This window comes from Bolinopsis microptera, chromosome 2 (genome assembly GCF_026151205.1).
Source record: "Bolinopsis microptera isolate Bmic1 chromosome 2, MBARI_Bmic_1.0, whole genome shotgun sequence".
NCBI classification, from domain to species: domain Eukaryota; kingdom Metazoa; phylum Ctenophora; class Tentaculata; order Lobata; family Bolinopsidae; genus Bolinopsis; species Bolinopsis microptera.
Genome location: NC_087073.1, coordinates 500550 through 1005900, shown reverse-complemented (window position 1 = coordinate 1005900; position 505351 = coordinate 500550). Strand labels below are relative to the sequence as shown.

General features: G+C 40.1%; 22 protein-coding genes and 7 long non-coding RNA genes across 45 annotated transcripts in view; 15 read left to right on the top strand and 14 right to left on the bottom strand.

Moving 5' to 3' along the window:
* LOC134826495 (colorectal mutant cancer protein-like) overlaps positions 1-30219 on the top strand; it is a 47348-nt gene extending 17129 nt beyond the window's left edge. Inside the window, exons 3-11 of one of the 4 annotated variants that reach the window (XM_063838876.1) lie at positions 762-902; positions 7832-7872; positions 24326-24494; positions 24807-24990; positions 26027-26175; positions 27247-28358; positions 28839-29063; positions 29321-29461; positions 29562-30219. In XM_063838876.1, coding sequence (XP_063694946.1) covers positions 762-902; positions 7832-7872; positions 24326-24494; positions 24807-24990; positions 26027-26175; positions 27247-28358; positions 28839-29063; positions 29321-29461; positions 29562-29634 — 2235 coding nt within the window. In that variant the 3' untranslated portion in view covers positions 29635-30219. Of the gene's footprint in view, positions 1-761; positions 903-7831; positions 7873-22100; positions 22181-24325; positions 24495-24806; positions 24991-26026; positions 26176-27246; positions 28371-28838; positions 29064-29320; positions 29462-29561 lie in introns of those variants that run through there. The other 3 variants (XM_063838878.1, XR_010161706.1, XM_063838877.1) reach the window with 3 other exon arrangements.
* An 11025-nt stretch (positions 30220-41244) lies between these two features.
* LOC134826461 (MATH and LRR domain-containing protein PFE0570w-like) lies at positions 41245-52177 on the top strand. 2 transcript variants are annotated; one of them, XM_063838844.1, is made up of 14 exons: positions 41245-41307; positions 41876-41958; positions 42346-42507; positions 43395-43628; positions 43821-43962; positions 44733-44869; positions 46057-46287; positions 46851-46916; positions 47440-47532; positions 47706-47743; positions 47967-48102; positions 49380-49488; positions 49693-49853; positions 51584-52177. In XM_063838844.1, the coding sequence occupies exons 2-14, from the start codon at positions 41902-41904 to the stop codon at positions 51866-51868; spliced, it is 1851 nt and encodes a 616-aa protein (XP_063694914.1). In that variant the 5' UTR covers positions 41245-41307; positions 41876-41901; the 3' UTR covers positions 51869-52177. The 2 variants fall into 2 exon arrangements, with proteins under 2 accessions (XP_063694914.1, XP_063694913.1); XM_063838843.1 differs by having other exon boundaries at positions 41870-41958.
* Positions 52178-56136: 3959 nt separating this feature from the next.
* LOC134812042 (chitooligosaccharidolytic beta-N-acetylglucosaminidase-like) lies at positions 56137-70862 on the bottom strand. Its single transcript, XM_063819228.1, has 14 exons — positions 70669-70862; positions 70309-70441; positions 70059-70152; positions 69830-69958; positions 69482-69642; positions 65582-65759; positions 65238-65429; positions 64900-65021; positions 64620-64705; positions 64324-64439; positions 60683-60802; positions 60465-60568; positions 57369-57496; positions 56137-56305 (listed from the first exon to the last, which is right to left on the bottom strand). Exons 1-14 carry the CDS (start codon positions 70775-70777, stop codon positions 56178-56180), a joined length of 1800 nt encoding a protein of 599 aa, XP_063675298.1. The 5' UTR covers positions 70778-70862; the 3' UTR covers positions 56137-56177.
* A 2639-nt stretch (positions 70863-73501) lies between these two features.
* Positions 73502-86278, top strand: LOC134811377 (serine-threonine kinase receptor-associated protein-like). 2 transcript variants are annotated; one of them, XM_063818171.1, is made up of 8 exons: positions 73502-73521; positions 74450-74617; positions 80803-80963; positions 81078-81182; positions 81343-81496; positions 82216-82358; positions 85897-86170; positions 86253-86278. In XM_063818171.1, exons 2-7 carry the CDS (start codon positions 74461-74463, stop codon positions 86155-86157), a joined length of 981 nt encoding a protein of 326 aa, XP_063674241.1. In that variant the 5' UTR covers positions 73502-73521; positions 74450-74460; the 3' UTR covers positions 86158-86170; positions 86253-86278. The 2 variants fall into 2 exon arrangements, with proteins under 2 accessions (XP_063674241.1, XP_063674240.1); XM_063818170.1 differs by lacking the exon at positions 86253-86278 and having other exon boundaries at positions 85897-86234.
* Positions 86279-88640: 2362 nt separating this feature from the next.
* LOC134811817 (uncharacterized) lies at positions 88641-89088 on the top strand. The gene is made up of 2 exons (XR_010159850.1): positions 88641-88757; positions 88910-89088. It is a non-coding gene; the product is annotated as an uncharacterized LOC134811817 (long non-coding RNA).
* A 3331-nt stretch (positions 89089-92419) lies between these two features.
* Positions 92420-109501, bottom strand: LOC134811472 (transcriptional activator cubitus interruptus-like). 2 transcript variants are annotated; one of them, XM_063818314.1, is made up of 10 exons: positions 109443-109501; positions 108890-109122; positions 108673-108779; positions 108281-108358; positions 107413-107546; positions 106949-107086; positions 97039-97229; positions 92915-93024; positions 92734-92798; positions 92420-92609 (listed from the first exon to the last, which is right to left on the bottom strand). In XM_063818314.1, the coding sequence occupies exons 1-10, from the start codon at positions 109496-109498 to the stop codon at positions 92468-92470; spliced, it is 1254 nt and encodes a 417-aa protein (XP_063674384.1). In that variant the 5' UTR covers positions 109499-109501; the 3' UTR covers positions 92420-92467. The 2 variants fall into 2 exon arrangements, with proteins under 2 accessions (XP_063674384.1, XP_063674385.1); XM_063818315.1 differs by having other exon boundaries at positions 108673-108767.
* A 7467-nt stretch (positions 109502-116968) lies between these two features.
* Positions 116969-120998, top strand: LOC134826528 (E3 ubiquitin-protein ligase ARK2C-like). Of its 3 annotated transcripts, none has more exons than XM_063838919.1 (8): positions 116969-117224; positions 117431-117533; positions 117644-117735; positions 117946-118152; positions 118396-118491; positions 118758-118859; positions 118994-119088; positions 119562-120998. In XM_063838919.1, exons 1-8 carry the CDS (start codon positions 117060-117062, stop codon positions 119662-119664), a joined length of 963 nt encoding a protein of 320 aa, XP_063694989.1. In that variant the 5' UTR covers positions 116969-117059; the 3' UTR covers positions 119665-120998. The 3 variants fall into 3 exon arrangements, with proteins under 3 accessions (XP_063694989.1, XP_063694988.1, XP_063694987.1); XM_063838918.1 differs by having other exon boundaries at positions 117635-117735; positions 118764-118859; XM_063838917.1 differs by having other exon boundaries at positions 117635-117735.
* Positions 120999-121510: 512 nt separating this feature from the next.
* LOC134826530 (ER membrane protein complex subunit 5-like) lies at positions 121511-123444 on the top strand. The gene is made up of 3 exons (XM_063838921.1): positions 121511-121633; positions 121737-121804; positions 122764-123444. The coding sequence occupies exons 1-3, from the start codon at positions 121513-121515 to the stop codon at positions 122896-122898; spliced, it is 324 nt and encodes a 107-aa protein (XP_063694991.1). The 5' UTR covers positions 121511-121512; the 3' UTR covers positions 122899-123444.
* Positions 123445-124480: 1036 nt separating this feature from the next.
* LOC134826529 (toll-interacting protein B-like) lies at positions 124481-133162 on the top strand. Its single transcript, XM_063838920.1, has 7 exons — positions 124481-124586; positions 125622-125853; positions 130320-130456; positions 131238-131358; positions 131692-131778; positions 132239-132361; positions 132503-133162. The coding sequence occupies exons 1-7, from the start codon at positions 124504-124506 to the stop codon at positions 132617-132619; spliced, it is 900 nt and encodes a 299-aa protein (XP_063694990.1). The 5' UTR covers positions 124481-124503; the 3' UTR covers positions 132620-133162.
* Positions 133163-137491: 4329 nt separating this feature from the next.
* On the top strand, positions 137492-149845 carry LOC134826366 (putative uncharacterized protein DDB_G0287113). 3 transcript variants are annotated; one of them, XM_063838711.1, is made up of 14 exons: positions 137492-137699; positions 138334-138444; positions 138530-138685; positions 138955-139044; positions 139749-139904; positions 140305-140383; positions 142191-142417; positions 143091-143291; positions 143850-143978; positions 144378-144527; positions 144795-144953; positions 145060-145200; positions 145483-145630; positions 148837-149845. In XM_063838711.1, exons 1-14 carry the CDS (start codon positions 137661-137663, stop codon positions 149148-149150), a joined length of 2100 nt encoding a protein of 699 aa, XP_063694781.1. In that variant the 5' UTR covers positions 137492-137660; the 3' UTR covers positions 149151-149845. The 3 variants fall into 3 exon arrangements, with proteins under 3 accessions (XP_063694781.1, XP_063694782.1, XP_063694783.1); XM_063838712.1 differs by lacking the exon at positions 139749-139904; XM_063838713.1 differs by lacking the exons at positions 138530-138685; positions 139749-139904.
* A 13410-nt stretch (positions 149846-163255) lies between these two features.
* LOC134811126 (uncharacterized) lies at positions 163256-173226 on the top strand. The gene is made up of 2 exons (XM_063817865.1): positions 163256-163521; positions 172098-173226. The coding sequence occupies exons 1-2, from the start codon at positions 163476-163478 to the stop codon at positions 172448-172450; spliced, it is 399 nt and encodes a 132-aa protein (XP_063673935.1). The 5' UTR covers positions 163256-163475; the 3' UTR covers positions 172451-173226.
* Positions 173227-180975: 7749 nt separating this feature from the next.
* Positions 180976-181798, top strand: LOC134811367 (uncharacterized). The gene is made up of 2 exons (XR_010159796.1): positions 180976-181218; positions 181250-181798. It is a non-coding gene; the product is annotated as an uncharacterized LOC134811367 (long non-coding RNA).
* Positions 181799-182483: 685 nt separating this feature from the next.
* LOC134812036 (zinc finger DHHC domain-containing protein 4-like) lies at positions 182484-184306 on the bottom strand. Its single transcript, XM_063819223.1, has 4 exons — positions 184157-184306; positions 183774-183918; positions 183392-183557; positions 182484-183231 (listed from the first exon to the last, which is right to left on the bottom strand). Exons 1-4 carry the CDS (start codon positions 184304-184306, stop codon positions 182955-182957), a joined length of 738 nt encoding a protein of 245 aa, XP_063675293.1. The 3' UTR covers positions 182484-182954.
* A 5105-nt stretch (positions 184307-189411) lies between these two features.
* LOC134811136 (zinc finger DHHC domain-containing protein 4-like) lies at positions 189412-192394 on the bottom strand. Its single transcript, XM_063817872.1, has 6 exons — positions 192291-192394; positions 191987-192147; positions 191539-191695; positions 191147-191291; positions 190764-190929; positions 189412-190603 (listed from the first exon to the last, which is right to left on the bottom strand). Exons 1-6 carry the CDS (start codon positions 192372-192374, stop codon positions 190327-190329), a joined length of 990 nt encoding a protein of 329 aa, XP_063673942.1. The 5' UTR covers positions 192375-192394; the 3' UTR covers positions 189412-190326.
* Positions 192395-194846: 2452 nt separating this feature from the next.
* Positions 194847-197712, bottom strand: LOC134811071 (zinc finger DHHC domain-containing protein 4-like). Its single transcript, XM_063817784.1, has 6 exons — positions 197609-197712; positions 197305-197465; positions 196879-197035; positions 196537-196681; positions 196186-196351; positions 194847-196025 (listed from the first exon to the last, which is right to left on the bottom strand). Exons 1-6 carry the CDS (start codon positions 197690-197692, stop codon positions 195749-195751), a joined length of 990 nt encoding a protein of 329 aa, XP_063673854.1. The 5' UTR covers positions 197693-197712; the 3' UTR covers positions 194847-195748.
* Positions 197713-200198: 2486 nt separating this feature from the next.
* LOC134811125 (zinc finger DHHC domain-containing protein 4-like) lies at positions 200199-280977 on the bottom strand. 4 transcript variants are annotated; one of them, XM_063817864.1, is made up of 9 exons: positions 280882-280977; positions 280121-280183; positions 258737-258831; positions 203068-203121; positions 202765-202924; positions 202325-202481; positions 201942-202086; positions 201551-201716; positions 200199-201390 (listed from the first exon to the last, which is right to left on the bottom strand). In XM_063817864.1, the coding sequence occupies exons 6-9, from the start codon at positions 202472-202474 to the stop codon at positions 201114-201116; spliced, it is 738 nt and encodes a 245-aa protein (XP_063673934.1). In that variant the 5' UTR covers positions 202475-202481; positions 202765-202924; positions 203068-203121; positions 258737-258831; positions 280121-280183; positions 280882-280977; the 3' UTR covers positions 200199-201113. The 4 variants fall into 4 exon arrangements, 2 of the variants coding, with proteins under 2 accessions (XP_063673934.1, XP_063673932.1); XR_010159758.1 differs by lacking the exons at positions 258737-258831; positions 280121-280183; positions 280882-280977 and having other exon boundaries at positions 200199-200515; positions 200874-201390; positions 203068-203124; XR_010159757.1 differs by lacking the exons at positions 258737-258831; positions 280121-280183; positions 280882-280977 and having other exon boundaries at positions 200199-200585; positions 200908-201390; positions 203068-203124.
* Positions 218593-222085, bottom strand: LOC134811318 (uncharacterized). Its single transcript, XR_010159790.1, has 3 exons — positions 222051-222085; positions 218771-218870; positions 218593-218640 (listed from the first exon to the last, which is right to left on the bottom strand). It is a non-coding gene; the product is annotated as an uncharacterized LOC134811318 (long non-coding RNA).
* On the top strand, positions 222284-237346 carry LOC134811127 (uncharacterized). The gene is made up of 3 exons (XR_010159759.1): positions 222284-222380; positions 222668-222730; positions 237260-237346. It is a non-coding gene; the product is annotated as an uncharacterized LOC134811127 (long non-coding RNA).
* A 4351-nt stretch (positions 280978-285328) lies between the features above and the next one.
* Positions 285329-292541, top strand: LOC134811517 (uncharacterized). The gene is made up of 5 exons (XM_063818363.1): positions 285329-285432; positions 285531-285578; positions 286128-286232; positions 286419-286452; positions 292190-292541. Exons 1-5 carry the CDS (start codon positions 285343-285345, stop codon positions 292426-292428), a joined length of 516 nt encoding a protein of 171 aa, XP_063674433.1. The 5' UTR covers positions 285329-285342; the 3' UTR covers positions 292429-292541.
* Positions 292542-293955: 1414 nt separating this feature from the next.
* LOC134811104 (ammonium transporter 3-like) lies at positions 293956-375839 on the top strand. Its single transcript, XM_063817830.1, has 14 exons — positions 293956-294150; positions 294351-294466; positions 295011-295137; positions 295431-295552; positions 295872-295954; positions 296108-296280; positions 296506-296674; positions 317635-317745; positions 318004-318104; positions 318337-318403; positions 318588-318697; positions 358122-358230; positions 358368-358604; positions 375589-375839. The coding sequence occupies exons 1-14, from the start codon at positions 293986-293988 to the stop codon at positions 375753-375755; spliced, it is 1857 nt and encodes a 618-aa protein (XP_063673900.1). The 5' UTR covers positions 293956-293985; the 3' UTR covers positions 375756-375839.
* On the bottom strand, positions 346779-349703 carry LOC134811105 (adhesion G-protein coupled receptor G2-like). Its single transcript, XM_063817831.1, has 6 exons — positions 349670-349703; positions 349315-349513; positions 348163-348323; positions 347768-347927; positions 347479-347604; positions 346779-347271 (listed from the first exon to the last, which is right to left on the bottom strand). Exons 2-6 carry the CDS (start codon positions 349474-349476, stop codon positions 347059-347061), a joined length of 822 nt encoding a protein of 273 aa, XP_063673901.1. The 5' UTR covers positions 349477-349513; positions 349670-349703; the 3' UTR covers positions 346779-347058.
* A 4507-nt stretch (positions 375840-380346) lies between the features above and the next one.
* LOC134812028 (adhesion G-protein coupled receptor G2-like) lies at positions 380347-385790 on the bottom strand. The gene is made up of 9 exons (XM_063819213.1): positions 385742-385790; positions 385402-385502; positions 385105-385220; positions 384774-384972; positions 382387-382446; positions 381729-381889; positions 381309-381468; positions 381009-381134; positions 380347-380798 (listed from the first exon to the last, which is right to left on the bottom strand). The coding sequence occupies exons 1-9, from the start codon at positions 385788-385790 to the stop codon at positions 380586-380588; spliced, it is 1185 nt and encodes a 394-aa protein (XP_063675283.1). The 3' UTR covers positions 380347-380585.
* A 75-nt stretch (positions 385791-385865) lies between these two features.
* LOC134811103 (uncharacterized) lies at positions 385866-407445 on the bottom strand. Of its 3 annotated transcripts, none has more exons than XM_063817827.1 (17): positions 407364-407445; positions 407114-407209; positions 406628-406767; positions 400017-400174; positions 397296-397456; positions 396663-396876; positions 391837-391961; positions 391305-391427; positions 390831-391087; positions 389543-389678; positions 387387-387524; positions 387000-387217; positions 386778-386888; positions 386649-386720; positions 386342-386567; positions 386092-386233; positions 385866-385955 (listed from the first exon to the last, which is right to left on the bottom strand). In XM_063817827.1, the coding sequence occupies exons 1-15, from the start codon at positions 407395-407397 to the stop codon at positions 386460-386462; spliced, it is 2091 nt and encodes a 696-aa protein (XP_063673897.1). In that variant the 5' UTR covers positions 407398-407445; the 3' UTR covers positions 385866-385955; positions 386092-386233; positions 386342-386459. The 3 variants fall into 3 exon arrangements, with proteins under 3 accessions (XP_063673897.1, XP_063673898.1, XP_063673899.1); XM_063817828.1 differs by having other exon boundaries at positions 400029-400174; XM_063817829.1 differs by lacking the exon at positions 386649-386720.
* Positions 407446-419103: 11658 nt separating this feature from the next.
* LOC134811702 (glutathione reductase, mitochondrial-like) lies at positions 419104-431587 on the bottom strand. 2 transcript variants are annotated; one of them, XM_063818729.1, is made up of 10 exons: positions 430976-431587; positions 430370-430532; positions 429990-430172; positions 428918-429131; positions 427201-427322; positions 426913-427011; positions 426622-426710; positions 420972-421195; positions 420618-420739; positions 419104-420238 (listed from the first exon to the last, which is right to left on the bottom strand). In XM_063818729.1, the coding sequence occupies exons 2-10, from the start codon at positions 430529-430531 to the stop codon at positions 420044-420046; spliced, it is 1410 nt and encodes a 469-aa protein (XP_063674799.1). In that variant the 5' UTR covers position 430532; positions 430976-431587; the 3' UTR covers positions 419104-420043. The 2 variants fall into 2 exon arrangements, with proteins under 2 accessions (XP_063674799.1, XP_063674800.1); XM_063818730.1 differs by having other exon boundaries at positions 430370-430491.
* Positions 431588-435314: 3727 nt separating this feature from the next.
* Positions 435315-437556, bottom strand: LOC134826590 (dihydroorotate dehydrogenase (quinone)-like). The gene is given in 2 exon segments (XM_063839019.1): positions 435315-437167; positions 437170-437556. Coding segments are annotated over 2 exon segments (1602 nt in total). The 5' UTR covers positions 437543-437556; the 3' UTR covers positions 435315-435938.
* Positions 437557-439166: 1610 nt separating this feature from the next.
* On the bottom strand, positions 439167-440246 carry LOC134811564 (copper chaperone for superoxide dismutase-like). Its single transcript, XM_063818521.1, has one exon. The coding sequence runs from the start codon at positions 440237-440239 to the stop codon at positions 439550-439552; it is 690 nt and encodes a 229-aa protein (XP_063674591.1). The 5' UTR covers positions 440240-440246; the 3' UTR covers positions 439167-439549.
* A 27811-nt stretch (positions 440247-468057) lies between these two features.
* Positions 468058-468552, top strand: LOC134811445 (uncharacterized). The gene is made up of 2 exons (XR_010159807.1): positions 468058-468111; positions 468300-468552. It is a non-coding gene; the product is annotated as an uncharacterized LOC134811445 (long non-coding RNA).
* A 2180-nt stretch (positions 468553-470732) lies between these two features.
* On the bottom strand, positions 470733-471329 carry LOC134811840 (uncharacterized). The gene is made up of 2 exons (XR_010159856.1): positions 471138-471329; positions 470733-470877 (listed from the first exon to the last, which is right to left on the bottom strand). It is a non-coding gene; the product is annotated as an uncharacterized LOC134811840 (long non-coding RNA).
* Positions 471330-476249: 4920 nt separating this feature from the next.
* Positions 476250-495104, top strand: LOC134811181 (uncharacterized). Its single transcript, XR_010159766.1, has 6 exons — positions 476250-476422; positions 476994-477153; positions 477559-477626; positions 479844-479949; positions 493328-493431; positions 495006-495104. It is a non-coding gene; the product is annotated as an uncharacterized LOC134811181 (long non-coding RNA).
* The last annotated feature ends 10247 nt before the right edge of the window (positions 495105-505351 follow it).

The window sequence follows — 505351 nt, the reverse complement described above, 5'->3', positions numbered from 1 at the left end:
TTCTCACGAGGAAATCTCCCACAGGACTGATTTAGTGGAGGTTTGTAGACATCTTGGTTACGATGACGACTACGCTGACGACATCTTAAACCAGATCGGACAAGATGGATTTATATCCTACGAAGCGTTCGCTCAGTCAAACCTTGCTCTTATGGCTAATGATGTAAGTGAAATTAGTAGTAGTATGTAGTGGTGAGAGTAAGCTTAATTAACGATATTGAGACAAGTTATATCTTAGAAAATAACCCTGAAGTATTTAAAAAAACCTTTTCGAAGCAATAAAAAAGTTTAGTTCGAACTGCATTATAACTTGGTTTCCAAACGTTTTGTTTCGATAGAAGTTCATAACAGTAAGTGTTTTACCTTTGATAAAAGCTGTGTAAGCGTTATGAGGGATGATGTAGCCTGTTAGTGTATACTAATGTAGTCTACCATTATAAGGCGTGTATAGTGTATAGTGTATAGTGTAGAGTGTACACACTACACAGGTTTAATTACATCCGTGTTAAGACCAGCTTACCCGCAAGGTGTATTAGTATTACTAGTGTAGAAGCAGTGTTCACAGCTTTTAGACTAGTCTCGCTAATGACTGGGTTATCATAACAAAGCTTGTAATAATCTGTCACCTGACTATTTCCTCCTCATGTTTACTCATTTTTACCACATTTTTAAATGTTTTCTAATTTGTAACCTCTTTTAATGAACGAGCTTCACTGTACAGCACTTTAAATTGAGTAAATTATCACCATGGTAACTTTCAGATAGGAGATAATATCTCTGATAGAGCAGATATCTGGGATGCAGCAGAACCAGCTGAGCAGACCTGGACCCCTAACCCGGGCCCTGAGACCTGGACCCCTAACCCGGGCCCTGGGGCCTGGGACTTTGACAAACAGTCACAGGTACTAACCCCACCCTCTCATACCCACATACATACATACCCACATACATACATACATACATACATACATACATACATACATACATACATACATACATACATACATACATACATACATACATACATACATACATACATACATACATACATACATACATACATACATACATACATACATACATACATACATACATACATACATACATACATACATACATACATGTTACCCTAGGATACCCACATAACCTGGCTTTAAACCATTCTCTGCATTCCTACCACATACCTCTGTCAGCTTACGTGGTTACTCAGTTACCCTGAGAACCAGTAACCATGGTTACTGGTTCTATTAGTTCTGGTTCTATTAGTTCTGGTTCTCAGTTTGTCATCTAATAGATCACACATAATGGAATATCAGATCTGTAAATATTTAACCCAGAACTGATACCTGATCTTGCTGTAATAATTCGGAGATTTAAGGTTCATTTAGTATAGATTATATATTTATATTTGTCAATGAAAGCCGACTTAAAGTCAGACATGTCAACCATATCACGTTATAATTACCATGGTTACCATATCACGTTATTAGGATTAGCAGGATAATAATATAACCCTAATTAGGATTAGGTTGGGGGGGGGTGTAACCCAAAAAAACCCAACTCCTACCCAAGAAAAGGTAATACTGGGATTGGGTTTTTTTGGGTTTTTTTGGGTTTTTAAACAAAATTTAAACAAAATTCTAGCCATTTCATTAATTGTATTGAATGTGAATTATTTCCCACTGAGTCTTACCTACGTGTTGTTCTCATGTCTTAACTTAATAGATAGTTTACATAGTATATAAGTGTGTTTATATTGATAGTATGTTATCACGATAGCAAACAGGATGTCTCGTTCATCGAGATATAATCCTATGAAGCGAACTTTGCTGATCAAGACAAAAGAATATGAAGAGATATCAGCATTTACAACTGCAGCCTCCAAACCTTTATGAACCACCTGAACGTAAACACTAAAGAGAAAAAGGCCTGCATGAAGATCGCTGAAATTAGCATGAGGGCATCATACACCATCTATCTGTCCAGAAACACCATTATATGGACAGATGATTGGGAGTTAGTCCAGAGGCTAGTAATTGCATAGTAGGAGCGTATAATGTTAGTAGAATGTAATTATTTTTACAAACTACCGTTCAAAACTTATAGATCAAGTGATTGCCTACCCACAATTATATTACAACGTCGTGGGGTCAGTCGATATTGTTGCTAAAAATCAGGAGCAAGCGTCTTGAAACAGGATACCATGAATCTGTATAAGTTTTAAGTAGTTTCATTCTACGTTTAATATTATTATTGGGTCGTTTACGTTAAAGTTATATTTGGCCATTTTATAGCCTCCCCTCAAAAAGCCCACAATTACTCAATATTTAAAAGAAGAATATCCTACAATCTCTGTTTTATTAGTGAACTTGAATATCTTGCAACTTGTTAAGACCACATTAAAATGCTTTGATATAGACTTTACATCATGCCCGATGTACCTTCAAGAACTTATAGAAATCATGTATCTAAAAGAGAATGATGTAGAGGGGGATGATTAGTAGTTAGAAATCGGATCGATGTAGCAGAAAAAAGCAAACCCTAGCAAAGAGTGCAAGTGTTTTTATAACCAAATTCAGACAATTGTCTCGCCCATCGCCTGACATTTTAGGGTTTTTAACCCCTATCACCCATGAACCGGGTGCTTCCGGATTTATACCGAAACCCATATTGGAAGAAAACACCCGATCTACAACATCAAAGCACATTTTAATAACTTGAGCACAAAACTGGTCAAAAAAAGACCAAAGTTGTTGCCCAATTTGGTATTTTTCCTCACGCGTGTAGCCAAAATGACCGATTTTTGTCAATATCTTAACAAATAAGCATTAAAGGGCTTATATTGCTTTATAAGTTGTATATAAATGTGATGTTTGCGCTCATTTTAAGCTAAAATTCAAGTCTCTACGATCTTCCTAGTTCAAGTTACCAAAATTCAGTCCCATTTTTGGTTCGCTGAGCCAAAAAACAGTTTTTTGTCAATATCTATAAAACAAAGCACTGGAGACCTTATATTGCTTCATAACTTGTATATAAATATGTCCATTGCAGTAATTTTAAGCTAAAATTGAAGTCTCTATGACCTTCAGGAGCTGAAATACAAAAATCCCGTATACGCGACTGAGGGTAATTTAGAAAATTTGCCCTGTAGGGTTATGTCTAGCGACACAAATTGCGTACCTAAACGATTTTGGTTAAGAATGATCTAACAAACAATCCTGTGTTGTCAGAAATCGTATACATCGAAGTGCACACTCAACTATTCCCTGCTACTAGAGTATCCATATGAATGCACAAAGTGGAAATGTGCCAAATGCGGCAAATGTGTTCCCCTGTCATGGAAGGAGGCTATGACGAAGGTCAAGGCAAGTCAAAGCACATGACTTAAATTACTTGACTTAAGGCGGCTTCAGAGTCCGACTCTCGATGATGTGTCTCCAAAGCTTTCTGTCCGCCATAAGCTCCTGAATCTCCCCAGTGTTCTTGAGTCCAGTGTCACTTATTAGGTTATCGACGAAGGTGAGCGGTGGTCTATCCCTCCCTAGGTTCCCAAAGGAGAAGTTGGTGTGCTGCCAGGTCATCATGTCGCTGGATGTGCCCAGCCAACCTCATTCTTCTGGCCTGTATCTTCGAAATAACTCTTGGGAGTGATCCAAAGACCTCCTTGTTGGTGCGATGTCCCCTCCAGTCCACGTTTAGGGCCATCCGAAGCATTCTACTGTAACATCCGTCTATTCTTTTCTTCAAAGATTCTGTTATTGTCCACGTTTTCGGTCCATACAGGAAGATTGATTCAACCGTAGCTTGAACAGACGGATCTTTAAATCTCGGCACAAATTGGACCTCCATATAGCCTACATTTTGTGGTAGGCAGCCCATGCCTTGGCCTTGCGTAACCTAAAGTCGTGCTCCGTTGTACTAAAATCCTCAACTTCTTCTAAGGCATGTCCGTCCTTAGAAATTATTGTGTGTGGCTCCTCTCCTACTAAATTAACTGTAAGATCCTTGGTTTTAGACAAAAGAGATTTCCTGCCTCCTCATCAGATGAGGCTTCTGTAGAACTGTAGCATGTGATGACAGTGAGCCTGGGCTTTCCATTAAGAGACATGGTGAGGATCTTTGCGCTGTAAGATTTTATAACTTTATAAGACTTATAGCCTCATATGCTGTCCTCGTCAAGATGATTCCTACTCTCCCATTAGAAGCGCCAGCTGCGTTTCTCCACGCAGATGAGATCACTGGATGAATCCCTTTGTTCATCTTTTCTATTCTGGTATTCTGAGCAATCAGCATGCACTAGTGCACTACCCGATGTTCGATTCTTGCAGGGCAAGGATGTGCAGCTTGCTTCGAGAAAATAGTTCTTCAAGTTCGATGCGTTCTCTGACTGTTCTTATGTTAAACGTGCCAACCTGAGCAGCCCTTTTACATGATACAATGCGATTGATGTTCATATTTTTTTGATGTTTTCTTGTTTGACTTTCTGTAGAAATAGGCTGTCGTGTTGTGGAGATCGAGTCATCAGAACATCAGCTTCTGTAATAGCAGCGTAATTACCTTGGCAACCACTTCCATTAGAAAAATAAGGGGCTTTAACCCTTCAGCTGTTGATAAACTTCATCTTTACTTTTCAGTTGGCTCACAATCCTGTGCAGTCCCCTGCACATTGGCAGTGGATTGTGTTCTTAACTCTTGCGCCACTAAAAGGTTAAGGGCATCCGCTTGAACAATAGCCATATTTAACTCTCACCATAATATCTTGGGTATCTTGAGCATGTAATTGCACGAACATATGCTATACAAGACAAATGTGACACTTCCTTTTTCTACCCAACAGCATCAGTTGTAATCCTTACCCAATCGTCACCTGCTCCAGTGTGGGACTTTCCGATTTTATCCCAAAGCATAAGGAGGTTAGAGTGAGAACAGAGCTACACTTTAGCGGGGACTAACCCTTCCCCTGACTACCTCATTACCCGGTACCCCGGGCATAGGGAGCCGTATCCTGACTAGTGACTACCAGAGTGTGGTCCGGTCTAGCTGGGTCATAGTAGACTAGGTTGAACAGGGTAACAGCCAACACCTCTTTAGCTACTGTGCAATCCACAGTAAAGATTTACGAGTCTCAAAGCCTCTTGTAGACCAAGAGTTAAGGAGTCAATAGATCAAATTATTGAACTTCCAGGGCTCAATGTCTCCCGTCGACCGTCCTGCCTTTAGCCTGGACCCCCTGTCCAGTATCCAGTCTTCACCACGCGGAGGTAGTGGCTTTCATCATGCTGTCCGATGAGTGTCTGGAAGAGGGCACCAGCAGGATACCCCTTTTCAAAGTTCGGGAGCCTCACATCAGACCAGGGCTTCCACCCAGCTTCTATCCAGCGGTTACGCCTTGGGCCACCTAAGCTTCACACAACCATTGAAAGACCACCTGCCTACGTCTGTAAAAATTTTGATGATACGATTATTACAGTCGAGGGTCTGATGCTGTACATTCTCAGTGTAACAGCTGACAACAGTTATCAACACTTTATGCCCTGGCTGTTTACATCCGATGCCTGTGAGCAAACTTTATGCTTTCCTGCGCATAGGCCTCCATGCAGGCATTAGAACTAATCTGTGTTCTAAGGATATGTTGGTTGGCATGGGCAAATCAAACCGTTCCCTCGAGCTTGATGCACTCGGCAAAAGTTTGATCCCTGTAACAGTTGCCCACTCTCGCAACAAGCTTGTTATACCGCATCCGAAAGCAGAGAAACTATTTTGAGGTAAAGATACTTCAATCCCAAGATTGTTCCAAGCTATGAAGAAGGGAGTCTCAAGGGGTAGATAACTCATTCAAGAACACTGTAACTTTGAAGGAGAGGCTTTCCAACCATCTTCTGACGGAGCAGAGAGTGACGAAGCGGAAACAGATGATGACGAAGAGGAAGTGGAGGATATTGACTCATCAGAGGAATGGGCGAAAATAGTAACTGTGTATGGTGATGCTCTGCATCATGATACGGCTGTTGAGGTTTGCCTCAATGGAGGGTGAGATCGAATTCCATCCCAGTCAAGATTTTAGCGACTCCAGGGCCATAAACAAGCGAAGATATCACTTAATATCACATGTGATCATGCAGCTGATGGTAACTGCAAGATTCTTTCAGTTGGAGATAGAGCATGGTTTCTCGTTAAGCGGATGATCAGGAAAACGGAAACAGAGATCGTGAAGGTGAGAAGAAAGGCTTTATTCCTCTCGTACCGGTTGCGGTCAGGGTTGGGGTCATTAGTGAGTTGCGTCCCTCCTAACTCAATTTGCCATGGCCATCGAAGTGAGCATTACATTATATGGCTGATATCATATCTGGATGGCCAACTTCTTCTGAGCACATCAGTGAATAAAATACTGCTTTTGGGTGATATTTAAGCGATTATATCTATTGTGATGTTGTAGTGATGAACCACAACAGTGATGTTGTACTGATAATTGTTTTGCTAGGTGCCTACATGATTTTATTTCCTTCAAATAAAAAATTTGTAAAAAACCCAAAAAAACCCAACTCCTACCCTGAAAAAGGTAATACTGGGATTGGGTTTTTTTGGGTTTTTTTGGGTTACACCCCCCCCTAGGTTATATTAAATTGGTGATGTCTGACTGTTCCTCTTAAACATATATAGTAGTATACTATTAAGTATTGTTCACTTCTAGCTTACTGAGATCATATCTTACTAGTTATTCCTCTGAGATCATCCTATTGTACTCACATATTCACAGTTACACTGAATTTCAACACTTAATGTGCATTGTTTTGGGTTAGATATGTCAATCCCCCTGAGAAAACTCAGACTTAAGTACAATTTGTTAATATAAGCCTCAAATAAGTTAGAATTTCTTAATCTGCGTAACAAAATTACTGAATCACGAAAATGTCATAACCCGTAGCACCTATGTGTTATGTTCCACACATGAGACGAATTATATTGCTGCGATTTGAAAGATCTACACATCCTAGAATCACAACACAATTACCATGGTTACACAGCACAATGTATTTGATAGTCTAGTCATACATGTCAATGTAATAGATTAGTATTTGCTGTGTGGTATTACAAACTGTAAGTCTGCAATGTTCCTCAATGTTCCTCAATGTGTACTCATTTCATCATATCCCCGCAAAGACCCCGCTATCGTTAACTTTATTAAATAAAATCATTGTACATACTTTAATGGTAATGTGGCTCTCAACCTGAAATACTACAAATCTTTTTAATTTATTGACGAAGCGATGTAGTAGAGTAGTAGTTAGCTAATGTAGATTGGCCATTGGGCGACATCTGTCCGACTCAGAAAATAGGTTATACGGACAATAGTTATGTCGGATCCTACCGTACGATTTTTTTGAAACTTTCCATAAAGTATGGTGGTTATAGGACAGATAATGTAAGTTACAGCTAGCTAGATACTACTACTAGTAGCTAGTTAATGTAGATAATGTAACTGAGTCGATATATTTTAATGTTTCCGTGGTGTGGCAAGTCCCATTCATCGATACTTTCACTGAGTAAGTAAGGAGCAAACTGAAGAATGGTTTAAAGAATGGCTCTCTTTCAATATCTAGTTACTTTAGTTAATTTTACTTTATCTGTAGTTGAAAACTAATGCTCTTATTTAAGTTCTTCTTCGTAACAACTAAGTTAAAAACTGTGGCTAATTTTCACAATCTTAGTTACCATGGTTACCATCACTCCTTCATTTTATAAATCTGCGTAACAATCTGTAACAAATCTCTAGCTACACTCTTTTAAATTGCAAACCCCGTTCAGCTTTGACTGACTTGTGTTATTTCAGGAGTTATTTGAGAAATCAAACCCTAATGACCAAGATAACAGGTAATTTATCCTATATCAATATCATGTTTAATATGTTATAATTAGTTATTTTCAGTTAATATCTTGTTTTTTCGTCATTTTTTGTGATGTCACTTGGCTTAAGACTTCGTTTAGGAACACACATCAACTTTATTTTTGCCCTGTTTTACTTTGAAGATAGTAACAAAGAAGGCGGTATCTTTTATAGCAAGTCTTCTGACCGTCTAAGAAACAACTAAGATCAAATTCCTGCGGTTTGCGGCTCCCTTTACGGGACATGAAGGGTATTTTCTTAAAGTTTATGGAACGCGCGATAACAACTTCTGTATTTTAAGTTGCGCGTGAATGCATCAGTTCCGCGCGCGCCACCGCGCGCGACAGCATAACATGTATTTAGTGACTATCGTTATTTAGAAAGCTGCCTGATGGGTGTATGATGGGTGTATGATGTAGATGATTTTAAGTTTATAACTAGCTTTAAAAGGTTCGCAAGCCGCTGGTCACGATCACACTTGTCAAATTACGCCAACTTCAAGATGTGACACTTCATTGTTGTTAGACAGTCCGCAGTCTGACGGCTGACATTTGATTTAGAGACTGCTTGTTAACGTGGAGGTATACTGCCCCCTGGGCCCTGACCCTAGGATATCAGGACATATTAGCATGCAGTGTCTGCTACTTAGTTACTAACATATGTCTCAAGACTCCGTTAATGGAAAAACATCACTCCAAGTCCAGTTCAAGGCTCGAAACAGTTCTAATTAGGATAAACATTAAGACCCCCCCCCCCGGCCCCCCAAGTCGTGTGTCGCCAATCTAATTACTATTATTATATTCTAATTAGAGTTATTAAGGTCATGTGACATGCATGATACCAGGATATGATGTATCTAACGTGCACATACTGTTTTACGTTCCTAGATTTGAGTAGAACTTGAAACATTGTCGATACATTATTCATTAGGTGTGGCCAACAACCCTACCTTTAGTTTTAAGCTATTTCAATCTGGATTAGACAGCTTTAAGTTTCTGAATGAGGAATACCCAGGGTTGGTGGCTGACCTTGCTATCTCGTTACCATGGTTACCATCACTCTTTCTCGTGCTCTGACCAGCTTATTTCCCCTGAAAGAATCACATCTACAGATGCTTGTGTGATACATTACCGCACTTTCTGCTCTGCAGACTGCTGTCTCTATAAGATATGAAGTTGGCAGTTCAGGTCATGGTCAGAACACCCTCCTCTCCTTTATAAGTCATTACAACAGATGCATCGTGCGACTGTTTCTCTGCGCTCCAGACCACTATACAGTTTCCAGATCATGCAGATCTATTTGTTTTGTTGTCTTCAATCTGCTGGTCAGCAGTCTGATTGCTCATCAATTTGTTTACTCTGACGTAAATTAAAAGTACTTTAAAGTGCAATTCGTTGGATTGGATGATTTAATTTCTCTCTTGCTGTCTCTTTCTTAAACTCTGTACGTATTACCAATGTAAACCGCCTGCTACCTGTACGTGTTAAAATGCTACAATAAAGATCTTTTTCTCTGCGAGTTTAACTGTAATTGATTCACTGACTGATCTCTCGCTCACTTTTGTCTTGTTATCTACTTATGTTTTGCTTTATTGTTACACAACCTTGTCTCCGAGTGGCTTTAACAAGATAATGGGAGAGTTTGTGTGCTGTGAGCGCGAGCGGAGGTATTTAACTGAGTGTTTGGAGGGGTTGGTTATGATAATGTTATTTATCAGAATTAGTGTTGAATAATTTGAAGTGAATCTTTGTAATTATCATGCACAGGCTCCGAGGGGTCGGACATCAGTGTTAGCGTGCATTCGTTCAAGCTGGCTCGTAATACTTCACACACGGTTACTGTACGCCCTAGAAAGACGTTGACATCCTCCAGACTTACTGTTTTAGCTTTTCAACATGTTTCTATAACTTTAATAAGACTGTTTAGCGCTACGTTTGGAGCTAATGCCTGATACACTTTTAAAATGCAAGTCATACTTGTCAAAGATGAAGTATCTAATTTCCTGCCCGTATCGCTGCTTTTGTCCTGATTTTCGTCATATTTCGTAATACATGGCAAGTTTGTTGAGCTGATTTGACATTCGACCCGTTGTTAATTATAAAGGTACTTCAGTGATAATTGGTATAAGATATGAGAGAACGTATCAGGAACTTAGTGTCAGTTCGCACGGAGATTCTTCATATCTTCTTCTGATAAAACAGTAACGCTTAGTTCATCATTTATCTCTGTGTAAATTTGTATTTCGTCGTGAGATCCATTGGAACTGTGGGTCCTATTTATCAGTTTTAAACCTTTATAATGCCCCGCAGAGCCATATCCACCCATGATCTCACCTCAAGTAATTAAATTGAGGCCACCAACAGTGGAAACGTCAATGAGGCATTAAAATCTCGCACGAAAAAGTAATATTGATAATTATTTTTCCATTCTTGTCAGCAAGTAATCACAACACCTCATCTCCTAAATCCTGTGTAAATATAAACCTCGTGTTTTGTTATAGTACATAGCATGTTGTGATTTGCTCCGTAGCATGTAACATTTCAAGGATTGCGACAACTTGATGAACTATTCTTCATTCTTTTCAATTTTCAGCCACATTTTTTGTTTTGCTCCGAACTACTAACCGCCGTTTAATTGGCTTTCTCAAATGTAAATACAAGATTCGTGCTAAATTCCGCCGTTATAAAGAGCTAATACTACTACTATACACACTATATACTATACAGTTGAAGTAGACTAATATTGAGTAATTGTGACGACACCTCAACAATCATCCTGACAAATTTTGAGATTTATTTCAAATTTTCTTGCCTGCTTCTTCTAGAACATCTATATTGCTATATATATATGCGGACATTTTGCTTCTCTTTAAACAACGCTTACAACCGCATCCAAGTTTTTATATTGCACAAACAAGTCTTATTTATACATTGTTTGTGCAACAGTAGATTTCAGTCAATTAGACAATGTTTTTAAAGGCTCCGCTGCGTTTTGTTTACTTTGAAATTGAAGCTTCTCAGCTGCTTTTAGGTGTAATAATATAATCGTTAATTGTTAAATTCAAACAACCAATTGTAGGCAGTATCTAGATAGAATTGTATTATCATTATACACACTACTGCTACAATTGTATTATCGGTTGAAGAAGTAATCTCCCGTTGTGGTGGATCATAATAATATCAGTGCAATTATCAGACCTAGCTGTAGTGGTAGTTATCAGTAATAATCTGAACAATTGAGCGGTGTCTACTCACGTCTCTTTGATCAATTATCCAACTTCCTGACACTCCATTCCTCCAATCAGCGGCTCTTATTTCCAGCTCAGCCAATCAGAGATCAGCATTCTAGTCACGTGATACAAACTAGCCAATTAGAGCCCTGTATTCTAGTCACGTGATACAAACTAGCCAATTAGAGCCCTGTATTCTAGTCACGTGATACAAACTAGCCAATTAGAGCCCTGTATTCTAGTCACGTGACGGTCTCTGAACTAGATGTGAGCCTTATCTGGAAGTTAATTGTAGTTACTTACTTTGTTACTTTGTAGGGTTTCATAGAATCCTCTATCGGGCCATCGAAAAAGTCGACCCCCCGGACAGTGTAGAAACTGTTTTATCACCACTCCAATCAAGCAAGGAGTTTCCATTCCGACGGCTGTATCCTGGAGCTGGAGGCTCGTCCGGAAATGACTTCACAAAGTTCGTTAAAGCTGCTTTGAATTGCATAGGATCCTCGATGGTGTGCATATGTGTTGGGATTACATTCCATAATCGAGGTCCAGTGACTGCAAATGAGTTGTCGTGTAGTGCTTGATTACGTTGACTGCTGGACTTAGCTATACTGGGCACAACTGCTTTTTGACCATGTCTGAGAGTCACCGAGAACTGGATACCAATATCATTAGGGCACTTGCAATGCAGAACTTTCCACATGTTGATGATTAGATACCGTTCTCTTCTTCTTTGCAATGACATCAGATCTAGGGCCTTTAATCTCTGCCAGTAGTTGAGGTGCTGGGTGCCATCTATTTTCGATGTAAACGTACGCTGAATCCCTTCTAGCTGTTGGATGTCCTTGTTCTTAGAGCAATTCCACAGAGGACAGCAATACTCCAGATGGCTTCTAACGAGAGACTTGTACAGAGTCATCATGGTGGCTTTGTCTCTCGTTTTGAACGCACTTAGCACCCAAGAAGCAACTTTTCCTGCGCGTTCAGCTATCCTGTTGACGTGTGGGGTCCAGGACAAATCAGCGGAAACTGTCACTCCTAGATCTTTCACCGTTTGAGTGGGGTACAGCATGTTTCCGTTAGACACTTCATATGTTTGAGCTTGGATGGCGAATGGATGATCAAACAAGGAATTCTTTGGACAATGCTTGTGAACAAGAAGCTCAAACTTATCCTCATGAAGGGCCATGTTGTTGCACTTAGCCCAATTAACAACAGAGTTGAGATCATCTTGCAGGACATCTTTGTGTTCTACCTTTATTTTAATTTACCCGCTGAATGCTGATATTATCACCTGGTTGTGTTCTAGTTTCTATCTAGTATAAGTATTCAGTATTATATCCCTGTTACCATAGTTACCACTACCTGGTAACCTTGTAATATCCCTGTATATCCCTGTATATCCCTGTATCTAACGCTTGTTTTCACGCTTATTTTCACGCTTATTTTCACCTCAATAACTCTACGAACTCCCCTCTTATTAAATTTCAGTTTATATTCCTGCCAAGAATAACGATATTCGAATCTATGTTATCGGTATTACCATCCATTAGCCACTGTTATTGTCTATCAAAACACACAGAGACACCAGGTAAGCGAGCCTCTATCAAAACACACAGAGACACCAGGTAAGCCTCTATCAAAACACACAGAGACACCAGGTAAGCCTCTATCAAAACACACAGAGACACCAGGTAAGCGAGCCTCTATCAAAACACACAGAGACACCAGGTAAGCGAGCCTCTATCAAAACACACAGAGACACCAGGTAAGCGAGCCTCTATCTGTACACACAGAGACACCAGGTAAGCGAGCCTCTATCAAAACACACAGAGACACCAGGTAAGCCTCTATCAAAACACACAGAGACACCAGGTAAGCGAGCCTCTATCAAAACACACAGAGACACCAGGTAAGCCTCTATCAAAACACACAGAGACACCAGGTAAGCGAGCCTCTATCAAAACACACAGAGACACCAGGTAAGCCTCTATCAAAACACACAGAGACACCAGGTAAGCGAGCCTCTATCAAAACACACAGAGACACCAGGTAAGCGAGCCTCTATCAAAACACACAGAGACACCAGGTAAGCCTCTATCAAAACACACAGAGACACCAGGTAAGCCTCTATCAAAACACACAGAGACACCAGGTAAGCGAGCCTCTATCAAAACACACAGAGACACCAGGTAAGCCTCTATCAAAACACACAGAGACACCAGGTAAGACTCTATCAAAACACACAGAGACACCAGGTAAGCCTCTATCAAAACACACAGAGACACCAGGTAAGCGAGCCTCTATCAAAACACACAGAGACACCAGGTAAGCCTCTATCAAAACACACAGAGACACCAGGTAAGCCTCTATCAAAACACACAGAGACACCAGGTAAGCCTCTATCAAAACACACAGAGGCACCAGGTAAGCCTCTATCAAAACACACAGAGACACCAGGTAAGCGAGCCTCTATCAAAACACACAGAGACACCAGGTAAGCCTCTATCAAAACACACAGAGACACCAGGTAAGCCTCTATCAAAACACACAGAGACACCAGGTAAGCGAGCCTCTATCAAAACACACAGAGACACCAGGTAAGCGAGCCTCTATCAAAACACACAGAGACACCAGGTAAGCGAGCCTCTATCTGTACACACAGAGACACCAGGTAAGCGAGCCTCTATCAAAACACACAGAGACACCAGGTAAGCCTCTATCAAAACACACAGAGACACCAGGTAAGCGAGCCTCTATCAAAACACACAGAGACACCAGGTAAGCCTCTATCAAAACACACAGAGACACCAGGTAAGCGAGCCTCTATCAAAACACACAGAGACACCAGGTAAGCCTCTATCAAAACACACAGAGACACCAGGTAAGCGAGCCTCTATCAAAACACACAGAGACACCAGGTAAGCGAGCCTCTATCAAAACACACAGAGACACCAGGTAAGCCTCTATCAAAACACACAGAGACACCAGGTAAGCCTCTATCAAAACACACAGAGACACCAGGTAAGCGAGCCTCTATCAAAACACACAGAGACACCAGGTAAGCCTCTATCAAAACACACAGAGACACCAGGTAAGACTCTATCAAAACACACAGAGACACCAGGTAAGCCTCTATCAAAACACACAGAGACACCAGGTAAGCGAGCCTCTATCAAAACACACAGAGACACCAGGTAAGCCTCTATCAAAACACACAGAGACACCAGGTAAGCCTCTATCAAAACACACAGAGACACCAGGTAAGCCTCTATCAAAACACACAGAGGCACCAGGTAAGCCTCTATCAAAACACACAGAGACACCAGGTAAGCGAGCCTCTATTAAAACACACAGAGACACCAGGTAAGCCTCTATCAAAACACACAGAGACACCAGGTAAGCGAGCCTCTATCAAAACACACAGAGACACCAGGTAAGCCTCTATCAAAACACACAGAGACACCAGGTAAGCGAGCCTCTATCAAAACACACAGAGACACCAGGTAAGCGAGCCTCTATCAAAACACACAGAGACACCAGGTAAGCGAGCCTCTATCAAAACACACAGAGACACCAGGTAAGCGAGCCTCTATCAAAACACACAGAGACACCAGGTAAGTGAGCCTCTATCAAAACACACAGAGACACCAGGTAAGCGAGCCTCTATCAAAACACACAGAGACCCAGGTAAGCGAGCCTCTATCAAAACACACAGAGACACCAGGTAAGTGAGCCTCTATCAAAACACACAGAGACACCAGGTAAGTGAGCCTCTATCAAAACACACAGAGACACCAGGTAAGCGAGCCTCTATCAAAACACACAGAGACACCAGGTAAGCGAGCCTCTATCAAAACACACAGAGACACCAGGTAAGCCTCTATCAAAACACACAGAGACACCAGGTAAGTGAGCCTCTATCAAAACACACAGAGACACCAGGTAAGCGGGCCTCTATCAAAACACACAGAGACACCAGGTAAGCCTCTATCAAAACACACAGAGACACCAGGTAAGCCTCTATCAAAACACACAGAGACACCAGGTAAGCCTCTATCAAAACACACAGAGACACCAGGTAAGCGAGCCTCTATCAAAACACACAGAGACACCAGGTAAGCGAGCCTCTATCAAAACACACAGAGACACCAGGTAAGCCTCTATCAAAACACACAGAGACACCAGGTAAGCGAGCCTCTATCTGTACAGACTCTGCTAGAATTGCTGCGAAACCGCGTCTGACCTACAGTTTATTTGCGGTTTATTCCATATTAAAACAAAAGAAGACAACACGCGTTTGCCAGGCATTGCACTCCTGAAATTCATTTACTCACAGACTTACTTTAGAACATAAAGCTGATCTCAGATCCTTAGTTGATGGTTACGTTATGTAATAGCTGATCCCGGAACAGGAAATTAGCTAAAAACTCTTCCTCGTAACCAACATGACAATCCTGTAGGTAACGCACCTACAGGATATCTATATCAGCTAGATCGACTTGAGGTTTGAGCGTGTAATTGACAAAATTCACTTGTCAGTCAGCTACTGATCGTATCTCTTCCAATTTGTTCTCGAAACATATTCTTAGAATTCTCTCCAACAAGTTTATTAGTTTTTCAGTTTGCTGCACATGCAGGCAGATCAGTAAACTGATTACGAAAAGCTGACCAGCAAATGATCTGCGGATTTACCCGTTGTTCTAGTAACTAACTAATTAGTTACAACCCCCACACCACTGTAACTAACTAATTTTATCAGTTTAATATTTCAAAATGTGGTTAAGTTTTAAAACTTTAATCGTTAATCTTAACCGAAAGTTAACCGACGGATCTTGTAAAATAGACTACCAGCCTAGTACCACACCACCTGGTAACCTGGTAACCTGGTAACCTGGTAACCTGGTAACCACCACCAGCCAGCAGGAAAAGTGTTGTTGTACTCCCCCTGGTAACCTGGTAACCTGGTAACCTGGTAACCTGGTAACCACCACCAGCCAGCAGGAAAAGTGTTGTTGTACTCCCCCTGGTAACCTGGTAACCTGGTAACCTGGTAACCTGGTAACCACCACCAGCCAGCAGGAAGAGTGTTGTTGTACTCCCCCTAGTAAACTGGTAACCTGGTAACCTGGTAACCTGGTAACCACCACCAGCCAGCAGGAAGAGTGTTGTTGTACTCCCCCTAGTAAACTGGTAACCTGGTAACCTGGTAACCTGGTAACCACCACCAGCCAGCAGGAAGAGTGTTGTTGTACTCCCCCTGGTAACCTGGTAACCTGGTAACCTGGTAACCTGGTAACCTGGTAACCACCACCAGCCAGCAGGAAGAGTGTTGTTGTACTCCCCCTAGTAAACTGGTAACCTGGTAACCTGGTAACCTGGTAACCACCACCAGCCAGCAGGAAGAGTGTTGTTGTACTCCCCCTGGTAACCTGATAACCTGGTAACCTGGTAACCACCACCAGCCAGCAGGAAGAGTGTTGTTGTACTGGTAACCTGGTAACCTGGTAACCTGGTAACCTGGTAACCACCACCAGCCAGCAGGAAAAGTGTTGTTGTACTCCCCCTGGTAACCTGGTAACCTGGTAACCTGGTAACCTGGTAACCTGGTAACCTGGTAACCTGGTAACCACCACCAGCCAGCAGGAAGAGTGTTGTTGTACTCCCCCTGGTAACCTGGTAACCTGGTAACCTGGTAACCTGGTAACCTGGTAACCACCACCAGCCAGCAGGAAGAGTGTTGTTGTACTCCCCCCCCCCCCCCCCCCCCCCTGTAGCTTGTTTTGTTGTTTAGATAGTATCCTCCACGCTCCCATTAATCCCCGCAATTAGGTGCACCACCTCCCTCACCTGTCAATAATGTCTACTACATTTCCTCGGGTATCTCTCTAGTTCCTTCCGTTAGTGGTTTGTTAGTGCTGTTTGAGTAAGGTAGGTGTGGTTACAACTGTCACCTGATATCCACTGAGGCTGCATGTTTATCAGTACGGTAGAGGGGTACTTAATAGTCTCCTTTGTTGTTTTCGCTAAGTTCTTTGAGCAGCGAGCTCGCCTTCTTTGATCTTTTTACCTAAAAATACTGGGTATTTGTTAGGTTTAACAAGTATCTCCTTGAGCTGGGTTCAAAATGGCCAAATACGATTATCGAAGGAATAAGATTGTTCAGAACTTGGTCTACTAAATTAGTAGACCAAGTTCTGAACAATCTTAGACCGTCTACTTGGACAAGTATTAAATACTATCCAATATCACATTTTATTCAGTTGAAACCATTATCCGGGGGTTCGCGTTAAATAAAACGAATTTAAATCCGGGTTAGGGGGGGGGGGGGGGGGGGTACACTACACTGTCTAAGATATCATATAAACACCCGAATTGGCAATCCATCTCTGTTTATGAAGTGGAGAGGGGAGGGGGCCAGTGGAGATGTCGGGAACTTTGACCAGAGTCACACAGTGACACACACACACATACGGGCAGTCCGCAGTGTGCGTCTAACTGCTGCCACCACCCCGTGATTCTCATTTGTAAGACTCTTGATGGGTGACATGTGTTCATTATTCATTTCTGAATTACGTCTTGCAGAGTAGACATGTGTTATATTCTGTCTACTAATACATGTGTCCACTGTCTATCACTCCCTTATATGGGCTTCACGTGGTGTTACTAGTTACTACACTTCATACTGTCTAATCTCCTAACCAATCAGACTCCTCAACTGCAGTCACGTGGTCTATACTAGGTCACGTGGTCACCTAGTCACGTGGTTTAGGTTAGAACTCCTTATTTTACTGCACCTCAGTATCTGGCGGAGTGCCAACAATAGTGCTGGGTAGTTGGGCACATGCCAGAAAGAGGGGGTTGTATATCCTGTACTCATCACGTGACACTCTACTACCTGAGGTCACGTGATCTGAGGTCACGTGATCACAGTTTCCCGCCATTTGTCAATTTAGCCACTATTTCCTGCTACCTACATGTGTAGTGTTTACTGTATGCCTAGTTCTCCTGTGTTTATTTAGGCCTCTACTCTCTGATTTAACCCTGTTTTTGCTAAACTCAGTCGCATTTTGGTTTTTGTCGCTTAGCCATCTATCGCTGACTTTGGCATGATTCCAAATGCGAGAGAATTTCCAATAGCTATAATTTATCAGCTTCATGGATCGAAAATTTAAACCATTAGACATTTTGATTTACCGCAAACAAACTGGATTAAATTATCTAAGTTCAAATAGCCGACTGGTCTATTATAAATACTATTATTTAAAAATCTTATTTGAATTTTTATTGGCTACTCCCTCATTTTATTCCCGTCCTATTTTAAAAGTCTGAGTATCATAAACTCGAGTTCAGGTCCTTAAAATCAAATTTTGGTTGTTGGTTAGTGAGTCGTTATATTGCGGTGCAAGCTGACAGGAGAATATCCCTGACAGGAGATTGCCCTGAGTATGGGGTGGGTTACTAACTACTACTACTAACCTACTCTAACCTAACTAACCTACTTGTTACTAACAACTACACCTACTTTTATTCTCTTCGTCACGTTTAGTTGACATCCACGACCCCTTAAACCGGAAGCGAGGATTGTACTAGTTATGAATTGTTGATTGTAGGGATTGGGCTGATTTTTAATCCATGATTATATTTGCTGAGGTATTGTTTGATGATAAGATTTTGTTATTTGTGGTTAAGTTCTCCATGCCAGGTTTAGACAACTGATTCCGCGGATAAAATAACAGAATCAGACAGCATGACACAATTGTTATTTTAGCCTTTTTGAGTGCCTGTCACTGGTTTTAAGTGTCCCAAAATCCCCAGGTTTTCTGAGCGGCTTATCTGTTAAACTCAGCTGTAAATGAAGGTTAGCAAGTCTCAATAGCCCAGCAAGGCTTCTGGCTCGCGGTACAAAACTCACACCAAGAAGCAGTCTTCTGCACAATTATCTTATAATTTGTGTGATTATTGTAAATTTACCTTTATTTGATATGTCTAAATCTACCTCCTGACAATGTGTTGTATGTAATATGTAGTCGGGTCCTAGCAGCGCCTCCGCAAGCAACCCTAGCAGCACCTGGTTCTCCCCCTTTTGTTGGTTACTTTAATCGCTCATCTGTTATTATAGGCACCGTTATAATGTTCATTCATAATCATTGTTATGTTCATTTTGTAATGGCTTGTTTAATGCCACGCCCGTCAAGGAGGGATATTTTAAGATTCTTCCCCGGGAAAACTCGCAGAGATCTGTCAACTTAGTTAGTGTGCTGTAATTTATAGTCAGGCTAGTAGTAGAAGTATTATTAGTAGTCAGGCTTCGTAGATCTGGAAACTTGTGACACTTGTGGGGAGGTAACATGTGACACTTGTGGGGAGGTAACATGTGACACTTGTGGGGAGGTTACATGTGACACTTGTGGGGAGGTAACATGTGACACTTGTGGGGATGTAACATGTGACACTTGTGGGGAGGTAACATGTGACACTTGTGGGGAGGTAACATGTGACACTTGTGGGGAGGTAAGATGTGACACTTGTGGGGAGGTAACATGTGACACTTGTGGGGAGGTAACATGTGACACTTGTGGGGAGGTAACATGTGACACTTGTGGGGAGGTAACATGTGACACTTGTGGGGAGGTAACATGTGACACTTGTGGGGAGGTAACATGTGACACTTGTGGGGAGGTAACATGTGACACTTGTGGGGAGGTAACATGTGACACTTGTGGGGAGGTAACATGTGACACTTGTGGGGAGGTAACATGTGACACTTGTGGGGAGGTAACATGTGACACTTGTGGGGAGGTAACATGTGACACTTGTGGGGAGGTAACATGTGACACTTGTGGGGAGGTAACATGTGACACTTGTGGGGAGGTAACATGTGACACTTGTGGGGAGGTAACATGTGACACTTGTGGGGAGGTAACATGTGACACTTGTGGGGAGGTAACATGTGACACTTGTGGGGAGGTAACATGTGACACTTGTGGGGAGGTAACATGTGACACTTGTGGGGAGGTAACATGTGACACTTGTGGGGAGGTAACATGTGACACTTGTGGGAAGGTAACATGTGACACTTGTGGGGAGGTAACATGTGACACTTGTGGGGAGGTAACATGTGACACTTGTGGGGAGGTAACATGTGACACTTGTGGGGAGGTAACATGTGACACTTGTGGGGAGGTAACATGTGACACTTGTGGGGAGGTAACATGTGACACTTGTGGGGATGTAACATGTGACACTTGTGGGGAGGTAACATGTGACACTTGTGGGGAGGTAACATGTGACAAGTGACATACCAATCAGCTTTCAGCAGTCACCAATCAAAACCCAGAATCACTGTCACGTGTCAAAACAACGAGGTCTCACCTCCCAACCACTTTAATACATTAACTCTAGAACATTTCCTTCACAGTGCAAGTAATAAGCACCATTCCTTCCAGCACTGGATTTAGTGTGACTCCTGACTTGCTATTGGCCCCCCCCTCCCCACCGACCAGTTCCTGGTTTTACTAAATAATTAACCCAGCTGTGTGGAATTATTTTCATATTTTCATACGTTTAATGTTATGCTTGTTGCCCGCACGACGAACTGGTTTTCTATTTCTTTTAGTGACGGAATTATTGAATTATATCACCAGTTGTATTAGTTTTTACCTACTTATGAATGGATATTCATGAACCCATTACCTGTGCGATCAGTTTAATTAGATTCCTCTCCCTGGCTGATTTTATTAGTGATCACGGGTCATTGACACAGAAATTGGCAGACTCGTGTCCCTAGTTTCGCTAAAGTGACTTTCTAATTCCGTGCCCTCAGTAGTTAGGTAGGTAGTAGGTATACATACCTATATACAGTAGGTAGGTAGGTTCATCAGTACTTTTATTCACTTAACTGCTCTTTGAAGTCCACATATTTTCTGGAAATCTGTCAAAAAGGACGTATCAATTTGTCATCGTTAAACAATCATATATCAGGGAAGTACCTTAGTGCAAGAAATATAGGCGGCAAGAATATAAGGCGCTAGAAATTAAGGCGGCAAGAAATTAAGGCGATATTTTTTTCGGAAAAAATACGATTTTTGATCGCAAATTTGGTTATAGTTTTGGTCGAAATAGTGTCAATTTTATTCTTTTATCAGTCTATAAAGCATAGAAATCTGTTTAAAAATACGATATATTGGACATTGGTCACATAAAAACTAAATGGTGCATGCACATCTTGGTTATGGATTGCAGCTGCTGGAGATATATGACTCTGATGAAGAAGGAGAAGACGAGAATATTAATTGATATATTAATGTATTTAGACTCAAGTTAATTTATTTTAAATATGTATTTCATTGAATTCTAGCAAATAACGAAATCGACATGTAAATTTAAAATAATAAAATCACACGAAAATTTCTTATGAAAAAATCGCAAGAAAAAAAATTAAGGCGGTTAGAAATTACGGTGGTCAGATATTAAGGCGGCAAGAAATTAAGGCGATTTTGTCAGAATCGCCTTAATTTCTTGCCGCCTATATTTCTTGCACTAAGGTATATTTTAAAAAGGGAAGGTGACTGATAGCTAGAATAGGTCGGGGGCACTGTTGGTTATCAACTCTATAATAAATCTAATTTGTTCTTTTGCTCACGAAGTTCAATGAAGAATCTCTAAAATTGGAAACTATTTAGAACTATCCTCGAACCTCTGTTTTTCTTTTTGGATTGGCGGTTTTTGTCATGGTTTCTTTGATTTCCGCTGTAATTCGTCAATTTTCATCAATAGGGTTTGGTTTGGTTTAAAACATTGCAATTCTTCTCACGCATAGTCAGACGATAGTTTAAAAACCACACATTTTATAGCCCTTCCATCATTTTTTAGTCATAATTTACATATTTGCATAAATTTCGCTTTGAAATGTTTTCCTCTCAAACTGCTTATTTTCTATAAATGTTTTATTTTGTACAATTATTGAAACTAAGTTAAACCAATAGAGAAATGTAAGATATGCCTTGCTATATTGAGCAGATTAACATCAACAACAAAAATGCTAAAAGGACGAAAAAGAAAAGGTGTGTATTGTGCTATAAATGATAATATTTATGAGGGAGCACATGAAATTGACCTCCGTTCTTATGTCTTGCGATATATGATTACTCTAGTAACTCTATAACACCTTAATTATGTGGCTCGAAACATATATTTTATAAATTTGTCACCTTGTGTGAATTATGAGATGTCACAAATTTGTGAATAATATGGTATCACAAGACAGGCTTTGAAGCCACCCAGGTATACTAACCTCCCCTCTACCCAGGTATACTAACCTCCCCTCTACCCAGGTATACTAACCTCCCCTCTACCCAGGTATACTAACCTCCCCTCTACCCAGGTATACTAACCTCCCCTCTACCCAGGTATACTAACCTCCCCTCTACCCAGGTATACTAACCTCCCCTCTACCCAGGTATACTAACCTCCCCTCTACACAGGTATACTAACCTCCCCTCTACCCAGGTATACTAACCTCCCCTCTACCCAGGTATACTAACCTCCCCTCTACCCAGGTATACTAACCTCCCCTCTACCCAGGTATACTAACCTCCCCTCTACCCAGGTATACTAACCTCCCCTCTACCCAGGTATACTAACCTCCCCTCTACCCAGGTATACTAACCTCCCCTCTACCCAGGTATACTAACCTCCCCTCTACCCAGGTATACTAACCTCCCCTCTACCCAGGTATACTAACCTCCCCTCTACCCAGGTATACTAACCTCCCCTCTACCCAGGTATACTAACCTCCCCTCTACCCAGGTATACTAACCTCCCCTCTACCCAGGTATACTAACCTCCCCTCTACCCAGGTATACTAACCTCCCCTCTACCCAGGTATACTAACCTCCCCTCTACCCAGGTATACTAACCTCCCCTCTACCCAGGTATACTAACCTCCCCTCTACCCAGGTATACTAACCTCCCCTCTACCCAGGTATACTAACCTCCCCTCTACCCAGGTATACTAACCTCCCCTCTACCCAGGTATACTAACCTCCCCTCTACCCAGGTATACTAACCTCCCCTCTACCCAGGTATACTAACCTCCCCTCTACCCAGGTATACTAACCTCCCCTCTACCCAGGTATACTAACCTCCCCTCTACCCAGGTATACTAACCTCCCCTCTACCCAGGTATACTAACCTCCCCTCTACCCAGGTATACTAACCTCCCCTCTACCCAGGTATACTAACCTCCCCTCTACCCAGGTATACTAACCTCCCCTCTACCCAGGTATACTAACCTCCCCTCTACCCAGGTATACTAACCTCCCCTCTACCCAGGTATACTAACCTCCCCTCTACCCAGGTATACTAACCTCCCCTCTACCCAGGTATACTAACCTCCCCTCTACCCAGGTATACTAACCTCCCCTCTACCCAGGTATACTAACCTCCCCTCTACCCAGGTATACTAACCTCCCCTCTACCCAGGTATACTAACCTCCCCTCTACCCAGGTATACTAACCTCCCCTCTACCCAGGTATACTAACCTCCCCTCTACCCAGGTATACTAACCTCCCCTCTACCCAGGTATACTAACCTCCCCTCTACCCAGGTATACTAACCTCCCCTCTACCCAGGTATACTAACCTCCCCTCTACCCAGGTATACTAACCTCCCCTCTACCCAGGTATACTAACCTCCCCTCTACCCAGGTATACTAACCTCCCCTCTACCCAGGTATACTAACCTCCCCTCTACCCAGGTATACTAACCTCCCCTCTACCCAGGTATACTAACCTCCCCTCTACCCAGGTATACTAACCTCCCCTCTACCCAGGTATACTAACCTCCCCTCTACCCAGGTATACTAACCTCCCCTCTACCCAGGTATACTAACCTCCCCTCTACCCAGGTACACTAACCTCCCCTCTACCCAGGTATACTAACCTCCCCTCTACCCAGGTATACTAACCTCCCCTCTACCCAGGTATACTAACCTCCCCTCTACCCAGGTATACTAACCTCCCTTCTACCCAGGTATACTAACCTCCCCTCTACCCAGGTATACTAACCTCCCCTCTACCCAGGTATACTAACCTCCCCTCTACCCAGGTATACTAACCTCCCCTCTACCCAGGTATACTAACCTCCCCTCTACCCAGGTATACTAACCTCCCCTCTACCCAGGTATACTAACCTCCCCTCTACCCAGGTATACTGGACATGAAGAACGAGTCATACTCTTTAAAGATGGAGCAGATAAGTGCAGACAGTGTTCCAAACTGCAACAGGAGCTGGCGCGAACAGAGGCGGAAATGGTAAACATTCTGACGGAGGTGCAACAGGCTAGAAAGAGTAGTAAAATACTGGACAGTCTCAAGGTACGTGTTAGGGGTGCTACGCGTACGTGGGAGCCGGGGGTGGTACGTGGGGGCCGGGGGTGGTACGTGGGGGCCGGGTGGTATGTGGGGGCCGGGTGGTATGTGGGGGCCGGGTGGTATGTGGGGGCCGGGTGGTACGTGGGGGCCGGGGGGGGGCCGGGTGGTACGTGGTGGCCGGGGGTTGGGGGTGTTACGTGGTGGCCGGGGGTGGTTAGGGTTGGTTAGTTTTAGTTGTTACTCTGGAAATTATTTAGATAGCAATGTTCCACGTATTATTACTTTATTTTGTAATCATGTACCTCATGTTTTTAGAACCAGCTGACTAAGTCCGAGTCAGATCTAGAGCGCTCTGAGATCCAGCTGGAACAGACAGTGAGTGAACTGAGATCAGCTAAAATAAGTCACAATGAGGCCGGACAGCTGAAGGATGTGTACAGGAAGAAGTGTGAAGCTTATCTTAGACAGAGGAAGGATATAGAGGAGCAGATCAGTGAAGGTAGGGCTAGTTTAGGGGGGGGGCGGGGGGGGGGGCTGGGGGTAGTTTAGGGGGGGGGCGGGGGTAGTTTAGGGGGGGGGGGGGATGGGCGGGGGTAGTTTAGGGGGGGGCGGGGGGTAGTTTAGGTGCATGTTTACAAACAGTCGTGTATCATCTCTATTGAAATTATAATATCATTCGTTATTGTATCATTGGTTATACAGATAAGTATTATAATTGTGTTAGATATGTTAAATAGAGATAAGTATTATAATTGTGTTAGAGATGTTAAATAGAGATAAGTATTATAATTGTGTTAGAGATGTTAAATAGAGATAAGTATTATAATTGTGTTAGAGATGTTAAATAGAGATAAGTATTATAATTGTGTTAGAGATGTTAAATAGAGATAAGTATTATAATTGTGTTAGAGATGTTAAATACAGATAAGTATTATAATTGTGTTAGATATGTTAAACAGAGATAAGTATTATAATTGTGTTAGAGCTGTTAAATAGAGATAAGTATTATAATTGTGTTAGATATGTTAAATAGAGATAAGTATTATAATTGTGTTAGAGATGTTAAATAGAGATAAGTATTATAATTGTGTTAGAGATGTTAAATAGAGATAAGTATTATAATTGTGTTAGAGATGTTAAATAGAGATAAGTATTATGATTGTGTTAGAGATGTTAAATAGAGATAAGTATTATAATTGTGTTAGAGATGTTAAATAGAGATACGTATTATAATTGTGTTAGAGATGTTAAATAGAGATAAGTATTATAATTGTGTTAGAGATGTTAAATAGAGATAAGTATTATAATTGTGTTAGAGATGTTAAATAGAGATAAGTATTATAATTGTGTTAGAGATGTTAAATAGAGATAAGTATTATAATTGTGTTAGAGATGTTAAATAGAGATAAGTATTATAATTGTGTTAGAGATGTTAAATACAGATAAGTATTATAATTGTGTTAGAGATGTTAAATAGAGATAAGTAATAATTGTGCACAATAATTTTTCAACTTCTCTTATAATCTTATCTCTAGGTAGTTTGGAGGGAGTAATGAAGGTAATGAAGGAGCCCCTGACGCTTGACGACGCTTCACTGGGCCCAGAGAGTGAGACTAGAGAGGAACTAGCGTGGAAGTTACAAAGTTACGAGGAGCAAATCAAGCAGCTTAGCGAGGAAAACAAGGTCAGTTCTTGACATCTCTCATCCAGATACTTACTTACTTGGGTTACTTGGGGTTGCTTCATAGATCCTCTATCGGGTCATCAGAACGGCTGACCACCCGTGCAGCGAAGTTGCTGTCTTTTCTGCGCTCCAGTTCAATAACGAATTCCCGTTCTGGCAACAATATCCAGTAACAGGAGGTTCGTCCGGAATAGATGTAACAAACTCCGTCAACAATGACTTGAAACGTAGGGGGTCCTCGATAAGGTGCAGGTTTGCGGGAATGATGTTCCACAATCGAGGCCCCATCACTACAAATGAGCTGTCAAAGATCGATTGATTCCTTTGGCTACTGGACGTTGACAAGCTAGGGACTACTGCAGTATACTGCTTTCTGGCCATAACGGAGTGTATCTGTAAACTGAACGTTGACATCATTAGGACACTTCTTGTGTAGGATCTTCCACATATGAATGATAGTGTAACGTTCTCTCCTCCGTTGAAGTGACATCAATTTTAAGGCCTTCAGTCTCTGCCAATAGTTCAGATGTTGCACACCATGTATTTTGGACGTAAATGTACGTTGTACTCCCTCTAGCTCAGCGATATCAGCTTGCTTAGTTGAATTCCAGAGGGGACAACAGTACTCGAGATGGCTTCTGACTAATGACTTGTAGAGGGTCAGCATAGTGATCTTGTTTCTCGATCTAAAAGCGCTCAGAACCCAAGAGGCAACTTTACGGGCACGATCTGCTATCATAGTAACATGTGAGCTCCAAGACAAGTCCGCCGAGATCATACATGTAGATCTGCTTTGTTCCCTGGACGTGGACAAAGATGTTCAGGCTTGTAGAGCTCCTAGTTTACATACTGGTTATTAGGTTACTAGCTGGTTACTAGGTTACTACCTGGTTACTAGGTTACTACCTGGTTTCTAAGTTACATTAATCATTATACATTGTTTTTGGTAGTGCCTCCCACGCTCCTGTTATCGTTAATATAGATTCTTCCTCCGTATATTATTACACAATATACACATGCTCTTCCTCTTAACGCCTCTTCCTCTTAAAGTCTTAACGCCTCTTCCTTCAGGAGTTAAGAAAACGAGGCGGTTCCCCGTCTAAAGGAGAAAGAAAAGAGACGAGAGAAGAGGAAGAGCTGAGTCTAGAACAGCAGCTGTCTGACAAAGCAGTAATAAACACAGAAGTGTCCCGAGCAGCGGACGCAGGTGTTATGGACACGGACACTGCCTCGTCCCTCTCAGAGGCACTGCAGGACTGCAACTCAGTGCGTGACGTCATAAAGACCCTATTCAGCCACGGGTCTGCTCAGGTAGACAAGAAGATGAAGGAGAGAGAGTTACAGCTGGAGAGACAGAACACTAAGGTAGAACATCTTAAGAGTCAGATAGATGTAATGGCGCTAACTTTAGCAGAGAGTAAAGGGTATGCAGATAAGCTGAGTATGCTTGTAGGCCAGTATGACGCCGGTAATAGCGCTCTTAGTCTGGCTGTAAAGTACACTGAAATGGCACTGGAAGTATCTGAAGTTCTCAACCTCCTCTCAGACTCAGAACAGAATGTTTTGTTAGCGAACTGCAACAAAGCAGGCCCTGACACTAAACTAGCTAGTGGAACTGGTAAAGTGACGATAGAGAGGAAGCGAGCCATGAACAACAGACGTCAGGTGGAGATGAGAGCAAAGTCTCTTCTCCAGAAACTAGAGAAAACACTAGAGGACCCGTCAGGAGTTTGGGAGACTATGAGTAACAGTACCCACACCAGCAAACAAAGTAACGGGGCTAGCAGTGTAGGCTCTCACAGCTCTGCTGCAGAGATTGAGATATCTCAGAGTGAGATCCTCCGCTTCAAGGAGTATAAGGAGCAGCTTAAAGGACACAAAAATGCGCTGAAAGCCACAATTATAGACCTAGATACCAGCATTCTTCATCCAGATTCCGATGTTCCTAAAACTAACTCCAAGACAGATCTTAGACTGGATCTGGAGCACGCTGTGATGCTACAGGAACTGAACTGCGCTAAAGAAGAGAGGGCTGAAATGAAGGCTATGGCTTACCTCGCACAACAAGAGCTGAGAACATTGGAGCTGCGTTTAGAGGCAGCTAAACTACAAGAACAGGGCTTTAAGACTCAGATGAGCTACTACAAGACAGAGTGGAGAGAGGAACTAAGGAAGAGAAGGAGGTTAGCTAAACAGTATAGTTACCCCTAGTTACCTCCTAGTTACCTCCTAGTTACCACCTAGTTACCCCTGGTTACCTCCTAGTTACCTCCTAGTTACCACCTAGTTACCACCTAGTTACCCCTAGTTACCTCCTAGTTACCACCTAGTTACCCCTAGTTACCTCCTAGTTACATCCTAGTTACCTCCTAGTTACCTCCTAGTTACCTCCTAGTTACCCCTAGTTACCACCTAGTTACCTCCTAGTTACCACCTAGTTACCACCTAGTTACCTCCTAGTTACCACCTAGTTACCACCTAGTTACCTCCTAGTTACCTCCTAGTTACCACCTAGTTACCACCTAGTTACCACCTAGTTACCCCTAGTTACCACCTAGTTACCACCTAGTTACCCCTAGTTACCACCTAGTTACCACCTAGTTACCCCTAGTTACCACCTAGTTACCTCCTAGTTATCACCTAGTTACCACCTATTATTACAGGTTAGCTAAAGAAGTGAAAGCTAGGAACACTGGCGAACCTAACCCAGAGGAGTTTACTTTGGAGATGGAGTTGTCTGAGGCACTCAAGAGGGAGAAGAAACTGAAAGTGAAGATGGCAGAGTTAACGGAGACGATAGAGAGACTGTCTAGGAACGCAGAAATGAGGCACACCCAACAAGGAACCTATATCAGCGACCTTAAGAGAACTAACGAGGCCCTGACCAGGTTAGTAACCAGGTAACCAGGTAACCAGGTAACCAGGTAACCAGGTAACCAGGTAACCAGGTAACCAGGTAACCAGGTAATGAGGCACACCCAACAAGGAACTTATATCAGCGACCTTGAGAGAACTAACGAGGCCCTGACCAGGTTTGTGGAGAAAAAGGTATATTTCTAATAGTTCATGCAGGACACTTCCTTATCATCAGCATTTCAATTGTACTATAATTAAATATCTCAGTCTTACTGTTACTAACTCTCAGTGCCTACGATAAGAGTAAGAAGAAACATGCATTATCCCTCAAGAAACTGGAAGCTCAAATCACTCAGCTTGTAGCGCAACACGAACGTGAAACTAAACACTCTGCAGATCAGAGCAAACATGAAGAATTAGCTAACAATAGGTTAGTTCAGGATGTCCTGATTTTTCTATCTTCACTGTTTTCCTACTGTGTTTTTATTATGGGCACTGTTTATCTTCTTTAATTCTAACGTTTCTTGCAGGTTATCCTACTTTGAAGAGAGAAGTTGTAGCAGTTTTGGAAGTCAGGGACACGGGGAGGAGACAGAACTGTGAGACATGGTTACCATGGCAACTATACTGTTGTCATGTGTATAGTACCCAACACGTCAGACAGAGTTCGCAGTGAAATTAAGTTAAAGATTTTACCTTTTGCCAGAAACTATTCTCATTTGTTTGAGAGCGACTTCTTTATACCGAGTCGCTAGATTCATATGTCAACACAATCTGTTGGAAGCAGAAAAAAACTTGTAAATTATGATTCAGCCATAACTTAAACATTGAATTTTTATTTTGACTGACAATTTCTGTATACTTTTTAAAGATTAAATATATTTATACGGTATTGCAATATGCTATTAGCGTGAATTTAAGAATATTTATGGAAATGGTACAAATACCTCAACATTTGGAATATGAATATTCTCCAACATCTGTTTGCAAATTAGATTTGACATCTGATTAAACGCATTTACTAATTAAATTCTTGATTGAAAAATAATTAAGTTGTAGTATAGAACAGATACATTTAATTTCTATTTATAAAGTTTTTTTTTGGTTGAAAGGTAGATTAAGAATAAGATATCATCATTATATTAATGTACCATGTACAAGTTTGAATGTTCAATTTACTTTCATTAAGTTTTGCAGAAAAATAGTTTAGTTAATGGTTTAATTGACCGGTAATCATATCTAAAAGTACTGCATCTCGACGATCTAATGAAGCATTATTGGATGCGCGGCGCGGCCCAGTAAATCATCGCGCTACAAGTGAAATCCTTAATCACTGACCCAGACTCCAAGTCCAATTTTACCTTGCTAAAAAAAGTAAAACGAATATCTGAGCTGTTTAGGGTTAAAATTCTCCCCTAGCGAAATTGAATATCGGCGAAAAACTGTCTCGATCACGTGATATGACCATATAATAATATAAGGAAGTTGGTCTAATACAACCAGCAGTTTTTTGTCATACGTTGTATGACCCGCCGCGCACGAAGTGCGCGGCTCCCCCTGTATCGTCAGGACCATAGTGAAACGACCGTGGGGGTCACAACGTGATACAAGCAGTTTCAACTCCTGGAAGTTGGAAAATTGGAATTTTCGTTACTGTGGTTGCAAGAAGCATAATTGGATGCGCGTTACTGGGCCGCGCTCAGCCTGTCATTCCGCCTAATCTCTATATGTTTATGAACATAATAGCCTGAGGTCCCCAGGTAAGATGCGCGGTGCGGCCCAGTAACGAATCGCGCTTCACCTAACCATGTCCTTTCACGCCACTGCGGGCGCGTTTGTTTCACAAGGCAGGGATCAGGCAGAAGCGCGCCACTGCAAGCGCAAGGGCTCTGGATAGAGCAAGCATCGCGCTACAATGCATGAGCCGCACCGTGCATTAAATAAAATTTTTCAAAACTTACCCCATTTCATGAAGGCACAGGTTATATCTCCACCAAAAGCACATTCAATTTTATACGTATGAAATATGTCTATATTTATAACTTGCTTAATTCAGCACTATGTTGGCGTTCTACGACTTGACCATTGTTAATGGTCTGGCCCGGCGCGCGCTACTTCGTAGCACTTGCCGTCGAGAAGAAAGCGGCGCGCGCTACTTCGAAGAAATTTAGACGAGTAACATCCGTCAATCTACGACCGAAATTAAACGGGGAATCGTTCAAAATCACTTATGACTTACGAGGCACCTTGACAAAAGCTACTCACGTTATTGTTCTTTTCACGGAGAAATGAGTCTTTTTAATGTTAAAGTGTATGAGGAGTCGTTATTTGACTTTGCATTCTAGTTAATCAGTCAACAATAATTTAAATCATGGTCGGCAATTTATTTTGGAAAGAATTGTTTTCCTTCCTTTATATTTACATGAGTCTAGTTATACATTACTTAACATATTTTATTGATCTGAGCTGAGGTGTTATATTGCCAGATCCCAGTTCAGTTTGTTATGTAACAGAGTTTTATATTAACAGGAAGCAATATAACGGAGTAAATAAATTTTAATGTTGCCATGGCGAGGCAAGTCCCCATTCATCGTAGTCCGATAATTTCACTGCATCCTAATATAATGTAAGGAGGCAGAAATTTCGTTGGTCGAGAGGAAGGATAACATGAGGCATGGGAGTCGAAGCGCAACGCTTGATTAAAAAGCTTGTACAAAAGATGGAATCTCCAACGGGTCAGCGATATTCAGACTCAGTTACATATCTTAGAAAGCGCTTTGAGGTATTAAAGACAACAGTTATTTCAATAAGGGGGGACAGAGGGCCCAAGTTGCGATATAAACCAGACAATATTGAAGATTTAGATTTATTATTATTAAATCTAAAATAGCTAATAATTTATTAAATTATCAACAGGCCCCTTAACGTGGGCAATAATATACGCTTTTTAAATTATATAAACAAATTGAAGTCTATTTTTCCAATGTTGTTAAGTGTCTCTTTAGATCTGTTTTGGTCTTTTCGTGGGAGTTCCCACATTTGTTGGTTGAGAATGCTCAACATAACATACATGATGCTTGACTGCTTTATTGACCCGGACAGGCACCGGGGGCAGACATCCCAACACCAGTGCGTTGGGACATAGTGTTGGTCTGCTTCAGGACGTGTTAGATCCTAGAGAAGCCGCCATCCCCTCTACTGCTTTAGCTCAGCGGCAGCATGAGCCCTGGTTTCCTGCCACATTGGTACCTCTGAAAGTACAGAAAAGTGGTGGATTTCGGGGTCCAGGATACTCCCTCTTTGTTCTTTATGGTGGTAATATTTCTCTGAGATGTTTGCAGAGTCTTTATTTCATGATCTTTCTAGTCGGATAAATCCTGGAGAGCATCATTTTGTCCCCAAAGAAATTCGACTCTCCTAATGAATGCTTTTTGTGTGCTGCTTTTTGTTAACACTTCCTCTAGATAGGAATGTGAGTCTGCCCCACCCAGCTCTTCTTTCAGTTGCAGGTAACTGGTGTCTTGCACCTCCAGACACAATAGGAGCTGGTGTACGGGAGAATCAATGAAGCTGTTACAGAAACGACAGGCCTCACCACTGCCACCACCCATGATCTTTAGGATATTCGCAAAGAGTGGTGAGCTGCCGTGAATGTAGTCCATTATTCGGCTGTCCAGATTTTTACTCGTGTTGTGCCCGAATAAAAAGTTGTTTTTGTCTAGGAGCAGCCCACTGTTTTTGATCTTTGCGATCACACCGAGTATCTTGGTCTCCTTGTTGTTACTGACAGTTCTGCATTGCAGATTTGTTTCGATGCTGTCAATCCAGATCTTATTTTTGTAGCTCGTTATGTCTGCCTGAGTGTAATAGGCCAGATCCTTGAAATGTTGCTGTGTTAGGTCTATCATTCTGGTTCCGTGTGACTTATTTTCTTTCCAAAGGAAGTACTTTTTCAGTGACATTGTTAAGACATGAAAGCTTGGTATTCTGCTTTCATCAACTTGGTAGAGGGTAGCTGAAAGATTGTCACCTTGTGTGAGTATTTTGCACATGAATTTAACCGAGAGAGCTTCGAGTTGCACATCCAGTGGTGGTAGGTGGAGAGCAAGTTCGGTTAATTCCCTTTGTGGGTTCAGGACTGATCCAGATATTTTTAGAATTATTTTATTCCAGAAGCTTTTAAATTGATTGAGACACTTGTGAAGCCAAATAGGTGCTGCGTAGAACAGTTTAGTGAGGACCATTGTCTTAAGGAGGAGAGTAAGGCTGTAAACGTTTAGACCGTAGTTGCGGTTAGTTGATTTTGTTATTAATCCCCACTTTCTTTTGCATTCTTTAAGTTTTTGAGACGCATGTTTCTTGAAATTGAGGTCCTCATCTACTATTACCCCAAGGACCTTCGTACTTTGAACGTAGTTGATGCTTTTCCCATTAATACATAATTCTGCAGGTTTCTGTTCTTCATTATAGGCTGCAGTTTTCAAGATTATTGCCTCTGTTTTATTTGTATCACAGTTCACTACTAGCTTGTTCTTGATGCACCACTTGCCGAGGTGGTCACATACCATCTGCATTTTTTCATGGCATCCGGAGATGTTCTCAAAGGAAATCATAAGTGTACCGTCATCAGCAAATTTGTAGCAGCTTAGATATCTTTTTACCTCTTCCGGGGTGTTGTGCGTCATGTCTGCTATGTAAAGGATAAAGAGGAGAGGTGAGAGTACAGCCCCCTGAGGTAGTCCAAATATTGTACATTTTCTATTTTCTCCTTTATAGTTGTTCACTTTTAGACATATCGTCCGGTTGAACAGGAAACTTCTCAGCACGTTAAGAATATTTCCTTGAATACCGAGAGTTGATAGTTTGACACATAGTGATGGAAGATGAACACTGTCAAATGCCTTTTCGAAGTCAAGGAAAAGCACTATACATGCCAGCTTCTGTCGTTTAACTTCCTCAAGGTTAGCCAGCATTCTGAAAAGATATCGCGTTGTTGATCTCCCTCCAATAAAACCTTCCTGATCTTCATCAAGAGTTCCCTCAATGTCCAGGAAGAGTCTCAATCTTTTATCTAGCACTCTTTCACAAATCTTTCCAAAGTAGGATGATATGGAAATCGGTCTATAAGCACCAGGTAACATGTAGCTGGATTTTCCTTCTTTCCTCAAGAATGTTACATCGGAAGATTTCCACAGCCATTTTCCTGTGCTCATACACCAGTTAAATATGATCTGCAAGACGTGAAGACAATTTGTTTTCATGTGTTTGAGGATGGTGGGGTGAATATTGTCTGCATCACATGATTTGTCATTTGTTTCTTGCCTTTCTATAGCTGATTTTATCTCGTCTATGGAAATATGGTTGTTCAGCGGATCATCTTCATTGTAACTACTTGCAGATTTGCTGCTAACATTCTTTAATTTACTGAACTCATTATTTACATGCATTTCGTGCTCTTGGTCATTGGGTTGGTTTTGAAGGTGTTTTCCTGTGAAGAAAGTATTAAATAACAGCTCTTCCTTATCTTTTTCAGATGTGACCAGCAAGTCACAGTCTTTGAGGTTGCAGATGAAGTTGTCAGTTTTGGCCCCAAAAACTCGTTTATATTTTCTCCAGAATTGAGTGCAGTCTTTGGTGTTTAGTGCTTCAACTCTGTCACGAATCCATTCATTCTTTTCTTTAATCAGCGCTTTTTTGAATGATTCAATGCTTTCAGTGAGTGTGGCCTTGTTTCTGGGAGTTGACCTTTGCTTGAATCTTTCTTTCGCTTCTAGAGCTTCATTAGATAGAGTTGTAAGTGCAGGACACCAATATGGTTTTGAATGAATGGATACTGTCTTCTGAGGGATGAACATTCGGTTAGCCTCCTGTATTTTATGTAATAACTGTTGCCATAGCTGATCCCCTTGGTTTAATAACTCTGGGGCCGAACGAAGATGTTGACAGTTAGTCTCGATTGCATTTGACCATCTTTTCCAGTCTGCATTTTTCCAGTCCATACACACTCTGGGGACAGTGTCTGATTTTGGAATCCCTCTGCAGATTTCTTGAAGCACCGGATAGTGACCTCTTCTTGGGGCACCTGAAAATAATTCAACATCTTTATCCATCCACTGATTTCCCAACTTTGAGATGATGGGGCCTTCGGCTAACACTAAGTCAATAACACTTCCTCCATTTGTACAGACAAATGTGCAGTCGTATGGCGAGCAGAGAGTTAGGGTTTCCTTTTCAACGTAGTCTAGAAGCTTCTTTCCTCGCTGCGTGGTAACATGATCTCCCCAGTCATGATGTCTTGCATTAAAGTCTCCATATGTGAGAAGAGAGTTGAATTTATATTTAGCCTTATATTCTCTTGCTTTATCAATGTGGGCAAGGAGTCCTTCAAATTTTCTTATGGAATCATTAGAGTTATTGCAAGGTTTGCAATAAACTGATCCCACCAAATATCTCTTTCCTTCAACTTTTATTTGGCACCAAACAGCATCAACTTCGTCTACGTTAAGGTCATAGACCAACTCTGGATGTAGTGAAGGATCAATGACGAGCGCTACCCCAGCTGTCCCTTTATTTATGTCCCCAGCTTTATGAAATACCTTTTTATGAAGGAAACTTCCGTCTGATTGAGTCCAAGAGCTTGTTTCTTGAACCGCCATCAAGAGTATCTCATTTTCGTAGATAAACTTGTCAAGTGTCATCTCAGAGTTAGTTGACATCTTTGCTATATTTATTTGGCCAAAGATCATAATCTACTGTTGGGTTGTGTGGGTGATTTTGAACATTTGTTTGGTTGCATGTTGAGTTTCATGACAATATTTTGGTATGTTGAACAATCTCTGTTTGTAGCTACATGGCCAAAGACATCACAATTAATACAGTAGTCTCTTCGGTTACTCTTGCATTGATTGGAGTGGTGATTGTCTCCACATTTGCTACATGTTGCATGGTTTTGGGTACAAAGTTTAGCAACATGGCCAAACCTGTAACAATTGTAGCATTGGATGATTCTCCTTCTCGGCTTATACTCTTCCGCAGTATAAATTACCTGTCCGAGCTTTAACCCATTTCCTAAGCATTTCTCATAGTCTTCCTTAGTCTGAAAGTTGATCTTAAGAGTTTTCAGAGAAATGTTGTCCCGTGTCACAAATCTTTTTGCCCTAGCTCCTGGATAACACCTTTCCACAGAAATTGTTAGATCACTATCCTGAATGTTTGTGGGTACTCCTTTGAGAATGACTGCCCAGCTTAGCTTTTCTAGGATCCTGCATTCTGTAGTCATGTTATTGTTTGCAAAGAAATCACCTTTCCATGATTCTTCTACTCTTATTGCATCTTCTTTAGATGTGAGCTCAATCATCAATGATCCACCTTTGGTGACAAATGTCGATTTTATGGCCATATCTTTAAAATATTTATTGAAGTTTCTCTTAATAGTTGCACTGTTTTTAAGATAATTTCTTGAGAGTCCTCTTGAGACTAGGACTGTCATGGAGTCATTAACAGTGGTTTCTGATGGCTGGTGAATGTAGTATTGTTTGCCCTCATATGTTTTATCTTCTGCTATGGTACTGAAAAGATCCAGGTTTGTGTGTCTTGTAGAAACACCTTGATGTCCAATTGCAGTTCTCTTGAACTCTACTCTGTTCATCTCTTTTAGGATGCTTTTATTTTCCTCCGTTATGTTATGCAGTGTGCGAAGTGCTTCATCCATACCACTGTCGGCTTGTGGGACTGAGGATACTTTGTTAATCAAGGGAACCCCCTTAGCTAACAAATTTCCCATATTCTCCGTTAAATTCGTCTTTAGATATTCAAAGTGTTTCGTTTCACTCTCTCGAAAGTCTTTCATTTCAGCCTTCATTTGGGACATAGATCTTTCGATAGAGCAGATTGCAGAGTGTTGCGATGCTAATACATCAACTTGGTCACTCAGAGTTCTGTTGATGTGGATATTTTGTTCTGAACTACTGATATTTGAGTACAATGTCAATGGGTCAACCATCTCTTTACTACAAACTAGCATATCTTGTGAGATTTAGATTTAAATATTGAGCCCTTTGGCTAGAGAATACTTTCTTAGATATTTTGGACAGTTTTGGTAATGTTAATGAATTGTAATTGATTGATGTGTAATAAAAAATAAAATAAAATTTCATCCCGGAACATAAAGTCATACATTTTTCCCCAATCTGGATAGACTATTAGATGGCTTTTGGATGGACTTACAAAGAAGCCTTATTTAAGCTCATTTTCTCGAAGGTAATTGCAAAAGTGGTGGATGGTATCTAATTAACCATCAGAAGCACTATCGTTGGAATTGAAAATCTCATTTGTATTGAACTATGTGACCCCACTCTGGTCTTTGAGGGCCTATGATTACATACTGCAGAAGGCCAAACAGTTGGAAAGCATGCATCTTCATTTTTGTCCGAATAATTTCTTGTGATATGATGAACCATTTCCTTAACCTGTGTACTGTGCCAATTGCATCATACGATTTTACTGAATGTATCATTTAATACTTTTTCTTGCATTAATATTAGATTAGATAGATTAGATAAAGAATAATTTTTAGACGGCCCCAACGTTAATGTGGCTCTTGCTATGTGTTGGTTCAGCCGAATTAATTATTATGTAATCAAGTTTATTTTTCTCTTTTAGTTAGTTGTCATCCGGCCAAACATTAAGCAACTTATATTGCAGTCCCATTTATCAATTATTATATCAAAATATGTCATTGTAATTTTGCATGGCTGAAATGTAACGCTTGATTTATATATATATAATAATTAATTGAATTTTCAAATAAAAATAAAAATGACATAAACATCATCACTAGTTTTAAACATTCTTTCTAATTTCTTCATCGTCAGAACTGTGAACATTTGATAAATTATTAATATAATGTTGATGGAAAAATATATTTATTTAAATTATTTTTCTATGAACATAACATGCTAGCTTTCTTTATTTTTGTAAGTCGCGTCGGCTGACATCTTGGGTTGTACTGGATGTAACAAGTTTATTATCGGATGTCTACTTATATTTATTATGATATCATTATTCATTGTAATGGCAATAAAATTTAAATTTTGTTTTACTTAAATTTTGTTTTACTTATTTAGTGCAATGATATTTTGTAGACACTTGTGATGATGTTATGTCATAATCTTTACTTACTTACTTACTTTCATCATTAAAAACAAACAAATTTTAACATTTAAAGGACACTGGAAAAAATGTCACATCATGGCCATTGCCATAGGATCAGGCGATTGGGTTAACACTAGATCCGCACTAGTCACCTTTTCAGATAATAATCCACATTTAAGAAAAAACTAAATTTCTAAGAAAAACTAAATTTTCATATACCACAAAACAATCAATACACATTATGTTATAAATAAAGTCAAAGTTGAAAATTCAAACATAGACACAGCCCGCAGCGCACACAGCCACACATTGTTGAGTAATCCTCAGGTGCGGGTGTAAGCGCCGCGCGCAGGGTCTATTTAATTGTCATCTTACTATTACATGTCACATTTATTAGTTACCAGCAGTGGCGTAACAAAGGGCCGCGCCATCTTAGGGGGGCGCAAAATCGTCGTTTGAATGTGGGACAATTTTGAAAAACTTAACTGAGGTACTAGCAAAACTGCGCATTTTGCTCTAGAAACACACTTTTTTAGAGATTTTACCAGCATATCCTCTAAAATCACCTAATTTGTTCAATTTAGGAAGGGGTGCCAACAGGGGAGGGGGTGCCAACAGGGGGGCGCATTTCCGGCAGGGGGGGGGGGGGGGCCAACAGGCAACGTTACGCCACTGGTTACCAGAGCCAAAATTTTAGAAGCGTTAAATAAAAACCTATTTTCACAATAAATGGTGTTTTAGTAATGTGCTGGTGCAAGAAACAATTTTGATTTCAACTCAAAATTGTAAGTCTTACATCTACCTTTCAAAGATGTATTGATCTATCTAGGATATAATAACTTTCAGTCAGTACAGACGTATACTTTCATTTTGGTTTTGTCTCATGAGAACCAACTTGCTAAAACTAAAAGTAATTGGATATATGGCATATTTCTATAAATAATACAATGATGATGAAAATCTTAAAATAACTCCAGGCTACAATGAACATTTTATTAACATGAAATAGTAGAGATCAAAAACTTTAAATTCCAACAGACTAATTTTAAATACCCACATAACAAATTATACCCACCAAAACATGATAAAACCTCAATAATTTAGTATATAAAATTAAATATCTTAACAGTTACTACACCAAAATACTAGAATAAATGTTCATAGAACAAAATATTTGACTTTACCAGTCACGTTCTCTTAGGTATATATTACAAATTTGGCAAATTTCTAAATTGTATGACTATTACGAAAATTTATTTCAAACTATTTCCATTATTGAGACGTTTTTAATATTTAATTTAGGAGGGTTTTTTGTAATTTTTATAGGACTGGTTCACAGTGTGAACAGATTCCAGATTTATATATTTTTAAACTGATATTTAATAAATAAATGATTAAAAGAACCAATTTTAAATTTGCCATATGGTAGCCTTTAGGTCCAAAAATATACCCATAATACTCACTTAAAAACAACTCTAAATCAGTAGGCTGTCACTCTATTAATGCACCACACCGCTCCCTCCACTCCTTGTAGTATAAATACAATAAATTCTAAAATCATAATTTTGTATCGTGATGGAGACCAGTGTCCATACAAAACTTTTGCCGTTTGGTGTGAGCAATAGCGAACAGCACGCACACTCCTTTGCCCGTCAACCTATATCTAATCTATTCAAAGAGTGACAGTCATACTACACATTGAATTAGGATTCCTTTAAATATCAAATTGATTTATTGTAAACTTGTTTATTCTGTAATAAATGGCAAAAATTGAAATTTTTGTTTAACTGAAATTTTATTTAACTGAAAATGAAACTGAGGTTGAAGATGCAGTTACCAAAGAGCACTGGTTCCCAATGTTTACTGAAACAAACTGTTTCCAAAATATCAATTTGAAGTAGTCCATTATACATCTGCTTTTCTGTGAACTAAACGGCTCAAATAGAAAAGCTATTGCCATGATATTACAACAATATCAAAATTAAATATGTTTGTTGTCAAATAGTCCAATATTGCATTACTGCACCTCAACACATTTGGTAGTTCATCCTATATTCTTATAGTAGCAGAATTAGCAAAAATTACATGCTATAATAACTCTCATTTCCTAAGAATAAAAATCAGTGAAACCTTATCTTTTTGAGAGATTTATCTTTCTCTTAAGATTTAGTCCCTGGCTTTCTACAATTTCAACACACACACTTATAAACATATAGTCTCTAGAACAATTCAGTATGGTGGAGTCTTGTTCAGCTGCTAAGTCGACCATGGACCTACCGTTTGCGCTGTTACACAGGGTAATGATTTGTGTAGCTTGACATTTCATATCCATGTCAACAAGTTCACAGCTTGAAAGTAGGTGCAGTGCTGTTTGCTCATCTGAGCTACAAATGCATCTGCGGAGAGGCCACTGCTCTGTCAACTCTGAAGAGAAACGAGTTTAGTAGATTGTTCTTGTACATGAGACCCATAACCAATACTTCCACCTCGTGGCTTACTCCCAAGGGGATAGGAAGGGGGCTGCAAGAGACTCTTAGAATTTCAGACCATCCGTCATCAGTAGGTTTTGTATACTTTCTTGCCAAAGAAGTATAATTAAGGTATAAATAATATATGTGTCAAATATTCATGCTGAATGTAACCGATTTTGCACATGTGGCTGATGCAAAATATGGCTATATTTTAACAGCCAAAAGACATTAATCTATGTGTATATCGATTATATGGTTGACGATTAAATACAAAAGTTGAAATCAAATCGTGTAATGTTACAAGTTTATAACCAGTTCATCATTTGGGATGGTGTTTGGTTCCGCCGTTGTATTCTCCAAACAGATATAACTTGTGCATGTGTCAGAAAATATTTGTTCCGTCAATCAGTTGGAATGTTCATTATCATGGGCTTTAAAAATGTGCTCATGTAGAGATTTCGCTACCAAGGTGTTAAAAGTTAATTGTCACGCATCATGTTATGGTATTATAATGTTACACATCGATATTCACATGATTGTATTAATCGTGGTATTAACTCACATTTACCTTACTAATCAATTCTCTTCTAGCATGGCTGGGTTTTGAGGTATGAGAAATAGTTGTTAAAAACTCAAGCTCCCTTTACAATCAGTAAGTACTTTGTAATTACAGACCTAGTGATCTATGTACATAGTTCAGTCATGATATCGTGCTTTTTGTCATTTAGAAATTATTAAAGTTTTGTCAGGTCACATAAGTTGACCTTTTGCTTTCATTAAATTCAGCCACTAGCACAGCAATTACCATAATTAAAGACGTTACCATTTTTGCTTCACGAGCCCATGTTCGTTTTAAACATACATTTTCTTAAAGTATATTCATTCACCAAGGGTTGAATTGTTGAAAGTGTTATTGAATTGAGTGACAGCTTTGTATAACCGTCAGTCTAGTCAAACCACCTCAAACTATCCTGTAACTATGGTAACTAGTAGTGTAACTCTAAAACCACCTCAAACTATTCAAACTACTCCGTCACTAGTTTCAACCACCAATTCGCTTGAGAAAAAAAATAACTGTAGAATTTAGCTTCAATTATTGATCCCTATTTTACCAAATTATCCGAAGTTACTCGAGATACTTAACATGAGCCCCCCCGCCCCCCCCCCCCCCCCCCAGATACTTAACCAACTTATCCTCTAATTTGAGCCCAAAGTTTCAGTTTCCGAATCTTCCCAACCCCAAACAATGGTTGTTGCCGAGCAGCAAGAAGCTCAGACTGAGAAATACACAAACGTTTTGGAGGTTAGTAAGTTGTTTTACTTAGTGTAGACAGCTGTGAGGTATAATGATTTCCTGGTACTTACTCGTGCTACTAACCGTAGTACTTTTAAATCCAGTTGTGAGTTTTAAACTGAGGATTAAAATAGTAACCAATCATATCCTTGGTCATTATTTTGTTTCATTATCTGCCAATTTAATCTCAAGTCTTACCCGGTAATCATACTGTTTATCGACATACACTGTTTATCGACACCCCTATTATATAATATCGTCAATCGCTATAGAGTGCGTGATGATATACAGCGTAAGTAGATCACTGTATCCTTACCATAATCAATAACATGCAACCATTAACAAAAGAAAAGCTGAAAAATAATTTAAAACAGAAATTAATAGTACATTTTCCAGACGTCCCGACTTCGTCCCGATGTCGAACCGTTCGTACCAAAATCCCAAAACGGTCAACCCTACTATGTAATGGGTAATGGTGGTTTCTCGCTTGATGCTCCGGAGTTCATCCCAAACGTGTACGCAAGCAACGGTGAGATGTACACGTGGGTTCCAAACCAGGTATGTTGGAGTGAGGATTAATTACTTTTTATCTTGTAAGCTTTATAACTTATGTATAGGCTAGCTGATAGCTAGTTAGTGCTTGAAGCCTTCCTCTTTATTATAGCAAAGTTAATGTGGGTGATTTTCATAAAACATTTTACTTAAAAGTATTATAGTGTTCTCTCCATACAGACCCCACCTTGTCCTATATTTAGAGTCATTATTCTTTCTTTTAAGTTTTATCATATCTAAAAGAACACTTAACATTGAAATGTTAATATTTCGCTATTTTTGGACGATCTTGTGAAGTATACTGCATCAATCTTGAATAGGTATAAACAGGGGGGGGGCCATTCCATACCAATACTATTAAATTACCTATAGCTACCCAGCCTTAGTCAAGGTATGCAGGACAACCTACTATACACGTTACCTATAGCTACCCCACCTTAGTCGAGGTATGCAGGACAACCTACTATACACGTTACCTATAGCTACCCCACCTTAGTCAAGGTATGCAGGACAACCTACTATACACGTTACCTATAGCTACCCCACCTTAGTCAAGGTATGCAGGACAACCTACTATACACGTTACCTATAGCTACCCCACCTTAGTCAAGGTATGCAGGACAACCTACTATACACGTTACCTATAGCTACCCCACCTTAGTCAAGGTATGCAGGACAACCTACTATACACGTTACCTATAGCTACCCCACCTTAGTCAAGGTATGCAGGACAACCTACTATACAGTGTATACAAGGTATGCAGGGTATGCAAGGTATGCAGGACAACCTACTATACACGAAACCAAATAGTACCAACTTTACACTTGGTGCTGTAACAAGAATGCGCTTCTTATATATAATGAATATTCCCCGTTGACAAATGTATTTACAGTTCATCGTAGCGCCGGCAACCAACCATCCCCGCTTCTCCATTCCCCGATTTCGGGACAAGTTCATGAGACAGCATCGTAACCGGAACAACAACAACAACAACAATAACAACAACAGCAGTAACAATAATGGCAACAACGGCCGTCAAAATTACAATAACAGTCACAATGGGAGATACGAGAACAGTGATCAAAGGGACAACAATTACCACCAGCAACACCGCACTTACAACAAGGTTACCTTTATTTGTGTACTTTCAATCGTTTGATTTTCGTCACTCAAGCCCCTTTTGTGCAGCATGTTACAAAAGATGATTTCACTTTTTTAATTCGATTTCAGACTTTGAATGATCTTTATCACGACAAATTGAGCGTAAGGTCATCACTTATACGAAAGCAAAACAGTCAAACTAACACCAACTTTGCAGATTGAACAACGCAACAACAAGTCGCGTGAGAGTAATGGTGGTCCCCCACTTACCCCAGCCGCACCCCAGAAACCAATCAAAATCGAGAAAAAGAAGGACAACAAAGATAAAACCAGTAACCAAAACAGCAACAATTATAAGGGTCAGTTCTAGCTTATATATAATATATATATATATTTCATTGCTGAACTTCTACACAAAAAAAAAGCGGTTTTGACTAGATATATATATATATAAATTGTGCAGTTGTCATGGTGTGCCTCAGAAATTATTTAAGTTTCAATATTTCGTGATGAAGTCATAATCTGTTGTTGAGTAGGCTCTAAATCTTTATTATAAAGTTACAAATTGTAAGATCTACATTATCGAGCTATCAACTCCCAGCCAAGATATATGGTCACCAAATTGGTATCTAGCTTATCATCTTCGCGGAGTGGAATCAAAAATACATAGTGTTAAAAATATGCAATGTCGACTATTGACCCGTGCAATGTTTGAATTCCGAGGGTTGTTGACATATTGTATGAGTCTGCAGATGTTTGTACTCTGCAACTATTCTAGAATATTCCACACTTTATTCACTCATTACTTCATTGACTTGAGGTACTGTGCTATAATCTGGACTGTGAAAACGTAGAATTTTATTGATCGCTGTCAGAACTTAGTTAGATTTAGTTGCAAACACAAGACTCATGATGTAATTAATTGACAAGTCTTCAGAACACATTAATCGTGCCAGATGTGTGTCTGTATTCCTTGTATTCCTTGTATTCCTTGTATTCCTTGTATTCCTTGACTTATTGTACTTCCCATCTTGCTTATATACCCATTACTCAGTATTTCTTACAATTAAACTTATGTAACGGCTATTGATTGACAATTAAGATTGTTTCTGATTGTCTCTAAATTCAGGCAATACAGAAGTGATAGATGACCTGATAACGCCTGTCGTAGTACCCGATATCGATGAAGGTGTCATGAGTTACCGGGCAGCGCTCATTGGGAACGAACCTCCAAAACTAGAAAACAGCAACAAGCCTGTTGCTGAGGTTAGTGTAGTGTTACGCAACGCAAGGGACAAATACAAATGTTTAGCTAGAATTTTGATACTTGCGAAACATGTCATTAAGTATTTAAAGTATCTTAGGGATTAAAACCGTAGGCGGTGGAATTAAAACTGAGTGAAATTCAAAATTTTCGTTTTACTGAGAGTTTCTTAGATCCTTTAAGTGGTAATTTACTTGTGTAGTATATAACCACAATCCACATATATATATTTTTATCAATAAACTTTCAAAATTGTTACACAAATACATCATTTTATTTCAAAGAAAATTTCGCCGAATGACCTTACATGCCTTGACAAGTGACCGAGTACGAGTGTAAACAAAATTAGGGACACCGAAACACCAGTTGACCAGTAAACTGGTCATAGCAATTACATCGGGCCCTATATGCACCTTTAAGTGAAGCGATGCTGCAACCAAGGCATGCTAGGTTTATTCCATTGAACTAATAAGGTTACAGCCTAAAATATAAATATAATAAATAATAATGTACATATTATATATAATACTAGAAAGCCCGTGGTAACAGGGACGAAGCTAGTAGTATTCTTTGAAAGAAAGTTTTAATCGCATCAAAAAATATCCATCCCAACCGAAGATACAGCCGATTTAAATATGAAACACTTTAAACACAACGTAATTACCACAAAACCGATCAAAATGACCTTAAAACAATCTTTGCACGTGCATGTGTGCATTAAAACACCGTTGCTATGGAACGTTTTGGTTGTTACTTAAATTCTTATTTCTCGTCTAATTTGCACGTGGGCGGTCGTACAGTGTACAGACAACAGAAATAATTCTCTGAATTATAGTAGAGATAATAAGACAAAACCCAAAACTCTGATTTGTCTTCCCCTAAGAATCCCAGTAAATCATGATTTTACTGACATTTAGTATCTAAATATGCCTCTAAGTTTATTAAATAACTGTCCCTCGACACGACACAAATTTAAAATCGCCACCATCTCCCCTTTCATTCGGAAATGAAGGGTAGGTTTGATGTAAGTGGTCGGAGTTAAATTGGATCCCAAAATTTAGGATCATAAGTCTCGAGATCTAGTTAGCAGAAACAGCATACAATTTTCGTTGTAACGAACCGCTTAAAATATGATTAGAGAGCGTGTGTATATCACAGAACCTATTTGTTATATCCGGTTCAATTTCAGCCTCTCCCGACCAAAGTAGAATCCAATAAAGCGGAGCCTGAGCAGCCCCAACTGATGGCAGATCGAGAGAGACCGTCACGCGAGCGCAGTGACAGAAGGAGCGAGAAGTTTGTCCCAGCGGAATCAGAGCGGGAGGGCTTCAATAAACCGCACTATAACGGACGGGGTGGTGGCCGGCCTAAACCTACCAAAGGCTCCGAGATTCAGCTCAACATTTTCTCGCTTGTACAGGTAAATTCTTTACATTCCTTGGCGACAAAGCAAGTGCGTTTCAAACTGTGTTCCCAGCCTCGCACATGTTTCTATGGTAACTAGTAGTGTAACTAGTAGTGTTCCCAGCCTCGCACATGTTTCTATGGTAACTAGTAGTGTAACTAGTAGTGTTCCCAGCCTCGCACATGTTTCGCCAGATTATATACATATCTAGTTTGTCACATATATAAGGGGTGCTGTGGATTCAACTTTAGCTCATACATCAAACTTTCAATAAAGTTTCCCTTTTTTGGGCATATGATAAAGTCGCCGAGTAATCTATTACAGTAGCGTGAATGAGAATTTGTCAAATATTTGTTCCTGGTGTGGAAATGTGAACCGTTGTTACTTTCTCGACAGTAATAGTACCTACACTACGCCAGGGCATTACTTAAACATTTCGATGGCAACGCCGCCACAAAACTTTAAATATTGTTGTGCTGGTTTGCTACCCGGAAGTAGCCAATTAAAGCGTTAGGTTAGACCAATTTCGAGTATTAATGTCTCATTTCTGGTATCTTAACGGTTTTTTCTTATTTCAGGACAAAAAAGTGAAGAAGAAGAAGCTTCCCAGAGCTAAGGAAGACGATAAAGAAGCTAAAGATAAGGTTTTTATTTCATCATCACACCCTCGGTCTCTTTTGACTTTTACCTTTATGCCACTTCTACATTTTATGATGAATCACACGGAAGAAATTATTTGCCAAACGTGATAGCGTGACCAATGAGTCACACCAGTCTATAGTTATTGTATCGATCTACCGCTACGCATGCTACAGTGCCGTTGTCAAAATATCTCCTGGTAACGTTTCATTAGCAAACGTGTGTTCGTTGGGACAAATCTGCGATAACTACCACCAGGACTAGCAAAATTTCAGCAGCTTTGTAGGTTAAACTATCGTTGTCAGTTTTTTCTTTTGATCGCGCGCACTTTCATTGCGCGTTGTGTTGTCGTAAAATAAGACTCGAGACTTCTGGAACGGCTAAGCGATCTGGCTGGTTGCCCGTATCTTATATGTTATAGAGGCGGAGCACGTTATCAATGAAGATTGAGGTCACAGCATTTTAGTCTCCATTAGCACAAGCAGCCAACTGTGTCGGATGTGTCATAATAATGCTTTTATGTTTCAGGCAGCAAATCAACTCGACTCCTCCGCACCTGCCGTAAAACGCGGAAAGGAGAGGGAAGAAGGCAAACCCAAGAAACTTTCCAAAATGAAGAAGGTTGGTTTCGGTTTATTAACATAGACTATTTTAAATGTCTGGCACGATTCTTATGTAAAACTAACTTTGAGGACTTAATTCCTTAGAGCGATAAGAGATCTTCTTCTTCGTAGGGGGCAGTGGTCTTTATCGCAATATGGTGCAGAATATTAATAACCGGTCCTTCTCCTCAGATAATTACGAAGGAGAAATCTGAGATTAGCGAGAACGGGTATGTTCTTATCACCACTTCCGTGCACCTTTATATCACAATGACCCCACACTTCTCGTTTTATATGTCCCTACACTCATCTAATGTGGAGATATCAGCTCTTCAGGGGAACCAATATATTTATAAAGGAGTACTTCACTGCTAATTACACGTTTCAAATTATAAGTAACCGCGCTCAACACTGGAGAACTAGCCAGGTGGACTGACACCCAACTTGATTCAGGGACGACACCAAGACCCCGATATCGCTCCCCGAGTTCTGCTGTCAGACCGTTACGACAGAACTGAACAGCAGCCTCTCAGCATTCCTTTCCCAGCTCCGCGAATACAACGACAAAGCTTACCGTACAGGCTCATCTGTAAGTATTTGTTTCCTCCGACACACCCAGAATATTCTTTATGATCTAGAAATTCTGGAAGTTTTATCGCCAGAATATCTGTTCTTAATGATTCTCAGTTTACATAGTTGTGACAATTAATCGAGTAAAAGTTCCGTTAGATTCGTTCTGGAACGTTGATAATATTCCAAAAAGCGTGAATATCACCAGATATCACAATCAGTATTGTCCGGTGCAACATAATATTACACATTATATAACATAATATTATACATTATAACATAATATAATACATTGTACACGGATGTCGGATATATTTCTCGAGAAAAGATTTCAGCTGAGACCCAAAAATTGATAACTTTTAAATGTATCAATCTCTCGAGCCGTTAGCAACTTATAAATGTATAATATACTACAAGTTTTGGAGTAAACCGTTGGGAAGCTCTTTAACACATTAACCCACACCTCATGCGAGAGGAACTACACACATTGTGTTGCTAAGTGAAGCACATGTGCACTGAAGCTCTTAGTATATCACCATTATTAGGGGCCATGTAGTCCGCACCCTCACCGAACAATGTACACGCGCCTTAAAGCCAGTACTGCTTGTGTACAGTGTACACTACAGTGGGAACAAGTGTACAAGTGTACAATAGTTCGTGTGTAACGATGCTTGTCGCTGAACTTCACTGCTGTTAATTTACACAAGCAGTTCTGCTATAAACATTAGCAAGCAGTTCTGCTCTAAACATACTCGTTCCGCAGCAATCCGCTGTGATTCTATTAGTGGACCACAATTGTCAACTTTTATCATGTCGAGAGGTACCATGATAAGGGAATTACCAAAAATTATCGTTAAGTTATCGAATGTAACCAAATAAGGCAAGTTTGCGGATTGGTCCCACAATCTAATTATCCACCTGTAGTGAGGTGTCGTCTGGCCCCCCTGGTAAATTGTACTGTTACTTTAATGTGTAGATTAGTGTCCAGGAAGTCACTAGACGGTTATCAGTATTGTTCTAATTTTAGATAATTTACACACAGAGAGGTGTAAAGCTCAACTCTCTGTTTACAAACACACTCTCACACACACTCACACACACACACTCTCTCTCAGCTCTTTCTAACATCCGGCATTGTTTTGTACACACAATGTACTAGTTGTTACAGAATCGTCCAATTTATAATCGTCAGCTCAACTTATGACTTGTTAGATAGGTATTATGTATATTGTATATGTACCTACTCTCTTTGATCTATATTTCGATTTATTACAATTAACTGATCCTTCCTCTCAGCACAAACGGCGGTACTGTTGCGGATTGAGAGAGGCCCGAAAATACCTCAAGTTGAACAAAGTCAAGTGTATTATTATTCCTCCCAACATTGACAAAATTGTATCCAAAGGTAGGAATGTGCTAATCAATATGTGTCTTTTGTTAATTTAATATTTCAACCCTGTAGAATACACTTCATAATGCTTTCTGATTTCAGACTTATTCAAGGATTTTTCGTTTTGGCATTACCCGAAATAAGATAAAATATTAATTATGGAATATTCAACTTGGTAATTATTTTTCATGTTGTTAATTAATTAAACATCATGTGCAGGTGGGTTGTACGATTGTGTACACGACATAGTCCACCTCTCATCCGAGCAAAACGTTCCCATTTTCTACGGACTAAACAAGACAAAGATCTCCAAGATCCTCGCCCGACCCAAAAGCACGATAACCAGTGCTGTTTCAGTATTCAGCTACCACGGCGCAGAGGTACATCTTACTTTTAACATAGTCTCCTATTTAACACGGCGCAGAGGTACATCTTACTTTTAACATAGTCTCCTATTTAACACGGCGCAGAGGTACATCTTACTTTTAACATAGTCTCCTATTTACCACAGCGCAGAGGTACATCTTACTTTTAACATAGTCTCCTATTTAACACGGCGCAGAGGTACATCTTACTTTTAACATAGTCTCCTATTTAACACGGCGCAGAGGTACATCTTACTTTTAACATAGTCTCCTATTTAACACGGCGCAGAGGTACATCTTACTTTTAACATAGTCTCCTATTTAACACGGCGCAGAGGTACATCTTACTTTTAACATAGTCTCTTATTTAACAAGTACAATTGTTAAAGTCTGAATAACCTTTTGACGAGTAGTGGCTCTCTTCCAAGATACTAGTGTTTTAAGATACTAGTGTTTTAAGGTACTAGTAAAAAGGGGAGTGCTTGTAAGGTTGCTTGTGTTGCTATGGTAACTAGTAGTGTAACTATGGTAGCTAGTAGTGTAACTATGGTAACTAGTAGTGTAACTATGGTAACTAGTAGTGTAACTATGGTAACTAGTAGTGTAACTATGGTAGCTAGTAGTGTAACTATGGTAACTAGTAGTGTAACTATGGTAACTAGTAGTGTAACTATGGTAACTAGTAGTGTAACTATGGTAACTAGTAGTGTAACTATGGTAACTGGTAGTGTAACTATGGTAACTGGTAGTGTAACTATGGTAACTAGTAGTGTAACTATGGTAGCTAGTAGTGTAACTATGGTAACTAGTAGTGTAACTATGGTAACTAGTAGTGTAACTATGGTAACTAGTAGTGTAACTATGGTAACTAGTAGTGTAACTATGGTAACTAGTAGTGTAAATATGGTAACTGGTAGTGTAACTATGGTAACTAGTAGCGTAACTATGATAACTAGTAGTGTAACTATGGTAACTGGTAGTGTAATTATGGTAACTAGTAGTGTAACTATGGTAACTAGTAGTGTAACTATGGTAACTGGTAGTGTAACTATGGTAACTGGTAGTGTAACTATGGTAACTAGTAGTGTAACTATGGTAACTAGTAGTGTAACTAAGTTTGCTCGCTGTTAAGGAACGTTGGAATGTAGCATGCAGTGTATCGGAATGTTCACCTGTCTTACATACTAATTGAATACCTAATTTACTATCAACACATTTTCTCTTGTCACAAACATAGAACCTAATGCAAGGCTACTTGTACATATACCGATTACCCATAATTTAACACTAAGTACTAAAACATTGCAGTGGCTACAGTACGTCATAGAGATGGATTGTCAACAATGTATAACCATTTTTTGTGAACGGTTATTGTAATTTTATTATTTATATTGATAAATCCCCTGTTCAGTTGCTGTGGCAGGACTAACTAGGTTGTAACTATGGTAACTAGTAGTGTAACTATGGTAACTAGTAGTGTAACTATGGTAACTAGTAGTGTAACTATGGTAACTAGTAGTGTAACTATGGTAACTAGTAGTGTAACTATGGTAACTAGTAGTGTAACTATGGTAACTAGTAGTGTAACTATGGTAACTAGTAGTGTAACTATGATAACTAGTAGTGTAACTATGGTAACTAGGTTGTAACTATGGTAACTAGTAGTGTAACTATGGTAACTAGTAGTGTAACTATGGTAACTAGTAGTGTAACTATGGTAACTAATTGATAACTCCCCTGTTCAGGTGTTGTGGCAGGACGTGCTGCACAACGTGGCAATAGCACGTGAGCGCTACCAAAACGAGTCAGCAGATCAGGAGACGGTCAAGGCTGAGTCAGATGAAGGATCCTCGGACGAAGGAGAAGAATTCGAGGACGACAATAACGACGAGGATGATCTGATGGTAGATCTGGTGAACGAATCAGCTGACAACGACTCAGTTTCCAGCTCGTTTGTAGACAGTGGAATAGAGAATAACGAGATCAGCTCGTTGAGTATAGAAAACGGTCACACTTCTGGGGAGGGCTGACGGGGGTTCGTGTTAGAGATACAGACAGTTATCAGGGTTTTCTAGCTACGGTAGAGTTGAGTGTTCCGGGCCGGGCCCCAGGTGCCTACCTCAACACTTAGTGAACATGTTGGGGTGTAGTGTGCACCTTAATTACCATCCAGGGACGATGTGACATTCCAAGATCAAGTTCCAATAATAACAGCCAATACTCCTTCATAATACTCCTCGAAACAAGTTTCACTGGCTCTCCAGACCACAACACTTCGGTTTTCGTAGATTTGTGTTTTTGTAAATGAAAATCAGTTGTTTTTAAAAAGAAGTTACGAATATCGTGAAAAGGATCTCTAATGGGGTTATCTCTAGAAGTTTTATCCAGACTGTAGAGTGTATACAGCCGAGCAGTAACTATGGTAACTAGTTGAATTGTGTAACTATGGTAACTAGGCTGTAGACAGCCGAGCAGTTAATAATATTGTAGCAAGTTTTGTGTCAACCCTTCTGTGAGGTAAAAGCCTTTGGAGCTCAAGTTATGGCCAGATATTTTTCAGGGACCTCATTTTGGGGGAAACTAGTAGATTCAGGGTGTTTTGATTTTTGGCTTATGTAGAATACAGTTTTTAATTTTTCATTGAGCTAAATTATAAAATCCACAAAAGTTTTCATTGTTTTTTTGGAAGATTAGACTAAGACTCATGTTTCGTAGCTTTTAACTAACTGCGTTTAGAACAAAGATTTCAAAAAGATATTTTAAGATGGGAATAAAAAAATAAGAAATTTAGAATGCGGTGTGCGCATAGTCATTAAACCTCGACCATTTTTACCCACAAGTCACCAAAAATGAACATAGTTGGTTCATTTTTTATCTGCTTTGCTTTTGATATTTAAGGAGATTTAAGTTTAAGTCGACGGTGACCGAAATTTCTGCTCTATATTAATATTTATGAATTTAATTTATGGAGGTTTCATTTTAAGGCTTTGGTTGCAGTGTCACTTTGCACAGTATTATATAGTGTTGGAGTTGGAGTTGAACTCTTAATTTTAGGCGGACAAATCTTTGTACTAGCGTTTTTTCTCTTTTTTCCTTGGCAATTGTTGACAATATCGTTAATCTTTTGATAAAGTAAATTCTAAATAAGAATTCAGTTGGTGCCATTTTCTTGGAACAAGAGCTAAGGGCTAATTTGCTAATGTAACATTCTCCAGAATTCGGCTCGGAATTATTTTAAGCTATACGTTATATCGGTCTATCTGTTTGATTCTCGATTGTTTCCAATTGTGGCCGAATTCGGATTATAAGATTTAAATTTTGTAGCTATGTATTACTATTAAGCCGTTCATGCGTACAATAAGTTTATGAATCTGGAGTTCTGATTAATATCATTAAAGTTTCTGAACTGTTGTATCGCATGGTAAATTTTAGATTACATTTTTATTCAATTTCTCGGTTTATTGGCAATGTTATCTACAGTAAAACCCTTAACTCATAAAATGGCCAGTTGGAATAGTCCCAGGATAGCACTGATTCTGTTAAAATGCGTGAAAATAATAAAAAATATGACAAGATGGTAATTGGTAGGATCAAGAGTGTAAGATTGAGAGGAAGTACTCCTTTATAAATATATTGGTTCCCCCAATTGTTGTCGCTGCTGACGGGAAGGCGAGGTGCAAATCACTTTTTAAATTTATAATTCTCCTAAAATTAATACTTAATACTTATCGTAAGAATCGATTTCTCCTGTGTGCATCGCTTCCCCGCCCGCAGCAGCACCATGTTTTTTAGTGAAGATTATGTAACTTGGTAAAAGTATGGTGTGATAAAGATGCGTTTGTTTTAAGTATATTGTTTTGTTACGAAATGTGTTGAAGAGATGTCATCATGTCCCGTCCTTGATGCAGGAGTGTTGTCATGGTAACACCCATTTGTTAACGTGTTATCTCATCAATTGTGAACTAAGTGGGCCCTTATTTTCAGCTGTACCTCCTCCTCCTCGTATATTTGTAACTATAGTAACTAGTAGTGTAACTATGGTAACTAGTAGTGTTTCACGGGGCCCACTCTGTGCATGTTAGGTTCAATTAACGGGATTTTGTTATAAGACTTAAGTGAAATCAGAATAGAAATTTATGTAATTGTAAAACATAATTATGAATGCACCCACGGTGAAATTGTTTCTTACTCATGTTAGATCTGTCAACTCTATCTCAAGGCTGGAACAGCGTAAACGAGTTTGATGCAGCTTCTTACTACGAGTTCAGATTTTCTTTCCAGTAATTTAAAAAAGCGTGTACGAATTATTAATTTTGATTAATACTGGAAAATCTGTCTGGAACATGTAAGCCGAATCTTGAAAGGAGATATTTCTTAGAGATTGCAGTACTACTATACTAGTAGTAGTAGTAGCACGAGCGGAGTTGACAGAGTTTGCTTTTTGTAATATCATGAAACGAGAAATGTTAAACTTCAACATTGATATTATTGCGTACAGATTATATGTCTATAGAGTTCCTAAAAGACAAAAGTGTTAAAATATTAAGATTTTACTCGACTCCCACGACTCATCAGATGAGCGTAAATTTGTAATTTGTCATCATATTGAGGCTGTTGTTTCTAAAATACGCCAACTTTTCTTCATTTTCTACTTTTATTTCACGTTAGTTGGTTTTCTATCTTAGTGGGTCTTAGAACAAAAAGTGGAAAATCATCGTTAAAATATTCGGTGCTCAGTCGCATTTTGAAGCATATTGCTGCGACAAATTGCGACTGAGCCCCTGTAATGTAGATCCGCTACTTTGTGCGGTATCATTCTGCAAAACATTCTTCAACTGAATCAAGCTGAACGAAGATTTTCTATTTAACGTTTTAATTATTTATATTAAAATGATTAAAAACATGTGATCATCCTGATACCATATATGTAATATAATTGGGCTGCATTAGGTCTTCACATTACACGGATTTAGTAGATCAACTCAACTCAACTAGTAGATCAACTCAACTAGTAGATCAACTCAACTAGTAGATCAACTCAACTAGTAGATCAACTCAACTAGTAGATCAACTCAACTAGTAGATCAACTCAACTAGTAGATCAACTCAACTAGTAGATCAACTCAACTAGTAGATCAACTCAACCAGTAGATCAACTCAACTAGTAGATCAACTCAACTAGTAGATCAACTCAACTAGTAGATCAACTCAACTAGTAGATCAACTCAACTAGTAGATCAACTCAACTAGTAGATCAACTCAACTAGTAGATCAACTCAACTAGTAGATCAACTCAACTAGTAGATCAACTCAACTAGTAGATCAACTCAATTAGTAGATCAACTCAACTAGTAGATCAACTCAACTAGTAGATCAACTCAACTAGTAGATCAACTCAACTAGTAGATCAACTCCTTCAAATTATCTGATTGCTGTGTTCCAGTTTAATATATGTTATAAATGTATGTTCATGGTTTATCTTTAGGAACGATGCTAAAAGATGCATGGTGTCACGATCGTGAAACTATCTTCATGATTCTAGTAACCATGGTAACTAGGAGCATCTCAGTCACAGTGATTATATTCTCTCAAAATCATGGTCCAATTTACGATCATAAAATTAGTTTGTTTTTTGAAAAGTTTGCTTTGGGTTCCCCAAAACCGACCATTTCTCATTTCTCATGTTATATTTTCTTGGATTTTGGGTATTTAAAGTAGATCCTAATGTAGGCTTTGGATGTGTGTGATGATTCATTGAGGTCTGTTGTATTAAATTATTGTGTTAATTGATTTAGCTGAAATTAGTCTTGTTTGAAGTATAAGAAGCATTCCTAAAACTTACCACGCTTACATTATCCTTCGTTTCCAGTTTATCATTTTGGATATGATTGAAAAATAAAGTTTTTGGTGTAGAACACTAAAGAACCTTTTTATAAGCAAAAGTTTTTTATTGAGAAGCTTTTTTATCAGCATTGTGACCATATACAAGTAAAATACGTCGTAGTTCATGTTTGTCGTGATATTGATACAGAGCTAGCATTGGTACGCTGATATAGCATATCTCAGTCACGAAGTAAGTTTTTGGAATGTGAAAATGAATTAGTTATGATAAATAATGAATAATAGGGACCTATAATATAAATAACGTGTGATGTGTTGCCATTAATAATAATTTTCAACAACATCCGTGTTTTATTGGTCTTGATTCTTCGATGCAAATGAAAACTCCGCTATCTTGTCCGTTTCATACGATTTAAAATCTGGCTAACTTTTTAGAGAGACAACTAAAAAACAATAATTAAAATTTAATTTTATTAGTGTATCAATTACACGATGCAATTAGTTGAGTTTGCAGATTCCTTGACTCTGCACACACCATTCAGGCTTCAGTGAGTTACCATAGATACCCCTCTGTTTCTCCATCACGGAGTTGAAGTACACTAGCCTGGGCTCTGCCTCAAACCAACCTGGGACAGTTAACATGGTTACCAAGCTGTTTCTATGGTAACTGAACAGTCACTATGGTTACTGAACAGTCACTATGGTTACTGAACAGTCACTATGGTTACTTAACAGTCACTATGGTTACTGAACAGTCACTATGGTTACTGAACAGTCACTATGGTTACTGAACAGTCACTATGGTTACTGAACAGTCACTATGGTAACTGAACAGTCACTATGGTAACTGAACAGTAACTATGGTAACTGAACAGTCACTATGGTAACTGAACAGTCACTATGGTTACTGAACAGTCACTATGGTTACTGAACAGTCACTATGGTTACTGAACAGTCACTATGGTTACTGAACAGTCACTATGGTTACTGAACAGTCACTATGGTTACTGAACAGTCACTATGGTTACTGAACAGTCACTATGGTTACTGAACAGTCACTATGGTTACTGAACAGTCACTATGGTTACTGAACAGTCACTATGGTTACTGAACAGTCACTATGGTTACTGAACAGTCACTATGGTGACTGTTCAGTCACTATGGTTACTGAACAGTCACTATGGTTACTGAACAGTCACTATGGTTACTGAACAGTCACTATGGTTACTGAACAGTCACTATAGTTACTGAACAGTCACTATGGTTACTGAACAGTCACTATGGTTACTGAACAGTCACTATGGTTACTGAACAGTCACTATGGTTACTGAACAGTCACTATGGTGACTGTTCAGTCACTATGGTTACTGAACAGTCACTATGGTTACTGAACAGTCACTATGGTTACTGAACAGTCACTATGGTTACTGAACAGTCACTATGGTTACTGAACAGTCACTATGGTTACTGAACAGTCACTATGGTTATTGAACAGTCACTATGGTTACAACGACTTTTATCTGTCAGTTACAGGGTGTTACACGGTCTAACCAAGTTGAAGCCTGCATTTTCTTAAAATGATGTCAATTAAAGTTTAAACCGATCTCATTATAATATGTACCTGTAGTTTAAACCGATCTCATTATAATATGTACCTGTAGTTTAAACCGATCTCATTATAATATGTACCTGTAGTCGGGTCGGACCAGTAGCGTTCAGCTAGAGCGTAAGATCGAGGGAATATCTTTGTCATCGCGTTCTGATCACCCGCCTGCTCTGTCCACAGAGCTGTTTCTCCACCGACTATGTTAGCCCAACTGATAAAGTAACCCTAGTAACCTAAACTAGTAACCCTAGTAACCTACACTGGTAACCCTAGTAACCTACACTGGTAACCCTAGTAACCTACACTAGTAACAGAGCTGTTTCTCCACCGACTATGTTAGCCCAACTGATAAAGTAACCCTAGTAACCTAAACTAGTAACCCTAGTAACCTACACTGGTAACCCTAGTAACCTACACTAGTAACAGAGCTGTTTCTCCACCGACTATGTTAGCCCAACTGATAAAGTAACCCTAGTAACCTACACTAGTAACCCTAGTAACCTACACTGGTAACCCTAGTAACCTACACTAGTAACAGAGCTGTTTCTCCACCGACTATGTTAGCCCAACTGATAAAGTAACCCTAGTAACCTAAACTAGTAACCCTAGTAACCTACACTAGTAACCCTAGTAACCTACACTAGTAACAGAGCTGTTTCTCCACCGACTATGTTAGCCCAACTGATAAAGTAACCCTAGTAACCTACACTAGTAACCCTAGTAACCTACACTGGTAACCCTAGTAACCTACACTAGTAACAGAGCTGTTTCTCCACCGACTATGTTAGCCCAACTGATAAAGTAACCCTAGTAACCTACACTAGTAACCCTAGTAACCTACACTAGTAACCCTAGTAACCTACACTAGTAACAGAGCTGTTTCTCCACCGACTATGTTAGCCCAACTGATAAAGTAACCCTAGTAACCTAAACTAGTAACCCTAGTAACCTACACTGGTAACCCTAGTAACCTACACTGGTAACCCTAGTAACCTACACTAGTAACAGAGCTGTTTCTCCACCGACTATGTTAGCCCAACTGATAAAGTAACCCTAGTAACCTAAACTAGTAACCCTAGTAACCTACACTGGTAACCCTAGTAACCTACACTAGTAACAGAGCTGTTTCTCCACCGACTATGTTAGCCCAACTGATAAAGTAACCCTAGTAACCTACACTAGTAACCCTAGTAACCTACACTGGTAACCCTAGTAACCTACACTAGTAACAGAGCTGTTTCTCCACCGACTATGTTAGCCCAACTGATAAAGTAACCCTAGTTACCTACACTAGTAACCCTAGTAACCTACACTAGTAACAGAGCTGTTTCTCCACCGACTATGTTAGCCCAACTGATAAAGTAACCCTAGTAACCTACACTAGTAACCCTAGTAACCTACACTAGTAACAGAGCTGTTTCTCCACCGACTATGTTAGCCCAACTGATAAAGTAACCCTAGTAACCTACACTAGTAACCCTAGTAACCTACACTGGTAACCCTAGTAACCTACACTAGTAACAGAGCTGTTTCTCCACCGACTATGTTAGCCCAACTGATAAAGTAACCCTAGTAACCTACACTAGTAACCCTAGTAACCTACACTGGTAACCCTAGTAACCTACACTAGTAACAGAGCTGTTTCTCCACCGACTATGTTAGCCCAACTGATAAAGTAACCCTAGTAACCTAAACTAGTAACCCTAGTAACCTACACTGGTAACCCTAGTAACCTACACTGGTAACCCTAGTAACCTACACTAGTAACAGAGCTGTTTCTCCACCGACTATGTTAGCCCAACTGATAAAGTAACCCTAGTAACCTAAACTAGTAACCCTAGTAACCTACACTGGTAACCCTAGTAACCTACACTAGTAACAGAGCTGTTTCTCCACCGACTATGTTAGCCCAACTGATAAAGTAACCCTAGTAACCTACACTAGTAACCCTAGTAACCTACACTGGTAACCCTAGTAACCTACACTAGTAACAGAGCTGTTTCTCCACCGACTATGTTAGCCCAACTGATAAAGTAACCCTAGTAACCTAAACTAGTAACCCTAGTAACCTACACTAGTAACCCTAGTAACCTACACTAGTAACAGAGCTGTTTCTCCACCGACTATGTTAGCCCAACTGATAAAGTAACCCTAGTAACCTACACTAGTAACCCTAGTAACCTACACTAGTAACAGAGCTGTTTCTCCACCGACTATGTTAGCCCAACTGATAAAGTAACCCTAGTAACCTAAACTAGTAACCCTAGTAACCTACACTGGTAACCCTAGTAACCTACACTAGTAACAGAGCTGTTTCTCCACCGACTATGTTAGCCCAACTGATAAAGTAACCCTAGTAACCTACACTAGTAACCCTAGTAACCTACACTGGTAACCCTAGTAACCTACACTAGTAACAGAGCTGTTTCTCCACCGACTATGTTAGCCCAACTGATAAAGTAACCCTAGTAACCTAAACTAGTAACCCTAGTAACCTACACTAGTAACCCTAGTAACCTACACTAGTAACAGAGCTGTTTCTCCACCGACTATGTTAGCCCAACTGATAAAGTAACCCTAGTAACCTACACTAGTAACCCTAGTAACCTACACTGGTAACCCTAGTAACCTACACTAGTAACAGAGCTGTTTCTCCACCGACTATGTTAGCCCAACTGATAAAGTAACCCTAGTAACCTAAACTAGTAACCCTAGTAACCTACACTGGTAACCCTAGTAACCTACACTAGTAACAGAGCTGTTTCTCCACCGACTATGTTAGCCCAACTGATAAAGTAACCCTAGTAACCTACACTAGTAACCCTAGTAACCTACACTAGTAACAGAGCTGTTTCTCCACCGACTATGTTAGCCCAACTGATAAAGTAACCCTAGTAACCTACACTAGTAACCCTAGTAACCTACACTGGTAACCCTAGTAACCTACACTAGTAACAGAGCTGTTTCTCCACCGACTATGTTAGCCCAACTGATAAAGTTCACTGGGTCAGTTGTAAGAATGCGAGCCATCAGCTTATTAATTGGTTACTGTTACAAATACAATACATAGTAACTGTTTAATTGATTCCCTTTAAATATGTTGTAATTTGTAACCTGGCTCCTCTAGACTGGCAGTTTCAAATAAAGGTAAGCTCAAGATACGGAAGATGAATACTCACAGTGTTGGATCTGTGACTCCCTGTGCAGCCAGGTACTTCTTAGGATCGTTATGGTAGATCTTCTGCCAGCCCTTGTAAGGTGAGCACCAGTTGTTACCCTCTAGTTACCATGGTAACCTACTCTAGTAACCAGGTAACTAGTAGTGTAACTATGGTAACTAGTAGTGTAACTATGGTAACTAGTAGTGTAACTATGGTAGCTAGTAGTGTAACTATACCTTGTAAGGTGAGCACCAGTTGTTACCCTCTCCTACCCAGGCTCCAAATCCGCAGTCGAGGTACAGGTCGTCATAGTTACTCATGATCACTTGGAAACCTTTCTTCACCAGGTTCGGCAGCTGCGATTATATATATAATTCAGTATATATACTATATTATATATACTGAATTATATATACTATATTATATATACCACGGTAGCAGTGATATTGGGGGTTTGTCGTTAACATGCCAGTTATTTATAATTCCAAAAATGTCGAAATATAAAAAGATTAAGTAAACATTTTTTGTAGGATCCGCTGTTTTGTAGAAAAGTAGTCTCTTCAATTTTTGGGAAGTTTTATGTGCGTGAGTTTACCAATTACCAGTATCATTACCAGTATCATTACCAGTATTATCACCAGTATTATTACCAGTATTATCACCAGTATTATTACCAGTATTATTACCAGTATTATTACCAGTATTATTACCAGTATCATTACCAGTATTATTACCAGTATTATTACCGGTATTATTACCGGTATTATTACCAGTATTATTAACAGTATTATTACCAGTATTATTACCAGTATTATTACCAGTATTATTACCAGTATTATTACCAGTATCATTACCAGTATCATTACCAGTATTATTACCAGTATTATTACCAGTATTATTACCGGTATTATTACCAGTATTATTACCAGTATTATTACCAGTATTATTACCAGTATTATTACCAGTATTATTACCAGTATTATTACCAGTATTATTACCAGTAATATTACCAGTATTATTACCAGTATTATTACCAGTATTATTACCAGTATTTTTTTTATCTAGACACTTATTTTACTTCGGTGTATTCCAACAGCCACAATGTTACACAAGTGCAACCAGCCAATTACAGGAAGCCGAAGGATCTTTTTTGGCCAGTGACGGTTAAGGTAGTGTGTACCATACTTTCTTCGTCCGAGACTTTGCTGCAATGTGCAGCTCCTCATTTAACCCTCACACCCGATTTCTCGAGTATTCGGCTGAGTAGACCGGGGGGCTGCATAGACCACTCATGATCCTTAGCTGAACGTCGACGACGCTCACCCCACGACCAGGCAGTCAGTGGGTTTCGAACTCGCAACCTAACGATTGTAAGACAGGCGTTCTAACCAACTGCGCTACCTGGCCGGTATTATTACCGGTATTATTACCAGTATTATTACCAGTATTATTACCAGTATTATTACCAGTATTATTACCAGTATTATTACCGGTATTATTACCGGTATTATTACCAGTATTATTACCAGTATTATTACCAGTATTATTACCAGTATTATTACCAGTATTATTACCAGTATTATTACCAGTATTATTACCAGTATTATTACCAGTATTATTACCAGTATTATTACCAGTATTATTACCAGTATTATTACCAGTATTATTGCCAGTATTATTGCCAGTATTATTGCCAGTATTATTGCCAGTATTATTACCAGTATTATTACCAGTATTATTACCAGTATTATTACCAGTATTATTACCAGTAATATTACCAGTATTATTACCAGTATTATTACCAGTATTATTACCAGTATTATTACCAGTATTATTACCGGTATTATTACCGGTATTATTACCGGTATTATTACCAGTATTATTACCAGTATTATTACCAGTATTATTACCAGTATTATTACCAGTATAATTACCAGTATTATTACCAGTATTATTACCAGTATTATTACCAGTATTATTACCAGTATTATTACCAGTATTATTACCAGTATTATTACCAGTATTATTACCAGTATTATTACCAGTATTATTACCAGTATTATTACCAGTATTATTACCAGTATTATTACCAGTATTATTACCAGTATTATTACCAGTATTATTACCAGTATTATTACCAGTATTATTGCCAGTATTATTACCAGTATTATTACCAGTATTATTACCAGTATTATTACCAGTATTATTACCAGTATTATTACCAGTATTATTACCAGTATTATTACCAGTATCATTACCAGTATCATTACCAGTATTATTACCAGTATTATTACCAGTATTATTACCAGTATTATTACCAGTATTATTACCAGTATTATTACCAGTATTATTACCAGTATTATTACCAGTATTATTACCAGTATGATTACCAGTATTATTACCAGTATTATTACCAGTATTATTACCAGTATTATTACCAGTATAATTACCAGTATTATTACCAGTATTATTACCAGTATTATTACCAGTATTATTACCAGTATTATTACCAGTATTATTACCAGTATTATTACCAGTATGATTACCAGTATTATTACCAGTATTATTACCAGTATTATTACCAGTATTATTACCAGTATAATTACCAGTATTATTACCAGTATTATTACCAGTATTATTACCAGTATCATTGCCAGTATTATTACCAGTATTATTACCAGTATCATTACCAGTATCATTACCAGTATTATTACCAGTATTATTACCAGTATTATTACCAGTATTATTACCAGTATCATTACCAGTATCATTACCAGTATTATTACCAGTATTATTACCAGTATTATTACCAGTATTATTACCAGTATTATTACCAGTATTATTACCAGTATTATTACCAGTATTATTACCAGTATTATTACCAGTATTATTACCAGTATTATTACCAGTATTATTACCAGTATTATTACCAGTATCATTACCAGTATCATTACCAGTATTATTACCAGTATTATTACCAGTATTATTACCAGTATTATTACCAGTATTATTACCAGTATTATTACCGGTATTATTACCAGTATTATTACCAGTATTATTACCAGTATTATTACCAGTATTATTACCAGTATTATTACCAGTATTATTACCAGTATTATTACCAGTATTATTACCAGTATTATTACCAGTATTATTACCAGTATTATTACCAGTATTATTACCAGTATCATTACCAGTATCATTACCAGTATTATTACCAGTATTATTACCAGTATTATTACCAGTATTATTACCAGTATTATTACCAGTATTATTACCAGTATTATTACCAGTATCATTACCAGTATCATTACCAGTATTATTACCAGTATTATTACCAGTATTATTACCAGTATTATTACCAGTATTATTACCAGTATTATTACCAGTATTATTACCAGTATTATTACCAGTATAATTACCAGTATTATTACCAGTATTATTACCAGTATTATTACCAGTATTATTACCAGTATTATTACCAGTATTATTACCAGTATCATTACCAGTATTATTACCAGTATTATTACCAGTATTATTACCAGTATGATTACCAGTATTATTACCAGTATTATTACCAGTATTATTACCAGTATTATTACCAGTATAATTACCAGTATTATTACCAGTATAATTACCAGTATTATTACCAGTATTATTACCAGTATTATTAACAGTATTATTACCAGTATTATTACCAGTATTATTACCAGTATTATTACCAGTATTATTACCAGTATCATTACCAGTATTATTACCAGTATTATTACCAGTATTATTACCAGTATCATTACCAGTATTATTACCAGTATTATTACCAGTATTATTACCAGTATTATGACCAGTATTATTACCAGTATTATTACCAGTATTTCACCTGTTTGTTGGTGGAGCTCTCCCAGTATTGAACAGTGTAGATACTAGGATCCAAATAATGGAGGAACTCAGGCTCCGTCATGTGGCTGGTCCACAGCACCATGTCCTTCAGCTTACCTAGTGTTACTAGTGTAGGTTACTATGGTTACTAGTGTAACTAGTAGTATAACTATGGTAACTAGAAGTGTAACTATGGTTACTAGTAGTGTTACTATGGTTACTAGTAGTGTTACTATGGTAACTAGAAGTGTAACTATGGTAACATGTGGCTGGTCCACAGCACCACCTCCAGCTTACCTCCGTTAGCTTTCTTGAACCTACTCAGAGCTTCTACTTGGTACTCGTTCCACAGCTCCATAAAACCTTCCTCGGAGCGTGGGATTCTAGAATCAAGGGATATTAGTTAGTTAATTAATTAGTATCCCCCACCCCCTAATTAATGTAAACACGTGATATGAGCGCTGAAAAGATCCCACTGTCATATTACTAAGTTGGATAATATTTTCCATTTCCACTTATAAGGGATCCTAATTATAGTAACTATAGTAACCAGGGTTCTGATAACGTCATTACTCACTGCTTGCTGTCCATGTAGTCAGTAATCTCTTGAGTTGTATTCCAGCAGTTAAAGTTGACCTCGTCCCCTCCAATGTGGAATGCAGATCCTGTAAAACTGTCCAGCATGTCTTTGTAAATATCCTGGAAAACAGAAGACCTACAAATTGTTGATAAAGAACCTTACCATGACCCTGACTACTACTACCCTCTGGTCTATACCCCAAAATTGTATCGAACAGTACGTTGATTGAGTGAGTAGACCCCTAACCTAACTATGGTAACTAGTAGTGTAACTATGGTTACTAGTAGTGTTACTATTAGTAACCAGTGCGTTGATTGAGTGAGTAGACCCCTAACCTCGACAACATCGTACAAGTTAGGATTAGCCAGGTTCATCTGTCCGCAAGGAGGCTCCACACAGAACTTCTCCCAGGGGTCCTTGTTGATGCAGACTGCCAGCTTGCCCAGGCCTTCCTCCTCTCCCCATTGGTACCCGTTACCACTGTGTGCTGGAGCATCTAACTCCGGAACAACTCTCACTCCCCGGATCTGTCATGTCATCAATTTTATAATTATAATTATAGATACAAAGTTATCATCTCCAGACGTGCCTACATTTATACTTCATAATATTCAAACATGAAGAGGGGAAATCGCTTTTAGATCTTTTAATAATTTTCAATTATATTCTATGCCCTTACGTCAGCGTAATGTACGATGTCTTTAATATCCTCGTCAGTGTAAATCTGCTCAGGACTATAGGCTCCCCACTCTGTCATCCTTGGTCGTCGTTTGGAGTGGAATGGGAAACTGTGTGTGTCCGTGATGTGCCAGTGAAAGGTGTTCAGTTTTGAGGCTGAGAGTCCGTCTATCACCTTTCTGAGGAGATATTTTACTGACTTTGTGTATGTACTATGTGTGGGTAGTAAATAAGAAGTTGTATTGAGTCTTAAGTCTTTTTTAATAAAGAGTGTATACGGAACCCGCGAGAACTATTCCCCGTGTAGTGTCCGTCACTTAACTTATTCCCCGTGTCCGTCACTTAACTTATTCCCAGTGTCCGTCACTTAACTTATTCCCCGTGTCCGTCACTTAACTTATTCCCCGTGTCCGTCACTTAACTTATTCCCCGTGTCCGTCACTTAACTTATTCCCCGTGTCCGTCACTTAACTTATTCCCCGTGTCCGTCACTTAACTTATTCCCCGTGTCCGTCACTTAACTTATTCCCCGTGTCCGTCACTTAACTTATTCCCCGTGTCCGTCACTTAACTTATTCCCCGTGTCCGTCACTTAACTTATTCCCCGTGTTCGTCACTTAACTTATTCCCCGTGTCCGTCATTTAACTTATTCCCCGTGTCCGTCACTTAACTTACTCCCCGTGTCCGTCACTTAACTTATTCCCCGTGTCCATCACTTAACTTATTCCCCGTGTCCGTCACTTAACTTATTCCCTGTGTCCGTCACTTAACTTATTCCCCGTGTCCGTCACTTAACTTATTCCCCGTGTCCGTCACTTAACTTATTCCCCTTGTCCGTCACTTAACTTATTCCCCGTGTCCGTCACTTAACTTATTCCCCGTGTCCGTCACTTAACTTATTCCTCGTGTCCGTCATTTAACTTATTCCCCGTGTTCGTCACTTAACTTATTCCCCGTGTCCGTCACTTAACTTATTCCCCGTGTCCGTCACTTAACTTATTCCCCGTGTCCATCACTTAACTTATTCCCCGTGTCCGTCACTTAACTTATTCCCCGTGTCCGTCATTTAACTTATTCCCCGTGTTCGTCACTTAACTTATTCCCCGTGTCCGTCACTTAACTTATTCCCCGTGTCCGTCACTTAACTTATTCCCCGTGTCCGTCACTTAACTTATTCCTCGTGTCCGTCATTTAACTTATTCCCCGTGTTCGTCACTTAACTTATTCCCCGTGTCCGTCACTTAACTTATTCCCCTTGTCCGTCACTTAACTTATTCCCCGTGTCCGTCACTTAACTTATTCCCCGTGTCCGTCACTTAACTTATTCCTCGTGTCCGTCATTTAACTTATTCCCCGTGTTCGTCACTTAACTTATTCCCCGTGTCCGTCACTTAACTTATTCCCCGTGTCCGTCACTTAACTTATTCCCCGTGTCCGTCACTTAACTTATTCCCCGTGTTCGTCACTTAACTTATTCCCCGTGTCCGTCACTTAACTTATTCCCCGTGTCCGTCACTTAACTTATTCCCCGTGTCCGTCACTTAACTTATTCCCCGTGTTCGTCACTTAACTTATTCCCCGTGTCCGTCATTTAACTTATTCCCCGTGTCCGTCACTTAACTTATTCCTCGTGTCCGTCATTTAACTTATTCCCCGTGTTCGTCACTTAACTTATTCCCCGTGTCCGTCACTTAACTTATTCCCCGTGTCCGTCACTTAACTTATTCCCCGTGTCCGTCACTTAACTTATTCCTCGTGTCCGTCATTTAACTTATTCCCCGTGTTCGTCACTTAACTTATTCCCCGTGTCCGTCACTTAACTTATTCCCCGTGTCCGTCACTTAACTTATTCCCCGTGTCCGTCACTTAACTTATTCCCCGTGTCCGTCACTTAACTTATTCCCCGAGTCCGTCACTTAACTTATTCCCCGTGTCCGTCACTTAACTTATTCCCCGTGTTCGTCACTTAACTTATTCCCCGTGTCCGTCACTTAACTTATTCCCCGTGTCCGTCACTTAACTTATTCCCCGTGTCCGTCACTTAACTTATTCCCCGTGTTCGTCACTTAACTTATTCCCCGTGTCCGTCATTTAACTTATTCCCCGTGTCCGTCACTTAACTTACTCCCCGTGTCCGTCACTTAACTTATTCCCCGTGTCCATCACTTAACTTATTCCCCGTGTCCGTCACTTAACTTATTCCCTGTGTCCGTCACTTAACTTATTCCCCGTGTCCGTCACTTAACTTATTCCCCGTGTCCGTCACTTAACTTATTCCCCTTGTCCGTCACTTAACTTATTCCCCGTGTCCGTCACTTAACTTATTCCCCTTGTCCGTCACTTAACTTATTCCCCGTGTCCGTCACTTAACTTATTCCCCGTGTCCGTCACTTAACTTATTCCCCGTGTCCGTCACTTAACTTATTCCTCGTGTCCGTCATTTAACTTATTCCCCGTGTTCGTCACTTAACTTATTCCCCGTGTCCGTCACTTAACTTATTCCCCGTGTCCGTCACTTAACTTATTCCCCGTGTCCATCACTTAACTTATTCCCCGTGTCCGTCACTTAACTTATTCCCCGTGTCCGTCATTTAACTTATTCCCCGTGTTCGTCACTTAACTTATTCCCCGTGTCCGTCACTTAACTTATTCCCCGTGTCCGTCACTTAACTTATTCCCCGTGTCCGTCACTTAACTTATTCCTCGTGTCCGTCATTTAACTTATTCCCCGTGTTCGTCACTTAACTTATTCCCCGTGTCCGTCACTTAACTTATTCCCCTTGTCCGTCACTTAACTTATTCCCCGTGTCCGTCACTTAACTTATTCCCCGTGTCCGTCACTTAACTTATTCCTCGTGTCCGTCATTTAACTTATTCCCCGTGTTCGTCACTTAACTTATTCCCCGTGTCCGTCACTTAACTTATTCCCCGTGTCCGTCACTTAACTTATTCCCCGTGTCCATCACTTAACTTATTCCCCGTGTCCGTCACTTAACTTATTCCCCGAGTCCGTCACTTAACTTATTCCCCGTGTCCGTCACTTAACTTATTCCCCGTGTTCGTCACTTAACTTATTCCCCGTGTCCGTCACTTAACTTATTCCCCGTGTCCGTCACTTAACTTATTCCCCGTGTCCATCACTTAACTTATTCCCCGTGTCCGTCACTTAACTTATTCCCTGTGTCCGTCACTTAACTTATTCCCCGTGTCCGTCACTTAACTTATTCCCCGTGTCCGTCACTTAACTTATTCCCCTTGTCCGTCACTTAACTTATTCCCCGTGTCCGTCACTTAACTTATTCCCTGTGTCCGTCACTTAACTTATTCCCCGTGTCCGTCACTTAACTTATTCCCCGTGTCCGTCACTTAACTTATTCCCCGTGTCCGTCACTTAACTTATTCCCCGTGTCCGTCACTTAACTTATTCCCCGTGTCCGTCATTTAACTTATTCCCCGTGTTCGTCACTTAACTTATTCCCCTTGTCCGTCACTTAACTTATTCCCCGTGTCCGTCACTTAACTTATTCCCCGTGTCCGTCACTTAACTTATTCCCCGTGTCCGTCACTTAACTTATTCCCCGAGTCCGTCACTTAACTTATTCCCCGTGTCCGTCACTTAACTTATTCCCCGTGTTCGTCACTTAACTTATTCCCCGTGTCCGTCACTTAACTTATTCCCCGTGTCCGTCACTTAACTTATTCCCCGTGTCCGTCACTTAACTTATTCCCCGTGTCCGTCACTTAACTTATTCCCCGTGTCCGTCACTTAACTTATTCCCCGTGTCCGTCACTTAACTTATTCCCCGTGTCCGTCACTTAACTTATTCCCCGTGTCCGTCACTTAACTTATTCCCCGTGTCCGTCACTTAACTTATTCCCCGTGTCCGTCACTTAACTTACTTGATAGTTTCTACGCGGAAGTAGTTACGGCTAGTGTCCAACAAAACTCCCCTCCAGGGGTACTTAGGAGCATCATTGATAAGGACGTCACTAGCCATGTAGCAACTTTGTTCTTCACACTGGATCAGCTGAGAGAGGGTCTCCAACCCATGTCTACCTCCCTGAGTTTAGGAAAATAGATTATATTTCTGGTGCATTGGGAATTTGGGGGCGCTATCTTGTCAAAAGGATAGTGGGTTATACTAGGATTACAGATCTTATCCGTCTATTTTATCTATTATCCGTCTATTTTATCTATCACTAAAAATAAAGTGCAATTGTAGATTTGGCCTGAGTTAGAATCCTGACCTGGAAAGTAAGGGCAGTGACGACCACAATAACATTTCCATTGTAGGTCTGGATCCAGAGTCTGTAACTTTCGTCAGTTTTCAGGTCCAGTTCACTGGTCTCGTCTGAGATTTGGAACTGAACTTTCACCTAAACAGAGAGCATCTGTTAAAGTATAATATGTCATATTGTTTTCCTGATCATTAGGAGTTTGGTTCTTACATGATAATATTTAATATTGATATGAAACCTGTTTTGCGTCTCCAGCAGCAGTGAAAGGTTTGTAGTGGTTCTGGAACACTGCCACAGCTTCTTGTAAACGAGTTGTTCTGGCCGCTACGATTCTGAGAGAAAGAAATCGACTTCTCAATAATTGTGCAATAACTATAATAGGTATTCGTCGCTGGACGCTGTTGCGAATCATTTTGAGAAATAATCTACTTCAGATGATAGTGATACAGTTAGAAATAAATTAATGCAATATTATATGGGCTTCTTACTCGAAGTTGGCGACATTAACAGAGATAACACCAGACCCGATGTGGACACTACCCGTAGGATATGGCCACAGGGTTCCACCTGCTTTGCAAGCCAAACGACACTTTGGTAATGGGGTGTACTCTCCGTTCGTTTCTGTAGTGGTTTACTCGTTATTGGACAATCTAACTCACTAAACTTGCTAAAGTTCAAAGTGGCCAAGGCACATTTGATCTTGTAGTTGTAATAGATGGTTTGATCGAGAGTTAATTAATAGTAAGCAAAAAGTCGTGTGCACTAGTAGATTATTAATACAATTACATCTTGAGTCTTCCTGAGTCTAAATTAACAATAAAAGTTAAAGGTTTTTGGTATTTGAATACCTGCTAAGGGGACCCTCTTACAAACAGAGTCCTCGCCACATTTGTAACTCCAAGCGAATTCAGCTTCAATGAGAGCTGGAATACAAGCCAATACAAGGATCAACTTCATTATCTCAAGAATATTAAAACTGAAAGTGGGATCGGGATCGGGACTCTCTCCGAAATTTATCCTGCGGCTAATAATTAGAGACAGCGAGTTTAAATCCTCTTGAAGGGTTTGAAACTTAAAGTACAGAAAACTAATTCGATTCAAAATTGTAATAGAGTTCTGAATCAGCTACTTAAATCGAGTAAATTAAATTTTGCAACCGAGCTCGACACCGAATAATTGAATTTTCCTTTTGCTCGTCAAACTTTACTTATTACTTAATTGATTTAGTAGGGCGTGAGTAAATTAAATTATGAACGAGTTTAAGTTTGACTTTAAGAAGCACTGACAACTTTTTTATAAGCACTAAGGCACAAGATTAAATCCTAATTACATTGTCATCACTACTCAAATAAAGACCAAGGCTAAATTTTACAGGGTGCAATTGCAATAAACAATAAAACTAAAAGTGGAAAGAGTATTTATAATACTTTTATCGAAGTGTGTCTACTGTCTATCTCGAAGATATTCCAAAATCAAACTACGAGGAGTAATTCAAAGTGAAAACCCGGAGTTTAACATAATCCGCTCTGATATGAAAAAGACTTGTATTCGTTCGGATGATGATTAATCACTCTAAACTCGACTGTCACGTGACTTCTTCAACCCGTTCTCTAGCTGACCCTGAACGACTATTCAAAACCATAACACTCTATAAATCTGATCCCGATCCCAAACCTAACCCTAAGTCCTAACCCAATCCTTAACAAAAGCATATGCTGAAACCTTAACCCTAACGAGAAATTAGACTAACTTCCTTATACGGTCATATCACGTGATCGAGACAGTTTTTCGCCAGGGGAGCATTTTAACCCTATTATATATGTCAATGTCATGGGGGGTGATTCGGAATCAGCGTCCGAAAATACATCGTCTCAAGTTGGTTTCAACTGACGGGGGCCCTTTTAGAACAATCTCGAAGATCGACTGTAGAGTGATACTGATTTAGCACGCTCGTATTTGCTACAATTTCATCGCATATTATCCTCAATGATCACTTTGTCATTTGTGCTATGGGATAAAAATAATTATAATAATAAACTTGCGATAGGGTGTTGTAGCGCGATGCACTACTGGGTCGCGCGCGCATCAAATAATGCTTCTCGCAACCACAGTTGCAGATCGGCGAGATGCGAAGGATTGACATCGTGAATCAAGATAGGGTGTAGGGAGTGCACGATAAAAATAAACTTGCACGGATTTTCAAAATTTTTGTACCATAATTGTTTTCTAGAGACTGTGAGAATTTTCACAGTACCAAATTTGTCATACTTTTTTGGAATGATCAGTGAGTTTCGCCTAGGTGCCATATTTGATGGTGCGCGGCTTTTGGAGCAAAATTAGGTGTAAAAGTCGCGTTATTTGACGAAATTCGTTGATTTTTGTCGTATTATTTTATCATATCTTCGGTTCCTGGACATGAATCATGCTGAAAATTTGTCAGAACCTTCCAATCATACTTAACTACTGAACCTAATGTAGTTGGGAGAGATTGGCCTTGATTAAGAGGTCTAAAAATATGACAAAATAGGTATAAATTCGTTGATAACTCAAATTCTGACCATCGAAATTGCTCAAACTAATTTAGGTTCAGTAGAACATAAGTGTTTACGTACGCTGACCAGATTTCAACAAAATCGTTATATGGGAACTGGGAAGTATTATAACTTTTTGATTGTTTCCGAAATAATGTGCTGGCCGAAATACGAGCTAAAAAACCATTCAATGGTCAGCGCGCGCGTCTTACGGTCGATGGCGCACTGCCTATAGGGTGGAAAATTTACATTTGAATAAAAATGCAAATTCAAAATGCGCCATGAAAATAACTGAAGGACGCCCAGCCAGGTTTGCTGGGGACATAACACGCCCGCCATTGTTAAACGGGTGATACTCGTAAAATATTTGTTCCAGGACCATGTCGACGAGTCCAACTCGGCGCGCGTCCTGGTAGGTTATAAATGATAAACCTACAAGCCATTGTCCGAATGTCCGCTAACCGCTTATCTCATAGAATCTAAAAAGGACAGGACATTAGCAGACAATTACTAAATTAAATACCTGACAAGATCGTTGACAGTTGAACGTGAACATTGTTAATGATCTGGCCCGGCGCGCGCTACTTCGTAGCACTTGCCATTTGTATCACGTTGCGACCCCCACGGTCGTTTCACTATGTCGTCCTGACGATTCACCTTTATCGTCCTGACGATACAGGGGGAGCCGCGCACTCGTGCGCGGCGGGTCATACAACGTATAACAACTTGCCATCGGGCCAACATTTCGAGAAGAAAGCGGCGCGCGCTATTTTGAAGAATTTTAGACGAGTAACATCCGTCAAATTATTTGCTTCTCTCTGCTCTCTAGGAGAAGAAATTATATGAATTTAATTAATTTACGCAAAGGAAATTGTGCATCAGATAAATTCTTTAAAAGTTGACGGATGTTACTCGTCTAAATTTCTTCGAAGTAGCGCGCGCCGCTTTCTTCTCGAAATGTTAAAAGCTACGAAGTAGCGCGCGCCGGGCCAGATCATTAACAATGGTTAAGTTTAAAAGCTTTTATTCCCGGACGTGCCGCGCACATTTGCTTCAACATTCATCGTACTTTCAGAATCGAGCGCTATACAAAATATAGATTTTCAAACAATATTTATTGTATGCATTAGATTAAATCAAGTGATGCAATTGGCAGAGCACAATACACAGGTAACGGAAATTGTCCACTGCTACCAATATTATATATGAAATATCAACAATCAAGTATATACACATCTACTCCATCATAAGGGGCAGGAATGAGGTTGTAAGAGACTTTTGATAAAGGGGACAATAGTAAGAAATTGCAGCGATCATCAAGTCTGCGTGGTGCCGCATTACGACAGATCCTATTCAGATAAATGATTGTTGATAAATGACAGTTTTGATGTTGAATTATGCATGTTTAGAAATTGTTGTTTCTTGACCAACATTTTGAATATACTTCTTCATGCTCAACTCTCTTGGTCACTCGTTCGGTCACTCATTTCCAATATCATCCACCTTATGGGGCAGTGGTTGGTTTGATTGCTTGTGCTGTCTTGCTTCTTCACTTTGTAAGTATAGTAGGTCTGTAAGTTGTGGCTTTGTTATATTAATTACAGTGATGTTTTAAAAAAATCAAATACAAATCTTCCTCAGAGATATGTTTCTCGATCTGCATTTCTTGTTAATGGTCTTGACAAACAAGTCTTATGATAGTGTTCAGTTAGCAAATAACTTCAATATTTCAGTCCTCAGGCACCCAGGTTACCAATTGAAGTGGTCCAGTTCTTAACTATAGCCATGCAGTCAGAATCAATAAGAATCCATTTTTACCAAATTAGACTGGAACGGTAGCATACCTTAGTTGACTTAAAAATTGCCCCCTAGGGGTCGTTCACATATTACGTAATCAGCTGAGGGGGGAGGGGGGGTTTCCGAATGATTACGCTAGTGTAATTATGACACAATAGCTGTGTAAAACTGATTAGGGGGGGGGGGGGGGTTAAAAATGTTCCAAAAAATGAGTACATTATATGTGAACAACCCCCTATTTAGTATGATTTTCAAGTGAAGTCTGGGGTCTGCACCATTACATAATTCCTTTTATCATCAGTGAGCAGAGCCATGAATGGTAGTATGATCCGCCAGACCCCGATAACATGTACGGGGCACAGTCGGCCAGTGGTGGATATCGAATTCAGTGATATCACTGATGATTTGTCCTACTATCTGATTAGTGCCAGTAAAGATGGCAAGCCTCAGCTTAGAGAGGGTGGCACAGGTAAATTAGTTGTTGTTTTTTAGTGTTATATATATGGACACGTTCATTTGAGTTTGAGGATATTGGTAAATATAAGTGACCCTATTAAAAGGCACAGTGTAGTTGACTTTGTCACACTATGAAATTACTTAAACCCTTGATGGTTAGGATAATCGTCTCATCCTCTAGGCTAACTTTGTCACATAACGATATCTTAATCAGGTGATAAGATATCGCTTAAATACGGCCGGCACGGAAATGGTTACATTGTCACACTATAAACATGTGACGGAGTAAATATGGACCCCTTGCTACCGTTTTTGACCAAATTTTTGAGTGTCCAGTTGATTGGATGGGTACATATGACCATTACCTACATATTTGACGACTTTTTTCGTTAGATGGTGCACTCAGGTTTACTCTGTCACACATTAAAGAAAATATGTGATGAATGTTTAGGGCACCCTGATAAGCAATGCTGAGTAGTGTAAGTTTATTTGATGGCCTGGAAGTGCTGGGAATTGTTATTATATCATATAGTCGTAAGGAATTAAAACACAGAAGGCACAACCAAGCTTACTTTGTCACATAATCTTGATAATATCTGAACATGTGTGAAATTGAACAAATAATGATATACCAGCTTAAACCCCTTATATTATACGTACTATGGATCAAACAACACTGCTAGTACCATGCACCAGTCACATAAATCATTATCAAGTGGTAATATGTTAACAGTGTCACAATTAAACTACCGCTACATGGTCAAAAATAGGGTAATTTCGTCACAAAAAATTATTATAACTCTGTTAGCTCCTTGCTGGCAAAATAACTAGTTTATCGAAATTTGTTTGATGATAAAGTTACATAGTATTCTAATAGAAGTATAGTTCTTCAAAATAGGGGCAAGACATGTTTACTTTGTCACATCAGTTATTATAAGAGTTAGGTAATCGTCATCAGATTAAAAGATATTTTTCGTAGTTTGGATCGATTAATACTTTAATATACCTGTAATAAATCCTATGTCAATTTTAACACACTATCTTGATACTGTTGGGGCAGGGAAAGTTAATTTTGTCACATTTTCAATGTCTTTGACAAATTAATCTAAATTTTAAAAATTGAGTTCTTATGTTCTGGACAATATTCTTCCAATCGTTTCTGAAAGAATGTTGAATTCTAATAGAGTTATAGATCTTCAAAATAGGGGCAAGACATGTTTACTTTGTCACATCAGTTATTATAAGAGTTAGGTAATCGTCATCACATTAACATATATTTTTTGTAGTTTGGATTGATTTACATAGGTAATAAAGCAGCCTATGCTAATTTTTACACACTATCTTGAAATTGTTGGGGCATGAAAAGTTAATTTTGTCACATTTTTAGTGACTTTGACAAATTTAACCTAAAATTGTTAAACTTAAGCTCTGATGTTCTGGACAATATTCTAATAGAGGTATAGAATATAGATCTTCAAAATAGGGGCAAGACATGTTTACTTTGTCACATCAGTTATTATAAGAGTTATTATAAGAGACTATTTCATTCTATAATCATTGTTTTTAATATATTTACGATTTCGTATAATTTTTTGTGACAATGTAAACATCAACTGATAAAATTTTCCCGCCTTTCAAACCAAAATCAGATATAAATTATTCGCCCAAAATTTTAAATTTCATATATTGTGACAGAATTAACCTCATTTCCCAATAACCAAGTGCCTGTATTAGCTAACTATTCAAAACAACATATTTTAGGGCTATGCTTGGTAGAGCAACCATAAAATAATGAGTTGAAAGGGTTTTTAGGACACCTCACAGTAGAATAGAGGTATGGTATCATGAGTGTGACAAAGTTACCCAAATATTGCTTTGTAACCGTTCGATCCGTGCCCATTAACCAATGTTGTATCATAATTGTTAGATAGACCTAATTTACTATATTTCAGACCAAGGAATGATAATTAGACAACTGCAGTTAACTAAGTCACACAAAATGTGACATTTGAAACATTATAGTGCCTAACAACAATAGATTTTCTTTCTGAGCGGTGCATATGGGAGTATGGGTTACGTGGCTAATGTTCAGAACTTCTGAACGTGCTAGGTTAATAAATGTCAAAATTAAGCCACTATCGTCAAAAACGCTATTATTTTTGTTTACCAATATCCTCAAACTCAAATGAACGTGTCCATATAACAACTGTATCATATAATATATTTTTAAAATCTATGTGTGGGTCAGTAGATAGAGTCTTGTGATAAGGAAGGCAAAACTTGTTAAAAACTACATTACCAGTTTATAATTAGGGACTACCGGTGGGTGATGAATAATTGAGAATCCAACAGGATCTTGTTCTCTTCATTGTGCTGATTCCGGGAAGCATTCGTTTTACGCTCTAATCCTATTAAAAATCGAGATATCGGTCATTGAAAAATGAGTAATTATAGGCCTGTCAATGATTGCAGCCCAATTAAGAGCTGATCAGTTGCAGCTACTTGTGCCATATAAGGGATAACTGAAGTCACGTGACCGCCAATCCTATCACGTGACCTTGATTCGTAAATCCTTGGTCACGTGATCACATTCGTAACGTGTCGAATGCTGACTAGGATATCTCGTGACGTCACCAGAGCTCAAGCTTCCTGACCAGGCCTTATATGGAATAATATAGTGTATCACGTGTAATTGGATCCAATTAAGATGAGCTGCGCAATTATCGCAGCATCTCGATCTGGTATCACCTTTTGAAACCCAGCAGGCAGCTGGGCCAGAGATTTTAAAATAGAAGGATTTTTTGTTGATGAAAATCGAAGCGAAAATCATGTAACCCTATGTTTCCGAGGACGCCGAACACGATAAAACTGGTTATAATTATCATACTCAAGGGCAAATTGCTTTAAAATGCACTTGAATGTCATCTAGATGTTATTATAAGCTAAGCGCCTGAGCGGCTTATCGGGTGGCACCAGTCTCTCTGCCGAATCTCAGTAATTGTAAACAACGACGCTACTAGTTCTCAACTAATAATCGGGCTTATGAAGGAAAGATCTCAAGTTCAGAAGACGAAAGAAATTTATTCAAATATTTGCTTAAGATTAACGAATACGATTTCAACCAATATCTTACAATTTGAGTTACCATTAACTTGTGCCTTACATTTAGAGTTAACGTTACATTATACCTTATATCTGGAGTTAACGTTACATCAGTAATCGACCGGGATTCCCGGCGCCGTGAAATCCCGGCGCCGGGGGAGCTATTTCTTCCCGGCCCCGGCCCCGGCCGATTTTCAATTTTTGCCGGGAATTTGGCCGGGAATTTTTGATCGAAATCGGCCAAAAACTTTCATATAAATCTTAAAATGGATTTTCAATTTTGAAAGGATGATGTCCAGAGTGCCAACTTTTATTTACTGTTTCAGCTGAACAAAATTATTTTACCAAAATATATATGAAATCTAATTACCTTCTAAACTGTTCAATTGATACGAACATTATATTGTCATGTAAAAATAAGTTCAGATCCTAAGTCCTGAAAAGTTCTAACTTGGCCGTGGATTTATTAAATTCACGGCCCCGGCCAAATTCCAGAACGGCCAATTCCCGGCCCCGGCAAAATTTGGACATTCCCGGCCCCGGCCCCGGCCAAATCCTACCCCCGGTCGTTTACTGCGTTACATTATACCTTTCATCTAGAGTTAACGTTACATTATACCGTACATCTAGAGTTAACGTTACATTATACCTTTCATCTAGAGTTAACGTTACATTATACCTTACATCTAGAGTTAACGTTACATTATACCTTACATCTAGATTTAACGTTACATTATACCGTACATCTAGAGTTAACATCTAGAGTTAACGTTACATTATACCTTTCATCTAGAGTTAACGTTACATTATACCTTTCATCTAGAGTTAACGTTACATTATACCTTACATCTAGAGTTAACGTTACATTATACATTCATGTTATTTTCTTACCTTTCTTTTGACGTATTACCAAGAAATCACTGGACCTCGTTAGTCGATAAGGATCCAGTTAGTGACGAGCTATGAAGTAATCATTCGACCTCATTAATACTGATTCTGTCAGTTACGAACTATGAAGTTATTATTCTACCTCTTTAATGCTGATTCTGTCAGCGAAGAGTTGTGAAGAAATTAATGAAGACCTCGTTGATATCCTCGTTCAACAAATATACTCATCTGGTAACCAAATCCCTTATATGGCCTTCTTCTGAGGATCCGAAAACTAAATCTACCCATATCAGAACCTACTGACTTCATTAAACCAATCAATAAAAAGAAGAAGAACTCTGGATACAACATAAGGTATAATGTAATGTTACAGTTAACTCTGAAGTAAGGTATACGATAATCTTAACTTTACATGTGGCGTGGAAGGTAATGTTAACTCACGAATCACGATGTAAGGTATAATGTAACGTTAACGGTATAATGTAACGTTAACTCTAGATGTACGGTATAATGTAATGTTAACTCTAGATGTAATGTATAATGGAACGTTAACTCCATATATATAAGGTATAATGTAACATTAATTCTAAATTTAAGGCACAAGTAAATGGTAACTCAAATTGTAAGATACAAGGTAATATTAACTACATATGCTAAGTAAAAGGTAAGGTTAACTCTAATTGTAAGATACAAGGTAATATTAACTACATATGCTAAGTAAAAGGTAAGGTTAACTTTAAATTTGAGGCAAAAGGCAATGAGTAGTGTACAACGGAAGGGGACCATTCTCATAACAGGAGCGTCAACTTATCCGTAAGTAGCCCTAGCACAATCCTTAAATACCGTTAGTTCATCCTTAAACCGTTATAAAGACTTGAAATACCGCTTATAGAAGTCCTGATACAATCCTTGGTAGTCCTTTTCGATATTGGTTGAAATCCGTATTCGTTAATCTTAAGCAAATATTTGAATAAATTTCTTTCGTCTTCTGAACTTGAGATCTTTCCTTCATAAGCCCGATTATTAGTTGAGAACTAGTAGCGTCGTTGTTTACAATTACTGAGATTCGGCAGAGAGACTGGTGCCACCCGATAAGCCGCTCAGGCGCTTAGCTTATAATAACATCTAGATGACATTCAAGTACATTTTAAAGCAATTTGCCCTTGAGTATGATAATTATAACCAGTTTTATCGTGTTCGGCGTCCTCGGAAACATAGGGTTACATGATTTTCGCTTCGATTTTCATCAACAAAAAATCCTTCTATTTTAAAATCTCTGGCCCAGCTGCCTGCTGGGTTTCAAAAGGTGATCGAGATGCTGCGATAATTGCGCAGCTCATCTTAATTGGATCCAATTACACGTGATACACTATATTATTCCATATAAGGCCTGGTCAGGAAGCTTGAGCTCTGGTGACGTCACGAGATATCCTAGTCAGCATTCGACACGTTACGAATGTGATCACGTGACCAAGGATTTACGAATCAAGGTCACGTGATAGGATTGGCGGTCACGTGACTTCAGTTATCCCTTATATGGCACAAGTAGCTGCAACTGATCAGCTCTTAATTGGGCTGCAATCATTGACAGGCCTATAATTACTCATTTTTCAATGACCGATATCTCGATTTTTAATAGGATTAGAGCGTAAAACGAATGCTTCCCGGAATCAGCACAATGAAGAGAACAAGATCCTGTTGGATTCTCAATTATTCATCACCCACCGGTAGTCCCTACAGTTTATTTCTTGACTTAGGAATAATTAAGTGTAATACAGCACAACAAAATTGGAGCTGGAACATTGCCACTTTAAAAAAATACTCAGGTATGAAAGTGGTTTGCACTTCATTTATTAATATCACAATCACGACCTAATGAGATTTGTGGACTCTCAAAGTGAGGGCTGTTGTAAAGTGGAGGACAAGTATTATCATAGCAATAACATGTCATGTTGAACATGTTGAACATGTTGAACATGTTGAACATGTTGAACATGTTGAACATGTTGAACATGTTGAACATGTTGAACATGTTGAACATGTTGAACATGTTGAACATGTTGAACATGTTGAACATGTTGAACTTGTTGAACATGTTGAACATTGACTTTGTATTTAATAAATAAAGGTCTTCTTTGAGTGATGTTAACTTTGTCTATATTTTATAACGACATGGTTTTACCTGTACAATTTACTTCCTTCTCCCAGGAGATTGGCTGGGAACGTTTGAGGGTCACAAAGGTGCAATCTGGGCAGTGGACATCAGCTATAACGGTACCAGAGCTGCTACTGGTGCTGCTGATTTTACCTCCAACTATTGGGATGCCGAAACTGGAAACTGTCTTGCATCCTTCACTCACTCCCATATTGTGAGTTTTGTTGAGATCATCTCAATTGTATTTTCTCCTTCTTCAATATCTAGTAACTCAAAACTAGTAACTTAAGCTAGTATATTAAACCTAATAATATTCCCCCTTATCCAGGTAAAATCGGTGTCAATAAACCGGGACACGCATTTATTACTCACTGGTACTTCAAGATCGGTACTGAGTATCTGGGATGTCCGACAACCGCAGAACTCCATCGAGGTATTTGATTAATTAATGTTGATATAAGCCAAAAATTGTTTACAAGTTGTAGAAAAATGCATTTTAATGATATTATATTATGTTGATGAAAACATTTTTGAAAATTTTGCCTTCCATAGATTCTTTAAAATCTTCAAGAAAATTAAAACAGTTTTGTCAGGAGTACGCAGGACATAACGGAGGCATCAAAGGATGCAAGTTCTTGGGTAATGACAATTACTTCATAACTACTGGTGAAGACAAACTGATGAAAGTGTGGGATAGACGAGCTAAAAAGGAGCTGAAACAGCAGTCTTTCGATCAGCCTCTCAATAGTAAGTTAGTAGTAACACCTTAGTAACACCTTAGTAACACCAAGTAGTAACACCTTAGTAACACCTTAGTAACACCTTAGTAACACCTTAGTAACACCTTAGTAACACCTTAGTAACACCTTAGTAACACCTTAGTAACACCTTAGTAACACCTTAGTAACACCTCAGTAACACCCTAGTAACACCCTAGTAACACCCTAGTAACACCCTAGTAACACCCTAGTAACACCCTAGTAACGTACCTTCGATCAGCCTCTCAATAGTAAGTTAGTAGTAACACCTTAGTAACACCTTAGTAACACCTTAGTAACACCTTAGTAACACCCTAGTAACACCCTAGTAACACCCTAGTAACACCCTAGTAACGTACCTTCGATCAGCCTCTCAATAGTAAGTTAGTAGTAACACCTTAGTAACACCTTAGTAACACCTTAGTAACACCTTAGTAACACCTTAGTAACACCTTAGTAACACCCTAGTAACACCCTAGTAACACCCTAGTAACGTACCTTCGATCAGCCTCTCAATAGTAAGTTAGTAGTAACACCTTAGTAACACCTTAGTAACACCTTAGTAACACCCTAGTAACACCTTAGTAACACCTTAGTAACGTACCCTCAATAGTAAGTTAGTAGTAACACCTTAGTAACACCTTAGTAACACCCTAGTAACACCTTAGTAACACCCTAGTAACACCCTAGTAACGTACCTTTCTGCAGGCATGGTGTTGAAGGATGACGTTAAAGTGGTCACAGTAACGTACGGTAACAACGTGGCGCTCTACGACGTTACAACGTTTGATCTGTTACGCACACACAGTTTACCTTGCGTTGTGAACAGTGCTTCTCTTCACTTAGACCAGGTTCTTATCAATATTACAAGAGAGAGTAATGTACTTTTACTTAGGCCAGTTACGACTTTAATTAGTGATAAACCTTTAAATTTTTAGAATTAGAATTATAATCAAATTAAATCAAGCAAATTTGAAGTTTATATAAGCTGAGCTGCTGTTCTCGGTTGTTCTAAATTTTAGTAGCTTTCATTTTCCGCACAGCCTACTAGAAAAATAATTTTTCCGTAGATTTTATCAATATTAATTGTCGTGTTCAACACAAGATACAACAACAAGTTACCTTATATCATGGAGCCCTGCTACTTTTAAGTCTGTTTTTTTAGCTGCATTTCTCCTTCTTTGGTCACTGTCAATTGAAGGTTAGGTTAGAATGGAGAAATTATTGATAATTATTTGCAGTAAAATGTCATAATGCTTCTTATCATGGATAATGCTAGGAATAAATAAATCATAAATTATGATGTTTACCAGGCCACGTACCGTAACTTCTTTATGACAGTTATTATTTATCAACAGAATGGCAGCAGTTAATCAACTGATTTGGCCCAGCAATTCATAACTAAAAGATAATATTATGAAGTCTAAAATTACCTTTCTGTACTTTGTAATCCCAAATATGGCATGATTACCGTCTCAAAGTACACGTTGAGGTGATCTAAGCAGGTCTTGAAGTCTTATAATGGTTACCATGGTTACTTACTTATAATGTCCGGTCTTATAGTTGTTTATTAATAGTCAGGATCACAGTCTACCCTCGGATAATTATTAAGAAGGGTTGTATACCATAGAGGGTTATAACAGTATTACGAACTTCATATCAGGGCTGCTAAATAGTTTCAATAATAACCTTGGGTACCCACCCTAACCTTGCTATTGTTGCCGAGAAAAGGTCCCTCCCCCCGGCATTAGTGCACTTCACAACATCATCCCCAGCTGAAGACAGCATTAGTGCACTGTGGTGGTCAATGTTATTTGAACACTGTTTTCAATGTTTAGAACGTTTGCGTTTCTCTCTGGTGACTCCATATTAATCCAGTTACAAGCTCCTCGATAGTGGAGTCTAATTTGGATGCTATCCTAGATGTACTGTCAGAGTAAAGGTGATGTGACAATTGTGAGTTCCAAGTACCCGGCCAACTGCACAAGTGAAGTTCAAATTGTTCAAATTTAATCATAAAATGGCACGATAATTCCTATCTGTAGTTTTAATGACAGTGCTCTCCTGATCACGTGACTTGAAATATTCATACTGTGAGACACGATTATGAGCATTGATCGGTTTCTATTAATAAAATGTATTACAAAGAAAAAATGTTGGTTATCTGATAATATTAAAATTTTGAATCAAATGCTAGGTAATAATTTTCCGCCCAACTGTCAGAAGTCCAATTTCTTATCAAAGTTTACATTGAGTTGAGATCATAGCCCAGAAACTTCAGTCTTACGGAAAAGTATAATTTTGTAGTTAAAGGGTTGAAGTTGCCAACCTTCTGATAGAAACAAGCCCATAGACGCAGTATTGTCCTTTTTGGCACAAGAATGTACACGACATTCCACTCCATGGATGTCCTGAATTGTCTTCAGAGTATGTCTTACGAGTATTCTAGCTAACCCTCTTCTTCTGTGACTCTCCTTTACATGCAACTTCCCTACACTTCCCCCACCATTTACAGTAAGCCATGCAATCGGAGTCGCTGGATCACTTTGAGAGAAAATCCCAAAGCACGGTCTTTGAGTAATCTCTGCCAATACCATCGAGTGAAGAGTACTATCGTCTTTGTTTTTGAATCCAATATCCAAAGCCCACTGAGTCGTAATGACCGCAGTATGGCCCTCTAGCAGTGGGCCAAGTATATAGCCTTGTGGTACAGAAATTTGGTCAGGTTTTGATGCGGGAGCAGCGAACAAGTTGTGGTTCCACTTTGTGGGGTCTCCTTCAAAGTGGAAACCAAGTCTTTGGTTAACACCCGTGACGATGTAATCAAAATATCTCGTCTGGAAATTCATAACGAACCATTCACCGAAATTTGACTCATTCTTACCACTCAGGACTTTATTTAAGAAAAGGTCGATATCCTTCAAGGTAGCATTATCATCGATGTAAAAGTCAATTTTTATAATAATTTTCTTTTCATCTTCGTGGTGAATGATGCTAGAATAAATTTGTCCCGTTGACGATTGAAAAGATTCCACGACCACGTTTCCGTCCAATGGAAGCCAACCTTTTTCAATGAAAGTTAAATGAGTCTTGAAAATAAACAGCTCTTCTGGAATCTCTGACGAGTTTATAGTCCGCGAAATTTTTTCCATTATGATGCAGCCACTAAAGATAACGAAACGATCCGATTTTACATTTACACAATAGTTACAAATGTAACCAAGTTAAAACTGCAAGCGGGAACCGAGAACAGAAAAAAATGTATTGAGGAGTTTTATAATTTAAGGTGAGAAATATTACCATATTATCATAATATCATATTTCGCTGCATTATCCATAAATATGAGTTTAATTGATTTAGGGGGCCGCAATAGAATTACGCATACTGTAAAACTTGGAATGTCGAACCAACAACATACCGAACCAATAAATTGGCGACGTCGCTATATTCGCGGCATTTTTTAATCCGGCTTAGTGGCTCAGTTGGTTAATCCGCCTGGTATTGCTTGAGGTACCAGGTTCGATTCCCGACTCTGTCACTAGCCGTGGGGTGAGCGTCATCGACGCTCAGCTAAGGATCCTGAGTGGTCTATGCAGCCCCCCGGTCCACTCAGCCAAATACTCGAGAAATCGGGTGTGAGGGTTAAATGAGGAGCTGCCCATTGCAGCAAAGTCTCGGGCGAAGAAAGTATGGTACACACTACCTTAACCGTCACTGGCCTAATGTATAATTGAATCCTTCGGCTTCCTGTAATTGGCTGGTTACACACTTGTGTAACAATGAGGCTGTTGGAATGTCCGAAGTAAAATAAGTGTTGAGAAAAAAAGCGATTACTTTACATCTTCAATTTTGTCCAAACCCCAAAAATCGGTAGACTTGACCGTTGCCTTCGCTAAGAAATATATCACCATTCCCGACGAAAATGCTTTTTTCTTCCTTGCTCCTGCAGTCTGCACCTTCGAAATAGCCTTAACTTTTGGAAAGTAATAACAGTACTCCGCAGTAATAACAGTACTCCGCACACCTGCAGTCACTTTAATTGACCACTCCAGCGAAGTGGTACATGTCATGTACCTCCGTCCTCCCTGTTTCTACTAGGGGTGTCCTCCCTCCACCAACTCGAAGTTATTTAATTGTACTTGTGGCACCACTTAAAATATGGGCAGCAAAAGATTCTGAAATCTTGATAGTTACTCCTTTACTCGTATTCTTAATCAACTTTGGAAATTTCCACTTTGACTATGACATACTCTAACAATGCTCACTAAAAACCTCAGAGATATTGTAACTAGTGGTAACTAGTGGTAACTAGTGGTAACTAGTGGTAACTAGTGGTAACTAGTGGTAACTAGTGGTAACTAGTGGTAACTAACAAGTAACAACCTCAGAGATATTTCGTGTGCGGGGGAGAAGACCTATACGTTTACAAAGTGAGTATAGAGACAGGGCGGGTACTAGAGTCCTACAAGAAACACTTCGGTCCGGTCCACTGTATCCGATACTCCCCGGACGGAGAGCTGTACGCGTCAGGCAGCGAAGACGGCACCATCCGTCTCTGGCAGAACTGTGTTGGTAAAACATATGGACTGTGGCAATGCCCAGACCTTACTAACAACAGCCCGGCTAACCAAGAGTTTGTTATGAGCTAATGACGTGAGTCACGTGACAGGGTAGTGTGTCACGTGACAGGGTAGTGGGTCACGTGACAGGGTAGTGTGTCACGTGACAGGGTGTCACGTGACAGGGTAGTGGGTCACGTGACAGGGTGTCACGTGACAGGGTAGTGGGTCACGTGACAGGGTAGTGTGTCACGTGACAGGGTATTGTGTCACGTGACAGGGTAGTGGGTCACGTGACAGGGTGTCACGTGACAGGGTAGTGGGTCACGTGACAGGGTAGTGGGTCACGTGACAGGGTAGTGGGTCACGTGACAGGGTAGTGTGTCACGTGACAGGGTAGTGAGTCACGTGACAGGGTAGGGTGTCACGTGACAGGGTGTCACGTGACAGGGTAGTGTGTCACGTGACAGGGTGGTGGGTCACGTGACAGGGTATTGTGTCACGTGACAGGGTAGTGAGTCACGTGACAGGGTAGGGTGTCACGTGACAGGGTAGTGGGTCACGTGACAGGGTAGTGTGTCACGTGACAGGGTAGTGTGTCACGTGACAGGGTAGTGAGTCACGTGACAGGGTAGTGTGTCACGTGACAGGGTAGTGGGTCACGTGACAGGGTAGTGGGTCACGTGACAGGGTAGTGGGTCACGTGACAGGGTAGTGTGTCACGTGACAGGGTAGTGGGTCACGTGACAGGGTAGTGTGTCATGTGACAGGGTGTCACGTGTGCTGGTGACTAAACAGTTATCTGCCTTATCTTGTGTTGCAATGTTTCATCGAGTTGACCTCGTTCAGTCCCTGCTCCGGGCTCCAGCTGTCGGGTCTGTCACATGTTATTATGATACCTTGTCAAACTGGCTAATTGTTCTAAATTAATGTTTATATTTGACCAGCATTTTGTCAACAATTTGTTTTGTATGATGGACACTTTTGTTAAATAGATGATTTATTTATGATAATTGATTTTTATCAAATTTTATGAACTGCTTGTTTCACTGATTGACTACTCATTCTTTGAAGTTTGACCATTTTATCATTAAACAAGCTTATTCAGGTACGTACTTTGACATAGCGAGGTAAATGTAAAGACCATAGCTTTTGTACATGTTTGTATTTCACATCAGGGTTTCAGCGCAGCAAATAGATACAACAGCCCCCTAACAGCCCTCTAACAGCCCCCTAACAGCCCCCTAACAGCCCCCCTAACAGCCCCCTAACAGCCCTCTAACAGCCCCCCTAACAGCCCCCTAACAGCCCCCTAACAGCCCTCTAACAGCCCTCTAACAGCCCCCTAACAGCCCCCTAACAGCCCTCTAACAGCCCCTAACAGCCCTCTAACAGCCCTCTAACAGCCCCCTAACAGCCCCCTAACAGCCCTCTAACAGCCCCCTAACAGCCGCCTAACAGCCCTCTAACAGCCCCCTAACAGCCCCCTAACAATCCTCTAACAGCCCCCTAACAGCCCTCTAACAGCCCCCTAACAGCCCCCTAACAGCCCTCTAACAGCCCCCTAACAATCCTCTAACAGCCCCCTAACAGCCCTCTAACAGCCCTTTAACAGCCCCCTAACAGCCCCCTAACAGCCCCCTAACAGCCCTCTAACAGCCCTTTAACAGCCCCCTAACAGCCCCCTAACAGCCCCCTAACAGCCCTCTAACAGCCCCCTAACAGCCCTCTAACAGCCCCCTAACAGCCCTCTAACAGCTCTCTAACAGCCCCCTAACAGCCCCTAACAGCCCCCTAACAGCCCTCTAACAGCCCCCTAACAGCCCCCTAACAGCCCTCTAACAGCCCCCTAACAATCCTCTAACAGCCCCCTAACAGCCCTCTAACAGCCCCCTAACAGCCCCCTAACAGCTCTCTAACAGCCCCCTAACAGCCCCCTAACAGCCCTCAAACAGCCCCCCTAACAGCCCTCTAACAGCCCTCTAACAGCCCCCTAACAGCCCTCTAACAGCCCCCTAACAGCCCTCTAACAGCCCCCTAACAGCCCTCTAACAGCCCCCTAACAGCCCCCTAACAGCCCTCTAACAGCCCTCTAACAGCCCCCTAACAGCCCCCTAACAGCTCCCCTAATAGCCCTCTAACAGCCCTCTAACAGCCCTCTAACAGCCCTCTAACAGCCCTCTAACAGCCCTCTAACAGCCCCCTAACAGCCCCCCTAATAGCCCCCTAACAGCCCCCTAACAGCCCCCTAACAGCCCTCTAACAGCTAGGCCCAGCTATTTTAGGTTCCCGTACAGGGCAGTGTGTCACGTGATTATTTTTACTTGGGTAGTCACTTGATTTGATTGATCGTTTACTGAAATCCAATGAAATTGAAACAGCTTATGTTTTTTCACGTGACCGTCTAATGAGACTAGATCTGACTCAGTGATAACGCTCATACCCTGGCTCGGAGTGGCAATTTTATTGATCGCTTCATCTTAAATACTGCTCATTGCTTGTTTACTCCTATAGCTCACATATTCAATTTATATTAATAAAATGCTGGTAATCTGGTATATTTCCCACACAATAATGTTTCATCTAATTTAAGGGCAAGATGGTTGAAATAGGTGGAGACCGGCTGTTTGGTCAGCAGTATAACCCGGCTGTGTTTGTTCTTCCTGCCATTGTTGTTCTTGCAATGTTTGGTGAGGAATTTACTGTTCATTTTAAATGTTGTTTCTTGGTATTATATCGATGATGATTTATAACATCAAAATATTAAATAATGATGTTAAATCTTATTAATTTTTAACAGTTTTTACTTTTCTACTTTGATATAACAAATTATTATTTACAGGGTTCGTTGGTTATAAGATGTATAGTTGGAACAGAGCCAAACTTGCTGTTAAACAAAAGAAAAAGAATAAGAAGAATTAAGACTGTAAAAACATCTGATATGATGTTAAATTGTAATTATGTTTATTAGTATCTAGTACCTCAAACTCCAGGATGTTTATTTAACTTTTATCAGACACATTTGATTGTAACTTTATTTTAAATATTTCATGGGAATCGTCATTAGAATCTGAGTCTTGATTTTTCGTGTTTTCATAAATTATACGGTAGAAATAAAACCTTGATCTACTGTGAGATACTCTACATTCAGGAGACAAATCTTTATAGTTACCATGGTAACCTACACTAGTAACCAGGTAACTAGTAGTGTAACTACAAATCTTCCTATTCCTCCTAAATTAGCCTCATTCTTCCCTCTACCGAACTTCTCAGAAACAGACTGATTTTAGGCAGCTGAATATACCACACACACTCCACAGTTAAACTTTCTCCTTGGAAACAGCTGGTCCATTAACTAAAGTAGTATCGACCATTTACTACGTGTACACAATCTGTTATAAAACTCTGAATAATTAAACGATCAACAAATCGCCACGTTAGCTTCCCCCGCTAACATGTATTTAGGTAAGCCGCGACGACATTATATCATCAAAAGTCTATCGTACTATCAGTGTGTAAAATAAGCGCGCGACGTATTGGTTACGAGATGATTCGATACGAAATTGCATGCTCCGTGCCCGCGTCGTATCCATAATATTAATAATATAATGTGCCTCAGTAGCTCCTAAATCCAGCTGGTGGACTGCAGTTAACTGGTTCACCTTGTACCAGCTGGTGGACTGCAGTTAACTGGTTCACCTTGTACCAGCTGGTGGACTGCAGTTAACTGGTTCACCTTGTACCAGCTGGTGGACTGCAGTTAACTGGTTCACCTTGTACCAGCTGGTGGACTGCAGTTAACCGGTTCACCTTGTACCAGCTGGTGGACTGCAGTTAACCGGTTCACCTTGTACCAGCTGGTGGACTGCAGTTAACCGGTTCACCTTGTACCAGCTGGTGGACTGCAGTTAACCGGTTCACCTTGTACCAGCTGGTGGACTGCAGTTAACCGGTTCACCTTGTACCAGCTGGTGGACTGCAGTTAACCGGTTCACCTTGTACCAGCTGGTGGACTGCAGTTAACCGGTTCACCTTGTACCAGCTGGTGGACTGCAGTTAACCGGTTCACCTTGTACCAGCTGGTGGACTGCAGTTAACCGGTTCACCTTGTACCAGCTGGTGGACTGCAGTTAACCGGTTCACCTTGTACCAGCTGGTGGACTGCAGTTAACCGGTTCACCTTGTACCAGCTGGTGGACTGCAGTTAACCGGTTCACCTTGTACCAGCTGGTGGACTGCAGTTAACCGGTTCACCTTGTACCAGCTGGTGGACTGCAGTTAACCGGTTCACCTTGTACCAGCTGGTGGACTGCAGTTAACCGGTTCACCTTGTACCAGCTGGTGGACTGCAGTTAACTGGTTCACCTTGTACCAGCTGGTGGACTGCAGTTAACCGGTTCACCTTGTACCAGCTGGTGGACTGCAGTTAACCGGTTCACCTTGTACCAGCTGGTGGACTGCAGTTAACCGGTTCACCTTGTACCAGCTGGTGGACTGCAGTTAACCGGTTCACCTTGTACCAGCTGGTGGACTGCAGTTAACCGGTTCACCTTGTACCAGCTGGTGGACTGCAGTTAACCGGTTCACCTTGTACCAGCTGGTGGACTGCAGTTAACCGGTTCACCTTGTACCAGCTGGTGGACTGCAGTTAACCGGTTCACCTTGTACCAGCTGGTGGACTGCAGTTAACCGGTTCACCTTGTACCAGCTGGTGGACTGCAGTTAACCGGTTCACCTTGTACCAGCTGGTGGACTGCAGTTAACCGGTTCACCTTGTACCAGCTGGTGGACTGCAGTTAACCGGTTCACCTTGTACCAGCTGGTGGACTGCAGTTAACCGGTTCACCTTGTACCAGCTGGTGGACTGCAGTTAACCGGTTCACCTTGTACCAGCTGGTGGACTGCAGTTAACCGGTTCACCTTGTACCAGCTGGTGGACTGCAGTTAACCGGTTCACCTTGTACCAGCTGGTGGACTGCAGTTAACCGGTTCACCTTGTACCAGCTGGTGGACTGCAGTTAACCGGTTCACCTTGTACCAGCTGGTGGACTGCAGTTAACCGGTTCACCTTGTACCAGCTGGTGGACTGCAGTTAACCGGTTCACCTTGTACCAGCTGGTGGACTGCAGTTAACCGGTTCACCTTGTACCAGCTGGTGGACTGCAGTTAACCGGTTCACCTTGTACCAGCTGGTGGACTGCAGTTAACCGGTTCACCTTGTACCAGCTGGTGGACTGCAGTTAACCGGTTCACCTTGTACCAGCTGGTGGACTGCAGTTAACCGGTTCACCTTGTACCAGCTGGTGGACTGCAGTTAACCGGTTCACCTTGTACCAGCTGGTGGACTGCAGTTAACCGGTTCACCTTGTACCAGCTGGTGGACTGCAGTTAACCGGTTCACCTTGTACCAGCTGGTGGACTGCAGTTAACCGGTTCACCTTGTACCAGCTGGTGGACTGCAGTTAACCGGTTCACCTTGTACCAGCTGGTGGACTGCAGTTAACCGGTTCACCTTGTACCAGCTGGTGGACTGCAGTTAACCGGTTCACCTTGTACCAGCTGGTGGACTGCAGTTAACTAGTTCACCTTGTACCAGCTGGTGGACTGCAGTTATGTCCTTGTAGTTTCTGTTAAAAAGTGACATGCAACGTGTGGTGTGGCAAAGTTCACCGTGGACTGGATTTTATTTCTAGCAATGAGGGCAAGTGCTTATCATCATCACAGCCTATTATCGTTTATGGGCATTATATATAAACCTCGTAGGATGGTTCACATGTTACGTGATAAACCAGTTGTTGGCCTATTTAACACCATTGTCATTACGTACCCCTCATTTAACCACGTATTACGTGAACGAACTATGAGCGTTTTGTTGAGCATAATTTGTTTGACAAATCGTAAACTAAATAAATCGTTGTTACATAAAATTTAAGGATAATCGTCAATAGAACTAATAATGAACAATGAAAGGCTGCATGAAATAAATCTACATAAATAAAGAAAATGAACAAAGACCCACAATTCTGCTTGATTAGCTGGCGATCAGGAATTTAATGCACTCACATCCAATAAAAAAGGACTCAACCTATATCCTGTTGCCAATAAAATTCAATCCTAAAACCTTAACATATTCCAATAAATATATCTGATAAAAGAAACAAATTAAATGTAAAATTGATTCAAAGCAAAGAGAAGCATTCGTCTACTATTTACTAAGGTCACTTCTATCAAGTAAAATTTAAATAAAACTGTCTATTTACACACTATATATAGTATAGCTATATATAAAGTAACACTATACTTTATATAAAGTAACACTATACTTTATATAAAGTAACACTATACTTTATATAAAGTAACACTATACTTTATATAAAGCTACATTTTGCAACAATCGTCATCATAAAATTAGAGTCCTACTCTGTTTCCGTCTTCTGGGTTGTTTTGCAAGTAGTCCTAACTGAATCAAGACATCATCCGGACACTTCTTCCATGGCACACAGATCTTTGCGTTCTTGTTGGTCGACCAACGCATCAGTGTCCTAAAATTACATACAAACCGTCAAATTACAAGACTGAAGGATACACTAGCTGCTAGCTAAGATAATGAAAAAAGGAATATGAATTATGTACAAAAGTTTAGGAAGATTATCTCAAAAAACTGACCGCTCTCTCTTAGCCTGTAAAAGCCACTGTTTGCCAGTTACCGCGTCATGCCTGTAGCCAACTTTCTGAAGATAAAAAGTTTGTCTAACAAAATTATAAGTTTCAACACAACGACTGAATTATTACCAGTTTGTCAAAGCATTGAATTTACATTGTAGATAACTAGCTGCACGGTACGTACATCTGCAGATAGCTCTATGGCCCTGTACCCATCAGCACATCGTTTGATCTGGCATACTTTCTTCCGCAAAAATTTCATCGTCTTCTTATCGATACCGTTCTCGTCCAAGACTGAGGATAAAATGTCTCATCATCTGATCGATATACTTCCAAAACAACGCGCGTAACGCGCAAATGTTACAGTCGACAATGACCATTGTGGTTTTTAGTCTTAGACATCTTAAAATAATGCCGAAATTGTTTCCTTTTGGAGCGCGCAGGATGAAAAAAACGTGTGCATGTTGCTCCAGATTTTCTAAATTCTTTAATAACTTGATTATGCACAAGATATTGAAAGAAATGCGAGCAGTTTTCGCATGGTACTGCAGGCGACTCAAATATACTCCATGTAATACTGTTATGGAACTAAAATAGCTAGGTCCTCACTTCTTTAGGCCAAAACTCACCTTTAAACTACCATTATTTACGGTAGAGGTATTATTCAGACTAAGTAATCTCTGAAAATAACCAACAATTTGCCGTGCTGCATCATCACCAAATTTGACGAACATTCTCGGCGACCGATACCAATAGCAGTAACGCTCTAACGTTGAAATTCTATTCGATTTGTCCCAACGTGATACAAATTTAAGAACAATTATCCTAACACCGGAAGGAATTTCTCTAACTATTTGCAGTAGTGTCGTATTGTCTAATTTAAACTAACTATTTGGAGTAGTGTCGTATTGTCTAATTTAAACGTATCGTCCAGAGTATTTGAGGTTATTGTTCCACAAAACGCCTTTACGCCCGTCTAGATGACATGTTGCATAATGAGCTGAGCACACAGCACTCTGGTGCACACAGCACTCTGGTGTACACAACCACAGCACTCTGGTGTACACAGCACTCTGGTGTACACGACCACTGACCCTACGGTTTCATTAGCAAACTACATATTACTAATATTACATATTACTATACCGTGTGGCTATCATACTCTAAACACATATAATACAGTGCACCTCGTCACTTATTTATTAATACAATCAGTATGAGGCGGGAGGCCTGTGATCAACATCAGCAGGCCACATACCAGCAAGAGACAAACATCAAGTCCAGTATTATAATTAGTCACAGTATTCCGATGATGCACTTAATTAAATCTGACTGAGGAGGTACACGCTTAGTTTCGTGTTACCTACACCAATTAGGAAATTACACAAATTTGTGGGCCTCAATTTTCAGGGTCCTGTTATATGTGTGTCATGGCAGCTAGCCAATTTAACATGGCAGCTAGCCAATTTAACATGGCAGCTAGCCAATTTAACACCAGTTTGAATACTGGTATTAGGGACCGTTAACATATTACGTCAATAATATTTTGAAGATGCTATAATAGACTGTCCGTTAGGATCTAGTCAACAGTGTCCGTTAGGTCCTAGGACGGTGTCCGTTAGGATCTAGTCAACAGTGTCCGTTAGGTCCTAGGATGGTGTCCGTTAGGATCTAGTCAATAGTGTCCGTTAGGTCCTAGGATGGTGTCCGTTAGGATCTAGTCAATAGTGTCCGTTAGGTCCTAGGATGGTGTCCGTTAGGATCTAGTCAACAGTGTCCGTTAGGTCCTAGGATGGTGTCCGTTAGGATCTAGTCAACAGTGTCCGTTAGGTCCTAGGATGGTGTCCGTTAGGATCTAGTCAATAGTGTCCGTTAGGTCCTAGGATGGTGTCCGTTAGGATCTAGTCAACAGTGTCCGTTAGGTCCTAGGATGGTGTCCGCTCTATTTCAATTGTCATCAGGAGATACATTATTAGGCCTTATCTAGGGCGTGGTCCTCCAGAACGTATGACTAGTCACGTGACACATCTACCTGAAATCATGCATTTCCCTCTTACTACGAGCTCACGTGTCACACCAGTAGTAGTAATGGTTACTATGGTAACTAGTAGTGTAACTATGGTAACTAGTAGTGTAACTATGGTAGCTAGTAGTGTAACTATGGTAACTAGTAGTTTGCTGAATCTCTACCACACCAGTAGTAGTAATGTTTACTATGGTAACTAGTAGTGTAACTATGGTAACTAGTAGTAGTAATGGTTAGGGAATTAAGGAATTCAGTTAGTTAAGGTTTCAGTCCGCTTACCGTGCAACCCGACTAATTAACCTTAGCCTATAACAACCTGCTAATATGATAACTACCATACGAAAACATACCTAGTCTAGTTAACATACCACACTAGTTACTATGGTAACAAGTATACCACACTAGTTCTATCAAACCTGAGCCATCTTATCATTAACACGCCTTTCAGTAGCAGTCAAAACCTACAAAAAGCAGTTGAACCTACATTAGTACATTGTGCACCGCCCAAAGGCCTTCTTCCGTTAGTGACAGTCCCCGACCTTATTTTAAAACTGATTCAACTCTTAAAAGAACCATAAAAATCATAAAAGGAAAGGATTCACCCCGGATATTGCATTATCTAATAGCACACATAATTATTTTAAACCTGATCGTTTTTCAGAGTCACAGTTATGCTCTACTCTATGATATATAGTATATTTATATGTATTTCTAATTTAATACTCATGATACTATATATAGTATATACTAATGATATGGAATCCAACGGCAAATGGAGAAGACGCCGGTTTATTCCTTTAGTGTAAGAAATTTATTAAAAAAAGAGAGAGGTACACAAAGCTACAAAGGATGAAATTAGTATGCTAACCATCCCATGACGCGTTAGAACCACAGTTTATTCGATAAAAAGTCGGCAGGACACCTAAAAACTTAGGAGTAATGACCACATTGCAGCTGAAGTACCAACAGGCTTGCATATTTAACCTTCTAGAAGATTCCGTGCATTACTAGGATTGTTAAGGAATATTTCCAGCAAATAACTAGTGTAACTATGGTAACCAGTAGTGACTACTTACAAATAACTAGTGACTACTTACTAATAACTAGTGACTACTTACTAATAACTAGTGACTACTTACAAATAACTAGTGACTACTTACAAATAACTAGTGACTACTTACAAATAACTAGTGACTACTTACAAATAACTAGTGACTACTTACTGTTGATAACTAGTGACTACTTACAAATAACTAGTGACTACTTACAAATAACTAGTGACTACTTACAAATAACTAGTGACTACTTACTGTTGATAACTAGTGACTACTTACAAATAACTAGTGACTACTTACTGTTGATAACTAGTGACTATTTACAAATAACTAGTGACTACTTACAAATAACTAGTGACTACTTACAATTAACTAGTGACTACTTACTAATAACTAGTGACTACTTACAAATAACTAGTGACTACTTACAAATAACTAGTGACTACTTACTGTTGATAACTAGTGACTACTTACAAATAACTAGTGACTACTTACAAATAACTAGTGACTACTTACAAATAACTAGTGACTACTTACTGTTGATAACTAGTGACTACTTACAAATAACTAGTGACTACTTACTGTTGATAACTAGTGACTATTTACAAATAACTAGTGACTACTTACAAATAACTAGTGACTACTTACAAATAACTAGTGACTACTTACAAATAACTAGTGACTACTTACAAATAACTAGTGACTACTTACAAATAACTAGTGACTACTTACTGTTGATAACTAGTGACTACTTACAAATAACTAGTGACTACTTACAAATAACTAGTGACTACTTACAAATAACTAGTGACTACTTACTGTTGATAACTAGTGACTACTTACAAATAACTAGTGACTACTTACAAATAACTAGTGACTACTTACTGTTGATAACTAGTGACTATTTACAAATAACTAGTGACTACTTACAAATAACTAGTGACTACTTACAAATAACTAGTGACTACTTACAAATAACTAGTGACTATTTACAAATAACTAGTGACTACTTACAAATAACTAGTGACTATTTACAAATAACTAGTGACTACTTACTGTTGATAACTAGTGACTACTTACAAATAACTAGTGACTACTTACAAATAACTAGTGACTACTTACAAATAACTAGTGACTACTTACTGTTAACTAGTGACTATTTACAAATAACTAGTGACTACTTACAAATAACTAGTGACTACTTACAAATAACTAGTGACTACTTACTGTTGATAAAGTTTTGTCGAATAACAGGACGGTTTGACACCAATCTTCTTTTTCTGAGACACTGTGATCTGGCGATTTGTTTGGAATGTTCTTCTTCTTTCTTTTTCTTCTTATTGTCATCACTTTTCTTCTTGAATTTCTGTCGTAGGTGTGTCGACAAGTGTATTTGGAGATATTTGTCTTCTTTAAATCTGCAATAATGTTAAAATTCACGCTCATTTCTTCAGATTGATTCAATGTCCATGATAATTATAAGGGGGGAGGGGGGGGGGGGGGGTTGGCTGACATGTCCGCCTATGTCCTACATTGACGGACATTAACGGACAAACATTATGAGAATTTTCGCACATGATTTGGACACAATATTTTCGGCTCATAATGATCAGGGTAGCATGAAACACGGACAAAAGTGGTTTCTAGAAAAAATAATGTTTGGTCCGAGTCATTCTCGTCTCTCGATACGTATCGAGAATGGCTCGGACAAAAATATTTTCTATCAGAGTGAAATTGTGTGGAATTTGAATTAAAATATTGTCAAACTGTTGTTATTCTAGAGGGTAAAAAATAAAATGTTGATTATGCCCATTATGTAATCAAAGATCAAACCCCCCCCCCCCCCCCCCAAATCAACCGTAAGCATTTAGAAACCCCTTCCCCCTCGGCTGACTACGTAATATGTGAACGATCACTTACAAAGGGGAACCCTCGAGTCCAAAATCGTATATCGAAGAGTAGGTGTGGACTTCGAAAAACGAAAAAATATTTGACTCACAAAATCTTCGGTCCGAGTATTTTCCCTAAATTTTTAGAAATCTAAATAAAAAGTTTGCCCTTTTTGGCCCCTTGCCCAGGACCCCCCCCCCTATTAAGGAGCGTTTATTATAAGTAAATAATGGTACAGGTAGTAGGTAAGGAGTGATGGAATTATTTTATGATTTGGGGTACTGGATGCAAAAATACAACGTTATAGAGGGGAAAACTTTATCCCCAAGCAGTACCACACACAACAACCACCACATCACACACCCACACCCACACACCCACACCCACATGACACACACACCCACACCCACACCCACACCCACACCCCACACCCCACACACCCACAACGCACCAACACAGACTAGCTCCACTATGTGTAAAGTACAAGGCTGTACACTATACAAGGTAAATGGTTGCACCGATATGGATTACCTCTCTGCCTGATCTGTCACCAGCGACTGTTAGAGAAGTGCCAGATCTACGGCACTACTTTAATGACCTTTTACATGCTGGAAACCAGTACCCTGACAACCAGCACCCTGGAAACCAGTACCCTGGTATCCTGGAAACCGTTACCCTGGAAACCGGTACCCTGGAAACTGGTACCCTGGAAACCGGTACCCTGGAAACCGGTACCCTGGAAACCGGTACCCTGGAAACCGATACCCTGGAAACCAGTATCCTGGAAACCGGCACCCTGGAAACCAGCAACCTGGAAACCGGTACCCTGGAAACCGGTACCCTGGAAAGCAGTACCCTGGAAACCGGCACTCTGGAAAGCGGTACCCTGGAAACCGGTACCCTAGAAACTGGCACCCTGGAAACCGGTACCCTGGAAACCAGCACCCTGGAAACCGGTACCCTGGAAACCGGTACCCTGGAAACCGGTACCCTGGAAACCGGTACCTTGGAAACCGGTACCCTGGAAACCAGTACCCTGGAAACCGGCACGCTGGATACCAGTACCCTGGAAACCAGTACCCTGGAAACCAGTACCCTGGAAACCAGAACCCTGGAAACCAGCACCCTGGAAACCGGCACACTGGATACCAGTACCCTGGAAACCAGTACCCTGGAAACCAGTACCCTGGAAACCAGTACCCTGGAAACCGGCACGCTGGATACCGGTACCCTGGAAACCGGTACCTTGGAAACCGGTACCCTGGAAACCAGCACCCTGGAAACCGGCACGCTGGATACCAGTACCCTGGAAACCAGAACCCTGGAAACCGGTACCCTGGAAACCAGTACCCTGGAAACCAGTACCCTGGTACATACCGACTCGAGCACTATATCTCCTAATCTGTACATTTCCTGTCGGCATACCAGACATATTGTCCAGCTTGTAAAATAAGAAAATACACATGTCGTGCAATTAATAACTGCTGTCATCTCAACAGCTCACTTTATCTTCTTAATTTCTCAGCCACGTGACTTATATATAATAATACAGTAGCTGAGTATATTTTTGTGGATGATGGAATATGTCGAGAATTTACACCTTCAGTCTTAAACGTGAGCACAGAAGATAATAACACAATACTGGAGTCCTGAGTGTTGTCCTGACAACATGCGCAGTGAGCCAGTGTAGTCCTGACAACATGCGCAGTGAGCCAGTGTAGTCCTGACAACATGCGCAGTGAGCCAGTGTAGTCCTGACAACATGCGCAGTGAGCCAGTGTAGTCCTGACAACATGCGCAGTGAGCCAGTGTAGTCCTGACAACATGCGCAGTGAGCCAGTGTAGTCCTGACAACATGCGCAGTGAGCCAGTGTAGTCCTGACAACATGCGCAGTGAGCCAGTGTAGTCCTGACTACATGCACAGTGAGCCAGTGTAGTCCTGACAACATGCGCAGTGAGCCAGTGTAGTCCTGACAACATGCGCAGTGAGCCAGTGTAGTCCTGACAACATGCGCAGTGAGCCAGTGTAGTCCTGACAACATGCGCAGTGAGCCGTAACAGTGGTAGAGATTAATGGAAAATATTGTGAACTTAGGTTAAGATAGTTGCAGAAGCTGAGATTCTAAGATTGAGAGTGTGGCTGAAAATGAGGGTTGAGCAGGTATAGTATAGTATAGTATAGTATAGTATAGTATAGTATAGTATAGTATAGTATAGTATAGTATAGTATAGTATAGTATAGTGTATAGTATAGTATAGTATAGTATAGTATAGTATAGTATAGTATAGTATAGTGTATAGTATATTATAGTATAGTATAGTATAGTATAGTGTATAGTATATTATAGTATAGTATAGTATAGTATAGTATAGTATAGTATATAGTATAGTATAGTATAGTATAGTGTATAGTATAGTATAGTATAGTATAGTATAGTGTATAGTATATTATAGTATAGTATAGTATAGTATAGTATAGTATAGTATATAGTATAGTATAGTATAGTATAGTATAGTATAGTAGAGTAGAGTATAGTATAGTATATTATAGTATAGTATAGTATAGTATAGTATAGTATAGTATAGTATAGTATATAGTATAGTATAGTATAGTATAGTAGAGTAGAGTATAGTATAGTATAGTATAGTATAGTATAGTATAGTATAGTATAGTAGAGTATAGTATAGTATAGTATAGTATAGTATAGTATAGTATAGTATAGTATAGTATAGTATAGTAGCTACTCGCTAGACTAGGTGACTCTGGAGTCTGGGATGTATAAACTTCTACATGCTTCTCAAATGTACATGTAAGTAATAAGTACTTCCTCAATTAAGTGCTTATGACCTGACTATATCTTTACCCATCATCTTAAGCTGGAGACTTGGATTTGATTTATGTACATAAATGACAAAATCTTAAAAGAGGGCAATAATAAGCCCATTTAAAGTAAAGTGAGCCTTAAATAACTCTCATTATTCTCAGCTAGTACCTACCTGACAGGTGACAAATGAGAAAATTAATTATTTACAGGGAATATAAATTAACCTGGTTCAATCGACCATACATCGACCCCATGTGTATTCCTGTTAGTGTATATAATAATAATATGCTTAACTGACTCATAATACGTTACCTCACTTCCACCTCAGTAATCTTACTTATCCGCCCTTGCTTTAAAACACCTCTATATTATTATTTTCTAACTCCGAAATCAGGCACCTCAGAGTACCTCACCACAGAGCACCTCAGAGTACCTCACCACAGAGCACCTCAGAGTACCTCACCACAGAGCACCTCAGAGTACCTCACCTCAGAGTACCTCAGAGCACCTCACAACAGAGCACCTCACCACAGAGCACCTCAGAGTACCTCACCACAGAGCACCTCAGAGTACCTCACCACAGAGCACCTCAGAGTACCTCACCACAGAGCACCTCAGAGTACCTCACCACAGAGCACCTCAGAGTACCTCACCACAGAGCACCTCAGAGTACCTCACCACAGAGCACCTCAGAGTACCTCACCACAGAGCACCTCAGAGTACCTCACCACAGAGCACCTCAGAGCACCTCACCACAGAGCACCTCAGAGTACCTCACCACAGAGCACCTCACCACAGAGCACCTCAGAGCACCTCACCACAGAGCACCTCAGAGTACCTCACCACAGAGCACCTCATAGTACCTCACCACAGAGCACCTCATAGTACCTCACCACAGAGCACCTCAGAGTACCTCACCACAGAGCACCTCAGAGTACCTCACCACAGAGCACCTCAGAGTACCTCACCACAGAGCACCTCAGAGTACCTCACCACAGAGCACCTCACCACAGAGTACCTCACCACAGAGCACCTCAGAGTACCTCACCACAGAGCACCTCAGAGCACCTCACCACAGAGCACCTCAGAGTACCTCACCACAGAGCACCTCAGAGTACCTCACCTCAGAGTACCTCACCACAGAGCACCTCAGAGTACCTCACCACAGAGCACCTCATAGTACCTCACCACAGAGCACCTCAGAGTACCTCACCACAGAGCACCTCAGAGTACCTCACCACAGAGCACCTCATAGTACCTCACCACAGAGCACCTCAGAGTACCTCACCACAGAGCACCTCAGAGTACCTCACCACAGAGCACCTCATAGTACCTCACCACAGAGCACCTCAGAGTACCTCACCACAGAGTACCACAGAGTACCTCACCACAGAGCACCTCAGAGTACCTCACCACAGAGCACCTCAGAGTACCTCACCACAGAGCACCTCAGAGTACCTCACCACAGAGCACCTCAGAGTACCTCACCTCAGAGCACCTCAGAGTACCTCACCACAGAGCACCTCAGAGTACCTCACCACAGAGTACCACAGAGTACCTCACCACAGAGTACCACAGAGTACCTCACCACAGAGCACCTCAGAGTACCTCACCACAGAGCACCTCAGAGTACCTCACCACAGAGCACCTCAGAGCACCTCACCACAGAGTACCACAGAGTACCTCACCACAGAGCACCTCAGAGCACCTCACCACAGAGCACCTCAGAGTACCTCACCTCAGAGCACCTCAGAGCACCTCACCACAGAGTACCTCAGAGTACCTCATAATCCTCACTGAGTAGGCAGTAGTTTCAGGAATATTCTATAGAGTTTGTAGCGTATGAGTTTACGTGTAGATATGTTTTATAGTTTAGAATTACAGACCCGTGTATGTCATTGATCAAGTCAGTGTTCCTCGTAATATGCTAAATCCACTGTTCTTCAATCGGTCCCAGGGGATGTGTATTTAATTCAACTGCTGTAGTTAGTTCCGACATAGTAGTTTATATCTCATCACAACAGTCATAGTTAAATATAATGCTATTTTTATAATTTAACATTAGACTGAGTGAATGTAGTTCGAACAGAAAGCTTTTAAATTTGCGTAGTTACCTTAACAGTATGATAATATCATCTAAATAACAGTTAGATTTTTAAAATTTGACGAATAAGTTCTTAACATAAGGTTCACAATTCCTACCGTTAGCGACAAATTTAATTCTTAATTAATACAAAGAAACAAATTATCTAACTCCGTGTAAGTTTTGACTTGAGTCTTGGAAGAAAGTGTAATTATTATCATGTAATATAAATATTATGAGGTAAAGTGTAGGAACACTCTGAAACCTCTACCTTAGGAACACTCTGAAACCTCTACCTTAGGAACACTCTGAAACCTCTACCTTAGGAACACTCTGAAACCTCTACCTTAGGAACACTCTGAAACCTCTACCTTAGGAACACTCTGAAACCTCTACCTTAGGAACACTCTGAAACCTCTACCTTAGGAACACTCTGAAACCTCTACCTTAGGAACACTCTGAAACCTCTACCTTAGGAACACTCTGAAACCTCTACCTTAGGAACACTCTGAAACCTCTACCTTAGGAACACTCTGAAACCTCTACCTTAGGAACACTCTGAAACCTCTACCTTAGGAACACTCTGAAACCTCTACCTTAGGAACACTCTGAAACCTCTACCTTAGGAACACTCTGAAACCTCTACCTTAGGAACACTCTGAAACCTCTACCTTAGGAACACTCTGAAACCTCTACCTTAGGAACACTCTGAAACCTCTACCTTAGGAACACTCTGAAACCTCTACCTTAGGAACACTCTGAAACCTCTACCTTAGGAACACTCTGAAACCTCTACCTTAGGAACACTCTGAAACCTCTACCTTAGGAACACTCTGAAACCTCTACCTTAGGAACACTCTGAAACCTCTACCTTAGGAACACTCTGAAACCTCTACCTTAGGAACACTCTGAAACCTCTACCTTAGGAACACTCTGAAACCTCTACCTTAGGAACACTCTGAAACCTCTACCTTAGGAACACTCTGAAACCTCTACCTTAGGAACACTCTGAAACCTCTACCTTAGGAACACTCTGAAACCTCTACCTTAGGAACACTCTGAAACCTCTACCTTAGGAACACTCTGAAACCTCTACCTTAGGAACACTCTGAAACCTCTACCTTAGGAACACTCTGAAACCTCTACCTTAGGAACACTCTGAAACCTCTACCTTAGGAACACTCTGAAACCTCTACCTTAGGAACACTCTGAAACCTCTACCTTAGGAACACTCTGAAACCTCTACCTTAGGAACACTCTGAAACCTCTACCTTAGGAACACTCTGAAACCTCTACCTTAGGAACACTCTGAAACCTCTACCTTAGGAACACTCTGAAACCTCTACCTTAGGAACACTCTGAAACCTCTACCTTAGGAACACTCTGAAACCTCTACCTTAGGAACACTCTGAAACCTCTACCTTAGGAACACTCTGAAACCTCTACCTTAGGAACACTCTGAAACCTCTACCTTAGGAACACTCTGAAACCTCTACCTTAGGAACACTCTGAAACCTCTACCTTAGGAACACTCTGAAACCTCTACCTTAGGAACACTCTGAAACCTCTACCTTAGGAACACTCTGAAACCTCTACCTTAGGAACACTCTGAAACCTCTACCTTAGGAACACTCTGAAACCTCTACCTTAGGAACACTGCTGAAACCTCTACCTTAGGAACACTCTGAAACCTCTACCTTAGGAACACTCTGAAACCTCTACCTTAGAAACACTCTGAAACCTCTACCTTAGGAAACACTCTGAAACCTCTACTCCTGTACATACCTTAGGAACACTCTGAAACCTCTACCTTAGGAACACTCTGAAACCTCTACCTTAGGAACACTCTGAAACCTCTACCTTAGCAACACTCTGAAACCTCTACATTAGGAACACTCTAAAACCTCTACCTTAGGAACACTCTGAAACCTCTACCTTAGGAACACTCTGAAGCCTCTACCTTAGGAACACTCTGAAACCTCTACCTAAGGAACACTCTGAAACCTCTACCTTAGGAACACTCTGAAACCTTACCTTAGGAACACTCTGAAACCTCTACCTTAGGAACACTCTGAAACCTCTACCTTAGGAACACTCTGAAACCTCTACCTTAGGAACACTCTGAATCCTCTACCTTAGGAACACTCTGAAACCTCTACCTTAGAACACTCTGAAACCTCTACCTTAGGAACACTCTGAAACCTCTACCTTAGGAACACTCTGAAACCTCTACCTTAGGAACACTCTGAAGCCTCTACCTTAGGAACACTCTGAAACCTCTACATTAGGAACACTCTAAAACCTCTACCTTAGGAACACTCTGAAACCTCTACCTTAGGAACACTCTGAAGCCTCTACCTTAGGAACACTCTGAATCCTCGACCTAAGGAAACACTCTGAAACCTCCTTCCTTAGGAACACATCTGACACCTCTACCTTTGGAAACACTCCTGAAACCTCTACCCTAGGAACACTCTGAAAACCTCTACCTTACGGAACACTTGAAACCTCATACCTAGGAACACTCTGAACCTCTACCTTAGGGAACACTCTGAAACTCTACCTAGGAACACTCTGAAACCTCTACCTTAGGAACACTCTGAAACCTCTACCTTAGGAACACTCTGCAACCTCTACTTGAGGAACACTCTGAAACCTCTACCTTAGGAACACTCTAAACCTCTACTCCCTGTACTACAGGTTTTCGAGACTCGTGTCCAAATTTGAAATTACAATTCATTTATTTTATAAAGGAGCAAATTAAATGAAATTGGTTTTCAAAATTCTTTTTGTGGGGCTATCTTAAAGAACGTGTTTATTTAGACCCAGTCCCAAAAACGATAGAACAGCTGAAAAACAATATCAGAAGGGAGGCTAAAAAGTTTTAAATTAACATGGTAAAACGTGCAATAGACAATATGATTCCATGGGTTCAAAACCTTCTATGCAGAAAGGGGGCTTGGTTCGAAAAATTGTTAAAGGATTAGATTTATTTTTGTTATGTATTGTAAAAAGTAATAATTTCTCTACAATTTAAAACAAAAATTAAACCGTTTGATTCATTTGTTAGATTTTGAGAGCTATTCAAAATTTGGACACGAGTCTCGGAACACCCTGTACACTGAATGATCCAGGATATTTCCTGAATTTAAATGTGATAACAAGACAAATTATTGGGATTATTTTACATAATCTGCATTATCACGTACATGTAGACTGTAGAGTGTAGACGTATAATTGTAAACTAACGTGTAGTACCTACCTTGGGAGTAAGTATTACCTAGTATAGAAAGCGAGCTATTTGATACCACACATTTCTCGGGAGCAATTAAATTAGTGTCATTGCGTCAGAAACAGGAATACACCCCAGACATAGCTGTAACCAGGTCATGACGTCACCAGCCAGGTCATGACGTCACCCCCCACCAGGTCCTTCCGTTGTTGTTAACAGCCCTAATATTAGGTGTGACCTAGCCAGTAAAGGTGGTCAGTATAGGACTGGCAGTCTGGTGCGGACTACACTGTAGCAGCAGTGTGTATGTAGTGAGGTAGTGTACCTACAGTCAACAGGGATGTGCAGTTTCCTTTTAATCTAGACTACTAATTTGCAGCTGTGAGAAAATGTAATTTGCCCCCGCGCCGAGGGAGTGACGGGGTTTTAGAGGGATGACATGTTTAAGTTACTATGGTTACTGATGACATGGCCCCTGGGCCCCTGCAGGCAGGAAATAGTTGCTTGCTACACACGGAAACTTGACAAGTGAGTGTGTAATGTGGCGTGTGGTGGGATTGTGTTGTTTTTATTAATAGTCTGTTAAATACTATATCTAGTCACACTGCCTAGTTACATGCACTAGTAACCATAGTTACCTACACTAGTAACCATAGTTACCTACATTAGTAACCCTAGTTACCTACATTAGTAACCCTAGTTACCTACATTAGTGACCTTAGTAACCTACATTAGTAACCCTAGTTACCTACATTAGTAACCCTAGTTACCTACATTAGTAACCCTAGTTACCTACATTAGTGACCTTAGTAACCTACATTAGTAACCCTAGTTACCTACATTAGTAACCCTAGTTACCTACATTAGTGACCCTAGTTACCTACATTAGTAACCCTAGTTACCTACATTAGTGACCCTAGTTACCTACATTAGTAACCCTAGTTACCTACATTAGTATTAGTAACCCTAGTTACCTACACTAGTAACCATAGTTACCTACATTAGTGACCTTAGTAACCTACATTTGTCACCCTAGTTACCTACACTAGTAACCCTAGTTACCTAAATTAGTGACCTTAGTAACCCTAAGTAACTTTAACACTCACCTCTCACTACACCCCTCCCAGATACAGGCGAAGTTGAGAGCCCCTGTGTGGGTCTGTACGTGTCTTCCGAACAATGCTACGTTCCGGAACTTCTTGCCGTACACTGAGCAATCAGCCCACCCGCAACTCATCGCCTCCCTGTATAAGGTATAAGTATTCACCAACAATATGTCGTAAACATTAGTTACTCTCGCAATCAGCTCTGAGCGCCAGTCACCTACTAAGCTTTCATATTGCATCTTCATTTAAGCTGCACCAAAATGGTAAAATTATCAGTAACAATAGCATTGAGCATTGGTAGTTCCGATAAGCCGGGTGGTAACAATAGTTTAGTTAGGGGGGGGGGGGATCATACACTTAGTACCGTAACAATAGTTACTTTAGTACTTTAGTTAGTTTACCATCCGAATCAAGAGGTGTGTTAAAATAACAATAGATTAGAATAAGATTAACAATTAACATACACGGTGGCGTGAAGGGATAGGATGTGTATATGTAGCGACTCAGGAGTCTCACACGAGGTGTGGCAGTCACGCCAGTGACAGGGGTGCACTCTCAGATTACTTGGTATCTCATCACTCTCCCTAACCGTCGTTACCTGAACAGAGACATTAGTAACCATAGTTACCTACATTAGTAACCATAGTTACATACATTAGTAACCATAGTTACCTACATTAGTAACCATAGTTACCTACATTAGTAACCATAGTTACCTACATTAGTAACCAAGTAACCCTAGTTACCTACACTAGTAACCATAGTTACCTGAACAGAGACGACTTGTAGTGACGACTCCTCTCTCACACACGAGAAAATGTATGTCATTATGATGATTATACCAGAGCAGAGAGCGCATAATATACACGTTTATATCGAGCAGTATAAGTTATTTTATTATACACATAATATTATAGCTGATCTCTTTATTATACACATAATATTATAGCTGATCTCTTTATTATACACATAATATTATAGCTGATCTCGTCTTGATGGTCACAAGTTTTACAAGTTATGAGAGTATATATAACGTAACTAAACATTAGTTCTGGTTATGATGATACGTTGTAGAACTTGTACAGTGTACACCATCATATGATGCAAACAACACATATTACTTGTACAACAGATCCATATCATTACCTGTAACTGATGTACACGTAATATGGCTCTCAAGTCTCATGTAATGAATAAGACCGTTACGTAACCGTATACCTTAATGACGATCACATATCATACTGCACTTACTAAAAAGAAATAGTAAAATTAGCAAAGTTGGTTGATTTTGTAGAGTTAAAGGAAATTTACAAATGCTAAGGAAGAACTTACTGATTTGACGGTAGGAATGAGGACTAAACTCCGGTTATCTAGACCGTTATTTCTACAAGTTTCACTTAACGATGTCACCTGAAAATTAATGTCCAGTAAGATTTCCAGTATGCAATATTTGTGTGAACTTGGATCGTTGAGCTGAAAAGTTTTGCCATTGGTGATTTTACACTGGTGCTTTTGTTAAGACGTGCATCTCAATGTTGATTGTAAGCTATTTATAGACTATTGAGCCCACTCAATGATAATAAAAAATTGTAATTATTAGAAACACTAATAGAAACAACTGGACCGTGTGTGGAATCACATCACATTATTGACTCAACTTCCTTATCAGTTTAATCACTTATACAAACTGTTATTGTCAAATAACTGATATATTGTTTACACACCGATTTAACTTTAGGTAGGCAGGAGAGAACAAAGAGGTCGTCACTGTCGTCACTGATAGAAGGAGTGGGCGGAAGCGAGTAGGGCTCTTCCACATCTGGGATATCATCTAATTGTAGTTGTAATTAAGTTTTAATTACTCTCAAGAAGGTTTGTGACCAAAAATTCGAATGACTATTGAAATGGTCTAAGTCTAAGTAATATGTAAAACCACTGCACCTGAATCGTCACTGATTACAGTGACCTCTGGTTTGCTGGAGGGAAGAAGGCGTTCAGGACTGGGCGTCAGTACAGTGACCTCTGGTTTAGTGGAGGGAAGAAAGCGTTCTGGACTGGGTGTGAGCACGTTTACACGTACTGTATTGCAGTTGTCTCCTGTAGCTTTTAACCTCTCCATTGTGTTGAGACAAGGGTAAGCGTTGGATTTACGTGCCGTGTGGTTTTTGAGGCTTCTGAAACGGTTGTTTGCAAAGTTGGGCAACTTATATGTTATATAGATATTTCTAATTAATTGTTCAAGGTCGTAATGTTGTTAAAATTTCATACATCTAGTATCCACAGTTATTATAATATTATGTATCTTTGTCTATAGAAACTTAAAATATAAAATCTGGTCTTTATAATTCTCAGGGATGGGAGACAAACGAAAATGAAAATTGGTTTTAATACGAGTGTATCATTGAACTATCTTTACAATGACAATAGAAATAAAATGTACATTCTCTACATGGCACATACATACTAGTTATCAAATTTGATTATAAATTATTACCTCAATGAAAAACAGAGAGGTTGAACAATTTTTGGCATCATTGGCTTGTCAGACATTTTAAACCTAGTGGATGTAATGGGATTGTACTAATATGGGCAGTAAAATTGAAAAATGTTTTATGAAATTGAGAACACAAGTTTATTAAGGGGGCAGGGGGGTTATTTTTGAAATTTCTCCTGAAATTGATTTTTTAAGTGTTTCCAACAGAGGGGAGTAATATCTATCTGCTGCTTTTGGTCCTATGGAAAAATGTTATTCCTAGCCGAAGTTATCGCCAGTCAAAGGTCAGCACTCATGTGTACCGAAAATCTAGTCTAAAAATCGATCTTCTTCGACAGTTTTTGAGCAATCGCCCTCAAACTTTCAGGATATGTTCAGAGGATAATTTAAAAGATTCTGGTTGGACATAATTTTGAGATAGGCCCCTTAAAATTTTGTATTCGATTTTAGAAATCTCGGACCTGGAAAAATCGTCAAAAAATCAGATCCAAGATTTTCAAATTGAAATAAACATTTTTTCGAGGCCTATCTCAAAATTCTGGCCGATCAGAATCTTCTAAATGATCCTAAGAACATATCCTGAAAGTTTCAGGGTGATTGCTCAAAAACTGTTGAAGAAGATAGATTTATAGACTCGACTTTCGGTATGCATGATTTAAAATCGCTCGCGCAATACAATTACACATAAGCGCTAACATTTGACCATCAATAACGTTGGCTAGGAAAAATATTTTTTTTAAAGAATATAATTTCTAAATGTATTGTAAATGACTTTCATTTTTGGAATGTTTCGAAAGAAGTTTTAACAAGAATTGAAGGTACCAGTTATATCAGTAATAAGGTAAAACACAATGATCATCTGTGGTTTCATCCTTATGTAGCAAAGAAACGTGTTATAAATCTTTATTCCACTGGGAAGTATGAATAAATTAAATTTTTTAATGTTGTTTTTATTCGTGATTAATATTTGATAAATTATTACCTTTAAATTTGATGGAGAAATAGTTATTTTTCCATGTAGTGTGATGATACTTTGTAGACATTAGTGATGATGTTATGTCATAATTTTTACTTTACTTCTACTTTACTTAGCGAGAAAAAAAGCAGCAGATAGATATCACTCCCCTCTAGCTCTATTAGAAACACTTAAAAAATCAATTTCGAGAGAAATTTCAAAAAGACCCCCTGCTCCCGTAATCTTTTGCATTTTGAGAGTTGATGAATGAGATTATTATATTGTTAAATCTAAAATAGCTAATATAATTTAATTGATTGATTCAAAGCCCCCGTAAGGGGATTGTCTCTATAATGGACTAATTTATTGGCTACATCATAATCAGTTAAAAATAGTGAAACAAATTTTTTAACGTGGGCAATGCATGACATACGCTTTAAAAATTAAATTATATAAAAAAACAAAAAACACAAATACGAGTCTATTTTCCGATTCTGTTACTTGTCTAATGTCTTTTTAGATCTGTGTTGTATCACATCGTGACCCCCACGGTCGTTTCACTATAGTACCCCCTAGTGTAGAGTTTGAACGATACAGGGGAGCCGCGCACTCGTGCGCGGCTGGTCATACAATGTATGACAAGATCTGTGGGAGTGTGGGAACTCCTACAAATACATATATAATTTATATCAAAATTAAATAGAAAAGTGAGGTCAACTGTGATAAATCATAACAAACTGCAATTATTGGCATGTAAATTTTGAATTTATAATTTAATTTAATGGCACAGCAAATTATTAACAAATGTAATAAAAGTCAAGCAAAAATTTTCTTCACTAATCACAATTACAATGGGTTTAAGTTTTGAATTAATTTCACTGTATATGAAAAACAGAGTTTTTTAAAAATTACAGATTATAAACATAATATTGATTTGGATAGGTAAAAAGAGATAGGAATTGAATTAAACTTATTTGACGATGTCAATTCTTCGCAGCTCGGCGAGGCCCAGTAGCGCATTTGGCCGATCTAACGACAGCGAGAAGTATTATTAAATGCGCGGCTCAGTAACTCATCGCGCTACAAAATTTAAAAATTAAAAACTTAACTCTGGACGTTGAATTTGGCGCGCGACTGCCGAAGGCTACGAGCTGGTTAAGTTACAAACTGTTTACGAGATGTTCACGAGCGGTGTACGAACTATCTACGAACTGTAAAATATGGAAATCTTCAATAGTCAATCAAATTATTAATAAAATAAACGTGGATTGTTTCATTTTTAGAATTCAATCAAAAATTGGTTTTGGATTAATTTTATTATTAAAAATACGTTTATACTTTATTTTATTTTAATATCTAATAATGTATTCAAACATTTAAGTAATGCTTTGTAGTGTTAAAATATGGAGCCGCGCTTGCTCTACTATCCAAAGCTTGCTTTAACCAAAGTCCTTGATCTTGCAGCGGCGCGAAAGCACAAGGTTAGGTGAAGGACGCGCCGCGCATAAAATAATTTTTCTCACAATCACTTCGTGGGATCGCAGTGCAATGCACCACTGGCCCATGCCGAGCTGCGAATGATTAACATTGACGGATGTTACTCGTCTAAATTTCTTCGAAGTATCCTGCGTCGATACTTCGAAGTATCATATGTCCAAGTGTCCGACCTTTCCATGCTCACTGTTACCTACAAGTGCTCGTTCAAAACTTATAACCTTGTAGTAGTACTCGAACAATTTTTTACATACACTTGTATGTAACAGTATAGTACACAGTAGTATAGGGAGACAGAGGTGCGAGAAAGAACTTTGTCAATATAGATAGTCTAGATCTGAACTTGGAGCCACAAAGCCAAGGGTGATTTTAATTTTATATTGAGGTGATTATCTTTTATATTATTTTATAAAGGGTCATTGTGATATTATGTGTATATTGTTTGAATACTTTTTTTAATAAAAAAAAAGTAGTATAGGGAAGAAAAGGATGCTTAGAGAATATTTAAAGTGAAACAAGTTTAAGGTTAAACCTCAGATACACTGAGTACAGGGTCAGATCATGGCCCGTATTATAGTACTCTAAAGGGGATCCCTTATTCAACACCTTACAAAATATTTAGCATTGACTGGTATGACATCTTAGAGCAGTGGTGCCGAGTGAGGGCTCCCCCTTTGGGAAAAACCTCTGAATTGAAAGTACATAAAATGCACCACAAGTTAGCTACGGATCTTCTCCCTGAGATCCCAAAGATTTTGGCTATAACCTTAAAGACGAAAGTATGATAACTGAATGGGACAAGGAATACAGTATTACTGAATTCCTTGTCCCATTCAGTTATCATACTTTTCTCATACATACAACCACTGCACTCCAACCAAAAACATTACTTACACCATACTCCACAAATGATATATATATATATATACACAAACACACTAGTACCGAGCAATCGCACTGTAAAACATGCTCACGATACACTCAAAATTGGAAATATTCAACGGCTTGTATATGAAACTTACACTTACACTCAGTGTACACCCAGTGTTAACTAGTATTACACACTGGTAAACTCTACGTAACGCGCGAAAATAATAATTCTATGGCGTTTTCATTGTCACATCTCACGTCGACGGGATTAAACGCGCGCGCGCGAAACATCTTATCTTACTGCTATCTCAACGAATAAACACACAACGACTCTGACAATTGACCGACGACTTAACGATTGTGAGTTATGACGGACTTAACTGTATGGGTCAACTACTAAAACTGCATTGTATACTATCTTAATCATTATACTGGACATGAGATGACGAAGTATCTTGAGCAGCACTTTATACCTCCACTTAGAACTTGATTAGTCACGAACAATAGAATCATTATAAATCAATACAATAAAACATCTTGATCAATAAATGCCTAGCAGCTCCAGACAGCAGCCGTGTACCTTTTTCGACTCCACGGAGTCCCTGATGGACTTTTGTTTACTTTTGTTAATAATTTGACCGCAACCTTTCTTTCTCGAAACACAAATCCTACTGTACTTCATTACAGTATTAAGATAATATAAAGCAAATCATGTGAATATATGACTACGAAATAGATCTATAGATTTGTCCATAATATTTAATACCGTATTGATGGTTTTGAATTTTGTATATTGAATTTTAATGTGAAGCGTTTACTCTTCCCCCTCGGCAATTAATTAGAAAGTTAGATTAATGACAATAATTGCCAAATGACGTAGTAGATATAGATGTTCAATGTTGTAGAGTGATTTCAAGAGTAGTGGTCCACAGGGGTCCGAAAAAGCCGTACAGGCACTTGGGTCCTTATCCTTGTCACTAGTCCCAATTGGATTCACTTTACACAAAACATGAACGTTTACAATTTAGACGTACACATTGGCACGATATTTATTAGAAAGCAAACAGTATAAAATAATACGTACGTGCGCGGCTTGAGCCGCGCCGCATAACAATTTATGCGTTTAGGGGCTGGAGTACGCGTGTTTACAGATTAATGAATTTTTGCATTGTAAATATTTAAAGTTGATGATATATTATGATTTAATAGTAAATTTTTCAAAGCTGGCTTTGGACTTAGGTAAAATAATAACGTATTTATTTAAAAGAAAAAACCACGGATAGTTTTAAATTTACATACGGGTATCGGCCTTACAAAATGACACGAAAAAGGAGATGGCTCTGAAATGCACAAAAATGAGTTTTGTTCATGTTTTATTATCCAGATAGGTAGTTCAACAGGTATATTTTTCTTCCCGGGGGTTGATTTGATTAGTTTCATTGATTTATTAGTTTCATTGATTGAAAAACCGTAAATTTTGCGATAAAAATTGTCATCTTTGAAATCTTCCAAAAAAACATGCCTTACAAAATGACAATTTCGTCACGGCTGTCATTTTTTAACAGCAGCCTATAGAAATTTGATTTCACCTAGGACAGTTAGATAAATATAATAGATTGAAGATTGGAATAGCTTTTACAGGAAAAAGGATGATTAAAAAAAGTTGGGCAATTTCGCGTGAGATAGTGCCTTACAAAATGACAACCCAAAACGGCATCACTTCAAATCCGATTTGGGAAAAAGTTTCATTATTCTTTCACGTGTCTTACTGTTAGATATATATGTTGTTTATATTATACCAGTTCTGTTTTTACCAAAATATATTTAAAAAGGAACATTTTTTATACTTTGAAAAGATTAAAAAAATGTCATTTTGTGAGGCGTAAAATCATTTTTTGTTTTCATACTTGAACACAGTATTTGGTTATATTTGATATTTTCTATGACTGGATATATCACTTTTCAGTGTTTAGTTAACGTTTGACATGTTTTAGGAGTTGTTATTACTCTCTGCTTTCACAAAATAGAAGCTTTATTTCGTTGAGTTTTGAAATCAGAGTTTGAAATCAAAGAGTTTGAAATCAAAGTTTTGATATCAGAACTGCACTGTTTTAATGCCACTTGATTGTTAACTGTCAGATTATGATTATTTTTAACTCCTTCTTGTATTGACTGTCTCTGATCCATTTTAGATGATGAAAATAATTCAATCTGAAACATTGTCATTTTGTAAGGCTTTTCGGTGTCATTTTGTGAGGCATTTTGATCAAAATTGATGATCAAACAAACACATTTAGGCTCATCATGAGCTTATTGGGTTTAAGAATACCAATAATTAGGCAAGGGGCATCCAATATAAATATGCCATCTTTGTATCATAAAATAAAACTGTCATTTTGTGAGGCATAACACTGTCATTTTGTGAGGCTAGGTCATTTTTTTGTCATTTCTTCTACCAAAGTCACTAAATCAGTTTTTTTATTTGACCAGAGTAGTCTTTGATTGACATAAGTCATGGTAGTACATGGTTTTCTGGGGTTAAATTCAAAACTTTGGTCTCCATTCTGGGTAACAGTTAGGCGGGGCAATGACTGAACAGCAAAAACGTCCATATTTATGTAAGAAATATAGATTCTATGTCATTATCATTCCTTGGGAAGTGTTAATTAATGCTTTTCTCTTTCATACAGTAAAAGGAATAGGGTTCAATGTATAGGGAACCTAAGCTACAGCATGGTCTATGTGGGCTGTCATTTTGTGAGGCCTGTCATTTTGTAAGGCCGATACCCGTAGTCGTATAACTATAATCAAGTTAATCCTGTTTTCAAGAATGCGCGGCTTTGGCGGCCAGTTATTGACTTGTACATAAAATTGAATTTTAAATAGAAATGTGAATGTATTAAAATTTAAAACTTTCAAAACGGAGGCTTATAAATATTATTATACTATGATTGTAAAATAAAGGATAAAATTTTAAATTTGTTTCACTAAAAAATTTGTTTCACTAATTTCAGTGACAAATCTGATACCGAGAATCGAGTTTGTTGAACAGAAATGAGCAAGAGGTTCTTTCTTTATCACAGCAAAGCCAACCTAAACAAAGCTATTTGTCCCAATTATCAAATTTAATAGGGACAAACTCTCAAAAGGAAATGTTTTCCCTGTCAGGGACATATTTAAAGAGGGTTTTCTCTAGTGATAGTAGTATTAACAGTTCTTAACCACAATTCTTTTCAAGTTATGAAACACCATTTGCAGCATTGAACACGTCAAACAAATCCCTCAAGTTCGGTTCTGGTAGTAAGAATTCAAAATATGAATATTCACAATACACTGGGCTCACTCCACCTTCAAAACAGGGCTCCAGCTTCCACAATCATTACTAAGAATTCAATGTGTTTTTTACAGCACACTCTTGTAAGTTTGCCATGATGCCTTCTGTCCTCTGGTTACCTGATCGATTTACTATTTTACTAGTAGTATGGAAGATTAGCCAACTACAATACATGGGTGGTTGCCTGCAATTGCAGTGCAATCATTACCAAACAAGTTTGTGCCCCAATTTTCATTGGATGCAGACCTGGAAACTCCTCATTACACTACTCACAACTTGCAGTTGCGAGATCTTGAATTCATGAATTTAGTAACGTTATTGCTCAAAAAAGGAAGGAAATAGGATACACTAACCACGACCATTGTAATAAATCCCTGGAAACTAGAAGCTTGCAAGTACGCAGGGAAGTTTCCTAACAAGATTGCCTTAACATGGAACAAATTTATGTTATGCACGCCAATGCAATGCTTGTTTTCTTAGGAGATGTTATTGATTGGATGTACAGAGCATTACCAGATGGAAATGAAATCTAGCTGGTGGAATACAAGGGTGAAAGTGCTGGAGAACAATTAATTTTTAAAGGGGTACTGGGGAGGAATTATACCCAGCTCGTATTTAAACGAGTGCCATTTATACGAGTGCCAGTACTACCGTAAAAAAAAACTGCTTATAAGCAGTTTTTTTAAACGGTAGTACTGGCACTGGTAGCATCAGCTTGGATTGGTCAGTGGGGCTGTTTTGTTGCACCACTGACCAAGTATATAGTTGAGTGTATATTGAGATTTTAAGTTTTGAAGTCTGTAACCAGTTGCAGTCTGCAGAATATGCTTGAGTGCAGAATTTCTTTGAGATTGCTATCACTGTAGTGTAAATGAATTAAAAATCAGTTTTCGAACTCATTAGTATTAAATAAAGATCACTATTTCTAGGATTTATTCCCCAGGCAATATGTTATGACCTGTTCATGTCATCCCTCAACAGAGATAAGATACCCTCCTCAGACTCTGCACTCATTGACATCTCCGGAGGATCTAATATTGGGGATGTCAACCAATCAGTGACAGAACTGACATCCACGGAGCTTGAGCAACTCTGTCATAGCTCTGATTCGGCCTCATCTTCAAACTTGGTACAGTTTTTAAAGAATTTACTTAATGCTTTTTGCCTACTACTTTATTCTACAGACCTCCAAAATGTTGACTAATTTTACTTAATTCTTTGATATCAACCACAGATTATGCATTAGGATCTTGTAGCACATCCATATATTATGGCAATGAAATGCCCTGTTGGAGTTATAGGTTGATTTACTATTTCTAGCTATTTGTTTTTCAGATCCCTAGCTTTCTATCATTGGGACAATGTATGTTCCCAAGTGCTTCTGAGTCACAGGTCACAGTGGACGACAACAACGAGATCCAATTCCTTCGAGAAACCGGTAATTTAACTATCAGTCTACTATTGCTACTTGAGAGGTTTTGATATTATATATTATGTATGATGTTCCAAATGAACAGTTCAGGTGTTTGATAAATTAAGAATTCTCAGGAACTCCTGGTCCGGGGAGGACGAGTAATGATCCCATCGTAATATCAGATTCTCCAAGTGGCGATGACGAGTCAGCCTCATCCTCCAACATGGTAATAACTTTCAGACCTTCTGTTGCTGTTTTCTTCTGTTGCTGTTTTCTTCTGTTGCTGTTTTCTTCTTAATCACGTCACTTTCTTTCCTTACTAACATTTTACTTTTTAAAGTCACAGTATTGCCATAGGCAAACTTCTAAAATATGGTCCGGAATGCAGGATGCTAATGATGTGTTGCATGAACAATGAACATATTCTTCTCCCCAGGAGGCACAGACGGATGGTCAGAGCATGCTCCATGTAGACGTAGTAGGAAGTCAGTACTCAGGTAACCCCTACATGCCTCACACACACTCTCTGCTGCACTCACCTGAGCCCAACACACAACAGACTAGTTTGAGTCACGTTTACACTCTCCGACATCTTCCTCCCCAGGGAAATTTCCCCTTCCCTCATCTATCATATCAGATCAGGGTAAGTTTAATGACATGATAGAATGATAGATGTACCAGACATTCTGAAGGGAATAAATCTCTCTTAAGATCAGTTACGTAAGTCACGTACAAAGCGTGGCTGTTTTTACTTGAGCTTATTATTTGTTTAATTATGCATCGATTGTATGTTAATAATTATACTACTATAATACTACTATAATACTACTAATACTACTATAATACTACTATAATACCTCATAAACTCACACTCTCTCCTGCTCAGCTATCAATTCCCCAACCTATGACAGTGGTGCGACCTACCCCTGTTTACCGGCCTATAAACCTCCATCCTCCCTCCTCGGGTCCTTTACTGCACTGGGTTAGTTCTTCTTGTTTTTACTAAGATGTTAGCGTTGAGCTGCTTTTAATAACAACATGTTTTTACTAAGATGTTAGCGTTAAGCTGCTTTTAATAACAACATGTTTTTACTAAGATGTTAGCGTTGAGCTGCTTTTAATAACAACATGTTTTTACTAAGATGTTAGCGTTGAGCTGCTTTTAATAACAACATGTTTTTTGTTACGCTAAAGAAATCATGGAAATTAATGATAAGAAATCATGGAAATTAATGATAAACTGATCAGTTGCAGTCGTCTCCGCTCGAAGCAGATGGGTTCCTAGATAGTAATACAGGTGCCACGCAGCGACTTATTGAGGACTGTACAACTAAAACGCGTTTCATCAAGGTAATCCGTCGTCATTATGCAAAGCTTTCAACATTTCTATTTATTAACGAGGTTTACTTACCTTAGTATTGCTGTAAAATTCCTGTGTGGTCCTAAAGTTTAGGATCTGAACACTGAATATGACCTTATTTCAGAGAATGCCATCGAAGAACAAGGCCCTAAATGCAAAAAGGCAGACCCCGAAATGTCCCATCTGTTTAGAAGAGTTTTTAGATAAAGTCAAGATTAGGTTAGTAACCATAGTAACCCCCTGTAACCCCTAGTAACCAATAGTAACCACTAGTAACCATAGTAACCCCGAAATGTCCCATCTGTTTAGAAGAGTTTTTAGATAAAGTCAAGATTAGGTTAGTTGAAACCAACTTCCGCCGTACTGTATCTGCTATCATTTATCACATATTTCTAGTACATTGGGTTAGGCATATTATCACATATTATCACATATTTCTAGTACATTGGGTTAGGCATATTATTGGCGTCAAAATCAAATATATAATGTTACCACGCTAAAACGATTATTATTACCATATGCATTTCAAACCTAATTATTAAAGGTCTGTAGAATTCTCATTTGTTCAAATTTCCAATGAAGTTCTAAACTTTTTCCGTCTTTGAAATTTGTAAATTTAATAGTTTAAGGAAGTTTACATCCTATAAAATCTATTAAGGTATAACATAAATCTGACAATATAACCTCTTCAGACGGCTGCGGTGTATCCACAACTTTCACATCAAGTGCATCGATCAGTGGTTAAAGAAGAACATGATATGTCCTGTGTGTCGCAAATCCATTCTAGCCATATAAAACCTCCAGGGTCACTTTTTTACTTTTCTATAATCTATTGCTGCGATTAAGACCCATCAGTTCCAGTGCCGTCAGACAGATTCATTGTGTTAAATGCGAATTTCCTAAAAGTCGAGGACTGATTTTAGCTGAGCATGACTTGTAACTAGTAGTGTTACTATGGTTACTTGATGAGGACGATGATGAGGTGATCAGTTGCAAGTGCCGTTGATAAAGTTGATAGAATGCTTGCGGAGGATACTATCAATTAATTACAAACCAATTATTATAATTGGATGAGAGTGCGGGCACATACCTTTCGCAGATCAGAGTTGAACAAAAGAGAAACTTACTGAGATTAAAGTATTTTTCCATTTTTTTAACTGTTAAAATTGAAAACAAGTATTTATGTATTTGAAAATGTAAAGTATATGGATTGTGGACATTATTGCTGCCCTAAATTTATTTTATATTGCATGACAAGCAAAATATAAATGCCATGATACTTAAATAGCAGAACATATTTTAACACTAATAACATTTTATAACGATTATCCGGAAGGAGCATCATGATACTTATTGCTGGAGTAGTAGATGTGATCGTGTTCATTGTTGGAAGATAAGAGTGACCAGAAAGCCATCACGGTGTCAGTTGTCACTGGATTTTAGGTTTTAATAAAGTTGATATCGTATTCAAAGGGCACACTGCTTTAAGTATAAGTTGGAATAGTGATTTCCAGATTTACGTTGACACGTGGTGTTTTGATTTAGTAACTGTGGAAACTGTACGTTACCAATAGTAACCACTAGTAACCAGTAGTAATCATGTTATTGTATCTGCATTTTTAAATGGAATTTATCAGTCATGTGACATGATGTCATAAAACATGTTTAAAATGATTCAAATTCACGTTCATTTTTCGTTCATATATTAATGTCAGATAAATGTGTTATCTTCATGAGTGTGTGGAATGTTACTGAAACTGATCCAGGACCACAGGAGATTTTGACTGGTTGAAAATGTGGTCTTATATTGCGTTAAATTTCCAAAAACTAGACGTAGTGTCAATGACCATGGTAATTGACACTACGCATAATAGAAGTGATACAATGACTATCATATCAATATCGAAAAATTACAATGTTTTGAGAAATTTTACATGGTAGTCACATGATAATTTTTCTGATTTTAAAATGATGATCACAATTTCAACTATTTACGTCTGACAAAGCTGTTAAAAGACACGAGTAGGTAATGCGAAACAGTGTCCGATCATCACAGCAAACTAATGGGTTTCATAAATTATATATCATTAAATTGTACAATGTACATAATATATTTTAGATGATAGTCACGGGTACTGTTTCACTTAATTAAAGTCCCCAGTCAGAGAGAGAGAGAGAGAGAGAGAGAGAGGTCACTTAAACAGGTCACTTAAAGCACTCTCCCGGCCGCTCTGCATATTTTCATAATAATGCTATAAATTTGCACATCCTTCTGCGGAATGCATTAGAAACAAATTCTATATACCCAACTTTTTACTCTTCCAGAACCCAAATGTATCGTATACTTTAAAGTGTTTTACCCTGAAAAATATAACATCGTCCAAAATGCCAACTAAAAATCACCCAAATTCCCTCAAATTCCCTCAAATCCCTCTTAAAACTAAAACTTTTAAATTTACTATTCGTTCTGCTAACACTGCCCCCTAGAACACAGGTCAGGATGTGTGCTGGTGGGGATGTAACCATAGTAACCCCCTGTAACCAATAGTAACCAATAGTAACCAATAGTAACCAATAGTAACCAATAGTAACCAATAGTAACCACTAGTAACCAATAGTAACCTCTAGTAACCACAGGTCAGAATGTATGTAATGAACCTTGGTAGAGGATGTGTGTTGGTGGGGATGTTGATGGTACTGCACGCGGGACTCGGCTCTGCGCACCACCGCGCTAACCTCAGACTCTCCGAGCAGCCCTATGATGGTATTAATAACACCTCCTTTCATTTTATTTCTTAATTTTATTTCGTGTTAACTCCCTTGTGTTGATTACAGAGTTACAATCAACTCATCTTATCTCTGTGCAGGTTTACCAGTCGATATCACCACTCAATGCGTTATTGGATTTGTTATAGCCTGCTTTGGTATTTCCAAGGTGAGTGAGCATACATAAATTAACAATTCATTAAATTTGAAAATTCGATTAATTATTATATTATGTATTGAGAATGAAGATTCAAGCATTACATTTCAGCCATTCAAAATTACACTTACATTATTTTGATGTACAACTAATAGAACAAATTGACTAATATAAGTTGCATACTGTGAGGCTGGATGACAGCTAACTCAACTAGATAAACCTGATTATACAATAATTAATTAACCAACACAAAGCAGGAGCCACATAATCACTGGAACTATTTTTATTAGATAAGGACTATACGTATAACTTAATTTTAATACCGGATATCTATTACTAAAGGCGTATTATAATCCTATTCCATTTTAAAAGACCCCGGGACAGGACACATATACTAATATTTAAATTATATAGTCATTAGAATTTTACTTTATCAAAATATGAATCCTTGGCATATGCTAAGTTTTCAAGGAATTTAATGACGTAATAAGAAAATAGCATATCCGTTACTCTTCACTTAATTCAATACCTTACTTTCAATTTTTAAAAGAATTTGCTCAGCCATGCAATGTCAAAGCAAATGTAGCTCATCCAAAATTGCATTAATATCTGGCCTTTTCTCGACGAATACCCAGCATACATCGGTTCTGAGCTCATTTAAAGTTTACACTTTACATGGAATTTGAAATACTTAACTTTCTCGTTAACTAACTTTCTTCTTAACTAACTTTCGGAAAATTACCGCGCAGATGACGTATTTTTCGGTACTTAGTGATAAAACACTGCTAATTCTATAAAAAATAATTGCGTGAAAGTTTAATAACACTTGTACATAATATATATATATATAATATAGTATGTACAAGTGTATAGCAAAGTTACACTTACTAGGATTAAAAAAGTTTGATAGTAAAACTAAGAACAATAAGTTATATCTAACTGAATTGCAATAATTAGTTGTCTATTTGCAGGTAGCGGGAGAGTTTAAAGACATCAGCGCAACTAACGACTTGAACAGGAAGACTCTTGATAGTATTACTAACGTACCCTCATTTTACCACTTTGCCCACCGTGGCAGATCTATACACTCCATCATTTATAGCTGATCTCTCAACAAAACGGTCGCTTGGGAGTTCATACCTTAATCTGATTTTTGTGTGTTTTTATTTGGGTAAAACTGGTTTGATATTATATCAACTTATGAGTATGTATCGTGATAAACTGAACATTTCTAATTGGATGATTTCAGATTTGTCGCGATTATTAACTGTATTGTTATAAGATTTTGAGTTTTTTGTCCGAACTCCTGAGCCCAATAGTGATTGTTTGACCCTGTTGAACAGAAATATTTTTATTTTTACTTGAACTAGTTTTACTTCTAGATAGTCTATATTTACAATTTCTATTCCTCTTTAGTCAGCTGATTTTCTGATTTATAGTGAGTTGTATCATGATTAATATTACTTAAGTTTATCAACTGAAATTCGGAACTTCGTATCACTATGAATTAGAATTAGGAATTAAATCTTAAAATTTGGGTCTAATGCTTTCGTCCAGTTTCAAGAAACCTGTAATTTATTTGAATACCGATTTGTATTTATTCCTCCTTGACTAAATAGCTATTAATAATTCAAATAATTGTCATTTTGACAGCGAAGTATTCTTATTCCGAGCACATGAATTTAAAATGACGATACCATGATAATCTCGAGTATCTGAAGGTAAGCCAGGCTCTCCCTGCTTGCTAAAGTATACACTAGCAGGTGTTGCTAAGGTATACAGTATACACTAGCAGGTGTTGCTAAGGTATACAGTATACACTAGCAGGTGTTGCTAAGGTATACAGTATACACTAGCAGGTGTTGCTAAGGTATACAGAATACACTAGAAGGTGTTGCTAAGGTATACAGTATACACTAGCAGGTGTTGCTAAGGTATACAGTATACACTAGCAGGTGTTGCTAAGGTATACAGTATACACTAGCAGGTGTTGCTAAGGTATACAGTATACACTAGCAGGTGTTGCTAAGGTATACAGTATACACTAGCAGGTGTTGCTAAGGTATACAGTATACACTAGCAGGTGTTGCTAAGGTATACAGTATACACTAGCAGGTGTTGCTAAGGTATACAGTATACACTAGCAGGTGTTGCTAAGGTATACAGTATACACTAGCAGGTGTTGCTAAGGTATACAGTATACACTAGCAGGTGTTGCTAAGGTATACAGTATACACTAGCAGGTGTTGCTAAGGTATACAGTATACACTAGCAGGTGTTGCTAAGGTATACAGTATACACTAGTAGGTGTTGCTAAGGTATACAGTATACACTAGCAGGTGTTGCTAAGGTATACAGTATACACTAGCAGGTGTTGCTAAGGTATACAGTATACACTAGCAGGTGTTGCTAAGGTATACAGTATACACTAGCAGGTGTTGCTAAGGTATACAGTATACACTAGCAGGTGTTGCTAAGGTATACAGTATACACTAGCAGGTGTTGCTAAGGTATACAGTATACACTAGCAGGTGTTGCTAAGGTATACAGTATACACTAGCAGGTGTTGCTAAGGTATACAGTATACACTAGCAGGTGTTGCTAAGGTATACAATATACACCTGTTAGCAGCACTCTATACATTTCATTGTACATTACACGCCTTAACCTAAAGTACATTATACACACAGCACTGTAGAATGTAAACTCTGATGACTAGTGCAAGCCAGAGAAGGGATCAGGTGGTTCTCGGACCTCTACCCCCTTCCTTCCTCCGACTGGAAACCAGAACCAGGTCCACTAACTTACTCATTAATTAGTTAATTAATTATTTAATTAGTCTATCATATATCCGGTCTAGTACTTTAACACTGATTACAGCTGTTATAGCTTACTGTACACATTGGCTGAAGTATCTCAGTACTGTGACGGTATATTAAATGTTTCCCTGAAGTTCGCTCTGAAGTTCGCTCTGAAGTTCGCTCTGAAGTTCGCTCTGAAGTTCGCTCTGAAGTTCGCTCTGAAGTTCGCTCTGAAGTTCGCTCTGAAGTTCGCTCTGAAGTTCGCTCTGAAGTTCGCTCTGAAGTTCGCTCTGAAGTTCGCTCTGAACTTCGCTCTGAAGTTCGCTCTGAAGTTCGCTCTGAAGTTCGCTCTGAAGTTCGCTCTGAAGTTCGCTCTGAAGTTCGCTCTGAAGTTCGCTCTGAAGTTCGCTCTGAAGTTCGCTCGACCAGTCTATTATTAAGATATCCTAATTAGTCTTCCATCTTTGACATCTATAATATTAGTGTCAAGAACATTTCGTCAGGCTTTTTAAAAGGTTTCAGTGACGTATCATGGTTTCCTCTAAATATTCTGTCAACTATTGTAAAAGCACTATAATAGAGCTATACTTTAATATAGCTATATAGTTAAGTTATATAGCTATAGCTATATAACTTAAGTTAAGTTGTATAAGTTAAGTTATATAGCTATAGCTATATAACTTAAGTTAAGTTGTAGTTAAGTTATATAGCTATATAACTTAACTATATAGCTATACTATAATATAGCTATATAGTTAAGTTATATAGCTGTATAGTTAAGTTATATAGCTATAGCTATATAACTTAAGTTAAGTTGTAGTTAAGTTATATAGCTATATAACTTAACTGTATAGCTATACTATAATATAGCTATATAGTTAAGTTATATAGCTGTATAGTTAAGTTATATAGCTGTATAGTTAAGTTATATAGCTGTATAGTTAAGTTATATAGCTGTATAGTTAAGTTATATAGCTATAGCTATATAACTTAATGCAACTTAACTATAACAACCCCACTACCCTCAGTGATGGAGAGACCGTTACCACAGTAACAGCAGACCCAGCCATAGGACGACAAGTTGAGCTCCCTCCAGGAACGCAACCCCGTCCTAATTATGGGGCACAACCCCCTCCTCAACCCCGTCCTAATAATGGGGCACAACCCCCTTCCCAACCCCGCCCACACTCACAACCAGCAATGCAGCAGCCCGGTCAGCCGTATGTGCCCCAAGCTGGTCTCAGTATAACCATAGCTCAGGTTAGTAGGACACCACGTGACATGCCTGCAGGTTAGGATAGGACACCACGTGACATGCCTGCAGGTTAGGATAGGACACCACGTGACATGCCTGCAGGTTAGGATAGGACACCACGTGACATGCCTGCAGGTTAGGATAGGACACCACGTGACATGCCTGCAGGTTAGGATAGGACACCACGTGACATGCCTGCAGGTTAGGATAGGACACCACGTGACATGCCTGCAGGTTAGGATAGGACACCACGTGACATGCCTGCAGGTTAGGATAGGACACCACGTGACATGCCTGCAGGTTAGGATAGGACACCACGTGACATGCCTGCAGGTTAGGATAGGACACCACGTGACATGCCTGCAGGTTAGGATAGGACACCACGTGACATGCCTGCAGGTTAGGATAGGACACCACGTGACATGCCTGCAGGTTAGGATACGACACCACGTGACATGCCTGCAGGTTAGGATAGGACACCACGTGACATGCCTGTAGGTTAGGATAGGACACCACGTGACATGCCTGCAGGTTAGGATAGGACACCACGTGACATGCCTGCAGGTTAGGATAGGACACCACGTGACATGCCTGCAGGTTAGGATAGGACACCACGTGACATGCCTGCAGGTTAGGATAGGACACCACGTGACATGCCTGTAGGTTAGGATAGGACACCACGTGACATGCCTGCAGGTTAGGATAGGACACCACGTGACATGCCTGCAGGTTAGGATAGGACACCACGTGACATGCCTGCAGGTTAGGATAGGACACCACGTGACATGCCTGCAGGTTAGGATAGGACACCACGTGACATGCCTGCAGGTTAGGATAGGACACCACGTGACATGCCTGCAGGTTAGGATAGGACACCACGTGACATGCCTGCAGGTTAGGATAGGACACCACGTGACATGCCTGCAGGTTAGGATACGGACACCACGTGACATGCCTGCAGGTTAGGATAGGACACCACGTGACATGCCTGCAGGTTAGGATAGGACACCACGTGACATGCCTGCAGGTTAGGATAGGACACCACGTGACATGCCTGCAGGTTAGGATAGGACACCACGTGACATGCCTGCAGGTTAGGATAGGACACCACGTGACATGCCTGCAGGTTAGGATAGGACACCACGTGACATGCCTGCAGGTTAGGATAGGACACCACGTGACATGCCTGCAGGTTAGGATAGGACAACACGTGACATGCCTGCAGGTTAGGATAGTACACCACGTGACATGCCTGCAGGTTAGGATAGGACACCACGTGACATGCCTGCAGGTTAGGATAGGACACCACGTGACATGCCTGCAGGTTAGGATAGGACACCACGTGACATGCCTGTAGGTTAGGATAGGACACCACGTGACATGCCTGCAGGTTAGGATAGGACACCACGTGACATGCCTGCAGGTTAGGATAGGACACCACGTAACTGTCACTAAAAATAGGGCAGCTGGGGTTTTCTTGTACATCTGCAGCTGCAACCTGCTCATAACTCTTACATTTTCTACCAAACACCTCACTTTTAACGGATTATGCTTAATTTCAGAGCATGTGTATTAAAAAGCAGCATTTCTCATTTGAAAAGTATCAAATTTTGTTTAATGAACGTGATATCAGCTCATTACGAGCGTGATGTGTGTTTAGTGGTAAGTTGACAGTGAGGCTGAAGTAATATTACGTGATGTTTTGGTGATTTGTGTACATTACACTGTCAGAGTGGAGCTGATGAGGTCACCAGGCACTACATACACACCACCAGATGTACAAGCCAATTATCTTAACGATATAATGACTCGCGCTGTAAATCTTGAGGGATCTGGGTCTAGCTGGGCCCGACATCTGCTCTAACATTTGCTGTGTGTATAGTCGGTATACACTACATTTGCTGTGTGTGTACACTACGATAACTACGCGCTGTGTACTCTGTACGCCGTGTATTCTTGGCTATACCAACGTGTACAAGTTACAACATGCATATTTATTCCAAATACACACATGAGTATGACAAGAATGTCAGCTGTACTCTGACTATTCGTCCCCCTCTCTCTCTCTCTCTCTCTCTCTCTCTCTCTCTCTCTCTCTCTCTCTCTCTCTCTCTCTCTCTCTCTCTCTCTCTCCCTCTCTCTCTCTCTCTCTCTCTCTCTCTCTCTCTCTCTCTCCCTCTCTCTCTCTCTCTCTCTCTCTCTCTCTCTCTCTCTCTCTCTCTCTCTCTCTCTCTCTCTCTCTCTCTCTCTCTCTCTCTCCTCTCTCTCTCTCTCTCTCTCTCTCTCTCTCTCTCTCTCTCTCTCTCTCTCTCTCTCTCTCTACACTTCTGTGTACTTTATCTGCTCGTTAACCAGAGTCTGGTAAAGTGTACTGCAAATGTACTACAAGTATACTATACATGTACTACGCACTGCGGAGTATATAATTATTGTGTATTATATAGTGTAGGACACTCAGACACTGCCATGACAGCTTGTGATTTCTTATACACTCCCAATGTACGTTCTATATAATACAACTGTATTATATAGTTCAATATACAGTTATTTCTTGGAACTGAGTTCTGGATACAATCAGTTGTATTTAAAACCTGTAGCTATCTTTCTGAGCGGATGGTTCACTGTGAAGGTGTTGCTAAAGGAGTATGAGGAGCACAAGATGAGACAAATTACAAGAGCTGTATTTCTAGCGGGCCTAATGAATTTCCTGTTCACTAATTTTAATTTGTCATGACAATTTATATCAAGAATATTTTAATAGAAATACAATGGATTGTACAATGTTGAGTGTAGTGTCTACACTCAGTGTACATTATCTTATCACAATTAATGTACTTACTCAAATATTAATGACACAGACATCATCACACGTCATTAAGAATATTTCTACAAACATTTATAAATTGAAATAAAATGGTAGGTACAAAGGACCACTAAAAATGAAATTAATTATGCTTTCCACTATTATGTAAGTTAGTAAAACGTTTTTTAGCAACATGAAGATTAAGCCTAAGATATTTATTATGTTTCTCTTTATATATTGGTTCCCTCAATTCTTCCTAATACTTTATTCGAAACATTCCAAAAATCACAATTATTTACAATACTTTTAGAGCTGTCTCATAGTAATCTCTGAGGAAGTTTGCTCCAATACGGAATACTGTATAACTCTCTCTCCGGAAGAAAAGAACTATCGAGATTCTTGATCTTAGTACCACTCTACTGTTTGACACCAGATTAGGACCGGAATGTAGATTGTGCTAGGTGTATCGTTCTATAGGAGAGATCGGAACTCACATAATATGTGATTACGTAATTCAAATGCACGAAACTTAAACAATTTTACTATCAATTTGGTGAGAACCTCGCAAATTAGTCATAATTAAGATTTAAGGATAACCCTGGCCCTGACTTCAAGGAAAGATGAATGTTTTCAATAATTTCTGTAAACAATTATGACGGTCCATGATAATGGATCTATAATTTAATTTTAATCCTGTGTAATCCTATGACGTCATAATTAAGGAGGGGGGTGGAGGATCGAAAAATGAGGCTAATTTAATTTGTACACAATAGCGTAAGTCTGCTGAGAGTGGGAGGGTACATAATTTGTGACGGCACTTAACTATAATATAAGAATCTACAACAAAGAGTTGGTGTATTTACAAATATATTAGGGTTACACATCACAGCATCATTCCATGAGGTAAGAAAGGATTAATTCCAGTAGCCGACAAAAGGGGGCCTTTTATTAGGGGCGGGAAATTTCTTTTCTAAATTGAGAGTCTGATGTTAAGAGTAAATTGTTTCAACATCTAACAAATATTAAGCTCTAGGTTGCTCGTTATTATAATCCTATTAAACAATTATTTACCGTATGTACATGTTTATCTTCCATGAGCAAAAGTAGGTGTAACATGTGATACTTCAGTTAATGTAACATGTGATACTTCAAGAAGTGTTACATGTGACTCTGCAGTAGGTGTAACATGTGACAGCAGGTGTAACATGTGACATTAGTGTAACATGTGACAGTAGGTGTAACATGTGACTCTGCAGCAGGTGTAACATGTGACATTAGTGTAACATGTGACAGTAGGTGTAACATGTGACTCTGCATTAAGTGTAACATGTGACTCTGCAGTAGGTGTAACATGTGACAGTAGGTGTACATGTGACAGTAGGTGTAACATGTGACTCTGCAGTAGGTGTAACATGTGACAGTAGGTGTAACATGTGACTCTGCAGTAAGTGTAACATGTGACTCTGCAATAAGTGTAACATGTGACTCTGCAGTGGGTGTAACATGTGACAGTAGGTGTACATGTGACAGTAGGTGTACATGTGACAGTAGGTGTTACATGTGACTCTGCAGTGGGTGTAACATGTGACTCTGCAGTAAGTGTAACATGTGACTCTGCAGTAAGTGTAACATGTGACTCTGCTGTAAGTGTAACATGTGATATTTCAGGCAGTTTTGAACAAGAGCTACACACTGATAGGCAGTATGGACCCGTATGTTCGGCTGAAAGTTGGACACAACACTTACGAAACTTTCACCCATGCTGGTGCGGACAAAGCACCGTGCTGGAACAAAGTTTATCACTGGTAAGTAGTTAACCAGGTAACCAGGTAACCAGGTAACCAGGTAACCAGGTAACCAGGTAACCAGGTAACCAGGTAACCAGGTAACCAGGTAACCAGGTAACCAGTTTACCACTGGTAAGTAGGTCAGTACCACTGGTAAGTAGGTCGGTACCACTGGTAAGTAGGTAACCAGGTAACCAGGTAACCAGGTAACCAGGTATCCAGGTAACCAGGTATCCAGGTAACCAGGTAACCAGGTATCCAGGTATCCAGGTAACCAGGTAACCAGGTAACTAGCTTATCACTGGTAAGTAGGCCGGTACCACTGGTAAGTAGGCCGGTAAAACAATGGTAAGCACAATTTATCTGTTCTCAGATAAGGTAAGTAGGTAACCAGGTAACCAGGTAACCAGGTAACCAGGTAACCAGGTAACCAGGTAACCAGGTAACCAGGTAACCAGGTAACCAGGTAACCAGGTAACCAGGTAACCAGCTTATCACTGGTAAGTAGGCCGGTACCACTGGTAAGTAGGCCGGTACCACTGGTAAGTACTAAGTAGGCTGGTAACACAATGGTAAGCACAATTTATCTGTTCTCAGAACTTGGCTGTATCTATGTTCGACATGCCACTGCAAACATTGCTACATTTTTGTCTGCCGAGCGTGAATATGTTCGTTCATCCATTAGTTCGGCAACTCTCAAAGGCAGAGATTTTCTATTTTTAGTTCTTTGGTTTCCAATACCTTCTTTTATCCTGAACCTCAAACAATGAAGCGACCTTTTAACGTGATTTCGTTTCAGTCCCCTGCCGAATACGCACAGTGTGCGCACAGTGAGTGTAGAAATATTTGACGAGAGAGCACTGACAGATGATCAGAGGATAGCCTACGCAAAGATAGCTGTTCCACAGTCTGTGTTCGAGGTTAACCTTACAAGATCGCCATTTGTTCTGGTGCATTTGTTTACACTGAAGTTATTAAAATATTGCGATTAGGAGTTGTGGTTCTGGTACTGAACCATTTGTGGCGTTGGTTCATGATATCATGTGTTCAGGAATTTAGAATTATCGCTTTAATCTGTTGAATAAATGGGACAAAGGTCATCAAGGTAACGCGCCGTACCCAGATGAAGTCAAATTTGATCGAAAGCTGGAACACGCGAAATCAATAATAGTTGTTTCGTCGCGCGCACGAGATTATTTTTTTGAACCGATATGAATTCTGGAAGTTAGCAATTAAATGTAGAATTATTACAGGGTCACACTTTGGACGAGTGGTTTCCCCTGAGTGGAAAACTTGGAGAAGCCAAAGAGGGCTCAATCAACCTTATCGTATCGTACACTGTAAGTTCAAATAATCCTAGTTTCATTTCATTTGTCATCACATCTACGTACAAGCCTACACACTGCAGCAACCAAATAAGACCTAGGCAATTTAGGCCAGAAATAAACATGATATCATCACGACACTACTCTCTCTCGTGTTTAAGGAGAACTTGAGCAGACGTATTTTTGTGACTTCTTGCCATGAAATGAACAGAGTGCTAGAAATGCGCGGACACTCATGTAGGCGACATCATTATCAATGTCACGGAATTTTTGGGCGTTCACCATACGTGGTTCACAGAAGTTCAGGACTAAGGGTATGCGTAGTTATATAATTAGAAATTTCTTAAGTCATCTGTGTTTTAAATTTCTTGCAGCTCTGTAAGTGCAAATACTCCTGATAGTCAATATATTTTGGTTTTGAATATCCCACTTTTGGTTTTACCTCCTTCAAGCTTTTGAACCTTCTTATCCTCAGACGATGCCGATGATAACGCTGCCGTATCAGAGGATCCACTATCCGTACGCGGGGGTTGCACCCCAACATTTCACCCCCAGGCCGCCTCCAGAAGTGAGCGAAGCAGACATCAGTACCATCAAGGTGAACCCTCCGCAAGCAACCCTATGTCAGCACTAAAAGTAGACCTGACCAAACTTGTGTTTCAGTTAAACTTTTGCCATTAACGCTCTCCAATACTGTGCGAGATATTAGCTGCCTCTAACTCTCTCCCCCTTATTTCAGGACATGTTCCCGGAAGTAGACAAGGAAGTTATCCGGACAGTCTTGGAAAGTAAACACGGAAACGTTGAAGCCGCTGTCGCAGCCATTCTAGACATTATGGATGGGACTGGCCAGTAGTGATGTAATTTCCGTGCTGTAGGCTGTACACATTCATGTTAATTTAGACTGAAGAACTGGAGAATTGCACGTGATGTCCTTATAAGGGCATTGCACGTGAGCCATATTGCACGTGACCTTTAACTTGTTTTTGTTCCAATTTTAAATTAGTGTCAGAACTTTATTTAACATTGTGTGTGAATTGTTGCTTTATAACTTGTGATAAGTAGAGTAAATACTTAAGATACCACCATGTACCTTTAGCCAAATGTAAATACCTTCGCAAATTTATAAAAAATGTATCAAATTTCCATTTTTTCAGAAACCGTTATGATACAATTTTTTTATGGACATTAATTTATTTAGAGTTAGCATACGTTATATTAGTTTTCATTTCAAAAATAATGTTTGAAAATAGAAATCAGAATTAAATTTACTTCTAATCACACGGTTTTTGGTAGAATTGCTTAATGTTGTGCTGAAAAAAAGAAGTAATAATTAAAAGATTGTGTTTTATCTGGGAATTTAAACTTTATGTTGATGAAATTTCATTTCCTAAAATCATTATTTGTTTTCTTCTCTATTTACTTGTTCTGCTCAATAATGGAAGTCACATCAAGGCTTATTCACATTCTTATGTAATCTGATACTATCAATATCAGTGCCGAACGTTACAGAAACCATGATAACTTAGCCATGCAGTTTAATAAGATATTGATACCTCTTCAACCATAAAATAAAACAAATAAATAAAATAGCGATCTCTCTTTTAGGAATGTCTGGAACAGCAGCTAAGGATCTGATAAAAGCTGGAGCAGGACTGGTGGGCCTTATAGGGACTGTCTACCTTGGTGGCCAGGTAATAATGTAACCAGGTAACCAGGTAACCAGGTAACCAGGTAACCAGGTAACCAGGTAAAGCTGGAGCAGGACTGGTGGGCCTTATAGGGACTGTCTACCTTGGTGGCCAGGTAATAATGTAACCAGGTAACCAGGTAACCAGGTAACCAGGTAACCAGGTAACCAGGTAACCAGGTAACCAGGTAACCAGGTAACCAGGTAAAGCGGGAGCAGGACTGGTGGGCCTTATAGGGACTGTCTACCTTGGTGGCCAGGTAATAATGTAACCAGGTAACCAGGTAACCAGGTAACCAGGTAACCAGGTAACCAGGTAACCAGGTAACCAGGTAACCAGCTGGAGCAGGACTGGTGGGCCTTATAGGGACTGTCTACCTTGGTGGCCAGGTAATAATGTAACCAGGTAACCAGGTAACCAGGTAACCAGGTAACCAGGTAACCAGGTAACCAGGTAACCAGGTAACCAGGTAACCAGGTAACCAGGTAACCAGCGGGAGCAGGACTGGTGGGCCTTATAGGGACTGTCTACCTTGGTGGCCAGGTAATAATGTAACCAGGTAACCAGGTAATCAGGTAACCAGGTAAAGCTGGAGCAGGACTGGTGGGCATTATAGGGACTGTCTACCTTGGTGGCCAGGTAATAATGTGGCGTCCGCACGTCTGTCAGATTAACAGTATATAAATATGAATTCTTTGCAAAAAACGTGTCATAAATTCTGGCCCGAGCATTATGCTATAGCGATATTTAATGTTAAACACAAAGTGTTAGCATGTTTCATCAGTACACATTCCCTGCAGTTATTCGAGTCCGTCAGACCATCCGGTAAAAATATAGCTGGGAGAGCCTGTGCAGTGAAAGACGAGAGAGATTCTAGAATTGCAGGTAAACTTATCCATATTATCGGTTATCCTTATCTATCGCATAGCCAAATTATTTTTATAGTTTTATTTTAGCTATCTGTTTCTAGTTAAGCCAATTATTATTCCATTCCCCCAGAGTCCTTAGCTGCTGGAGAAGAATCCTCTTTCAAATCCTCGCCTTTCACTCGGGACGACAAGGAGAGGCAAAGAATGGAGGGATCTCTTGCTAAGAACTCTTGAAAAGATCTTAATTTTTTAATGTTTTGTACATTTTTATGGTGTCTCAGTGGTTTTAAGGATTTGCGGTAATTTATTATGGTCAGTGTCGACTTGGTTTGACTGACCTTCCGTCTGAAATTGAGAGATCTACGGAAAAGTTCTTCTGTTAATTTGTCGGGAAAAAGACTACAAACTACAAACTGACCTTATCTTGGCAGTTTGATTAGGGAAGAACTAGCCTGCCATATTGGCGATATTTCGCAGTTTATCAGTTTTGATTACACACTTTTAATAGTCAATCACATACATTTTTTTCGTCTCGGACTCCTTTGTATGAAGAAATCGATTGATTTGATTTCAGTAAGTAAGAAAGAGCGTTCTTTATCAGGCTTGAACCTTTGTTTAATTTATCAATATTTATAAAACTATTCATGTGATCAGTTATTTAAAAGTTGAGATTACAACTTATTATCAATGTGTCTTTGTTGTTTATTTTAAATATTCCACCTATGAGAACAGTTCTGTTAGGAGATTACATATGTAGATACATACTATTATTATTAAACTGTTCACTTGGTGCAGTTTCTAGACGTCTCCAAACTATTTGCAGCTGACGACGATTAACACATGTTTATTGAAAGCTTCTACAAGTTAAACCATCGTATCTCTTTAAATATGTTGCTAATCCAACTCCATTCAGTATTTGCAGTTGTCAAAAATAACTTAAAGTCTGATGCTTATTACTAGCACATGCCACTGATCATGTGAGACGAAGTTTCGATGAGCAGAAGGTGGCCCCACAGTCACATTTTGTGGTAAAAATGTTACTAATATACTATAAAATGTCAGGGAAAAAAGGTATTAAAACCAAAATTATTGGTGTAATTACAACTGCGAGGCTTGACACGCATTTTAAGCAGTAAAACAATGTTATAATGCATCTTGTTATGTGGAGTGTCCTCTCCACAAAGCTCATTGTCCGAGGCAAGCAATAGTGCTATACTTGTCATGTTGTTATCAAGAATTGCGGTCTTCACTAAAATTGTTTTCATTGCGATCATGTCGTCTGTCATCCTCATAGAAGTTAAAATTTGATGTGCAAGCGCACTTGGTAGAACATGCGACCTGCATTACTTCATGTTTCAGTTGAACACTGTTTCGTGTAATTAGCTCTCCAATGTTAATCAGTGCAGTCCAGTATTTTGACGCTGTGCATCACATTTTTCTTCAAGTTTATTTACGTTGACAGGCTCGTGTAATCCTAACGCTTGAGTCGTGAATATGACTGTTATTTTTGCACTCTGTAATAATATTAGCTCTCTCCTCCTGTTACTGAGTCACTCTCCAACAACGCAAAATGTGCAAGTCCATAGATTGTCTCGAGCTATTGGCAGGCACAGCGTCGAGGCACACCAATCATTTGAATTGGATTATGCTGTAGCAAACTGCTCACATTACGACAAGCTGTTACTGAGTAGTGACTAGTGAGTGATAATTTTACCGTTCTGTGGAGTTTGCATCTTATTTTACAGTTTCATATCTTTAATGCAATGGCTACTAGTCAATAGTCATCATGAACTTTAAACGCAAGCTCTCCGCATGAACAGTCCACCTTTAATCAGCATTTGGCAATGGCAAAGCCCGTAAATTCCAGAATCTTTCACTTTTCGTAAGCATCAACTCGGCAGGCCACACAGTGGACCACTACAAAAGAATGTGGTTATCTTTTCAGAGGGAAATGTTGTGCAGATGGTCATTGTTTGTATTAAGAAATATAAAACTAATGAGCGTGACGAAGAATCTGATGCATCATTATTTTCTAACTTTAACTGTAATTTCCACTTGACATTGTATTGTTCGTCTATTTCGCGTGTACAAACTTTTATTATACTTTGAGACAAAGTTAAGATACAAGTTCATGTAGTATAAGGTGCAGGAGTAGCAGGAGCTAAACTTTGACTATAATCGGGGAACTGCTCATCATTGTTTGCCTATGAATTTAATACCGCTTATTTAATACCAAATTATGCCTGTGCATATCTTTTTCAACAGAATCACAAACCGATATAGATAGAAATGAATTGGAGATGAGATAGAAATAGAGATAGAAATAGAGATAGAAATAGAGATAGAAATAGAGATAGAAATAGAGATAGAAATAGAGATAGAGATAGAGATAAAAATAGAGATAGAAATAGAGATAGAAATAGAGATAGAAATAGAGATAGAAATAGAGATAGAAATAGAGATAGAAATAGAGATAGAAATAGAAATAGAAATAGAAATAGAAATAGAAATAGAGATAGAAATAGAGATAGAAATAGAGATAGAAATAGAGATAGAAATAGAAATAGAAATAGAAATAGATATAGAAATAGATATAGAAATAGAGATAGAAATAGAGATAGAAATAGAGATAGAGATAGAAATAGAAATAGAAATTAGAAATGAATTAGAGATGTTTCTAGCAATGCCTGTCAGTACCAAGAGAATAAATAGCATTTTCACATTTGTATGTCAAGTTTGACAGCTCATTGGATTGTTAACTGATTAAGTGCTTCCGAACATCACTCACGTGGTCTTGATTAGCGCTCGATTCCAATAAATTTCCGACGAGTTGTTTGTTTTCAGCCACTCTCAGCAGGGTATAGTGTTACTATCACTCAGATAATGTGAAAATGCTCCTTTGGTTTGTGGCCTAAGTTACTTAGACCAGGAGGTACTTAGTAAGTACCTCCTGGTCTTTATTGCCATGCTGACATTATTGGATTTGTTACGCGTGTCAGCTGTGTTTTGTTTATAGTCGTGATGTGTGTCAATCATTAGATTATCAATCAATATTATCTAGTCAATCTTCTTGCAGATTTAATAGTTATTTGAGACTAGGGTAAACTTGAAACGTTTGCCCTACAAATTTAACTGTGCCTATAATTTTTAACTTCAACATACCGGTCCAGAGAGTAAAATGATCCTGTCTAACTTGAAATGAGCCTTTAAGAGGTTGCAGCTACCGAAACCAACAAACAGAATTAAACTGATCTGAAGAACAGGGGGAGATATAGAAGCGAGCTCTTTTGAGCCTGTTATCAGCTGCCAAGTCGTCTTGGTAAATGTGCCGGCCAGCATGGGGAGACGAGATCTGCTGTCCAACACCATCTACCAGGTACCCCCCAACACCATCTACCAGGTACCCCCCCAACACCATCTACCAGGTACCCCCAACATCATCTACCAGGTCCCCCCCAACACCATCTACCAGGTACCCCCCAACACCATCTACCAGGTACCCCCCAACACCATCTACCAGGTACCCCCCAACACCATCTACCAGGTACCCCCAACACCATCTACCAGGTACCCCCCAACACCATCTACCAGGTACCCCCCCAACACCATCTACCAGGTTCCTCCAACACCATCTACCAGGTACCCCCAACACCATCTACCAGGTACCCCCCCCCCCCAACACCATCTACCAGGTACCCCCAACACCATCTACCAGGTACCCCCTCTCCCCCCTTAAGAAAACAATAATTTTCTCGCTGGAAAAGGTTTGATTTACTTTTGAATCACATTTTAACTCATTGTGCGAAGCTCTGTTCCTCACTCAACTAATGAGCTCTACCCTCAGAGGATGAAGCAGCTGGTAACTATAGTAACCATAGTAACCATAGTAACTACCCTCAGAGGATGAAGCAGCTGGTAACTATAGTAACTAGTAACCATAGTAACCATAGTAACTACCCTCAGAGGATGAAGCAGCTGGTAACCATAGTAACCATAGTAACTACCCTCAGAGGATGAAGCAGCTGCGGAACAGGTTGAAAAAGAGGAACCAGGAGGAGGAGAAGAGACAGGAGAGGGCGGACCGGGCCAAGACTGCCAGATGGGAGGAGCACCAGCGACAGGTAATGCTCAGGGGACCAGGGGTGCAAGACAGCACATTTTCGTTGTTGTCAGCAAGTTTTAGGTTCGATATTAACCGCGAGACAGATGTTGCAGTTCGAGAACTATTTGAAGAAATGTGCTCAAGCACCGAAGAGGCGGAGGAGACCCCCGAACAGAGCCTCAGTTCCGCCAAACACGATGGCAGGCTCCTCAATCTGCAGTGGAGGGGGAATCAACCTGGAGCAAGTTCACTTGGTAGAGGTGTGGTACCACTGATAAGCCATTATAATCCGTGTGCCGTTATTCTTATCTGTGGTGACTTTTTTATTGATTCTCACTGGTTCGCAGTGGTTCAAAAAATGTAAAATAACACAACACGGTGTGTTACACAACGTGTCGAAGAATAAAATGCCCAAAATGGATTAAAATTGAACTTTTTCGCAGTTCATGACATTGACATCCCTCGTGTTTCTGTTACTATGGTCACGTGATCAGGTTACCATGGTCACGTGACATCCCTCGTGTTTCAGACAACGGCAGAGAACAGATCTTACTCTTCAGGAGCAACATCTAGATCATTTAGGATAACCCCTGGTCTCTCTCCTCCCCCAAGCGGCACGGTGAGTTGAACAAGTTCACCAGCCTCAAACCACGTGGTTACTATAGTTACTAGTTACTATAGTAACCACCTTCTAGTTCACCAGCCTCAAACCACGTGGTTACTATAGTTACTAGTTACTATAGTAACCACCTTCAAGTACACCAGCCTCAAACCACGTGGTTACTATAGTTACTAGTTACTATAGTAACCACCTTCAAGTACACCAGCCTCAAACCACGTGGTTACTATAGTTACTAGTTACTATAGTAACCACCTTCAAGTACACCAGCCTCAAACCACGTGGTTACTATAGTTACTAGTTACTATAGTAACCACCTTCAAGTACATCAGCCTCAAACCACGCTGATAGCTGACCTTCTTGCCGCAAATATAAACATTCATCAGTATTCATACCATATTACACTACATCAGCATGAATCATATTACACTACATCAGCATGAATCATATTACACTACATCAGCATGAATCATATTACACTACATCAGCATGAATCATATTCACAATCAAACTTTTATTTTGATAATTGAGCTTTTAATCAGTTAGTCACTCACCGGTCAGTCTTTTAGATGTCAGCCTCATTACAAGACTACCTGACTACAGACCGCTCACAGTTCTCTAAAATAAGCATTGTTTAATAAGCATTACAAGCATTGAGCATGTCCTGCATGTAGCATGTTCTGTGTACATGTCTCAGCCCCCAGGATTCGATCAGTACAAGCACTAGTATCTGCTCTAGGCTATCCCACCCTACCTCTACATCCCTGCAACCCAATAAATCTACAGCACATCCTCGTTACCTTGGTTACACTTCTTCAGCATCTACAACTTCTCTAGCGGTAGATCAACCTCTTAATAAGGTTAGGATTCTTTCCTTTTATAGAATTAGACTAAATAGTCTTCCTTTTATTTCTAAGGTTTGTGTTTTAGCATGTGCTGTGTCAAAATGCAATTATTTGAAGCATTAACGCTGGCTGAAGCAGTAATGTTGTTGGCCCGACGGCTAGCAACCGCACGATTTTGCTTGCTTACTTAATTATTTACTAGTTCTTTAGAAAATTAAATGATTAATGAATTCACAAGGACTCGCCTGATCATAGACATGATGAGTAATCATCACGTTTTTAACTAAAAAAGTAAATAACTAATGTTACTGCTATGTGTCAACGATTTTTACATGATTACAGTCAAATATTAATTATAATAATAGTGATGCAATTTTAACTTTAAGATGAAAATCTGTAGTGGTCTCCATCCCAGGTAACTGAGACGGACGAGAATGAACAGGACTGGTGCCGGCCTGGTTGGCGGAGTGCCAACTCTTCTCCTGACTCGACAGGTATTAACTGTGCAGTGACACCTAGTGGTGGTATAGTTATACATAGGGGGGCCCCAAATTATCAGGGGTCAGATCATATCACTAATTAGTGACGTATAATTAGTGATGTGATCCATCAGTAGTGATGTGATCCATCAGAAGAGCCTCTTTCTACCGGAGCACATAGTGGAATTCACCAAGTTCGTCGCTCAGCTGTGCAGAACACGATTCCCTATAAAGAAGAAACACGAACATTAGTGTCTCAGTACGGGATATCACATTTCCTCCACAGCCCCTTCATTTTCACTTTTTCTTTACACTCATCAAACACCTTAATGGTAACGGATTTTCTATTTGGATTTCGGACTTTGACCTTTAGCTATGCTGATCTGACATTATCTCACTGTAATTTAGATCTATTTTTTGTAAACTTTTTGTAAACCTTGTAAACCTTGTAGAATTTAATTGACTCATAAATGTGCTAGATATAGGGTAGATTTCACATGTCAATTCTGTAAATCATTGCTGTATAACGGGTGATGACTAAAAAATGGGACTTTTTTCAAAGGTCTTTTTAGTGTCGATAAAACTATTTTTGGTTCAAACCAATGAAACAGCGTTGTGAAGCGGGCAATTTTGAACAAGTATGGTCAATGACAAGCGCCCATGAGCCCATTTTGATCGGTTCAGGAGGGCTTCTTTCTTCAAGCTAAAAAATTCGTCTGTACAGTTGGGCCTAAAATCGTGTTGGCGCAGTCTCTTCTTTTGTGCCCTAGGGCCCATGTATGCTTGTTAGCCATATTCCGGGCATGTACATGTGTTGCCAGGATACTAAAGAAGTCTTCTATGGGTTGAGATTGTCAAAATTTACTTTGGTCGATCACTTTTGGGACGAAATTAACCCTATGGCAAATAAAGATGTGGTTTTCATAGAAAAATACGATCTAGGGCCCATGTATGCTTGTTAGCCATATTCCGGGCATGTACATGTGTTGCCAGGATACTAAAGAAGTCTTCTATGGGTTGAGATTGTCAAAATTTACTTTGGTCGATAACTTTTGGGACGAAATTGGCCCTTATGGCAAATAAAGATGTGGTTTTCCCAGAAAAATACGATCTAGCCCCATCCTAACGAACCACCTTCCACCCTTTGGATATTTTCTTGTAGGAACAACACCTGGCAAGGCTTCAAGCACTTTGATTTTTACGAGGTACCATTATAGACCATGCTAAAGCCGATAGTTGACCTAGCCTCGATCTTTCGCACGGTAAAATTTTACCCCTCAGGTGGTTTTGAGCTCAAATATCTTCTTACTGGTTTTAGCTACGCTGATGGGTGTTGAACCCTCGTCTTAAGCATAAAATTCGGCATACTCTCTGCTAAATATTTTTTGGTATGGAAGCTTTAACTACCTGTGAGGCGACTTCTGCGAACAGTGCTTTACTGTAAAACTTTTATAGGACCCCTCCCCTAGTTCGAGACCATTATCGGGGACAAAGATCAACCAATTTGATCAAATGGGGGCGGAAACTGTTCGAGTATCGTTCAGAGTAACTGGTGGTTGTGGTAAAATATCAAAATTTTGTTCAGGTGGAATCTGAGGGCTAAAAAACATGTAGTCCCATTTTTTATTCATCACCCGTCAGTTAGTAACACCAGGACTTGTTGGAGGAAAGTGAGCATGCTGACTGACTAATGAGTTTGAGTAGCTAAATGTGTGGAATGTTGGAGGAAAGTGAGCATGCTGACTGACTAATGAGTTTGAGTAGCTAAATCTGTGGAATGTAGATCGTCTTCTTCTCTCTCATAACAACCTCAATTCATCAGGCAAAACAGATCTAGCAAGAGGTTTAGAGGAGCTAGATGACAGATCAAACGAGATGTCGTACCCAAGAAGCAACATATCTAACCACGCCTACAGCGCCATTCTGTCCCCTCCGCCCACTCTCCCTTCTACACCCTCAGATTCAGGAACCATCCTGTTCCAGACTCCCATCCCTCCACACGAAACACCCATTATACCCATCATTGCTCAACCCCCTACTCCAGAGCCGGTTAGTTTGTGTTCCAGACTCCCATCCCTCCACACGAAACACCCATTATACCCATCATTGCTCAACCCCCTACTCCAGAGCCGGTTAGTTTGTGTTCCAGACTCCCACACGAACACCCATTATACCCATCATTGCTCAACCCCCTACTCCAGAGCCGGTTAGTTTGTGTTCCAGACTCCCATCCCTCCACACGAAACACCCATTATACCCATCATTGCTCAACCCCCTACTCCAGAGCCGGTTAGTTTGTGTTCCAGACTCCCATCCCTCCACACGAAACACCCGTTATACCCATCATTGCTCAACCCCCTACTCCAGAGCCGGTTAGTTTGTGTTCCAGACTCCCATCCCTCCACACGAAACACCCATTATACCCATCATTGCTCAACCCCCTACTCCAGAGCCGGTTAGTTTGTGTTCCAGACTCCCATCCCTCCACACGAAACACCCATTATACCCATCATTGCTCAACCCCCTACTCCAGAGCCAGTTAGTTTGTGTTCCAGACTCCCACACGAAACACCCATTATACCTATCATTGCTCAACCCCCTACTCCAGAGCCGGTAATTGCTGGACGGTTGCCAACAGCAGCTCATAACAGTTTATTTAATTAGCTGTATGATATTAAGCAAGTTACCTGATAATATGTATATTGAATATCATTTCTTGCAGCCGGTTCTACCAGAAATATCCATCACGAAAATGGCAACTGCTCCGTCGGACCAGCAGCCTCCAAAAGTTGTCAAAGCACCAAAGAAGCCCAAGATCAAGAAGAAAGGAAAAAAGAAATCGTCACCAAAACAAGCAAAATCAAAAAGTCCTGAAACCAGCACGGAGATGGAAGTTAAAGTGGATCCCAAAAATAAAAAAGAGGTTTGTAACATTGATCTGAACAACATGGGGCAGAATAAATTGAGTATATATTCCATTTTTAATACCTTGTTAGTCGTCACCAGCAGGCTAGGTGACATTATTAATACCTTGTTAGTTGTTAGTCGTCACCAGCAGGCTAGGTGACATTTTTAATACCTTGTTAGTCGTCACCAGCAGGCTAGGTGACATTATTAATACCTTAATTTTGTTAGTCGTCACCAGCAGGCTAGGTGACATTTTTAATACCTTGTTAGTCGTCACCAGCAGGCTAGGTGACATTATTAATACCTTGTTAGTTGTTAGTCGTCACCAGCAGGCTAGGTGACATTTTTAATACCTTGTTAGTCGTCACCAGCAGGCTAGGTGACATTATTAATACCTTAATTTTGTTAGTCGTCACCAGCAGGCTAGGTGACATTTTTAATACCTTGTTAGTCGTCACCAGCAGGCTAGGTGACATTATTAATACCTTGTTAGTCGTCAACAGTAGGCTAGGTGACATTGTTAGCAGGCGCGCGCGTGCCCACGTGCAGGCTAGATGAAATTATCCTTGTTCAGGTTCAGAAGAAGATAAAGGATATCTTCACCAGTGTCAACACTCTGCCGGACGAGGAGTTGACGGAGGAGGCATTTGATGTTTTCCTCGACACCATCAAAAACCTGTCCGAATACTTGGATACGGATGACGTGAGTTTTAATTGTGAACTTTTGAATAGGCTCTGTAAGTAAGTAGTTTATATATTAGGACGCAATGAAACTACCGGACTGCGATGTATGGGGACTTGCCACCCCATGGCAACATTAAAATATATCGACTCTGTTACATCGTTTCCTGTTAGTATAAAACTCCGTTACAAAATTAACTAGGATCTGGCAATACTACACCTTAGATCAATAAAATATGATAGAATAATGTATAACTATTAACTAGACTTAAATAAAAGTCTGAAAGAATATAGAAAATAAACTAGTTTACCGCTTGAAAGTTTAACAAAAAACTGTGAAAGTAAATAAAATAAAACTGTACTGATACGATCATTATTTCTGTTAGTCTATCTCAGTTGAATATATTTAACGTTTTTTCAGCTTGACTCCCAGAATTTTGATATTGTTGATGATCTTTCGTCCGGATTCTCCTCCAGAGCAAATGACTACCTCGCCAATGACTCTTGTGGAACGACCCCTTCTCCAAGCAAGATGTATAGTGAAACTCCGTCTCCCGACTCTCAAACCAAAGTAAGACATTCAAGTTAGGTTTTAATTTGTACTCACGGACTACTTCAAATTGAAGTATAAAACTTGAAGTTCAAGGCGGAGTTTAAACTCTCAAGAATCTAACTAGTTTACTAGTAACTATATTGGTTATCTAGGGGGGGGTTGTTATTAGTTAGTTTGGTGGCTTGAGGTTTGTTGTCTTGAGAAGCCACAGTGCTCAAACCTTTTAAAGAATCTCAATATGATCTGATATAATTATGGTATTTGCCAATAATGAGTACCCACCAGGCAGATGCACTGACAGGCAAGGCGCTGACGACTGTGCAGATGAAAAGGTTACAAGCAGCTGAAAAAAGAAGACTCAGAATACTGGTAGTGAGGGAGAAACAGGAGGGCATTATCAGATACAGGAAGGTTACCATGGCAGAGCTCAGGCTGAGGAGACAGGTTAGTTTCAGTAACTTAGGTCTAACTCTAAGACTTTTGTTGTATCGTGTTTTTAATCCGATACCCTCTGTATTTAGCTGTATTTTCAAAATGATAAATTGTACAGAGAGCTCTGATGAGGGTGAGGATGAAGATTATTGACGAGGCTAGCGAGAGAGATAATGTTCATATGCAGAGAATAAGGCTGTTCGAGATGGCTCATCTTAATGAGAAGGAACGTCAAGCCAGACTCGAACAGTTCAAACAGGTTAGAATAATTTGTGCTTTATGAAAACCTGTTCTGTTACTGAATGTTTTGACTACTAATATGCTGATACACTTACAGAATAGTAGGTCCCCAACAGGAGAATAATTAGAGTTCTGGTTTAATTTATAATGGTTTACTGAACCCCTCATTGTTCAGGAGGAGGATCTAAGACTGCAGTTACTAGTTACTATAGTAACCAGCTTCTAGTTACTATAGTTACTAGTAACTATAGTAACCATGTGGTTTAATTTATAATGGTTTACTAAACCCCTCATTGTTCAGGAGGAGGATCTAAGACTGCTAGAAGAAGATGAGATGAAACGTATGAAGGAGCTGAGAGTGAAAGAGGAGTTGCATCAGCTGCTGGAGAGATCCCGGGAAAGACAAGCTGAGGAGGAGAGACTTGCCAAACTTAGCAGGGAGTGGGGAGGTGAGTTAGCAGGGAGTGGGGAGGTGAGTTAGCAGGGAGTGGGGAGGTGAGTTAGCAGGGAGTGGGGAGGTGAGTTAGCAGGGAGTGGGGAGGTGAGTTAGCAGGGAGTGGGGAGGTGAGTTAGCAGGGAGTGGGGAGGTGAGTTAGCAGGGAGTGGGGAGGTGAGTTAGCAGGGAGTGGGGAGGTGAGTTAGCAGGGAGTGGGGAGGTGAGTTAGCAGGGAGTGGGGAGGTGAGTTAGCAGGGAGTGGGGAGGTGAGTTAGCAGGGAGTGGGGAGGTGAGTTAGCAGGGAGTGGGGAGGTGAGTTAGCAGGGAGTGGGGAGGTGAGTTAGCAGGGAGTGGGGAGGTGAGTTAGCAGGGAGTGGGGAGGTGAGTTAGCAGGGAGTGGGGAGGTGAGTTAGCAGGGAGTGGGGAGGTGAGTTAGCAGGGAGTGGGGAGGTGAGTTAGCAGGGAGTGGGGAGGTGAGTTAGCAGGGAGTGGGGAGGTGAGTTAGCAGGGAGTGGGGAGGTGAGTTAGCAGGGAGTGGGGAGGTTAGTTAGCAGGGAGTGGGGAGGTGAGTTAGCAGGGAGTGTGGAGGTGAGTTAGCAGGGAGTGGGGAGGTGAGTTAGCAGGGAGTGGGGAGGTGAGTTAGCAGGGAGTGGGGAGGTGAGTTAGCAGGGAGTGGGGAGGTTAGTTAGCAGGGAGTGGGGAGGTGAGTTAGCAGGGAGTGTGGAGGTGAGTTAGCAGGGAGTGGGGAGGTGAGTTAGCAGGGAGTGGGGAGGTGAGTTAGCAGGGAGTGGGGGGTGAGTTAGCAGGGAGTGGGGGGTGAGTTAGCAGGGAGTGAGGAGGTGAGTTAGCAGGGAGTGGGGAGGTGAGTTAGCAGGGAGTGGGGAGGTGAGTTAGCAGGGAGAGGGGAGGTGAGTTAGTAGGGAGTGGGGAGGTGAGTTAGCAGGGAGTGGGGAGGTGAGTTAGCAGGGAGAGGGGAGGTGAGTTAGCAGGGAGTGGGGAGGTGAGTTAGCAGGGAGTGGGGAGGTGAGTTAGCAGGGAGTGGGGAGGTGAGTTAGCAGGGAGTGGGGAGGTGAGTTAGCAGGGAGTGTGGAGGTGAGTTAGCAGGGAGTGGGGAGGTGAGTTAGCAGGGAGTGGGGAGATGAGTTAGCAGGGAGTGGGGAGGTGAGTTAGCAGGGAGTGGGGAGGTGAGTTAGCAGGGAGTGGGGAGGTGAGTTAGCAGGGAGTGGGGAGGTGAGTTAGCAGGGAGTGGGGAGGTGAGTTAGCAGGGAGTGGGGAGGTGAGTTAGCAGGGAGTGGGGAGGTGAGTTAGCAGGGAGTGGGGAGGTGAGTTAGCAGGGAGTGGGGAGGTGAGTTAGCAGGGAGTGGGGAGGTGAGTTAGCAGGGAGTGGGGGGTGAGTTAGCAGGGAGTGGGGAGGTGAGTTAGCAGGGAGTGGGGAGGTGAGTTAGCAGGGAGTGGGGAGGTGAGTTAGCAGGGAGTGGGGAGGTGAGTTAGCAGGGAGTGGGGAGGTGAGTTAGCAGGGAGTGGGGAGGTGAGTTAGCAGGGAGTGGGGAGGTGAGTTAGCAGGGAGTGGGGAGGTGAGTTAGCAGGGAGTGGGGAGGTGAGTTAGCAGGGAGTGGGGGGGGGGGGGGGGGTGAGTTAGCAGGGAGTGGGGAGGTGAGTCAGCAGGGAGTGGGGAGGTGAGTTAGCAGGGAGTGGGAGATGAGTTAGCAGGGAGTGGGGAGGTGAGTTAGCAGGGAGTGGGGAGGTTAGTTAGCAGGGAGTGGGGAGGTGAGTTAGCAGGGAGTGGGGAGTTGAGTCAGCAGGGAGTGGGGAGGTGAGTTAGCAGGGAGTGGGGAGGTGAGTTAGCAGGGAGTGGGGAGGTGAGTTAGCAGGGAGTGGGGAGGTGAGTTAGCAGGGAGTGGGGAGGTGAGTTAGCAGGGAGTGGGGAGGTGAGTTAGCAGGGAGTGGGGAGGTGAGTTAGCAGGGAGTGGGGAGGTGAGTTAGCAGGGAGTGGGGAGGTGAGTTAGCAGGGAGTGGGGAGGTGAGTTAGCAGGGAGTGGGGAGGTGAGTTAGCAGGGAGTGGGGAGTTGAGTTAGCAGGGAGTGGGGAGGTGAGTTAGCAGGGAGTGGGGAGGTGAGTTAGCAGGGAGTGGGGAGGTTAGTTAGCAGGGAGTGGGGAGGTGAGTTAGCAGGGAGTGGGGAGGTGAGTTAGCAGGGAGTGAAGGGGTGAGTTAGCAGGGAGTGGGGAGGTGAGTTAGCAGGGAGTGGGGAGGTGAGTTAGCAGGGAGTGGGGAGGTGAGTTAGCAGGGGGTGGGGAGTTAGCAGGGAGTGGGGAGGTGAGTTAGCAGAGAGTGGGGAGGTGAGTTAGCAGGGAGTGAGGGGGGGGGGTGAGTTAGCAGGGAGTGGGGAGGTGAGTTAGCAGGGAGTGGGGAGGTGAGTTAGCAGGGAGTGGGGAGGTGAGTTAGCAGGGAGTGGGGAGGTGAGTTAGCAGGGAGTGGGGAGGTGAGTCAGCAGGGAGTGGGGAGGTGAGTTAGCAGGGAGTGGGGAGGTGAGTTAGCAGGGAGTGGGGAGGTGAGTTAGCAGGGAGTGGGGAGGTGAGTTAGCAGGGAGTGGGGAGGTGAGTTAGCAGGGAGTGGGGAGGTGAGTTAGCAGGGAGTGGGGAGGTGAGTTAGCAGGGAGTGGGGAGGTGAGTTAGCAGGGAGTGGGGAGGTGAGTTAGCAGGGAGTGGGGAGTTGAGTTAGCAGGGAGTGGGGAGGTGAGTTAGCAGGGAGTGGGGAGGTGAGTTAGCAGGGAGTGGGGAGGTTAGTTAGCAGGGAGTGGGGAGGTGAGTTAGCAGGGAGTGGGGAGGTGAGTTAGCAGGGAGTGGGGAGTTGAGTTAGCAGGGAGTGGGGAGGTGAGTTAGCAGGGAGTGGGGAGGTGAGTTAGCAGGGAGTGGGGAGGTTAGTTAGCAGGGAGTGGGGAGGTGAGTTAGCAGGGAGTGGGGAGGTGAGTTAGCAGGGAGTGAAGGGGTGAGTTAGCAGGGAGTGGGGGGGTGAGTTAGCAGGGAGTGGGGAGGTGAGTTAGCAGGGAGTGGGGAGGTGAGTTAGCAGGGAGTGGGGAGGTGAGTTAGCAGGGGGTGGGGAGGTGAGAGACAGTAATATATGCTCACATCGGTTGTTCAATATTTCTACTAACAAATTATCTATTTTCGATCGGATCTATACAAGATAAATATTTTTATTTTAACGAATCATCTCATCAGAATCGGAAGAGCAGATGGTAGAAACAGGATCGTCAGTTGAAGAGGAGAAAGAAGAGCCCACAGACTCTGAGGTTGGGAGAAGGAAGAGACTGCAAAGGAATTGGATGAGAGCAGCGAGACACGCCCAAAACAAGATAAGGTTTGAGAGTATGGTCCAGAAGAACAGTCAAGTTCTTTACAGGGCGTTGGTTAAGGAGCTAATAAGTCAGCGACAGAAGGAGCTTATCACTGACATCCCCGGCTTTTCTTACTTCCTCCTTCTTAAATACACTCTTGATCTGGACGATATCTCGGACATTATGACTGATTTATGATGAAATAACGTTAGTTTATAAGCTCAGATTGTTTAAGAGTTGGTTATGATGGTTTTAGTCATAGGATTGAAATATTCGTCCAAACGATAGAGTGAGCTTTGGTTAATTTGATATTTTGCTGGTAATAACATTGTGATTATAAGTTATGGTCTCTAGAGTAGTTATGGTATCCCTGAATAGCCCTGAATATCCCTGAATAGCCCTGAATATCCCTGAATATGCAAATTTCCCTGTAAATATTTCTATATTCTGCCGACCACAAGCTCAGCATGCAAATTGCAACAGTTATGTGGACTTCACTGTGATTCTAATACAAACACTTGTATACCAGATGAATTTTGAACGATAAAGCAACTTATATCAAAAACATAAAAGGGGAATTTGTGTTAAGAGCTTCACAATATTGCCAAGGTGTTGACATATTGAATGGAAGTGATCGGAGTTTCAGGATACAGAAATTCTGTAACAGAATGCTGGATATTGAAAGATGTCACCCACTCACCCGTGTGGTGATTTGCTACTCAAAGTGAGGTTGAGTTCACAGCTATTTAAGTAGGCGTGATTGTACTGGAATATATCCTGAGAAATCCTAGTATTTTGTCTTATTCCTTTATGATTTCGGTTTCCAATATTTCGTTTAACTGGGAAAGTTTCATGTTTAATTGTACTGAAGTTCTGATGTTGTTACATTGCAATTAAAATTCGCTGTTTTCCTTGCATCATATTGCCTAATTTAAGGTGGACTCTTTAGTGTTGCTATGGTAAAAACCTTATCTTTCATATTCACGATATTATCCACCGGCCCAGATTAAGTTACCTCAAGTAGCACTACAGTACATCAAGATGAGATTCATTTTTGCTTGTGTCCTAAAACCTAAATGCGGTTATGCGAAAAAGTACTACGTCATAGTATTAGTAGTACTACAGTCTACTCACCTACTTCAATAAAAAGTTGTCATATTCTGGACAAAAAGTTCGAAATGAAAAACTTTTTGAAAAAAATTCAACGGACTTTAACTTGGACGGACATTAATTGAACGGACTTTATTTGAACGGACATTAAGATGAACGCTAGGGCCTCCAGCGTTCAAGTAATGTCCGTCCAAATAAGGTCCGATAAGGTACGTCACAGTAGTACTACAGTCCACTCACCTACTAATCACAGTAGTACTACAGTCCACTCACCTACTAGTCACAGTAGTACTACAGTCCACTCACTCACTAGTCACAGTAGTACTACAGTCCACTCACCTACTAGTCATAGTAGTACTACAGTCCACTCACCTACTAGTCACAGTAGTACTACAGTCCACTCACCTACTAGTCACAGTAGTACTACAGTCCACTCACCTACTAGTCACAGTAGTACTACAGTCCACTCACCTACTTCAATGAAAAGCTCCCTTAATCCATACCATTATACGTCTTTTAACCATCATATTGGCGTTTAACTCCATAGTCCACTGCCGAGCTGATCATTAGCAGGGAGTGGGGAGGTGAGTTAGCTTACTGCTCTGATAGTGATAACTCCAAACACCAACCAAGACAGAAGATCATTGGTGCTTACTGCTCTGATAGTGATAACTCCAAACACGAACCAAGACAGAAGATTGTCGTTCTGTAGGTACACTTTTGTTCAGTCTGCAGCTGGAAAACATGAATTAGGGTGAAGGATGATCAATGAGTTGCTACAGTGATATGAAATAGCTTGATGATTAATCTCTTTTTACAGTAGAAGTTTTCATTTACCCCAATTATCGGTGCATATCAAGTTTCAGGCCATCTCAAGATCCTTAGTACACTTTTTATGTGGTAATTCTCAGCCTTCAATGGATGATAATTGCTCGATTTTTGGCTCATACTGCAACATGTAAATGGTGTCTGCAGTTGCTCCTGCAGTGTACATAGCGTGCTGCTGCAATTTCTACACGCTAATTCGAGTCATAGAGTGACCTGTTATAGTGTTCTGGTCCAAATTCTGGAGTGGGGAGGTGAGTTAGCAGGGAGTGGGGAGGTGAGTTAGCAGGGAGTGGGGAGGTGAGTTAGCAGGGAGTGGGGAGGTGAGTTAGCAGGGAGTGGGGAGGTGAGTTAGCAGGGAGTGGGGAGGTGAGTTAGCAGGGAGTGGGGAGGTGAGTTAGCAGGGAGTGGGGAGGTGAGTTAGCAGGGAGTGGGGAGGTGAGAGTCAGTAATATGTGCTCACATCGGTTGTCCAATATCTCTACTAACAAAGTATTTATTTTCGATCGGATCTACACAAGATAAATATTTTTATTTTAACGAATCATCTCATCAGAATCGGAAGAGCAGATGGTAGAAACAGGATCGTCAGTTGAAGAGGAGAAAGAAGAGCCCACAGATTCAGAGGTTGGGAGAAGGAAGAGACTGCAAAGGAATTGGATGAGAGCAGCGAGACGCGCCCAAAACAAGATAAGGTTTGAGAGTATGGTCCAGAAGAACAGTCAAGTTCTTTACAGGGCGTTGGTTAAGGAGCTAATAAGTCAGCGACAGAAGGAACTCATTACTGACATCCCCGGCTTTTCTTACTTCCTCCTTCTTAAATACACTCTTGATCTGGACGATATCTCGGACATTATGACTGATTTATGATGAAATAACGTTAGTTTATAAGCTCAGATTGTTTAAGAGTTGGTTATGATGGTTTTAGTCATGGGATTGAAATATTCGTCCAAACGATAGAGCGAGCTTTGGTTAATTTGATATTTTGCTGGTAATAACATTGTGATTACAAGTTTTGGTATCTAGACTAGTTATGGTATCCCTGAATAGCCCTGAATATCCCTGAATAGCCCTGAATAGCCCTGAATATCCCTGAATAGCCCTGAATAGCCCTGAATATCCCTGAATAGCCCTGAATAGCCCTGAATAGCCCTGAATAGCCCTGAATAGCCCTGAATAGCCCTGAATAGCCCTGAATAGCCCTGAATATCCCTGAATAGCCCTGAATAGCCCTGAATAGCCCTGAATAGCCCTGAATATCCCTGAATATCCCTGAATATCCCTGAATAGCCCTGAATATCCCTGAATAGCCCTGAATAGCCCTGAATAGCCCTGAATAGCCCTGAATAGCCCTGAATAGCCCTGAATAGCCCTGAATATCCCTGAATAGCCCTGAATAGCCCTGAATAGCCCTGAATAGCCCTGAATAGCCCTGAATATCCCTGAATATCTCTGAATATCCCTGAATAGCCCTGAATAGCCCTGAATATCCCTGAATAGCCCTGAATAGCCCTGAATAGCCCTGAATAGCCCTGAATAGCCCTGAATAGCCCTGAATATCCCTGAATAGCCCTGAATAGCCCTGAATAGCCCTGAATAGCCCTGAATATCCCTGAATATCCCTGAATATCCCTGAATATCCCTGAATATGCCTGAATATCCCTGAATAGCCCTGAATAGCCCTGAATAGCCCTGAATATCCCTGAATATCTCTGAATATCCCTGAATAGCCCTGAATAGCCCTGAATATCCCTGAATAGCCCTGAATAGCCCTGAATAGCCCTGAATAGCCCTGAATAGCCCTGAATAGCCCTGAATAGCCCTGAATATCCCTGAATAGCCCTGAATATCCCTGAATATCCCTGAATATCCCTGAATATGCATCTTTCCCTGTAAATATTTCTATATTCTGCCGACCAAAAGCTCAGCATGCAAATTGCAACAGTTATGTGGGGAGGTGAGTTAGGAGTGGGGACTCCACTGTGATTCTAATACAAACACTCGTATGCCAGTTGAATTTTGAACGATAAAGCAACTTATATCAAAAACATAAAAGGGGAATTTGTGTTAAGAGCTTCACAATATTGCCAAGGTGTTGACATATTGAATGGAAGTGATCGGAGTTTCAGGATACAGAAATTCTGTAACAGAATGCTGGATATTGAAAGATGTCACCCACTCACCCGTGTGGTGATTTGCTACTCAAAGTCAAAGTGAGGTTGAGTTCACAGCTATTTGAGTACAAGGTTGTTAAATACGTATTAGGAGGGAATACGTATTGGAATACGAATACGTATTAATCCTCGAAAATTGACGTATTACAAAAAGGTGTGTCGTGCGAACAAAAAAATTGTTTGCTTATCGGATTATCCATGAAATTTGATTACAAATTTAAGTTATCATGTATAACTGCACTCCTTCAATGCATGATCAATGATGAGGGTGGCGCGCAGCTGTAATGTTTAATTTTGTCAAATCAGCGTATTACGGCGTATTATGGCGTATTCGTGGACGTATTTAACAATCCATAGAAATTACCGTATTACGGCGTATTACGACGTATTCTTTATTAGAACCGAATACGTCGTATTCTTTCACGAAAATTTGACGTATTTAACAACCTTGTTTGAGTAGGCGTGATTGTACGGGAATATATCCTGAGAAATCCTAGTATTTTGTCTTATTCCTTTATGATTTCGGTTTCCAATATTTCGTTTAACTGGGAAAGTTTCATGTTTAATTGTATTGAAGTTCTGATGTTGTTACATTGCAATTCGCTGTTTTCCTTGCATCATATTGCCTAATTAAAGGTGAACTCTTTAGTGTTGCTATGGTAACAAACCTTATCTTTCATATTCACGATATTATCCACCGGCCCAGATTAAGTTACCTCAAGTAGCACTACAGAACCTCTAGAAGATATTCATTTTTGCTTGTGTCTTAAAACATAAATGCGGTTATGCAGAAAAGTACTACGTCACAGTAGTACTACAGTCCACTCACCTACTTCAATGAAAAGTTGTCATATTCTGGACAAAAAGTTCGAAATGAAAAACTTTTTGGAAACAATTCAACGGACTTTAACTTGAACGGACATTAATTGAACGGACTTCATTTGAACGGACATTAAGATGAACGCCTCCAGCGTTCAAGTAATGTCCGTCCAAATAAGGTCCGATAAGGTACGTCACAGTAGTACTACAGTCCACTCACCTACTTCAATGAAAAGCTCCCTTAATCCATACCACTATACGTCTTTTAACCATCATATTGGCGTTTAACTCCATAGTCCACTGTCGACCTGATCATTGGTGCTTACTGCTCTGGTAGTGATAACTCCAAACACGAACCAAGACAGAAGATTGTCGTTCTGCAGGTACACTTTTGTTCAGGCTGCAGCTGGAAAACATGAGTTAGGGTGAAGGATGATCAATGAGTTGCTACAGTGACATCCTCTAAATTAGAAGACGATACAGGAATATTGAGAACAGGTGTTAGAAGTCTGCAGGATAAAGAATTCGGCTTTTTATTGGTTGTTTATCTACTAAATATTATATCCTAGTTTGAGATAAAGATATAAAATAGCTTGATGATTAATCTCTTCGACAGTTCCTTTACAGTAGAAGTACTTATGGAAGCACTAATTTCTACTTGACAAGTTTTCATTTACCCCAATTATCGGTGCATATCAAGTTTCAGGCCATCTGAAGATCCTTAGTACAATTTTTATGTGGTAATTCTCAGCCTTCAATGGATGATAATTGCTCGATTTTTGGCTCATACTGCAACATGTAAGCGGTGTCTGCAGTTGCTGTTGCTCCTGCAGTGTACATAGTGTGCTGCTGCAATTTCTACACGCTAATTCGAGTCACAGAGTGACCTGTTATAGTGTTCTGGTCCAAATTTGTTAATTTTCTGACACTTTTCCCGCGTGGTATCAGCAACTTAACGCCTTACAAATATGCAATAATGAAACTTTACCGATTGTACAGTTGCACTGGCAGTTCAACAGGCTGTGTTCATTTGCCTGTGTATCATGTGTATCATGTGTAAGTTGATTAAATAAACATAAAAGTTGAACACATTATCCACCATTAGTCACCAGCCCTGTTTTATTTTTCCGCCGCTTTTTTAGTCGGACACTTTCCAGCTATTTGGTTTCTTTTGACAAATCACGTCTGATGCTTCTCAATCTGTTTCAATAGCCATTGAAATCTAACCGTCTTTTCTGAACCCATATCCGTTCTTTAAAAGATTTAGCTACCTTGATAAAGCGAGAATGCAGTTTTACGAGACACTTATCTGCAGTAAAAAAGGAGCACGTCAAAGCTGTAACTGTCTACCACTTAATGGCCATTTTACAATTATTTTCTGAGACTGAGAGAGAACATTTAGCTGGGCCCAGTCGTTAGCCGAGTGTCCGTTAGGTAATTGCAGCTAATTCGAGCGATATTGTACAGCTGTAGTGGCGCACATGGTCTCTTTATTGAGCATGGAGGTTAAAACCTTTCGCGGAGGTTTTACCAGCATTATTTAAGCCTCTGATAAATGATGTCCGGTCTTTAGTCCGGTCTTTACCCTAACTAAAGACTCTTTAGTCAAGATAACGGACTAGAAATAGTTTTGTTGATTACAGACAGCTGTATTGTTGAAGCTGAATATCAATGTCGTGTAATATGATCATTGTGAACGCTCGAGACTGAGAATTCTTCAGTCTTTATTGCGTTCTGTGTTGTTAAACTTAAGTTATAATTATATTTAACAGTATATTGAAATCGCTTTACGATAACGATACAATTATTTACTATTTTGCATGGTGCCTGGTGGATTGATGATATATTGAATTATTATAGCGATTAGCGATTAGCGATCTATATTTCAGTTATTCATAAGTTAACTGCTGTTAATAAATGTAGCAGCCTGCACGATTATAAACTAAGTAAAGTGGTTGTAAATAATCTTTAAATATTCAATACTTAATATGTCAAATAGTAGATAGAAACCTGTAAATACATCGTCCACGAATTACAGTTGCTAAGTACCCAGTAAATGAATTACAGTTACTTAGTAACCAGTAAATGATTTACAGTTACTTAGTAACCAGTAAATAAATTACAGTTACTTAGTAACCAGTAAATGAATTACAGTTACTTAGTAACCAGTAAATGATTTACAGTTACTTAGTAACCAGTAAATGAATTACAGTTACTTAATAACCAGTAAATGAATTACAGTTACTTAGTAACCAGTAAATGAAGTACAGTTAATTAGTAACCAGTAAATGAATTACAGTTACTTAGTAACCAGTAAATGAGTTACAGTTACTTGGTAACCAGTAAATGATATTTTACAGTTACTTAGTAACCAGTAAATGATTTACAGTTACTTAGTAACCAGTAAATGGATCACAGTTACTTAGTAACCAGTAAATGATTTTACTATCCACAGAACCACTTCAAACCCCTAATCACCAAGACTTTATTATATATATTACTATTATACATTAAGAGCTCTCGTTTCTAGCACCACAATTCTCGCATCACCGAGCTATTAAATCTGCACAGTAACTCAGTAAGCTGTGTAAATATTCTCTGAGGGCGGGCGAGGCCAATTACTGCACTGTTTTCAGCAATTCACTTTTTGTAATAGAACACGAGCTTTCAGACAAAAGATTAGAACAATGATAAACCTTTGTTAAGTCATGTGGAGGTGCTTTGATCCACGTCTCACATGAGAATTATACGGGACCTTAGTCATAGCTAGGTCACATGTGACCACCAGATACGGGGACCTTAGTCAAAGCTGGGGTCACATGTGACCACCAGATACAGGGACCTTAGTCATAGCTAGGGTCACATGTGACCACCAGATACAAAAGTGGTCACGTGACTACAGTTAAAGAGTTTATACAGTTTTATCACAGTCTAGTGTGCCGATATATGCAGTCATTAGCTAGCTCCGGAGCACTATACTGTCCTCGTGATATAATATAGCGTTACTCACTGTTACTCAGTCACATGGAAAACATGGCCACGCTGGTCCGTGTGTAACTGGCTCGTCAGTTCCCATACTTTATTTGTGTTGCCGTGTTTTGACACTGTGAATTAGTTCGTCTTTATGAGCAGCGCTTCAGCTCTATGTGGAATTGTTGTCCAACGCTAGACCTTGCTAAAGTGTAAAGCTTTGTAGGAACTCATCAAATTCAAATAGCTTATAGTTATACCTGGTTACCTGGTTACCTGGTAAAATGGTTACCTGGTTACCTGGTTGTCCAACACTAGACCTTGCTAAAGTGTAAAACTTTGTAGGGACTCAAATTCAAATAGCACTGACGTTAAAATTTGAGTAGCTTATAGTTATTGGCTTTTGTTTTCATTCCTGTTCCCAAACTTTCCAACTTGAGGGTAAACTTTACAGTTGTTTAAATTTAATATTTGCTTATCCTCTTGGGAAGGTGGCAAAGTGAAATTGTCCTGAAATTGCGTGTGCTTCCCACAACTGTAGTCTTCTAAACTTTGAAATATGATCCACTCGACGCAATTAGTAACTGTAACCGCCTCAAAATTTCAATTTGTTGCTTTCAAGCCTATCGCATACTTGGACCGTTACTCGTTAGTAACGTATCTTAAACCCCGACCGGCCCCTCAGTAAAAATTTAACCAAGGAGTAGTTATGTTGGTAGTTGTAACAAGGAGTAGTTAATAGTTATGTTGGTAGCTATAACACGTCGCAAACCCTTTAACACGACAGTTTTTCTTCAAAAGTGCTGTCATAGACTCTTGCTTTAATAGGAGTGCGTCACAAGCACTCAACAAGACAGCTTGTACGTCAAAAACACCTGCTTGAACTTTCAGCAAGCCAGTTTGTCTATGATCCCTCCTTTATGATTTATAAAAGTAAGGGCATATCAAATCCCAGATAATCCCGCATAAATCTCGCTGCAACTACAACACATACATATTTACTGGAAACAGCTACCCTGCTCTCTTAGAATAGTATGCATTTCACTCGAACTAAAATCTCATACTTCCTAAGCGACTTAACACGGTATAGCTTCAAGTAGTTGTAGTAGCTAAAGTAACTTTAAATTAATTCTCCAGCTGCCAGACAAGTCACTGCTCCCTCCTTATATTTCATGACTCAACAACATAATTTGAAAACGGTTACCTACAAGGCGCTCTCCAGCAAATTGAATCTTAATTTCGCTGGGGTTCAAGTTTGCAGGTGTTTCCATCTTCATGCTTAAAGCTACCGTTCTCTTCTCGGCAGATAAAGCTACCGTTCTCGGCAGATATGAGATACAGTGGTCGTTTTGCTGTGATGATTCAGCCGTCACATAATATTGCTTGCGGCTAATGTGGTATTGGTAGTTTAACTCTGACAATTAACATATAATCTTGGTTCTACACAAATGGCATGGGAATCACTAAATATTTGATTGAATTTAGTTTGTAGTAAGTAGTTGTGATTATGATGTTAGGTAATATTTTTCACTGGGTTAGTAGAACTGTGGGTAAACATTCGCTCACAAATATAAACTGGTTACCTGGTTACCTGGTTACCTGGTTACCTGGTTACCTGGTTACCTGGTTACCTGGTTACCTGGTTACCTGGTTACCTGGTTACCTGGTTACCTGGTTACCTGGTTACCTGGTTACCTGGTTACCTGGTTACCTGGTTACCTGGTTACCTGGTTACCTGGTTACCTGGTTACCTGGTTACCTGGTTACCTGGTTACCTGGTTACCTGGTTACCTGGTTACCTGGTTACCTGGTTACCTGGTTACCTGGTTACCTGGTTACCTGGTTACCTGGTTACCTGGTTACCTGGTTACCTGGTTACCTGGTTACCTGGTTACCTGGTTACCTGGTTACCTGGTTACCTGGACTCAGCTGTGTCATGGTTATAATTATGTGCGAGGTAAAACTGTCAAAACATCATCTTGATCTGTCTTCTAAAGTTTCTCAGGCTGTCAAATGTTAAATAGGCGAGCTCGAGTTAGTTGAAAACTGGCTAACCATTTTAGGCAGTCAGTGTTGGTCTACGCTTCATAAACCTCTGCAGGTTTCTATTCAGAATCGAACTCGGTAAATAAGAACTTTTAATGGGAATTAGTTCGGAAGCACATAATAAATGCAGGAAGCTTGTAACGTAACGTTTCTAAAATAAACAGATCCATTCTTTCATTCAGATCAGCACTAATTGGTAATGTGGTCCAGGTAAGAACGTCTAACTAACTACTACTAACTACTAACTACTCTCGCATTATCTAATTTGTCAGTGTCCGACAGAATTTCCAAAACTAAAAGCCAGCTTCGCCCTAAGGATGCTGCCACAAGGGATAGTTCACGTATTATGTCGAGTAAGCCTGATTTTTATCATTACACACAGCGTACTTAGCTTATATAGTTTTCCAAACCCCTTCCTGGCTTAAGTAATATGTGAATAATTCCTATTATGTGAATAATCGCTCAGGTAGATGCATGGCAACCCAATATTTTTCAGATCCTGCTCCTTCTCTCCTTGTAGTTGTAAATGTAAATAATTAGCTGTCGATATTACTTATACGCAACAAATCCTTTTATATCTAAATATGTACAAATTGATCGAGAAATAATGTGTTCATAATTATTTGCTAATTAAAATCTAAATGTTACATTACCACTGCCTATCCCTAATGGGAAATTTCCTGTAGGGCATTTGATTTATAATTTTATCTGGAGACGATCCTTGCGATATGCTGGTCACAATCACCGGAACTGAGACAGTTACCATAGTTACTGAGACACAACTCCTTTATAACTTATAAATAAGCCGTGTCTCGATGCTCCTTTATAAATAAGATGATTGTCTATAGAATCTCAATCTTCTTGACAATCCTGTCAGCAACTTCTCATACCATTATTATCTCATTAGTGTTCATTTCTTAAAATGTAACTGTGTTAATTTTTCGTTAGTAGTATATATTTTAGTTTGACCTCTGATATTTCGCGCTTCAACATTCAAGCGACTGTGTTGAATTACTTTATCAGACCCTGCTATTTTTACTTGCACCTCCACCTAAAATATTCTTTCTTGTTAAAAATAAATCACTGGATAAATTCCAGACTTCAGTTACAAGTTAAATGCTGGTGATCCATCCTGCAACCTCATTGGATAATTTTGTTCACATTTCAAATCACTTGGTTCACCTCTCCAGTCTCCATAACATCACTACTACTACTACTACTACTACTACTACTACTACTACTACTACTACTACTACTACTACTACCGATATTACAGTCCAAATAATATGTAAATATGTAGGCCACCTTCCCACTCACCCTTCCAGGCTTCATATATCAATGTTTAATGTTTATAACATAACTTAAACAGTTACCATAGTTACAGTTACACTACTAGTTACTATAGCAACACAAACAAGAAGCTGATATGCTTTCAACACCAATTATTTTAACTCTGTTTTCTACTTAACCACGACTGTTACGCAAAATACCGGTAATGGTAGTTGTAAGTTTGCTAATTGCTCCACCTTATTGCGGCTTGCTTCAATAGACGCAGTTCCTTGCGTTTTTATAAGATTACTTTATAATAAGCTAGTTTACCTGAACCTCACCAGGCCACCCACTCAGCCAACTTTGTCGTCGCAACTTTAACAATCTTCCTCACACAATACACCTCACCTACAATACCTGGTTACCTGGTTACCTGGTTACACAATACACCTCACCTACACACTTTTGTAGAGCATGTAATCTTCATGGAAGGTTGCATTGATGCATCAGATATGCACTTGATATCACATCCCTCCACAAGGATTATGTGACCCTCTGCAATGTCCAGTGATCCTTGGACCACATTACCGTGTTGGCGCAACTGTCGTTTTGAGAATCTGACATGTCGAATCAGATCACGTCACTGACGGTTCACGATAGTGAACTTATGATTTAATTTTAATCCTATGTAATCCTGTGTAATTCTGATTGGGAACCTGTTAATGAATAATGGCCTGTTAAGGTGTGGGAAATTGGCGCTACTGTGGTAGGACCATGCAACTGTGAGACTGTCGTGTGGTGTCCTAACTCCTATAGCTGGTAGGACCATGCAAATGACCCGACTCGTTGAGAGGAACCTAATCTAACTACCACCGATACAAGTGGGGGTACAGATCTGCTAATCAACTGTTTCCAATTGCCTCCGGGTTACGCGTGTATAGCAGTCATGCACAATTAGATACTGCGAGGCTTCCATTTTGTGCCGACTTGGTTCTCAGTCGCTCACATCTTATTTAAAATAAACTTTTACCGGTGAGATTGTACAAATATGCTTTGGCCTGGTACCGAAAACTATATAAAACCTTGTCGATTCCAAGGTATGTACAATAATGTGCCTATCTAATTACAATTGTCAGTCAGTCTACACTATTATCACACGTAAAAACGTAGTATTGACTGGTCCGGCATCAGCTGATGAAAGCTAAAAATTTTCCCTGCGTCAGTGAAGAGGGTATAAATCAAAACATAAAAGTACAGACCGCAGACATTATCTGGGTTTGCTCCTTGTGCCTCGCTGTGACCTGCTCACTGTAACCAGGTAACCAGGTAACCAGGTAACCAGGTACCGCAGACATTATCTGGGTTTGCTCCTTGTGCCTCGCTGTGACCTGCTCACTGTAACCAGGTAACCAGGTAACCAGGTAACCAGGTACCGCAGACATTATCTGGGTTTGCTCCTTGTGCCTCGCTGTGACCTGCTCACTGTAACCAGGTAACCAGGTAACCAGGTAACCAGGTACCGCAGACATTATCTGGGTTTGCTCCTTGTGCCTCGCTGTGACCTGCTCACTGTAACCAGGTAACCAGGTAACCAGGTAACCAGGTACCGCAGACATTATCTGGGTTTGCTCCTTGTGCCTCGCTGTGACCTGCTCACTGTAACCAGGTAACCAGGTAACCAGGTAACCAGGTACCGCAGACATTATCTGGGTTTGCTCCTTGTGCCTCGCTGTGACCTGCTCACTGTAACCAGGTAACCAGGTAACCAGGTAACCAGGTACCGCAGACATTATCTGGGTTTGCTCCTTGTGCCTCGCTGTGACCTGCTCACTGTAACCAGGTAACCAGGTAACCAGGTAACCAGGTACCGCAGACATTATCTGGGTTTGCTCCTTGTGCCTCGCTGTGACCTGCTCACTGTAACCAGGTAACCAGGTAACCAGGTAACCAGGTACCGCAGACATTACCTGGGTTTGCTCCTTGTGCCTCGTTGTGACCTGCTCACTACCGCAGACATTACCTGGGTTTGCTCCTTGTGCCTCGTTGTGACCTGCTCACTGTAACCAGGTAACCAGGTAACCAGGTAACCAGGTACCGCAGACATTATCTGGGTTTGCTCCTTGTGCCTCGCTGTGACCTGCTCACTGTAACCACTAACCAGGTAACCAGGTAACCAGGTACCGCAGACATTACCTGGGTTTGCTCCTTGTGCCTCGTTGTGACCTGCTCACTGTAACCAGGTAACCAGGTAACCAGGTAACCAGGTAACCAGGTAACCAGGTAACCAGGTAACCAGGTAACCAGGTAACCAGGTAACCAGGTAACCAGGTTGTGACCTGCTCACTGCTCTGAACCTGAAGCTTCTCCAGACGGAGCTAATTCTTCGGACGGAGTGTTAAATCATCAGTTTACACCAGCAGCCACCGGCGAGTGGGGCGCTGAATTGTTCCTTGCGAAATCATTAAATATTGCTTGATTCAATTTAACGTGCTCATTCCTTTATAGTGATACATTTGTATTCACAAGTTACGATGAGCCATGTACATTTGTTTGTTTTCTTGCTCTGTTCGTCAAATGATACTTCGTATTTTCGAGTTGTTGTTGCCAGTTTTAAGCAGTAAAAGCATTTAGCAAACACGCTTTGTATATTTTATCGGTCAATTTAAAAAACTGCACGCGTGGAAAATTAGAATAACTTGACATGGTAAAATAGTATGTCAAGGTAATGCAGTATGAGTTAGAACAAAGTGACAAGTTAGAACAAAGTGACAAGTTAGAACAACGTGACAAGTTAGAACAAAGTGACAAGTTAGAACAAAGTGACAAGTTAGAACAAAGTGACAAGTTAGAACAAAGTGACAAGTTAGAACAAAGTGACAAGTTAGAACAAAGTGACAAGTTAGAACAAAGTGACAAGTTAGAACAAAATGACAAGTTAGAACAAAGTGACAAGTTAGAACAAAGTGACAAGTTAGAACAACGTGACAAGTTAGAACAGAATGATAAGTTAGAACAATTCAAATTCTCGGTGTGAAGTCTTGTGATAATGATATTATGTGGATTCTCAATCAAATATTTTAAAACTTTTAAAGTTCAGGAAGAAATGCTATGAGGAAGCACTTGGAGACTATTCTTGGTGCCCGCTGATATTACAACTTTGTTTTCTACCCGATAAACCCCATTTCCTTGGTGTATACTTATATAGTTATAGTTCTTCTAGAGATCATCTCACCACACCTTGTTTCTCGTGTTACCCCTGGTTCCCTGGTTACCTGGTTACCCCCTCCTGTCCAGATATCATCACCACAAGATGGAAGTGGGAGTAAGATGGATTTGCCAGACTCTCACCATTGCCTGTAAGTATCGCTGTAATTATCGCCTGTAAGTATCGCTGTAATTTGTATACAATTATGTTTAACTGGTTTGCATATTAGCATGATATTTAAGTAACATATAGTTATACATTGTATTGTATTGATGTAGTGTTTAATTAGGGGATTAATTAATGTAATTTATTCACATATTTTACGGAGCCAATTAAACAAATCCGGAGATACATTTCTTATCAATATCCGGACATAATTACTTAATCGGCTATACACAATACACCCGGACACACAATTGCAAATGTAATTGCATGTATTAGATTCTCATTGTATATTGTTGGATTGTTAGCAAGTCAAATTGCCGCACTTTCTCCCTCATTACCTTTATATTATATATATATATTATTTATATTATATAATTACATGTAGTAACGATCACGCTGTGCTTTCTCCTAGGCTCATGTTAGATTCGTTATACTTGTAGCACTTATTCTCCTAGGCTCATGTTAGATTCGTTATACTTGTAGCACTTATTCTCCTAGCCTCATGTTAGATTCGTTATACTTGTAACACTTATTCTCCTAGCCTCATGTTAGATTCGTTATACTTGTAGCACTTATTCTCCTAGCCTCATGTTAGATTCGTTATACTTGTAGCACTTATTCTCCTAGCCTCATGTTAGATTCGTTATACTTGTAGCACTTATTCTCCTAGCCTCATGTTAGATTCGTTATACTTGTAGCACTTATTCTCCTAGCCTCATGTTAGATTCGTTATACTTGTGGAACTTATTCTCCTAGGCTCATGTTAGATTCGTTATACTTGTAGCACTTATTCTCCTAGGCTCATGTTAGATTCGTTATACTTGTAGCACTTATTCTCCTAGCCTCATGTTAGATTCGTTATACTTGTAGCACTTATTCTCCTAGCCTCATGTTAGATTCGTTATACTTGTAGCACTTATTCTCCTAGCCTCATGTTAGATTCGTTATACTTGTAGCACTTATTCTCCTAGCCTCATGTTAGATTCGTTATACTTGTAGCACTTATTCTCCTAGCCTCATGTTAGATTCGTTATACTTGTAGCACTTATTCTCCTAGGCTCATGTTAGATTCGTTATACTTGTAGCACTTATTCTCCTAGCCTCATGTTAGATTCGTTATACTTGTAACACTTATTCTCCTAGGCTCATGTTAGATTCGTTATACTTGTAGCACTTATTCTCCTAGGCTCATGTTAGATTCGTTATACTTGTAGCACTTATTCTCCTAGCCTCATGTTAGATTCGTTATACTTGTAACACTTATTCTCCTAGGCTCATGTTAGATTCGTTATACTTGTAGCACTTATTCTCCTAGGCTCATGTTAGATTCGTTATACTTGTAGCACTTATTCTCCTAGGCTCATGTTAGATTCGTTATACTTGTAGCACTTATTCTCCTAGCCTCATGTTAGATTCGTTATACTTGTAGCACTTATTCTCCTAGCCTCATGTTAGATTCGTTATACTTGTAGCACTTATTCTCCTAGCCTCATGTTAGATTCGTTATACTTGTAGCACTTATTCTCCTAGCCTCATGTTAGATTCGTTATACTTGTAGCACTTATTCTCCTAGCCTCATGTTAGATTCGTTATACTTGTGGAACTTATTCTCCTAGCCTCATGTTAGATTCGTTATACTTGTGGAACTTATTCTCCTAGCCTCATGTTAGATTCGTTATACTTGTGGAACTTATTCTCCTAGCCTCATGTTAGATTCGTTATACTTGTAGCACTTATTCGAGGTCAATCACGCACATTCCTGCTCCATTACTGGAGTAATCGACGTTAATTTGAATTTATCGGTTCCGCTGTTTCCTTTATTTGGCTTCAATTACCGTAAATATGGCATTCATTACCACGAATATGGTAAATTTATCCGCACCACCAATCTCCTAGCAGTGCAGTGTGGTTGCTTTTTTACTTGAGTGTAGAAGTTTTGTTGCATTTATATGCTTGAGTTCACTGCTTTGTGACAAAATATAAGTCTCAGTGAACGAAACTAAAAACCATTCTAAGCTTCTTTAGTCCATCATTTATTCCTTTAGTTAGCACAGTCACGCCGTCACGATAGTACTCGCGGTTAGAATGTTCAAAAGATTCCTCCACATTGACACATGACCAAACGAGGGATAATTAGAACCAGCATTACATTATCTGCCTGAGTAGCCTCCCAGCGTTTCTCTTCTGTCGTTAGGATTCATCACACCACGTGACGTCATCACAACACGTGACGTCATTACACCACGTGACGTCATCACACCACGTTAGATTACATTATCTGCCTGAGTAGCCTTCCAGCGTTTCTCTTCTGTCGTTAGGATTCTTTTCTTATCAACAAATAAAACATATCCTTTAGAATTACAGACTGGCAAGAGGAAGCAAGCACTCCGCAAGCATTGCTAGTTACCATAGTTACACTACTAGAATTGCTAGGTTGACCTATAATTTAAACCATTAACCGGTACAGTTGTAGTTATATATACATAATATATAATATATATATACAGTTATACAGTATAGAAGCTGTGTGTAACGATAGGGGAGGTACACATTATACTGCTTACCACACCGCTACAAGTGGGGGAGGTACTCATTATACTGCTTACCACACCGCTACAAGTGGGGGAGGTACTCATTATACTGCTTACCACACCACTACAAGTGGGGGAGGTTCTCATTATACTGCTTACCACACCGCTACAAGTGGGGGAGGTACTCATTATACTGCTTACCACACCGCTACAAGTGGGGGAGGTACTCATTATACTGCTTACCACACCGCTACAAGTGGGGGAGGTTCTCATTATACTGCTTACCACACCGCTACAAGTGGGGGAGGTACTCATTATACTGCTTACCACACCGCTACAAGTGGGGGAGGTACTCATTATACTCCTTACCACACCGCTACAAGTGGGGGAGGTACTCATTATACTGCTTACCACACCACTACAAGTGGGGGAGGTACTCATTATACTCCTTACCACACCGCTACAAGTGGGGGAGGTACTCATTATACTGCTTACCACACCGCTACAAGTGGGGGAGGTACTCATTATACTGCTTACCACACCACTACAAGTGGGGGAGGTACTCATTATACTCTTACCACACCGCTACAAGTGGGGGAGGTACTCATTATACTGCTTACCACACCGCTACAAGTGGGGGAGGTACTCATTATACTGCTTACCACACCGCTACAAGTGGGGGAGGTACTCATTATACTGCTTACCACACCGCTACAAGTGGGGGAGGTACTCATTATACTGCTTACCACACCGCTACAAGTGGGGGAGGTACTCATTATACTGCTTACCACACCGCTACAAGTGGGGGAGGTACTCATTATACTGCTTACCACACCGCTACAAGTGGGGGAGGTACTCATTATACTGCTTACCACACCGCTACAAGTGGGGGAGGTACTCATTATACTGCTTACCACACCGCTACAAGTGGGGGAGGTACTCATTATACTGCTTACCACACCGCTACAAGTGGGGGAGGTACTCATTATACTGCTTACCACACCGCTACAAGTGGGGGAGGTACTCATTATACTGCTTACCACACCGCTACAAGTGGGGGAGGTACTCATTATACTGCTTACCACACCGCTACAAGTGGGGGAGGTACTCATTATACTGCTTACCACACCGCTACAAGTGGGGGAGGTACTCATTATACTGCTTACCACACCGCTACAAGTGGGGGAGGTACTCATTATACTGCTTACCACACCGCTACAAGTGGGGGAGGTACTCATTATACTGCTTACCACACCGCTACAAGTGGGGGAGGTACTCATTATACTGCTTACCACACCGCTACAAGTGGGGGAGGTACTCATTATACTGCTTACCACACCGCTACAAGTGGGGGAGGTACTCATTATACTGCTTACCACACCGCTACAAGTGGGGGAGGTACTCATTATACTGCTTACCACACCGCTACAAGTGGGGGAGGTACTCATTATACTGCTTACCACACCGCTACAAGTGGGGGAGGTACTCATTATACTGCTTACCACACCGCTACAAGTGGGGGAGGTACTCATTATACTGCTTACCACACCGCTACAAGTGGGGGAGGTACTCATTATACTGCTTACCACACCGCTACAAGTGGGGGAGGTACTCATTATACTGCTTACCACACCGCTACAAGTGGGGGAGGTACTCATTATACTGCTTACCACACCGCTACAAGTGGGGGAGGTACTCATTATACTGCTTACCACACCGCTACAAGTGGGGGAGGTACTCATTATACTGCTTACCACACCGCTACAAGTGGGGGAGGTACTCATTATACTGCTTACCACACCGCTACAAGTGGGGGAGGTACTCATTATACTGCTTACCACACCGCTACAAGTGGGGGAGGTACTCATTATACTGCTTACCACACCGCTACAAGTGGGGGAGGTACTCATTATACTGCTTACCACACCGCTACAAGTGGGGGAGGTACTCATTATACTGCTTACCACACCGCTACAAGTGGGGGAGGTACTCATTATACTGCTTACCACACCGCTACAAGTGGGGGAGGTACTCATTATACTGCTTACCACACCGCTACAAGTGGGGGAGGTACTCATTATACTGCTTACCACACCGCTACAAGTGGGGGAGGTACTCATTATACTGCTTACCACACCGCTACAAGTGGGGGAGGTACTCATTATACTGCTTACCACACCGCTACAAGTGGGGGAGGTACTCATTATACTGCTTACCACACCGCTACAAGTGGGGGAGGTACTCATTATACTGCTTACCACACCGCTACAAGTGGGGGAGGTACTCATTATACTGCTTACCACACCGCTACAAGTGGGGGAGGTACTCATTATACTGCTTACCACACCGCTACAAGTGGGGGAGGTACTCATTATACTGCTTACCACACCGCTACAAGTGGGGGAGGTACTCATTATACTGCTTACCACACCGCTACAAGTGGGGGAGGTACTCATTATACTGCTTACCACACCGCTACAAGTGGGGGAGGTACTCATTATACTGCTTACCACACCGCTACAAGTGGGGGAGGTACTCATTATACTGCTTACCACACCGCTACAAGTGGGGGAGGTACTCATTATACTGCTTACCACACCGCTACAAGTGGGGGAGGTACTCATTATACTGCTTACCACACCGCTACAAGTGGGGGAGGTACTCATTATACTGCTTACCACACCGCTACAAGTGGGGGAGGTACTCATTATACTGCTTACCACACCGCTACAAGTGGGGGAGGTACTCATTATACTGCTTACCACACCGCTACAAGTGGGGGAGGTACTCATTATACTGCTTACCACACCGCTACAAGTGGGGGAGGTACTCATTATACTGCTTACCACACCGCTACAAGTGGGGGAGGTACTCATTATACTGCTTACCACACCGCTACAAGTGGGGGAGGTACTCATTATACTGCTTACCACACCGCTACAAGTGGGGAGGTACTCATTATACTGCTTACCACACCGCTACAAGTGGGGGAGGTACTCATTATACTGCTTACCACACCGCTACAAGTGGGGGAGGTACTCATTATACTGCTTACCACACCGCTACAAGTGGGGGAGGTACTCATTATACTGCTTACCACACCGCTACAAGTGGGGGAGGTACTCATTATACTGCTTACCACACCGCTACAAGTGGGGGAGGTACTCATTATACTGCTTACCACACCACTACAAGTGGGGGAGGTACTCATTATACTGCTTACCACACCGCTACAAGTGGGGGAGATACTCATTATAATGCTTACCACACCGCTACAAGTGGGGGAGGTACTCATTATACTGCTTACCACACTGCTACAAGTGGGGGAGGTACTCATTATACTGCTTACCACACCGCTACAAGTGGGGGAGATACTCATTATAATGCTTACCACACCGCTACAAGTGGGGGAGGTTCTCATTATACTGCTTACCACACTGCTACAAGTGGGGGGAGGTACTCATTATACTGCTTACCACACCGCTACAAGTGGGGGAGGTACTCATTATACTGCTTACCACACTGCTACAAGTGGGGGGAGGTACTCATTATACTGCTTACCACACCGCTACAAGTGGGGGAGGTACTCATTATACTGCTTACCACACCACTACAAGTACCCTGATTTACCTGATTACAGCCTCTAAGGTAGATATATAATAGTGTTATGACATGAAGAGAGAGAGAGAGAGTAATGTGGCGAGCAGGTCCCTACTTGTGCAATAGTTCTTAGTCACATACAGCCTCTAGTTCGGTATAATGAGCGGTTGTCGTGGTACACGGACAACTCGGGTACCTCTAATAACTCTTACTTGCTTGTTAGATCCACATGCTCTGTTGGTATACCTTTTATTTGTTCTTATAGGAGTATAGGTTTTTACTTGTGGTTCCCTTTTGAGGCCGGCATATCTTTTGTTGTACCTTGTGAGCACCCCCCTCACTTGCAGTGCCAACAGGCAACGTAACACCACTGCTCACTTGTTTACTTTCCCGTCCGTGTGTATCTATAAATCACCGAGAATACGAACAGAAGCAGCAGCATGTGCAGACACCACGGACACCGTGCACATGTGGTGTATGCACTCTGCACAATGTGCACTGAGTGCACTTGCTGCTTCTGACATTATAGCGATCCCTCTTGTTTGCGATTTATGCGATTAATCTTGCTCATTATGATAATTATAGTCCACTCTTGGAGCTAAAGCAATAAATTCCCAGCTTGAAAAATGTCTGGCCTCTTTGCAGAAAGCCTAGTTTGAGTAACCAGCTTAAATAGCTGAATTAAGAAAGCCTAGTTTGAGTAACCAGCTTAAATAGCTGAATTAAGAAAGCCTAGTTTGAGTAACCAGCTTAAATAGCTGAATTAAGAAAGCCTAGTTTGAGTAACCAGCTTAAATAGCTGAATTAAGAAAGCCTAGTTTGAGTAACCAGCTTAAATAGCTGAATTAAGAAAGCCTAGTTTGAGTAACCAGCTTAAATACCTGAATTAAGCAAATCTGTTTCCTTTAAAGTTCAATAAAAATACTGTCAGCAGAAACCATTAAGTGCTCAAATACCTTTACTTAAGTTAGTGAATTTTTATATCATAGCCATTAGAGTATATATAGATTAGACCGTATAAGGAGTCCCACTGGTACCAGCTAAATTATACGATTCCTGTCCTTCCAAATAATATGTTGATGTAACCTCAAAAGGCTAACAAATAAGTACTCATGATGATCAGGAAACGGCCAAACAAAAGCTGAACAAATCTCATCTCCACTTCCCCTACAGTATATAGAAACCAGCTACTACTACTACTACTAATAATACTACTAATAATACTGCCACCGCTAACTAACAAAACTGCAATCCTGGCTTGTTGGTCTGCCTCTCCTAGTAGCCAAGCTGATCATGAGATTTTCAATTAGTTACGCAGATTGATTACCTTATATGGGCATCACGTGACTACCCCCTGCTTCCCTTCACTTTATACATTTGTAGCTTCACACTTCGTTTAGTTTCGGTAGCTTTTGTTTTATTGGGCTACTTTGAAAATCACTCGTTTAATAAGTTAGTATTATGTTGGATGTGTTAGAAAGCAACATGATAGTTTATGGACGGCTAAGAGATATACGACTTACGTTCACTTTGTAAACTACATATTATGTAGTTAATATGCAGTACAGATTAGAGTACAGCTCAAAGTGTACATTTTACAGTTATTGCAGTGTAGAATTTACAGTTTACAATTTACAGTTTAGAATTTACTATGTATAGTTTTTAATTTAGAGTCTACAGACCGATTTAACTGTTAGTGACAGTGTACCTTGTTATTCTGTACTTTCATTTTTATCGATGTATCCTAACTAAAGGGTGTGAATACAAAAGCATAAAACTTATCACGCACTAAAACACACGTGTCACGCACTAAAACACACGTGTCACGCACTTAAACACACGTGTCACGCACTTAAACACACGTGTCACGCACTAAAACAAACGTGTCACGCACTTAAACACACGTGTCACGCACTAAAACACACGTGTCACGCACTAAAACACACGTGTCACGCACTAAAACACACGTGTCACGCACTAAAACACACGTGTCACGCACTAAAACACACGTGTCACGCACTAAAACACACGTGTCACGCACTAAAACACACGTGTCACGCACTAAAACACACGTGTCACGCACTTAAACACACGTGTCACGCACTAAAACACACGTGTCACGCACTAAAACACACGTGTCACTCACTAAAACACACGTGTCACGCACTAAAACACACGTGTCACGCACTAAAACACACGTGTCACGCACTAAAACACACGTGTCACGCACTAAAACACACGTGTCACGCACTAAAACACACGTGTCACGCACTAAAACACACGTGTCACGCACTAAAACACACGTGTCACGCACTAAAACACACGTGTCACGCACTAAAACACTTTAACAGTACACTATTACACACACTGTAACACCACTGTAGAAGGAAGTAGATACTCCAGACCTTAAGTTTAACAAATACTATTCTAGGTTGGTGCCTCACTGCTGTAAGATCAGAAGAAGAAAAAGAGAAGGGGAAAGAGTGTAATAACATCAGTTACACTGACCCGAACAGACAAAAAGACGAGAACCTTATAGACTGTCCGGACAACCAGGCCTACTTCCTAGTAGTTGCAGCTGCGTTTATTGGGGGGCTGGTAGTTTCATACGTCGTCCTGCAGTTCATTATCAAATGCTCTCAGATAGGCGCCCCCGCTGCCAAGAAAAAGGGTGCGGACAAGAAGAAGGAGGAGAAGAAGCCAAAAGAAGAGAAGAAGGAGAAGACGAAGGAGGAGGCCACCTCAAGTACAGGAGCGAATGGAGGGGTCGCTACAAATGCTTAGTATGGTGGTGTGTTCTGCTAATACCGGGGGTAGCGGCTGGAGATAACAACACGGACTGTTCGGGTCCGGACTCGGATTGTCTGAGTGTTGATGTGATCCTCTTCATCATGTTCTTAGGGGCAGTTACTCTGGGCATGTTCCTCTCCTGGGTCATTCTGTGGATCATCATGAGGGTCAGCAGGAAGAAGTGAGTAAGAGTCAGTAAAGGGAGGAAGACACCGAGAAAGTGAAGTATACCACAACATCAGAGGTTACTTGAAACGAGAGCTCAGTAGAGTTCTGACAAGGCCGACTCAGCAAGCCACAAACACACTAAACGACTATTCGGTGAGCCTGCCAACTACATTGTATTTATACATTATACAATTACATTGTATGTATACATTATACAACCCATTTTTCCGGCCATAAGAATGAATATCAGGCACTAATAGTGACATAACTGATAAGGGGTCGTTCACATATTACGTAATCACTTTTTGGTCAATTTTTTACCCCCCCCGGCCCCCCTCGACTCCGTAATCAGTTTTACACATAAATATTGTATCAAAATATACTAGCGTAATCATTTGGAAACCCCCCTCCCCCCTCGGCTGATCACGTGATATATGCGAACGACCCCAAAGACAGCAGTTGCTTTTACTTTTTTAAATTCCATGAGTATCGAATATCGATGACTGTTAACTTAGTCGATCACTAACCAGTGCTCGAATGTATTTGATTTAAGTTATCCAAAATTATTGAATGATCGTCTTTTATTTAAATATTCGTTGTTATATATTTTGCTTTAATTTGTGTAGCAGATGTGAATTGCTGTGGAGATAGAATTTTTTTAAAGAAGTTCCAACACTTATATATTGAAATAAAACACCCGAGTATATTCTGAAAATATTGCAATAAAAATCATACAAGACAATCAAAAATATAATTCTACAGTAAAAAAATCAAATTTTCCCAGCAACGAAAGACTGAATTCTTCCTGAAAGTCAACAAAAGTTCAAGTAAAAGTCCTGAGATATCGACCAATCTTTTACGGGCACGTTATTACTGTCCATACTCCACAAACAGAAGTCAAAAAATTACTAAACTCGTCAAACAAAGTTTAATATATCAGTACACTATATTTTTACAGAAATGATGTTAATCATTTCTTACAAGATGAAAGATAACAGATTAATTACTCATATCATCTACAGTTTAAAGGAGCTGATTAAAACTTACAATCTGATAATTCTTACACATTTCTTTAATCTTTAATAAAATAACACTCTTAAAAACACATCATTTAAAACCAAATAAAACTCGATATATCAAACATACCAGTAGAAAATGTCACTGTCTTTCAATATAAGACAAACGTTCTTGTGTGTCAAACCAAATCAAACCCCGCTCAAATCAGCGCGCTCTACAGGGTGTTTCAACTTCGAGTCTCGTGTGCAAATTTGAAATTATAATTTTTCTATTTTATGAAGGAGCAAATCAAATGAAATCGGTTTTGAGAATGCTTGTTAGGTCTTATATGTTAGTTATTTCTTGCAAAAATGTGTCAAAGCCCATTTTCAATTTTTCACAATTTTGCAATATTTTGAAATTTTCTTCGAAAAATTTCAAATTTGCCCTATCAAACGAGAAGAGAGACATCGTCAAGCTTCTCTGTGTTAACAATATCAGTTGGACGGCTGCTAGGAGTGCACTTTCGAAGAAAGTTTGGGAATGCTTGTTGTATACTCACAAAGCCGTACCCCAGCCTACTACTTATACTTGCCGCGCCAAAATTTTCACAAAATTTTTACAAAATCTTTAAGGGATTATAGCTTACATCTTATGGTTATAATGAAAACCCTCGCATGAAAATATATAGTCATGCCCGTGCTCTTATCAGCTTATCGTAAGTTACTAGAATTCTAGCCCGAGTTTTTTAAACACTTTAGAATAGTTCTGAAATCAGTACCGCTATCGTAATATTGTAATATTGTAGACTACGTTACGATTCTATCTACACACAGAGCTGTATAGTTCTTGATAGGTAGGTCTAACAAGTTTTCTTTTTCATCTTTACGCTTTCTCAGCACACAGTTTATTCCTCATTCATTCACACGCACACACATTAGCTTTTTATACATATTCTTAGACTGTACAAGCTATTCTATACACCATACTATACACTCTTATCTATTTAATATCTTACTTAATTATTCACAGATATCTGGTATTTACACATCTTGAACAATGGTTGAACCTAGTTTCAAATCACAATGCTCAAGTTGCTTCGGGTGGTCTTATGCTCCTAGAAATGTTTTCATTTGTCCTGTATGTGACAAACCAGTTCATAAAAAATGCCTCAAAGATTATCTTGGTTGTATTACATGCTGTCTAAACCTAATACCTGGCTATAGAGTAACTTCCTACGAACTTAATGATAATTACAATACAATAACCCCCACTTTTAACCCCTATATTCGTTCTCACGTACTGAATCAAATAGGCGAACTTACTGATGAAATAGATTCCAGCGAAATCGATCTCAACAATTGTATATCGGAGATATTGGTTAGCTGTAAGTACCAACACCCTGATAATATCAAGACCCCTAGCAATCGCGAATTTAAGATACTTTCATTAAACGTTAGATCACTCGTGAAGAATATCTCAAATTTTAGTGAAGAAATAGAAACATTCTCCAAATTTGACCTCATCTGCCTCAATGAAACCAACTGTAAAATTTCTAATATTCCTAATGGTCTGAACGACATTGAAATCGAACAGTTTTACGAGCCCTTTATCAAAGAACCTGCACGTAAATCTGGAAAAGGAGGTGGTCTTGCGCTCTATGTTAACAAACGCGTTTGTGATTACGATAAAATACAGGAACTCGAACTCAATCTGAGTCCAGAAGAAGTTACTTGCGGAGAATTTCAATTGCTTAAAATCAACAATTTTAAAAACGGAAATAAGACAAAAATCATCGTAAATTTCTACCGCTCGCCATCCACAAGCCCTAAAAAATTCCTTGAAAAGTTTGAAAACGTGCTCAGGGGTCTTGATAGACACTCCAGAAAGCAGATAGTCTTCCTGGGTGATGCAAATATTGATCTTATAAAATACGATACCGACGCTTACAGCCAGGATCTTATAAGCTTACTAGAAAAATATGGGTTTGCCCAGACTGTCTCCAAGCCTACCAGGGTAACTGACCACAGTGCAACGCTTATTGATCACGTGTATACTAATCACGTGACAAACGTTATTAGTTGTAATGTCGTGACGTTGGATATGTCAGATCATCTCGCGGTTAGCACGACCATTAGTTTAGGAGCCACACCTAGTTTGAACGAGCGATTCCGTAGTCAACGTGTAAAGAACAACAACACTAGCTTGAAATTAGAGGCCCGTGTATTTAACGAAGCTAATCATGCTAAATTCAAAGAGCTTATTGTAAGTGAGACCTGGGATGATGCTACCTCCTCAACGTGCGCTGATGAACAATACAATTCCATCTATCAAACGTACATGAAACACTACAATACTGCATACCCCCTGAAGCGCGACAGTTCGAGAAGAAAATTCGAAAGAGCTGACCCAAAGCCTTGGATCTTACCCTGGCTTGAGGCGGCATGCAACCGCAAGAAGTTACTTTTTTTTGAAAAAACTATAAATCCATCACAAAAAAACTGCGACGCGTATGATAAAATGAAAAAGTTTTGTCACAAACATGTGAATCTAGCCAAAGAAAAGTACTATAAAAAAATGTTTGACAAACACCAAAACTGCTCTAAAAGTCAATGGAAAATTATCAATGGCCTCCTGAACCGTAACAGAAAAAAGTTCGGACACACCCGTCTGAAGGACGACGATGGCACGATTATAAGCTCCGATCTGGCAGTCGCTGAGAAATTTAACGGCTACTTCTCCGGTATTGCAGCCAGTATCAAGAGGCAAATCGCTGCCCGTCGAACCTTTGACCCAGGTGGTTTCAAGCATTTTCTTAAGGCTTCGTGTAGTAACTCGATGTTTCTTAAGCCTACATCACACGGTGAAGTCCAAAAGATAATATCAGGGCTTAAGAACAAGTCCACACTCGATTGTAAAATTGAGCCATTGAAAATTGCAAACAGCTGCGAAAACTTTACCAGGGCACTAGCTAATGTCATTAACTGTTCGTTCTCCAGTGGTACCTTCCCAAATGCTCTAAAAACTGCGAAAGTCGTTCCTATCCACAAAGGTGGTTCAAAATTGGAAGTAGCTAATTATAGGCCGATCTCTCTTTTGGGATCATTCTCGAAAATTTATGAGAAACTTATGCATGCTCGTGTTTTAGAATTTTTAGATAAGAACGATTCTCTTTTCGAAAATCAATACGGATTTCGGCCAGGAAGATCGTGCGAACATGCACTGCTCAATGCCCAAAATTCCATACTACACTCTCTGAATAAGAAACAAATTTCCCTACTGCTCCTGCTCGATTACAGTAAAGCCTTTGACGTGCTTGATCATGAGACCTTGCTTAAGAAGCTTGACCATTATGGGATCAGGGGAGTCGCGCACGAATGGTTTAGATCTTACCTTTGTAATCGATCTCAATACGTAACTTTAAACGGAACTTGCTCTTCTAGCATGCCCATAGTTTACGGCGTACCTCAGGGTAGCATTTTAGGACCTCTCTTATTTGTAATTTATATAAACGACCTACCTGGAATTAGTGATTTTGCAAAGTTCATCCTTTATGCCGACGACGCAAACATATTAATTAGTGGAACCACCCTAGAAGAAATACAATTAAAAGCTAATCAGCTAATTTCACGTCTTGTAGATTGGGTAGGTGTTAATGGGCTATCTTTAAATGTAAAAAAGACGTGTTACATGATTTTCACTAGAAAAAGAATCGACTTCAGCGGCTTTAATTTGTCCATTGACAACACTGTAATCGAACGTAAGACTGAAGCAAGATTTTTAGGAGTGATCCTAGACGAAAAGCTCACTTGGCAAAAACACATTACGGCCGTTAGAATAAAGATGGGTCGCTACCTCGGAGTTATGTATAAGCTAAAGCACCTTCTACCTATCAAAGCCCGCCTAAACATTTTCCAAAGCCTTATCCAATCCCATCTAAACTTCTGTTCTTTAGTGTGGGGATTTGCCTCAAAATGTCACATTGAATCTCTGTTCACCAAGCAAAAGCAGGGAATTAGAGCTGTTATGTCAGGATATGTAAATTATAGATATAAAGACGGCAATCCCCCGGAGCACACAAAAAGTGCGTTTAGATTGCATAATATCCTAACAGTCCATAGCGTCATTGTAAAAAACGCTCTTATTCTACTACACAAAGTAAGGAACATGCCAAGCCTTCTCCCTAAATCCATCAAAGAACTTTTCCCTCACGATATTCCCACCTATAATTCCACATTCGAACATAACCTTTCTTGGTTCACAACTTACAACGGCCCAACATTTAGAAATACTCTTTTCTTCAAAGGACCCATGCTCTCTATTACAAAACAAAGTAAGGATATAACTATTCCAAGTTCTACCTTTTCAATTGAAATCTTTAAAAATTCAGCTAAGCGCGAACTCCTCAAGCTGCAAAGCTCAGGAGACGATGAAAATTGGCCAAATTTCTTACTTTATAGTATACCTGGGCTAAGAAAGTCTCAAAGAGAAGGGCGCTCGCAAATAGACTACAGCACCGAGTTAGTAAGCGACAACGCGTAAAGAAAGATCACTCGCGTCAAATGATCTGTTATCAACAACATATCATTTTAATTTCACTGCCATTATGCAATGCCGAATTTACATCTGCCGCGCAAAACTTTTTATCTATTACTATTAAATAGTAATTAGCATGTTTACAAATTGCGACTTCAACCAGTTTTGCAGACCGTTAGTTATATAGTACTTTTAGTAGGGCATTTATTTTAATATATTTATTTTACATTATTATATTTTAGTGTGACTTCTATAATTTCATTTATGTAATAACCATTGATCAATAAATTGCGGCACACGCCAACCTCCACCGTGGGGTTTCAAAACAAAACATACAAAACAGACTATCAGCAGTGCTATACTATTCAGCAAACACAAATAAAAATTATTCCAGATCATTTGAAAAGTGGTTTTGTTGTTTCACGTGAACAGTTTCAGTGAGTTTCACCTTTAAAGTCTGATAATAACCTAGCTTTCACGTATGAGCAGTTTCGATCACAAGCCAATAATTAACTTTCTAAATAACTTCACCCTCACTTTGTACTCTCAATGGTACTAGGTGTCCGCACTCTGGTGACCATTGAAGAGTCCCTGTGCCCCTCTGTTACCATGGTAACTACACTGTTACTCTGCCCCACCTGTCCCTGTTGAAGACTCAGAGTGTCGTCCGCGAACTCGTCCAGACTGACGTCACGTGACCGCTCATTGCTTCTCTCCTGACTACTGGTACTTTGTCGACTGTGACGGGAGGACGTTGTCTCGTCCTCTATCTCGTACTGGGTGTACGCTCTGTTGTTTGTTGTTTCTAACCTGAAGGGGAAGGAGTAATGAAACAATTTGCGGGACTGTACAAGTTTCATGACTATCAAAATAAAATATCTAGTCCGCGGATGATGCTTACATTTCAAAGCAACAGTTTACATTTTCCAGTGGAAACATGAGCCTAAATTGGAACCTGCTGTCTTCATTGGAGAATGAGCGAGAAATGATGATCAGTTCCAGGACCTGATCAATGTGGAATCCAAGGAAGAATTTCTTTCTATATATTCTCATGGGAACCGGACACGAGGGCGGTACTTTCTTAAAAGGGTGGAGGGCGAATCATATAAATCACTTTAAAAGCAAACTGATCAAAAATAAAACGAAAGTCATTTCATCGGGGCAATAATAATCAAATCACTTTAAAGACAACTTAAAAACAACAAAACGCTTAAATATTCATCACATGTTACTCTATTAAAAACCAATTTAAATAAAAATATCTGTATATTATAAAGATTTGCCTATGTGAACTAAAAAATTATACCCACTATTTAGTAGGGGTTTTATTTTCAATGTAGTCGAAATAGATGATTCAGCATGCTCGCATCTTTCTATCATTCCCCAGTGGCGTAGGACTGATGAAAAGTTGAAAATTAGAAATTTTCAGAAAATGTGTTATTGGACTGCCGATCTGGGGAGCAACCTAGGGCCCTCTATATATTCATGCCCATTGTAGGCTGCATCCCCGATCCCCGAGACTTCGTCTTACTTTCGTCTGGTTTGCACTCTCTCTTCATACCAAGTTACTAGCTAGGTAACAAGGTAATCGAGACAGTTTTCAACGTAACAACGATTTCAGCCGGTTCGGACAAATCTTTATTCTACCATTTGAACAACAAATCAGTGCACTTCCATCTGTACGCGCCCTCACACACTGTTCTAAATCCAAAGTTGCCTTTATACCAAGATAGTTCACGAAACATTTACTTGTATGTACCCCTAATCAACGAGTTACCACCCAATTTCACGCTATTACAACTCCCCTGCAACTCCGAGCTCTTAATTACGCCTTATATGGCTGTGTAATTAGCTGTGCAAATATCACGTGCTAGATGCAGCTAGTAATTACGCCCTATATGGTGCGTAATCGGCTCTGCATAATAGCTCAATATCACGCGCTATATATCCAACCAGTAAACGCGCTCATTCGATATCTCGTGACTGTCACGTGACAGCTATCAAAGGAAATTCTCTATATGGCGCTTCCGGTGGAAACTAGGAAAGAGCTAGTTTAAGCAATAACTAGGCGGGACACCGCTTATTCTGAAGCTGAAAATAACTTCTACCATCATCTAAGCAGATGGCGGTGGAGCTGAAAGTCAGCCTGTGTGAGCGTGTTAAATCACTCCTTATGCTACATTGTCCCGGTCACTAAGTACTCCCTGTACTGACTTACCAAGTCTGATACCTCAGGTGATGGGGTGCACTGCAGTGGGGTGTGGCCTAGCTAAAGAACTGCAAGTAACCACTAACCACGCACTAAAACACACGTGTCACGCAATAAAACACACGTGTCACGCACTAAAACACTTTAACAGTACACTATTACACACACTGTAACACCACTGTAGAAGTACTCCAAACATTAAGTTTAACGAATACTATTCTAGGTTGGTGCCTCACTGCTGTAAGATCAGAAGAAGAAAAAGAGAAGGGGAAAGAGTGTAATAACATCAGCTACACTGACCCGAACAGACAAAAAGACGAGAACCTTATAGACTGTCCGGACAACCAGGCCTACTTCCTAGTAGTTGCAGCTGCGTTTATTGGGGGGCTGGTAGTTTCATACGTCGTCCTGCAGTTCATTATCAAATGCTCTCAGATAGGCGCCCCCGCTGCCAAGAAAAAGGGTGCGGACAAGAAGAAGGAGGAGAAGAAGCCAAAAGAAGAGAAGAAAGAGAAGACGAAGGAGGAGGCCACATCAAGTACAGGAGCGAATGGAGGGGTCGCTACGAACGCTTAGTATGGTGGTGTGTTCTGCTAATAAATGGGGTAGCGGCTGGAGATAACAACACGGACTGTTCGGGTCCGGACTCGGATTGTCTGAGTGTTGATGTGATCCTGTTCATCATGTTCTTAGGGGCCGTTACTCTGGGCATGTTCCTCTCCTGGGTCATTCTGTGGATCATCATGAGGGTCAGCAGGAAGAAGTGAGTAAGAGGTGGTCAGTAAAGGGAGGAAGACATTGAGAGAGTGGATCATCATGAGGCACCGAGAATGTGGAGAGCTCAGTGTGAGAGGTGATCAGTAAAGGGAGGAAGACACTGAGAGAGCTCAGTATACCACAACATCAGAAGTGACTTGAAACTAGAGCTCAGTAGAGTTCTGACAAGGCCGACTCAGCAGGCCACAAACACACTAAACGACTATTCGGTGAGCCTGCCAACTACATTGTATTTATACATTATACAACTACATTGTATTTATACATTATACAACCCATTTTTCCGGCCATAAGAATGAATATCAGACACTGAAAGTGTCATAACTCATAAGGGGTCGTTCACATATTACGTAATCACTTTTTGGTCAATTTTTACCCCCCCCCGGCCCCCCTCGACTCCGTAATCAGTTTTACACATAAATATTGTATCAAAATATACTAGCGTAATCATTTGGAAACCCCCCTCCCCCCTCGGCTGATCACGTGATATGTGAACGACCCCTAAGACAGCAGTTGCTTTTACTTTTTTAAATTCGATGAGTATCGAATATCGATGACTGTTAACTTAGTCGATCACTAACCAGTGCTCGAATGTATTTGATTTAAGTTATCCAAAATTATTGAATGATCGTCTTTTATTTAAATATTCGTTGTTATATATTTTGCTTTAATTTGTGTAGCAGATGTGCATTGCTGTGGTTCCAACACTCACATATTGAAATAAAACACCCGAGTATATTCTGAAAATATTGCAATAAAAATCATACAAGACAATCAAAAATATAATTATACAGTAAAAAAATCAAATTTTCCCAGCAACGAAAGGCTGAATTCTTCCTGAAAGTCAACTAAAGTTCAAGAAAAGTCCTGAGATATCGACCAATCTTTTACGGGCAGTCGGGCACGTTATTACTGTCCATACTCCACAAACAGAAGTCAACAAATTACTAAACTCGTCAAACAAAGTTTAATATATCAGTACACTATATTTTTACAGAAATGATGTTAATCATTTCTTACAAGATGATAGATCACAGATTAATTACTCATATCATCTATATTAGGTAGTTTAAAGGAGCTGATAACCACTTTAAACTTACAATCTGATAATTCTTACACATTTCTTTAATCTTTAATAAAATAACACTATTAAAAACACATCATTTAAAACCAAATAAAACTCGATATATCAAACATACCAGTAGAAAATGTCACTGTCTTTCAATATAAGACAAACGTTCTTGTGTGTCAAACCAAATCAAACCCCGCTCAAATCAGCGCGCTCTACAGGGTGTTTCAACTTCAAGTCTCGTGTGCAAATTCGAAATTATAATTTTTCTATTTTATGAAGGAGCAAATCAAATGAAATCGGTTTGGGAATGCTTGTTAGGTCTTATATGTTAGTTATTTCTTGCAAAAATGTGTCAAAACCCATTTTCAATTTTTCACAATTTTGCAATATTTTGAAATTTTCTTCGAAAAATTTCAAATTTGCCCTATCAAACGAGAAGAGAGACATCGTCAAGCTTCTCTGTGTCAACAAAATCAGTTGGACGGCTGCTAGGAGTGCACTTTCGAAGAAAGTTTGGGAATGCTTGTTGTATACAAAACAGACTATCAGCAGTGCTATACTATTCAGCAAACACAAATAAAAATTATTCCAGATCATTTGAAACGTGGTTTTGTTGTTTCACGTGAACAGTTTCACCTTCGAGGAAAGAAACTGACTTTAAAGTCTGATAATAACCTAGCTTTCACGTATGAGCAGTTTCGATCACAAGCCAATAATTAACTTTCTAAATAACTTCACCCTCACTTTGTACTCTCAATGGTACTAGGTGTCCGCACTCTGGTGACCATTGAAGAGTCCCTGTGCCCCTCTGTTACCATGGTAACTACACTGTTACTCTGCCCCACCTGTCCCTGCTGGAGACTCAGAGTGTCGTCCGCGAACTCGTCCAGACTGACGTCACGTGACCGCTCATTGCTTCTCCCCTGACTACTGGTACTTTGTCGACTGTGGCGGGAGGACGTAGTCTCGTCCTCTATCTCGTACTGGGTGTACGCTCTGTTGTTTGTTGTTTCTAACCTGAAGGGGAAGGAGTAATGGAACAATTTGCGGGACTATACAAGTTTTATCATGACTATCAAAATAAAATATCTAGTCCGTGGATAATGCTCACATTTCAAAGCAACACTTTACATTTTCCAGTGGAAACATGAGCAAATTAACACAGGAATAGACAAACCAGGCTGCGGAGGAGGGCTCAACAACAGTGATGATGAGAGGCTCCTGCTCAGGAGAGAGTTTAGTCGGAGCAACAGGACAGAACCACTCACACGCACCCTGTCCCATTATCTCCATGAAGTTCTTCTTCCAACCTCTGTTGTAATGGTCCCGCTCGTATACTCGTTCTGAAGGGGGTGGGTGTTTTATCAGCTGATTGAAAGTTTATTTAGGGTGCTAGTATATCTAGACAAGTGATGTAGGGTGTTCTAGTGAAGACAAATCTTGATGTGACCTTTACACTTCTATTAATGTTATATCAAGTATCATGCCCGGTACAACGGGGGGGGGGGGGGGGGGGGGGGGGGGGGGGGGGGATGACATGTCGGCCCCTTTACACTTACCATAACTAGTCTGTCCTCGGAACATGTTGGTGCAATGATCCAGAGTTAAAAATGTAACCAACAAAGCTATTAAGGTAGACAGTCCCGTAGACATGTACAGTAACAGACAGACTGTGTAGTCTTTATCGGAAAGGTCTGGTATTATCTGGTAATGTTTGAAGTCTTACATTCGTTTCAATCAAATCAATCGTTCAATTGTTAACGTGATGAGTTAATTTTAACAATTAACAATTTTTGAAACGCCCCCGAAACGCCATTAAAATTCAAACATAACGTCAGCAAGAGTTTGGCGAGAACCCCCGCTGTCCGTATACCCGCCAACAGCCCCAATTAATTAATTAAATAATTACTTAATTAATTAATATTAATAAATAATAACCTACCTTACAACTCGAGCAGCTCATGTTTATTGAGTAGTGTATAATGGTAACAAGAGATATCATTACACCCAGCGCAATGCACTGTATGAAGTACTTGTGGTTACCCTCGTGGATACAGTTGTTCACCCAGTGACAGTGGTGGTCCATCTTCATTACACATCTGTAATTAATATCTCTTATCAAGTGGAATCATTTCCTCATTGGACATGTTCAAACCTGGTTGGTGGTTTTGTTTCACTGCCGAAATGGGCGATTTTCTCATTTTTACAATAACTCCATTAATAATTACTCGATGGTCTTGAAACTTTCAGAGATGATTATAATTGTGATAACAAATAGTCTCAGGTCATCGGCTATGAATAATATTGTAAAATGGCCCAGTTATGTTGAAAAATGTAACATTTGGTTACACTTTTCAATGGCTCAGCCAATTATTAAATTTTAAAGATTCTTGCTCCACAAAAATGTAATTTAGGTATTTGCTTAGCTGTGGAATGAAAAAAGGCCCACTTTTGATTTCATAAAAAGGCCCAAAATGGACATTTTGTAACATCTTGTTTTCATCAATCTATCTTTATAGTTTATTGCAACCACAGCTAGTTTAGGATATGTATTTAACTCTCAAACCAGGTTATTAGTGCAGCAATTCTTGTATAAAGGCATTACCACAATCTTGGTATATGGTTCATAATCAATAAAAGGCCCATTTCTTTGAATAACGTAACATGGTTACAAATGAGTATGTTATACAGAGTTGTTTGATCTAGTATTGGTTTTAAGTTGGTTGATGCATTAAAATTAAGACGTGAAACAACTTAACAAATTTAAAAAATGATAATTGGGACCAAATTATTGAATTTTGTAACAATTTAAATGTAATTGTATATGTAATTTAAATTGACAATCTGCGACAGAACGCGGTAAATTTAATCAAATGAATATAGCTAATGAGATTGAAGGTTGGATATTTGAAAACTTTTAGTTTATATATTAAATTGTATAGAAAATAGAAATTGGGCCCTATATATTGAAATTTGTAACAATAAAATGCCAGGTCACGAGTTTATCCCCTGAAATGGCAGAGTTCCATGTCCATATGTGGACTTACAAAATTCAATGTTTTGGGCCCAAGTACAAAATATGGTCAATAATATGGTTGATGGAACCCTTATGACCTAGGCAAACTGGTCTGAACTACAAAAACTATAATATAGCTTGCCTAACAACCCTCACACTAGGATACATACTATATACTATAATACTCTATACATTTACTTTCTAATGTTACATTATTCAAGTTCCGCAGCCATTTTATCAAAATATACGAATAAGGATTGCTTTACAATTCTGTATGAGAATCTAAAAACCATGTTACCAGTACAAGAATATATTGAAAATTCCAAATATATGAGCTTTGTAGTCAAAACATAAATATGTTACAGAATTCAATGTTTTGGGCCCAAGTACAAAATTTGGTCAAGAATATGGTTGATGGAATCCTTTGTGACCTGGAAAAACTGGTCTGAACTTCAAAAACTATAATATAGCTTACCTAACACCCCTCACACTAGGGCACATACTCTATACACTTACTTTCTAATGTTACATAATTCAAGTTCCGCAGCCATTTTATCAAATTATATGAATAAGGATTGCTTCAGAATTTTGTATGAGAATCTAAAAACCATGTTACCAATACAAAAAAATATTGAATATTCCAGATATGACCTTGGAAGTGAAAACATAAATATGTTACAGAATTCAATGTTTTGGGCCCAAGTACAAAATTTGGTCAAGAATATGGTTGATGGAACCCTTTGTGACCTAGAAAAACTGATCTGAACTTGAAAAACTATCAAGAAGCTTCTCTAAAAACCCATTGAAAAAGTGTAACATAGAAATGTGTTACAAAATTCAATATCCAGGGCCCCCAACTAAACTGCTATATCTCAGGACCTGAATATGTTACAAAAATTCTGATTCAAGGGTGCCCTCAGTCAAAGGGTCTAGTTTTTGTCAGTAGTTTCAGTTTTTCTTAAAATGTTACAGATTTCAATCTGGGGGCCCAGAAGTAATGAGTGGGAAAAATGAAACAAAACCACCAACCAGGTTTGAACACGTCCCATTACACATCTGTAATTAATATCTCTTATCAAGTGAAATCATTTCCTCATTACACATCTGCAATTAATATCTCTTATCAAGTCGAATCATGGTATTTGTGTTGATAGTCTTCAATGAATGGATTCAATCATTGGTTTATGAATAACGAGGTCTGATCGTCATCTTCTTACAGCGTTCGATGTCTGAGTGAAGGTAAAATTACCTTAGTATTGCTGTACAACTACTACATTGGTTTATAATTGTATAAACATACCGTTTACAGATGCCACAGTGATGAAACCTGTCTGGCTTTATAATACTGCACATTTCACATATTCTCAAGCCACCGTGCCTGTAGTCCCTTTCTCTGACTTGAAGGTCAGGCCTTGCTTTAACGTACTCACTTGTCAAGGTGGATAGCACTTGGAAACTACCCTGAAGAGTGGAGTTTTACGAAGGGGAAGTTTCTGCGACTGGGACGTTCTTGAGGTAAAATTCCAAGTATTTATTGTGATTCCTTGTCAGTCTTGAAAGAGCGAAACATTATTAGAGATAAAATTATAAATTAATATGGGTACCTGACTGTTTGGTTGTATCATGAACTGTGCTATCTCTGTCGTTGTGAGACTATACTGAAAGGAAGTGATATTAAAGCTGTGCATTTCAGCATTCGTAATTTTGCTCGCATCTTTCTATCATTCCCCAGTGGCGTAGGACTGATGAAAAGTTTGAAAATTAGAAATTTTCAGAAAATGTGTTATTGGACTGCCGATCTGGGGAGCAACCTAGGGCCCTCTATATATTCATGCCCATTGTAGGCTGCATCCCCGATCCCCGAGACTTCGTCTTACTTTCGTCTGGTTTGCACTCTCTCTTCATACCAAGTTACTAGCTAGGTAACAAGGTAATCGAGACAGTTTTCAACGTAACAACGATTTCAGCCGGTTCGGACAAATCTTTATTCTAACCATTTGAACAACAAATCAGTGCACTTCCATCTGTACGCGCCCTCACACACTATTCTAAAACCAAAGTTGGCTTTATACCAACATAGTTCACGAAACATTTACTTGTATGTACCCCTAATCAACGATTTACCACCCAATTTCACGCTATTACAACTCCCCTGCAACTCCGAGCTCCTAATTACGCCTTATATGGCTGTGTAATTAGCTGTGCAAATATCACGTGCTAGATGCAGCTAGTAATTACGCCCTATATGGTGCGTAATCGGCTCTGCATAATAGCTCAATATCACGCGCTATATATCCAACCAGTAAACGCGCTCAATCGATATCTCGTGACTGTCACGTGACAGCTATCAAAGGAAATTCTCTATATGGCGCTTCCGGTGGAAACTAGGAAAGAGCTAGTTTAAGCAATAACTAGGCGGGACACCGCTTATTCTGCAGCTGAAAATAACTTCTACCATCACCTAAGCAGATGGCGGTGGAGCTGAAAGTCAGCCTGTGTGAGCGTGTTAAATCACTCCTTATGCTACATTGTCCCGGTCACTAAGTACTCCCTGTACTACCTCAGGTGATGGAGTGCACTGCAGTGTGGTGTGGCCTAGCTAAAGAACTGCATGTAACCACTAACCACGCACTAAAACACTTTAACAGTACACTATCACACACACTGTAACACCACTGTAGAAGGAGGTAGATACTCCAAACATTAAGTTTAACGAATACAATTCTAGGTTGGTGCCTCACTGCTGTAAGATCAGAAGAAGAAAAAGAAAAGGGGAAAGAGTGTAATAACATCAGCTACACAGACCCAAACAGACAGAAAGACGAGAACCTTATAGACTGTCCGGACAACCAGGCCTACTTCCTAGTAGTTGCAGCTGCGTTTATTGGGGGGCTGGTAGTTTCATACGTCGTCCTTCAGTTCATTATCAAATGCTCTCAGATAGGCGCCCCCGCTGCCAAGAAAAAGGGTGCGGACAAGAAGAAGGAGGAGAAGAAGCCAAAAGAAGAGAAGAAAGAGAAGACGAAGGAAGAGGCCACATCAAGTACAGGGGCGAATGGAGGGGTCGCTACGAACGCTTAGTATGGTGGTGTGTTCTGCTAATACCGGGGGTAGCGGCTGGAGATAACAACACGGACTGTTCGGGTCCGGACTCGGATTGTCTGAGTGTTGATGTGATCCTGTTCATCATGTTCTTAGGGGCCGTTACTCTGGGCATGTTCCTCTCCTGGGTCATTCTGTGGATCATCATGAGGGTCAGCAGGAAGAAGTGAGTAAGAGGTGGTCAGTAAAGGGAGGAAGACATTGAGAGAGTGGATCATCATGAGGCACCGAGAATGTGGAGAGCTCAGTGTGAGAGGTGATCAGTAAAGGGAGGAAGACACTGAGAGAGCTCAGTATACCACAACATCAGAAGTGACTTGAAACTAGAGCTCAGTAGAGTTCTGACAAGGCCGACTCAGCAAGCCACAAACACACTAAACGACTATTCGGTGAGCCTGCCAACTACATTGTATTTATACATTATACAATTACATTGTATTTATACATTATACAACCCATTTTTCCGGCCATAAGAATGAATATCAGGCACTAATAGTGACATAACTGATAAGGGGTCGTTCACACATATTACGTAATCACTTTTTGGTCAATTTTTACCCCCCCCCGGCCCCCCTCGACTCCGTAATCAGTTTTACACATAAATATTGTATCAAAATATACTAGCGTAATCATTTGGAAACCCCCCTCCCCCCTCGGCTGATCACGTGATATGTGAACGACCCCAAAGACAGCAGTTGCTTTTACTTTTTTAAATTCGATGAGTATCGAATATCGATGACTGTTAACTTAGTCGATCACTAACCAGTGCTCGAATGTATTTGATTTAAGTTATCCAAAATTAATGAATGATCGTCTTTTATTTAAATATTCGTTGTTATATATTTTGCTTTAATTTGTGTAGCAGATGTGAATTGCTGTGGAGATTTTAAAGAAGTTCCAACACTTATATATTGAAATAAAACACCCGAGTATATTCTGAAAATATTGCAATAAAAATCATACAAGACAATCAAAAATATAATTCTACAGTAAAAAAATCAAATTTTCCCAGCAACGAAAGACTGAATTCTTCCTGAAAGTCAACAAAAGTTCAACAAAAGTCCTGAGATATCGACCAATCTTTCACGGGCACGTTATTACTGTCCATACTCCACAAACAGAAGTCAAAAAATTACTAAACTCGTCAAACAAAGTTTAATATATCAGTACACTATATTTTTACAGAAATGATGTTAATCATTTCTTACAAGATGATAGATAACAGATTAATTACTCATATCATCTATATTAGGTAGTTTAAAGGAGCTGATTAAAACTTACAATCTGATAATTCTTGACACATTTCTTTAATCTTTAATAAAATAACACTATTAAAAACACATCATTTAAAACCAAATAAAACTCGATATATCAAACATACCAGTAGAAAATGTCACTGTCTTTCAATATAAGACAAACGTTCTTGTGTGTCAAACCAAATCAAACCCCGCTCAAATCAGCGCGCTCTACAGGGTGTTTCAACTTCAAGTCTCGTGTGCAAATTTGAAATTATAATTTTTCTATTTTATGAAGGAGCAAATCAAATGAAATCGGTTTGGGAATGCTTGTTAGGTCTTATATGTTAGTTATTTCTTGCAAAAATGTGTCAAAACCCATTTTCAATTTTTCACAATTTTGCAATATTTTGAAATTTTCTTCGAAAAATTTCAAATTTGCCCTATCAAACGAGAAGAGAGACATCGTCAAGCTTCTCTGTGTCAACAAAATCAGTTGGACGGCTGCTAGGAGTGCACTTTCGAAGAAAGTTTGGGAATGCTTGTTGTATACAAAACAGACTATCAGCAGTGCTATACTATTCAGCAAACACAAATAAAAATTATTCCAGATCATTTGAAACGTGGTTTTGTTGTTTCACGTGAACAGTTTCACCTTCGAGGAAAGAAACTGACTTTAAAGTCTGATAATAACCTAGCTTTCACGTATGAGCAGTTTCGATCACAAGCCAATAATTAACTTTCTAAATAACTTCACCCTCACTTTGTACTCTCAATGGTACTAGGGGTCCGCACTCTGGTGACCATTGAAGAGTCCCTGTGCCCCTCTGTTACCATGGTAACTACACTGTTACTCTGCCCCACCTGTCCCTGCTGGAGACTCAGAGTGTCGTCCGCGAACTCGTCCAGACTGACGTCACGTGACCGCTCATTGCTTCTCCCCTGACTACTGGTACTTTGTCGACTGTGGCGGGAGGACGTAGTCTCGTCCTCTATCTCGTACTGGGTGTACGCTCTGTTGTTTGTTGTTTCTAACCTGAAGGGGAAGGAGTAATGGAACAATTTGCGGGACTATACAAGTTTTATCATGACTATCAAAATAAAATATCTAGTCCGTGGATGATGCTTACATTTCAAAGCAACAGTTTACATTTTCCAGTGGAAACATGAGGAAATTAACACAGGAGTAGACAAACCAGGCTGCGGAGGAGGGCTCAACAACAGTGATGATGAGAGGCTCCTGCTCAGGAGAGAGTTTAGTCGGAGCAACAGGACAGAACCACTCACACGCACCCTGTCCCATTATCTCCATGAAGTTCTTCTTCCAACCTCTGTTGTAATGGTCCCGCTCGTATACTCGTTCTGAAGGGGGTGGGTGTTTTATCAGCTGATTGAAAGTTTATTTAGGGTGCTAGTATATCTAGACAAGTGATGTAGGGTGTTCTAGTGAAGACAAATCTTGATGTGACCTTTACACTTCTATTAATGTTATATCAAGTATCATGCCCGGTACAACGGGGGGGGGGGGGGGGGGGGGGGGGGGGGGGGGGGGATGACATGTCGGCCCCTTTACACTTACCATAACTAGTCTGTCCTCGGAACATGTTGGTGCAATGATCCAGAGTTAAAAATGTAACCAACAAAGCTATTAAGGTAGACAGTCCCGTAGACATGTACAGTAACAGACAGACTGTGTAGTCTTTATCGGAAAGGTCTGGTATTATCTGGTAATGTTTGAAGTCTTACATTCGTTTCAATCAAATCAATCGTTCAATTGTTAACGTGATGAGTTAATTTTAACAATTAACAATTTTTGAAACGCCCCCGAAACGCCATTAAAATTCAAACATAACGTCAGCAAGAGTTTGGCGAGAACCCCCGCTGTCCGTATACCCGCCAACAGCCCCAATTAATTAATTTAATTAATCAAATAATTACTTAATTAATTAATATTAATAAATAATAACCTACCTTACAACTCGAGCAGCTCATGTTTATTGAGTAGTGTATAATGGTAACAAGAGATATCATTACACCCAGCGCAATGCACTGTATGAAGTACTTGTGGTTACCCTCGTGGATACAGTTGTTCACCCAGTGACAGTGGTGGTCCATCTTCATTACACATCTGTAATTAATATCTCTTATCAAGTGGAATCATTTCCTCATTACACATCTGTAATTAATATCTCTTATCAAGTGAAATCATTTCCTCATTACACATCTGCAATTAATATCTCTTATCAAGTCGAATCATGGTATTTGTGTTGATAGTCTTCAATGAATGGATTCAATCATTGGTTTATGAATAACGAGGTCTGATCGTCATCTTCTTACAGCGTTCGATGTCTGAGTGAAGGTAAATTACCTTAGTATTGCTGTACAACTACTACATTGGTTTATAATTGTATAAACATACCGTTTACAGATGCCACAGTGATGAAACCTGTCTGGCTTTATAATACTGCACATTTCACATATTCTCAAGCCACCGTGCCTGTAGTCCCTTTCTCTGACTTGAAGGTCAGGCCTTGCTTTAACGTACTCACTTGTCAAGGTGGATAGCACTTGGAAACTACCCTGAAGAGTGGAGTTTTACGAAGGGGAAGTTTCTGCGACTGGGACGTTCTTGAGGTAAAATTCCAAGTATTTATTGTGATTCCTTGTCAGTCTTGAAAGAGCGAAACATTATTAGAGATAAAATTATAAATTAATATGGGTACCTGACTGTTTGGTTGTATCATGAACTGTGCTATCTCTGTCGTTGTGAGACTATACTGAAAGGAAGTGATATTAAAGCTGTGCATTTCAGCATTCGTAATTTTGCTCGCATCTTTCTATCATTCCCCAGTGGCGTAGGACTGATGAAAAGTTTGAAAATTAGAAATTTTCAGAAAATGTGTTATTGGACTGCCGATCTGGGGAGCAACCTAGGGCCCTCTATATATTCATGCCCATTGTAGGCTGCATCCCCGATCCCCGAGACTTCGTCTTACTTTCGTCTGGTTTGCACTCTCTCTTCATACCAAGTTACTAGCTAGGTAACAAGGTAATCGAGACAGTTTTCAACGTAACAACGATTTCAGCCGGTTCGGACAAATCTTTATTCTAACCATTTGAACAACAAATCAGTGCACTTCCATCTGTACGCGCCCTCACACACTATTCTAAAACCAAAGTTGGCTTTATACCAACATAGTTCACGAAACATTTACTTGTATGTACCCCTAATCAACGATTTACCACCCAATTTCACGCTATTACAACTCCCCTGCAACTCCGAGCTCCTAATTACGCCTTATATGGCTGTGTAATTAGCTGTGCAAATATCACGTGCTAGATGCAGCTAGTAATTACGCCCTATATGGTGCGTAATCGGCTCTGCATAATAGCTCAATATCACGCGCTATATATCCAACCAGTAAACGCGCTCAATCGATATCTCGTGACTGTCACGTGACAGCTATCAAAGGAAATTCTCTATATGGCGCTTCCGGTGGAAACTAGGAAAGAGCTAGTTTAAGCAATAACTAGGCGGGACACCGCTTATTCTGCAGCTGAAAATAACTTCTACCATCACCTAAGCAGATGGCGGTGGAGCTGAAAGTCAGCCTGTGTGAGCGTGTTAAATCACTCCTTATGCTACATTGTCCCGGTCACTAAGTACTCCCGGTACTGACTTACCAAGTCTGATACCTCAGGTGATGGTGTGGCCTAGCTAAAGAACTGCATGTAACCACTAACCACGCACTAAACACACGTCGCACTAAAACACTTTAACAGTACACTATTACACACACTGTAACACCACTGTAGAAGGAAGTAGATACTCCAAACATTAAGTTTAACGAATACTATTCTAGGTTGGTGCCTCACTGCTGTAAGATCAGAAGAAGAAAAAGAAAAGGGGAAAGAGTGTAATAACATCAGCTACACAGACCCAAACAGACAAAAGACGAGAACCTTATAGACTGTCCGGACAACCAGGCCTACTTCCTAGTAGTTGCAGCTGCGTTTATTGGGGGGCTGGTAGTTTCGTACGTCGTCCTTCAGTTCATTATCAAATGCTCTCAGATAGGCGCCCCCGCTGCCAAGAAAAAGGGTGCGGACAAGAAGAAGGAGGAGAAGAAGCCAAAAGAAGAGAAGAAGGAGAAGACGAAGGAGGAGGCCACATCAAGTACAGGAGCGAATGGAGGGGTGGCTACGAACGCTTAGTATGGTGGTGTGTTCTGCTAATACCGGGGGTAGCGGCTGGAGATAACAACACGGACTGTTCGGGTCCGGACTCGGATTGTCTGAGTGTTGATGTGATCCTGTTCATCATGTTCTTAGGGGCCGTTACTCTGGGCATGTTCCTCTCCTGGGTCATTCTGTGGATCATCATGAGGGTCAGCAGGAAGAAGTGAGTAAGAGGTGATCAGTAAAGGGAGGAAGACATTGAGAGAGTGGATCATCATGAGACACCGAGAATGTGGAGAGAGCTCAGTATGAGAGGTGATCAGTAAAGGAAGACACTGAGAGAGATCAGTATACCACAACATCAGAGGTGACTTGAAACGAGAGCTCAGTAGAGTTCTGACAAGGCCGACTCAGCAAGCCACAAACACACTAAACGACTATTCGGTGAGCCTGCCAACTACATTGTATTTATACATTATACAATTACATTGTATGTATACATTATACAACCCATTTTTCCGGCCATAAGAATGAATATCAGACACTGATAGTGTCATAACTGATAAGGGGTCGTTCACATATTACGTAATCACTTTTTGGTCAATTTTTACCCTCCCGGCCCCCTCGACTCCGTAATCAGTTTTACACATAAATATTGTATCAAAATATACTAGCGTAATCATTTGGAAACCCCCCTCCCCCCTCGGCTGATCACGTGATATGTGAACGACCCCAAAGACAGCAGTTGCTTTTACTTTTTTAAATTCGATGAGTATCGAATATCGATGACTGTTAACTTAGTCGATCACTAACCAGTGCTCGAATGTATTTGATTTAAGTTATCCAAAATTATTGAATGATCGTCTTTTATTTAAATATTCGTTGTTATATATTTTGCTTTAATTTGTGTAGCAGATGTGCATTGCTGTGGTTCCAACACTCACATATTGAAATAAAACACCCGAGTATATTCTGAAAATATTGCAATAAAAATCATACAAGACAATCAAAAATATAATTCTACAGTAAAAAAATCAAATTTTCCCAGCAACGAAAGACTGAATTCTTCCTGAAAGTCAACAAAAGTTCAAGAAAAGTCCTGAGATATCGACCAATCTTTCACAAACAGAAGTCAAAAAATTACTAAACTCGTCAAACAAAGTTTAATATATCAGTACACTATATTTTTACAGAAATGATGTTAATCATTTCTTACAAGATGATAGATAACAGATTAATTACTCATATCATCTATATTAGGTAGTTTAAAGGAGCTGATTAAAACTTACAATCTGATAATTCTTGACACATTTCTTTAATCTTTAATAAAATAACACTATTAAAAACACATCATTTAAAACCAAATAAAACTCGATATATCAAACATACCAGTAGAAAATGTCACTGTCTTTCAATATAAGACAAACGTTCTTGTGTGTCAAACCAAATCAAACCCCGCTCAAATCAGCGCGCTCTACAGGGTGTTTCAACTTCAAGTCTCGTGTGCAAATTTGAAATTATAATTTTTCTATTTTATGAAGGAGCAAATCAAATGAAATCGGTTTGGGAATGCTTGTTAGGTCTTATATGTTAGTTATTTCTTGCAAAAATGTGTCAAAACCCATTTTCAATTTTTCACAATTTTGCAATATTTTGAAATTTTCTTCGAAAAATTTCAAATTTGCCCTATCAAACGAAAAGAGAGACATCGTCAAGCTTCTCTGTGTCAACAAAATCAGTTGGACGGCTGCTAGGAGTTCACTTTCGAAGAAAGTTTGGGAATGCTTGTTGTATACAAAACAGACTATCAGCAGTGCTATACTATTCAGCAAACACAAATAAAAATTATTCCAGATCATTTGAAACGTGGTTTTGTTGTTTCACGTGAACAGTTTCACCTTCGAGGAAAGAAACTGACTTTAAAGTCTGATAATAACCTAGCTTTCACGTATGAGCAGTTTCGATCACAAGCCAATAATTAACTTTCTAAATAACTTCACCCTCACTTTGTACTCTCAATGGTACTAGGGGTCCGCACTCTGGTGACCATTGAAGAGTCCCTGTGCCCCTCTGTTACCATGGTAACTACACTGTTACTCTGCCCCACCTGTCCCTGCTGGAGACTCAGAGTGTCGTCCGCGAACTCGTCCAGACTGACGTCACGTGACCGCTCATTGCTTCTCCCCTGACTACTGGTACTTTGTCGACTATGGCGGGAGGACGTAGTCTCGTCCTCTATCTCGTACTGGGTGTACGCTCTGTTGTTTGTTGTTTCTAACCTGAAGGGGAAGGAGTAATGGAACATTTTGCGGGACTATACAAGTTTTATCATGACTATCAAAATAGAATATCTAGTCCGTGGATGATGCTTACATTTCAAAGCAACAGTTTACATTTTCCAGTGGAAACATGAGCAAATTAACACAGGAATAGACAAACCAGGCTGCGGAGGAGGGCTCAACAACAGTGATGATGAGAGGCTCCTGCTCAGGAGAGAGTTTAGTCGGAGCAACAGGACAGAACCACTCACACGCACCCTGTCCCATTATCTCCATGAAGTTCTTCTTCCAGCCCCTGTTGTAATGGTCCCGCTCGTATACTCGTTCTGAAGGGGGTGGGTGTTTATCAGCTGGTTGAAAGTTTATTTAGGGTGCTAGTATATCTAGACAAGTGATGTAGGGTGTTCTAGTGAAGACAAATCTTGATGTGACCTTTACACTTCTATTAATGTTATATCAAGTATCATGCCCGGTACAACGGGGGATGACATGTCGGCCCCTTTACACTTACCATAACTAGTCTGTCCTCGGAACATGTTGGTGCAATGATCCAGAGTTAAAAATGTAACCAACAAAGCTATTAAGGTTGACAGTCCCGTAGACATGTACAGTAACAGACAGACTGTGTAGTCTTTATTGGAGAGGTCTGGTATTATCTGCAAATGTTTGAAGTCTTACATTCGTTTCAATCAAATCAATCGGTCAATTGTTAACGTGATGAGTTAATTTTAACAATTTACAATTTTTGAATCGCCATCTAAATTCAAACATTACGTCAGCAAGAGTTTGAGAACCCCCGCTGTCGTATACCCGCCAACAGCCCCAAATAATTACACAATAAATAATAACCTACCTTACAACTCGAGCAGCTCATGTTTATTGAGTAGTGTATAATGGTAACAAGAGATATCATTACACCGAGTGCAATGCACTGTATGAAGTACTTGTGGTTACCCTCGTGGATACAGTTGTTAACCCAGTGACAATGGTGGTCCATCCTCATTACACATCTGCAATTAATATCTCTTATCATGTGGAATCATTTCCTCATTACACATCTGTAATTAATATCCTCATTACACATCTGCAATTAATATCTCTTATCAAGTGGAATCTGGTATTTGTGTTGATAGTCTTCAATGAATGGATTCAATCATTGGTTTATAAATAACGAGGTCTGATCGTCATCTTCTTACAGCGTTCGATGTCTGTGTAAAGGTAAAATTACCTTAGTATTGCTGTACAACTACTACATTGGTTTATAATTGTATAAACATACCGTTTACAGATGCCACAGTGATGAAACCTGTCTGGCTTTATAATACTGCACATTTCACATATTCTCAAGCCACCGTGCCTGTAGTCCCTTTCTCTGACTTGAAGGTCAGGCCTTGCTTTAACGTACTCACTTGTCAAGGTGGATAGCACTTGGAAACTACCCTGAAGAGTGGAGTTTTACGAAGGGGAAGTTTCTGCGACTGGGACGTTCTTGAGGTAAAATTCCAAGTATTTATTGTGATTCCTTGTCAGTCTTGAAAGAGCGAAACATTATTAGAGATAAAATTATAAATTAATATGGGTACCTGACTGTTTGGTTGTATCATGAACTGTGCTATCTCTGTCGTTGTGAGACTATACTGAAAGGAAGTGATATTAAAGCTGTGCATTTCAGCATTCGTAATTTTGCTCGCATCTTTCTATCATTCCCCAGTGGCGTAGGACTGATGAAAAGTTTGAAAATTAGAAATTTTCAGAAAATGTGTTATTGGACTGCCGATCTGGGGAGCAACCTAGGGCCCTCTATATATTCATGCCCATTGTAGGCTGCATCCCCGATCCCCGAGACTTCGTCTTACTTTCGTCTGGTTTGCACTCTCTCTTCATACCAAGTTACTAGCTAGGTAACAAGGTAATCGAAACAGTTTTCAACGTAACAACGATTTCAGCCGGTTCGGACAAATCTTTATTCTAACCATTTGAACAACAAATCAGTGCACTTCCATCTGTACGCGCCCTCACACACTATTCTAAAACCAAAGTTGGCTTTATACCAACATATTTCACGAAACATTTACTTGTATGTACCCCTAATCAACGATTTACCACCCAATTTCACGCTATTACAACTCCCCTGCAACTCCGAGCTCCTAATTACGCCTTATATGGCTGTGTAATTAGCTGTGCAAATATCACGTGCTAGATGCAGCTAGTAATTACGCCCTATATGGTGCGTAATCGGCTCTGCATAATAGCTCAATATCACGCGCTATATATCCAACCAGTAAACGCGCTCAATCGATATCTCGTGACTGTCACGTGACAGCTATCAAAGGAAATTCTCTATATGGCGCTTCCGGTGGAAACTAGGAAAGAGCTAGTTTAAGCAATAACTAGGCGGGACACCGCTTATTCTGCAGCTGAAAATAACTTCTACCATCGCCTAAGCAGATGGCGGTGGAGCTGAAAGTCAGCCTGTGTGAGCGTGTTAAATCACTCCTTATGCTACATTGTCCCGGTCACTAAGTACTCCCTGATACCTCAGGTGATGGAGTGCACTGCAGTGTGGTGTGGCCTAGCTAAAGAACTGCATGTAACCACTAACCACGCACTAAAACACTTTAACACTTTAACAGTACACTATTACACACACTGTAACACCACTGTAGAAGGAAGTAGATACTCCAAACATTAAGTTTAACGAATACTATTCTAGGTTGGTGCCTCACTGCTGTAAGATCAGAAGAAGAAAAAGAGAAGGGGAAAGAGTGTAATAACATCAGCTACACAGACCCAAACAGACAAAAAGACGAGAACCTTATAGACTGTCCGGACAACCAGGCCTACTTCCTAGTAGTTGCAGCTGCGTTTATTGGGGGGCTGGTAGTTTCATACGTCGTCCTTCAGTTCATTATCAAATGCTCTCAGATAGGCGCCCCCGCTGCCAAGAAAAAGGGTGCGGACAAGAAGAAGGAGGAGAAGAAGCCAAAAGAAGAGAAGAAAGAGAAGACGAAGGAGGAGGCCACATCAAGTACAGGGGCGAATGGAGGGGTCGCTACGAACGCTTAGTATGGTGGTGTGTTCTGCTAATACCGGGGGTAGCGGCTGGAGATAACAACACGGACTGTTCGGGTCCGGACTCGGATTGTCTGAGTGTTGATGTGATCCTGTTCATCATGTTCTTAGGGGCCGTTACTCTGGGCATGTTCCTCTCCTGGGTCATTCTGTGGATCATCATGAGGGTCAGCAGGAAGAAGTGAGTAAGAGGTGGTCAGTAAAGGAGGAAGACACTGAGAGAGTGGATCATCATGAGACACCGAGAATGTGGAGATAGATCAGTATGAGAGGTGATCAGTAAAGGGAGGGAGACACTGAGAGAGATCAGTATACCACAACATCAGAGGTTACTTGAAACGAGAGCTCAGTAGAGTTCTGACAAGGCCGACTCAGCAAGCCACAAACACACTAAACGACTATTCGGTGAGCCTGCCAACTACATTGTATTTATACATTATACAATTACATTGTATGTATACATTATACAACCCATTTTTCCGGCCATAAGAATGAATATCAGGCACTGATAGTGTCATAACTCATAAGGGGTCGTTCACATATTACGTAATCACTTTTTGGTCAATTTTTACCCCCCCCCGGCCCCCCTCGACTCCGTAATCAGTTTACACATAAATATTGTATCAAAATATACTAGCGTAATCATTTGGAAACCCCCCCTCCCCCCTCGGCTGATCACGTGATATGCGAACGACCCCAAAGACAGCAGTTGCTTTTACTTTTTTAAATTCGATGAGTATCGAATATCGATGACTGTTAACTTAGTCGATCACTAACCAGTGCTCGAATGTATTTGATTTAAGTTATCCAAAATTATTGAATGATCGTCTTTTATTTAAATATTCGTTGTTATATATTTTGCTTTAATTTGTGTAGCAGATGTGAATTGCTGTGGAGATAGAATTTTTTAAAAGAAGTTCCAACACTTATATATTGAAATAAAACACCCGAGTATATTCTGAAAATATTGCAATAAAAATCATACAAGACAATCAAAAATATAATTCTACAGTAAAAAAATCAAATTTTCCCAGCAACGAAAGACTGAATTCTTCCTGAAAGTCAACAAAAGTTCAACAAAAGTCCTGAGATATCGACCAATCTTTCACGGGCACGTTATTACTGTCCATACTCCACAAACAGAAGTCAAAAAATTACTAAACTCGTCAAACAAAGTTTAATATATCAGTACACTATATTTTTACAGAAATGATGTTAATCATTTCTTACAAGATGATAGATAACAGATTAATTACTCATATCATCTATATTAGGTAGTTTAAAGGAGCTGATTAAAACTTACAATCTGATAATTCTTGACACATTTCTTTAATCTTTAATAAAATAACACTATTAAAAACACATCATTTAAAACCAAATAAAACTCGATATATCAAACATACCAGTAGAAAATGTCACTGTCTTTCAATATAAGACAAACGTTCTTGTGTGTCAAACCAAATCAAACCCCGCTCAAATCAGCGCGCTCTACAGGGTGTTTCAACTTCAAGTCTCGTGTGCAAATTTGAAATTATAATTTTTCTATTTTATGAAGGAGCAAATCAAATGAAATCGGTTTGGGAATGCTTGTTAGGTCTTATATGTTAGTTATTTCTTGCAAAAATGTGTCAAAACCCATTTTCAATTTTTCACAATTTTGCAATATTTTAAAATTTTCTTCGAAAAATTTCAAATTTGCCCTATCAAACGAGAAGAGAGACATCGTCAAGCTTCTCTGTGTCAACAAAATCAGTTGGACGGCTGCTAGGAGTTCACTTTCGAAGAAAGTTTGGGAATGCTTGTTGTATACAAAACAGACTATCAGCAGTGCTATACTATTCAGCAAACACAAATAAAAATTATTCCAGATCATTTGAAACGTGGTTTTGTTGTTTCACGTGAACAGTTTCACCTTCGAGGAAAGAAACTGACTTTAAAGTCTGATAATAACCTAGCTTTCACGTATGAGCAGTTTCGATCACAAGCCAATAATTAACTTTCTAAATAACTTCACCCTCACTTTGTACTCTCAATGGTACTAGGTGTCCGCACTCTGGTGACCATTGAAGAGTCCCTGTGCCCCTCTGTTACCATGGTAACTACACTGTTACTCTGCCCCACCTGTCCCTGCTGGAGACTCAGAGTGTCGTCCGCGAACTCGTCCAGACTGACGTCACGTGACCGCTCATTGCTTCTCCCCTGACTACTGGTACTTTGTCGACTGTGGCGGGAGGACGTGGTCTCGTCCTCTATCTCGTACTGGGTGTACGCTCTGTTGTTTGTTGTTTCTAACCTGAAGGGGAAGGAGTAATGAAACAATTTGCGGGACTATACAAGTTTTATCATGACTATCAAAATAGAATATCTAGTCCGTGGATGATGCTTACATTTCAAAGCAACAGTTTACATTTTCCAGTGGAAACATGAGCAAATTAACACAGGAATAGACAAACCAGGCTGCGGAGGAGGGCTCAACAACAGTGATGATGAGAGGCTCCTGCTCAGGAGAGAGTTTAGTCGGAGCAACAGGACAGAACCACTCACACGCACCCTGTCCCATTATCTCCATGAAGTTCTTCTTCCAACCTCTGTTGTAATGGTCCCGCTCGTATACTCGTTCTGAAGGGGGTGGGTGTTTTATCAGCTGATTGAAAGTTTATTTAGGGTGCTAGTATATCTAGACAAGTGATGTAGGGTGTTCTAGTGAAGACAAATCTTGATGTGACCTTTACACTTCTATTAATGTTATATCAAGTATCATGCCCGGTACAACGGGGGGGGGGGGGGGGGGGGGGGGGGGGGGGGGGGGGGGGGGGGATGACATGTCGGCCCCTTTACACTTACCATAACTAGTCTGTCCTCGGAACATGTTGGTGCAATGATCCAGAGTTAAAAATGTAACCAACAAAGCTATTAAGGTTGACAGTCCCGTAGACATGTACAGTAACAGACAGACTGTGTAGTCTTTATTGGAGAGGTCTGGTATTATCTGCAAATGTTTGAAGTCTTACATTCGTTTCAATCAAATCAATCGGTCAATTGTTAACGTGATGAGTTAATTTTAACAATTAACAATTTTTGAAACGCCCCCGAAACGCCATTAAAATTCAAACATAACGTCAGCAAGAGTTTGGCGAGAACCCCCGCTGTCCGTATACCCGCCAACAGCCCCAATTAATTAATTAAATAATTACTTAATTAATTAATATTAATAAATAATAACCTACCTTACAACTCGAGCAGCTCATGTTTATTGAGTAGTGTATAATGGTAACAAGAGATATCATTACACCCAGCGCAATGCACTGTATGAAGTACTTGTGGTTACCCTCGTGGATACAGTTGTTCACCCAGTGACAGTGGTGGTCCATCTTCATTACACATCTGTAATTAATATCTCTTATCAAGTGGAATCATTTCCTCATTACACATCTGTAATTAATATCTCTTATCAAGTGAAATCATTTCCTCATTACACATCTGCAATTAATATCTCTTATCAAGTCGAATCATGGTATTTGTGTTGATAGTCTTCAATGAATGGATGGTTTATGAATAACGAGGTCTGATTGTCATCTTCTTACAGCGTTCGATGTCTGTGTAAAGGTAAAATTACCTTAGTATTGCTGTACAACTACTACATTGGTTTATAATTGTATAAACATACCGTTTACAGATGCCACAGTGATGAACCTGTCTGGCTTTATAATACTGCACATTTCACATATTCTCAAGCCACCGTGCCTGTAGTCCCTTTCTCTGACTTGTAGATCAGGCCTTGCTTTAACGTACTCACTTGTCAAGGTGGACAGCACTTGGAAACTACCCTGAAGAGTGGAGTTTTACGAAGGGGAAGTTTCTGCGACTGGGACGTTCTTGAGGTAAAATTCCAAGTATTTATTGTGATTCCTTGTCAGTCTTGAAAGAGCGAAACATTATTAGAGATAAAATTATAAATTAATATGGGTACCTGACTGTTTGGTTGTATCATGAACTGTGCTATCTCTGTCGTTGTGAGACTATACTGAAAGGAAGTGATATTAAAGCTGTGCATTTCAGCATTCGTAATTTTGCTCGCATCTTTCTATCATTCCCCAGTGGCGTAGGACTGATGAAAAGTTTGAAAATTAGAAATTTTCAGAAAATGTGTTATTGGACTGCCGATCTGGGGAGCAACCTAGGGCCCTCTATATATTCATGCCCATTGTAGGCTGCATCCCCGATCCCCGAGACTTCGTCTTACTTTCGTCTGGTTTGCACTCTCTCTTCATACCAAGTTACTAGCTAGGTAACAAGGTAATCGAAACAGTTTTCAACGTAACAACGATTTCAGCCGGTTCGGACAAATCTTTATTCTAACCATTTGAACAACAAATCAGTGCACTTCCATCTGTACGCGCCCTCACACACTATTCTAAAACCAAAGTTGGCTTTATACCAACATATTTCACGAAACATTTACTTGTATGTACCCCTAATCAACGATTTACCACCCAATTTCACGCTATTACAACTCCCCTGCAACTCCGAGCTCCTAATTACGCCTTATATGGCTGTGTAATTAGCTGTGCAAATATCACGTGCTAGATGCAGCTAGTAATTACGCCCTATATGGTGCGTAATCGGCTCTGCATAATAGCTCAATATCACGCGCTATATATCCAACCAGTAAACGCGCTCAATCGATATCTCGTGACTGTCACGTGACAGCTATCAAAGGAAATTCTCTATATGGCGCTTCCGGTGGAAACTAGGAAAGAGCTAGTTTAAGCAATAACTAGGCGGGACACCGCTTATTCTGCAGCTGAAAATAACTTCTACCATCGCCTAAGCAGATGGCGGTGGAGCTGAAAGTCAGCCTGTGTGAGCGTGTTAAATCACTCCTTATGCTACATTGTCCCGGTCACTAAGTACTCCCTGATACCTCAGGTGATGGAGTGCACTGCAGTGTGGTGTGGCCTAGCTAAAGAACTGCATGTAACCACTAACCACGCACTAAAACACTTTAACAGTACACTATCACACACACTGTAACACCACTGTAGAAGGAGGTAGATACTCCAAACCTTAAGTTTAACGAATACTATTCTAGGTTGGTGCCTCACTGCTGTAAGATCAGAAGAAGAAAAAGAGAAGGGGAAAGAGTGTAATAACATCAGCTACACTGACCCAAACAGACAAAAAGACGAGAACCTTATAGACTGTCCGGACAACCAGGCCTACTTCCTAGTAGTTGCAGCTGCGTTTATTGGGGGGCTGGTAGTTTCGTACGTCGTCCTGCAGTTCATTATCAAATGCTCTCAGATAGGCGCGCCCGCTGCCAAGAAAAAGGTCGCGGACAAGAAGAAGGAAGAGAAGAAGCCAAAAGAAGAGAAGAAAGAGAAGACGAAGGAGGAGGCCACCTCAAGTACAGGGGCGAATGGAGGGGTCGCTACGAACGCTTAGTCTGGTGGTGTGTTCTGCTAATACCGGGGGTAGCGGCTGGAGATAACAACACGGACTGTTCGGGTCCGGACTCGGATTGTCTGAGTGTTGATGTGATCCTCTTTATCATGTTCTTAGGGGCAGTTACTCTCGGCATGTTCCTCTCCTGGGTCATTCTGTGGATCATCATGAGGGTCAGCAGGAAGAAGTGAGTAAGAGATGGTCAGTAAAAGGAGGAAGACACTGAGAGAGTGGATCATCATGAGACACCGAGAATGTGGAGAGAGATCAGTATGAGAGGTGATCAGTAAAGGGAGGGAGACACTGAGAGAGTGAAGTATACCACAACATCAGAGGGTACTTGAAACTAGAGCTCAGTAGAGTTCTGACAAGGCCGACTCAGCAAGCCACAAACACACTAAACGACTATTCGGTGAGCCTGCCAACTACATTGTATTTATACATTATACAATTACATTGTATGTATACATTATACAACCCATTTTTCCGGCCATAAGAATGAATATCAGACACTGATAGTGTCATAACTGATAAGGGGTCGTTCACATATTACGTAATCACTTTTTGGTCAATTTTAACCCCCCCGGCCCCCCTCGACTCCGTAATCAACACATAAATATTGTATCAAAATATACTAGCGTAATCATTTGGAAACCCCCTGGCCCTCCCCCCTCGGCTGATCACGTGATATGCGAACGACCCCAAAGACAGCAGTTGCTTTTACTTTTTTAAATTCGATGAGTATCGAATATCGATGACTGTTAACTTAGTCGATCACTAACCAGTGCTCGAATGTATTTGATTTAAGTTATCCAAAATTATTGAGTGATCGTCTTTTATTTAAATATTCGTTGTTATATATTTTGCTTTAATTTGTGTAGCAGATGTGAATTGCTGTGGAGATAGAATTTTTTTAAAAGAAGTTCCAACACTTATATATTGAAATAAAACACCCGAGTATATTCTGAAAATATTGCAATAAAAATCATACAAGACAATCAAAAATATAATTCTACAGTAAAAAAATCAAATTTTCCCAGCAACGAAAGACTGAATTCTTCCTGAAAGTCAACAAAAGTTCAACAAAAGTCCTGAGATATCGACCAATCTTTCACGGGCACGTTATTACTGTCCATACTCCACAAAGCAGAAGTCAAAAAATTACTAAACTCGTCAAACAAAGTTTAATATATCAGTACACTATATTTTTACAGAAATGATGTTAATCATTTCTTACAAGATGACAGATAACAGATTAATTACTCATATCATCTATATTAGGTAGTTTAAAGGAGCTGATTAAAACTTACAATCTGATAATTCTTACACATTTCTTTAATCTTTAATAAAATAACACTCTTAAAAACACATCATTTAAAACCAAATAAAACTCGATATATCAAACATACCAGTAGAAAATGTCACTGTCTTTCAATATAAGACAAACGTTCTTGTGTGTCAAACCAAATCAAACCCCGCTCAAATCAGCGCGCTCTACAGGGTGTTTCAACTTCAAGTCTCGTGTGCAAATTTGAAATTATAATTTTTCTATTTTATAAAGGAGCAAATCAAATGAAATCGGTTTGGGAATGCTTGTTAGGTCTTATATGTTAGTTATTTCTTGCAAAAATGTGTCAAAACCCATTTTCAATTTTTCACAATTTTGCAATATTTTAAAATTTTCTTCGAAAAATTTCAAATTTGCCCTATCAAACGAGAAGAGAGACATCGTCAAGCTTCTCTGTGTCAACAAAATCAGTTGGACGGCTGCTAGGAGTTCACTTTCGAAGAAAGTTTGGGAATGCTTGTTGTATACAAAACAGACTATCAGCAGTGCTATACTATTCAGCAAACACAAATAAAAATTATTCCAGATCATTTGAAACGTGGTTTTGTTGTTTCACGTGAACAGTTTCACCTTCGAGGAAAGAAATTCACTTTAAAGTCTGATAATAACCTAGCTTTCACGTATGAGCAGTTTCGATCACAAGCCAATAATTAACTTTCTAAATAACTTCACCCTCACTTTGTACTCTCAATGGTACTAGGTGTCCGCACTCTCGTGACCATTGAAGAGTCCCTGTGCCCCTCTGTTACCATGGTAACTACACTGTTACTCTGCCCCACCTGTCCCTGCTGGAGACTCAGAGTGTCGTCCGCGAACTCGTCCAGACTGACGTCACGTGACCGCTCATTGCTTCTCTCCTGACTGCTGGTACTTTGTCGACTGTGGCGGGAGGACGTGGTCTCGTCTTCTATCTCGTACTGGGTGTACGCTCTGTTGTTTGTTGTTTCTAACCTGAAGGAAGGGGGGGGGGGGGGGGGGGGGTTTTTTTTTTTTTTTTTTTTTTTTTTTTTTTTTTTTTTTTTTCGGAAATCATTTTTTTTCCAGAATTTATTCTTTTATATGTCATGGAAACCGAAGGGAGGGGGCGGGGTTTTACTTTCTTTAAAGGGATTTTGAGGGGAAATAAAAATTTATTCTTAAAAAGGATATTGAAAAAATATTTTAAAGCCCATTTAAAATTCGGCTTTAATAATCTAATTTCACTTTTTAAAACCCCCCCCTTTTTTGTCCCCACAAAAACCCCCTTTTTTAAAGTCTCACTTTTTAAATTAAAAATTAAAAAACCAAATATTTTAAAAATTTCGGGGATATTTTAAAAAAAATTTTTTTTTGGCCTTTTATTTTAAAAACAAAAAATTTTTAAAATTTAAAATTATTTAAATAGGGAAAGCGTTTGGTTTTCATAAAGTGGGGAAAAAAAGGGATGATTTTCTGGCTTTTGTTTTCGATTTTCTACCCATACCCGGGCGTGGATGATGAAAAGTTTGGAAAATTAGAAAATTTTCAGAAAATGTTTTATTGGACTGCGATCGGGGGAGCCCTAGGGCCCTCTATATTTTCTGCCCAGTGGCGACCCCCGATCCCCGGACTTCGTTTTATTTCGTTGGGTTTTGCATCTCTTTATAAAAGTTACTGCTAGGTAACAGGTAATCAAAAACATTTTTTCAACGTAAACAACGATTTCTACGGTTGGGAAAAAATCTTTTTTAACCATTTTGAAAACAAAAATAGGCACTTCCATCTGTCGCGCCCCCCAACCTTTAAAAAACCCAAAAATTTGGCTTTTAACCCAACTTTTCACGAAAATTTACTTTGTATGTATTAAAACATTTCACCCAAATTTACGCTATTACAACCCCGAAAACTCCAAAGCTCCTTTTTCGCCTTTATGGTGTGTAATTTTGCTGTGCAAATTCACGTGCTAGATAGTAGTTTTTCGCCCTATTGGTGCGTAATCGGCTCTGCAAAAGTAAATATCACGGTTAATCCAACAGAAAACGCGTCAACGATATCCCCTAAATGTCAGTGACAGCTATAAAGGGAAAATTCTCTATATGGCGCTTCGGGGGAAATGGGAAAGGCTATTTTAAAGCAAAAATAGGGGAACGTTTTTTGCAGCTAAAAATAACTTTCCATCCCTGAGATGGCGGTGGAGCTAAAAGTAGCCTGGTTTGTGAGGGGGTTAAATAATCCTTTGTACTTTGCCCCGGTATAGTACTCCCTGTTCCCTCAGGTGTGGGTGCACTGCAGTGGGTGTGGCCCTGTAAAAAAATGATTTAAAACACAAACCCACGCACTAAAAACCCCCCTTAAACAAAGTACATTTTTCCACCTGAAACAAACTTAGAAGGAGGTAGATCTCCAAACATTAGTTTAAACGAATACTAATACTAGGTTGGTGCGCTCACTGCTGTAAGATCAGAAGAAGAAAAAGAGGAAGGGGAAAGAGTGTAATAACATCAGTTACATCTGACCCAAACAGACAAAAAGACGAGAACCTTATAGACTGTCCGGACAACCAGGCCTACTTCCTAGTAGTTGCAGCTGCGTTTATTGGGGGGCTGGTAGTTTCATACGTCGTCCTTCAGTTCATTATCAAATGCTCTCAAATAGGCGCCCCCGCTGCCAAGAAAAAGGGTGCGGACAAGAAGAAGGAGGAGAAGAAGCCAAAAGAAGAGAAGAAGGAGAAGACGAAGGAGGAGGCCACCTCAAGTACAGGGGCGAATGGAGGGTGCGCTACGAAACGCTTAGTCTGGTGGTGTGTTTCGGCTAATACCGGGGGTAGCGGCTGGAGATAACAACACGGACTGTTCGGTCCGACTCGGATTGTCTGAGTGTTGATGTGATCCTCTTATCATGTTCTTAGGGGCCGTTACTCTGGGCATGTTCCTCTCCTGGGTCATTCTGTGGATCATCATGAGGGTCAGCAGGAAGAAGTGAGTAAGAGGTGATCAGTAAAGGGAGGAAAACACTGAGGAGAGTTGATCAGTCATGAGACACCGAGAATGTGAGAGAGCTCAGTATGAGAGGTGATTCAGTAAAGGGAGGAAGAGAGAGATCAGTATACCACAACATCAGAGGGGTGGACTTGAAACTAGAGATCAGTAGAGTTCTGACAAGGCGACTCAGCAAGCCACAAACACACTAAACGACTATTCGGTGAGCCTGCCAACTACATTGTAATTTATACATTATACAACTACATTGTATTTATACATTATACAAGTACATTGTATGTATACATTATACAACCCATTTTTCCGGGCCATAAGAATGAATATCAACACTGATAGTGCCATAACTCATAAGGGTCGTTCACATATTACGTAATCACTTTTTGGTCAATTTTTAGCCCCCCCCCCCCCCCCCCTCGACTCCGTAATCAGTTTTACAAATATAGCTATTGTATCAAAATATACTAGCGTAATAATTTGGAAACCCCCTCCCCCCCCTCGGCTGATCACGTGATATGCGAACGACCCCTAAGACAGCAGTTGCTTTTACTTTTTTAAATTCGATGACTATCGATGACTGTTAACTTAGTCGATCACTAACCAGTGCTCGAATGTATTTGATTTAAGTTATCCAAAATTATTGAATGATCGTCTTTTATTTAAATATTCGTTGTTATATATTTTGCTTTAATTTGTGTAGCAGATGTGAATTGCTGTGGAGATAGAATTTTTTTAAAAGAAGTTCCAACACTTATATATTGAAATAAAACACCCGAGTATATTCTGAAAATATTGCAATAAAAATCATACAAGACAATCAAAAATATAATTCTACAGTAAAAAAATCAAATTTTCCCAGCAACGAAAGACTGAATTCTTCCTGAAAGTTAACAAAAGTTCAACAAAAGTCCTGAGATATCGACCAATCTTTCACGGGTACGTTATTACTGTCCATACTCCACAAACAGAAGTCAAAAAATTACTAAACTCGTCAAACAAAGTTTAATATATCAGTACACTATATTTTTACAGAAATGATGTTAATCATTTCTTACAAGATGATAGATAACAGATTAATTACTCATATCATCTATATTAGGTAGTTTAAAGGAGCTGATTAAAACTTACAATCTGATAACTCTTGCCACATTTCTTTAATCTTTAATAAAATAACACTCTTAAAAACACATCATTTAAAACCAAATAAAACTCGATATATCAAACATACCAGTAGAAAATGTCATTGTCTTTCAATATAAGACAAACGTTCTTGTGTGTCAAACCAAATCAAACCCCGCTCAAATCAGCGCGCTCTACAGGGTGTTTCAACTTCAAGTCTCGTGTGCAAATTTGAAATTATAATTTTTCTATTTTATAAAGGAGCAAATCAAATGAAATCGGTTTGGGAATGCTTGTTAGGTCTTATATGTTAGTTATTTCTTGCAAAAATGTGTCAAAACCCATTTTCAATTTTTCACAATTTTGCAATATTTTAAAATTTTCTTCGAAAAATTTCAAATTTGCCCTATCAAACGAGAAGAGAGACATCGTCAAGCTTCTCTGTGTCAACAAAATCAGTTGGACGGCTGCTAGGAGTGCACTTTCGAAGAAAGTTTGCAGTTTGGGAATGCTTGTTGTATACAAAACAGACTATCAGCAGTGCTATACTATTCAGCAAACACAAATAAAAATTATTCCAGATCATTTGAAACGTGGTTTTGTTGTTTCACGTTTCACCTTCGAGGAAAGAAACTGACTATAAAGTCTGATAATAACCTAGCTTTCACGTATGAGCAGTTTCGATCACAAGCCAATAATTAACTTTCTAAATAACTTCACCCTCACTTTGCACTCTCAATGGTACTAGGGGTCCGCACTCAGGTGACCATTGAAGAGTCCCTCTGCCCCTCTGTCACCATGGTAACTACACTGTTACTCTGCCCCACCTGTCCCTGTTGAAGACTCAGAGTGTCGTCCGCGAACTCGTCCAGACTGACGTCACGTGACCGCTCATTGCTTCTCCCCTGACTACTGGTACTTTGTCGACTGTGGCGGGAGGACGTAGTCTCGTCCTCTATCTCGTACTGGGTGTACGCTCTGTTGTTTGTTGTTTCTAACCTGAAGGGGAAGGAGTAATGAAACAATTTGCGGGACTGTACAAGTTTTATCATGACTATCAAAATGAAATATCTTGTCCGTGGATGATGCTTACATTTCAAAGCAACAGTTTACATTTTCCAGTGGAAACATGAGCCTAAATCGGAACCTGCTGTCTTCATTGGAGAATGAGCGAGAAATGATGATCAGTTCCAGGACCTGATCAATGTGGAATCCAAGGAAGAATTTCTTTCTATATATTCTCATGGGCGGTACTTTCCTAAAAGGGTGGAGGGCGAATCATATAAATCACTTTAAAAGCAAACTGATCAAAAATAAAACGAAAGTCATTTCATCGGGGCAATAATAATCAAATCACTTTAAAGACAACTTAAAAACAACAAAACGCTTAAATATTCATCACATGTTACTCTATTAAAAACCAATTTAAATAAAAATATCTGTATATTATAAAGATTTGCCTATGTGAACTAAAAAATTATACCCACTATTTAGTAGGGGTTTTGTTTTCAATGTAGTCGAAATAGATGATTCAGCATGCTCGCATCTTTCTATCATTCCCCAGTGGCGTAGGACTGATGAAAAGTTGAAAATTAGAAATTTTCAGAAAATGTGTTATTGGACTGCCGATCTGGGGAGCAACCTAGGGCCCTCTATATATTCATGCCCATTGTAGGCTGCATCCCCGATCCCCGAGACTTCGTCTTACTTTCGTCTGGTTTGCACTCTCTCTTCATACCAAGGTACTAGCTAGGTAACAAGGTAATCGAGACAGTTTTCAACGTAACAACGATTTCAGCCGGTTCGGACAAATCTTTATTCTAACCATTTGAACAACAAATCAGTGCACTTCCATCTGTACGCGCCCTCACACACTATTCTAAAACCAAAGTTGGCTTTATACCAACATAGTTCACGAAACATTTACTTGTATGTACCCCTAATCAACGATTTACCACCCAATTTCACGCTATTACAACTCCCCTGCAACTCCGAGCTCCTAATTACGCCTTATATGGCTGTGTAATTAGCTGTGCAAATATCACGTGCTAGATGCAGCTAGTAATTACGCCCTATATGGTGCGTAATCGGCTCTGCATAATAGCTCAATATCACGCGCTATATATCCAACCAGTAAACGCGCTCAATCGATATCTCGTGACTGTCACGTGACAGCTATCAAAGGAAATTCTCTATATGGCGCTTCCGGTGGAAACTAGGAAAGAGCTAGTTTAAGCAATAAATAGGTGGGACACCGCTTATTCTGCAGCTGAAAATAACTTCTACCATCACCTAAGCAGATGGCGGTGGAGCTGAAAGTCAGCCTGTGTGAGCGTGTTAAATCACTCCTTATGCTACATTGTCCCGGTCACTTAGTACTCCCTGTACTGACTTACCAAGTCTGATACCTCAGGTGATGGGGTGCCCTAGCTAAAGAACTGCAAGTAACCACTTACCACGCACTAAAACACACGTGTCACGCACTAAAACACACGTGTCACGCACTAAAACACACGTGTCACGCACTAAAACACACGTGTCACGCACTAAAACACACGTGTCACGCACTAAAACACACGTGTCACGCACTAAAACACACGTGTCACGCACTAAAACACACGTGTCACGCACTAAAACACTTTAACAGTACACTATTACACACACTGTAACACCACTATAGAAGGAAGTAGAATGTAGATACTCCAAACATTAAGTTTAACGAATACAATTCTAGGTTGGTGCCTCACTGCTGTAAGATCAGAAGAAGAAAAAGAGAAGGGGAAAGAGTGTAATAACATCAGTTACACTGACCCAAACAGACAAAAAGACGAGAACCTTATAGACTGTCCGGACAACCAGGCCTACTTCCTAGTAGTTGCAGCTGCGTTTATTGGGGGGCTGGTAGTTTCATACGTCGTCCTTCAGTTCATTATCAAATGCTCTCAAATAGGCGCCCCCGCTGCCAAGAAAAAGGGTGCGGACAAGAAGAAGGAGGAGAAGAAGCCAAAAGAAGAGAAGAAGGAGAAGACGAAGGAGGAGGCCACCTCAAGTACAGGGGCGAATGGAGGGGTCGCTACGAACGCTTAGTCTGGTGGTGTGTTCTGCTAATACCGGGGGTAGCGGCTGGAGATAACAACACGGACTGTTCGGGTCCGGACTCGGATTGTCTGAGTGTTGATGTGATCCTCTTTATCATGTTCTTAGGGGCCGTTACTCTGGGCATGTTCCTCTCCTGGGTCATTCTGTGGATCATCATGAGGGTCAGCAGGAAGAAGTGAATAAGAGGTGATCAGTAAAGGGAGGAAGACACTGAGAGAGTTGATCATCATGAGACACCGAGAATGTGGAGAGAGCTCAGTATGAGAGGTGATCAGTAAAGGGAGGAAGAGAGAGATCAGTATACCACAACATCAGAGGTGACTTGAAACTAGAGATCAGTAGAGTTCTGACAAGGCCGACTCAGCAAGCCACAAACACACTAAACGACTATTCGGTGAGCCTGCCAACTACATTGTATTTATACATTATACAACTACATTGTATTTATACATTATACAATTACATTGTATGTATACATTATACAACCCATTTTTCCGGCCATAAGAATGAATATCAGACACTGATAGTGCCATAACTCATAAGGGGTCGTTCACATATTACGTAATCACTTTTTGGTCAATTTTTAGCCCCCCCCCCCCCCCCCTCGACTCCGTAATCAGTTTTACAAATATAGCTATTGTATCAAAGTTACACTAGCGTAATAATTTGGAAACCCCCTCCCCCCTCGGCTGATCACGTGATATGTTAACGACCCCTAAGACAGCAGTTGCTTTTACTTTTTTAAATTCGATGACTATCGAATATCGATGACTGTTAACTTAGTCGATCACTAACCAGTGCTCGAATGTATTTGATTTAAGTTATCCAAAATTATTGAATGATCGTCTTTTATTTAAATATTCGTTGTTATATATTTTGCTTTAATTTGTGTAGCAGATGTGTATAAGATTACTAGTAACCCTGTAACACATCTGAAATATAGAGGTAATTAGTCTTTCTGACAAACTTTTCTTTAACACGACTAGAACTAAATAGCTCTTATACTCATAGGTGGATATTAGTCCCAAAAGTTCAAACTGTGATATCTTAGCCAACCCGATATCAATGAAGACTATAATGAAAAGAAATCCAAATAAGGACGAACAGTTTTTAAACGTCACGCAAACGTCCACCCGTTATTTTACGTGAAAATAACATATGTTTAAAGAAATTTCCTCAATTAATTAACCTTTTTGATGCACTTCTTGACTCAATATCCTAAGGCTTGAAAATCAGTATAAAGAGATAAAAATGTTTCATCTCACACGAAATATTAGGACCTCAAATAATTTTTTTTTGATTACGCGGATGGTATGCTCCAACGATTCGAAACTGGAAACTAATTTTAAAATCTGTAAACATCATGTGCAATTAAGCATAGTTTAATATGCTAATGACCGACAAGCTGATTGCGTGTGGATATTTTTAACCAGTTTATCAAGATTGGGGTGGGGGGTCCAACCCGATCGTTTTCCGATCATTCCGAGCCCGATTTGGCCTCAACAACCCCATATCGAAAACATCGGGAAAATTTAATCTTTCCTCTGAGTTTCTAGGCGAAATATGTAGCCATGTTCTGTACTTAATATGACAAGAATCGATTGTGGTGGTCCCCAAACCCCAAAATGTTTCATGTTTCCAAACAAGAAACGTTTCGTCCGAAAACAACACACTGTCGTATCAACTCTTGTTTGACAAAACATCCCCCCCGGTCCACAAATGAAAGAGGTACGGTTGGTAAAAACAATCGTAACAAATAGAGAACGCTAGTAACTTTTGGATTTAAATTGTCTCCACAATTGTAACAGGGCAATCTGCAGAAAAGGAGCAGGTTAAAGACAATTGACCGTGCAACACATTTCATGAGAGGACTGATGAACGGGAGGAAGGAGGACATAAGAGAAACCGAGGCTAAGGACGACGAGAACTGCGGACGAGGACGATATCGAGGACGAGGACTGAGGTTAGGACCTGATAAGAAGGAGAGAGGACTGAGGATGACGAGTGAGGAGAAGGAGGAACTGGGGAGACTAGGAGGATGAAGAGGACTGAGGAGGAGACTAGGACTGAGGAGAAGGAGACTGAGGAGGACAGAGGAGGACCAGGACGAGGACCTAGGAGGATGAGGACGAGGACTAAGGACAAGGACTGGGAGATGAAGGACGAGACTAAGGGACGATGAGGATGAGGACGATGACAAAGTACGAGGAGGAGGACGACGAGGAGGAGACTGATTAGGAGGAGAAGGAAGAGGAGAAGGAGGAGGAGGGTGAGGAGGAAGAACTGAGGGAGGAGGAGGAGGAGAAGGAGGGAAGACTAGAAGAAAGAGAGGACTGGGGAGGACTGAGGAGGAGGAGAAGGACCCGAGGAGGACTGAAGGAGGAGGAGGAACTGAGAGGAGGAGGACTGAAGAGGAGAGGAGAGGACTGAGAAGAGGAGCAGCTCATTGGAGATGAGAGTAGGAAACTAAGACGAGGAGGAAACTGAGGAGGAGGACGAGAGCGAGGACGAGGAGGAAGACTAGGAGGAGGACTATAAGAAGGAGAAGGACGAGGACGAGGACTGGAGGAGGAGGACTGATGATGAAAGGAGAAGGAGGACTGGGGGAGGACTGAGGAAGAGGAGACTTATGGAGGACTGAGGAGAGGAGACTGAGGAGGCCTGAGAGGATGATGAGGAGGAGGACTGAGGATGAGAAGGAGGAGAAGGAGGACTGGCGGAGGACTGATAGGAGGTGGACTGGGGGAGGACTGAGGAGGATGAACGAGAGCGAGGACAGAGGAAGACAAAGGAGGAGGACTGTATAAGAAGGAGAAGACGAGACGAGGAACTGAGTGAGGAGGGACAGATATGAAGAGGAGAAGTAGACTGGGGGAGACTGAGGAAGAGGAGACTTAGGGTAGGACTGAGGAGAGAGGACTGAGGGAGACTGAGGAGATGATGAGGAGAGACTGAGGAGAGAAGGAGGAGAAGGATGACTGGCGAGACTGATGAGGAGGTTGGACTGGGGAGGACTGAAGGAGGAGGACTTAGGAGTAGGAGGAGAAGGAGGAGAAGGAGGAAAGGAGGAAAAGAGGAAAAGGAGGAGGAGGACTGAGGAGAGGAGGAGGACTTAGTATAGGAGGAGAAGAAGTAGAAGGAGAAGGAGGAACTGAGGAGGAAGAGGAGGAGGACTGAGGAGAGGAGAAGGACTGAGGAGGATGACGATGAGATGAGACGAGAGGAGGACGAGGAACTGACGAGTAGGAGGAAGGACTGGGGACTGAAGAGAGGAGGACTTGAGGATGAATAAGATGAGAGCGTGATAGAAGAGGACTGAAGAGGATGAGGAAGAGGAGGAGGACAGAGGAGTAGGAACTGATGAGGAGAAGGAGGAGAGGACTGAGGAGGAGGACTGATGAGGAAGACTGAGGAGGACTAGGACGAGGACTAAGGACGAGGAGGAGGAGGACTGATTAGGAGAAGAAGAAAGCGAGAAAGGAGGAGGAGATGAGCTGAGGGAGGAGAAGAGGAGAATGAGGAGGAGGGATTGGGGGAGGACTGAGGAGGAGGATAAGGAGGACTAAGGATGAGGATAGGACGAGGACGATTTGAGGAGGACAGAGATGAGGGACTGATGAGGAAGGAGAAAGGAGGAGGATGAGGATGGAAGGAGGGACTGGGGAGGACTGAGGAGGAAGAGGAGATGACTGAGAGGAGGTATGAGGAGGATGACTCAGAAGAACTCAGGAGGTGGAGGAGGAAATGAGGAGGAGGACTCAGGAGGAGGACGACGACCTGATTGGGGAGGAGAAGGAGAGGGAGGATGAGTAGGAGAAATGAGGAGGAGGAGGAGAAAGAGAAGGAGGAGGACTGATTAGGACGAGGAGGAGGAGGGGACTGAGGAGCAAGGTGAGGAGGACTGAGGAGAGGACGAGGACGAGGACAGGAGTCAGGAAGAGACAGAAGAGAACTAGGAAAGGACCTCAGTAGGAGGAGGAAGACTAGGAGGAGAGAGGACTGTTGAAAGGAGGAAGGAAGAACCAGGGAGGAGACATGTAAATACCGTTTTGTCTGTTTATTGTCCGTTTTTGTTCGCCCTACATTTTGTCCGTTTTGAAAATATAGGGTACCGAACGGACACAAAACATGATCCCCCAGCCAATGCAATGTGTTTACGAACAAATTGTACTTGACAATACATTTAAGGTGCATGTGTACTAGTGATATTATGGTATGTTTTTAAAGACCGGAACCACAAAAGATAACCCGGACCTAGTGTTGTACTAATAAATAATATTAAGTAACAGGGATAAAATAATAGTAGCGAAACAATCGATCACACGACAAAGGCCAAAGCACTCGGGTCTGGAGTAAATGACAACGTCAACTAGTAGTGAGCATACTAGCGCCCCTGCAGTGGAAAAACACATAAAAACATACTATTGGAATGTCCAATTGGTTCGTATTTCTCATAAAAATATATCAATATGGAGGTGTTCTTGTTGAATTATATCACTTCCAGAAGTTTTAGAGATCGATTCTGTTAATTTCCCTTCAATTTTCCATTTTTCCGATTCCGATTTGCCTCATCACCTCATATCGGACATCGGGTTGGACCCCCCCCAAGATATTAACCAAACGATTCGACCAGTCGTTTGAGACCTTGCATTGATCTGGAGTATGCTGCAGCTCGTACACGGTACTTGGTACCTGATCCACCCCCCCCGGTAATCTCGAGAGTTACAGCAGCTCGGACTTAGTACCTGACCCCCCCCCCCCCGTATGCAGCATCTCGTACTGACTTAGTACCCTGACCCCCCCCCCTCCGGCCGCGTTTTTTCTGTTACTGTTCACCTGTTTTAACTGGAATCACCCAGAACAGGCTACTAAGCTTAACAGTGGCACCTCGAGAAGGGTGTGGCTCTTCACCACGCACTTCGGATCTTGGGCTCGGAGAGGTTGTGTAAGACACTTCACGAGCCCCTGGAGTTTGGAAAACCCCTCTCCACAAACAGGACACTACACCGAATATGAAAAAATCATAAACAGGATGAGGCCGAGGGAGGGGTAAGGGAGGGGTAAGGGAGGGGTAAGGGAGGGGTAATGGAGGGGTAAGGGAGGGGTAATAGGGTAAGGGAGGGGTAATAGGGTAAGGGAGGGGTAATGGGGTAATGGAGGGGTAAGGGAGGGGTAAGTGAGTGGTAGGGATGAGTAAGGGAGGGTAAGGGAGGGGTAAGTGAGTGGTAAGGGAGTAGGATAAATTTCCTACACTGGGAAGGGGAAGGTGCCTTGCTTATGGAAGGGGTTGCAACAGTTACTATTGGTAAAATACAGTTGATTAAGATAAAGAAGAAAGCAGTGCTTTTAGAAGTTATCTGCCATTCTGCCGCTAAGATATGAGTAAGATATGAGTAGCACTGATACAGCCTGCAGACTATGAAGTTTTTGCTGATCCACAATTATCTTACTGAGTCCATTAAGGATCAAATGTAATCTTAATTTGAGTACTTATTTTATGAAAGATAACATGTTTAGTATGAAAACAAACCTCTTTCTGACGACAAACTTTTACTTGAGCGTCTAAAATTACCATATCCTGAAAAAGCTCTGTTTAGAAAGTACTTTAAGTTAGTTTCAGAAGTTTAAGAAAGTTTCACACAATTTGAGAATATAAAATCGAATCATCACAAGCAATGGATAAAAGTTTAAAACAGTGAATAACTTACTTGTGATATGGACCAATAGTTGAAAGTTAGGATGCATGTGGTAACACAAAGGGCTACGCTGATAAGGTTACTTCCGCTCTTGTACCACATCTTTATATTGCTAACAAACTGTGCAGGGAACATGATGATATTTATACATTATACAATAATATAAAGTTGTAATTATGGTTCAATTATACATCTCTTGCTACAACATGTACAGAAATGCAGTCTTAAACGCCATTGCGATTTAACCATTTAGCCACTAAAATAATAATATGGCACAGGTCTAGTACGACTAGAATAACAAATATGGCGCCAATTTCTTCCGCCATTTCAATTTCTACGACATATAGCCCAAATAAGTTGTTGTTTATTTTGACATTATGTTCAGTAATTGTATTCCGACGAATACAAGCTGCAGCAGTGACTACTAAATCAACCAGTGGTGTAACGAAAGGCCCCGCTGACCCCACTGTGCGGGGGGGGGGGCGGAAAATCGTCGTTTGAATGTGGGTCAATTTTGAAAAACTTAACTGAGGTACTATGATCTAGCAAAACTGCGCATTTTGCTCTAGAAACACACTTTTTTAGAGATTTTACCAGCATATCCTCTAAAATCACCTAATTTGTTCAATTTTAGGGAGGGGTGCTAAAAGGGGAGGGGCGCCAACAGGGGAGCGCATTTTCGGCAGGGGGGGCGCCAACAGGCAAAGTTACACCACTGAAATCAACCCCTTATAAGCTATGGCCGAATGCTTTTAAATAAGTTTGATTTGAAGAATATAATGAATAATTCAAATAACTATGTTTTCTCATCAAGCTGCTAACACATACAATGCCTCAACAGTATCTCAGTAAAGCCAGTGCTTCAATTGTTTAGACCCACTACACATCCATAACTTAAATAGCTGATTTAAATGACAACCTATAGTCAACAGGAAATCGGGAAAAGTTCTCCCCAGCCTTAGCCAACAACCTGTCAGTATTTGATTAATAATTTATTAATATCAAGAAAACAATAATCTGAAAACGTTTCTTTTTGCTGAAAGAAAGACAAACGCAAGTTGATGAAACAAGGAGGTCTGGAAAGAAAGATAGTTGGTATCGTATCACCATGTAAATTAATAGACTGCACACTGTGTCACACAATATTAGCTCAAATTCTAAGTGAGATTAAATTGGTAAATGACTAAAACTCATAAACAAACAGACAAACGCACGGTTTGTGTTATCAGAATTTGAAGAAGAGCGCTCGATTCGTTCGTAAAAATTTTGCTCAACACTGACATTTTTGTAAAACGCCGCGCGCTTATGAAATTGCTTCGTATGAAGAAAAATTACAATACTGATTTCACATCATTAATATAATATTATTAAATTTGATAAAAAATGTAAATTATTCATCATGTATAACAAATTCATTAGTAAGTAAGTAAGTAAGTAAGTAAAGATTATGACATAACATCATCACAAGTGTCTACAAAATATCATTGCACTAAAAAGAAAAATAATTTAAAGAAATATATTTTTCCATCAACATTAATAATTTATCAAATTCAATTTTATTAATTAATAAAATCTTCACATAGCCATGTGTCTACGCGTACTGCGTGACGCGCTTGTTTCACAAGTCGGCGGTCGCGCACTACTAAGTACTGCAAGCGAGAGCTGGCTCTGGTTAGAGCAAAATAAAATCTAATACATTATATATAAATATTTCATTAAAACTTCCCAGTGGAATAAAGATTTACAAAACGCTTCTTTGCCACAAAAGGATGAAACCAAAAATATTCATTATGTCTCTCCTTATTGCTTAAATAACTGGGTCCTTCAATTTTCCTTAAAACTTCATTTGAAACATTCCAAAAATAAAAATCATTTACATTGTTTTTAGAAATCATTTCTTTCTTAAATCCTTCTAATCTAACTTTAAAATTTAAAACTGTCGAGCAGTTCTTGACATCTGGAGGGAGTTTGTTCCAGTAAGGAATGACTCGCTCCGGAAGAAAAGAAGACTGGAGATTCTTCACTTTAGTTACACTCTTACTACATCTATTGGTTGAAACAAGATTAAGACCAGATCTGCTCATTTAATTCTGAACAAACCCGATCCATGTTCACTCAAACCACTAGTTACTTTAAAAGCTTCAATAAGGTCCCCACGTATTCGCCGCTCTGCCAGCGTTGTCAAATTGAGGATATCCAGTCTACGGCTGTATGGAAGAGTACCCACCTCATCAATAAGACGGGTAAACCGCCTCTGGACGCTCTCCAGCTCCAAAACAGTCCCCCAACTTCCATGAGCCGCAACTGGATTCCACAATTGGACATTAGAAGTAATAAAAGCGAAAGTTTCTACGCCGCGCATATTCGCTTTGTCTAAACCCTGTATCGTACGAATCGAGCGCTACCATTAAAATGCCAATCTTGCAACTTCCGTGTATTTGTTGATAGTACGTGATCGCCTTGTAATAATATTTTGACGAGCACCATTTTTAACCAGAATCTTCCGATTTCGAGCCCATTCAAGCGACCTCTGGACCTCCAACCCATGTTATGAATTAGGTTATGCTTTGTCTTATTGTTTTACTGTACTTCGTATTGGGAACATAGCCAAAACATTATGCAATTTACAAGTCTCTTTCCTGAGCTGTTGTCACGTTAAATTCTTACAATCTCGAAGAAGCAGTTTAATTCATACCGATACAATACATAATGTACATGATACAACGGTCATAGACCATATGTCATAAATGGGCATACAAATCTTGCGTTTGGTTTGATTATCCTTGTTAATTGTGAGAAAACTTGAAGCTGAATGACTTACCCTTCGAGATGGACAGTTGAAACTTAACGCCTGTCACATTATGAACAGACTCATCTCGTTCACTATATCCGGTACGGGAAAGTCTGTAGCCGTGATAAGAAGCCACCATGAAGCAATTCATGTCCCTCGGACACTGATCAGTATTTGAATGAGTATTGTGTATCTTAATAGTTTTCGGACGTTATCTGTATTTGAGAGACAATTTTATAATTTACATACTCTATTTCTTGATTGTTTCACACTTCATATTTCATAATTTTATCACTAGGTGGAGGTGATGTTATTGAGACTTTGGGCGGCCATAAAACTCGTGTTTTGAAAGTTGTCCTCTGTACTTGTTTCACTGACCCACGCTTTATAGCATTTATACATTTCGGCCCATTTTATATTAGGACGCAATGAAACTACCGGACTGCGATGTATGGGGACTTGCCACCCCATGGCAACATTAAAATATATCGACTCTGTTACATCGTTTCCTCAAATTATTTGTTATATAGTAGTGTTGAAAGTATTAAAGTAAAAATATGTTTGTTCGATTTGCTGTACATTTGTATATTTGCTATTTTGTAAAAGTTTCAAAAAAAAAAAAAATCATGTTGCTCACATATCACAAATGATGATGTGCGAGGGTGGAGTGGAGAGGGTGGATTAGTTGTTTCACATTGTCTTTTGCATATTCAATAATTTGAATCATGTATTTCTAGTAGGTGCTAGCAATGTCAAAAGTTGGTGTATGTCGGATAACATCAGTGTTTACTATAATACTATTCACATTATCTGTTCTTGGATACTCACAATGTAAGTACTGTTATATTTTTAATAAAATTTAACTTTGTTTCTCTTATCATGTTTTAAATCCCCAATACGATTTTGAACTGTAAATACCATAAGGTAGGAGCCATCTAGTTAAAGATAATAGTATATTGTACCTTTTTGTGAACCTTCTAAAAAAATCATATCAATTTTAAAACTCTATATTTTAAAACTCTATATTTTAAAACTCTATATTTGCTCTACTGTCTAATTTTTAATGCTGCACATGACAATATTGTATACCAGGATGTGTGAAACATTTCATTTTTCAGATTACCTAACACCTCTGGATACGACAAAGTATCCCAGTGAAGAAATAACTATAGCTATGTTGTGTGAGTACATATATTACATTTTAAATATATTCATTATAATATGAAATTTATCATACTTAATTTGTGAGCAAACTAAGTAACGTGCTCAAACACCACATATCAATTAGTCTCACCTTCATAATGTAACTGTAATTACGAAAAATTCCATGTTACAGTAGCTTGGGTAATCATTAAAGTTATGGCCAATGAAAAGAAAACATGTTTCCTTATCAGAGGTCAAACTTAGTTGTTATCTGAAAAATAGGTTTAAAACAAGGACCTGAATTTTGATTTTTATAATATCTCGTATCTGTTATCTCATATACCCCATATACACCATATAGAGTCCTGTAGGTAACTTTCAATTCAGTTGCACAGTGCACTAGTAACATCGCCAGAATATGTCCAATTCACAGGTTTTGCATAGTAAGGAAATGGGCTCCCAGCATGAGCATTGAACAATGATTTACATTGACTAGTAATAACAAATTACTGTGTGTATTTTCATTCACCAATAGACACTGTGAGTCTGACAGTGAGCATGAACTCGGCGAATAAAAGATTTCCTATCAGGAGTACACACCATACATTGTTCTTTTCAACACAATAATACATCTAAGATACAGCACAATAGACGCTATAAAATCGGCTGCACTAGTGCATTGTGTATTGTGTATTGTGCATTGTGCATTTTGCATCGGCATTACTATACATTATTACACTAACAATGTGTTCTACTCTCTCCTCCACAATTGGTTTCCTCTGCAGCTATGTGATGTGGTGAGACCCCTGGATCATTTTAATGAACTGTTGAGAAATACCTGTGAAATAGACAGGGGGGCGGGGATCATACACTTAGTATTGAACGTGACGTTGGGGTGGTGAGTCATATTTTCTTCCAAACCACAGTTAGTACTTTTGTACTTAGTGGTGGGTATGCTGCTCATTTTCCAGAAAAAAAAATTAGTACATGGTACTAAGGGGGTGTCCACTGTCCAACCTCAAAAAACCCATTTTACCTCAAATTTCAAATTTGGGAATGGGTTTTTTTCCTTTTTTTGTAACTTTGTATCTAATTCGACTACATTGAAAACAGAATCCCTACGAAATAGTGGGTATAATTTACCCATTTCCCAATGTTTAATGAACTATTTATTTAAGCAATTTCTGGGTGAGTATCTTATCTTATATACCTAGACACTGTTAGTACTGTGATTTCTCAACAGTTAGTACCGCAAAAGGGGTGGGTGTCTTTATTATTATCCAAAAAACAGTTATTAGTACCGCAAAGGGGGTGGGTGGGTCTTTTGAGAAATTCCAAAATTACACTTAGTCGACGTCACGTCCAAAACTTAGTACCTGATCCCCTTGTCCTAACTAATTAGTAATCAAGAATATTCTTGATATAAATAAATCAATTCAGTTAAACAAAAATTCAGTTAAACAAAAATCCTAGTTCAATGTGTAGTTGTCACTCTTTAAATTCTTGATATAAATAAATCAATTAATAACAAACTGTTGGATTGAGGTTGGAGATGGAGATGGCACTTCCTCTTTACTTTCATACTAATTATAATTTATCCCATGGTAATTATATATGTACTTAATAGATTGGGCTAAATCTGTCCGACAGCCGAATTAGGGATTTCGGACAGATGTCGCTGTCGGAGGAGTCGTTTTTGGCGATATCTGTCCGAATTTCAGATCATATATTTGTAATTTCGGATCACATTCGTATTTCACAAGCTCACGGGTAATCTTGTGACGTTGCTCCCATTGTTCTAATGCTGATGACGTGATCCATTGAGATGTGATCCATCGATAAGTGATTGACTATTTGAGGACAGGATCGTGCTAGCCGTACACTAACAAGCTGTCGATCACATCACAGGTCACAGCCTACATGAGTACATATAGGACAGTGGTATGTAGATCAGTTATCGCAATCCACAATGGCAACCAATGAACCAATCTTCAGTTTATCGCAAACAAGGCTCCCAGAACAAGCCCTTACAGACGTGAAGAAAACCAAAGACGGGCGGGCGGGAACTACCTGAGCTACGTGCACCCAAATGGATCCGTTATGATCGACAACTTCAGATAATTGTAGATGATTACACAACTACAGCAACCCTATGGATTTCCTAAAAGCTATCGGAAATTTGGCTATGCTTTAGATTTGATTCTTTGATATTGTATTTTATTGAATTAATTTAAATATAAAATCTAAACTATTGTCCAATTGTTACGTATACAAATTAGCAAGTAACAGCTCAGATCATGTTTCTAATTGGAAATGTGTCGTAATGAAATCAGATCACAATTTCGGACAGATGTCGTTTTTTTTTCTGGTACCCTGAGGCCTGAGTCGGACAGATGTCGCTGTCGCGTCGGAAAGATGTCGTGTTATATCATATTCCAGATTAAATTGCTATTGCAATATTAAATGTTACCATGGAGTTTCTGACATGTTCACAAACACTAGTTTAGGCAATTCGATGTTGAATTACTAATTTTGGCGACGGAATCATGAGTATTAACAGTATGGTATACCATCTGCAAAGTTACAGTTTTCATGGTTATGTTATTTAAACTTATAAGACCCAACGTATGAGTACTGATGTTTGCCCCCGGCTCTCCCCTTACATAATAATTTTTTAAAGATCTCACTCACGCTCACGTACGATTCTTTGTTCGTATCATAATTGTTATTAAAAATTGTTTATTTATACAAGGGGAAAAAAGGCAGCTTATTGGTGCATTTGAAGCAGTGCGATCGATCGCACATAATAATTTTTAAAAGATCTCACTCACGCTTACGTACGATTCTTTGTTTTTATCACTATTATTATTCAAATTTGTTTATTTATACAAAGAAAAATAAAGCCAGCTTATTGGTGCATTTGAAGCAGTGCGATCTAAAATAAGCAAAATAAAATATACAGTGCACTTTGAGCGTATGAGAAATATCAATTTGGGCGAGGGCAGCACAATTTATTCATATTTATATATATGAATAAATTGTGCTGCCCTCGTCCAAATACTTATAATATATAAGTATTCCTTCTATATCTGAGAATGCACAGCAGGTAACTGTCAACTCAGTGATGTCGGTCTGATCTGAGCTATGAGGGACAGAGCACTCACAACTAAAGTTGTTATTTTGCTCGCATTTTTCACCACCACCCGACTAAGCGTGATAACGACCCATCTAAGGGGCTTATCAGATTTCAAGCAGGAGCTTTCAGAGTCGACAGTTTTAGATTACGATATAGATGAAAATCTAGCTGATCGTTGCTTTGGACAAACCTTTATTTACTTGCAACTTAACCCTAAAATCCTAGAAATCACACACGATCGTGCCGAGGGTGACAATTTAATTTGTGATTTCAATTTTGATTTCACATTTTTGAAAACAAGAGAATTGGCATCATATACAGATTCTGGACTGCCGCCTGATTTTCGAGACGAAGACACTTGGTTCATTTGCAAGCTAAACAACACCTCCCAAATCTGTGACGGATATTCCCAATGCCTAACCGACGAATGCAATTGTCTTGGTAACCAATCGCCTGTTTTCTACTGTGCAGATGGTTCGGGCTGTGTCGCAATGGATAATCTCTGTGACAAAATTCAGGATTGTACTGATGGATCTGATGAGTGCTTCTGTACAGATTACTTTGTACTTTCGGTTTCAGGAACCGCCGACAAGATCTGTGTTACAGAAGATCGGTATTGCCAGGAGAATGCGTACCGTTCATCCAAGTACTCCATTGAGGTAGGGAATCCCAATTTATGTAATGAAAAGCAAGATTTTGCTACGCATTTAAGCCCACTTCATACATGTTTATTAAAGTATCAACCAGAACAATATAATATAACGATGGCAGAGTTTTGCCGTGTCAACTGCAAACATGTCGACGGATTTGAGAACGGCTGGGAGAACTTCTGCGTCCATATCGGGATGGGATATCCTGTACCTCATGTGTTTCGCTGCAACCCGAAGGATTTCACAGAAACATATTCCCTGCACTATATGTGTGATGGGGAGGTAAATTGCGACAACCAAGCAGACGAGACTGGGTGTCCAGGACGGTTTTATTGCAATCCTAATGAGACTGCTGAGTGGGTTGATAACAACAAGGTTTGTGATAACGTGAAGGATTGTATCAATGGAGCTGATGAATGTGGAACATGCCAGTTTGAAGAGCTGTCTTCCTCTGATTTCCTTATCAAATCAAACTTTGTCTTCACTGTAACGATCATCATGGGCATCTTGATTGTTATAATGAACATGAAAGAGGGTTACAAATGTTGGACTATGAAGTGCAACTCTAAAGTAAAACAGGTTGACAACGTGTTTTTGATGCAAATTTTCTTCCATGATACCCTCATGGGAGTATATTTGTGTTGTATAGTAATAGCAGCTTTAGTTCTCGGGAATAAAGGCGAGTACTGCCAGCTGGAAGAAATGTGGAGAGCCAGTCCATTCTGTTCTCTTCTTGGAGTCCTATTTTCCTTCTCGTCTCACGGCTCGCTTATGTTGATAGCTTCCATAAGCATCACCAGGTTCTTGTCATGCCACAGCATAGTGGTTGATATTAGAGTGAGAATCATCGTTATGTGGCTCACTTTTCTGAATATCCTCAATTTACTACACTCGGTTCTTCCTTTGATGCCAGTCTCGTCGATTAGAGATATTTTCAGAACGAAAATATTCTTTAGTCACTTGGATCAAAATCCTTTCTTCGGCACAAATCCCATTAACCGGTCTCGTCTTGCTATGGTTCACAAGGGAATGCTCCACAGAGATGATGATGATATCTACAGAATGATCAGTGACCTGAGTAATGTCACATCAAATAGGGAGATCTTTGATGTCACAGAGATTAGCTACTACGGTAATACAGGTTTCTGTGTCCACAACATATTCAAATCCCAAGACTCCTATGAGATCTATATAATCCTCTACTGCACAAGTATCGTGGTCCTACTTAGTATTGTCATCACCGCATACATTAAGATCATTCTAAAACAGAGGAAATCAAATGAGGCGGTAGTTCCAAGGGGAGGGGAAGGTCAGGACTCCGTCCGAGTCCAGCTAACTTTAAAGGTGGCTCTGATGGTGGGATCACAGCTTATCTGCTGGACTCCCTTCATTCTCACCGTCCTGTATTTCCAATACATCTCCAAGGAGCCAGCTTCTACAACAGTATTTGAGATCTTTGCACTAGTGGTGATCCCGATTAACAGCTTCCTGAATCCTGTGTTCCACAGCGAACTCTACAAGACAGCATCGCTAGCAGTCTGGAAGAATTGGAGACAGTTTGTAGACTGCTTAACACCCATGCAACTACCGAATGAGAATGAGAATACCTTACAAAACTTGACAATACCTGACAATACCGGACAAAACCTGAGAATACCGGACAAAACCTGAGAATACCGGACAAAACCTGAGAATACCGGACAAAACCTGAGAATACCGGACAAAACCTGAGAATACCGGACAAAACCTGATAATACCGGACAAAACCTGAGAATACCGGACAAAACCTGAGAATACCGGACAAAACCTGAGAATACCGGACAAAACCTGAGAATACCGGACAAAACCTGAGAATACCGGACAAAACCTGAGAATACCTGACAAAACCTGAGAATACCGGACAAAACCTGATAATACCTGACAAAACCTGAGAATACCTGACAAAACCTGAGAATACCTGACAAAACCTGACAAAACCTGAGAATACCGGACAAAACCTGATAATACCGGACAAAACCTGATAATACCGGACAAAACCTGAGAATACCTGACAAAACCTGAGAATACCTGACAAAACCTGAGAATACCTGACAAAACCTGACAAAACCTGAGAATACCTGACAAAACGCAACAATTTTGAAGCTTGGATTTTGGAAACCATCAGATTGAGATATTAAGCAGAGAGAAGAAGTAGGTCACCATGTGAAAGACGATTAGAAATCAGATGAAGAAAAACTCTAATATAAGAATATAAGGGGGATGACACGTCCGTCTAATATATAAGACACAAAAACAAAAGAGAGACTTCACCGAACAACTGACAATTAACAGATCAAAAACTCCTAGAATTTCACGTTTGTTCTCATATTCAGAAAGTTTTCAATCTCCTCCAGATCAATATCTTCTAAATATTTCACCGTTGATTCCAAACTTCCTCCAAAACTTTTGTTAACTTGACAATACGATTTTCGAATCGAACCGTTGGCTTGGTTTCGTTGCTTTGTTTGATTTAATATAATTATATTGACTTACAATGGACATGTTGTAACTGGATTTTATAACCATTGCCTTATATATTCTAGTTGTATCAGTTATATGACTTTCTAAATCTCACGATACACTTCTTTTACTTCTTGTCCCCCTAAATATGCTCACTCAGATACTGGAACCCAAAAAATAAATGATTTTTGATTTGAAACTTTTACAAACTAGCAAGTATACAGCAAATCGAGCAAACATGTAAAATGGGTCGAAATGTATAAATGCTTAAAAGCGTGGGTCAGTGAAACAAGTAAAGAGGACAACTATCAAAACAGGAGTTCTATGGCCGCCCAAAGTCTCAATAACATCACCTCCACCTAGTGATCAAATTTTGAAATATGAAGTGTGAAACAATCAAGAAATAGAGTATAAATTATAAAATTGTCTCTCAAATACAGATAACGTCCGAAAACTATTAAGATACACAATACTCATTCAAATACTGATCAGTGTCCGAGAGACATGAATTACTGCATGGTGTCTTCTTAACACGGCTACAGACCTTCCCGTCACGGATGTAGTGGTCGAGATGAGTCTGTTCAGCCCTCTTCTTCTTCAGGCCAGTTACCACGTTCTTCCTAGCTGCACGCTCTTCACTGGATCTATCATTTCAATCAATACATCTTTATCAATGATAAATCCATACATCTTTGTGTGCCTAAGCTAGCCTCAGCCACCCGGCCCTGTTTTCATCAGGACCCACAAAAAATAAATGAATAAATAAACTCTGAAGCACTGGAAATTAACATGCCTCTTCACTTACAGCGCAAAAAAAACAAACTTTCAAACATCCTGAGGAAATTTGAGGAAACGAACGTGAAAAAACTTATTCTAAGCTTTAGAAAAGTAGGAAGAAATGTTCCAACCTAGGAATCAAAGTTACGAGGAATGCAGTAACCTGGGGGGGGGGGGGGGGGGGCTACCATCGCTCAATAATTGGTTAGTATCGTTTAGTATTGAAAACTGATTGAGTTGTTACAATTTAAATGAGATCAATTCCGCGAATATCGCGAACCAAGATACGGGCAATTTAGTTCATTTTTTGTAGTCTTTTCGCCTTAGTATCCACATTTAAACAGATGTAAAGCTATAACTTACAGAGAATATGTAGTTTAGGCTTACCTTTTATATAAAGTAAGTCTGATTCAAAAATATTGATAATTTACCAATTTATGGGACGAAATCTACAAAATTTGGTGCGTATGCCCAAATATGGGCATATGGTTTTTGGCTCATAACTCAGTCATTTTTTGTCCAATCTTGATGAAATTTCATATACGAGTTCAGGAGACCACTAGCTACAAGTAGAGCACCATAAACCTGGGTATTTGGCGTGTTCAGGGTATTTGGCTAAATAACAGTATCTTAAACAATATTCAATAGAAATTAACCCTCATTAACTCCGCACCACACCCGCATATTTGAAAACATGCATTACATTGTCGTATGAAAGTATGAACTCTCTCTACACTCCAAACAGACCGCTAATAAGTTTATAGTATTACATGGCAGTGTAATTATGATATTATATGTACCAACGCTACATAATATGCAGTAATGGGAGAGAGAGCGAGGAGGGAGAAAATGTGAGCCATTTTATGTAACATTTGTGGTACAAACCATCAATTAAACCACTTACCACCGACCGATTTTAAAAACCTTTACCATTTGGCTTCCTCATAGTTTTGTCGACACTATACCGAAAAAACCAGCCCCGTAACTCTTACCGTTTTTAAATATAACCGACCGGATTTCTTGATTAAGCCGCTTGGAAATTACACACGCACAGACACACATACACACACACACACACATTCTGAGATTATTGTTTAAGATAACTTCTATATAGTATATTGCAGTATATCAAAGGATCAAAGTTTTATAAGCCACGCCTTTGTCATTGAGACGAGAAGAGAATCTACAGTATAATCATTCTTCAATTAACGTACAATGTAAAATGTATTATTGTTTAGTACGGGTATATGGCCCCCAGAATATAGGTGGCCCCCAAAATATAGGTCATGTTAGTGGATACAGTTCTAACCAAGATAAGCGATACTAATGGGATCTGTTACTGCTAGGTTGGAGTAAAACATGTAACTAATGTTTCTGGATAAAAATTTTGGACCTACATGAGGTATTTTGGTATATTTGGTCATGACAGCGAAAGATTTGAACGATGTTGTCATTTTCTAGAGGGGTAAATATGGCGAAAAATTGTCATGACAAAAATCTGTCCAACACATGCCATTAAGACTACTGGTATGAGTATAAGTATTATTTTAAGCTATCTTTTCATCGAGACATCTGCAAACTGACAATTTGGAAAAAAGTTATGACCTCCACAATTTTACGGGCCCCCAGAATATAGGTCTATACGACCCCCAGAATATAGGTTGGTCAAAAACCCTGAACATGCCCAAAACCATGCTTTGGGATGCTCTACTTGTAGCTACTAGTCTCCTGAACCCACATGTCAAGTTTTATCAAAATTGGATAAAAATTGGCCGAGTTATGGGATAAAAACAAAAACCATATGCCCATATTTGGGCATACGCACCAAATTTGATCGATTTTGGTCCATAAATTGGTCAAATATCAATATTTTTGAATGAAACCAACTTTATATGGAAGGTAAGCATATATTACACATTCTCTATGATTATCAGCTCAATATCTACCTAACTGTGGATTCTGTGTTCAAATAATCGCAAAAAATGAACAAAATCGCCCATATCTCAAACTGACTTCGCTCAAAACAATAGAACTCAATAGGGTTTCAATATTTTCACATGAAATTTTCAGAATCAACGTAGAATTGTCTCATGACCTTAAGTTTTGGGACAGAATTTTGAGTTAGGCCTTTAAAAAAATTTGGCGGCCAAAAATGTCTGATTTACAGTCATTGAGGTGCACATTGTATTGATACAGATAAAAACAGCCCCCCTCAATCATATCTAGGGACACTCCTTCAATCTTATTTAAGTATTTAGTTAAGATCCCTACTAAATGAGTGCATGAAAGCTTTTTAACTAGTAAAATTAAAGATTTTACTCATTACGGGTATATGGCCCCCAGAATATAGGTTTTAAAAAAAAAATAGCGACCAAGATTCTGCATTTTCTCTGTCACCCTGAGCATTAAGGAATGTGGGGTAGTGATGAGAAACAGTTAAAGAACATATGCTGAAGAGATGGCATCATCAAAATGTATGAAGGTGGAGTATTTGAGGACGATTTTTGCATACCTATATTCTGGGGGCCGTAGTTTTTGATTTTTTGCTATTAAGTATACTCTAAACCATTTCAATTTAGTATCTGGAGCCATTGGCATCATCAATACAGTCTCAGCAACATATTCTGACTGCATATAACTGTCTGTGACAATTTTAGAACAACTTAGGAACAGATGTTTGGACCTATATTCTGGGGGCCCTGTTAAAAAATGGTATTTTTACAGGTGAAAAAAAAGTACACTTAAAAACCTAATAATTATTTTCAACTACCCAAGAAACATTTAAAGGGTTATTATGTACATATTTACAGCCCTAAACATGCTTAGAAGTAGTTTTAACACCTGTTTCTAAGTGCTCAAAAAACGACCTATATTCTGGGGGTCATATACCCGTATAATCATTCTTCAGTCTTCAATTAACACACAATGTAAAATGTATTATTGTTGAGTTCAGTTCATAAATGTATTAATTAAAATGTTTTATCTTTACCTTTATTTAGTGATAAGATATATAATACTTATATGGTATAAAGTTATATCGCATACCGGAGTTGGCTGTAAAGCGATGTAACACAATACTGTGACATTATATCAATAAAACATGACATGCTGCACACAAGCACATGTAGATATTTGTATTGTAATTTTGTACACAACGATATCATTCGAAACACGCGCTGTAAATTTTAACACCGATTTTGGAGCATGATAACACATCCTTCGGCTTCCTGTAATTGGCTGGTTGCACTTGTGTAACATTGTGGCTGTTGGAATACACCGAAGTAAAATAAGTGTCTAGATAAAAAAAAATGTGTTACCAGGGTTACTAGTAGTGTAACTATGGTAACTAGTGGGTAATTTACCAAAATCACTTGGTCACCTTCGTTTTGAGACAAGAAATGTAATGTTTGAAAATTCGTTTTTATTTAAAATTCCTTGTTTAATGATATGACGCTATGAAGGTGACAGTGTAGAAACTTTTCAAATAAATTGACGTTGCACATTCCGATGCTATTCTACTGATGTTACTCTCGAGATTACCGGAGGGGGGGGGGGTCAGGTACTAAGTACCGAGCTGCTGCATACCGGGGGGGGGGGGTCAGGTACTAAGTACCGAGCTGCTGTAACTCTCGAGATTACCGGGGGGGGGGGGATCAGGTACCAAGTACCGTCGTACCGAGCTGCAGCATACTCCAGATCAATTCATAGGTCAAACGACTGGTCGAACGTTTGGTTAAATCTTGGGGGGGGTCCAACCCGATGTCCGATATGAGGGTTGATGAGGCCAAAATCGGAATCGGAAAAATCGGAAAATTGAGAAATTAACAGAATCGATCTCTAAAACCTCTCAGAAGTGATATAATTCAACCAGAACCCCTCCATATGCTATATTTTTATGAGAAAACGAACCAATTGGACATTCCAATAGTATGTTTTATGTGTTTTTCCACTGCAGGGGCGCTAGTATGCTCACTACTAGTTGGAGTTGTCATGTACTCCCAGACCCGAGTGCTTTGGCCTTTTGACGTGAGATCGATTGTTTCTGCTCATTAATTTTATCCCTGTTACTTGTTATTATGTATTAGTACAACACTAGGTACCGGGTTATATTTTGTGGTCCGGTCTTTAAACATACCATAATATCACTAGTACACTGCACCTTAAATGTATAGTCAAGTACATTTGTATCGTAACACATGCTTGGCTGGGGGATCATGTTTTGTGTCCGTTCGGTACCCTATATTTTCAAAACGGACAAAAAGTAGGGCGAACAAAAACGGACAAAAACAGACAAAACATTTACATGTCCTCCTCCCTGGTCTTCCTCCTCCTTCTCAACAGTCCTCCTCCTCCTCCTAAGTCTTCCTCCTCCTCCTGAGTCCTTCTCCTCAGTTCTCTTCAGTCCTCTTCCTGACTCCTCGTCCTCGTCCTCGTCCTTCTCCTCAGTCCTCCTCACCCTGCTCCTCAGTCCCCTCCTCCTCCTCAGTCCTACTCCCAGTCCTCCTCCTTCTCCTTCTCCTCCTCCTCCTCATTTCTCCTACTCATCCTCCTCCTCCTTCTCCTCCCCATCAGGTCGTCCTCCTCCTCCTGAGTCCTCCTCCTCATCCTCCTCCACCTCCTGAGTCCTCCTTCTGAGTCCTCCTCCTCATCCTCCTCCTCAGTCATCCTCCTCTTCCTCCTCAGTCCTCCCCAGTCCTCCTCCTCCTCATCCTCCTCCTTCTCCTCCTCATCAGTCCTCATCCTCTGTCCTCCTCATAATCGTCCTCGTCCTCATCCTCATCCTTAGTCCTCCTTATCCTCCTCCTCAGTCCTCCCCCAATCCTCCTCCTCATTCTCCTCCTTCTCCTCCTAGCCTCATCCTCCTCCTCCTTCTCCGCTTTCTTCTTCTCCTAATCAGTCCTCCTCCTCCTCGTCCTTAGTCCTCGTCCTCGTCCTCCTCAGTCTTCCTCCTCAGTCCTCCTCCTCAGTCCTCCTCCTCCTTCTCCTCATCAGTCCTACTCCTCAGTCCTCCTCCTCTTCCTCATCCTCTTCAGTCCTCTTCCTCAGCTCTCATCTTCTTCCTCCTCAGTCCTCCTCCTCTTCAGTCCCCAGTCCTCCTCCTACTCGTCAGTCCTCGTCCTCCTCCTCGTCCTCATCCTCCTCGTCCTCCTCCTCAGTCCTTCTCCTCCTCCTCAGTCCTCCTCCTCCTCCTCCTCAGTCCTCCTTCTCCTTCTCCTTCTTCTCCTCCTACTACTAAGTCCTCCTCCTCCTCCTCAGTCCTCCTCCTCCTTTTCCTCCTTTTCCTCCTTTTCCTCCTTCTCCTCCTTCTCCTCCTACTCCTAAGTCCTCCTCCTCCTCAGTCCTCCCCCAGTCCACCTCCTCATCAGTCCTCCGCCAGTCCTCCTTCTCCTCCTTCTCATCCTCAGTCCTCCTCCTCATCATCCTCCTCAGTCCTCCCTAAGTCCTCCTCTTCCTCAGTCCTCCCTAAGTCCTCCTCTTCCTCAGTCCTCCCCCAGTCCTCCTTCTCCTCTTCATCATCAGTCCTCCTCCTCAGTCCTCGTCCTCGTCCTTCTCCTTCTTATCAGTCCTCCTCCTTAGTCTTCCTCCTCGTCCTCGCTCTCGTCCTCCTCCTCAGTCCTCCCCCAGTCCACCTCCTCATCAGTCCTCCGCCAGTCCTCCTTCTCCTCCTTCTCATCCTCAGTCCTCCTCCTCATCATCCTCCTCAGTCCTCCCTCAGTCCTCCTCCTCCTCAGTCCTCCCTAAGTCCTCCTCTTCCTCAGTCCTCCCCCAGTCCTCCTTCTCCTCTTCATCATCAGTCCTCCTCCTCAGTCCTCGTCCTCGTCCTTCTCCTTCTTATCAGTCCTCCTCCTTAGTCTTCCTCCTCGTCCTCGCTCTCGTCCTCCTCCTCAGTCCTCCTCGTCCTTAGTCCTCCTCCTCCTCACCAATGAGCTGCTCCTCTTCCTCAGTCCTCCCTCTCCTCTTCAGTCCTCCTCCTCCTCAGTCCTCCTCCTCCTCAGTCCTCCTCGGTCCTTCTCCTCCTCCTCAGTCCTCCCCAGTCCTCCTCTTTCTTCTCAGTCTTCCTCCTTCTCCTCCTCCTCCTCCTCAGTTCTCCTCCTCACCCTCCTCCTCCTTCTCCTCTTCCTTCTCCTCCTAATCAGTCCTCCTCCTCAGTCGTCCTCCTCCTCGTACTTAGTCATCGTCCTCATCCTCATCGTCCTTAGTCCTCGTCCTCATCCTCCCAGTCCTTGTCCTTAGTCCTCGTCCTCATCCTCCTAGTCCTCGTCCTGGTCCTCCTCTGTCCTCCTCAGTCCTCCTTCTCCTCAGTCCTCAGTCCTCCTCCTCAGTCCTCTTCCTCCTCCTCAGTCCTCCCCCAGTCCTCCTTCTCCTCCTCGTCATCCTCAGTCCTCCTCCTCCTTCTTATCAGTCCTCCTCCTCAGTCCTCGTCCTCGATCTCGTCCTCGTCCTCAGTCCTCGTCGTCCTTAGCCCTCGCGTTCTCTTAGTCCTCCTCCTCCCCGTCCTCAGTCCTCCTCTTGAAATGGGTTGCACGGTCAATGGTCATTAACCGTGCTACCCATTTCTGCAGATAGCCTGTTACAAATTGTGGAGACAATTTAAATCAAAAGTTACTAAAGCGTTCTCTATTTGTTACGATTGTTATTACCAACCGTACCTCTTTCAATTGTGGACCGGGGTGGATGTTTCTGTCAAACAAGAGTTGATACGACAGTGTGTTGTTTTTCGGACGAAACGATTCTTGTTTGGAACTAGAAACCATTTTGGGGTTCTGGGACCACCACCAATCGATTTCTTGTCATATTTAAGTACAGAAATGGCTACCTATATCGCCTAGAAACCTCAGAGGAAAGATTTAAATTTTCCCGATTTTTCCGATATGAGGGTTGATGAGGCCAAAATCGGGATCGGAATGATCGGAAACGATCGGGTTGGACCCCCCCCCCCCCAATCTTGAAAACTGGTTAAAAATATCCACACGCAATCAGCTTGTCGTCATTAGCATCTTAAACATGCTTAAACTGCACATGATGTTTACAGATTTAAAATTAGTTTTCCAGTTTCGATCGATGAGCATACATCCGCGTAATTCAAAAAAAATTATTTGAGGTCCTAATAATTTCGTTGTGAGATGAAACATTTTTATCTCTTTATCTGATTTACAAGCCTTAGATATTGAGTCAAGAAGTGCATCAAAAGGTTAATTAATTGAGGAAATTTCTTTAAACATATTTATTTAAGTAAATAACGCGTGACGTTATGCGTGACGTTAAAATGTTCGCTCCTTATATGGAATGCTTTTCATTATAGTCCTTCTTGATAATCGTGACTAAGCTATCACAGTTTGAACTTTTGGACTAATCTCCACCTAATTCCGAGAATAAGAGCTATTTAGTTCCTAGTCGCTGTTTTAAGAAAAGATCATAGTCAGAAAAGACTAATTACCTCTATATTTCAGATGTGTTACCAGGGTTACTAGTATCTATACACTTTAATTACCTCTATATTTCAGATGTGTTACCAGGGTTACTAGTATTGCTCTATTCCCTCCTACTATCAAACTACATCCTATGTATAATCATCAAACCTCAGATAATAGATGAACAGGTAAATGTTTTAAAAGTTTATTATAACTGATACTTACCATAACTGTGTGTAGTTATTGACTACTGTTTACCATAAGGGTCACTGTGTCACCTGTGACACGTGTGTTAAAACACAACTTTTCTCCGCGGTTTAAAGGGGCTTACTCAAATATTTCACCGTTTTGATACAGTATTTTTGGCTTCACTCAAGACCCAGTGTCTTGACGCAGTGTATCGGTGAAGGATAAATCACAAACTAGGGTCCACTGTATATACATGATGTATATACAGTGTATATACTATATACACTGTATATACAATGTATGTATATACACTTGTCTACTGAATCCAGATTTATAGAAGCGTTGTTCTAGTTAGCTCTCCTCGCTTCAGAATGATATCACTTATAATTGAAGATGGGATCCTACAAACATTCAAATGTATGACATTAAGTCAATTATTGACTTCAAATGTTAACAGGATTGGTGTAAAGAAGTTGGGACATCTCACATCAAATTCACTGAATCACATCCAACAACTTAACACGGCGACCATCTTTCTGTTTGCTATCCCTGTACTGTGCATATTTTGATTACAGTGCTGCTTTAACACATAAAGGTTTGACCGTTCTAAGTTCTTGTCTACTTCGGAATTCAATAATTCTTTAACCACCTGGTCGAAGAAACTTGACTTTACCTTGACGACCTCTTCATCTACCTTATGTCAAGTTTATCATTGAGTTTCAGCGAATTTCCGCAAAACAAGAAGAGCCAGCGTATGTGTAGCTACTGTATTTCGACACATGTTTACAGTTTTACAAGTAGTTGCATTGCTTGGCACCCTCTTATCACGTACCCAGAAAGATCATGTTCTGTGTTTCGATTTCCTAGAATTGTGGTTAATTTTACGTAACACGCGAGGCTCTTTTTTTCAAGCCGCGCACGAGAATCCGCCGCGCTCCCTCCGGCCATCTGGTAGAAATTAAGAGCTAGATATTTTAGAACTAAGAGCTAGCTGGATCAAATTAACAACAGGCAACGTTACGCCACTGGTTCACCGCTGTTAATGTATCTTGCGAATGGGAGGCCGGCATCAGGGGGTCATTCAGATTTCAGTATCGTCAATCCGTTATGATGATATATTTTTACGGTAGCGATTATAGTTGGACGCTATTATTTTGCTGGTGACTGGAATGGGGCCCTTAACAAATGTTTTATTTCAACGGTTAACCCGTAACTTCCGCATTTACAATGACATTCCATCAAGTAAATTTCATTGGCCTAGAAAACCATTTCGACAAACAAAAATTCTACATAAAACTTTCATCGCTAAGATTATATCCCCCAGTTTGACCATCTCTCCACGGAAAACCATGTCTGAGGACGAGTCAAGACTGAACATGAATGGAGGAGAGGAAGACGCGAATGGGGAACTGGTGCAGAATTAAACAGGCCGCGGCAAGGGGCGGAGCCGATTTGATTGCAGATGGGACTAGCTCGCGGTACTCACAGCTCCAGTAAGTGATTTGGATGTGATTGTATTATTCGATCGTTTATTCTAGCAGCATTAATAAGCCGTAAGTAAATTACTGCCCTGTACGCATGATCCCTATGCTCGGCGCTCTTTTCAAGTTCTTGCACGATCCTCTTTTCCGTGAGATTTGGCAATTGACTGGGTAAAATAAATACCAATAAAATGGATTTTAAAGAAATAACAAGATGTGTTTATGGTTGTTCTCCTCAGATATCACGACTCCTAACAGTGTAAACACTAATTAATGCCCCTTCCAGCCATGCCACTGCGAATTTAACCGTCATACTGAAGACGATGACCAGCCCCCAGCATCTTCAGTTAATAGCTGCAAGAAGACTGCGAAATTCACTCCTGCCTCGTAATCTTAATTTACCCTGTGTCCAGATCAGCAAGTATATTACACTAAATCCGCAGGGTTCTCTTAATTTTTTATGTCAAAAAACCTGCCTAATTAAACTAGTGATCTGCATCAACAGCGCAGGTATTTGTTTATTTGGAAGGTGTTCTATTAACGTGCAGGATTTGCTATAAATTCTCTACTCTTTCCGGATGGATTACGGCGATGATAAAGTTAATCGGCAGGATTTCATTAAATTGCAGGATTTTTCGCATGACGACCTGTCAGTAATTATCAATCCTTGCCGGATAGATTCCGGCAGTGATGAAGTTAATTCGGCAGTTTTTCCATTTACTTTTCAGGATTTGTTATAAAATTATAATCCATGCCCAAATAGATTTATAATGCTATAATCTTTTATGGCAGCGTTAAATTTATAAAGTGGCAGGTTTCTTTTATCTTTCTTTAAGTTCTTAAGTTATTTGGAATTTTGTTATTTGGCACAAACTAAAAGTCAATAAACGAGTTGAGTAGCGCAGTCAAAAATTGGCCGGAGTTGATAATAGTGAAACCCATGGCACAGAATTCCAATGGATGAGGTTTATCGTACGAATATACTTATATAGTACGGGGTACCGCAACAATTGACCCCCCCCCCCCCCCCCTCTCGACAAATTGACCCTGATGCAATATTACCCCCGACAATTGACCCATTATTTACACTGGGGTCAATTCAGGGTTAGGGTGAGGGTTTAGGGTCAGGGTTAGGGTCAGGGTTAGTCGTCAGTGTTAGGGTCGGGTTAGGGTCAGGGGTCAGGGTTCGGGTAGGGGTTAGGGTCAGGGTTAGGGTTAGCGTTTAGGGTTAGGGTTAGGGTTCAGGGTAAGGGTTAGGGTCAGGGTGAGGGTTACTGGGTAACACGATTCCTGTCAGCGACATTGTCCGACAGCGACATCTTTTCCGGACTCAGGGTACAGAAAAACGGACAATTTGTTCCGAAATTGTGATTGAATTCAATACAACACATTCCAATTAGAGGGACGTGTTCTGAAACTGTTAATTTGAATACGTAAACATTGCCAACTTGGAGATATGCTCTGAGCCATTAGTGTACTACTAGTTTATTTTCGACCTCGGCAGGCAGGCATGAAGCAACTGCGTTCGTGACATGGCGAGCTCGTAGTCCATGAGAATGTTATTGTGGTATTGGTAGCCAGGCCTCAGAAGCCAGGTGTCTATCCCTCGACATGTCGTCGGATTTTCCGGGAATGAGACTTAGAAGAGGGGGAGGTGCAGCCTGGACAGGGAGAGTCCGTGGACTGTGAAGAGCTCTGATGGAAGAGATTAGGTGCGGATTTGAAGGGACCGTTGGGCGTTGATACGCAAAGCTCCGCGTCCCATTGATCTGCCGTTTTAGGAGTCCCCCAAAAAGAATGATGACGAGTCTGTTCGTCCCATCCAGAGTCCCAGTGCATCATTGGACTGTTGTCGAGTAGAAGAGGATTTAGTTTTGCAGGAATGGTCGCGGTTTCCAGATCTCTCGGGTCTGATGCTGCAGATTGGGTCTGTTTACGGAAGATTGGTTGCCATTGTGGATTGCGATAATGATCTCCATACAACCCGTGCTATTCTATAAGTACTCATGTCGGCTGTGTCTGTGATGTATCGACAGCTTGTTAGTGTACGGCTAGCACAATCCTGTCCTTAACAAGTCAATACGTACGATGGATCAGATTCAATGGATCAAATCAGCATTCGAACAATAGGGAGCAACGTCACGAAATTACCCGTGAGTTTGGTGAAATCGAATGTGACCGACATTCAATATGGATCCGAACATTGGACAGATGTTTCGCCAAAAAAAACGCTCCTGTTCCGACAGCGAAAACTGATCCGAAATCCCCAATTCGGCTGTCGGACGATGTCGCTGTCGGACAGATGTCGCCCAATGGTGTTATGATTAGGGTAAGTATAATAAATATATTTGTTTGGGTCAAAATTTTTTGGGTTTACGGGGGGGGCGGGGGGGGGGGTCAATTTTCAAGTATTATATCCCTTGCACGTTGCTCCACGTGGTTTCTTAAGGTAAATACTTAACTGTCTGTCAAGATAAAGTAAAATCACTATCACTCTAATTCTTAATAAGTTAGAGAGCATCTGTCATTTTAAAACCAGTCGCCTCCCATTTAGAAAGTTCTTACATCTATATACAGTCTACACCTTCAATAATGCGATAATATGTTTGGCCGTTTATAGAGGAGTCGCAGTGTCCCATTTACAGCATTACTGGCCCTCATTACCTTGCATGCTGTACAGTGTTACAACTATATAAGAGAATAAGATATACATTCCTTCACCAAAACTGCGTTTGTCGCTTTCTATTACAAATTTTCCGCTGAAAGTGCCACATCAAAGATCAATTCATATTTGGTAAATAGCAATAATTTGAGTTATAGGTTGACCTCCCACTTAGAGCAGTATGTGGGAGGTCAACCTATAAATTATAGTACGAGCTATTCCAATACGAGAATACGAATTTCGATTAAGGTCCACTTATTAGTGTCACTTTAAACGTTATTGTGACAAATTTCCGATCAAATATCTCATAATCTGAAAAAATAACTGCATATTTAGAACTTATATATTAATTGTAATTGAAGATTTCTTTCAGAATCACTTCAATCACTAAATCTTACAATGGACAATGAACAGGTAGAGGACACTGCAACTGAAAAAGTGCTGTCTCACTACTTAAGAACTAGAAATCTAATCTAAGAAAAATGGCAACCTAAGAACTGTGAGTTAAGCAAACCGTTATTTTCAATAATCGGTTTTTATATACATGCTTATATCGGGTCTCTGAGAAGCTAGACCTCTCAATCTTTCAGGGCAAAGTAATTCGATGGCCAAACACAATTCATAACATTTAGCTTGATCCGATTATCCAAACTATCAACAAATGTGAAAATGACCTCCATTTGAAAAAAATGAACGCGAAAATTTTTCGAGTTGACAAATTCCTCGAACAGTGGTGGTACTAAGTCATACCAGAAGGAAGTATTTCAATTGGGCACTCAGTGACTGAGCTATTTAAGGCCAACGTTTGCACACTGACTTTTGGCCACCTGTACTTTTATACTCAAATTATCATAGACCCGTGTTGGTAACAGGGATAAATATGCAGTGGCGAAAGTACCTAAGAGGCGCAGCGCACCCCCCCCCCTCCTTCCGATAGCAGGGGTTGCCGGAGTGTCGGGCGGTCGTTTTCGCCATGACTTGTGTAGTGACTGATGTATAAAAAGTAATAAACTATAGAGCCATGTAGGCATGTAGCATTCTGTACTCGTAGCTTTTCACAAACAAGTCTCAGTCCTACACCCTTACCTAGTAATAAGGTTATACGGATATTAACAGTATTCCACATTGTTACATCAATTATCCAAAACCCTGCCCAAATAGGTTGTAATACGCCACAAGTGATTCAAATTATCTCGCAACTTACGCAAGATTGCGTTAAATCTGCAGCATTCGACTTTAATATTTAACGGAAAACCTGCCCAATATTGAGCAAAACTGTGGAGAGTAGGTGAAAGGTGAGGCGGTTTTTTTGTAGTTAATTTGCAGGCTTTTCTATAAAAATCAACAACTCGATTAATTAATTACGTGAGATAATCTCTGCACGAATACCGATAAATAGGCAGGTTTTTCGGTTAAATTTTGCAGGATCATTTTAAGACTTCAAATTGTTTCTCAGTCTTATGTAAAAAACCTGCCAAATTAGGAGGCAGGTGCAATGGCTGGAAGGGGCCTTAATTATAATGAGGGAGATAGGAGAACCTGGGTACCTTATAACTGGGTAACCTGGGTAATCAGGGTAATCTGGGTACCTGTGTAAACCTGGTAACCTGGGTAAACAAATGTATTTTTATAGTTGTTCTCATAGATATTCAGACTCGAACCGGTAAACACTAATTGTGTAGAAGGAGATAGAGTGAGTCTACTTCTCATTCCCTACTAACCATCACGTTATTCCAGGTAAACACTTCCAATTATTCATTAATTAGAATTTTAAAGCAATCCATTTAATTCGTGCTGAACAATTCAATTTTGATGGGGAAATTTGAAATCGGATGATAAGTGAACTCTTCGATAAAAACCAATACTTCGCATCAAGCGAAATAATCTTCACTCAACCAGCACCTTTTAATTACACGAGATTTAGCCCAGGATTAATGTTCCCGCTGAGCTTTAGGAGACGACCAAAACACACAGGATTACAGTTCCGCTATGCTCAAAAACCTTACTTGATAGTGGACGATCCTAAAGTGTTTGGGGCGTGCACGTGCCTACGAAGAGTGAGTCATAAAAAGAAAAAGAAATGCTGATTTTAGAATAGGCTGCGGATATGGTCGCAGCTTAATTCTTCTTCTTTTAAAGTCTGTTTAAGGTAACATTGGTTGACAGTTCTGCTCATATCAAGCGAGCTTCCCGAACTGATTATTTCTGTCAGAGTCGGCCGTGTACTAATCGGCAGACTGTGTATCCTGATCATTCACTTGTAATTAACTCCAAGCTAACTAACCAATGTTGTGCAGTGAAGATTAGAGGATTTACTGTGCGACTGCGGTGTTACAGGTTCAGAATACTTGAGGTAACGAGAGAATCAGAGCAAACTGGAACTAAAGTGAATGGGTCGATACTTACCTCAATAATTTATAATTGATTATCTATTAATCTTCACGCAATGTTTACACTTTACACGTTAAAATGGAATTATATATCTCTTTACTGTGCCTTATCAAACATCAAAGATAATTATAGCCTCTCATGGCCTGAATAATAGAGAATTTGGAAACTTCCATTCTGTTTTTTCACACAGATTCACGTAATTAAATTCGTATACAGGGTGAAGTTGAAATGAGTATATATAGTATATCTAATATATATATATATATCCCATAGACACAGTGTTTCGTCCTATTAGGAAATCCAGTATGGCTTCAATTCAATAAGGTTGGTTTTGCGCTGGCGGGTTCGATCAGCAAACCTTGCGATTACTGGCTCGACGCGCACCAACTGGGCCACCAGGCCTTTATAATGAGGGAATTACATAGGTACCAGGGGGGGGGGGGAGTGCTCTACAAACAATATATATATATATTTATTAAACTTTCTATAATATATATGTACAGGTAGGACAGAGATATTGAGGTGATATCAGAAGAGTTAACTTCAAGACATATGAGAGCTGCAGAACCGAGGACAGAAACAAAACCTCGCCTTCTTGATCCTGGTATAGACAATTACTTTAATAGACTGCGCAGTTTGAGAAATCGAGGAGGGTTAACTCTCGTTATTTATTCCGATCTAAACATAACCTCTAAACGTATCTTTATTTTAAGGGCATTTATTATTAAAATACAAACTCTCAGAAAATCTCTTAGAACTTGATCTCTCACAAACAAATGTCGGTTTATTACACCCCGTCCCACAGTGGTAAAGTAAAAGATACGTTCGCGCGACCCCTCCCAGTGTGGCAGCACGACTCGGGTACGTCTTCACTCTGGAGAAACTGATTAAGAAACGAGGATACAACGAGTTGCCCTGGTATTAATGCGGACTCTGCCCCAACTGAGCCCATCATGTTCTCTTATTGGAATAATCAGTATTATCCCTTCAAGTTCAAACAAGGTTAGATCTTGTTAATTATAATGATGAATGTTGAATTGAAGAACATTCCACGGTAATAGGACTTCAAGAGTATATTTCAACCCATTCAAGGGGAGATGTTATCTCTTATCTCTATCTATAGGGCCCCGCTGTTAGGCCCTTAAATAGAGTTATGATGGTCAGTAAATGAGGATAGTAGCACTGGTTTATTCATAAATTTGCGAACTAACAATTACCTCTACCACAGAAACAGATCTGAGCGTGGATAACTGAATTGTGAGACTACGATCTCAACTGAACTACTTGCGCTTCTCAAACCACTTTGATTACTGTTGTCTCGAGTGTGGACCAACCATCCCAGTAGTCAGCTGCTCAGATCTTATGTCCATGAATGTGCAGAAGGCTTTTTTATTCATCTCAAACGGAGGGTACGTCGTTAATGATAACAACCATTATAATTAAAGTTATGTTGGAGATTAGTTAGTTATTAATTTATGTTAAGATTAGTTATGTATTATGTAACTATTAGGAGATTTGTTGTTAACTTTAGTTTCCTATAAATATTTCTGTTACAGTGTGTCACTCTTAAAACCATTGCAGTAAATTAACGCAGATAAATTTCGTTTTTTTTTCCCTACTCTTGCCAGAAGGCAAAAGATCGTAGGATAAGTAATCGGGTTTGGATATATGAGGTGGCCCGATGGACCTGCGGTGACGACCAAAAAGTTGCTCCTTCGCAAATATAGACCACTCCCATATTTTATCTTAAAACTTTTCGAACAATCATAAATTATTACAGATTGAATGCTTCTAAATAAACCCCGTTATAAAAAGGAAAAAAACCGGAATAGCCCTAATTTTCACCTATCCCAGAATATCGAAAAACCAAATTATAGTATTGAAAGAGGGGTAACCAAAAGAACACGGTAGTGTGCAGTAAGAAATACCCACCCGCAATAAACATAGGGCCTGCAACAATTAAATAATCAATGAATCAAACATATAATATTGTACTTATGATAAATATATCACTCTGAAGGCTTCCATTCTCCGAGTTATGGTCTGCTTACGTTCAGATTAGTGAACTTTGTCCGGCTCTGCTGTCCTTTTATTCAAGGTTGTTAAATACGTATTCGGAGGGAATACGTATTGGATACGAATACGTATTTAATGCTCGAAAATTGACGTTATTACGAAAAGGTGTGTGGCTTGAAGCTTGAAATTGATCACGGACGGTCTTTAAAATTCTGAACATCAAAATCATTAAATATGGTATAATATGTAATTGATAATTTCGCAAAAAAGTTAGCCTTATCCGGATTATCCATGAATTTGATTACAAATTTAAGTTTTCATTGTATAAAACTGCACTCCTTAATGCATGATTCTAATGATGCGGGTGGCGCGCAGCTGTAATGTTATTTTGACCAAATCAGCGTATTACGGCGTATTATGGCGTATTCGTGGGACGTATTTAACAATCAATAGAAATTACGTATTACGGCGTATTAGAACGTATTCTTTTTAGAAACCGAAACGTCGTATTATTTCACGAAAAATTTGAGTATTTAACACCCTTGCTTTTATTGAGTAGCTGTACGACAACTTTCTTGTAGCTATTCTTGTCTGCAGCTGATCTATCAGGACGGAGTTATGTTAAAACAGAAGTAAATAATTAAGTGTTATAGGAAACGTTGTTAGGATGCGCGCGAGCTAGCCATGTGTTAATTAATTACAGTGAAATTTCCTCCTTCGGCAAAGTTATTTTCCGCAATTTTCTGGATGTCAATCTTAACCATTGCAGTATAATTAACGCTATAAATTTAGATTTTTTATTTACAGTCCTTCAATTATTAGCAAATTAACAATATTAATTTATAATATCAGGGAGGATTGAACAACTCACATGTATATTTCAACTTTTAGTAGCTCCCATTTCACAGCCACTCCTCCAGGAATGTTCGACGAGACAGTTATGACCACCAACGTAAACATGATCATGATGTACTGGTACGGTACCGCTACCAGAGGAGGTGACCTTACTGGATATGGTAGAACACTGCTCGTTGTAAAACGTAGGTAACCTTGGTAAACCTTGGTAACCTGGGTAACCTGGGTAACCTTGGTAACTGGGTAACCTGGTAACTGAGAGTAACCTGGAGTACCTCGAGTAACCTGAGTAACCTGGGTAACAGCGTACCCTGAGTAAACCTGGGTAACCTTACCTTTGATTGATGGATATTTTATCTTGCATAACAATTTGACTTCTTTTAATATCGCTTACAATTGTTTTATTTTGAGGTGTTGAGAGAATCTAGGCTGGAAAATTTGCTGGCATTTGACGTGACCACTAACACACAAATGTACTATGGTTTTAAAAGGAAACTCTTGCTCATACAAGCAGCAAAGATTACGAATCAAGCTCCAGACTCTGAATGAGACACAGAGGCACCACGTGGGTACCTCAATAAATACACAGAGTGATTTACTTCTAGAAAAACCTCTCATTAATCACAATAATTGGGGATACAGCCTACAGGGACTATTATATTGTAGAGCTGACACTGTCAAACAGTTGTCGAACAACTTGGATGATAACTAAGTCTGTTGCTGAGGACCCGTGACCGTTGATATTTTGTGATATTTATTATAATTTAAGGTTTGAAAATTCAATTACTTGCGTCATTCAGTTTATATACGGGAAAATGCATTATGTATTATCTAACTGTTCAGTAATTTTATAAAATTTGTACCGATTCGGGCACTAAAAATGAAAACCCTGAATACTTTGGCCTAAAATTCTGTCAAATATCATGTTTGAATCTGAACAGAAATGGAATAATTTATAATCTACACTTTTCCGTTCTGTAATAAAGTCTTCTAGAAAGTACCTCAATGTACTTGACCCAAATTTCACAGTTTTTGACAAAATTTTTCTCCAGTGACCAATTAAAGCAGTGAACAATAGATGGCATTTGACACAATCTGAGTGCGGAAGTTTGATTTCGTCGGAGGAAGCCACAGCAGTAAGCTTAACAAACCGAAAAGTTGTATTTCAAAATTTGTCCCATTTTTAAATGTGAAATTATCTGAACACAAATTTGACAGATCGGATGAACTTTTTTGCCCAGAACAATTAGTCAGCTAATTGATGATGGTTATGAAACCAAACTTGATGTATGGGAGTCAAAATCCCGAATAAATTGCAATCATATTGTCCCAATCTCTGTTCCCATTATCAGTTTTTGACGGATGAAATTTCCAGGACGAAATTATTTACAGTTTTTTATGATTTTTCACGACCAACAATAAGTAAGTCAACTATAGGTGCCATATGCACGACTGAGGTGCTGGAAGTTTGATTTCGGGCGGAGGAAGCCACAGCAGAGAAAAGCTCAAAACAAAACGAAAAGCTGTATTTTAAACTTCTGTCCCATTTTCAATGTGAAAATTTTTGAACACAAATTTGACAGATTGGAAGAAATTTTTGCCCAGAAACAAAATTAGCAGCTATTGATCATGGTATGAAACCAAAATTGAGGATACTGGGAGGTCAAAATCCCGAATAAAAACTGCAAAAATCATTGTCCAATCTCTGTTCCCATTTCAGTTTTTGAAGATGATATTTCCAGGACCAAAAATTTTACTGTTTTTATGATTTTGTCACCCGCAAACCAATTAGTAAGTCAACTTATAGGTGCCATATGACACGATTGAGGTTGTGGAAGTTTGATTTCGGTTCGAGGAAGCCCACAGCAGAACGCTTAACAAAACGAAAAGTTGAATTTTCAAGATTCTGTCCATTTTCATATGTGAATTTTTTCTGAACACAAATTTGACAGATGGATGAATATTTTTGACAGAAACAAAAATTATCAGCTAATTGATCATGGTATGAAACCAAATGAGGTACTGGGAGTCAAATCACGAATCAAACTGCAAATCATATTGTTCCAATCTCTGGCCCATTTTCAGTTTTGAAGATGAAATTTCCAGGACCGAAATTTACAGTTTTTACTGATTTTGTCTCCCCCGCAATCGATTAGTAAGTCAACTATAGGTGCATAAGTCACGATTGAGTGCTGCTCTGTTTGATTTCGGTCGGAGGAAGCCCACAGCAGAAAGCTTAAAAAACGAAAAGTTGTATTTTCAAAAATTCTTGTCCCATTTTCAATTGAAAATTTTTGAACACAAATTAGACAGATTGGAGAACTTTTTTGACCAGAAACAATAAGCAGCTAATTGATGATGGTATGAAACCAAATTGAGGTACTGGGAGGCAAAAATCCTGAATAAAACTGCAATAATCATATTGTCCAATCTCTGTTCCCAGTTTCAGTTTTTGAAGATGAAAATTTCAGACCGAAATTTTTACAGTCTTTTACTGATTTTGTCACCCGCAACATTTAAAGTCAACTATAGGTGCCATATGACACGATTGAGGTGCTGGACGTTTGATTTTCGGTCGGAGGAAGCCCACAGCAGAAAGCCCTTAACAAAACGAAAGTTGTATTTTCAAAATTCTGTCCCATTTTCAAATTTATTTTTTCTGAATACAATTTGACAGCAGATTGGAAGAAATTTTTTGCCAGAAAAAAAATTAGCAGCTAATTGATCATGGTATGAACCAAATTGATGGTACTGGAGTCAAAATCGAATAAATCTGCAAATCATATTGTCCAATCTCTGTCCATTTTCATTTTTTGAAGATGAAATTTCCAGGACCCGAAATTTTTACAGTTTTTACTGATTTTGTCACGAAACCAATTAGTAAGTCAACTATAGGTGCCATATGACACGATTGACGTGCTGGAGTATGATGCGGTTGAGGAAAGCCCACACGCAGAAAGCTTAACAAAACGAAAGTTGTATTTTCAAAATATCTGTCCCATTTTCAAATTTGAAATTTTCTGAACACAAGTTGACAGATTGGATGAACTTTTTGCCCAGAAACAATTAGCAAGCTAGTTGATGATGTATGAAACCAATTGAGGTACTTAGAGTCAAAATCCGAATAAAATTGCAAAATCATATTGTCCCAATCTCGGTCCCATTTTCAGTTTTTGAAGATGAAATTTCCATGACCGAAAATTTTTACAGTTTTTACTGATTTTATCACTGCAACAATTAGTAAGTAAAAACTATAGGTGCCAATAGAACACGATGAGGTGCTGGAGGTTTTGATTTCGGTCGGAGGAAGCCCCAGCAGAAAGCTTAACAAAACGAAAAGTTTGTATTTCAAAAAATTCTGTCCCATTTTCAAATTTTGAAATTTTCTGAAACAAAATGTTGACAGATTGATGATATTTTTGCCCAGAACAAATTAGCAGCTAATTGATCTTGGTATGAAACCAAATTGAGGTACTGGGAGTCAAAATCCCGAATAAAACTGCAAAATCATACTGTCCAATCTCTGACCCATTTTTCAATTTTTTGAAGATGAAATTTCCAGGACGAAATTTTAAGTTTTTAGATTTTGGACACCGCAAACCAATTAATAGTCAACTATAGGTGGCCATATAACACGATTAAGGTGCTGGAGTTCGATTTCGGTCGGAGGAAAGCCCACAGCCAAAAAGTTAACAAAAAGAAAAGTAAATTTTCAAGATTCTGTCCCTTTTTACAAATGTGAAAGTTTCTGAACACAAATTTGAAGATTGGATTAAATTTTTGCTAAGAAACAAATTAGCAGCTAATTGTCATGGTATGAAAACCGAATTGATATAATTGAGGTATGGGAGTCAAATCCCGATAAACTGCAAAAAATCTATTGTCCCAATCTCTGTCCCATTTTCCATTTTTTCAAGATGAATTTCCAGGACCGCAATTTACAGTTTTTTACTTATTTTAGTCACCCGCAACCAATTAGTAAGTCAACTATAGGTGCATATGACCCGATTGACGTGCTGGAAGTTGATTTCGTTCGGAGGAAGCCCACAGCAGAAAGGCTTAAACCAAACCGAAATTTTGTATTTTCAAAATTCTGTCCCATTTTCAAATTTGAATTTTCTGACACAAATTTGACAGATTGGGATGAACTTGTGCAAGAAACAAAATAGCAGCTAGTGATGATGATCATGAACCAAAACTGAGGTAGGGAGTCACAAATCCCGAATAAAAATTGCAAAATCATATTGTCCCAATCTTGTCCCATTATTAGGTTTTTGAAGATGAAAATTTACATGACCGAAATTTTAAAGTTTTTTTTACTGATATTATCACGAACAATTAGTAAGTCAAACTTAGGTGCCATATGACCCGATTAAGGTGCTTGGAAGTTTGATTTCGGTCGGAGGTAAGCCACAGCAGAAAGCTAACAAAACGAAAAAGTTGTATTTTCAAAAATCTGTCCCATTTTCAAAATTCTGAAATTTTCGAACACAAATTTGACAGATTGGGATGAAATTTTTGCCAGAAACAAATTAGCAGTAAATTGATATGGTATATGAAACCCAAAAAATTGAGGTTCGGGAGTCAAAATCCGAAATATAAAATAAAACTGCAAATCATTATGTCCCAATCTCTGGTCCATTTTCATTTTTTGAAGATGAAATTTCCAGGACCGAATTTTACAGTTTTTACTGGATTTTGTCACCCGCCAACCAATTAGCAAGTTCAATATAGCTGCCTTTAACACGATTAAGGTGCTGGAAGGGAAGTTCTATTTCGGTCGGAGTGAAAAGCCACAGCAAAAGCTTAACAAACGAAAGTTAAATTTTCAAGATCCCATTTTCACAATGTTCCCGAAATTTTCTGAACACAACTTTGGACGATGGATGAAAATTTTTGCCCAGAATCAAAATTAGCAGCTAAATTGATCATGGTATGAACCGAATTGACTAATTGAGGTACTGGGAGTCAAAAATCGAATAAAAATGCCAAAATCATTATTGTCCCAATCTCTGTTCCATTTTCATTTTTGCAAGATGAAATTTCCAGGACCGAAATTTTACGTTTTTACTGATTTTGTCACCCGCAACCATTAGTAAGTCAACTCTAGGTGCCATCTGACACGATTGACGTGCTGGAAGTTTGATTTCGGTCGGAGGAGCCCACAGCTGACAGCTTAACAAAAACGAAAGTTGTATTTTCACAATTCTGTCCCATTTTCAAATTGCAATTATCTGAAACACAACATTTGCCAGATTGATGCAATTTTTGCCCAGGAAACAAATTAGCAGCTAATTGATCATGGTATGAAACCAAATTGAGTATGGGAAGTCAAAATCCGAATAAAACTGAAACTCATACTGTCCCAATCTATGTCCCATTAGCATTTTTTGGAAGATGAAATTTCCACAGGACCGAAATTTTACAGTTTTTACTGATTTTGCACCCGCAACCAAAATTAGCAAGTCAAAACTATAGCTGCCAATTAACCCGATTAGGTGCTGAAGTTCGATTTTCGGGTCGGAGGAAGCCCCACAGCAAACAGCTTAACAAAACGAAAGTTAAATTTTTCAAGATCCCATTTTCAATGTGCAATTTTCTGGAACACAAATTTGACAGATTGGATGAAATTTTTGCCAGAAACAAATTAGCAGCTAATCGATCATGGTATGAAAACCGAATGACTAATTGAGGTACTGGGGAGTCAAACTCCCGAATTTAAATGCCAAAATCATATTGTCCCAATCTCTGTCCCATTTTCATTTTATCAAGATGAAAATTTCCAGGGACCGAAATTTTACAGTTTTTACAGATTTGTCACCCGCAACCATTCGTAAGTCAACTTAGGTGCCATATGACACGATTTGGACCGTTGGATGGAAGTTTGATTTCGGTCGGAGGATGCCCACAGCAGAAAGATTAAACAAAACGAAAAGTTGTATTTTCAAAATTCTGTCCCATTTTCAAATTTCGACTTTTTGAACACAAATTTGACGATTGGATGAACAATTTTGCCAGAAGAACAATTAGCAGTAATTTATCATGGTATTAAACCAAATTGAGGGTACTGGGCGTCAAAATCCGAAATAAACTGCAAAATCATACTGTCCCAATCTCTGTCCCATTTTCATTTTTTTGAAGATGAAATTTCCAGGGACCGAAATTTTACTTTTTTTACTGTAATTTTGTCACCCGCAATAATTGTAAGTCAACTATAGGTGCATATGACACGATTGATGGTACTGGATGTTTGATTTCGGTCGGAGGAAGCCCACAGCAGAAAGCTTAACAAAACGAAAAGCTGTATTTTCAAAATTCTGTCCCATTTTCAAATTGTGAAATTTTCTGAACACAAATTGACAGATTGGATGAACTTTTTGCCCAGAAACCAATTAGCAGCTAATTGATGATGGTATGTAACGAATTGAGGTACTGGCATGGGAGTCAAATACCGAATAAAATTGCAAAAATCATATTGTCCAATCTCTGTCCCATTTTATTTTGAGATGAATTTCAGGACAGAAATTTTAAGTTTTTACTGATTTTTGTCACCCGCAAACCATTTGTAAGTAACTATAGGTGCCATATGACACGATGAGGTGCTGGAAGTTTGATTTCGGTAGGAGTAAGCCTACAGCAGCAAGCTCACAAAACGAAAATCTGATTTCAAAATTCGTCAATTTTAAATGTGAAATTTTCTGAACAACAAATTTGGACAGATTGGATGAACTTTTTTGCACAGAAAACAAAATTGCAGCTAATTTGATCATGGTATGAACCAAAATTGATGGTATGGGAGTCAAATTCCAGAATAAAACTGCAAACTCATACTGTCCCAATCTCTGTCCCATTTTTCATTTTTTGAAGATGAATTTCCAGGACCGAAATTTTACATTTTTTACTCGATTTTGTCACCGCAACTTAATTAGTTAAGTCACTATAGGTGCCATATGACACGATTGAGGTACTGGAAGTTTGGATTTCGGTTCGGAGGAAGCCCACAGCAGAAAAGCTTAACAAAACGAAAGCTGTGTAATTTTCAAAAATTCTGTCCATTTTCAAATGTGAAATTTTCTGAAACAAAATTGACAGATTTGATTGAACTTTTTGCCAAGAAACCAATTAGCAGCTAATTGATGAGGGTATGAAAAAACGACTTGAGGGGGTACTGGCATGGGAGTCAAAATCCCGAATAAAATTTGCAAATCATATGTCCCAATCTCTGTCACATTTTCTGTTTTTGAAGAGAAATTTCAGGACCGAAATTTTACAGTTTTACCTATTTTTTCACCGCAACCGATGAATAAGTCAACCATATCTTTTCCCTGGCACGTGTTATTAACCAATCAAAATCAAATTACCACAATTCCTATCACGTGTTAAAGACAATATAATGGATCCACCTCCCATCAAGAAGTCAAGAGACAATTTACTGCAGTGTTCTAAAGGTATAATAGACTACCTGGAGGACCCAGGTGATTATGTCATAAACATAATAATCGAATAGAGTTTGACATGCTGAAGCGCCTCCAGGTAAAGTAATAAACACGAACACGTCGGTATAATTTAATTTGAATACCTTCCCGGACCAGTGTGGAGGTCATTTTACTTCCTGGCACGTGACCCGATTATTATCCAAATCAGCTTTAGCAATGGCATTCAGAACCAGAATACCTTAATTCCACGTGTCCAAACTCCAAGCCAATATAATGGTTCACCTATCAACAAGACTAAGGATCTGAATCTCACGCAATATTAACCTTTATTATTTCTAAAAGACACTAACTCCGTCGAGTATAATCCAATTTGAATACCATCTCCGACTGTATAAGTGCAGATGCAGGGTAGTAGGGGTTATTGTAAGACTTGTAGTATGGGGTTTAAACCTTGGTACTACAGTATATAACTGCACAAAATTTGTTATTGGTTAAACATCTTACTGCAGAATTCCCGCTTATGTCTTTAACTGCAAAACTCCCACTAGCGTTGTCAATGCATGGTGTATTTGTACTTGTAGTGCTATTTACAACTAACGTTTTCTTATACCATGTTTCTTCACATTATACCTCATTCCTCACTATCTTCTCTAATATTCTTAACTATTCTCCAGATCCAGAACACCGAAACTTGTGTACAAGTTGTTTTAAATTCCTGGCTAATGCCCAATATAATGCTTGTTCTTAAAAACTTATGCTTAATAAGACACATGCACTAACATTAACATCTAACTCCAGAACTCCCCTTACGTTTTCGGGTTCTCGATACAGGCTGTGTACTTGTAGTACTTTTAAATTGAACAACAACATGTTTTCACACTCGTTTCATTCTTCGTTATCTGCCTGGTTCTGGAATGGGGTTCACTGATTGGAAACCATGGTAACGATAATCAACGCATTGAGGTGATTTTTGGGTAAGTACCAACCAACCTTCATTTTGTGTTTTGTGACAATGCTCTTGTTGTTTAAAGTATATCGTATGTAGTATGTTTAGTGTTGAAGTTCAAAAAAAGAAATGCACTGAAATATATGGAGACTAAACCTTGTAACCAATATGGAAAATTTAATCTGGATTTGGAGCAAGAAAAGGCAAATATGCTGCATCAATTGTTGTTAATGTATCAAAAGTAAAAACAAAATATTTTTTCAGAGATGTGTTGTTAGGGAGTGTTTGACGTCAGCGGCCACGCTGTATATTCTAGAACATTCGTGGACTTGTTTCAGTCTCACTTTAGAAGTTATGTAGACGAGCTCAACATCACTACTCGTAAGTGTAGACATTTTCTTCTCTGCTGTTAGATCAGTTTAATTTTGAAATCATAATTGATATCGCATTTAAACTAGAAATCTATTTTAGAAGAACTACTTTAAATGATTCTAAAAAACAATTCTACTCGTGTCTGTCTCTCATGGGTTAATTTGTTTCACCTCCCCCAGAAATCAGGATCCCGGTACGATAAGAGCAGAGTAGTGACTCTTGTCGCAGCCCCGTGATCTGGGTCCAGGGGGGGGGTTATAAGAAGATATTCAGTCCTGTCAGCAACTGTTTACTCTTACCTTACCGGTTTATAAAACTCGTTCTAGATTTAAGAGTTATGTAGGCAGTACTTTTCATTATTTCTATTTAAGACGCTCTGAAGTTTAACTCAAATACCGATTAAGATTTTGTAAACAGGCGCATTACATTCCTCCACAATACTTAACCCAATCTAAGGTTTTATAGGACCAGGATCCAAAACCAGATGAGAGATCAGTACTAGACATTGACATCAGCGTTAACATTACTCACATAGGCTACGGTATCATGGAGTCTGTTATCCTACATCTACTGACTCTGGAGATCCCCCTTCTTTAAAAAGTTGTTAACATTGCTAGAGTTTATATTAGTATGTATTGATTCAAATCACTTTATTTCGACCTGCAGCTCTGATTCTGATGCGGAGCGTTTCCTGAGGTCATTAGTTTTCATTTGTTCTTACCCTCAGTGTTCATAGTTAGTAAATACATAATATTTAAACATTTTTGCTTCTCCAAATCTGAGCCTTTTCCCAAATCGTTGAGCTCGCAAAAATGCTTTTCTTTGAGGCTTGACCCACTTTTTCTGGAAAATTTTTAGGCTGCCGATCGTTATTACAAATTTTGAAACGACTCTTTTGCCATAAGGGTTATCGAGATGCCGCTTTTTTAATGGTTCTGCTGCCACTAATGACTGTCCTCCCAAGCAGCCACAATTCATTCGCAAACAATGTAATTGTTGAATATTGAGTTGAGACAGTTGCCATAGAGTCCATTATGCATAACTGTTTGATTCCTCTAAAATTCAATGAGGAGAAGAAAAGTGGATTTGAACTTCACAATTTCAGTTTCAGTAGAATTCCAACAAAAATATAACAAAAACAATATATTTATGGCGCAGTGACAGAGATACAATATTTAATATGATTTAAACTCTGTTAACAGTATCGGCGGTTCTCGTGCGCGGCTTGAAAACAAGAGCCTCGCGTGTTACGTAAAATTTACCACAATTCTAGGAAATCGAAACACAGAACATGATCTTTCTGGGTACGTGATAAGGGGGAGCCAAGCAATGCAACTACTTGTAAAACCGTAAACATGTGTCGAGATACAGTAGCTACACATGCGCTGGCTCTTCTTGTTTTGCGGAAATTCGCTGAAACTCAATGATAAACTTGACATAAGGTAGATGAAGAGGTCGTCAAGGTAAAGTCAAGTTTCTTCGACCAGGTGGTTAAAGAATTATTAAATTCCGAAGTAGTCAAGAACTTAGAACGGTCAAACCTTCATGTGTTAAAGCAGCACTGTAATCAAAATGTAACCTTAACTCTGAGAGGTCAAAATATGCACAGTTCAGTGATAGCAAACAGAAAGATGGTCGCCGTGTTAAGTTGTTTGATGTGATTCAGTGAATTTGATGTGAGATGTCCCAACTTCTTTACACCAATCCTGTTAACATTTAAAGTCAATACTTGACTTAACGTCATACATTTGAATGTTTGTAGGATCCCATCTTCAATTATAAGTATGTATATAAATTATGATGATATCATGGTTTTGTATCATGATTGAAACATTTGTCTGACTCAACCGGTCGTTTCATTTTGTATCTAGCTCTCGGCTTGCCGATTGAGCACTGTAAGCACCACACAATTAAATTATGTGTATACAGTGGACCCTAGTTTGTGATTTATCCCTCACCGATACACTGCGTCAAGACACTGGGTCTTGAGTGAAGCCACACCACTATACCTTAAAAACAAATATCAAAACGGTAAAATATTTGAGTAAGCGCCTTTAAACCGCGGAGAGAAGTTGTGTTTTAACACAGGTAACACAGGTGATACAGGTGATACAGGTGAGTGGTGACACAGGTGACACAGGTGATACTGGTGATACAGGTGAGTGGTGACACAGGTGATACAGGTGATACAGGTGAGTGGTGACACAGGTGACACAGGTGATACTGGTGATACAGGTGAGTGGTGACACAGGTGACACAGGTGATACTGGTGAGTGGTGACACAGGTGACACAGGTGATACTGGTGAGTGGTGACACAGGTGACACAGGTGATACAGGTGATACAGGTGAGTGGTGACACAGGTGACACAGGTGATACTGGTGAGTGGTGACACAGGTGACACATCCAGAAAGTTTTATATTTCCTCCCAGATGCGTTTTTTTCTAAATTCTGTGGCCCGCTCGCTTCGCTCGCAAGTTTGGGGTGGGGGCTGTCGGCGAGCGAAGCGAGTCGACGTGTCCAATCCAGCTGCGCAGCGAGCGAAGCGAGCAAGCTGTGGCAGGGGTCCAGGGGCGGAGCCCCTTGGCGGGGACTAGGGGGCGCAGCCCCCGGAAATTTTTTGCGAAATAGGGTGTTTTAGACGGCATTTGGCATTAAAGAAATTTGTAGGACAGCAATAAACTGGGATTGAAAAGAATCAAGTACTCACGTAAATTTGGTAACTTCACAACAGCAATCTGCATTCTCCAATCAGAATATTTCACTGTGTTCCAAAACTGACAGGATGTTCCTCTTTGATTTTTATACAATCGAAACATTTTCTTCAAAAATTTCCTCAATTAATTTGTCTTTATTCCAAAAAAATATTTCGAAATTTAGGAGTAACTTCTCAAAAATTTCCTCTTTTTCTCCCGTTTTTCCTCCCAAAAAAAAATTTCCTCCCAGGCTGCCTCCCAGGCTGCCTGGCAAGATGGCGTGTTTCTGGATGTGGGGACACAGGTGCCACAGGTGACACAGGTGACACAGGTGACACAGGTGATACAGGTGAGTGGTGACACAGGTGATAAGGGTGACACAGGTGACACAGGTAACACAGGTGACACAGGTAACACAGGTGACACAGGTGACACAGGTGACACAGTGACCTTTATGGTAAACAGTAGTCAATAACTACACACAGTTATGGTAAGTATCAGTTATAATAAACTTTAAAAACATTTACCTGTTCATCTATTATCTGAGGTTTGATGATTATACATAGGATGTAGTTTGATAGTAGGAGGGAATAGAGCAATACTAGTAACCCTGGTAACACATCTGAAATATAGAGGTAGTTAAAGTAGAGCAATACTTTTTTGTTTTGTTTGGGGACCGGTTTTTTATACCCGGCCAATGTTTACAAAATAATATAATACATAACAATATAATTTTATTTAATATGCGTGAATATGAAAATTGAAAATGTTGATTACGTCTATTCATTAAAAACAAAAACAGAAACTTTAAAAATTAAAACTTGTATATCATGATTTATTAACATATAGTGACAAATAATTTGATTTGATACGACAGATGATCACACGCACTGTTTTATAAGCTACTTGAGGTTAAAACAAAAAAGAATAACTGAGCCCATGTCTTATCAGCACCTGCTAGCGCTATCTATATGATGCTATTAATATGACAGTGAATGGGCAGTGAAAAAAGTGGCATATGGTTGATAGTGACTAGTGTGCTAACCGTCTGGTTTTATTTATTCCTTAGTTTATTCTCGGTAGTTGATTTGTTGTGTGCCTGATCTTGTCGATTTACGTAGCCCGGGTAAATTATGTAACAGAAAAGGTGGCCATTCTTCATCGTTTCCTGAGCTTTGTAGTTCTATCATTACACGCTTCGCTGATTTCTTATATATGCTTATTGAGAAAATGCTAGATGGGCAAGTTATGCGACTAATGTTGTGCTCGGTAATAGCTAATATAGGACCTTTATACAGAACACTAGCGCGTAGATCTGGTTGAGAGAACGTTGTTAGCCAGTCGATATTGTCGTCATAAGACGTGCCATACTTTGGTATATCGGGAGGAAATAAGTCTTTTATCGACGACGGCAGAAGGCCAGGCATGTAAGTTATCTTGTGCATCAGAGTCAGAGCATTTTTTATGATGACCCCGTGTACAGATAATATTTCGTACTCTTTAAACGTAGTTTTAGTATGATCCGGAAGCTTACCGTCCTTGTAATAGTAATTCACGTAGCCCGGCATAACTGCTCGTATTCCCTGCTTTTGTTTAGTGAACAGTGATTCAATATGGGATTTTGCAGCAAAGCCCCAAACTAGTGAACAGAAATTTAAGTGAGATTGTACAAAACTTTGGAAGATCTGTAAGCGTGCTTTGATTGGTAATTTGCGTTTTATTTTGAACATAATACCTATAAACCGTGACATTTTTGTTTTGACGGCTCGGATGTGGCTGGCCCATTTTAGTTTGTCGTCGACGATAACTCCTAAAAACCTGGCCTCCGTTTTGCGTTCTATAGGAGAGTTGTCGATACTTACTTGTAGAGACGATAGATCTACCCGTCTTTTTGAAAATACCATATAGCAAGTCTTCTTCAGATTAAGAGCTAGGCCGTTCGAGTTAACCCATTTTATCAACACGTCAGTGAGGTGGTTTACTTTGGATATAATGTCTTGTACATTTGATCCGGTGATAATAATGTTTGCGTCGTCTGCGTATAATATAAATTTAGCTAGGTTACTGATTCCTGGTAAGTCATTGATATATATGACAAAGAGCAGGGGGCCTAATATGCTCCCTTGTGGAACACCGTATATCATAGATTCTAATGATGAATTGGAGCCGTTTAGGGAAACAAATTGACTGCGACCACTGAGGTATGACTCGAACCATTTCAACGCAATGCCACGAATACCGTAATGCTCAAGTTTCCTGAGTAATGTCGCGTGATCTAGGACGTCAAATGCCTTGCTATAGTCTAAAAGTAATAAAAGTGCTATTTGGTTCTTATTTAGAGAATGCAGAATAGAGCTCTGAGCATTGAGAAGTGCGTGCTCACATGATCTTCCTGGTCGGAATCCGTACTGATTCTCGAATAGAGAGTTATTCTTGTCGAGAAATTCTAAAACGCGTCTGTGCATTAGTTTTTCATAAATTTTTGAGAACGAGCCCAGAAGCGAAATAGGTCTATAATTCGCTACGTCGAGTTTACAACCTCCTTTGTGTATAGGTGTAACTTTTGCCGTTTTCAAAGCTTTAGGGAAAGCTCCCTCTACAAAAGATGTGTTAACTACTTTTGCTAAGGCGCATAAAAAATTTTGGCATGTGCTGGCTATTTTCAAGGGCTCAATCTTTGAATCGAGAGTTGCCTTATTTTTTAGGCCAATAATAATTCTATGAATCTCGGTGGGCCCAGTAGGTTCGAGGTAGATAGACGTTGGACATGACCCGGTCAGATACTCCTGGAACCCCCCAGGATCGAAGGTCTGTCGGGAACTGATCTGAGACTTGATGTTGGCTGCGATGCTGGAAAAGTAGCCATTGAACTTTTCAGCGACTGCCGAGTTAGTACTCAAGATCGTCCCGTCAGTATCCCTCAATCTGATTTGATCAGATCCCCGTCTTTTTCTGTTTAGCAGGCCGTTGATTATCTCCCATTGTTTTTTGGAACAGTCCTGATATTTTTCAAATTGTTTTTTGTAATACCGCTCCTTGGCAATGTTAACGTGTTTACTGCAAAATAGTTTCATTTTATCGTATGCAGCTATGTTTTCATCAGTAGGCTCTGTGATATTAAGATGGTATAATTGCTGTTTACGTGCACAAGCTGTTTCGAGCCATGGAAGTATCCACGGCTTCGGATCAGACCGTTCATTTTCACGACGATTACGATTACTCTTAACGGGGTATGCAGTGTTGTAATGTTTCATGTAGATTTCTGAGAACTTGTCATACTGTTCACTCGCACTGCCTGATTCCCGCGCTTCCTCCCACGTCTCCCCTTCCAATAGCTCCTTGAACATAGCATTGCTGGCTTCATTCATAGTACGTGTTTCACGGTATTTTGTGGTATCGGTCCTATTTGAGTGTGTGGTGTGCTTTTGTGATACTGCACGTAACTTTATAGTGGTCAACGTTGCAAGATGATCGGAGATGTCGAGTGTTAACACGTTGCTACTTAATGTGTTTTCAATATTATTTGTGTACACATGGTCAATAAGGGTGGCACTGTGGTCAGTGACTCGTGTTGGTTTTGAAACAGTTTGAACAAAACCATATTTTGCCAGTGTGTCAATGAGGTTCTGGCTTGAGGAATCAGTGTCATATTTAATAAGATCAATATTTGCATCGCCATGAAACATAACGTGTTTGCGTGAGTGTCTATCTAGTCTATTAAGTACGTGATCGAGTAAGCTAATGAACTTATTTGTATCTCTTGACGGTGATCTGTATAAATTTACTATAACCTTGGTTTTGTTAAAACCTTTGCAATTATGAATTTTGACTAGTTGGAACTCGCCACTCATGTCTTCAGGATCCAGAGCTAAGTCAAGACGTTCAATTTTATCAAAATCGCACACACGTTTGTTTATATAGATTGCTAACCCACCTCCTCTCCCCGATTTTCGTAAAGGTGCTTGTATAACAGGTTCGTGAAAACCCTCGATTGTGATATCATCAATACCATTAGGCAGCTTATCAATGTTACAGTTAGTTTCATTAAAGCATAACACATCACATTTTGAGAAGGTGTGGATTTCTTCTCTAAGATATGTTATGTTTTTTGCTAGTGATCGTATATTTAATGAAAAAACTTTCAACTCGTCTTTGGCGGAGTTTGTGACGTTTTTAGGTTCTTGATATTTGCACTTGGTTAAGATTTCGCTTATTTCATTCCAGTATTCGTTGTTCATGTCACTATTCTGATCTAAACTATTGCCGATGGAATTTATTACGTGCGAGCGATCATATGGATTGAAACTAAGACGTGATGCGTGAAGGTGGTCGAACTTATCATAGAGATCGAATGTCTCTACATTGTAACCTGGAATCATTGATTCGCAACATCTGATGCAACCTAACGTTTCCTGGAAACATTTCCTATGCACATGGCCCTCGCACCATGCACAAGTACGCAAGTTAGACTTAGAGTAACACCAGCCCGGACAGGCCGTGCATTTGATTTTAATTTTTTGACTATTGCTAACTTCACCGTTTGTGTTCATGATGTTTTTAAATTTCGTTGTGAATTGATTAATCAAAATAAATGTTTATGATAAGGTATATAAGAATATATATGAAAGTCAGACCTGCTTCGCGAAAACTAACAGTTTTGTGAGCTAACAGATCCTGACTGATACTAATTTACACTAACTGATTAATAATCTTAACTATCTAAAACTAACTATCTAGCGAGTGTGCTAGTAGAGCAGCTTAACTTTGACTGTACTGTACTAAAACGTGTAACTTTAACTTGACTGTAGCTTAACCTCAACTGTACGAAAACTTGCTTAGTTTGGAACTTGTAAGACCTCGCCTACAATTGCACTCCGCATTACCCGTCCGTTAACAAACAAAAAACAAAACAAAAAAACTTTCATTAGGTGTGTTGATGTGTAATCAAAATATTATGTCAAAGATTTGTGATGAATATGAGAGTTGGACGATATATGTGTATGACTGCTAAGTACTAAAATTGTCTTTGATTAAAATTTCGTAGCTGAATAATGGAGATAGTGGTAAAATGAAAATCTTATCTGTAGTATTGCTATTTTAGGGGTGGCAGATAAGAAGTGGGCCCATTTATGCATCTGATTGTTTCTGATTGTTTAGTCGTGAGAGCTTATTTGTGACACAATTAAATTGAATTAAATTAAAACAGCACGTGATTACATGTGCCGTATCGTGGCCAGGAGTTGACTCGTACATATATCACCAACAGAATCTCCTACCAAAACTAAACTAAAAATTCTCCAGCGTGTGATCTATCCTCAGTCAAAATATGACTAGCATAACACTTGATCTACAGATCATAACATTTCATTTCCCGATAACAAAAACTGTCTCAGTCGCAAGAGTTGACCGATCGCAACCACTGACGCAGTGGCCAGGTCCAGTTCCTAAGGCCGTATCCCCTGCACTTGCCAGTTTGGCGGCCATCTAGCAGTTCTATGGCGAGCACGAGTTGGCTAGAAATCATCCTCTTGGCTGCTAGGGTTAGGTGCGTGCCTCTGCCGTCTGATCTGTCCAGAACCTGATCCACATGCTTCGAGATGCGGTCGCGTGTGAGTGCTGCATGTGAGTCAAAAAACTCGAGATTTGGGATAACACATGCCAACTGGTACATTATTCGATTGAAGTTGTTGACTTCACAGTTTAGCCAGCCACGGCGTGTGTGAAGTATCGAATTCACGACGAAAGTCGAGTGTGAGTATCTGGAGCAGTAGTACTTAAGCTTTTTAGAAGCCCATTGAGCGAGTGTTAGGCCAGACATTTGAGGATTGCGACTATCTTTATGCGTGCTTAGGTCGTTGATTCCCATCGCTAGAATAACATACTTCGAGTACTCAAACTCATGCTCAAAGTTTGGCAGATCTGTGAGGTAGTAGTTCTTTTTCCTGATGCAGCGGTGACCGCTAATTCTGCCAAAGATGTGCTCCGGGGTTGAACTGAGGATGGAATCGGTGACAAAGAGTATGCGATGCTTATTTGTTGCAGTTTGTGGCGGTGGCTCGTGCTGCATGGGGGGTGCGGGAGGTTTCATGGGAGGGTCAACGATGTGACGGAAGGTGAAGGATATCCGTGGTTCCTGTACGGCTGGGTCAAAAAGAAGCTCATGGCTCCAATCATTCTGTGATTGAGCACTCATGACATGGATAGAACCGTGCTTTAACTTAACTCTGTGCTCAGATAGGGGTCCAACTCTGTTTACAAATTCGAGTTCCCTAGTGGCCCCCACAGATATAGTGTATATCTGGCTGTCACTCTTGATGTTGGTTTCATTATCTGAATGAGCAGGGATGGTCGCACGACCGTCTGGGTAGTATGTTAGGAGACAGGAGTAGGTATCAGTGTTGAAATGTTGTACCTTCGATTTCAAACTGTCGATGACGGACGTCATGATGGTGCAGTCGGGGTAGTCGTTTGGGTCGTGGTGAGTATTTCCGTAGTTATACCCCCGCTTGCCAAAGTAGGTCACCTTACGGCCATGGCTGCTGGGCTCTGTTATCGGGATTTGATGGAGGATTTCGCTGACGGATAATTCTTCAAAATTAAAGTCTTCAACAAAAGAACATACCGATTCAGGGAGGATGTCACCTGTCCAGTCGCTCTCTCTGTTCAAGTTTTCCAAGTCTCCGTCATCCGAGTACGGGACTCCTTTACCGGGGACTGGGGGCCAGTCTTTGACACGTGCGTTCAGAGCAACAAGTTCGTCAACTTGTTTCTGTGCTTCTTCCACGAGACATGAAAAGTGTGACAAGGTTAGGTCATGAGACGTGGCAGCGGCTTCAAAATCTATACACATATTGTCTGCCAAGTTAGATTTTAAGTCGAGATTAATCTGCGACAGATATGTGGCTTTTAGATTCGGGTTAAATCTAGCTTGTCGTTTGTGAGACAGAGATCGTAGGTAATTTGCCTCGAACTGAATCTGCTCAACAGACAAATTGCCAGCGATCAGGAGTTCGTTACATGTTTTGCTCGAAAAAGAGTTAACACAGTAACTTAAAGTCTGGGTAGAAGAGTCAATCATCTTCTTACCTTCGAGAGATGGCGAGTTGGAGGTGTAGGAGTTGTCCCCTTTCCCAGGTGTAGCGCCGGGAGAAGAGGACGGGTGGCCCACCTCCGAAACCAGAGCTGGAGACAGTGACTCAGGCTCATTAAAGGAAACGAAAAAAGCACAAGAAGCCTCCGGTTTCTGCTGGCCCCCAGTCATGCTGTACATATATAGGCAAGGTCGTATACAAGCGCGATTCAAGCAAGCATTAGCAAATTGATACGAAAGTTAGATAGATAAAGCTACACTGAAAAGACTAGTAACCCTGGTAACACATCTGAAATATAGAGGTAGTTAGAATAGAGCAATACTAGTAACCCTGGTAACACATCTGAAATATAGAGGTAATTAGAATAGAGCAATACTAGTAACCCTGGTAACACATCTGAAATATAGAGGTAATTAGAGTAGAGCAATACTAGTAACCCTGGTAACACATCTGAAATATAGAGGTAATTAAAGTGTATAGATACTAGTAACCCTGGTAATACATCTGAAATATAGAGGTAATTAGAATAGAGCAATACTAGTAACCCTGGTAACACATCTGAAATATAGAGGTAATTAGAGTAGAGCAATACTAGTAACCCTGGTAACACATCTGAAATATAGAGGTAATTAGAATAGAGCAATACTAGTAACCCTGGTAACACATCTGAAATATAGAGGTAATTAGAGTAGAGCAATACTAGTAACCCTGGTAACACATCTGAAATATAGAGGTAATTAAAGGAGTGTTATAAAGTTGTTGTACTCTATAAGTGTATATTCACCTACAAGCATAACTGCTTGGCGTGATGAGGTACATCTTTGATTGGTCGAAGGTCTTTCAACAACACAGCATCATCACTTTCATAGTAGTCCCCGGCTTATGACGGGTTCATAGCGGTATTAAACATGTTTTTCTGGGCCCAAACATTCTACGCTCCTACTATGCTATTACTGGTCTCTTGACTAACTCCCAATCATCTGTCCATATGGTATTGTTTCTGGACAAATAGATGGTATACGATGCCCTCAGGCTGATCTCAGCGATCTTCATGCAGGCCTTCTTCTTCTCTTTGTTGTTTACGTTCAGGTGGTTCATAAAGGTTGGGAGGCTATAGTTGTAAATGCCTCGAGCTCCCACTTCTACTGTCTGGAGCTTGCAAGCCCATCCGTTGGCTTCTATCTCTTCTGTCAGCTGCTGATATCTCTTCATCTTTCGCTTCTCTTGATCAGCAAAGTTCTGCTCATTTCCACAAGTCAGCTCCATTAGATAAACCTTCTTTGCTTTATCTGAATAGATCACTACATCAGGTCTTAGTGGTGTAGCTGCAATGTGCTGCGGGAAGTTCCTCTGTCTCTCATCCTCATCAAATATTATCTTCCAGTCGTTGGCATCTGAAAAGAAATATCTTTGGGTCTTGTGATGAGTTGGGTCAGCTAAGGTAACCTTCTCGCGCTTATTGCCTGCCTTGTGAAAGACCGACGGTGCCCTCTTCGATTCCTTGGCGATGTCGGAATTAAACTCTTCAATCTGTGATGAAACAGTCTTCATGATTTCACGTAGGACCTGATCATGGCGCCAGTTGAAACGTCCCTGTCTTAGTGCAACCTTGCAGAACGTCAGGATATGATTGAGTGTCCCTTGTTTGCTGCAGAGTTTACAGTTTCCTGAAACGGCTTTATTCCAAAGCTTTAGGTTGCTAGGTGTTGACGCAGTGTCATGAATAGCATTGACATGAAACTTTAACAGTTCCGGACTAAGTTGATAGATCAAGTTATTCCACGTGGTGTCAAATGTCATTGTATTTTCCCATGTGAGAAAGAGGTTTTGCCGCTTTTTGTCAAAAAGTGAACAAATAAGTGTCTCTTCATCAAAGGTCCTCACCATGTTGGTTAGCAGTTTCCTCTCTGATGTGTCCTCATATCTTGTCCCATACCCGAGGCCAGTTGTACCAACTGCAGGTTTTCCAACTAACTCTTGGAAGTAAAGTTGGCGCTGACGGTCTTTCAGCTCTTTGGGATAAGACCACATCTTCTGTGTGTCTGCAATAGCCTTATGGTTAGAGTACACTTTTTTGATGTAGGGGTCACTTGAGTTACAAAGTTGGTGTCCCTTAATAAGTTGGATGACTTTGTACTCAGTGCAGATGTTTTTCAGCTGCAATCCTTTCTGGTCTCTACTCCTGTAGAGGACGGTGGTGGTACAAGGATGCGCAATCCCTAGCCACTTCTTAAGGTATCTGTTACACAGTGCCTCAAGCTCTCTCACAAATGTGATGGGTAGGTTATAAACAGTAAACCCCCATGACATCTTACTAATGATGAGGTTGTTATACACCCACGCCTTCATTGGACCGGTGATTTCATCATTAGACGTTGTTTCCAAAAGGTCCTCTAACTTCTTCTTAATCATGGACCGAATTTCCTTTACCTCAAGATCTACATACATGTACATTCCTAGGAACTTCATTGGTGCTTGGATAATGGACGGCACCTGTTGTTCGCTTAGTACAAACTCTGCATCATAGGTATTGTACTTTCCTCCAGTACACTTCATAGACATAGACAGGCACTTCGATGGTTTAGCCTTCATTTTCTTCGACCAGTCCAGGAACTCTTCTACTACCTTCAACATCTTCTTCATCTCCTTCTCGCTCTTCGACAACAGGGTTAGGTCATCAGCAAATGCTTTCTTTGAGGTCTTGCTATCACTGAAGCTTGGCTCATACCCAACTTGACTGCACAGTACAGCTAGAAGTTCCAGTAGGATGTTGAATACTATAAGGAACAGGATCACGGACAGTGGGTCTCCCTGGAACAGGCCTAGCTCATACCAGAATGTTCTGGATGTCCATTTCCTGCACTTAACTAGGACACTGAGGCTTCCATAATACTCTATTATAAGCTTAATGAAGCTTTCAGGTAGGTGGTACCGGCGTAGGGCATAAATAATAAGGCTGTGCGGGACTCTCCCATACGCATTCATAAGGTCAATCCAGATCACGTGGACTTGTCTTCTGTGGCTTTTAGCATCTTTAATCTCTTCAAGGAGGGCTTGAGTGTGTTCTAGGCAACCAGGGGTTTTCTTCATGAAACCTTTCTGTACTGAGGTGTCAATGAACAGATTTCGTGTCATGTGCTCAAGTACACGGTCTCCCCAGATGGCAAAGAACAGCTTCCCGCTACAGTTTTGGAGTGTGATGTTACGGAACTTGCCAGGATCTTTTAGATCATCCGTTTTAGGAATTAATGTACTCACTCCCACCTTCCACTGTGGGGGGACAACTCCTGTTTTCCAAATCCTGCATATCAGATGGTGTAGATGGTGACTGAAAGTTCGACACTTCTTGTAGATCAGGTAGTTGACACCATTTGACCCAGGTGCTGACTTATTTCTCCTTGACTTAAGCTTTAGGTGGAATTCATCCCATGTGGGTGGCGCTGTACTGCAGATCCAATTAGGTTTGTCAAGGTCTTTCAGTCCTGTGGGGTTTACATAGTCACGCTCTCGGTCATCATCTTTGTACTCCTTTTCAAAGAACTTAGATGCTTCTTCACTGTCGAACTCAGGCTCTTTATCTTTAGTCTCTTCCTTCGTGAGCAGTTTCTTACCATACTCATAAGGGTTTCTTCTAAAGAGTTTGGAGCTATTCTCTTTCATCTTTTTCCTTTCTTTCTTCTGGGCGGTCTTTCTTGCTTTGTTATGAAGTCGTACTAGTTTCAGGTAAGAAATCTTCTGTCTTTTAACCTGTTCATCATCATTCGAGTCACATACTCTCTTCCATTCCTTTCTACTCTCTTTCTTCATTTCCCTCAACTGTCTGCACTCAGCATCAAGTCTCGGTTTTTTCTTCGATGGTATAATGTTTGTTGAACCAACTTCGCATATCAACTCGAGGTAGTCATAGGTGGTGTTCTCAAGTAACTCCAAACCCTTACTAGGGTCGCTGTGTGTAGTGAACTGGAGACCAATTAGACCGAGGTCTTGATCAATCTTGTCCCACCTAATATCATTGGCCTTAGGTAGTTTTAATCGAGTTTTAATAACTACCGGTTCTGGTGGATCTGCGTGAGATCTAAAGTTTGCAGACGTAGACGTCCTCCATTTTGCACTGTGGTTTGTATCCTGGCTGGGTTCCGTCTCCGTGTTACCTCCTTCCTGACCGATAATGCCTACGGCATCCTCTTCCAGGCTCTTGTCCGGTGTCTGCTTACAAAATCTCGCGTGTTTCTTCACGTGCTTAAACCACCTTTTACACTTATCACACTGTTGGTCGTGTGTAACACTCCGTCCTGTGTTGTTTCCACTATCATCTTGCTGGCTATTAGTTGCTGTGGGTGAAATAGTAGCAGGGGAGTTGGGGTTCACACCCAAGGGACTTCCCGGTCATTTGTTTTCGTGAGGGTGCCCGACGTAGAAACGTCACCCTCAGTTAGAAGTCAGGTAGGCGCAGAGTGAGAGGGGAAGTCACTAGGAACTAAATAGCTCTTATTCCGAGTGTTGCGATTCTAAAGTAACCTAAAGTATTCTCGGAATTAGGTGGAGATTAGTCCAAAAGTTCAAACTGTGATAGCTTAGTCACGATTATCAAGAAGGACTATAATAATGAAAAGCATTCCATATAAGGAGCGAACATTTTTACGTCACGCATTAATTCTTACTATGTCACGCATTAATCACTTAAATAAATATGTTTAAAGCAATTTCCTCAACTAATTAACCTTTTGATGCACTTCTTGACTCAATATCTAAGGCTTGTAAATCAGATAAAGAGATAAAAATGTTTCATCTCACAACGAAATCATTAGGACCTCAAATAATTTGTTTTTAATTACGCGGATATATGCTCATCGATCGAAACTGGAAAACTAATTTTAAATCTGTAAACATCATGTGCAGTTTAAGCAATAAGCATGTTTCAGATTCTAACGACGACAAGCTGATTCCGTGTGGATATTTATAACCAGTTTTCAAGATTTAACCAAACGTTCGACCTATGAATAGATCTGGAGTATGCAGCAGCTCGGTACTTGGTACCTGATCCCCCCCCCCCCCCCCCCCGGTAATCTCGAGAGTAACATCAGTAGAATAGCATCGGAATGTGCAATGTCAATTTATTTGAAAAGTTTCTACACTGTCACCTTCATAGCGTCATATCATTGAACAATAAATTTTAAATAAAAATGAATGAAACATTACATTTCTTGTCTCAAAACGAAGGTGACCAAGTGATATTGGTAAATTACCCACTAGTTACTATAGTTACACTACTAGTAACCCTGGTAACACATGTGTTATCATGCTCCAAAATCGGTGTTAAAATTTACAGCGCGTGTTTCGAATGATATCGTTGTGTACAAATTACAATACAAATATCTACATGTGCTTGTGTGCAGCATGTCATGTTTTATTGATATAATGTCAAAGTATTATGTTACATAGCTTTACAGTCAACTTCGGTATATAACTTTATACCATATAAGTATTAAATATCTTATCACTAAATAAAGGTAAAGATAAAACATTTTAATTAATAAATTAATGAACTGAACTAAACAATAATACATTTTACATTGTGTGTTAATTGAAGAATGATTATACTGTAGATTCTCTTCTTGTCTCAATGGCAAAGGCGTGTTCGGTAGATATTATGTACTTGTACAGAGTGTGAAACGTGTGTACATCACCATTTTATGTCATATACCATTTGATGTAACCTGTATTCAGTGTGTGTAATTTTAATTTAGCATTCTAACTAGTGTAGAACCATTTATAATTGTATACTAACATTTGTACCAATTTCAGCCTGAAGATGGCGTTGACGCCGAAAATTTGCCTACATTCCTAACTTCCTGTTTCATTTGTCCTTGTCTCTTCCAACCGGATATTATCTAACTATCAGTATTTCAATCATGAGACTAATAAACAGCGAACTATTCCATCATTTGATATTGGTTGGTTGGTTATAAAACCCGTCCCAAATCTTGTATTGGAAAATGAACTGACTCAATACTAAGTGTGAGTACGGGTGGTTATACCTGCAAGTGTATTTATTATCAGCATTTAGAGTTCCGTAAAACTGCAGTAACAATTGTGTGAAGATATTATGTAATAATTTGGGTCAACATCAAAGTAGTGATTATGATACTTGCATTCAAATTGAACAGACACACTGTATAGTGTAGTTTTCGAACTTATAATCATGTATATAATATCGACTCCTGCGTGTTCTAAATACTTCCAAATTTTAAATTTATCCCAAAGTGTTGCACAATGTACTGGAATGTGTTGCACAATGTACTGGAATGTGTTGCACAATGTACTGGAATGTATTGCACAATGTACTGGAATGTTCGGGGGGGGGGGGGGGGGGATGTTACAAACAGAGTAATATTTTAATATATTCACTCTACAATTTAATGACACAAAGTGGAGTATCGAATGGTTGCTTTAGCCAGCTTTAATGTTCAAGGTAGGAAATGAAAAATATGTAACCTCGATACTAAACCAATTATTGAGCGATGGTAGCCCCCCCCCCCCCCCCCCAGGTTACTGCATTTCTCGTAGTTGATTCCTAGGTTGGAACATTTCTTCCTACTTTTCTAAAGCTTAGAATAAGTTTTTTTACGTTCGTTTCCTCAAATTACCTCAGGATGTTTGAAAGTTCGTTTTTCTTGCGCTGTAAGTGAAGTGGCATGTTGATTTGTTAATTTCCAGTGCTTCAGATTTTTATTTTTATTTTTTTTGTGGGTCCTGATGAAAACATGGAGGCTGAGGCTAGCTGAGGCACACAAAGATGTATGGATTTATCATTGAGGAAGGACGTGGTAACTGACCTGAAGAAGAAGAGGGCTGAACAGACTCATCTCGACCACTACATCCGTAACGGGAAGGTCTGTAGCCGGGTTAAGAAACCACCATGAAGTAATTCATGTTTCTCGGACACCGATCAGTATAATATGTAGGAGAATCTTAAGAGTTTTCGGACGTTATCTGTATTTGAGAGACAATTATATTATAATATATAATATAATTGTCTCTCAAATACAGATAACGTCCGAAAACTCTGTATATACATACATTATTATTTGATTGTTTCACACTTTTCACATTTCATCATTTTATTACTAGGTGGAGGTGACGTAACTGAGACTTTGGGCGGTCAAAAAACTCCTGTTTTGAAAGTTTTCCTCTTTACTTGTTTCACTGACCCACGCTTTTAAGCATTTATACATTTCCGCCCATTTTACATGGTTGTTCGATTTGCTGTATACTTGCTACTTTGTAAAAGTTTCAAATCAAAAATCATTTATTTTTTGTGGGTTCCAGTATCTGAGTGAGCATATTTAGGGAGAAACCACACTAAACGCTTAATTGTGCCAGAGAACATAGCGACTATTTTAACGCCGTCTTGTTTCGCCCCTCTCTTCCACACTCAACCACCACTTAAGCGTTTATCTATAACACACCCCACAACACTTACCATCATCCTTGATTACACATCTTGATTCCACTGGCATCCTCCCACAGGACTGCCATACCCCAGAGGTAGGCAAAGCATCCATATGCTATCCTCTCGTGGGCCAACCAGGCCCAGCCTCTCTAAAAAAATATTTAGGGGGACAAGAAGTAAAAAAAGTGTATCGTGAGATTTAGAAAGTCATATAACTGATAAAACTAGAATATATAATGAGGCAATGGTTATCAAATCCAGTTCTTTCTAAAAGAAAATCTCATTAAAAAAAAATGATAATGATTTAAACGTTTTTACCTTAAAAAGGTCATTAATGTTTATAACTGGAAATCCAAAGGTAGCACTTTGCAGTGCGAAGAAAAATGTACAGCAATTTTATTAAAAGTTAATATCTTAAAAACTGGGACAGTTAATCAGCGAACAAAATGTATACGATACCTTAGTTGTTCACCAATAGTGAACAAACAAAGAAACGAAACCAAGCCAACGGTTCGATTCGAAAATCGTATTCTCAAGTTAACAAAAGTTTTGGAGGAAGTCTGGAATCAACGGTGAAATATTTAGAACTTGATATTGAGGAGATTTAAAACTTTCTGAATATGGGAACAAATGTGAAATTCTAGGAGTTTTTGATCTGTTAATTGTCAGATGTTCGGTGTAGTCTCTCTTTTGTTTTTGTCAATTGTCCTTTTCTTTTTTGTGTCTTACATTAGACGGACGTGTCACCCCCCTTATATTAGAGTTTTTCTTCATCTGATTTCTAATCGTCTTTCACATGGTGACCTACTCCTTCTCTCTACTTAATATCTCAATCTGATGGTTTCCAAAATCCAAGCTTCAAAATTGTTGCGTTTTGTCAGGTATTCTCAGGTTTTGTCAGGTTTTGTCAGGTTTTGTCAGGTATTCTCAGGTTTTGTCAGGTATTCTCAGGTTTTGTCCGGTATTGTCAGGTTTTGTCAGGTATTCTCAGGTTTTGTCCGGTATTGTCAGGTTTTGTCCGGTATTGTCAGGTATTGTCCGGTATTCTCAGGTTTTGTCCGGTATTCTCAGGTTTTGTCAGGTATTCTCGAAGGTTTTGTCAGGTATTCTCAGGTTTTGTCCGGTATTCTCAGGTTTTGTCCGGTATTCTCAGGTTTTGTCTGGTATTCTCAGGTTTTGTCCGGTATTCTCAGGTTTTGTCAGGTATTCTCAGGTTTTGTCCGGTATTATCAGGTTTTGTCCGGTATTGTCAGGTTTTGTCCGGTATTGTCAGGTATTGTCCGGTATTCTCAGGTTTTGTCCGGTATTCTCAGGTTTTGTCAGGTATTCTCGAAGGTTTTGTCAGGTATTCTCAGGTTTTGTCCGGTATTCTCAGGTTTTGTCCGGTATTCTCAGGTTTTGTCTGGTATTGTCAGGTTTTGTCCGGTATTCTCAGGTTTTGTCAGGTATTCTCAGGTTTTGTCAGGTATTCTCAGGTTTTGTAAGGTATTCTCATTCTCATTCGGTAGTTGCATGGGTGTTAAGCAGTCTACAAACTGTCTCCACTTCTTCCAGACTGCTAGCGATGCTGTCTTGTAGAGCTCGCTGTGGAACACAGGATTCAGGAAGCTGTTAATCGGGATCACCACTAGTGCAAAGATCTCAAATACTGTTGTAGAAGCTGGCTCCTTGGAGATGTATTGGAAATACAGGACGGTGAGAATGAAGGGAGTCCAGCAGATAAGCTGTGATCCCACCATCAGAGCCACCTTTAAAGTTAGCTGGACTCGGACGGAGTCCTGACCTTCCCCTCCCCTTGGAACTACCGCCTCATTTGATTTCCTCTGTTTTAGAATGATCTTAATGTATGCGGTGATGACAATACTAAGTAGGACCACGATACTTGTGCAGTAGAGGATTATATAGATCTCATAGGAGTCTTGGGATTTGAATATGTTGTGGACACAGAAACCTGTATTACCGTAGTAGCTAATCTCTGTGACATCAAAGATCTCCCTATTTGACGTGACATTACTCAGGTCGCTGATCATTCTGTAGATATCATCATCATCTCTGTGGAGCATTCCCTTGTGAACCATAGCAAGACGAGACCGGTTAATGGGATTTGTGCCGAAGAAAGGATTTTGATCCAAGTGACTAAAGAATATTTTCGTTCTGAAAATATCTCTAATCGACGAGACTGGCATCAAAGGAAGAACCGAGTGTAGTAAATTGAGGATATTCAGAAAAGTGAGCCACATAACGATGACTCTCACTCTAATATCAACCACTATGCTGTGGCATGACAGAAACCTGGTGATGCTTATGGAAGCTATCAACATAAGCGAGCCGTGAGACGAGAAGGAAAATAGGACTCCAAGAATAGAACAGAATGGACTGGCTCTCCACATTTCTTCCAGCTGACAGTACTCGCCTTTATTCCCGAGAACTAAAGCTGCCATTACTATACAACACAAATATACTCCCATCAGGGTATCATGGAAGAAAATTTGCATCAAAAACACGTTGTCAACCTGTTTTACTTTAGAGGTGCACTTCATAGTCCAACATTTGTAACCCTCTTTCATGTTCATTATAACTATCAAGATGCCCATGATGATCGTTACAGTGAAGACAAAGTTCGATTTGATCAGGAAATCAGAGGAAGACAGCTCTTCAAACTGGCATGTTCCACATTCATCAGCTCCATTGATACAATCCTTCACGTTATCACAAACCTTGTCGTTACCAACCCACTCAGCAGTCTCATTAGGACTGCAATAGAACCGTCCTGGACACCCAATCTCGTCCGCTTGGTTGTCGCAATTTACCTCCCCATCACACATATAGTGTAGGGAATATGTTTCTGTGAAATCCTTCGGGTTGCAGCGAAACACATGAGGTACAGGATATCCTATCCCGATATGGACACAGAAGTTCTCCCAGCCCTTCTCAAATCCGTCGACATGTTTGCAGTTGACACGGCAAAACTCTGCCATCGTTATATTATATTGTTGTGGTTGATACTTTAATAAACATGTATGAAGTGAGCTTAAATGCGTGGCAAAATCTTGCTTTTCATTACATAAATTGGGATTCCCTACCTCGATGGAGTACTTGGATGAACGGTACGCATTCTCCTGGCAATACCGATCTTCTGTAACACATATCTTGTCAGCGGTTCCTGAAACCGAAAGTACAAAGTAATCGGTACAGAAACATTCATCAGATCCATCAGTACAATCCTGAATTTTGTCACAGAGATTATCCATCGCGACACAGCCCGAACCGTCTGCACAGTAGAAAACAGGCGATTGGTTACCAAGACAATTGCATTCGTCGGTAAGGCATTGGGAATATCCGTCACAGATTTGGGAGGTGTTGTTTAGCTTGCAAATGAACCAAGTGTCTTCGTCTCGAAAATCAGGCGGCAGTCCAGAATCTGTATATGCTGCCAATTCTCTTGTTTTCAAAAATGTAAAATCAAAATTGAAATCACAAATTAGATTGTCACCCTCGGCAAGATCGTGTGTGATTTCTAGGATTTTAGGGTTCAGTTGCAAGTAAATAAAGGTCTGTCCAAAGCAACGATCAGCTAGATTTTCATCTATACTGAAATCAAGAACTGTTGACTCTGAAAGCTCCTGCTTGAAATCTGATAAGCCCCTTAGATGGGTCGTTATCACGCTTAGTCGGGTGGTGGTGAAAAATGCGAGCAAAAGAACAACTTTAGTTGTGAGTGCTCCGTCCCTCATAGCTCAGATCAGACCGACATCACTGAGTTGACAGTAACCTGCTGTGCATTCTCACTTCTCAGATATAGAAGGAATACTTATATTATTATATATAAGTATTTGGACGAGGGCAGCACAATTTATTCATATATAAATATGAATAAATTGTGATGCCCTCGCCCAAATTGATATTTCTTATACGCTCAAAGTGCACCGTATATTTTATTTTGCTTATTTTAGATCGCACTGCTTCAAATGCACCAATAAGCTGGCTTTATTTTTCTTTGTATAAATAAACAAATTTGAATAATAATAGTGATAAAAACAAAGAATCGTACGTAAGCGTGAGTGAGATCTTTTAAAAATTATTATGTGCGATCGATCGCACTGCTTCAAATGCACCAATAAGCTGCCTTTTTTCCCCTTTGTATAAATAAACAATTTTTAATAACAATTATGATACGAACAAAGAATCGTACGTGAGCGTGAGTGAGATCTTTAAAAAATTATTATGTAAGGGGAGAGCCGGGGGCAAACATCAGTACTCATACGTTGGGTCTTATAAGTTTAAATAACATAACCATGAAAACTGTAACTTTGCAGATGGTATACCATACTGTTAATACTCATGATTCCGTCGCCAAAATTAGTAATTCAACATCGAATTGCCTAAACTAGTGTTTGTGAACACGTCAGAAACTCCATTGTAACATTTAATATTGCAATAGGAATTTAATCTGGAATATGATATAACACGACATCTTTCCGACAGCGACATCTGTCCGACTCAGGCCTCAGGGTACCAGAAAAAAACGACATCTGTCCGAAATTGTGATCTGATTTCAATACGACACATTTCCAATTAGAAACATGATCTGAACTGTTACTTGCTAATTTGTATACGTAACAATTGGACAATAGTTTAGATTTTATATTTAAATTAATTCAATAAACAACAACAACAACAACAATGGCGAACCTAGCAAGCTAGGATCGAGGGGCCGATCTCCTTTTCTTTTGCGGTGCGGCCACGGTCCTTTCGATACAGGTTTCCCTGCAGCATAGTCGGGACGCAACCCCAGGCATATGCACTCGTGTTATTTTCGCAGCTCTAATGAGAGCCACTACCATTCACACCATGGTTTGGTGAGTGACGGCTGCCCATCTATTTTGAAATCTTGGCCCAACTGGGATTCGAACTCGCAACGTCAGGGCCAGTAGACAAGCAGATTAACCAACTAAGCCACTGAGCCACTTCAATAAAATACAATATCAAAGAATCAAATCTAAAGCATAGCCAAATTTCCGATAGCTTTTAGGAAATCCATAGGGTTGCTGTAGTTGTGTAATCATCTACAATTATCTGAAGTTGTCGATCATAACGGATCCATTTGGGTACACGTGGCTCAGGTAGTTCCCGCCCGCCCGTCTTTGGTTTTCTTCACGTCTGTAAGGGCTTGTTCTGGGAGCCTTGTTTGCGATAAACTGAAGATTGGTTCATTGGATTCCGATAACTGATCTCCATACCACTGTCCTATATGTACTCATGTAGGCTGTGTCCTGTGATGTGATCGACAGCTTATTAGTGTACGGCTAGCACGATCCTGTCCTCAAATAGTCAATCACGTATCGATAGATCACATCTCAATGGATCACGTCATCAGCATTAGAACAATGGGAGCAACGTCACAAGATTACCCGTGAGCTTGTGAAATACGAATGTGATCCGAAATTACAAATATATGATCTGAAATTCGGACAGATGTCGCCAAAAACGACTCCTGTCCGACAGCGACATCTGTCCGAAATCCTTAATTCGGCTGTCGGACAGATGTAGCCCAATCTATTAAGTACATATATAATTACCCTGGGATAAATTATAATTAGTATGAAAGTAAAGAGGGAGTGCCATCTCCATCTCCAACCTCAATCCAACAGTTTGTTATTAATTGATTTATTTATATCAAGAATATGCTTGATTACTGATTAATTAGGACAAGTAGAGCTGTATTTCTTAAACAGGTACTGAAGTTTTAAGTTAAACTGATGAAATAATGTACATTTCATTCATATAGGATATTAGCAGTTATTGATTAAGAAACTCTAGAGGTAAATGTAAACGCACTTTGAGTAATAGTGTACTATTTACAGTATGCAATGAGTAGATAGTTGTGCCAATAAAAACGTGTTATCACTAAAGATATATAAATCACTTTTGTTTATAACATCTTATTTAGCATTGAACAGAAGAAAAATAGCCCAAATAGGAAATTGTACACTCTACAAGTACACATTTTGAATTGAGGGGGGAGGGGGGGGGGGGGGGGGGGGGGGGGATCAGGTACTAAGTTTTGGACGTGACGTCGACTAACTTGTGTAATTTTGGAATTTCTCAAAAGACCCACCCACCCCCTTTGCGGTACTAACTGTTTTTTCGGATAATAATAAAGACTCCCACCTCTTTTGCGGTACTAACAGTGTCTAGGTATATAAAATAAGATATTACTAACCCAGAAATTGCTTTAAATAGCTCATTAAACATTGGGAAATGGGTAAATTATACCCACTATTTAGTAGGAATTCTGTTTTCAATGTAGTCGAATTAGATAAAAAGTTACAAAAAAAGGAAAAAACCCATTCCCAAAATTGAAATTTGAGGTAAAATGGGTTTTTTGGGGTTGGACAGTGGACACCCCCCTCAGTACCATGTACTAACTTTTTTTCTGGGAAATGAGCAACAGACCCACCACTTAGTACAAAAGTACTAACTGTGTTTTGGAAGAAAATATGACTCACCACTCCAACGTCACGTTCAATACTAAGTGTATGATCCCGCCCCCCTGTCTATTTCACAGGTATTTCTCAACAGTTCATTAAAATGATCCAGGGGTCTAACTACATCACATAGCTGCAGAGGAAACCAATTGTGGAGGAGAGAGTAGAACACATTGTTAGTGTAATAATGTATAGTAATGCCGATGCAAAATGCACAATGCACAATACACAATACACAAAGCACTAGTGCAGCCGATTTTATAGCGTCTATTGTGCTGTATCTTAGATGTATTATTGTGTTGAAAAGAACAATGTATTGTGTTCCTAATAGGAAATCTTTTATTCGCCGAGTTCATGCTCACTGTCACACTCACAGTGTCAATTGGTGAATGAAAATACACACAGTAATTTGTTATTACTATTACTAGTCAATGTAAATCATTGTTCAATGCTCATGCTGGAACCCAATTCCTTACTTTGCAAATCCTGTGAATTGGAAATATTCTGGTGATTTTATTGCACTGTGCAACTGAATTGAAAATTACCTACAGGACTCTATATGGTGTATATGGGGTATATGAGATAACAGATACGAGATATTATATAAATCAAAATTCAGGTCCTTGTTTCAAACCTATTTTTCAGATAACAACGTAGTTTGACCTCTGATAAGGAAACATGTTTTCTTTTCATTGGCCATAACTTAAATGATTACCCAAGCTACTGTAACATGGAATATTTCGTAATTACAGTTACATTATGAAGGTGAGACTAATTAATATGCACGGTGTTTGAGCACGTTACTTAGTTTGCTCACAAATTAAGTATGATAAATTTCATATTATAATGAAATATTTAAAATGTAATATATGTACTCACACAACATAGCTATAGTTATTTCTTCACTGGGATACTTTGTCGTATCCAGAGGTGTTAGGTAATCTGAAAAATGAAATGTTTCACACATCCTGGTATACAATATTGTCATGTGCAGCATTAACAAGAATTTCGCCGCGGTTAAACCACGCACGATCAATTTTCCCTACGATGTACTTGTATCTTGTACCATTAATTCTTTCGAGTGAAAAGTGTGACTGGAAAAAATAATAAATGAGTGGGATTCGCGCATGGTAAAAATTGACGATTTATTTGACCAATGTAGCGCCGCGCGCATCAACAATAAATGAATCCAGAAAATTGCGGAAAATAACTTTGCGAAGGAGGAACTTCACTGTAATTAATTAACACATGGCTAGCGTCGCGCGCAGCATAACAGACGCTTCCAATACACATAATTATAGGGGAGTGGTCTATATTGCGAAGGAGCAGACTTTTGTCGTCACCGTAGGACCGTCGGGCCACCTCATATATCCAAACCAGATTACTTATTCCCTACGATCTTTTTGCCTTCGGCAATAGTAGGGGAAAAAATTAGACAGTAGAGCAAATATAGAGTTTTAAAATATAGAGTTTTAAAATTGATATGATTTTTTTAGAAGGTTCACAAAAAGGTACAATATACTACTATATATAACTAGATGGCTCCTACCTTATGGTATTTACAGTTCTAAATCGTATTGGGGATTTAAAACATGATAAGAGAAACAAAATTCAATTGTATTGTGAATAACAGTACTTACATTGTGAGTATCCAAGAACAGATAATGTGAATAGTATTATAGTAAACACTGATGTTATCCGACATACACCAACTTTCGACATTGATAGCACCTACTAGAAATACATGATTCAAATTATTAACAGTATAAATTATTAACAGTATAAAATAATACGTGCGTGCGCCGCATAACAATTGATGCGTGTAGGGGCTGGAGTACGCGTGTATACAGATTAATGAATTGTTGCATTGTAAATATTTAAAGTTGACGATATATTATGATATAATAGTAAATTTTACAAAGCTAGCTTTGGACTTAGGTAAAATGACATACCTTCGTGAGGTATGTCATGATGTGAAAGTCGAACCCCAGCTACAGAAGGTAAATGAGGGTGACTGCCTCAACCCCAAGACTATAACAGGTGACCAAGCTTGGCTTGACGTATCTGCTAGAGGAGTTTGGACTCCATTTGATAAGACCTTTCTTGACATAAGGGTTTCACACCCAATTGCTTATCAAACAGGACCAAAACTCTTCAAGAAGTATACGAAGAGAACGAAAAGGAGAAGAAGGATGAGTACTTGGAGAGAGTGTTGAACGTAGAGAAGGCCACTTTCACCCCAGCCGTATTTCTCACAACTGGAGGCATGTCCAAAGAATGTTAGCGGTTTCTAAATAGAGTGGCAGACCTCATCGCCAGGAAAAGAAAAGAGAGGTATTGCAATGTGGTAAGACATGTAAGGACAAGAATATGATTCGCTATGTTAAGAACCACACTCATAGCTCTACGAGCGAGGGTTCAGAGGGAAAAAAATTGACAGCAAATATGAGACACCACTATCAGAAGTCTCTTATAACCTCATCCCTGCCCCTATGATGGAGTAGATGTGTATATATCTGATAGTTGATATTTCATATTATATAATATTGGTAGCATTGGACAATTTCCGTTACCTCTGTATTGTGCTCTGCCAATTGTGACACTTGAATTACTTTATTGTACATAGACTGACCATTGTTTTAACTTAGGTAAAATTATAATTTATTTATTTAAAAAAAACCACGGATAGTTTTAAATTTACGTTGTCGTATAACTATAAACAAGTTAATCCTGTTTTCAAGAATGCGCGGCTTTAGCGGCCAGTTATTGACTTATACATAAAATTGAATTTTAAATAGAAATGTGAATATATTCAAATTTAAAACTTTCAAAACGGAGGCTTATAAATATTATTATATTATGATTGTAAAATAAAGGATAAAATTTTAAATTTGTTTCACTTAAATATGCAAAAGACAATGTGAAACAACTACTCTACCCTCTCCACTCCACCCTCGCACATCATCATTTGTGATATGTGAGCAACAAAATGTGACAGGCGTTAAGTTTTAACTGTCCATCTCGAAGGGTAAGTCATTCAGCTTCAAGTTTTCTCACAATTAACAAGGATAATCAAACCAAACACAAGATTTGTATGCCCATTTGTGACATATGGTCTATGACCGTTGTATCATGTACATTATCCGTTGTATCGGTATGAATTAAACTGCCTCTTCGAGATTGTAAGAATTTAACGTGACAACAGCTCAGGGGAGAGACTTCCCAGTACCAAGTACAGTAAAACAATAAGACAAAGCATAACCTAATTCATAACATAGGTTGGAGGTCCAGAGGTCGCTTGGATGGACTCGAAATCGGAAGATTCTGGTTAAAAATGGTGCTCATCAAAATATTATTACAAGGTGGTCACGTACTATCAACAAATACACGGAAGTTGCAAGATTGGAATTTTAATGGTAGCGCTCGATTCGTACGACACAGGGTTTAGACAAAGCGAATATGCGCGGCGTAGAAACTTTGGCTTTTATTAATTCTGATGAATTTTTTACTCATGATAAATTATTAAATCAAAGTTCTAAACAAGGGATAGTTAAAAAAACAACGCCCAAGTCTAATCTTTCATTAAAACAAAAACAAAAATTAAAAACTTCATTGCAATTTCCGCCAATATCTCTTGTCACAACTCAAATTACGGAAATAATGCAGGTCAAAGATATTATTCAAATAAAGATTTCTTTTACATAAATCATGCACAATCAGCGAGAATAGATTGCTTTGGGGTCTTTCTCTTCTCCCTGGTAAGTCCAGTGTATTGATGGCAAAAATGAGGGAAGAAAACGCTGGTCCGTCAATAGGACCCCGCAAAACATGTTTTAACATTCTCCACCGACTACGGGCCGCTTTTTCTGACAATGGTTCAGCATTGCAGCGTTTATACAAGTTTTTGTTGGAGATGACTCCTGGGTACTTTATATTCAAAATAGTGCGAAGATGTCTGCAGTGAACAACATCTAGTTTTTCAAGGAATATTTTGGGGACGGCCCAACAGGATGAGTTGTACATAAGAACCGATACGACTAAAGCATTATACAGTATTAGACGTTTGTTTAGGGGCAGTTTATCACTCCAGGCCTTCTTGTAATTGTTAAAGGCAGCATATCCCAGTCAATAAATAAATAATTTATATTTTTTTATTGAATTTAATAATATTATATAAACAATATGAAATTATTAATCTAATGTTTCTTTATACGAAGCAATTTCGTAAGCGCGCGGCGTTTTACAAAAATGTCAGTGTTATCAAAAAATTTGCCAACGAATCGAGCGCTCTTCTTCAAATCCTGATAACACAAACCGTGCGTTTGTCTGTTTGTTTTTGAGTTTGCTTTAGTCTTGTACCAATTTCATCTCACTTAGAATTTGAGCTAATATTGTGTGCAGTCTATTAATTTACATGGTGGTACGATACCAACTGGTGGTACGATACCAACTCATAAAAAAATTCTAACCTCAAGCAATTGCCTAGAAACTTCCATTAACTTGATAAAATTGAGAACCAAGGCACTATTATTACAAGTACAGGCTGCTGATTTAAAAGATACTTGGAATCCAAACAATTTTAAATTGCAGTAATCTATTCTAATCGCAGCAGCACACACTTAATATTACTATCATGATTGTATTATAGACTGAAAAGCTCTCAGATCAATTTTGGGCGTTTTTAACCACTTGTTGTAATTTTTTTAATTATTTAATATCTTAACTTATAAATTTTTATTCAGATCGAATTAACAAATAATATTTGATAATTTATTCGATAGTTTAGTCTGATATTGATATTGATATTGACTATATTGATATTGTTATTATTGAATGAAGCTAACTCCAGACGTACATAATATTACTTCTTTTAACAAAGGGACTTGGAGTATAAACGACCAAGTTAGCATACATTTTTAACCAACCAAGAATTCTGGAGGCAAAGGTGGGTGCGTAAACTTTATGGTCTGTACTCTCCGATCCTGTATCACCCTGGATTCTTTTCGACGTTTTTGGTAAAAGGTATATACCTTCTAGTCAATCTCTTGCTACTCCAAGTCCCCCAAGATTTCTAATCTAAAGTTCGTCCTAGTTATAATATATTATATAAAATATATTTTTTGTTTGCTGTAACTGATACTAAATAAAATTGTTGTTTTCCTGAACTATCATTCTTTCCAGACCTTCCTTGTTTCATCAACTTGCGTTCGTCTTTCTTTCAGTAAAAAGAAACGTTTTCAGATTATTGTTTTCTTGATATTAATAAATCATTAATAAAACACTGACAGGTTGTTGGCTAAGGCTGGGGAGGACTTTTCCCGATTTCCTGTTGACTATAGGTTGTTATTTAAATCGGCTATATGGATGTGTAGTGGGTCAAAACAATTTAAGCACTGGCTTTACTGAGATACTGTTGAGTAGGATACAATCTTCTTTGTAAAATCAAATCAAACTTATTTAAAAGCATTCAACCATAGCTTAGAAGGGGTTGATTTCAGTGGTGTAACTTTGCCTGTTGGCACCCCCCTGCCGAAAATGCGCTCCCCTGTTGGCGCCCCTCCCCTTTTGGCGCCCCTCCCTGAAATTGAACAAATTAGGTGATTTTAGAGGATATGCTGGTAAAATCTCTAAAAAGGTGTTTTCCTAGAGCAAAATGCGCAGTTTTGCTAGATAGTACCTCAGTTAAGTTTTTCAAATTGACCCACATTCAAACGACGATTTTCCGCCCCCCCCCCCCTGCACAGTGGGGTCAGCGGGGGCCCTTTGTTACACCACTGGTTGATTTAGTAGTCAAGGCTGCAGCTTCCTTATTTGTCGGAAGTTACAATTACTGAACATGATGTCAAAATAAACAACGATTTATTTGGGCTATATGTCGTAGAAATTGAAATGGTGGAAGAAATTGGCGCCATATTTGTTATTCTAGTCGTACCTGTGCCATATTATTATTTTAGTGGCAAAATGGTTAAATCGCAATGGCGTTTAAGACTGCATTTCTGTACATGTTGTAGCAAGAGATGTATAATTGAACCATAATTACAACATTATATTATTGTATAAATATCATCATGTTCCCTGCACAGTTTGTTAGCAATATAAAGATGTGGTACAAGAGCGGAAGTAACCTTATCAGTGTAGCCCTTTGTGTTACCACATGCATCCTAACTTTCAACTATTGGTCCATATCACAAGTAAGTTATTCACTGTTTTAAACTTTTATTCATTGCTTGTGATGATTAGATTTTATATTCTCAAAACTAATATCTTCTAAACAGAGCTTTTTTTTCAGGATATGGTAATTTTAGACGCTCAAGTAAAAGTTTGTCGTCAGAAAGAGGTTTGTTTTCATACTAAACATGTTATCTTTCATAAAATAAGTACTCAAATTAAGATTACATTTGATCTTTAATGGACTCAGTAAGATAATTGTGGATCAGCAAAAACTTCATAGTCTGCAGGCTGTATCAGTGCTACTCATATCTTAGCAGCAGAATGGCAGATATATCAACTTCTAAAAGCACTGTTTTCTTCTTTTACTTAATCACCCTTAATCAACTGTATTTTACCAATAGAAACTGTTGTAACCCCTTCCATAAGCAAGGCACCTTCCCCTTCCCAGTGTAGGAAATGTATCCTGCTCCTTTACCCCTCCCTTACCCCATTACCCCTCCCTTACCCTATTAACCCTCCCTTACCCTCCCTTACCCCTCCATTACCCCATTACCCCTCCATTACCCCTCCCTTACCCCATTACCCCTCCCTTACCCCTCCCTCGGTCTCATCCTGTTTACGATTTTTTCATATTCGGTGTAGTGTCCTGTTTGTTAACTTACTTTTCATTCATTTGCACCTGTTCTGTTATACTATTAACATTAAATCCCGTTAGCTAGATTATAACGGAGTAGCAACGGAATGTAAGAAGAGGATAACAGAACTACATGATAAGATCAGTATACTTAACAGTGATAAAGAAGTCATTGCTACACAAAAGGTAAGGTATTCTGTACTACTAAAGCATGTCTATATAATTGTCATGGTTACCATGACATTCTTTATACTGTTTATTATACGTTGTTACCATGGAATTTGCATGGCTCATGGGGTTTTGAACTTCTATAGAAAGCTTCACTCGACTCGACCAACAAAGCTTGTGTAAACTAATGATTCGATATTTCAGTTTTCCTTATCCTCTTTGGCTGATGCTCGATTAAGTGAGTTGTTTTGTTGTTTTGTTGTTTTGTTGTTTTGTTGGTAAATTTGTTCAATTGGTATAATGATTATGCAACCTTGCTGATTTTTACAGTACGTTTAATTTTACAGTTCGTATTAATTAGCACTTGTGGAGGAAAAGTGTGCCAAGCTCGGCAAAGACATCTTTATTTTAATGTGGTATTGCTTTGACAATACTTATTTTAAAGCATGAGAGTAGGCCCATCTCGAACTTCGAAGTGATAATAATGAATAAATGTTTCACAGATTGGCAATTGATCGGTGTAGTTGGTGTTGTACACACTGCACTGATAATGATATCACGTTGTACGTGTAATGTAAATATAGTGTGGATATATGCGTTGAACAGCTGCACTATAGTTCTGAATCCCAGACTCCACCGTTGTTTGTACTGTCTCCTCAACAGACGTCTTAAGCAACTGTAGTTGTACGTCCTTCTGCATCAGCAGCTGGCCCTGCAGTCTGATCACCTTTTCTTTGTCTGCTAGTGCTTCCGTCTTGAAGCACTCGATGATCTCCTTCAAGAGATACATCTGACTACTCTGCCGACGAACAAGGTCCACTGCATCCACAATCCAGCCAGACAGAGTCTGTTTATCCTTAGTCTTGATCGTTTCACGACTTTCGTAGTCAATTTCACGGTAGTCCATATGCAGGTCTTTTTCTAACTGAATGGACCAGCGTGCAACACAGCCTTCCACATCTTCCTGTTGATCATAGTTGAACTCCTTAATCAACTCCTGGGATCGGGTCAAAGTTGGGTCATCCCCCATAGTGTACTTGTATAGTAATGTACAAGTACACACGCAAAGGTAAACTACGCGGTAGCAGCAAACTGAACTTATTGCAAATTTACAAAAGATAAGAGAGCTCGATATTTGCAACACAAGCTACACTGATTACACACACTGTTACGGATTATTCAATATGGAATTCATAGTCTACCCTAAAGTCTACCTTCAGTAGTCGTGCTTCTCAGATACTGCCCATACGTATTGTATTTCAATAGATATGTATTTTTTGTCAGTGAACTTTTCCTCGAGTATAATAATGTAAGCAGTTCGATTTCCAAACATTATTCGCGGGGGCCGTGATTTTCATGAATAAAGCAGCTGAAAATTGTCGCAGAAGTAATTAGCGTGATTATTGAAGACGCGATATTTTATGAAAATTTCCCACAATAAAGTAGTCCCTAATCATGTCTTACTCATAGACATATAAGTACACAATGATATCTAGCATAAAAGTTTTCAATTAATCGCTATGTAACAAGATGATGTCAATTCGGGGGATTGGTATCTTACCCACAAATTTAATTACCACTAAAATTGTCATGGACAGGGGCATTATTCCCAGTGATTACAAAGTAGATTACAAAGTAGATTACCGGGTATTTCTTGAAATGTATTTTAAAATCTTTAGCAAATAAAACCTTATTTTAGTGCATCACCGTTTTACTCTCTGCACAGAGACAAATCAGTTTATGTGTAGCCTGTGTCTACACATAAACTGACACCAATTGTAAACTTTATTTTACTTCCTAAGACTCTTAAGAGATATAAAATGCCACATCATCACTAAAATTAAATCAAATCTAAGAAACTTTAAAATTACGTGTACTCCTCACACAATGTGTATGTAGTATGTATATAATAATATATACTATGGATAATCGTGAATATAACATAATAAATAGTTTATAGACTGATACCTATTGCACACAGTGCATCCCAGCCCACTACCTATTGTCCGAGAGTACCTAGTAGGTACTGTACCTGCATATTGACTATTGTGTGTAATTGTGTTGGAGATGAGAATGAATATAATAGTTAATTAGGAGTTGTCGAGTTAGAAACAATCGAGAAACTCCTAGATCAGGAGTTTTCCCGCGATTATTGTCACGTGACCGCTCACGTGACCATAGTAAACCCCGTTAAATTGGTTTCATATTAACGGTTGTCGGCCGGGTGGTGTAGTGGTAACACGATCGCCTCCCAAGCAGAAGACCCGGGTTCAAATCCGGTCGGATACAAGTCTGGTATATTAACGGTAAACTAGCCCCCACGGTCGTGTTGACTGAGAAATCATGCTCAGTGCTCACTATCAGTGTTACGGAGTACGTACGACGTTTTCTACATGAGGTGACATTGTTCTAGAACACAGCAGTGGACAATCTTCTAGAATATTCTTCCTGTTATAATTAATTAGGCACACCTCTTGTTCCAGCCTTGTATCTTTCGATAGGTTCCAAGAATTTGGTTCACACTCTACATTCTGATTTAAGTGAACAGTTTACTTTACCTGAATAGAGCATTTTTGATTATCCCTGTGTCACATATACAAAATTATCAGAAACAATGCTCTCATAAATAATGTTTCTATCCGGATATTACACTCTGATTTAAGAATACTATTATATTTGCTTTGGGGGGGGGGGGGGGGGGGGGGTTACTGTAAATCACACACCCCTCTCTAGGCTGTATCCCGTGAGGGGGTACTGTAAATCACACCCCCCCTCTCTAGGCTGTATCCCGTGAGTTTTATGGTCAATATACCATCATTACTGACTTGTCTACTTCATATCAAGCGTCAGCTAAGTGTATAAACACTTAGCTTACTTAACAGTGTATAGATGTGGATACTGGCGGGGAGGTGAGACACATTTGTTTACTTTAATAGTAAGTACATGTTCGGCGGGTTGAGGAGGTGATACATATTTTGTATTATGGAAAGCTGATACAAACATGTATCACCTCCCCGCCAGTTTCCACATACACTATAAACTTGTTATTTGTTGTAATAAATTAGTTAAATCTAAACAAAGGAGCCCCCTTGTTACCTGGTCTTTTGTAACGTGTTTTGTGTTTACATTTTACACAGTATAATGTGGTTATAAAACAAAGGAGTGGTGTTGAAAAACTTTCAGTGTTAGGCACATTAAGAAGTTGAATGAACAATTTGTAGATAATAATATATCATATTGATACTTTATTGTGGTAACTGTTTAGACTCAATTATCAAAAATTTATGAATAGGCCACTTTCCTTCCTGAAAAGGCTCTAAAGTTTAAGTTCGGAGTCGTTAGATAATGTCATGTTGATACTTTCATGAACAGGGGTTACTTGCTTTTATTGCACAATGTTGCGACCTATTTCGTGTGCTTCATCATTTTACCATCTTTGTGTCAAGCAAGCTTTCTCGACGGATAGTCTTTTGGGGAAATTTTGGTGGCCACATGTTTAATGCCGTATTTGTTCAGGATAAAATATATATTTTAAAATCAATTATTAACATCACACGAACTTAGGCTTCAGCAATTAAACTTGTTAAGTAAATAAGTTGAGCACAAGTGCTACCCAACGTTGCGAATCAATGTGAGATGTTGTAATGTGAGATGCCGAAATGTGAAATGCCGTAATGTGAAATGCCGTAATGTGAGATGCCGTAATGTGAGATGCCGTAATGTGAGATGCCGTAATGTGAGATGCCGTAATGTGAGATGCCGTAATGTGAGATGTCGTAATGTGAAATGCCGTAATGTGAAATGCCGTAATGTGAGATGCCGTAATGTGAGATGTCGTAATGTGAGATGCCGTAATGTGAGATGCCGTAATGTGAGATGCCGTAATGTGAGATGCCGTAATGTGAGATGCCGTAATGTGAGATGCCGTAATGTGAGATGCCGTAATGTGAGATGTCGTAATGTGAGAGGTCGTTATGTGAGATGTTGTAATGTGAGATGCCGTAATGTGAGATGCCGTAATGTGAGATGCTGTAATGTGAGATGCCGAAATGTGAGATGTCGAAATGTGAGATGCCATAATGTGAGATGCTGTAATGTGAGATGTCGAAATGTGAGATGCCGTAATGTTAGATGCCGTAATGTGAGATGCCGTAATGTGAGATGCCGTAATGTGAGATGCCGTAATGTGAGATGCCGTAATGTGAGATGTTGTAATGTGAGATGCCGTAATGTGAGATGCCGTAATGTGAGATGCCGTAATGTGAGATGCCGTAATGTGAGATGCCGTAATGTGAGATGCCGTAATGTGAGATGTCGTAATGTGAGAGGTCGTTATGTGAGATGTTGTAATGTGAGATGCCGTAATGTGAGATGCCGTAATGTGAGATGCCGTAATGTGAGATGCCGTAATGTGAGATGCCGTAATGTGAGATGTCGTAATGTGAGATGCCGTAATGTGAGATGTCGCAATGTGAGATGTCGTAATGTGAGATGCCGTAATGTGAGATGCCGTAATGTGAGATGCCGTAATGTGAGATGTCGTAATGTGAGATGCCGTAATGTGAGATGTCGCAATGTGAGATGTCGTAATGTGAGATGCCGTAATGTGAGATGCCGTAATGTGAGATGCCGTAATGTGAGATGCCGTAATGTGAGATGCCGTAATGTGAGATGTCGTAATGTGAGAGGTCGTTATGTGAGATGTTGTAATGTGAGATGCCGTAATGTGAGATGCCGTAATGTGAGATGCCGTAATGTGAGATGCCGTAATGTGAGATGCCGTAATGTGAGATGCCGTAATGTGAGATGTTGTAATGTGAGATGCCGTAATGTGAGATGCCGTAATGTGAGATGCCGTAATGTGAGATGCCGTAATGTGAGATGCCGTAATGTGAGATGCCGTAATGTGAGATGTCGTAATGTGAGAGGTCGTTATGTGAGATGTTGTAATGTGAGATGCCGTAATGTGAGATGCCGTAATGTGAGATGCCGTAATGTGAGATGCCGTAATGTGAGATGCCGTAATGTGAGATGTCGTAATGTGAGATGCCGTAATGTGAGATGTCGCAATGTGAGATGTCGTAATGTGAGATGCCGTAATGTGAGATGCCGTAATGTGAGATGCCGTAATCTGTGAGATGCCGTAATGTGAGATGTCGTAATGTGAGATGTCGTAATGTGAGATGCCGTAATCTGTGAAGGGGAACTGACGTTGACGATACTTTACAGCTCTTACACACGACTGAAAGGTCATCAAATCCTCATAAAGAGACTTCATTATAAATGCCATGGATGTCATATGTAGTTGAAATTTACACTGTCATAAAACTCAAAATATGAACACGTACACTGAACAAACATATTACCCCTAATACGTGGTCAATGTGGTGAGGCTTTCTGTAGAAACATAGGAATTACCTTGTGTTAGACTAGTCTACTGATTTTATGTCCAATGGAAGTTTCTAGAAGAATGAGCGGTCAGTGATTCATCTTACTGACACCAAACTGATGTTCCCGTGGGGTCCGGGACTATACGGCGTAAGACTCTACGGCGTAAGACTCTAACCCTAACACTAACTCTAACCCGCCGTAGAGTCTCACGCCGTAGAGTCCGGACCCCGTTCCTGTGGTATAATTAAGGTGTATTATATAATATATTACATACAACTTTACAGTAAAGAAGGTTACTGTTAGTATAATAGTAGTATAATAATATAATAGTTAAAGAGTTCAAGATACCTCGTCATTGTATGTCAAGTGCAGTGTTTCCATGTTGAAACGTGTTGTATTGCTAAATTAGTGAACTACATGGAGCCTCATCAGGAGTATACAAACTGTATGAGTTCCATGTGATTACATTTTACTTTCACCTACATCAATACTCGACCACTCCTTTGACAGCTAGAATAACCTGTAGAGTGTACATTATACCCAGTATACACTCTACAGGTATATCACCTGAGATGTATTTTCAGATCAAATAAACGAAGCAAATAGAAATACCGCTGAAGTAAATGAAAAGTTAACGGAGTGTGAGAGTAGAGAAGGCACTGCGTCAGAAGAGAAAGCAGAGTTATCAGGAAGAATACAAGAGTTAGTGACTACTAACCAAGAACTCCAGGAGCAAAATCAGGAGATGGTTGCTAAGATACAAACTTTAACGGAACAGTTAGCGGCCGCACAGCCTGCCGCACAGCCTGCCCAGGAGGCCTAAACAATTTGTTGAGTTTTAGATGTCATTTCACATATTTTTATGCTTAAATGTTATGAGTTATGGATATACGGGGTATTATAAATACGAGTAAGTTTGTTACTAAATTAATAATTTAGTAACAAAGTAAATATGTCTTATCAATGGTATAGTAATAATGTCATGTTTAAATTATTTGTATACTGCAAAGCTAAGAAATAATAGTGCAGATTAATTATTTCATTGCAACTTGTTTTGGTTATTGTTGTACAAATTGATTATGTACTAAAACCTCAGATACTCACTTCTATGAAAACACTTCTTTGTTTCTATCCCACCAGCGCTTCAAACTGTGCAACCTTCAATATGAATTGGAAACTATTTTGGTTATTTCCATGATGAAATCACTTATCAATCAGTCAGTGATTAATTTTGTTGAATCCGAATTAAACTTTTTACTGATTCAGTCAAGATTTACTGAATGGACACATTCTTTGAACAAGAATTTCGCCGCGGTAAAACCACGCACGATCAAATTTCCCTACTGCCTACAATGTAATTGTTCTACTTTATTGTATCCCAGAGTGGTGTTTGGCGCACATGTAACATGATAATCGTTTTCGATATATTTGGCGTGCCACGTGCAGAACTTGAAAATTCTGCGCGCATTTTTGTAGTGTCGCGTTGATCTGTGTACGTGTGGTTTGGTTGTAGATCATTTCATATTTTGCGCGGTTTGTTTCGTGTTAACGATGTGTATTATGTCACGTCATATTATTGCATCGTCGTATGCCAACTTTTTTGACTGGAATAGAATATTCTGTCTCATCTTAGTTATTATAAGTATCTAACATAAACTAATACATTTTGATGCTTACTCGACACATCTACAGCACCATCGACTATATAGGAATCTTTAAAAGCATACCGCAATCTTGATCTTAGTTGCTTCTTGAATGTAAATGTAAAGTAACATCTGTTCTTAAATATGTAAATGTAATCGCTTTTTACCATTCAGTGTCAATCAACTGTTAAATAATCGGCCACGAGTTTATCAGCTGATGTAATAATTTAGTTTGTTCTGAATTTTATCACTCGGTAATTTATTAAAAAACTAGCGGCAATAGCGGATGAATAGTGGAACCTAGCGGATGCCTAGCGGATGCCTAGCGGAGAGCTAGCGGAAATTTAACAGTCGTCAAGCACCTAAAACTGGTTGCTATGCCTGCAATTAATTAACACATAACTGGCGTCGCGCGCGCAAAATAGGTTCCTTTTATACACATAATTATATGGGAGTGGTCTATATTGCGAAGGAGCAGACTTTTGTCGTCAACGTAGGACCGTCGGGCCACCTCATATATCCAAACCCGATTACTTATTCCCTACGATCTTTTTGCCTTCGGCAAGAGCAGGGAAAAAAATTCTCATCGAAGAAAATGACGTACACGTAGCACGCAGTAACATTGTTGAACACAAAGTTGTTTTTGGCGCGAGTCTCTCAGTCTCACACGTTGAAATTGTGAGACGCGCATTGTTGATTTCATTACCACATTTATTTAGTTATGAGACTCATGACTCATGATGGTCCATACAATACGATTAAAGATCAACGGCAGCGAATCAGATCTAGCTTGGTCAGAATTCGTTGCTAAAATCGACTCCACAGAGACATCTACGAAATTGTTCGAACATTTTGATACTGCTTTTATCTTGCAATGTTCAACACTGCTCTTTCTCATGCAAGTAAGATCCGTATTGATGTATCATTGTCATGCGTTTTTAAATATTTATTACATATCTATATTCATTAAGATTGATCATACAACATTTTAAAATGTCCTATCATAACCAGTAGCCTAATAACATTAAGAGTCATTAAACTTGAAATTATGTAACACTAATTTTACTCAAGAAAGTATTGTAGCTCCATTTTCTTGATTCAGGCGGGGTTTATTTTGATGGAGACGGGGTCCCTGTCAACAAAACGGCGAGCTAACGCTCTTATTCTCAAGAATCTGGGAGACACTGTGCTTTGTGCTTTCTTTTACTTCCTAATAGGGTAATTTACACCTAGTAACACTTAGTGACACCTTAGTAACACCTAGTAACCTAGAATCTGGGAGACACTGTGCTTTGTGCTTTCTTTTACTTCCTAATAGGGTAACACCTTAGTAACACCTTAGTAGCACCTTAGTAACACCTTAGTAATCTGGGAGACACTGTGCTTTGTGCTTTCTTTTACTTCCTTATAGGGTAATTTGTTAATTGATTATATAATAAGTGCTTTTGTTGGCCAGACATGCATAAAAGTAGTGTAAAATAAAGGCGGCCAACCAGAGTCCTCATCAATAGATCCTGAATCATCCCTGTTTATTATTAACATGATTAAAATGGTACTCACTATCAAGCCCCAGTTTGTAGTACCCAATTTTCGGTTTTAATTAATATTCTAGATAATAGAGTAATGCCTCTGGGTAGTGCTCCTCAATCAATCATAGGATCAGAAAGATACAGGGTGGGCCAAAAGTCAGTGTACATACGTTGTACCCTGTAGATATAATTAAAAAATAGAGATCTAACTGCTTTCATTACTTATTCTTTAGGTTTGGCTTCTCTCATGGGGAAGGAGGTCCCTTTATCGGTGAGAGTGGTTTCATTGGTGTTGGAAAGCCCCTCTGTGATGATGGTGGCACCTGCAGCTCTAAAGAATACTCCCTCATGTTCTTTCGGGTATATATTTTATTCTAAATTTGAGTACAAGATTTATTGTTAAAATTGTCGAATGGGACCCAACAAAGATAAGCGCTCACATTCACCAGATAAAATGTTAGTTAATTGTGTGTGTGCTGTTGATCTTGAAATTTTAAAAATTGAATATAATAGGTATAATTGAATATAATAAGTATAATTGAATATAATAAGTTCTAAACTATCATAAGAAACTACATTAAACCACAAAGAGGTTATTGGTGATCTCCGGGGGCATATTCTATTTAAAAACAAAACAATTATTCTACCCGCAGTTCCTAAAGACTGCCACAGCGGTGACAATACTGTCGGGTTGCATAGCAGAGCGAGTCCACCTGTGGGTATATTACCTCCTAGTCAGTGTCTCCAGCTGCTTCTCCCTTCCCCTCCTCGCCAGGTAACACCTAGTAACACTTAGTAACACCTTAGTTACACCTAGTAACACCTAGTAACACCTTATTAACACCTCATTAACACCTAGTAACACCTTATCAACACCTAGTAACACTTAGTTACACCTAGTGATGCCTTAGTAACACCTTAGTAACACCTTAGCAACACTTAGTAACACCTTAGTAACACCTAGTGATGCCTTAGTAACACCTTAGTAACACCTTAGTAACACCTTAGCAACACTTAGTAACACCTTAGTAACACCTAGTAACACCTAGTAACACCTTAGTAACACCTTAATAACACATCCCCCTCCTGGCCAGGTGGATAAACCACTCTAAAGGCTGGGCTTATCCGTACACTCACCCGTACAGTATCTTCAGAACGGGAGTCATGGACTTCGCTGGTAAGCTCTAACTTATCTGTTGCAGTCTTAAAAATATGACATGTAATCTGTATACTTATGTAATTATGTAATTAATATATAACTTACAGAAGATAGCTTGATTAATGATAGTAAGTATAGTATTGTAGGAGATGTGACCCCCTGATACCTCAGGTGCTGGTGAGATTTGTATAGCAGGAGCGTTACCCGCACTTATCTTACTGCCCCTGATTGGGCCACGACGGAACAGGTTTGACGGAGAGTGGAAGGAAGAGAGACTGCCGAGCCAGAACAACTATTTCAAAACACTGGGAGCTACCATCATGTGGATGAGCTGGTATGGACTGGTACGTAGTGTGGGGGTGGGGGGGGGGGGGGGGGGGGGGGGGGGGTACACTACACGTAGTGCGACCTAGTGCGACGATTATATCTATATTATATGGGTCCGTTCATCTGATCTTGCGAAGTGTTACATTTCTCTCCTCACTACTCCTTCCTTTAATAGATAGGCAGCTTTTAGTAACACCTAGTAACACCTTAGTAACACCCTAGTAACACCTAGTAACACCTAGGTATTTGGTGGTGTGTCGACTCTGAGAACTAATGGTGGAGCAGTGGTGGCTAAAATAGCCGTCAACACTACCATCAGTGCAGTCGCCGCCAGCATCACTGCCATAGGGTTCGGCTTGTACTACGAGAGGAAGCTTTGTCCGACTGATGCCAGCAACGGAATCTTATCAGGTGCTGCTGGGAGGGGGGGTACACTACACTTTCTGGGGGGGGGGGGGGGGTACACTACACTTTCTGGGGGGGGGGGGGGGGGGGTACACTACACTTTCTGGGGGGGGGGGGGGGGGGGGGGTACACTACACTTTCTGGGGGGGGGGGGTACACTACACTTTCTGGGGGGGGGGGGGGGTACACTACACTTTCTGGGGGGGGGGGGGGGGGGTACACTACACTTTCTGGGGGGGGGGGGGGTACACTACACTTTCTGGGGGGGGGGGGGTACACTACACTTTCTGGGGGGGGGGGGTACACTACACTTTCTGGGGGGGGGGGGTACACTACACTTTCTGGGGGGGGGGGGGTACACTACACTTTCTGGGGGGGGGGGGTACACTACACTTTCTGGGGGGGGGGGTACACTACACTTTCTGGGGGGGGGGGGTACACTACACTTTCTTGGGGGGGGGGGGTACACTACACTTTCTGGGGGGGGGGTACACTACACTTTCTGGGGGGGGGGGGTACACTACACTTTCTGGGGGGGGGGGGGGGGTACACTACACTTTCTGGGGGGGGGGGGGTACACTACACTTTCTGGGGGGGGGGGGGGGGGGTACACTACACTTTCTGGGGGGGGGGGGGTACACTACACTTTCTGGGGGGGGGGGGGTACACTACACTTTCTGGGGGGGGTACACTACACTTTCTGGGGGGGGGGGGGTACACTACACTTTCTGGGGGGGGGGGGTACACTACACTTTCTGGGGGGGTACACTACACTTTCTGGGGGGGGTACACTACACTTTCTGGGGGGGGTACACTACACTTTCTGGGGGGGGGGTACACTACACTTTCTGGGGGGGGGGGGGGGGGGTACACTACACTTTCTGGGGGGGGGGGGGTACACTACACTTTCTGGGGGGGGGGTACACTACACTTTCTGGGGGGGGGGGTACACTACACTTTCTGGGGGGGGGGGGGGGGGGTACACTACACTTTCTGGGGGGGGGGGGTACACTACACTTTCTGGGGGGGGGGGTACACTACACTTTCTGGGGGGGGGGGGTACACTACACTTTCTGGGGGGGGGGGTACACTACACTTTCTGGGGGGGGGGTACACTACACTTTCTGGGGGGGGGGTACACTACACTTTCTTGGGGGGGGGGGGGGTACACTACACTTTCTGGGGGGGGGGGGGGGTACACTACACTTTCTGGGGGGGGGGGGTACACTACACTTTCTGGGGGGGGGGGGGTACACTACACTTTCTGGGGGGGGGGTACACTACACTTTCTGGGGGGGGGGGTACACTACACTTTCTGGGGGGGGGGGGTACACTACACTTTCTGGGGGGGGGGGGTACACTACACTTTCTTGGGGGGGGTACACTACACTTTCTGGGGGGGGGGGGTACACTACACTTTCTGGGGGGGGGGGGGTACACTACACTTTCTGTTTTAGTTCTTGATAGAAGCTACAATACGTGTACGTCCCAAAGATATTCTGATTTTATTGTTCTGGTAAATTGTGCAGATTTGTAAGAACAGGGACTACAGTGTCCTAATGTTCGTGTTATCAGGTGGTTAAAATATATAAAGCAGATAAAGTGTTTTAATTGTTCCTTGCAGCTTTTATGCAAACGAATACTTCCCCATTGATATTGACTCGAAGATAGGTATAGTTGTTTCTTATCTTCATGATTAACTATCATATTGTTGGCAAACTCACATAACTTGAGATAGTGCAAGATCGGTCCCCTCGCTCTATTCTGATTGGCTGAAAGATATCACATGATTGACTTCCTCGATAATGGTTGACTGAGTTATAGTTGTTATCTTGGTCAATGCTGATCAGGCACGGGGAGCTACGTGCTGATACCTGATCAGGCACGGGGGGGCTACGTGCTGATACCTGATCAGGCACGGGGGGCTACGTGCTGATACCTGATCAGGCACGGGGGGCTACGTGCTGATACCTGATCAGGCACGGGGGGGGCTACGTGCTGATACCTGATCAGGCACGGGGGGCTACGTGCTGATACCTGATCAGGCACGGGGGGGCTACGTGCTGATACCTGATCAGGCACGGGGGGGCTACGTGCTGATACCTGATCAGGCACGGGGGGCTACGTGCTGATACCTGATCAGGCACGGGGGGGCTACGTGCTGATACCTGATCAGGCACGGGGGGCTACGTGCTGATACCTGATCAGGCACGGGGGGCTACGTGCTGATACCTGATCAGGCACGGGGGGGCTACGTGCTGATACCTGATCAGGCACGGGGGGCTACGTGCTGATACCTGATCAGGCACGGGGGGGCTACGTGCTGATACCTGATCAGGCACGGGGGGCTACGTGATACTGATTATTTGCTATAGATAGTCACGTGGTTAATGATTGGCTAAGAGTTGACTTTGTTCTCTTCTTACTGTGACTGTACTCATATCACGGTACCAGGAGCAGGTTAGTAACACCACTGTACTCATATCACGGATTTAACGCCGGAAACGTTCATCTTATAGTTTATACGTGTTACCACTACACAGCTACAACAGGTTACTATAGTTTATACTAACCTGTTAAACATACCAGAAAACATTTCATATCCCAGTTACCATCGTAAGTAGCTTGGTAGTATCTTCTTCTAGCAACCAATTTTACCTATCTCTAATCTATATATATATACAGAGGATATTGTAGCATCTTATTGTTGTAACACCTTTGAAACATTGCCAATGACCAGCTCAACTTTCATTTCAGTTCTACCGTTTCCGCTTAATTATTATTAAGAACCGCATATTACGTCAGAAATATTTGTGGACGAGTAAAAATCTATCTTCTAGAGTTTTTGAGCAATCACCCTGAAATATAATTTAGAACAGATTGCCTGGAGAAGGATATTTCCATGAAGACCCCCCCCCCCCCTTAGCAACACCTAGTAACACCTTAGTAACACCCCCCTGCCCCCTAACACGTGACTAATACCCCCCTGCCCCCTAACACATGGCTAATATACTAACTGCTTTTCTAAACTACTCAGCATTTCGGCCAATTTGAAAACCATTTCTCCTCCTTCGGATTCTGACTTAATTTGTTAACCCTCCCTCAACCCTTCTCTTTCATAACCTTACTAATTACCAGATACGCTATGAATCAGTCAACTGTACAGAGCATTGGTGACCATGATGTTTTCCTCGTGTTCAAAGGAGCATTCTTCTTCGTAGCCCCGCTCACCATTCCTTTGAGTCTGATAGTTGTAATAGAAAATGCTGTCATATTTGTCAACTACTACAATGATAGAAACAGGTTGATTCCAAGTTTGTTCATGGGCATTGCCCTGTCTGACATTCTCAGAGCACAAGGAGAGTTGGTACTCTCAGTGATCAGTATCCTAGCGTACACAGGACTGGTCGAGGTGACTGTTCTTTACAAGAGCTTGGTTTACTACATGCTTACTGCACTTCCTGGTGTCAATTGGTCCAAGGTGTTTAATATTGTGATGACCATCTCCATCACAATCAAAGTGTCCAACCCTTTTTACAGAATCAATTTTCAACGGTTGCAGAAAATTGTAGCCTGCCTCTGCTTTGCCATAACGGTGCTTCATGTTTCCGATGCTATCATAATCATCGTTATACTTGTTAGTCCCATTAACCCGGGAGATTACCTCTATCAGTATGTCAGTTTATTATTTGGATTTATAATACCTGGCGGGGTGACAGCTGCTGCCATATATTGTCCTGGAGAATCTGGGGAATCTGAGAATTTAAGGTGTGACCTCGATCATTACTACACGGGGAATCATGGTGGTTTCTTAGCTGGCCTAGTATATTTAACCGTAGCTACTTACTTCTTGGCTCCCCCGTTAATCATGCTGATCTGTATGATAATACAGGTAATAAAACTGAGGAGATCACTCCAGGAACAAGAAGATGAAGTCACCCCGCTGATGCCCGATACCGCCCGTCACGTCTCAATCACCGTCTTCTCCATATCTCTTCTCTTCTTCATCTGTAACGCTGCGTACATTCTCTGCCTGATCGGACTTTGTCCGGGTGTCGTATATAACCATGGGTCCATGCATTACTCTGATACAGGTATAACAGAGTTAGGAATGTTGCTGGGAGTCACTGAGTTCACGCTGCCTCTAATATACGCGGTGCTGTATCCTATCATCCTGATCTGCAGGAAGGAGGAGTTGAGGAGGAGATGTGTTGGATACTGGAGGAAACTCACTGCTTGGAGTAGATCTGACAGGTATGAGGAGGCTGGTAGTAACTAGTAGTGTTACCTGGTTACCTGGTTACCTGGTTACCTGGTTACCTGGTTACCTGGTTACCTGGTTACCTGGTTACCTGGTTACCTGGTTACCTGGTTACCTGGTTACCTGGAGTTGAGGAGGAGATGTGTTGGATACTGGAGGAAACTCACTGCTTGGAGTAGATATGACAGGAACGAGGAGGCTGGAAGTAATTAGTAGTGTTACCTGGTTACCTGGTAACCTGGTTACCTGGTTACCTGGTTACCTGGTTACCTGGTTACCTGGTTACCTGGTTACCTGGTTACCTGGAGTTGAGGAGGAGATGTATTGGATACTGGAGGAAACTCACTGCTTGGAGTAGATATGACAGAAACGAGGAGGCTGGAAGTTTGAATAAAGATTTGACTGAAGATAAAAAGCCACGTTGATCAAATCTTCATAGAGTTTTAGAGAAACAGTAATTATGCTTTTTATCAATTATTATGCTAGTGACAAATTAATTATCTCAATGAACCTTAAAAACCTCTACTAACACCAATTATTCATTTACTGAACCTGATCGGTGAATTACTTTTTAAATTGCCACATATCATAGACTTTGGGCATTTTATTTTAACTTTTAATTTTGTCTCGTCGTTTGAATTATTTCCTTTTAACTCATTTTAATTTTTGTCGCGTTATTTGGATACATTACATAACCTGGATTCTTTGATACAATTGGTCGTATTTTTTAAATAAAGCTGGTAAGTAGAAGAGATAATATTATGCTTTTAGTGTTATCGTCACTACTTTAACAAGAATTCGTAGCGTTATCAATTTACAGTAATGGGACACAGCAGTTTTAAGACCGATTAGTGCATATTTGTTTGATAAGTAGTTCTAGTCACTGGGGTCCGGACTCTAGGGCGTAAGACTCTAGGGCGTAAGACTCTAGGGTCTTAGGGTTAGGGTTAGGGTTAGGGTTAGGGTTTGGGTTTGGGTTAGGGTTAGGGTTAGGGTTAGGATAAGGGTTAGGGTTAGGGTTAGGGTGATGGTTAGGGTTAGGGTTAGGGTTAGGGTTAGGATAAGGGTTAGGGTTAGGGTTAGGGTGATGGTTAGGGTTAGGGTTAGGGTTAGGGTAAGGGTTAGGGTTAGGGTTAGGGTGATGGTTAGGGTTAGGGTTAGGGTTAGGGTTAGGGTTTGGGTTTGGGTTAGGGTTAGGGTTAGGGTTAGGGATAGGGTTAGGGTTAGGGTTAGGGTGATGGTTAGGGTTAGGGTTAGGGTTAGGGTTAGGATAGGGTTAGGGTTAGGGTTAGGGTGATGGTTAGGGTTAGGGTTAGGGTTAGGATAAGGGTTAGGGTTAGGGTTAGGGTGATGGTTAGGGTTAGGGTTAGGGTTAGGGTAAGGGTTAGGGTTAGGGTTAGGGTGATGGTTAGGGTTAGGGCGCCGCCCTAGAGTCTTACGCCCTAGAGTCCCGGACCCGCTTATCAGCCTTACTAAAGTGTTTAGTTTGTTTCATAACATACTGTAATTTTCCAAGTGGAGTTGTACCCCATCCATAATTATTTAACTACTACTACTACTATGCCAGAGCTTAGTCCGATCTACGCCAGATAACCCCCTCCATATATCCCTGTCCCGCATCAGGGTTCGCAGTTCCTCTTTAGAGTTTGTCCCAACTTCCTTCAGTAACTTAAACAAGTGGCTTTGTCTTGGTCGGCCTTGCTGTGCTCTACCATGCATAGGTTCCCATAAGACTAAATCACTGGCAAGTAGCTCAGGATGTCGGATGCAGTGTCCCGAAAAAATCATTACATTTATTCTAATTTTGTTTTGCATTTGGAGAAGAGAAGTTGATTTTGAATTCCTTCTGATTGTTATATTGTATTATGCCATATCCAATATGCGTATATTTTATATTTTTTGACAATTCATTTTACATTCAGCTGTTGTATATTAATACTACCTAACTGTTTGGTATTTAAGAAATAGATTGAAAATCAACTTCTTGTATATAATCCAGAGTTCTTAACGTCTAAATCTCCCAGCATCCAATTGACAACTATTAATGATTGTCCAGGTCTGGTCGGAATAACTGGAGCTTGTGCTAACTATTAATGATTGTCCAGGTCTGGTCGGAATAACTGGAGCTTGTGCTAACTATTAATGATTGTCCAGGTCTGGTCGGAATAACTGGAGCTTGTGCTAACTATTAATGATTGTCCAGGTCTGGTCGGAATAACTGGAGCTTGTGCTAACTATTAATGATTGTCCAGGTCTGGTCGGAATAACTGGAGCTTGTGCTAACTATTAATGATTGTCCAGGTCTGGTCGGAATAACTGGAGCTTGTGCTAACTATTAATGATTGTCCAGGTCTGGTCGGAATAACTGGAGCTTGTGCTAACTATTAATGATTGTCCAGGTCTGGTCGGAATAACTGGAGCTTGTGCTAACTATTAATGATTGTCCAGGTCTGGTCGGAATAACTGGAGCTTGTGCTAACTATTAATGATTGTCCAGGTCTGGTCGGAACAACTGGAGCTTGTGCTAACTATTAATGATTGTCCAGGTCTGGTCGGAATAACTGGAGCTTGTGCTAACTATTAATGATTGTCCAGGTCTGGTCGGAATAACTGGAGCTTGTGCTAACTATTAATGATTGTCCAGGTCTGGTCGGAATAACTGGAGCTTGTGCTAACTATTAATGATTGTCCAGGTCTGGTTGGAATAACTGGAGCTTGTGCTAACTATTAATGATTGTCCAGGTCTGGTCGGAATAACTGGAGCTTGTGCTAACTATTAATGATTAATCAGGTCTGGTAGGAATAACTGGAGCTTGTGCTAACTATTAATGATTAATCAGGTCTGGTCGGAATACCTGGAGCTTGTGCTAACTATTAATGATTGTCCAGGTCTGGTCGGAATAACTGGAGCTTGTGCTAACTATTAATGATTGTCCAGGTCTGGTCGGAACAACTGGAGCTTGTGCTAACTATTAATGATTAATCAGGTCTGGTCGGAATAACTGGAGCTTGTGCTAACTATTAATGATTAATCAGGTCTGGTCGGAACAACTGGAGCTTGTGCTAACTATTAATGATTGTCCAGGTCTGGTCGGAATAACTGGAGCTTGTGCTAACTATTAATGATTGTCCAGGTCTGGTCGGAATAACTGGAGCTTGTGCTAACTATTAATGATTGTCCAGGTCTGGTCGGAATAACTGGAGCTTGTGCTAACTATTAATGATTAATCAGGTCTGGTAGGAATAACTGGAGCTTGTGCTAACTATTAATGATTGTCCAGGTCTGGTCGGAATAACTGGAGCTTGTGCTAACTATTAATGATTGTCCAGGTCTGGTCGGAATAACTGGAGCTTGTGCTAACTATTAATGATTGTCCAGGTCTGGTCGGAATAACTGGAGCTTGTGCTAACTATTAATGATTGTCCAGGTCTGGTAGGAATAACTGGAGCTTGTGCTAACTATTAATGATTAATCAGGTCTGGTCGGAATAACTGGAGCTATTGCTAACTATTAATGATTAATCAGGTCTGGTCGGAATAACTGGAGCTATTGCTAACTATTAATGATTGTCCAGGTCTGGTCGGAATAACTGGAGCTATTGCTAACTATTAATGATTGTCCAGGTCTGGTCGGAATAACTGGAGCTTGTGCTAACTATTAATGATTGTCCAGGTCTGGTCGGAATAACTGGAGCTTGTGCTAACTATTAATGATTATCCAGGTCTGGTCGGAATAACTGGAGCTTGTGCTAACTATTAATGATTGTCCAGGTCTGGTCGGAATAACTGGAGCTTGTGCTAACTATTAATGATTGTCCAGGTCTGGTCGGAATAACTGGAGCTTGTGCTAACTATTAATGATTGTCCAGGTCTGGTCGGAATAACTGGAGCTTGTGCTAACTATTAATGATTGTCCAGGTCTGGTCGGAATAACTGGAGCTTGTGCTAACTATTAATGATTGTCCAGGTCTGGTCGGAATAACTGGAGCTTGTGCTAACTATTAATGATTGTCCAGGTCTGGTCGGAATAACTGGAGCTTGTGCTAACTATTAATGATTGTCCAGGTCTGGTCGGAATAACTGGAGCTTGTGCTAACTATTAATGATTGTCCAGGTCTGGTCGGAATAACTGGAGCTTGTGCTAACTATTAATGATTGTCCAGGTCTGGTCGGAATAACTGGAGCTTGTGCTAACTATTAATGATTGTCCAGGTCTGGTCGGAATAACTGGAGCTTGTGCTAACTATTAATGATTGTCCAGGTCTGGTCGGAATAACTGGAGCTTGTGCTAACTATTAATGATTGTCCAGGTCTGGTCGGAATAACTGGAGCTTGTGCTAACTATTAATGATTGTCCAGGTCTGGTCGGAATAACTGGAGCTTGTGCTAACTATTAATGATTGTCCAGGTCTGGTCGGAATAACTGGAGCTTGTGCTAACTATTAATGATTGTCCAGGTCTGGTCGGAATAACTGGAGCTTGTGCTAACTATTAATGATTGTCCAGGTCTGGTCGGAATAACTGGAGCTTGTGCTAACTATTAATGATTGTCCAGGTCTGGTCGGAATAACTGGAGCTTGTGCTAACTATTAATGATTGTCCAGGTCTGGTCGGAATAACTGGAGCTTGTGCTAACTATTAATGATTATCAGGTCTGGTAGGAATAACTGGAGCTTGTGCTAACTATTAATGATTGTCCAGGTCTGGTCGGAATAACTGGAGCTTGTGCTAACTATTAATGATTGTCCAGGTCTGGTCGGAACAACTGGAGCTTGTGCTAACTATTAATGATTGTCCAGGTCTGGTCGGAATAACTGGAGCTTGTGCTAACTATTAATGATTGTCCAGGTCTGGTCGGAATAACTGGAGCTTGTGCTAACTATTAATGATTGTCCAGGTCTGGTCGGAATAACTGGAGCTTGTGCTAACTATTAATGATTAATCAGGTCTGGTAGGAATAACTGGAGCTTGTGCTAACTATTAATGATTGTCCAGGTCTGGTAGGAATAACTGGAGCTTGTGCTAACTATTAATGATTAATCAGGTCTGGTCGGAATAACTGGAGCTTGTGCTAACTATTAATGATTGTCCAGGTCTGGTCGGAATAACTGGAGCTTGTGCTAACTATTAATGATTGTCCAGGTCTGGTCGGAATAACTGGAGCTTGTGCTAACTATTAATGATTGTCCAGGTCTGGTCGGAATAACTGGAGCTTGTGCTAACTATTAATGATTGTCCAGGTCTGGTCGGAATAACTGGAGCTTGTGCTAACTATTAATGATTGTCCAGGTCTGGTCGGAATAACTGGAGCTTGTGCTAACTATTAATGATTGTCCAGGTCTGGTCGGAATAACTGGAGCTTGTGCTAACTATTAATGATTGTCCAGGTCTGGTCGGAATAACTGGAGCTTGTGCTAACTATTAATGATTGTCCAGGTCTGGTCGGAATAACTGGAGCTTGTGCTAACTATTAATGATTGTCCAGGTCTGGTCGGAATAACTGGAGCTTGTGCTAACTATTAATGATTGTCCAGGTCTGGTCGGAATAACTGGAGCTTGTGCTAACTATTAATGATTGTCCAGGTCTGGTCGGAATAACTGGAGCTTGTGCTAACTATTAATGATTGTCCAGGTCTGGTCGGAATAACTGGAGCTTGTGCTAACTATTAATGATTAATCAGGTCTGGTCGGAATAACTGGAGCTTGTGCTAACTATTAATGATTGTCCAGGTCTGGTCGGAATAACTGGAGCTTGTGCTAACTATTAATGATTGTCCAGGTCTGGTCGGAATAACTGGAGCTTGTGCTAACTATTAATGATTGTCCAGGTCTGGTCGGAATAACTGGAGCTTGTGCTAACTATTAATGATTGTCCAGGTCTGGTCGGAATAACTGGAGCTTGTGCTAACTATTAATGATTGTCCAGGTCTGGTCGGAATAACTGGAGCTTGTGCTAACTATTAATGATTGTCCAGGTCTGGTCGGAATAACTGGAGCTTGTGCTAACTATTAATGATTGTCCAGGTCTGGTCGGAATAACTGGAGCTTGTGCTAACTATTAATGATTGTCCAGGTCTGGTCGGAATAACTGGAGCTTGTGCTAACTATTAATGATTGTCCAGGTCTGGTCGGAATAACTGGAGCTTGTGCTAACTATTAATGATTGTCCAGGTCTGGTCGGAATAACTGGAGCTTGTGCTAACTATTAATGATTGTCCAGGTCTGGTCGGAATAACTGGAGCTTGTGCTAACTATTAATGATTGTCCAGGTCTGGTCGGAATAACTGGAGCTTGTGCTAACTATTAATGATTGTCCAGGTCTGGTCGGAATAACTGGAGCTTGTGCTAACTATTAATGATTGTCCAGGTCTGGTCGGAATAACTGGAGCTTGTGCTAACTATTAATGATTGTCCAGGTCTGGTCGGAATAACTGGAGCTTGTGCTAACTATTAATGATTGTCCAGGTCTGGTCGGAATAACTGGAGCTTGTGCTAACTATTAATGATTGTCCAGGTCTGGTCGGAATAACTGGAGCTTGTGCTAACTATTAATGATTGTCCAGGTCTGGTCGGAATAACTGGAGCTTGTGCTAACTATTAATGATTGTCCAGGTCTGGTCGGAATAACTGGAGCTTGTGCTAACTATTAATGATTGTCCAGGTCTGGTCGGAATAACTGGAGCTTGTGCTAACTATTAATGATTGTCCAGGTCTGGTCGGAATAACTGGAGCTTGTGCTAACTATTAATGATTGTCCAGGTCTGGTCGGAATAACTGGAGCTTGTGCTAACTATTAATGATTGTCCAGGTCTGGTCGGAATAACTGGAGCTTGTGCTAACTATTAATGATTGTCCAGGTCTGGTCGGAATAACTGGAGCTTGTGCTAACTATTAATGATTGTCCAGGTCTGGTCGGAATAACTGGAGCTTGTGCTAACTATTAATGATTGTCCAGGTCTGGTCGGAATAACTGGAGCTTGTGCTAACTATTAATGATTGTCCAGGTCTGGTCGGAATAACTGGAGCTTGTGCTAACTATTAATGATTGTCCAGGTCTGGTCGGAATAACTGGAGCTTGTGCTAACTATTAATGATTGTCCAGGTCTGGTCGGAATAACTGGAGCTTGTGCTAACTATTAATGATTGTCCAGGTCTGGTCGGAATAACTGGAGCTTGTGCTAACTATTAATGATTGTCCAGGTCTGGTCGGAATAACTGGAGCTTGTGCTAACTATTAATGATTGTCCAGGTCTGGTCGGAATAACTGGAGCTTGTGCTAACTATTAATGATTGTCCAGGTCTGGTCGGAATAACTGGAGCTTGTGCTAACTATTAATGATTGTCCAGGTCTGGTCGGAATAACTGGAGCTTGTGCTAACTATTAATGATTGTCCAGGTCTGGTCGGAATAACTGGAGCTTGTGCTAACTATTAATGATTGTCCAGGTCTGGTCGGAATAACTGGAGCTTGTGCTAACTATTAATGATTGTCCAGGTCTGGTCGGAATAACTGGAGCTTGTGCTAACTATTAATGATTGTCCAGGTCTGGTCGGAATAACTGGAGCTTGTGCTAACTATTAATGATTGTCCAGGTCTGGTCGGAATAACTGGAGCTTGTGCTAACTATTAATGATTGTCCAGGTCTGGTCGGAATAACTGGAGCTTGTGCTAACTATTAATGATTGTCCAGGTCTGGTCGGAATAACTGGAGCTTGTGCTAACTATTAATGATTGTCCAGGTCTGGTCGGAATAACTGGAGCTTGTGCTAACTATTAATGATTGTCCAGGTCTGGTCGGAATAACTGGAGCTTGTGCTAACTATTAATGATTGTCCAGGTCTGGTCGGAATAACTGGAGCTTGTGCTAACTATTAATGATTGTCCAGGTCTGGTCGGAATAACTGGAGCTTGTGCTAACTATTAATGATTGTCCAGGTCTGGTCGGAATAACTGGAGCTTGTGCTAACTATTAATGATTGTCCAGGTCTGGTCGGAATAACTGGAGCTTGTGCTAACTATTAATGATTGTCCAGGTCTGGTCGGAATAACTGGAGCTTGTGCTAACTATTAATGATTGTCCAGGTCTGGTCGGAATAACTGGAGCTTGTGCTAACTATTAATGATTGTCCAGGTCTGGTCGGAATAACTGGAGCTTGTGCTAACTATTAATGATTGTCCAGGTCTGGTCGGAATAACTGGAGCTTGTGCTAACTATTAATGATTGTCCAGGTCTGGTCGGAATAACTGGAGCTTGTGCTAACTATTAATGATTGTCCAGGTCTGGTCGGAATAACTGGAGCTTGTGCTAACTATTAATGATTGTCCAGGTCTGGTCGGAATAACTGGAGCTTGTGCTAACTATTAATGATTGTCCAGGTCTGGTCGGAATAACTGGAGCTTGTGCTAACTATTAATGATTGTCCAGGTCTGGTCGGAATAACTGGAGCTTGTGCTAACTATTAATGATTGTCCAGGTCTGGTCGGAATAACTGGAGCTTGTGCTAACTATTAATGATTGTCCAGGTCTGGTCGGAATAACTGGAGCTTGTGCTAACTATTAATGATTGTCCAGGTCTGGTCGGAATAACTGGAGCTTGTGCTAACTATTAATGATTGTCCAGGTCTGGTCGGAATAACTGGAGCTTGTGCTAACTATTAATGATTGTCCAGGTCTGGTCGGAATAACTGGAGCTTGTGCTAACTATTAATGATTGTCCAGGTCTGGTCGGAATAACTGGAGCTTGTGCTAACTATTAATGATTGTCCAGGTCTGGTCGGAATAACTGGAGCTTGTGCTAACTATTAATGATTGTCCAGGTCTGGTCGGAATAACTGGAGCTTGTGCTAACTATTAATGATTGTCCAGGTCTGGTCGGAATAACTGGAGCTTGTGCTAACTATTAATGATTGTCCAGGTCTGGTCGGAATAACTGGAGCTTGTGCTAACTATTAATGATTGTCCAGGTCTGGTCGGAATAACTGGAGCTTGTGCTAACTATTAATGATTGTCCAGGTCTGGTCGGAATAACTGGAGCTTGTGCTAACTATTAATGATTGTCCAGGTCTGGTCGGAATAACTGGAGCTTGTGCTAACTATTAATGATTGTCCAGGTCTGGTCGGAATAACTGGAGCTTGTGCTAACTATTAATGATTGTCCAGGTCTGGTCGGAATAACTGGAGCTTGTGCTAACTATTAATGATTGTCCAGGTCTGGTCGGAATAACTGGAGCTTGTGCTAACTATTAATGATTGTCCAGGTCTGGTCGGAATAACTGGAGCTTGTGCTAACTATTAATGATTGTCCAGGTCTGGTCGGAATAACTGGAGCTTGTGCTAACTATTAATGATTGTCCAGGTCTGGTCGGAATAACTGGAGCTTGTGCTAACTATTAATGATTGTCCAGGTCTGGTCGGAATAACTGGAGCTTGTGCTAACTATTAATGATTGTCCAGGTCTGGTCGGAATAACTGGAGCTTGTGCTAACTATTAATGATTGTCCAGGTCTGGTCGGAATAACTGGAGCTTGTGCTAACTATTAATGATTGTCCAGGTCTGGTCGGAATAACTGGAGCTTGTGCTAACTATTAATGATTGTCCAGGTCTGGTCGGAATAACTGGAGCTTGTGCTAACTATTAATGATTGTCCAGGTCTGGTCGGAATAACTGGAGCTTGTGCTAACTATTAATGATTGTCCAGGTCTGGTCGGAATAACTGGAGCTTGTGCTAACTATTAATGATTGTCCAGGTCTGGTCGGAATAACTGGAGCTTGTGCTAACTATTAATGATTGTCCAGGTCTGGTCGGAATAACTGGAGCTTGTGCTAACTATTAATGATTGTCCAGGTCTGGTCGGAATAACTGGAGCTTGTGCTAACTATTAATGATTGTCCAGGTCTGGTCGGAATAACTGGAGCTTGTGCTAACTATTAATGATTGTCCAGGTCTGGTCGGAATAACTGGAGCTTGTGCTAACTATTAATGATTGTCCAGGTCTGGTCGGAATAACTGGAGCTTGTGCTAACTATTAATGATTGTCCAGGTCTGGTCGGAATAACTGGAGCTTGTGCTAACTATTAATGATTGTCCAGGTCTGGTCGGAATAACTGGAGCTTGTGCTAACTATTAATGATTGTCCAGGTCTGGTCGGAATAACTGGAGCTTGTGCTAACTATTAATGATTGTCCAGGTCTGGTCGGAATAACTGGAGCTTGTGCTAACTATTAATGATTGTCCAGGTCTGGTCGGAATAACTGGAGCTTGTGCTAACTATTAATGATTGTCCAGGTCTGGTCGGAATAACTGGAGCTTGTGCTAACTATTAATGATTGTCCAGGTCTGGTCGGAATAACTGGAGCTTGTGCTAACTATTAATGATTGTCCAGGTCTGGTCGGAATAACTGGAGCTTGTGCTAACTATTAATGATTGTCCAGGTCTGGTCGGAATAACTGGAGCTTGTGCTAACTATTAATGATTGTCCAGGTCTGGTCGGAATAACTGGAGCTTGTGCTAACTATTAATGATTGTCCAGGTCTGGTCGGAATAACTGGAGCTTGTGCTAACTATTAATGATTGTCCAGGTCTGGTCGGAATAACTGGAGCTTGTGCTAACTATTAATGATTGTCCAGGTCTGGTCGGAATAACTGGAGCTTGTGCTAACTATTAATGATTGTCCAGGTCTGGTCGGAATAACTGGAGCTTGTGCTAACTATTAATGATTGTCCAGGTCTGGTCGGAATAACTGGAGCTTGTGCTAACTATTAATGATTGTCCAGGTCTGGTCGGAATAACTGGAGCTTGTGCTAACTATTAATGATTGTCCAGGTCTGGTCGGAATAACTGGAGCTTGTGCTAACTATTAATGATTGTCCAGGTCTGGTCGGAATAACTGGAGCTTGTGCTAACTATTAATGATTGTCCAGGTCTGGTCGGAATAACTGGAGCTTGTGCTAACTATTAATGATTGTCCAGGTCTGGTCGGAATAACTGGAGCTTGTGCTAACTATTAATGATTGTCCAGGTCTGGTCGGAATAACTGGAGCTTGTGCTAACTATTAATGATTGTCCAGGTCTGGTCGGAATAACTGGAGCTTGTGCTAACTATTAATGATTGTCCAGGTCTGGTCGGAATAACTGGAGCTTGTGCTAACTATTAATGATTGTCCAGGTCTGGTCGGAATAACTGGAGCTTGTGCTAACTATTAATGATTGTCCAGGTCTGGTCGGAATAACTGGAGCTTGTGCTAACTATTAATGATTGTCCAGGTCTGGTCGGAATAACTGGAGCTTGTGCTAACTATTAATGATTGTCCAGGTCTGGTCGGAATAACTGGAGCTTGTGCTAACTATTAATGATTGTCCAGGTCTGGTCGGAATAACTGGAGCTTGTGCTAACTATTAATGATTGTCCAGGTCTGGTCGGAATAACTGGAGCTTGTGCTAACTATTAATGATTGTCCAGGTCTGGTCGGAATAACTGGAGCTTGTGCTAACTATTAATGATTGTCCAGGTCTGGTCGGAATAACTGGAGCTTGTGCTAACTATTAATGATTGTCCAGGTCTGGTCGGAATAACTGGAGCTTGTGCTAACTATTAATGATTGTCCAGGTCTGGTCGGAATAACTGGAGCTTGTGCTAACTATTAATGATTGTCCAGGTCTGGTCGGAATAACTGGAGCTTGTGCTAACTATTAATGATTGTCCAGGTCTGGTCGGAATAACTGGAGCTTGTGCTAACTATTAATGATTGTCCAGGTCTGGTCGGAATAACTGGAGCTTGTGCTAACTATTAATGATTGTCCAGGTCTGGTCGGAATAACTGGAGCTTGTGCTAACTATTAATGATTGTCCAGGTCTGGTCGGAATAACTGGAGCTTGTGCTAACTATTAATGATTGTCCAGGTCTGGTCGGAATAACTGGAGCTTGTGCTAACTATTAATGATTGTCCAGGTCTGGTCGGAATAACTGGAGCTTGTGCTAACTATTAATGATTGTCCAGGTCTGGTCGGAATAACTGGAGCTTGTGCTAACTATTAATGATTGTCCAGGTCTGGTCGGAATAACTGGAGCTTGTGCTAACTATTAATGATTGTCCAGGTCTGGTCGGAATAACTGGAGCTTGTGCTAACTATTAATGATTGTCCAGGTCTGGTCGGAATAACTGGAGCTTGTGCTAACTATTAATGATTGTCCAGGTCTGGTCGGAATAACTGGAGCTTGTGCTAACTATTAATGATTGTCCAGGTCTGGTCGGAATAACTGGAGCTTGTGCTAACTATTAATGATTGTCCAGGTCTGGTCGGAATAACTGGAGCTTGTGCTAACTATTAATGATTGTCCAGGTCTGGTCGGAATAACTGGAGCTTGTGCTAACTATTAATGATTGTCCAGGTCTGGTCGGAATAACTGGAGCTTGTGCTAACTATTAATGATTGTCCAGGTCTGGTCGGAATAACTGGAGCTTGTGCTAACTATTAATGATTGTCCAGGTCTGGTCGGAATAACTGGAGCTTGTGCTAACTATTAATGATTGTCCAGGTCTGGTCGGAATAACTGGAGCTTGTGCTAACTATTAATGATTGTCCAGGTCTGGTCGGAATAACTGGAGCTTGTGCTAACTATTAATGATTGTCCAGGTCTGGTCGGAATAACTGGAGCTTGTGCTAACTATTAATGATTGTCCAGGTCTGGTCGGAATAACTGGAGCTTGTGCTAACTATTAATGATTGTCCAGGTCTGGTCGGAATAACTGGAGCTTGTGCTAACTATTAATGATTGTCCAGGTCTGGTCGGAATAACTGGAGCTTGTGCTAACTATTAATGATTGTCCAGGTCTGGTCGGAATAACTGGAGCTTGTGCTAACTATTAATGATTGTCCAGGTCTGGTCGGAATAACTGGAGCTTGTGCTAACTATTAATGATTGTCCAGGTCTGGTCGGAATAACTGGAGCTTGTGCTAACTATTAATGATTGTCCAGGTCTGGTCGGAATAACTGGAGCTTGTGCTAACTATTAATGATTGTCCAGGTCTGGTCGGAATAACTGGAGCTTGTGCTAACTATTAATGATTGTCCAGGTCTGGTCGGAATAACTGGAGCTTGTGCTAACTATTAATGATTGTCCAGGTCTGGTCGGAATAACTGGAGCTTGTGCTAACTATTAATGATTGTCCAGGTCTGGTCGGAATAACTGGAGCTTGTGCTAACTATTAATGATTGTCCAGGTCTGGTCGGAATAACTGGAGCTTGTGCTAACTATTAATGATTGTCCAGGTCTGGTCGGAATAACTGGAGCTTGTGCTAACTATTAATGATTGTCCAGGTCTGGTCGGAATAACTGGAGCTTGTGCTAACTATTAATGATTGTCCAGGTCTGGTCGGAATAACTGGAGCTTGTGCTAACTATTAATGATTGTCCAGGTCTGGTCGGAATAACTGGAGCTTGTGCTAACTATTAATGATTGTCCAGGTCTGGTCGGAATAACTGGAGCTTGTGCTAACTATTAATGATTGTCCAGGTCTGGTCGGAATAACTGGAGCTTGTGCTAACTATTAATGATTGTCCAGGTCTGGTCGGAATAACTGGAGCTTGTGCTAACTATTAATGATTGTCCAGGTCTGGTCGGAATAACTGGAGCTTGTGCTAACTATTAATGATTGTCCAGGTCTGGTCGGAATAACTGGAGCTTGTGCTAACTATTAATGATTGTCCAGGTCTGGTCGGAATAACTGGAGCTTGTGCTAACTATTAATGATTGTCAGGTCTGGTCGGAATAACTGGAGCTTGTGCTAACTATTAATGATTGTCCAGGTCTGGTCGGAATAACTGGAGCTTGTGCTAACTATTAATGATTGTCCAGGTCTGGTCGGAATAACTGGAGCTTGTGCTAACTATTAATGATTGTCCAGGTCTGGTCGGAATAACTGGAGCTTGTGCTAACTATTAATGATTGTCCAGGTCTGGTCGGAATAACTGGAGCTTGTGCTAACTATTAATGATTGTCCAGGTCTGGTCGGAATAACTGGAGCTTGTGCTAACTATTAATGATTGTCCAGGTCTGGTCGGAATAACTGGAGCTTGTGCTAACTATTAATGATTGTCCAGGTCTGGTCGGAATAACTGGAGCTTGTGCTAACTATTAATGATTGTCCAGGTCTGGTCGGAATAACTGGAGCTTGTGCTAACTATTAATGATTGTCCAGGTCTGGTCGGAATAACTGGAGCTTGTGCTAACTATTAATGATTGTCCAGGTCTGGTCGGAATAACTGGAGCTTGTGCTAACTATTAATGATTGTCCAGGTCTGGTCGGAATAACTGGAGCTTGTGCTAACTATTAATGATTGTCCAGGTCTGGTCGGAATAACTGGAGCTTGTGCTAACTATTAATGATTGTCCAGGTCTGGTCGGAATAACTGGAGCTTGTGCTAACTATTAATGATTGTCCAGGTCTGGTCGGAATAACTGGAGCTTGTGCTAACTATTAATGATTGTCCAGGTCTGGTCGGAATAACTGGAGCTTGTGCTAACTATTAATGATTGTCCAGGTCTGGTCGGAATAACTGGAGCTTGTGCTAACTATTAATGATTGTCCAGGTCTGGTCGGAATAACTGGAGCTTGTGCTAACTATTAATGATTGTCCAGGTCTGGTCGGAATAACTGGAGCTTGTGCTAACTATTAATGATTGTCCAGGTCTGGTCGGAATAACTGGAGCTTGTGCTAACTATTAATGATTGTCCAGGTCTGGTCGGAATAACTGGAGCTTGTGCTAACTATTAATGATTGTCCAGGTCTGGTCGGAATAACTGGAGCTTGTGCTAACTATTAATGATTGTCCAGGTCTGGTCGGAATAACTGGAGCTTGTGCTAACTATTAATGATTGTCCAGGTCTGGTCGGAATAACTGGAGCTTGTGCTAACTATTAATGATTGTCCAGGTCTGGTCGGAATAACTGGAGCTTGTGCTAACTATTAATGATTGTCCAGGTCTGGTCGGAATAACTGGAGCTTGTGCTAACTATTAATGATTGTCCAGGTCTGGTCGGAATAACTGGAGCTTGTGCTAACTATTAATGATTGTCCAGGTCTGGTAGGAATAACTGGAGCTTGTGCTAACTATTAATGATTGTCCAGGTCTGGTCGGAATAACTGGAGCTTGTGCTAACTATTAATGATTGTCCAGGTCTGGTCGGAATAACTGGAGCTTGTGCTAACTATTAATGATTGTCCAGGTCTGGTCGGAATAACTGGAGCTTGTGCTAACTATTAATGATTGTCCAGGTCTGGTCGGAACAACTGGAGCTTGTGCTAACTATTAATGATTGTCCAGGTCTGGTCGGAATAACTGGAGCTTGTGCTAACTATTAATGATTGTCCAGGTCTGGTCGGAATAACTGGAGCTTGTGCTAACTATTAATGATTGTCCAGGTCTGGTCGGAATAACTGGAGCTTGTGCTAACTATTAATGATTGTCCAGGTCTGGTAGGAATAACTGGAACTTGTGCTAACTATTAATGATTGTCCAGGTCTGGTCGGAATAACTGGAGCTTGTGCTAACTATTAATGATTAATCAGGTCTGGTCGGAATAACTGGAGCTTGTGCTAACTATTAATGATTGTCCAGGTCTGGTAGGAATAACTGGAGCTTGTGCTAACTATTAATGATTGTCCAGGTCTGGTCGGAATAACTGGAGCTATTGCTAACTATTAATGATTGTCCAGGTCTGGTCGGAATAACTGGAGCTTGTGCTAACTGTTAATGATTGTCCAGGTCTGGTCGGAATAACTGGAGCTTGTGCTAACTATTAATGATGTTGCAGGTCTGGTCGGAATAACTGGAGCTTGTGCTAACTATTAATGATTGTCCAGGTCTGGTAGGAATAACTGGAGCTTGTGCTAACTATTAATGATTAATCAGGTCTGGTAGGAATAACTGGAGCTTGTACTAACTATTAATGATTGTCCAGGTCTGGTCGGAATAACTGGAGCTTGTGCTAACTATTAATGATGTTGCAGGTCTGGTCGGAATAACTGGAGCTTGTGCTAACTATTAATGATTGTCCAGGTCTGGTCGGAATAACTGGAGCTTGTGCTAACTATTAATGATTAATCAGGTCTGGTCGGAATAACTGGAGCTTGTGCTAACTATTAATGATTGTCCAGGTCTGGTCGGAATAACTGGAGCTTGTGCTAACTATTAATGATTGTCCAGGTCTGGTCGGAATAACTGGAGCTTGTGCTAACTATTAATGATTGTCCAGGTCTGGTAGGAATAACTGGAGCTTGTGCTAACTATTAATGATTGTCCAGGTCTGGTCGGAATAACTGGAGCTTGTGCTAACTATTAATGATTGTCCAGGTCTGGTCGGAATAACTGGAGCTTGTGCTAACTATTAATGATTGTCCAGGTCTGGTCGGAATAACTGGAGCTTGTGCTAACTATTAATGATTCTCCAGGTCTGGTCGGAATAACTGGAGCTTGTGCTAACTATTAATGATTGTCCAGGTCTGGTCGGAATAACTGGAGCTTGTACTAACTATTAATGATTGTCCAGGTCTGGTCGGAATAACTGGAGCTTGTGCTAACTATTAATGATTGTCCAGGTCTGGTCGGAATAACTGGAGCTTGTGCTAACTATTAATGATTGTCCAGGTCTGGTCGGAATAACTGGAGCTTGTGCTAACTATTAATGATTGTCCAGGTCTGGTCGGAATAACTGGAGCTTGTGCTACAGTTGACACAGAATGGGCTCTCTTTATTGGAATGGTATCCGGTCTTATCTACTTCTCCCTGACCAAAGTCTTCCTTAACCGTGAGTAAACTGTCATTATCAAGGTGTTATTAGGTGTTAATAATGTGTTACTAAGGTGTTACTAAGGTGTTAATAAGATGTTACTAAGGTGTTACTAAGGTGTTACTAAGGAATCTGTTTTGCCTAACCCCCTCTTTACAGTCCAGATAGATGACGTGGTTAGGTGTTACTAGGTGTTACTAAGGTGTTACTAAGTGTTACTAAGGTGTTACTAAGGTGTTACTAAGGAATTTGTTTTGCCTAACCCCCTCTTTACAGTCCAGATAGACGACGTGGTTGATGGTGTACAGATTCACCTGTGCTGTGGTATTTGGTCTGTTATTGCTACTGCTCTCTTTTCGTCAAGAGACTTGGTTAAGGTAAATGTTACTGGTAACCACTGGTTAAGGTACATTTTACTGGTAACCACTGGCAACCACTGGTTAAGGTGAATTTTACTGGTAACCAGTGGAAACCACTGGTTTACTGGCTAACAACCACTGGTTAAATCACTTAAACTTGAAGCAAAAAAAGTTGAAACTGAAATCTCTTCATTTTTTATGAATGATTGTGGAATTAAACCCAATTAAAATAGTTAAATTATTTCTTCAGGTTGCATATCCAGATTTTGAGGACGAAAGTGTGCCTTGTGGATTATTCTATCAGTGCAACGGTTTAGGTATGTTTTTGATTTCGTAAAGTGTAGCTTTCAAAATTTCTGTCTCCTTATTTTCATGTGTATTTGGACCACAACAAACTCTTATCTAGGTCTATTTGAAAGCAATATGGGGTATTCTTTCCCACACACCCGTTATGTGCACTCAACACTGCAAGTCAGTTAATGAGGTACATGTTTATTTCAGGTTCGGTACAGCTAGCAGCTAACCTAGTTTACTGTGCTCTAATAATCCTGTGGATAGGACTCACTTCCGGTCTCATCATCCTACCTCTCTGGTACTTCGATCTTATTCGGGTATGTGCACTTCTTGACACGGACACATTCCCTTATTCGGGTATGTGCACTTCTTGACACGGACACATTCCCTTATTCGGGTATGTGCACTTCTTGACACGGACACATTCCCTTATTCGGGTATGTGCACTTCTTGACACGGACACATTCCCTTATTCGGGTATGTGCACTTCTTGACACGGACACATTCCCTTATTCGGGTATGTGCACTTCTTGACACGGACACATTCCTTTATTCGGGTATGTGCACTTCTTGACACGGACACATTCCCTTATTCGGGTATGTGCACTTCTTGACACGGACACATTCCCTTATTCGGGTATGTGCACTTCTTGACACGGACACATTCCCCTATTCGGGTATGTGCACTTCTTGACACGGACACATTCCCCTATTCGGGTATGTGCACTTCTTGACACAGACACATTCCCTTATTCGGGTATGTGCACTTGACACGGACACATTCCCCTATTCGGGTATGTGCACTTCTTGATGTCCATTTTGAAATGCTGTTGCACCTAGTGCCAGCTTGATATACGACTACTGGTTGAGATAAGTTAAACTTCATCAGTTATTTAGATGAAGTCTAAACCCACTGTTACTATATATTGATTATTCAAACGATTGGCGCTTTGATATTGCATTTGACCACCAAAGGGTTCGAAAAATCCTTTCCAATATTAACCCTAACAAAGCTTATGGGCCTGACGGTATTCATGGGAAACTTTTGAAAAACTGTGCTGTTGGGCTTGCATACCCATTATCACTATTATTTCATTCATGTTACAACATTGGGACATTACCTAGGGAGTGGAAACTGGGACACGTTGTACCCATATATAAAAAAGGTGATAAACACGAGGTTTCAAATTATAGGCCAATATCCCTTACATGCTTAATCACCAAAGTTCTTGAACGCATAATTAAAGATGAGTTACTTGCACTTACTAACGGCATGATCAACGATAAACAACACGGTTTTCGAGCTGAAAGATCATGTGCAACTAATCTTGTAGGTCTATGTGACAGCCTAGCTCTCTCACTGAATGAAAATATGAGAACAGATGTAGTCTACTTTGATTTTGCCAAAGCTTTCGACTCAGTTAACCATGATCTTATATTATTTAAGCTAAAGAGCAAATTTGGTATTGATGGGAGGCTACTGAAATTCATCACTGATTATCTAAGAGACAGGCAACAACAGGTCTTGATAAGTGGTAAGTTTTCTTCCATGAGAAACGCCCAATCTGGTGTACCACAAGGGTCAATTTTGGGACCTTTGTTGTTCATTATGTTCATTGATGATATATCAGTGGGGATTTCACCTGGCACACAACTGTCACTGTATGCCGATGATACTAAAATTTGGCGTGAGATTGTTTCGGAGTCTGATATCCTGCGACTGCAGAAGGACATTGATTATCTCCATGACTGGTCACTTTCTAATAAAATGAGATTTCATCCCGACAAATGTAAGGTCCTCACCGTCGCAGGAAGGATATCCGAAACAGTTTCCCTCCTTAGTGTCCTACCACTCTTTAACTTTGTATACTCCATGGGAAGAATCGCACTTGACTATGTCGATCATGAAAAGGATTTGGGTGTTTTTGTGACCAAGAATCTCGACTGGCAAGACCAGTGCTCTAAAGTCCTCTCAAAGGCCAACCAAAAATTAGGCATGGCAAGGAGAAACTGCTATTTTGTTCAAGATGTAAATCGTCGTAGAGTACTGTATCTCACTTTAATGAGAAGTCAATTTGAGCATTGCTCAGTTATATGGAGACCGGTCACAAAATCCCAGATAAGCAAGCTGGAGGGCCTCCAAAAGCGTGCTATTAAGTGGATTCTTCGCGAGGAGTATATGAGTTATCCACCATCCACATACATTCAGAAATGCAGACAGCTTAAGATTATGCCCATAGAAGACCGCTTCGACTTTCTTGACCTTATTTTCTTCTTTAAAATTGTGAAGCAACATATTCCTGTCACTTTACCCTCATATTTGCAACCATATCAAGGCCACTCAAGGTTAAGAAATAGCCACATGGACCCCTTATGTTTTGTAAGCTCGATCTTACCACGAGCAAGCTCTAACGCTTTTGCTAAGAACTTTTACTTTAGGACCCATTCCAAATGGAATCATATTCCTCTAGATATACGTGAGATAGAGACTATTTCTGAGTTCAAAAGCAAATTGACCTCCTACATGTGGGATAAAATTATGCCGGAGGACTTTGATTATGATCTAGATTTTTCCCTCGAGACAGAGATGTGAAGCAGTTTACCTAAAGCTAACAATATGTTCATAAGGAGCTTAAATCCCTGTTGTCTGTATTTCTCATTTCTCATTTTAGCGCATGTCATCACATCATGGATTTCACTTTATTATATGATTTGATTGCTTTTGATATTTTTGTGTGTTTCTATTTGAAATTCTATTTAAAATTTAAGATTTTCGTGGGCCCATACTTGTGCAGGAGGTGCATTTTGCTCTCAACATCTGTGTTTTGGTGACCCTCAGGTCCTTTAATTACATACATTTTGTCCTAGAAAATCTGATTTTATCGGAGTCTTATACTTTTGAGAAAATTGAATGTTGTTCATTCATTGTGTAAATTTGTATGTAATTGATCGATTTGAAAGATTTCAATAAAAAAAAAAATATATCTACTACTTAAACCTACTTCAGTACTCGTCCCGCACTGACGGAGAAGATACACAGAGCGACTACACTGGGGATACAGACTCAGCTGACTCAGACACACACAACTTAATTCAAGACAGCAACATTGGCAGAGGTACTTCTTCATCAACCCCAACTCTCATTGTGATATTTTAAAAATCGTCTTATGTGAAACAGTTGAATATGTTTTTAAACTTGAGATTGTAGTGAAAAAACACGTCATGTCTAATGACTCCGATAGAACAATCAGTACAGAAGTTTTATGTTTATTGTTTTTATACTTATAGTGGATGCGGAGTTAAAGACAATTGAAGAAAGGAACAGTCCAGGGATATCGCCCCCTGGTCGAGTTAGAAACGAGTTAGTGATCCGGGAAGAAAAGGAAGGAGAGGAAGGAGAGGAAGAAGATAAAGATGGGAAAGAAGAGAAAGAAGAGAAAGAAGAGGATAATGAGTCTAGCCTACAAAAGAAAGCAAAAATAGCAGACGAAATTAGAAATGCTTCCTTACAGTCTGGTAAGTTTGCTGTTAGTAGATGGTTTGGAGTGGGGGGGGGGGGGGGGGGGGGGGAGAGAGTTATCAAAATGAATTTTTCTAAATTCAAACGCCCTTAGTCAATTTTCAAAAAGTAGGTCTTCATTGTACGATCAAAATCTATTTTTCTGGCAGCTGTTGACCCCCTAGGACGCATTCTCGTTCCTAATTAAGATGGAATCTTATAAGATTCTGTCTACTTTACGGCCATAAATAATTTGTTGATAACAGTCATTAACACAAAAAGAAAGTTCAATCTTTAGAAAAATGTAGCGAATTGAACTAAAAGTACTGTATTTTGTAACAAACGAGACTTATAGTGAAGATACACATTTTATCCGAAAATTGAAAACATAAAGCGGACATATAAATCACATATATATAATATGTAATGTAATGGTTATGTGATTTAATGATTACAAAATTTGCACCGAGGTCCATTCGGCTAGATGTCATGTATTGTATTGTATTCCTTGTCATATCCTAGAATCGAATGTAATCTTAAGGAACCATCTCCTTGACCACGAGAACATGTCATATCCTAGAATCAAATGTAATCTTAAGGAACCATCTCCTTGACCTCGAGAACATGTCATATCCTAGAATCAAATGTAATCTTAAGGAACCATCTCCTTGACCTCGAGAACATGTCATATCCTAGAATCAAATGTAATCTTAAGGAACCATCTCCTTGACCTCGAGAACATGTCATATCCTAGAATCAAATGTAATCTTAAGGAACCATCTCCTTGACCTCGAGAACATGTCATATCCTAGAATCAAATGTAATCTGAAGGTACCATCTCCTTGACCTCGAGAACATGTTATATCCTAGAATCAAATGTAATCTTAAGGAACCATCTCCTTGACCTCGAGAACATGTCATATCCTAGAATCAAATTTAATCTTAAGGAACCATCTCCTTGACCTCGAGAACATGTCATATCCTAGAATCAAATGTAATCTTAAGGAACCATCTCCTTGACCTCGAGAACATGTCATATCCTAGAATCAAATGTAATCTTAAGGAACCATCTCCTTGACCTCGAGAACATGTCATATCCTAGAATCAAATGTAATCTTAAGGTACCATCTCCTTGACCTCGAGAACATGTCATATCCTAGAATCAAATGTAATCTTAAGGAACCATCTCCTTGACCTCGAGAACATGTCATATCCTAGAATCAAATGTAATCTTAAGGAACCATCTCCTTGACCTCGAGAACATGTCATATCCTAGAATCAAATGTAATCTTAAGGAACCATCTCCTTGACCACGAGAACATGTCATATCCTAGAATCAAATGTAATCTTAAGGAACCATCTCCTTGACCACGAGAACATGTTATATCCTAGAATCAAATGTAACCTTAAGGAACCATCTCCTTGACAACGAGAACATGTCATATCCTAGAATCAAATGTAACCTTAAGGAACCATCTCCTTGACCACGAGAACATGTTATATCCTAGAATCAAATGTAACCTTAAGGAACCATCTCCTTGACCTCGAGAACATGTCATATCCTAGAATCAAATGTAATCTTAAGGAACCATCTCCTTGACCTCGAGAACATGTCATATCCTAGAATCAAATGTAATCTTAAGGAACCATCTCCTTGACCTCGAGAACATGTCATATCCTAGAATCAAATGTAATCTTAAGGAACCATCTCCTTGACCTCGAGAACATGTCATATCCTAGAATCAAATGTAATCTTAAGGAACCATCTCCTTGACCTCGAGAACATGTCATATCCTAGAATCAAATGTAATCTTAAGGAACCATCTCCTTGACCTCGAGAACATGTCATATCCTAGAATCAAATGTAATCTTAAGGAACCATCTCCTTGACCTCGAGAACATGTCATATCCTAGAATCGAATGTAATCTTAAGGAACCATCTCCTTGACCTCGAGAACATGTCATATCCTAGAATCGAATGTAATCTTAAGGAACCATCTCCTTGACCTCGAGAACATGTTATATCCTAGAATCAAATGTAATCTTAAGGAACCATCTCCTTGACCTCAAGAACATGTCATATCCTAGAATCAAATGTAATCTTAAGGAACCATCTCCTTGACCTCGAGAACATGTCATATCCTAGAATCAAATGTAATCTTAAGGAACCATCTCCTTGACCTCGAGAACATGTCATATCCTAGAATCAAATGTAATCTTAAGGAACCATCTCCTTGACCTCGAGAACATGTCATATCCTAGAATCAAATGTAATCTTAAGCAACCATCTCCTTGACCTCGAGAACATGTTATATCCTAGAATCAAATGTAATCTTAAGGAACCATCTCCTTGACCTCGAGAACATGTCATATCCTAGAATCAAATGTAATCTTAAGGAACCATCTCCTTGACCTCGAGAACATGTCATATTCTAGAATCAAATGTAATCTTAAGGAACCATCTCCTTGACCTCGAGAACATGTCATATTCTAGAATCAAATGTAATCTGAAGCAACCATCTCCTTGACCTCGAGAACATGGTGGGTTACTCACCTACAATATACATAAAAATATACAATAATATACATAAAAAGGAAGTTTTTTTTCCGAATTTTTGTTCCTAAAGTGCGAAACTAATACAGGGTCGGGGCGGGGGATCATAAGGTCAGAATCGTACGTGACGTTGGTCGGGTGGGTCATTATTTTCTTCCAAAACACAGTTAGCACATGGTACATTTCCTGGCAGAAAAACAGTTAGTACATGGTACTCAGGGGGGTGTCCAACCCCAAAAAACGTTATTTTACCTCAAATTTCAATTTTGGGAATGGGTTTTTTTGGGTTTTGAGGTTTTTTTTTGAGGTTTTTTAAAAATTTTTCCTGTTTTTGTAACTTTTTATCTAATTCGACTACATTGAAAACATATCCCCTACTAAATAGTGGGTATAATTTGCCCATTTCCCTATGTTTAATGAGCTGTTTTGAGTGTTTAAAGCAATTTATGGATGGGTATCTTATTTTATATACCAAGACACAGTTAGTACCGTGATTTCTTAACAGTTAGTACCACAAAAGCCAGCAAAAGAGGGTGGGTGTCTTAATTATTATCGAAAAAACAGTTATTAAATTCCAAAGTTACACTTAGTCGACGTCACGTACGGAACTTAGTACCTGATCCCCCCCCCCCCCCCCCCCCCCCCCCCCCCCCCCGACAGGGTATCAACTATCGGAGCAAGAATATTCAAATACACAAATAAGTTATTATATGGCCAAGCCATCTTGTTTCTTGTTCAGAATGAGTCGGCTGTTCAATCGACCGGTCAATGATATCAATCTGTCAATTTGCTAAGTTACTTTCGTTCAGTTTATATTAATCTAGTCGAGGATTGGACAACCAATCCTGATCCTTCTGTCTAGGAATCAAGTTGCCTCGAATATCGCAGATTGATGGACTTAGTGTGGATTAAGTATTCTTGACCATCTTTGTAGCGGTTACCACTGTCGCAATACTGGTAGTGCAACTACTCTGCTTTCTGGCTGCATCTACCAAATCTTCGTTCTTCAGCAGGATCACTATTTTAGGCAGAAAGAGACATACGAGAAAGATTTGTGAGATGCAGAAGTAGATTATAGCTCTCAACAGAGACTTGATAGGGGGTTCAGAGATGGAGTAGCCGCTCAGGAAAATGAGGCATATCACCATAATCATCAGACTGGTTGTGAAGATGGTGGTGGTCTCCTTGAAGTTATGAGGAAATAGCCGCATCTTGTAGGCCAGAAATAGAGTACCAACTAGCAGAAGACAGGTGAGGATGAACGGATAGCAGGTGGCTATGAGATTGGAGGATGTACAAACTTTGTTGAAACTCCTATGAGCAACAATGACTTCAGCGTAAATCCACCCCTTGTTCATGATAGAGAAATGAGTAAGAACAGCTGTTGACCCTAGCACAATCAAAAGGATGGTAAGTTGTGCTTTTCGTGTCAGAAACTTGAATAGTTGTGGTCTGCGCTGGAAGTTTTCAGCAGCCATGAAGATCTTGTAGATTTTGAGGGAGCGATAGAAGAGATTGGAGCAGATAGAGCACACAAATAGAGCACAGACGTGATATTCTGTGTTGCAAGCAAGGGTGGAAGGCTCAAAAAGAGTGAGCACTGTCAGGAGATCTCCCAGAACCAGTGAAGAGAGAAATAAGTAGCAAAACACCGGATCAGAAGCTTTTATGACAGGTCTGTTTCTGTGAACAAATATAAACATGGCTGTGGCGATCTTTATTGCTCCAGCTGTAGCACCTAGAGATATGCCTACAATAAACTCTGGAGATGTAACGGAGATGAAGTTCGGTGGGACATCTTCACATGCAGTATTATTCTTCACTGAAAGCTCGTTTTCTTTACAATACACACAGTTAATAGAGTTAACCCGAGAAGAATAAGTGTTTTCAGTACATATTTGACAAGTCCAGCATTTGGAAAGACCGTGAGAGTGGGACAGGTGCATATGACTTCCTGCTGGACAGTCCACAGAGCAGGGATCAGATCCTCCTACTTCTCTGACATGATCTCTCAGAGTTTCATCCAGTGCTGCTGAAAGATCCTTTTCAGACTGGTCGAATGACACCCTCCCTCGCATGATTTCAGTGCTGTTGCTGTTCTCCCTTCGAAACTCTATAACTTCATATCCCTTTGACAGTGTGCTGTTCACAAATTTTATATTTTCCACAGATTGTCCGTACATCTGCATATTATGTGCCTCCGATTCAATACTTTCAAACAGTTTTTCCCTCAGCTCGTAGATTCCTATCTCTTCTTCTAAACCAACCAATAGCTTCTCCAAGTGGCTTTTTAAAAGCAAAGTTGCAGTAGCTACAAATCCCATCCAACTAGTGAGCGGTCTTTTGTTCTCACAATCTATTGCTAGATCCCCAACTGGGTCATAGAAAGTGCAATTCCTGATATGTTTATAGTCTTTTGAGAGCTTGTCATCAGCAGCTTCAGCACGGTCGTACAGTAAACCTCCCCTAGCTTTCAGCTTATCTAGATCCATATTCTGTACCTCTGATCTTAAGTAGATAAAGATCTCGTGTTCTATATCCAACTCCTTTTCCAAAATGTTCTTTTGACTGTTCCGATACCTGTCCCGTGACACAGTGAAGCCGAATATGTATGTCTTGTTCCTCCATTTTCGTCTGTTGATTGTCTCGCTGAGGAATGGAAGAATTTGTCTCTCGTTTCCGTTCAAAAGGAGCAGTTGTATTGGAGCTGGAGGCACTGAAATTAGTCTATATTTCTAATCAATTATATTTCTAATCAATTATATTAATAATCAATTATATTAATAATCAATTATATTAATAATCACTCAACTTCAGTTTTACAAAAAAATTGATCTTCATGAAATTTGATTTAAATCATTTGGTAGAGATGAACCTTGACTATTATTCACGTCGTACTCATCAAAGCTGTGGGTCCCGTTAAAATTCGTGAACCTCCCCCCACCTTTCTGAAAGAATGTGTTTTGTCTTATACGTGCTTAAATATATAAAATATATTTCAAACAAGCTCTCGTAAGCTTGTCAATAATTTGATAACTGCCCTCTGAAAGCCTTTTAAGTAATAGAATATGAGGCAGAACTGACGCACATTACTTTATTCTGTAAGGCTTTTGTTACCTTCAAAACATATCGCTCGTGAACATAACGAGCTGCATTTTCAGAGTGAGGGTGGAACCAAATATCAACATATTGAGCGTTTAGAAACTTCAGGAGGTTTATCACACTCATTGCCTCCATCTCTTCTGTCTCGATCAGAGATAAATATGTAGGGTATTGTTCCTGAAGGAAAAATAAATTTTATTACATGATAAAGGCATACCCGACATTATTTTGGGCCGATTCTATTTGTATGCTTACATCTAACCAACAATGGCAAAATGTTCTTTATCTTGAATTTATATTATCTGAAATTAAATAACGAAAATTACAGGACATGCCTTCCTTAGGAAAACATCCTCCGAGTAAATGTAACCAATTGTAGGAATAAAGAAGGAAGTTGGAGGGCCTATAGATGGTTGAACTCCACTAGTCGCATCCGAAGCGATGACGCCAACCACTTTCTTGTTCAATGAAACCTTGCTTCCGATCTGCCGGGCTATGTACTGAGTGTCACATCTGGATATAGATTAACTGGTATTAGGCTTAATAATAACATTTCGATGCTACAGATCAATAATCCCAAATGAAGTATTGCGAACTTAAGAAAAGACTTAAAGTTATTAGAAAGTATTTATCACATTAGTTTCTTTGTTATTTGAACTATTTAACAAGAAATGTGGCCGCATTTATTTTGTCGGCGGCCGCTTTATTTCCCGATCCACAGCGTTTCATGTAATGCAACTCATTTTCATCTCTCAGTCCTATGCAAGTTCTTATCATGTATTAGCAAATTTGGTTCTGTTTAATGTCGCGTATTTAAGACAGCGATTCGACCCGGAAATCATGTAAAATAACTTTGCGGATATTAGTATCATAGCAACTAAACGAGCAACGTCAAGAACGACGCGCGCACTAGTACTACAGGAACGCGAATTCGGTCGCTACCATCATAAAATAATGTCCATTTCTTACCCTCGATAAATGATTTTTGAGGTATTCCCTCAAAAGCCACATGGATATTGGATTGGGTGCCGTCATGCGCCATGATAAGGGACCATAGAACCCATGTCCAATCTATCATGTTTTCATTCCCGGTGTGAAGACATGGAATTTTGACGTTTGAGCTAAATTTATGTGGTCTTTTTTTGCATCACATACTTTACGGGCCCTGTCAATAATTTGGGAGGGAAGACGAAATTTTGAATTATTAGTAATAAATTGTATAATTTAAGCAAACCCTGAATATATCTCATAGCCGATAGAGTAACCATCGTCCTTTAAGTCCTTCATCAAGTCTTGAAAAACAAGTGCTTTCTCCAGTCCGTAGACGGAGGAATTGATTAGTGTGCATTCTAATGTTTCCTGATTCCTGTGGAATGAACTGTTACCGGATATTTAATTGGTATCAAAGTGCACCACTGAAGTTGCTAATGAATAATTAAACTTTCCAAATAGGCTTTCATCTTTGAACAGTCGGTTTTTATCAAATAGTTAATGATTCAAAACACACTCCCCTCATGCATGATGCATGTTAACTTACAGTATTCCGATGTCAAATATTCCGACAATTATAAAATCCCCATCCTCTCTGATCAAAGGTTCAGAGAGGAGTTCGTTCATTTTGCTGATAATAACCGGCCATATCACCAGCAGCACTGTTAACCTCCGCATAACGACCCTGACAATGTGCAGTTTCCTAGAAAATGTGATTAAGTGCCATTTCTGAAATTTTAGGTTCTTTTATCCACATTCATTTTTGGGTCAACAAATACTTTACATTTTAAAAATATTTTGAAAAGAAATCGTATACCACTCTGCCATCAGGAGTTGTATACCCCAATATTATGATTTGATATCACGGTTCGAGATATCTTTTCAATTTTCTTTTTTGCATAAACCGATCAGTATTGAACGTATATAAACGCATTAAGGAAAAATTGGAACTCAGCTGACACGGTTCCATATTGATCCTGCGATTGCTATGAAAATTGGTACCGAATGGACTTTCGTCTAAACTAAAAGCAAGCTCTCAAGTAAAAACGGACAAACGTCAAAATACATCCTCGCAAATTACATTTAAATAAAATTTCCTCTTGTTTGTCTGCGGGGTCTTATCTGGTTAGCTGAGTCGAAGATGCAAAGTAAAGTAGTAAATTAAAGGGAGCAGCTAATTGAAAATTCTTCTCGAACTTTGCAAAGGAAGCAGCTAATTGAAAATTCTTCTCGAACTTTGCAAAGGGAGCAGCTGATTGAAAATTCTTCTCGAACTTTGCAAAGGGAGCAGCTGATTGACAATTCTTCTCGATCCTGTTTTTTGTGGGAATTTTAACTGGCTGTTAATTATAAATCTGAACTAAAAACGTTAAAAGAAGTAAGAACGTCAACGATTGCAGCGGTTTACTAGAACATTTATAAATATAAGTGATGTTCCTTACCCTTATAGTTATTGGGGTTGAAATGAGAGAATGGAGAAGCTCACAAGAAATATTCCTTGCTAGCACTAATAATACAGGTGCTTGTGACGATTTAACGATAAAATGACACAGTCCACATGTCCGGCTATATCACTTGGGATTATTAACATTTCCTCCTATTTCAACTAGGAGCGAGTAGGAGACTAATAGTACAGGGAAATCCGTCTGAAAAAATCGATCTGCCGACACACAAAGCTTACAAAGGATTTTTGACGTTTTTTAGTCCTAATACTCTAATAGCTTAATAGGTGTCCTTTATGGCTGACCAACTTTTCCAAACTTTTCCACGTGTCTTAAGGCCACTTTTTGCTACTTTACCACTTTTTACCACCTTTCTTGTATATCAAATATCTTTAGTTGTGAACATCGTAGAAAGTTGAAGATTAATCGAGGGTGTTCATATTATCAGGAACAAAATTTTGTGAAGACAATTTTTACCTCAGATAATCAATTAATTGGATAATTATCAATTAGGTAATTAGCAAAAATTTAGAAATTTGTTATTGGCTCAAAATGATTGGAATAGCTTAAAACACGGATAAAGTAGTTTTTAGAAAAACTTCGAAAATTTTTCACTTACATTTTTTTTTCAAGACTTGCAAACAAAATTTTTCGCAAAAAGCTATCAAATTGCATGAAACGTGGAGAAAAATGCTTTAAAAAAACTTCGTGAATTTTTGTTTTCAAGAATAATTAACTCACTTATATTTGTAGTTGGAGTTTAGTAAATCTCGGCAGATTTTAGTAATCAGGAATTACTAAATCGAAATAAATAAAAGGACTGAAACTGAAAAACTTTAACCACAGGATATTAGAGTTTCATAATTAATTACAGAACATCCTTATCGATTTTCACAGAAACTGCACCAAAGGCACATTTAAGATCGAACCGATAGCCTGCTGTACTACGATATTCTGAGTCTGTACCGTGTATCGTGCTAACCTGAACCGGCCTACCTGGATTACCATCTACCTCTTCTTTTCCTCAATAATTAGACCGAGTTGTGCAAGAAATGTAATTTTTCAGACGGATTTCCCTGTACTATTACTTGCCGGTTATAGTTTTCGCTAGGTCCTGAGCAGCTTAGTCAAAGATCCAAAATATAGAGCAACCTTTTGACGATTCTTCTTCATTCAAAGTGAATTTCAACTAACTGTTATTGTTGTAAATCTACATTGAAAACGTCAAAAGACGGACTGTGGCGGTTTACCAGAACATCTATACAGCGTGTATTTAAAACGATGGCTTGGAATTTCAGTAAGAGCAGATGCTTGTGAAAGCTTAACGATTTAATGGCACATCATCGTTCTGTAACATTAAATTGAGATCAATGATGTACTACCAGTCTGTTTAAGTGTAATTTTTGTAGTTCCTTTAAAGGAGGAACTACAACTCAACAAGCGCTCTGTTCAGTCCTGAAGGGACTGTTGTATAATCAATAGTGATAAATAATAGTAATAATTAACTAAACAATAATTGATAAATAATTAATTTAATAATGAACACCGTAACTGCAAGAAGCATCAGGACCCTGGACCAGTGGACCCATGTGCTTAGCTACTTTATAAATTTATCGCCTCTGCCGGCCAACAGAATATGATAGCGAAATAAAAAGAATTAACTGATGCTAGGAATTTCAGTAAGAGCCCCTGTGCAAGTGACGATTAAATGGCACAGTCCACGTGCCGGGCATTATTTCGTATTTTGTGGAAAAATAGTCCTTTCCTTGCGTTAATATTATCAGCTGGCGAAGTAATTTGCCCTCGTAGTGGTCGTTAGGATAGTTCCAAAGGATGGTTGTGATATTTGTAAACCATTATCTCACTGCAAGAAGAATTTAAATCCATATAATATAGTTGTACAGGAGCCTTTATAAGCTTAACGGGGCTAAAAACGTTATAACTGAAGTATTATTAAGCCTTATTTTACGTAGTGTGAGATTTAGTATAGTATTTGTATAACGTTACCACTTGAGGGGGGGGGGGGGGCTGTTTAGGAGTCACATAATTTTTAACTAACAAGGTGTACGTTTTACTTCTCCTCTGTAGTTGTGATCTTGACGATTAAAACGACCTCTTTAATTAAACGAAATATTTCGAATATACGAAATCTTGAAAAAGGCCCATTTTCTTCCAATTAGACAGCGAATAGAGTATAAGATTGCTCTAACAGTGTTCAAATGCGACAACAACATAGCCCCAGACTATATCACCAAATGTAAGTTCTTATGTACATGTTCATGAGTCGCTTTACATGGCTTGAACTGAATCTTTGGATTTTGAGTTCTTTTTGGCTATAAAGCGATGTATAAATTTTGGTTCTTTTGCGATAGTGAAAACGCGACAACTAGCGCTGGATGGCGACAACCATCTACCTCTTCTTTTCCTCAATAATTAGACCGAGTTGTGCAAGAAATGTGATTTATCATAGCTCATAATAATAACATCACCCACCAAATGTGAAATGCAATATGAGTCATATCGCATTTGGTGGTTGTGTAAATAATATCGAGCTGTTTTCAATCACACTATCACAATAAGATACAATACGTGTACATAATATGGCCCTTAATGCGGTATTTGGAACGCTTTTTATCGGGGTGTTAACGGACAAAAAATAACAAAAATGGAAATAACATTTAGATGCTTCCTCCTCCTCTTCCTCCTCCTCAGTCATCCTCCTCAGTCCTCCTCCTCCTCTTCCTCCTTCTCTTCCTCAGTCCTTCTCCTCCTCCTTCTCCTCCTCAGTCTTCCTCCTCCTCCTCCCTCTCAGTCCTCCTCCAGCCTCCTCAATCATCCTCCTCAGTCATCCTCCTCAGTCCTCCTCAGTCATCCTCCTCAGTCCTCCTCAGTCATACTCCTCCTCCCCCTCCTCCTCAGTCCTCCTCAGTCCTCCTCTTCATCCTCCTCCTCTTCATCCTCCTCCTCTTCCTCCTCAGTCCTCCTCCTCAGTCCTCTTCCTCATCCTTCTCCTTAATACTCCTCCTCCTCAGTCCTCCTCAGTCCTCCTCAGTCCTCCTCAGTCCTCCTCCTCTTCAGTCCTCCCCCAGTCCCCATCCTCCTCCTATTCAGTCCTCCTCTTCTCTAGTTCTCCTCCTTCTAAGTCGTCCTCAGTCCTCCTCCTCAGTCCTCCTCCTCCCCCTCTGTCCTCCTCCTGGGACCTCCTCCGATAATTATATGTCCTCCTCCTTCTCCTTCTCCTCCTCAGTCCTTCTCCTCCTCGTCCTCTTCCTCCTACTCAGTCCTCCTACTTCTCCTCCTCCTCCTCCTCCCTCTCAGTCATCCTCCTCAGCCATCCTCCTCAGTCCTCCTCCTCATCCTTCTCCTTAGTCCTCCTCCTCCTCAGTCCTCCTCAATCCTCCTCCTCAGTCCTCCCCCAGTCCCCCTCCTCCACATCCTATTCAGTCCACCTCCTCCTCTTCAGTTGTCCTCCTCCTCAGTCCTCCTCCTCCTCCTCCTCAGTCCTCCTACTTCTCCTCCTCCTCCTCCCTCTCAGTCATCCTCCTCAGCCATCCTCCTCAGTCCTCCTCCTCCTCCTCCTCAGCCATCCTCCTCCTCCCAGTCCTCTTCCTCAGTCCTCCTCCTCCTCCTCCTGGGTCCTGCTTCCCTCCTCAGTCCTCCTCCTCCACCCTCATCCTCCCCCCAGTAACCCTCCATCTCCTCATCCTCCTCCCCCTCATCCTCCTCCTCCTCATCCTCCTTCTCCTCCTCATCCTACTACTCCTCCTCCTCCTCCTCCTACTCCTACTCCTCATTCATCCTCCTCATCAGTCCTCCTCCTCCTCCCATCCTCAGTCCTCCTCCTACTCCTACTCCTCATTCATCCTCCTCATCAGTCCTCCTCCTCCTCCCATCCTCAGTCCTCCTCCTACTCCTACTCCTCATTCATCCTCCTCATCAGTCCTCCTCCTCCTCCTCCCCATCAGTCCTCTTCCTCCTCAGTCCTCCTCATCAGTCCTCGTCAGTCCTTCTCTTCCCGGGTCCTCCTCCTGGGGCCTTTTCCTGGGTCCTCCTCTTGGGTCCTCCTCCTCCTCCTCCTCCGTCTCCTTCTCCTCCTCATCCTCCTCCTCCTCCTCCTCAGTCCTCCTACTTCTCCTCCTCCTCCCTCTCAGTCATCCTCCTCAGCCATCCTCCTCAGTCCTCCTCCTCCTCCTCCTCAGTCATCCTCCTCAGCCATCCTCCTCCTCCCAGTCCTCTTCCTCAGTCCTCCTCCTCCTCTTCCTGGGTCCTGCTTCTCCTCCTCAGTCCTCCTCCTCCACCCTCATTCTCCCCCCCCCCCCCCAGTAACCCTCCATCTCCTCCTCATCCTCCTCCCCCTCCTCCTCCTCCTCCTCCTCCTCCTCATCCTCCTCCTCCTCCTCCTCCTCCTCCTCCTCAGTCATCCTCATCAGCCATCCTCCTCCTCCTGGGTCCTCCTCCTGGGTCCTCCTCCTCCTCCTGGGTCCTACTCTTGGGTCATCCTGATCCTCCTCAGTCCTCTTCCTCCTCCCGTCCTCAGTCCTCCTCCTACTCCTACTCCTCATTCATCCTCCTCATCAGTCCTCCTCCTCCTCCTCCCCATCAGTCCTCTTCCTCCTCAGTCCTCCTCATCAGTCCTCATCAGTCCGTCTCTTCCCGGGTCCTCCTCCTGGGTCCTCCTCCTGGGTCCTCCTCCTGGGTCCTCCTCCTCCTCCTTCTCTTTCTCCTCCTCATCCTCCTCCTCCTCCTCCTCCTCCTCCTCCACCCTCATCCTCCCCCCAGTCATCTTTATCCTCCTCATCAGTCCTCTTTCTCCTCCTGGGTCCTCCTCCTCCTGGGTCCTCCTCCTGGGTCCTCCTTCTCCTCCTGGGTCCTTCTCCTCCTCCTCCTCAGTCTTCCTCCTCCTCCTCAGTCCTTTTCCTCCTCCTCAGTTATCCTCCTCCTGGGTCCTGGGTCCTCCTCCTCCCTCTCCTCCTCAGTCCTCCTCCTTCTCCTCCTCAGCCATCCTCCTCAGTCCTCCTCCTCCTCCTCCTCCTCCTCCTCCTCCTCCTCCTCAGTCATCCTTCTTCTCCTCTTCCTCCTTCATCTTCCTCCTTCTCTTCATCATTCCTCCTACTCAGTCCTCATCCGCCTCCCCTCCTCCTCCTCAGTCCCCCTCTTCAGTCCTCTTCCTCCTCAAATATCCGTGTACGAGGTACTGTCCGGTTTATGTCTAAGAATCTGACACCAGTTTCTTGTGCTTGCCGAATCCACAACAGTGAAGGAATTAAACGGAATTAAACGGAATTAAACGTAAAGTTGTCGGAGATGGCACTAACACCATCGTCTCGACTATACATGAATGATTAACATATCTAGAGTAAGTAAAATTCGAGATTCAAGAATCATGAAAATTTAAAACAAAATCACTTAAAATTTAACTCCCGTACAAACAACCGAAATAGAAATAATTGCTGAAATAATAATTTAACATAAGAGGAAGTAGTAAAAGGCAACTTCAATGGTCACTAGACTGCGATATTAGTATTCGAGTCCACAAAAGACACATTCATACTCAAACAGTCCTCCCACTCACAGTCACAACGTACTGGAAACAGTAATCACTAGTGTTCCATGCTCGTACAACAGATCGTGAAATCTGCATAATGATGGTTGATCTGTATTATGTCTGTTGAGTTGGTAGTCCTGATGGGGTGACAGGCAGTATTGGCGTCTTTTTCGGGTTCCTGATGCGGTGACAGTTGCAAAGGAATTTGCCCAGTTCTTGCACATGGGCAGAATTCATGATAGCTCCGTATTCCTTGAGCAGCAAAAGACTGTTAAGGTTTTCCGACAGTGAGAGTCTCGCTGAGTGGTACATTGGACATTCAGTGAGGCAGTGTTCTTCATTTTCAATGATTGTTCCTTCGAAAAAGGGGAGATATTCTAAGCCTTGAACGTTATCCTTGTTGCAGCAGAATCTGCAGGCTCTCGTCCACGTTCCAGTTTCTTTTGTGTATCTCCCTCTCTCAATAAGAAGGTCATGGCTACTGGAGCGGATTTTTGCTATGTGCATGCGACATTGACTATTCTTTAGATTGAGATACTGCTCCTCTCCGAATACCTGTTTGATAGTGCAGTAAAATTGCATTTTCTTTTGTGATGCTAAATCTGTTCTCCAGTCTTTTACAAAGTGATCAACCAAATTTCCATGTGCAGTTGAGGTCGTTCCTTCTGCTCTGTGTTGGTCGGATCGAGCGAATTTGGCCGCTTTGGATTCAGACTGAGCGATCGAATTCCAGGTCTTATACCAAGAGAGGTTTAGATTCTTCTGCTCTTGGAATGTCTGATGTACAAGAAAGTTGACGCTGCTCACGTCGGGTGATGTCTGAGACAATCTGTCGAAGTATCTCAGGCATTGTGGTAGTACCGACAGGGCCCATGGTAACCTGCCCGTATCTCCGTAACAGAAGTTGTTGTTAGCTTTCTTGTGTAAGCCGAGCACCCATTTCAGCATTTTCAGGTGTGTTGTCTCAAGTGCGTCCTTTGTTGCAGCTCTAGCAAGGTTCTGTCTTGAACCATCAGCGCAAGCCATCTCCTTTGCCATTTTTGTACACGGTAGCCATATCTGACAGGCATACGTAGCGACTGGTTTAACGAGGCTGTCTATAAGCTTGAGCATGGTTTTTGTTGTTAATGCTCGAGTGTCGACCATGCGTCTGATCGAGAAAAATGCTCTTAGTGCTTTTTTCCTCAGTTCGTTCATGGCACCTTTAAATGAACCGTTGAGACTGAATTGAATGCCTAGATAGCAGTAAGATTTGGCCGATGAGATGTCCAGGTTCCCTAGTTTGAACCCGTAGGAGCACTTCAGCAAACGAGAGCTCGAGTTGAATACCATGATTTTGGTTTTGTCGATGTTAATTGACAGTTCCCATTTACTTGCAAATTCGTGCAGGCAATCAAGTTGTTTCTGCAGGCTTTTGGCGTCGAGTGCCAAAAGTATCAGGTCGTCTGCCCACAGAAGATGGCTGACCGGGAAGCCGTTCAGTTCTGGAATTGACAAGTCCTCAAGAGCTGCTAGTCTAATGGAGAGGTCATAAATGTATACCTTGAAGAGCTCCGGCGACATTGGATGCCCCTGTTCGGTACCAATTGTGACATCGATGGTGTCCGACAGCTTCTTGCTCAGTTTGATACGGGTAACTGAGTTGCTGTACATGTTCTGGAGGCAAGAGAAGAAGCTTCCTCCGATACCAAGTCTACTGAGTTTGTACATGAGAGCCTCCCTGCAGACTGTGTCGAACGCCTTACGATAGTCCACGAAGCAAGCGAATATTTTCTTCTTCAGCTTCTTTGTATACTTCTCGATGATCGTTGTAAGGGTCAGGATATGGTCAGAGCACTGGGCACCAGCTCTGAATCCGAGTTGGTGAGGGAAGTCGGAACAGACGACTTTACGGAATTCGATCAGCCTATCAAGGAGGAGGGATGCAAAGAGTTTTCCAAGGCAACTTCCGACTGTGATTGCTCTATAGTTATCGGGGTTCTGCTTGTCCCCCTTTTTGTGTAGGGGGGTAGTTATTGAGCAGTTCCAGGGGTAGATTCCTTGCGTTAGGCAACCATTGAATAGTTTCAGAAGGACTTTTTGGAGACCGAGTTTGGAGCTCTTGAGCATCTCGTTGGAGATAAGATCACATGAAACGCTTTTGTTATTCTGGAGCTTATTGGTGACTTTCTCCAGTTCTTGGATAGTAAACTCTGTGTTGAGTTTTTCAAGTTCGACTGATGGCTCGAGGTGGTACTCGGTTCCCTGTTCACCAGCTTCGTTGGTCGAAGTGTTCGTTTGTAGTCCACCGTGCGAGGGGTCCTTGCACTTCTGATTGTATAGGTCGTTGAAGAACTTGTGAAATGCGATCAGGTCATATATGTCGAAAGTATCGGGGTCCTTGCAAGCGGACGAGAGGTCTTTTAAAGCAGCCCAGTTGATGTTGTTGCTGAGGTTGATTTTCTCGTTAAGTTTGTATAGGTAAGCTCCCTTTCTAGCTCGTGTTTGTGCCCTGTATTCTTTCTTACGGAGGTGTCACAGTGTGGATCTTCGATCTTAAAACCAAGCAATATGTACGGTGTTTGTTTTGAGGCATTAATGTGACCTTATTATAGTTGAATTGACTGTTCTGTGGATGCAGAAACATATTTCGGAATTCGTGAAAACAACAGACCGTATTCTTTAATTGTTAATTTTACTGTCGCTTCAAGTTTCATTACTATCATCTATTTGTGTTACAGTGCTGTCAACCTTATCTAACCCTTATCTCATGTGAAATAGCCAAAAACAATTTTTTGTTTTTTTTGTTTAGGTGGAATTGATTTTTTGAAAAAAACAAAAAACAAAAAAATACGTTATCTCCCCCCCTTCATTATGGCCCCCAAATATCCTGCTGCAACATCCGGATTGCAAACCAACATAATTATTACCGTTTCTTTACTACCCCGCGGCTCTTGCCCATGCCCGACGCTCGTATCTAGATCTCACCTTTGCCCGTATCTTACTCTTTTTGATTTTAGCCGACCCTGACATATGGGGGTGAGTTGATGTATCTCACATAGCGAATGAAGCGGTATGCAGAACAATACAAAAGTCACAGTAGATGTTGGAAGGTGTATATTCATACTTGCTTCCTACTTCCTAGCTCTTCCTTGGTATCCATGGTCTTTCTTGTCTTCTTCGAGCTGTAAATGAGCCATGAGGCCAAGTAGACGTTTTCGTGATAAACTTTACCGGGTCTATCGAGGTATAAAGCATTTCATATACCGCATTTAATACAAATGTATTGTGTCGTATAACTATTACTATTTATATTACTATTTACTCTAGTAGCAGGGTGTAGTTGAGTGTGCACTTCGATGTGTACTATTTCTGACAACACAGGGTTGTTTGTTAGGTCATTCTAAACCAAAATCGTTTAGGTGGACAATTTGTTTCGCTAGAGACAACCCTACAGGGCAAATTTTCTAAATTACCCTCAGTCGCGTATACGGGATTTTCGTATTTCGGCTCCTGAAGGTCATAGAGACTTAATTTTTAGCTTAAAATCACTGCAATGGCAACATTTATATACAACTTACTAATCAATATATGGTCTAAAATTGTTTGTTTCCGAGATATCTGCAAAAAACTAATTTAAAGTTCAGGCGTAGGCACAAATTTCATCAAATTTGTATCTCCGCTTCTGAAGGTCTTAGAGACTCAAACTTTGGCTTAAAATGACTGCAATGCACATGTTTATATTGACACTATAAAGGTCATAAAGGCCCAAAATGCTTACTTTTGGAAAAAATCCAGAAAAACTGATTTTCACTGGGGAAGTGAAAAAAATCTACTCTAGAAGCTAATTGAAATCGAGTATGCAGTTTGGTGTCTACAACTTTTCTAGAAACCAGGTCCTTTGTAAGGTCATTCTGGATCAGAATTGATAAGGTACGCAATTTCTATCAGTAGTTCCAACCCTAGGGGGGAAATTTCTAAATTACCCTCAGGCGCAAATATGTGACTTTTGTATCTCGGCTTCTGAACGTTGTAGGGGCCTCTCTTTTAGGGGCCTCTCTTTTAGCTCAAACTAACTGCAAAGGCCACATTTACATACAAGCTATAAAGCAACATAGGGTTTATAGTGCTTAGTTTTGGAGATATTCATTAAAAACTGTTTTAACTTTCGTGCATCCTAAAATAGTAACATCAAACATGTACTTAATTTTGGTATCCCGGGCTAAAAAAGTCTTACAGGCACTTTACTTGCAGCACAGCAAAAGTTCAGCATGAACACATTCAGATAATATTTAAGAAGCAACACAATTCAGTTTCAGAAGCTCCTTCCAGCTATCTTGTGTTATCCCCAAATGTATACGTCTAACCATCTCTCTGGTTACTTCGAACTACTTCAATCCCCAAATTTATACATGAACATCTAACTATCTCGTACTACCACAAGTTGAGCTCTCTCCAGTACTGTTTGACTATTATGGCTAATCAACTTTAATCCCACCTCATGAAGTAGAATCTACTTTTAGCTACCTTTAATTCTGCTACCACCAACACGTTATAATTGTAGCTCTTTCTAGCTCTTTCTAGCCCGAAGTAGCTAGAAGAAGCTAAAATTTGTGGGTACTGTTTGCTAGTGTTAGCTGGATCATAGAGCAGAAAGTAGTCTGAGGTTGCTGGAATTAGTGCTAGAATTTGAAGGTGCTGGTGATAGCTGAACAGAGTAGGATTGCAGGTGCTAATAGTAGCATAACAAAAATTATTTGATGTTGGTGGAAGCTAGATAGAGCAGGAAGTAGCATTCAGAGATTGCTACAAAGAGCTAGAGTGGAGATAGCTGAATTGAAGGAAACTAGAAGTAGATTCTACTACATGAGGTTGGATTGGAGTTGATTAGCTATAATAGCCAAAAAGTACTGGAGAGAGCCCAACTTATGTTAAGACCGGGATCTGGGCTTAATCCCGATCCTTAATTCCGGTCCCGGTCTTAATCCCGGTCCTGGCACTTTTTCCCAGTCCCAGTCCCGGCCAAAAAATCGGTCCCGGTCGAGCCTTGCCTTTAACGAGATGATAGTAACCAGAGAGATGGTTAGACGTATAACACAAGATAGCTGGAAGGAGCTTCTGAAACTGAATTGTGTTGCTTCATAAATATTATCTGAATGTGTTCATGCTGAACTTTTGCTGTGCTGCAAGTAAAGTGCCTGTAAGACTTATTTAGCCCGGGATACCAAAATTAAGTACATGTTTGATGATACTATTTTAGGATGCACGAAAGTTAAAACAGTTTTTAATGAATATCTCCAAAACTAAGCACTATAAACCCTATGTTGCTTTATAGCTTGTAGGTAAATGTGGCCTTTGCAGTTAGTTTGAGCTAAAAGAGAGGCCCCTACAACGTTCAGAAGCCGAGATACAAAAGTCATATATTTGCGCCTGAGGGTAATTTAGAAATTTCCCCCCTAGGGTTGGAACTACTGATAGAAATTGCGTACCTTATCAATTCTGATCCAGAATGACCTTACAAAGGACCTGGTTTCTAGAAAAGTTGTAGACACCAAACTGAATACTCGATTTCAATTAGCTTCTAGAGTAGATTTTTTTCACTTCCCCAGTGAAAATCAGTTTTTTTGGATTTTTTCCAAAAGTAAGCATTTTGGGCCTTTATTACCTTTATAGTGTCAATATAAACATGTGCATTGCAGTCATTTTAAGCCAAAGTTTGAGTCTCTAAGACCTTCAGAAGCGGAGATACAAATTTGATGAAATTTGTGCCTACGCCTGAACTTAATATTAGTTTTTTGCAGATATCTCGGAAACAAACAATTTTAGACCATATATTGATTAGTAAGTTGTATATAAATATGGCCATTGCAGTGATTTTAAGCTAAAAATTAAGTCTCTATGACCTTCAGGAGCCGAAATACGAAAATCCCGTATATGCGACTGAGGGTAATTTAGAAAATTTGCCCTGTAGGGTTGTCTCTAGCGAAACAAATTGTCCACCTAAGCGATTTTGGTTTAGAATGACCTAACAAACAACCCTGTGTTGTCAGAAATAGTACACATCGAAGTGCACACTCAACTACACCCTGCTACTAGAGTAATTGTGATTGAATAGAATCCGATAAGTACTTACATCACCCACTAAATGCAATATGAGCTATGATAAATCACATTTTTGCACAATTCGGTCTAATTATTGAGGAAAAGAAGAGGTAGATGGTAATCCAGGTAGGCCGGTTCAGATTAGCACGGTACACGGTACAGACTCAGAGAGGCTTTATTTATTACATATCATGCTAATATCGTAGTACAGCAGGCTATCGGTTCGATCTTAAATGTGCCTTTGGTGCAGTTTCTGTGAAAATCAATAAGGATGTTCTGTAATTAATTATGAAACTCTAATATCCTGTGGTTAAAGTTTTTCAGTTTCAGTCCTTTTATTTATTTCGATTTAGTAATTCCTGATTACTAAAATCTGCCGAGATTTACTAAACTCCAACTACAAATATAAGTGAGTTTAGTATTCTTGAAAACAAAAATTCACGAAGTTTTTTTAAAGCATTTTTCTCCACGTTTCGTGCAATTTGATAACTTTTGGCGCAAAAAATTTTCTTGTAAGTCTTGAAAAAAAAATGTAAGTGAAACTACTTTTCTCCGTGTTTTAAGCTATTCCAATCATTTTGAGCCAATAACAAATTTTTAAATTTTTGCTAATTAGCTAATTGATAATTATCCAATTAATTGATTATCTGAGGTAAAAATTGTCTTCACAAAAGTTTTTTTCCTGATAATATGAACACCCTCGATTAATCTCCAACTTTCTATGATGTTCACAACTAAAGATATTTGATATACAAGAAAAGTGGTAAAGTGGCAAAAAGTGGCCTTAAGACACGTGGAAAAGTTTGTAAAAGTTGGTCAGCCATGATAAAGGACACTTATTAGGACTCAAAAACGTCAAAAATCCTTCGTAAGCTTTGTGTGTCGGCAGATCGATTTTTTCAGACGGATTTCCCTGTACTATAAGGAGAATTTGAATCAGGATAGATTCTGATTTAGTCTAAAATACTCTATAATTTAAATTAACTCTAAAATTCAAATTTCATTTTATTATTCCCCGATCCTTGGTCGCTCAGCAGGTGGTAAAGAAATTAACAATTTTTGAAGTATTGCCAAGCAGGTTCACTAGCATTCACAAGCAGGTTCACTAGCATTTACAAGCAGGTTCACTAGCATTTACGAGTAATACGACGGAAAAATAGTTCAAATTTAAAATCCAATCAACTATGTGTTATTGTAGTTTTAAACTAAACAATCCGAAATCATCAAAATGTCATGTGAAAAGAAATGCCTGACCATAAGGAAATGTCTGTCCATAAGGAAATGCCTGACCATAAGGAAATGCCTGACCATAAGGAAATGCCTGACCATAAAGAAATGCCTGTCCATAAGGAAATGCCTGACTATAAGGAAATGCCTGACCATAAAGAAATGCCTGACCATAAGGAAATGCCTGTCCATAAGGAAATGCCTGTCCATAAAGAAATGCCTGACCATAAAGAAATGCCTGACCATAAGGAAATGCCTGTCCATAAGGAAATGCCTGTCCATAAGGAAATGCCTGTCCATAAAGAAATGCCTGTCCATAAGGAAATCTGGAAATGCCTGTCCATAAAGAAATGCCTGACCATAAGGAAATGCCTGACCATAAGGAAATGCCTGACCATAAGGAAATGCCTGTCCATAAGGAAATGCCTGACCATAAAGAAATGCCTGACCATAAAGAAATGCCTGACCATAAGGAAATGCCTGTCCATAAGGAAATGCCTGACCATAAAGAAATGTTAAATAAGACAGGTTAATATTCGTATAGTACGCTCATTCATAACAGTTAAATATATATTGGAAATGTTAGCTGCTGACTATCTTGACGTATAATTAATATGTAGGGGACCCATTTCTTTAACGTTTAAACAAAGAAGGCATTATAGTTTATTGTAACAATACATAAGGGCATATAATTGTTTACCTCCATTCAAAGTATGGAGTACTAACGATCAGTTGTGTAAGATTAAAGTCCTGCCCCCTCCTTGCTGTCGCCAGTATATTCTCGTTATCTTTACAATCTAAATAAATGGAGCAACATAGAGCAACAGTAATTATAATGTAATTTGTGAAAGTTGACACTAGTTCTAGTGTCATAACTTGAGAATGCAGCTATCTTATGTAATTATAATGTCGCGAAAGCTGTCTCCTTAACAGGCTAAGTTGGTAGTGTTACTATGGTAACGAGTTGTCTTCATTAACAGGCCTACAATTTTAAAGTGTCTGCATTTCTTCAGTTTTGGAACCAATTCATGCACGTTAGAAATCCAAGTCACTGTCCCGGGAAAAATTATGCATTTAGGCGTGGATATAAAAAATCTAAAATTATTTTCCTCACTCTTACCCAGGGGTCGACCGCGATCGGAATTTTGTCCCGGCCGGGACAAAATTCCGATTAGAAATAACATTAACTACTCTAACACATGTATTTCTACAGGTGATGACCCGTTGTCAGCGCTAGGTCTAATAAAGACGGTGTACCCTGATATCGAAGGAGAGGACTTAGAGTTGACGCCTCCGAGCAGGGCAAAACGATCAGGATCCTTGAAAAGCGGGGAATTCAATATAGAGTGGGACTCTGCCGGAGAGGACTCTGCAATATAGAGTCTCATTAAGATCGTTCAAAAACAGTAAAACCTCGATTTACCACAAACTTAGGTTTAACTGTCACCAAGATGTAACTAGGTCGAACGGAGAAATTAGGTCTCACGCAGGAATTAGGTCTCACGCAGGCGCGTAATATACATATAAATACACTTATAAGCCGCGCCTGCGTGAGACCTAATTTTTCCGTTCGACCTAGTTACATCTTGGTGACAGTAACATATACGTGCGTGTTGTTGAGAAGGTAAAATTTGCGATGATAAATAAAAAGAAATATGATTTATCTATTTATGGAGAGTTAGCATACATGCTACATGAAGAGGTCTCCTCCTAGTCATTAGAGTTAATACTATTTTAATTTAGCAAAAGAATTGCGGCATTAATAGCCCAAAATATTTTACGCTCGAATTCCAACGCTAAAGATCTAGGGTACTGACTCTCGCCTCCTTAATCATATTCATTATACATTAACATAAATTAGATGGAAGTTGACCGCCAAGATTGAGCGAGTTATTTATTGGGTGATTTATTTAATAAGCTATATTTCCCGTCACACACAGTGTCACGTGTTACCATGGTAACACATACCAGTGTCTGCTATTTCTACTCTCATTATTATTTTCCCAAGTTTACCAGGTTACCTGGTTACCTGGTTACCTGATTACCTGGTTACCTGGTTACCTGGTTACCTGGTTACCTGGTTACAAGATCTCGCCATCTAACTAATTCTTACCTTACAACTAGACTATCTGTCTTGGATTGTCCATATTGTTTACCTGGTTACCTGGTTACCTGGTTACTTGGTTACTTGGTTACCTGGTTACCTGGTAACCTGGTTACTTGGTTACCTGGTTACCTGGTTACTTGGTTACCTGGTTACTTGGTTACTTGGTTACCTCGTTACTTGGTTACCTGGTTACCTGGTTACTTGGTTACCTGGTTACTTGGTTACTTGGTTACCTGGTTACTTGGTTACCTGGTTACCTGGTTACTTGGTTACCTGGTTACTTGGTTACTTGGTTACCTGGTTACTTGGTTACCTGGTTACCTGGTAATCTGGTTACCTGGTTACCTGGTTACCTGGTTACCTGGTTACTTGGTTACCTGGTTACCTGGTTACCTGGTAATCTGGTTACCTGGTTACCTGGTTCTTACCTTACAACTAGTCTAGTTGGATTGTCCATATTGTTGATACTGTGTAATTTGTATACTGTAGATAATATCAATTGTGGAGATGGGATATTTGTAATTATTTAAAGTTGATTTGTATTCTTTATACCCTCATTTTACATTGATACACAAAATGATAATCTTTCGTTTCAATCGCTCGCTCGTTTCAAGATGCGTTTTATATAACTACCTACCGGGAGGCGGGATGGTACTATTCTCCCGATGACAGTATGGCAGACACTCTTTGCTGCCTGCTAGGCCTCTGGGAGCATATATCTCAACTTGGTTACCTGGTTACCTGGTTACCTGGTTACCTGGTTACCTGGTTACCTGGTATATATCTCAACTTGGCCCGGAACAGTTCAGATTTTCGTTTTGTAAAGTTTCAGTAAGCTTCCTCGGACCGGAATCAAACTTTCAGCGCCTCAATTGTGTCATATACCATTTATAGTTGACTGACTAATTGGTTTCTGGAGAAAAATTCGGTCAAAACTGTGAAATTTCGAGCGTGCTAAATCACTCTACAGTCGATCTTCGAGATTGTTCTAAAAGGGCCCCCGACAGTTGAAACTAACGTCAATCGTTATCGATGTATTTTCGGACGCTGATTCCTAATCACCCCCATGACATTCACATAGGGTTAAAATGCTCCCCTGACGAGATATTGGCGAAAAACTGTCTCGATCACGTGATATGACCGTATAAGGAAGTTAGTATAATTTCTCGTTAGTGGTTAGGGTTTCAGCATATGCTTTTGTTAAGGATGGGTTAGTGTTAGGGTTGGGGTCAGATTAGAGGGTTAGCAGTTAGGGTTTCGAATAGTCGTTCAGGACCAGCTAGAGAACGGGTTGAAAAAGTCACGTGACAGTCGAGTGTAGAGTGATTAATCATCATCCGTGAAATTTCGGTCGTGGAAATTTCGTCTTCAAAATCTGAAAATGGGACAAGAAATGGGAGAATATGATTTTTCCATTGAGTCGGGTATTTTGACTTCCAGTACCTCAATTTGGTCTCGTACCAACCTCATTTAGCTGACTAATTGGTCCCTGGGCAAAAAGTCCATCGAATTTGTCAAATTTGTGTTCAGAAATTTCCATTTTTGAATAAATGGGACATTATTTGGAAAATATGAATTTTCGTTTTGTAAAGTTTCAGTAATAAGCTTCCTCGGACCGGAATCAAACTTCCAGCACCTCAATTGTGTCATATACCATCTATAGTTGACTGACTTATTGGTTTCTGGAGAAAAATTCGGTCAAACTGCGAAATTTTTTAGTATTTATAATACCGATGTATTTCTGATTTAGTAGTACTAGTACACCCCTACTTCAACTTTGCCCTTTTCATTTTGACAAAAGAGTTTAGTTTAAAATGGTCCGAATAAAGTATACTTTAAAAATACAATGAGTATAATTCATAACTCAAAATGGGATCAACTATTGACAGGGTTGGAAAAAGTCGAACAAATTGCTATAGTAAATGAATTTCATTTCACAAAATATAATTCGGATTCTGACTAATGTTAAAGTGAAAAGTAACAAAGTTTCAAACGGATGCTTTCAAAAAGTGATCGTTTTGGCTACGATAGAATTGTCAAAAATTCTTAGACGGAAAATAACGACTGTGTTGCTTAGTTGATAAGTGTAATCTGAGTGGTATTCTGAATATATATCATCAATGCAGGTGATTTAAGAAGGAACGCATCGGTCGACGACAGAGTCCTTCCGAACGAAGATCTTGTTATTGGTTTTGTTGAAAAGACTGCTGTTGGTGGCCTGGCTGGTTCGGGAGCTGTACCTCGGGCTCATGAGGCGAGCACCTGCACTGGACCCCAGTATAGTCTTCCATTCAGAGTGAACCTCCGGTCGCAGGGGGACGAACAAGATGAAAATAAATAGACCCTGAAAAAGTAATGATGTTGACGAAGACGTGTTTAGCCTCATTTAATGGTCAGGTTTAATCCGGATGAATATTAACGTATAGTGCAGAAACGGAGCAAATGCTTCAAAGCGAGCATGTAAGCGGAGTGAAATTGTCCAAACTGTGAAAAAAGAAACAGTCAAATATGATCACTGTAAAACAAATAATTAAAGATCTTCTAAAAGTACCTGGGAGCAAGTGAAGATGATGAAGAGGTACTGAAAGACGAGAGCTTGAGGTCCGTAGGTAAAGAGGGACAAGAGGAAGGATACTCCAAAGAGCATGATTAGTGAGAGTATTGACTTGATGTGCCTCTGAGAAGATATGTGTTACTAGATGTTACTAAGGTGTTACTAAGGTGTTACTAGGGTGTTACCAATGTGTTACTAAGGGGGGGGGGGGGTATTACTTAAATTATTGATTCAGCAATTATTGATTTAACGGAATCTGTTCGAGATAAAGGAATTATTAAATTACCGTTTGTATTTTCCACGTGTCGTCTTTGTCATCACCGCGATTGCTACTGGCTCTGATCATGATAATGACCACTCGGATGCCTAAGAAAGTGTTCACGGCAACAACTGCCAAAATAGGCACAATAAACGTGTAGATCTTCCACGTCTCAGATATCCAGCAGCTGTTTAAGAAAAAATGTTACCTAGCAACTAGCTATGTTGCCTAGCAACTAGCTAGGAATCACAATACTTCTTTATTTTTAGTGAAATCGTTTTCACAAGTTGCTGTTTTTAATTGTAAAATATTTAGGTGATTGATCATTTACTCAATATTATTAGCAAGATCGTACTCAGTGGCGTAACGTTGCATGTTGCCCCCCCCCCCCCCCCCCTCTTAGAAAGGTAAAATATGTTTACCCAAATTCGCCATCCATATCAGCTAGATAGTTGAGATGATGTTTGTCAGAGTAGATGAGAGCAAAGGAGGGGAAGATGAGGGGTAGGACCCAGCAGAGAACACAGGATATTTTGAAAGTGTGGTCGTAACTCTTGCCGTACGTGTGTATCGCCTTTACTATCTGTTGGATATGTGGCAACTAAAATAGTGTCGTGAATTGTAACGAAGTTTTACATTTTGTACGTACCTGTCTGTAGAATCTCAGTACGTATCTGTCTGTAGAATCTCAGTACGTACCTGTCTGTAGAATCTCAGTACTTATCTGTCTGTAGAATCTCAGCACGTACCTGTCTGTTGAATCTCAGTACGTACCTGTCTGTAGAATCTCAGTACGTACCTGTCTGTAGAATCTCAGTACGTACCTGTCTGTAGAATCTCAGTACGTACCTGTCTGTAGAATCTCAGTACGTACCTGTCTGTAGAATCTCAGTACGTACCTGTCTGTAGAATCTCAGTACATACCTGTCTGTAGAATCTCAGTACGTACCTGTCTGTAGAATCTCAGTACGTACCTGTCTGTAGAATCTCAGTACGTATCTGTCTGTAGAATCTTAGTACGTACATGTCTGTAGAATCTCAGTACGTACCTGTCTGTAGAATCTCAGTACATACCTGTCTGTAGAATCTCAGTACGTACCTGTCTGTAGAATCTCAGTACGTATCTGTCTATAGAATCTCAGTACGTATCTGTCTGTAGAATCTCAGTACGTACCTGTCTGTAGAATCTCAGTACGTACCTGTCTGTAGAATCTCAGTACGTATCTGTCTATAGAATCTCAGTACGTACCTGTCTGTAGAATCTCAGTACATACCTGTCTGTAGAATCTCAGTACGTACCTGTCTGTAGAATCTCAGTACGTATCTGTCTATAGAATCTCAGTACGTACCTGTCTGTAGAATCTCAGTACGTACCTGTCTGTAGAATCTCAGTACGTACCTGTCTGTAGAATCTCAGTACGTACCTGTCTGTAGAATCTTAGTACGTACCTGTCTGTAGAATCTCAGTACGTACCTGTCTGTAGAATCTCAGTACGTACCTGTCTGTAGAATCCCAGTACATACCTGTCTGTAGAATCTCAGTACGTACCTGTCTGTAGAATCTCAGTACGTACCTGTCTGTAGAAGACGAGAGCAGCAACAAGGCTCCAGGCTATAGTAACGAGGTAGAGATACTGAACTCCGAACACGAGACCTGTACACACAGGGGACTGGTGCTGCGCGTGAGCTAGCGTCAGGAACGTTATGTTCGCTAGAATCAGCGCCGTCACCTCCATCAACTCCACTTGTACTATTAGTCTTTTTCTAAACGATCTGATCGGGATTATTGTTTTCAGTCACACTAAGTTTCCGTCACCCCCCCCCCCCCCCCCCCCCGTCAAGTAGCAGCGTGATGATGGTAAACGTGAATAGTGTTTTTGTGATACTTTCAGACAGACGATTTAAATTATACACAAATTTAAAAGCTACCTGATAGGAATGTAGACGAGTAGTGTGAAGACGAGAGTAAAAGAGGGAAGACAACAGGAGATTGTATGACGACCCCGGCAGTGGTCAAGGAGATGGTTCCTTAAGATTACATTTGATTCAAGGTATGACATGTTCTCGAGGTCAAGATATGGTTCCTTACGATTACATTGATGCTAGGATTGACATGTTCTCGCGGTCAAGGAATGTTTCCTTAAGATTACATTGATTCTAGGATATGACATGTCTCGGAGGTCCAAGAGATGGTAACCTTAAGATTATATTTATTCTAGGATATGACAAGTTCTCGAGTCAAGAGATGGTTCCTTAAGATTACATTTGAATTCTAGGATAAACATGTTCTCAGAGGTCAAGGAGATGGTTCCATAAGATTACATTTGATTACTAGGATATGACATGTCTCTCGGTCAAGGATATGGTTCCTTAAGATTAAATTTGATTCTAGATAAGACATGTTCTCAGAGGTCAAGGAGATGGTTCCTTAAGATCAACATTTGGATTCTAGATAAACAATGTCTCGAGGTTCAAGGAGATGGTACCTCAGATTCATTGGATTCTAGGATATACATTGTTCTTCGAGGTCAAGGAGAAATGGTTCCTTAAGATACATTTGAGTTCTAGGAATTATACAGGTTCTCCCGCGGTCAAGGAGATGGTTCCTTAATATTACAATTGATTTAGGATATGACATGTTCTCGAGTCAAGGAGATGGTTCCTTAAAATTACATTTGATTTCTAGGATATGACTTTTCTCTGTTGTCAAGAGATGTTCCTTACGATTACATTTGATTCTATCTAGATATGAAACATGTGCTCGTGGTCAGGAGATGGTTTCCTTAAGTTACATTCGATTCTAGGATATGACAAGAATACAATACAATACATGACATCTAGCAGAAATGGGACCTCGGTGCCCAAATTTTGTAATCATTAAATCACATAACCATTACATTACATATTATATATTTGGATTTATAATGTTCGCTCTTTCTGTTTTCAATTTCGGATAAAATGTGTATCTTACTATAAAGTCTCGTTTGTTACAAAATACAGTACTTTTAGTTCATTTCGCTACATTTTTCTAAAGATTGAACCTTTCTTTTTGTGTTAATGACAGTTATCAACGAAAATTATTTATGGCGTAAATAGACAGAATCTTATAAGATTCCTCTTAATTATGAACGAGAATGCGTCCTAGGGGGTTCCAACAGCTGCCAGAAAAATAGATTTTGATCGTACAATGAGACCTACTTTTTGAAAATTGACTAAGGGAGTTTAATTTAGAAAAATTCATTTTGAGAACTCTCCCCCCCCCCCCCCCCCCACTCCAAACCATCTACTAACAGCAAACTTACCTAGACTGTAAGGATGCATTATCTAATTGCGTCTGCCTATTTTTGCTTTCTTTTGAAGGCTAGACTCAATATTTTTTTTATCCTCTTCTTCTCTTCTTTCTCTTCTTTCCCATCTTTATCTTCTCCTCTCCGTCAAACAAACTTCGGGTTATTGAGTATGGGTTAATATCCCCACACGCCCGTTATGTGCACTCAACACTGCAAGTCAGTTAATGAGGTAGGTCACATGTTTATTTCAGGTTCCGTACAGCTAGCAGCTAACCTAGTCTACTGTGCTCTAATAATCCTGTGGATAGGACTCACTTCCGGTCTCATCATCCTGCCTCTCTGGTACTTCGATCTTATTCGGGTATGTGCACTTCTTGACACGGACAAATTCCCTTATTCGGGTATGTGCACTTCTTGACACGGACACGTTCCCTTATTCGGGTATGTGCACTTCTTGACACGGACACATTCCCTTATTCGGGTATGTGCACTTCTTGACACAGACACATTCCCTTATTCGGGTATGTGCACTTCTTGACACGGACACATTCCCTTATTCGGGTATGTGCACTTTTTGACACAGACACATTCCCTTATTCGGGTATGTGCACTTCTTGACACGGACACATTCCCTTATTCGGGTATGTGCACTTCTTGACACGGACACATTCCCTTATTCGGGTATGTGCACTTCTTGACACGGACACATTCCCCTATTCGGGTATGTGCACTTCTTGACACGGACACATTCCCTTATTCGGGTATGTGCACTTCTATGATCCAGATTAAGATGTCCATTTTGAAATGCTGTTGCACCAGCTTGATTACGACTACTGTTAGAGATAAGTTAAACTTCATCAGTTATTTAGATGAAGTCTAAACCCACTGTTACTATATAGTTTTAATACTTTCAACACTACTATATAACAAATAATTTTAGGCATGTCTAAAAACTATGGCAACGGAAGTCAGCCTATGTCAGAGTAAAAGCCAGCCGAAGTCCCTGGTTGTGAAGGTGGCATGAAGGGTAGGCAGCGGCAGTTCTCCTAGCATCCCCCAGCTTGTCTGGGGTCCTAAACTTCTCAATCAGGCTAGTAATTGAATATATATTTCATTTTAGATCCACATTTTACCTTAAATAACTTTAGATTGTTATCATTGATTGATCTATTTCCTTCTCTGATCTGATCTATATTGATACTTAATTTACCCCCCAGATAAGTTTTACTCCCCTCTGCCCGTCTCTATTTTCAGGCCGTTACATTCCATTTTACGGGGAATGTCTGGTGACTGCTGCCTATTACCCCGATTGCCATCCTGATCACCTGGTGTAACTTTGTCCATTGATGCAAACTCTCCCAACCCCACTTCTACCTTCCTTCATCACTGATTTTCTTCTCAGTGCCTCTCAGGAGCAGAAAAATCACATTCTGTCCCTCATTAATGACGATGAAGAAGAATTTAAAGATGCCATCGATATCCTCCCAGAAGATCATCCGACACCTTTCACCTCATCTGAAGAGTCCTTTATTAATCCCTCAACTCCTGAGCCTAAGAAGTTTTCGGATCTTGTTAAACATGTCCAGCTTGACCTTCCAAAGCCCCTGGCTGATGGGGTATTGGATGAACTTAAAACAATGAAGATTCGCACAAGAGGAACGAGAGTAAAGACCTTGTGGCTGAGTCCCCGCATTGAGTCCTACAAGTATGGAAGGATGGTCAACAAGCCCCAACCAATCAGTCAGTTCCCCAGGATTGTTGAATTGATGAACATTGTCAACGGCAATAAGGCCACCTCTGGGAATATGACTGCTTGTTTAGTCAGCTGTATGTCCTGCAAAGGAGCTAACCTGAACTACCACGACGACAACGAACCATTAATAGATCAGGACAGTGATATTTGTACGGTGTCGTTCGGTGCAGCAAGAGAACTGTACTTTATAAGGAACGACAACAACCTCTCACTCAGGAAAGGTACCCCTCCTCCCTCAGAATTCTCTGTGCCTGCGACAGACCAGTCTCTCAATATTATGAAGGCTGGCTGTCAGTCCAGACTACTGCATAGAGTTCCTCCGGGCCTTGAGACTGGTGTCAGATACAGTCTTTCCTTTAGGAACCTAACTGACCCACTCAACACTCCTACATCTTCTCTTTCCTCTCCTTCTCCTCATCATCCTCCTACTCCTCATCATCCTCCTACTCCTCATCATCCTTCTACTCCTCATCATCCTTCTACTCCTCCTCAACATCTTCCTCCTAACACTGACCTCCATTCAGCCCCCCCTAAGAAGAAGATCATACTTCTCGCTGGAGATTCATATTTTGAGCGACTGGATATTGAAAAACTGGCCAAGGGTAAACAGACAGTTTTCAAAGTCGCCAAGGGTGGTCGCAAGATTGATGCTGTATTACACTCAATCGAGCAATTTGTGAGAGACCACCCTGATCTAGAGATTAAGAAACTGTTTGTGTGTGTAGGGACTAACGACATTCGATACTGTCAGACTGGCATATTACACCTTAAAAGCCCTCTGCAGAACTTTATGTCAAAAATTAAATCCTTAGCTCCTTCAGCAAAGATCTTTGTCCAGTCCCTCCTCCCTATACCTGCTAACGGTAACCCCAAGGGAGAACAAAACGTGGTCTCTATGAACAAACTACTCTTTAGTCTTTGTTCCAAATTTAAATTATTTTACCTCGATGTCTTTAGTAGTTTCCTTAGTTCATGGGGCGGCAGGAACTACCAGTTATTTCCTAAGTATAGTTTGGAATCCAAGAAGTGGGATATTCACCCCAATGCTAGGGGTATGGGTGTGTTAGCAAGACACTATATCTTTCTCATTCACTCAACATGGTTTAATCCGTTGGGTTACTGAGATTGGTATTTAAGTATGATTCATATTTGTTACATAAATTATTTAGATGATGTATTAAAAAGTGAATTTTGAGTGATAGATACACCTGGGTAAAACACAACCGTGACATTGCTACACATGGGAATAAATGACCAGCAACACCGCATATGCACTGGAAAGTTTAATTCTGTTGTTCGAAAAGTTTGTGGTAAAAGAAAAGTCTGCTACGTGTCTGTGTTGTCCCAGTTATGTTCACCCATTGGATTATTTGTCAGTTCACTAATTTTATATCTGTATATTTTGTTATTTATTATTGTTATTTCGTTGGATCTATCAACACGTGTGGACAGTGGATTAAAGAATATTAGTCATATTGGTAGACCTGGTAATCTTCCCAGCCTTTATAGTAGTATTAACCTGTATTTCCTAATAATTATGACAGCATTTATTCTGAGATATTTTGATAAAGGATATTATTATTTAAAGTGTCGTAAATCATCTGCTCTGAGAAGATCATTCCAATTCTTTCTGAGATGGATTGGTGTTCTTACTGCTCTGGTTATCTACACTTTCTCCCTGAACCTAATATTGCTTATTATATGTAACACGTCACTTTTAAATCCAGGACCTGGGAAAAAGCCTATATCTGTTTTTTATAACAATGTACAAGGTCTAATTAACACTCGTGACCTTGCGTCAGTTAACCCACCACTTAACATGACGAAAGTACATGAACTACATGGTTTTTTGTATACAAACAAACCTGATATTGTTATTTTAAATGAGACTTGGCTGAAAAAGTCAATATTGGATAGTGAGATTTTACCTTCTGGTTATAAAATCTTTAGGCTGGACAGGTCCCTCAAAACTCATCCATGGGATCCTGAACGACCTAAGAGGTTTAGAAAAAACGGGGGTGGAGTCTTAATAGCTCATAGATTTGATCTAGATGTTACTAGTACTAGGATAGCTGTAGTGAAAGCTCAAGCTGAGTTATTGTCTGTTGTCTTAAAGCTTCCGACTGGTAGAAAGTTGTGTATCTCGACTTTTTATAGAGTGGGGACTTTAAGCGACGACAATTACGTGGAATTTTCTAATTATTTTAGAACTCTTGCCTTAAAAAAGAAGATTGACAAGCATGTTTTAATAGGAGATATGAATTTGAACTGTGTTTCTTGGCCTGCTGGTGAGACATCCTGTGAACTGCAAAATGGCTTCCTGGATTTCCTTACTGGTGACCTAGGACACACTCAACTAATTAATGAACCTACACATAAAGCAGGGAATGTGCTTGATTTACTGTTCACAAATGTCCCTAATATTATTACCAATTTAAAAATACTGGATCATAATGAGGCGTGCTTATCTGACCACTTTGGTATCAACTTTGGGATAAACTTCAATGTCAGCCGCAGAAAGTCTCCTAAACGCAAAGTATATAACTATACCAAAGCCAATTGGGACGGCTTGAACTTTGCTCTGAGGCGGGTCAATTGGGATAATGTGGCTGGGTCTCATGATCCACACATTTCCTGGCCTCTTTTCAAAGATGGTCTGATTAAACTCTGCAATGAATATATCCCAAAGAAAAAAAATGTTAAGTGTGAGTTTCAGCCGCCTTGGTATGACTCTGATTGTGATAGGGTTCTGAGAGATAAAGAGAAATGGAGAGAAAAGGCTAATGAATCTGGCAATGAGTCTGATCTTGAAAAGTTCCGTCAGTACCGCAAAGATTTTAAACGCATAATGAACGAAAAGATGAGACTCAGTGTCGAAGATGATTCTGATTCTGCCCTTATTTCCAAAAAGTTTTGGACACACGTGAAATCAAAGTCTAAGTCGACTAGGATACCTGAAACGGTCCGATACGGTGATCGTTTTAGGAACACACCAGTTGAACAGGCTAGCTTATTCAATGAATACTTCTATCAACAATTCTCCTCAAGTAGCTCATATGACATTGACATCGACATGAGCTCCAGTAACAATTTTATGGATTTGAGATTTCACGTGTTGGATGTTTTGTTAATTTTGAAAGGGGTTAAACCGGGTAAAGCCGCAGGTCCAGATGGTATCCATGGCACTGTGTTAAAAAATTGTGCGAGCACTCTTGCAAAGCCTCTAACCATTATTTTCAACAGCTCTTTTGTGACTGGATGTGTGCCGGAGGAATGGAAGCTTGCTTCTGTTGTTCCGGTACACAAGAAGGGTGAAAAAGGATCTGTTGAAAATTACAGACCCATCTCACTGACATGCTTAGTTATGAAAGTTTTTGAACGTTGTATTTCGAAAGAGTTGCTCGCAGCTTGTGAAGGGTTAATCGACTGTAGACAACACGGTTTTGTGAATGGGAAGTCTTGCACTACCCAGATGGTCCCATTCACAGACAACCTTGCACTGGCCCTGAACAATAAGTCAAGATCCGACATTGTTTATTTTGATTTTGCTAAGGCATTTGACAGTGTATCACATGACTTAATCCTTCGCAAGCTAAAAAATGTATATGGTATTGATGGTCTGATGCTTAGATTTTTAAAGTCGTATTTACAAGACAGACGACAGCAGGTTGTTGTAGGCGGAGCTGTCTCAAGCATGCTTCCCGTGCAATCAGGAGTGCCCCAGGGATCTATTCTGGGACCACTTCTGTTTGTTCTATTCATCAACGACATGTTCTCGTGTGTTTCGGAGGATACAAATGTAGCATTGTATGCAGATGACACCAAAATTTGGAGGGTCATCGAATGCTTTGAAGACCACTATATTCTCCAAGGAGATATAGACAGGTTGTTTGCCTGGTCAATCGATAACAAAATGACTTTTCACCCTTCTAAGTGTAAGGTGTTATCTGTAACTCTGCAAAGAAATGTATTAGACAATCTTCCTTTTAATATTTATTGGTATAATCTTAATGAAGTCATAATTGATTATGTGGCATCCCATACAGATCTTGGTGTAATAATGAACAACAGGTTTCTGTGGGGTGCACATTGTGATCAATTGATATCTAAAGCAAGCTCGAAGCTTGGGCTCTTAAAGAGAACCTGTCATTTTACCATGGATAAACGCCAAAAGAGGGCTTTCTACCTTACCATTGTAAGATCAATCTTTGAACATTGCTCAGTTATATGGTGTCCTCAGCGATCGACACACATGTCGAAGTTTGAGGCAATCCAGAAAAGAGCGATCAAATGGATCAATGGACAACAGTTTGATCATTATAGTGATATTGTATTCTATGAGAAGCAGAAGGGGCTTAAAATTCTACCCATTAGATCTAAGTTCATCCATAATTCAATTACGCTCTTCTATAAAATAGTAAATGATTTGGTAAGTATATCTCTACCTGAATATATTACTGTTGTTGAAGCTGAAACAATGAGGTACACAAGGAGCACGGCATCAGTCATTGAAGGACTTGACACCAGCACATATACCTGCTCTATTGTACCAAACTGCGATAGTTTCAGAAACAGCTTCTTTTATAGAACAATGCTTCTGTGGAATGCACTGCCAGCCTATGTTAGACAGACTGAGAAAATTTCTATTTTCAAAACAAAGCTAACTGAATTTCTCTGGTCTTCTGACGTATGCTGGCCTGATTAGACAGCCCATCATGGAATATTATTATATATATATTTTACTTTATGAATGTCATACTCTCTATAATTTGCCCCTCGCACCTGCAGTAGAACGCGCCGTTTTTACTCTTATGAAACAACCCGAAACAATGGCGCGTCACGCAGTACGTGAGTGGCTAGATTATAGATTGTTCTATTATAATATTATTTAATTATGTTATTTTGTTGTTATGTCGTGTAAGTTTGTGGAGTAGTAGCAAGAAGGTATCGTATACATTTAAATTTGTTCTCTTGATTATTTATTAATGATTTTATGTAGGGTCGGCACCAATGTAATTATGGTCTTGCCACCGTGTTTTGGTTCAGCCGAAATAAATTTTACCTTGATGTTTTTACATATTGTTTCTCACTCCAGCTGAGTCTGGTAGTGTTGAGTATCATGAATATTTTTCTAGCTCTCTTTTTCCATGTTTTTGCTTCACAGGAGATATTGTGGTCTTTTTATTGAATATAACTGTAATACATTGATGTAAAGTTTATTTGAATTTTGAAATAAAAAAAAAATCTACTACTTAAACCTACTTCAGTACTCGTCCCGCACTGTTGCTATAGTTACACTACTAGTTACCATAGTTACTACTACTTAAACCCACCTCAGTACTCGTCCCGCACTGACGGAGAAGATACACAGAGCGACTACACTGGGGATACAGACTCAGCTGACTCAGACACACACAACTTAATTCAAGACAGCAACATTGGCAGAGGTACTTCTTCATCAACCCCAACTCTCATTGTGATATTTTTAAAATCGTCTTATGTGAAACAGTTGAATATGTTTTTAAACATATTCGATAGAACAATCAGTACAGAAGTTTGATGTTTATTGTTTTTATACTTTTAGTGGATGCGGAGTTAAAGACAATTGAAGAAAGGAACAGTCCAGGGATATCGCCCCCTGGTCGAGTTAGAAACGAGTTAGTGATCCGGGAAGAAAAGGAAGAAGAGGAAGAAGAGGAAGTAGATGAAGAAGAGAAAGAAGATGAAGAAGAGAAAGAAGAGGATGATGAGGATAATGAGTCTAGTCTACAAAAGAAAGCAAAAATAGCAGACGAAATTAGAAATGCTTCCTTACAGTCTGGTGAGTTCGCTGTTAGTAGATGGTTTGGGGTGGGGGGGGGGGGAAGAGAGTTATCAAAATGAATTTTTCTAAATTCAAACGCCCTTAGTCAGTTTTCAAAAAGTACCTACATTGTACGATCAAAATCTATTCTCGTTCCTAATTAAGATGGAATCTTATAAGATTCTGTCTACTTTGCGGCCATTGATAATTTGTTGATAACAGGGGGGGGGGGGGGGGGATATCAGTCATTTAGTCATTAACACAAAACGAAAGTTCAATCTTTAGAAAAATTTAGCGAATTGAACTAAAAGTACTGTATTTTGTAACAAACAAGACTTATAGTGAAGATACACATTTTATTCGAAAATTGAAAGCATAAAGCGGACATATAAATCACATATATATGGTGTATGTGATTTAATGATTACAAAATTTGCACCGAGGTTCATTCGGCTAGATGTCATGTATTGTATTGTATTCCTTGTCATATCCTAAAATCGAATGTAATCTTAAGGAACCATCTCCTTGACCTCGAGAACATTTCATATCCTAGAATCAAATGTAATCTTAAGGTACCATCTCCTTGACCTCGAGAACATGTCATATCCTAGAATCAAATGTAATCTTAAGGAACCATCTCCTTGACCTCGAGAACATTTCATATCCTAGAATCAAATGTAATCTTAAGGAACCATCTCCTTGACCTCGAGAACATGTTATATCCTAGAATCAAATGTAATCTTAAGGAACCTTCTCCTTGACCTCGAGAACATGTCATATTCTAGAATCAAATGTAATCTTAAGGAACCATCTCCTTGACCTCGAGAACATGTCATATCCTAGAATCAAATGTAATCTTAAGGAACCATCTCCTTGACCTCGAGAACATGTCATATCCTAGAATCAAATGTAATCTTAAGGAACCATCTCCTTGACCTCGAGAACATGTCATATCCTAGAATCAAATGTAATCTTAAGGAACCATCTCCTTGACCTCGAGAACATGTCATATTCTAGAATCAAATGTAATCTTAAGGAACCATCTCCTTGACCTCGAGAACATGTCATATCCTAGAATCAAATGTAATCTTAAGGAACCATCTCCTTGACCTCGAGAACATGTCATATCCTAGAATCAAATGTAATCTTAAGGAACCATCTCCTTGACCTCGAGAACATGTCATATCCTAGAATCAAATGTAATCTTAAGGAACCATCTCCTTGACCTCGAGAACATGTCATATCCTAGAATCAAATGTAATCTTAAGGAACCATCTCCTTGACCTCGAGAACATGTCATATCCTAGAATCAAATGTAATCTTAAGGAACCATCTCCTTGACCTCGAGAACATGTCATATCCTAGAATCAAATGTAATCTTAAGGAACCATCTCCTTGACCTCGAGAACATGTTATATCCTAGAATCAAATGTAATCTTAAGGAACCATCTCCTTGACCTCGAGAACATGTCATATCCTAGAATCAAATGTAATCTTAAGGAACCATCTCCTTGACCTCGAGAACATGTCATATCCTAGAATCAAATGTAATCTTAAGGAACCATCTCCTTGACCTCGAGAACATGTCATATCCTAGAATCAAATGTAATCTTAAGGAACCATCTCCTTGACCTCGAGAACATGTCATATCCTAGAATCAAATGTAATCTTAAGGAACCATCTCCTTGACCTCGAGAACATGTCATATCCTAGAATCAAATGTAATCTTAAGGAACCATCTCCTTGACCTCGAGAACATGTCATATCCTAGAATCAAATGTAATCTTAAGGAACCATCTCCTTGACCTCGAGAACATGTCATATCCTAGAATCAAATGTAATCTTAAGGAACCATCTCCTTGACCTCGAGAACATGTCATATCCTAGAATCAAATGTAATCTTAAGGAAACATCTCCTTGACCTCGAGAACATGTCATATCCTAAAATCAAATGTAATCTTAAGGAACCATCTCCTTGACCTCAAGAACATGTCATATCCTAGAATCAAATGTAATCTTAAGGAACCATCTCCTTGACCTCGAGAACATGTTATATCCTAGAATCAAATGTAATCTTAAGGAACCATCTCCTTGACCTCGAGAACATGTCATATCCTAGAATCAAATGTAATCTTAAGGAACCATCTCCTTGACCTCGAGAACATGTCATATCCTAGAATCAAATGTAATCTTAAGGAACCATCTCCTTGACCTCGAGAACATGTCATATCCTAGAATCAAATGTAATCTTAAGGAACCATCTCCTTGACCTCGAGAACATGTTATATCCTAGAATCAAATGTAATCTTAAGGAACCATCTCCTTGACCTCGAGAACATGTCATATCCTAGAATCAAATGTAATCTTAAGGAACCATCTCCTTGACCTCGAGAACATGTCATATCCTAAAATCAAATGTAATCTTAAGGAACCATCTCCTTGACCTCAAGAACATGTCATATCCTAGAATCAAATGTAATCTTAAGGAACCATCTCCTTGACCTCAAGAACATGTCATATCCTAGAATCAAATGTAATCTTAAGGAACCATCTCCTTGACCTCAAGAACATGTCATATCCTAGAATCAAATGTAATCTTAAGGAACCATCTCCTTGACCTCGAGAACATGTCATATCCTAGAATCAAATGTAATCTTAAGGAACCATCTCCTTGACCTCGAGAACATTTCATATCCTAGAATCAAATGTAATCTTAAGGTACCATCTCCTTGACCTCGAGAACATGTCATATCCTAGAATCAAATGTAATCTTAAGGAACCATCTCCTTGACCTCGAGAACATGTCATATCCTAGAATCAAATGTAATCTTAAGGAACCATCTCCTTGACCTCGAAAACATGTCATATCCTAGAATCAAATGTAATCTTAAGGAACCATCTCCTTGACCTCGAGAACATGTCATATCCTAGAATCAAATGTAATCTTAAGGAACCATCTCCTTGACCTCGAGAACATGTTATATCCTAGAATCAAATGTAATCTTAAGGTACCATCTCCTTGACCTCGAGAACATGTCATATCCTAGAATCAAATGTAATCTTAAGGTACCATCTCCTTGACCTCGAGAACATGTCATATCCTAGAATCAAATGTAATCTTAAGGAACCATCTCCTTGACCTCGAGAACATGTTATATCCTAGAATCAAATGTAATCTTAAGGAACCATCTCCTTGACCTCGAGAACATGTCATATCCTAGAATCAAATGTAATCTTAAGGAACCATCTCCTTGACCTCGAGAACATGTCATATCCTAGAATCAAATGTAATCTTAAGGAACCATCTCCTTGACCTCGAGAACATGTTATATCCTAGAATCAAATGTAATCTTAAGGAACCATCTCCTTGACCTCGAGAACATGTCATATCCTAGAATCAAATGTAATTTTAAGGAACCATCTCCTTGACCTCGAGAACATGTCATATCCTAGAATCAAATGTAATCTTAAGGAACCATCTCCTTGACCTCGAGAACATGTCATATCCTAGAATCAAATGTAATCTTAAGGAATCATCTCCTTGACCTCGAGAACATGTCATATCCTAGAATCAAATGTAATCTTAAGGAACCATCTCCTTGACCTCGAGAACATGTCATATCCTAGAATCAAATGTAATCTTAAGGAACCATCTCCTTGACCTCGAGAACATGTCATATCCTAAAATCAAATGTAATCTTAAGGAACCATCTCCTTGACCTCGAGAACATGTCATATCCTAGAATCAAATGTAATCTTAAGGAACCATCTCCTTGACCTCGAGAACATGTCATATCCTAGAATCAAATGTAATCTTAAGGAACCATCTCCTTGACCTCGAGAACATGTCATATCCTAGAATCAAATGTAATCTTAAGGAACCATCTCCTTGACCTCGAGAACATGTCATATCCTAGAATCAAATGTAATCTTAAGGAATCATCTCCTTGACATCGAGAACATGTCATATCCTAGAATCAAATGTAATCTTAAGGAACCATCTCCTTGACCTCGAGAACATGTCATATCCTAGAATCAAATGTAATCTTAAGGAACCATCTCCTTGACCTCGAGAACATGCCATATCCTAGAATCAAATGTGATCTTAAGGAACCATCTCCTTGACCTCGAGAACATGTCATATCCTAGAATCAAATGTAATCTTAAGGAACCATCTCCTTGACCTCGAGAACATGTCATATCCTAGAATCAAATGTAATCTTAAGGAACCATCTCCTTGACCTCGAGAACATGTCATATCCTAAAATCAAATGTAATCTTAAGGAACCATCTCCTTGACCTCGAGAACATGTCATATCTTAGAATCAAATGTAATCTTAAGGAACCATCTCCTTGACCTCGCACTTTCTCCAGCCAGTAGACAGAGGAATTGATTAGTGTGCATTCTAATGTTTCCTGATTCCTGTGGGATGAACCGGATATTTAATTGGTATCAAAGTGCACCACTGAAGTTACTAATGAATAGTTAAACTTTCCAAATAGGTTTTCATCTTTGAACAGTCGTTTTTATCAAATAGTTAATGATTCAAAACACACTCCTCTCATGCATGATGCATGTTAACTTACAGTATTCCGATGTTAAATATTCCGACAATTATAAAATCCCCATCCTCTCTGATCAAAGGTTCAGAGAGGAGTTCGTTCATTTTGCTGATAATAACCGGCCATATCACCAGCAGCACTGTTAACCTCCGCATAACAACCCTGACAATGTGCAGTTTCTGGCATGTACAAACGTTTACATTTTGAAAATATTTTGAAAAGAAATCGTATATCACTCTGCTATCAGGAGTTGTAGACCCCAATATTATGATTTGATATCACGGTTCGAAATATCTTTTCAATTTTCTTTTTGCAAAAACCGATCAGTATTGAACGTATATAAAGTTTATATACGTTCAATACTGATCGGTTTTTGCAAAAAGAAAATTGACTACGGGTGGAAGATGAATAATCGAAATTCCAACAGCATCTTGTTCCCTTCATTGTGCTGATTCCGGGAAGCATTCTCTTTACGCTCACATCATTCTGTAGAATGAGATACCGTTCATTTAAAATTAAGTAATTATAGGCCTGTACAAACATGGTAGAAGTTGTGGTGATCTAGTGTGGGCTGAGCGGATGTTGATATCGGTTGTCACGCGTAAACACTTCCAGTATCACAAGATGGGCATAGATATGTCTCGAGCATTTGACACAATCAAACGCCAGACTATACTTGACCTTCTTGTCAAAGCTGGATGCACAGACGACGACCTCAGGCTAGTAAGACTCCTCTTAACCAACACCATGCTCAAGGTCAGAGTGGAAGGAGAACTATCTGCTGTATTCGAGAGTCTTCTTGGGTCCTTTCAAGGTGACAGTCTCTCCGGCAAGCTGTTCACTCTTGTCCTAGCAGGAGCTCTTATAGAACTACGCCATCGACTAGCAGAGTCTCCCCCACACATACCCAATCCCCCTATTTCAAAAGAAGGTATGCCACTGGAGTCAGCGTATTCAGATGATTGTAACTTCATGAACGTGGAAAAAGAATCCTTAGAAGCTATCCTACCAATAGCTAAGGAAGTCTTCAAGGAGTTTAACCTGTTCATTAACACAGAGAAAACAGAATTTACCCATGTTTTCCTCGCTCCTGTTGGAGAAACAATCCCTGGTCGTGATGATACCATGTTACGTGGAAATGAAGATTGGCGGAAGAGTAAGATTCTTGGGTCATTGTTGTGTAGTGAAAGTGATATAGCTGCTCGATGCATTGCTGGGAACAATGCCTTCTATAAGTTCACCAAGATCTGGTCTCAGCAGAATATCTCCGTTACCAGAAAGATAGCAGTATACGAAGCCCAAATTGTATCAATCATCATGTACAATTGCAGTAGTTGGTGTCCTACTGCAAAGTCACTAGAAAAACTAGACATTTGCCATAGAAAACACCTTAGATCATTACTGAACATTTATTGGCCTCATGGAACAATATCCAATGCAAACTTATACCTAAGATGTAACTCAGTTAAGCTATCAGATCGTGTCCCTAAAGCAAGGTGGAAGCTCCTAGGTCATATCTTGCGTAGTGCTGATGACTCCCCCGCTGCATTAGCGTTAAAGTTTGCTGTCACAACAAACTGTAAAGGGCGCGTCGGTGCGCATCGTAAGAATTTGTTCAAGATTATTGTGAATGATTTGACCCGTAGAGGTTTAAAACTTAACTCTTTGAATGATCTTAATAAGCTTAAGATATTAGCCGATGATAGAGTTGCTTGGAGAAACAAATTTTAACTCTAGCTGTCTTGATCTGTACTGATCACCATTTTAGGATGACTTTATTTCTTTTAGGGGTTTTGAATATTTTAATGGTGTAAACAGTTTCTTAATAATAATAGGCCTGTCAATGATTGCAGCCCAATTAAGAGCTGATCAATTGCAGCGCCGTGTGCCATATAAGGGATAACTGAGGTCACGTGACAGTCGGTCCTATCACGTGACCTTGATTCGTTAATCCTCGAGCACGTGATCACATTCGTAACGTGTCGTATGCCGACTAGGATATTTTGTGACGTCACCAGAGCTCACGTTACTTGATCAGGCCTTATATGGAGTAATACAGTGTTTTGTGTGTAATTGGACCCAATTAGAGGAGCTGAACGCTCAATTATAGCAGCATCTGGTACCACCTTCTGAAACCCAGCAGACAGCTGGCTCAGAGAATCGAAAATAGAAGGATTTTTTATGGATGAAAATCGAAGTAAAGGGAAAACCTTGTAACCCTACATTTTCGATGACGCTGAACAAGATTAAACTGGTCATAATTATCATACTCTCGTGTAAATTGCTTTAAAACGTACTTGAAAAGTTGAAATTTGAACCAAGCTATCAATTGTAATACAATTTGTACAATAAGCTGAGCTGCATGATTGTTTGGGCGAGCGATTTAGTAATTAGAGCCATATTTTTTTTAAATTAAATACTTTTCAAATTTTACAGAGTACAGCAATAGATGAATATGAAATAGAATCGTTCAAAATATTGCCCCCATCTGTAAAATATGATGGGCACCCAAACACGGTAAACACATGTCCGCAGTAACTTGGACCCATTACATCGAATTAATCTAAATCCAAAAATTTATGAAAAACTATTTAATAACAAACAAATCCATGGTGAATAATAATAACTGTGGATATAGAGTCAAAATTGGTATTTCAATACGTCAAATTCCAGATACATTAGATACAGGTCTGATATGGTCATTAATGTGTGAGAAGGTGCGCGGGTGAAGTGTGATATGACGTTGAAAGTATAGGAAGGTAGATAAAAAATTAATGAAACAAAAATAATAATAATATGGGGAGCAAAGAGACTAGGCTAGACTGTTGTTTCACTATCCAATAGACATTTCCATAGATGCTTAGTGACCTCAGCTTTGAAAAGACTAGTAGACACAATCTGTCTTACCTGTAAGTGTAAAGGGAGTCCATTCCACAGTATATGGGTTCTGTAGAAAAATGATTTTGCCAGTGGGCTATTTGAGGTACATATGGTGTGTGAATTCTGACTTAACTTAGGTAAAATTGATGACACAATAGACAGACTGTCGAGGTGGCAACGTCTTAGTCGAGAAGTGCCCTGATATAAAGAGAGATAGTGAGGCAGCGATACAGGAATTGAATTGTTCAGAACTTTGTGGAAAAAAATAAAATCATTCAAGTCAAACTTTTGAGACAAAGGGAGAATGTCGACAAGCTTGCACTTTTTGACATATTGCTCAGGTGGATAACTGCGGCCCTCTTCAGACAGAATCCATTTAATAGCTGCCACCTCGACAGCTCTCTTTTGGAGACTTTCTAATTTATCACTGAGTGATTTATTACAAGGGCGCCAGATTATGGAACAATTTTCGGATTGGCTACGAACCAGGGAGAGGTAAAGCGCCCGGCGACGTTTCTGATCAATGACAATATGGCCATTTCTTCTGACCATACCAAGTCGTTGGCAGGCCTTAGTATAAATTCTGTCGCACTGACTATTCCAACTTAGCTTAGGAGTAATATCGACTCCAAGATCTTTTTCTAACTCTACATACACAAGAGGAGAGCCATCAAGATCATATGCGAATGGAGGAGATAAAGATGGTTTTCCTGAAACAATAAGCACTTTACATTTTGCTGGATGGAATCGCATTTTGTTTCTTAGTGCCCAGTCAGAGAGATAGTCTATATCCATTTGCAAATTAGTATTATCAGAAGATGAATGTATTTTACGCCAGATTTTTGTATCATCGGCATACAAAACAATATCAGTAATATCCGAAAGGCCAAGAGGAATATCATAATACATAATACATAATACATATGAAATAAATCTTTAAACTGATTCTACTGATAATGATATGAATTTATGAATATATACTGTTATGAACTTAATTTACTGAAATAAACTTAATCTACTTAATCGCTGTAATAAAGTAATGAAAATTAAACACAAACAAATGTTCGGCAGCAGCACTGCTTAACTAATTTGCTGGTGCACTTGAGCATTTGGTTACCATGGTTATGAGCAAGTGTTTGGTCCACCCTGGTTACCATGTCCTTTCTAACTTGCTGGTACACTTGACTTGCGGAATTGAAGGAATCCCAAGAGAACATTAGCAAGACCAGCAACTCCAGAGAGAATAACACACACGTAGGGAAACAGAAGTTTACCGGGAAAATAAAAGTGGTTCTTTACGTCTTCAGTCAAGTGTTCTTCATTATCATTCAAGTATTTATTCAATTTCACTCCTTCTGAAGTCCACCAGATGAATGCGATTAAAGTGAATCCGCCTGAAAAGATGAATAATAGTTAGAGTAACAATGTTTATATTGTGGAAATTGTTCCTTTTTGCTCTCTTAAGTGGATCATGATAGATTGTTGGGGAGTAAATGGGAGTAAACAGTGAGTGGAGACTGTCATTTCGTCCCCAGAAATACGATAGGCTAAAAATCTCAGAAATAGACTACCTGCCAAAATTTATATATTTTAAATCAGTCTTACTAACCCGAGATAAGTCCGGCCCCGACAATCAATAAGACAAATAGCTTCTTGTCTGAAAATTATTATAGGTTAGTAAATTTAATAATGTCAGCATCGAAAATATTGTGAATCAAAATGAATGACATTCAATGTTTGTGTTTATATTCTAATAAACAAACATAGTGTAGATACTATAAATTTAGGCTTATCTTAACTTACTATCTTTGAGAAAGCCTAGCGTCATCATACCTGAAAAAATATGTACAGTAAAACCCCGATTAACAGCCGAGTTTGGGGGAAAGGAAACATCCGTGTTGAATCGGGATTCGCGGTAAATCGGGGTTTTGTTTGTTTACATTATACATGTTAAGCCTTAATTGGGGGAAGGAGATGGCCGCGGTAAATCGGAGTTTCCGATAAATTGGGCTTTTACTGTACCATACATAATATGTGCAACATGCTAGTTATCATGGAGGGTAAATTTATAGTCGGGAATTACTTGGTCGTTCTAAGTAATTTAAGGGGATGATTTGAATTCATTGCATAATCAATCCTTACTTTATGTAACATTATACAACTGCTCGATGTAAAAAAGAGTATAAATTCACTAAAATGAGATATAGCTGCATGCAACAGATGTTGGGAAAATATTTTTTCCTTTTCACCCTTTTGAAAAAAGGCAATAGTGAAAGGTTACAAATGGAGGTTTTTGCAGAAAAACGTGGATTTTGGAGATTGCAGTAGGTGGGTCTGAGTATGCATGTCGTGTTCCTTGCTTCCGTTCGTTACCAAGCAACGAAAAAGTTGCGCGCGCGCGAGGATTGCTTGCGGAGATGTGTTGTATAGATAGCCTGTGATCTATGAATGCGCGGCGCGACTGTGTTTTAATGTATACGATTACGATGGATGTAATGTATAATATTACAATTAGGTAATACGCCCAATAACAATTTGTACGTGGCACGCGTAGTGTATTGATGTGTATACGAGTATAGTTTACCTTTGCTGATAATTTCTTGAATTACAGATACAAGTTAAGTTCTACGGCAATTGAACTGAATTTTTTCCCGTATTTGATGCATAATTTATCAATATTATTATCATGAAGATTGAAGTGAGCTGATTGGAGCTTATACTTAAAGTTATAGTAAATGTGAAATGGAAATCTAGCGCCAAAACGAAACAACGGGCGCAATTCTTGTTCAAGGGTACAGTTTACCGCATTAAGGTATTTTTAAGAATCATTTTTGTTGGTAAGATCCTGTTTTATAATAATAATAATAAAATGAGACTCACCAGTAGAGCTGACTACATCAACCAATCTCATGAACGAGCACAACCCCCCGGCCAGGAAACCCAACAAGACCTGAGCAAGTATCTGGTTACCATGGTTACGAGCAAGTATTTGGTTACCATGGTTATAAGCAAGTATTTGGTTACCATGGTTATGAGCAAGTATTTGGTTACCATGGTTATGAGCAAGTATTTGTTAACCATGGTTACGAGCAAGTATTTGTTTACCATGGTTACGAGCAAGTATCTGGTTACCATGGTTACGAGCAAGTATTTGGTTACCATGGTTATGAGCAATTATTTGGTTACCATGGTTACGAGCAAGTATTTGGTTACGATGGTTATTAGCAAGTATTTGGTTACCATGGTTACGAGCAAGTATTTGGTTACCATGGTTATTAGCAAGTATTTGGTTACCATGGTTACGAGCAAGTATTTGGTTACCATGGTTATGAGCAAGTATTTGTTAACCATGGTTACGAGCAAGTATTTGTTTACCATGGTTACGAGCAAGTATCTGGTTACCATGGTAACGAGCAAGTATTTGGTTACCATGGTTATGAGCAATTATTTGGTTACCATGGTTATAAGCAAGTATTTGGTTACCATGGTTACGAGCAATTACTTGGTCACTATGGTTATGAGCAAGTATTTGGTTACCATGGTTACGAGCAAGTATTTGGTTACCATGGTTATGAGCAAGTATTTGTTTACCATGGTTACGAGCAAGTATTTGTTTACCATGGTTACGAGCAAGTATCTGGTTACCATGGTTACGAGCAAGTATGTGGTTATCATGGTTATGAGCAAGTATTTGGTTACCATGGTTACGAGCAAGTATTTGGTTACCATGGTTATGAGCAAGTATTTGGTTACCATGGTTACGAGCAAGTATTTGGTTACCATGGTTACGAGCAAGTATTTGGTTACCATGGTTATGAGCAAGTATTTGGTTACCATGGTTATGAGCAAGTATTTGGTTACCATGGTTATGAGCAAGTATTTGGTTACCATGGTTATGAGCAAGTATTTGGTTACCATGGTTACGAGCAAGTATTTGGTTACCATGGTTATGAGCAAGTATTTGGTTACCATGGTTATGAGCAAGTATTTGGTTACCATGGTTATGAGCAAGTATTTGGTTACCATGGTTACGAGCAAGTATCTGGTTACCATGGTTACGAGCAAGTATTTTGTTACCATGGTTATGAGCAAGTTTTTAATTACCATGGTTACGAGCAAGTATCTGGTTACCATGGTTAATAAGCAAGAAATTTGGTTACCATGGTTACGAGCAAGTATTTGGTCACCATGGTTATGAGCAAGTATTTGGTTACCATGGTTATGAGCAAGAATTTGGTCACCATGGGTATGAGCAAGAATTTGGTCACCATGGTTATGAGCAAGTATTTGGTTACCATGGTTATGAGCAAGAATTTGGTTACCATGGTTATGAGCAAGTATTTGGTTACCATGGTTATTAGCAAATATTTGGTTACCATGGTATTTAATTAATAAATCATCAATTTTAGTTATTTCTGCTAATGTCTGGTTTTTAACTAAGACTTTCTTCATTACCCAACGAGTTAAATTTATAATTAGATAATTTATAATTTGTAATTTCTTACCGTGATAGCACACCCATCAGGAACTTAAGCGCTAGGAACGCCGAATATGCACAAAGAGATGAAAAGAAGGAAAGTGGCTACCGCCGCAGCAATAAATCCCAATATGTTTATAGACTTTTCCATCATTAGTCACTACTCGGTACTTTCCACTATTCGGGGTTGATTTTTTCCCTGCTCTTTGCGAAGGCAAAAAGATCGTAGGGAATAAGTAATCGGGTTTGGATATATGAGGTGGCCCGACGGTCCTACGTTGATGGCAAAAGTCTGCTCCTTCGCAATATAGACCACTCGCCTATAATTATGTGTATATGAGGCGTCTGTTATGCTGCGCGCGACGCTAGCCATGTGTTAATTAATTACAGTGAAGTTCCTCCTTCGCAAAGTTATTTTCCGCAATATTCTGGATTCATTTATTGTTGATGCGCGGCGCTACATTGGTCAAATGAATCGTCAATTTTTACCATGCACGAATCCCACTCATTTATAAAAAACATAGTATGTAAATTAAATATGTTGCACTTTTTTGCACTCACACTTTTCACTCAAAAGAATTAATAGTACAAGTACATCGTAGGGCCGGGAAAATTGATCGTGCGTGGTTTAACCGCGGCGAAATTCTTGTTTCTCTTAAGTTGTTTTTCGGTTTTATCAGGAGATGTACATATTAATTCAACGAGGTATGGATTTAGCAAAGTGAATAATAAATAAAAACGACGATCAAACATATTCGACTGTTCAGCATGGCATATTACTATTAGATCATTAAATTACAGGTTAATTCCCTCATTTGAGTCATGACCCAACTTCTCAACGGTGTTAAAATATTACTGGGTCAGGACCTTTAATAGCTTCGTCGACACATAACAGGGGAGATAATAGATCCAATTAAACCTAACAACTTAAGCGCGTGTAAATAATTGAGACCATGAAAAAGGGCGGTAACTGGTAAAAGTAAAAACTTTAAAATAGCGCGTTAAATAATGTAATCGCAACGAACAAAGTTCCGTATATAAAAGTAAATGAGACATTTTCGTGAGGCTGGCGGCTGCTAGTGAGCTTTCTGACTATAAACGCATTAAGGAAGAATTGGAACTCAGCTGACACGGTTTCATATCCTGCGATTGCTATGAAAATTGGTACCGAATGGACTTTCGTCTAAACTAAAAGCAAGCTCTCAAGTAAAAACGGACAAACGTCAAAATACATCCTCGCAAATTACATTTAAATAAAATTTTCTCTTGTTTGTCGGTAATAATTTCTGCGGGGTCTGGTTAGCTGAGTCGAAGATGCAAAGTAAAGTAGTAAATTAAAGGGAGCAGCTAATTGACAATTCTTCTCGAACAAAGGGAATAGCTAATTGACAATTCTTCTCGAACTTTGCAAATGGAGCAGCTAATTGACAATTCTTCTCGAACTTTGCAAAGACATGACATGACATGGTAAGGTCTCCTCCTAGTCGTTAGAGTGGCCTGCATCACTAATTGACAATTATTCTCGAACTTGTTTTTGTGGGAATTTTACCTGACTGTTAATTATAAATCTGCACTAAAAACGTCAAAAGACCGATTGCAGCGGTTTTCTAGAACATTTATAAATATTAGTGATGTTCCTTACCCTAAAAACTTATAGTTATTGGGGTTGAAATGAGAGAATGGAGAAGCTCACAAGAAATATTCCTTGCTAGCACTATATATACTAATAATACAGGTGCTTGTAATATTCCTTGCTAGCACTAATAATACAGGTGCTTGTGACGATTTAACGATAAAATGACACATTCCACGTGTCTGGCCATATCACTTGGGATTATTAATATTTCTTTTTTTATCTCAACACTTATTTTACTTCGGACATTCCAACAGCCACATTGTTACACAAGTGTGTAACCAGCCAATTACAGGAAGCCGAAGGCTAGTGACAGAGTCGGGAATCGAACCTGGTACCTCAAGCAGTACCATGCGGATTAACCAACTGAGCCACTAAGCCGTAATTTGTTTTGGTAGTTAGGATCTGGGTAGTTCTAGAGGAAAATTATATCTCAAGAGCTGACTCACTGCAAGGAGAACTAGGAGCGAGTAGGAGAGTAAAGAGAATTTGAATCAGGGTAGATTCTTGTTTTTCTAAAATTCAAATTTCATTTTATTATTCCCCGGTCCTTGGTCGCTCAGCAGGTGGTATCGAAATTAACAATTTTCGAAGTATTGCCAAGCAGGTTCACTAGCATTTACAAGCAGGTTCACTAGCATTTACAAGCAGATTCACTAGCATTTACAAGCAGGTTCACTAGCATTTACGATTAATACGACGGTATTGCCAAGCAGGTTCACTAGCATTTACGATTAATTCGACGGTATTGCCAAGCAGGTTCACTAGCATTTACGAGTAATACGACGGAAAAATAGTTCAAATTTAAAATCCAATCAACTATGTGTTATTGTAGTTTTAAACTAAATAATCCGAAATCCATCAAAATGTCACGTGACTTAAAAGAAATGCCTGACTATAAAGAAATGCCTGACCATAAAGAAATGCCTGACCATAAAGAAATGCCTGACCATAAGGAAATGCCCGACCATAAGGAAATGCCTGACCATAAAGAAATGCCTGACCATAAGGAAATGCCCGACCATAAAGAAAAGCCTGACCATAAAGAAATGCCTGACCATAAAGAAATGCCAGACCATGGGGAGCTGACAGACTGGTTTGATGTTAACTCAGGCACAGGTCAGGGTGACATTCAAGCACCTCCTGTCTTTAATTTCTGCCTAAACTTTTCTGCATTTCTGGCTGAGACCAACAAGATCATCAGTCAAGGCGCAGTGCTGCAGAAAGAGATGAAGACGGTCGAGGAAAAGGTCATTCTGGACACCGATTATGCTGATGACATGGCTATTATGGACAACTCAGGGGAAGGCCTACAGGAATCAACTGATCTATTAGTTCATTACAGCTCCTACGCTGGGCTCAGAATAAATGCAAAGAAGACCCAATGCATGGCTGTAAGCAAGTGCGCCTCCCAGCGACCTTTCATCAAGGATGATTGTATTGAGCTGTCGGTTGAGGGTGAACCCGTCGAGCAGGTTAGCAACTTTGTCTACCTGGGTGCAACTATTAGTGGGGATGGGACAATCAACAGAGACCTGGATGTCCGTATCCAGAAGGCTAATGGCGCCTTTCATCAGCTCTGGAACATTTGGAATAGCAGAACTATAAAGACTCCAACCAAGATCAGGATCTATAGGGCTGCTGTCCTCACCATCTTGTTGTATGGAGCTGAAGTCTGGAACACCACCAAAAAGCAGATGAAACGTTTCGAGGTTTTCCATCAAACCTCCTTGAGAAGGATCCTTAGGATTAAACGGTTCTTTCATGTAACCAACGACGAAGTTCTTAGGAGGGCTGGCATCAAGTCAGTTGAGACTTTCATCAGTGCTGCCAGGCTACGTTGGTATGGACATGTAGTTAGAATGCCAGACTCTAGACTACCGAGGTTTCTGTTGAACTGGAAGCCAAACTATGGAAAGAGGTCAAGGGGCAGACCCCGTAAGAACTGGAAGTCCTGCGTACTCGAAGATGCTGCTAAGTTTACAGGTGTTGAAAACATCGACAACGACACAACAGAAGCTTTGGCTACCAACCGAGTACAGTGGAGACATATGTTACGCCGCCAACGCGATGTGTGTGATGCAGGCCACTCCAACGACTAGGAGGAGACCTTACCATGTAACATGTTTGTAACGCTCATTCATAACATTTAAATACATATTGGAAATGTTAGCTGCTGACTATCTTGACGTATAATTAATATGTAGGGGACCCGTTTCTTTAACGTCTAAACAAAGAAGGCATTATAGTTTATTGTAACAATACATAAGGGTATATAATTGTTAACCCTCATTCAAAGTATGGAGTACTAACGATCAGTTCTGTAAGATTAAAGTCCTCCCCCTCCTTGCTGTCGCCAGTATATTCTCGTTATCTTTACAATCTAAATAAATTGAGCAACATAGAGCAACAGTAATTATAATGTAATTTGTCAAAGTTGACACTAGTTCTAGTGTCATAACTTGAGAATGCAGCTATCTTATGTAATTATATTGTCGCGAAAGCTGTCTCCTTAACAGGCTAAGTTGGTAGTGTTACTATGGTAACGAGTTGTCTTCATTAACATAAACAGGCCTACAATTTTAAAGTGTCTGCATTTCTTCAGTTTTGGAACCAATTCATGCACGTTAGAAATCCAAGTCACTGTCCCGGGAAAAATTATGCATTTAGGCGTGGATATAAAAAATCTAAAATTATTTTCCTCACTCTTACCCAGGGGTCGACCGGGATCGGAATTTTGTCCCGGCCGGGACCGGGCCGGGATGATCCTCATCCCGGCCGTGACCGGGACTGGGATGAAACTGAAATCCCGGCCGGGACCGGGATCAGCTTAATCCCGGCCGGTACCGGGATTTTCACGATATTTCTATGTTGAAATGGAACATTTTAAGCAACCTTCGTATAAAGGGTCCATTGACCAATCTAATAAGTACTAACTAACATTGATATCAACATCGTTATATCTTCGGATGAAGATGAGCCTGAAATCTAATCAATCCTTCAAGTTTCGATTTTCATTTCGATTAGTTCGATTCTTAACAGTCGTTACATTTGTCTAAGTCAAAGTAATAAAATATGAATTTGAAGCTAAATTGGATTAAAAAGTTCGAAATTCTGTTTTTAAAATCCCGGCTAATATCCCGGCTAAAACAGTAATCCCGGCCGGGACCGGGACAATAACACAAAATCCCGGCCGGTATCCCGGTCGAGCTCTACTCTTACCTTCAATTCCTCTATCCTATTTTCTGCATCCCTCTTTCTCTCTCGCCCTACATTTAGAACAAATGAAGTTTACACTAGTCGAATTGAAGAATATGTATTCTAAGTTGATAGTTCTGTTAACATCTTTCATTTGGTATAAATGATACCAAGTAAAATCGTGCGAAATAACATTAACTACTCTACAGGTAGAAATAACATTAACTACTCTAACGCATGTATTTCTACAGGTGATGACCCGTTGTCAGCTCTTGGTCTAATAAAGACGGTGTACCCTGATATCGAAGGAGAGGACTTAGAGTTGACGCCTCCGAGCAGGGCAAAACGATCAGGATCCTTGAAAAGCGGGGAATTCAATATAGAGTGGGACTCTGCCGGAGAGGACTCTGCCATATAGATTATAGAGTCTCATTAAGATCGTTCAAAAACAGTAAAACCTCGATTTACCACAAACTTAGGTTTAACTGTCACCAAGATGTAACTAGGTCGAACGGAGATATTAGGTCTCACGCAGGAATTAGGTCTCACGCAGGAATTAGATCTCACGCAGGCGCGTGATATACATATAAATACACTTAAAAGCCGCGCCTGCGTGAGACCTAATTCCTGCGTGAGACCTAATTTTTCCGTTCGACCTAGTTACATTTTGGTGACAGTAAGAATATATACGTGCGTGTTGTTGATAAGGTAAAATTTGCGATGATAAATAAAAAGAAATATGATTTATCTATTTATGGAGAGTTAACATACATGCTACATGAAGAGGTCTCCTCCTAGTCATTAGAGTTAATACTATTTTAATTAATTTAGCAAAAGAATTGCGGCATTAATCAGCCAAAATATTTACGCTCGAATTCCACCGCTAAAGATCTAGGGTACTGACTCTCGCCTCATTAATCATATTCATTATACATTAACATAAATTAGATGGAAGTTGACCGCCAAGATTGAGCGACTTATTTATTGGGTGATTTATTTAATAAGCTATATTTCCCGTCACACACAGTGTCACGTGTTACCATGGTAACACATACCAGTGTCTGCTATTTCTACTCTCATTATCATTCTTGTCAGTCAGTCTACTTTAGAAGATCTCGCCATCTAACTAATTCTTACCTTACAACTATACTATCTGTGTTGGATTGTCCATGTTGTTTACCAGGTTACCTGGTTACCTGGTTACCTGGTTACCTGGTTACCTGGTTACCTGGTTACCTGGTTACCTGGTTACCTGGTTACCTGGTTACCTGGTTACAAGATCTCGCCATCTAACTAATTCTTACCTTACAACTAGACTATCTGTGTTGGATTGTCCATATTGTTTACCTGGTTACCTGGTTACCTGGTTACCTGGTTACCTGATTACCTGGTTACCTGGTTACCTGGTTACCTGGTTACAAGATCTCGCCATCTAACTAATTCTTACCTTACTACTAGACTATCTGTGTTGGATTGTCCATATTGTTTACCTGATTACCCGATTACCTGGTTACCAGGTTACCTGGTTACCTGGTTACCTGGTTACCTGGTTACCTGGTTACCTGGTTACAAGATCTCGCCATCTAACTAATTCTTACCTTACAACTAGACTATCTGTGTTGGATTGCCCATATTGTTTACCAGGTTACCTGGTTACCTGGTTACCTGGTTACCTGGTTACCTGGTTACCTGGTTACCTGGTTACCTGGTTACAAGATCTCGCCATCTAACTAATTCTTACCTTACAACTAGACTAACTGTGTTGGATTGCCCATATTGTTTACCAGGTTACCTGGTTACCTGGTTACCTGGTTACCTGGTTACCTGGTTACCTGATTACCTGGTTACAAGATCTCGCCATCTAACTAATTCTTACCTTACTACTAGCCTATCTGTGTTGGATTGCCCATATTGTTTACCAGGTTACCTGGTTACCTGGTTACCTGGTTACCTGGTTACCTGGTTACCTGGTTACCTGGTTACAAGATCTCGCCATCTAACTAATTCTTACCTTACAACTATACTATCTGTGTTGGATTGCCCATATTGTTTACCTGGTTACCTGGTTACCTGGTTACCTGATTACCTGGTTACCTGGTTACCTGGTTACCTGGTTACCTGGTTACAAGATCTCGCCATCTAACTAATTCTTACCTTACAACTATACTATCTGTGTTGGATTGCCCATATTGTTTACCTGGTTACCTGGTTACCTGATTACCTGGTTACCTGGTTACAAGATCTCGCCATCTAACTAATTCTTACCTTACAACTAGACTATCTGTGTTGGATTGCCCATATTGTTTACTAGGTTACCTGGTTACCTGGTTACCTGGTTACCTGGTTACCTGGTTACCTGGTTACCTGGTTACTTGGTTACAAGATCTCGCCATCTAACTAATTCTTACCTTACTACTAGCCTATCTGTGTTGGATTGCCCATATTGTTTACCAGGTTACCTGGTTACCTGATTACCTGGTTACCTGGTTACCTGATTACCTGGTTACCTGGTTATCTGGTTACAAGATCTCGCCATCTAACTAATTCTTACCTTACAACTAGACTATCTGTGTTGGATTGCCCATATTGTTTACCAGGTTACCTGGTTACCTGGTTACCTGGTTACCTGGTTACCTGGTTACCTGATTACCTGGTTACCTGGTTACAAGATCTCGCCATCTAACTAATTCTTACCTTACTACTAGCCTATCTGTGTTGGATTGCCCATATTGTTTACCAGGTTACCTGGTTACCTGGTTACCTGGTTACCTGATTACCTGGTTACCTGGTTACCTGGTTACAAGATCTCGCCATCTAACTAATTCTTACCTTACAACTAGACTATCTGTGTTGGATTGCCCATATTGTTTACCTGGTTACCTGGTTACCTGGTTACCTGGTTACCTGATTACCTGGTTACCTGGTTACCTGGTTACAAGATCTTGCCATCTAACTAATTCTTACCTTACAACTAGACTATCTGTGTTGGATTGCCCATATTGTTTACCTGGTTACCTGGTTACCTGGTTACCTGATTACCTGATTACCTGGTTACCTGGTTACCTGGTTACAAGATCTCGCCATCTAACTAATTCTTACCTTACAACTAGACTATCTGTGTTGGATTGCCCATATTGTTTACCTGGTTACCTGGTTACCTGGTTACCTGGTTACCTGGTTACCTGGTTACCTGGTTACCTGGTTACAAGATCTCGCCATCTAACTAATTCTTACCTTACAACTAGACTATCTGTGTTGGATTGCCCATATTGTTTACCAGGTTACCTGGTTACCTGGTTACCTGGTTACCTGGTTACCTGGTTACCTGGTTACAAGATCTCGCCATCTAACTAATTCTTACCTTACAACTAGACTATCTGTGTTGGATTGCCCATATTGTTTACCAGGTTACCTGGTTACCTGGTTACCTGGTTACCTGGTTACCTGGTTACCTGGTTACCTGGTTACAAGATCTCGCCATCTAACTAATTCTTACCTTACTACTAGCCTATCTGTGTTGGATTGCCCATATTGTTTACCAGGTTACCTGGTTACCTGGTTACCTGGTTACCTGGTTACCTGGTTACCTGGTTACCTGGTTACCTGGTTACAAGATCTCGCCATCTAACTAATTCTTACCTTACTACTAGCCTATCTGTGTTGGATTGCCCATATTGTTTACCAGGTTACCTGGTTACCTGGTTACCTGGTTACCTGATTACCTGGTTACCTGGTTACCTGGTTACAAGATCTCGCAATCTAACTAATTCTTACCTTACAACTAGACTATCTGTGTTGGATTGCCCATATTGTTTACCAGGTTACCTGGTTACCTGGTTACCTGGTTACCTGATTACCTGGTTACCTGGTTACAAGATCTCGCCATCTAACTAATTCTTACCTTACAACTTACCTGGGGACCCCAGGCTATTATGTTCATAAACATAAAGATTCGGCGGAATGACAGGCTGAGCGCCGCCCAGTAACTTACAACTAGACTAGTTGGATTTTCCATATTGTTGATACTGTGTAATTTGTATACTGTAGATAATATCAATTGTGGAGATGGGATATTTGTAATTATTTAAAGTTGATTTGTATTCTATCTTTATACCCTCATTTTACATTGATACACAAAATGATAATCTTTTGTTTCAATCGCTCGCTCGTTTCAATAGAAGATGCGTTTTATATAACTGCCCACAGGGATGGTACTATTCTCCCGATGACAGTTTGGCAGACACCCTTCGCTGCCTGCTAGTCCTCTGGGAGCATATATCTCAACTTGCTGCCTGCTAGGCCTAGTCCTATATCTCAACTTGGCCCGGAACAGTTCAGATTTTACATTGAGTCGGGGATTTTGACTTTCAGTACTATACCTCAATTTCGTCTCAACCTCACTTAGCTGACTAATTGGTCCCTTCGCAAAAAGTCCATCGAATCTGTCAAATTTGTGTTCAGAAACTTTCATTTTTGGAAATGGGACAGAATTTGAAAAATATGAATTTTCGTTTTGTAAAGCTTTCTGTAATGAGCTTCCTCCTAAAGTTGACTGACTAATTGGTTTCTGGAAAAAAATTCGGTCAAAACTGCTAAATTTCGGTCGTGGAAATTTCGTCTTCAAAATCTGAAAATGGGACAAGAAATGGGATAACATGATTTTTTCCATTTTGTCGGGGATTTTGACATTCAGTACCTCAATTTGGTCTCATATATACCAATACCATCCTCAGTTCGTTGATTAATTAGTCCCTGGGCAAAAAGTCCATCGAATTTGTCCATTGTCAAATTTGTGTTTCCTCGGACCGGAATCAAACTTTCAGCGCCTCAATTGTGTCATATACCATCTATAGTTGACTGACTAATTGTTTTCTGGAGAAAAATTCGGTAAAAACTGCAAAAAAATTTTTAACAAAAGAGTTTAGTTTAAAATGGTCCGAATAAAGTATACTTTAAAAATACAATGAATATAATTCATAATTCAAAATGGGATCAATTATTGACAGGGTTGGAAAAAGTCGAACAAATTGCTATAGTAAATGAATTTCATTTCACAAAATATAATTCGGATTCTGACTAATGTTAAAGTGAAAAGTAACAAAGTTTCAAACGGATGCTTTCAAAAAGTGATCGTTTTGGCTACGATCAAATTATCAAAAATTCTTAGACGGAAAATAACGATTGTGTTGCTTAGTTGATAAGTGTAATCTGAGTGGTATTCTGAATATATATCATCAATGCAGGTGATCTAAGAAGGAACGCATCGGTCGACGACAGAGTCCTTCCGAACGAAGATCTTGTTATTGGTCTTGTTGAAAAGACTGCTGTTGGTGGCTTGGCTGGTTCGGGAGGTGTACCTCGGGCTCATGAGTCGAGCACCTGCACTGGACCCCAGTATAGTCTTCCATTCAGAGTGAACCTCCGGTCGCAGGGGGACGAACAAGATGAAAATAAATAGACCCTGAAAAAGTAATGATGTTGACGAAGACGTGTTTAGCCTCATTTAATGGTCAGGTTTAATCCGGATGAATATTAACGTTCAGTGCAGAAATGGAGCAAATGCTTCAAAGCGAGCATGTAAGCCGAGTGAAATTGTCCAAACTGTGAAAAAAGAAACAGTCAAATATTATGATCACTGTAAAACAAGTAATTAAAGATTCTCTAAAAGTACCTGGGAGCAAGTGAAGATGATGAAGAGGTACTGAAAGACGAGAGCTTGAGGTCCGTAGGTAAAGAGGGATAAGAGGAAGGATACTCCAAAAAGCATGATTAGTGAGAGTATTGACTTGATGTGCCTCTGAGGAGAGATGCGTTACTGGGTGTTAGTGTTACTAAGGTGTTACTAAGGTGTTACTAGGTGTTACTAAGGTGTTACTAAGGTGTTGGGGCCGGGGGGGGGGGGGGGTATACTTAAATTATTGATTCAGCAAGTTAACGGAATCTGTTCAAGATAAAGGAATTATTAAATTACCGTTTGTATTTTCCACGTGTCGTCTTTGTCATCACCGCGATTGCTACTGGCTCTGATCATGATAATGACCACTCGGATGCCTAAGAAAGTGTTCACGGCAACAACTGCCAAAATCGGCACAATAAACGTATAGATCTTCCACGTCTCAGATATCCAGCAGCTGTTTAAGAAAACATGTTACCTAGCAACTAGCTATGTTACCTAGCAACTAGCTATGTTGCCTAGCAACTAGCTAGGAATCACACAATTTTTTATTTTTAATGAAATCGTTTTCACAAGTTGCTGTTTTTAATTGTAAACTATTTAAGTGATTGATCATTTATTCAATATAATTAGCAGGATCGTACTCAGTGGCGTGACGTTGCATGTTGCCCCCCCCCCCCCCCCCCCCCCCCTCTTAGAAAGGTAAAATATGTTTACCCAAATTCTCCATCCATGTCAGCGAGATAGTTGAGATGATGTTTGTCCGAGTAGATGAGAGCAAAGGAGGGGAAGATGAGAGGTAGGACCCAGCAGAGAACACAGGATATTTTGAAAGTGTGGTCGTAACTCTTGCCGTACGTGTGTATCGCCTTTACTATCTGTTGGAAATGTGGCAACTAAAATAGTGTCGTGAATTGTAGATATAACGAAGTTTCACATTTTGTACATACCTGTCTGTAGAATCTCAGTACGTATCTGTCTGTAGAATCTCAGTACGTATCTGTCTGTAAAATCTTAGTACGTATCTGTCTGTAGAATCTCAGTACGTACCTGTCTGTAGAATCTTAGTACGTACCTGTCTGTAGAATCTCAGTACGTACCTGTCTGTAGAATCTTAGTACGTACCTGTCTGTAGAATCTTAGTACGTACCTGTCTGTAGAATCTCAGTACGTACCTGTCTGTAGAATCTCAGTGCGTACCTGTCTGTAGAATCTTAGTACGTACCTGTCTGTAGAATCTCAGTACGTACCTGTCTGTAGAATCTTAGTACGTACCTGTCTGTAGAATCTTAGTACGTACCTGTCTGTAGAATCTCAGTACGTACCTGTCTGTAGAATCTTAGTACGTACCTGTCTGTAGAATCCCAGTACGTACCTGTCTGTAGAAGACGAGAGCAGCAACAAGGCTCCAGGCTATAGTAACGAGGTAGAGATACTGAACTCAGTACGTACCTGTCTGTAGAAGACGAGAGCAGCAACAAGGCTCCAGGCTATAGTAACGAGGTAGAGATACAGAACTCAGTACGTACCTGTCTGTAGAAGACGAGAGCAGCAACAAGGCTCCAGGCTGTAGTAACGAGGTAGAGATACTGAACTCAGTACGTACCTGTCTGTAGAAGACGAGGGCAGCAACAAGGCTCCAGGCTATAGTAACGAGGTAGAGATACTGAACTCAGTACGTACCTGTCTGTAGAAGACGAGGGCAGCAACAAGGCTCCAGGCTATAGTAACGAGGTAGAGATACTGAACTCAGTACGTACCTGTCTGTAGAAGACGAGGGCAGCAACAAGGCTCCAGGCTATAGTAACGAGGTAGAGATACTGAACTCAGTACGTACCTGTCTGTAGAAGACGAGAGCAGCAACAAGGCTCCAGGCTATAGTAACGAGGTAGAGATACAGAACTCAGTACGTACCTGTCTGTAGAAGACGAGAGCAGCAACAAGGCTCCAGGCTATAGTAACGAGGTAGAGATACTGAACTCAGTACGTACCTGTCTGTAGAAGACGAGAGCAGCAACAAGGCTCCAGGCTATAGTAACGAGGTAGAGATACTGAACTCAGTACGTACCTGTCTGTAGAAGACGAGAGCAGCAACAAGGCTCCAGGCTATAGTAACGAGGTAGAGATACTGAACTCAGTACGTACCTGTCTGTAGAAGACGAGGGCAGCAACAAGGCTCCAGGCTATAGTAACGAGGTAGAGATACTGAACTCAGTACGTACCTGTCTGTAGAAGACGAGGGCAGCAACAAGGCTCCAGGCTATAGTAACGAGGTAGAGATACTGAACTCAGTACGTACCTGTCTGTAGAAGACGAGAGCAGCAACAAGGCTCCAGGCTATAGTAACGAGGTAGAGATACTGAACTCAGTACGTACCTGTCTGTAGAAGACGAGAGCAGCAACAAGGCTCCAGGCTATAGTAACGAGGTAGAGATACTGAACTCAGTACGTACCTGTCTGTAGAAGACGAGAGCAGCAACAAGGCTCCAGGCTATAGTAACGAGGTAGAGATACTGAACTCAGTACGTACCTGTCTGTAGAAGACGAGAGCAGCAACAAGGCTCCAGGCTATAGTAACGAGGTAGAGATACTGAACTCAGTACGTACCTGTCTGTAGAAGACGAGAGCAGCAACAAGGCTCCAGGCTGTAGTAACGAGGTAGAGATACTGAACTCAGTACGTACCTGTCTGTAGAAGACGAGAGCAGCAACAAGGCTCCAGGCTATAGTAACGAGGTAGAGATACTGAACTCAGTACGTACCTGTCTGTAGAAGACGAGAGCAGCAACAAGGCTCCAGGCTATAGTAACGAGGTAGAGATACTGAACTCAGTACGTACCTGTCTGTAGAAGACGAGAGCAGCAACAAGGCTCCAGGCTATAGTAACGAGGTAGAGATACTGAACTCAGTACGTACCTGTCTGTAGAAGACGAGAGCAGCAACAAGGCTCCAGGCTATAGTAACGAGGTAGAGATACTGAACTCAGTACGTACCTGTCTGTAGAAGACGAGAGCAGCAACAAGGCTCCAGGCTATAGTAACGAGGTAGAGATACTGAACTCAGTACGTACCTGTCTGTAGAAGACGAGAGCAGCAACAAGGCTCCAGGCTATAGTAACGAGGTAGAGATACTGAACTCAGTACGTACCTGTCTGTAGAAGACGAGAGCAGCAACAAGGCTCCAGGCTATAGTAACGAGGTAGAGATACTGAACTCAGTACGTACCTGTCTGTAGAAGACGAGAGCAGCAACAAGGCTCCAGGCTATAGTAACGAGGTAGAGATACTGAACTCAGTACGTACCTGTCTGTAGAAGACGAGAGCAGCAACAAGGCTCCAGGCTGTAGTAACGAGGTAGAGATACTGAACTCAGTACGTACCTGTCTGTAGAAGACGAGAGCAGCAACAAGGCTCCAGGCTATAGTAACGAGGTAGAGATACTGAACTCAGTACGTACCTGTCTGTAGAAGACGAGAGCAGCAACAAGGCTCCAGGCTATAGTAACGAGGTAGAGATACTGAACTCAGTACGTACCTGTCTGTAGAAGACTAGAGCAGCAACAAGGCTCCAGGCTATAGTAACGAGGTAGAGATACTGAACTCAGTACGTACCTGTCTGTAGAAGACTAGAGCAGCAACAAGGCTCCAGGCTATAGTAACGAGGTAGAGATACTGAACTCAGTACGTACCTGTCTGTAGAAGACGAGAGCAGCAACAAGGCTCCAGGCTATAGTAACGAGGTAGAGATACTGAACTCAGTACGTACCTGTCTGTAGAAGACGAGAGCAGCAACAAGGCTCCAGGCGATAGTAACGAGGTAGAGATACTGAACTCCGAACACTAGACCCGTGCACACAGGGGACTGGTGTTGCGCGTGAGCTAGGGTTAGGAACGTTATGTTCGCTAGAATCAGCGCCGTCACCTCCATCAACTCCACTTGTACTATTAGTCTTTTTCTAAACGATCTGATCGGGATTATTGTTTCAGTCACACTATAAGTTTCCTGCCGTGATGATGGTAAACGGAGAGTGAATGGTGTTTTTGTGATACTTTCAGACAGACGAATTAAATTGTACACAAATTTAAAGCTAGTATACCTGATAGGGATGTAGACGAGTAGCGTGAAGACGAGAGTAATGATGGACAGGACGAAAAGGAGAGTTGTGATGACGGACTGGGTCTGTTTGTGTCCCTCCGGTACTTCACTTAGACTCTGAAAACAAGTAAATCATAAAACACATAACAGTCTAGAGTTAATGTAGATGCATTCATGAATATTAGTCCCTAAACAAACATTACTCAAATAACAAATTCCGTACATTTGAAATAACCACAATATGTCATGTAATCCTGTATGACCTATATCAATAAGGTCAGTAAGGTGTTTAACGTACAGTGAAGGCAGCGAAGCTGGTTAGGTGGTTGCACTGACAATGGAGGATATCTCCAGTGTACGCTGTCACGTGACAGCCTCTGGTCGACCAGGCTGATCTCTCTGGTATAATAGGGTGTGTGAGTTACTGACTTGGGATTATCATCCAGGGAGGAATTTATTATTTATACAGTTGGAAATCTTTATTGTATGAAAGATCTCAAGTTGATAGCTACGTGTTACAGTGTAACACGTAGTGTAACACTGTTACACCATGGTATAACACGTAGTGTAACACTGCTACACCCTGGTAGTGTAACACGTAGTAACACTGTTACACCCCGGATCTAGGATCTTATTACCTGTATCGTACCATCTGCACTCTGCGGTGCCTCCGAGCAGTACCTTCATGGTTAGGTCGATATTGAACCCCTCTTTTACTTCTTTCTCTTCTCCGTGCAGTTTTATGCTGAACACTTCCGATGTGATCAGATCAGTCCTGGAACTCTGAGACTCGAACAGCTTGGAATTGTGGTACACAATTGTAGAGAAAGTCGAGTTCTGAGTGATTGAAACCTGAAATTATAGAGATTTTAATTCGATTGTTTCAAATTCAAATATCATCTAGCGTGGGATTACTTTCCTAGCGAGGTTGTAAACTTGAATGGCAAAGACGGTCCCTTACAAAAGTTCAATATAAAGTATAACTCACCATCTGATCCTGACCAAGTTGTTTTGAAGGGCTACCCTGACGGTTTACACTTATCGAGATGTCGTCGGAGTTAAACCTCTCCAGGTTGTTATCTCCATTCTCAACCAAGAAACCTACACCTTCCTCTACAATCGACACAATCCTGCAAACAGTGGATTTAAAGCGACAAATAAGCGTCGACAAAGTGCGAAGATGTCTGAAAAAACGAAGCAAAGTTCAAGAGGTCCTAATAATAATAGTTGACTTTAACCTTTCTTTTGTAGACAAGTCCACGACGTGCTGCAGGGTTGTGTCGTAACTCGTAATCTTAACAGCAGTTTCTAATTTGCTGGTTGCTACCTGGGGTTAAAACATGGTTACTATAGTTACTAGTTACTATAGTTACTAGTAACTATAGTAACCACCTCAAAGACGTGCTGCAGGGTTGTGTCGTAACTCGTAATCTGAACTGCAGTTTCTAATTTGCTGGTTGCTACCTGGGATTAAAACATGGTTACTATAGTTACTAGTTACTATAGTAACTAGTTACTATAGTTATTAGTAACTATAGTAACCACCTCAAAGACGTGCTGCAGGGTTGTGTCGTAACTCGTAATCTGAACAGCAGTTTCTAATTTGCTGGTTGCTACCTGGGGTTAAAACTCAAGTTGAGCGAGTATGGTGTCATTTAAGTATGGTGTGTTTACCTGCTTGTTTTTAGGAGATATGGTCTCGATTGCTATGGCAACTTTCTTTATATCTTTGGGACCAAATTGGGAGATTTCCTCAGACACGATCTCCTTTATTGCTTCAACATCCTATAAAGATTTTAGCTTATTTTTTAGAGGGGCACAGCATTTATTCGATCAATTTTCCTCAATCACAACGATCACGAAAAGATACAAATTGGAGTTCCCTCATCACCAAACCTGATTATCATTGTTGTCCAAAACTTTGTTCAATTTTTCTGTGACTTGTGAGTTGCAATCCAGTAGAATCGGTTGCAACCAACTATCTTCTACACAACTTCTCAAGGCGATACCGCCGTGTTCGCATTTAACTTTAACCACTTTATTGTTGTCAGCCCGGGGCCATGTCACGGATCCAATGTTGGTGTACTCTATTGTATTAGCACCACACTCGAACACTGACGAATAATTCCGTTTAGATATTGTGTGTCATGGAGACTTCACTCAAAAGAAGTGTTCGTTTAATCTAAAAGAATACAGCGGGTATTTTACAGCTGTTTAATTCATGTTAATATTAATTGGTGGATGGTTGAGTCATGAATGGAAGATCAAATCAAATGGACTAACAGTCTTCTTGACAGGAGTGTTCGACAGAGTTAACAGTTCCCCGGCAGTGCGTACACGTGCGCTGGCCGATCTTGTTCTGATATGTTGACAGCTGACAAGGTGCGCATGATCCAGATCCTCTCAGGTGCTGTGAAGTACCTGAAACAGGTCGGGTGTTATTGAAGGTCCTCTCAGGTGCTGTGAAGTACCTGAAACAGGTCGGGTGTTATTGAAGGTGCTCTCAGGTGCTGTGAAGTACCTGAAACAGGTCGGGTGTTATTGAAGGTGCTCTCAGGTGCTGTGAAGTACCTGAAACAGGTCGGGTGTTATTGAAGGTCCTCTCAGGTGCTGTGAAGTACCTGAAACAGGTCGGGTGTTATTGAAGGTCCTCTCAGGTGCTGTGAAGTACCTGAAACAGGTCGGGTGTTATTGAAGGTCCTCTCAGGTGCTGTGAAGTACCTGAAACAGGTCGGATGTTATTGAAGGTCCTCTCAGGTGCTGTGAAGTACCTGAAACAGGTCGGGTGTTATTGAAGGTCCTCTCAGGTGCTGTGAAGTACCTGAAACAGGTCGGGTGTTATTGAAGGTCCTCTCAGGTGCTGTGAAGTACCTGAAACAGGTCAGGTGTTATTGAAGGTCCTCTCAGGTGCTGTGAAGTACCTGAAACAGGTCAGGTGTTATTGAAGGTCCTCTCAGGTGCTGTGAAGTACCTGAAACAGGTCGGGTGTTATTGAAGATCCTCTCAGGTGCTGTGAAGTACCTGAAACAGGTCGGGTGTTATTGAAGGTCCTCTCAGGTGCTGTGAAGTACCTGAAACAGGTCGGATGTTATTGAAGGTCCTCTCAGGTGCTGTGAAGTACCTGAAACAGGTCGGGTGTTATTGAAGGGCTCTCAGGTGCTGTGAAGTACCTGAAACAGGTCGGGTGTTATTGAAGGTCCTCTCAGGTGCTGTGAAGTACCTGAAACAGGTCGGGTGTTATTGGAGGTCCTCTCAGGTGCTGTGAAGTACCTGAAACAGGTCGGGTGTTATTGAAGGTGCTCTCAGGTGCTGTGAAGTACCTGAAACAGGTCGGGTGTTATTGAAGGTGCTCTCAGGTGCTGTGAAGTACCTGAAACAGGTCGGGTGTTATTGAAGGTGCTCTCAGGTGCTGTGAAGTACCTGAAACAGGTCGGGTGTTATTGAAGGTCCTCTCAGGTGCTGTGAAGTACCTGTAACAGGTTGGGTGTTATTGAAGGTCCTCTCAGGTGCTGTGAAGTACCTGAAACAGGTCGGGTGTTATTGAAGGTCCTCTCAGGTACTGTGAAGTACCTGAAACAGGTCGGGTGTTATTGAAGGTCCTCTCAGGTGCTGTGAAGTACCTGTAACAGGTCGGGTGTTATTGAAGGTCCTCTCAGGTGCTGTGAAGTACCTGAAACAGGTCGGGTGTTATTGAAGGTCCTCTCAGGTGCTGTGAAGTACCTGAAACAGGTCGGGTGTTATTGAAGGTCCTCTCAGGTGCTGTGAAGTACCTGAAACAGGTCGGGTGTTATTGAAGGTCCTCTCAGGTGCTGTGAAGTACCTGTAACAGGTCGGGTGTTATTGAAGGTCCTCTCAGGTGCTGTGAAGTACCTGAAACAGGTCGGGTGTTATTGAAGGTCCTCTCAGGTGCTGTGAAGTACCTGAAACAGGTCAGGTGTTATTGAAGGTCCTCTCAGGTGCTGTGAAGTACCTGAAACAGGTCAGGTGTTATTGAAGGTGCTCTCAGGTGCTGTGAAGTACCTGAAACAGGTCGGGTGTTATTGAAGGTCCTCTCAGGTGCTGTGAAGTACCTGTAACAGGTTAGGTGTTATTGAAGGTGCTCTCAGGTGCTGTGAAGTACCTGAAACAGGTCGGGTGTTATTGAAGGTCCTCTCAGGTACTGTGAAGTACCTGAAACAGGTCGGGTGTTATTGAAGGTCCTCTCAGGTGCTGTGAAGTACCTGTAACAGGTTGGGTGTTATTGAAGGTCCTCTCAGGTGCTGTGAAGTACCTGAAACAGGTCGGGTGTTATTGAAGGTCCTCTCAGGTGCTGTGAAGTACCTGTAACAGGTTGGGTGTTATTGAAGGTCCTCTCAGGTGCTGTGAAGTACCTGAAACAGGTCAGGTGTTATTGAAGGTCCTCTCAGGTGCTGGATTACACTTAGGAGTCCTACTCTTACCTTGAGGGCAGGGTTTACACTGGACGTCTCCCTCAGTATCTTGATAAGATCCCGGATCACAAAGCAGACATTTCTCTGAGTCTGCCTCGACACTATAACTCCCGTGTGAACATGTACTACACGTTCCGTCCGCGTTCTGAGAACAAGACGAATTTTAGTCCAGGAACAAAAATATTTCAACTGAGTTTCTGTGACGGAACTTTCCAAGCCTCGCTGAAAATCAACCACGTACAGATCCTTATCCTACCCATAGCAACCACGTATAGATCCTTATCCTACCCATAGCAACCACGTACAGATCCTTATCCTACCCATAGCAACCACGTACAGATCCTTATCCTACCCATAGCAACCACGTCCAGATCCTTATCCTACTCATAGCAACTACGTACAGATCCTTATCCTACCCATAGCAACCACGTACAGATCCTTATCCTACCCATAGCATCCACGTACAGATCCTTATCCTACCCATAGCAACCACGTACAGATCCTTATCCTACCCATAGCAACCACGTACAGATCCTTATCCTACCCATAGCAACCACGTACAGATCCTTATCCTACCCATAGCAACCACGTACAGACCCTTATCCTACCCATTGCCAAGAAAGCCTTAATATTAATATGTTGCCGATGAAATCTAAAATCAGAGGAGGAGAAATCTATAGTTATCATCATATCACGGAACATGTCCGAACCAGGTACTAGGATATGAGCTTCCTTTACTTGTAGATGCAGGTCCGCGGCGAGGAATTTGTAAAATGCATGGCGGCCTTCATGATCTTAAAGAACAGCAATTCAGTGCTGATTGTGACTCCCGTGAGATCGTGGGATAAGGATGTCTGTAAATACTTAAATACAATCAATAGGCAGAATTTTAAGACACTGAGAGAGAGAGAGAGAGAGAGAGAGAGGAGAGAGAGAGAGAGAGAGAGAGAGAGAGAGAGAGAGAGAGAGAGAGAGAGAGAGAGAGAGAGAGAGAGAGAGAGAGAGAGAGAGAGAGAGAGAGAGAGAGAGAGAGAGAGAGAGAGAGAGAGAGAGAGAGAGAGAGAGAGAGAGAGAGAGAGAGAGAGAAGAGGAGAGAGAGAGAGAGAGAAGAGAGAGAGAGAGAGAGAAAGAGAGAGAGAGAGAGAGAGAGAGAGAGAGAGAGAGAGAGAGAGAGAGAGAGAGAGAGAGAGAGAGAGAGAGAGAGAGAGAGAGAGAGAGAGAGAGAGAGAGAGAGAGAGAGAGAGAGATCAGTATAATTTACTTGGCCCAGTAGTGCATCGCGCTACAAATCATTTACCTTCTTTTGTCCTGGCGTACAAGAATTCCGAACACAAACATCATCCACCAGTTTCATGTGTCCCGGACACTCACACTTGTGGGTCTCCGTCACTTTCCCAGCACATTCCAAACATTCTATCATGTTGTCACGTGGTGTGTACGTTCCTTCTTTGCATACTTCGCACGTGGTTTCACTGACGCGCTGAGTCCCGGCAACGCACGTGCAGTGGGTAGCAGTCAATGCTCCGTAAATACATTGCTCACATTCAACTGTGCCTGTATAGAGTATGATGATGAAATGATGAAATGATTGCTGGCGTTCTAAGAACTGCGTTAATAATAGGGTATGATCTGAAGTGAAATTTTAGAAGGACATAAGACGAAACAGAGCAAAAAAGAGGGAGAACAAACCACAGTTCGAAACCAAATTCATCACCATCAAACGTTTATTGAACTCCAAAGAAAGGTAAAAATTGTTATTTGAAGCACAAACCTGTATTAGGACTGACAGAGTTGTCGGGACAGTTTCTACACACAGTAGTTTCGCCCGGAGAGAATGTTCCAGCTTCACACGGGGTACACGTCTTAGCCCCAGTCGCTTTATCTGTTATCGAACCTGAGTATCATGTTATTGCCATGTTAATAATCAAGATCAACCCTTTAACTAACACCTAGTAACACCCTGGAAACACCTTAGTAACATCTTAGTAAACCTAGAAACACCTTAGTAACACCTTCAAATAACAAGTAGTTTTACCAGCAGGACACCTTATTAACAACTTATTAACACCTAGTAACACCTTAATAACACCCTAGTAACACCTTAGTAACACCTAGTCCCCTGTCGATGGAGCTGTCTGACGGTTGAATAACAAAAAGTTTTACCAGCAGGACACGTGACACCCTAGTAACACCCAAGTAACACCTTAGTAACACCCTAGAAACACCTTAGTAACACCCAAGTAACACCTTAGTAACACCCTAGAAACACCTTAGTAACACCTTTAAATAACAAGAAGTTTTACCAGCAGGACACGTGACACACTGCTTTGCTCCAGGCTCAGAGGAGTACGATCCCAAAACACACTGGTCACATTCCGTGCTTCTCCCGGTTATATTGGAGCTCGTACCCTTCGAACACTGCTCACAACTGAAATACAGAAGTAGAGTAACACCCTAGTAACACCTAGTAACACCCTTGGAACACTGTTCACAACTGAAATACAGTAGTAGAGTGGGCCCTATAGGTGGGGTGCAATGAAATACAGTAGTAGAGTGGGCCCTATAGTTGGGGTGCAATGAAATACAGTAGTAGAGTGGGACCTATAGGTGGGGTGCAATGAAATACAGTAGTAGAGTGGGCCCTATAGGTGGGGTGCAATGAAATACAGTAGTAGAGTGGGCCCTATAGGTGGGGTGCAATGAAATACAGTAGTAGAGTGGGCCCTATAGGTGGGGTGCAATGAAATACAGTAGTAGAGTGGGCCCTATAGGTGGGGTGCAATGAAATACAGTAGTAGAGTGGGCCCTATAGGTGGGGTGCAATGAAATACAGTAGTAGAGTGGGCCCTATAGGTGGGGTGCAATGAAATACAGTAGTAGAGTGGGCCCTATAGGTGGGGTGCAATGAAATACAGTAGTAGAGTGGGCCCTATAGGTGGGGTGCGATGAAATACAGTAGTAGAGTGGGCCCTATAGGTGGGGTGCAATGAAATACAGTAGTAGAGTGGGCCCTATAGGTGGGGTGCAATGAAATACAGTAGTAGAGTGGACTCTATAGGTGGGGTGCAATGACATACAGTAGTAGAGTGGACTCTATAGGTAGGGTGCAATGAAATACAGTAGTAGAGTGGGCCCTATAGGTGGGGTGCAATTAAATACAGTAGTAGAGTGGGCCCTATAGGTGGGGTGCAATGAAATACAGTAGTAGAGTGGGCTCTATAGGTGGGGTGCAATGAAATACAGTAGTAGAGTGGGCTCTATAGGTGGGGTGCAATGAAATACAGTAGTAGAGTGGGCCCTATAGGTGGGGTGCAATGAAATACAGTAGTAGAGTGGGCCCTATAGGTGGGGTGCAATGAAATACAGTAGTAGAGTGGGCCCTATAGGTGGGGTGCAATGAAATACAGTAGTAGAGTGGACTCTATAGGTGGGGTGCAATGAAATACAGTAGTAGAGTGGGCCCTATAGGTGGGGTGCAATGAAATACAGTAGTAGAGTGGGCCCTATAGGTGGGGTGCAATGAAATACAATAGTAGAGTGGGCCCTATAGGTGGGGTGCAATGAAAGATAAAGATTTTCTAAGTTTAACAAACAAACAAAAAATTCGGGTGTTTTTTGTGTTATTTAAATTGTAACAATATTTATATAAATTTTATAATTTAAACACGAGCTCCAGAAGCTGACAAACCTGGACAAATACGCTAAAATTATTAGACGTAAATTTGACAATTATGAAAGCCCAGTTAATCGTCAGTTTTTAGAGCCTCTGACTTCCTGGAAACCATTACTGTCACCAAGATGTAAATCAGATCGAACGAGAAATTAGATCGAACGGCGTCTCAATTCGATCTGATTTACATCTTGGTGACAGTTACTGTCACAGTTACTGTCACCAAGATGTAAATCAGATCGAATTGAGACGCCGTTCGATCTAATTTCTCGTTCGATCTAATTTCTCGTTCGATCTGATTTACATCTTGGTGACAGTAAAAAGACAGTAATTTAATAACTGTAGACAATTTTCTCTACGTTCTCTAAAAACAGCTTAAAGTTAAATGATAGAGCAACGATAAGTGATATTACACATGATGTTCCAACGTTTCATTTAATATTAGATCACCTGCAAAAGTTTTCCGTGCCCAACATGTTCAGTACAGATCTTAACCACGTGGTCTATTAGCGCACCCGTGCCTCGGCTTATGAGTTGTTTACTCATTAATTATTTTACTACCGGTGTTTTAACTTATATATAAATAAAAGTAAACGTGGGCCAGGTGAGCCGCAGCTTTGAATATTTATCGGTTTACTCAGTACTTAGAGGTCTTAACATACGTTTGTGGTTTGTGATAAAGTAGTCCGAGAAACTGCCCTTATATTGATTCAATCTACGCTGATTCTAAGTTTGAGGATGAATAATACTCTCATTCTGGAAACTCAGTACAGAATTTATGATGGGTTGATAGCGTTCGGACTCTTTGTCTGCTTTGTGATCGGACTACCGGGAAACTGTCTAGCTTTGAAATATTTCGTCCACACAAAGAAACGAAATCTGTCAACTCTTCTTTACATAGTTGCCTGCTCTATCGATATAGGTTCCTCCGTCATCCACCTTCCAGTTGCTTTTAGTTTGCTGAAAAACCGAAATCCTGGATTACTCGACAACAAAATTGTCTGCTCGATTTGGAGTTTTATCCTCTCCTTGCTTCAACAAATGTCCATATTCGTGGTTATGACACTGTCGTTATCGCGAGCGATTGTCATAAAGTACCCTTTCTACAAAGTCAACAAAAGAGCAGTTCTTGTGTCCATTGCTCTCTACCTCATATACCACTGTATTTGGAACACTACACTTCATACCCACATGCACATTGTGGAGGATGTAAGTTGCACCATCCGGCCTAGTGACGTACCCCAAACATCTTCATTGATTAAAACCTTCTATATACTTAACTACACCGCTTGTTTGGGAATTCCTCCAATCATTGTGTTTCTGACGTTTCTTATCTCCATTGTTATGCTCCGGAAAGAATCTGTCGCAAACAATGTGTCCCAAAGGAGAAATAACCATGCTTCCATCACTATTACTTACTTTACAGCCCTCTTCCTCTGCTGCAATTGCTTTACTTTTATCAACTGCTTTCTCCTCACCATGGTGATGTCCAAGATTTACCCGTATTCAATATATGATAACTATTTTATGTACTTCTACAGCTGGCTTCTAAGTGAAATCTTCTGTACGGTCCTAAACGCTTCTCTAAACCCACTGCTCTATGTTTTGAGGATGAGAGAAATGAGGTTGTGGATTGTTGGAATACTCCCAAATAGAGCAAGCAGTCTTTCTGGGGTGATAGCGAATACGAGCAATGAAACTGAGACACAGCTGTGAAGATATTAGCCATGACAACCTAAACTGGATAAAATGAACTTAGGAAACAGCCGAGCTGGTAACTTTTGATGAATTTGAACTGGAAGGATTGTGAACTAAGACTTATTTTTGATGAACCTAACCAAATCAAATTTCTGAGCTTCCATCAAGTTGCATGTCTTTATCTTGTAAACATCTTGCACATTGTGGAGGATGTAAGTTGCACCATCCCTAGTGACGTACCCGAAACATCTTCATTGATTAAAACCTTCTATATACTTAACTACACCGCTTGTTTGGGGATTCCTCCAATCATTGTGTTTCTGACGTTTCTTGTCTCCATTGTTATGCTCCGAAAAGAATCTGCCGCAAACAATGTGTCCCAAAGGAGAAATAACCATGCTTCCATCACCATTACTTACTTTACAGCCCTCTTCCTCTGCTGCAATTGCTTTACTTTTATCAACTGCTTTCTCCTCACCATGGTGATGTCCAAGATTTACCCGTATTCAATATATGATAACTATTTTATGTACTTCTACAGCTGGCTTCTAAGTGAAATCTTCTGTACGGTCCTAAACGCTTCTCTAAACCCACTGCTCTATGTTTTGAGGATGAGAGAAATGAGGTTGTGGATTGTTGGAATACTCCCAAATAGAGCAAGCAGTCTTTCTGGGGTGATAGCGAATACGAGCAATGAAACTGAGACACAGCTGTGAAGATATTAGCCATGACAACCTAAACTGGATAAAATGAACTTAGGAAACAGCCGAGATGGTAACTTTTGATGAATTTGAACTGGAAGGATTGTGAACTAAGACTTATTTTTGATGAACCTAACCAAATCAAATTTCTTAGCTTCCATAAAGTCGCATGTCTTTATCTTGCAAACATAATCACGATTAAATTTAATGACATTATAGACTACAATGCATGGTCCGATTATTGTTCACTTTTTAAAGTTAGCTGTATGTATTTCATGTCTATGTGCATTGCAGCTTCAGGCACTGCTATTGTGCTGTGTTGTGATGTGTTACTAACGTATTATTCAATATATTTAACAGCCCCCCTGAGTTTGAAAGTTGTTAATTGGCGTTTGAGAGAGCGCTGTGCTAAATTTAATCATATTTTGATTGTTTATCTTGCTTGTACGGGACCATATTTTGTAGGTACAACTGTAGCACATCTCTGCGTTTTAGTATCCAATATTATACCTACATGTATTGTATGGTTTCTTCTTTTTTTTAGTTTACAATAAAAGATGTTTTAATTTTGTCTTAGCCTTATATTGAGTTATACTCTTGGTCATTTTTACACATTTGCTCACATCACTCACAGTCAGCCGCTCTGACATGGTTAACCACCTTCCTTGTGTTGTTGGTTAATCATATGAATCATTTCATTTCATATAAATAGCTCGAATATTTACATTCTTTGAGAAGTTTCGACAAACAATCAAAATTTACATTACTGTTTTTATAGATTCTTTCTATTCTGTGATCATGTATGTTCTGTTTAAAATGTTTCCGATTTCTGCGTAATAACCAGGCTGACACACTGAACACCCTAGTAACACCTTAGTATACCCTAGTAACACCTCAGTAACACCCTAGTAACACCCTAGTAACACCCTAGTAACACCCTAGTCACACTAAACCTGGACATGGAGAACATTTCCGCGTAGTAACCAGGCTGACACACTGAACACTGCTCGCCTTAGTAACACCCTAGTAACACCCTAGTAACACCCTAGTCACACTAAACCTGGACATGGAGAACATTTCCGCGAAGTAACCAGGGTGACACACTGAACACTGCTCGCTGTTAACTGAGGCAGAGTGAGTCCCGGGGAAACACTCCGTGCACTTGTGAGTGTTGTTGAAGTGAGTGTTGTTGAAGTTGCTTCCCTCATCTGAATCTACCAAGGGCTGGAGCCTGGTCCCCTGGGGACATGATAGGCACACTCTTTTGCATTCATCTGGGGAATATCGCTTTGTTAAAACCGAATTAACCGGTTAAATTACCTTTTAAATGACTTTAAGCTTTTACGCTATTTACACTACACTTTAAGCTTGTACAATAATCAGAACGAAGACAACTTAAGGGGGGGGGGGGGGGGTCTGCTACACTTTTTTACATTATTTCACACTATTTCACACTATATTACACTATTTTACACTTAACCAAATTATCTTCTAAAAATCTTCTTTTTTCTATTATTTTCCAATTAGTCTTCCCACGGTACATTTCGAAAGGTAAAACATACCTTTGGTGGAAAAAATGTAACTTTTTAGGTTATTTTACGCTACACTTTTTACACCACATTTTAGCCTTTTTTATGTATGGTGTAAAGAAGTGTAGCAGACCCCCCCCCCACTTAAAAGTGTTAAACAGTACCATCAGGATAGCAAATCCTAGCGACGAGATTTGGCAGAGGCTTAAGGTATATAATACTAGTGGTCTGATAAGGAATGTAGTTATATTCGTGAACTCTGAAATGCTTCACAGGGTCGTAATATTCATCACCGTCTTTTTGGGCCTCTATCGTGAAGTAGAATCTGAAGTAAAATTTGTATAAGGTTAGGCACAGTTAACAGTAGCAATATAGGTAATCTGTCGGTGGACACTGAAGACAAACTGAAGACATACATATTACATAGTGGACACATTTTCACTCTCGAGGATTATTGGATTCATAAACAAAATGAAAAACTTCACCAGAAAAAGTACATTTTTCATTCCATGAATTTCTACCTTTATCTTTTAGTGAGCACTTTGACCACCACACCACACCACACCACACCACACCACACCACACCACACCACACCACACCACACCACACCACACCACACCACACCACACCACACCACACCACACCACACCACACCACACCACACCACACCACACCACACCACACCACACCACACCACACCACACCACACCACACCATACCACACCACATCGTGAGAGAGCTGGGACCTCGGACCTTGTTCGTGAGAGACCTGGGACATGGGTCTTTGGTTTTATTTATAAATAAACAAGTTGAAGCAAGGCACAGTGATTTCGTGGCATGTTTTTTTGTTGATATAACTCCAACTTGTTTCTGTCTCCACGGCCTTAAAGTGTCCGTACGTTAATTAACCCTTGTGTGTGCCAACCGTGCCTTAGGTGTCCCTCAAGTGTCCATCGACAGATTACCGAATTGCCTATTAAAATGGCAAATATCAATCACCGGAATATAACAATCGATAAAATAATCCCCGAAATACTGACCCCTTGTCGGTAACAGTTGTGTTAAGGATGACACTACACTACACTACACTACACTACACTACACTACACTACACTACACTACACTACACTACACTACACTACACTACACTACACTACACTACACTACACTACACTACACTACACTACACTACACTACACCACACCACACCACACCACACCACACCACACCACACCACACTACACTACACTACACTACACTACACTACACTACACTACACTACACTACACTACACTACACTACACTACACTACACTACACTACACTACACTACACTACACTACACTACACTACACTACACTACACTACACTACACCACACCACACCACACCACACCACACCACACCACACCACACCACACCACACCACACCACACTACACTACACTACACTACACTACACTACACTACACTACACTACACCACACCACACCACACCACACCACACCACACCACACCACACCACACCACACCACACCACACCACACCACACCACACCACACTACACTACACTACACTACACTACACTACACCACACCACACCACACCACACCACACCACACCACACCACACCACACTACACTACACTACACTACACTACACTACACTACACTACACTACACTACACCACACCACACCACACCACACTACACTACACTACACTACACTACACTACACTACACTACACTACACTACACTACACTATGTACTACACTACACTACACTACACTACACTACACTACACTACACTACACTACACTACACTACACTACACTACACTACACTACACTACACTACACTACACTACACTACACTACACTACACTACACTACACTACACTACACTACACTACACTACACTACACTATGTACTACACTACACTACACTACACTACACTACACTACACTACACTACACTACACTACACTACACTACACTACACTACACTACACTACACTACACTACACTACACACTACACACTACACACTACACTACACTACACTACACTACACTACAGAACACTACACTACACTACACTACATTACACTACACTACACTACACTACACTACACTACACTACACTACACTACACTACACTACACCACACTACACTACACTACACTACACTACACTACACTACACTACACTACACTACACTACACTACACTACACTACACTACACTACACTAGACTACACTACACTACACTACACTACACTACACCACACCACACTACACTACACTACACTAAACTACACTACACTACACTACACTACACTACACTACACTACACTACACTACGCTACGCTACGCTACGCTACACTACACTACACTACACTACACTACACTACACTACACTACACTACACTACACTACACCACACCACACCACACTACACTACACTACACTAAACTACACTACACTACACTACACTACACTACACTACACTACACTACGCTACGCTACGCTACGCTACACTACACCACACTACACTACACTACACTACACTACACTACACTACACTACACTACACTACACTACACTACACTACACTACACTACACTACACTACACTACACTACACTACACTACACTACACTACACTACACTACACTACACTACACTACACTACACTACACTACATACTGAAATACTGACCCCTTGTCGGTAACAGTTGTGTTAAGGATGACACTACACTACACTACACTACACTACACTACACTACACTACACTACACTACACTACACTACACTACACTACACTACACCACACTACACTACACTACACTACACTACACTACACCACACTACACTACACTACACTACATACTGAAATACTGACCCCTTGTCGGTAACAGTTGTGTTAAGGATGATTTGAACCGGAATTGTACCGTGAGAGAACTCCTTCACCTCTGTCTTGCCAACTGTTTCAGGGGTGTCATAACCTTCACCCCCTGTGTTCTTCCGTCTTATCGACGATAATGTCAACTGTAGTGTATTTTATTATGGGCAGGGTTTGGGAGAGATCGCATTTGAAATTCTGTAATGAAAAAAAGATATGCTTAATGGATACCTGAAAGTTAATGTAATAGGTAACTAATAACTATTAGCATCCCATTGATTTATAATAAATACCCTCATCAGACTGAGTGTTAATTGTGTTAATCAACATTTCTACTTTCAGACTGAGTTTAACTGGTGACTTATGTCCTATTTGATAAATACAACGATATTCGTGTACCAATGGGAGTATCAAACTCGCTTACGGGTTCAATACCCGTTACCATAACTAGCAGGAACCCGTCTAACCCTAAAGTGGTGTCAAGACTCGAGAGACTTAAATAATTATTACCTATTTAATTAAAATTCTTATTCCTTGGCCAATTTTTTATTTTTTTCATGCTGATTTTTAAAGCATTAAAGCATTTGACCCAGTCAAAAAAGTTTCAGTTGTAATTGTATATTTTTTACGGTTTTGCGGAAAGTCACGTTAAAGTTGATGCCGTGGTGTCAGTGACTTTAAAATGGCAAGGATCCATATTGATATAGGTTTACAAGGTTTACAAGGTTTACAAGGTTTACAAGGTTTACAAGGTTTACAAGGTTTACAAGGTTTACAAGGTTAACAAAGATAGATCTATATATTACAGTATAATAACGTTAGATTGGCGTTGCTACATAATAAATCCAAAGTCCGAAATCAAAATAGGAAAAAAACCATTACCAAAATGTCGTGGTGTCACTCTAAAGCCAGAGGCGAGTGCAAATCGATCATGATAGAAGCTACCAAAAAGAGCGAGAAAAGCACGCAAACCCTATCAGGAAAACAACAACAAAGTGAAATGTGAAAAATAAAGATGCTTGATGTGTGATTGTGTAGTCGACGACGTGATTGTGTTGGAGTGGAGTGCAAATGTAAAATGCAGATGAAGGGGGTGTGGCGGAAAGGTGAAGTCCCGAACTGTGGCACTAGTGTTTGTGTTTCTTCTTCACAGGAAATCGTGTTCTGCATAGCTGAGCGTCGAATTTGGTAAATTCCACTATGTGTTCCGGAAGAAAGAGGCTCTTTATGTCATGAAATAGCAAAGACTTTGTGGGCTACTTCATGTTAGTCCTACTGGAATGGTACCTGGGACATGTTCTAAGGAAGTGTTCTTCATCTTTTATGATCGGGTCGACACCTGGAAGGTTAAGGAGGAGCTCCATCACGGAATTCTCGCTGCAGAATTCACAGATTCTATAATTTCGACTACCAGTTCGTCTCCCACATCTTCCAGTTTCTACGTTAAGCTTATGTCCACTCATTCGGATCCTAGCCACGAAGTTGCTTCCAGTTCTCGACGGTAGAGTGAGGTACGGCTCCGCTTTAAGTTTGAAAGCCTCTTTAACTTTATTGTAGAAAGTAAGCTTCTTATTGCTTTGTCTTTCTGTTTCCCAAGCTTAATAAATCGATGGTGTGCCCTTTCTTGACACAGCAATGGGTTGTAAAGTTGATCTTCTAGTTTGTTCTCGTCGAGTATCAATAGCATCGATTCTAGTGCTCTGATATATATATAGAGAATTAACCGTCTTTACTTCGCAAAAACCATATTCTGTGAATCTGTGTAAAACATCTCAGTTCACTATTTCCTAACATCACTTTACCTGGGGACCCCAGGCTATTATGTTAGAATAGAGATTCTGAGCGCCGCCCAGGAAAACAGCACTGTGTGTCCCTTTGTTCAGGCGGGCCTAATCGGTCTTCATTACTGCACTCGGCAAATTTCAGCCTCTTCCACGAGAAATCGTAATAGCTCGCGGGTATAGGAGGGACGCTTACTGGAGGATCTCTGGAAGAGGCGATCAAGATTCTCGACAGCTCAGTCCTGATCACATAATGGCCCGAATGTAGTGAATAGAATGACGCGGTTATATAGGAAACGATTAAAACTCACATAGAATCTCTTGTGCGCTCCTTTACTTGCGCTATTTCCTAACAGTGCACTGACTATTTGTCAGACTCCTCATCTTTTCGTAGACGAAACAGTGAGGGTGCAGCTAACTCAACAACTGTTCCTTTGTCCAGTTAACTAGTTAACGTTAAACAGATTCAAAGAATATGGTTTTTGCGAAGATGATAAACTATCGGTTATCGGTATATATAGTAATAAAATTCGGTCCAGTTAGAATTTCAAAATTTATCAGTGGGATCATTATTTTAGGTGTTGCCTGTTGGGCTGAAAGTAGTTTTTGAGCATGATATTATTAAATCTTTAAATGATCTTTATATGCACCATTCACGATCCCTCACTTTTATTTTTTAATTGCATGGCGTACGCCATGTACTGCAAAGCTCTACGGCCTGGTTTTCTGGAAACAGTTAATATTCATATATTCAAATCTGCTGTACTATAAGGAGATGAGACCTGATTAACGTAAACGTAAAGGGTTAACGCTATCCTGGCCTAGTGTATGATCGCGTCGGGGAGCTTATGAAACTCTTATTCTCTATCATTAGTTCTTACCATTAGTTTTTATTAATCATGTTTAATACAAGGGTCCTCGATCTCCCACAAGCCATTCAACAATGAGCTTTCTTGTGTTAATCGTCGATTACCCATCGGGAAACAATGCTTGTCCAAAATATCACCTTCAAGCTTTGACATCTTTTATTACACCATTCTTAAACCTATACCAAAGGTCCCCTCCCAGTTTCGATAGGCTATTTTGAGTTAATCGTCGATTACCCATCGGAAAACAATGCTTGCAATTTTTAATCTTTAATCCTTTTCGTAGTAGGTCTCTTGCATAATAATGTGATTGTTTAGTTAACTGTGCGAATCAGTTAAAAAAAATACAAAATAATACATGAATCTGTTATTCAGAAAGGAGTTTCAGAAGTAATGTCTCTCTTGAATGGGATTCTAACAGTTTTATTGACAACTATGGCAACTCGGGCGAATAAAGGTGAGTTGTACAAAAATTAAACTTATGATAAATGAATAAAAATAAACTAACCGTAGCTTCCAATATTTAAGATTCCAAAGTTTAGAAAATATAATTCGCTTAAAAAGGTAACACTAACATTTATCAATGTTTCGATATCAGGAACATGGACGTTTGTGACTAGAGGAAACGTTCACCCAGTGAACATCAACATGCCGGGTGAATCCCTCTACATCAGGACCGACTCGAAAGAAAGCAGCCAGCAAATGATCTATATAGACTTCGGAGGACACAGTTATGCGCGTTTTTTCCGGATAGAGTTCGGGAGTGTCACGAGCTACTTCGTAACTAACTGTGACACGGAGGAGACTGCGCCTACAAGTCTCCAACTCACTAACCTACCTTCCGATGACAACAAAGATTGGACGATCACCAAAGAGCAGGACAGACTGATTGTCCACTGCAATGAGGTCCTAGTCCTGGAATACTTCTTCTGGAAAGCAAAGCATTATGTTTGCAAGGAGATATATGAAGGCCCAGTCACAAAGATCGTCTTCAGAACCACCGATACAGCTTCAGACATGTATTCTGTCGGGAGACCTTTAACAGCAGGTACCATTTAACATGAACTGAACCGTTTAAAAATGTTAATAATACTTAGTCAATCAACAATCAAAGTCATGGCTCATCATAGTCATACACATAAACAGTGGCGTAACGAAGGGCCAAGCCGACCCCGCTGTGCGGGGGAGCAATCTTACTCTTAGGGGGGCGCCAAATCGTCGCGTTTTAATGTGGGACAATTTCGAAAAACTTAATTACGGTACTAACTAGCAGCAAAACTGCGCGTTTTGCTCTAGAAAGACACTTTTTAAAAGATTTTGCCGGCGTATCCTCTAGAAGCATCTAATTTGCTCAATTTTAGCGAGGGTCGCCAAAAGGGGAAGGGGCGCCAACACTCAACAGGGGGGTACTTTATGATTATCAGCGACCCCGCTGTGACTATCCCTTGTATTTACAATTTAATACAACTCTGCCCGCGCACGTTCCGCACTTTAAGTACCTTATCATGAAGAAAACATGCGCCTATTGGAAATGGCACCAACGACGAAGTAACCAAGCTAAAGCCTAGCGATACTCATGTTCAAACGACTTAACGACAGCGAGAACGTTGAACGACGCGAAAATATTGGACAGTTTAAAATTCCAAGCCAGCTTTCCTTATACAAAGATATCACAGATTATTTATTCCAATGGACAGGATACCACACGGACAGTGTACAGTGTACAGTGTACAGGATACCACACGCAAAATGCGGAAATGTTTTTTTAAATTTCTCAGTAAAAATCCTAATTAAAATTTTAAAAGAGAGCTGATGCCGAGGGAATGCGATTCTTCACCTAGGCCAGGGCAAAACGAGTAATGGCTCTTCTAACTGAGGTCTTGGTCGACACTGGTTTATGGGCACATTTCTTAACCTTTAACTTCGTTACGTGGTTTCCAGTCTGGAAAATCTGGGAATTCCACATTTAGCGATCCTCAACTGCCCCAGAGACCCAAAATTCATCCAGGTCTGCAGTCATATTCTAAAGTATGATAAGCTCAAGCTTAGAATCTGTCGCCATGACTCAAGTGAATGACCAACTTATTTGAATGTGATTTTAAAAACTATTTATAGCTTTGGGTGCAATCCTTTTTAGAGATTTTATTTTCTATTTTCAGATCTATCATGCAAAAATGTAGCCTATGATAATTAGGTTTTCATCATCATCGTTTCGTGAAATGAAAACTCGGGGTGCTATAAATACTAAACCCCTAAAATGTTTGGCTACACAATATGGGCACCATGTGTTCAGTGTTGACACAAGTTCAGAAAGTTATCCAACTTATTCAATCTAGTACCTGACTAGAATATCTATATATCTATAATAATATCTGACCTGAGATTTATTACAGTTGTCACACAGGACAAGCGAGTACCTGACTAGAATATCTGACCTGAGATTTATTACAGTTGTCACACAGGACAAGCGAGTACCTGACTAGAATATCTGACCTGAGATTTATTACAGTTGTCACACAGGACAAGCGAGTACCTGACTAGAATATCTGACCTGAGATTTATTACAGTTGTCACACAGGACAAGGGAGTACCTGACTAGAATATCTGACCTGAGATTTATTACAGTTGTCACACAGGACAAGCGAGTACCTGACTAGAATATCTGACCTGAGATTTATTACAGTTGTCACACAGGACAAGGGAGTACCTGACTAGAATATCTGACCTGAGATTTATTACAGTTGTCACACAGGACAAGCGAGTACCTGACTAGAATATCTGACCTGAGATTTATTACAGTTGTCACACAGGACAAGGGAGTACCTGACTAGAATATCTGACCTGAGATTTATTACAGTTGTCACACAGGACAAGCGAGTACCTGACTAGAATATCTGACCTGAGATTTATTACAGTTGTCACACAGGACAAGCGAGTACCTGACTATAATATCTGACCTGAGATTTATTACAGTTGTCACACAGGACAAGCGAGTACCTGACTAGAATATCTGACCTGAGATTTATTACAGTTGTCACACAGGACAAGCGAGTACCTGACTAGAATATCTGACCTGAGATTTATTACAGTTGTCACACAGGACAAGCGAGTACCTGACTAGAATATCTGACCTGAGATTGGGGAGATTTATTACAGTTGTCACACAGGACAAGCGAGTACCTGACTAGAATATCTGACCTGAGATTTATTACAGTTGTCACACAGGACAAGCGAGTACCTGACTAGAATATCTGACCTGAGATTTATTACAGTTGTCACACAGGACAAGGGAGTACCTGACTAGAATATCTGACCTGAGATTTATTACAGTTGTCACACAGGACAAGCGAGTACCTGACTAGAATATCTGACCTGAGATTTATTACAGTTGTCACACAGGACAAGGGAGTACCTGACTAGAATATCTGACCTGAGATTTATTACAGTTGTCACACAGGACAAGCGAGTACCTGACTAGAATATCTGACCTGAGATTTATTACAGTTGTCACACAGGACAAGCGAGTACCTGACTAGAATATCTGACCTGAGATTTATTACAGTTGTCACACAGGACAAGCGAGTACCTGACTAGAATATCTGACCTGAGATTTATTACAGTTGTCACACAGGACAAGGGAGTACCTGACTAGAATATCTGACCTGAGATTTATTACAGTTGTCACACAGGACAAGGGAGTACCTGACTAGAATATCTGACCTGAGATTTATTACAGTTGTCACACAGGACAAGCGAGTACCTGACTAGAATATCTGACCTGAGATTTATTACAGTTGTCACACAGGACAAGCGAGTACCTGACTAGAATATCTGACCTGAGATTTATTACAGTTGTCACACAGGACAAGGGAGTACCTGACTAGAATATCTGACCTGAGATTTATTACAGTTGTCACACAGGACAAGCGAGTACCTGACTAGAATATCTGACCTGAGATTTATTACAGTTGTCACACTTGTGGTTAAACTGTAATCTCAGGACCACTTGACGGGTGTAGCTCTCAAAGTCAACATAATGACCACTGTTGTTGTTGTCCGTCTTTAGTGAGAAACTGAACGATAGTCGTGTCCCTGAGACGATGTGAGTGTGAGATCGACGTGTTAACCTGGTAACCTGGTAACCAGGTAACCTGGTAACCTGGTAACCTGGTAACCTGGTAACCACTGAGACGATGAGAGTGTGAGATCGTTATATTCTAATCCTCATGAACGTGTTAACCTGGTAACCTGGTAACCTGGTAACCTGGTAACCTGGTAACCTGGTAACCACTGAGATGATGAGAGTGTGAGATCGTTATATTCTAATCCTCATCTATAACGGTAGCTCATTGGGGGACCATTTTTGGTATTATTTTGGTTCAAATCAACGATAATCCACAAAACGAGATTAAAAAATCAAAATAATATCAGAATTTACCGTTTTTTAAGGAGGGTCGGAGTACTTTTTCATCAGGGTTAGATTCGTTGATGAAGGACTTGGGCATACAAATCAGTTGCTCAGTTTGAGTTAAACCTGGAAAATATATTCTCAAAAGGGTGGGTTATACTGTTACCAGTATACCACTGTTACCAGACAAAATTGTAGTCTAACAAATATACACTGTACGTCGTTCATACAGCTAAAACCGAGTTAGTTATCAATACGATACAGTTAACTCGGTACTTACCGCATAAAGCAGCCAGCGATATTAAGAACAACATCTTAACCCATTTCACATAACATGATAGTCATTTGGAACCACCTCTGAGGAGATGAAACTAATATTACTGAGGAGATGAAACTAATATAAATGTTAGAGTACCATTATAAATATTTCGATTAACCAACTTTTATTAATTCTAGCTAAAGATGCGATCAAAATGACGAACTGAACAATATTTGTGTTTTCTCTGTCTGGCCGCAGTGACTGTGTGGCTTGGTATGCGTTAGGCCGCTACACCAACTAATTATTACTAATTATTACTAATTATTACAGTCTATCTCAGAGCTGTCAGCAAGGACTGGAGATGACTGGAAACGCGTTTATATCTGTGAAACACCTTTATGAAGCTCAAAGCTCCTAATTCGGTTTAACTTTGACAAGGTTTCACTTGCAAGTTAAACCACATTATGTGTAACATGGAATATATTGCACAGTTGCACAGTTGCACAGTTGCACAGGGAGTTTTGTAGTTTCAATTTTCAGGCCCATAACTTAGATTTTATGAAGTCTTATCACCGAAATCTTCAAACAGTCACGGTAGAGTCCTAATCAGTAGCTGGATCAGTATATAATAAGTACAAATCCTGATTCCTGAAGCATATCCAAAACGTGTGGTTGTTAAAACTATTCTGAGTTAAAGTTGGTATTTTTTAAGGCAAAAAGCTGAATGTTTGTTCAATATGCCAGCTGAAAATAGTATGCGAAAATCACCATCCGAATTTCCTGGTAACCGTAAACTAATGTTAAGAAGTCATTTATGATTTTTTAGTTTCGACTAAAAGTTTTGCACCAAATTATCAACTAGGGCCTAAACTAAAAGCAAAGTGTGGGTATGGTTCGTTTACAAACTTCTTTCTGAAACGCAACACAAGACAAAATAAAAGACGTCTCCCAAAAAGGACTGTTCCCGGATATGACGAAGGAAGGGTAGTTTGAGTTACTGAGTTACCGAGTTACTGAGTTACTAAGGAAAGTGATGTTGCAGAATTACAACGTAAGCTGGAGGCTCGCACAGCAGTGAACTAGCGGAGAGACGTAACGTCTTCTAGGTGGTAGACAAACATTCTACCCGCTGTAAATATGCATATTGAGATGTTAATATGCATATTGAGATGTGAGTATGCATATTGAATATTGACACAGGATTGCTAAGTAAAGAGTCAGATAGTTTGTACAGAGTGCATGTATTACAATAACAAGGTGAAAAGGAGTTTCACTGTTGCAGAGATGTACAAAACAAAGCAGTGCCAGCAACTGCTGCTCACACCTGTCACTATAAATAGTTCACTCTGTTGTTGTGTTGCATGATCACAAATACCTAAAGCTAGATCATCAAGAATGATTTCAGTGTTATTCATTTTCGCGGTGATGTTTTGATAATGATATACTTGAAGACAACATAACAAACACAACCAAAACATTTTGCAAGTTAACTGAAGATTCACTAAAATTAATACCATTTAATAATCTTCATAAACGACAAATTAAATACAAACTGTCAGAATCACATTAAATAGTGCATATTTTAAAAGTATATAAAAATAGTTTAACTCTTCGAATCCTGATGAATACCATCTCGAATATACCAACAAACCCAATACATCTTGGTCTACGTCAAAAACCCAACAAGTACACGAAAGACAATTAATCCAGATGGTGCCACCACAACCAGAAAACAATTCAGCAACCTCCCCGAATTACAGAGCATTATAACAATCGCTGAAGAGCTGGAATTTAAATCCAATCCCGCAGTTAGGATACGGAGCCCATATTTACAGGGCTGTAGATACTGGGCTGTGGTGGTTATTAACCACCCACCACCTGACTACCCTCTCTCATGGTTCCAGCTCCACATGATTACGGGAGATAAGTTAGGAGATTAGTTAGTTAGAGATATCAGATTGTTCTTGACAGCACCATTCACCAGTACAGTAATCGTAGCTATTAGGGAGAGAATTACTGGTGGTCCCCCTCTATTTTTATATACTTTTTGTGGACGCAGTAAAGAGCTCGCGGTAAAGAGCTCGCAGTAAAGAGCTCGCAGTAAAGAGCTCGCAGTAAAGAGCTCGCAGTAAATAGCTCGCAGTAAAAAGCTCGCAGTAAAGAGCTCGCAGTAAAAAGCTGGCAGTAAAGAGCTCGCTGTAAAGAGCTGGCAGTAAAGAGCTGGCAGTAAAGAGCTGGCAGTAAAGAGCTGGCAGTAAAGAGCTCGCGGTAAAGAGCTCGCAGTAAAGAGCTCACAGTAAAGAGCTCGCAGTAAAGAGCTCGCAGTAAAGAGCTCGCAGTAAAGAGCTGGCAGTAAAGAGCTCGCAGTAAAGAGCTCGCAGTAAAGAGCTGGCAGTAAAGAGCTGGCAGCAAAGAGCTGGCAGCAAAGAGCTGGCAGCAAAGAGCTCGCAGTAAAGAGCTCGCAGTAAAGAGCTCGCAGTAAAGAGCTCGCAGTAAAGAGCTTGCAAAAAAGAGCTCGCAGTAAAGAGCTCGCAGCAAAGAGCTCGCAGGAAAGAGCTCGCAGTAAGGAGCTCGCAGTAAAGAGCTCGCAGTAAAGAGCTCGCAGTAAAGAGCTCGCGGTAAAGAGCTCGCGGTAAAGAGCTCGCGGTAAAGAGCTCGCAGTAAAGAGCTCGCAGAAAAGAGCTGGCAGTAAAGAGCTGGCAGTAAAGAGCTCGCAGTAAAGAGCTCGCAGTAAAGAGCTCGCAGTAAAAAGCTCGCAGTAAAGAGCTGGCAGTAAAGAGCTGGCAGTAAAGAGCTGGCAGTAAAGAGCTCGCAGTAAAGAGCTGGCAGTAAAGAGCTGGCAGCAAAGAGCTCGCAGCAAAGAGCTCGCAGTAAAGAGCTCGCAGCAAAGAGCTCGCAGTAAAGAGCTCGCAGTAAAGAGCTCGCAGTAAAGAGCTCGCAGTAAAGAGCTCGCAGTAAAGAGCTCGCAGTAAAAAGCTCGCAGTAAAGAGCTGGCAGTAAAGAGCTGGCAGTAAAGAGCTGGCAGTAAAGAGCTGGCAGTAAAGAGCTCGCAGTAAAGAGCTGGCAGCAAAGAGCTCGCAGCAAAGAGCTCGCAGCAAAGAGCTCGCAGAAAAGAGCTCGCAGTAAAGAGCTCGCAGTAAAGAGCTCGCAGTAAAGAGCTCGCAGTAAAGAGCTCGCGGTAAAGAGCTCGCAGTAAAGAGCTCGCAGTAAAGAGCTCGCGGTAAAGAGCTCGCGGTAAAGAGCTCGCAGTAAAGAGCTCGCAGTAAAGAGCTGGCAGTAACGAGCTCGCAGCAAAGAGCTCGCAGCAAAGAGCTCGCAGCAAAGAGCTCGCAGAAAAGAGCTCGCAGTAAAGAGCTCGCAGTAAAGAGCTCGCAGTAAAGAGCTCGCAGTAAAGAGCTCGCAGTAAAGAGCTCGCAGTAAAAAGCTCGCAGTAAAGAGCTCGCAGTAAAGAGCTCGCAGTAAAGAGCTCGCAGTAAAGAGCTCGCAGTAAAGAGCTCGCAGCAAAGAGCTGGCAGTAAAGAGCTGGCAGTAAAGAGCTGGCAGTAAAGAGCTCGCAGTAAAGAGCTCGCAGTAAAGAGCTGGCAGTAAAGAGCTCGCAGCAAAGAGCTCGCAGCAAAGAGCTCGCAGAAAAGAGCTCGCAGTAAAGAGCTCGCAGTAAAGAGCTCGCAGTAAAGAGCTCGCAGTAAAGAGCTCGCAGTAAAGAGCTCGCAGTAAAGAGCTCGCAGTAAAGAGCTCGCAGCAAAGAGCTCGCAGCAAAGAGCTCGCAGAAAAGAGCTCGCAGCAAAGAGCTCGCAGTAAAGAGCTCGCAGTAAAGAGCTCGCAGTAAAGAGCTCGCAGTAAAGAGCTCGCAGTAAAGAGCTCGCAGTAAAGAGCTCGCAGTAAAGAGCTCGCAGTAAAGAGCTCGCAGTAAAGAGCTCGCGGTAAAGAGCTCGCGGTAAAGAGCTCGCGGTAAAGAGCTCGCAGGTTTGTGGAGTTCTTGGAGTGATAAAATCAGGTCCGATTATTAAACTTGTCAAACGTTGGATCAGCGGAGTTTTTTCACCATTAATTAATTATTGGAGCAGCTCGTGTTGCTATGGTAACTAGTAGTAACCACAGGAGCAGCTGTGATCCACAAATAAGTAAGTTTTATAACTTACAAGTCAGTATAAAGTAAACATTTTATATGTATAACACTTATCAATAGCGCATTGAGACAATTGAACATTTTCTTAACTAAACAAAAACTGTCTTCAAATAGTGATCCCGGCCATTCACAAGAACAGAAATGCGATTAACGGGTGAAACTCGTAAAATATCTGTTCCATATATTGGAACCGTCGACAAGTCCAACTCCGTCGACGAGTCCAACTCGGCGCGCGTCCTGGTAGGTTGTAAACCTACAAAAATGCGAAAGTTATTGGTGAAATAAAATAACGTCGACGGAACTTTTTGGCGCCAGATGTCACAAAGTCGCAATATCTAAGGGCAAAGAAGAAATAATGATATGTAATGTCACCAATTCGCAAGGGCAAAGAAGAGATAATGATATGTAATGTCACCAATTCGCAAGGGCAAAGAAGAGATAATGATATGTAATTCCTGTCGGAACATTCAAAAGATCACCAGCAGCTTGCAGCTTAAAGCAATAAATAAAACATGCGTTTTTTTAGTCCACATGGGTCAGACAATGGTAGCGATATAATGCACGGATTAATATCCAATATCCATGGTTTTAAGTTTAAATGTGACTAATGTGTGAACCAATCATTATTGGGTATTTTCCTTGAATCTGCAGTAGCCTTATCCGCCAATTATAGTCAGCACCGTGTTGTAAATTGTAATGTTGTTGTGGTGCCGTGGCAAGATAATGGCAGTCTTAAGAACCGTCCAGTCAAGGTTTAAGTTATAATTTAAATATAGACAATGAAACATTTCTATTCGTGGGAACTATGGTAACTAGTAGTGTTACTATGGTAACTAGTAGTGTTACTATAGTAACGTTTATTGGCAAAAAGAATAAGCCCCACTTTAAGTATTTAGTACATGAATGCATGAAGTAAAAACATTTATTAGTATTACTATTGTTTAATTAATAAAATACACATCCATACATTCATGAAAGATAGATCTATTTGAGATTAAAACTACAAGATGGATCTTTGGATAATGACTCAAAAACACCGCTCTAAGCACGCAAGTATTGGAATTTTAAGCTTTTTATATATTAACGAGAAGAGTAAATAGATGATATAAATTAGAGTAGAATACTTAAGAAAGCTCTGGATCCTGCACGAACAAAAGGCAAACAAAGTGCTAGTAGATAGTCACGTTTTACTTTTACATTCGACTTGCTCTCAGAATATTGGAGGAACGTTTTTATTTTTAAGATGGGGTGTCTCACAGGAGGATATGATTTGGAAACTTTTTTTGAGTATGCTTGAATTTTGAGAAACAGAAGTTGGCAATATTTATATTTGGTATAGATAGTGCATAAAGCAGCAAATAGTCGGATGTATTCTGCAGTTCCGAGGAAATTTCTGAAGAAAAGAAGAAATTTTGAATCAAATGAACGTTAACAGTTCGTAAAACAGCGTGCGCTAAAAAGTATCGTAAAATAACGTAACTTAACTTAGAGTGCTAAGGTCTGACTGGGCTGCTTCAAATTTAGCACAGAACATGACATATTATGTAGCTTAGCATATATTTTAGCTACTAGCTGTGTAGCTACTAGCTATAACTACCATCCACCCACGATCACGGATCTTCGCCTGTAACTCTCCAAAATCCGATCAAAAGCAGCGATGTAATTAAATCGAACGTGGGTCAATCGAGTGAGAAAGTGGCTGAATTAGCAGTGCCACATGGAAGAGTTTTACAAGTGCGATGTTGAGGGGGTTTAACAAGATGAGAGGGGGGTCTAGGAACAGGATACGGCTCTGCCTCTCATTGTAATCAGGTGGTCTTTCACTTCATTTCAGTCAAGACCAGAAATATCAACACCAAGTAAAGTTTTTCACTTCATTTCAGTCAATATCTCGAACTCGACACCAACCAAGTAAAGTTGTTCACTTCATTTCAGTCAATATCTCGAACTCGACACCAACCAAGTAAAGTTGTTCACTTCATTTCAGTCAATATACACGAGCTGATAATAAAACAAAAACTGATAACCCAAGTGCCAGACTGAACCACAAAAATGTAAAACCAAATGCTAGATGAGCCACACAAAAGATAAAGCCAGACGTCCAAGTGCTGGTAGGATTGTACCGGACTACCATAGTCTTAGGGAGACTGCATTCCGTCTAGGCGGATAAAATAAATAAAGCATAAATCATTGTTGAGCATTGTGCAATAGTTGTTTCTAGAAAGTCAGAACATACCTGAGGCACAACAAAACCAACTGATAACACAGGCAGCTTTTAGAAGAATGGCATTCCTGAGAAAGTTGGATACTTTTAGACATTAGGATTTATTACGTGAGAATTAAATACATTGGGCGGTTGTTCATTATCCTGCACAAAACATATGATATAAGTTTCCTTGATCTTCTCAGCTTGGCAGTTGGACATGTGATACGTGACTCACGGCCAGAGATGATCTAACAAAATTAAATCACCTATGCTACGTACATTATCATACTTTATTTTCCAAATACCAAACTGGAGGATACGGTCAGTAAATGATCGCATGGCTGACAGCCAGGTTATACCTTGCTAGTGCAGTATAGCTAGTGCTATATAGCTAGTGTAGCTAGTATTATAGCTAAACAGGGGGGGGGGGGGGCCAAGTGGATATTTGTAGATATTTGTAGATTAATGTAGAATGGATAATCCACGAAAAAAGTGGATGACATTCTACAAATATCTACATTTATCTCCAAAAATTCAGTAGAATTTCTGGGCATTAACTTCAATTTCATCACGTTTTATATATGGTAAGTGCTTTAATGATATTATCTGACTACTTGCACAGTTCTTCTATGTTTATTTGAGTGTATTTACATGGAGATTATGGTCCATAAACACTATCATACAATAGAGAAAAGCAATGATCTAAAAGGGTGGAACTATCTAATTTAATGTTGCATATTATGGGGGGGCGGCGCGGGGGGGGGGGGGGCTAAAGTTCTGATCTCTAGTACCGGTGCTGTCAGTCTGAACTTCCAACCATGCCATCCGCCTGACTAGGGAGAGATAAAAGAGGTACTGTTAAATATGGCAAAATAAAATTGTCACAAGGTGGAATGAGGAGGAGGAGGTGGAAGAGGAGGCTAGGAGGACTGTGGAGAAGGAGGGGACTGAGGAGAAGGAAGAGGAGAACTGAGGAGGAGGACTGAGGAGAAGGAGGAAGAGGATGAGGACTGAGAAGGAAGAGGAGGAGGATGAGGACTGGGGAGGAGGACTAAGGAGGAATATTGAGGAGGATGAGGATCACTGATCGGCTTAGGGCGAGGCCGAGGGGTACTTTTTTATCTTAATAGCCGAGGCCGAGGAGTGCCATCTTAGTTAAGACCGAGGCCGAGGGAAGCCGTGGGGTGCTTTTTTGACCGAGGCAGAGGTCTATCCTAGTATATGCCCTTTGAATAAACGCCATCATGTAATTAGGAAAAAAAATAGGAATACTGTTTTCAGAAATGAGAAATGAGAATGTGTCGTACATATAAGGACTGAGGAGGAAGAGGATGACTGAGGAGGAGGAGGACTGAGGAAAAAGAGGACTGAGAAAGAGGTGGAGGAGGTTGAGGAGGACTGAGGAAGAGGAGGACGGAAGAGGACTGAGGAGGAAAAACACTCAAGAGGATCAGTAGGACTGAAAAGGAGAGGACTGAGGAGGAAAAGAGGAGGAGAATGACTGGGGAGGAAGAGTTAGGAGGGGGACTGAGGAGGAAGAATCAGAAGGAGGGGGACTGAGGAGGAAGTGTTAGGAGGAGGGGGACTGAGGAGGAAGATTAAGGAGGAGGTGGACTGAGGAGGAAGTTAGGAAGAGGAGGACTGAGGAGGAAGAGTTAGGAGGATCAGGAGGGGGACTGAGGAGAAGGACTAAGGAGAAGGAGGACTGAGGAGGAGGATGAGGGGAAGGAGGAGGAGGAGGTTGAGGAGGACTGAGAAGGAGAAGGACTGAGGAGGAGAAGGAAGAGTAGGGGAGAAGGAAGCATCTAAATTTTATTTCCGTAACAGTTTTTGTCCGTTTTTGTCCATTTTTGTCCGCTTGCGGATGGGGAGACGGAGGACTGAGAAGAAACTGTACAAGCGAGGACTGAGGAGAACTGAGGAGGAAAAGGATAACTGAGGAGGAGGACTGAGGAAGAAGAGGACTGAAGGTGAGGTGGAGGGGGAGGAGGTTGAGGAGGACTGAGGAAGAGGAGGAGGAAAAATACTCAGGAGGAACAGTAGGACTGAGAAGGAGAGGACTGAGGAGGAGGAGGACTGAGTAGAAGGATAATGACTGGGAAGAAGGAGGACTGAGGAGGGGACTGAGGAGGAGGACTTAGGAGGAGGTGGAGGACTGCGGAGGATGATGGGGGAAGGAGGAGGAGTGGAGAAGGAGGAGGAGGAAGCATCTAAATGTTATTTCCGTGAGAGTTTTTGTCCGTTTGTATCCGTTTATGTCCGTTTTTGTCCGCTTTCTGAGGAAGAGGATGCGGATGGGGAGACGGAGGACTGAGAAGGAACTGTACATGCGATGACTGAGGAGGAGGAGTTTGAGGAGGACTGAGGAGGAGGGAAGGAGGTTGAGGAGGACTGTGAAGAGAAGGACTGAGGAGGAAGAGTTAGAAGGAGGACTGAGGAGGAAGAGTTAGGAGGAGGGGGAATGAGGATGAAGAGTTAGGAGGAGGGGGACCGAGGAGGAAGAGTTAGGAGGAGGGAGACTGAGGAGGAAGAGTTAGGAGGAGGGGGACTGAGGAGGAAGACTTAGGAGGAGGAGGCCTGTAAAAATGTCCGCTTTCTGAGGAGGAGGATGCAGATGGGGAGACGGAGGACTGAGAAGGAACTGTACAATGTACATGCGATGACTGAGGAGGACTGAGGAGGGAAGGATGACTGAGGAAGAGGACTGAGGAAGAGGAGGACTGAGGATAAGGTGGAAGAGGGTGAGGAGGACGGAGGAAGAGGAGGACTGAGGAAGAGGAGATCTGAGGAGGATGATAAGGAGGAGGATATCAGGATGAGGAAGAGGATGAGTAGGAACACTGAGAAGGATGAGAAGGAGGATGAACCATCTAAATGTCATTTCCGTAACAGTTTTTGTTCACTCCGGACTGCGGAGGAGGATGATTGAAGAGGAGGAGGAGGAGGTTGAGGAGGACTGAGAAGGAGAAGGACTGAGGAGGAGAAGGACTGAGGAGGAGGAGGAGGTGTAGGAGGACTGAGGAGGAGGAGGAGGAGGAGGAGGAGGAGGAGGAGGAGGAGGAGGAGGAGGAGGAGGAGGAGGAGGATAAGGAGGTGGTAGACTTGGGAGGAGGAAGAGGACCAAGGAGGAGAAGGAGCAGTGTGGTTGACTATTTCGTAATCACCTCATGGGCAAGAGATCATTGCTTTGTGAAATTAGTATGAATTTATCTTGAGCCGTCCTGCAGGACATGCAAACTTTGCTGGAGTATAGTTTTGCGAAACAAACTTAACCCGACCCTTGGAAATCATGACATTTGAACTCCCTCAGCTTCGCTTTCTTGATCGAAAGCTGATGCTAAAATCCCCCCCCCCCCCCTCCTGAAGAAGAGGAGGTCTGAGGAGGATGATAAGGAGGAGGATGTCAGGATGAGGAAGAGGATGAGTAGGAACACTGAGAAGGATGAGAAGGAGGATGAACCATCTAAATGTTATTTCTGTAACAGTTTTTGTTCGCTCCGAACAAATCATGAACATTTGAACTCTCTCAGCTCCGCTTTCTTGATCGAATGCTGATGCTAAAATCCCCAAAATTAGTTTTTCCCCCGTTCAGCAACAGAGTTTCTGCCGATCTTATGTCGATCGTTCCGAAGAGGGTTGTGCTGACCTCAGTTGCTGCCTCCGAATCTGCTTCCTCCGATTCTAACATATTATAAGTATCATCAGTGCAAGTGGGACAGTCCACTTCATCATTCTCACACTCAGTCAACTCTGCAGGGTCATTTATATCCTCCTCTCATTCAATCGGATGATGTTTTCATCTTCAAATATTTGCAGGAAAGGTAACTTGAACTTCTTACCATCGTCCACGACAGCCTTGGTACCTCGTTCCATGGCTTTCTTCAAGCTATCTATTTTGATGTCACTTGAACTCAAATCGTGGACCTCCTTCGTATCATTCTTCCATGTCTCGTGTGGTAGTGGAACTTCTTCCCTGAAAATACTGCGTCCACGGGAATGGGCATAGGCTGTCATGTCATCTGCAAGAGCGAGCTCTGAGCGAAGATTTATTTTCTCGCAGCCGTATGCTAAAGTTATGGCATCGAGATTTGTGCGGCGACCAGCAAAGATACCAGTTCGAATCCAAGCAAAGAGTTGTTCATTAGCATCAGATCCTAGTAGGTATGTTGTTACTTTTGCAGAAAAAGGAGATAGAGAATGAGTCCATCGCAAGTACATTTCAGATCTTTAAACGTCTGCCAAGTTATAAACTGACAACTATCAGTTATATTAGATTTCCAGAGAACAAAAAAAGACTTGCAGTAAGAAAGCCTCAGCTAGAAAATGGATACTCTTCAGAAAAAGTCCTGTGGCTGAATATCCTTCTCTCAAAAAATACTAGTATAAGCAGGACAGATCCAGAACAAGTGAAGGATCTTGACGGTCAGTCAGATTCAAAGCACTGAGAGAAGTATAGGCAAGCATATAGGGGTTGTCCTTGATGAAATTATAGATGAGTGGTTACATCAAATATGGAACCTAATTCAGGTATTTAATGACATGTATAATTACTAGAAGCTTTCTGGAATCCAATAGATAAAACATGTAATGGATAAGAAATCACACAAATTTCTATACATTTTTTGTAGATAAATGTAGATATTTGTAGATTATTGTCAATGGATAATTCACGAAAAAAGTGGATGACATTCTACAAATATCTACAAATATCCACTTGGCCCCCCCCCCTAAACAATGGGAGATCAATAAGTTAGGAACGGTTTTATGTAATGCATATCATCATTGTTATAGTACAATGGCTCGGTTACACATCACGCAGCAGGGATCACGAACAACTGCTCCCACGATCAGCCCTTATACTTCACAATAGTAAGGATTACAATAGTCAGTGACAGTCGACCACTCCGGTCAGAGCATCTCAGTTCTGGACAGTGACGCGTTACCATAGTAACACTACTAGTTACCATAGTAACAGTGACGCAGGCAAACTATTGTCAAAACTTACCTCTTTGCTAAGTTTAGTTGGTAAGTGGTGGGATGCAGGGTGTTCCGGTGAACTGTTAATGGAAGCTTTAATACCTCACAGTTACTATAGTCTGCACAGTGCACATACTGCTTTAATACCTCACAGTTGGATAATGCATAGCACGGACCTCCCTAAGTAGATAGCCCCTACTATAGTCTGCACATGCTTAGGCCTTTCGTTATTCCTGAAATTGATGATAAATAAAACATCGGTTAATGATAAATGTACCATTAACCGATATGTTTACGTCTACCAGGACATCATTTGAGATTGCCAATGGACTTTATATTAACTGTTGTAAAATATCAACGTCGCCAGTTAACATCTATGCAATTGGCAAGCATTTTCTTTAGATGAGCGGAATATTTCATTGTTTGGGTAGCACTGTAGCAATGTCATTACAAGTAAACGCCGTGTTTGTTCTACTAGAATAACATCAATTGTGATATCTACAATAATAATTCACCAATACATATAAATTATAAGTCAACTAAACTTAAAGCAAAAAAATAACGCTCCGAAACGAAGCTAAGTAATCTCAGAATCTTAAAAATTAAACAAACTAAGTCTAAATCAAGGTATAATCATGATGATATTAATTATGTTAGCTTATATAGCGAATAAAAATACCTACAAGGTTCACAGTGCGACAAAGAATGTTTAGTATTGAGAACACATCAAAATGCTTACATTTTGTTTACAGTTAATTTTCTTCACAATTCAAGATAATCTTGATAATTTAATAAGTCATTGAATTAAGCTAAAACTTAAAATAACTGTGCTGAAAATGGTTCCCTACTTTCCGTCATGAAATCATGCCGCATAATATTATCATAGACCTCTAGCACTACAATATCCATTATAGTCGGCTGAACAAAAACACCATGAAAGAGAAAGGAATGTTGCACAAAATGAATGAATGCAATGAACTCTAATTAATCGACTGTGATTGGCCACAATATCATGGGGTATGCACAGACAAAATAAACAGTATAAATGGTTCAGTGAACATGTTAGTTAACCTTGATTAATGAGGGGGACAAATTATGAAAAACATTATGAAAAACAGTTACTAAAAGACGCCAATAAAAACATTTCAGTTTGAAGGAATTAATTGTAAAAATTGCCGGAGTGATTATAAGGGCAAACTATTCATCCTAATTTCCAGATTCAATTACTTAACAAATCACTTAAATATTCATATGCATATGATCAGTAACTAACTAACTAATAAACCAAGATCAAGATAAAGATTTAGTTGATAGTCCCCAGATCATATAGAAAAGAGTGGAGAGTAACTAGTGGTTACTAGTGGTTACTAGTGGTTACTAATGGTTACAAGATTAAGATTTAGTTGACAGTCCCCAGTTCATAGTGACAAATTCTTCAGCTGAAGTAGGATGAATAGCGACGGTACTGTCAAACTGTTTTTTGGTTGCTCCGGCAACTACTGCTATGGAGAAACCCTGCATCATCTCGTCCGCTCCTAATCCCATTACATGTAGTCCCACTATCTTCTCCTCTGTTCCTTCGCAGATCTGCGAAAAGGGTTTTAATGGTGACGGAAAATAGTCAGTAACTATGGCTGATTGTAAGGTAGGGCTCAATTTGTATTCGGAAGCTTGAAATCAAGTTTTGTAATGGTCCGTTAGTTTTCAGAGTACTTGTAATTACAGTAATTACAGTAATTACAGTAATTACAGTAATTACAGTAATTACTCCAAGTGTTCGGCGATAAAAAAGGCCATAGCTGGACCAGGAACAGTTTATTGATAGCTCACCAGTTTCATGTAAGTTTTAGGTTTACGTGTTGTCATGGCAAAGTAGGAACAGTTTATTGATAGCTCACCAGTTTCATGTAAGTTTTAGGTTTACGTGTTGTCATGGCAAAGTAGGAACAGTTTATTGATAGCTCACCAGTTTCATGTAAGTTTTCGGTTTTCGTGTTGTCATGGCAAAGTACATGTTAGTGAACGTGCTCTGGTGTATCTTTATATTTGCAGCTCCGTATTTCTCCTCAGCCTCTGCCTGTGTCAAACCTGAACATGTCGTTATGACGTTAAACAAGTGTGGTGGTTCATGTGAACAGCATGTACAGCAGCACCCTACTACTCCACTGTTGGGCAGCGTCTGACTAGTAAAATGCCGTTTGGAAAACATTTCCAAAAATATATTCCATATGCTACCATTGTTCTTTTAGAAAAGTCACAGATAAGCAGATTCGACACTGACTCATTCCAACAAAGGTGTAAAGTGGCAACAAAAACCTACCGACAGTGCCTATAGGAGGGTGAGAGAAAACAACCGTGGGAATATTCTCGTAGCTGAGTTTCCGGTCAGGTTCACTGTTGAATATCCGGTGAGAGAGATGGCGTCCAGCTGCTATAGCAACCGGTGTTAAGAGTGCTTTACCGCAGACATCCCCTACCGCGTATACACCTTCAGCACTCGTCTGTTGAAACTCGTCCACTAGTATCTGTCCTCTGCTGTCCGTGCTGGGGAAAAACGAAATTTTAAAATGTATAAAACTTAAAAGTACCCGAAAACAGCAAATGTGTATGTAGAACTGGGAGGAACATTTAAGTGCGACTTGTTCACTCTTGATAGCTTGTGTGACTGCTGACAAGCTTCAAGCTCCGAGCGGAACATGAAATGTTGTACAGCACGAGGAGGCAGACAGTGTCCCTGTGTCCTCGGTGGTATCCTAGCGGAGTCCGGTCACCGTTTACGGCTTTTAAAATCCGAGCTGTATCGGTCGCGCAAGGATAAATCCGAGGGTAACAACTAATATCTAATATCTGATGACAATCACCCTTCTGCATGATAGCCATGGCCTAGCTGTGCGTGGGTATGTGTATATAGTGCTGTCGACACGCGCAGGTCAACTTTGATCATGATAAAAATAGTGCGCGCGGCCAAATATGAGGAATCATAATATCCGTGATCCGTGATCCTAGTCACACTGTCACGATGTGACGATGTCCAAGGTGACCAATATTGAACCAGCACAAAAATGTTTAGAGAAACACTATTGTTATACATAGCATTAAACACCCATAAAATAAAATAAAAGAAATCGCTTTGATATGCCCAACATAAAACATTTGTGACCAGATAAAAAAGTTACCAAGGACAAAGTTTTCCCATGACATACAGGCCTCATGAGTGTGTGACAGTGCAACAAAACGTGTGTGACTGTGTGATAGAGGGCCTTAGTTCTATCAGGCCACACATCGAAACCCCTACAAAAATTACAAACCTGGTAACCTTATATGACAGATTTTAGGGGGGGGTCCAACTACAAAAAATACGAATACGAATTTCAAATTTTAGGGGTGCGTTCGTATTTTTTCGTATTTTTTCGTATTTTTTACCAACATTTTTTTACTCTAGAAATAACGAAATATCCCAGATTAATGGATCTATAAATCCATTGGTATTCTCCGTTGTATCTTTGTATATTACACTGTATGACATCAGAGAAAATAAATAAGACGCAGCAAAACTGGTGAACAAATGAAAATACAATACTACGATTACCTACTAATTAATAATTGGAGTTTAACTGCTTGTCAATCTCACGTAAGCGTAAATGTTAAAATCACTGGGATATTATCATAATTCAGATATTATTCGATGTATTAATTGTCATTTATAAAGGTCTTTGAATGCTACATCACAGAATATTATTGCCAAATACGCGTTACGCATACTTTTAAAGTCTGGTAAGTTGGGTTCTTAAAACGAAATTTAATCAGCTTCGGCTGAACCCATTATATATTATAATATGTATATAGACTATATATGGCACATTCATATTAATATTCTATCAAATCTTTCTTTAGATAAACTTATTACACAAAGTAGTCATGGTTATAGTAACAGCTTAAATTCCTTAGGATTAAAAATAGAGAAAAACTTCAAATTCTCTTAGTGATCTTCAAAACTTCTTTTGATAGGTAAATCTTACCATCTACATCAGACTTCACCCAAAAATGATATAATAGTTCTGATGGGTAGAACAAAAGGAGTTAGTGGGTACATGGCAGACAGACGACCTGTCACCCTTGCTGAATATATGCGATGTTGACATGAAAAGAGCCTGCCCGCGGAACTTGACAGCTTGCTTGAATTTTTTCTTGTCGAACCAGCCCTTGTCACCAACAAATACACGTTTACAGTCTTTTCCAAGCGATTCACAAGGCCGAGAAAATGACACCCTGTCGAAACTGTAGTCTTTGATTCTCCTTTGGCGTGTATGACCTGCCATTGATGACCGACCGTGGTTCATGAACTTCTCAGCAGCAGTATCAACATGGTACCAACGGCCGTCGGTTGTGAGAACTCCAGTTGACTGGTAATAAATCTCCATTTCATCATCATTATCATTGGGAGCCTCAAGCTCAGCCTCTTCCCTGTCATCATCATAAACTAGAGTGTAACAGTCAGGTTCAGTAGGTATATCGAGTTCGCACCCGGACAGCTTTGTGTGAGCACGAATCATATCCTTCCCCATGTCGATGCCTTCCCTGAGTGCTTTCCTAAGTTTCTTGAGGCTGGTGGCTCTGCCCTTGTACACCCGTGTTTGGTTGGGATTGGGAATCAGTGTCTTCCCCCGAGTGTGTGCAACGTCATGCGCTGCCTTTCGCATCAAGCTCAAGGCACCGATTTTTCCTTGCTGCCCCGTGCACAACCGAAGCACTCGATAGGTTCGTCTGGCGTCCTTTGTGGAGGAGGAGGACTGATGAGGAGGAGAAGGAGGAGGACAATGAGGACTGAGGAGGATGAGGAGGAGGATGAGGAAGAGGAGGACTGAGGAGGAGGATGACTGAAGAGGAGGAGGACTGGTGAGGAGGAGGAGGAGGAGGAGGAGGAGGAGGAGGAGGAGGAGGAGGAGGAGGAGGAGAAGGAGGAGGACGGCTGAGGAGGACTGAGGAGGACTGAGGAGGAGGAGGACTGGTGAGGAGGAGGAGGAGGATGAGGAGGACTGAGGAGGAGGAGGAGGAGGACTGAGGAAGACTGAGGAGGACTGAGGAGGAGGACTGAGGACGAGGAGGAGAAGGAGGAGGAGGACTGAGGAGGAGGAGGACTGGTGAGGAGGAAGAGGAGGAGGAGGATGAGGACTGAGGGGGACTGAAGAAGACTGAGGAAGACTGAGGAGGAATGAGGACGACTGAGGAGGACTGAGGACGAGAAGGAGGACTAAGGACTGAGGAGGACTGAGGAGGAGGACGAGAGCGACGAGGAGGAGGAGGACGACTATGAGGAGGACTGAGGAGGAGGACTGATAAGAAGGAGAAGGAGGATGAGGACTGAGGAGGAGGAGGAGGAGGAATAGGACTGAGGAGGAGGAGGACTTAGGAGTAGGAGGAGGAGAAGGACTGAGGAGTAGGAGGAGGAGGACCGAAGAGGAGGAGGAGGAGGAGACTGAGGAGGATGACTGAGGAGTAGGAGGAGGAGGAGGACTGACGAGTAGGAGGAGGACTGAGGAGGAGGAGGACTCCAGAAGAGGAGGACTGAGGAGGAGGACAAGGAGGACGAGGACAGAGGACGAGGACGAGGAGGACGAGGACAACTATGAGGAGGATTGAGGATGACTGATGAGGAGGAGAAGGAAGAGGAGAAGGAGGAGGACAATGAGGCCGACGAGGACTGAGGAGAAGAAGGAGGACTGGGGAGGACTGAAGAGGAGGAGGAGGACTGAGGATGAAGAGGACTGAGGAGGAGAAGGAGGAGGAGAAGGACTCAGGAGGACTATAAGGAGGACTGAGGACGAGGACTGAGGAGGAGGAGGAGGACTGATGAGGAGGAGAAGGAAGAGGAGAAGGAGGAGGACAATGAGGACGAGGACTGAGGAGGAGAAGGAGGAGGACTGGGGGAGGACTGAGGAGGAGGATTAAGAGGACTGAGGAGGAGAAGGAGGAGGAGGAGGACTCAGCGGGGGGGGGGGGGATCAGGTACCAAGTGTCGGACATCACGTCGACAAGTGTAGTTTTGGATATTTTTCACTAGACACACCCACCCCCTTTGCGGTACTAACTGCTTTTCCGGATAATATTTAGGACACCCACCCCCTTTTGCCGGCTTTTGCGGTAATAACTGTTGAGAAATCACGGTACTAACTGAGTCTGGGTATATAAAATAAGATACCCACCCATAAATTGCTTTAAACAGCTCATTAAACATGGGAAATGGGCAAATTATACCCACTATTCAGTAGGGGTTTTGTTTTCAATGTAGTCGAATTACTGAATTAGATAAAAAGTTACAAAAAAAATTTAACAATTACAAAAAACCTCAAAAAAAACTCAAAAAAACCTCAAAAACCACCCCCAAAATTGAATTTTGAGGTAAAATGGGTTTTTTGGGGTTGAACACCCAAAAAATGAACTCCTTAGTACCATGTACTAACTGTTTTTCTGGGAAATGGGCAGTAGACCCACCAGTTAGTACCATGTACTAACTGTGTTTTTGGGAGAAAAAATGACCCACCCACCAACGTGAAGTCCGGCACTTGGTACCTGAATCCCCCCCCCCCCCCCCTCGGACTCAGGAGGACTGAGTAGAAGGAGGAGAAGGAGGAGGAGGACTGAGGAGGAGGAGGAGGACTGAGGAGGAGGATGAAGAGGACTGAGGAGGAGAAGGAGGAGGAGGACTGGTGAGGAGGATGAGGAGAAGGACTGAGGAGGAGGAGGAGGAGGAGGAGGAGGAGGAGGAGGAGGAGGAGGAGGAGGAGGAGGAGGAGGAGGAGGAGGAGGACTCAGGAGGAGGACTCAGGAGGAGGACTGATGAGAAGGAGGAGTAAGAGGACTGGGGGAGGACTCAGGAAGAGGAGGAGGAGGACTGAGGAGGAGGATGAGGAGGACTCAGGAGGAGAAGGAGGAGGAGGAGGAGGAGGAAGAGGAGGAGGAGGAGAACTGGGGGAGGAGGAGGAGGAGGAGGAGGAGAACTGAGGAGGAGGAGGAGGAGGAGGAGGAGGAGAGAAGCATCTAAATGTTATTTCCATAATATTTTTTGTCTGTTTTTGTCCGTTTTTGTCCGCCCTACTTTTTGTCCGTTTTGAAAATATAGGGTACCGAACGGACAAAAACGGACACAAAACATGATCCCCCAGCCAAGCATGTGTCACGATACAAATGAACTTGACTATACATTTAAGGTGCAGTGTATTAGTGATATTATGGTATGTTTAAAGACCGGACCACAAAATATAACCCGGTACCTAGTGTTGTACTAATACATAATAACAAGTAGCAGGGATAAAATCAATGAGCAGAAACAATCGATCTCACAAGAGGCCAAAGCACTCGGGTCTAGGAGTACGTGACAACTCCAACCCTCTTATTAAAGATCTATAACAAGTTTATAGCTGTTCAATGATTATACATTATTCAGTTAAATGGACCAATTTCCAAATAAACATAAAATGGATCACAATATATTCCAAATTTTAATAAAAAAACGATAAAAAGGAAGCGAATTTCAAAATTTTGTGTGGGTTCATCGTTTTTGTTGTTGCACCCCCAGGTTTTATGTATGATACATGATGGTTTACATATTATTTTAATGATTCTTCACTGCTTAGTTGAGCTTAGATCTGATTAATTACGAAGATGTGTGATCTTCTATTTATCAAAATGACGATTTGTAAAAAATACGAAAAAATACGAAAAAATACGAATACGAATTTGAAATTTTAGGGGTGCGTTCGTATTTTTTGTAGTTGGACCCCCCCCCATTTTATTGGAAATCGACAAATGTTAAATCTACAATACTCACCCAAACCAGTGCTTACATAATATCAGGGTTGTTGGGAAAGCATTTAGAAGATGTATTTTGAAGTGTGTTACGTATGATTTCATTTCTTCAGCTCACTGCATGGATCGAAAATACAAAATACAAGAAGAATGTCCCAACTAACTTCACGCCAGTTTTGTCCAGTCCCAGAGTTTCTGTATTGGCGTGTCTTCCAATAGCAAACATCACCTTCTCGAACCCCTCCAAAGCTATCTGAGAGAATATTGTTCAATCTCTTATCATCGTGACGTTGCATCATTTGTTGTCCAATTTATGGTACGTTTTCGGGCCCTATAGTAACAACCGTGATAAAAGCTTAAATTCACTAACTTAGACCGGTTAAAAATTCATTCTTGCTCTCTACAAGTCACCTTTGATTAATCCAGTTGTAAAGAATTCTCAGTAATAAAATAACCTGTTTTGGTTCCTGTCCAGGCTCGCTCACTGTCCCTTTAAATGTAAACGTACCATCTTCAGCCTTTTCAATTGCATCAGGATTTGTGTGGTACTGGACCTGCAACAACACAGTAATAACACTTAATAAGTCGCAAATAATCTGCCTCTCTATTTTAGCCTGCCATTTTATTATTCTATAAATTGCACATTTTATTCAGTTATCAAATTTAGATAAGATAAGGTAGATAAAAGCATTTCTAGCATAGTATTTCTAACTTTAGGTGGCATGTCCTGATGTTCTACAAACCTTTTGTCCTGCATCACTCATTTCACTCATAAGATTCTTTCCAATATCGTGATCAAATGAACGCAGAATAGCACCTCTTCTTGCTACTAACGTGGTATCTACACCCAGATTGTGTAGTATTCCTGAGAATGTGGAATGTAACGTGTTGCTCTAGTAACGTGTTGTGGAATGTTGCTATAGTAACGCAGAATGGCACCTCTTCTTGCTACTAATGTGGTATCTACACCCAGATTATGTAGTATTCCTGAGAATGTGGAATGTAACGTGTCGCTATAGTAACGTGTTGTGGAATGTTGCTATAGTAACGCAGAATAGCACCTCTTCTTGCTACTAACGTGGTATCTACACCCAGATTGTGTAGTATTCCTGAGAATGTGGAATGTAACGTGTTGCTCTAGTAACGTGTTGTGGAATGTTGCTATAGTAACGCAGAATGGCACCTCTTCTTGCTACTAATGTGGTATCTACACCCAGATTATGTAGTATTCCTGAGAATGTGGAATGTAACGTGTCGCTATAGTAACGTGTTGTGGAATGTTGCTATAGTAACGCAGAATAGCACCTCTTCTTGCTACTAACGTGGTATCTACACCCAGATTATGTAGTATTCCTGAGAATGTGGAATGTAACGTGTTGCTATAGTAACGTGTTGTGGAATGTTGCTATAGTAACGCAGAATGGCACCTCTTCTTGCTACTAATGTGGTATCTACACCCAGATTATGTAGTATTCCTGAGAATGTGGAATGTAACGTGTTGCTATAGTAACGTGTTGTGGAATGTTGCTATAGTAACGCAGAATGGCACCTCTTCTTGCTACTAATGTGGTATCTACACCCAGATTGTGTAGTATTCCTGAGTATGGTAGTTAAGTCAAACCCTTACTTAGTGTGTGTTACAAAATAACTAGCCCCGCCCATCATTATTCAATAATGTACCAAGTTCTCCACCAACCTACTATCTAACGTGTTGCTATAGTAACGAGTGTGGAATGTAATGTGTTGCTATAGTAACGAGTGTGGAATGTAACGTATTGCTATAGTAACGAGTGTGGAATGTAACGTATTGCTACAGTAACGAGTGTGGAATGTAACGTGTTGCTATAGTAACGAGTGTGGAATGTAATGTATTGCTACAGTAACGAGTGTGGAATGTAACGTATTGCTACAGTAACGAGTGTGGAATGTAACGTGTTGCTATAGTAACGAGTGTGGAATGTAACGTATTGCTACAGTAACGAGTGTGGAATGTAACGTATTGCTACAGTAACGAGTGTTGAATGTAACGTATTGCTACAGTAACGAGTGTGGAATGTAACGTGTTGCTATAGTAACGAGTGTGGAATGTAACGTGTTGCTACAGTAACGAGTGTGGAATGTAACGTGTTGCTACAGTAACGAGTGTGGAATGTAACGTGTTGCTATAGTAACGAGTGTGGAATGTAACGTGTTGCTACAGTAACGAGTGTGGAATGTAACGTGTTGCTATAGTAACGAGTGTGGAATGTGACGTGTTGCTACAGTAACGAGTGTGGAATGTAACGTGTTGCTACAGTAACGAGTGTGGAATGTAACGTGTTGCTATAGTAACGAGTGTGGAATGTAACGTGTTGCTATAGTAACGAGTGTGGAATGTAACGTGTTGCTACAGTAACGAGTGTGGAATGTAACGTGTTGCTATAGTAACGAGTGTGGAATGTAACGTGTTGCTATAGTAACCTGCTATCTCCACAGCGATATACCCGGCACCTATAACTAGAACTTTGTTCGGCAAAGTGTCCCACTCGAAGAACTCGTCGCTGGTATCGCATAGTTCAGCTCCAGGAATGTTGGGGATGGTGGGGCGGCCCCCCACTGCTATCAACACGTGCTCCCCTTCGTACTCCACCCCCTCTACTGAGATGGTACGTGGACCTGTAAACTTTGCTGCTCCCTGAAAAACAGTGTAATGTAATGTGTTGCTATAGTAACGAGTGTGGAATGTAACGTGTTGCTATAGTAACGAGTGTGGAATGTAACTATCTACTGAGACGGTACGTGAACCTGTAAACGTGGCTGCTCCCTGGAAAACAGTGTGCACGGATTAATGTTTTAATGTTTGGGGAAAATGATTTTAGTTCCCTTTAAATACTTATAACAGTATTTTCTTTTCTAAAAAAGAATGGATAACTGAGGGTGTATGTGTATTTTATAAGGTGATATAAATAGGTCCAAGTCCCCATTATGGATTCTACGACTTTCATGAAATAATGCTATTTTTCTGAAACTGGTGTGTATAGTAGTAGTTATTGACTCCTAGAATAACTTAGATAACATGTTCATGTCAATAATTTCCATGCCTTAACTTTTTAATCCCAATATATTAGATAGCGATGAATCTTTTGATTATTCAGATTCTAATAGTGATTACCAGCATGCATGTTTTGTTAATAACATGTCATTATTTATTGTCACTGTACGTACACAGGAGGGATAGATAATGTGCTGTGAGAACTTGTATGAACTTTTTTTAATTTTTTTAACATCATTTTTTTTAAATGTTTTAAAATTTTTTAAATAAATATGCAACCTTCTAAAACCAATGGGGCCCTCCCCGGGGTCATTACTCTCGCATTTGCGAGAGTCGTCCCAAAGGTTTGAAAGTAGGTCAAGATTTGTTCACACCAAGCTCTAGCATCGCTATTTGTTGACCAAAGAACTTGTATGAACTTGATCGGGCGTGGATACTGGATCTCGGACGGTCAGAGAAATATGAATTCAAACTAAAAAGTTATAATAGAAGATGGTTAACCTGTATGTAAGTTATGTTGTCTTTGCCCAGGTTACTTGTGTAAATTCCGTTCAGTCTTTTGACGTAAGCATCTCTTTTCTCCTTCAACATCGCCCAGTCAAACTTGTTTTTCTTCACGATGTCAAAACCGTAGTCCTTTGCATCGTGTAATGCTTCGTTAACTGTTGCTGTCATGAACATAACCTGAAATTTAACTGTTGCTGTCATGAACATAACCTGAAATTTGAACATAACCTGAAATTTAACGAAGCTCAAAAGAGATAAAATCGTTTAAAAGGGTAGACAAATAGAAAAAATGATAAATTTAGTTTACAATTTATCCGGATGAAATATTTGTTGTTATTATTAATAATCTAAAATACCGCTAGATATAAACCAACCTTTTTGGGAACACATCCCACATTAACACAAGTGCCTCCAGGTCTCGCTTTCTCGATAACAGCTATCTTGAGAGAGGGTTTAAGGAGTGCAGCGCGGCGAGCACTGGCGATACCGCCCGAACCTGCCCCAATCACAAGGTAGTTGAAGAACTGTTTCGCCATTCTGTCGTGAGACAATGTAGTGAGGAACGTGTTGCTATAGCTCTATAGTAACGAGTGTGGAATGTAACGTGTTGCTATAGTAACGAGTGTGGAATGTAACGTGTTGCTATAGTAACGAGTGTGGAATTAACGTGTTAGTAACGAGTGTGGATGTAATGTGTTGCTATAGTAACGAGTGTGGAATGTAACGTGTTGCTATAGTAACGAGTGTGGAATGTAACGTGTTGCTATAGTAACGAGTGTGGAATGTAACGTGTTGCTATAGTAACGGGTGTGGAATTTAACGTGTTGCTATAGTAACGAGTGTGTTTAGCTGCCTTCTGTGAAATGTTCTGAACTCTTTTCGTGAAAATGAAATATTTGTAAAGTTTGGGATGCACAAATTTGTAGATAAGGCACTCGAATTAAACAACGAATTTCTTTAAATCAAAAAGTTTAACCTACCTTCAAGAAGACACGCGAGATTCAAATGTGTGAAGCCACCTGCTAGAGCAGGCAGACCAAACAAAATAAAATAAAACCACAAAATTAACTGGTAAACTTCGTTGCTAAGGGCAGCTGTATACACTGCTAAAATACAAATTGAAATTTAATTTAAACAAAAGCACGTTTATCGGTAAAATGGCTTTATCTAATCATTGATAAAAAATCTTTAAAATTAGATGATTTAAACTGAATTATTTATCAAACTGTTAAAAAGGCGTATAAATATTAAATACGTCACGGATTTCGATTCATACTAATGCAGATTTAATATATATATGCTATAAATCATTTGCTGAACCAACTAATTCAGATGGAAATACTAATATTAAACTTAGATAACAATAATCTTTGATACGACGAGTTTGAAAATATCAACCACTTATCTTAGCAAATGATTTATAGCAATAAATCGTTAGATTTTAGAATATAATCACATAATTTACGCAATTAAATGATAAAAATGAAATGATGATTAAAAATTGTGCAGTTAAAAATTCATAGGGATCATTCGATTCACATATTACGTCAGGGCCATGCTCGAGCACTCCTTCCTATTTTGAACTTTTACAATCGAAATGATGCAAAATTGAATAAATCAGGTGATCGAGTTTTAACCGTTTTATTTCCAGTCTGGAATCATACAAAATTGGACAAAATGAAATTATTGCTGATGTCGGCAAAGGTTTTACCCCTTTCCTTATAAGCATTTCCAATCGTTTTCCCTCCTTAGCCAGTTGACGTGATATGTGAACCTATCCTACTGCTGTAGTATATGGATCAGCCGATCAGGGCTAATATAGCTCATGTTTTGAAATCTTATACAAAAATCCAAGTCAAGATCCCCTACCGGCTGATCCCTGGGTAACCCTGGGTAACTACTTACCTTATCTGGTTACTAGGTGTTACTAAGGTGTTACTAAGTGTCGCTAAGTGTTACTAAGGTAACCCTAGGTAACTACTTACCTTATCTGGTTACTAGGTGTTACTAAGGTGTTACTAAGTGTCGCTAAGTGTTACTAAGGTAACCCTGGGTAACTACTTACCTTATCTGGTTACTAGGTGTTACTAAGGTGTTACTAAGTGTCGCTAAGTGTTACTAAGGTAACCCTAGGTAACTACTTACCTTATCTGGTTACTAGGTGTTACTAGGCGTTACTAAGGTGTTACTAAGTGTCGCTAAGTGTTACTAAGGTAACCCTGGGTAACTACTTACCTTATCTGGTTACTAGGTGTTACTAAGGTGTTACTAAGTGTCGCTAAGGTGTTACTAAGGTAACCCTGGGTAACTACTTACCTTATCTGGTAGCCACACATCGGAAAATAAACGATGTCGAATTGAATGAAGAAAAACTAATGTTAGTTAATTCAGCAGAAGACGTTCATTCGGATATTAGTCATGCTGATAAAAAGGGTCGTTCACATAATATTATGTAATATTATTTAACATGGAGTCGTAAACTTCATTCACCGCTTCCGTTTCAGTAGATAACGTGTCAGTTCCACCAAATTCCGATAAAACAGAGACCACACCGAACCAGTTCGAGTTCTTGTAGACAATATCAAGGGTTCTCCCGTCCACTGTCATTTGTAAGATATCCTGACTTGGTACAAAACGACCGTGCAAATTAACAGATCTTTTGTAAATCTTCTCGAATAAAATATTGCGTATAAGTTTTTCCAAAACGTCTCTTTTCAACTGAGCTTCTTCTTGGAATGCAGGCAAAACTCTCGTCCCCTCACCAGAGCACCACCATGCAAAAATCATCTGCTTTGATTTTGAAGACATTCTGCAGAGAGTAAATCAAGATTTTATTATTATATCATTTTTATAAATGCAGAAAAATCATGGTGATATAACATTTAAAGATGTTCAGTGATAGAAAGGACCCAGTTAAAAGTAAAACTGATTTGTAACGATACGAAACGACGTATAACATTAACATTACCAACAAATGTTCAACTAATCTCGTGTAATATGTGACACAATATCAAAATAGATCTAACGTAACTGATAGACGAAGAAATATTGATTTATCTTATCAGCTTTTATTGAGACGAGCAATTTTCAATTGACCCAACATTTATGTCCTAACTAATTCTTAGAAAAGAGTTCAAATTCCATTTGTTAAGTGCTTGCTTGCACCTTTGCTACACACAACGCACGTACTCGTTACTATAGCAACACGTTATATTCCACACAACGCACGTACAAAAATGGGATTATTTTCCGTGGATTCGAATATTACGAAGATATATTCTATTATTCTACCTCGGAAGAAATTATAATTAATCAGTTAGGCAGCTGACAATAGTTGAAAAGGGGAGACAATAGACATACATACCTTGTATAAAATGGACTTACCTTAAGAACGACAAATTTAGTCTACCATAAATTAAGTCAAACTTTTGACTAAAATTGTTGTAAACCAAATTTCATGAGACTACATGTTTCGGCGACTAATTTTAAAGGAGACCAAAATTTCAGTAGAGTCACTAGAGCATATATATGACATGAATATTTAATATTATTAAGCTTACATTGTTTATAATTAATATAATGACATCACCGTTCCAGGTTCCTACTGCTCAAAACCATACCAAAGTCCTATTGCACTTAAAGTGTTAGAGCTCCTCTTGGACATTACATTTTTAATCGATCCATCCTATTATGCATGCTCTGTTGAAACAGCTAAAGGATCATATGCATATCGACATAAACTACGTCGTCTGGAATGGAAAATTGTCTCGAAAATTCGAAAAATGTGACTAAAATTGTTGGAGACTAAAAATTTGCGAAATTTGCGACTAAAATTATGGTAACCAAATTTATTGGCCCTAAGGTATCTGAATAATAATAATGCAACATGGATATGTATCATATAATAGTAACATGTAAATTTAAGACAACTCAAATCAAAAACCAATAATTGAAAACAAAATAAATTATAAAAATCTGACTGCAAAATCTGTACGAAAATAAATGGGAATTTCGATAAATCAAATAAAAATTAGCTTATTGGAGCGGACATATTATTAAAATTCTAAACAAAACGCCAAACATTTTAAAAACATATCTAAGAAGTTCACCCGAAAGTTGACCTGTAAACTTGGTTATTAGCGATTATTATCTGCCCATTTGGAATGTACATGTGGAGTGTCGAGTAGAAACCCTCCGGTTGCGCTATCACTCGTTCTAGAGACGAACTGTTAATCAAGGATGTCATGTGAGAGGTAACAGCATCAAGAGTTAACGAGGCAGCGATTCTGTTGCTATCGTCAGAGTTTGTCAGCACGAATACCACTCCGAATGTGTCCTTGTTTTGGTAAATGAGAGCCATGGGTAGACCCTTTACAAACATGTTCACGATCCCCTGTTTCGGTACAGAATCACCGTTCATAAGGGATTCAGCTGTTATTTTCTGTATGACATTCTCTGTTAGTGTATCTTGGTTGTCCATGTGACGTATAACAAAACGCTTCTGAGCTAAAACGTGGAATTCTTTCTCTTTGATGGAATAAAGAACAACAGAGTCCAGTACCATAGCTACCTGAGGTAAAATAAAGTAATTACCATTCGTTACCATTAGTTACCATTAGTTACCAACTAGTTACCATTAGTTACCAACTAGTTACCAACAGAGTCCAGTACCATAGCTACTCACTGTAACTACCTGAGGTAAAATAAAGTAATCACCCTAAGATTTGATTATTAATCTGCACTGACTATAAGATGAGCACAGAAGATATTCCAAATATTTCAGATAAGATACAAGATAAGATATTACGGATAAGATACAATGTAATTCAAAGGGCTAAATTGAAAAAACCTTTTGAAGATGAAAAAGTTGCAAGAATCTTATTATTGAACAGAGGATGAGTTTAGAAATAATAGATTAAGTGACTGGTGACTTAGTGAATGGTGACTTAGTGATTAGTGACTTAGTGACTGGTGACTTAGTGAGTGGTTAATTAGTGAGTGGTGACTTAGTGATTAGTGAGCCATATAATTTGTTTTGACAGGTCTGAGGTCTAATATTGATTTGTAGAAGTGCTGCTTATTAGAATTTGATTGGTAACTACTTGAAGTTGATTGGCTGATTACACCCGAAAAGAATCACGCAAGTTATAAACAATAAGAAAATTGCCGAGAAAATTTTACATAATAAATTAATAAAAAGTGTAAGGATTCATAAATTTCTCTTTATTATACCATAAATTATCTGTAAGTAAGTGGAACCACTTACTTACAGATAATTCCCAACCTTGGGAAATGGGATCACAGATGAGAACCGAGAGGTCGATCTGGGTAAAACGTTAATCAACACATTTTTTCACAAGTAACGAATACAAATAAAGGTATTGTTATTGATGTTGGAGCTCAGAGGACCTAACCACTTATCTATGTAAACTTTAAAACAGATCTAAGAATTTACCCTAACCTAACAGAACAAAGTACAACAAGTCACCCCCTATTCAAGACTTCAAGGCCGTATCATGTTAACATCATTACATTATAATATAATTATACTCTAACTCTAACGGTCTACAATTTTAATGTGTGCAGAGTGTGTATATTGTACGTGGGAAGTGCTTCAGGTGTTACATCTTTAAACAGAATAGGGAGGGAGATCAACACATTTTTACACGAAATAAAGGTACTGTTATCGATGTTGGAGCTCAGAGGACAGAGATCCTCCGAATTTAGGGGTTTACCCAGATCCTAACCACTTATCTATGTAAACTTTAAAACAGATCTAATAATTTACCCTAACCTAACAGAACAAAGATATGCCATAAATAAACAAAAGAAATGAGATTTAACACAAAAAGATGTAATTACATTCAAGTTATTAATATTATAACATCTGCATCTAAAGTAATTACATCTTAATGATATTGGTATTGTTCAGCAGGGAGAGGCTTACTTGTCATCTTCAGAAGTCAACTCGTCCTGTTCATCTTGAGTAGCTTCGCTCTCGTCCATTTCACTACCAACTATCTCACTACTAACGCTATTATCGACCTCTTTAAAGATCTTATCGAAACTTGGCGGAGGAGGCAGAAACGAGTCAATATTATTACTTTTCGGTCCTTGTAAAGAATCAAGATCAGGCGGAGGAGGCATTGTTAACGGGGGAAGCATCATTTTATGAAAGTCTAATTCAAGATTCCTGAAAATATCGTTAATTGTTTTGTTAGTGACCTCCGGGACATCAGCTCCAACAGCCATCTGAACATTAATATAACCATCTCGTTGCAGCAACTTGCAAAGATCCGTTTTCATCCTCCGGATGAGACCCAGACCATTATAAACTAAACCTGTGTACAGTTGGACAAGTGATGCTCCAGCCCTGATCTTTTCGTACGCATCTTCAGCACTGCTTACCCCACCGACTCCAACTATTGGCACAGATCCATCAGTCATGATATACACTTTCTTTATCATTTCTGTAGATAAGTTTTTTAGAGGAGGTCCGCTCAATCCACCACGCTCATTTCTACTATTACTTACCACGGTGTCAGGTCTTGAAACCGTGGTGTTGGAGACAATAACTCCCTTTACTCCAAATGCGGGATTCATCACAACTTCTATCACTTCTTGAAGGTAATCATCAGTTAAATCGGGTGAGATTTTAAGCAAAAGTGCCTTGCAAGCTGAATCCCCAGAATTTTTGATTTTCTTTTCAACCCTTTTGGAGATGTGCCTTAACATTTTTTCAAGCTCATGTTTCCGTTGCAAATCTCTTAGCCCGGGTGTGTTTGGAGAGCTAACATTGATCACAATGTAGTCGGAAAACTCTCCTAGTTTCTCCACTCCAACGCAGTAATCATTTGTAGGGTTTTTACTGGTTTTGTTTATGCCCAAATTTATCCCCACTTTACATGTACTGGGCATCAAATACTTCTCAATTAATGTTTGAGACCACTTAGACTTGATCTGAAACGAAGTACTTCCAGGATTTGGTGCAATGGCTGGAGGTGGAGATTCTAGATCATGTGCCTCCAGAAACTTTTGAACTTTTTCATCAGGAACTTGAACAACATCAATGCGAATGAAAGGAGAAAGTAAAGGAGTAAAACGTTTAGCGGCAGCATCAGCCCCTTTACTCGGAAATCCGTATCTATTTATAATTGCATCATCTTCTAGAGTCGAAACACACGAGGCTGATCATTCCCAACCTGGGGTAATGGAGTGATGCTCCCCACTTCAACGAATCCAAAACCAAGCCTCTGCATACCTGAAACAGCTTCACAATCTTTATCAAATCCAGCAGCCAGTCCGATAGGATTGTCGAAATGTAACCCAAAAACTGTCGTACGTAACATGTTCGGTTTAAAAAGATCGTTTCTTGGCGGTATTTTTAACCTGATTGTCCACAGAGCACATTTGTGGGCTACTTCAGGGGGGAGGCGATGAGATAGAGGGAGAATAATATTCTGTTCAATTAAATCGTAGGAAGTCGGATTCTTTATGATAGCAACCGTGGCGGCAACACCAAGGAACAATTTCTTATTCTTGAACATTGTATTGCTAGCACCTGAATGATAATGCTTTTTATTGAAAGTATCAACCAAACAAAATAATAATTATACAGCAGTACTGGAATATACAAGATTGTGCCTAGTGGCAAAGTATGGCAATAATCATTTCAGGTAGGCTGCTATAAAAAAAGACGACATCATATTTAATTGATTGAAACCCAAGTTATCATCGAGAAAATCAGTTTTGGGATGAAGTTATGTTCTGTTAATAACACTTTACACTTTGGGGGTTGAGCATTACTTATTGAGTCCCAAATAGGTGCAATTAGTTATTTAAACATGAAAACACTAAACTACAGTCCGGGAAATCTCGTATCAAATGATTATAGGACCAGCTCTGCCAGATTAAGCATCAATGACTTTCCGTGTAGATTTCCACTGTATGAAAATTAATTTCTGCAAAGCTGATTCCAGATGGTAGTTTTTTAGAAATAATTTAACTTCACGCTGCCCAAAATCAACCACTAAGAGAACTAACTTGCAGGCAAAACGACGCATTAAAACAGAGATCTCATTTCCACTTATCTTTCAATTCTTCTGCTATATCCACAATCATCTCATTGTCCATAGTTGCAGGGAAACTGACTTCATGAACAAGGGCCACAGTTAAGTCCTCTTGCTCTGATATGATACTGACTTCATCAAAGATGGGTCCAGTAGAGTCATTTGTATCGGATGGAACATCATCGTCTTGAGTCTGAGTGTTTAGTCCATTTTTTTCAGCCAACCATTTCCTTCTTGATATGTTGCGAAGGTCTGTCGGGGACCGAATACCAAACCCAATAGATATGCCCCCAATCACAACAAGGAAACATCCTACTGTTATAAGAGTTGCTCTTTTCAGTGCTCTGCCAGCAAACTTGACGGGGTCCTCAATAGTTTTGTCTTTGACAAGTTCTGAAGAGCCATGCTTTACTTTTGATTTTGAGTATCCGTATTTGAAACCAGCCAACACACCAATAGTACCGACTCCAGCTGCAAACAACAGTTTTAACTTTAATATCTTTTTACGGTACTTAAAAACACCTTCGTGTTCTTCGGAGTCTGTTTTTGTGGCACTGCTCATAGATTACTCCAGTAGTACATGCTGTGAGGGAATGTGGTTACTATTTTATTTTGTGCCAGTGTTACTTAAGTTCACTAAATAAGTCCACAGCCGTTTTCAATATATTAAAGTAATAGGAATTTGCTAATAAACCGTAAAGATAGCAATACTGGGGAAACAACAAACTTTGTCATGGTTGCCATTAACAACGATGACACAACAATTTTTTAATCATTGGAAAATGGCTGAGATAATCCAACATTCATACATAGAGAGTTTTGGAAACTATATTCTTTTACGTTTTGAAATCTATGACACAAAATCTGAAACACTTTGATTCTATGGACTATAAATCATATGCTTCTTAATCAAATTGCAGGCATTCTACGAACTACATGTAATTATTTTTATTTGAACATTAGTATCATCTGAACTAGTATAAGTTATGCTACCAAACCATCACATCTTGTATCATAAATAAAATAAGGTTTTAGTAAAAACTAACTTGAATTTATTATCAAAAACATGCTTTGTTGATAGACATAAATGATTGGTCTCTATACAAAATATTAAACGGAACTAGCAAAAGAACTGTGTAATAAAATAGTAGTGCTCTCAAACATAAAATCAAGAATTTTCAGTCATGGCTTATTTTATGATAATTAATATATATTTTTATTTTTATGATAAATAAATAGATACATCAATATATAAACAATAATGCAGGAAGCCAAAAGACAGTACATTTGATCTCATAACATATAGCCATGTAACTTTGCAGATATCATAATATTGTAACTACTCATATTTAACAAAATTTAAAAACTCTATTGCTTTTACTCGTGAAAAAAGAATTAAGCCCCAGCGTATGTGTACTGACTTTTTGCCCCCTGTATATCTAATATAAAAAATTTAAAAACAATAAACATATGTATTGTCACATCTTACTCTGAGGTCTGGGGAGCAACAGCATAAGGCCCAAAGACTTGTTCCTCCCAGATGACTGTTCCATCACACGCACAGATCTTTTTATTATTTTCTGACACACCGGATGATCGTCCAACAATCCCACATGCTATTCTAGCATCATTATTTTGAACAACTAAAGATCTCCCAATGCACTCAATAAATGATAAACCACTTGAGTTTAAAACAAACTTTGTGTCGTTAGAACCATCACTTTCTATCTCTCCCAATAGTCCACATGGCGTTTTGTCACCACTTTTAGAAATAGGGTCACCTGTAGAAATACAGGAATTTGATATATCACCATACTCATTGATACTTACACTATATGGCCCTTTCTGAAGCCCTGTAACGGTTCCTTCAACATGTAAACCACTTTCATCCTCCAATAATCTGATAATTCCACGAGCTTTCCCTCCAATGATGGCAACTCCTGCAGCTTGTGTGAGGGAGAGACTACTTTGACCAATTAATTTCACTTGGGAAAATCTTTCTTGTAAAATATTCTCTACAACATTAACAGATTGAGAAGTTTCGAAGGTAATGTGTCCACTGAGAGGATCATATGATTTTATCTTAGCTTCGTCTGAGAATATTTCTTTCAATGATTCCTTGGATGGGGCATCGCTAGCACCAGGAGATTTTACAAGAAACTCAAAACATCGCATCGTGTACAGTCCTGTGAGAAACATTTTATTAGGTTCAGATTTTCCACACAGTGAGACCATAATTTGCATAGAAAATATGTTGAAAAACGTGTCATGCTTTTTATGTACATGATCTTTATAACAAGAGTTAAGGGGGGGGGGGGGGGGGGGGGCGGCCGCGGGGGGGGGGGGGGGGGTTCACCCTGATGTTTTTGTGAAATTGATGAAAATACCAACTGTGGATTCTGTGTTCAAATAATCGTAAAAAATGAAAAAAATTGCTTCTGAAAATTTCATGAAAAAATATTGAAACCTTTTAAGTTCTATTATTTTGAGCGAAATCAGTTTTGCAAATACCGCGAACTGAGATGCGGGCGATTTTGCTCATTTTTTACAATTATTCGAACACAGAATCCACAGCTGGGTAGATATTGAGCCGTTAGTCATAGAGAATGTGTAGTTAGGCTTACCTTTTAAAATATAAAGTTGGTTTCATTCAAAAATATTGATATTTGACCAATTTATGGGCCAAAATCGATCAAATTTGATGTGTATGCCCAAATATGGGCTTTTTTCGATCAGCCGTGCGCTGAACCAGTGTTGCAAGGTAAAAATTGTGTATATTTTGTACATTTTTGAGTGTAAATTAATTTATTAATTTATCACTTGTACTCATATCACAAATTATTTTATTATAATATCTTAGGAAAATGGTCAAAATTAGGGACACCAGTAAACATCATGTCAGAATGGACAATGACTTCTTCCTACTGGAACGCCCTCCTTTATCAAGACTGAGGGCTACAGCTGGTGCTTTCTCTCACACTGCTCCTAAAATCTGGAATACACTCCATCTCTCGACTAGATGTTTTCAAGAAGGCTCTCAAGACCCATCTATCCTGTATGTGCGACGTCCCTCCCTACGATTGAACAAATTAGGTGATTTTAGAGGATACGCTGGTAAAATCTATAAAATAGTGTGTTTCTAGAGCAAAACGTGCAGTTTTGTTAGTATCTCAGTTAAGTTTTTCAAAATTGTCCCACTTTCAAACGATGATTTTGCGCCCCCTAAGATGACGCCCACACGCACAGCGGGGTCAGCGTGGCCCTTCGTTACACAACTTCCCCTCCCCTTAAGTCGCCTATTTGCGAAAGTCTGACGTTTTCTGATACTACAATGTTAACAACACCAGGTTTTCCATAATATAGTATCCATGAAGTCAGTTTCATCAGATGATCATTGGTGATATCAAAACGACACGTTACTAAAATTAAAGTGGAACCTCTTTATACGAAACCCCAATGATTTTTTTAAAATGTTGTGATCTTGCGATTATGTAAACCCTGGCTTGGTAAAATGTTTCGAACATCAATGATTTCAATGATTTCAAATTTTCCCAATACATCCAGTTAAGGCATTATGAATATTTTAAAACCGAAAACATGTCATTATTTTAAGATGTATAATAATAAAATATTCAAACAATATACACATAATATAGCAATGACCCTATATAAAATCAACCCTTTAAGAATTCAAAAAATTCCCTTAACAATCAAAAATTTTTTTTACCCTTGGCCTTGTGGCTCCAAGTTAAGATCTAGACTGTTTATATCAACAATGTTTTTTCTCGCACCTCTGTCTCCACGGAGAGAAATCACTGTTGTTCTGAGGATTTCAAAGCGAAGGCGCTTTCTTATGTATCCTACAGCGTCTGAGTACCTCTGGCCAGTGTGGTACTCCATCTTACTAGCCAGCTTCTTGACCAGTCTCTCAGCTTCACCACCCATTCCACCAGAAGTCGAGAACACTAAAGGTGTGAAGCTTCCTTTCTCCACTTCAAGAACCCTTGCATTGTAACATCGCTTTTTCTCATTTTCATGGGACAGGTACATTGCTGGTATCGGTTTGCTTGCATTGGAGGGGGCTGGGGCATGAAATACCCTTACATCAAAAAATGCCCTCTCTGAAGCATTCCAAATCGATCTTGCAGAAATGTCCAGCCTGGCTTGGTCTCCTAGGACTGTTCCCTTTGGTAACTGTAGACCATCAACTGGAAGAAGAACTGGCTCAGTCTGCACATCCTTGCATTTCACAGTTCTCATTAGTTCTGCAAAGGTGTCTCTCAGCGAGTCATTATTCTTAATCTAATCTAATAACATTGTTATAACAAGCTCTTTCTTTGTTGAATGGATACATTGTTTGAATGACCTTCTTTGTCGGAACGGGGCCAAAGTCCTTTCCACATTTTGGATCACAGCTATGTTGTCAACAAATATACTACTATAGGCAAATACAGGTTCGCTTGGATTTACAGTAGGAACTAATAGTGTACAGTTGGCAACAGCATAATCATCTGTCATCTTCTTTTGGGATCGCTTGCCTAACTGTCAACAGTGCACTCAATTACCAAAGACGGCCAGCTTTGGCGCAAAATATCGTATATCATGTCACAATTAAATACTACATCGACATTAAATTCTACATCAACATAATTAACATCAACACAAAACTACAAATGTCGAAACTACTGTAAAAGGCGAGTCAATACTAAAACATTTAATTAAAAATGTCAACCCATCGAGATCGTTGCTCTGCGAACCAAATAAAAGCAACAATCTACGATGCAAAACAAAAATGATAGTTCGATTCGCGCGGCGCATCGAAGCGGTAAAGTCCTCCAAATGTACAGCAGTCTACCATCTGAAGTCAAAACAAAATTAAATATAGATCTAATGCAGTATGCACGAGGAAATTATGAAATCACAAATATTATATTAACAATTAATTGTGTTTTTTTATTTCATGAGTTTAGCTTTAATGTTTTAATACTTTCAACACTACTATATAACAAATAATTTGAGTGTTCAGGAATGGTATGTTACAACTCCCCAGAAGGGGCGTACTAAGCTAAGGGTCATCTACACTCTATTAGGGTCATCTACACTTTACTAGGGTCATCAACTCTGAAGTCCTAATCCCCTCCAAAACAAAACACTTAACGGGAGCCGACCCCAAGTCGGATCTATTTGGTCAGTATTACTTATATTTGATTTGAGAATGGCGACAAATACTAGGAAGAATTCAGGTACTCCTAAAACATCTAATAGCTTGTCTCGCAACATTTTAGCTGAATCTACAGTGGACAATGAAGATCAGGAAAACAGGAAACATAGGGACAAGAAGAAATGTCCATGTCAACGCTCTTTTAACGGTAAAGTTTACCTCATTGACTGTTCTAAGTGTCATCAAGAGTGGCATGTGGACTGCCTGTCTATGAAGGGTATAACGAGGTCAGCTATCAACTCCATGGTAGAATGGCTGTGCCCATACTGCTTCGTGGCACCAGTATCAACACTGAAGAAACAGAGAGGTGAATTTTGTTACAGCTGCAGGAACACAAGGGCTTTGCAACAGGCCAACTCAGATTTTGAAGCATCTACAGCTGTTAAGAATCTTGAAACTGTCAGTGCACTCGTGGCATCAGCAAGCTCAGCAGGCTCAGCTCTTGAAAAATTTGACTTCGAACAGTTCTCTAGGAACCTTGACACTCTCTCCCAGTTCGACGTTCACCTTCAACACCTGCTTCTTAAAGAGAACTCCCTTAATGGGCTAAATAATGAAATAAAGCTTCATGACAAATCATTAGAATCAATCAATACTAATATTGCCGAACTTCAGAAGGACCTGAAACTTCTGTCATCCAGACCATCTACAGAACCATCCTCACCCTCAGCTTCATCTGAGCAGTTTCTGAAGGACATCTCTGAACAGCTCACTGTACTCTGTGCCAATGAGCACACTGCAGCTGCAGGCATAAGTGAATTGAAACAATCCTTAGACTCATTACAGCCATTGCACAATCCTGGCCCCTGCATTCCTCCCACCCCATTGCATCCAGGACCTCCTATTCAGCACCTTCGTTCTCCAGTCCCTACAGTCCCTGTGCAGCTACCCAATCATGAGCAGAAACCTGTGGAAATGTTCAAAGATGACTACATTGATCAGCAAACAGCAAATGATTTAGGAGAACTTTTTGTTAAGGACAGCAGTCACTTCAAAGTTGAGAACGACCGCTCCTGCCTAACATATGGGGAAAGGTATGATTACCCAGGTTCCAAGTCATCTGAAAAGCCACAGGCAATACCATCGGTTCTCAAGGAACTCATTGACAAAATCAATAATGAGTTCTGCCAGGGTGATCTACCTCAGATCAACAGCTGCTTAGTAAATCGGTTTGAAGGAACAGACAGCAAGCTACCTAGACACTCTGATGACGAGGCTACCATCCATCCAGAGTCTAAAATATTCACTGTCTCGCTTGGTTCTGCATGTCAGGTTTCTTTCTCTGACTCTCACACAGGCACTGATAAGCACAAGCAGCAATGTGACCCACGGTCCTTGTATGTTATGACACGTCATAGCCAAGCACTGTTCGACCATCGTATTGATGCAGGTGATATAGAAGGGCTACGTTACAGCATCACACTTAGATCCGTGAATTCGTTGAACAGAAATGCCACATGCATCATCATCGGGGTAGTGTAAAATAAGATGGCACCTAGACCAGTCCTCCCGGGCGTACCAATGGTATACGGTGTCTGCTCACAAATCCTCTCACACTACACACTATACTCTCAGTCGTTCTTAGCGACTGACAACCGCAATACCTCACAATATCTAAGTATTGAACTCTACGTTAATATAACAAATACGATATTCTAGTACCGTACACGGAATTAACAGAAAGGGATACTAAGGTGTTAATATCGAGAATATGAGTCAAATGGGAAATATAAACTCGTTACGAACGCTAGTAGAAACACTAAACTCTTAGAACTTCCACTTACTCTGAATAGACTGAAACACGATCTTCGAGTATCGAAAGCTTACTAATTTACCCCACACGGAAATAGGTGAGGCAACTTTAATTTGAACGGTATAATGTGGTACAATTCGTTCCTACGCTAGTGTTGAACAAGGGAAACAGTTGAATCGATTAATAACGTTCGAAGATGAAATATACGGTTAATTAACAACAATTAACAACTATAAACTGTGGCAATACGGGCCACGCCGGGTTCGTTCCAGATCAGCGGTTAACACTTTTATTGAAAGTTAAACACGTCACCTAAAAAGCTTTTCCAGAACTAATCCTAACGTGTCCAGAAATGCGTTATCGACACGCGCCACGTGATACCACGTGGTCACTTAACTACCTAAATCTACACTCATTACTAACGGTCATATTAATCACTAAATTACAATCTACACAACTGCTAAAACTACTCTAAAACTGCTGCAACTAGCCTACATATTACACTATATCCCCCGGGAAAATTTAATCGATTTCGTCAATATCTCCAAGAGGTATTGACAAATTCGACTAAATCCCCCCCTACCTACTAAATCCTTAAAAAAATCCTAAAACTCCCTCTTAAACAACACCCTAAAAATAAAAATACCAACAAAATCCCCGTGATGCAACTCACGCGAAAAAACTACCCTTTAAAAAATTTACACGTGCTACAAAAATATAAAACTTAAAAAATACGTGTACCATCACGTACCAAATCTGAATAATTAAAATTACACGTGAAATCTCTCGTGACACAATACAAATAAATTATAAAAACTAACGTGATACACTTCACGTTACAAGCTTCAACTACTTCAAAATATTTACAAAACTTGCTACCCTACTAACTGTCCTTCTCCTAAACTGTCCATCCTACTTCCCTTACTTCTTCTGCTGTTCTGTCGACGTCGTAGCACCGTCTACCATCCACCGTCTCTGTCCACACCACCCGTTGTTGAACACGTCCTCCACAACCATACTCCTAATCCAGGTACCGTACATCTAGGCACGAACCTACACTTACACAATTATCTCCGTACACCTAGTTACGAACATAACTTACACAATTATCTCCGTACACCTAGTTACGAACATAACTTACACAATTATCTCCGTACACCTAGTTACGAACATAACTTACACAATTATCTCCGTACACCTAGTTACGAACATAACTTACACAATTATCTCCGTACACCTAGTTACGAACATAACTTACACAATTATCTCCGTACACCTAGTTACGAACATAACTTACACAATTATCTCCGTACACCTAGTTACGAACATAACTTACACAATTATCTCCGTACACCTAGTTACGAACATAACTTACACAATTATCTCCGTACACCTAGTTACGAACATAACGTATACAATTATCTCCGTACACCTAGTTACGAACATAACGTATACAATTATCTCCGTACACCTAGTTACGAACATAACGTATACAATTATCTCCGTACACCTAGTTACGAACATAACGTATACAATTATCTCCGTACACCTAGTTACGAACATAACTTACACAATTATCTCCGTACACCTAGTTACGAACATAACGTATACAATTATCTCCGTACTCCTAGTTACGAACATACTTACATAATTATATCCGTACTCCTAGTTACGAACATACTTACATAATTATATCCGTACTCCTAGTTACGAACATACTTACATAATCATTTTCCGTACACCTAGTTACGAACTTCACATGAGTCACTGCAGACCGTCATACTTATAGATATGAAGTCAAATCATCTAGATTAAACCTTATCGGCACATGATAAATCCAGTCATCTCAAGGCAAACCTAGGCATCAGGAGCGATGCTCTACCGGAACTAAGGTGACCCACACTCTACTCTTCTCCGCGGTTCAACAACTAACTCCACCTCTAGCAAACTCTCCACTCTCCAGGGTAGCAAGCCCTTCAAAATAAAAACCAGACATCACTAACAATATCAACTGATATCAAGGACACCAGGCATACCCTAAGCACGGCGGGAGATAAGAAATGCAACGATGACCACCTTCCACAGGTTCCAGGTAGTCTGCATAACATGGCAACAATTGTCGTATCTGCCCGAGCAACAGGTAGTTAGTTAACTGGCATCCCGTGACCAGCAATCCTCTAAAACCCAAGTTTTTTCTTTACCCTCTTCAATACAGCATTAATTCTTGACACCGGTCTATAGTAATCCGGCCTCTTTAACTGAGCTCTATTTCTAAGAGAACGTCCTCCACTGGCTACAGGCGTACTCTGTTCATCGGGTGGGTAAGCTAGTGTATTGTTGCTCTCCCCCAGTTCGACAGGACTTAAACTATCCTCTATAATCCCGGATGTAAGTTCCTCAACCCCTCTGCTCCACCCGGGTGTGTAGAAAGATCCAAAACTTGATCCCGTCCCCTGGATCGGTGATGAAATGTGAATCGGAGTGTTAACCCTATCTGGTGTCTGAGGGTCATGTTGGATTGAAATGTCCTGACTTTCCGTTCTGAAAGGAAGTGTATATTCCGGTGATAGAGGTACGTCAGGAATATCAATATTCTGACTAGACAAGGTACTCTCTCGAACCACAAAACTCCCTCTCTCCACTTGCTCAGGCATCCACAACTCCTCGTCACTACTGCTATCACTATCCCCACTATCACTTCTCACCGTGTCTCTCATTATCTCATTCTTCCAGCCATGTGCTCCATCACCGATTACTATCTCGCTCCCACTACTACACACTTTGTTGTTCTCTCCCATACCGCACATGACGTTATCTACGTTACTAATCACACCAAAACTATTCTCAGAGGATTCACTAACGGAATAAGCGTTGTGATCACGTGTAACATTACTGAAGGATTCACTAACGGCTGAAGCGTTGTGATCACGTGTAACATTACTGAAGGATTCACTAACGGCTGAAGCGTTGTGATCACGTATAACATTACTGAAGGATTCACTAACGGCTGAAGCGTTGTGATCACGTGTAACATTAATGAAGGATTCACTAACGGCTGAAGCGTTGTGATCACGTGTAACATTACTGAAGGATTCACTAACGGCTGAAGCGTTGTGATCACGTATAACATTACTGAAGGATTCACTAACGGCTGAAGCGTTGTGATCACGTGTAACATTACTGAAGGATTCACTAACGGCTGAAGCGTTGTGATCACGTGTAACATTACTGAAGGATTCACTAACGGCTGAAGCGTTGTGATCACGTGTAACATTACTGAAGGATTCACTAACGGCTGAAGCGTTGTGATTACGTGTAACATTACTGAAGGATTCACTAACGGCTGAAGCGTTGTGATCACGTGTAACATTACTGAAGGATTCACTAACGGCTGAAGCGTTGTGATCACGTGTAACATTACTGAAGGATTCACTAACGGATGAAGCGTTATAATCACATTCTACGTTACTAATACTATCTAACTCACTAATGGCTGAAGCGTTGTGACTCAGAATGGTATTGACACCCGCAGACCTGGTAAACTCCTCTCCTCCCGATCTCTCATCTAGAATGACCTCTGTCTGGCACGATGCTTCCGCAAAACTCCTTCTGAATGGAACTCTGCTTCGTCTGTCCTCCTCAGCATTAGACTTTGTCGCCTTTATCATGTTCAGCCCGTGACTCTCCAACAACTCATTCTGAGTCCATCTTTCACCACAGAACTTTTCTGCCTGACCCCTGTTCTCCTGAGCTTGTCTATCAATCGCAGTCCCTCTAACACCGATATCTTGACCTCTGATCCTCTGCACGCCGTGTATAAATTTCTTACCGCCTACAGGTTTCAATAGTGCGACGATCTTGTTTTTGCGGATCGTTATTGGCTCATCAGTAGAGTTAACACACTTTATCGGGACCAATCTTTTATCAGAGTGTACAACTGCATGAGCGAATGAAATGCCCATGTCCCCAATACCTTGCTTGTACTGTGGCTTAATCACACCTTTAAAATTCACTCCTTTCGCCTGTAGTTTTCCCCTGATGTACTGCACCGTGTTAGGAGGAATAATTGTGACCTTGCTACATCTAACCTTTATCTGCTGCTTGACATTCTCCGGCTTCTCCGTGAATGGTACACTATCTCCATTAGTCAGCACCAGTCTGCACTTGCTGTAGTCCAGAGTTACCCTATTTGACCTCAAAAAATCATCTCCAATCAGGAATTCAGTGTCTAACAGATCAGTTACCACGAAGGTGTGTATAAATCTATTGCCAGCAACTACCACCTGTAGCTCTAACTCTCCCCTGATTTGTATCTTGTCTTGAGAAAATGACTTCAATGTCATGCCACACGGTCGGATCCCGCTCTCTAGTCTCAGTCCTCTCACAAAACCCGTGGACACAATACTCACAGCCGACCCGCTGTCAACAAAAAGGTAGGCTGCCACTCCTCTGCAACTCCCAGCCACCAAGATGTGTTTCCAGTTCACTGCATTTACCTCCTTCTGCTTCCCAGATGATTTTAATTGCGACTGATGGGAAATGAATTTTGTCCAGTCGCACGCCCGTTTAAATGGTCTCTCTGCATTCCATGCTGGTCATTCACTGTGGGTCTGTACTGCCCTCCTCGTTCTCCAGATTGCCCTCTGTTGACGTTACAGAATCTCTGAATGTGTCCCTCACCGTGACAATTATAACAAATCAATGGCCTGCGACTCTCTCCTCTACTCGCACCTCCACTCGCCCCTCTACTCGCACCTCTACTCGCACCTCTGCTACTCCGCTCAACCGGACCCACTCTACTCCTACAAACACTGGCAACATGCCCTTTACCTCCACACAGCTGGCACACAATATTGCTCCAACACGAGTCAGCCTTGTGACCCTTCTTCCCACACATCTGACAGTCATTCTCATCCTCTTCTTTCTCACCTTGCCTGCCAACACCATAAGTAGGTGCCCGGAATTCCAGTGTATTTATTGGATCACTGTCAAGCTCTCCCTCTACTGCCTTGGATATGTGTTCCTCCTGTACAGCTAAACGGATCACACTATCAAAATCCTCTGTCTCCGTGTTCATCTGAAGGAGCCGTCTTTTAATAGCAGGGTCTCTCACGCCCTGTATCAACACAGTGATACCTGCACTCTCTCTCTCCACAGCTCTCGGGTAAATCTTCTCAGCAGTGTCCTGTATTCTCTCTGCGAACTGCTCCACGCTCTCTAACGCTTCCTGTCTCATCTTGTGAAACGTTGTTCTCATAATTCTCGCATCAGTAGCGGGATATAGCTCTCGTTTCACCGCACTGATCAGCATTTTCACGCCACCTCTCTCCTCACTCAACAGCCGAATGTTCTTGACTTTCTTGAACTTTGCATCGTCTTCTATCTGATTTGCAAGCCTCAAGTCTAGATTGTCCTTTACTCCGCATAACAGGACCCATTGCTCGAATCTCTGTAAGAATGTACAAAAGTCATCATTCTTCCTATACCTAGGCGCCTTACACTTCATCGTGTATACTCCCTTATCTCTCTCTGTATTTCCGGGTTGCAAATCATCACTCTCAGTAGTTCTCACTCTTTCTTGAAATAAGTTGCTCGTGTGCTCCAACTTTACTTCTTGATCCCTCATCAATCCCTCTCGCTCAAGTTCTGCGTCCTGTCTCCACTTGATCATATCTCTCTCCAACTCTCTCACTCTGCTCAAACACTCCTCTCTCTTCTCGCTCAAATCAAACAACTCCACTTTTCTCTCTTTTATCTCCGTCTCTTTCTCACTTGTGTCCCAGGACCTCATTTCCAATTTCACCTCCACAATCTGATCCACAATCCGTTTTTCCTCCTCTACTAGTTCCTTCATCTCCTGCTCCATTCCTGTGAGTCCAGACATAGTACCACTTTCCTAGGTTCTCCAGATAGTGTAAAATAAGATGGCACCTAGACCAGTCCTCCCGGGCGTACCAATGGTATACGGTGTCTGCTCACAAATCCTCTCACACTACACACTATACTCTCAGTCGTTCTTAGCGACTGACAACCGCAATACCTCACAATATCTAAGTATTGAACTCTACGTTAATATAACAAATACGATATTCTAGTACCGTACACGGAATTAACAGAAAGGGATACTAAGGTGTTAATATCGAGAATATGAGTCAAATGGGAAATATAAACTCGTTACGAACGCTAGTAGAAACACTAAACTCTTAGAACTTCCACTTACTCTGAATAGACTGAAACACGATCTTCGAGTATCGAAAGCTTACTAATTTACCCCACACGGAAATAGGTGAGGCAACTTTAATTTGAACGGTATAATGTGGTACAATTCGTTCCTACGCTAGTGTTGAACAAGGGAAACAGTTGAATCGATTAATAACGTTCGAAGATGAAATATACGGTTAATTAACAACAATTAACAACTATAAACTGTGGCAATACGGGCCACGCCGGGTTCGTTCCAGATCAGCGGTTAACACTTTTATTGAAAGTTAAACACGTCACCTAAAAAGCTTTTCCAGAACTAATCCTAACGTGTCCAGAAATGCGTTATCGACACGCGCCACGTGATACCACGTGGTCACTTAACTACCTAAATCTACACTCATTACTAACGGTCATATTAATCACTAAATTACAATCTACACAACTGCTAAAACTACTCTAAAACTGCTGCAACTAGCCTACATATTACACTAGGGGATTCAAACACTGGAGGCTTGAAATTTGGTACTGATCCTGCTAAGTCATTCGGCAAGTGGTTACCTGGCAAACGCATCTTCGCTCCGGTCATTGATAATATAGATCCTTATGTCACGTTGGGGTATAGAAACTGTGTAATATTGTGCGGGGTCAACGACCTCAAAAACGAAGACGTCAAGAACCAACATGACATTGAAATTATTTATAACGCATTAGCTTCAAAGATTGCACAGATACAATCTGTCAATCCGTGTATACATGTTTTTGTCTGTCCAGCAATTCCCTCTAAACGTGCTGACTTAAATAGAAAACTTATATATTTTAACAGTTTGATTCGACGTAGGCTGCTCCCGTCCAATTTTGGTGTCAGTTATGTGGATGGATTTGATGAGTTCTGTGATAGAGATGGTCTACTTGACCGCTCTCTCTCTCGCGACCTCAACAAACACCAAAAACCAGACTTCCTTCACCTCAACTGGAGGGGACTAGCAAAGTTAGGTCAATTTATTCGTAACACTGTTCTTCTCAGGATTAACGGTGGTATCGACAAAAGGAAGAGGAGGTCCACAAAGGTAGACAGTAGATCCTTCAGGGATGTGACTGCTGGAAGAGAAACTGGTCCTGTTGTTCCTGCTGCTGCTAGTCAGGGTCACGTGGATGGCTACCAACCACATGACTCCCCTCATTAAGGAGGTATGTCTTGTCTGTTCTAAGAACATAGTCATCGGCCAAACAATAGTTGAATGTTTCCACTGTGACTGCATAATGCACCATAAATGCTATCGCAAATCCAATACAAATAGCCAATCCAATGAGTTTTACTGTACTCGTTGTATCCATTTAGACAAGGTTAAATACAACCCATTTAAACTACTCACTGACAATGACAACGACGACAACAACCTAGACGAATACACAACCAAAATCTCGAATACTTTAAATAATTGTAACTCATACACTGCATCTGACCTTACCAATATTCTCTGCAACCAAGTAAAGAAACAATCATCTATTCTCTTTCAAAATATTGATGGAAATAAATCAAATTTTGACAACCTTGCCATTGAAACCTGTAGGTACAAAACAAAATTCTCCGTAATAGGCCTAGCTGAAACCAACACTGGGAAAGAATTAAGCAACCTATTTCAGCTCGACGGTTATAATAGTTACTATCAGGACACAGCACCTAACAAACAAAAGGGCACTGGAGTAGCCCTTTATGTTGACGATAGATTAAATGCTACAGTAATTGAAAATATATCACAAGTCACAGAACATCTAGAAATACTTGTCTTATCATTAAGTAACGAAGATCAACCTGTTAATGTAGGTGTTTTGTATCGTCCACCAAGTGGCTGTATTTCCCAAGCTCTAGTTGAACTTTCTAACCTTCTTGATCACATGCCGAAGTTTAGTTATCTAGCTGGAGACTTTAATATCGATCTTCATGATAAAGATAACAAAAATGTACAAAAATATGAAGAAATATTGTTCAGTAAAGGATTTTGTCCGTTAATATCTATTGCTACTCACGAAAAACCAGGCTGTAAAGCATCTTGCATAGACAACATAATTACCAACGACATTGAGAATGTTATTACTTCAGGCACCCTAAAAGAACGAATAACTCACCACTCGCCTATTTTTAACATATTTAACTGGAATGTTGAAGTCAACTCTGGAAAAACTTCTATTAAACAGTATTACGATTTCTGTCAATCAAATGTTAACGGCTTCCTAGTGGATCTTGAAGATGAGCTTAAAACTAAAATAATCCATAACTTTACTGAATTCCATGACACTTACAAAAACTGCATCGAAAAATCGTTTAAACTAGAAACCCCGAAAACCTCTAAGAGAACTGTTAAGGTTAACCCTTGGATAACTCCCGGTCTCATTTGCTCAATTAATAATCAGCATAAACTGTACGAAAATTGGGTTGAGATAAGAAATAGAAAATGTAAACTCGGGGAAACTGATAACAAGGGCGGGATTTGCCAGTGCCCTGAATGCTCACTAAAACGTAGTCGCTACCTTATCTACAAAGAATACAGAAAAGTCCTAAAGAAAACACGTCAAACAGTGAAAACAGATTACTTCTCTGGTAAATTTGCAGAAAATAGCGGGAATAGTAAAAAGACCTGGGAACTAATTAATAGTATAAGAGGAAAACGGCGGCGTGAAATAAAGCCGCTGTTCACCGTAGACAACGTTAAGATAACGAACAGGAGGATCATAGCAAACGAATTCAATAAGTATTTCGTATCATTGGCCTCTGACCTAAATACTGCTTACAATGAACTTGGTCAAATGAACATAAACAATCTACCTAGTTTCTATGACTATTTACCGCTCTCAAACACCTCCAGCATTTACATGCATGACTGCACAACAGACGAGGTTAGCAAAATCATATCTGAACTTAAGAACGGTAAGGCAAGTGATATTCCTATTCATGTTGTAAAACAGTCCTCAAAAATAGTCACTCCTCTACTTACTGTACTGTACAATGAATGTATGAAAGATGGCATATTCCCTGATGACCTTAAGATTGGAAGGATTAGTCCAATTTACAAGAAAGATAACCAGGAACTCCTTGAAAATTATAGACCTGTGTCGACACTTGCAGTATTTGGTAAAATATTTGAAAAAATTATATTCAACAGATTATATAGCTTCTTCCATTCACAGAATTCCTTGTATGAAAACCAGTACGGATTCCGTAAAAATCATTCGACTAGTTATGCTTTAAATTACTCAGTTAACCACATAGAATCACGTCTCAAGAAAAAACAACACGTACTTGGAATATTTATTGATCTTAGCAAAGCTTTTGATACAATCTCACATGAAAAGTTACTGCATAAGTTAGAAAATTATGGGATCCGTGGAAATGCAAACAACCTTATAGCAAGTTACCTGTCGAATAGATACCAGTATGTCTCAGTATTAGGTGAAGACTCTGAGAAACTGCCCGTTGTCTACGGAGTGCCCCAAGGGTCCTGTTTAGGTCCCCTGCTGTTTATCATCTACATAAATGACATCCGAAACTCATCAATTATAGGAACGTTTATACTATTTGCCGATGACACTAACATATTTATTGAAGAAACATGTGTCAGAAGACTGTACGAAAAGGGAAATGAAGTTTTAGCATCTGTTTATAAGTATATGAAACTAAACTTATTACATATTAACATTAAGAAATGCTGTTTTATCCACTTTAGACCGTCACGTGCCAAAGAGGAAGTAGAAAATGACGAGAACATATTAACTTTGAACAATGTTGTCATTAAAAAAGTCCAAGAAGCTAAATTTCTAGGTGTCATTATCGATGATCAACTTAATTGGAAAACTCACACACGGTCACTTAACTCAAAACTTAAATGTGAAGTAGGTAAGTTATGCAGAATACGACACATTGTCCCTAAACAGTATTATAAGGATTTATACCATACTTTATTCGAATCACATTTGGGATTTGGAATATCTGTATGGGGTGGTATTAGCAACAACAGACTCGAACCTCTCTTTAAAACACAGAAAAAGTGTATAAGAATTCTATTTGGGGATAAAGAAGCTTACTTAGAAAAATTTAGAACTTGTGCCCGGACACGACCATTTGGTGAGCAAAGACTAGGTGTGGACTTTTACAAAAAAGAACACTCTAAGCCCTTGTTTAAGAATCAGAAATTGTTAACTGTTCACAACCTGTATAAGTACACTTGTCTCTTAGAACTATTCAAAATTAATAAGTTAGAGGAACCATTCTCACTGTACTCATCATTTAACAGGTCACCACGACGAGAGGATTATTTCATTACATCACAACCATCCTCACAATTCATCTACCAATCATCCTACATGTGGAACAGCTGTCGACAAACATCAAGTAAGATAAGTTTTAATACTCCGACAAACGGGTTTAAGAATACATTGAAAATTGCTTTACAAGAATTGCAATTCAAGCATGATACACTTGATTGGTGTGAGCTTAATTTTGCCACGAATAAGCTCAAGTTTTGATTAATGTGAGTTACTAAAATAACCACCTATCTTTCCTCATACATGCAACCACTGCACTCCAACTAAACACATTATTTACCACAGTCCACACACCATACTCCACAGATGATATATTTATATATACACACAAACACACTAGTACCGAACAATTGCACTGTAAAACATGCTCACGATACACTCAAAATTAGAAATATTCGGCTCGTATATGAAACTTAGCGACTTACACTCAGTGTACACCCAGTGTTAACCAGTATTACACACTAGTAAATTCTACGTAACGCGCGAAAACAATAATTCTGTAGCGTTTTCATTGTCACATCTCACGTCGACGGGATTAAATGCGCGCGCGCGTAACAACTTATCTTACTGCTAACTCAGCGACTAAACACACAACGACTTTGACAATTGACAGATGACTAAACAATTGTGAGTTATGACGGACTTAACTGTATGGGTCAACTACTGAAACTATATTGTTTACTATCTTATTCATTATACTGGACATGAGATGACGAAGTATCTTAAGCAGCACTTTATACCCCCACTTAGAACTTGATTAGTCACGAACAATAGAATCATCAAAAACCAATACAATAAAACATCTTGATCAATAAATGCCTAGCAGCACCAGACAGCAGCCGTGTACCTTTTTCGACTCCGTGGAGTCCCTGATGGACTTTTGTTTACTTTTGTTAATAATCGGACCAACCTTTCTTTCTCGAAACATGTATCCTATTGTATTTCATTATAGTATTAAGATGTGAAGATATACTAGATATTACAACGAAATAGAGGTATACCAAATTGGCCCTTGATATGAACTATAACCGTGTTGATGGTTTTAAATTTTGTATGTTGTAAGCACTTTAGTTTGTGAAGCGTTTACTCCTCCCCCTCAGCAAGACAGCTAGATTATAGATTAATGATAATAATTGTCAAATGTCGTTATATATTATATAACAGTTATAAATGTTCAATAGTTGTAGAGCGACTTCAAGAGTAGTGGTCCACAGGGGTCCGAAAAAGCCGTACAGGCACTTGGGTCCTTATCCTTGTCACTAATCTCAATTGGATTCGGTTTACACAAAGCATGAACATTTAGACGTACACATTGACACGATATTTATTAGAAAGCAAAAAGTATAAAATAATACGTGCGTGCGCGGCTTGAGCCGCGCCGCATAAGAACGGATGCGTGCAGGGGCTGGAGTACGCTTGTATGTAAATTAATGAAATGTTGCATTGTAAATATTTAGAATTGACGATATATTTTGATCTAAAAGTAAATTTTACAAAGCTGGCTTTGGATTTAGGTAAGATTATAATTTATTTTTTAAAAAAAACCACGGATAATTTTAAATTTATTTCTATTTGTCGTATAATCATAAACAATTTAATCATGTTATTAAGAATGCGCGGCTTTGGCGGCCAGTTATTGACTTATACATTAAATTGAATTTTAAATAGAAATGTGAATATATTAAAATTTAAAACTTTCAAAACAGAGGCTTATAAATATTATTATATTATGATTGTAAAATAAAGGATAAAATTTTAAATTTGTTTCACTAAAATTTGTTTCACTGTTTTATGTTATTTTAAATTGACAAGCTTTTAAACAATTTTTGATTTTAGTATAAAAACTATTACCGACATATAATTTGTAAGTTGAAACATGATAAATAAATGAAAAACCTTTTAACGCGCGCGCACCGATTTGCTTTGCAATTAACTCATTAATTGTAGCGCGATGCGTTACTGTGCCGCGCCGCGCACTCAATGAGGCTTCTCACAGCGACATCGGCTAGATCGGCGAGATGCGCTACTGTGCCGCGCCGAGCTGACATATATTGACATCGTCAATTAACTCATTAACGATGTTAATAATAGTTGTATCACATTGTGACCCCCATTGTCGTTTTATTTCTACGATACAGTGTGATCAGCCGCGCACTCGTGCGCGGCGCGGGTCATAAAACGTATTGCTCTAACCAGAGCCCTCTCGCTTGCAGTTTCACCTAACCATGTGCTTTTGCGCCACTTCGGGCGCGCTTGTTTCACAAGTCAAGAAAAGCACCTATCCACGAACCCCGATGGGAAGGTTCGTGCGCGCGTGCGCAGTGCTGACAACAGCGTCTATGTAGCGCAGGTAGTCTTGTAATAGCTTGAAGTATTTTACTTACATAATAACCAATAGAGACACGATCATGATTGATGATAAAGTCTTTAAGAGATGCGTATAGTAAATCGTGAATACAATAACTGAACTCTTAACAAAAATATCTGGTACATATTAAATCTCAATCTGCAATCGCCCACCCGCGGAATGCGGTCACTTAGGTAATTGGGAGGTGGTCGCGGCCACGTTCTCGGGAACTATTTTCACAAGTAAGAGGACACTCCTAATTGGTGCAATGTTGTTTTAGAAGGCTGGATTCCTGGAACTCAAAGGTGATCCGTCTAGATTCTGCAAGTCGCTTGCAGAAACCGGATAAAAGTAGCACAAAGGAATTTGGAACATGAGGTGGTTTAACTAAATACAGGTTATCGTAACCTGTTATGATGATGTTTTTAGCGGCAAAAGTGGAGACAGGTTTGGCGTTTGCTGGAGTCCAATAATTACTTAACACCCCCTCCCTTAAAAAAAAGTTGCAGGCCTCTGCAACAGGAACAGAGCTTATAACGGTGTATTGGTATAGCGACAGTCGCTTATACAAAAAGCTAAAAGGGGTAGTCGTAGGTATACTAGTAAATTAAAATAGCACTTGATGATGATCCACATAATCATCGAATAAAAATGTTCCGCTCGGCGTTGCATCAGAGAAAAAAATTTAAAATGGTAGCATGTGTGTATACTATTACCTCCTGCGGCTAGAACAGAATATATGGCAAAAATGGAGGATGCATTAAATTTGGCCTACTACCAGTACCACGCCTAAGGCTAAATATGCGAGATTGTACCACTATATAATATAAAACTAATACCATATAATTTAAAAGTAAACGTATAAAATAAACGTCCCTACGTCTATGTACATGCATAAACATGTCATAGTTCTTCACAAAAATAAATATTATAAAGTACTCTACTGAAGGTAGATTTCAGCGTCTATGAACCTAAGAAGTCCAAGTGAAGCCTTCGCGTCCTCCAGGCGCTCTAGGAGCGGCCTGTAGGCACTGAGGGGTGCTCTGTTCTGGGTACCGAGTCGAAGATTCTCCCTCTTGAATGTGTCCAGGACACCTAAGATCGGCATGATGGCCTCGTTGCTCTTCGTACGCAGATGGTGCTTCATTCCGGCCTTGTGCCCCTCCAGCACCAATTCGGCTATGTAGCTTGTTATCTGGTGTCGGTGAAATTTCAGGAATTCCAGCACTTTTTCATGAAGGCGTGCAATTTCGCCTCTAGCTTCGGTGTGGCTTCTTAGAGATCCCTGTGCCATTCGTTGTTGAAATGAGTTCATCGCAACTTGTAGGTGTTGCAACTTCCTGATTATTTCGCCACTATTATCCAGGAATCGTGGATAGGTCGTATAGACCGTCTGCGTGTCAACCTCTGTGGTCGGGTTGACCGAAGCTTGACTTTGAGTTCCTTTTTCTTTAGACTTAATGTGCACAGAGCTGCTTACAACCTCCCTATCTGCTCTTTTTAAGTGGATGTCGACCATATCTATTCGTTGTCTTTTGGGAGTAGGATCGTCCTCACTTCTACTGTTGGCGCTGCTGTAGTTGCTGCTGTTATTGCTGCTGCTGCTGCTGCTGCTGCTGTTGCTGTTGCTGCTGCTGCTGTCGTTGCTGCTGCTGCTGCTGCTGCTGCTGTTTTTCCTGCTGGTTCTGCTGCTGTTGTTGTCTTCCTTTGCTGTGAAACTTGAACGATCGTCGTTGGAGAGTGAAGGTACTTCTAGCTCGTCGTTGGAACTCGCCTCATCTGCTTTATGTTCAACCTTCGAACCCGAAGGTTCTGGCTTCCTGACTGCATTCCGTCTCGTTCTTTGGATCGTCTTCTTACCCATCCGTATCGCAAATGCAACCACCCTGAAAGAAAATATTATTACTAAAACAATCCGATTGTTTCAGGGTATGCATTAACTAAAAGCGACAGCTGACGCAGCGTTCCATCATAACATCTAGCATAATATGCTAAATCGACCTATCTATCATACTACTGCCTACTGCTATTTTCTGGTCTGTCCAATGTTCTAAACGAAAATCACGACACTATCGCAATATCAATCAATGTTCTCTACCTTGAAAGCCTTTACTTAGTGCCATCATACACTCAGTCTATAAATCATATCATATGAACAATCAATGGCACTAGGAGTATAGAGTCACAAACACAAGTTTATTATCCATTATCTTGGATAAGCAGTTAACTGTCTAACATAACTTAAAGGCGCATAGTTACGAACTTGCGAGACTCTACAACTTAGATGTGTACAGTGGTATTCAGACTTGAATACTTGAACCACTAAAAGGGGGAACATTGGACATAAACTCGATACATTTTACTGTTCGGTTTGTGCAAAACCATCATACACTAGTCTCATCACTGGGTTTCTAGTTCTAGATGGTCTGCTTTCATTATCATCATTACTAGCAGTAGCAGGTGCACTTACAATGTGTGGCTCGTCATCGTCATGACCTTGTACGTTACTATCATTTGTTGCTAACCTGGTAACTTGCTGCAAGGCTGGTGTAGGATGCGGTAACAAGTTAGAAGATGGGGTTTTAGCTAACTTTAGTTTCTCCATGTGTACAATATCAAGCCTATCAGGTCGTAATTCTATTTTGTAAGTGTACTCGGTCACTTTACAAACTATCTTATATGGTCCACGATAATGATCATAAAACTTACGATGGTCACATCCTTCAGGTGCGGGTTTCCAAACGTAAACCCAGTCACCAACTTTGTATTGAATTACGTGAGAAGATCGGTCAAATTGCTTTTTCATGGATAATTGCTTGGATTTTAAGTGATCCCTTACGAAGGTGTACACTTGGTGCAGTTTGTAATACAAATCATGAGCATGCTTATTTTGGAGTTTATGATCTAGCTCAGGAGGGTTTGAACCTGTAATTATATCCACAGGTAGTCTGGGATGTACACCGTATCTTAGAAAATATGGAGAATAGCCGGTTGCACTGTGCACTGAAGTACGGTAAGCAAATAAAACTTGGTCTAAACAATTTAACCAGTTTTTAGGATTCTCTTGGCAATAGGCCCAGAGTAATCCCTTTAGTGTACCATTGAAACGCTCTATACCTCCGTTACTTTGGGCTCTATAGGCTGTTGTTGCGGATTTCTCAATACCCATCAACTTGTAGAGAGCTTGGATAAGGTCAGCTGAATGAACATTACCACCTCTATCTGAGTGAATTTGAGTGGGAATACCGTGCCTACTTATGTACTTATCTAGAACAGCTCTCGCGATGACGTCAACCTTAGTGCTTCTCAGCGGCACTGCTTCAGCGTACATTGTGAATCTGCACATCATGGTGAGAATTGCATGATAACCGTTACTGGATGGAAGGCTTTCAATGATATCGATCTGTAGGACATCATTCGGGTAAGAAGCTACAAAGGGTTTTAAAGGAGCTCTCGGAACTTTACGATTCTTTGCTTTTTTAAGGCATGGTTTACAATTGTCAATGTAAAGAGTAACCTTCTGTTGCAATTTAGGAAAATAAAAACGTGAGTGAAGCTTTGCTACAGTTTTCTCCTTACCATAATGACCACTCATCGGAATAGTGTGACAAAGGTCGATGACTTTCTCCTGAAGATTGTGTGGAATACAAAGCAGAGTAACAGACTTATTAGATTTGAGATCGTCCCAAGATCTATGTAACAGTCCATTATCTAAAGAAAGCCTATTAAATGAATTAAAATAGGTTTTCATGTCAGGAGACAACTCAATTGATGATTCTGGCCTGTGACCAGCCTCTACCCACTGTATAACAATAGCCATGGTAGGATCGCTACGTTGTGCAAGCCTGATTGAATCATGACTACAAGATACAAGTTCACTAGCCTCATTAAGGATCTTATTCTCAGTACTATCGGTGATCTCATTTACTAAAACTTCGGCTCTTTCTGGCAAACAGCTGATATCAGAATCGTCGTTTCGAACAAGCCTTGAAGGTCCATCGCTAGGGTTAGATTTCGAAGGTGTTAGTGTGACAGTGAACTTGTAGTTCTGGAGTGTTTCGAACCATCGCCAAAGCCGTTTATTGTCAGAATGTTTAAAACTATCTAGATGGAGTAGTGCGGAATTATCAACTATGACGTCAAAGTCCTGATTGATGAGGTATGTTTTGAATTTCTCACAGAAATATTTCAGACTGAACAGCTCTTTCTGCACGATGCTCCACTTTTGTTCAGCATTACTAAGCACTTTAGACGCAAAAGACACAGGATGCAAGCTTCCGTTTTCATCTCTTTGGCACAATATACTCCCTATTGCATACGAAGATGAATCAGTCATGAGGGTAAATTTCTTGTTAACATCAGGGTGTATCAGCGTGGGAGCTACGGTTAAAGCATGTTTAAGAGTTTCCCAGGCTTTCTGTTGATCTTGTCCCCAGTGAAAAATGGCGTCCTTTTTCAGGAGATAGGTTAATGGCGCTGCTATCTTAGCGTAGTCTTTCAAGAATTTTCGAAAGAATCCTGTCATTCCTAGAAAAGTTTTTATACCTTTGGTGCTCTTAGGTGGAAGCATTTTCTGGATGGCATCCAGCTTATCTTCACAAACTGAGATACCTGCTTCACTAAGCGTTACACCTAGAAAATTCAACTTGGTTTTGAACAGTTCGACTTTTTTAGGAGAGAGAAGCATCTTACTGTCTAGGATTCGCAGGAATATTTTGCGGAGGTTGGAAAGCATTCCTGAAAAACTTGATGAACCGCTCAATAGATCGTCTAAATAACAAACTACAATCGAAGACTTCAAACCCATCATCATCCTTTCTACTAAAGACTGAAAAAATCCCGGTGATGAGCTTAATCCCAGTGGACTTTTACGGTACTCAAAAAACGCCACCCCAGGGATACAGGTCGCTGTATATTTCATGGATTCTGGAGTCAAGTTACACTGGTAAAAACCTTTGACAAAATCCATTTTAGAATATAACTTACAACCCTTCCAACAAGAACTCATCATTTCGACTGAAGGTACGGACTGATAGCTTCTAATGACGTGCTTGTTAAGCATTCTAAAATCCGTTAAAATACGGTACGAATCAGATCCAGGTTTTTTCATAAGGAAACTAGGACTATGGTACGGTGATTCGGAGTGTTGTATGACACCTAAATCTAGAAGACGCTGAACTTCACGTTCAGCTGCTTGTCGATGAGCAAGAGGAATGTTACGGTACTTGGCTCTAATTGGGACATGTGTATCGAGCACAATCGTCTGCTCCATTAAGTTAGTACAACCTATATCGTCATCACTTTCGGAGAATATTTGCTTGAATTCGGTTACAAGTGATTTGATTTGATTTATCTGCTCGGCATCTAAATGGGTCAAATCATCTAATTTAAGCAATTTATAAAGACGATCAATCTCATTACCAGACCATCGTTGGTTGGACTGCTCATTAACATTGTTTACTGTGTGATTCGATTGACGACGAGAGTGGATGCTCAAACAGTTGTTTACGTTATTAACAAAACTATCGGACAATGTGTCAAACGTACCAACTTTCATGTTCCTATGTACGATAACCTCGTTCTTAGTATCATTACAAACCAAAACGTCCAATGTGCCACGATGCGAGTTATAAAATCCACTGCTTGAGGATACACATTTAAGTTGGGGGTGCACAATACCAGTTGTTGAAATGTAGGCTTGTGATCGATACTTCCTATTATGAGGGTTGTGCTTCAACAAATTGCACTTTACTAGGGCAACGGTTTGTGGCTTGATCGATAAGGAACAATTGGCAACAAGGAAATGCTTAGAAGGTTTACAAGAAGCTTTAATTAATGGGAGTTCTTGATCATTAATCGTTAATGTCAAGTTTTTAAAGCTGATTTCACAATCAGTCGCTGACATGAAATCACGGCCAAGGATTAATTTATGGTTTATCCCTGAAACAACTATGAGTTGGAGAGTAATTCGAACGTCACCAAAATTAACAGGCAAACTGACAGTTCCGGAAATACATAAAGGGGTTCCAGTAACACCATTTAGTCGAACTGAAGTGGGCGATAAAACGACGTCAGGCGGCAAAATATCCTCAGAGCATAATGAGTAAGCAGCACCTGTGTCTACCAAACAATTGACAAACAGTGAACCTATATTAGCAGCTACGTAAATATTAGAAGAGTTATTAGATTTACGATGAATGTTACTAAAGGCCAAACCACTCGAATTTGTGACATTTACTGACGAGGGCTCGGCCCTGCCTGAAAATTCTGGGCCTCGTCACTAGCTTTAGTTCTGCAATTACGGATGAGGTGTCCGGAGCGATTGCAATACCAGCACCGCTTTTGGGAGTTCCTATTGTTGTATCTGTTGGGATTTTGAGGAAAACCAGTCCTATTGGCAAATCCAACGTTGTTATTGGTAGCTCTATTCGAATATGGAGGAACATGCTCACGCTGATAGCTTTGAGGATTGGGCGCATTTCGAGGTAATGTGCCGTAGGTTGAAATATCGAAGTCAGGATGTAATCTATTATCAGGCGGGCCGGCTACTGCTTGATCAGATGCCGGGGTTCGTCTTGCGGGTACGGTCGCAAGGATCTCAAGGCCTGTAGTATCATTGGAATCTGCTGCAATTGGTCTGACATATTTACGTATCTTAGAAGCTCCATCAATTTTCTGGGCTTGTTCCAAAGCTAACGAAAGTGCATCAAAACTATGTTCAAGAAGTTTTATGCTCAGATCAGTGTCTCGCACACCTGTACAAAAAGAATCAACAAGAAGCTCCTCTTTCGCAGGTTTTGCAACACCAGCCTTATTGGCCAGCATTTCAAGAGCAAATGCAAACTCGGCTAGGGATTCATCGGATTCCTGTACTCTATAACGAAGTGCAAGTCTAGGTGGAATCTTATCTTTACGTTTTAAAGCTCTTTCAAGAATAGGACCAAACTTAGTAGGATCTTCCTTATCACCTGCAGCAAACTCAAGGTTCTGAACTATGGTAAAAGCTGACGTATCTAGGAACGAGCTTAGTGCAACAAACTGATTTTTAGTGTCAATCGATACTGCTGTTGCATAGTTAGTAAACTGAGCGTACCAGGTTTGAAAATCATCGTTTGTGTTGAGTTTAAATACGGACGGCTGTTTAGCAACAGACATGACAGAGTTAAAAGCAGGCGATAGTCGCTGTGTCGCTGTCAACTTTTAAAATAAAATGAAATAACGGTATCTACACGGTAGATATAAATACAAGTAACTGAAAAGTAAGGCTAAAAGAAATCAATTGGGATCGAAAATGCCCGCGTATGTAATAGCTTGAAGTACTTTACTTACATAATAACCAATAGAGACACGATCATGATTGATGATAAAGTCTTTAAGAGATGCGTATAGTAAATCGTGAATACAATAACTGAACTCTTAACAAAAATATCTGGTACATATTAAATCTCAATCTGCAATCGCCCACCCGCGGAATGCGGTCACTTAGGTAATTGGGAGGTGGTCGCGGCCACGTTCTCGGGAACTATTTTCACAAGTAAGAGGACACTCCTAATTGGTGCAATGTTGTTTTAGAAGGCTGGATTCCTGGAACTCAAAGGTGATCCGTCTAGATTCTGCAAGTCGCTTGCAGAAACCGGATAAAAGTAGCACAAAGGAATTTGGAACATGAGGTGGTTTAACTAAATACAGGTTATCGTAACCTGTTATGATGATGTTTTTAGCGGCAAAAGTGGAGACAGGTTTGGCGTTTGCTGGAGTCCAATAATTACTTAACAGTCTTGGCACTTCTCCCTCCAGTATGCAGTAAGTGTAACCACTTTTCAGGTTTCTATAGTGCATAGTGACAGTGTATAGGGGTTAATTAGGTATAAACTACAGTACAGCTGTACTTACACCTACATTCGCAAGCATGCAAGCTCACCTGGTCTAATGAGCGGGAAACGGAGGACAAGGTCTGGTGACGTCATAGTCACGTGACCTCATAGGCTCATAATCACGTGACCTCAGACCCAATCAATGATCAATTAGGTTTGGGCATGGTCAGCCCCCTGTCACCCGATCTTGAGGTGACGTACGACACCTCGTTTACGCAATCAATGTCTGAAAGTCTACACACGTCGCATATGAGGACAAAAGCGCGGGTAATTTTGGCACCACTGTAGAGTGGTGCCAAAATCGTTGGGTGGGTTCATGGCTAGAGCCCTTTTTACCGCCGTGAGGCGGGGGCGCGCTACTGCAAGCGCAAGGGCTCTGGATAGAGCAACTTGCAGTAGCATGCGACCGCCGGAGGCGTCACGCAGTACGCGTAGACACATGGCTATGTGAATACAACATATAACAGTACGCTTGTTTATAGAGTAATGAAATGTTGCATTGTAAATATTTAGAATTGACGATATATTATGATCTAATAGTAAATTTGACAAAGCAGGCTTTGGATTTAGGTAAGATTATAATTTATTTTATTTATTTATTTATTTATTTTCCACGCGCACGGATAGTTTTAAATTTATTTCTATTGGAATTTGACGTATTGAAATACCAATTTTGACTATATATCCACAGTTATTCACCATGGATTTGTTTGTTATTAAATAGTTTTTCATAAATTTTTGGATTTAGATTAATTCGATGTAATGGGTCCAAGTTACTGCGGACATAGTTCACTATGTGTTTACCGTGTTTGGGTGCCCATCATATTTTAGAGATGGGGGCGATATTTTGAACGATTCTATTTTATATTCATCTATTGCTGTACTCTGTAAAATTTGAAAAGTATTTAATAAAAAAATGTGTCGTATAATTATAAACAAGTTAATTCTGTTTTCATGAATGCGCGGCTTTGGCGGCCATGGCGCCATGCCAGTTATTGACTTATACATTAAATTGAATTTTTAAATAGAAATGTGAATATATTAAAATTTAAAACTTTCAAAACGGAGGCTTATAAATATTATTATATTATGATTGTAAAATAAAGGATAAAATTTTAAATTTGTTTCACTAAAATTTCTCATTAAAATTTGTTTCACTAACAAGTAAAATGTTGACGTAAGTTTGAGTTGCTATTTTAACCTGGCCGGGCTAAAAACGTTATTTATAAACAACTACTTTTGTGAAATGGTTTTTTAAATTTAGACGCAGTTTATTCACCTAACTACGTGCTTTCGCACAATAGCGAAGTAGTTTTTGTCAAAGTGATTTTGAACCATTTCTCGTTCAATTTTGGTTGTCGTTTGTCAACTTAGTCAAGAAAACAACAATTTTTTCAAGAAAACAACAATTTTATTTAGTATCAATTAAAGCAGACAAAAATATATTTCATATATATATAACTAGCACGAACTTTAGATCAGATATCTTAGGGGACTTGGAGTAGCAAGAGATTGACTAGAAGGTATATACCTTTTACAAAGATACGTCGAGAAGAATCCAGGGTGATACAGGATCGGAGAGTGCAGACCAAAAGTTTACGCACCCACCTTTGCCTCCTGAGTTCTTGGTTGGATAGAAATTTATGCAAACTTGGTCGTTTATACTCCAAGTCCCTTTCTTAAAAGAAGTAGTATTAACTATGTCACGTCTAGAGTTAGCTTCGTTCAATAATAACAATATCAATATAATCAATATCAATACCAGATAAACCTACCGAATAAATTATTAAATATCAATTAATTCATTCCGATAAAATTTAGATATTTAGTATCTAAAAACATTACAACAACTGGTTAAAAAGCGCCCAAAATCGATTTGAAAGATTTTCTGTCTATAGTACAATCATGATAGTAATAGTAAGTGTGTGCCGCTGCAATTTGATTTGATTACTGCAATTTAAAATTGTTTGGAGTCCAAGTATCTTTTAAGTCAGCTGCCTGTGCTTGTATTAATAGTGCTTTGGTTCTCAGTTTTATCAAGCTAATGGACGTTTCTAAGCAATTGCTTGAAGTTAAAATTTTTTTATGAACAGCGTTCCAAAGCTTGGCTGCATTAAACAAAAAGGTATTTGATTTATTTAGGAGAATAACCGTGAGACTCGTTGCACGGTTTGAAATGTTGATAGCCTCATAAAGGGAGTATGGGCAGTGGTACTTGATAATCTTAGAGAATTCTAAGATGCAGTGATATTTGTACAAGTTATGAGCCGTAAGAATTTTTAATCTATTAAAAATGGGTTTTGTATGCTCCTTTTCAAAGTGTTTATGGTCTAGTTTTTGCATACCGTATGGTCTAGTACGTGCACATGTTGATTGTTTATCTAAATATGAGTCAAGGTCGCCAAAAAGGATCCTTATACAGTGCTTCTGTGTGATGAAAAGACTATCATTGGACCGTTCTTTGAGGACAACACCCCAAACACTTATACCATAACTGAGATGTGATTCAAAAAGAGCGTTATATATTTTCAAATATAGTTCAGAAGGTATCGAGTGCCGAATTCTGCAGATTGCACCAGTCATAGATCGCAGTTTTTTACGGATGTAGTGCATGTGGGCAATCCAGTTTAGCTTACTATCTATAACAACACCTAAGAATTTGGTATCCTTGACTTTAGTAATAACCTTACCATTGATGAATATTGATCTAGATTCATCTAGCAGGATAGCAAATGGTCTGGTCCGTGCACAGGTGTCATCATATTCAGAGGCAGGTTTAAAATGTATGTAGCAGCATTTGGACATGTTGATATGAAGTAGATTACATTTCATGTAAATCGAGACATGTTTAAGTACTAAGTTGGCTTTTTTGTATGTTGCTTCTCTAGATGGTCCTGATATGAAGATATTAGTGTCATCAGCATAAAGTACAAATTTCACCTCACTGTCTGAAAAGCAGTTTACTATATCGTTCATATACAATAGGAAGAGTAACGGCCCTAGAATTGACCCTTGTGGTACTCCAAATTTCACGTCCATTGTTTCTGATGGTACATCGTTATACATAACATACTGCTTTCTGTTAGTCAAATAGCTTTTTAGTAAGGTAAGTGCTGTGCCCCTAATACCGTAGGAATTTAATTTGCATAAAAGAATATCGTGATCAAGGGTGTCGAAGGCTTTGCTCAAGTCAATGAATATCCCTAGGACATGTTTATTGCTTGCCAGAGACTTAGTAACGGAGTCTATAGATTTGTGTAGAGCATGGGTGGTAGAATGGCCTTTTCTAAATCCAAACTGTGAGTCTGTTAGTACACCTTTAGATGTGAAGAAATTATAGAGGCGTTTATAAATGACCTTCTCGAAGATTTTTCCAAATAAAGGTAATATTGATACAGGCCGATAATTTTCAATGCATTCCTTATTGTCTTTCTTGTAAATAGGAATAACGTGTTAAGAATTAAACTCATTGCACTGAGGGGAATCAAAGGAAGATCAACAGCCCGCAGCATCTTGAACTGCAAAACGTTTCCTTCAATCTCATCCCCCAGAAGACGAGCTTTGAGGTCTCCTCGATTAGTTTATGTAAATTTTGTAGATGTTTTATTGTACTATTTTATATTGTATACAATTTTACAGACGAAATGATCCCATGGGGGACTACCAACCCACCGCTGTGTAGTTGATGCACGGGTAGTTGATACACCGTTCACAAGCAAGAGCCACCTTAGTCTACTTGCTGTGAGGTGTCTTCGCTACTTTTTAATATGTGTTGATTATGGGTATAATTGAACACTTTTGTTTTAATAAAATCTCTGTTTCACCAAATATTGTACGGTTTGTGCCAACTTTTGGACATTTTTATTTTAAATTTAACTACACTGACACATTATCACTCTTTGCCTACACTGGCCCATCTGTACATCAAACGGTGCTTCGATTACACATCAGAACACAAGAATGTGCAGAGTGCAGCAAATGAGGCTATAGTGTTGGAAACTTGCTTAAACGCAAATGCAGCCATATTGGTTATGACTATTAATAGTACTTCAATGATGTCTGTCTTGATTTACACAAATATATGGTGTGCAGCTCTGATGCTTTAATCTTCCTTTCAAACCAGTAACTTGATGTACCACAAATTTTTTCCCGATCCATGACTCAAAGTGCCGAAGGCACAAAAGAGTCAAGGACAAGGGTTAGCGATCGAGGTTTTTTTTTGATATGGTAGCTTTGCGACCGTGCGACCGTACGTGCGTGCCTGCCCTCACGCACTGTTATCGCCCACGTGACTATGTATGTATGTATGTATGTATGTATGTCGACAGAGGGCAGCGCTAGGCCCGCTGTGGTGCCCTCAACCTACTTTTAGATTAGAGGGTCATGTAGGCGACATCCATGTCCAGTGGACAACGCAGGCCGGTGAGCTGTACACTGGGCACGCGCGCGTAATAATAGAGCTCAAACAGGTAATAGACCCCGCGAGCGTATAGAATCAGGATTTTACAGGATGTGGACAGCCGGCCCTGTGACGGTGATGGATGCGTGCAAATCTGAGGGCTTGAGTCGATTGTATTGTGGTGCTAGTGTACTCTGATAAGTGAAATAGCCCGAACCAGGTAGCTCACCTGCTCCGCATCGCGGGGGGCCGTTCCAATTTACAGGTGTACATGGGGAGATATGTCGACGCTCGTGAGTGAATGGGGAATAGCTGATTTGTGCGAAGGTGATGTGTGGGTTATGATGGTGCTGTTACTTTATCAGTATTGAGTTTCACGCTACATAAATATTTATAGTAGCATGGTTAAGATTTATAGTTCGTAGTATAGTATAGTTAAGTCATATTTCTTTGTTAATGAAGTAAGACGCATGAGTTGATAAATTGTTATCGGGTCTTCTCCGATATATTCAAGGTTGATGGCGATAATTAAAACAACGAAGAGCTGCAATTGTAGAAAGTGATAATAAATATTTGTAAATGAATCTCGTTTGTTTGTGAATCCTCTTTATCGACACTAGGCAGGGTATGATGTTGAGGCGAAGTTCGGGACTGATCTGGTATCATCTTCCTTGAGTTTACTAATCTTGATCAACCTGTTTCAAGTATGTGGATTAGTACGTCGCAGTTTATTTTTGCGCAATCTCGGGCGCGCGCACTAAATTTTCTGTTAAAAATGACAGCTATTATGTTGCTACATCCTTGAGTTGTATGGCGTTCGCGCGTTACGTTTAATGCGGGAAATTTGAAGGACGGATTTTACCGGTTTGAGAAAATGGATTTGATTGTAGTTGTGTTTGGTGGAGCAAGGCGGTAGGTTCGTTTTTTTAGGGGTGATTAGTGGGAGTGTTCTAACCTGGTGGTGGTGGAGGAACTGCTAATACCGGATGAAGGGGTAACCTGGAGGCAGTGATTGGATCTCTACTGGTTCGGAGAGTGGGAGTCCCTTATTTAGGTTGTCTGCTGAATATCTGTGTCAAGTCGTCAATCTGGAATAACTCGGGTTTTAGTAATTTATAAGGTGGGCTGTAACATTGCGTTCCAGCCCTGAGAGGGAAAAGAAACTGGTAAGAAGATGTGATTATTGGAAAATTGATGCAGATTACATATTTTATTGACTGATCATAACAAGGAATAATGTTATGTGGAGTCCAACTTGTAGTTATTCATCTCATGTGATGGTTTAGCGAAGATTTCTGGATCGGAGTAGTATGATGCAGATATCAGATTTCGTGGTGCTGATCCATTGTGTTGATGTACTGCTGCTTAAACTGGTTTCCACGTACGTATGTCACAAGGGTAGCCGGGGTACTCGAATCCTAATTAGATCTCTAGCTTTGTGTTCGCTGTAGAGTGGAGAGTGGATATCCATAGTGCTGTGTACCTGTGAAGGGTTAAAATTCCAAGGTTGCTGAAATGGTGATGGTGTTAGAGAAAGACGCAAGGTGTAACACACCGTGGTAAGAAAGGCATTATGGTAGCAGAGAGTGCATTATGACAGGAGAATGAGCAAAAGTAATGCAAATGAAAAAAAAGGACAGAATTGCTGAGGTGATTGAGTGAGTGAGATGCTGCATTGCTACTGGCTGACTCGCCAGCAACAATGCAAGTCCAAGAAGAAAGAAGGAGAGACACTGTCCGTTATCTGGGTGAGCCACCACCGACAGTGCTCCCACTTATGTGGGGCTGAGGGTGTTGGCTCCAAGAACCAGCCGTGAGCAAACAGCGCCTGTCCCCCTCTATGGTTAACTTGAGAGTAACAGGACTATGCCATTCTCCAGGCCAATCCGTTCAGTAACCAGCTGACCCAGCACCACCTCTGATGGAAGATGTGGTTCGGATTGGACTTCGCTAGGATTTGTCAGTTTTTCTGTAGACACTAATGCTCCCTCGAGGAAAGACATGAGCCCCGGCGAAATTGACCAAAAACGTGACAGGGATTCTCACCCTGTCGCCCACGTGACTACCTGCGCAAAGTTATTTTGCGCACAAATCTGAATTAAATAATTGTTGGCGCGCGGCGCTGAACTGACCAAGTACATTATTAATTTCACAATGTACATATCCCACTAGGCACTAGTTGATAGCATACTATTATTATTTTGAGTTACTATTACTATTTTGCACAGATCCGTGTCACTGTCGGGTGTCAGGTTGCATAAACAATAAGCATATATATACACGATTTTCAAATTCAATATGGAATTACCTTACTCGGGATTATTATAACCGGGATAAAGTGGTGGGTTTTTGAAGATTCCGCCATATTTTGTAAGAAAAGTGAGGTTGAAAACTATAGACCAATATCCCTTACTTGTTTAGTCATGAAAGTTTTTGAGCGCATTGTTAAACGTAAACTGCTTTCTTTGACAAGTACCCTTCTTGATCCCAGGCAGCATGGTTTTCTAGAGCACAAGTCATGCACAACCAATATGGTTGATTTTTGTGATAGCCTGGCATTGTCTCTTAACGAAAACATTATCAATCATGTTGTGTATTTTGATTTTGCTAAGGCATTTGATTCTGTAAATCATGATATCCTTCTTCATAAGCTAAAGACCTTATATAACATTGATGGTACACTTCTCAAATTTCTTACCAATTACCTTCAAGGCCGTTACCAAAGAGTGGTTATTGGTAATGAGATGTCATCTACCCTCTCAGTTAATTCTGGTGTCCCCCAGGGCTCTATCCTTGGTCCCTTACTTTTTGTATTGTTTATCAATGATATTCCTCTTGGCCTTTCGGATAATACTGATATTGTTTTGTATGCCGATGATACAAAAATCTGGCGTAAAATACATTCATCTTCTGATAATACCAATTTACAAATGGATATAGACTATCTCTCTGACTGGGCACTTAGAAACAAAATGCGATTCCATCCAGCAAAATGTAAAGTGCTTATTGTTTCAGGAAAACCATCTTTATCTCCTCCATTCGCATATAATCTTGATGGCTCTCCTCTTGTGTATGTAGAGTTAGAAAAAGATCTTGGAGTCGATGTTACTCCTAAGCTCAGTTGGAATAGTCAGTGCGACAGAATTTATACTAAGGCCTGCCAACAACTTGGTATGGTCAGAAGAGATGGCCATATTGTCATTGATCAGAAACGTCGCCGGGCGCTTTACCTCTCCCTGGTTCGTAGCCAATTCGAAAATTGTTCCATAATCTGGCGCCCTTGTAATAAATCACTTAGTGATAAATTAGAAAGTCTCCAAAAGAGAGCTATTAAATGGATTCTGTCTGAAGAGGGCCGCAGTTATCCACCTGAGCAATATGTCAAAAAGTGCAAGCTTGTCGACATTCTCCCTTTGTCTCAAAAGTTTGACTTGAATGATCTTATTTTTTTCCACAAAGTTCTGAACAATTTAATTCCTGTATGGCTGCCTCACTATCTCACTTTATATCAGGGCACTTCTCGACTAAGACGTTGCCACCTCGACAGTCTGTCTATTGTGTCATCAATTTTACCTAAGTTAAGTCAGAATTCACACACCTTATGTACCTCAAATAGCCCACTGGCAAAATCATTTTTCTACAGAACTCATATACTGTGGAATGGACTCCCTTTACAGGTAAGACAGATTGTGTCTACAAGTGTTTTCAAAGCTGAGGTCACTAAGCATCTATGGAAATGTTTATTGGATAGTGAAACAACAGCCTAGCCTAGTCTCTTAGCTCCCCATATTATTATTATTTTATTAATTTTTTTATCTACCTTCCTATACTTTCAACATCTTATCACACTTCACCCGCACACCTCACACATTAATGACCATATCAGACCTGTATCTAATGTATCTGGAATTTGACGTATTGAAATACCAATTTTGACTATATATCCACAGTTATTCACCATGGATTTGTTTGTTATTAAATAGTTTTTCATAAATTTTTGGATTTAGATTAATTCGATGTAATGGGTCCAAGTTACTGCGGACATAGTTCACTATGTGTTTACCGTGTTTGGGTGCCCATCATATTTTACAGATGGGGGCGATATTTTGAACGATTCTATTTTATATTCATCTATTGCTGTACTCTGTAAAATTTGAAAAGTATTTAATAAAAAAAAAAAAAAAAAAATATAACTGGTTAAAATTAATTAAAAAACAAACAAATGATGTCATCCTCTCGTCAACTGAAAAACGGTCAGCAGCAGGGGGATATCAATAATGATAATGGAGGGGACATTAGCGATAATGAGATTGAGAATACGCTTTAATGAACATTTGACTTATTATTGCTATAGATTTATTTTCCTTTAAAAACTAGACGTGTATTTTTTTCTATTTCTGAGTAATATCAGTAACTGTAAATTGAAATAACTTCTTTAACAAGTAACAAAAACAGAAATTTCGGTTGAAAATTTGTTGACCTCTGAAAAAAAACTTGAAAGGTCGGCCACCGGTAAATACATGACCGGGATAATTTGGCGGGTTTTGGGAAAGTCCGCCATATTTTTCCCGGTTATTAATTTTCCCAGTCATAAATTAACCCGCTATAATATTCCCGAGTAAGGTATATTAACTTGGTGGCGCTCGGCCTGTCACTCCGCTATATCTGCATGCTTATAAACAGTTAAAACTGGGATCTACAGGTTGTATGGAATATGATAAAATACGCCATCACGGATCGGGAAATTGAGCGGCCATCCACAAAAAAAGCGGCCGCATTTCTTGTTCTTGGGTTTACTTTCTTGTGTCTCTGAATTTTAAAAAGATTTATCGCTCCTTCGACACCTTAAGCACCATTTTTAGCACTTGTAGCACCCAGTGGCGTAACGTTGCCTGTTGGCGCCCCCGCCGAAAATGCGCCCCCGACGAAAATGCGCTCCCCTGATGGCACCCCTTCCCCTTTTGGCGCCCCTCCCTAAAATTGAACAAATTAGATGATTTTAGAGGATACGCTGGTAAAATCTCTAAAAAAGTGTGTTTCTAGAGCAAAACGTACATTTTTGCTGGTACCGTAGGTAAGTTTTTCCAAATTGTCCCACATTCAAACGACGATTTGGCGCCCCCCTAAGATGGCGCCCCCCAATATGGCGCCCCCCCCCCGCACAGCGGGATCAGCGCGGCCCTTCGTTACGCCACTGGTAGCACCTTCTTGATACGTTATATCATGGTGGTGGGTGTAAATTTTAGGTTTGGATGTGTTGGAGGCAAAGGGACAAGAGTAGAGTATCTGACGGTGGGTAACCATAATATGGAGAAAAAAATCTTGTTTCATTGAATAATCGCCTGGTAAATGATAATGATCGTCTCATCATCACCTCACTGTCATCTATCAACTCAAGTTATCTTGAGTACTATGTCATCACAGTACAAGTTATCACAGTACTATGAAATCATTAACAGCCCCGCCTCCCCGGCCCCCATCATTGGAACTAGCATTTCGTTGTGTACAAAAGCTTTCATACCCACAAATTCCTTGAACTATTGGTTGCCTGTCTTGTTTTACTGACTTCTTAGGCTTTTTGTATGCTCTCTTAGGATTAAAATGTGTCAATAGCAGCAAAAAAGTTATTATATGGATGCTCGCCCTGTCTAACACCCAGATGCTTTTTTCGGAGAGTTTTTCCTAATATAATGGCAAACAATATGTCAAACAGCATACATGTATACATACAACAAATTAAATCAGATACTTTCTTTTTAGGCTTCATGTTTGTTTACCTGTAGTCTAAAAGTGACAGAAAAAGTATTATCAGTCTTACACTGCCACTCATTGCATGACATGAGAGATTCAGTTAAAGACACTCTATGGTTTACACTGAACATTTTTGTAGAAGGTCTTAAAAACATGACTTGTTAGATAAGTTACTGTATATAACTGTTAATGATCTATATTTCCTAAATTCGAATGGTTAAGACTCGAGATTTTGATGTATTTTTTAACCCTTTCAGTTAATTCGTTCGCATTGTGATATTTAAAAAAATCTGATATTAAGTCCAACATGTAGCCAGTATGTCATGGCAGTCCCATACACTTTTAAAGTACGTTTTATGGACGACAGGAATCCGTTCACTGTGGCATACGCAGAGCCAACAGTGCCTCCAACATTCGTGTTCTTGGAAGATGAGACTCTCTTAGAACCAGATACCTCGACTGATCAAAGTTCTAAATGCTCCACACCAGGTTAGTTTCGAAAGGATTTCCTTAAAATAAGAATATTCTAAATTTTCATTAGCTTCTATCTTTGATTTCGTTCATGTCGTTACAGGATGCTGTAGGCCAGAATGGTAACCTTTACCTGTTACCCTTTTATAAGGCTGACAGTAATATTTATCTGAAGAAATTGATTTATCTTAATAAAATTAGTTTACTGGAATAAGTCATTAAGTCTACTACTACTGCTTGCTACTACTACTACATGTACAGCAAACGTCCAGAAAGTCGGTACAAGTATTGCCATTCATTTGTGGGACCTTCATATTACACGATTATTACGAAATGCAAAATCCAATTGGGGTAAAAAGTAATCTATTTATTACAATAACACATGGTCTTCAATTTTGATCCAGTACTTAACAACTTAAATATCCTACTGATTTTAAATTCCCAAAAGTCTGAAGCCAGAAACAGACAACTTTTAAAGACAGTGATCTTACATTATATATTATGGACCTGGACTAGTAATTATAGTAACACCTAGTAACACCTAGTAACACCTAGTATCTTCTTTTAAAGACAGTGATATTACCTACAGGTAGACGAAGCTGCACTACAAGTCTCTATAGATAACTCCTACCTGGACCTGGATTCCACAATAGTAAATCTGTGCGAGGGTGGAAGTTTAGATCCCACAAATCGCAAGACAATCCTAATTCTCAGGACCAGTCTGTCTGTCAGAGTCCACAACTGCTGTGGTCAGTATCTACTTGCTGCACCTTAGTAACACCTTAGTAACACCTTAGTAACACCTTAGTAACACCTTAGTAACACCTTAGTAACACCTTAGTAACACCTAGTATCTACTTGCTGCACCTTAGTAACACTTAGTAACACCTTAGTAACACCTTAGTAACACCTTAGTAACACCTAGTATCTACTTGCTGCGTGTTATTGCCATGTTTTTGTGAAGTTTAACGAAGTTGTGTGTTCTGCTTGCCATAGCAAGGCACTTAACGTCATGTTTACCATCACATATGTATATTTGCTTAAACTTATTACGTTGCATATTATAGATTACGTATTGTTGTTGAAATTTACATTTTCTGTTGATAACGAAACTTGCTTTAATCTTTAAATTAATCATACAATTCTCCTTTTAGAAACGCTACAAAAATCCAGTGGTAGGGACTTGAGAAAAGCTTTGTTCTCGTTGAAGCGTATATTCAAGGTAAGTTACCCTTTATCACATCTAATTTTAGGACCTCATGTTACACTTCAGCCGTTTTAATGTTATCTAAGAACACGATTTTGTAGGATATTTGAAATTTAGCATAATACCAACACATGACCGGTATAAAAGCTTCGTCGTCGAGAGGTTAATTAAATCCCGTCTTACTCTAATACTCTAATATAACCCTAAAATACTATAAATATTATTCATTTTGCTCGTACTCAGATCCGATCTGTGAGAACTGATAAAAATATGTCTTGGATAAGTTGCTCAGTATTTCTGAAATTGTTCTTCGTAAACCTAATATTATAATGTAAGAGCTGACGTTGGTATCGATGTATATTATATATATATTTCATTGCTGAACTTCTACACAATAAAAAAAGCGGTTTTGACTAGATCCTCGTAATTCTTTGCATCATTTATTAACATCAATTCTCAAATTATTAGTTATATAGTAGTGTTGATTGTTGAAAGTATTAAAACTGTATATATATATAATATATATATTATATATTGATGTTGGTAGGTCTTAGAGCGCTGCTCTATAACAGACGATACGCTGTGTGCATATTATTGGAAGATTTCATTACACGGCTGTGTCTTGTAGTTAGGGATGCTGTGTTGTATAGTGTAATGACCTGGTTACCTGGTTACCTAGTTACCTGGTTACAAGGTTACCTGGTTACCCGGTTACCTGGTTACCTGGTTACCTGGTTACCTGGTTACCTGGTTACAAGGTTACCTGGTTACCCGGTTACCTGGTTACCTGGTTACCTGGTTACACGGCTGTGTCTTGTAGTTTGGGATGCTGTGTTGTATAGTGTAATGTGATCATTCCAGTAGCGGCCTCCAATTTGAAGGGGCTACCTAATGTTACACTCAAGTTACACTCAAGTTACCTCCCTGGCCTGGATCACTGTGTGAGTGTGGAATGCCATTGTTTGTCTTCGTCCTTTATTAGATGCCAATTTCTGTGTAACAAAGAATCGTTCGTATCATACAGTAAATGTAGTAAAATTTAGGACCAATTTCGTGATCAGCATTTAAGTCGGGCTGTTTCCAGGGATACGATTTCGGTTGGTAATTTAAGTTGCGGCGACTGCGGATATCGTGTTACTAAACTACGATTCCTATAATTGATACTGATTACAAGTGGCCTGAAGGACATCTTTATGTATGATAAGGGGATCTTTCATTCATTTTAGAGATAATTCGGTGCATTTTTATTAAAAGATGACCACTGATAAACTTTTCTATCAGTCAAAGGTATTTAATCATCACAATTGGAGTAAAAATGTCCTCAAAATACGGTGATAAAATCATGCTGTTTTCTAAAATATTCGAAAAGTGTGATCTCATTAAAACGTTCCATGCAAACGAGAATCTGATTTTCAGAATTGGACTACAGTAATCGGATGAGTCATGTGATCAGTTACCTCCGATCCTATAGGTCGAGCGGTACATTGTCCTAATTCTATTGGTGTACTTGATTATATGTGCCTGAAAAACAATTATGTCGTTGAGGTGCTTTAGGTAGTGGGCTTACAGTTACATCCTTCTCTATTGTCCCTATCACTCTACACTCATTCTTTTTACACAAATGATAAAGAAATTCAGAAAATAAAAAAGTTATTGTATCATTTTTGACCAGCGTGGCAGTTAAATTAAAAGTTTAAAAACTTAAAAGAAGGGTCATATTAAGTTACTAAAGTTGGATAAGGTTGCAAGCGGCGTCGTACCCTCTACTAACTACTTATCATACTACGTATTATCAACTATATTACGTAAAGATATGCGTCATCTTAGGTTAATTGTGAGGTGAGCTGTTTAACAGCATATGCCACCATGCTAGAGATCCTTGTTGATATTTCTTGTGAATAAGAATCAGGTTACCGTGCTTGCGTCATACTAGATGTGTGATGTTCCCACACCGAACCTTCTAGTGCTAAGGTATGGGTTGAGTATTAGCTATGGATAACCTGGTTACCTGGTTACCTGGTTACCTGGTTACTGTGCTTGCGTCATACTAGATGTGTGATGTTCCCACACCGAACCTTCTAGTGCTAAGGTATGGGTTGAGTATTAGCTATGGATAATATACAGTGATAACTGGTATAACTGGTAAACGTAGTGTATATTATATTAAGGAACTATTATATTATATATCCCTCAGACTATAACAAGATACCATCTAGATATTCTCCTCCGCAGGACGACCAAGATCTGGTGCACTGTTTTGTTGACAAGGGAGGTCTGGATACCCTAGTCAGTGTGGGGGAGGATGCTGATCACAACTACATTATCTACATTATCAGGGGTGAGTATTGGGAGTACTATACGGTCTATATAATACCTGTCTTATATTCGCTATTTTTTGTATATTTTTAAATATTTTTGCATATATTTTTATGTTTTAGCGTCATCTCATAGATTCTAAGATGCGATATTATAGTCTGAAGTTGCTGAGCAGAGACCGTCTTGTCGCCATATTTGTCAATGTCCAACCTTCAACAGTCCCTACTAGTGAGCCTTTACACCAGCCCCGCCCACTCTCTGCACACATGTCCACGTGACATGTTACCCGTCACCATAGTAACGCCCACTAACTACACACTTCACACATTCTTTACATTGTGACTGGTAATTGTGCTCTAAATTACATGTTACATATTGTAACATTCCTCGACCACATGTAGATAGTGCCCCTTACTTCTATTACAGATACCTGTAACTCTATATCTGGAGCATTCAATTTTACGCGGGAATAAAAATATATATATCACAATACTGTAAAAATGGTCGCTAGTACTGCAGTAATGATAATATCATAGCTGCAATGGATTTAAATGCAGACTAAATCATTGCACCCTGCTGCAGTTTCTTAAAGTTGAGATTTCAAAACAAGTACATATGATTGCATGATATATACAGTGACCAGTGTGCTGTAATCTTGTACATCTAAGTCTGTCTGCTTCAAGTACTTATTTTAAGATACGTATAACAACGTACTGTGCCTGAGTCAGTGTGGTAGCCAGGTAACCAGGTAACCAGGTAACCAGGTAACCAGGTAACCAGGTAACCAGGTAACCATGTAACCAGGTAACCAGGTAACCATGTAACCAGGTAACCAGGTAGTCTGTCTGCTTCAAGTACTTATTTTAAGATACGTATAACAACGTACTGTGCCTGACTTAGGAGGGTCACATTAATGCACTCCAGGGCTCCTGGATCGAATCTAAATTTGATCTAGATTCTATTGTTTGGTGTGTATGACACGTCAAACCTTTCCTCTGTGCTATTATTCTGGAAGTTATTTTAAGGTTAAGTGAATTTCCAAATTCTGTAACATTACAATTGTCAGCTAATGTTTCTTGCTAATGTTTCCTCGTCTCACAATTCATGACAAAACGTACAGGCTCCTTAATATGTCAATTCAATTGTGCTCTGTAACCCCGAGCAGCTCACCAATGTTCCAGCTGATATGATACAGTCTATACAGACTATACACAGTAGTAGACTATATAATATAGTCTACTAGTTGTCTGTACTAGGCAACCTTACTCAGTTTAAGTGCAGCAGATTTGATAAGTCTGTTTTAATTAATACACAGAGCTCTACCGATCAGGATAACATTTATAGGCAGGGAGCCAGCTCTGACACTTGTGATATTGGCACCGAGCCAGCTGTACCAATTCATTTGAACTGTTCATTTTATTACAGCTATTGTGGGGTGGATTATGAGAACAAGCTATTATGGGGTGGATTACTAGTGTATGTAACCATGGTAACTAGTAGTGTAACCATGGTAACTAGGGGGATTATGACAAGAATATGTTTTACCCTTCAAAAAATGTAGCCTAGCCATGTGTGAAAAAGTTTGACCAGATCCGATGACAAGCCGAACGTCAAAAAAACGACGCCTTTTTACAAATCTTACCTGTTGACTGACGACTCAGTTGCCAAAATAAATAACATGTCATTTGAACAAGTGTGAATAACTGCATGTCGGATCATTCCATTATTCGAAGATCAAATTAAGTTTCGCCACAATACAATTCAAATAAGTTTGAGTATTTGTATGTCTCCGACTGCAAACAGTCCTAACGAGTAACGATATTAGCGTTATATTTAGCGTCTAAAACCCTTACCTTTCTGTTTATTGGTAGGTTACGAAGTTTTTTGACGGTGATTTCATTTTTCAACTCTTACTTAATCACCACCTCAAGATCACTCTAGACAGGACTGTATATGTAACGGGTCACGTCATTCAACAAAATCTTTATCAAATCAAACGCCACACCACGTCACCTGCTATCAATACGTTTCCAAAAACCCAACCCGTCCCGCTATCAAAACGTTTCGAAACCCCACTCCAGTCACCGCTACCCAATTTCGTTTCCAAAACCCCAACACCAGTCACCTTTTGCACAATCCTTTCCCCCAAACCCCCACGTAGTTTTAAAATACTTTCCCAGAACACCCCCCATAAAATCTATCAATACTTTCCCCAAAACCCCAAACCAGCCCTGTAAAAATACTTTTCCAAAACACCACCCCAGTTCTGCTATAATTTCTTTTCCAAACACCACCCCCGTCACCTGCTATAATCGTTTCGAAACACTCCCCCGTAGGGATCAATCTTTTCCAAAAAAAACCACCCACGTCATTATCAATGTTTCCCAGAAACCACACCACGTCCCCCTGCTATCAATTTTTCCGAACAACCCCCAGTCACCTGTATCAATAGTTTCCAGAAAACCACCCCACGTACCTGTTCATATTTTTTCCCGAACACCACCCCCTCCCTGCTATAAATTCGCCCAGAACCACTCAGATGTTCAATACTTTCCCCCGAACACCACCCACGTCCCCCTGTACAAAAATTTCCAAAAACACCACCCCCACGTCACGCTATCAATCGTTTCCAAAAAACCACACCACGTCCCCTGTTCATAGTTAAAAAAACCCCCCCACCCCAGTCACTGCTGTTAAAAATAGTTTCCAGCCCCACCCCAGCCCCTGTACAATCTTTCCGAACCCCACCCACCTCTCCTGCATCAAAAAAGTTCCAAAACCCCACTCAGCCCCCTGCTAAAAATTTTCCAGAACCCCAACCCCCAGTACCTCTATCAATACTTTTCCAGAACACCACCCCACGTCCCCTGCTATAATCGTTTCCAAAAACCCCCCACGTCCCCGCTATTATATTTTTCCCGAAACCCCACTCCCACTCCCCCCCTGCTACAAAACTTTTCCGAACACCCTCCAGTCCCCTGCTATCATTACGTTTCCAGAAAAACCCACACGTCACTGTTTCAATATTTTCCCAGAACACCCTCCACGTCCCCTGCTTCAAAACGTTTCCGGAACCCAACCCGTCCTGATCAATACTTTTTCCAGAACACCCACCCCCACGCCCGCTTTCAAATTTTCCCGAACCACACCCCCGTCCCCCTGTTAAATATTTTTCCCCAAACACCACAGCACGCCCCTGTTCAATACTTTCCCAGAACACCCCCCCGTCATGTATCAATACGTTTCCAGAAAAACCACCCCACGTCATCTATTCTTTCCAGAACCCCCACTCCACGCACCTGCTTCATATTTTCCCCGAAACCCCCCCATCCGTCACCGCTTCAATAGTTTTAAAACATAACCACGTCATGTTTTAAATATTTCCCAGAACCCACTCCAGTCCCCTGCCAATACGTTTCCCAGAAAACCACCCCACGTCCCCCTGCTATCAAACGTTTAAAAAAACCCACCCACGTCCCCTCTATAAATACTTTTCCCCAAAACAAAAAACCCCGTCACGATAAATTACTTTTCCGAAAACCCAAACGTCACCTGTTCAAACGTTTCCAGAACCCACGCGTCCCCTGCTATTAATACCTTTTCCCCGAACAACAGCACGTCCCCTGTATAAATCTTTCCCCAGAACCCCACCCCACGTATGCTTTAATCGTTTCCGAACACCACCCCGTCATGATAAAAATAGTTTCGAAACCCCCAACTCATGCTTCATCTTTTTCCCGAACCCAACCACGTCATGCCCCTATCAATTCTTTTCCCGAACCCCCCCATCCCCTGTATAAATATTTTTCCAGAACACACCCACGTATGTATAAAATTTCCTTTAGAAACCACTCCCTCACCGCTATCATACTTTTCCAGCAAACCCCCGTCCCTGCTTTCAATTTTTCCAGAAACCCAAAAACCCGGCAGCTTCAATCGTTTCCAGAAAAACCCACGTCACCTGTTAAATAGTTCCAAACCCACAACGTCATGTATCAATATTTTCCCCGAAAACCCCCCACGTCCCTGTATCAATACTTTTCCGAAACCACTCCCACGACCTGCTATCAATACTTTTCCCCAAAACACCACTAAACAACCTATCAATTTAGTTTAAAACCAAAAACCACGTCACCGCTTCAAACGTTTCCCAGAACCCAAAACCACGACTGTTTAAATCGTTTCCCAAAACACCCAACCCCGTCCCCTGTTCAATATTTTTCCCAAAAACCCCAACCCCACGTCACTCCCTATCAATACGTTTCCAGAACCCCAACCAGTCACCTGCTAAAATAGTTTCCAAAAACCCACCCAGTCCCCCTGTATCAAATAGTTTCCAGAACAACCCTACGTCCCTGCTATCAATCTTTCCCAAACACCACCCACGTACTGCAAATATTTCCAGAACACCCAAGCCCCTGTATCAATACTTTTCCAAACCCCCCAAAGTCATGTATCTTTTCGTTTCAGAAAATCCAGTCCCTGATAATCGTTTCCAAACACCAACCACGTCCCCTGCTTTCAATAGTTTAAAACAAAAAAGTCCCTGTATAAATTTTTTCCAGAACCCACTCCCGCACTGTTTTCAATAGTTTCCGAAACCACCCCCTGTACCTTTTTCATACTTTCCAAACCCACACCACGTCACTGCTAAAATTCGTTTAAAGAACCCCACTATGTCCCTGCTTAAAACGTTTCCGAACCCCATCCACGTACCTGCTAAAAATACGTTTCCAAAAAAACCCCACTCCACGTCATGCTCCATATTTTCCCAGAAAAAACCAACCAGGGGTCCCCGGGTTTTAATACGTTTCCCAGAACACCCCCAAAGCACGCTACATTTTCCCCAAAACCACCCACGTCCTGTATCAATACTTTTTTCCAGGACACCACTCCACGTCCCCTGCTATCAACGTTTCCAGAAACCCCAGTATGTATCTTTATTTTTTCCAAAACCACCCCCACGTACCTGTATCAAAACGTTTCCAGAACACCACCCACGTCACTGCTATCTTTACTTTCCCCAACCCCACCCCACGTCCCCCTCTTCAATAGTTTAAACACCATAGTTGTATAAATCTTTTTCCGAAAACACCCCCGTCCCCTGTAAAAATAGTTTCCGAAAAACCCATCCACGTCCCCTGTTTTCAATACGTTTCCAAACCCAACCACTTCCCTGCTATCAATCGTTTCCAAAACACCCATCCCCAAAAATGCTATCAATCGTTTCCAGAACCCCAAACCCCACTCCGCTTCAATCTTTTCCAGAACACCCCCACGCACCGTATAATACGTTTCCAGAAAACACCCCGTCCCCTTATAAATACGTTTCCAGAACCCATCCACGTCACGCTTCAATACTTTAAAACCCATCCACGTCCCCTGTTTTAATAGTTTCAAACCCCCCACCACGTCATGCTATCAATCGTTCCAGAAACACCACCAACGTACCGGCTATCAATAGTTTCCGGGAACCCACCCACCGTCCCCTGCTATCAATCGTTTCCAGAACCCAACCCAAAGTCCCCCTGCTATAAATTTTAGTTTCCAGAACACCCCCCAAACGCCCCTGCTTAAATCGTTTCCAAAAACCCCCCCAAAACGTACCTCTACAATACTTTTAAAAACCCCTCCACGCCCCCTGCTATAAAATTCTTTTTCCAGAAAACCCAACTCAGTCACCTGCTATCTTACTTTTCCAAAAACCCCATCCCGTCCCCTGCTATCAATTTTTTTCCGAAACCACCCACGTCACCTTAATCTTTTCCCAAAAACCCCACCCCCTTCCCCCTTTTTAAAAATTTCTTTTCCCAGACACCCCCCCATTTCCCCTGCTAAAATCGTTTCCAAAAACACCAACCAAACGTCCCCTGTATCAATACTTTTCCCAAAAAACCCACCCCAGCACTGATCAATAGTTTCCAAAAACACCACAACCCCCTCACTTTTCCCAAAGGGCCGCCAAAAACCACACCACGTCAGTATAATACGTTTCCAAACCCCACTCCAGCCTGTATCTTACTTTTCCCGAAAACCACTCACGTACCTGCTTCAATGTTTCCAAAACCCCCCCGTCATGTAAAATTTTTCCAGAACCCCCAAACCAGTCACCTGCTATCAACGTTTAAAAACCCATCCACTCACCTGATCAATATTTTAAAAAACCCCAAACCCCCGTCCGCTATCAATACTTTCCGAAACATCAACGTCCCCCTGCTTCTACTTTTCCGAAAACCCACCAGTACTCTATCAATACGTTTCCAAAAACCCCATCACTCCCCCTCTATAATCGTTTCCAAAAACCCCACCCCCGTCCCCGTATAATCGTTTCCAAAAAACCCCAATCCACGTCACTGTAAAATACTTTCCAAACACCCACCACGTCCCCCCATCAATATTTTTCCAGAAACTATCCAGTCCCCGTATCAATCTTTTCAGAAACCAACCACGTCCCCCTGTTTTCAATACTTTTCCCAGAACCCACACCACGTCCCTGCTTTCAATAGTTTCCAGAACCCACACCCACGTCCCCTGCTATCAAAGTTTCCGAACACCCCCCCACGTCACCGCTTAAAATATTTTTCCCAAAAACACCAAACCCACGTCCCCTGTTTTTCCCCCTTAGTTTCCAAACCCCCACACCACGTCCCTGCTACAATACTTTTCCAAAACCCAAACCAGTATTTTTTCAATACGTTTCCAAACCCCACCCCACGTACCTCTATCAAACTTTTCCAGAACACCAACCACGTTCCTGATCAATACTTTTCCCGAACCCCCACCCCAGTCTCCCGCTATAAATTTTTTTTTTTATTTCAAAATTCTAAATTTAATCAATGATTACAGTTTTTCAATAAAAAGCCCAAAATCCCCTGTGAAGCAAAAAAGGGAAAAAAAGAGAGCTAAAAAAAATTTTCATGATACAACACCAGATAGGGGGTGGAAACAATATGTAAAAACATCAAAGAAAAAATTTTATTTCGGCTAAAACCAAAAACACGGGGTAAGACCAAATAACTTGGTCCCGCCCCTACATAAAATCATTAAAAAAAATAACAAAGAACAAATTTAAATTCATACATCTTCTTGCCCTCTCCAAACTTAACGTACATAACAACAAATACATAATTAAAAAATATTTTTATAAAACACCCTATAATTACCCACGTCACTCCACGTTACTGCTTACGCGTTGTGTGGGTTGTTATAAAGAAAGAATGGGGTTTACTAGTGTGAAGGGGCAAATTAGTTACAGAGTAATGGATTATAAAAAAAATATGTTTATTAAAAATTCCTAGATGGGCCGTTTAATCATGCAAGCAACGTCTAAGACAGAGAATCGTTACGCTTTGTTTAAACGACTAGCAAAATTAATAACTGTCTTTGAACAAGGTGTGCATGTCGGCATTCCATATCAGAAGATCAATTGTTTAATAAACAAGAAGTTGGGTTTTGTAGTCTATGAAAAGTCTTGGTAAGATATTAGCGTTATATTGTGGTTCAAAACCCTTCTTTGATTGATTCCGAGCTCTTGTGCCCTGATTTCATTTTTCCCAAACTTACTAATCACATCAGTATTTAGACAGGTATAGATATACGGTTCCCAAATCAACATAATTTTATAAATCAAATTGAATAGGTGCACTGATCTAATGGGTTAGAATTTTAAATCATTCGTTTCCAGAATACCAACCACGTCCCCTATCAATGTTCAAACTCCACCCCGTCATTGATAAATTTGATCCGGCTCTTTTCTCGTGTCAGACCCATACTCGACCTGGTGTCAATACGTTGGGGAACACCATATCACTGATCAATGTTCAAAAACTCAGTCCTTATCAATGTAAGAACACCAAAGCCCTGCTTTTCGTTTCAGATCACATGGTAACATGACATTTCTTTCAGAACCCAAGCTTCAGTTTGCTTATGATATCTTTGAACACTCCAGTCACCTCTACAAAACCCGTTTTCAACATTACACACCAATGATCATGTTTGGAACACCATATCACCTTATCAATCGTTTCAGATTATACCAATTCTACGTTTCCAGAACACCACTCCACGTCACCTGCTATCAATACGTTTCCAGAACACCACACCACGTCACCTGCTATCAATACGTTTCCAGAACACCACACCACGTCACCTGCTATCAATACGTTTCCAGAACACCACTCCACGTCACCTGCTATCAATACGTTTCCAGAACACCACACCACGTCACCTGCTATCAATACGTTTCCAGAACACCACTCCACGTCACCTGCTATCAATACGTTTCCAGAACACCACACCACGTCACCTGCTATCAATACGTTTCCAGAACACCACACCACGTCACCTGCTATCAATACGTTTCCAGAACACCACTCCACGTCACCTGCTATCAATACGTTTCCAGAACACCACTCCACGTCACCTGCTATCAATACGTTTCCAGAACACCACACCACGTCACCTGCTATCAATACGTTTCCAGAACACCACACCACGTCACCTGCTATCAATACGTTTCCAGAACACCACTCCACGTCACCTGCTATCAATACGTTTCCAGAACACCACACCACGTCACCTGCTATCAATACGTTTCCAGAACACCACTCCACGTCACCTGCTATCAATACGTTTCCAGAACACCACACCACGTCACCTGCTATCAATACGTTTCCAGAACACCACACCACGTCACCTGCTATCAATACGTTTCCAGAACACCACACCACGTCACCTGCTATCAATACGTTTCCAGAACACCACTCCACGTCACCTGCTATCAATACGTTTCCAGAACACCACACCACGTCACCTGCTATCAATACGTTTCCAGAACACCACTCCACGTCACCTGCTATCAATACGTTTCCAGAACACCACTCCACGTCACCTGCTATCAATACGTTTCCAGAACACCACTCCACGTCACCTGCTATCAATACGTTTCCAGAACACCACTCCACGTCACCTGCTATCAATACGTTTCCAGAACACCACACCACGTCACCTGCTATCAATACGTTTCCAGAACACCACTCCACGTCACCTGCTATCAATACGTTTCCAGAACACCACTCCACGTCACCTGCTATCAATACGTTTCCAGAACACCACTCCACGTCACCTGCTATCAATACGTTTCCAGAACACCACTCCACGTCACCTGCTATCAATACGTTTCCAGAACACCACTCCACGTCACCTGCTATCAATACGTTTCCAGAACACCACTCCACGTCACCTGCTATCAATACGTTTCCAGAACACCACTCCACGTCACCTGCTATCAATACGTTTCCAGAACACCACTCCACGTCACCTGCTATCAATACGTTTCCAGAACACCACTCCACGTCACCTGCTATCAATACGTTTCCAGAACACCACTCCACGTCACCTGCTATCAATACGTTTCCAGAACACCACTCCACGTCACCTGCTATCAATACGTTTCCAGAACACCACACCACGTCACCTGCTATCAATACGTTTCCAGAACACCACACCACGTCACCTGCTATCAATACGTTTCCAGAACACCACACCACGTCACCTGCTATCAATACGTTTCCAGAACACCACTCCACGTCACCTGCTATCAATACGTTTCCAGAACACCACACCACGTCACCTGCTATCAATACGTTTCCAGAACACCACACCACGTCACCTGCTATCAATACGTTTCCAGAACACCACACCACGTCACCTGCTATCAATACGTTTCCAGAACACCACTCCACGTCACCTGCTATCAATACGTTTCCAGAACACCACACCACGTCACCTGCTATCAATACGTTTCCAGAACACCACTCCACGTCACCTGCTATCAATACGTTTCCAGAACACCACTCCACGTCACCTGCTATCAATACGTTTCCAGAACACCACTCCACGTCACCTGCTATCAATACGTTTCCAGAACACCACTCCACGTCACCTGCTATCAATACGTTTCCAGAACACCACTCCACGTCACCTGCTATCAATACGTTTCCAGAACACCACACCACGTCACCTGCTATCAATACGTTTCCAGAACACCACTCCACGTCACCTGCTATCAATACGTTTCCAGAACACCACTCCACGTCACCTGCTATCAATACGTTTCCAGAACACCACTCCACGTCACCTGCTATCAATACGTTTCCAGAACACCACTCCACGTCACCTGCTATCAATACGTTTCCAGAACACCACACCACGTCACCTGCTATCAATACGTTTCCAGAACACCACACCACGTCACCTGCTATCAATACGTTTCCAGAACACCACTCCACGTCACCTGCTATCAATACGTTTCCAGAACACCACACCACGTCACCTGCTATCAATACGTTTCCAGAACACCACACCACGTCACCTGCTATCAATACGTTTCCAGAACACCACACCACGTCACCTGCTATCAATACGTTTCCAGAACACCACTCCACGTCACCTGCTATCAATACGTTTCCAGAACACCACTCCACGTCACCTGCTATCAATACGTTTCCAGAACACCACTCCACGTCACCTGCTATCAATACGTTTCCAGAACACCACTCCACGTCACCTGCTATCAATACGTTTCCAGAACACCACACCACGTCACCTGCTATCAATACGTTTCCAGAACACCACACCACGTCACCTGCTATCAATACGTTTCCAGAACACCACACCACGTCACCTGCTATCAATACGTTTCCAGAACACCACTCCACGTCACCTGTATCACTGTGTAATCCTATGGAACCACCGGTCATGTGACCATGGTAATGAGGCACGTGACCATGGTAATGAGGCACGTGACCATGGTAATGAGGCACGTGACCATGGCAATGAGGCACGTGACCATGGTAATGAGGCACGTGACCATGGTAATGAGACACGTGACCTCCCGGGCCGAGTGTAACATTATTAACATTCCATCCTGACACACAACTCAATATCCTCTGATTACGGTACATTGTCCTCTAGTGTATAACACATTGCCCCCACAATATAAATACCCTCTCAGCTTCGTAGCTACAGTCTGGGTACTGAATAGTAAATACTAGTGTTTGGTGCCCTGGAATCTCATTTCACAGCCCAACAATAACCTGGCTCAGTAGTAACCTGGCTCAGTAGTAACCTGGATCAGTAGTAACCTGGCTCGGCTCCAGGTCAGACGTTTTAAACGCTTAAACTCCTGGGTTATTATAATTACAAAAGACCGTTTGGGGGAGCAGGTCGAGTACTGCTTTGTGTCGTGATTACACATATTACACATATTACACATATTACACATATTACACATATTACACATATTACGCATATTACACATATTACACATATTACACATATTACACATATTACACATATTACACATATTACGCATATTACACATATTACACATATTACACATATTACACATATTACACATATTACACATATTACACATATTACACATATTACACATATTACACATATTACACATACTAGCAGGAACCCGTCTAACCCTATAGTGGTGGCAAGACTCAAGAGACTAAAATGAGTATTATTCATTTAATTCGCGTTTTTGACACCAATTGGGGGTCCAGATTTTGGGCACTAAAATTCTTATTCTTTGGCCAATTTTTTATTATTTCATGCTGATTTGAAGGCCATTAAAGCATTCGAACCAGTAAAATAGTTTAAGTTGTATATCATTTACGGTTTTTGCGGAAAGATGCTGAGGTGTCAGTAAAATGGTTCGGATATATATATATATATATATATATATATCGTCTCGCTTGATATATAGTAAGATTACACATTCCAGAGATCAACCAGCTGGCCCACACGTATAATTAGATAATTACACTGCTCATGTTATAATATTACCTGTATTTAACAAGGATAATACTACAGTACATTCTCTAGAAGGGATATGATAATACAAATATTATCATTCTAACCTCTGTGACAACCTGAAGATTTTGACGTTGTTACTAGTGTAGTAACCATGGTAACTAGTAGTGTAACCATGGTTACTAGTGTAGGTAACCATGGTAACTAGCAGTGTAACCATGGTAACCATGGTAACTAGTAGTGTAACCATGGTTACTAGGAGAGATTTTGACGTTGGTTAATCAAGTAGACATATCTGAATATTAAACATCAATATTTCTTTGAATTTGTTTTTCTTACCCTTTTCGCGAACATTTAAATAACAGTAAAATTACAGTCCTATGGACGAGAAGTGTTTCGAAAGGAACGTATTGTCTGATCATGATAAATACATCTGCAAAATTTAACGTGTAGTGGAAATAAGAACCCCGCTATTTTGCATCGTGCTGGGCATATCAAATTATCCTCTTTCTATCAAGTAATTGAGTTTAAATCTAATTTAAGGGTGTAAAGCATGACGGTTTTATCTGTAACTGCTGAAAAATTGAGTTGTATATCATGATGTTTGGAATGTACATATGTCCGTAATGTACTATGTCCGGAATGTATGATGTCCGTAATGTACTATGTCCGGAATGTACTATGTCCGGAATGTACATATTATGTCCGGAATGTACATATTATGTCCGGAATGTATTATGCCCAGAATGTCCGGAAAGTAGTTCAAACATTCTGGGTGCTCTGTGGAAACACTGAGCCCTATTTCTCCCCTCTAATAAACTATTCAGGATATAGGATGCAGGGCTCTCGCATTATGTCCATAAACTTGATTTCATAGTAACTGTAACGTCAACATGCTTGCCTTGGTGACCTTAACAAACTCGGAAGTGTGTTAATTTTAAAAGAAATTATAAAATAAATTATACTCATTCGAAATTTTGAGACCAAAGTTTTACTCCATAATTGTGTCTCTAAACATCTGTTTAGAGGGCCGTTTGGCATTATTGTACTGGGTGTTTCTTGTAAAGATGTTATTGTAATATGTTATTGTATGTTATATGTACTTCTTGGCTAACTTTTTATCCATTTATTCGTCTAGACTTCATTCTGTAAAAGTTACTGGTAGTTCTATACTGTATAAGTGAAGCATTATCTTTTTCTCCTACAACTATTAATATAATATTTTACTTGTAAAACTATTATAAAACCTATAATATGCAGGAAACTCATCCATACATGTCTCCTCTAAACTATTTCATATCCATTAAAATATTATGTGAATCATAAACATTATCACGACACGCCCCTGGATTAATCCAACATTGCACACTATCACTCCTTGTATATGTTATTCATCTATTACTGCTATATAAGAAGTACGATTATTATTATGTGGAATGACAGGAATTAATGTTATATTGAAATACACCTCATTTCAATACTCTAATTGTTTTATATTTTAGCAATATTTCAAGGACAAGATTCACCCTTCAGCATCGAGTAATCTACTCCAATAAGTATATGCAATATTTCAGCGCTGGGAGAGGTTATGGTGTATGTGGATGGAATGCAGGGAATCATAAAACACCACCGCACTATACAGTGGCTCTACGTTCTTATCACTAAATACGGAAACAAGGTAAGAAGACCATTAGCACGTCCTTTTGCTTAAAAGCACAGATTTTTGTACCTGTTATATTTTTCCAGAACGTCCCTCCAAGAAAAGAGACTTAAAAAGGCGTGTGCGTGGTGAAACTACACTGCTGATTGGTCAAACTCTTGTTTAAAGTAGTGCTCGATTCAATAGAGCTTATTTTATAAGTAACATATTCTTTTAAGTTGAGATTCACTGTTTTCCTTAGATCTCAGAAACCATCTACAGTTATTTTATACTTAATATTACCGAATTCTGAATTACATAACATGTTGATTTAATAATATAATGGGCAAGGTGTGAGCAGATCGGTAGTCTGCACATAAATAACTTAATCTCAGTCTCACATAACCTCCAAATATTACATTATTAAAGAGATTTCATGAGTTCGTGTGGACAATACATACAAGGAATCTCATTTACAATTATATTTCACATCAGGAATTACACTAAGGAACTGTTAATTATTCAGACTTACAGTTATCTATACTCGCTAATCTTTATATAGGAGCATCTCATCTCATGACACAGATTTGCTCTCGTCTTAATCAGATCATAAAATTTGATCCCTGAAGCAATAACAACAATTAAAACACATCCTAGCTCAACTATTTACAGTCATGAATAACAATCCAATCTTGCAATGTAAATTTCTACTACACACTAGCTGTATTAATATTAAACTGCGGTAACATATATCTTTATGAAGGAGCACTTGTACAGTGCGGCCTGTCTTCACCCAGCTCCCAGGGGAATTAGTCTTATTCCCTTTCGGACAGGTGCTCAGAACTAATATCCCGTTAATTGGATAATTAAGTGCTAATTGGATTGGTAAAATATCTACTCTTTGATATGTAGACGCAAGGAAGTAAGGCTAATCACATTCATGGAGCTTTAATCTTTGATAATAAATGATATCGCTAGTTCATTAATGGGGGACATGTCCCCCCCCCCTCGGCCCTCTCTCCCCCCCCCCCCCCCATTAATCGTTAGTTGCTGATAATAAAATTCGTTTGATGTTCCATCAGCCGCCTCTCGGAAATTACAACAGCAAAATTTTATAACACTAATGGCTGTTGAAATGTCAGTATCACTAACGGTAATTTGTCACGGTAGTGCTCTGTTTTACAACCCCACTACCTTTAAACTTTATGAAGGAGCACTTATAACTATTAGATAGAATTAAATAGAGTATTTAAATCCCGCTCGTCAGAGGCACATATTAGGTGCGGTAAAAAAATCGAAATTACGCGGTACCGCACCCGACTATAAAGGTAAAATGTGCGGTAAGGTGCGGTAAATTTTTACCAATTATGCGGCAAATGTGCGACGATTTTTTCGAAATTTGTGCGGGAATTGTGCGGTTTTCTTTTGCATTTTCTGAAGGACTTTGGAAATTCTAAACGTATAACCGCCGCTCTTATCAAAAATAGGTCAATACGAGCGGCGCTCGTATTGACAATGGATATTTGATATTTATTGACAGTGTAAATAACTGAAATCAGAAGTCAGAACGGTCCTCCTTTCAAAATTTAACATTTGATGTAAAATAATTTCAGTCGATAATGCTAGTAAAGGGATGTCTGGAGCTCCTGCTAGTGTTCATCAACTACAAAGAAGATACCAATTCGCACTTGGTAGTCAAATGTGTGCACTCAGTCGATGCCAAACATGGTATGTAGTGGTGACAATACGGCTAATGTAGTGGTGACAATACGGCTAATGGATCGTCCACTGGCAGAAAGCCAGGAACTTAAAAGTTGCAATATTTTATTATCAAGAAGAAGAGCTCGGAGAGATGATTTAATTCGTGTACAACACAGCGTGTTGGGTCTTGGTGGGGGTAATTAGCGGGGATTGTTAATCTGGTAGCGTTGAGATTAATTTATTAGTTAATTTTTTTTGACTTAAAAGGTCAATTACAAATTTTGCAGGTAGTGTTGGTTTACAAACCCCCTTTAAAAATTTTAGGGGGCCTTTAAAATATTAGAAAATTAAAAATTTTTAAACCCCTGTGGGAAATTTTGGTTTGGGTAAAAAAAAAAAGGGCCCCCAATTTTAAAAAAATTCTGAAAGGGTGGGTATTTTTAAATTACCCCAAAGGTCCATTTTTTTCAATTGGGGAAAAGTTTTTTTTTTAGACAAGGTTTAAACAAAAATCCCCTTTTAAAAAAAGGGTTAATAAGGGCGTTAACAATAATTGTAAGCGGGAAAATAAAAAATGGGTTTAGGGCCCTTTAAAAAACAAGGTAAAAAAATTTTCTCATAGCAGGGGTGTTAGTTGCAGGTTACAATAAAAAAATAAAAGGGAGTAAATTGTGCAAAAAAATATCCAAAGGAGTATTGGGGAAAAGCAAGAAACAAAAAATCCCTAAAAAAGGGGGGAAAAATTTAATATTTATTAAAAGGGAAAAAAACCAAATTTTTAAACTGAAACCCCCGGGGGTTTGGTTTGGGGGTAAAAATTTTATCGGTAGCGGGAAAATTATTTAGAAATAAAAATTTTTTCTGGGAGCGGGAAGGGGGTTATTTAACCCAAGAAACAAAAAAAAGGATGTTTATTTAAATTAAAAAAAGGGTAACAAAAATACTCAGTGAGGGAGTATTGGGTACAAGGAACAATATATCTAGTAGCGGGGGTAGTTAGTAAAAAAGGTAACAAATATAACCTATTTAGCAGGAGTAGTTAGTACAAGGTAACAAATTACCTGTAGCGGGGTAGTTAGGAAACAAGGTAACAAATATACTCTAGGCGGGTATTTGGGGGAACAAGGAACAAATATACTCTAGTAGCAGGGAGTAGTTAGGTAGCAAGGTAACAAATATACTCTAGTAGCAGGGAGTAGTTAGGTAGCAAGGTAACAAAATATACTCCTAGTAGCAGGGAGTAGTTACCGGTAACAAGGTAACAAATATACTCTAGTAGCAAGGGAGTAGTTAGGTAGCAAGGGTAACAAATATACTCTAGTAGCAGGGAGTAGTTAGGTACCAAGGTAACAATATACTCTAAGTGCAGGGAGTAGTTAGGTAGCAAGGTAACACAAATATACTCTAGTAGCAGGGAGTAGTTAGTTCAAGTAACAATAACTCTAAGCGGGGAGTATTGGTACAAGGTAAAAAATTTATCATGGGGGAGTGTTGGGTACGGGGTAACAATATACTCTAGTAGCAGGGAGTAGTTAGGTAGCAAGGTAACAAATATACTCTAGTAGCAGGGAGTAGTTAGGTAGCAAGGTAACAAATATACTCTAGTAGCAGGGAGTAGTTAGGTAGCAAGGTAACAAATATACTCTAGTAGCAGGAGTAGTTAGGTAGCAAGGTAACAAATATACTCATTAGTAGCAGGGAGTAGTTAGGTAGCAAGGTAAACAAATATACTCTAGTAGCAGGGAGTAGTTAGGTAGCAAAGGTAACAAATATACTCTAGAGCAGGGAGTAGTTAGGTAGCAAGGTAACCAATATACTCTAGTAGCAGGGAGTAGTTAGGTAACAAGGTAACAAATATACTCTAGTAGCAGGGAGTAGTTAGTGCAAGGTAACAAATTACTCATAGCAGGGGTAGTTAGGTAAAAGGTAAAAAATATACCATACAGGGAGTATTAGGTAGAAAGGAAACAAATATACCAGTAGCAGGGAGTAGTTAGGTAACAAGGTAACAAATATACTCTAGTAGCAGGGAGTAGTTAGGTAACAAGGTAACAAATATACTCTAGTAGCAGGGAGTAGTTAGGTAGCAAGGTAACAAATATACTCTAGTAGCAGGAGTAGTTAGGTAGCAAGGTAACAAATATACTCTAGTAAGCAGGGAGTAGTTAGTAACAAGGTAACAAATAACTCTAGTAGCAGGAGTAGTTAGGTAGCAGGTAACAAATATACTCTAGTAGCAGGGAGTAGGTTAGGTAACAAGGTAACAAATATACTCTAGTAGCAGGGAGTAGTTATGGTTACAGGTAACAAATATACTCTAGTGCAGGGAGTTAGTTAGGTTAACAAAGGGTAACAAATATACTCTAGTAGCAGGGAGTGTTAGGTAACAAGGTATCAAATGTTACTCTAGTAGCAGGGAGTATTAGGTACAAAAAAAATATACCTATAGCAGGGAGTGTTTAGTTAACAAGGTAACAAATATACTCGTCGGGGTATTTAGGTACAAGGTAAAAAAATTACCTTAGGGGGATAGTTAGGTTTACAAGGTAACAAATATACTTAGTCAGGGAGTAGTTGGTTAAAAGGGTAACAAATTACTCTAGGCGGGGGAGTAGTTGGGTTAAAAGGGGAAAACAAATATATTTTAAATGCGGGGAGTATTATTTAAAAGGTAACAAATATACCATAGCAGGGAGTATTTTTTGTAAAAAGTAACAAATTTACTCTATAGCAGGGAGTATTTAAAGGTCGGTAAAAAATTAAACTCTATTTGCAGGGGTAGTTAGTAAAAGGGTAAAAAATATCTCTAGTAGCGGGGGTATAAGGAAAAGGGTAACAATATCTTGTAGCGGGGTTAGTTAGGAACAAGGAAAACAAATATACTCTTTTACGGGGTTTTTGGTTAAAAAGGGTAACAAATAAACTCTAGAGCGGAGTAGTTAGTTAACAAGGTAAAAAAAACCCCTATAGCAGGAGTATTTAGTACAGGTAAACAATATACTCAAGCAGGGTAGTTAGGTACAAGGTAACAAATTACCTATACAGGGTATTGGTTAAAAGGGTAACAAATATACCTAGTAGCAGGGAGATTGTTAACAAGGTAACAAAATACTTAGTACAGGGGTATTGGGTTACAAGTAACAAAAAAATCTATAGCAGGATATTAGGTAAAGGAACAAATACTTAGTAGCGGGGATAGTTAGGAAACAAGTAACAAATATACTTAGTGCAGGAGATTGGTAAAAAGGGTAACAAATATACTCTAGTAGCAGGGAGTAGTTGGTCAAGGAACAAAATACCCAGTCGGATAGTTATTTAACAAGGTAAAAAATTTAAACCATAGCAGGGAGTAGTTGGGTTAACGGTAACAAATATACTCTATGCAGGGATTATTAGGTTCAGGTAACAAATATCCCTTATACAGGGATATTGGTTCCCAAGGTAACAAAATACCAGTAGCGGGGATTTAGGTTACAGGTAACAAATATCCTGTAGAGGGAGTATTGGGTTAAAAAGTAACAAATATCTCTAGTGCAGGGAGTATTATTAAAAAGGGTAACAAATATACTCATAGCAAGTTTGGGAAACAAGGTAAAAATTTTAACTTAGTAGGGGGGATTTTAGTAAGGAGAAGGTAACAAAAATAACCCTTTAGTAAGGGAGTAGTTGGGTAAAAGGGTAACAAATATACTCTGTAGCAGGAGTGTTAGTAAAAGGTAACAATAACTCTAGTAGCGGAGTTTGGGTTAAAAAGGGTAACAAATATACCAGTAGCAGGGAGTAGTTGGGTACAAGGAAACAAAAAACCCTTATAGCGGGGATAGTTGGGGTTAAAAGGTAACAAATATACCAGAGCGGGGAGTATTTGGGTAGCAAGGGGAAAAAAAAAAAAATATACTCTAGTAGCGGGGAGTATTTGGGAAACAAGGTAACAAAAAAAATTAGTAGCGGGGAGTATAGGTAAAAGGGGTAAACAAATATATCTAAAAACAGGGAGGTTGGGAAAACAAGGTAAAAAATATCCCGAGCGGGAGTTTGGTACAAGGTAAAAATAATCTATAGCAGGGGTGTTAGGTAAAAGGTAACAAATATACTCTATAGCAGGGAGTATTGGGTAAAAGGAAACAAATTTCTAAGCAGGGAGTAGTTGGGTAACAAGGGAACAAATTATTAGTAGCAGGGAGTATTTGGTAAAGGTAACAATAAAAGCGGGAGAGTTGTAAAAGGGTAAAAAATTTTCTTAGTGCGGGGTATTTATAAGGTAAAAAATATCCTAGAAGGGAGTGTTGGGTACAAGGTAACAAATATACTCAAAGGGCAGGGAGTAGTTAGAAACCCCAAAATAACAAATAAAATCTTAAAAGGGGGGATTGGGTCAAGGGTAAAAAAAAACCCCTATACAGGGAATTTGGTAACAAAAAACAAATTACTCTGTAGCAGGGAGTATTATCGGGTCCTAATTTGCGGGGTATTAACAAGGAACAAATATCTCTAGGCGGGGGTAGTTGGTAAAAGTAAAAAATATACCCAGTAGAGGGGTATAGGAAACAAGGTAACAAAATAACTCTGTAGCAGGGTATTGGGTAAAAGGTAAAAAATATACCAGTTCGGGGTATTAGGTTAAAAAGGAAACAAATTACTCTAGACAGGAGAGTTGTTAAACGGGGGAAACAAATATACTCTAGAGCGGGGAAATATTAAAAACAAGGTAAAAAATAACTCGTAGCAGGAGTGTTAGGTACAAGGTAACAAAAAATACTTATGGCAGGGATTTATTTAAAAGGGTAACAAATATACTCTTTACAGGAGTATTTTAGGTAACAAGGTAACAAATATATCTTTTAGCAGGAGTATTTTTTTAACAAGTAAAAAAATTTCCCTATAGCGGGGATTTTAAAAGGAAAAAAATATACCTGTACAGGAGTAGTTGGGTTAAAGGTAACAAAAAACTCTTTAGCAGGGGGTTAGTTAACAAGGTAAAAATATATTTAGCAAGGGAGTAGTTAGGTAAAAAAGGTAAACAAATATATCTGTGCAGGGAGTATTGGGTAAAATAAAAAAAAAAATATACTCAAGTAGCGGGGATATTTTAGGTACAAGTAACAAAAACCCTAGTAGCAGGGGGTAGTTAGGTAGCAAGGTAACAAATATACTCTAGTAGCAGGGAGTAGTTAGGTTACAAGGTATCAAATATACTCTATTAGCAGGGGAGTAGTTAGTTAACAAGGTAACAAATATACTCTAGTAGCAGGGAGTAGTTAGGTAACAAGGTAACAAATATACTCTAGTAGCAGGGAGTAGTTAGGTAGCAAGGTAACAAATATACTCTAGTAGCAGGAGTAGTTAGGTAGCAAGGTAAACAAATATACTCTAGTAGCAGGGAGTAGTTAGGTAACAAGGTAACAAATATACTCTAGTTCAGGGGGTAGTTTAGGTAACAAGGTAACAAATATACTCTAGTAGCAGGGAGTAGTGGGAAACCAAGGTAACAAATATATTAAGTACAAGTAGTTGGGTAAAAAGGAAACAAATAACCTTTTTAGCGGGGAGTATTTGGGTTAAAAGGTAACAAATATACTCTAGTAGCAGGGAAGTTATTTTAAAAGGGTACAAATAACCTAGTACAGGGGTATTTAGGTAACAAGGTAAAAAAATAACCTAGGCGGGAGTATTTGGTTACAAGGTAACAAATACCTAGTAGGGGGGGTTAGTTAGGTTAACAGGTAAAAAATTTAAACTTAGTAGCAGGGAGAAAATTTGGGTTACAAGGTAACAAATATTCAGTAGCAGGGAGATTGGGTAAAAGTAACAAATATACCTATAGCAGGGAGTAGTTAGGTTAAAAAATAAAAATTACTCGTACAGGAGTAGTTAGGTAGCAAGGAAACAAATATACTCTATACGGAGTAGTTGGGTAACAAGGTAACAAATATACTAGTAAGGGGTATTTTTTTTAAAAGGGAACAAATATACTCTAGTAGCAGGGAGTAGTTAGGTTAGCAAGGTAACAAATATACTCTAGTAGCAGGGAGTAGTTAAGGTAACAAGGTAACAAATATACTCTAGTAGCAGGGAGTAGTTTAGGTAACAAGGTAACAAATATACTCTAGTAGCAGGGAGTAGTTAGTTAACAAGGTAACAAATATACTCTAGTAGCAGGGAGTAGTTAGGTAACAAGGTAACAAATATACTCTAGTAGCAGGGAGTAGTTAGGTAGCAAGGTAACAAATATACTCTAGTAGCAGGGGAGTAGTTAGGTAACAAGGTACAAATATACTCTAGTAGCAGGGAGTAGTTAGTTACAAGGTAACAAATATACTCTAGTAGCAGGGAGTAGTTAGGTAGCAAGGTAACAAATATACTCTAGTAGCAGGGAGTAGTTAGTTAACAAGGTAACAAATATACTCTAGTAGCAGGAGTAGTTAGGTAACAAGGTAACAATATACTCTAGTAGCAGGGAGTAGTTAGGTAGCAAGGTAACAAATATACTCTAGTAGCAGGGGAGGTATTAGTTAACAAGGTAAACAAATATACTCTAGTAGCAGGGAGTAGTTAGGTAGCAAGGTAACAAATATACTCTAGTAGCAGGGGTAGTAGGTAACAAGGTAACAAATATACTCCTAGTAGCAGGGAGTAGTTAGGTAGCAAGGTAACAAATATACTCTAGTAGCAGGGAGTAGTAGTTAGGTAACAAGGTAACAAATATACTCTAGTAGCAGGGAGTAGTTAGTTAACAAGGTAACAAATTTACTCTAGTAGCAGGGAGTAGTTAGGTAACAAGGTAACAAATATACCCTAGTAGCAGGGAGTAGTTAGGTAAGCAAGGTAACAAATATACTCTAGTAGCAGGGAGTAGTTAGGTAGCAAGGTAACAAATATACTCTAGTAGCAGGGAGTAGTTAGGTAACAAGGTAACAAATATACTCTAGTAGCAGGGAGTAGTTAGGTAGCAAGGTAACAAATATACTCTAGTAGCAGGGAGTAGTTAGGTAGCAAGGGTACAAATATACTCTAGTAGCAGGGAGTAGTTAGGTTACAAGGTAACAAATATACTCTAGTAGCAGGGAGTAGTTAGGTTACAAGGTAACAAATATACTCTAGTAGCAGGGAGTAGTTAGGTAGCAAGGTAACAAATATACTCTAGTAGCAGGGAGTAGTTAGGTAGCAAGGTAACAAATATACTCTAGTAGCAGGGAGTAGTTAGTTAACAAGGTAACAAATATACTCTAGTAGCAGGGAGTAGTTAGGTTACAAGGTAACAAATATACTCTAGTAGCAGGGAGTAGTTAGGTAACAAGGTAACAAATATACTCTAGTAGCAGGGAGTAGTTAGGTAGCAAGGTAAACAAAATATACCTAGTAGCAGGGAGTAGTTAGGTAACAAGGTAACAAATATACTCTAGTAGCAGGGAGTAGTTAGGTAGCAAGGTAACAAATATACCCTAGTAGCAGGGAGTAGTTAGGTAGCAAGGTAACAAATATACTCTAGTAGCAGGGGAGTAGTTAGGTAGCAAGGTTAACAAATATACTCTAGTAGCAGGGAGTAGTTAGGTAACAAGGTAACAAATATACTCTAGTAGCAGGGAGTAGTTAGGTAGCAAGGTAACAAATATACTCTAGTAGCCGGGGAGTAGTTAGTAGCAAGGTAACAAAAATACCCTAGTAGCAGGGAGTAGTTAGGTAACAGGTAACAAATATACTCTAAGTAGCAGGGAGCTAGTATGAGGGTAAGGCAAGGTGAAACAGAATATATCTCTAGTAGCAGGGAGTAGTTAGGTTAAACAAGGTAACAAATATACTCTATTAGCAGGGGAGTAGTCAGGTAGCAAGGTACAAATATACTCTAGTGACAGGGGAGGTAGGTAGGTTAACAAGGGTAACACCTATACTCCTAGTAGCAGGGAAGTAGTTAGGTTAACAAGGTAACAAATAACTCTAGTAGCAGGGAGTAGTTTAGGTAGCATGTAACAAATATACTCTAGTAGCAGGGAGTAGGTTAGTTTAACAAGGGTAAACAAATATAACCCTAGTAGCAGGGAGTAGTTAGGTAGCAAGGTAACAAATATACTCTAGTTGCAGGGATCAGGGAGTAGTTAGGTTAACAAGGTAACCAAATATACTCTAGTAGCAGGGAGTAGTTAGTTAACAAGGTAACAAATATACCCTAGTGAGCAGGGAGTAGTTAGGTAGCAAGGAAATACAAATAAACTCTAGTTAGCAGGGAGTAGTTAAGGTAACAAGGTAACAATATATACCTAGTAGCAGGGAGTAGTTTAGGTAGCAAGGTAACAAATATACCCTAGTAGCAGGGAGTAGTTAGGTTAAGCAAGGTAACAATATACTCTAGTAGCAGGGAGTAGTTAGTTAACAAGGTACAAATATACTCTAGTAGCAGGGAGTAGTTTAGGTACAAGGTAGCAAATATACTCTAGTAGCAGGGAGTAGTTAGTTAACAAGGTAACAAATATACTCTAGAAGCAGGGAGTAGTTAGGTAAGCAAGGTAACAAATATACTCTAGTAGCAGGGAGTAGTTAGGTAGCAAGGTAACAAATATACTCTAGTACAGGGAGTAGTTAGGTAGCAAGGTAACAAATATACTCTAGTAGCAGGGAGTAGTTAGGTAACAAGGTAACAAATATACTCTAGTAGCAGGGAGTAGTTAGTAACAAGGTAACAAATATACTCTAGTAGCAGGGAGTAGTTAGGTAGCAAGGTTAACAAATATACTCTAGTAGCAGGGAGTAGTTAGTTAACAAGGTAACAAATATACTCTAGTAGCAGGGAGTAGGTTAGGTAACAAGGTAACAAATATACTCTAGTAGCAGGGGAGTAGTTAGGTAACAAGGTAACAAATATACTCTAGTTAGCAGGGGAGTTAGGTTAAGCAAGGTACAAATATACTCTAGTAGCAGGGAGTAGTGTAGGTAGCAGGTAACAAATATACCTCTAGTAGCAGGGAGTAGTTAGGTAGCAAGTAACAAATATACTCTAGTAGCAGGGAGTAGAGTTAGTTAACAAGGTAAGCAAATATACTCTAGTAGCAGGGAGTAGGTTAGTTAACAAGGTAACAAATATACTCTAGTAGCAGGGAGTAGTTAGGTAAACAAGGTAACAAATATACTCTAGTAGCAGGGAGTAGTTAGTAGGTAGCAAGGTAACAAATATACTCTAGTAGCAGGGGAGTAGTTAGTTAACAAGGTAACAAATATACTCTAGTAGCAGGGAGTAGTTAGGTAGCAAGGTAACAAACTCATACTCTAGTAGCAGGGAGTAGTTAAGTTAACAAGGTAACAAATATACTCTAGTAGCAGGGAGTAGTTAGGTAACAAGGGTAAACAAATATACTCTAGTAGCAGGGAGTAGTTAGGTAGCAAGGTAACAAAATATACTCTAGTAGCAGGGAGTAGTTAGTTTACAAGGTAACAAATATACTCTAGTAGCAGGAGTAGTTAGGTAGCAAGGGAACAAATATAACCTACTCTAGTAGAGGGAGTAGTTAGGTAACAAGGTAAACAAATATACTCTAGTAGCGCAGGGATAGTTAGGTAGCAAGGTAACAAATATTACTCTAGTAGCAGGAGTAGTTAGGTAAGCAAGGTAAACAAATATACTCTAGTAGCAGGGAGTAGTTAGTTAACAAGGTAACAAATATACCTCTAGTAGCATGGGAGTAGTTAGGTAACAAGGTAACAAATATACTCTAGTAGCAGGGAGTAGTTAGGTACAAGGTAACAAATATATACTCTAGTAGCAGGGAGTAGTTAGGTACAAGGTAACAAATACTCTAGTAGCAGGAGGTAGTTAGGTAGCAAGGTAACAAATATACTCTAGTAGCAGGGAGTAGTTAGGTAAACAAGTAACAAATATACTCTAGTAGCAGGGAGTAGTTAGTTAACAAGGTAACAAATATACTCTAGTAGCAGGGAGTAGTTAGTTAACAAGGTAACAAATATACTCTAGTAGCAGGGAGTAGTTAGGTAACAAGGTAACAAATATACTCTAGTAGCAGGGAGTAGTTAGGTAAGAAAGGTAACAAATATACTCTAGTAGCAGGAGGTAGTTAGGTAACAAGGTAACAAATAAACTCTAGTAGCAGGGAGTAGTTAGGGTAGCAAGGTAACAAATATACTCTAGTAGCAGGGAGTAGTTAGTTAACAAGGTAACTAAATATACTCTAGTAGCAGGGAGTAGTTAGGTAGCAATGTAACAAAATTACTCTAGTAGCATGGAAGTTAGTAGGTACAAAGGTAACAAATA

Coding starts and splice junctions, on each gene's coding strand:
- LOC134826461 (XM_063838844.1), top strand. CDS start 41,902: ATGGTTGTTGCCGAGCAGCAAGAAGCTCAGACTGAGAAATACACAAAC. Junction 49,489..49,692: donor TGACAAAATTGTATCCAAAG/GTAGGAATGTGC, acceptor CATCATGTGCAG/GTGGGTTGTACGATTGTGTA. Junction 49,854..51,583: donor TCAGCTACCACGGCGCAGAG/GTACATCTTACT, acceptor TCCCCTGTTCAG/GTGTTGTGGCAGGACGTGCT.
- LOC134812042 (XM_063819228.1), bottom strand. CDS start 70,777: ATGAAGTTGATCCTTGTATTGGCTTGTATTCCAGCTCTCATTGAAGCT. Junction 69,643..69,829: donor TCACTGCCCTTACTTTCCAG/GTCAGGATTCTA, acceptor TCCTAAACTCAG/GGAGGTAGACATGGGTTGGA. Junction 60,803..64,323: donor AGAGCTCCACCAACAAACAG/GTGAAATACTGG, acceptor ATATAATCGCAG/CTGCCGAACCTGGTGAAGAA.
- LOC134811377 (XM_063818171.1), top strand. CDS start 74,461: ATGAATGGTAGTATGATCCGCCAGACCCCGATAACATGTACGGGGCAC. Junction 80,964..81,077: donor CCTTCACTCACTCCCATATT/GTGAGTTTTGTT, acceptor CCCCTTATCCAG/GTAAAATCGGTGTCAATAAA. Junction 81,183..81,342: donor AACCGCAGAACTCCATCGAG/GTATTTGATTAA, acceptor CAGTTTTGTCAG/GAGTACGCAGGACATAACGG.
- LOC134811472 (XM_063818314.1), bottom strand. CDS start 109,498: ATGTCTGACAAGCCAATGATGCCAAAAATTGTTCAACCTCTCTGTTTT. Junction 107,547..108,280: donor TCATTCCTACCGTCAAATCA/GTAAGTTCTTCC, acceptor GTCTCTGTTCAG/GTAACGACGGTTAGGGAGAG. Junction 93,025..97,038: donor TCGACAAAACTTTATCAACA/GTAAGTAGTCAC, acceptor TTTTATCCTCAG/TCTTGGACGAGAACGGTATC.
- LOC134826528 (XM_063838917.1), top strand. CDS start 117,060: ATGTCATCCCTCAACAGAGATAAGATACCCTCCTCAGACTCTGCACTC. Junction 117,736..117,945: donor CAGCCTCATCCTCCAACATG/GTAATAACTTTC, acceptor TCTTCTCCCCAG/GAGGCACAGACGGATGGTCA. Junction 119,089..119,561: donor TTAGATAAAGTCAAGATTAG/GTTAGTAACCAT, acceptor TAACCTCTTCAG/ACGGCTGCGGTGTATCCACA.
- LOC134826530 (XM_063838921.1), top strand. CDS start 121,513: ATGTATGTAATGAACCTTGGTAGAGGATGTGTGTTGGTGGGGATGTTG. Junction 121,634..121,736: donor CTCCGAGCAGCCCTATGATG/GTATTAATAACA, acceptor ATCTCTGTGCAG/GTTTACCAGTCGATATCACC. Junction 121,805..122,763: donor CCTGCTTTGGTATTTCCAAG/GTGAGTGAGCAT, acceptor GTCTATTTGCAG/GTAGCGGGAGAGTTTAAAGA.
- LOC134826529 (XM_063838920.1), top strand. CDS start 124,504: ATGACTAGTGCAAGCCAGAGAAGGGATCAGGTGGTTCTCGGACCTCTA. Junction 124,587..125,621: donor CGACTGGAAACCAGAACCAG/GTCCACTAACTT, acceptor CACTACCCTCAG/TGATGGAGAGACCGTTACCA. Junction 125,854..130,319: donor TCAGTATAACCATAGCTCAG/GTTAGTAGGACA, acceptor GTGATATTTCAG/GCAGTTTTGAACAAGAGCTA.
- LOC134826366 (XM_063838711.1), top strand. CDS start 137,661: ATGGGGAGACGAGATCTGCTGTCCAACACCATCTACCAG. Junction 139,045..139,748: donor CTCCTCCCCCAAGCGGCACG/GTGAGTTGAACA, acceptor CTCAGCCCCCAG/GATTCGATCAGTACAAGCAC. Junction 145,631..148,836: donor ACTTAGCAGGGAGTGGGGAG/GTGAGTTAGCAG, acceptor TCATCTCATCAG/AATCGGAAGAGCAGATGGTA.
- LOC134811126 (XM_063817865.1), top strand. CDS start 163,476: ATGGAAGTGGGAGTAAGATGGATTTGCCAGACTCTCACCATTGCCT. Junction 163,522..172,097: donor CCAGACTCTCACCATTGCCT/GTAAGTATCGCT, acceptor ATACTATTCTAG/GTTGGTGCCTCACTGCTGTA.
- LOC134812036 (XM_063819223.1), bottom strand. CDS start 184,306: ATGAAGATGGACCACCACTGTCACTGGGTGAACAACTGTATCCACGAG. Junction 183,558..183,773: donor CCGAGGACAGACTAGTTATG/GTAAGTGTAAAG, acceptor CACCCCCTTCAG/AACGAGTATACGAGCGGGAC. Junction 183,232..183,391: donor GAGCCCTCCTCCGCAGCCTG/GTTTGTCTATTC, acceptor CTTCCCCTTCAG/GTTAGAAACAACAAACAACA.
- LOC134811136 (XM_063817872.1), bottom strand. CDS start 192,374: ATGCACAGCTTTAATATCACTTCCTTTCAGTATAGTCTCACAACGACA. Junction 191,696..191,986: donor CACTGTGGCATCTGTAAACG/GTATGTTTATAC, acceptor TATTAATTACAG/ATGTGTAATGAAGATGGACC. Junction 190,604..190,763: donor GAGCCCTCCTCCGCAGCCTG/GTTTGTCTACTC, acceptor CTTCCCCTTCAG/GTTAGAAACAACAAACAACA.
- LOC134811071 (XM_063817784.1), bottom strand. CDS start 197,692: ATGCACAGCTTTAATATCACTTCCTTTCAGTATAGTCTCACAACGACA. Junction 197,036..197,304: donor CACTGTGGCATCTGTAAACG/GTATGTTTATAC, acceptor TATTAATTGCAG/ATGTGTAATGAGGATGGACC. Junction 196,682..196,878: donor TGAGCTGCTCGAGTTGTAAG/GTAGGTTATTAT, acceptor AAACATTTGCAG/ATAATACCAGACCTCTCCAA.
- LOC134811125 (XM_063817864.1), bottom strand. CDS start 202,474: ATGAAGATGGACCACCACTGTCACTGGGTGAACAACTGTATCCACGAG. Junction 202,087..202,324: donor TGAGCTGCTCGAGTTGTAAG/GTAGGTTATTAT, acceptor AAACATTTGCAG/ATAATACCAGACCTCTCCAA. Junction 201,717..201,941: donor CCGAGGACAGACTAGTTATG/GTAAGTGTAAAG, acceptor CACCCCCTTCAG/AACGAGTATACGAGCGGGAC.
- LOC134811517 (XM_063818363.1), top strand. CDS start 285,343: ATGTGGTACAAGAGCGGAAGTAACCTTATCAGTGTAGCCCTTTGTGTT. Junction 285,579..286,127: donor AAGTTTGTCGTCAGAAAGAG/GTTTGTTTTCAT, acceptor AAATCCCGTTAG/CTAGATTATAACGGAGTAGC. Junction 286,233..286,418: donor AAGTCATTGCTACACAAAAG/GTAAGGTATTCT, acceptor TCGATATTTCAG/TTTTCCTTATCCTCTTTGGC.
- LOC134811104 (XM_063817830.1), top strand. CDS start 293,986: ATGATGGTCCATACAATACGATTAAAGATCAACGGCAGCGAATCAGAT. Junction 295,553..295,871: donor TCCCTTCCCCTCCTCGCCAG/GTAACACCTAGT, acceptor CCTCCTGGCCAG/GTGGATAAACCACTCTAAAG. Junction 296,675..317,634: donor CAGCAACGGAATCTTATCAG/GTGCTGCTGGGA, acceptor ATGATTGTCCAG/GTCTGGTCGGAATAACTGGA.
- LOC134811105 (XM_063817831.1), bottom strand. CDS start 349,476: ATGGAGGTGACGGCGCTGATTCTAGCGAACATAACGTTCCTGACGCTA. Junction 347,605..347,767: donor ACACGTGGAAAATACAAACG/GTAATTTAATAA, acceptor ATATCTTCTCAG/AGGCACATCAAGTCAATACT. Junction 347,272..347,478: donor TCATCTTCACTTGCTCCCAG/GTACTTTTAGAA, acceptor TTACTTTTTCAG/GGTCTATTTATTTTCATCTT.
- LOC134812028 (XM_063819213.1), bottom strand. CDS start 385,790: ATGAAGGTACTGCTCGGAGGCACCGCAGAGTGCAGATGGTACGATACA. Junction 382,447..384,773: donor CTCTCGTCTTCTACAGACAG/GTACGTACTGAG, acceptor TACTGAGTTCAG/TATCTCTACCTCGTTACTAT. Junction 380,799..381,008: donor TCATCTTCACTTGCTCCCAG/GTACTTTTAGAG, acceptor TTACTTTTTCAG/GGTCTATTTATTTTCATCTT.
- LOC134811103 (XM_063817827.1), bottom strand. CDS start 407,397: ATGTTGTTCTTAATATCGCTGGCTGCTTTATGCG. Junction 407,210..407,363: donor ATCGCTGGCTGCTTTATGCG/GTAAGTACCGAG, acceptor TATATTTTCCAG/GTTTAACTCAAACTGAGCAA. Junction 386,568..386,648: donor CCCTGCAGCACGTCTTTGAG/GTGGTTACTATA, acceptor TTTTAATCCCAG/GTAGCAACCAGCAAATTAGA.
- LOC134811702 (XM_063818729.1), bottom strand. CDS start 430,531: ATGGCGAAACAGTTCTTCAACTACCTTGTGATTGGGGCAGGTTCGGGC. Junction 421,196..426,621: donor CTGGACAAAACTGGCGTGAA/GTTAGTTGGGAC, acceptor GTTTTTCCCCAG/CACGGACAGCAGAGGACAGA. Junction 420,740..420,971: donor CCCTCCTATAGGCACTGTCG/GTAGGTTTTTGT, acceptor CGACATGTTCAG/GTTTGACACAGGCAGAGGCT.
- LOC134811564 (XM_063818521.1), bottom strand. CDS start 440,239: ATGCGATGTTTTGAGTTTCTTGTAAAATCTCCTGGTGCTAGCGATGCC.